Source organism: Syngnathus acus, chromosome 13 (assembly GCF_901709675.1).
Source record: "Syngnathus acus chromosome 13, fSynAcu1.2, whole genome shotgun sequence".
NCBI lineage: Eukaryota > Metazoa > Chordata > Actinopteri > Syngnathiformes > Syngnathidae > Syngnathus > Syngnathus acus.
In genome coordinates, this window is record NC_051098.1 from 12,248,586 (window position 1) to 12,727,128 (window position 478,543).

A 478,543-nucleotide genomic window follows, 5' to 3' on the forward strand; every position below is an offset into this window, starting at 1 on the left:
TTACTTCCATTTGGGAGGAATTTCTTCACTGTCCACCCTGACTTGTTGGCTCCGTCAACTGTTTGGATCCGGACCTTATAGCCAGCTCCATAGTCACGTATGAGACCACTCAGGTGGCAGTAGGTATTTGTAATATTTGTGCAGCTAAGCACCATGGCCCATTCACCAGCAAGCCTGATAGCACAAAACATATCTGTCAAGAACTGGACCCACCTAGATGTTGGTTGATTGTATTTAGAGTGGAAAACATACTTTGCCATTTGCACATTGTACTTGAGGTCAGATGTGGTGTTTCGGGGTTGCTTCCAAAGAACGACCACCTCGCCATCCAGAACATTCACGGACAGTGCGTCAACCTGCGGGACGCCCACTCCTGTATTGCAAAGATAAAGCAGGAATCAACATTTTCATATTCCATCTCAAAATATAGAAGAGAAAGCAATATTATCACAAATGTGTTGTTACCTGACACAAAATTGATGATAGAAAGAAGCACAAGAGCAACAACAAGCCTCTTGTTGCTCATAGTTATTCCATGTACTTCCGCAGATGTCATCATTTATGTCCAAAGTGTCATCAGCCAAAACTTTTTGGATTGAATCCCTTATTCCGTGCACCATCGAGAACAATGGAACCAAACCATTTCCGAGACTCGGCTGCTCTGATGTGCCGCTTTTGGTCCTCAACGTGAGAAGATGAAGTGGAGGCAGCTCGCTTTTCAAAGAGCTCTTCAAAACTCTAACCGCTGAACATTCCTCCCCCTCGTCACGTGACCCATTTCCTGTTGTGACCTCACACACAGGTCCCAACAAGATTTTACCTTCCTCTTTTGCTTTTCCCTCTTCGGCAACGTTTATGACGTAAAGCACTTCTGCATATGGATTTCGCAGAACATTTAGGACTTCCCCTGTTCATCTTGTTTTCAATTGTCTTTCTCATGACCTATATATATATATAGAATTTAAATTTGACTCATTGATCAATGTTACAGTAGAAAGAAATGAGTCATATACTGCGCAAATGCAACAGATGGATAATTGTTGGTCAATAATATTATTTTGGTCCCTACTATCCATTTTGGTCAACACATTTGACGGATCATGGTGGGTCATCTTATTGGATTTTATTTTGGGCTTAAACTGATATTTTTTATGCAGCTTTATTAGTACAGTGTTCCCCCAGAAAGTTCATTGGGCAAGGGAAGCTCTCCCCCCAGTTTTTTTTTGCAATTCACTTTAGAAGAAAAATAACTTTTACATCAAATGTCATCAACCTCAGTTTCCCCTTCGAGTTCTCACCTTTTTTTTTTCTGGGTCACGTGACAATTTTTTCGTTTCTTCCTCCGTGCAAACAAAGTGTAGAAAATGAAACTATTCGGAGGGCAAACTGAATCAACAAGTGCTGATGCTGCTAACCACTCTTGTTGCATCAGTATAATATCATGAAGGGCTGCAACTAACAATTATTTAAATAATCTAAATTATTCTTAAATTATAATAAATCTCAATTAATTTTGATATAATTTTAATTAATTTGTTGATTAATCAATTATTGGAATAATTTTTTTTTTTAAATACTCTTGTTCTTTGGACTAGCCCTTATTCAGAATGAACCAATCACTTTCAAGCGCACGTCAAATGGGACTGGACTCGCCACACACTTGCCACCATTTGCCTTGAATGAAACCAAGCTTGAACTTTGTTATGGCTATTTAATTTCAATTTGTTCACGGCTGTTTGAAAAAGACACTCGCTGACAGCTCAAGTGGTGTCTCACAATCAAGTTTCAGTCCATTGAAGCAGCTGTTGTGGTCTGCGGGAAACCGGTTGGGCAGGTGTGTGACCTGCTGGCCACGCCCACCTTGCATCAAGATGCAAAGTGGAGGTGTTTAGATGAAGGACAGTGACAGTCGCAGCAGAGTAAAGAAAAGGTGCTTTCTGACAGATGTGCCGAAGCTGCATTTTTCCATTTTTGGATGTGAGCGAGCTCCGCCCATGCGGTGACACCTCAACCCTCCACTCGTGTGACAATCACTCATTCCGATGGCAAGGCTAAACCCGGTAGGTTTAATGAATTGTCTCCCTGCTCTTTTGTTTTACTTCTACGACTTCTTTCTTGCATGTATTCCAACTTCACCTTATCCACTGAAATCTGTTAACTCAAAAAAATGGTAGGTTGTGTTTATTTGCACTTAAGGGAACAGGCATGATAGATTGTGGTCATTTCATTGGGTTTGTTTATCTTGTGTCTATATTGCCTTAAAGTTTAGGTTTCTGCTTTAAACTAGTTTCATCTGAATTTTTGTGTGTTTGTCTGTGAGAGTTAAGCAAGATTGAATCACTTATTCATCGACATGAAAAATGATTTGTGTTTGGATAATTCTTTGATTGAGCTTCAGTTTAGTTGGATCAATTGAATCCGTGACAATTGACTTTGTCCCAAACACCTCTGGTCACTCGTGCCCTTTATTTATCATTATCATTCAGGTGAAACTGTAACCGATCCGGTAAAAGTGACATTTAACAGTCATTTTTCGATGACAATGGAGGCCGTGCAAAACGATACGTGTACGATAGCTGAGAAATAAGATAAACCTGCTTCTCTACTTGTTTCATCTCGGTTATCTCATTTTCCTACGGGCTTTTATTGAGACTTGACCATTTAGCCATAGAGAAGATGTTACGAAACACCTTTTGTTTAAAAAGTCTGCGTAGACCTTTGCGTACTTAAAACCCTACCCCCATCAGCACATTTTACCCTCCTGTCAGGTGACATTGCTAATCCTGATCACAAACAAGTTTAGCCACATCTTTGTTTATTGTTTTGCTCTTCAATAAGGTGATTGAAAAATTCCGGTTGTGCCTCTCCAATCGTGTTGCAACTTTCAACAATTACTTCCTACAAAGCAAGAGATCAAAATGTCCAACCCTTTGTTGTTGAAAGAATGGCAAAGTCATTCCTAGTCCTCTATAGTACAGAAACAATACATCTGATTTTATTTCATATAAATCAAGTCCCTGTGCTTTGTCTCATGCAAAAAAGTGTCATGTGACTCCGTCTCAGATGTCGTCATCTTCATCCACTGCTATTTTGCAAATGTAAAACATATATTTTGTTTTTCCCCCCACAGGACGATCTCCCGCCCCCTTACTACTCTGTCGCTGTGCACACTCAGCCCCCCCTCAAGTCTTATGAAGAGGTTGTGTATGGCGTCACACCAGGCCCCACCCCTGCCAACCAGCCTCATTACATCCCTCAGTACGCACCACCTGTGGCCGCTCCCCAAGTAACACAATTAAGTTCACGTGAGTTGCTGTCTTCTGTATTTCTTTATGGACATAAACAGCAATTAACAGAGTATCATGTTACAGGTTGAGTTGAAGATCGGCTTGTGAAGGTCACATGACATATTTCAAATAACAGCTGAGTTGTGATTGGTTGCTATCGAAACAACTGTGATGTCATTTTCAGTTGACAGCGCGTGGCAAAATGGCCGCCCCCCCCTGTGATGCATACAAACGGCTGGATGTTGCTGCTTAATTCATGTTCCGTAAACACAACAATAATCAGAACACTGTTTTGACAAGTTGGCCTGCACAGAACATATTACAAAGAAAAATTTGGAGTTGACTTCCCCTTTAATACATTTTAATATCATTTTGTGTGTTTGGCTAAAAGGAGGTCCACTTCGGAGTGGTGACTGCACATGTGCAATAGCTTCAAGGCCGTTGGAACTTTATCTTTCCACTGTCTTACTTTAAAGATATTTGATTTGTTGCCCTCCCATTGGCTGCCAACTACTCAAGCCCAGAGTCAACTCGGATAGGCTCCAGCTCATCTCGTGAGGATAAGCAGTTTGGAAAAACGAATGATTAGATGTTTAATTTGTATTGTGTTTCCACGCAGCCCCCAGGAGCAGAAAAAGAGGATGCTGTAAGAATGATGCGCAGTGTTACGGAGGCTCATGCGCTGCCTTTATTCTCATCGCCCTGCTGGCTGTGGCCATATGGATCGGAGGTTGGCATTCGTATTCATTTGCTCTTCCGTTTGCAGGGGGGCATTTTTATGGATATTGTTGATAGACAACATTTTGTGCTTTTCCATGGCGTCAACTTGTTCTCACAAGTTTTCATTAGGATTTAGAGTTTAATGATGGCAATTCTGCTACTAAATTTGCAGTCACATGTTCATTCCTGACACTCATTATTTCTCTTTGACAGTGCAATATGGCACCAGGGTGTTTACGCAAGACCTTAACAGCAACAACAACAATGACGACGATCAGCAAGATGTAGACTTCGATGATAACCAGTCTGTATTGATACGTGACACCTGCCCCGATAATGCAACAAACTGTGATGGGATCAACGACTGCGAACTGGGCTCGGATGAAATGAACTGTGGTGAGCGTGCAAGTAATCACAGATCAGTGGAATCCAAACTATGCTAGTTGGTTGATTTTTTTTTTTTTTTAACTCTCTCTTTACCAGTGAGGCTTGCGATTAGTAATCGTCTGGAAGTCAGGACCGCCCGAGACGGCCGCTTTCTTCCCGTCTGCTTCAATGGTTGGGACCAGAACATTGCTGACCAAACGTGCACCCAACTTGGGTTTCAAAAGTAATGATTCACCTCTCGTTATCTCTCATTCATACCAAGTGACCATAACATTACCCCCCAATGTATTTAGATCTTACAGCTATACAAATATCACAAACCAAGAGTCCATTGGACTAACAGTGACGAACAGCGTGTCCGAATCCATCCAAAGTCAAGTTGAAGTCAGGTAAATAACATTTCTAGTGAATCTGTATGTGCAGTACCTTGACTGTCATTTGAAAGGTGTTGTAAATGTGTCCGCTTCGAATATGGCCTCACATGTCTCTCTTATTGTGACATCATACAGTTCTTCTTGTCCAGATCAGAGTGCAGTCTCCCTACAGTGCGTCGGTAAGCAGCCGCCATCTGTCCTGTGACGCACACATTGTATGAGCCAACTCAAAACTGAAATGCGATATTGTTTATATCACTTTAACTCTCAGTGCAGCAACATATTACTCTTGAATTCGAGTCATTTGTCCATACATGAATTTGGTAGGACTGTTAAAAATGTTGATACTTCATAAATCTGAATTTTATACATTGTTTTTGTATGTGGCGGTAGGTAGCTAACTTGCTAGGCTGGCTAGCTAGGTCACAGTGATCCTGCTAAAAATAGTCATCATTGAAGTCATTGCTTGAATGTGGCTCTGGATTTTTGCCTAGAAAGACACAACCGTCATTAAAAAAGACATTTTGTGTGTTCTTTGCCATGTGTCTCTTCAGATTGTGGCAGGCAGCAGTCTACATCTCGCATCGTAGGGGGCACCGTTGCAGACAGGGGTCATTGGCCGTGGCAGTTAACGCTGCACTTTCGAGGGTCCCACGTGTGCGGAGGGGTCCTGATCGCCCCGGATTTTGTGCTAACCGCCGCTCACTGCTTCCCAAGGTGAAGTGTCCACTTGGCATCTCGCCGAGGTTTAAAATGGATGACTTGATGTTGTCGTCCTACAGGAGCAACCCCGTATCCCTCTGGCCACAGCTCTGGAAAGTGTATGCAGGTGTGATGTCTCTGGACAATTTACCTCCGGCCTTGGCGGTGGAGAAGATCATCCTCAATGAGAATTACAACGACCGGACCAACGATCAAGACATCGCTCTGCTCAAACTTGCAACTGAGGTCGACTTTAACGGTTGGTTGAGCTTCTTTTCGATTTCACTGATCGATTTCATCTCAGCACGTGTCGAAAAGTATATATCACTGATCGATTTCATCTCAGCATGTGTGGAAAATTATATAGTGATGAATTTAGGATGGTTTTATTATTCAAATTGATCGGCGCTAATCTGTTCTTCCTTCTCTCAGATGATATTCACCCGGCGTGCCTGCCACTTACCGCACAGCGGTTCCGCTCTGGCACTGCCTGTTGGACGTCGGGCTTTGGTACCACTATGGCAGGATCGGGTAAGCTTGGGAAACAGTTCTCTGATCGTGCACACTCAATAGTGAGAATGCAGCCGGACCGGATCTTGCGGCCTCGCTCACGCGCTGTTGCTAAACAATGCATAGCAGCAACTGGCCTTTTGTTTTCCTTGAACGTAGGCGTAGTGTCCAACGAGCTGATGGAGGTTACTGTTGACCTCATTAGCATGCCAGAGTGCAACAACCCTTTGGTGTATGGAGGCGCTGTGACGAATAACATGATCTGTGCCGGACACTTGGAGGGAGGCAGAGATTCCTGTCAGGTGACTTTTGAGATTTGTTAAAATGCAAACCAGAATGCTCTTTATTTATTTATTTCCACAAATTTAAATGTAAAGCAGGCTGCTCTTTATTTATTCATCCATCCATCCATCCATCCATCCATCTATCCATCCATCCATTTCCTTTATTTATTAAGCTATTTCCACTAATTTAAATGCAAATCAGGCTGCCATTTATTTATTTAGTTATGAGCCTGATGCCAATCTATTTTCCAATCTATTTCAATTGCCACAAATGATTTCCACAATCTCCTAATATTCAAACTGACTTTTTATCACGTGTTAAATCAGGGCGACAGCGGTGGACCGCTGGTGTGTCAGAATGATGATATGTGGTACCTGGTGGGTATCACCAGCTGGGGGGCCGGGTGCGCCGAGCAAAACAAGCCGGGTGTTTACACCAGGGTGAGCCGTTTTCTGCCCTGGATCTACACCAACATGCAGGTGAGACAAGAAGTTGATCATCTAAGTTAGGGCCTTCAAATGAACCCGCCTACCTACTAATGGATTTGTCCACCCTGCTTTCTCACAGTACCTAAGATTGTAATGCCACCTTTCTACCTCATCTTCCTCCGTTGAGCACTGCACGGTGAAGGAGTCTTTTTAAACGAGCACGGAGGATAGCTTTGTGTACAGCAGAAAATGGACGGACAGATTAAAGGTCGTATGGAGCGGCGGGGACGAGGCGCCGTCGCAATACCGAACACCGTGTTTACAGCTGTGTGACTGTTCCCACTTGATGCACTGATGACTTGTCTTGCATTCCTTCACTACTTCTGCCTTTTGTGTTTGCTTGTGTTCACACTGTCACTGGGGATTTTCTTTTCACCCAAATATTTTCCACATACGGCGGAGGCGCTACAGTTGGACGCCCTTGATCAATTGAGATGATGAGAAATAGAGAGGCTGCTTTGAGTTTAGAACTTGAAAGCAGGGTTTTGTTTTGTTTTTTAAATGAGGTTTTGCTGCGGTTTCAAAATTACAACGGTCAAATGCTTTCGGTGAGGTCTTCTTGCGCTCCACTTCGGCTCTCCATTGCTCCAGTTGGTGGCGTTCGGGTTCACCTGAATAATGAACAACGAGAGGCGAGTCAGAGAGGAGGTGCTCCGGTAAAATCTTTGGATTGGCCGCCACCAGCATGTCAGCAAATGAGCAATCCAGCAGATGGTGCCACAGGACCAACATCTTGAAAAGTAAATCATTGATTTTGGGGGGAAAAAGGATGAAGCTGGCCCAAAAGACTTTGGCACAATGTGATGTGGCATAGAATGCAAGATGTTGTGTTGTGGCCAGCCTTTCAATCAAATCTTGATTAATGGCGAGCGACGGTGAATGCTGAGTTGATGCTAGCGAGCTGCTGAATTGCTTTGTCCACTGTGTATTGCACGCACGCTCGTACTCGGGATGGCAAGTGCTGGGGCAGCAGGTGCGCCACCACGCAAGCCCAAACACAAGATCGAGCATCTAAATTATGCACAAGTTGCTTTTATCTACACACACACACCCCGTTTCTCTCCCCACCATCAACAAACAGATACACCACACACAAAATACAGAAGTCAAAGGACTTGCGTATTGTGCCAAAACTAAATGAACTGATTGCTAAATCTTATTTAAAGCATCAGCAGTCTTTTCTTTTCTTGTCATAAATACATTTGGATTCAGCTTTTAGGGTTATGACTTTTAAAAAGCAGTACTTCTTCTCTGAAGTTGTGTCTCAACATGCAGAAATGGTGTAAGTCAACCTTCTGAAAGCAAAGAGGAGGGGGGGGTGAGCGAATGACTCAGCAGAAGTGACATCGTCAAGCTAATTGCTATGAAGCACCGGTGGACCTTGTTCAAGGTCTTCAGCTGTAATGGAGTGATTCTCACATAGCGAGGCGACCAATGTAGCTCATAAAAATCGAATTCGACGCCCGGCGTGAATGACTGTTTTTCATTTTGAAGCCAACTAAACATTTTTGGAGGGGGGGGTTGCAGTTGTCAACGCTTATATTTATGCAGCTAACAAAGCTAGCGTGCACTGTAATGAGACTCAACTCGCATTGTATTTGTATACAAATAAACTTCTGATTTAAATTTCATCATAAAGGATTTGGAAATGAATGTTTTCAGGTTGCCTAGCAAGAGCCTCGTGTTCACGGTTTCCACATCACAGGCAACTTCAGGCCACACAGCAATGAAATAATGGCAGCTCCCTGCTTTGGTTAGTCGTCCTGCCAATGGATGATGTGTGCGTGTGTATGTGTGTGTGTGCATTCAGGGAGAGAATAAAGTGGCAGTGAGCACGGTGAACCTCAGTGACGAGCGTTAAATCACATTAGTCACAGCGTCTTTAAATCGTGCTTTGCTTCCACTGGGTGACACTGTGCTAGGCTGAGGGGGGGTGGGGGGGGGTCATCTGTGGCTGGATGTGATGTGACGGACCAAAAAGATACACACCTGTAAGGAAATTGGAGCCTAAGAAAAAAAAAAAAAAAACACAAGAGCATCGCCTGACTGGGTTTCCGATCAAAGCTCAGCGTTTTCTCGTGGTTCTGCCCCTGAACACTACTGAGAGCACAGGTGTCGAACTCAAGGCCCGGGGGCCCGAAACGGCCCGCCACATCATTTTATGTGGCCCGCGAAGACAAATTGTGCATCAAATTCGTGTCATTACTAGAATCACAAATTGTGTTCACTTTTAATCATGTTTTTTTTAAATATTTGACCAGTTTTTACTCGTCTGATTTGAAAAAGAGTTGTCAGTTTGTTTTGTAGCTTTTACTGTATATAATATGAGGTGCTCATACATTTATTTGGGTTGACAGTCATAATGGCCCTCCGAAAGAAGCTAGGACTACAATATGCCCCGTGAAAAATTTCAGTTTGACACCCCTGACTTAGAGTTTGTTTTCACTGATACGCAGCCAATTTTCGGAATGATCGTTGACCAATTGTATATTTTTTTTTCCAAATCGATAGCTGTGGACATAAAAGCAAGCGCGCACTTGGCGGCTACTTGACAACAAGGCTGTTTGTTCGCTCCACAGCACCTCTTGATTTAGGGATGGCGCCTGCCTCCGATTTGCATGCGGGCCTCGGGGGATGTGTAAAGATGTCAGCTTACGCGTGCAGGGCCACCAACTTCGCACGAGGCTTCAATCAACCTGACGAATTTTGGAACACACGCCAATGCTGCCTTTCAGCTATTTGAAATATCCCTGGAAAATAGCAGCACCTAATCCCTCGACGCCCCTGCTTTACCTCTGACCTTGACCATGATGTCCTCACGGTGCATTAATCCTCTGGGTGTGTTTCCATCACGTTGCAGCAAAGCATCCTCCTCATTAGTAGCGAGGACAGCATCCATCCCCCTGAAAGGAGATCTTTGCACATGCAGCTTCCCTTCATCATGTCCTCTTGTGTTTGCCGCCACTCTGTCTGTCCTCCACCTTCCCGATCTCATGAGGGAAAGAAACAAAAAGCTTGTTTATCTGACTGGATCAGATAAGAGCAAATGAAACACCTAAAAAGCCGAGGGGGGAAAATGACACGATGAGAACACGAGATAGTGGAAGGAAAAACCTTATGGTACCGACTGAATTGAACACAACACAAACATTAGAGAAGGGATGCGGCCAGTTGAAAAGGTACCACAAGGCCGATATTGGTTTGGAACTTCCGTCCTGGTTTGAGACCCCAATTTGAATCCCTCACCCAGTCTTGAAAAAGAACGTCTAGACCCTTGGGTTGGCCATCCTACATTAAAAGCCAAATTTGAGAGGAGGAAGAGGTACAGAAGCCTGCACTCCCGCACCACCAGACTCACCAACAGCTTCATACTGTTAGGATCCTGAACTCTCTCCACCCTCGGCTGCATAACGTCCTGGCCTTTTGGGCCACGTTGGCTGCCTTGCACTACTCCACTTGCACTACTCCTCCTGTACTTTTGCGCTATATACTGACTGTCTGCTGTATGCACAGTTGCTCTTATTTATTCATTGTATGTGCCTTCTTGTTTTTACTTTTTGTATTGTTTACTTGACGACAAAAACAAAACTTAAAGTGTTACTGCATCGGAAATAATGTCTAATCCTGCTTGATATTGCATTAACTGACTCCTGCAAAGCGTCATCCCGCGAGTATCTTATGTGAAGGTCAATCAATTTGTTCTGGCATTATTGCATGCAGTGATATCCGCCAAGCTATTAAGTGAAAGAATAAGCATTGACTTTTATTGTGTGTTTTGTGTCACTTTGCCTCACCTACTGCTGTAAATCTCACATATCAGGCATTTGTCCTGGATTTTCTTTTTTTTTTAAACTCCATCCATGGTTTATTGCAATATCAATAATATTAGATACAATCAGGACATTTGCACAAGCAACACGAGTAACAAATAAATGTACAAAACTACTTTTTGCTGGTGTAGGCTTCTTAAGTACTTTTTATCTGCACTATTTTACTTTGTGAAAGCTCTCTTGAAATCCTAATTTAAAATTTGATCTAACCCTTACCTGACCCGAGCCTGACACCCACAGTATTAAATATAAAATAGTAAAGAGGATGAAAAAAGTAAGCCTTCACTTGAGAACAGGAGCATCTGCCAGTCTTTTCAGATAAATTAATGATAGCAAGCCCAGAGGTGGGAGGAAGAAAAAAAAAAAAAGAGACTTGACTGTTCCATCACTGTGCAGCAATGTGGATCCAACATTTTAGATTTGTCGATTTATTTCCTGTCTTGAATCTTTTGGAGGACTTGATCCAGCGAGAAATGTACGTAATATTTAATATATATATATTATATTTAATATTTGTAATGTCAGCCAGTTAGAGCTAGCAGAATAAGGTAATAACTACACTCGAGTTTCTCACAACTCGATCGTGTTTTATTTCAGCAGTAATCAAAAAGAAGTAATTTGCGCCTCGTTAAAATCCACCTCTTAAGGCCTCCCTGCTGCAATTTGCTTTGCGCATTTGCGCTCGGCCTCTTTTATTCCGGCTGAGTGGGCACTAATGAACCCGGAAAGTAATGCCTCGCTTTTATTATTACGCCTGGAGAGTCCTTGCCCCCCCCCTCCTCTTTCACAGCACATGACAAGCAGATGTTTGGGCGCTGGAGTTGTGCGATAATGCCTGTGAGATTTAGCGCTTTAATTCCCAGCTGTGTCATCGCTTCTCACGGCCACCAACGAGCGAGTCGACTCGAGGGACAAACGAAGAATTTGTCAAAAGATACATTGTAGCGCGTGTTTGCCATCCTGTAATTGTGTGCTGAAATGTCATAGTGATGCTAAATATAACCTGAAGTCATTTTCCCAGACGAGCGCACACGCATCAAAGTCATATGTATGCGTTCAAAGATTACTCATGCAGGCAAGCGGGATTAAAAAGCACATACATTTTATTTAAAAATAGATTTGACAGCATAAACGGGGAGAACATTGCCCGTCCGTTTCCATCTGATACTGAACATATATAAATATTGGCAAGATGCAAGCTCAAAGCACACGTACGGCATTGTTGCTTGACCTTTTTTTCTTTTCTTACTTCACAGCTCCGTCTTGATGCTTTCATTGGCATTGAGCGCGGCCGGGCTTTTATGGCGGCCGTCCCTCAGCCATTGGTTAAAGACCACTACGGGGTTGCTGTTCCAATGTTTGTGGAAAGAAATGGGCACCTGGTGAGCAAGTAAGTCCGCTGAATAGTCCTCCGGCCGGGCCTTGGTTAGAAAAGACACAATCCAAACAAAGATGGCTTTTGTAATCACTTTTAAGACTGCTAATTGCAATAATCTGCTGGAGGGATGCCAAAAGGTATTTAAAGTCTCCTGCGGTAGATAAATGTGATACTTCATTAAAAAATGTATATATGTTTTTAATTATATTTCTCTATAAATACATACATACATACATACATACATACATACATACATACATACATACATACATACATTAATTAATTAATTGATTAAAAAATTAAAAAGGCTGCCCGGAATGCAATTTGTGTTTTTGCTGTTAGTGTTGTTGTTTTTGAACAACCCCCCCCACCCCCCAATCTGTACACAAAAAGCCTTTCTTGGTCGGTCACCTGATGGAAAAGCGGACTGTGCGTGGCGGGAACGTCGAGAGCGTTGAGGCACATTCCCAGCACCATGTCGTCGGGAGCGTCGTCGCTGTAACATTTGCAGCCGCTTTGCAGGAGCCGCGCCACCGCTTCCCTGCTGAACACCATGCTGCACAAAAGAATCATAATCAATGAAAAGGAAACGTGAAAGTGTATTTTTAGCAGCTGTGCTTCGGCACACTTGGCTCCAAAATAGGCTACGGGTGCACGCTCGGAGCTGTTAACGACTCGAGTCTGAATTTTGGTGTTGTGGCAACAACATGGAAGAGATTTGCTTTCTTCCCAAAGGGGACAAATTAAATCCTCGGCGCGTGCCCGTTGATGCTTACGCTGAACGTTTACGAGGAGCATCACAACTCGAGCGGGACGATTACGATGCGCTCGCATTTAAAATCTGCGCTGCAAACCGAAATGCGTAGCTTGCAAACGGAAAATTCCCGCCGCCGGCTGAGTGGCGTTTTTGAAGCGAGCGGTAGCGGCTTATGTTGAAACGACAGATAACGGGATTTGCGCGATACATCCGGCGGGGACGCGTGTCGGCAAAGCTTACCCGCCGCCTCCCGTGATGTAGCTGTAGCCTCCCTGGCCGAGGCCGTAGCCGTAGCGCTCGCCCAGATACACGGTTTCCCGCGGCTGGTAGCAGCTGAGCAACGATCGCAGTCTGGGGAGGCTGACACACACACACAACTCATCATGATAAGTCCACAAACTCCTAACACACACACACACATAGCCACACAAACGAATCATCCACAGGTGCGGGAATACGTGCGGTCCCTCAGGCTGTACCGCACGTGTCCAGCATTCCACATGAAGAAGCAACTCGACGAACAGAACGTGAAGGCCGCCGGCATTTTAAAAGCTTTTTTTTTTTTTTGAACATCTGTCACAGTATCGGAATATGAAGCGTTTGCACAACCTGATCAGCGTGTCGTCGTCCACAATGAGGAGCCACTCGGCGTCGGGGACGGCGCCGCTGACGAATCTTTTGAGGATGGCGAACGTTTTCCCGCAGTGACCTGCAAAGGCAAGTCGCCATTTTGGAGATGATTTCGTTTTGAAAGGACGGGACGGGAGTGGGCTGACCGCGCTGAAGGAACAAAGACTGACTTCAGAAATTGCGACAAGTAAAGGAAGTCAAAACTAGTTTGAGGACCAAACTGCAAGCGAGAAACGGTTCGAAAAACGTGAAGAGCTATTTAGAATTACAAAGTCAGAAACAAACGGGCCAGTTCAGAGCCGTGAAAACCAGTTTACGACCAGGGCACTGCTCACCTCCAACAGGAATTGCAACTAAGACCAGGCAGGCAGGCACGCACGCCATCTTTGTCCTCATCGGGGCTGAGCGGAAAAACCCCGGTGGCAAGACGAGAATAAGACGCATGACTGGATTACTTATTATGGGGCAGGCAAGGTGTTGTTTTGTGTCTCAGCTGGCGACTGAATACACAATAAGAGCAGACACCTTGAACCGCTGACAGGGAGGAAATCAAAAGCTCATCTTTTTGTATTTTTAGGGGGGGATGCTCCGCGCCGCGCCGCGCCGAGCCCAGCTTGTTTCCGAGTCGGGGCGGCTCGCTTTGAGTGACGTTCGGGGCTGGTGGGAAGAGCGAGCGCTTCCTCGTTGAGGCGCCTGCCGTTGGCTGACATCAAAATGCCAGCGCTGGCCGGGATGTTATTTTCGCGAGAACACGCCGACACGAGCGGCATTCTCGGCAGGTAGTCAAGACGCAAACGTGACATTCCTTCGTCTCATTTGCCGACGCTTCGTAGCGGAAGCTCTAGGTTGGCTGCTGACAATAGGTCGCGCCTTCTTGATTCGAAGAGGCAACCACTGTCAAATGTACAAAGCGCAGTCTACATTAACTCATTCACTGCCATTGACGACTATAGACGTCAAAGATCCATTTGAACTGGACTGGCAGTGAACGAGTGAATAACACGCATAGCAAGGCACCAGTGTTTATCAATAAACTCTTCCACAGTGATTTTCTTTGCTTTTTTTTTCTTCCCTGATGTTCTGCTTCTACGCTGCTGAATTATGCATCAAAGCACTTGCGCCCGTCCATCATTCGGCTCAGTTCACATCTGTTGACCTCCGCTTGACATGGACGCACTTTCACGTGCCAGCGCATTAATGCGCGGCGTGCCAGCCAAAGAGAAATAAATTCGGTAAGGAATAAAAAGCGACAGGCGAGCGGCGAGGCGAAGATGGCTGGTGACTGCCGGGCGTCATTAGCATAACGCCGCGGGTTGTCGCGGCAAAAAGAAACAGACAGGAGGAAATGATGCATGTCCGTTTGCTTTGAACTCACTTGTTTTTTTTTCTCGCTCCCAAGGACAAGTCATCTCCTCTCTATTTGGTATTTCTTATTAATTAACATCGACCGACGTGAAATTACATGTCAATGAAAGTATTGGCATGCATCGAAACGGGGAAAAAAAAGGTTAGTTTTGAATGCAGTTTAATATTGGCTTCAACAACCAATCAATCAATAAGATAAAAATGGAATGTTGGCAACGATGCATATTAAGAATGCATTAAAAAAAAAGTCATTTCTTAACCCCCCCTAAATTCTTGGGAATTCTCAGGAATACGTTTTTAACATGTATTAATTCAATGCCCCTCTTTTGCAAGTGCCATGGAGTGTTGAGAAGATGTACAAAGTGTTTTGATTTGTGGAGCGGTCGGCAAAACTCGAAAAGAGAGCTTGTACACGGCGGAGCGGGTCTCCTACGCGCTTCGCAGTCCGTCGCGGTCTGACGAGCAGCGCGTCAAATGGACTCTGATGCCTCGTTACGCCTGCCCGGCGTCACGGATGGAAAACTACCCATCTTTGCTCCTTTCAAAGCCACTCCGAAGCCCCACGCTTCATCCCTTTTGAATGCAACACCACAAGTCTAAGGCCGTCTTTTAGACGCCGATAGCGATCGGCTGTCTGGGATAATTTGCCCTCGAGTGGCCGGTAGCCTCCGGCGAGCGCCGGGCACACCGTTCTGTCATAGCAACTTTATGCAAGTGGCACAGCAAAAATGGGAAGTTTAGGACACTCAGGAGGGGAGGAACACAAATTTTTTTGTAGCCCGTGGCGAACTAGCTAGTTTCCATTCCACCAACTGCGCTCACCTCTCTCAGTGTTGGCGACTCCCAAATCGATGGTGGGTATGGAAGCGTCGGCGTGGTCGCTGTAATACTCCAGGTAGACGGCGTCCCTCTCCCAAGTCTTCTTGATGACGGGCACTGCGTTGCATTGGAAGATAATCGCTTAATAAATAGCTACAACTCACAAATGGCAAGGAAAAAAAAAAAAAAAGATGACATTTAGACAAGGGATGGAAAATTGATTTGACATTTACAGCAGCGCCTGGCTGCAGCTGGAAATAAAAGCTTTTCACGGCAGTGCCAATCAAGCTTCTGCATTATTAGGTTGAGCGGAACAAAAGAAGGAAGCAAACCTTCGGCAATTGGAAGGACGCGACAAAGCGACACTCACCTCGTTCTTTGTGAAACTTCTTGCATGTTTTCACGGCGACAAAGACGTTGTCCTGACGTACCGGCTCACCCTTTTTTGGGGAAAAAAAACAAAGACTTGTCAAGGACGAAGAAGGCAAGTTGAGCTTTTTGTTTTTTTCAGGTTGTTGTGATGTCAATGAAAACTAGCTATTGTTGTTGCGCTTTCCAGAGAAGAAAATGGGAAAAAAATCAAACACATCAAAGTGACAGATACACAAACACACCGAGGCTAAGGCAGACGACACCTCGCCGGCCTGCTGCCAGATCGGGTCTTCTTGTGTGCCCATCGTGTCGGGCTTTTGTTTACCTGGCAACTTTTGCTGGCGCGACAAATACTCACACAAGGGGGGGGCTCGGGGCGCAGCGCGGTGGCGCAGAACTTGGCACTCGGGGAGTCCTCGAGCTCCGTGCACAGCTCGGGCACGGCGGTCAAACGAGGACCGTTGCCGTTGTCCCAAATGTACAAGGCCACCTGCCGGGACACACGTGACCTGCAATGACTTGAGTTTTTTTTTTTTTATTGTTGTTACTGCACATTTGATAAAGAAACATACTACGGATTTCATGTTGGCGTATTTTTTTGATATATTTTTTGGGGTATTTTTTTTCAGTCATGGTAATACTGCACTGTCATCAGAAGAATGAGAACAAGACACACTTCGTGTTTCAGGTCAATGGTGAAGTCCGATTTCAGTGGCTCCTCTCGGACTTTGTTGGCGAGCCTTGAAAAAAAAAAAAATGTAATTGTGATCTTTGAGAATCTTCAAACACAACATTGACATGCGCTCACTCACCGGACTAGCAGGGGGACGCTTAAGGCCCAGGCGGCAGCAAAGTCGGGGTATTTGAAGACGGGCGGGTTCTCGGCAAAGGCGTAGTGATGAATGATGGTCGACTCGTCGTCGTGGAGCGGCTTCCCCAGGAACCATTCCTGATCAAAAGCACTTCTTGGTAAATCGCCCAAAAGACTGCCAACGTCCAATAAGAGCTGCATTTGACTGAAGCAAAAAATAGATAATAAATAAATAAATAAATAAAATCCATCCATTTTCTGAAGAAATAAAAATAAAAATGAATAAACTCAACATCCTTCTTTCACCACAAAACGGGGAGAAAATAAAAATATGAACCAACCAAAGTTGTGGCTGACCTGTCACGACCTGTCACGACCCTATGTTCTATGTTACCATGGTTTCTGCTGGCGTCGCCCCTCCCCTCCTGTTTTACCTCAATCACAGTCACCTGCCTCTTGTTACCTGTCTTGTATTTAAGTTCTGTCTGCCCCTCACTTCCTGTTGGGCGCTTCAACACATCTATGCGGCAGTGGGGCATTCGAGTGCGGTTACCCCGAGCAGACAGCCGACCACATCAGCAACATCTGCCCCCTATAAAGACCACCCTCGGAGGCCGGCGTGGCTCCACGACACCAAGTTGGAGCTCTGACGTTACAGGAAAGAGAGAGAGACTTCCCTGTCGGATCGTTGATGTCTTGATGTCGTTCTTGATTCTTTTGGTTCCTGTATTTGCCAGTTCTGTTTTGGTTAGCCAGTTTGTCAGTCGGTCCGTTAAGTTATGTCAGTTTGCCGGTTCTGTTAGTTTGTTCCCCTTATCCTCTTTTCCAACTTTCTTTCCCCTTCAATAAACCCTGGTCCAAGCTGCATTTATATAGATGTTGGGGTTTTTTCTTTTTTTTTTCTTTTGTATGAGTTAGAGGGCGATTGAAACAATCCAGGAAGTGTCTGTGTATCCACCACATTTGCACACTTCCCTACTCAAACGCTGAGTGCTACTACAAGTTTTGCTCAACATTCGACCCACATTGCCAGGAAAAAAAAAAAAAGTGAAAAAAGAAGGAAAAAGATCAAATTGATACCACCAGACAGGAGCCTTTTTAATTAGCATGACGACGGCGGCAGAGGCGGCGACACGACTGCCACGTCTGTCGAGGCGAGCAGATGGCGGAGTTCCTAATTGAGCAGACGCTTTGTACCTGACGACGCTTGCTTGCCTTTTTTTTTTCTTCTCTCTCTCAGAAAGACAGAAGGAAGAAGTTGGAAGAGACGGCTTACTTTTTTCTCGTCAAACTTGGCGAGCGCTTCGACGAGCCTCGTCGTCTTTACGCCGGTCTCCTCTTCCAGGAACACCATCCACGAGGAATTCTTGCCGAAGGTGCGAGACAAACTGGGGACGCAGAGAAATACCGTTTGAAAAGCAACTTCTTTTTTTTTTATGCATCTCATATTCCCTCTGGCCACTTGGAACAAGAAAAAAAAATGGAATTCATGCGAGAAGCTCACCCTAATTTTTTTCCAACAAATCCTCAAAGCGATATCATATCCTCGTTTTCTCAAGAGAGAATAAGAACCAGCGGGAGGAAAATCCCAAATTGTGGGCGAGGCAAAACTCAATGAGCAAAATTCCTTCCCCCATTGAACTCACTAAGGCAGCAGAGGAAGGACGCTCCAGTCTCCCTCATTGTCGGATAAAGTGTGAAGGAGCAAAACCGCCGGTGGTTTCTGCAAGACAACAACGTAAAAAACTTTACATTAGCGTAATATGTTTCTTTTTTTGTTGTCTTTTTCTTTCCAGGATGTGATGAAGATGATGAAGACGCTCCCAACATTGCATTCATAAACACACCAAAGATGAAACCTAGCTAACTTGATCGAACCAGCGCGAATCTTACCACGGACTGAGCGTGCGCCTGCTGGAGCAAATCCTCTCGCCGTTTTTCAGCCCGCCTGGCGTGGAAAGAGTTGCTCTGACTTTGGATGACAAACACCATCTGCTGAAGATCTGCCCCGCACAAAAAGGCCCCAAACGTCAGGTACCGTGCGTGTGTCATAGCGATCATGGCCTCCTCGAGCCATCAAACATTTTATTGGCCGACACGGCAATCGCACGCTTGTGTTGTAAGATGACTGAGTGAACAGCTGCTGCACGCGTGTCATCATCTCGCGCCCGTCTGGTCCAAATAATCATTGGCGTGTCATAACCAGCCACTCGTCTGGACCAAAGCACTCCAAGCGATGCGCGACATCATCGTGTCTCGCCGCTCACAATTGGCTCCAACCTCCAATGATCTGCTTGCCGTTTTCATTTTTAGTCACTCGGACAAGCGCACAGGCCAGAGACGGACACATTTTGGTTGGAAGAAGGCCGCGCGAGAGCTCGGGGGGGGGTCTTTGCGTTTGTTTGGGCAGCCAATATCATCCGTCACTATTGCAGACATTTAAATGGATGTCACATGAAGATAAATGGCGGGGGGGCGAGCCGGCCGCTTTAATGGCGACATCGGAGCCGGAGCGGTGGGCGGTGCACTCGTCTGTGAGGCGAATGTCATCGCCGTGGCGAAAAGAACCAGATTATATCAGCGGGGAACACATTCCCTTTATGTTCCGTGGCGTCCAGATTGATGTCGCTGCTTCCTGTCAGAGTGAAAATTGCAAAAAAAGGCCTCTAAGATTTTGTCGAATAAAATGGAGGTGAGCGCCGTGAACAAAGAGCGAAATATTTTGAAGTGCGACAGATGGCCATTGCTTTTTCCACTTTTGACGTCTCACTTTGTCCTCGTCTCGACAGGCGGCTCTCACGAGTCGGAAAACGTCGGCGGCAGCTCGGAAGAAATTGCACGCAACACATTTGCCGGCGTTTGCAGAGAAGAGGCTCATCAATTGTTATTTCCGCCTTTTGGACTCATTTGGCTTTTAAATGAGCGGCGCTGCACATCGACAACATCAACACTTTAATCTAATCATAGTGTACTTGAAGATAGGATCCACACGAGATAAGTTCAACTTGGAAAAAAGGAAAAAACTCATCTAGAGCAGGATTTTCATCTGCAACGTTTAATCGACTTGGATGTAATCGCGGTCGGTGGCAAAGGAAACTACTCTCGGTAGAAAAGGCTCAAGGCAACGACCTCCTTTGCAAAAACACAAAATCAAAGTTCAGCTATCCCAGGTGCAGAGCTAGTCACTCACAACAAAGACCCGATCGATCCCCTGACAAAGCGTCCGAGCTTAGAGAGCAAACCTGCAAACGTCCTTCTGCTTAGCTCGCTAAACGGTCCAGCGCGCACGTTTGTCCCAAAGCCCAGACTGACAGCCCAATCAGATAAACCATTTCCCAATCCGTCATTGTGAAGATAAAATTGTGCCCTGTGCCTTGGGGCATGAAAAATAAAAATGGGGGGGGGGACTAATTAAGACGGAACGCGCGGGCAGGCTTTGGACTCAACACTAATGGTTTTCGATTCATCATCAAATTGCAGGAGGAAGGGAACATTGTGAAAATCAGCACCTGCCAGGGTCCGGCCGCTCGAGAATACTCAATGCGGCCGGCTTTGGCTGTCAAATACCACCGGAAACGGGCTCGCCGCCACCGATGGCGAATGTGCTCTCGTCCGTGCCAGGTTTGGGGTCATCGCTGGTGAAAAGTGATCAGTAACAAAAATTGTGCCAGAGTAGCCTTCAAGCTTTCATTCAGGTCACGAGGCAGTTTTTTGGTTTGGAGTTAAGAGATGAGACTTTCAGGTCACCTTGGAACAGATGAAATGTCCAAAGGATTGAAAGGGGCTAGGCTAAAAAAAAATGAAGTCTTGGCTATTCCAGTGAGGAGGAGCACGAGAGGAACCTAAACCCGTGTGCTTCTGTTGTGGCCATGTCAGCCTGGAGGTCGGCCGGCCCACGCTGATTAAAAGGATCAAGGGCGCTAAAGTGAAATATGTTCCGCATCTGGAGATGGCCAGCAGCTGGGCTGGCCCAAATCAATAGTGACACTTGCCAAAGCGGGAAGGAGGGCGGGCGGGCCGGCAGTCGGGCAAGAGCCGCGACCCTCGGGCGCCGCTGTCAGTTCAGCGGAGGGGTGCGAAAATGAAGGTGTGCGCGACTCAATGGTCACTGTGACTCGTGCGGGCGTGGTGCCAAGGCTCAATCTCCAATATTGCAAATCCGCATTTCATGGGAGAACACTGAAGAAAGAAAAGCATAAATGCAACGTCGAATTGTAGTTTCTGTCATTGGCGCAAAGCTTGAGAAACAACAAGTCGATGTGGGATTTGCCAAATGTGACTCAGTCGCCATGGATGACTCAAGTCTGTATGTTTATTTAATAAGCAGCACGAGCCTGCTGGTTTTTTACCATGCATTCATATTTATAGACACGCATTTGTACTCGCTTAAAGCGTTATTGCAACACCAGCTGTCGTGTCGGCACTTTCCTCGATTTTGTTTGTTTCCTTTTTGTGATTAGACTCACCGAGTCGCCTGGCAGGGATCCCGTGCGCATCTTCTTCCAGAGTCTGAAAAGTAGAGAGAGAGAGAGACGTTTTTTCATTATTAAGTCTGACAACAAAGAGCAGGGGTTGCACAACAACAACTCAAAGTTGAGAACAAACTTGCACGTGGTCGCTTTGCAGCAAAACATCACAGACGCCACACGGGTAATTACCACCACGGAAGAACGGCAACAGGTTCGCCGCAATGCTAATTCCGCCGACAGCGCTCGAGATGACAAGGAAATCGATCACAGGCCGAGCGCAACTTTTTGAAGCCTTGTCTTTTGTGCCGGGAAAGCGGCGGAGTATTAATAGATAATGGGCAAGAATAAACATTTCAAAAAAGAGAGGCTTCTTTTGATTCATGACGAGCCACACCCAAGTGCAGTTAGCCAATAGTGTTGTTATGTGTGCCTCAAAGGGGCGTGGCCTGGCACGAAGCGTCAACAACGTGGCCTGTCAGTCTACGTGTGAGTGTCTGGGCGTGAGCTGTGACCTGCAGCAGCTCCTTGAGAGTGTTTTCATGTTGTCATTGGGTGTTTGGTGGTGCTACTAGACTGTTTTGACTTTTTTTCCCCCGACCAATGACGCACTGTACTGCAAAAATCCATTTTAAAAAAAGGTCACTCGAAAATCACTGGGGCGTGAAAGATGAACCGCAGTATAACGGCGGTTCACTGAATTACTACTGCCTGCATGACTGGCACGCTGCTCAAAGCACTTTGTCCTGCTTTGCTATTGTTCGAATGAAGCGCCACTGTAAACAATTAACTCTTGCCCACTAAATTGTCTTGTTGCTACCTCGAAACAAATCGAGTGTGACGGATTGCAAACTCCTTGATATTCCACCTACATAACAAAATAAGTGTTATGTAAGCGATCAAGATGCCCGAAAAGCCCTTTGCTTTGGAAGCTCTTCACACATAAGCTCATGCCTTGCGCCACAATCCATCCCTGAGGACACACACTCACACACACACACGGATTGCATATGTGTCAGGTCACATTAGCTTTGCGTGCGGTGATGGCGAGACCCACTCAAGGTTGCAGGTTTGCGAAACACCGCGGCAAAAAATCTAACACTCGACTCTGAACACTCAGTGGAATCAATGACTGTTGCATACATTAGAATACGGTCGAGTGCTAGCGATAGAAAAAAATGGAAAGATTAGAGGATGAACTACAAGAGTCTGAAATTCCAAAGCTATTTTTTTTCTGTTGCAAGCGCAAACTGGACTTTTGAGTGCGATTCAAACGCTTCACCACTAGATGGTAGCAACAACTTTCCCAGTCTCGGCCCAGTCGGTTTATGTGGTTAGCTTTGCGTCTAAGTTGTGGCATTTTTTTAAAAATTATTTCTCAAGCATTCCTAGTCACATTTTGTCTACTCCAAAAATGTCGTCACGACGCCTAGATACGGATTTGAACGTTGGATGGATTCAACTGGGCGGTATGGATGTACTTTGGCGAGATGGTAACTTGTATTATTAGTCACACTCCATCACCGTAGCGGCTTTATTGCGCCATGTGTAATTACGCGCATCCCGTCAAGGTAAATTAAGGATGTAATTAAGTAGCGGGAGGCCGGAAGAGGGGCCGTAACCGTAGCAACAAGCACTCGACTGCCCACTGTGGGTCGCAGTAGGAAAAAAAATGAACTACTTCAATCTGAATACACTATACTTCAACGCTTCATTGTTGAATTCTTTTAGAATATTTGAATCTACGGATCTTAACATGGCGGCCAATCAGAAAAATATGAAGTAAGGGGCGACATCCTTCACTCAGACTGCATGCGGCCGTGGCTTTTATGAGCGCTCGGCTCAGCTGCCAGAAAACGCACCAGACTGGAGAAAATTGTTGACAGTGGTCTAAATCTTGTTGCCCCGGGCAACCGCTGGGTAGGAGAGGAGGGGGTGACTGTCACCGCACAGCCCTGCCGTGTGACTCTTTTGAAGCCGAAGCGCTCGGATGGCTGATGAGCGGCGGCCACAATGGCTCCGACTTTTACGGTGGCCATCATTAAGCTGCTTAAGGACTTTTGGGTCAACTCAAGCATTCGATGCTGCGACATGCCGTGACGGAGGAAGAGCTGGCGAGTTGGCGGCGCATCGACACACCGTCCATGCAAATGATTTTGCCGGAAGAAGAGCAATAAACAAGGATTCCAAAATCATGATGCAGTTTTTCCATCACAGGTGCCTCACAATCTATGTCGGAGTCCAAACTTTGATTGCTTTTTCCTGAAAATCTTCTCCAAGCACCTGCGGGACCAAACGAGCAGATGCACATCGGGATGAGACAGGAGCAGAGCAGGTGAGTATTTAACCAGATTATTTTTTCTCATGTCCGGCCGGTTGGAGTCGGGATCGCTCGTTTTTACCTCGTTTGATCGCAACCTTGAGCGAAACAACTCGGAGCCAAACAGTGATTAGATCAGACGCGCGCCGTTGCTTTGAGAAGATTAAAAGCAAAATAAATTTGCAAAGTTTACAAAGCTAACAAGCCCGAGTAGTAATTAGAGCCCGAGCACGAAGCCGTGCCGAGGCCCTCTCGGAAATCGCATTTATTATTCTTCTGATTATTCATCCGCCAATTCACACTCTATCCAAAGCGACTCTTGCTATTATTCAAACTCTGCTTCCGCTTTGGGCCAGGACAAATCTGGAGCACTGGCATGACCCAAAAATGTGCATTCCTTCTTAATTTGTTAGTGTTGTCTTGTACTTGAGGGTGGGGCGCTAACAACCCTTCGCTTGTTGGTCCAGGTCCTGACAAATGTGGTACAAAAAATGACGACCTTCTTCCTGCTTCATGTCAAGGTACAAAGATGTCAGAGTTTCAGAGACCGCCACGTCGAAGAATAGATGTAGCATTAAAAAAAATGTCAACTTTTTTTTTTTTGAGAACGTCCGCACACGTTCCTGTTCAAAAGACTCGACTCGAATCACAAAAGCGGCCACTCGAATCATATGACTCGAGTCGAGTCTCCAGTTGCTTGGTTGAAATTTCTCAAAGAGCCATCATGACTTTGCATTCATTAGCTTCACCTTGACTTTGACTAAGTCGAAACGCGCGGCGCGAGAAGTCTTTCCTGTTTCCCTATTTTCCCGCTGGCGTGCCATTCTTTTTTGTCTTTGAAAGAGAACCCGTGCGAGTCGGCCCGCTTTCGCTTTGACGACGCTTGTAAGCTGCTCTCTCATTCTGTCTTTGTTGAAATCTCACAATGCCACCTTTCCTCAAGCCTTCTTTACATTTGGTTGAAAAGTTCATACAAAGGCAAACGAGATCCGAGAGGGCCGTGTGGCATCCCCGCCCGGCCCGGCCCAGCCGAGCGAGCCAGGCTGCAAGCAAAGAGGCTCGCTGTCAACATGCTCGCGGCGCGCCCGAGAAGCAAAGCGTTCATTATTTATCACGCTGCAAAGTGCCAATGTGAGGAAAAAAAAGCAGCTTTTTGATCCCAAAGCAGATCACTGGGCAATTAGCGACGGGGGGTGGGGAACCTTTGTTTTCTCTTAGTAGGTAATTAAAGTCTTAAAAGCAAACAGAGGAGGAAGCACGAGCGAGACTTGGTGCTTCACCTTGCCAGCAGATGAGCCGGAATGCTTGCTTACCTGCGAGGCTTCTTCGGAGCTGCCGGCGGCCAAGACCATGCGACCTGCGGCGAGAAAAAAAAAAAGCCTTTTAGACATTTTCTCAATTGGACGGATGCGTCGCTCGCTTGAGGCCCTTTCGGAAAATATCAGAAACTCTCCTTCAAGGACAACCTCGTCCTTGAATTTCGAAGCCACACAAATGGTTGTGAAAAGTCGAGAAGCGATATTTTGGGGAATCTAAACCATCAACATAAATCTTTCTGGCGGAAACATTTTCGAGTGCGTGTCGTCTGCATCGTCATCCATCATAGTTTACAATTAGGCCGTCACGATCGGTTTCTTTCCGGTTAGGCCGGCATTGATTCGGGACCTGCATCTGCCGCGTAGAGAAATTCCCAAGAATCAATACGGTAAAAAAAAAAAAAAAAAAAAGTCGCCGGTTATTAAATGAGGCACGACGCCGAGAGCGGTTGGCCACGATGGTGACCTCTATTAGCCGGCCACGCTGAGAAAGTACAAAAAGTGCTGCGCCAGCCGTTAGAGGACAACTCGGGAGCGTTGATGAAGACATAAAAGGCGCCATTCGCCGGGAACGACCGGCCTGCAGACGTTCATTATGCAGCCGCGTTCGGCATAAAAACAACGGACGGCAATATATGACATTGTTTTGTTTTCAAAGCCAGCCAGCCAGCGAGCGTGCGGTGGCTCAGCCAGATGTGATTCCTGGCGCTGAGGGGGAATCTCATCTATTTTTCAGAGCCCCCGTTTGGCTTCCAAAAACACTTTTGGTGAGCGCTTAAAACTGAGGTGAAGCCACGGACAGGTTGAAGAGCACACACGCGCCGATGACGACGGGGCCGAGCATCGAGACGATCCAGACGTCGGAGCTTGAAGGAAGGCGGCGTTGGAGAAGGTGTAGCGTGGTAGCGGGGAAGCTAATTAGCCACCGTCAGCGTTAAATGAGCCGATGATGGAGGGCGGCCCTCCCGCCGTGCCATGAGTCAGCATTTGAATTCTGAGCTGCGTGAAGAGGACGGCGGCCTTCAAAACGGAACTTCTTTCAAGTGGATTTGCAAAGTAGCCCAGGCTTTTTGTACGGCTTTGACAGGCACGTATTCCAACATTTTGATGAATGAGCGATTTTTTGGAGCGATAGAAAAAAGGTCATTCAAGGGAGATGTTTTTTGGGGGGGGGGGGGGGTTCCTGAAAAGAGGCAGACATTTTTAGGAAGCGGAATGCAGCTACGTTCGCTGTCGCCCTTCGTAATAATTATTGATCCTCTTTGCCGCATTTTTTCATAGCGGACGTAGAAACGGACTGAAGGAGATGAATGTTTGGCTGCGCAAAGATTCCAGCTTCTCAAACGGAAGCCGCATAAAAATCACTTTCCTTTTTCAAAATGTCACAGTTGGAACGTGGCCCCGATATTTGCTGCTGCTGCTGCTGCTTTTAATTCTGAGCTCAGCGTCCGCCCTCTCAAGCGCACATCAGGGAGGACACACACACACACATACAAAAACACAGCAACAACACTCAACAGTAGCAGAACTGGCACGACTGGACACGCATTCCTGACCTCTTCCTGGTGCCGCCATTTATATTCTACACAGGCAAAGATGCCCTGAACCCGCTGAAACACATTTGTGGCGGACAAACAAGCTTTTGGCACAGGCGGCGCAGCGTCGTGAGGTCACGTGACCGCCGCCCGTATTGCGCACATGCCGTGTGGGGTGGCTTCATTAACGGGGCAAGCAATTTCTGGTTATTAAATCAAATGGGAGAGCAAGGCATGTGCCAGGAGACGCAATATGGCCGACGACGGCGTTTCCACAAGCCAAGGAGCTTATTTGATATGAGGGAAAAGGTCATAGCACAAAACTAAATAAAAATGTCAGGTAAAGTATGCTGACAAAGTTCATATTTGCACTCGGTCGTGGTTCGCCTATTTGCAGAGTTTTTTTCTTTTCTTTGCTGAGGTATTGGTTCAATCAAACATCAATGGGTGCAAATGAAAATGTATCCAAAAAAATGGAATGGATAAATAGCATTTCAATTCATTTGAATATCCATCTAAAACATCCCCGATGTTTTTATTAAAACACAAAGCTGTTTATCTTCCATGAGACAGCAATTCATTCTTAAGTATAACTTCTAATACTAGTGTATAGTGTCTAATAACTAGTGTATGTGCATGATGAATATTTGAGGTAAACAAATTCATAAACTAGCATGAAATGGCACCACGTTCTTCCTGACATCACCAAGGAGTAACTATGCGCGTTTCAAAAAGTCAAAGGTCAACCCCCCCTCAAAGTACACAAAGGTACTTAAGTATTTGTACTCCGTTACTTGCCCCCACTGGCAGTTGTGTCGTTTTTTCTGACGTTCCAGTACTTACCCTGCAAACTTCCTCTGGAAGTTGTCAGCGGCCACTTGTGTAAACGTCACGTCTTTTGTGATGAAACAACAATAACAAAGCATTGTTGCAAAAAAAAAAAAAAAAAGAAATAAAAATAAAGTCAAAGCGAAGTGAGGTGAAGGCGGCCACTCACCGAGGGAGAGCAACAGCAAGCCCGCGACGTGCCACTGGCACTGCTGGTCGCGAATCATTGTCGTTTCGGTTCGCCGAGGCCCAGGGACACCGGTTCCGGCCCCGCACGGGCAGCTCGGCGTGTCGGGGGCTATCTAAGCGCGGCCGCAAGGCACATACGACGCGGGCGTCGGAGCTCCGAGTACTTTGACGAGCAAACGGGGGAGTGAAGTGAGGAGCGAGGCAGAGCGCGAGTGGGAGCTCTCGCTCAGCTTTTTCTCTCTCTCTTCTCTCGTGGTGATAGGCGGCATCGTCACTCCACCAGCGCGACTCAGGGGCGCCCTCTGGCAGGCCAGAAGAGACATTGCACCCAGAGTTGGGTCGATGCATCGATATTTGGGAAAATCAGCTCGATTTCTTTGTCATTTTTGTTTTTAGGTAAACACGGATAAGGAAAATGGGTATTTTATTTTTTTAAATTATTTGTATCCCTTTCATGAGCTGTAACCTTAATGTGTCCCAATGATGCTTGAAGTTGTCACGTCCGTGCCAGAGCACGCTCGGCCTGCACTTCCCTCGGCCGCACCCCTTTCGTTACTGTAATGTTTGTCACCTGCTTCCTCTTGTTACCCTGTGTATTTAAGCCCTGCCCGTGTGTTTCTCCCGGTCCGTGTCTACTGTTCTGTTCCGGTTCGTGCCCAGTGGTCCTGTTCCTGTCGTCTGGTTTTCCCCCGGTCTGTCTGGACGCTCACGGTCAGAATTTTAACCTCTTGTCCAAGTGGACTTCTGTCTGTCTGTCGGTCGGTTTGCTGGCCGTGAGTCTGTATCCCGTCTGTCTTCGGTTCCCCACCTCCCTCCCTTCCAACTCCCTTTCCATTCACTGATTCCTGGTTCAAGCTGCATTTGGTCGCCCTGGCTCAACTCATTCCTGACCGAGGTTGCCTGGGGCTTTATGCAGCGGTCGCTTCTCCGGCCCTAATAAAAAATGAAAACAAGTGTACTATGTGTGTGATAGTTACGCTTTATAAATTCATTCATTCATGCATTTATTCATCATCCAAAGTGCTTATCTATTGCTATTCTCCGCATGTTCAAATTTATAAAGATTTTTTGGGGGGCTGGAACGGATTAATGGCATTATAGCTTATTTCAACGCGGAAAATATATTAAGGGAGCTCTGCATGCTTATTGTGGATATTGTGATTTACGGTTGCGTCAAACTGCAACTGCACTGCATCATACTGAGACGTGAATTTTTTTGGTCCCCCTATAGCACCAGTCACAAATCACATCCATTTGAGACAGAGCGTGCTCATTAGCATTTTCAAAACTGTAATGAAATCAGTCGCCGCGCACGGAAACCAATTGGGGAACAAACGGTTGCTATTAGTTACCACTATTGAAAAGAAATACAAAATATAAAGCTCTTGTCTTAATCATAGCGTAGTATTGACATTAGGATGTGTGAAGAGGAGGAGGGGGAGCAAGTTAAGGTGGAGATGCTAAAGTGGCGCCTCTCTGCGGGATTAATGCAGACCTCTCGCGCTTCACTGGCATCATACACGATGGCCTGTGCAAAATGCAATTTTGCACGCATTCCCCGTGATGCAACACGCTGTTATTTCCACATCTAATGGCAGTGTTTATCCCGCGCATACGCATCACTTCCTTCAGCCTCACTGTGTGGCGTGCAGACGTTCTGCACAAGGTTTGAGAACCGCACGTGGTAATCAAACCTTTGACATCAAGTTACCAAGTAACCATCAAAAACGTGCCTGAGCTTTAGTTAATATGGGCCTGACTCAAAGGGCATTTGGACAGTACAAAAAAATACCACTCAAGAGCTTGACCACTTTTTTTTTTTAATGGAGAGCTATAAAACAAACCAAGGGATGTGCACTTTTTTTTTTTACAACCTTGGCTCACTGTCCCTTAAATCGCACTTCCAAGTACACTTCCTCGTCTTCCAACCGATACGAAGTGAAGTGATCGGGTTTATTGGAACCCAAATCCTGCGGTTGCTGCAGATTTTCTCAGGCAACGGTCACCGTTGATGGCAAAGTGTCTACCCTCGGATAGGGCCATTTGAAAATATTTTTTCACATTTAGTTCCTGGCATGGCCAAGCTAAAGCTGTTTGCAGGCCCAGCTTTGTGCCCATTAACTGCTTTGGAAAGGTTACACCAGCTTATTATTAGCCAATAAAATCCCATCATTTTGCGCTGGCCTTTTCCCACCTCCAGCCGCGGCTTCCCATAAAAGAGGCACGCGCTCATAACCACAGTTAACAACAAAAGACAGTGGACAAAATGATGGCATAAAAATGATGAAAGGAGTGAGGCTAAACATTGAAGATTTCATTTGTCCTTTATTTCCATGCCTCCTTTTTTTCAGTCTGAACTGGTTTTGTCCAGTTTGAACAATGCTCAGGGTGCAAGCAGATTGAGATGCAAGAGGAGGAGGCGGTTTACTTCAGTAAACAACTCAGGTTCAGGAGTGTCCACATGTCCCGGATGTCGATCTCGAGGTTTGCATGTGGTTACAGCTGAAACAGACCAACACAGAAAGAATCATGTCATTTATTCCAACAATGAGCAATAAAGTGAACGAGGAGCACACTTTTGGGACAACGGTGTCCAGTTCTGCGGCACAATAAAAGTTGGTCTTATAAAAAAAATAAAAAAAACTTAACGATTCCACATCGAGCTGCCAGGAGGAAGGAAGGAAAGGACACCTTGGTGGCCTCTCGCAAGGAGGCGACTGGCCTGACTGTGGATTTATTTCTATTACGTAAGGTCTCAAATAACTGGCAAGAAGCGGGAAATTTTTTTTTCAATGATGTTAGTAACTCCTAAGAAAAAGTGTAGCCTCAAAAGTGACCTTTGCAAAACTTTCTGTAAAAGCTACCCACTAAATTGTCCCCATCGCACATTGGGAGGCTCAACGAGTTCATCTTATATACCGTGTTGACCTTCGTTTCATAAAACCATATCAGAAGATTGTGGTTCTCATCGCCGGGTCGCAATTTCCACTAGAAGCGCTCTCTGCTCTTTTTTTTTTTTCTCCCCCCTCTAAATGGGCCTCTTTGCGCTCAGCGTGTCACCATCGGCGGTAATGAAAGGAATCACGAGAAGGCGCCTGATTGGATGGTGCAGTGTTTGCAAGGACTTCATTTCCCCTCTCAAGTGTACTCCTATCGATTGCAAAGCCATAAAAGGAGGTTCACCTTGACAGAACGGCGTCACGTCAAATGCGCAGGCTTGATTGATTTTGCTGGACCAAGTCGTCTCCGCTGCGCTTGGGAAGCCGAACGGTACCCATTAAAATTGGAGCTGCGGGCAAAACATTCATCCTATGCTTTAGTTCATGTGTTCATGTGCTATACTGATTTTGCAATGTCAATTTTCATGATGTAAATGCAATGAGAGATGGCGTCAAATATCACATCACAACTTGATATTTTGCTCCAAGTTGTGTAGCTTGCGATGTAGAGAACATGCTGGATGTGGTGCTAACCCAATCCGAGCTCGGGGGACCTTCTCACAAGACCCTTCCTGGTGCCGGGAAGCCGCGGCCTTACCGCGAGTTGATTTCAGTGCAGTTGATTTCAACTCGCTAAGGGTGACGACGAAGGAAGCCAATTTGTCTCCTTGGAATCAATCACATGCAAGTCATTTATGTGTCCTCGTAAAAACTTCAGTGCAGAAATAAAAACGTGGCAATATTTGGTGCCATAAAGACTGGCTGCTTGTTGATGAGGCACGATGGTCCTGCAGCTACAGTTGCAATGAAACTTGGAGTTAATGGGGGGCACGGAAATGCCAATCATTTCGTTACGACTCTGCCTCGCTCAATTCCCAATCAGACGGACAAACAGGAAATGAAGAAAATCTTCCATTGTGTGAGGTTAAAGTTAAGAAGTGGATTTGTTCTGTCAGCATATGCAAATGTTGGCTGGAGAGGGGCGCCCTATAAAATGTGCCCTGAAGCGCCACATTAGCTTGGGCTGGCCCTGCTATCACAGTTCCTTAGCAACCGCTCCGTCATCAACGACAGTTCCCAATCGATCTTGGATGACAAACGCATATAAACAACTTAAACTCTACTTAAAGATTTTGAGGTCTTCTTGATAGGGTTCGATTAAGAATAGATTTTCCCACTTGCATTTCCCACTTCTTACTCGAGCATGATGGAAAATATTGCCAATACTGCTTGAAGCTGTGAAATGTGCCGCTATGGCGACACCTTGAGGCCAATATGAGCACTTTGAAGGTAAGCTTTCAAATTACGACTGTGGTGTGGTGTACCTTAAAGGAGATAAGGTTGACATTTCAAAGGATCACGTTCAATTCTCTTGAGGAGACTTCCAAGCTGGAGCCCGAGAGCCCGATCGAAGGCAACTAAATTCCAGGCCGCCCCGCCGCGACCTTCCCGCTTCAGCTCCCAGATGCCATGATTCGGTGAGACTGGTGCGAGAATAGAAAGGTCGTGCCTGGTTATTCGGATTGCCACATTTCTACACCAAGCGCAGTCAAGCAATTTCATTTTTTAATTCATTAATCACACAATTTTCTGTAATTAACCGTGATCAAAACTTCTTGCCTACAGGTTTGCCCACAAGGCCCCCGGTGACCTTTTTAGATTTGCCGAAGAACGTAACATTTGCAGATTTCTTTTCATTATTCTTTAAACTTTATTTTGGGAACTTGTTTGTTTTCAGGATCAAAGCCATTGGGACAATAAAACCCAAGTGAGACCATTTATTCTAGCTAAAATTGCCTTGGCACGTGTATGATCTTTTTTTTTTGGTATGAAAAAGCATTTAAAGTGATATTGATGGCTAATATTTGATTTAGCACATTCCTGTTCTATATTTGTGTCTAATTGACATCCATTGAAATCTGAAGTTACTTGACTAGTTACTTTGTACAATGAATGAATGAATCTTTACTTCGAACATGATTTAAAGAATAAAAACAATAAAAAACAAACAATATATATCACTGTTCGAAAAGAGTCCATTTTCTCACTCAGGTAACGATAGATAGGGCGGACTACTTTTTTGTTTGACTTGACTCCTATGATTCTCTCTTTAATCCCCAATTTGTGGCCCCGCTCTATCTCCACTTGTGCATCTTGCACGCTCGCAGTCGCGGTATTCTCCGTTCGAGTTTAGCGCCACGGCGTCCCACAGCCAGCTCCAGACCAGCAGCCAACCGTCCCGCCGGTTCAAGTGGCCGCTTGCCCAATTAGACACTCGCGGGGGGCTCGGCTGTAGCCAATGTCCGCCGGCCACAGGGCTGCCGACAATCAGGATAAACACGCGAGGAGCATCATCATCATCCTCATCCTCATTGCGCACTCACATCGCGCTTTTTGTCCCATTGTCTGAGACGACAGACACGCGCACGCACCAGGTAAGCCTTTGCTTGTCGCCAACTTGTTGGGCGTTTCTGTGCAGCGTGGAGCGCAGCCTTGACTGTGGAGCGCGTTGCCTGTACCCGTGCGCGAGTGTCGAGGTGTGAGGGCGAAAAAAAAAAAAAAAGGGTGAACTTACTTGAATGACAGCGATAGGCAAGGATGCTAGCATAGGGAGTCTGTCGAATGGGTGTCTCATTTTGGGAAAGGCGAAAAACGCTTAAAAGGGGAGTGGGTCCATTTCCACACGTAGCGTGGGGTGACGGCTGACTCCTCCCAATGTCAGCACACACACTCACGGCGTGGGTCAGCGTAACGTCCGCACTTGTGTCAACGGAGCGCTAACCTCCGAGAGCTAGCCCGCTACGTTAGCTTAGCCTAGCATAGCCTCGTCTCGTTGTAGCGTGCTAGAAAAGCCCATACCTGGTAGAGAAGGTGAATTTAGAAAATATGCTATTGTCACCACTAATGCATCTTCAGTATGACACTTTTTCCGAGCGTGGCGCCGGTATGTGACGAGCGAGGAGGGCCTACGGCCTACTCTTAGCCGTCGGCCTCAGCTCAGCCACCTGAAATGGTTAGCTCGCTGTCGGTGTGCTAACAAACTGGAGGACACAAAGCCATCGCTAAGGGCGGAGCTAATGCTAATGTATTCATTGACAACTTTCACCTGACGCTAAAATAGCCCTCGTACATGTTATTGCGGTTACTGGAAAGCACAGGATAGCTTTAAATTCTGATTTAATTCGCAATCAAGGTGGTGGGACTGCAGATCATCAGTCATTCACTCAGGCAGCCACTTTTGCTTTGTCCTCCCTCCAGCCCCATTAAACAGACAAAGAAAGCCCCTAGTCAGACATTTGCATATTGCCTGTGCTTCTCCATTGTGTTGTATTTACATTCTTTCTTAAAATAAATATCTGTCTTATCTCTCGTATGTGCAGCATAAGACAAAATGGGGAAGGATCCAAAGAAGCCAAGGGGCAAAATGTCCTCTTACGCCTACTTTGTGCAAACGTGCCGAGAGGAGCACAAGAAGAAGCACCCTGAGGCAAGCGTCAACTTTGCCGAGTTCTCCAAGAAATGCTCCGAGCGATGGAAGGTAAGCGAGAGATGACCAATTCTGGATGGGAAGGCTTTCGAACTCCAGTTCGGGGGCCACAGTGCATTCCTCACAGTGCAACCTCCCTATATATGGGGACTAATGTGACAAATATTAAGAAGAAGAAAAAAAAAAAAGGCTTGCTTATTGTGTATTTGCTTTTGTTCAAGACCATGTCCCCGAAGGAGAAAGGCAAATTTGAAGACATGGCTAAGATGGACAAGGTGCGCTATGAGGCCGAGATGAAGAACTACATCCCCCCCAAGGGACAGAAGATGAAGCGCTTCAAGGACCCCAATGCCCCCAAGAGACCGCCGTGAGTACACCTTCCATTGACCTCAAATAAAGGCGGGGCTACCCGTTCAGGCTCGGCTAGTTCGAGCGAATGGTTAACAATACGCGTGCCAACAGGTCGGCCTTCTTCCTGTTCTGCGCCGACTTCCGCCCGAAGGTGAAAGGCGAGCACCCGGGCCTGTCCATCGGCGACACGGCCAAGAAGCTGGGAGAGATGTGGAACGGCTTGTCCATGGAGGACAAGCAGCCCTACGAGAAGAAGGCGGCCAAGCTGAAGGAGAAGTACGACAAGGTAATGTCACATTGCAGTTATACGAGGGTGTGCACACTTGTGCAACCAACCAATTTCATTGTTTAAGATTTACATTTTTTTTTTAATGGTTCACATTAATAGGATAACAAGTTTTGAAATGTTCTGTCGTATTTGTTAATATCACAAAAATGTGGCATTTGAGTGGGGTGTGTAGACTTCTGCATGCACAATAAGTTGATGAAAATAATTTTGTCTCGGTGTCGCCGTAGGATATCGTGGCCTACCGCACAAAGGGCAAAGTGGCGCCGGTGGCGGCGGCAGCAGCGGCGATGGACGATGACGACGAGGAAGACGAGGAAGAGGAGGGAGATGACGATGAAGACGAGGAGGAGGACGATGAGTAGGCGAGGGAGGGGCGAGGGACCTGAATTTTTGTCGATTGCCATATAACCAACCACAATGTATTCAAGCCACCATGTTGACGTTCAGATGGAACATGTGAATATTTAATGTTTTTAAGATGTACTGTACAGTGTTAAGGAAAGAAAAAAAACAACCACATACATATCTTCCCTTTTGGGGGACTTTTCTTGTGCTCGTTTTTCTCCCCTGCCAGCAGGACAGTATTAAGTCGCTCTAGGTGTTCCTTCTCACTCGGAAATGAGATTTCCCGCTTTTGATTGTATGGTACTGTTTTTATTTTGAAAAGTCTTCTTTTCCACGTGCCATCTTCCTTGTAAGTATTATGTTTGAAAACCACTCGAATATCAACAAAGTGCAGCTGTCGACATTCAAGAATGTCCTATCGTAAAATAAATGTTTTTCTGTTCTTTTTTAAGAAGTCATTCTTTTGCTCGCTGTGCTGGTGGCAACATTTTCACTCTTGCTGAGTTTGCGGCTCTGGAGATAAAAAACAAAACAAAAAACTGTTTGACTAAAAGGAGCATTGTGTAAACTGAAGATATAACTTCAAATTACAAATATTGTTTGCAGCACTTTTATGCATAAATTGAAAAGTGCTAAAAACACGAAGCCGCTACGGCGTCTGTATTGTCCTCCTGTTACGAAACCTTCTCTTGATGTACTGCTTGATCTCCTGCATTTTGAAGCAGTAGATAATCGGGTTGACTGCGGCGGGCAGCAGGCTGTACACCATGATTACCACGATGCGCACCGACTCGGTGAAGTGGTATCCCTGGTGGTTGGCCATGTACACGAAGCAGCGTGGCGTGTAGTAGAGGCCCGTGACCAGCAGCTGCGGCGAACACGTCGACAGGGCTTTACTGCGACTCCCGCCGCCGTACTTCTTGGCCACCGTGGCGATGACTGCGCAGTAGGAGAAGCTGATCAAGGAGAGCGGGCACAGGAGGCTGAACATGGCCAGGGGGAAGGCCAACTCATTCACCTGAGTGTTAGAAAATCCGCACGGTTGGATCATGGCGGGAAAGGCGTGCTGCGCCCTACCTGGGACTGGTCGCAGCTGAGCCTGGCGATGCTGTTGTGGTCGCAGTAGCAGTGGCGGATGACGTGCGAGTCACAGTAAGGCAGCACGACAACGTGCATGACCACGGCCACCATCCAGGACGCCGGCATGAGCCAGGAGATGGCGCACAGCAGCGTGACGGCGGCGTTGGTGACCACGGCGGGGTAGCGCAGCGGGTTGTAGATAGCCACCAATCGATCCAGCGCCATCAACATCAGGATGAAGGAGTGCGTGGCGCCCAGGAAGTGCACAAAGTACATTTGCGTGAAGCAGGCAGCAAAGGCCACCCGCGGCTCGTCCAGCCAGTACCTGCCCAGATTTAGATCCTCAACAAAATAATCATGACAATAAAGCCTCCAAAAACAAAAGGGACCTTGAAGCAGTCCCTGATAAAAGTCAATATGAAACATTTACCTCCAGATGACTTGGGGCAGCGTGACCGTGCCGAAGAATAGGTCGGTGAGGGCCAGGTGGCAGAAGAGGAGGTAGGTGGGCTTGTGGAGGATTCGGTCCAACTTGATGAGAAGCAAAATAAAGAGGTTCCCCCCGGCAATGGCCAGGAAGAGCAGCAAGAGCAACGCCGACACGGCGCCGTGATACTGAGGCTCCAGGCCTGGGAAGCCCAGCAGAAAGAAGTTCTTGTACCTTGTGCTATTGCTGGACATCTTGCGCTGGAAAAGTAGAGCATATAATAAATGCAATCAACTGCTCAGAACTCCTTTCAAACCCAAAATACTTCTCGGAAACCCTGCTTTTGTGTCACGGCTTTGGATGTGTGAACTTTGATCTCCATTTTGCAACCAAAAATAGGGACACTGCTCGGAAGCTGCACTGAGCTTATTCAGACATTAGACATTGCCAACAATCGAACAGATAAATCCACAATGCGCCTTGGGTAGTTGGAATCAACGACAAGAAACACGACTATGCGAAGTCGTGCACACAAGGAGCAAGTATGGAGGGAGGCCGGTTGTCGATGCGATACGTACCTCGGAAGCTCCAGAGCGCCATCCCAGGCGTGCGCCCTCCATCGCCGACTTTATGCGAACGTGAAGCTCCCCGGGGTGAGATTCAAACTCAAGCTGGTGTTGACGTCACCCTTGACGACAAGAGCATCAGTGCAATTTGAGCACTTTTTTTTTTTCCCCATGTACTTCTTTTTCACCAAAGTATCCTTTGAAAAGACCAAGGTCACAAAAGTAGCATCATTGACTTGTCCCTCGGTGTTAAATTGGACTCAATCTTGATTCTGGTCTTCAAGTTGGGCCTTTTTTCTCTTTATCCATTCAAGTGCTTAGTCATCTGAGAGTAAACGGTATTTACAGGAAAAGCTCACCAAGAGTTACAATTCAGACAGAACTAATAGAATCATTAAATTACGAATACAGGACAAGAGCAAAAAAAAAAAAAGCACTGAAGGCATTTTGGCTCACAAGGGAAAGGCTGAAATCGTCCTAATCATTTGATAATCCCAGCAGTGCAGATGAGACAAACTCTTTTTTTTTTTTAATTCAATTAGACGCCTTAATATCCCTTGTGGTTAATGCTTCGCTCTCAGCACGCCTTGAGAGTGTGTGTGGGAGAAGTTTGTTATCGCGGCACCGTCTCCATTGTCATAGCTGGCTGCTGTCACACTTGGAGGATTTCAACCAGCGATGTGCAACTTCAATCATTTAATTTTTGATTGTACATTTTTAATGCATAATAAAAGATCCACTAAGCCAACAACAAATAAACAAATATCATTCCAAATCCACCCAAAATAATTGGTCCTACTCAACTCAGTGCAAGTGTAACAAAGTCTGCCATCTTGTGGGGAATGGTGATATTACAAAGTAAAACTATAGTTGATAGAAAAAAAGATTGCCAATTTTTTATATATTTAATTTTATTTCTTTTAACGTGTATTTTTCCCCTCCAAATTACCCATATATTGAATTTGATCCGCTTTTTTTTATTTCAAGAAATGTTTGGGTCGATATGTATTTTCTATACTCCAATTTAAGCGTAACACTATGAGCTGCCTCAGGAACACAAACATACAATTGGTGAATGAAAGAAAACATGCTGCTTCCCCAAGTCCATTATTTGATCACATGTAGCATGTTGTGGTATATTTACAATCTTTATATATAATCCAATACAATCCATATTTATTTACTCTACAAATACATAAAACATGAATAATGCTTACACTGGCTAAAATGGCATACAGTAATTCCCCCCAACGCTGAATTTCTTATATATATTTGCAAAACCTCTCAATTCTACGGTCGTCGTTGCGTGAGTGAAGTGTAAATCCCGAGAGCCTGTTGAAAGTGTTGCAAAACACAATCTCAGCTGTTTACTGTGTCACAAATCTCCCTGGAGATTCATTAAGAGTCGAGCGAGCGCCTGCGGAGACTCGAGACTTTGCATTTCCCGTCAACAGCTCACAAACAAAAGAAGTCATTAAACGTAATGAACAGTAAACATTTGGCCAGACGTGCCTCGCAAATCCCGATCGGGGAATTATAAGGCAACATTGTCAGCGACGCCGAAAAACATCACACCAAGGCCATATTCATTTATTCCTAATCTTAAAAAAGGCACTCTGGGACAAGTAGTCAGTCCAGCGAGGATGGCACAAAATCTCTCTTTCTGTATTCTTTAATAAGGACTCGCCTTCATTTTCAATTTTATGAATGTTTTGGGCACGAATCTGTAAATACTCACTCGATGCCCCCTCCTCCCATAACCCTTTCAATGTACCGTATTGGCCCAAATATAAGACGACTCTGATTATAAAACGACCCCTTCTTTTTTAAGATTCAAGTTTGAAAAAAGACTTTTTGAACACCAAATTTAATTTTGATACAGAAAGTAATTACAGTACATCTGAAACAAATGATTATAACAATATATTCGAGAGAAAAAGCATGTTATTTTGCCTCATTCAAATCATGCAAAAACTGTCTATCCCATCTTAATATCGTAACATTTAAATAAGTAAACTAAAGTGCAATCACATTTGTAAACGAATGTCTTCTGGTTTTTGAAATGTAAATAAACCAATCTACTGTGATAAAACAACAAAATTGCAATAACTACATTAACCATCTAAGTAAAGTCTAAGTAACTGTCTTGAAACAAATCTGAATCAGGAAAAACATTGCAATAAAATAATGCAAACTGCTTTGACCTGGGGAGTTAAGTTCAGCATTCGCTTTGAAGATATCTGGCGCCATCTAGCGCTGTGAATGGGTATAATGTCTAGACCCCAAATGTAAGATCACCCCCACTTTTCAGTCTTATTTCAATGCAAAAAACACCGTCTTATATTCGGGCCATTACGGTATAAGAGTTCACGAAACTTCTACAGTGAGAAAGTTACTTTGAGTCGTTTTTATGGATGTAGTTATAGTTTTCGCTGACAGATGGCAGTAGTGTGCGCAAATCTACATAAATTATCAAAAATTAATATCCGAGGAAGATTCCAAATTGCTCAAACGTGGTTGTTTCCCCCAATGAACATGAAAATGGCTGTCCTTGATTTACTCCTTAAATAAGATGGAGTAATTCAAAAGATTCATGTTGAAACAACACATTGAGAACAATTCTCAAAAGAAATTTCTTGGAAATGGAATACGTGTAGACGGATGGAAGATGCACCTGCACACTTGGAACTGATCGTTTAAGATAAGTACATTTATTCCCCCCTATAAAATGTCTCCAGGCTTTCAGATCACTGGGAGGATTCTTCTTCTGAAGAAGACTTGAATAAATGTTTGTCCAAGTGGCTCTCTTACTAACGCCGACGGGCACTAAAACAAGTCATTTTCTCACAAAGGCTCAAAAGAATGATTTTGTTTGAATGTGGCGCCACCTGTTGGCTATTTGTCACAACGCAGTATTTCCCAAACTTTATTGAGGCAATTGAGGAAAGACCAAAATGTCACAGTTCTGTCTTGATACCAGCTAACATAAATGGCACCAAAACACTACTATATAATAATCTCAATTTAATTACATTACATTATTGACCATACATGATAATTGTAGATTAGAAAGTCACCATTGTCGTATTGTAAGATGTTGCAAATAAATGGCAAATTTTCCACCTTTATCAAAATCTATGAGCTCGAGGAGCGTAGATTCCTGACACAGGACTTGATCATTTTACTCCGAAAAAAGTGCACTATATTGTCCCGGATCTCTTTGGTCCTGATCCCGTAGACGATGGGGTTGAGCGATGGCGGGAAAATCAGAGTGGAGGATCCCATGAAGGACCTGAAACTGTCCGGCAGCTGCCTGACCCTGTAGGAGATGATGGTGAACAGCCCCAGGCACTCCAGAAGCAGGAAGACAAAGAGGTGGGTGGCGCACGTCTGCAGGGCTTTGGCCTTGGTGTCGGATCGCCCGCTCCGAAAGCACGCCAGCAGGATGCGCAGGTACGTGTACAGGATGATGCCGTTGGCCAGCAGCTGGGTGACGGCCACGAGTAACAGGCCGTAGACTTGGTTGAGGGTGGTGTCGGCGCACACCAGGGCCAGCAGCGTGGGGTGGTCGCAGTAGATGTTGTGGACGGCGGAGCGGCAGCGGGGCAGACGCAGCAAGAGCCAGAACAACACGCCGATCAACAGCAAGCAGGCCAGCCAGATGGCGGCGATGATCCTCATCACGTGACCGTGCGTCATCACCGCGCCGTACTTGAGCGGCAGGCAGATGGCTACGTAGCGGTCGTACGCCATGGCGGTGAGGATAAAGATGGTGCCCGCCGCGTAGATGTGGATGAAGAAGGCCTGCGTCACGCACGCCGGGTACCACAAGCGCCCCGAGTCGCTCAGCAACTCCTTGAGGAGCTGCAAGAAGAAGGCTGACGAGCCCAGCAGGTCGTTGACCGGCATGTTGAGGAGGAACAGGTGCATGGGCTGCCGCAGGTTCTTGCTCAGCACGATGGTGAGGATGAGGAGCAGGTTGCAGAAAAGGATGACGGTGTAGCTGAGGCTGGCAAAGAGGAAGGTGACCGCCGCCCTTTCGGGGGGGATGCGCAGGTGGTGCCACACCAACACGGACGACGTGTTGTACGGGTTCTCCATCTTGTGGCCAGCGAGCGGACAAAAGTGCTCGCGATCTGTACAAATAATTGTGGGGGGGGGAGGTCAAAGGTCAAGTACTCATCTGTCCATCTATATTTTTATTTTTATATCCATCTGTGAAATTGACACAAGACAAATGGATTCAATAATAAAATGCAGAGGCTGGAGCAAATCATGGTTTACTCAGGTGCTCTTCCTTCGTTTTGCGGCAGTCAGTGCCAGAAACAACTATTAGGTTGGTCCTAAATCTGTGGATGGATGCAAGTTTATACTTACCAATGTACGGCCTCAGTATGAGCTAGGATGGTTCAATAGAGCACCCGCGAGGTCATGGCACCGCCGCCGTGCGACCTGAGATGGTCCAGGTGCGAGACGCTGCTTTTATAGATGCCGCCGGGAGCTGAGTGACAACGGCGAAAACTCTTTGGGGAGCTGCAAGATCTTTGTGACCTCATCGACGCAACAAAAACATAGCGACGGGGCAAAGTGCTTTCTCTGGAGGATTTGGATCTGTCTGTCTGATGGATCTGTCTTCTGTCTGTCAGGATCTGATCAAACTCAGTCATAGTGGAGCTTGAAGTCATCATAGGAAGTAAGTGTGGGGGAGTCAGAAGATTCGTCAAAATAGTTTTAATAAAATAGTCACAATTAATCAAGTAGATTTATTGCCCTCCTCTAATCATGTCATAGAATCTGACAAAATATCTGCGACATCCGACATGATGACACACAGCGCAAACAATGACTAAATCACATTTATATCGACAAAAAAAAAAAAAAAATCATTTATTTTTTATTTATAGTCACAATTGACGGAACAACTGGTCATCGGTACCTGCGACAAACAGAGCGACGTGGCCGCTTCGCTTTGAGTGTCACGGCCGCTCGCAACGCCGAGACTGGACATCAAACACCAGTTTTGCAGTTCTGCTTCTTGTTAACCCGTTCACTGCCAACCCAGTTCATATCTTTGACGTCTATAACCGTCAATGGCACTGAATGAGTTAAGAGGTTGCATCATGAAAAACGGAGGTCCCCCTGCAAAGCCTGATGTCTTCCACGCGGTCTTTCTAGAAGCCTCTAACTCGGTTTCTCCAAACCCTGAACAGCGTGTTTCGTATTTCGCTGGTGTACAGCCCGTAGACCAGCGGGTTGAGGAGCGGCGAGATGAGAAATATCAGCACGCCCATGATCTTCTGCACGTCACGCGGCACGTTCCGGAACCTGTGCGACAAGATGGTGAAGGTGCCCACGATCTCAAAGATGATCAGGATGAGCAGCTGAGCCACGCACGTGTTGACCGCCTTCTTCTTGGCGTCGCTGTGCCTGGTCACCATGCAGGTGATGAGGATCTTGGTGTAGGAGAAGGCCTGGACGGACACGCTGAGGGCCTGCATGACGGCCGTGTTCACCAGCCCCACCACGTCGTTGACGGACGTGTCGCCGCACGTGAGCTTGAGCAGCGAGGGGTTGTCGCAGAAGACGTTGGCCACCTCTGAGCGGCAGCGCGGCAGTCTGCTCTGCAAGGAGAACAGCAACGTGATCAGGGCGAAGTCCAAGGCCCACACCAGGGTGACCACGCCGACCACCACCCTGGGCGTCACCACGGCGCCGTAGCGCAGCGGCATGCAGATGGCCACGTAGCGGTCGAAGGACATGGCGGCCAGGATGAAGAGGATGCCGCCGCCGTAGAGGTGCAGCAGGAAGGCCTGCAGCACGCACAACGGGTACGCCATGCGGTTGCTCTCGCTCAGCACGCCCGACAGCACCTTGGGCAGCATGGCCGTGATGCCCATCAGGTCGTTGAGCGGCAGGCTGAGCAGGATGAAGTAGACGGGCTTGTGCAGGTTGCGGCGTAGCGCGATCACGCCCAGCAGCGTCGCATTGCACGAGACGCAGAACAGGTAGAGGAGGAGGCCCGCGAAGAAGATGGGGTACTTGGCTCCCGGCGGGATGACAAACGTGTCCAGGCTCACGTAGGGCGTCAAGCCCAAAGACCCGTTGGACATTTTGGCGTACGGGAGGAGCGTGAGGAATGGAGGAGCGCCTCCCCGCTTCTCGTGCTTTTAATGCCAACCATGAACCAACCGGTGACATCAGCGTCCCACTCGGGGATTATCGGCCTGTTTATGCCAGTATCTATGACATCAGCAGCGGTGGCCAAAGCGCCGTTGTTTCAACGCCTTTGCTTCAACGCCTTTGCTTCAACGCCTCTGCTTCAACGCCTTTGCTTTAGGAAAAGTAACAAAGTACAGACTCTGAATGAAGTTGTGGTCGCTGGCGGTGGAGTGACACCACCGCTTTGATTCTATCTATCTATCTATCTATCTATCTATCTATCTATCTATCTATCTATCTATCTATCTATCTATCTATCTATCTATCTATCTATCTATCTATCTATCTATCTATCTATCTATCTATCTATCTATCTATCTATCTATCTATCTATCTAGCATCCATCCTTGCATCTTTGCATCTTCATCCATCCATCCATCCATCCATCCATCCATCCATCCTTGCATCTCCATCCATCCATCCATCCATCCATCCTTGCATCTCCATCCATCCATCCATCCATCCATCCATCCATCCATCCATCCATCCATCCATCCATCCATCCATCCATCCATCCATCCATCCATCCATCCATCCATCCATCCATCATTTCAATGGATTCTCTGATTTGTTAATCCGTCACAGGGTAGCGCTGAGTACTGGCAAGAACCCAAAGTGTCGGTCGCAGCCTTCACGAGGACTCGACGCCTTGAAATAAAGCTGGTACCGGTACTCGGATGGCACCGGTACTCAGTTGGCACCGGTACTCAGTTGGCGCTAAATTGATCTAAACGCCAGTACAGTGACAGGCGATGACGGAGTAGTCGCATTAGTTGTTTATCTAGTTATCGTTGTTTTCAACTCTGAATTATAGTTGAATGTGGATTGATGGGAAACCACTGTCAACAAAGATTTGCAAACTTTCCGATCAGAATGACATCAGCCGGCGGGACTCACGAATGTCAAAACACATTAATGAGTTCCTCTGGGAGCCACGTAAATATTATTGTTAGTGTTATTAACTGTGGCGTGGTAATTACTCCCCGCAGGCTTCGTCTAATCTCGCGCTAGCTAATGACGATGCTATTTGTTAGCCTAGTGTGTTTAATGACACCCCCAAGGTGAGCACTTTTGTTTTGTTAACTTTAAACAGAGATAATGTTGGAATTGTGCTCTCGGGTGACACTTAGTATTTTTGTTCTTTGGCAAAGTTAACATGAAGAAAAACAAATAATTCAAAAACATATACGAAACAAATGGAAGTATTTATATGAATAATTGAAGACTATTATAGATCATAATTCCAATGAACGAAACTAACAATGCGAAATGATGCACTTAGTAGCCAAAAAGACAAAAAGTTGCGCCTTTTTGTTTCCATCTGGAGTCATATTTAGCGCTAATTAAATCATTCGAGTGGCCACAGAGTCCTTGGGAATTATTACACATGGTTAGCGGCCACAATGGGACACTTTGGACCTTTGGAACGGACTAATTGGGTCACCTTTGAGACCCGCTGTGGACATTACAGATCCTATGTGGTCCCTTTAATTGATTAGCTTGCGAGCGGCTACGCATGTTTAGCGACGCTTTCAAGTTAATGCTAGCATTTAGCTAATTCTAGCAGTTTGTAGTCCCTCAGAACAAGGAGACTAGGATAGGATTTTATTTTTTTCTCAACAGGGAGGCCAAATCATCAAAATAGGAGAAGAGGTCAACATTTGGGCTTTTACATCTGAATCGAACGATGATGTTGTAAAAGTGGGCGGTGCCGCGTGGTATGTTCCCTTCACCATCCACACAGAAATGTGTCAGATGGCTTTGCCCATGATTAGAAGACTCATGAAGAAGACCATGATGAAGAACAACCACATGAAGAAGCGGTCCAGTACCTTGGCCACCTTCTTCCACTCGCCAGTCTTCTTTTGAGTGGCCCTCTGCTCCCTGTAGCAGTTGGCAATGTACTCCACATTAGCCAAGAGCAGATTCGTCTTGTCACAGGGAGCCTCGCTCACGCCGCCTTTCCGGCTTCTCCTCATGCCGCTCGAGTCACGGTAGCTGACCGATGCGCCGCTCCCCATCAGCCCATCTCGGTCTTCGCTTTCCTCCGCGCTCAGGGGGAAAAGCGCCTCCGTCGCGCAGGTCCGATCCGCCAAGCCATTCATGCTACGCTTTGTCACCAGCCGAGGTTCCCGCTTCTCCGACCGGGAAGACATGCAGTTGTCCCCGACCTCGTAAACAAAACACATTCTAGCCATGTACTGCAGAATGACCTTCTTGGCCCACTTGGGGACGGGCTTGGCGTCCGGGCCGCAGTGGTGAATGTTCATGATGAAGATGGTCAAGGCGGTGGAGGCCGTGATCATGGTCATGGTGGCAATGTAGTACTTTCCTGTTGGTGAGAGGCAAAACATCTCATTTCACTTAGCTTAGCAGGCTACAGAAGCGTAAACCCGAACTCAGAGGTCCCGGAAGTAATAACCTTGCCTAATCCCTACCGATGAGCGGGACATTCTCCGACGGTGGCATAATCTCGGCGACCAGCAGTTGAAAAACGGTCAGCGCCAGCATCACCGTGACGCCCAAAGACACTTTCTCTCCAGAGTCTGCGGGCAGGTAGAAGCCCAGCGGAGCCAGGAAGGAGATCATCACGCACGGTATCAGCAGGTTGAAGACGTAGAAGGACGCCCTCCTCTTGAGTTTCAGCGTGTAGGTGACGTCGGGGTAAGGTTCGGCGCAGCAGCCGTACAAAACGATGTTCCTTTTGGCCGGCATACCCAGGACTTCCCACTCCACGTTGTCCACCAGGTCGGCCAGGTCGGCGCTCTCCATGGCGTTCACGATGTCCAGCTGGTTGCCGTTGTAGGTCCATGAGCCGTAGGTGAACCTGCACTGCTGCGCATCAAAGGGAAAGAAGGACACGTCCACCTTGCAGGAGCTTTTGGTGATTGCCGGCGAATCCCACATGATCTGGCCGTCGTGGCGGATCACCACGTTGGTGTCCATGGAGCCCGTGAAGTGGTCGTCGGCACTGCGGGTCACAAAAACACTCTTTGAGCTCAATTTCCAGTGACATCTTGGTTTAAAATAAGACCTTCTTAACTCATTCACTGCCAACCCAGTTCATATTTTTGACGTCAATAACCGACAAGAGATTAGACGTGTCAAAATAAGATGATCCAAGGAATGGCCCCAAACATTGTCATCCAAGACAAGTTTAATAAAGATGATAGTTGTGTCTTTTGCATCACGACCTACTTGTTATATAGGACTATATCGGGCCTCCATACATAACTGCTCGGTATACGGATGGTATCCAGGCCATCGTAGTCGTCCTTACTCCATTGGAGATGCGCGTCCAGCCACACTTGTCGTATCCACAAGTAGGCTGTCAAGATTTGGTTTCGCTCATCCTGGAAAAGAGACATTGTTAGTTAAACTTTGACACCAATTGTAGGAAAATGTTGCCAAAGCCAAACAGAGTTGGTGAAATAAGAAATGTTTTACCATGTCGATGATGTGCGAGAGCGTGACCTGCAGGGTAACGTTCAGAATGGCGTCCGTGTCCTCCACCGGCCTCAGAGCGCTCGTGTAGTTGTCAAACAGATTGTTGAGGAGCTTCTGGGCAAATCTGCTGTGGGCGCATTGTGAGACTGTGGACGAAAACACGCCACCATTTTGGTGTTGGCGCTCCTTTTCATGTTTTATTTGGTTCCATTTTTATGTCTCATTTAGTTATGTAACAACAGCTAGCTATAGTTAGCATGTCCAAGTGGAGTCGTTGCTGCTATTAACTGCTAGCCGCTGATTGGTTAAGGTTCCTCGCCGTTTGGACTTTGCCCTGTTTTACTTGCATAACACTATCGAAGAAGTCCAAAGTGCTAAAATTGGTAACTTAGATCTGATTCTGGTTATTCTGCACTGTTTGGAACAGATCACTTTGGACTTTTTTTTCTTCTTTTCCTGTCACACTATTTGTACTGTAACTGCTCAGTGTTTGCTGCAGTTAAGTGAATCGGGTGGTTCAGCCGTGGCAGATGGTGGACCGAGGCCTCATCGGGATGGATTGTCCCTCACCGTGATGCCTTCGCAAGGAAAGCCTGACCCAAATCCGCTATTGAAACCTGCGCACGCTTCCTCCATCCCTTGTGCATGTAAGTGTAAAATGTTTGACACACACACACACACACGCATATACACACACATGCACGCGAGGGATTACGATTGAGGTGAAATCCCAAACATCTGGATGCCTGCCGCAAGACCGTTTTGCATGGAAGCAAACCAGCATCCATAAAGAATAAAATGTACGTGAAGCAGACATTTCATTAGAAAGTTTGCATGCTTTTCTAATGAAATGTCTGCTTTGTCCTTGTTTCAACCAACAGCTCTGATTTTTAAAAAAAATTGTGTGTGGACATAAAAATTGAATTCAATCAAGAAACTTCTTTTGATAGTTTATACCAAGAAAATATATTGACAATGGCCCTTTTTAAACCCCGCCCCGCACGCACAAACGCAAAAGCAAGCTTACCTGGCAATACAGAGACGCAAACAAACAAGCACAATAAACTTTGCATTTCGGATTGTTTCATGCTGTCAAAAGTGGTCTACCCCAAATCCACGATCATTTGAACTGTTCCATACAGACAATAAAAAGACAATAAGAAAAAAATAATAATAATTCACACGCACAGCGGTGCATTGGGCTACGCTTGTGTGCGTTTGTTTGCGGACCCGCACATCCCGGTAGGGCGGGGACTCTGACCGACGACGTCATCACCATCACGTCTGATGTTAACTTCAGCACCACGGAGAGCTCCCTCGCCCCGCCCACCAATTTAAGACATTATTAATCGATCATGTAACGCGCGATCCGGTGTTTTGTGCGCGCGTGCACGTCGATCGTTTGGCGCCCAGGCTCGCCCGCGCTGCAGCAGGGCGGCTCCTCCTCATCATCATCTCCGACGACGACAGGTCAGGCTCATCAGTGGCAGTGGGTCTTCATGGTCTTGTCACGCTCGGACGCCATCTTTACTTGTTCACTTCATTAGGTACACCTGCAAAGCTGCATGATCGATCTAAAATGAATGCTCGTCGTCGAATTGCTGCTTTGCTGTCCCGAGTGGGGAAAGGAATGTTGACAGGAGAGTCGCGTCCGACTCGTTTCACTATCAACAAACTGAAAATGCAGTCCATCTCCAAGTTTTGGAACGGCAAGGTCAACTTGAGATTCAGATCAAAAGATGAATTGCAGCTTTTATTTCATGGTATTTTAATTTGGATGTATTAAAGAAGTCAGGAGAAGAGGTCACCTTTATTTTGTAGCCACCCACGTTTGGTGAGCAAATTGGAATGTGCTCAAGTGTTGACTTTTGGATCGTTTGCTTAAATTAAATGAGTGTGCTCGTTTTTGGCTTTGGGTTTCTCCTGTGGAAGCTACTTTTGCTGTTAAGCAAATGTCTCAGAGATCATAGTGGCAAAAAAATCAATTTCTGAACCCAAAGAGGTTCACAGCATTCATTGATTTTTTTTCTGTTCAAGATCTGACATTGGAAACTCACAATTTTGTTTATATCTGGAGTGTCACATCGATTTGTGTCATTCAATGGGAGCTGTCATTTCAAATTGGTTCGGCCTGTTGCAAACGGTGATGTCAGATACTTGCAGACGTTAATGAACGCAGTGGCCACCTCACCGGGTCTCCGTTTCCCTTCACGTCAGACACAATTTTGTCTTTTTTTTTACTTGTCAGTGAGCATTTCAGTGCAGTGTTTTTTTTTCTTCCAGAAAATGAACCCATTTGTCTGTTAGCATAGGACGCAGGATGGACGGCATGTTGTTGACATTCTCTAGCAACAACCCGGCGCCCGTCGCACGACATGGTCCGGTTAATCCGCTCCTGGGCCCGCTTTCGTGCGTCATCTGCATTCCACTCCCAGTTATCTTGCGTCCGATTTCATGCCAAACGCCGACAGACACCTTGATTTGGAACATTCGACGCGCAAACATCTCAGGTGAAAAACATTTTCAGTGGAAAGCCGCATCCTATCACCGTCAACTTGAGAGGTCCAGAGTGGTCAAGATCTCATGATGAAGAGAGAACGAGAAAACCACAGCAGAAAGGTGAGCGGGCGCTTTCTCACCTTGTTTCGGGCAGGCTGGACAAAATCGACTTCATCGTCTTTGTCCGCATCGTTTCTGCCTAACTGGAGCAGTTGGCTGCTTAATGCTTTTGGGCCTTAACTGGAACTCATAGAAGGGAGCACTTAACTCACATGGCTCAATGTATATTTTGCAGTTCATTTTCCGATTTGCGTATTCGTCTTGAAGTCGAGCCTCGGGGCCAACGCCGCTCTCTGATTGGCTGACGTCTTCATTCAACTCAGCTGCCGCTGTATCAAAGTGTTTTACAGACTACATAACAAAACAAAGTTGCAGTCTAGAAAGTCAAGATGGTGACCCGAAATAGACCAAAATAGGCCTTTTTTCTTTTTTTTTATATCAGAAAAACTTTGTGTCCCTAAAAGTTTTTGTGATGCTGATTTTCAAGACATCTTTTATTTCCACAGCGCTTTGTTATAGCTGTAACAAGTTGTAACAAAGTGTTGTGGCAAGTCCTACTTTTTCTGTTTTTGGAAGCTGCTGACCTTTAAAAGCTTACGCAATAAGGATTTTACAATGGCTTGTAAACTATAGCTATGAAGTTTCAGAAAAAAAATTCCACCAGCCTAATTCATAAATATTAATCTCCTATACTATTAACATAGTTTTTTAACTGCGAGTTCTAAAGCACCAGCACTAAAAACTCAAGACTACATATTGACTGCTATAAAGTAAAAAAATAAAAAAGCTTTTTTTTCCACTACATTTGCAAAAAAAGTACATTTTGCTGTGTTGTTTTTAAAATAGTGCAACTACCGACCTTTTTCAAAGCTCGGGCTCAGCGCAGGCAATGACCATGCACTCGCTTGCCTTGGCTGCTTTCTTCACCTGCCTCCAAGGCGCATCATACCTCATGCATCACAGTCAAAGACTTGAAAGTGGCGCTCGCCAGCCCTTGGCTGCAATCGTGTTGGCGTGCAGGCGCTGCCGTGTTGACGTGATCCGGCATTGTGTACATATCGCTGGCGTCAGGTTGAAGCCTCCCATGCCCAAGTTTGGAAACCTTCCATGTGGTTGTCAAGTGTTGAAAATGGCTTGTCGGTGAACACGCAGTTTTAATGGTGGAAACGTTTTTGGGGCTCCTGAGAAGTGATGGTTCGGGGAGTACGAGGGTTCCGCCCGACGCCAGCGATATTGTAGTAAGATCCGGCGACCAGAGAGGATGGATGCTTGCCATGTTGCCAAATTGGGCTGAGGAGAGAAAGGACAGAAAGACATCCACCAGACAGCAGGTGAAAGACAACAAGCTAGAGCTAAACTTTTGGGCTTTTTCCTCTAAGAAGCAAAATCGAGTTCACACAAAAGCAAAAAGCCTTTGTCTTGGGTCAGCTCGTGACATTATGCAAAGAATTATATAAGGAATCAGATTTTTTTTCTTTCAGCCACTGCTTGTGCATACAAAGGTCTTTTTGCAAATACCACATCTTGAGTCACTCGGCCCAAGTTCTAGGCCGGCGCGACCCGGCGAATGAGTTGTTTGCGTCACTGCTATAAAGTTAGCATGGGACGCTCTGCCAAATTGGCCGACGAGTGCAGCGAGCCGGCCTTGCGCCTGCACCAAGACCACCATACACCAGCATGTTTTTCTCTTCCGGTAAATGACTTGAAACACACAGAACGGGGTGTTGGCAATCTTTGTCCGGCTCATCCGCTCCTTCTTTCTGTCTTTGGCTTGCAGCAGCAGCAGCAATCGGACGCCACGATGATTTCGGGCTCATACGGCGGCGAGAAGCCTCTGGTGATTCGCATCTCCTTCACCACGTGCGCCCTGGTCATCGTCTGCCTGCCGCTGCTGGGCCTGCTCAGTTGTGTTATCATCTCGTCCGTCTTTCACTTTGAGGACTCAACCTATACGCACTGCCAGGTTGGAGCCAGAGGACAAAATGTCCTTTTGTTGCTGACAGCACATTTATTGATATCAAGAGAGCCGTATGTATTTATTTATTTTTTAATTATTATTTTAATTTATTGATTTTTTTTAATTTGATTTATTTATTGATTGATTGATTTATTTATTAAGAAAAATTGTACAATGTTATTGATACATTTTAGATTTTGATTTAATGTGGATAAATACGTGTGCAGGTTCCCAACTACCTGCCGTCCATCAGCGCCTCCATCAGCCTGAGCCCAGAGTGCCACATCTGGCGCCTGTGTGTGGGCCTACACTCGGCACCCCGCTTGCTGGTGGCCTTCACCTACTTCAAGTTCTACAAGGTGCGCTTTGCTTCCCGCCTGCCCGAGAGCTCGCTGGCCTACCTCAGCCTGGCTTTCTCCATCTCCGAGAACCTCGGCCTGCTGCTACTCACCTACGTGTCGTCCAACGAGACCTACTGTGAGTAGCCGGGGGGGGGGGTCCTCTGTAACGCACTTGCCTGTGACCTTCCCGTTGCATCTCAGTTGTCCACAAGGAAGGCTTCATCCTCTTCATTCTCAGCTCCTTCATCTACATGATCATAACGTGTCGTCTGTGGAAGGCCATCAAGACGTATTCGTTGAATCCCGAGGTAAGACGCTCCAAAAGTATTTGAGAAAATATTCAAAGTCATTGAGCAAATAAAATGCACACATATAGCAGCCACATGATGATGATGATTGTTTGTTTTTAATTGCTCCCCTCCAGGATGCTCGATCCCATCACTGGAAAGTGAGTCTGCTAATCCTAAATATGAGCTTCTGTGCTTTTGCGGGATTGTTCTACATCAAACACAACTTGTACTGCGAGTCGGGCAGTAAGTATGACATCATCGTGACACGGCTTCATTCCCCATATGTAGAATATTTGTTAAGTGTCATATACTTATATACAATATTTTTTTGATTTGTTCTTTTTAAAAAGTTTTATATGTATTTTTTTTACAATTCAAGTCAAGTCTCCCTTGTTTTTTAAAATTTTTTTTTTTTTGGAGTAATTTGGTGTGCCGCAATTCAAAAGCAGTGTCTGAATTTCATGGATCCATTTTTAATGGTTTTGTCATTGCGACCTGATAATGACCCAATGGCCGTCTTACCTTTTAAAAAGTGGTCATTTTATCCAGACACCGGTGCCGGGTCTTTGTAATCCAAACAGAAACATTTTCAGTTCTGGGATCTCTTTAACGAGTATGTTTCTCCTTCTAACGGAAGGTATTCATGCGCCAAGTCAGTTCTGAAATATGAATGTCAATGTGCACGTTTGAACATAAAAATGGAGGGAGGAGGGCTTTGTTTGCGTTGCCAAAACAAATCTGTGCTGTTTATTGGCGATTAGCCCCTAATCCCAAAAAGGGACGTGACATCGAGGCCGTTCTTTTGCATCGCGAATGAGCTCGGTACGGCATCAGACTCCTTTGAAGCAAAGCTTGTGCCTTCTTGGCACGTCACAAAGCTTCAAGTGCTCCGTCTTTATGAGGATGCAATGAAACCAGGTCACAAAACTGTCAACGTTTCCCAAACACGGCCTTCCGTTTGACCTCGGAGGAAATGCAGAGACAAAGCTGCCTGTCATGCCGCTCCAGTCAATAATGTCTTAGATGATATAATAATCTCACTTTTAGCTTAACCCTAACCCTAACCCTAACCCACAGCTCCATTGTGACTAATGAGCCGTTGTTATAAATGCTTTTTTCTGCCCGCCAGGTTACACATTGTTTGCCCTGTTTGAGTATCTCATCGTCTTCTCCAACATGGCCTTCCACCTGACGGCGGCGTGGGACTTCAAGAGCCGCGAGGTGATGGTCATTTCCTGCTCTGAGCCCAAGGGCTTCTAAATAGAGAGCCTCCGAGGACTCTGGGAAGACCGGCGTCCATGACCGGGGTTGTGGAGGAAGATGGCAAATGAATAATTGGCACACGTGAGATGATATAAAGCACATGCACGGAGGTTGGAGGCCGGATGGCAGCACGCCGAGACGCTTCAACGTTGCGCATCCCGCTGCTTAACTAGTGACGTGCATGAAGACGGCTGTTTGTTTTGCTTACATGTGCAGACAGACTCGTAATAAGTCAAACATCAACAGCTGATTTGATCACAATGTGCCAAGGTGATAGTTCTTCCGTCAAGCTAAAAAAAAAAAAAAGACAAAAAGCATCATAAATCTACTGCAGAGCAGCAAGCACAATGTTATTGTCAATTCTGGAGCTGCCATGAATGTATTGATTCTCAAATAGGAGAAGAGCATTGTTTGGAAATAATAAAAAAAAATCATTAAAAAGAATGGAGACAATGAGTGTCATGTCACTTTAATGACGTAAAAGTACAAGGTTGGCATTTTACTTGTGCAGCTCCGTGTTAACTTCTACTAGTACACACTTAGTAGCGAGGACACAGGAGTACACACTATCAAGGATGTGGAACGCCTGTCCATCCATACCCAACCACAAGATGGCGCCCTTCGATTATTCCCTCAAACGAGTTCCGTGTGGCCTCCAAATTGCTAGGGGGCGAGCGTCGTCACATGACAACGAGGAGAAGGGAAAACGCGAAGCGTAGAAGAAGATCCACTTGTGTCTACACATTCTGCGGCTCTGTCGGAGTCGGCTAGTCCGGGCAGTCACTCACTTTCTCGGGTCGACGCTGTGGAGAAAGCCAGGGAGAGAGAGAGAGAGAGGGGGAGACCTTCCAAGAGGACCGCGTCCTCGCTTTCTTGTATTTTGGATGTCCGAAGCGATGATAATTGAGCCATAAAATCGACTTGAAAGCCGCTTCTGTATTTATGACACGTAAGTTTGGGGCGCTTCAGTGCTGATGAAGTAGCAGCTAGTTCATTACCGTCGCGAAACGTCAAGTCGTTCCGTTGGACTTGAAAGCACGCTGGCCTCGCTGCCAGCCGTCAACGGGGCGGAAGATGTCAATTCAAAGCATGACAATGTTGTGGCGTCTTTCATTGAATGACTCGGTTGTCACGCAAGCTAGCTTCAACTCCAACTAGCATTGGCGTTACGGGCGGAATTGATTTCTATGTCGTAAGCTATTCGACATTTTTGTTTTGGGGCACCCGAACACTACAGTAATTTGGGTCCCAACAGGATTTTTAATAAGAATGTTTGTCATCATTCAGAGATTTTCTTCTATATTCTTCTGTCTTAGCCTGAAAATCCGCCTTGATCATTTGTGGATCATTTCAAAGTGATGATCAGATAATCGTGCCACTCCACACTTCATACAATTGCCTGTGTTTGTCTATTGTTAAGTACATTTAAATTATTCTTAATTATGTCAGGATTTGTGTGTGTGTCTTTTTTTTTTTACATCATGGCCATTTCATCTCAGTATCGGCTCAGAAACAAAAGCATTTTGTAGTGAGACTGTTGACATCTATGAATGGAGCAGTGTCTGTGTTTTTTTTTATTTTCAAATTCCTAATTTGATATGCGCTAAGTGTGCAAAGCGAAGAAGAAATACAGATTCTAAATAACACATTTAAATTTGAAGCCTCATGAGGAACGCTAGCAACTTTGCCATTGTTACAGACGCGCCTCACCCGAGAAGTAATATTGCTTATTTCATTCTTTTCCTCACCTGAGACAATGCTGCCATTGTGCTGTCATTGCTTGCTGGAATGATTCAAGTGCTTCTCTTGTATTTGCAGCAGCGGAGCATTCATGGAGCTCAACAAAATGGTGACCCTGTGGATATTTTGCTTGTGTCTCATCGGAGGAAGCCGCAGCAACAGGCCCAGTTCGCCCTCGGCGGCGGATACGACCGAAAATGGCATATCAGGTGAGCGGGCTTGTCAGCAGTTGGAAAAATATCTGGTAAATCTACCAAAAGTTTACAGTCAATATTCACAGAAAGTTTAGATCGATCAATGTGAAAAGATATTGCACAAGTCAGTTACGATGTTAGCTGGAGTCGAGCAGCCGGACTCAAAGTCGGCGTGCGTCTTAGCGGCTGGCCTATATGTGGCCCGGCTGAGAATAGTCCGGCTGGCTCCGCATTCTCCAGCGCACATCAAAACGCTTAGTCAGAAAGGAAGCAATTGACCTAACTGCCATCGCAGCTGTCAATCATTGCCAGAGTTTGGGCCGTGTGAAGATTCCCTTTGAATTACTTGATCCACGCGTGCAGTATGAAATTCCCATCCTGATCGGCAAGATGGGCAGTGGTCAGTCACTCCTTGGCATCCCGGGGGAAATTTCTGAAAAATGTCTGTCTACGCCCTTATGTGAAAAATTCTGTGGGCTGCCTAATTATTGACTTCTCCCTTGCTGGCACTACTAGCGCAAAAGTTCTTTTCTGATGCTGAAATGGATCTCGAGCAGGCTGGCCGAGATCTTTTTGTGTGGGACCACCTATTGTTGACTAACATGAAACGGATGCGTGAAAAAAAGCTGCAGCGTTTTCCGATGCCACGTGTGGTTTTTCTGAGTGCATCACTCAAACCAAAACCTCCATATTGTACCAGAGGCATCTGTTGGGCCCGAGTAACATTCGGCGTGGTGTGTTAGCAGTTAGCATGGCTGCTTCCCAAGCAGGCTTCCCAAGATGGTCACCTGGGCCTCGTGTCTTTTTGCAGACTGTAAATTGTGGATATGAGCGAGAACGCAATGCACGCTCGCATTCAGCTTTGCAGTTTTTCTTTCCTGCTGTCGGTAGCTGTAAACGTCGTTGTAAACGTGTGGCATGTGGTCTGCGCTGCGGATGACTTGCATAATTGAAGAAGAAGAAAAAAAAAGCAGGCCAACTGGTTTGTCGTTCTCTTATCTGCATGCTCGACAGAAGTTTGCAAGGCAAATGATGGGAGAGTCGCAGGTGAACGCTTTCACACGACGACAACTTGCCAGCTGCACTTTCTTTTTTTATTTGTTGAGGGGGGCAGCGGAAATATGTCGCTCTCCCGCCGCTGATCATGCCAACTTCTTCAGTGTTGTAGGCTTTTCCTGTTCAGTCTGGTGTCAAGACTTGCTGTAACACGTGAATAAAGCGCAACTATGCTATGTTGCTAAAGTTGACGGACCAGTCCTGGACTTGACTGTTTGAATTTGGCAATTGCTCAGCTTCACAGTGCAAAACTTCTAGAATGGAGGACAGAGTCAAAGCAGCAGTGCTTCTCACAAGCACATGGCGTCATCTGCAAATGCACACAGAAAGCTGACAAGTGCGGCACATTCCAAACAAGCTTTTCTGGCCGCGCAAGGAGGAGGAAGCAAACGCAAAAAGGAAGGAGGTCCGGGAAGTCGGGAGCCACTCGATAAAGCCACGCTGACAGATTGGCCAATTATGCAATAACGTCCTCGCCTGTCTTTGGCACAAACGAGTCTGTGCCGATATTTCAAGACAATTCAAACCGTCTGTGATGACCGAGCATTTGTTCCGATTTCATAGCCGCCGCTCGACACGTCCTGACATTGCGCGCCACTTTGTCCCCGGCAGATTTGTGTCGCATCGACGAGCCGCTGTGCCGAGATGAGAACCCCATCCTCAGCTTCGAGGCCATCCGCAGCATCCACAAGCAGATGGACGACGACAAGAACGGCAACGTGGATGTGGCGGAGACGGACGGGGTAGGTGGCGGCGGACCGATATGCTTCATTAAAAGTCAACACGTGGATTTTGTGGAAATCAATTTATTAATATGCCATTGAAAATCATTCGATACCACGTCGAGAAACATTTGCTGGGCTGCCGAGGAGCCGTTAGCGGCGAGCTAATTTGCTACAGCTCTCAAAGTGCTCTGCGTGGGCGGGCACTCCTCGACCCCTCGATGAAGTTCGAGTCGCCCGTACCTGCGGAAACCCCGATGCCGTCGCTTCACTCAACCTCAAGCGGCTTTGTCATCAAGAAGCTCATAAAAAAATCATCCCTCGGCCGACGGCGAGGGTTCCTCATTCGTGCTCTCGGCTGCTCTTTACCGGAACTCGTTTTTGTCAATCATTAACGTGGAGTACACACTTGATGAAACTCTGACGTCTATTGGGAGAGCTTTCCCTCCATGGCGGCCCCATTTGAAACGATCACTTGAGGCCTTTCTATCTTGTGCTGGTGAGAATTCAAACAACTCTTGTGTCGAGTTGTGCTACTTGACACCAGCAAGCACCCGTGTTTTCACGCATGTTAACTATATCAAGAGTAGCACTGAGCATTCCCGCCACTCTTGCAGCTTCAGTAACAGCTGGAACGTCTCCACCGTCTCCTTTGGCGCGTGACACCATTGCATAATACAAAAGGAGCCAGGCGTGGCGCACTAAACTGCAATTGTGGTCGCCCCGCAGTTCCTGAGGGAGGATCTCAACTACCACGACCCCAAGGCCAAGCACAACAGCTTCCACGGAGACGACCAGTTCATCAGCGTGGAGGATCTGTGGAATGCCTGGAAGGGCTCGGAAGGTAGCGCTCTCAAAAAGAAAGAATGGAATGTTGTGATGATGCAACACTTTGTCTCACTCGCTGTCCCCCGCGCTCGCACTGTTTGTCATTTGTCCTCCGTGTGAGTGAACAATCTGCGGCTCTCCTAATCTGCCACTTGACTTTTTGGCTACCGGTCAAGGCGCTCTATCTGCCGCCGTGTCGAGCAAAGAGCGACACACTTGGCAACATCCTCCAGCCTGTCGACACAGATACTGTCGCAATACCCGCTCTCATCTGTCGTTTCTGCCTATTGTCTTTCACACCTTCACCGTCTGCCGCCTTTTCTCTCACTCGCGCACGTTGACTTTGCGCCAGCAGTTTGGGTGCTGCCGGTTACGTTACCCCCCCTCACCCCTCCCTCTCCCTTGTCACTGTTATGACACCGGATAGCTCGTTTGGGCTAAAGCCCGGACGCGAACGTTACAGGCGCTCTCTGGCTACCACGCAAAGTAAACCTTCATTTGGAGCCAACTTGTGCGGTTTAGCCTGGCATAGCACGTTTTTCCCCTAACTTGTCATAAGTAGGCAGCAGAGACCCCACCATTTGCAAATTCATTTAAAAGCTAACGTTCCATCACGTGAGAACAGTTTCTAATGTGTCGCTCGTCATCTTGAGCGTCGAGCTACATTTCAGGGGCATCCGCTAACCTCCGCTTCCCTCTTGCTGTCCTCAGTCTACAACTGGACGGTGGACGAGGTGGTGGAGTGGCTCATCAGCTACGTGGAGCTGCCGCAGTACGTGGAGGCCTTCCGCAAGATGAGCTTTAACGGCAGCGCCATGCCCAGGTCCGCTACGTTTAGCCAAGCCGCCTGATGTTTGCGCTCGCATCTGGCTCCTGACTTCCTTCCCCCCGCGTCTGTTCTCCTTCAGGCTGGCCGTGAAGAACTCCACTCTGACGCACGCCATCCTCAAGATCCTGGACCGCAGCCACGTTCAAAAGCTGCAGCTCAAATCTCTGGACACCGTGCTGTTCGGAGCGCCCCTCAGTAAGTGGCGGCGCCACATTTTGTTTTTCGTCTGCGCGTTGCGCTAAAGTGTGATTCTCTCATCAGTTCCGCATACTTTGTTGTTAGCTCAAAAGGAGGGCAGATAAGAGATCAGGATTAAAAAAACAAAAAGCTGGGAAGAGGAAGTGTTCAGCTCTGGAGTCCATACAGATGTTCAGCTCTGCTGCAATATTCGAAACATTTGCATGGGAAACCAGGAAATATCAAGGCGGCCATCATGTTGCTTTTATCTGAGCAGATTATCTGACCACACGAGCGAGCAGGGGCGACACCGGCTTGGCCTACTTTGTTGACGATGTGCAGCGAGAAAGGGGAATCTGCACGTGGCATATGTCGCCGTGGATTTCACCACCCGGGAGGGAGGACACAAGCGGGCGCCGTCTGGCCTTGACAGCCTCTTTAAGCGCCCGCTGCGCCTCCCGCAGCATTTTCAAACATGCGCACAATGAGCGTGCACCGCTTGCATACATTTGAACATCCAATTTTATTGTGACCATATTTGAACATCAACTCTCCTTCCATAATGACGGCACAATGCCTGACTGCAAATGTGCGTCCAATCCTGTTTCAAAATGGCTGTCACAATGTCACTGGCTCGCTGACAAAACGGGAACTGAGCGGTTGTATTTCAATCCGGGGTGTGTTTGAACTCCACCGCAACACTCTGAAGAGAGACGCGCTTGCGTTGCGGCGACATCAACTTCCCGTTCGAGGGACTTCAGGAAGGAACTACTCGTGTGCACAAAATGAGAGCCGGCGAGATGTGTTTGCGGGTTGACTTTGAAAGCGGGTCGTAACCTGATCCCATGCCTCGCCCAAATATTTGGATCGTATTCCTTTGAATATTTAATCGTCTGTGCTTACAAGCTGCTCAGTGGGATGTACTCAGCATTATATTTTCTGAGGATGACACAAATGAGCTTGAGTCATTTCTTTTTTTTTTTTTTTTTAGCAGCTCAGATTCAAAGCAGCGCTATCCAGAGGCTGAGCCGCACTGTGTTTGTTGGCCGAGCAGACGGGAGTGGTGCTCCTGGTTTTGCTTGCAGCAAAAAACTAAACAAATAAAAAAACTGTGTGTGTTCCAGTGAAGAGGCACAACCACCTGAAGGACTTCATGCTAGTGGTGTCCATCGTCATCGGGATGGGCGGCTGCTGGTTCGCGTACATCCAGAACCGCTACTCCAAGGATCACATGAAGAAGATGATGAAGGACCTGGAGGGCCTGCAGAGGGCCGAGCAAAGTCTGCACGACCTGCAACAAAAGTGAGTCCTTTTTGATTCCTTCAAACCGGTTTGTCGGCTCTCGGCTTCCTTTTTGGGAGTGCGTGGCAGTCAGTGTGCTTCCTAATATTTCAACAGCCTTGCGGAACCGATAAGATCAGAGTGAGCCGTTTCGGGGCGAGCTCCATTGTGGCGAAGGTGATTGAAGAAACTATTTTGGGGGCCGCTAATACGACGAGGAATGCGCTCCAGAGCCCGCGTGCTGTCTTGTCTTGTTCCTTTCAAGGAGACGCTGCTCCTTGGCGCCGGCCGGCGATCCTAGTGGCGAGATGCGCTCGACTGCTGGCGGCGGTCCAGCGAGGCTCAAACACTGTCTCGCGCGCTGACCTCATTTGACAAGTTCAATTCTGATATTTATTAGCGATAGAGAATGATAAACAATAGCTGAAGCCGATATGCTATCGCGGTCAAAACCCAAATATGTGTGCAGCTTTGTGTGTCCATGTCAATCCACTCTGGCTTCAGAATGAAAGTCCAATGTCGCAGTTCTTGAAGCTTAGGCCGCCCGTGTATGTTCCCCTGATCCCTCCCGCCAGCTGCTCTCTTTCCATAGCCTCCGACTCGGGCCACTTGATACCGCCGCGTCCCTGTAGGGTGAGGCGTTAGGAGGAGGCGGGATTTCCTGGGAGCCTTTTACAGAACCCCGCGATTCAGAGACGAGGTGTTAAGCGTGATCGCTTAACATGTGGGGCGGAGGGGGGGCTCTGATGCTAATTCTGCCCCAGCGGACAAGGGCAAGTCAAGTACGGCTCATCGATTTCTCCTGCGAGGTTGAGCGGGAATCTTCTCTTTGATGGGGATGGCCTTCATTCCCACGCCACGCTCCCTTGTGGAAGTGCTGCACTGTGATGATGGGCTGGCTCGCTCTGTGCGTGACTAAGCGCTGAGTAATTAAGTCATGGCTGATGAAGCCCTCCTCCTTTGTAAAGTCATGCTCCAGTCTAAAAATAGAAGTGACACGCACACACATGCACAGTGTCGCGGTCGCACACAAGCACTGAGCAACAAACTGTACTGTTCTATAATTGCACGCCGACAGCTGTCGAAGCCTCCAGTGCCATTTTATTGTGAGCCAGCCATCAGCTGAGGAGCGTTCTGTGCCGTGCGATTGCTCGGCAGTGTCCGTGGTGGCTTCTCTCGGTGCGTGTCATTGCTGACGTCAGCGCCTGCACAGCCATAAAGCCAGTGTAACAACTTGAAAAGTCATTTCATAACGATAAATAAGAAGGATGGATGGATTTGTGTTTTTTAAGGTGATTTACAAAATGTACCACATGTCTGTAAATGTGCGGCATGCTAATTAGCCTCAATGCTGCCCCTCGTGTCGCCGGCAGGCTGCAGATCGCCCAGGAAGAGCACCGCTCGGTGGAGGTGGAGAAGGTCAACCTGGAGCAGAAGCTGCGGGACGAGATCAGCACGGCCAAGCAGGAAGCCCAGCGGCTCAGGGAGCTGCGCGAGGGCACCGAGAACGAACTCAGTCGACAGAAGTACGCCGAAGAGGAGCTGGAGCAGGTATTGAAAGCTCGGGCCGCTGTGGAAAATGCGTGACGTCATATCACGAATTTTGAGAATTTGAACAAATAGAACTTTTATTTTTATTCAATTAGTTGTGGATTTAATCATGGCCTCTGTTGTTGTTGGCAGGTGCGCATGGCTCTGAAGAACGCCGAGAAGGAGCTGGAGTCACGGAGTGGCTGGTCCCCTCCGGAGCCGCTCCAAAAGTGGCTGCAGCTCACCCACGAGGTGGAGGTCCAGTACTACAACATCAAGAAGCAGAACGCCGAACGGCAGCTCCTGGTGGCCAAAGAGGGGGTACGACACTTGCGTTACATTCTCAAATCGATTTATACTTTGGCGGGACGTGACGCACTTTTTGTTTTGCTGTGTTACAGGCGGAGAAGATCAAGAAAAAGAGGAACACCCTTTTTGGAACTTTCCACGTGGCGCACAGCTCGTCCCTGGATGACGTGGACCATAAGATTTTGGCAGCAAAGTGAGGCAGTCTGTTTCTTTATATTGAATCCTACTTTTTTTGACGAGCGCGTGACTGACGGGTTTTTTGTTTTTGCTCGCTCGCCAGACAAGCGCTGGGCGAGGTGACGGCCGCCCTGCGCGAGCGTCTCCACCGCTGGCAGCAGATCGAGCTGCTCACCGGCTTCATCGTGGTCAACAACCCGGGCCTGCCCTCGCTGGCGTCGGCCCTCAACCTGGACCTCGGCTTCGCGGGCGGACGGGCCACGCCACAGCACTTCTTGGTATCGGACGACATGGACGACCTGGACGAGGACATCATGCCCGCCGTGCTGCAATGTAAGAGTTCGTCCGAGTCGCTGGGCTCGTCGGTGGGGAGTAGCAAACGATCCCTTAAGCATCCCAAGAGCCTGCTGGGGAAATCTAGACAGCACAACTCGTGACGGGTCGGACGGAGGTCGGCTGGAGGCGGAGTTTGATGTCTGTCAATCATGTACTGTTCCATTTGCCATCATCTCCCTGAACGCATGCATGTGTCCACCTGTCCTTGATGACGACGCTCGGTTGATTGAAGACTCAAAACTCAGGGTCCCGAAGTGTGCATGTTGTTTACGGCCACCTACAGATTATGGACAGATGGATGAATCCACCATGTTGCCTTTTGTATTAGATTCTATTCACAAGGTTTACAGATTTTTTTTTGGGACAGTAGCTTAGCAAAATCCTTGAAGTGCCACATGTACTTTTTGGCCTCGCCGTCCATTTTCTATGCAAAAACCAAAATAATTTGCCACTCTTGTTGTTGTTCTTGTAGTGGATGTTTGGAGGAATTTCCGTAAGTCTCCTCATGGGCGTTAATTGCTCTTTCTATCTCACTCCTTTCTCTTCACGGCTGCGCCGCTGCTACCTCGCTCGCACCTCCCGCCGTCTTCCCCGTTTGCTCAACTGCAGACGGCGCTCGGCTTTTGGAGCGGCGAGCCAGTGACCTGTGGTCCGTCGGCTCCGATTGTCAGCCCATGTGGAAAAATCTCGGTTGGCTTCTTTCTTGATTGATTAACCCCCCTCCCCCACCACCAAATCAAAGTCACCACCGTCCGACCCACCCCGGCTTTTTCCCCTGCTTTTAACCTCACCAGCGGCATCTAACGTCTCCTAAAATCTTTTGAAGCGCCTGTCAAAGCAGCCATTGTGCCTGCCTACCGCCTTGATATTCAATTTGGTTCCAATTGAGTGTCCAGTTTATTTGGATAACATCTGCTTTTTTGAAATAGGTTTTTGTCACTTCTTTTTTTTTTTATACAATCTCCTGCTTGTAATTACAATCTTAATTGTCGTAAGGGACCTAAGAAGTTATGTTACTCTTGATGTATAGTTTCAGATGTTTTTTTTTTTTTTTTTTTTTTTTTTTTTTTTTTTTTTAAATGCCGATGTCGGGCTTTATTGATAACAAGAGTATGGGTATGTGCGATCCCCTCCAAAAGTATTGGAACGGCAAGCCTGCTTTTGTACTCTCCATTTGGCATTCAAATCAAGAGATAAATATGAAACCAACTTGTATTTGATGTTATTTACATGTGCATGTGTGGGTCTGAAACACAAATAAAACGAAAACAACGCAATGGACCTTGCAGTTGCAATACTTTTGGAAGTGCTTTGACGGGCCAGAATCATTGTGTTGCAAACAAGTGAAATACGGTGCACCCCCTGCTGGCGTATTTGCATGGGAAGCCATCTTCAGCTTGCTCCTTTCATGCTAAGGCCACAACTGTGTCTAATGTAGAAGTAGTGCTTTGGCGCAGCCATCGGCGTCTTGGTGTCAAGCGACAATGAGGGGACGAGCTTTATCTTTTCAGACAACTGGCAGGGCAGGGGGTTCACCGTAGCAACACCTGCCTCCCGATTTCCTTTCTTGCACATGTAAACAGGAAAGACACCACAAATGGCGGGCGGCCTTTTGGAAAAGACTCCTTGTTTGGTTGACGCAATGGTCAAGATAGTCATAACCTTTTCCGATTCAATATCTTCATCCTACATGTGTATTGTCAAATGTCATGTGTAAATCTAATAATAGAAATTAGACAACAGATGCAGATGCAATATTGGAGCTTTGTTGTATATATTCCAGTGCCCCCTGGTGGCTAAGACATGATCTTATCTAAAATCATATTTTTTGCCACATTTTCAAACACAACAATTCTTTATTTGTCGTGACGTGGAGTCAATTCCCAGCCCCGCCCCTTTTTGGTGTGTTTCCACCGACCGGCAGCGCCTGCCACTTTTGGATAACGTGCTTGTCGCTTTGTGCCCGCAGCTCCCAGCATGATGTCACTGCGCCAGCGCCACATGGACCCCCACCTGGCTTTGAGCTCGCAGAGGTTGGTAGAGGGTTCCCTGCCGGAGGGTCAGCAGGGGGAGGGAGCCTCGCACCCGGGTCCCCCCCGTCCCCGGCCCACCTTCCGCGAGTCCCGCAGTCATTCTTTTGGCCACCTGGAGAGTCTGTGCCTGCCCCCGCTGGCCTCCGCCGTGTCCCACCCCGCCATCATCTGTAGCTCTGGCGCCAATCCGCATTGCTCCTCCTCCGTGGCCCTTCATCCCTCCCACGTTTATCAGCCTTCCTTCCAGCCCATGGACCCGATTCCCGACCTCGCTTTCTCCGACGTCTCCAAAGCGCACTCGCCGCGTCGCGACAGCTTGGGGTATCCATCGCCGTGCGGCATGCGCCTGTGGACGCTAAGCGGCTGCGCTCACAAGCGTTTCTAACGCATGCGATGCCCTGCGGTGCGGTACAACCTCGCAAGCCCGACATCGGGCCGTAACCCAAAATTCAGCCCAAACCTAAAACCTGACCATGGTGATTCCTAACGTAACTAACCACCAAGATTTTTTCCCAAATGAAATCTTTTAATATTTTTGATTAATATGCTCACTTTCAGCGCCAAATATTGACAATCCATCCGATGAAGCATTTCGGAAGGTTCAACTAAAGTCTCGCTCACTTTGCTTCACTCGACATTCCTTTTGCTTGTTTTGCATTCCTCCTGCTCCAAGCTCACAGTTTTCTCTTTGCCTGAAAACAAACACCTTTGGATAACCTTTGACCCGCAGGCTGAGGTGTTTCCCGTTTCTATCCGGCAGGGACCTGAATCGCTCGGACTCGGACTCGTCGCTGTCCCTGTCGCAAGCGGGCGACCGCCTTTCGGCGTTTGGCTCCAAAGGCCTCCTGATGAAGCCCACCTCCCTCCTGCACGGCCTGCCCAACGGCGGCGCCCGGCTCCACGAGGGCGGCGCCGGCGAACACCTGCCCGACAGCCCCGTGCTCATGATGAGAGCGTCGACGCAGGTGGAGGGGGCGGCGGCCGAGGCCCACAGCCCCGCCGAGTCCACCCGCTCGCTCAGCTCCACCGAGCCGGAGACGCCCTCGCCCACCTGGGCCAAGGGCGCCACCCGCATCCCGCAGCTGTCGGCCAAGAAGAGCCCGCTGGAGGAGGACAGCGGCTCCACAGGCGAGGACACGGATTCCTCGGCCGCGCGCAAGAAACACACCTTCAAGATCTTCAAGAAGCAGAAGAAATGAGAACCACTCCTTTTTTTCTTTTTTCTTTTTTTTCGGGGGGTGGGGGGTTGGGTTAACTGCTCACAGTACTCACAAAAACTTTTGGCTGAAGTGAAATTCCACCGTGAACCCAAAGGGGCTGTAATCTATCTAAAAAAAAACATGCAATGAGTACTTGAAATGCCTCCAAATCCAAAACACACACACGCAAAAGGTGACTGCTACCATGCATGACCTAGCTACCGTATTTGACGGAGCATTCGGTACACCGGTCGATTTTGCATTTTGACAGATTTGTCTTTTTAAAAACTTCGGTTACATTGCTGTTAAATGTGCATTTGTTTTTCCATCTTGAAATTTAATTCAAAAACTGCATATTGCTCACTTTCTGCCAGGTGTATGTGTGTGTTGGGTCTGACGCATTGTCAGAGGTATTTTTCAATGGCAGTCTCGAAGGGCAACAAACCACGCATGTCTTTGGTTTGAATCCTGGCAATTTGATAAAATCTTATCACAGACTCCTTGAATGACTCAAAAGGGCTCGTTTTGGTCCAGTGGGAGTTTTACTCCTTTTGGGGGGGGGGGGGGGGGGGGGGGCTTGTACCAGACTATACGGCGGTGTTGGGTCTGTTTGTGTTTATTTAAACGCGTTATTTATTGGAATACACATCTTATGACATCAGGAGAGAAGAAATGTTACCAAAAAAATGTAAGAGTCCTTTTTTTTTTTATATATATTTCTATTAGCTTCTTACGGTACGAACAGGATCGCATTGTATTACGATTTCAACCGAAGGCCTTCTTAGAATCGTTTTATTTTGCACTCGCCTGACCAAGGCATCACTTTTTTTTTTTTTGCAGCAGCAGCATCCCAGCAACCCAAGTGTTCAAGATGGATGCTGTAGATCAGGGGTGTCAAACTCATTTTTTTTCGCGGGCCGCATTGTAGTCATAGGTTCTTTCGGAGGGCCATTATGACTGTCAACCCAAATAAACGTATGAGCACCTCGTATTATATACAGTAAAAGCTACAAAAAAACCTGACAAATAACTCGTTTTCAAATCAGACGTATAAAAACTGGTCAAATATTTAAAATATATATATATTATTAAAAGTGAAGACAATTTGCAATTCTAGTAATGACACGAATTTGATGCACAATTTGTCTTCGCGGGCCACATAAAATGATGTGGCGGGCCGTATCTGTCCCCCGGGCCTTGAGTTTGACACCTGTGCTGAAGATGATGCTGAATTTCAATTCAATTTGTTGCCTGCGCCATCAAATGTGGGCGTTTGATTCACCGTGAAAAAGTTTTGCAGCTTGAATTTCTCATATCTTTTTGTTAGTGTTTTTTTTGTGTGTGTATTTACGATAGTGTGTAGGCAATTGATGTATAGTGGGTATTGGAAAAGGGCTAAAAATCCACAATTTGGTACCAATCCACCCAAATTGCGAAGCAGGAGACCAAGGATCCCACATTAAAGTGCCAAATATTTGTTGGCTGGCTCAACACCGGAAGGCCGTTCGGCCAGCCGCAAATCTTTCGTCTCGTATGTTTACATTTGTCAAGAGGCCTCACGCGACTATGCAGCGGTACTTTCAGCTTCAAAGTTCTCACCCAGCAAACAATAATCGGCCGAATTCTCAAGATGCGGGTTTGAGGATTTTACTAAAGGCTGCTTTTGGCTTATTTCCAATTTGGCAACGTCTTTTGCACGCCAATTGTCCCGTACGAAATCCTGAATGTTTGTTGTTGTTGATGCATGTCAAAGTGCTGCAACTATACCCCACCGCCCTTTTCTCACTTTTTACCTTTTGACTTCTATTTATGACATCCCCACCGTCTATTTGTACAGAAACAACTTTTTGCATCTTCCGTGATAGTCTTTTATGGCACTCTTGCATGAAAGCAATAAAATATTTTAGACAAAAAAAAACAAACACTTTTTTTTGTTTGTGCTGCTTCATTACAAACCCAATAAGATATATATTAAAAAAAAAACTTGTCCGTTTTTCATCCCCACGGAAAGCGTGCTGCTTGATGAAGTGTGCTCTATTTTGGTCTGGTGCATTTGTCTGCGGATAATTTGCTTGACAGCGGCGCACCGCGGGAGCATGTTGAAATATGCCTTCGTAAGGGCACACGGCAGCTTTAAAAAGAACATTAGGTGCTTTGTTGGAAGTGCAACTCAAGCGCTTTGTAGGATTATTTACACACTTTAGCACAAGCGTTTGTTTGATAAAAAGGTTACAAGTCAAATCAAATTTAGATTCAAGGCTTGTGTTTGGTTGCAGAACACATTCAAAATAAACCTCAATGCTGTCTTGAAATTTATTTTACAGCCAGCTTAAACAGCCTTAAATATTTAACTCGAAGTGACAACTTTTAAGGATGACAATACTTTTCTAGAGCTGAGGTGTAATACCAGTCTTAACCACACGGTGGCGGGCTTTATTATTTTTCTTTTTCACCTGCGGCTCTCGGCCCGCGGTGAAGAAGAGGTGTCGTCATGCCGTGGCCTCCGGAACGCCGTCTCAGGAGTACACAACAAAATTATTTCCCCTCCAAAGTTAGTTTTAAAGTTGATGAAGGTTTCGACAGAACATGGAGATATGCGAACTTGGACATAAGCGACGCGCACTCGTCTGACAAATTCTTAATTGGACAAATTGCAATGGAGTCGCCAGCCGGGGGAAGCGTCAACAGGTGAGTGAGCCAGCCTCTTATTTGATGACGTTTTATTTTAAAATGTTACACAAAAAGAGTTTTTGAACTTTGTGCCGTCTTTCAAGGGAATTGTGATGCGAGAGGGCATTTTGAGGCAAAATTACTTTTTTGTTTTGTGCTTGACCAGTGAATCTTTTCTCTCCGCATTTGACATGGAATTGCACTCGAGCTACGTATCATGCACAGCACAAAATTATTTATTTATTATTTATTTAGTTATTTAAAATGTATTTATTATTTGAAATTTAATTATTATTATTAATTTAATAATTTATTTGAAAAAAGATTTCAACCTCACCCTGAGCCTATTTTGGAGCCTTTATCTGTGTGAAGGCTTGAGTTGAGTGTTGTGAATGTTCTTTTGTACTTTGCCCGTTAGGTGGCGCTGCTGCCCTTGTGTTCTTGGCCGTCTTTCCACCCATCTTCTTTAACGCCCTCCTCATAATGGAGTTCTTTCCACATCCTTTGTTTCACTTGTGTCTTCAAGAGGTCACATGGTGTCTCCTCTTCCACTCTTTGTGTGTGTATCATTGATGATTTTTGTGCGTTTGATTATTTTGGGTTCAAACCGGCTCATGAGGGACGCTCGCTTGTTGGCAACTCTTTTGTTTGGGAGTCTGGTGTGAATTTTTCTTCTCCCCGCCTGGGTGGTTGCTTGTCCTCGTGCATGTTTGATGCTTCTGCTGAGGCAGACTGGGCGTGGTCTCAAGATACCACAGCCATCGCTGTAGGAGGCTAAAAGGAGTCGTCGATGAGCTCTCGGCCCTGACGTCAAATTAGTTATTCAGAACAAAACAACTCGAGTCCATTTTGTCATCCATGTTCTTAATCGCAGTTGTTCATCATGACAGCTTCATTTTGATTGTTACTCTTGACACCGCGGTAGCTGAAACTGAGAAATTTCCAGAACTGTACATTTGTTTTACGCTTTAAAAAAAATCCTTTGAAAACAAGTGGAGCTATGAAAATCACATTTTTCATGTTGCATGCAAGCTGCTGGAATAAATATATAATTTAAAAATGGTCATTGTTTGCCGACTAAGTCTTGGCTTCAAAACGGGCGCCAGTAAACAAGACTATCAGCGGCGAACCAGAACCTCCCGAGCCTGTCGCAATCTGTGACAACGACTGGCGGCCAAGAATGCCCCCCCAATACGGCTTTGGCATTCCGTGAAATAAAAGTCCAATGAAACAATGATGCATTGCGCTTGCCCTCGCTGTCCTGTTGACTTTGTCACGCCGCTTATCCTTGCTCTTAGACAACAAAGCGCCGACGGCCTATCGACGGCATCCGGGGAAGAAGGGCCGCCCGTCGTTTGCGTATCTCTGAGAGCCAAAGTAAAGCTCAGTGTGATGATTTTTCCTTTGAAAAGCTGTCAGAAGTTGCCACTTGCGACTCGCAAAAGTCCCGAAGCCTGCTCGCCGATAACGAGAACTCAATGCCCCAAAATTACCATCAAAAACCTTTCTGCTGCAGATGACGAATGGCCGAAATGTCTAGCTGCCGTAGTCTAGCGCCATCTACTGCTGAGATATACGTACTTGATTTCAGTATCGGCGGCTGGTATCGGCAGCCTCCGCAACTACTCTAGAAGTCCAAATAAGGCCGGTATTAGCCCAATTCTGTTACCCGGTACTTGAGCTGCAACGATTCATCGACTATCAAATGAATCAATAACCATATGGAGTACAAAGTTGTGTATTTTTGAGGGAGGAAAGTTTCTATTTCTGGCTACGCTGAAGAAAATATGTTGCAGGAAAAAGTTGAGCGCATAAAACGTGACACTGCAGCTCTGCTTACCTTGTGGCTTTCACACGAGCGTGTTTCCGCCTCCATATGTCTAAAAAAATTTTCCCCCCCTCTCGACGGGCGTGATATTAATATCCTTGGGCGATACTTGATATTACATTTTTCATATGCACTCCACTGAAACAAACACAACTTATTACTTGGCCTGCGCCATGTTTAATGTATGACTTTCTCAACGTTAAGAGTGCAGCATTATTTGATGCGAGAGTTGAATCTCAAGATCAAGAGAAATTGCGCAGGTATATTGAATTGTCCATTCCGGGAAAACACTCGGCAGAATCGAGAAGCAAAGGGTTGCTTTAGCTAGCGGCCGTTAGTTATGACAGCGCCCCCAATGAGCAGCGAGCGACAGGTCCGTCCGTCCTCGGGCTCTTTGGAATGAAGATACCTGGGCGAGGTTCCGAGCACGATTGGGGTTGCAAAGTTTGCTTTTCCGCCCGCTTTCAAACCTGAAGCTAACGCTGTTTGCTAGCGCTAGCGTGTGCACGGTTTAACGCAGCTTTGCTTACCTTGAGGGACCCTTCGATTTTGCTTGATAGTGTCTGCTCCCATCGTGTTCCCCCCCGCAGACGTTGATGGAGAAGGACGTTTCAATTGGATGCCGTCTCCCTCGTCCGCAATTTGCCTTTTGAACGCTGACAACTATAATGAGGCCAAATTGAACTTGGAAACGTCACGTCTGCTACTCCATTAAATGGCCGTCGGCGGCGTTGATCAAAATGATGACATCGTCGACGTCTATAAAGTGACGGCTACATCATAAACGTCCCCGTGTCGTCCCTCGCCCAATCGCTAATTGGAAGCTGCAGTCATTTGAAATCTTGCCGCAAAGCCGTCCTCATAGGTTCCCGTGGATCCAATCCCCCCTCGTTGAAACCTAAATCCAGACTTGAAAGCTGAACCGGGAAGCCCGGGTAAGCGTGCCTTGGACCTCTTCGAGTCTATTCGGCGCACGTTTCCAAGGCATCCGTATCTGCCGGCGCGAGCCTCCAAATGGGCCAAATGATCGCATTTTCAGCCGTAATCAATATCCCCGGGTGACAGCGCTCGACTATTTTTCATCCCGCTCGTTGTCGGCCGAAAATGATATGTGGCTATTTCCTGGCTCAGCATCCCGGAGATGGAAATGTATTTTTTGAAAGCTTCATCGATTCTCCTGCTTTCAAAGCCCCGAGAGCCCCGGCCGGAAAGCCGCCTGCTTTTGCTTTTGGTTGTGGTTGCCACCTTCCATTTTTGCTGCTTGTGTTTGGCATCTCGGTGGTCAAGCAAATCGAAGAAATGGAGCCCGAGCAGGGATGGTGTGTGGATTCTGGAACCTTCTTGGTGACATTGTGCCATTTTCTACGTTCCTCAAACTGAATCGATGCAACAATTTAGCAGTGACATTTTCGCCCCCCTAATCTGAGTACACTTCATAATAATCATGATTTTATTTTATTAATTGACTTTAAGCGGGATTAAAACAATATTTATCCGAAAATCCTCTTTGGGAAAAGGTGCTGGCAATCGTCCCTAACACGTGGCAACTTTTAACGGGCTAAATGTTTTGCAACAAGGCCTGCAGTTATCAAATTGTTGACCTGCATCCTCACTTGGCTATTTTTAGTCGGAGCTCATTTGATCCTATTTGCAACAGCTCGCTTCCTTGTCATCATTTTACGTCGAATGGACGCTCACGTGGTAAGAAACGGGATCGCAGGCACGGCTGTCATCTGAACCGGCGTCCTCGCGTCCTCTGCTGTTTGTTGCTCATTAAAGCCGCTTAGCGTGAGCGTGTGTATGTGTGCGTGTGTGGCAGCTGTACCCGCAGACGTCCTTCTGCGCCCCCCCCTCCTCCCCATCACCGCCACCCTTGTTTGACACTTGAGCTCTGCCCGTGCCAGATGAGTTCCCGTTTGACGGGCGGCTGGACGCGCGGCGTTCGATTCCTTCCGCGACTTCATCTGTCAGCCCGTGTTACTCTTCGCCTTCTAAAGCCGTGCTGACACCTCCGGCGTCCCTCCTGGCCTGTGACTCCTTTCTCCTCGGCGTCACCTTCCTCCAACTCTCAGCGCTAAGGAGTCCGCCTGGCGCCGCATCCCAAATTCCCCGTCAAAGTTATCATTCATTTTGACTGACACTCTCGGAGAGGTTATTCGACAAAGCTCTGTCATGAAATTTGGATCGCACGGTTCCGATGTCATTGTAGTCCACCGCCAGTACCCTGAGTTCCAAGCTCGGTTACAAAACGAATCCGACTTGTATCTCGAGGCGAGACCGAATGCGGTCAATTCACAGCTCCAAAAGCGCCGTCGCATTTGTCAACGTTTTCTCCATGTCGTTGCGGCGCATGTCGGCGATTCATTTGCTTTCTTTGACATTTTCATCTTATTGCCTCACCATTAATTATCCCGGCGCCGCTACATGAACTTTAACATTGGCACGGGATTGTTGTTGATGAACGACACGTCCGTATGTTGTTTGCCGGCGTACAAAGGCGGCAGGCGGGGAGGGGGGACCATTCGTCAAATTAAGGCCCGCAAAGCCCGGCTGATTAATGATGATGACATGATGTTTGGAGAGAAAATCAAAATGAAAATGCGCTTGGCAAACAACACGCTCCAGTGGTCAGATCAAACAATGGCGTGCCCGCTCGCCTCCAGATTAGGTATTTACAGTCGCCTGGCAAATGTTCCCCACCCTCCCTCATAAATTAAGAGCTCGTTTGCGCTTTAAGCAGATTTACACTCATTCGGTGCATTCTTTTTTTACTTTCATTGCTGCAAAGTTTTGCTCGTAATTTTGGATGCTTAGGTGTCAGACGCGAGGAACTTGTTGCGCAATACAATACAAAAAAAGTGGACGTATGAATTTTAAAAAGAATGCTCATGTGATTAGCGAGTGGCCAAAACTTTTTATTTTTTTATTATTTTTTCCAGTGGCCAAAAGTGCAATGTCTAACAACTTGGGCTTCTACTTTGGTACTTACCTTGAGTTTAAATTCACGTGTTGGAATATATATAAAAAAAAAAAAAAAAGGTCGTCCAAGATGCCCTCATCAAAAGCAGAGTGTCCCGCCTCTGCTATTAGCGTCTCGGCCAGCTCGTCTTCGATTTGCCGCCGTTAATGCTAATGGAGTGCCGTATCGGCCGGCGACCGTAAAGGTGATGGCTAGCCCGAGTGGACTCGCGTCCCCGTACGAGGCCCCCGTCTCCAGATGGGCCGGCGGAGATTTAGTGGGCGATGGCGGGCTCTTTTAAATGAGCGAGTGCTGCAAACGCAGGCGCCGCGTCCCCCCGCCAGGCCATTTGGAGTGCGGCGGCGCCGGGGTCCCGGCCGTTTGGAAGATTGACAGCACCATCGGAGACGTCTTAATCACGTCGCCCCGTCCCGTTAATCAGGCCAAGTAGGACTGTGAAATGTAATGCGGCTGTCCATCAAGGCGCCCGCCATCATAATTTGGCTAACCTTCAAGGAAAGTTCATTCGTCCGACAGACGGCGGAGCGGACAATCTGTGCGTCACTCCTCCTCCGGCCTTCACACTTGTAAATCGCTAAAGTCAACATTTAATTTTCTTTTATTTTACTTTATTTTTAATATTGGGTCCAAATAATGATAAATGGCTAAAGTTATGCCACGTAACCTCCAGTGCGCTATAAATGAAACATCTATTAATAGCTTTAAAAATGAACTCTTTTCCTCATTCGGTTTCCAACACGACGGCTGCTGATAAAGTTCAAGTTCAGCAGACATTTTGCGGCTTGCTCAAGGCAGACATGTTTTCCCCAACACGTGCCAACAAAGCGACAGCAGAAGGCTGAGCGCCATCAGCCCCGTGCGAGGAAACCGATCCCGCAAAAAACATGTCGGGGAAGGAGAATGTGATTATGGAAACACCTGCTTTAATTCAGTGAAAGTGCACTTCTTTCTTGCAGTTAGTTGCATTTTCAACCGGAGAAGAGGAAGAAGGTGGTGATGATCTTATTTCTTGTCCTCATTCGATTTGGAGCCATCAAAGGCGCTCGCTTGGATTCCTAAAGCCTGAGCGGCTACACGTTAACTAGCAAGTGTTAGCAGGACGACGCGCTTGCTTGTGACCACGACAGCTAATGGCCGTCCATTATTACTCACTATTATTTTTTGGTAGATAAAGAGTAAGATATTTTCTTGTTGTTGTCATGGCTTAACCGAGTGACCAAGGCCATCAATTTGATCTCACTCCCGTTGTTCCCCCCCCCCCCCCTCACGTTAGCTTAATGCTAATGCATTTTGAGCAAACGTCCCACTTATATATAGATATTTTCAAAACTTTTTGTTGCCAATGTTGTCATGGCTTAACCGAATGACCAAGGCCATCAACTCGATCTCACTTCTTTTTCAGACAAAACTAGCCCGTCAGTTGTTTTCCCCCCCCCCCCCTCACGTTAGCTTAACGCTAATGCGTTTTGAACAAACGTGCCACTTCCCTCGTCCGTCAGCGAGCCATCTTAATAGTGTCATTAAGGTTAGCGTCTATTACCAGTGACTAATGTCTGCTTGCTTTACGGCGCGCCGCTAATGCGCCGGGCTAGGAAAAACACCATCCTAATTCTGCCGACCGCAGCGGCCCGCTGTAATTGAGATGTTATAGTGTTTGGAGAAATGGGGAGGGGGCGTGGGGGCACGCCAGCGTTAGCTGTTGGAAAGTGTTATTAAATTGAGTGTGGCCATAGCCGGGGCACGCCGCTATTTGCGTGAAGAGCCGCTGACCCTGTTGAGCTGAGCAGCCAGCACGGCTCTTCATCCAAATTGTGGAAACCAAAATTGCCCGACGATGCTCGAGAGGGAGGGAGAAGACCGTTTCACGTACGTGAGGCCACACCCATATTTTACATCACTTTCTATGCATTCGTACACAAATGTATGCCCCAATTATATGTTAAATTCTTCTTCTACTGCATCTGTGTCAAACTCAAGGCTCGGGGCCAGATACGGCCTGCCATATCATTTTATGTGGCCCGCAAAGACAAATTCGGCATCGACTTTGTCATTACTAAAATGACTGTCTACACTTCTAAAAAAAAAAATAGAGATATTGCTTGCAATTTGTTTTACCACTTTTTTTAAAAAAATTTGAAGAGTTTTTACTTGTCTCTGATTTCAAAACTAGTTCATCAGTTTGTTTTGTAACTTATACTGTATATAGAAGACGTTGCACTCACTACACTTGTATTTTGGTTTTTTTTTTCCCAAGACACTCAATTAGACAAAATGTCCATCTGCCAATATGCAACGCAAAGGTTATGAACGTGCCCTTGGGCAAAAAAAGGTTGAGCTCCTCCTTCATAAATTGCCCGCCCGCTCGCCAGGCACTTTCATTGCCGCTTGTAAATAGAAGCCGTGCTGTATTTTATGACGGGCATCAGCAACTCGTTGGGATTCTTATTACGCCGCTGTTCTGTTCTTTGTGTGCTTAGCTTGACGCCGCGCGCACGTAAGGGAATGTAATCCCGAGGTAATTGCACTTTGCCCGGCCCGGCCCAGCCGTACATAACATTTACATATGGACGAGCCTCTGCTGGCGTTTTGATGGAATCGCTGATAAGCGCAGAATGTTAAGAGCCACGCGGGCTGCCGTACATTTATGATGATGACATATTTTTATTAGCTATTGTATGTTATTTCCCCATAAATGTTCACCTCCAAATGATTCAACGTGCACATTTAGAGGCTCCATAAAGGTTCCTTTATGTTTGGAATCATCATGACAACAGAGAAAGCAATTATTGTTGAAATTGCTTGTGGGGGGTGAAACGCCCAAGCCGCCTTGAAATGCCAGCCAAAGTTGAAATGCTTGAGTTGAGGAGGAGTAGCTCAACTGTCTTTAGTTTTTTTAAATGGACATTTGGAATGAGATGATTCAAGAGGATTCAATAAAACAATTTTGTTCATGAAATGTGGAAAAAAGTTCCCAATATATTTGGAATCAGCTGAGCACTTTAATTTTCTTTTTTTTTTTGTTAAACGTCTCCCACTTTTTTTTTTTTTCTCCTTCTTCTTCCACTGAAAGAGATTAAAAATAGTTTGGCGATGTGGTCGTCTCCCGAGTTCCCTCCCATTCTGGGATTAGGAACGCTGCGAGCCACTAGATTATCCAGTATCTGGGCAGGCAGATGCGCCCATGAGGGGAAAAGAGGAAAAAAAAACACAGACGCACAAAAAACGAGCCAGATCTCCATCAAGGCACTTGATTGTGCTCGCTCCGAAAAAGCTAATTTCACGCCGTCAACATGTCAAGGCGACCGTTTTTTGTCTCAACGTCTTTCTTGATCCTCCCTCCTACACTCTGGATTGTCACACACACGCTTTATTTGCTGAGTATGGCAAATGCCCGCACGTACATTTGGAAAGAGGTTCAGCCAAACCTGAAGCAGCACAGCACGGCAGTCGGCCGGCCGAGCATCTCGGCTCTGCTAATTTTGCCCGGCGCGGCGCGGCTTCGTCCTTATCGGCACGCCGCAACTGTGGCAGCCGCCAGTCGGGCTCCCGCTTGAGTGCCTTTATCCAGAAGAGGCTCTTGTCTGCCGCTGATAAGCCGGCAAACGTAGCGGGACCCGCGTCCAGCGCTTGCCTCCGCCAGGGACCGGAAAATACTTTTACCCTCGAGTCTAATCAGTGATCGGGTCCGGCCAATGTTACTTTGAGTGCTATTTTCACCTTAATGGTTTCTCATTAGCAATTCCATGCGTGCGTGTGGCTGGAAAGCGAAGCGTGGAGAGTCCCTGTGCATTTTGTCTGAGCATGCCCAAAAAGTCAAAGGTCACAACAAAAGGCAGAAAAGAATAGTCAATGGCTTCATTCTGCCGTGGCTGGCATCTAACGACCACTTCGTCCGCGTTTTGATGTGAAAACAACTTTAAGAACAAAGCCGCCGGATGCTAATTCGGGCGATGCTTTTTTTTTTTCTTCTCTTGTCTGCGCCAGCTAATTTTACACAAGGGGGGCCTTTGCACATCAAAGGCACTCTGATGACACCGACTCGCAGTTTGATTTCACATCACAGCATCGATCGAGTGTACCGCCGCCGCTTCGACTCGACGCGCCTATGGCGAGCGTTGTAATCACACGGCGATGATCTTGATTTAGCTTAACCACACAATTTTGACCTTCAAGCAGCATATTTCTATCCACATCAGCTCGGCGGCTGCCCTCGGAGGTCCCGTCGTCGATGCAAATCTGTTTCGGAAGACGCTCGCCTCCTCGTTTTATTGCCAACTTGCTGCCGCCTTTGATTCTTATTGATTCCAGGGACTAATTGTGAAAATAGTGGCCAAAAAAGAATCCAGGGTCACCGTGTACGATCATAGCATCAGCAGCATTCCGGATTTCTTTTGGCCTCGTACTTAATGCCTGCTGCTTTTGAAATCTTGATACAGAAATGTGACAGCTTGAAAAACGTCCAATTTGAAGGTTTTACCTGGCGAGCAAGCAAGCGGACTTCTTGGCCATGAGGTTTGCCCTGGCGACAGATGTTCCTGTTAGATTCTTGGAACAGCAAAAGCCACATCTCTTTCGCAGAAAGATTAATTATGTTCACACTGATTGTTATTAGCGGGAAAGCGTGACGGAGCGGCAAAATCAGGTGGGCAGCAAGAAAATGAGCAAGGCGGCTTGCGTGTTGATGATATTCATTTGTGCCGTACGTGTGGAAAAAAAATCTGGCTGCCATTAGGATATGAAATCGGCAGTGTCAGAAAAGCGCCAATTGTGAGGTTTAGGGGATAGCCTTTGACTTTTGGGCTCGGATTATCACGGATTGTTGGGGCCGGCCCGATTGGGCTCGACTTTCATTGATTTGCTGCTTATTTTCCAAAAACATTTTTTCAAGTGTTCAATCGCGGCGGCTTTTGCTCAGTCGTTTATTTTTTGTTCTTTGGAAGTTTACTAATGTTAAATAACCTTGGTTTGAAACCTTATTAGTGGTTTTATTGTAACACTGTGAAAGGATCGTTTTTTTTTTTTATACTGTTAATTTCAGCCTTGGCCATCACGAATGGCTTCAGTTTATTTTTTTAGTTTATTTATGCGAGACTCAATCCCACAAAACAAGGCAACAAGAGAGTAAAAACATTTTCAACTCATGTCTAACCTTCAAGGTTTTACTACTTTGAAAAGAATTCTCTCTGAATTAACCATTTGGCCAAAACGACTTTTTTATTGGATGATGTGACGACACGCCGCTGATGGTCATCATCGGGGCTCGGGTCGCACTGCACCGCAATGTTTGCTCTTTAGCTAACTTGACTCTTTGGCTTCTTCACCTTGTCCGGTTTGCGTCGCGCCTTGTCTCCGATTAAACCTAATTAAGGTCAGGTCATCACCACAAACATGAGAGCTTTTTTGTGGTGTGTTTCCCAGGTTTCTCAGCGCTCCTTCCCAGAGTTCAGAAGGTGGATAACGCTCCCACCTCTGGCAACAGAAGCTCCAGCGCTGTGGAATGAATTCCCCTCGGCGTGATAGAGGAGAGAGAATATTCCGGCGGCAGCAGCAGCTGCGTCGGCATCCTCGACGGCATCACGCGACAGAGCGGAGGAGAGAGAGCGGCGGGTGGTTGGGCGGGTGGATGTGAGCGTGCGTTCCCATGCACTGCTCTGAGCGCGGCGGCGTGGCAGCCTGCTCGTTCCCAACGGTTCCCCCAGCGCCGCTACAGCACGGGCGGCGATGGAGTGAGGAGCGGCCCCCGGCTGGCGGCATCGTGCACGAGCAGCTCCAGCGACACCGGCGGCGGAATGCCGGTCCCGCCGGAGACCTAAACGCCGACGGCGGCGTGACGGAGGCGAGCCCGCCCGCGCGGCTTCCCGCTCCGGAAGCCATGTGACAGTGTCTCGGGCTACCAGCAACTCTCGGACATGTTCTCCAGGTCCCCGTCTGGATTTGTCCCCGCCTTTGAACTTGTTTTGTTTCTCCTGGTGCTCTCCGGATGTCCCGAAGCCGCCTACCCGGCTCGGACCAAAGGCAGATGGAACAAGGGAGGTAAGAGATGGCTTTTTATTCACACGTGTGTTTGGGTGGCGGGTGTCGGATTGGATGCTGATGATACCGGGGCTGACAGTCGGGTCACCTGTGAAGTTTTAGAGCAAATATTTCCATATTTGTTGCATATTGACCGAGCGACACGAATGTCATTGCTGAGAAGCGAACATAATGGGAGGGTAATTATACTTTGCTACTTTAATGATAATGACTTCATGTTCAAGGCATTTATGGCTCAGGTTGAGCCAGAAACTTAAATGCTGTTCTTGAGGCATGCAAACATAACTAAAGGGATAAAGTCAGCTGCTTCTTTTGAAATATTGACTTTTTTTTTTTTGGTTTACAAGTTGATTTTTGAACAACTGAGTGCAGAGGCGTTAACGACGCTCGCCCCTCGCCGCCCGGCCGGCTCTAGTAGGACTTAAGCCCCGTTGTCGGATTCAAGGGAGCCTCTAATCTCGGCGAGGAGGCTGAGACGCGGGCCCGTCGGCGTTGTTAGCGCTCAGCGGGATTTCAGGCTGTCTTCAAAGTGCCGCGGTGGCGGCGGCCAGCGTCTATTTAATGATTCCTCGCCACTTTGACTCTTCTGCCCCCGTCGTACTCCACCTTGCACTCTAATGAGTCACAGCTCGCTCTTGATGGATATTTCATGCATGAGGAAAGAGATTCATTTTTTACATGCACTTTTTTCCCCCCCTCCTGGTTTGTGTCTATATGCTGCGTTAATTGTCCGAATTTACGTAGGAAGCAGGTCGAGAGTTGATTTAATTTCTTGTTGCCAAACTAGTCTCTGAAAAAGAAAGCCGAGTGTTTCATCTGTGAGGCTAATGTGTCAAATCCTAACGCTAGCCCTTTGAAGATTCATTTTATACGTGCACTTTTTCCACCCCTCCTGCTTTGTGTCTATATGCTGCGTTAATTCGGAAGTAGGTTGAGAGTTGATTTCATTTCTTCCGAAAAAGTGTTGCCAAACTAGTCTCCGAAAAGAAAGTTGAGTGTTTCATCTCTGAGGCTAACTGTGGTCTTGTGTCAAATGCTAACGCTAGCTTTTTGAACCGTTAGCACAACCACCAACCTTTTGACCATCCCTGACACCTCTATTGCATATTTTGGAAACTTTTCTTTTTTTCTATTAGTTGTCTTGTCTATTATTTATTTATATTATATTTTTTTCCATCATATATATCCTCATCCATCTCTTTCGGGGGTAAACCTTTAGCTTGAAAACTGCGTCTGTTCCATTTTATTGCGCCGGTGGTGAGTTTTCAATTTGGAAAATGATCAAAATAGCCGCAGGGAGTCCCCCCCCTTTCTAGTCATGACACACTGCTTTTTGAATTGCATCGAATCCTTCCTCAATCGCAGCTGCCGGTAGATGGAACCGATAAACTTTACTGTCACCTTTCAAGTCCGAGGGGCTTTCAAGACGGAATAGCAAAAGATTTGGCTGATGCAATCAGAGCCAAAAGCCGTCAGTTGTTATTTGGAGGCAACGATGCGCACGGAACGCATAGTTTAAACCTTGCTTGCCAAATATAGCAGCACGTCAACAAAAGTGCTGCGGCGAGGCAGCGAGCGTTTATGAAAGGTGGCAGCTTAGCATCAACGCTAAAGTTCTCAATCTTTCTTCTAGTCGGTAGGGTATGTTATTTTGAAAATGAATGGGAGTGTAAATAAGCCCCCCCCCCCCTTGCAGCAGGACAGCGGCGGCGAACTGGCCAGAAGAATTGAATTGCTGCGCTGACTAATCGGGTGGCATCGTAGGCAACAGCGTATCAGAAAAATCCAATGAGTGTCTTTGTTTTTAATTAATGGGTGATGACTAGCTAGAGTCTCGGGGGGGGGGGGGCTGCTGTAGCTCCAGTGTAAAATCAGTCACACTCTGATCTTTTTTTTTTTGCCTGATGATGCGCCGAAAATATTTGTTGGTTTTTTTTTTGTTCCCGTAATTACAAGCTGGCAAAGTGATGACAAAGTTGCTGTCTGGTAATTGAAAAAGCCACAAAAGGCACAAAGCAAGCCTGCTGTTCTCACAGGCACAATAATTAAGCTTTTCGCGCGTGAAGAAGAATCACTTTCTCGCTCGCCCACGCCTTTTGAAAAATACATGTCGTATTGTATGCGTGGGCGCCATCACATATATGCTCGCCGCTGCTAACGGGATGGGCTCGCCACCAAGCAAACTCAAGGTTATAGAAAAAATGTGCCAGTTCAACTTATTTGTTATGTAAGTCCAACGCCGCCGTGTGGCAGCCAGACGACCAAAATGGATACATTTGCATAGCTATGTTTAGACATTGACGCCGCGCAGTTCATCATTCCGTCTTCCGATATTGGACGGGAAACTCGAAGCCCATCTGGCTCGCTAGCTTCGGTGACGTCATCGGCGGTCAGAATCGGAAACGCAACTCAGCTTATCGGCGAGCCAACTCGCTCTGACTCAGTCGCTCTCTCGGCGTGCCGCCTTACCTCTCTTTGCTCTCTGCCATCAAACTTTCAAAAGATAAGAAGCTTTTTTTCTATTTCGGGGTCACCATTAGCCTGAATAATGCATAGGCGAGCGAGAGAGAGGAACAGTTTGAGTCCTACGGAGGATAGAAAAGCACAGCATTCAATTAAATTATACATCGTTATCGCAGCTGGCAAGGCCCGGGCGCCGCGCTCCACCCTGGCCGACGTTCCGTGTTACTGTCTGGTCCAATACGGCGTGTCAGGCAACAACAGAGGCGGGAGCTCCGACGCCGACGTTCCGCCATGGGCGTAGAACTGAAGCTGGCGTCCATTTTTGCCGAGCACAGAAAAGGCCAGTTAAATGCCACCGGGAGTTCTGTTAGCCCCGCCCCCCCCAACTTGACATTCAGCTCGACGTGGCGCCGGAAGCTTTTGCCAGAGGCCGAGCATCACTGTGTTTGTTTACCCTTCCGCGTGGGAAGGCATCACAAGTCTTGTCGCCGTTGTTGTGACATCTCATTGACGTTTACGAAGCGCGCGACCCGACGGGCCTTCGCGTTTCAGTTAGAAGAGACTTGAGATGACCTCAAAGACGGCAAAAACATTTTGAGTTTACATCCAAAGGGCACATTTTTTCTTGCTTTCTTGCTTTTTTCTTTTTTCCTAGCCCTCCTTTGACACCAAGTGCGCGCCTTCCGTGCGAGAAGCATGTCAGTGCAGTCTTTAGAGGAAGCCGGGGATTTGGAAAGCCAAGATTAAGGTCTGCAAAGGCCACCTATGCATTTTGCATAAGTGCGCAGCTTCTTCTTCCAAAATAGCGGCAGAGGCTCGACACATGCTGGAAAGAAGCAGAGAAATAGCTTCCCACTTCTTGTTTATGTTGTGGAATGAATGAATGAATTTTTGAAAAACAAACGACAGATGGACAATTGTTGACTTTATATTGCCATGCGATCAAATTTGGATTACTTTTCACCCCCCTGATTGCACCTTTGAACTCATTCACTGCCAACCCAGTTAATATCTTTGACGTCTATAGCCGTCAATGGCACTGAATGAGTTAATAGAAATGTGACTTATTTTGAAAAGTTAACTCGGCGGAAGATTGACGTCATTGGCCGTCCGTCTGACCGCGTGAAGCCGCTCACCGATCATCTCGTCTCTCTCGGCGAGGAATAACAATTCCTCCATCCGCTCAATGATGATGATGATGACATTAATTGGCTCACGGGGCTGGGAAATGGCGGATTTGGGCAATTGGGTTTTAATCAAAGCCGAGGCGGGGACCATTTGTTTCGTTTCAACACACTTTCAAGTCGTTACTGTTCCAAGTGCAGGATGGAAGCCGTCAGCACAAAGTTCTCCTGAAAACTTAAGCGCGGAGCATAACTTTCTTACCTGGCCCGCATTGGGGCCGTCTTATATTAACATTGTCCTTCGCCCGCCAGTTAATTAACCCCCAAGACCTTCATTTGCGCTCCAATAATGCGTTACAATGGATTAACTTTCCACTCTCATTACCAAGATTGATTGATTAAAATCGCGCTTCCGTTATCGGTTCTGTTCCAGTTCCGAGCGCGCTACCGGCAAGTTGCTGAGATTGGCTTGAGCGCCAGCGTCGGCAAGAATTGAGAGTTTTGGCTTTTAGAACCACAATAGAGAACCGGATCACTTTGGCCTCCTTTTGTCTGTTTTTAGTCTTTGTGGGAATCGCGTGCAGAGCGAATCAAGCGCTCCCTCTGAAGGAGACTCCCAAAAACCTTGGCCGCAGGTTCTACCAGTTTTTTTTTTTTCATCTTTCGTGTTCCCGAAGCTTTATTCACACCTGAGACGAGAAAAACTTTCGATTGCATGTTTTCCCGTCGCGCCTTTGCGATGGCGACGGCTAGCGGCTAATGGCCCATCCTTGCGTAACTTCATCCTTTTATAATGTCTAGGTTTTGTTATTCTCAGTGCCGAGGCCATACGAAAGGTAAAAGTATGTTACGCAACATCCGACCGACGAGTAAGCCGGCGTGCTTTGTCGCGTGCTTTTGTTCGCCGTCTCTGAAAAGTTCTTTTTTTCCCCTTTGTTGCGTAATAAATGGCCTTGTTTAAGCGTAGCAGTAGCACTCGCTCTGTTTTTGCATTGAGATGGCAACAGTTCAAGGAAATTACCTTTCCGCTCTTCTTTCTTAGGAGAATAGAGATGAGATTTTTTTTCAGTAGTGTTGGCCATGGTGAGTTTTTTTCCCCAATTTCTGCGTTTTTCAGAAAAGCTGTAGAAACTTTACAGATGCTTTGCTGGGTTCTGTGTGAAAGGGGAGGGGGTGGAGCAGCCGGGCTCGCCGTCTAACAACATGTTATAGCTTTGCCTTGCGCATAAACAAATTATTTTTGCAATCTTGCAGCTGATGCCCCGCAAAGAAAGGGGCTGACAGCGGGATTTCCAAAAGTACCGCATGAACCCGACGGGCCTCTGGTGGAGAACAAAGCCGCATTTCTTCCCATCACACATTAAAAATGGAAAATAAAAACTTTAATGGTACCATCGTGAAAAGTTGCAGTGACTAAAATAACGCTTCAGATTCCATTTTTTAAATAAGACCATTCTTAATCCTTTGTCGAATTGTGCAGGTCATAAAATAGACTCGGACTACAAATTGTGAGGCCAAAACAAAATAAAAATTGCGCTGGTTCAATTTCGGACCGCTGCTATATTTTGTCACAGCTCTGGCCACCGACGCATGATGCAGCAGTTTCAAGTTCAGAGGTGCTGTGAAAGATGAGATCGAGCGTGTGTGTGTGTGCACCCGGTCTAGATTAGGAGTTTAATGAGTGGGAAAAGCGATGGCCTCTCATCCAAGGTGACCCCCACCCCCCCCCGCCCCTTGCTGCCAGAGCTCCATGGAAAGTGGAGCTAATCCCTTCTTCCTCATTTTTACCCACCTGTCAGTAGAGCCAGCGGCATATAATTACACTTTTATTGTCTACCGTCGCACTGCATCATTCATAGGGGGGGGGGTGGACACACCTGTGAACTCTGGACCGTCATGTAACGGACGTTTATGAATCTCGCTCTAATGCATCGTTAATAGTGTGTATCCAAAAGTCATCACCCCCCCCTTGGGGGTGTTTTTATACTCCTGTAAGCAAGCCACCCCCCCTCCCACACCCGCCATGACACCATTAGCTCTGCTGACATATTAAGGTTCTGTTTCCCTTGTAATTTGTTTTGTCTGTCAGCGTGATGGATGTCTTGTTTGCTGCCGTTTGCTCACACACGGGAGGAAAAAGAAAAAATGCTCGCTCGGGGGCATCGTTGGCGTTGTGCTTCAAAACGGGAGGCATCCAAACGGGTCGTCAGCCACATTCCCGCACAACGCTAATCACAAGCTAACGGGTTTCGTTAACGCCCGAGATGCCTAGTGCCTTTGTCGTCGGGTTTTTTGTGAAGCAACTCAATGTAGGTTTGTTCTAAGCGTAAGACAGAAGACGCATCAGGAGCTCGGGGAGGCCGCCCGCCAGCCCGCTGCCGCCACCGCCTCGTTTTGCTGCTCGGCACTGCCATAAATACCTGAAATTTACGCTCGGTCAACCTGGAGTGTCTCGCTGCTCGCCCTCGAGCGCTTTTGATTTGTCGTGTGGAAAAGTGTGCGGCCACGCGAAAAACATGGCCGCTTCACAGCGGCAGGTATGCATGTCACAGCTGAATCCTTTCACTGTCCTTAATCCAGCGAGCAGGGTTTGCAATCTTTTGGGGAGTGGGAGGGGGAGCAGCGGCAACATCACTGCCACCGAGGCGACGATGCTGCAAGCTCACTTTTTAAGCGCTTTACAATCCAGGAATGAATCAGTCAGCAAGAAAAAAAAAAAACGCACTTGGCACCACTTTTTCTTTTTCCCTCTCTATTTGAAATGAAGAGATTCGACAGACTTTGAAGCCGCTACCAAAACAGGCGCTCTAATCTAGCAATTTGCGCTCAATATGGAGCCGTCCAATATTTCTTTCTTTGAAAAGGAGAGCAATCCTTGGATTACTCTGCCACAAAAGCTTCATTTGCTTTTGTGGCTGTTTGTTTCCATTTCCGCTGCCTTTGAATCGGGCGCCAGCCGCGTCTCGCTCGGATATGCAAATTTAGCGCGAGAAAAGCCGTCTGGCTCGACGAGTGGCTCTTATCCTTGGGCTTCAATGCCGACTGGAGCCGGGAGACGTTTTGACCCGCTCTCGTGCGCCCGGAGATAGAAGAAGTGCTTCTTTGCTGTGGCAAAGAACCTTTTGCGCGTCTTCAAACAGCCGCCGGGGGCGTTTATGTCCTCAAATGCACAACGATGCATTTGAAGCACGCTGTTGATTTTCAATTTTGCACCTGGTCAAAGGACATTTATTCCACTTTGTGCATCCATGCTGGACTCAAGTACCCCAAAAAGCAAGTCTTGAAGGAGCCATAAAAAAAAAGGGGGGGGGGGGGCTTCCCAAAGACCAGCAAGGAGAAGCAAAAGTGCAAAATCTCCATTGATGAGCCACTCGAGTCGCCGTTGACCTAATTGTTGACACGCATTGCTCACCCAGCGCAAAAACAGCAAGATCTGGCTGCTGCACTTTTTCTGTGATTTGTAATTAGCATATCGGAGCGCTGTTCCAATTAATGAAGATGGCCCACGCACGCCGGTGCCCAAACCTGCGGCGGGGTCACAGCCGAGAGGACGAGCCGCGACTCAAATAGATGAGTGAGCAGATGCGAGGTGACGGCCGCTGGCCGAGGCTGAATTATGAAGACTTGATGGGGTGCGGCGGGCGGAGTCGACCGCTTGCACCCGAGCGCGCTTCATTTTCCATCACTGTGGCTGTTTTTTTTTTGTTTTTTTTTTTAAGAGTGGCAGGCCGTCAGGATCTCATATAAATATTTCATGTGGAGTCTTCTATTTCTGGAGATTTTGACCAGGCTCGTTCCAACTTTGCAGCCAGCCAGCCATTCTTTAGCACTTTGCAGCATAGACTCAAAATAATATTTTATTTATTGAATAATTATTTAATATTTATTCATATATTTATGTATATATTTATATATTTTTATTTTTTTATTCATTTATTTATTATGGATGTCAATTTGCACAGTGAAACGGAATGACTGTCTTGCCAAGTCAGTCAGGGCGCAGAATAAGCCGAAGGGGCTTTTTTTTTTTTTTTTTTTAATTTTGTAATCCTCATCCCGGTGTGTTGAGCGCGGCCCTTTTCTTTGGCGTTACCCCAAGCGACTGATTAGACAAGTCATTGACTCTCAACTTTTATCTGCTGCAGTTCCCAAGCAAACACAATTGGATCCAGAGGAGAGCAGACAAGCTTGGCTTTATCTTAATCAGACATTTAAAACTTACAGAGAATTCCTTTTTTTTTTTCTTTTCTCGGGTCGTTGAGGCGACCGCCTAAAAAAAAAAAAAAAAAGAGATGTAGGAGATTTAGCACAAAGGCTTCAAGGACAGGTGCGGTAGTACGCGGCAGTATCAGCCTGGCGGCCGTTCAATAAAATGTGTGCTTAACTTATTAAGGAGCTTGTAGGGAGCCACTTTAATTACTTGAGATATTTTTCCAATTAAAATGCGGGCACTGCTATTCCAAAGATAAGGGGAGGGAGCTTTTGGCAAAAAGTTTGCGTCGTCGAAGCCGACTTGCTGCCGGTTTGATGCGAGACGGAGAAGAAAAACACCATCTGATTTCCTCATTTTGAACTTCATTTCAACCACCGACGTGTTTTTCCCTTCACGGCTTGATGGACTTCAACTTGACAGTGACAGTCGCCAGAGTGACGCAAACCGTAAGACGCCGACAGATCAACCGAGACCTTGACCCGAAGCGAGTGATCGGCGTGACGAGAAGCCAGCGGGCCGGTCTACTCTGCTCCGGACTCCCAAGTTGTCCCCCCCCACACACGCAGCCTGAGGCATGATTGACAGATGCTATCACTGGCGGGATCGCTCCTGCGTGGCCTATCTGAGCCTGGAGGAGCTTCCGCTATCAATCCAGCCGGCGGGCTTCTACATCTGCGCCCCTCTTATCTCCTCCATATTTAAGCAACCCCGCTGCTATCAAAAGGGCCTGTAGCACTTCCAGGCTAATTGCCGGAGGCTAATAAGTTTCACGCAACCCCCCCTTTCCTTTCACCTCCACCATCTCAACTACAGGTCGCTCATCATCAGCATCATCTTCTCACCATTTTCAGTTTAGCCAGCAAAGTGTGACCTACTTTTAAAGGAGAATGTCGCCAAATCTCTTTGTGGAAATAATCATAGGTGTTTTTAAAATCAAAAGATTGTAACGCTAGCAGTGAACCTCAGTACCAACTCGCCCAAGTCGGAAGTGGCCCAACCCTGGCATGGCGGCAAATCCTTCACGCCACTGTTCTAGCAAGAACTCTTATTAGCACAATTCTTTTCTTTCCTAACAAGTCGATTGCCTTAAAGCAGATTTGCGGCTGATGGCAAATCAGTTTCTCTTTACACGAGCGGATTAGTTAGTATGGAATATTAAAATGGCGCACAAGGCGAGTTGTGGAGGAATGGAACGCCTCTGAAGTGATAATTAGCCACAGTCTTCATAATGGGAGGCTTAATTATTCCTAGAGAGCAGAAACGTTGCCGTTGGGCGACACGAGAGCGAGCGCCACTGGAGGATTTGAACTCTGCCGCATAAAGATGGCTGGAGTTTTTTTTTTTTTTTTTTTTTTAGATTGTGCCCAAATATTCTGACTCAGCACAGGAGTTTATTTATTTTTTTATTTTATTATTATTTTTTTTTATTTTGCCCAAATATTCTGACTCAGCACAGGTTTTAGATGCTTTTTGTTTTTGATAAAAAGCTTTTAAGTGTAAACCAGTGTTAATGAAAGTCTTTTTTAAAAATTGTTTTTATATTTAATTAATTTTTTTATTTTGCAATATATGTACCCAAGAATGTTATGTTGAGCACAGATGGTCTGTTTGCGCCACGTCCACCCGCGCACGCCGTCGGGTCCCACGCTTCACTTTGCAGTTACAAATCGTGAGTACGGAAAAACGTGCAGTATGGCCCCCCCTCCCCCCACCTGTCACTCCAATTACATTTATAATTGTTGTTGACGCCTCTCACATTCAAGACAACTCATGAGCACAACCGCAAAGAAAGGAACTTGAGCCCCTCATACAAAAGGAAAACATCTCTAAAGAAAGTTGGCACCTTTCACTATTTCAGTGCCAGAATTTCTTTTTTTCCAGTCTGGTGCCTCCCCGGAGTGGACCTCGGGGGACCCCCGGTAATCTCGCAGCCCTCGTCCCACTTGGCCCCTCACCTTCCTTTGGGTGCTAATTAACGGGCGATGGAGGCGAGCGCCTGTTTGGGCGGCATCTCGCGCTACTTTTGATGCTACCTGAAAACATATCCCGACGATATGCTCTCATCTTCACGTCTCAAGCGTCTTCTCCTCAGCCTCGGTTTCCTTCCCACTCGTGTACAGTTTACACACTGACACACTTGATTTGCCACACGTCTGATGTCTCTTCCAAAACGCCTGCAGAAATCCAGACGTGGCAAAGCTACTCAGCCTCGGTACTTACTGCAAGTTGAGCCATTTTTTTACTCAAGTCAAATCATGTTTTAAAAAAAAAAAAAAGTTTTATGTCTTATGGCGTCTAAATGGCTGATATTTTTTCTTCCCTTGGTGCTATTAATTGTAGTCATTTCTAGTTGCGTGTAAGCGGCGGCAGAGGTTTTGAATTTGAGTCACATGACTTGTGTCCGATTGAATTTGCCAATTTTAAGACTTTGGACTCGCTTGGCTATAACTTAGTCAAGACTTGACAATGATTGTCAGTGAATCGTTAATCACACTCGGTGATAAATGAAAGTCATTGATCGTCAAGCGAGCGAGCAGCCGCTCACAAAGGACGTTGTTTGCTGCCGTTTCAAACGGCAAAGTTCGTCCACGTGGCGTGCAATAAATCCTCCGTGTCTTGTTATTCATTGCATAATGGCCGCCATCAATCAGGGAAAGCAGCCAACAAATGAACTGCTTCAAGTTTGCTTGGCTGTTTCTACCTTTTGTCATTATTTTGTCATCATCAGTGGAAGGTGGCTTGCTTTCAACAAAAACGCGGCTTTCTCAACAAAAAGCAGAGAAAATAGTATTTTGTGTGTGTGGGAAAAGAAACGGCAGAGCTCTCGGACTTTGTAAGCAATATGAAATTGTGTGTTAGGTTAGGCTCGGATTTGTTTGCCACACACCGGAATGTTGCGCGTGAGATAAAAGCCCCCCCCATGCTTGCCCTGCTGTATTTTTTTGTTTCTTCCTATTGTCTCCTCTCATCTTCCACAAAATGATAATTAAACAAGGAGTGTGTCAGGACTCCTGGAATTAAAGTCCTTAATTATGCATCCTCTGCGTGCTGGCATTAATATTTCATGATAAGGGAATCAACATTCTCCATTATTCAGCGCTGCAAAATGCACAAAAAGTTAAATGTGGAAAAAGACGAAACGTTCAAACGAGGAAGCGCACACAAATGTGGCTAGCGGTTAGCGCAAGCTTTGAGGCTTATGGCCAAACTTTTCTGTCAAATGTTTTTAAACGCAAATGAGTCACCTTATATTTGCTCATTTGTAAGTGCAAATGCCTTTGGCGTTGATGCATCTTGAAGGCCGTCGTGTCAAATGCGACCCTCCAGTCTCGGCACTGTCACCCTCCGCCATTCTCAAAGAGTTGCGACCGCTTCACTGGAGGTCACCCAGGCAGTTTGGCCCCCCAAACCTTGGCCACTGTCTGCCGCCATAACAAAGACGGCAACCCTGGCCAGCACTTTGGCCTCTCCGAGGCAATAACAAACACGTGTGTGTGTGTGTGTGTGTGTGTGCGTCCACCGGAGCCGAGCGAGCTTCCCGCGAGGGTCCTGGCCTGTCATCTGACGGAGCCCGACAATGGGAGGGAGCAGATGCCCAGGTTCCGGGGCCAAACAGATGGCGGGTCCAAGTGGCTTTGGATCACGATCACCTTCCTAACTGGAGAAGGCAGCTTGCGGGGGCTCTGCCCGTCGTGGCCGCTAGCTTCGATAAATTACAGTGGCGGGAGTCAAACGTTGGGAAGTCAAGAAACAGAAGCTTGCGCCGGGGGAGTGGGCACAATCCCACCACGTCTAATCCTTCACCCACAGTTTGGAAGGCCAGAGGGAAGGCGCCATGTCTGCAATATCAAAGCGGGTTTAAACCAGCAGGCGTTGGCCGACGGTGGGCGCCGTGGCCAGGGCAACAATCAAACGGTGCATCCCGGGGTGACGCTGCACTACCCGATTGTGAAAACTGGCAACCTCGGCCGCTTGTCGGACTTCCATCCGGGTTCTTCTTGCATCTTGATGTTTTTGCGCGCCCCCCGTTTGGCCGCCACGCTAACCCGGGATGTTTTCCTTTCAAAGGCTTCCGACGCTGCCGGCCGGTGTCTCAAAATGGTCGCCGATCGCATGTGGCTCTGCAAGACCCAAAGGCGTCTGAGCTGGGTGAAATGATTCTCTTGCACAAGCGAGAAAGCCAAGTGGATAGCGAGCGCTGCACCGCCATTTAAATAAACAATCAATGGTGGAAAAACACAGTCAATAAAAGCCACAGCGGGGAGCACTCCAACAATTCCTGCTGTTGAAGCCCTCCCACCGTTCTTATTTATCTGAAGGTAAAGCGTAACTGCGCTCGCCGCGTCTATTTGGACATTAGCAGTAATGAAAGCCGCACGTCCTCTGCCCCGACGGACAGAAAATGAACATAAGTGTTTTCACATTTTACGAGCGTGGAGGAAATTGAGGTCTCCACGTGACTGACTGGCACGGACATGTCGTCATTGCGGTGGACGTCGTCGTATGCACTCCGGCCGCCTTTATTATCCTAATGAGGGATATTAGCCGCACTTGCGAGCTTGACAATTTTACACTTGACATTAATTGCCTTTCAGAAGGAGGAGGGGCTGTGATCTTTTGCCTTTATTTTTAATGTCAGGAGTGTCATTTATCGGCCCAGTTTGTTGTTAATGCGGGCGGCTCATGACAACATTTAAAAAAAAAAAACAAATGGTATCTTTCTGCTCTTGATTTTTCACCTTGACTCATTAGATGCTGGAAGGAGGATACATTTGATGAAATGACAAGCTGCTCACGCTCCGAAATGAAATGTCATGTGCAATTAGCAGTGAAGAATGACTGATTCTCACGCCGTCGTCCTTCAGCTCGACTTTTGCGTGCCGTTTGTCATCAGAAAGGCACAATTTGAAATGATCTGTGCGAAAATCCAAGCGTGATAAAGCGGCGGAACGCTATTTTGGAAACACCGTACGAAGTTTCTCTTGACTGCTGTTGCTCGTGCATATTCCAAACGGAAGTGGCCCACTTTCTAAAGAGATTGATGTGAGATGCACAATCCCCAACCTGCAGAAAAAAAAGAAAAGAACCCATCCCTGGCGGCCACGACTCCCACTCAGCAAGCAATCTGAACGTCGTCGTGTTTTGCACCTGATTTATGTGCTCACGTTTCCGGTTTGGACTATTTTAAGAGTTCTTCTTTCACAAGTTGCAAATGTCGCCCGACTGCGTCGGCTTTTCGTTTGGTTTGGAAGAGTCATCCAATCATTCGCTCCACTGCAGATTTGCTCTTGAAGTGACCGTCCGTCTCTGTAAGAGCATCTAAGCTTTGTAGCACTTCATCCCGAGAGGGGATCAGTCACCTGTTCGCTCCCACTCGGAGCTCGCGTGGCTTGTTCGCCGCCTTCGTCCTTCCTTGCTGTCATTTAACTGAGTGGGTGATTTTTTTTCTTTCCCCCCACTCTCTTGAATAATCCTCCATAGAGGAGCTCCCCCGCCCATCCTACACGCTCTTCATCTGTTTCCGGAGGTGAGTTTCCTGAGGGGGCGGGGCTAATATTCCTCCTCCTTTTCTTTCCAAATGAACAACATTAATGTTTGCGTTCAAGTTGTTTGTTGCCTTGCTCTGCTTTTCTTGTCCCATTTGGCACATATTACCGGATCCTATTTGCGTGTCTCGATGTTTGGAAGAAACTAGTACACCAAGGCTGAGCGAGCCTCATTTGGATCAGCACCAATTCCACCTTCATTATTTCTTATTATAAGAAAGAAAGTGAAAAGAAAGAAATGCCTTTTGTTCAGATGTGGCTAAATAAATCCGCAGCTATCTGAAAAGCTCTTAGAATTTTGGCAGGGGAAAAAAACCCCCAAAAAACGGTTCCAAGTAAAGAAACAACAAAAGACGAATCCTTAACGAAGACAACTGACGATGTGATCTGGCGCAATTGTTTTAGCTTATTTTCTCTCACGCATTTGAGGAAATAAAGGACGGCAAATGGCGGCGGCGCTGCTGTGATTAAGATGAAAATGGTAACGTGCAAGCCATTATTTCCCTAATGTTGATTTCTTCTTGGCCCCCCCCCCCCGTCCTCAGCAACTTAGCAAAGTTTTATGGAGCAGCAGTAAAAATCTGGCTGCACTCTTTGAATGGCAAGCCATGAACCGGTGTGTGTGTGTCTCTGGGATTCCAACCCAGATGTCCCATCACCCTTTACCTTCTGTTTCAAAAGTCTCTTAAAGACAAATTTTTATTTTTTTTTGCAGTGCACTGAAATTTTCATGAATTCCTCAGGAATATTTCACGGTCCTGTGTGTAAAAGCGTCTTCTGACTCTTATGTTGAAATATTTACAAGTCATCCACTCTAATTCATACCAAGTGATCACATGGAGGAAAAGAGCATGACGAAGCACATCGCCGACCCGGATGGAGCTTACCATTCGCTCGCCACCATTTTGCACTCTGATTAAGAGGAAGGCGAAACGCAATCACGTTCCTCACATGTGGGTAACAAGCAATTGTTTTGTGATTTTGCCTGATGTTGCTCAGGTAGAATTGGGCGCAAAGGGGCGTCTGCGCCGTTGTGGGATGTGATTCGTCTTTTGAGGTGAAGATGCTCCTTATCCACCATGCACACACAAAAGCTACAGAATTTCCAGTTGAAACTGCAAATGACTGCGTCGAGAAGCCAAATGTCCATCGCTCACAATAATCACGGCACCCCGGACGACCAATAAGCAACGCGACTCCTTAAGAAGCCTTATCCGCTGCCCAAGTAGGGAGTCTCTTCTTTACGCTGTGCCCGGCCAATTGGCAATTATTGTGCAAATAGAGTCGATTGCAAAAGACTCTTTATGTAGTATGTGTGGGGGAAGGGGGGGGGGGGGGCTTCTCTGATGAGGACTTGCAGATAATTAGCAAGCAGGCAGTTTGTTTGAACCCCGCCACTTCCACTTTGGCGCCAAGCTCGAAAGGTTGCTTAGTAAACAAGTGATGGGGGGGAGGATGCGCTCTTTCATCTAAACCCGGCGCGCATAATCAAGTGTTGGCTTGCGGAAACCGCTCATGCGAAATTAGCCATCGGCGGCGTGACCGTTACCCCCCCGCCCTCCCGCAAGCGTGAGTGAATTCGCCGTGCCTCTAACGTGGCCGCCGTCTTTGCGGCCATCAAACGACAGCTTTGAATATGCTGATAAACTGCCCACTCGTCTCCAGGTATCTGGCTTTCCGGTCCATTTCACAGCCACGGGCCTCGCTCTGTCCTCGAGCTAGCTCACATCAAGGCCTCAAAGGCGTGGCGGCGCACGCCGTCGATAAAGCCGTCGCCGAGTCGCGCCTTAAGTATACCGACAGATCTATTCCGGGGCCCAAATTGTCTGTCAAACGTAAAATGCGGCTCAAGGCGTCTCCAAGAGCCAAAGTCTTTTATCAAGTCCGAGCCGGCGCTGTTGTTTGTCCGACTGTATTATTAGTCGGCGGCAAAGCAAATGGATTGTTGTCATGTCGCCTGCTGACATTGTGAGATTTTCAAATTTGCGCTGTGATCCATTTTGGAACGCCGGTTGACAACCTGCTGTTTTTAGTTATTTCTCGCATCGTTTGATGGAAAAAAATCATCAAAATGTATACGGGGTTCCCGCTTTTCGCAACTCAGCCGTAAACCATGAGCGTCGTTTGTCGACCAAATTTGCTCGCGCAGGAACGGCAGACATATTTCCACGTGCGTTCTCAGACTGGAGTAAATATGAATACGGTGACCGGCCGGTTTGAAATTAGAAAACGCTGCTTTTCTACTCGCTCGGCTTTCCTCGCGAAAGTGGCTTGCGACATGACGTCTGTTATCCGGCCAAGTCTTCTTTGTGTGAGTTCTTTTTGCATGACACAATGTTGGTGGCTGATAGAGGTGGAGGCTAATTTGTTTGGAGTCTCGGCGCAGGAGGACGCTTGAGGTAATTAATCACGCCCTCCGTTGTGCGAGTGCATGTCTCACGCACACAACCGGAGGCACGCTCATCCATCAAGCGGCGGCAGAGCTGGCGCTGGCAGTGCGCCTTGTTTTGGCCCAACGCGCCGTCATCGTTATCAACGGACCAATTTGTCTCAAACGTGTCCTCACACCAGCGGTCACATGACTCGATTGGCGTCAGTATGTAAATTTTTCGGACTTTCCTGGCAAAAATGGATGAAAACCGCAGCAGCCATTTTAACCTGACCCAAAATGTCCGTCCTGAAATCGGAGCGCTTGAACTCAACTCTGTACCGCTCATCGGCGTTTTACTCGAGGTGATTTCATTTCTCGCTTATTAGCCTCATCTATCTTCGGTTGCAGCTAAACAAAGCAATCGGTCGCCACGGTAGCGCTAAGTAGCTAAGTGCGTTAGCATGTTTTTCTTTTACCTGCTCTCGTCTTTCATGTGGATTTCAAAGGCGGCGCGTCCGCAGCTAAAACGAGAAAGCGCAACGGCTACGCTAAGGGAGCCAATTTCCGCGTCTCTTGTGAAGATTAGCCGAGGCTCAACGGAACGTAGGCGCGTTAAAGAGCCTCGCCAAATGACGGCGCACGGTCGGGGGATTCCCAATTAGCTTTTTATTGCCTTGCGTGTATCACGGATGCGCCCATTGTACGAGCAGGGACCCGGACGGGGGGGGGGAACAGGTGCTCGTGTCCTACTTTCTCTTGCTGCACATATTCATATCAATAACTTTGCATTTCAATCTGGTTATAGCTCGCGCAGCCTTGTTAAAGTTAAAGTAACAATGATCGTCACACACACATCTGGGTGTGGTGAAATTTGTCCTCTGCATTTAACCCATCCCCATGTGATTTTGATCCATCCCCTCGGGGAGAGGGGAGCAGTGAGCAGCAGCGGTGCCGCGCTCGGGAATCATTTGGTGATCTAACCCCCCAATTCCAACCCTTAATGCTGAGTGCTAAGCAGGGAGGCAATGGGTCCCATTTTTATAGTCTTTGGTATGACCCGGCCGGGGTTTGAACCCACATCCTCCCAGTCTCAGGGCGGACACTCTACCACTAGGCCACCGAGCTGGTTGTTGTCGTGTCACTGTGACAAACTGTGGGACTAAGTTATAGAAACTGAACGCACTCTCAGAGAGAAAATATGGTGCGCTCCATTTTGAGATATTTCATTGTATGTTTGTGGTTGGAATATTCCAATTTTTCACCACACGATAATGGTCCTGTTGAATTAAGTTTTCTCTATCTTTTTATGACTTATTTATTATTTTATTTATTTATTATATGTGTATATATTATTCTATTTTATTATATTAAATTTTTACATATTATTTATTTATTTTTTATTACTCTGGAAATGCTGGTAAGAGTCAGGGTTTGCGGAATTTCTGCTTTTGTTCTCCCCCAAAAGTGCGATTCATTAAAAAGCCTCCATTTGTGTTTGTTAGTCACACTGGTGCGTCTCTGCAAAGTTGATGCGTGTTTAGCTTTTATTTGAAAACAGGTACGGTCTTGGCTGGCTTTTTTTTTGTTTTGTTTTTTATCAGGCAACACTAACGCTCCTGCCCAAAGGCTCAAATGGTTCATTTGAGAGTCCAGTCGGGGTTTTTATGTGTTTTGGAAAGAGGCTAAATGGAGTTTTGCGTTTGTTTTGTTTTTTGGTTTTGCGGCTGTATTTCTGTCAAAAGAGCAAAAGCCCAAAAATAACAGGCTTGCGAACGTACTCGGTTATTAAGCCCATAAATCATCGGGGCTGACGGATGCCACCAACCAGACGATTCATCACCTTTTCTCTCTATTTTGCACGTTTGCGTGGTGTGACAAATGGGAGGAAAAATCTTGCAAATCTTCCAGTTTTTAAACGAGCCCCCTTTGAACGCGGGAAATGGCCATCATTCACCAACACCCTTTTTGAAGCGGCAAAAGCTCGACATGGCATTTGAAATGCGATGATATAAGGGACAAAAAGGTAAGCAGAGCTGCAATGTTGACACAGATTAGCTGATTAGCCTTATTTGCACTAGTAAAGTCTAATTACTGCGGTATGAGGATGTGTACCTTGAAGGGGCGTGGCCTAGTGTGTGACAGTGGTCGAGGCAGAGGAATGTTGTGATTGGTTTGTTGTAGACGTCTTCAATTTTTGGGAGGACTTTGTGAATGTAGTTTTGTGGTTGTAGTCAAGTTGTCCAGATCTCCAGCGGATGTGATTTTCCTCTCCCGGCATAATTCTTTTAGCACGAAACTGCATCGAGGCCAAAGGATGAGTGTAAAAATAGTGTGGGATGAAAGCAAACGAAATAAATGCACCAAGATGAATTTCTTCTGTCTGCCGCTTACGTGCTTGTTTGTAGCGCGTTCTGGTTTGTAGCGGCCACACATATTTGTCAAGGCGCGTGGCGAGCCGTCCTCTCGGGAAGCTTTCCGGACAGGTGATTTATGACTCCCCGCTTGCTGGGTGACACCCAGCAGGTAAAATAAGTTTTGCTGCGAGGTCCCGTGTGAAAGGAGGTTTTTTTTTTTTGTACAGCTTGCGTTTTGCCAACTTGTTTGGTTACACTGTGCAGGCGTCAGCGCAACGATTAACTGGACTTAGCGGAACATCTGTTTGCAAGGCGATTGGACGGGGGGAGGCTCTGTTACATCCATTAGGCGGGCGCCAAGCTCATCAACAAATGCACTCGTCTTGAACCTCTCAAGTCGGGACAACCAACATACAAACATACAAAATAAGGGATTAAAACAAAATGTACTTTTATTAAACAGGAACATATTTATCCTATTTGGTATGGATTTTGGTACCGCTTCACACCTGTAGCGACTGAAGAATGGAGGGAAGGTCAGTCATCTGCCTCGATGTCGTATGGTGTTCCACAGGGTTCCATTCCGGGGCCCCTGCTGTTTTCATTATATATGCTGCCTTTCGGCTCCATTTTTAGAAAGGCAAATTGATTGATTTTCAAAACGATTCATCAATTGCAACGGTCTATTTAAGACTACACAATTTTGTCGGCTGCTCCACTATTGGCAAAAGTCACAAAAAGTCGTCAACGAGATTGTTTTTTTTTTTTTTTTTTTGTAGGAGGTGTGGCGGCAGCTGAATTTCAAGGCCAAACACGTGGTGGCCCTGTTTGTTACACCGGGGTGGGATATCATCTTGTCATTTATGACCCAGGCATATTCTCTGCCAGAGGTTTATCAAGGGGGGCAGCGCACTTTCCTTCCAGCTAAAATAAACATCAAACGACAGGCGAGTTCAATCAATCCCTTTTGTCTGCCCAAGTAATCCGTCCCCAGAGAGGGAAAAAGTGCCAATGAGGCGAGAGAAACGCGGAGAGAGTTTGACTGATGGACGCCGACGTTATTACGCCACCGGGAGGATGTGTCATTTATTGCGCCTTTGCTTCTTGAGGCTTTTATGGCGCTTATTAGAGGTTGGATGCAGCTTGTGCCATGCCAAGCTCACCAACCTGGTCTTGAGCTTCTTCAAAACATGTGGAGCAAGTATAAGCCAACCGTTGCTGTTTCCGATTTTTTATTTTCTTGATGCATGGCTCGTCCTGACGTAGACAACGGCGCTTTGATAACAAGCCCGCAATCCGGCCCGGTGTCCACGTGTTATTGATGGCGAGCTCCCCGGCCGACCGAGGAAATGCCGCAGGCCCGCCTGACTGGCCCGTCCGCCGTTATTGCCTGCTTATTGTCTTTCCTGCGTTAGCGCTCCCTCCCCACCAGTCCGGCCGTCCCTTTGGCTCGGGGAGTTGCTCTGATGAGTTTACCTTACAGCCAGGAACGTTTGAAAGAAGTTGCCTCGCAGTTCTGACGTTCTCGGTTTGTTTTTCCTGTTCTGTCCTTCTCTGCTCGTCGGCCTTTCATCGTCATCAACGGCGAAATTGGCTCCCTCTCAAACAAAATGGCAGCTCACAGAAGAACGACTTGGTTAATTTCACACTCAATGAGTAGGCGGGCACTCCCGAGACACAACTATTTGTATGAAAGTCATTAAAAAGTCAATTTTGCAAAAGATGTGGCCCCCTTAAACACTTTGATTTAAAGGAGTACATTAATTTGTTCTTTGTTTAGATGAGTGCAAATTGAGGGCGGGCATCATTTGTGTCAGCAAAAAGCATTCTTACTGCGCCACTTTATGTGCTGATTAAGCGGCCGTTGTCTCATCATTCCAGACAGAGTGAAAATGTATTTTACATCCTCACCCGTCGTAAATGGAATGGAACTAAATGAAAGTGGCGAGCCATTACGTTTTAAGGGAGTAATGCAGCTGTCTCGGTGGCTAATCACTAGTTTTGTTCACCCTGGAAGGGTGTTTGTTGGTGGTTGCCCTCGAGTGTGGGTTAGATCCTCCAAGGCGGGCAGAACTTTTTTGTTAGCCTTCCGATCTGCCTAGCTGTCGTATGGCGTTCCACAGGGTTCCATTCCGGGTCCCCTGCTGTTTTCATTGTATCTGCTCAAAATGATTAATCAATTGCAAAGGTCTGTTTAAGGCTGCTCTGAAGTGACTTGAGACATTCTAGTGTTTTTTTTACATATTTGGTTCCTAGTTCACTTCAAATCGTTTTACTAAAATTGAATTTTGGGGATTATTTCTACACTATAAACTGTAACAAATTTAAGTATTTTTGAGCTGGCCCCAAGGTTTCATTTTTATTTTCAGTGTACAGCTAAAAGTGCAGTGCAACTCATCAAGGCTGCGACCAGATTTATCGCGCCGTATAAGAAAGTCGAGTCCAAGCAACAAAACTACCACATCACTAAATTTCAATTTGCCAGCAAAGGCAGCTGGTCAATTTACACCGGCCGTCTGCTTCTCCCCGTGTGGCCTCCATCTTTTTTTGTGTGAGTCTGTGCACCGTCTCATAAACTTTCTCACGTCGACTGTGTTTCATCGACCGGCCGGGGCCGCTGGGCGGGGCCGACGCGAGCTGGAGGCTTGACCGCGCAACCGGCGTTGTTAATTAGTCTGCCCGAAGAAGCTCAAGGGCTCCATAAAAACGAGACGTCCGCATTTGACACCTCGTCCCGCCCTGATTCGAAATGTGCTCGACGACCTCCAACAAACTCTTGGCCGTAAAACCCCAGAAGAAGCTTGCTGTCTGTCACTCGGCGGTGCAGATACACAAAAAATGCGCCGAGCTTCTCTTTCATGCAGCAGACGATGGGGCGAGGAGGCGCTCGTGATCGCTCAAAGCCCAGATAAGCTCTCGACAAAGCCGGGGCGGAGTTTGCTTTAATTGCTATACGCTTCTAATTCATTGCCGTCAAACTGCAGGATTAGGGACCAGAGATGATAAATTGGCCAGCAAATAGAAAGCGGAGTACAGTTCAACCTCTAAAGTTGAACGAAGGGATTGTACAAGAGAGCATGTAAATCCGAGTGCCCCTCTTTTTTTTTTAAATTTAAATTAGGGGCCATATTGTAATTACGCTTTCGTTTGGAAATGTGACTCATAATCATTTTGCCTTTTAACAAAAAGCTGCTGCATTTTGTTGTTATTAGATACACTGCGTATTATTCACAGCATGTTTAGTTTGAAACCAGAAGTCAGTGCAAAGCAACTGGAGTCGACTGTCCGGTCCGTTAAGTCAAGTTGAAAAAGTTTGGAGCAAGAATTATTCTCATGAGCTTAATATTGCTTGTTTTTGATTCTAACATGCAATAAACGGCAACAAAAGCTGCTAGTAGCATTTAAAGGATCGCCACGAAAACAGGGCCTACCCTGCCCGGCAACATCATCATCATTCAAGAGCTCCACCCTCCCTCTCGGCGATCCATGAGCAGAATTGGATTTGCGTCGGTGCTAATTTCATGTCCGTTAGAAGGTAAATGCGTCATTTTGACGGGTGGGGCGGGCGTGGGGGGATTTAGGGCTAATCTGCCACGCCCCCCGCTAGTCTTCAGGGGCCACATCGTTACACGCCGGGCGCTTAGCCACCTCGCCATTATGGCGTTAATAAGAGCATATTTCACGTCTCAGCCGCCGGTGCTACGTTTAATTACAGAACGAGCCGCCGTGACAAATGAACGGCTAATTGGGGAGCAGCTTTTTTTTTTTTTCTTTTTTTTTTTCACACCCCCCAACGCTCCCGGCGTGCCCATTTCAAGTTTGCTTTGTAGTGAGCAAATCAAATGGCGACCTTTTCATATTCATTTGCTGACCGTCGTATGAATGGCAAGCGGTGGATGCGGGGCCCGACCTGAAACCTTTTCGGGTCGAGTCAAGTCTCGGTCAACCGGAACCGCCACTTGCCGATGAAGAATACATTTTTGTTTTGATTTCTTCTGAGACAAAGTGAAAAAGCAAAGTCAAGCTGAAATCAATCAATCAATAATGTGATCATTGATCACTGCCGGTTTGTTCCACTTTTTTTTTTCTTTCCATGCAGGTGTGGACAATTGGCCTCCACTTTCCCTTTGCTAACATTTGCTTTACTCCAAATTATTTATAGCTCATAAATATGTAAATGTGTCACGCACGGCAAGCGTTCAGGGCGCCCAGGAAATGATTTTTATAAACGCCGCGCAACAACTTTATTTTCCCGTGCATTTATTTCTTTGCTTTTGAAGGCTGCCGAGGCGGGGAGTTTTAATCAAACACTTTCCAGATCTCTTTTTTTTTTTTTTTTTTTGGGAGGGGGGGATCCACTATCTCCTCTGCGAGTCGAGATGATTACCGTATGGATTGAAATTATGTGAAAGTTTAAGATTCAACGGCAACCTCAACATAGTTATGCGCTACCTTTGTTTTGTCGTGTGTGTGCGCGAGCATGTGTGTGTGTGTGTGTGTGTGTGTGTGTGTGTGTGTGCCCACCAGGCTGTCAATCCCAACGCAAACAATTTGGACTCGTTTACTTTACCGTGTCAATTTATAGTCGTGATTCTGCATACGGCATTCCTGCCAAATAGTGGCCTCGTGTGTGTGTGTGTTTACTCAAGTGCAGATGGGAGAAGGCACAGATTGGGTCACGGGGGGATTTATTTATTTGCTCACATTTTGGGAATAATCTGAAACAGATTGGTGTTGTTAGAACATCATAATTTGGTCGGCCACTGTTGCGCTTGGCCGCGTCATTTGTTTTCTAATAATAGAACAAGCTGTCGATGCAAAACGAAAGCACGTACCAAAAACATTTTCGAGCCCTAACATGTTTTTGTCAATTAACTAAAAGCGTAGAGATGGCTTCCTGCAGCCCGATCATTGCATCGATTACATTACTAAACCTGAGGGTGGCAGGGGAAAAAAAAAAAAAACGTAAGCACCGAATGCAAACATTCACTGGATGGATTTTTTTGGACGCCTGTCCAAACAGAGAGCAAAGGTTAGGAACACATTTCCTTCCAGTCCAGATTTTGATGCTTATTTTTATACCTTCAGGCTTACTCACTCTGAAAAGAAGTGATTATATATTTTTTTATGTTTGTTTCTCGGGGAGCAATTTCCTATGAAAGAAAATAATGCAAATAATCTGCCGGGAAGCAACTGTTTTGAAAGAGCTTTTAAGGCCTGATTCCCATTTACCTTGTTATTTCTTGCCTGTCCATCATTCTTGCTGTCGCCATATCCCCCCCCCCCCTCATGTCGGACGACACTGCAGCATGATGGAGCGCAGTTCATCCATATTTCAGAGTCGCTTCTCCGGTGTCACTCCGCATCTCGTCTGCAGAAGTACCGGCTCCAGTTTTAGCGCCGTGGCTGGTTGATATCAAGCCGGCGCTTGTCCGTTTAGCCACACGCACTGTAAACGGGGATGGGGCAATTACCATAGTTGACTTCAGACTCGGGTCAAGGGTCGGCGACATCAATACTCAACGAGCCGCAAAACCGTTTTGCCAACTAAAATGAAATCCGTTTTCCAGCACGTCGGCCATTTTGGATGTGGCCGTAGTATTAGCCACAAAAAAGCAACAAAACCTGCCTTCTCCTGTCCATCCATCCATCTGTCCATTATGGATGGGCTTGTCCTCTTCCTGTCCCAGCTGACATTGGGCGAAGGGCGAGAGGCGGGCCTTCAGCCAGGTCACCTCGCCAGTCAATCACAGTCCTGACATCTATTGAGCTAAAGTGGAACCTGCAACCCTGAGGGACACCATCTCGCAGGCGGCCTTGACTCAGTGCTGTTGTTTCCATCAATTATGACAAATGGGCTGAAGAGATGCCAGAAGGTACTTTCTAGACAAGGTAACCATGTTTCCTTCTCCTTCAATATTCGGAGTCGCCGCTGGTTAATGATCTTTGTGATCATACCTGTCGGAGCAGGTGATGATTGAGCGCTGCGAGTCGCCTCCCCTCCTTCTCTCCCTCTCAGAGCTGAGTGACAACACATCCATCTGCCTGCCTGTCCTTCATATGTCCAAGTTGCCAGATAAATGTCTTTCCTCACCTTGACCCAAGTCTCTTGCTTCTGCAAGTGTCAAGGTTCTATTTATTGGTGTTAGCATATTAGCGCTGCAGCTAGCGGGGACCAAACGTAGCTTTGCATTTAATTGACTAACTTGAGATGACGTCATCGCGATGCATTGGATGTTTTTCTTTAGGAGTGGGCTGTGAGATTTTAAAATGAAATATCGGGGTCGAGTATTACCTGCCGCCGACTGACGCACATTTGGTCCTCATTGGACTTTATCCGATTACAATTTACATATAAAGGGCTTAACCCGAAGCGCTTCTGAAATATTTCTGGTCTGACTCTTTTAAGACTCGTGGCTATAGCCAAATAGCTAAAGCTAGCAAGGCTTAACACATTGATTTTCCTCAACCAGGCAGTGATACGCTTTTTTGACTCCATTGAAGAAGGTCGGTCGGCGTTCTCAGCAGAAAGTGATTATAAAAGCCACTTCCCGCCTGTGTTTAATGTTAATCCCTTTCATTAATCTGGCCCCTTTGCGGGGGAATCTCCTTAACCAGACGGCTCGTTTGGCACCTTAAACTCTGCTAATTGCTCGCAAATATCCCCAATACCACGTTTGAGTGAAGAGGATGGCGCCTTCTGTGTTTTCATAACTAGTCCGCATCAAGTTTACATTCCGCCGCTTGGACGGTGCGGCCCAATTATCTCCGTGCATTTAGCGCATTAAGCGTATTAACGGCAACACGGAGATTTGCGTGGGCTAATCTGAAGAGCCACTCGGACTTGATTAAACGAGACTAATGGACGGCATTGTGTTCAAGTGTCCTCGCTATCGGAAATCGCTATCTGGGCTCGGCGGCGGCGTTTATTTGCTGGAATGAGAGATCAGATTGTCAGACAAGCTTCAAAATGAAAGCAGTATAGTACAAATGTTAAAGTTGTGTGTTTGTTTAGCCAGTTGGCTCATACCACGGATGCACACGGGTGAGCTCGGTGGACCCTCTGGACCACTGAGCACCGCTGCTAACTGATCAAACCACTTTATCGGCTTCTCTTTTGTTTACCCTCTCTGTGGGTGTTTTTTTTTTTTAGACCTTTTTTTTTTTCCTGTCTCGTTCCGCCTCGGTAGCCACGGCCATCAGGCGTGTGTGTGTGTGCTTTCGGATTTGACACCAGGACAGTAGCGGATCAGTGGAACAGAACTTGACAGGAGAACATGAAGGGTTCCCTCCAGAGGTAGTCGAGGAACACAAGCCGAGGAGGGAATATTTGATCCGCTGTTCCAAATGATTTGATCTCATACAATGAACTGTGCACAATCAATTGCCGACACTTCAATCAGCACTCGGCTTTGTGAGTGAAATGAAAAATCTTTAACCGTTTTCACTTTGTGGTCTGGTTGAGCCGGCTGATTTTTGGAAGTGGAATTTGATTTGTTTATTTTTTCTCTTTGAAAGAGAGATGATTTCTCACCAGACTGGGAACCAGTTTGAAAATCATGGAGGACACGAGCATAGCCAAGCGTTTCTGTCACGACGTGTCTCAATTCTGAGCCATGTATTGATAGATTGTTTACATTCTCAACAAAATGCACAATGCCCCCCCGTTTTCTTCTGGACCTTACATCCCGAGGCGACCTCCCGTCCGTCCCGTTCCCGGCGGCTCAAAAGCCGACCTGCCAGTCTGCGCTCTGCACGCTCGGCCGCGCCGTCGGCAGCTGACAGGCTATTTGGGATTTACCCGCTGCTGCTGTGCCTGTCTCTTCATCTGCCGCCTTTCATGGCAGTAAAAAACAGCCTGGACCGCACCCCCCCCTCCCCTCCTCGCCAGCTCATCCTCATTCCAGCATCCTCGGCCCCACCCCCTCCCACCACCTCTCCTCCTAATCCCATCCTCCTAAAGACTGTAATTGAGCAGCGCGGCATGCTGGGATTAGGCCTGTTATTGGGGGGTATTATCGTTGCAGGGAGAAATTTGGGTGAAAGTGTGGGGGCGCCTGGAATCCTCTGCCACTCAACACGGGTGTTGCAAGGCCGGCAATTGGAAGTCTTCATACGCTGTGCGTATTTTTAACTCTGGTCAACCGTATGACAGCGTGGGTCAAAAATATACAGAATTGTGCACACGCGTCAATCGAATCATCTTTTTTTCAAAACGGGACATTTTGCACGTATCGTGTGAATTTTTCCACGTTAAGAGCATTTGTGGAAAAATAGTATTTTGAAAAGTATATACAAACATACGTACATACATGGCGCAACCAAAAGGGCCAAAGAGGACCCCAGGTAGGGGTGGGGGGGGGCCCTGATGTGACAAGGTGCATCTTCGGGTCAGGGCTGATGTCTGCCAAAGTGACAGCAAATCCATACAAGTGTGACGCTTAAACAATAAAACATCATCTCGCTCTGCTCGCCGTCTTCTCCATATCGGAGCCGACATCCGCAATTACATTTCGCCGTTAACTAGCGGCTCCATCGGAGAGATTGATCGTCTTAATCGTCATTGGTAGGAATCAGCGGCAAAGAGAAAAATGGATGTCCTGACCCCGCTTTCGATTTACGGGCTGGCGTTTCCTCCCGTTTGCCAATTCCTATTGATCGGGTCTTTGGTGCTCGATTCTGCACTGCGAGCTTTTTTTTTTCTTTTTTTTCATATCCCCAAGCAGGAGATAAGGGACGACATGGAACGCGTAATACGGCCTTGAGTTTTCACTTGGTCCCCGAGTTAATTGAGGGATTTGCAACGATCCCGATAACTATTGATTCCTACGGAGGAGGCGAAGCAGCCCATTCAAGCAGTCAATCACATTAAAATGATTTGTGCAAAGAAAAAAATGGAAATAAAGAAATAAACAAATGACTAAATAAATAAACAAAATAACAAATACATAATAAATAAATAAATAAATTATATTCAGTTTCCTTATGTTGCATATATTTTTATTTTTTCTTATCCACGTTTCAACCAAATGAGAACACGTGCGCGAGGACTTTGTCCTGTAGCACGAGGCGGGATGCTCACCGGCACTCTCCGGGATTTAAAAAAGTCTCGCAGAAACTGTTGCGAAATCGTCAAGTTCATTCGCCGCTACTTTGTAAGCCGCTTAAAGCCGCTGCCAGCTTAGCGTTGCCATATTAACATCAGCCCGTGAGACGGCGCTGACAAGCTTCCTTCCTCCCGCTCAACTGGCGCCGATGTTGGGGAGTGAGTGTCAGCCACTGACAAGCATGCGGAGGACAAATTCTTGAGTAGACGTTGAGCAGAAGCCACGGCTCGGGCTTTGCATTTTGACATCAAACAACGTTTGTTGAAAAGCGGCAGATAGCGCAGACCAAGCTTAATGTGCTTTTAGTTGCTGATGAACGCCGCTTACCTGCCCGGAAGTCCCGTCTGGGAGGATTAGGCCGGCACGGCACGCCCGTTCCGGGTCTAAAACCTGCCCATCAACCGGACAGCACTTGTCAACCAAAATTAGAATTTTAGTCCAGGTGGAATTTTATTTTTATATATCATATAAAAATGTATCTATCATTTTATATTTATAATTTTGAGGGGGTGGAGTCTTTTTGTATTTGTGCTGTAGTTCCTTGTCAACAATAAGCGATTTAGCACGTGGGAACAAATAGAGCGTTTGTCCCAAAATATACAGATGCCCCAAATCCCACGAGCATTTTTAAAATTAGTGTTTGCTCAAAACATCTAGCGTGGTAACAATCCCTCTGTGCCATTTTTCTTATGCGCGAACTAGATTAAGAGCCAGCGTTTGTCCCAGAGAACAGAATGAAAGGCTTCATGTGCAATTTGACGCTTTGTACAGTTTGTGTTTTCTGTTGTCGTGGCGTTTTGTGTGTTTCTTTTGTTGTCTCTGCTCTTTTGGTTCCAGAGAAATTCCGCGCGTAGTGTTGGGGACAGGATGAGCCGCAGCTCCTGACAGGTCCAGTCTCACCGTCAACCACTAAATATAACACGCGTAAGCCTCTTAGCCACACGATGCTTGTTCTTCGAAAAACAAAAGGTGTCCATATTATTCCCATAAAGCGCCGGCGCCGCAAAATGATGTTTGCCTGTCAAGCTAATTTCTCGGCCGCGCTACGAAGCGACACATTTTGCACTCAAAAGCAAAAAAAACGGCACAAATTCTCACGTATGCATTTTTAACATGCCCGCACTAGTCGAGCATTTGATCAAAGACTAATTATCGCTTTGCTGTTTACTAGCACGAATAATGTCGCCAGCACTCGGCATTCAGCTATCAGTACCTCGCACACGCAGCGAGCAGGTAAAGCCGAGTCAGCAGCATCGTTTGACGATGTTTAAAATGGTCTCCTCCGCTTGTTATCTTTGAGAGGGAGAGCAAGCGGCACTTAAAATAGTGCTGACTCGGCGTATTTATATGGCGTTCACGTTTGACCCGCTTTGCATAAAATTGCCACTTTTCTACATTCACTTGTTGCCAATTGTGAGCGAATGCAACAATGGCGCCACTAAAAACTGGAATTGGATTTATAAATAAAATACTCTCTCAAAATCTGAGTACAAAAGTGTACTGCTAGCTGCACTACCTACTTACAATAAATGTTAAGTCCCCCCAAATTGATGGCATTTAAGATTCCATGTTTGCAAGACTCAGCTTGAACTATTTATTTTTTATGGGTGAAAATGGAGAGTTAAGATTGAGTCTGTGAAATTAAAGGGCTCCAATTCCCAGCTCGCAGCGGTATCGCTCAAGCGCCCCTCCCTCTCGGTGGCCGGCGAGCGATATAGTAGCCACAGGGGGGATGCTAACAGGATTAGCATGAGCATATAGCTCCCCGTCCACCCCCGGCCACTTTGGGCCTCGCGTGCGCCCATAAGAGGCCATTTCTATGCTAATGTGCTGTTTACACCACCAGAAAAAATCTATCGTTCGCCGATTTAGCCGTAAAAACGATGACGAATTGCATGTTTTCTTTCCTCCGCCGGAGCAGATTACTATCAGCTTTGTGTGTATTATTATTATTTTTTTAGATTGATGCGCGCACTCCCGATAAAACCGACCCCCAGGATGCCACATAACTCGAAAGCATGATTACTGCACTCGCTTTGTCTTTCTCACGTTCAATATTACCTTTGTGCTCATTCATATTCTGGGTTCTTTCTTCTGGCCACACAAATCTATAGCGGAAGCCTCCTAATGTATTCCTTTTCTCTTAGGTGAGCGGTTTTGCGAATCACTTAAACTGAGGAGCAATTCTAATGTAGTGGAGCATTTTTTTAAAGCAGGTTAATTCCAGGCACCTTGGGTTAGCTTAGCAATTACCATGGCTTCTCCCTCTGTCACAAAGATGCATGTTAGATATGTAGCTTTTTCTATACAGCATTTTCACATTCTGAGCTTGAGCGGGCCTGAGGGTGTCCATGACACACCCTCCCTCCCTCACTCCCACACATTTTCTCACATGCCACGCGTGATCAGCAGGTGGCAGCATTCATGCACCGAATAAGCTACAGCCCCAAAGCTCGCAAGACCAGACAGTTGAGTCGCTGCACGTTTTTACTCTGGAAATTAAAAATTCTAATTTGTGATGACGATGGGGGCACCCCCATGTCTCATCACGGTGAAAAAAATGGAAGACATTTAAGCTGGATAAAAATTTAATGACTCATTCATAATTTACAACAACAGATGGGCACTGTGGCGCGCGCCATTTGAATGATACGCGTTGGAATGCTGTCACTTTGTGTGTGTGTGTGCGCCTTGTATGATTGCGGCGTGATGGGGGTCATTACTTTTTTGTCTCATTAAAAGCACACAAAGTACTCGGAGTATGCGGGCCTCTCAAGGTCACGGGTGGCAAAAATGACATTAGCGTGTGATGTGCATCAAAATGGCGGCGAGTGTCAGAGGGCGTGTCCGAGCGACTCTCATCCATCTCCGTTTCTTATCGAGTGAAAAATTCACATGTCACCAGGGCATTCATTATTGAAAAAGTATCAGCTCAAGCTGTCGGCAGTAAATTGTGCAGCAAATGAAAAAAGAAAAAAAATAACGTGTGCAATAAATAGTTCATGGAAAAGAGAAGCATCTCGCTTCTTTACTGGATTGCTTTTGCTTCTCAGCTTTAATTGCATATGATGGATTTTGTTGTTTCTATCATATTATTTTTAGTTTCTTATTTGCAAAACAGTAATACAAAATAGTACATTGTAAGATAGTAATTGCATATTATTTTGTATGATTTTTTGATATTTTCTAAACATAATATATATTTTAAATATGTATTTTTTTTAAACAATTGTTACTACTTTTGTAGTGTATTCTGAATTAGGATTTGATCTCAATTCGCTTTTCATTTGCTTATGTCATCATGGCTGCCAAGTTTGATGACTTGCCCTAAAACGGCTCGCATGGCTTTTCATTTGACTTTGGAACCCGGAACGAGGCTCTCCTTTTCTGAATAATGAAGTGAATTGCAATCAGAACTCTCCGGACCCAAATCACATTGCGAGGCTGATGACTTGACCCGCCGCGAAGGTCTTTGGGAGCCGGTTGCGACGTCCCAACGTGTGATTTGTTGCGCTGATTGCATTAGGTGCTGGGAGTCGGTCCCCGCGGAGGAGCCGCGCCGCCGATTGTACCTCAGCTGTAGCCCGAGATCTAATAATCCTCCAGCAGCGCCATTATGTCCTTGATGGGCCAAACCCAATCTTGGCCTTTCTTTGTGTCTGGCCCCGCAGGACGGAGGACACCGGCCAAGCCTTGCTCGGCTTCAGGAGAAGCAATATATCAAATATTCATTTGTCTGAAGATTTCGCTTATTCCCCAAACAACAGGTGGCTTCTGAGATGACACGGTTGTCCGAGTTAGGTCGGCATTTGTTGGCCAGTTCCCTGACAAAGCACAAAAAAGGGCGGCGTGCGCCGTTGTGGATGTGAACACGGCCGACTTGAGTTACAGCCGATCAAAGCGGCTCCTCTCCTTCCCATCAAATGTTGCGCGCTCACATCTTGCATGGAGACATCTGCGGCACTTCAAAAAAATTGAATTGTCTTTAAATGTGAGATGAGTTACTGTCAGATAAACAAAATGATTTCAAGACAAATTGAGAATTTCCACTCACATCTTGCATGGAGACATCTGCGGCACTTCCAAAAAATTGAATGAAAAAAAAATTGATATTGTCTTTAAATGTGAGATGAGTTACTGTCAGATAAACAAAATGATTTCAAGACAAATTGAGAATTTCCACACGAATGACGCGTCACAGCATGACAATAAGTCTCCGTTCTCCAAAATAAGGAAAGCCATTGTAATCTGTTAAGCATTTATCGGCCATGCCTGCGGGTCGCATAATGGTCTGTAAACCCCCTCGCATTGTCGCCATAGCAATACTCGGCCGTGGCAGTCCAGCTAAGGGGCCGCTCGCTGCAGACAAATTGCCCATTTGCCACATGTTGGCTATTGTGCCATATGCGCTCATTTTCTGACACAAGATTTATGCGGCGGGGCGCCATTCAACTTGCGTCGGAGCGGTACCGAGGTGCAGACCGATGGAGCCCGTGACCTGTGTGTTTACCAACAGCCGCTTAATTAACCTCGCCGATTCCCTCAAAAGAATACGAGCGAGCGTCTCGCCAACTGGCCGACAGGTGACTCTCGGACAAGATTGATGGGCCGGATGGCACCGGACAATGAAAAGCGCCGCTTAATTGCAATTGGATGGCTCCGATAGACAGAAGGCTTTATTTGGACCGGCGGCCCCCGCTGGGTCGTTATGAGCCGACCGGGCGCAAACGTGCCACGGCCGCCGCCAGATGTTTGATGGCCGAGGCTCACTTTAAATCGCTGCCAACGACAGTTGCCTCAAAGTTTGGATTCGTTAGCGCCGGCCTGCGCCCACGTAAATAACGTCGGCCGTGATGACATTCTGTCGAGGAAAATGGCGGCTGGTGCCAATCGCTGATGAAGCTGTGTGGATCTTAAGCCGGCTTTATTGGCACTCTCCGCCTTGAGCTGGAGGTTATTCAAACAAAGCGCAGGGCTGTGTTTGTGTTTACCGGCGGGCGCCACCGCGCTGTAATTTAGTGCCGGCCGGCCCGCGGGGGGAAGCGGTTTTTGTTTGGTCGTCTGCGAGGTGAATATTCATCGGGGAGCCACACCTGAGGCTCCCGTGACGGCGTCCTCGCTCTCCATTAGCGATGTGATGGCTACGCGCTATTGGCGGCATTCTTCCTCTCAAGGATACACATTGAAGGTGCTTTTCAAGTGGCCTCGCAGCTCGAGAGGAAAAGCATTATTAGAGCCTACGGTTGGAAATTTGCTTGCCTGCGTTTTTTTTTTTTCTTTTTTCTTCTCATTGTGTTTGCGCCGTCGTTTAATGCGTTGGTGCAACATAACTTTTAGCAAGTCAATTTTGGCTTTGTGTTCCCACGTCAAATTACAGGGCCGGCGAGCATTGTGTGCAGGATAATGAAGGCATTGAGCGCTTTTATGAAATCCATTTCCTTCTCGATCAATCCGGTCCGAATGTCATCTGTCTCGTTTGCATCTCACCGCCCGGGACTGTATTAATAATTGCACAGGGGGCCGTATTGATCGCTATCGAGCGGGCGGGGGGTGGGGGTGCACTGTAGTCCGGCGGCCGAGCCGACCCTAAATCAAGTGACATCTCATTAGAAGCGGCGGCGGCGCCTCAGCAGATTTTTAGCGTCAGGAAAAGATGGAAATCGGGAGTGAGTGTTAACATGAAAGATGAGGCCGCCTTCAGTCTTGGCCTCAAAGCGCTCGCAACGCTTCTATTGATTTGATCACAATTGCGATTGTCTCCGCGCATTGATTAGCTGGCCTCGGAGTAGCCAGTTAGCGCTGGAGCTAAAGTGAGGGAGAACGTCGGATTGTTTGAGTCTTGCTGACTTGACATGGTGCATTGGTTACGGTGATATGTCATGTAGGTGTTGCCACGGCAACTGCAGTTTCTGTGAAATTCAAGCTAAGCTACAAACGCTTTTTGGTTCGTTTATTTTTTTGGGGGGGGCAGGTGGGAAACAAAATATTGTACAAAAAGGTTCTTTCATTTTGATTGCATTGTCGTGTCATGAAGTCCAGCAACCTTGCACATCATCGGCGCCGACGGCTTCATTCGTGTCTTCCTGTTTAAGCGAAGCCGCACGCCGGTTTCGTCCGCACGCCGGCTTCATCCGTGGCCGCTAAATGAACGTTTATGATTCTGCGCCACGCTCCCACGCCCGACATCTAGCCGGTAATGAGTCGCTAATGAAATTTGGGTCGATGCGCGGCGGGTAATGTGGCTAAGCGATGCGTCGGGGTCGGCGACGTGTGCTCACTTGTCTGGACGGAGGCCACCGAGCGAGCGGGCGGCAAATTGAAGACTTGCGCACACGATTGATCGGAAAACACCTCGCGTCTCCATAATAATTCTCTCTTATTCGTCGCTCGGCACCTCCATTTCTCTCCATCGCATTCTCCCTTTGGATTTGCAATCTTGCTCTTCGTCGGCTCGACCGGCTCGTTTTGGAGTTGATTGGTCATTTGATTTGTAACGGCAAAGGCCACCGTGTGAATCCAGAGGGCTTCATTCTTGCCACAATTGCCTCGCACATTCCTGCACGCGCGAGTCTTTATTTTTATTACTATATTTAATGGATTATTTATAATCTATTTATTTACATTTTATTTTATTTATTATTTTTTTTAATTCTCATTATTTTATTTTTTTTATTCGTCAGCCTGTGGACCGGGAAACGACATTAAATTCGCGTGGATGTACTTGGGAGATTAAGAACCCGTTCATTGCCATTTTGCGGTCAGGGTAACTCTTTGTGCCCATCTTGCTAGCTGGAGGGTGTGCTGCCGACCACTTAAATGACCTTTTGACCTCCTCAGTACTTCTCTGCAGGCAACTCATTTTTTTTTCCATTTTGTGATGTGGCTCACAATGCGAACATAGCCTCAAGTAGGCGGACGTCGTCTTTCTCAGTTTTCTTTCTCTGCTTGGCTTAGCGTTAGCTGCTATCCTTAACGCTTGCGCCACATTGTACAACGTCGGCGCAATTCATGTTTTTTTTTTTTTTTTTTAAATGGAAGATTTGTTTCACCTCTAAAATATTTCTTTGAGAGCTGATCCACATGAGTAAAAACAAACGAGTTGGGTCGGCAGTTAGAATGTAGCCGTTGAACACATTGAAAATGCCCTTTCAATTTCCACCAATTTGCAAGGTTATCTGTTCAACCTCGCAGCGGAAGCTTTCCGATGCCCCCCTGCCTCGGTGAATATGCTCAACGTCATGAAAGCACAAACATTTCTTGCCACCCCCCCCAACAGTGTGTTGTGAACCTCATTTAAATGGAAATGGAGCAATTATAAGCCATGTGAAACCCGACCACCGCCACCATCCAATTGACTTTTTTCTCCCTTTATGTCACCGATGATAATGCAATTACTGACGCCGGGTTCCTTCTCGCGTTTTATCGGGCGGGAAGGCTGCACGCGATATGTTTTGCTTCCGAATGGCATGTAGCAAAAATAATGTCAGCTGCGTAGCGACGGGCTGCGGCGGTAATCTACTTTTCAGCACGACTCAGCCGCACCTTCAGCCGGCGAGGTAGCTTGGGCCACTTATCGTAACCACCCGCCATTTAGCCGCAAACACCATCCTACCCGCCCGACGTGGTAATTACCGCCGGCACAGCGCCTTTCCGCCATGCTGACAGGCGTGTCTGCGGATGACAGCTACGAATGTACTGATGCGCCACGCCGATTTTTTTTTTCTTTTGTTCAACACTGAACACCCTGAGCAGACAATCATGGCATCATGTTTTTTTTACTTGTACCAACCTGTACATCCCGTTCTTTTTAAACAGAGTCATTGAACACTGTGGTCTTCCCTTTTCCTTCCCTAAAAAAGAAAAAAAACAGCATAGACCAGCATAGTTAAAAAAAAAATATTGTCCTGGTCCGGATAAAATAACTCGCTTGCATTGGCTCAATACGTGCTTTGCTAAATTTGGGAAGAAAATCAAAAATATGAATGTTAACAACTAAAAAAAACAACAATAAAAAAGCAGGGTTTGCTAGCTTTAGCTATAGTTAGCTGTCTTGTCTGTACCAGCACTATACTTTTTTCCCCCTTTGCGCCAATAAATTTGTATAAAATGAACTGTGAAAATTTATTGCGACTTTTTGACAACACTAGTTTCCCTCAAGTACAGGAGTTGAATCTGTTGCTACACCGACATACGATCTGTATGTTTCTATTTAAGTACCCTGCTTTTTCCAGCAGCTGCAAGATATTTACGCATGTTTTGTATGTTTTGAATACAAGGCTCCTCAGTTGGTGATTAGCAGGGAAGGGAAGCTTCCACCGAATGGATGGGAGCCTTTTTTTGGGGGGGGGGGGCAAAGCAGCTGCTTCCACGATGTGCACTTGATAATGATGACCCTGGATCCCATTAGCCTTCCAATGAGGGAGTCAACGTCCCGTGGCCTGCAATTTAGCTGTAATGAGAGGCCCCCCCCTCCCCAAGTTTGGACGATGTGTGGGGGGTTGCCATGCGAACCAGGAAGTTGGCCTTCTCGCTTTGGGTGGCGTGACGTTAGTTCTGTGACCTCAACGGGTGTTGTCGAGCGTCCCGTGGCCACAGAAAAGTCCCTCCTCCACTTTTTACAGAGTTTCATAGTGGCGTCCAAATTTGTACCCACACAATTCTGCACGAGCACTTGTATATTTTTAAGAAAAGAGTCTTGTAGTAAAGTTTGTAGTATCCCTGGAAGTTTGTATCATGGTAAACCTACGATGGTCTGGATTGGAAAGCCTGCAGATGAAGGTTCTGCCGCCCGTCCGCCGCGGTGCGATAATGTTGTCAGGAGAACCCCCCCCACACACCCCACCCGTCGCAATTCTCAACTCAAGGGCTTACGGAATAAAGCATCATTTCACTGAAGGACAATGGCTCTCTAATGAATTTTCCAATTTTGGACAGATGGTAAACTGGCAATCCAATTCGACTCCCAGAAGACTAAACAAATAAAATTGTTGGTTTCAGACCAAGTGATGATTTCTTAATTAGTGGCGGCGGCGGCTTCAAGAGCCACACACCCTTGCACCCTGCAATGCGCAGCAGGATTAGATGCTCGCCTCATATCCGTACACATCTGTACGTGCGCGTATAGACGTACTTTGAGATAGTGGCCTCTCTCAGTTGATATTATGCTTTATTAAAGCCGCCGGTGACAGCTTTATTGGAATGGAGGTCATGTATGAGACTCTAACCTGTGTCATTTATAATTCATTGTCAGAATATGCTCTTCTTAGCGGGATTAAAGTTTAATAACGCCACCGGCTCTGTAAATACCGCTTTGTGCCGAGGCTGAGTAAGGGGGTGGCCGAGATGCGGTGCGGTGAATGTGGGCTTAAGGCCAACCCGTCGTCAGCAGGACTGGAATGTGTTTTCCTGCAGATAAGGAGACCGGTCCAGAGGATGAGATGTTTAGCTTCTTATTGTGTGGCAGGGCCAAATAGAATACTTAGCATGTAGCGTAGCATGCTGACGTTAGCTAGCAGACTAACTGCTATGTTTTGCGGCGGCAGCTGCCGCCGTTGCGCTTTGGGCAAATTGCATCCAAGCATTTCTATGTTTTATTGTTGCTATTGGAGACTTGCCGAGGTTTGGGTCACCCGACTGTCTTTAGCCGGGCCTGTCACCGTTATTAGGTCTGTCTTGTTTATTGCCGCCTTTAGCCGGCGGACTAGGTGGGGTCACGGAAAGGAAACGACTTCTATTTGGTCATCACTCAGCGCTTGTTAGAATTACAGCTGCGCCCCGGCCGGCACCAGGCCGCCGTGTTTCCGTCCTTTCTCTGCTATCAGTCATGGACTTATCTGCTACGTAGCCGGACATCACAACGGCGCTTCAGTACGCTGACCTTTCCGTTCCGTCGGCTTTGTTGCGATCCGGAGCTCGGCTTTTCTTTGGCTCGAGTCGAAGCGGCCCCGCCCGGTGCAATTTCAGCTGCCGTTGCATCACTTTGGCGTCACACCAAGCAATTAACCTCTTGAAACGGCAATCGAGATTGTTTGAAATCCTTTCCGTCGCGTGTAGGCTCCCCGCGGTTTTCAGTCAAGCCACAGCGGGTCGGCGCTGATGCGATTAGATGATGCCATTTTGAGTGTCTGTGTCTTCCTAATTTGCTTTTCTCCTCAGTATGGCCGTGAACTCCCTTTAAAGCTCTGTGCATGTAAATATGTTGTGAGCGTCCGCCCCCCCTCAGCCTCCGAGACCCTCCTCACTCAGGTTTATGGTGCACATTACAGTGTAATTGCTTTCATTTGGGCGCTGCTTGTAAAACCAAAGCTGTAACGGCGCCGAAGGGAGGGGGCTGCTCCGCCCGTCTTGAGCAAGAAAAACCTAAAGTGCTTGCACCCTTTCGGAATGAATGCTCCATTGCAGTCATTGGCGACAGGCAGGTGTGGATGCTTGTGCGATTTGATCACATAAAACAAGTGCTATTGCGTCTCCCTCGGGAGCTGATCCTTTGACACCAAATAGCTGAAACGCTGGGCCAGGCATGTTCAAGTGGAGCGGCACTAAAGCCATATTCGAGTCAATGCTGTCAACGTTGGCTCTGCATATAGCCACAGAAGCAACTTCTAGCTACTAGTTAGCGGGAATGACTCATGACATCGGCAGAGGATCTTTCTGAAAGATTCTATTTTTGATGACAAGCGAACCTTTGGGCCAAGCCTAACAGCCCATTCCACACTCAATTTGCTTACGGTCTGTAGATCCAAATGACAGCCTCTGCTAGCATACTGAATGTCACCCATCACCGGGCCAATCGTCGCAGCCCCGACCGAGTAAGACCATCTGCTCTACGCCCCTTGTCATTTGTCATGTCCAGCCCTAGTAGCCCCTACAAGGCCGCGCCATTGACCATCTGCCTAAAGCTAGTAGCCGCTGCTAGCATATGCCGTTGAGCAGCAGTCCAACCTGAGCAGCCCCCAAGTAGCCAATTCTGATGATCATTGGCTCAATCCATGTGGTCCTTTGGAGCGTGCATCATTTGGATCAAAATGGAACTGATCGCCCCTTGTAGCATACACCATTTTGACCGACCAGCTTATGCCACCGAACCATCGGCCCAACCCTAATAGCGCCTCGGAAAAATTTTCCATCGGTGCATAGATGTCGCATTATAACATATATATATATATATAACAGCCGGAGCGTAAATCACGTACGCTGCGCTCGGATTTAAATTAAAGTATGCTATGCGACAAGCGGAGATCAAGCCGCTCTTGGGCACTCGCCCAATTTATGAGCCAGATTATGAGACTCCGGGGAGGTTGGGTTCAACATGGTACCGCTGCATGGCTTGGGCGTGTACTAAACACGTCACCGCCGATGATTTATCACCCCGGCCCGGACTTTAGAGTTCTCATCTTGATTGTAGACCCCGGAGAGGACAGCAAAACAACAATTTGCCCCACTTTTCCTTTACATGCGTCTCAAGACCCCACTGGGGAGTCGGCTTGTTCGAATGAGGTCGCAGCATCGGCGTGCAAAAAATCTGCATAACAACCTGCGTCCTACTTTGAGTCCGTTTCCCCCGCGGAGATGAACGTATGGACGCATGTATAAATAAATAACTGGTAATGATAAGAGGAGTGATATTGTATTTTAGGAAGAAAGAGGTTATACATTTACTTTCCATTTTTGCATTGGTTGCAGTTTTTCAGGGATCACATTCCAATTGCTTGTGTTTGCATCCATTACTTGTTGACAAAATGGGAATTTCATCTTTAATAACCAAGATGGCCGATCTTTGCAAGCGATGCACAGCGGACAGCACGCAGTGCCGTGTTGCTTTGATTTTATTTTTTCCACACCATTGGCCCTAATCACCATTATTAAAAGCACGTAGCGTGCCGTAATATTAGCACGTTTTTTGTTGTGGTTGTTATAGTGTTTGATTATATCCTCAGGACAGAGCAGACAGTGCCCACTAACCTGCTGCAAACTAATCAGCTCCAAAAAATTACTTATTGATCTTCAGGCCAAACCTGGGAGGGGAGGGGGGGTTCAGCCTCGGGGTCAGTGGGAGGGACTGTGGTGCATGATTGCACACACAGGCATCCATAACTCCAAATGAATCAAATCAACCCAAACATGTTTATTTTCCCTTTCAAGCAAAAACCTCATGTTCAATGTTCTGGTTCCAGTAGAAACGATTCCATTAGTTTTGTTCTGATAAGCACATTTGAAATTGATTTTTGTATAGTCCCGGCTCGACATTTAGCTCGGAACCAAAATAGGCGGCCTTATTATCAAGAGCGGGGTCCACTTTTTGTTGGGCCCGAGGCTCGTATGCGACATTAATTCCGACAGCGCGGCCGGCTGGACGCCGTTGCTCCGTCGCATTCTTCAGCTCGCCCGGGGTCGCGTGTCTCGCTTTCATTCCGGCCCGCATTGATCGCGTCTTTGCCTGAGATGAATGGATTAATTACAGGCAGAAAAATATACAGTCTGGCCTGACGGACGGATGCGAGCCGTGATAGAGAAAGCCATTAAGGCAAATTGAAGGCGTTAATGAGTGTACTACTGCCAGGGGGCCCCGGGGGCCCCTCCCTCTCTCGCTGGCTCTGTGCCGCTTCTCCCGTCAGCCGTTAAAGCGGCGCTGAAGTCAACACGGGAGTGATACATCGGCTCCGACCGAGTGAGACGCTCAAATCCTCGTCGCTCGCCTTATCGGTCGATGCGGCAGACGTTTGTCGGCGGGCCAGCCGGGAAGCGACAAAAAAAAGGATCGCAGCACCAGATTCGCCACTGTTGCATATCATCAAAGGTTACCGTGATGACTGATGCGAAACTAGTAATATCCGCTGGTACATTTTGTGACCGTTGTGTGTTGGAAAAGTAGAAAGTCAAAGTTTGCAAATTCTCTCGCCAGTTAACTCGTTCACTGCCAGCACTGTTAAAATATATGTTTGACGTCCATAGCCGTCAATGGCAGTGAATGAGTTAATCATGATGGCCATCATCTGCAACTTACACAAGACGTCTGAAAATTTAATTCCTGACAGATCCATTAAGACGGCTGAAATTCCACATTTCCATAGAGGGAATGAAAAACAACAACAATAAGAAACAGTCGGACTGATGGAAATAAATTGTCGCCGAGCGTTGATCTTTGGTGACAGAGCCAACTTGCGCCCGGCTCAATTTAGCTTTGGCGATGACGAGCGCCGATTCAGACCGGGTCAGCCGGCGGCCGACGAGCTGCTGGCGTGAAAATCAATAGTTGCTTTCAGACAACAAGCCTTATTAAGGCACGCCCGTTTTTTCTTCCCCACTGCGAGGATGACAACACCGCACAGAAATCGTTACGCTCGTCGTGCTTTCTGCTGTCGCATTTGAAGCGGCCATCTTTTCTTGTTTTCAACTTCCGGATAACCCAAGACCAATCATGTTCGATAAAACGTCGTGTGCTTGTTTAATTTTTTTTATTTTAGAAATGTTAGCTTGCAGTTGAAAATGAATTGAATTAAAAATGGCCTCTGCAAACAATGCATGCGTATGTCCGACCCGCGTTACTCGCTATTCACGACCTTTTACAATAAAAGTAAAAGCACCCATGTATTAAAGGTGTCATTAATATCCTCATTTCCTCATCCCTGAGATGGGATCATAATAAAGTAACAATAAATCCCAGCAAGGAGAAAGAAAGAAAACACCGACGACGTGGATGTCGATTTTTATGGTTCCTATCTTACAGCTTGTACTCGCCCATCTTTTTTTTTCTTTCAAGTTGGATCATAAAAATGCTCTCGGTGGCCTTCCCCGTCTGCGTCCGTTGTAAAGGCATAACAGCCTGACGACTTGAGAGCCCAGAGGAACTTTTCACTTTTACGCCTTGGAACTTGAAGGCAAGCGGGAAAGTCTCGGGGCGGCCTCCTCGTCGCCCCGCACGACGAGAAATAAGGTTGTAGATTCAATGGTGTGTCGCTCTGGAAGCAGCAGCAGAGTTCAGCCTTTCAACTTCAGCCTCATTCTTGAGTTATTATTTACTAGCGTCGCCTCGCGTGTCGTTATTCAAAGGCGTGCAGGTAAAGACTGTGACTCTGCTGTTCAAGATTTCAAGCACATTTAACTTGACTTCTTTCTACATAAGTCCCGTCGTCACCTGCTGAGGTTGCTAGCAGAAAAAAAGCCCATTTTGACGGAATAAAAAGTAGCAAGTACAGGTTCATGTTTTCAAAAAAGAGAGCAAAGGAAAAAAAAATCAAAGAAGTAGTATTTTTCTAGCTTCTAGGAATAGCGAGACGTGCCGGATGACAAATATTATTATAATTATTATCATCAATATTATTTTAAATAATAATAATTTTAATAATATATGATTTATATTATCATCTATTATTCCCTGCCCCGTTTTTATATGTGTGCTCCATAGTCTCATTAAAACTTGTCAACAAAACGCGTTTAGACGAAAGATCGCATCCGTCATGCCAGGATGGGGGGTAAAAAAAAAAAAGGATTCTCGGAGGAGCAGACGTCGCCGATATGGCGGCGGGGGTTGAAAATAAGGCAGATTAAGACAACAAAGGCGGGAGAGAAGAATCGTTTAGTGCTGCGTTAAAGCAGATTAGCGAATTAAAAAATGCCAAATCTTGATTGCTTTCCACTTTGATGTTTCGCCGAACCAACCAACGAGGAGGATAATCATCTTTGATGGAAGCCGAGCTAAGCTCGTCGTTCTTGACCTCATTCCGTCACTTGGCGCACATGAAAATGCAACATTGACTTTTTGTCTCCTTTTAAATGCCACTTGTTTTGTCATCAATAAGTGGCGAGAGGAGCCGTCGCATTTTGCTTTGTGAATTATTTTCCCATCACGCCAATTGCACTACAGACCTAGAAACCTAGAAATTTTTTTTTCCTCGTGAAAGAAGACGATTTACTTTTTCTTCAAGGGAGGTTGTGTATGCTTGAAATAGGAGTCAAAATGTGGTTTGCAGAAAAACAAAGCTGGCCAAATCGTCTTTTCTTTTGGATCCGTACTAGCAAACGTGGATGAATGCGGCACATTTTAAGAGCCCAGGCAGCCCGGACGCCATCGATCGGCAATTTCCATGCGCCTGTTTGGGTCGTCATAAACTGGCAGGTGTGTTTGCGCCCGGGTGCCAATTCCGGTTGCGGCTCTGCTGGGACGATGTAAGCAAAAGTGCTTGTTCAGCGCTCATTATTGCAGCAAATTGAAAGGGTCTCCTCTGTCTCCGCCGCCGCCTGTTGTTCACCTTCAGCCCGGGTCGGGCTGGCTTGGCAGTAATTGCGTGGCTCTGACCCTCTTTTGCTATTTATCTAGTCACGGCGACCCGCTCTTTATTGGGCCGTCCCTCAGGTTGTAAAAGGCCGGTAGGTGGCCGGCCGCCTGGTCGAGCGGCGATCAATATGCTGCTGCACTTAAGTGGATTTGCTGCTTATGAGGCAGCAATTAGAGCGCCGAGCGGCCGCGCCGGGGTGCCGCTGCCGTGGCCCTGAGGGACGCCGCCCCGGCGACCCCGGCCGACTTCATTAAAGGACGCCGAAACAAAAGTCAGCCTTTGACTTTGCCGATTGTTTCCAGTCGTGCGAGAGCAACGACGGGCTGCTTGATACAAATATGCTGAAGCAGCGTTTTTCTGTTATGCTGCCCGCGACAGCAATAAGCTGCCAGCAGAAGTCACAGTGTCCCCAGTGCAGCGTTGGATTGAAAGTAGGTCGGGGGGTACTCCATTTGTGCTCGACTCTCACCCGAGGCTCTAAATCACTTTCCACTTTGGGTGAAAGGCCCAGTCGTGAGGCTCCGATTGATTGGCAAGAAGGGGGCAGGGACAAAGCTCCATTTGAGCTGTCGGCGTTTACTGTAGGTCAGGGATGTCAAACTTATTTTTGTCGCGGGCGGCATCATAGTCATAGTTTGCCTCCGAGGGCCATTAAAATTGTCAACCCAAATAAATGTATAAACGTCTCATACTGTAGATATAGTATAGAATACACAACAAAGTGATGAATAAGACTAATAGACTAATAAAAACGTTTCAAATATTTAACTATGAAATATTGAAATCAAATAAAATATTTAAAAATAAAAATTATGAATGGTAATAAAAATTGCTCACAATATATCTATTTTTTAAAAGTGAAGACAATTTGAACTTTTGGAATTGACATGAATTCGATGCACAATTTGTCTTGGCGGGCCACCTAAAATGATGTGGCGGGCCGTATCTGGCCCCCGGGCCTTGACTTTGATATCGGTGCTGTAGCTCATTTGGGATTCCCTCTTCACTCTTTTACATCCGGTCAACTCCGACATTAGAAGGAGAAGTCTTCTTCTTCTCCGTAATGAAGTCAGCCGGTCCGGCGGAATGCGGCCCCGGTGGGTCATTTCACCGCCTTGATGGCGAGCGCAATAGCGTCCGTCCGCAGACGACTCCCAGCGCGTTGCTTTGTAACTTTTTCCGCCTACTCAGTTGTTTAGTCGGCAAAATGAGTGAGCGGAGGCCGCGGCGCCCTGGTTGATGAGCTCTGCAAGTGTGTGTGTTGCCTAATGATAAGGATGGCGGCGAGATACTTGAGTGGCTGGCGTCCTCCCATTCCGCCATTGTTTATGGCATCCCGTCATGGCCGCCGCCTGGCACCCCGCTATCGGTCCGGGGGAGGACGCTTGTGATGGCTTTCGGGAAGAGGGAGTCTCGAGGTCGGTTCGTTAGCGCCGGCAAAACGTCTCTTTTTCACCTTAACGGGGAAAATTCCGGCCTTGACTTGAGGCTAACGCGGGGGGGGGAGTTCCCAGAAAATGTCCGGCCCAGACAAAACATCCCATTAGCCTTTGGCGTGTGGCGTGGAAGGAATGCTACTTCTCAATGCCTCCTTGTAGATGTAGAGGAGGGATTCTTCATCCCAGCTGGTCCACATTTGCGCCAACATCTTGCAGCTGGGCTGCCCACGGCCATGTTTACTTGTTGTTGTTTATTTTCAAGCCTTGCACACACAAGTCAACCTTGGTCCAGTGTTTGTCGTTGTTTTTGCACTTCGGTGGGAATCGTAAAAAAAAAAAAAAAAATTCCCTCTTTTTGTTGTGGTCTGACATGCAAGCATGGGGTTCGATGTTAGCATTCAGTCCGGCTTCTCTCTCCTCAAATCTCATCACATCTTTCATTTTGTCTCTTCAACGTGTCTCGTCATATTCCCACCGTAGTCATAAATAGAAAAAAAAAAGACGAGTCCTGGCGGACGCGGCGCGTCGGCGTGGGTGGCAATGAAGCAGTGCGGCAATCCACCTTATTCCGTCCTGAGCGCCGATGATTTTCGTGGCTGGCGTTTGTCACGCGGCAGGATTAAAGTCTGCAAATAACACATTTCATACATCTGCAAAATGTTCCAAAGCTAAAAGTGGCGAAGGATGAGGTGGCGCAGAGCACAGCTTAATCTGGCTCTTTGACACAGAGGCCCATTAACGGGAACCGGGCCGGCTGACAGGAGTGCTGACGGAGGAGGATCACGGGAAAGAATCATGCCCCACTCGGGGAGCCCGGGCGGCAGGTAGGGCCCATTCCGCCCTCCCCAGGTGTCATTACGGATGGCGGGGGAGGGAGGGGCCGCTCCTGACGTCTACATTAATCACCCCCTGCGTACCCCCCTCGCCAACACGCAGCTCCTAATCACGGCCGCCCCGGGCCCGCCGGGGCGTACTCGGCCATGAAAGAGGATCCGGATAAAAGCTCCCCAAATACCGCTCCCGTCTGATGGTGAGCGTTACCGCCGACGCAACCTCTGACCTGCCGCGCAATTAAAAAGACTTTCCTGCGAGTCGTGCGCCCCGAGCTCAGGTTGGCTGGCAGCGCTCAGCACAGCAGCCGGGCCGCCACCTTGTTTGGGCTTCCTTGCTGTTGCCGGACAAAAAAGGCACACCGCTTTCAGGCCTTGTGGCTTTCCACAAACAAACACAGTGTAGCTCGGCCTCTGCCGCTTGACTCATTTTCACTTGTAAATGTGAAATTTATTATTTATATTATACATTATTATATATCTATTTATTTATATATTTATATATTATTTTTATTATTACTATATATTATGTATATATATTATATTTAATTATATATTAATATATCTATTTGTTATATTTAATGACGACGACCGCCGGACGATTGCCAGCTGTCACGGGGGCGACCTAAACGACGGCGCGGTTCGCCACAATTTGATTATTTTTCCAGCCGGCGGTCCAAAGATACACAAGGAGCTAGAAGCAGATGGGCCGAGCCCAACGATGCGGCGGTGATTTCATTCTTACTTTTCATGCGATTACAAACGCATCATTTAGGCACAAAGTGACAACGCCGCGCGTGTCGTGATCACTTCCCAATAACAAATGACCTCCGTTGGGATTTGCCGCTTCATCTCATTGCCTGAAAAATTACATTTGTTCGGCCGTGCTGAGGCGAACACCTCAATAGTTATCAGGCGCAAGTTGGCATTAAGACTACCACATCTCATTTTTATGTCTTGAAGTTCCAACAGTCTTGGCTTTTTTTTTTTAATTAAAATAAATCCAGGGTGGCTGATATTTAAGAAGAGGTGAAATACATCAGGCGCCCATACGCTGATTGAAATGGCCGCATTAAAGGCGGCGCTGCCGCGAGGGAGAATTACGCTCTAGTTTCTTTTCCGTCAGTGGAGCCGCGCCGGTCGTTGTTTATGTTAGAAGGCGGGCCTTTCGTCTTCCTAACTGACCTTTCTACAATCCCCCTCCCTTTTTCCATCAGCCACACTGATGAGACGTGATGGGCGATACGGCAAATGTCCTTACTGATGCCATGCCAAGTACAGAAAAGAAAAAAAAAATCAAGCTGATTTGCATGGCAAATCCTCCAAGTCAAACTTTACATGGTATCGGGAAGGGGTGAAAAATTATAAAATTTGATAAAGTAATATAATATAAAATATATATATATATATATATATATATAATTAGACAGAATGACAACTTGTACAATTCCACGTTTGGATCCTTGAGACTTTTTATGCACCCTTGTATAATGGTCGTGTCCACCCAATTTGGTGTTGATCGCTAGTATCGGGGACTCATTTTTGCAAAACCATCCACGGATCCTCAAAACGATCCTCAAACTTTGAGGCCACGCCCGCAACCGATGGCAGACGCTCAAAAGGCTCGCCGTTTGGCACCGCCCATCTGTTGAGTGTAATCGATTTCTATTGCCTCGTCATCTGGGCGGTATCGGCTTTGACCATCAGGGGGTGCTATAATGAGGACGCAAACCAAGACCATAACTACTATCTTTTGCCTCTTCATTGAGTGAAACATAACAGCATCGCTTTGATGCTACTCGTTTGGCTCTTTCTTCCCATGTTAAGCTAGCAGGGGACGAGTGTTTGTTTCAAACACAAATTGTGTCTTTCTCTGTTTTAGGTTTAGTTTGGCAGTAAAATTGAAAATGGGCACACTGTCAACTATTAGAAAGGCAAAGCAAGGCAGCTTTATTTATATTTCAGACTTGTCACTCTCTGGCCACCCCACAGAGATTTTTTTTTAGCTACGCCCCTGGTGCTTTTGTCAAAACAAAAGAACATTTCAAAGCATGTGAAGGCACGGCTTTTTTTCTTTTTTGCTCCGTTTTGGCGAATATTTGTATGCGGCTCACTGAAGACTCGTCTCGATGGCTGAAAACGGGAGCAGATGAGCAAAGCGGCGAGCTTTGTAGGGCGAGCTGCGACACGCCGCCGTGCAAACTTAACAGACGAATCCTCGCCAGAGGTGTTATTAAAGGCCACAGAAGTGGCTGTGGCTCTTGCGCGCGCTTTATTGAGAGGGGAAGATTTTTACAGCACGGCCTGCAGCAAAAAGTCCTCTTTGACTGCGGAGGGCTTTGTAAATCACAACATGGCCACATCTAAGCATCTCGCTGCTGCCGCTTCTGCTTGTGATGCTTGGCGAGCTCTTATCTTTGACTGCTTTGACTCTTTCTTTCTAGGGGCACAGAAATGCCATTGAAATGGCCTCGTTTGTAATTAGCCAAATGCCTGTGGGAGGCGGGGGGCAGGACACCTGCATGTTTGGAATTCACCTATTTGCGCTTTTATTCCGTTTGCCTTGAAAAAAATCATTAAGCAATGTTTACTTGGAAGCGATAAAGTGTAAAAACATTTCTTTCTGACTGTTTTATTCCCTAATCTATTTTGATGGTCTTTAAAGGCAAAATCATTTTCCAAAATCCAATATGAGCTCAGCAAGGTCACCATGCAGCTACCAACGACAGTAGCAAACCTTTTGCAAATGTCAAATTGAACATTTGGACCATAGACAGACCTGCTGATCTTGATGGAAGGGGGAGTGGTGAGGGGGTTGTTGCTTGATTCACCAGTAGGGGGAGCTCACAGTTCACTAAGACGAGAAGGAGGTTGCTGGGCAGACCACATGCATCCCACCCAGCCCTTCCCTTACCCCTCCCTCCTCCCCTTTCTGTGAACCTCAACAGCTTGTGTCACAACTGCTGCCTCAAAGTGTTTGCCAGCCAAAAATCATCTTCATCATCATCACTTGGAGAATACAGCATTTGAGTTTAAACGCATTGTTTGGTTATCAATCATTTGATCATTAATATCTCAAGATGTGCGCATGCAATGCAATTTAATGAGAAAACAGTTGACTTTAGACCTCCTGAAGTTCTCAATCAGGATCAAACTCATTTCAATATCCATTTGAGCAGATAACATTACAAAAATGTAAATGATCAGTTCGTCCAACACATCTCCATGCAAAGAAATTCAAGTGTCATTTTTGTCCTTTCCTTTGTTTAATACTTTCATCTCGCAGATTTTGTTATGTTCGCGTCAACAATTGGTTTCGTTTAAAGCGGCATACAACTTTCTTATCCGGACGGTGTCAAAGTGGACTTTGGGTGTTGCTCGGAGCCAGCTCGCCCTTGCTCGCCCTGCATTGCCTTGCTCCTGCTCCTGCTCCTGCTCCTGCTCCTGTGCGGGCGCTGCTGGCTGCGCAAAGAGTGTGCGCGCTGCGTGCGTCCAAGAAGGAGGCGTCGGCGACGGCGGCACACGACACGGGCAGGACGATGTTGTTGTTGTCCTCGCGCTTCTGAAGAGACTCACTTCCATTTAACAGCCTTCCACGCCGCTCTTCTCGCCCCCAAACTTGTTTGGTTTTGTTGTGGGAATGTCGCGGTTGATGCGCGCGCCGCGCGTCACCGCAGCCGCCCAGCGACGTCTGACGACGGGACGCGCTTGAGGAGCCGAGCGGAGTCCCCCGACTGAAAGTGCGCAGGGGCCACGCTCGCCTTTTAGGAGGACTTTTTCTTTGCTCCTCGGGGCTTGAGCAGGTCCCCCCGTGGGTGCAACGAGTGGACCAAGACGGGATAGCTGACGAGACTTGAGTGGAAGAACAAGTCCGAGCAGCCGGGTGACCTACTTTCCTCCCGCTCTTCATGGATCTTCTCGTTTTTGTGGACACAAAGTGCATTTTTGTCAGTTTTTACGCAGAATAAATCTGCGCGTCTTTTTTTTTTTTTTTTTTTTTATCTCCCCCGCTGTGTTGAATTGGAGGATTTGCGCGCCACTCGTGGATCTTTTAATATGCTAGAATGAGTCCACTCGCGTTCATCCTGCTGGCTGGATTATCGTGCTTTCAAGTTGATGGTAAATTGAAGAAGTTTTATTATTATTATTATATTTTCTCTTGCTTTTTTTTCTTGGCCAGTTTAGCCCAAAAGTTGGCAATTGCTCCTTGTAAAATTGAACCGTCGAGTCACTGTATTTAAGATTTTGACCTTTTTGAGGCGCAAATGGCAATTGTTAGGCAATAAGGACTGCGGGTGCTGTTGTCTTTGTACGAATCTGACTGAACGGACCTTGAAAGTAATCGGGTTGAAATGCAAAATGTCTTGGCTGTGTGCTGGAGATGCTGATTGGTGATGAAATGCAACAGAAGGTCTTTTGAACCTGTTGTGGATGGCCGCCTCATTTGGACTACATTGATATGGATTGAATAATTGCCTCTTTTTGAGTTTTGTGTACGGGCTCATACTGGAATGAAGAGGCTGTCAATTGTTGCTGAGACTTTGACCTCGATGAGATTGAAGGGAAAGAAAGTGACTCACAAGGAGGCTTCGCTGCATGTCGGACCTTGGTCGGTGTCAACTGTTGCTGAGACGTTGACCTGGTTGAGATCGAAAGTGTGACTCATGAGGTTTCGCTTGATCCGGTCCAGTTGCGCCTCAAGTTTTTCCATCTCTCAAATTCTTCTCAGATTCAAATGAAAAAGTCAGCTTGACATGTCTTTGTCTTGTGTCACCATGACATGATGGCGAAATGGAAGAGGAGCTCGTTATGGCTTTGCTTCCTTCTGCTGATGTCATACCAAGTGAAGTGAATATTTGATTTTCCAATGCAAAAAGGCTCTTTGTGTAATTTTTCCCCGCGTGTCAATAGGGCGGAATGATGGACTTGTTGACTTGCATATGATTCACACAAAAGTGTGACTCACTCAGGCTTCCTGAATGCTGCTTTTTTTTTTTTTTTTTTTAAATTGCATTTTAAAGACTCACATTGAGTCAACGTTGTCATCTGCAGCACCTGCAGCTTTTGTTAGTACGCGTCGGCGCTTCATGCAAAGCGTTTTGTTGGGCGTTGTATGCAAAACCCTGCTTGCTTTTTTTTTTTTCTGCGTTTAATGCTCGCAGCTGCTTCGACACTCCTTTTTGTTTCCATCAAGGTGCACTAAGCAAAGTTTCAGTCTAGGGTCTAGCGAGTCCTAAGAACTTCTCAATGCAGGTTCCTCATTGGAAAAAGGGCTCTGACTATCCGGCACCTTCTCTTGGTGTCGGGCCAGCGGTTGCTAAGCAGTGGCTCCGTGGCATTGCCGCTCACGCCGGATCTCCCTAATCATGGGCTCCTTCCCCTCTCCTCCCCCTTCCATCCTTTCTCCGAGGGGAGAAGAGGGGAGGGGCTTCCCCCTCTAAGAGTCCACTTAAGCAGACAAAAAAAGGCTCCGGAGTTGTATTCTCCGCCAACAAAGCCGAGGCGTGTGAATGGCGCCGGGCGCTGTGATTAACGCGCGGGGCGAGAAAAGGTGAACGGGCGATGTTGCCGTGACCCGAGCAGGGGGTGTGCATCTTAATTTAGTAAGGAGGGGCTTGGGGGTGGGGGGGGGCTTTGTTGGCAGATCACAGGGGTACAGTAGGAGTTTGTTGATCCCGAGTGATCCGAGGTTTTCAAAGGGGGGGTTGTAGTGTTAATGCTGCGGCCACGCCCTTTTGACTGAGGCCCCGCCCCTCACTAACGCTGACTTGCATATTCCTTGGAGATGTGCAAACCTGCGCTTTTTACATAAATGACTGGTTGGAGGTCCAGCAAGGCCTCTGCAGCCCACGGCCCCTCCCTTCCCCTCACTCACCGCCCTGGCGACCAGCCTTGTGGTTCGGCCGATGCCGAGTCAAGAGAAACCCAAATCCTCAAGAGGGAAGGACTCGTGGAGAGTCGAATCAAATGTAATCATTGAGATGCAAGTCATTAACCCTCCTGATACATTTGTTTCTCATAAAATGGCAATCATGTTTCAGGGTCAATTTGACCCAGATTGTGTTTAATCATCCAATCGGGCCAGAAACAAATACAAGCAAAAATGTTCGATAAAATGTCAAGGCCGCACACGGCGAGCCGACATTTCCGCCGTGTCGCGCCTCCTCCATAAAACGAGTCCAAGTGAGAGTCGAGGCGGTGGCGGCGTGTCCCGCTGCGCCCCAAATGTGATGGTTCCGCATGAATGGGCCGCGTTTGGAGCGCATTATTGTAATGGCGGCTCATTTGCCCGAATGGGGCCGCCGCGTAATGAGGAAGCTTCATCCCGGGATCTGCCGGAAAGACTCGTCTCCCCGCTGTCGGCCGAGCTCTCGTCAAGACCTCTCGTGTTTATTCTTTGATTAGCGTCAAAAAAGGGAGCGGCGTCGCCACCGAGAGCAAAAGAGGCGGAGACGGCGGGAACAAGGCCAGGCGGGCGAGCCAAGAGTTACCAATCAGCCGGTCCTCGGGTGGGACGGACACGAGCGCTAACACGGAGGCCTGTCAGCTCCTATGACCTCGGCTCGGCTCGGTTTCGGCAGCCGACGCCGGGCCGGGCCTTGGGAATGACTTTGCTTTTTCCCCACAGTGGAAGAAAGGGCAAAATGTCTTCGGCTTTTTTTTTCCCTCGCTTTGTTGAGCAAATCAAAGCGGGACGGGAGCGCCTTTTCCACCGCTTTACCTTTGCTTTATTAAGCTGCAATGAAGCAGAGAGATGACATTTTCACAACAGGGAAGAAAAAGAAAAAGCACCTCTGCCTTTATGCAGTTACAGTTGGCTTGGTAGCTTCACTTAGAACTGAAAATTTGACTGAAAAGTTGATCAAAATACGATGACCCTAGTTTGCCATAAATTTTTTAAAAGTGAAAACAATTGACACATGTGCAATTTGTCTTGGCGGGCCACATAAAATGACGTAGCGGGCCATTTCCGGCCCCCGGGCCTCGGGTTTGACACCCATGGTTTATACATACTTTATTTCGCTTGAATTCCTTCCCCCTTAATATTTGGCAGTGTAGAGCAACGGGGAGCCCCGCTTGGACAGCAGCGACCGAAACGAGTTTCATCAAAGGATTGCTAATCGGAATGCTAATGCTAGGTGGGAGCCAGCGTGAAAGCGCTTCATTTGGACTCTAAATAGCTTCCATCTTTGATGTTTTCCGCCCCTGAGGCAAACACAAAACAACAGTGGAAAATAGCTTTGGCTCAGCCACTCAAAGAAACTGCAACTTTGCTTTGCGCACATATGCAGCGATCGGATCTCGCCGCCGCCATGAGGGAGGAATTCAAACACGGCCGTGCACCTGTGCGGGTCGAGGCCACCAATGGGGGAGAACCGTGCCCTCACCTGTCTCTCGCACCTGCGCCACCGACACAATGCATACCTGTGACTCACGCACGCCCACACGTGTTTATAGAAGCCCAATCGGAATTGGGTCCAATGAATTGATGAAGAGGTGCTATCGCCCTATGACAAGGTTTCAAGTGCCGCTTCATGAGTAGCATCTTGGTGAGCGAGTTGATTTAATGCATCTCCTGGCTCCTGCTCAGACTCTCGTTTGGAATAAAGCCTTAATGGCGCCCTTGAACGTTTCAACTGCGCCATCCGCTAGCTCCCGTCCATTCAATACAAACGCTGTGTGTAGATGCAGTTCACACCGGCCCTGAGGTCCAGATGCGACGAGTTCCAGTTTCAAGGTACCCAGCCGAGTGCGGCGTTGAACAGCAAGACTCATCAATTGATGGATCGATTTATTTATTTATTTGTCTTAATTTATAAGAATTACATAAGTTAATTCAAGATTCCTGTTCCCTGAACCTCTTGTCTGGAATTTTCTAGATTTCAACACTTAATGTGATTATTTTTGGTAGTTTTGAAAGGCCCGATCGATCATCAATCAATCAATCAATCAGCGTGTTTTTTTTTTTTTTTTAAGACCGGCTCGAAGCTGGTTCAAGCGAGCCGTCATCAATGGCGTTGCGCCACTCGGAAGTGACCCGGCCCATTGCTCACAAATGCTTCTTTGCCTTGCTTTTCATGATTCCAGAATCGCAAGGCTGCACCTTAAACAAATAGCGACTTGAATGACTGTTCCATGCTTCTTTTGGTCGAAGGCCGGCTGCCGACTCATCAAATCGGACGGGGCAGGTGTTCTTCACGGACATGCGGCGGTACGGCGTCACGTACGCCGCGCCTCCCTATTAGTCACTCAGCAGCACACAAGCAATAAAGCACACACGTTTCCATTCAGAGCGCTCGGTGAGGACAATGCTTGAGGCTTGAGGAACAGGAATCAATTGATGCCATTCAGCTCTTCTCAAAGCTTCTTCTCACTCTTTCAAGTAGCCACACGCTCCAAAGTCGGGAGTTTTTGCGGTGTGTGATTTCTCCCATCGCATCTGTGCGAGCACGCACGGCGGCACCACAACGCGGGAATGTCAACACTCTTTGTTCCACACCGTTGCAGAAATTCACACGCTTGGACCTGGCAATGAGGCTTTGATGGAGCTTGTCAGCGGTCCAAAGCATTCGCAAGGCAATTCAAAACCACGTTCACCTCATCACTTCTCTGTGACACCAGTCAAGTTACAGAATGAATTTTGCCGAGTCGTCGTTTTAACACGTGTCCCATCCCACACTCAATAGATTTTTTTTTTTTAAACCAAATCACCAGCAGGGAAATGTTGTCACATCACACAATCTCATTTTCAGCTTCTTGATGATGTTCCTGCCCAACAATCCTTGAGTCAGACGGAGCAAATTGCTTAAAAAGAAGCTCCCTGCTGAGAATGATGAGCGAGAGCGAAATAACCCGAAGCCTGCTAATATACAAGAATCGCTTTTCCGTATGAATAGATTCTAAGAAAAAACGCAAACAAAACATGTCGCTGAGTCAATACGCCGTGGCTAGATATGCAACGCTAGCGAGCAGGATGCGGACAGTCCGTAGCACAGTTCATACGCGGCTGACAGGCCGGAAAGATGAATCTCGGGTTAGCGACCCGTTCAAGCGTCCCGCCGGCTTGACTCTGAGACATGCGTGGTCGGAAATGTCATTCCTTGGCCGTCGCCGCTTCCGACGTGACGGATACGAGTCCGGTAGAGGAGGGATGAGAGTTTCCGCAGGATCTGGATTTTGTCCGATTTTTATATTCTGCCTCAGTTTTTGGAGTTGCGGTTTCATCAGTGGGCTCAAATTTATTATTTATTCATTTAAAATCTATTTATTTGTATTTAGATTTATACATTTATTTATTTATTTCAAATAATTAGAAAAGGATCATCAAAGGTTCAGCGCCTTCTGTTGCAAACATGAATAAATAATAATAGCTAAAAACCAAATCTTGTTTGTTTTTTTTCCAGTTGTAGCTTTTGTATTTGTTGGCGAAATGACAGCAGACTCCACAAGTCATTTCAAAGACAAAAAGTAACGCTTGTGATTTCATGAGCTGCTTTGTGGGCTCCCGTTTACCTCGAGTGGTGGCTATGAAACCTTTGCCAACACCGGGGTTGGAGCTTAGCGGTCCGGGGGGGGGACGTGTTTTGATTGGAGCGCCTGCGCTTGGAGCCTGGTCAAGTGCACTCGCCTCAAACGCAGAGAGCACTTGATTACACAGCAGCCATGATCACATTAAAAACAACAACGGACCCAGAGCATTTCTTCAAATCAGAACAGGACAACGGAAGGCCAAAAGTGACGAGGCGGGCACGCGTCAATGACCAACTTTTGTACTGTGACATCTGCCGTCTGGCCCACTCGACAATTAAGACCGCCCGGCGCTGGCGGCACACTTTTGGTTGAAATATTTGATTGATGCTCAATGGCAGCAGCAAGCTCTGTTTTCCGCCGTGTCCGAGGCCCCGTTTAGCAAGATAGCAGCCTGATCGCCAATCAATGGCAGGCAAATGGGAGGAATTAGCACAAATTAGGGCTGGCTTGCGTTCACGGGTCAATATGGCACCTGCTTGATGGCGCCGTGGCCTCCGCCATTTAAATATGCCACGGCGTCGAGACTCGGCCAGTTTTATCTTAGCTGCCAGACTCCCGCCGCTCGCCCACCCTAATAAAATCGGGAGGAGGGCAAGGTTCGCCGCCCCCCCGTGGGGGGATTAGCATTTGACACGAGCCGAGACCCCCCCCCCCCAACATAAATATTCACGTCACACACTGACGGTGTACTCAACAGTTTTGGACTTGTTTGCACATTTCTTTTGTGTACGGAGGAGCAGTGTGGGCACTTTTTTTTTTTTTTATGCCTCCGTTAGCTGGTCACCCTTGGGTCCAATTATCCACAAGCTTGTGCCTGTAGCGTAGCGAAGAGCAGATGGTTGCTTTTTGTCCAGGTTCAAATGCTGATTAAAGGACTTGCTATGGTTTTTATTTTTTTTTGAATGCATTGTCTTGTGTTGCTGAGTGAGCTGCAAAATTCAGTCCATATATTTGTGCAGGGCTAGCACTGCTAATGTATCCTGAGAGACTGTTGACATGCGTTGATAGGTGCTGCTGTTTTGGTCAGCAACAGAGTTGACGACGTTTGACTTTTTGCAAGACACCTTCGTGACCCGATCTGATGTTTACAGCGTAGGAACCGAACCCAGTCGTCATCATTAAATGCTCCCCCTCCCTCCCTCCCCTTGCTCCAGGATCCCGTCTGCGCCAGGAGGACTCGCCGCCCCGGATCGCCGAGCACCCCTCTGACCTGATCGTGTCCAAGGGCGAGCCGGCCACCCTCAACTGCAAGGCGGAGGGCCGGCCCACGCCCAGCGTGGAGTGGTACAAGGACGGCGAGCGGGTGGAGACGGACAAGGACGACCCGCGCTCGCACCGCATGCTGCTGCCCAGCGGCTCGCTCTTCTTCCTGCGCATCGTGCACGGGAGGCGGAGCAAGCCCGACGAGGGCGCCTACGTCTGCGTGGCCCGCAACTACCTGGGCGAGGCCGTCAGCCGCAACGCCTCGCTGGAAGTGGCATGTGAGTCCATTTTTTTTTCTTCACGTCACGCTCTGCTCGGTAGATTTCACTCATTTACTCTGGGAGGGACGAGATTTGCTAGCGTTTTACAGCGACTACGTTTCACCTTAACAAAAAATAAATAAATTCTCAAAAATTCTGAAATACCCAAGCATGAAATTGATCAGAAAGTCGAGCATTTTGGTTCGGGGCATCCATTTCTTACGGGCGGGAAGGTCAAAACACGAGCAGTCTTTTGTTGGCGGGTCTGGACATAAATCTGCCGGTGGGATCAAAGTTGGAATGTTTTTTTTTTGTTTGTTTAAAGCCACATTGTGTCAGTAGCAAGTTTCGGGCAGAAAAATGTGACCCTTGGATCAAATGACCTTTGAAGAAGAGCTTCAGGTGGTCTTCCAATGGCTTCACGGGACTTTGGATTGGAAACATAATTCCACTGCAATGTGGTTTTTTTTGTGTTCTGGCCGTACTTGTTGTTCTTTGTGCTCCTTAAAGCTCCTCCACCGCCTCCAGTCCATCTTCGACTTCCCTTTAAGTGTATTTCCAGTTATTGCTGCCTTGAGCTCTGCAGGAAATTGGCTTATGTGTTGGGGAGAATATAGTGGGGGGGTGCCCACCTTTTGATCTAGTCCCCCTGCTTTCCCATGGGCCTTACAAGAAGCCCCCCCCCCCCCACCCACCCCTCAGGTGCAACACTGTGTGACAGCAGCTTGAGCTATTGATCGCTGTAAGAGGCGCTCTCCGGGTCTAAATGAAAACTCATAAAAAATAGATGGACTCTGTGGATTATTTGGAGTTTTACCTCCTTGTTGTATTTCTCGCACACCTTCCTTTGATGCAACCTGCACAAGGGAAGCGGCTGAAGACAAGCGACTCTGGCATGCAAACAATTGGCTATTTGGGCTAAATTTGATGACTCAGCATTAAATATAAAATATGTTTTTTTTTCTTTCTTTGTTAGCCTCCAAAAATGGAATGATCACACATTGTGCCGGCTCTTTTTCAGGGCTCGGGTTTCTTGGTTTTCTCTTTCTAAGGGGGGGTGGAGGGTTCTGCTGGTGGGAGGCTTAATCTCCCTGCCTTTGGCTTACCACGGTGATTAGCTTTATCAGGCCCTGACATCCCTCTAGTGATTGTAAAGCTCAAGCTAATGGCAGGAGAAAAAGCAACCTTGGAATCGCTATCTGTGTTGCAATGATTTTTGTGCTCCCCCGCCCCGCCCCCGCAGAGGGGGCTACCTCGCCATCCCCGTGCACCCGTTCACGAGTGGCTGAGCATGAACCCCCGCTCAGATAATTGAATTGCAGCTCTGAAACGGATTGGGCCTTTCCTGGCTGAAGGCCGAACGTCATCCTGGCCGTCCCGTCAACAACAACGATGTAGAGGAAAGGAAAGTTTGTCCTTGGAGGTCGCCCACAAATGGCCGAAACGGAACCCTCAATAGCAAATTCCAAGCAAAAAGGCAGTCTTCCTCTGTCTTTTTGGCTAATGCTTGGTGGGACTTTTTTTGTGGGTCTACTCAAGATAGATATTGCCACCAAAATCTCATGTTGCGAAATGACTTGAAAAGACAAAAGCTTCCAAATTCATTTTATGGCGTGTCAGCAGTAGTCACTGCCATGCAAAGACCATTTGCTGTGACAAATAAGGCAATTATTCACACTAAACCGTCGGTCGAGTATATGTGGTCGACATTTTGAGCAAAGATGAGCAAAACAACAACATGAGCCTCCAGTAAATAGGCTGTATGCTTTCCCAGATGGCTTTTTGACACTTTTTTTTTTTTCCACAGCAGACAGGCCTACCAAATTTTGCTTCCAAAGCTGATATGTTTTTTTTCCCTTTTCTCTCCTTCAAAAGACAAATAATCTCAGTCTCCAAAAGTGCCCGAGAGTCAAAGCGGCACGATAGATCTGTCGCTTATAAGAAAGGATGTTCCCCCCCCCTTTTCTCTTTTCCCGACTGAACCGGGTCAATGAGCAGCTTCATAAATCATTGTGAAGCCCGTGTCAGGAACGCTAGCCGCGGCGCTGCTGAATAAATTGCTGGCGCGGCATATATAGCCGCTGAGTGTACGTGTGTGCGCGTATACCCAAGTGTGACAGCGCTCACCTGGGGCGAGAGCGCCGCTTGAAAAATGTTAATTGGTTGGGTGTCTTCAGGTAGCAGCCGATCGGGCGCACGCAAGCAGAAAGGTTGCGCTTGTAATTGTTTTAATGCCGCTTGAGCCTGGTGACACGCAAATGTTGGAACCCAAAACTGCTGGTTGGCGCTCATTTGCAGGGCACATAAAGGCAATCAATCGTCTTTAGTATGGTCCACACAATGCAAATTCCATTTTCTAATTAAAAAAAAAAGAATGTCACCAACTTTATATGTATGGCTTACAGTATACTGAATATGATTTTCGAAACATAAAATGACTATCAAAGGGGCAATTTTGTTGAGAAGGCAACTTTTTTTTTTTGGACTTAAGTAAATAAATAATAATAATAATAAAATAAATAATTAAATAAATGTGTGGGCAGGAAATGTCTTTTTTTATTGCTTCAATAAATAATAAATAATGATAATAATAATCAAATAAATCATGAAATTTGTGAGCAGGAAATGTCTTTTTTTTTTTGGCTTGCTTAATTAAATAATAAGAATAATTAAATAAATCATGAAATAATTTTGTGGGCAGGAATTGTCTCTAAGCAAGCTGATGACATTTTGGCCTGACTCACCGGGCCTGGGCGAAGATCCGCCGTTTACTTTTTTTCTTTTCTGAAACTGTTGGTCAAGGCCAAGTTAAGCCGCAGCGTCGGCCAGCAAAAAGCCGCATGAGCCACAAAGCAGCCACTCGCATGTTACAGACATTTTTATGAAGACACCGGGGAACTGTATTGAGCTAAATATGCAAATGAAACAGATGCTTTTCCAAATGCTTCCTCAAATGGGATTGGTTGATTTTTTTTTTTTTTTTTAAACAAAGTCTCCTCTGATAGCACCTAATGTGCCGCTTCTCCAATTAAGCGGCGGGCTCGGTTTCATTCGACAGAGTAATTAGCGAGGAAATGGAGCAGAGGGGAGAGCGAGGAAACTCGTGGAGGAAGGAAAAAGAGGAAGAGGGGTGGAGCGGCTCATAAAAAGAGGGAGCGACCCAGAGCAGGTGGGGAGGGAGCCAGGCGGGTCTTTGACGAGCGCTCATTACGACTTTCCACAAATGAGACGGTGGCCGTGGCAAGCGCTCATCATCAACACACAAACAACCGAGATGGATGAGGAGGGGGGGAGAAAAAAATCCCCACATGGAAGTCCTCAAGTCATAATGAAGGCAACAATCCAATCATTAGCGCACATTAATGACGCATGCTCCGGTTTGGATGTGAAATCAGAACATTGGCTTGGGTCTAATTGACATTTAAATGGAACTTTAGCAACACCTGCACAATCCAATCACCATGAAAAAAAAGTCAGCGTTGAGTTCTTTTCAATTTCTTTTTTTCTTTTTTTTCTTCCCCTTTTGTTAAACATGCAGAAACGAGTGTAAGAAAAGGTTGAAATGAGCGTACCCCTGCCTGCCAGACTGCACTCTAAATTATTGATATGTATCTGCGGGCCGATTATTGATCAAGTCCAAAGCACAGACTCGCTGCTGGGCTTCTGCTTTAATGGCTGGATTCCGCTTTGATTTTAGGTTTCACATCGATTGGTTTCATATCGGTGATTTATTCGAGCCTTTTTTTTCTGGCCTATGTACAGTTTCAGGCTGTTGTGGTATGGTTGTGTTTTTTGTTTTGTTTTTTTTGCTGAGGAAAGGGCCAGAGAACAAGTGAGTGTTGCTGCGACCTTCTGTCGAATCTCTGCGGATCACTCAGGGGTGGTTTGGATCCTGTGACCCCTAAAGAACCCTTTGCCCTCCCCTCTCTGCCCTCGGACCTTAATTCTTCAAGCCAGTTGACGGAAGTTCTCCCCCAAGAAGCCCTGAAAATGATAATCCATCACCAGGAGCGTAGAGAAGGTGACTGCGTTGAGGGCTGAAGTTCAGGTGGCGGACAATTTGGCTTTGAAGCGAGTACGGCTGCAATTGATCCACCTTGCGATGGATGGATGGTGGGATGGATGGATGGATGGATTACAGTTGTCCGATGAATGAAATCTTCCCGCAGCATAACCGTCGGCAGTTCTCGCGTCACCGGATATGTTATGACTTAGTGATTTCTCGACGACACGGCTCGAGATTGCGCCCGTCTCCGATTACATTTTGCAGTAAGGGACGCTCGTGGCCATGGACAGCTGCAGGCCAGCGTTTGAAACCCGATCTTTCCGTCTCTTCTCACTCCATCACTCCCTCCCTCCCTCCCTCCCACCACATGAAAGCCATACGCGCAGCATTTGATGGCGTTCAGAAATCCGTGCTTCCTTTGGCTTCCTTTGACTCTTGTATTCGTAGGAAGTTCGGCGTCCAGATGAGGCCAACCTGGCATGTCAAAGAGTCAGTGGTGTTTATTTCAGCTTGTCAGTCTTCCGAAAGGGAAGGTCAATCCTGAAAGGTAAATCCAAATAAATAAATAAATAAATAAATAAATCCCTGGAAAAATAAAATAAATCAACAAATAAATAAATGGATGAATATAAATTAATAAATGAATACAAAAATGGCAGACGGGATGCTAACACGCTTCGCCTCATTGCCAGATAGGAGACCGTACCGGGGGAGCCGCCGCCGTCGTCGCACGGATCGCTTAAGCGGGGCCAAAGGCCAACTGAATCGAAATCAGAACAAGCCCATTCAAATGCAAAGCAGAATCTTATCTGGCCGCCTCTGCTGCTGGCCTTCGCGCTCGACACCGACCGGGGCAGAGCTATTAACGTAAGTTCCTCCTATGTTTCTCTTGAAGTCAGGTTGTGTTTGGGAAGATACCGCCGGCGCGAGATGGCTTCTCCTAATCTACAGGCAGAAATACAAGCAATGACGTCACTTGCGCTTGCTGGTGATTTGTAAAAGCGTCGCTGCTAATGCACGCAATCAGCCGCTAACTTTTTCTAAGCGGCAGTGTGCCATTTGAGAGCTAAATGGTGCCGTTATTGGGAAAAATGAACCCCCGCGCGTGGCGTCGTAATGGAGCTGAAAAAGAATGGCTTAATTGGCCGACGTATTCACGCCCAGACATTAACTGTATCATTTGCATTTTTCCTTTCTTTTTTTCCCTCCTTTTTAAAGGTCCCCCGGTGTGTATGTGGAACAGGCATGTGAATTATAACTCTGACACTTCATGAATATCGATTTGGCGCCGCCGCCGCTAAGTGGGAGGTTGCGGAAAATGTGGAAAATATGCCAAGCCGTTTACATTTGCAATTAATTGCAGGTTAGTTCATGCACCTGACGTGTTGACGCTTTAATGGACTATATTTCTTTGCTAGCCCGACATATCAAACGTGTTGAAGGCCAATAATGATTCAGTGAATTATCATCAAGTTCATCAAGTCGGGGAATATATTATCAATTGAGCGGCGACCGGGCCAAGGCCAGCCGGGGTCGGCTCCAGCACCCCAGAAGCCTGAACAGAAGACGGATGGACGGTAGGAAAGGTCAGACACGGTCGGACTCCCCGACATACGGAAGTTGTCGGCGTGATTTATCTTCATCGATGACCCGGATGGATCCAGATATCCCACCTTTGGCCCCCGCTCCAGACACGACCCCGCGACCGGTCATCGATTGACCATCGCTCGACCCAAGAGAACGGCGGCGCCAACAATTGCCGCATCTCCGAGAGGAGAAGTCCGAGTGATTCCTCTTGTCAGAGCAAGAAAAGCGGCCATCGTTCAATTTGGGGCCGGGGGGATACGCGGCATCTGTCATCGTGTTTGTTCCTCCACTTGTGCGCTTCTCTTGTGAATGCGGCAAACTCCGACATAAATCATTGTCAGTTTCACCTCATTTCCTGCTTTATGACAAATGGCCCCCGAAAGCTATGACGACGTCTGCCGCTCTTAACCCTTGCGACGCTGTCCCGCTGCGTTTTACATCACAATAGGCCTTCAGACGCTTCTCGGGGGAACCGGACCTTGGCTTGCCTTGGCTCCTCAGCATCCTGCCTTCTTACAAGCCCCTCCCCCTTTTGCCTCTCCCCTCCATTGCTTCCATCTCCTAAATTACTGCTGCCTAACCGGGCGTCGACGATAACAATTGAATATGGTCTCGGTGAAAACGAATCTAATCGCAAGCGAGAGCTTTATTGAAAATGAAATTAGCGGACTTTTCTAATAAAAGCCTAATGTGTGGCTCGCTAACGGACGTTGATGAGGGCGGCGGCGTTATTGAGAAGGGAAGAACAAAACCGTTTGGGATTTCATTCATCTGAAATTCAATGCCGACCGGGGCGGAGTAATTAGGCAGCCGGTGGAAAGGTACTCTCCAAATGGTTTTATTTCTCCCATTAAACGGAGCGACATTTGACATCTCCCATTTGACAGCCCCTCCTGATACTTTTATTTTATTTTATTTTATATACAAGGCTCCGTTTTGGCCAATTGTTGCCAAAGTTGAACCATAACAGATGAAACTATTGAAATTTAGTTATTGTTTGTGGGTGGATCTCATATATTTAAAAAGAAAAAAAAAAAGCCTTGACTAAACCCCATCATGTCAAAAAAAAAAAAAAAAAGAGTCCCAGAGGCGCCCCTCTCTTGTCAGGGCCCATTCAATTATGGTCCGAGCTTTCATTTCAGAACCCCCCCACCAGCTCCCAATTGCGTCCGCGTGCCAGCAGCGGCAGCCCTCACACTCCGGCACCCACAGCGGGGGATTGTGGGCCGGGGAACGTGGCATCATTACCTTCTTGGAGTGGCAGCTGTTGAGCGCGGCCCACAGGCTGTCCCTCATCCACCCGCCGGCCGCATATTTTATGCACTCGCTCAAGGGTGAACGAAACGTGGATGATGTTTGCGGGTTTGTTTTTTTTAAAACTGTGAGGTGACTTTTAGATGTTAGCGTTAGCGCGGCGCGTGCCACCGAGCTCCCCGTTGTGCCGCGCCCCGTCTCATTAATCACACGAGGCCCGGCGCCGCCGACAGCCCTGCAACCAGGTTGCTTGCCATTTCCTTGCGCTCCGGGAAGGCGTCATTATGTGACGACAGGAAGAAGGCGGTGCGGCAATAACAGCTGCCAGTGGTCATCCCAAGCACCCACCCCAACCTTCTCCCTGCCCCCTTAAGTCCACGTGTCCGCCCCACTCCCCTACCAAGCTGTTTGGCTTCCCCTTGTCTGAGGTTCACAAGTTTTCAACTGAGGGGTCAAAGGTCGTTTGAAGTCGCCTCAGCATCGCTCAGCAACGTCGCACGTCAGAAGAGCTGCTCGAGCATGACGGATGGAGGCAGACAGGCGGGGTGAGGGGGGGGTCTGTGTGGAGGGGAGGGGGAGGCGGCACCTCCCACACTGTTTAACCATCCACCTCAGCTGTATTCTCTCCATCCTCTAATTCAGTATCGATGTCGGCGTGCTGTTTGAATTCCGAGTGGTATTTGTTTGAAGGGGAGGTGGAAAGCTGTGGGCTGTTGCTACTGGTTCCGTGGTCTAGTTGTGTCACCGACGAGTAGCTGCGCTGTCACTTGTCCCTAATTGGCCCAGATTGGCGCAAAGCTCACTGACCCGCCCTGTCTTTCTCAACGTGTGTCTTTGTGTGCCAAGACAAGACAACGCTCTCCACTAGTGGATGCTAAAGCCCTCTCAGGAGGCGGGGCAGTATGACAGTATGAGGATGCAGTCAGTGGGCGGGGCTAGATCTAATCTCGATCGGAGACCCCATTGATCCGGGTGCGGGGTGGGGGGGGGGGTCGTCGCCGGGTCAGTACACGAAGCGACAATGACACGCTTCATCATACGGTACAAACCAATTGCGACACTTTCAAATGCCGTGACACCGAGTATCAATCTGGAGCGAGGCATACATCACGCGCATGGTCGTCCATTAAAGCGGCGGCCGGCACCTCGTTTAGCCGCGCCGCAATCAATCCAAACGGGGGCCGCTCGTCCGTTCCGGACCAAATGGAGAATCTATGATGTGCTCCGAGGGTGCTCGGCGATGGACCCTCCGGCGTTGCATCCTAATTGGATGGTGTGACCTTTCCCTGTTGTAATTTCCAAGGGGCTGATGGTCCATGTGGGCGGGGCCGCGGGGGTTCCAACACATTAGGAGGGCCTGATGGATGTTGGGGACCAACGGTAGCGGGTAGCAACATGTGAGGCGACAGCTGTTGACAGGAAAGGAATGTAATTGTCACCGCAGGCATCGCCGCGCATTCTCTAAATTAGTCTTGCTGGTTCAATGCTTTTATAAACACACCTCCTAAAACTCAAAGCACATTAATTAGGCCTTGTAATTTATTTTCCGTTCTTATTCTTGGGCCAGAGAAATGAACGTTTTAAGGGCTTTTGCATTCTCAAGAATCAAAGTGCAGGCAGCCTTGGAGGATAAACAATGTTTAAGTCATTCAGTGCCATTGACGGGTTATAGACGTCAAAGATATTAACTGAGTTAAAAAGGAGCCGTGGCAAGTCAAAATTGCCATTTTGGGCGATTTTTCAAAAGGTGCAATATATTGTGTGTCTCATCGTCATTTGGAGCGCTTTTGACGGCGTACAAATGCCCGCATATTTATTTGGCTTGAGCATGCTTTGTATGACGAGACGTGTTGTCACCGTTGGTGGAAATGTCAAATAAGCACGTTGGAACCCCACTTGAGCCCCTTTAATGGTGGCCATCGTCGGCTTTAACGATCTTGGCGAAACGCGTGAAAAGGGTCGCTGAGGGCCTGGACCCCCTTCGGAACAGGTGCGTTTTATTGCGGGGCCAACGGGCGGCTCGTCGTCGCCCCCTCGACTAACGAGGCATCGGGGGCCGGCTTTGTGATGGCACAAGAGCGTCCCGCAGTGAGCCTTGTCTCTTGTTTGATGCCGTCTTTCTCTTTGGGCTACAAAAGGAGGCCACGCGAGGATGCGTGATGGCATCAGGTGGCTTCTTCCTTCCTTCCTTCCTTCCTTCCTTCCTTCCTTCCTTCCTTCCTTCCTTCCTTCCTTCCTTCCTTCCTTCCTTCCTTCCTCCCTCCCTCAGTGTCCTCCAGGCTACAAGAAAAACAAAGCTTACAGCTCAGGCTTGGCTGGCTTTGATTGTGTCGAGTTTTTCCTGCTTTGTCGACGCCATGTGGACTTAAATGTTTTGCAGCTCACCTTTCACCCGTTGGTTGAAAATTTTCAAGGGCAAATTTCATTGTATGTGGTAATTTAGTTTTTCCTTTTGTCTCATTCTTCTGAGCTCCTTTGTCCACCCTTGGCAAAGATCTACGCCCCTTCCTTCCTTCCTTCCTTCCTTCCTTCCTTCCTTCCTTCCTTCCTTCCTTCCTTCCTTCCTTCCTTCCTTCCTTCCTTCCTTCCTTCCTTCCTTCCCCTCTGTCACATTCCGACGATCCCGAGCTCTCTGCGGTGTTGACCGTCCTCCTATTTGCTCGCCTTCGCCTCTCTCTTTGCTTTGCTGTGTAATTTATGAAGCGCCGCACTTGAGCGCAGCAGGCTCGCCCTTGTTCCAACCGCCATCGGGTCCGTGTTTGTCCTGGCCTTTTACCGCCCGAGCCGGTTGATACCAACACGCGAGCGGGGGCGGCGGCGAGGAACACCTTGAGTGAGATTTTCTTCTTCTTTTTCTCTGCTGAAAGGCCAAAGTCATTTGTTCTTATTGCTTGCGGTCTCACGGGAACAAACACGGGAGGCGGCGGGAGGGATGAGACTCCTACGCTGCAGTCCTGAAGTTTGCTTTGTCTTTTGTTTTTTTTAATCCGATACAGTGTTCAATTGCTGTAAATCAGGCAGCGCACTTATCTGCCTTGTCAATCGACATCAGTTTGTGACTCGAACAACACGTCAGAACAAAGATTTATGTTACCTTGAGGCAAAGACTTGAACTTGATGAGGGAGTGAGCGCCAGCCTGTGCGCAGGAATTGTGGTTCATCCAAAATGAGAAGCAAGTATGCTAAACAAACTAGCACCAGATTGGACCGCCTAATGCGGGCAGAGCGTGGCGTCCGACTTTGATGACCATTTTGTTTGCGTCGAGAAAGCGGGCGACCCGGTTGTTGTTCCTGGCAGCATCCATCCATTACTATGCGCTTCTCCCCATATGGAATCTGGACATCCATGTCAAAAATCCCCTTTGCCCGAATCCTTGCGCTCAACTCGTGTCACCTTTTGATCATAATTGGACTCAACATGGAGGCAGACGTGGGGGGCCGACAACCAAGAGAGAAGTGCACAAGTCACACAAAGGTTAGCAGGAGCTCCCAAAGGAGGCCAAATCCCTTCTCTGAAAGCTTATTGTGTAGAAAGCATGAAACCGGATTCCTGTAACGAGTCTCTGATCGGCCCAGGCCCAAAGGACTCAATTAGACCGGAGCCATCCGTTCTGAGCCAGCCGCCTTGTCTTTCTTTCACCTTCTAGTTACATCCGTCCATGCCAGGATGTGCGTGTGAAACAGTACGGAAATCACCACTAATGTCAAATATTTGCTAGCTTGCTTGTTGATATTACATGTAAACTACTAAAATATTCAAAAAATGTGCGTGAAACGGTGCAGAAATCACCACTAACGTCAAACATTTGCTAGCTAGCTAGCTTAGATATTAAGAAAATGCACACAAAAAATTAAAGCACAAAAACACAAAACTACTTTTTGGGGAAACAAGATTTGTAAGACAGCTGGTAACATCTGCAGACACTAACTAAAGCGCTAAGGACCATTACAATTTGAAACGTGTGTGTGTGTGTGTTCTTCCCACGATTGCAGCATTTGAGGGGGTGGTATGAAACGATGCCAACGTGTGAAAATGGCAACCGTGTTACATTTACGTATATAATTAAAGTGAATTATAATCATTTCTTTATTCCAGACAGTCATGCCTTTCATTGCTCTCGCTGCACCAACTTGTCCCGAGCTTGCCTAACACAAATTCTGTAAACATAAGAGGCTTTTTATTTTCCTTTTCCTCTTTTTGAGAATTGGCCCAACTTTGCGGCGGCATCCCTGTAAAATAAAAATAAATGTCTTGTAAATGAGACGGAGAAGGCTAAAGTCATCACGCAAGCCGTTAACTCTGTTTTCTCAATAGCTTTGCCCTTTTCAAACGACATCAAAAGGTTCATTTACTTGCCGTTCTTTCCGAGATCACTCTATCGCTTGTCAAACGTGGAAAGGTCTATGGAGCAAATCTGGCTGATATTTAAACCCGAATTACAATATTGCACGCTAAGCATAAACTCAATAAAAAATAAAAAAAAGCCCTCAGCCGCGGCGGGAACAAGTCGGCGCCCGTTGCCAGAGTGTCTCGAAGCGCGTCGCCGATTTCATCCGCTGCTCAAATGATACGAGCCGCACAAAAGTCAATTAGAGCGGCCCAAAATGACTCGTTCTGGACGTGTCCCGAGCGGGAACGGCTGGGGCTCCCTGGGGGAAATGAGGCCGTCTGCAATGACTTGTGTTTAGCCTTGATAATGTGAGTTCATCAAAGACAATGGTCCTTTACCTTCTGTGTGCATGCCCGGAGGTGTTCAAGTCCGCAAAAATCACACCTGGTTGGCTTTGCTTTTCATCTGCTCAATTCGTGTCAATTACGCCAGTGAAACGGATCATGGAAATATAAAACTATTACCCCCCACATTGCAAGAGGGCCAAGCAGGGCTATTTAAAGTCCCTCTAGCGTGGACAAGGCGCAACATAAAGCATCGACCAAGCGTCCCTCCGCCCCTCGGAGCTGCCATCGCCGGCAGAGTAATACTCTGTTTTCTCCGTAATCAATTAGTAAGACTTCGATGGCCCGGCCATTCGTTATGTTGGAGGGGGGGAGGAGCGGTGCCCCTGGGATGGGCGCGTCAGCCGACGCTGATGCATGGCGCGGCCGTGCTGATCGCTCTCGCATCCAAAGCAGCAGCGAGGCCCTTAGTCTGCCAAGCAAGCAAGCGTCGGGTATTTCTTGTTAAGCAGCCGGCCGAGGAAGCCTCATTTACTCCGGGATGCAATTAATGCTCTTGTAAAACTTAATAGCGAAGGCCGTTTCAAGCAATCATTCAGTCCTGATCGGGAAAGTTAACATTCGATTACGATCAGGATGACGAACGTTAAATTAGTTCCGGCAGAAGATACTCGAGTCATGGCCGTGCACAGCTCGTGGTGAGCTCAGTGCCATCCTGCAAAACCTCGCACAATTGTTTCTGTTGACATCATTTAACTTTCTAATAACTACTCGTAATCAAATATGGCAGTTTTGCAATTGAAATGCTTGCGTGATGTACAGTTTTCCATTTATCGCACTCCTTTGGTACATTAGCGAACATAGAAATAAAATAAATAATATAAATAATTAAAGTATCAATAAATAATAGAATAAATAATTAAATAATATAAATAAAATAATACAAATAAATCTCCCCCACCCCCAAATACAATCAAAGTGCATTACAACAGTTTGCGATTAATTTCAGTGTTCGTCAATTTGTCGCTCTGGTTGCTGTGGTGTTGGACTTATTTGTGTCATATTGAAGCAACAGTAGGTGAAAAACCAGAAGAGAAAACCTCCAGAGGGCTGCGTGGCGACCATGATTTTCGGGCTTCTCTTAAAGCCTCGTTTCCTGGCGACGGTCAAAGTCACGCCCGCACACAGTTGTCGACTCGGGCCCAAAGCAAATGTTTTCAGTACATATTTAATGAGTCTTTGGTTGCGATCGAGCCCTCGGTTGGCGCCGCATTGAGCATCCCAATTGCGGCGCTCGCCGCTCGACCTCGTGAATATCGGAGTAGCTCAGGAACTGCGCCGGGAATCATTAATGCGGAACAGATGTTAGACGCCGCCGCTACAACATCAACCGCCGCGCTTATTTGGATGCATAATTGATAGGAAATAGGATTAATTGTGCAATGTACACACGTGTTACTTTGGGTCAGCCTTTCTTGGTCGCTGAGCAATTACGACGAGGCTCGCGTGCGACTATTCAACGTATCGAGCGGCTCCGTGATGGATGGCGGCCAGCTTTCGAGGGATCAATTAAACATTACGCAACTACTTCTCCGTTTGAGCCGCTTTGTTTTATGAATGTTGTCCTTTGGAATTCCGAGCTCTCATTTTTACTTTTCGTCCCGCGTGCGCAATGACTATTTAAAGTCTCGTCAAATAAAGACGCGCGGCGGATCTCGAGAGAGGAATGAAGCTTACGACTCCCGGTGTTAACATCGGCCAGCGGCATTTAAACATCGAGCAAAAAAGGGGAATGAAACATTTTCTTGTATTGATGTTCCCGGTTCACCGTCTTCCTTGTCCTTGAATTTATATGTCCAATTTCCGAGCCGCTTAACTCATTCAGTCCCATTGACAGTCATAGACGTCAAAGATATTAACTGGGTTGGCAGCGAATGAGTCCAAGATCACTATTTGGACTCGTTCCACTTCCGAAAGGGGCACGTATGTGTTGCCAGTCGGGATGCGCTGAGAAGCACGAAAATATTAGTGGGAGCACCCCCCCTCCCCACTTGCCAGGTGTGAGTAACATCTGCCATGTCGCCGCGTCAAAGCCTTCCTCGCGCCGCTGCTGTCTCTTTCCATTTGCTCCAATAACGCCTTTGTCGTCCTTCATTTGGCACGAGCCGGCGCTTAATGGATTCCAAGATTAAACATGATCCCGTTCCAGCGCGCAATTAGCGCACGGCCCTGCCTATTAACACGCACGGGGGGGGGCGTAAGAACGGCCACCGATTGGCAGTGGAGAAACTTATGTGGTGTGGCGCCAATACTGCCCCCCCTAAATTTGGGGGACTCTCCTTTTACTTTTGGCTAAAGGGGGAGAGTGCACATATGGACGCAGAGTGGGCAGCTGGAGTGCTCTGCTTGGGGGTACGGGCGGGTGGACTAAGTGGACGTTGGAGGGGGTGGAAGCTTTAGTTTGGCCAACAGATGTTTTGGGGAGGTGTGTTTGTGTCGGGGGCTGTGACCCGGTCATTGAAGGGCGGTTGAGGGACCGTGCAAAAAAGGACATTACATGTTCCGGCCCGCTGTTAGACTGGAAACATTCCACAGTGTAAAACACACACTTGGGGTCCTTCAAACCTCAATTAACTAGTGTATTCAATCCAACCGGCTGCTGCACAGGAAGTAAACCCATTTGATTTGGGTCCATTTTTAACAACAAACAAAAAAGCACTTTATCTTTCTGCTCGGAGCAAAAAAAATTAATTTTTCCTTGCTCGGCACTCGTACGTTGGCATCAGTGTCTCTTTCTTTCCATCCCGGAGCACTTTATTTGTAACTCCATTTACCCGGCTTGTACTTGCATGGATCCATTTCTCCAATTTGATGTCACCCTTCTTTTCATTTTTTTTTGGGGGGATAATGATCGCCAAGAGACTCGTCTTTGAGTGCATGTACGGCGTCTGGGTAGCAACTCTCTCATGCTCGCCCGCCCGCCAGCAAAGTCTCGCCGCCATTGAATGGGAAGGAGATGAATGGCGTCTGTAAATGAATTTCTAAAGGCCACGGTGCTTTATCACGGACTCAGCCGTCGCCCCGTCCCGTTTCTCGTCTGAATAAGAGCGGAATTATCACTCGGGAGGGAGGAAGGGAGGAGAGGGAGATGAATACCTCCGGCGACGACACCCCGGGGACGCGTGCACTCACGCGCAGGTAGGGAGGAAGTGTTGCTAGGTCGGGCGGGAGGTTGCGTTATGCCGCACTAATGGCGCGCTCCATTAATCCTACAATGATGAAGGCCATTTCCTTTATTTAATTGGCTGCCAGCGTCTTTGTTACACATCATTTCCAAATGCACGCTGTGTGCTTTTAGCTGGGGGAGGTGGCGGGGGGAGTGGCCTATCAAACAAGTGTCTTTTGTGCCTCGGTTTGGCGGCTAATAGACACAAACATGCCCCCGAAAAGTGTGTCAGCATGGAGCTGTTTTGTTTAGCTTTGCTTTTAAGCGGACTGCTTTTAACTTGGGAGAATAAACAAAGATGTCATCCTTTGTTTTGTACTCTAAATGAGAGATTTTTCAAGTGAGTTGACCATGGGTGTCAAACCCAAGGCCCGGGGGCCAGATAGGCCCCGCCAAATCATTTTATGTGGCCCACTGTGCATCGACTTCATGTGTCAATGCTTCACTTATAAAAAATAGATCATGTATTGGCATTCATCTTTTTGGAATATTTAAACAGTTTGTACTAGTCTATGATTTCAAAACTAGTCATTCATCATTTTTTGTGTAGCCTATACTGTAAATACATACTATAAGGCGTTGACAGTCATAATGGCTCTCAGAAAGAAAACTATGACTACAATGCGGCCCGCCACAAAAATGTGTTTGACACCCCTGATGTAGACTGTTTAATAACTGCTGTAAAGAAATTCATCAATGAATGTGTGAAATCCCCAAATTTGTCCCCCGCCAAAATTGTAATCGCTCCCACGTCCCAAGATTCTCTTAAAAGTTCACGACGGCGCTGCTGTTTTTATCAGTCTTGCATTTATTTTCCAAACACGCTGGCTTTCATTTGGCTGCGAAAAGCCGCCGCGCTCTCCGCCGAGCGACCGAGCGCTTATTAAAAACATAAATCTGCGATATTAAAAAACACGCCGCTGCTACTGCGGCGAGCGAGTGCCGAGACGATTCGGCGCGCCGATAGCGAGGGGTGGGAGTCGTGACAAAGGGCCGCGCCCACACGAAGCCAAACGCACACTGACTGCATTGCGACCGCAGGCTGACCCAGAAACACAAGCGTGCCTATAGGGGGCGCCGAGTCGTTGACTTTGCAATTTGTGTGTAGAGCAAGACACGTCGGCTAATTGGCAACAATGGCAGAAGTCAACAAGAACATGGAAAAGCCAGCTCGCTCATCTTAACGGATCCCAAGGCTGCGCTCGGCTTGTTTTCCACATTGCAGGCTGATTGGGGGCATGGCAATATTTACTGAGAGCCCCCCCCCTCCCCTACATGCTCCTCTAGGCCTAACAATCTCCACCCCCTTTCCCTTCCTTCCGTCCTATCCCGCTAGGCTGGCATTTGAGCCTCACCAGCCAGGGGATGTTTTTTTTTTTCCTTCCATCCCTTTGCCCCCCCAAACCCCTCCCCCCGCCCTTCACTGCAAGCCCTCTACGGACATGCTGCACAGGGACACTCACTTCCTCATTAAAAAAGCAAGAAGCATTAATGTTGGATGAGGCCAAGAAGAGCCGGAGGAGGCAAAGCAAGAGGGAGGGTGTTTTCCCCTTGATCGAGTCCTAAGGATGCATGATGAATCCTCACAGACGCGCAGGCCGACATGCTGAGGAAGAGGAGGAGATGAGAGGCTGCTGCAGACTTTTTTTTTTTTTTTTTCCCTCTCCCCCTTCCTTCTGACCGACAGACATAATGGCAATGTGACTCAACGGATTGATGGCTTGTGGAGAACAGAGCTAATCGTTGGATTTGAATCAAGAACTTGAAGGCTGCTGTGTGGTACCTCCCCAGTATTAAAATGGAACATTTGAATGTTGGGATATTGTCAACTGTGAAGGACATCATCTGGAAAATAGCAAGAAGACCACAGTTGATGGAGGTCAAGCCGTGGCGGATCCGAAAAAAACAACAGCTGCCGTCCTCAGTCGAGATGGAGACAATATTTCCGTGTGCTACGAATCTCAAATCGCCACCGTTAAAATATTGTACATAAATAAACAAAGATTCATTTTTTTTTATTCTTCCCCTTACCAATCGATGAGCGTTGCTATGCGGCGCTTGATTATGCGGCAATTTCAAGGACTCTGGCGCTTCATTGGATTCACTCCTCTCGTCAAGCAACATCCCGAGAGCCGCCACTCAATTGGCGTTCCCACTCTGATAGACAGTCCGGCCCGGGGGATCAATGGCATCAACTTTGTCGTATTGACCTCTGCCGTTTTTTGGCCGAACGCTTCGGCGGACGCACTCGTGCGGATATATATTGTTTTGAAACCGCAAGTTGTATTTGGGTCTTCCGTCAACATTTGTAACGGGGCTTTTCCTCAGGATCACCCTTGGCGTGCCGCGCCTCGCGCGGTAGGGAAATTGGGGTCACCGTCGGGAAGCTCGCAGAAAGAAAAAGCAGCCCAAAGCAAGATGAGCGCACGTTTGACCGTGTTGTCTTTTCTGTGCTTGCATTTAGCATCCGGGATGGGGGGGTGGGGGGTGTTCGCCCCGTAGCGCCGCTTCATCTGCCGAGTAGCTTTCCGCCGATGCCGGCGTGTCCGCAGGCCCTGTCTGCACGCGTCACAGCGGGCCAGACAAAAGACGAAGAGATCGGGCAACCGGGGCGAGTCACGGATTTCCTCCCGCGGCACCATTTTAAGTCGTTACGAAGGCAGGAAGATCTTTCTCGTCCGCTATTGGGTTCACGCCAAGTAAAAAGTGTATGGATTGGTTGGTTGGCTCTTTGTGGAGCTGTAAGCAAATCTTGCCGTCTTAATGGCCATGAATTTTTCAGCAAGTATGACTCTTGGGAAGGCTCTGATATGAGACACTAAGTGCTTTTGACGCATACTTTGGCCGCACCTTTACATAGCAACAACCTAAACCCTGAAACTAACAATCTGGGTTTTAAACCACATTCCAGGCTAATTTTAAAAGCCAAACTAAAAGCCGCATTTGAATTTCATTTTATTCATATTTGCAGATATTATGTATTTATATATTTTGTTCTCATCTCGTCATGAGACGTGTGGTCTAATTATCGCAGTCCTCTTCTTGGTTTGGTGCTTTACACATGGCTCGCCCCCACCGGGGTTTTCGGTATTCTGACGATAAGCCCCCCCCTCGCCTGAGCCCCCGCCCCCCCATCCTTCTCTCTCGTCTCCTCACCCGCAAGTCAACATAATAAACAGTTTCAGCATTTTGTTTTCGCCGGGCGAGGCCTTTGTCTCTCGTGAGGATTTATCATCTGCCTCCAGTATTTTCGTGCGTCTTAATCTGCACGTTGTTTGATTACTGGCAGCTAATTAAAGTGAGGTGATGGCTTGATGATGGGTGGATGCGGGGGGCGGGGGGGGCTGCCTAGTTGCCAGCCAGCTCTTCTCTCCGCTGCTTATTTATCCGCTTGCCCAACAAGATCCCATTTGCATATTTTCACTTTTCCTCGGCGACTTATCGCCTCCGCCCGCAAATAAGAGCCAGTTTTGACTTTTGGCTTGCCTGTGACTGAACCGCGGGAAGCTTTGGTGGGCTTTCTCAGCCTGACGTGTGGGGGAGTAAAGCGCTGCACACATCTGCAGCCGTAAGCTGTTTTTTTTTTTTTCTTCAATGAGAAGAAAAGAAGTCATGGAAGGGATGTTTTGCTGTAAACATGGAAACAGGCTCTGCTAAGGAGCTATTGTTTTTTGCATTGAGCTTTGTTCCTTTGTCCCTTAGTGGGATTATCCAAAAAGAAAAACTTTTCAACCCATCTTCATTCAAATTTGGTTTCATGACTTTGTGATCTTTTCAAAAGTGATGAGCTAGATAAGCTCCAATCAAACGTAACAAATAAAAGCGACTTTCCTCGCTCTACGTTGTGCTCGGCGCCATCCGAGCTCCTTTGTTCCTCCTTTCACGTGCTTAGCGGCCCATTCATCATGTAATTGCGACACGAGGCGGCTTTACCTGGTGACACGCCGACAAATGTCACCGATGACAACGAGTTTGTCTCCGCAGAGAGATGCCCTTTTCCCGCCGTCCCCCGAGCGCCGGCAACACCCTCGCGGGTCTCCATCTCTTGTCAAGCGCTTGAACCCATTTGCATGCGCATCTGCTTGTCGACGGGACGTCTTTCGGACCCCCTCGATGCCGGTGACGATGCGCTGAGCGTCGGAAAGGGGCCACTAAGGAGCTCGGGGGCCAAGAAGGAGGATTGGAAGCCCGACACAATCTGCCTCGTGACCTTTGACCTCTGCGTTTAAATTTGAGTACTTTTCTTGAAATGGCTTGCACAGGTTTTTGTTTTGATTTCTTTCAACTTGGTAACTAAAGACCACTTAATGTGGCAGACGCAGTCAAGCAAGCATGCCGGATTTTGACTCCCCCCCCCAACCTCGTGTCTATTCGGGCATAATGAAATGGTACTTTTATCCCTTATCCACTCTGTTCCGCCACACACTCGCGGCGAGGGAAAAAAAAGCTGAAAGCTTAAGCGGGCCGCCAGAGCCGAGCCGAGCCGAGCCGTCAGTCCATTTGCCACTGTGGCTGGCGGATGAGTAATGGCGGCGGCGCTGTCCTTATCGCCGAGGCGCACACCTGCGCCGCTCCCAGCGCCGCAGACTTAATTGCTCCCCGCCACCTCCTGTTTTGGGTCTCCGTATCTGCTTATGCTCCACATTGCCGGAGAGCGACCTGGTGTCCATTAGCGCCGTGTCCGCGTGGGCGCAACGCAGAGGAATCAATGTCGCCGGTCGGGAAGGCTTGTCTTCTCGCTCCAAAGATGGGGAGGGCGAGGCGCTCGCACAAATCCTCACGCTCCGACCGAGTTTAGGCACGGACACGAGTGGTTCATAATTTCCCCTCGTCCGAGTTTGCTGTTAGTTTGGCTGAAATGGCTGCTCGAAAGCAAAATTCATCCAACTTTAACACTCAGTCGTAGAGAGCGCGGCAATTTAGTCAAGGATGGCTTTCGGGATGGATTCATTCCCGATGAGGAGATGATCAAAGTCCCAAAGCTCTGGATTTTCTTTTCACATTTTTGCTACTTGAGTCAAGCTGTGTTTTCAGCTTTACCGACGTGTGTTGCCATGGTAATGGAGTTTCATGCAGCACATGATGATAGCAATCGTGAGCCCCTTCCCCCCCCCCCCCCCCCCACACACACACTCCGTGTAAGGAAGGTACTGACATGGAATTACAGTTGAGCTGGAAATCTGTTCGCTTTCTTTTGATGTACAAAGTAAAACCAGAGATGTAACACATTTTTAAACGCAACGAAAACCGGCAGACGTGGTCCGAGCCCCAGCCCAGTTTTTGTAGTTAGAAAGAAAAAAAAAAAGGCTGTATATTCAATGAAAAAGAATGTCTTCAAAGTGTTGCTTACATCATCTCTCAAGTCTATAAAAAGCAACAGTGTCAGCATGTGTGTCCCTCCTCTTGTGGTTCTGGATGAATGCCCCCAGAGAGCGCCACCAGCTGGAACCGCATTTGCCCCCCCCCCTCCTGCTCCCGGTCGGGGTCGGGCTAAGAGGCAAACTATTGGCAAAGCCTCCACGCTCGCCATGTGATAAATAACCAGGAGTCGGCTGGATGACATCACATTTTTCATCATTAATCCGAGTCATTATAAGGCCGTTTCCCCCGGAATTGATCCCCCTGTCCGGCCCGGCCCAGTCCAGTCCAGTCCAGCTGACGCAGCCCCTGCTGGCGATGGAATGAGAATGGGACGCAAGAACAGGTGTGGAGTGCTCATGCCTCCTCGGCTTCATGTTCCACAAAAGCAGTAGAGGACCTCTCGCCATGCATGGTGGACAAAATTAACAAGAATCAACACCAACATCAATCTGTCAGTGGCAGTAAAGAAAAAAATCATTGTCTGTCCAGCATGCACCTCCAAAAAAATAAAAATAAAATATTAAAAATGTAATAAAATTGAACTAATAAAATAATAAAACAAATAATAGAATAATAAAAAAATTTAAAAAAGACATTATTTACAGTTATTTTGAAATGAAATGAAGTTTGTAATTGTCAGCCAGGACTCCACCTTCCAATTTTGACTTTAACAGAATTTCAGCCCGCCCGAGACAACGTCTCACTTTGACGGAGGTAATCAACAATAATCGCTTTGGGCATCGAGCTGTCGGCGTGAGTAAACAAAAAGAAAGACATTTGGAGTCGAGTGACCCCGGAGGTGAGCTCGCAGGGGAAGGTCGTAACCCTCTGACGGCCTCGGTGGCCGCCATCATCGGAACGGGGGGGGCTGCAATCAACCTTGGCTGCCTGGCTGAGCCCTCCCGTCGTCCTCACCCGCTTTCTCGCCTTCTGCGGGAACAAGAGAGAAGCTGTAATTTCACAGCTGACAGACTTTTCTTTTCCTGATTTAATATCATTTGTAAAAGAGAAAGTAAATCTTCGCTGTGCGCCCTAAGGACCCCCCCAGATGAGGGCGCGCAGCACCTGAACAGCTGTTACCCTCGTGCTAAAACGTTAGCTGTTGAGAGCCGATGTTGGGTGGGGTGGGGGGTCGGACGGACGAGGTCATTCCCCGGATGAGTGAGCATAAAGGTGGGGGCCGTGGCATCGGCAGCTGGAGGCTCACTCGGCGAGATGCAACACGCCGCCGCGCACCTGTAGCCCGATGACTCCTTTTATTGTGTCAAGTCAAACGACAGATTGCACGAGAGGGCCGACGCCGGTCCGACCGTGCCGGTTATTACTCGCCGTTCCCCCTAATGAAGTCCAAATGTAATTATCAGCTAATTTGCCACGTTGTCTCGGGCGACGCCAGGTTCTTCCTCCCACCCGCGGTGTCGACCCCCATTAACTCCTTAACTGCCATAGACGAGAATAGACGGCAAACATCACTTTGTACTGGGTTGCCATAGATGCGAATTGACATCAAACATCACTTTGAGCTGAGCCATTTCATTTAGCAACTTGGCTCCGAGTGCTCGTTTGGCCCGGCGAAATGGCGACCGATCGTCGGGCGATCAAAGTATGTTTGGTCAGTTGTCAAAGCATTTCAATTCATTGTCAAAAATCTCACTTGAGCTCATTCAAAGAAAGAAGGGCTCATTTCCAGACTCGACAGCCATTCACATATCTTTTGGTCATTTGGGCTGTTTGCGGGCGCCTTTGTAACGAGGCCGACCCAATGAATCGCAGTAATTGTGTGTGGCGACATAGTGAAAGATTTAGTGCAATAAAATGTGAAGCTTGTGTCAATATTGATCCTTGTGAATAATTCACAGCGACCTCTTTTGCTCCAAGGCTTCGGGTTGAACCATTTGACGAAGGCGGCGGGGGTGCACTTTTCTTCCTGGCCGGTCTGCTTTTGCATAGCGCAGAGTTGTTGTCGCCATTGTTGCTCCTTCAAATTCTGGAAGCGGTGGTGCGTTAAATTGTAAATTATTTCCACCTTGCTAGGCCAATTTACTACAAATGATTCCGTCAAGATATATTCTTCCTGCTTTTTGACGCTGGTGCCGGATGTTGCAGCTTGTGGTGCAGCCTGATTGTAAAAATGACCTTTTTTTTTTTTTTAACTTATCATTCCATCCGTGAATCACACTTTGCGATCACTCCACCTGAATTTTCCATAATTGAACGTGCGGCTCTGAGGTGTAAGTATATGGGTCAGGGAGGGGCAATGTGCATCCCTGCCCCCCCCCCCCAACCAACCTGAGCTTTTAGCCCAACCACCATCCCGTTGCTAAGCCGCCTGGCCTGGCCTGCAACACAATAACTTCTCAGCCAGGAATCGGCACAATCAATTACCGGGCTGTGAATATCGCCGCATCTTTGACGCGTCAACATCCCCGCTAGCAAGTAGAGGCCAATTAATAAAGTGGATAATGCCCCCTTGCAGCTATCGCCGTTGCAAATAAATGGGTGCAAAACTCACCGTGGTACTTTGATATCCCGAGGTGCGCAAAATGCAAATCCTCGACACGTGCTAATTAGCGTCGGGTGCGAAAACGCTCCCAGTGATGTTTTCCCTTTCCTCTTTTCCGCTATCGAGGAATCGAGGATACGGTGATTCCACATTTAAATGGCAGATGCTAATGTTTATCACAAGATGGTTCACAACAAAAAAATGCGAGCTGAGCCAAAGCCAATTTTCATCTGGATTGCGTTTTGGTCGGGCCGCCGTCGTGCTGGATGTTTTTGTCTCTTGAAAGCAACTCGCTGGCTGGCTGGCTGGCTGGCTCATCAGCGTGTTTGCGTTCCTGATTACTTGCCGCCTCCGCGTCCCCGTTGTCCTTCTTCTGGGTGATTTTGCTCTCGTCCAATGAAGTGCTTCTTGTCATTGCGTGGCAATGGCCCTTGAATCGGAGGGCTTATTTTTTTCCCTTGTTTTTTTCAAGATAAACAGTTTTGACTTATTTATTAAGGTGACGTTGGTGTTTGTTTGATTGAGGGTCGGTTTGATCTATTTTTTTCCACAAATGAACATTGATAGATACTCGGACAAAGGGCAAGAATGCGAGCATCCAGTGCTGGAAACCTGTAAATAATCAGGTTTGCGCCGAGGCTTTAGGAAAGCCGCCGCCGTCCGTCTCTTCGGGTAGTTCTTGGCGGGGGCCTCCGTGATGCGATTGAAGGCGAAGACGGGGTCAGGTAATTCACTGGGGCTGCCCCGCCCGCAAACACTCTTTCATGCTAGACTGCCTTTCAATAAATAAGAAATGTCTCCCCGCACCAATCTAATATTAACCCCATCTTCTCCGTGGAGAGGTTGGAGGGCTCACGGAAAGGCCTCCGGGCCGGTCGGCCGGGCTGCTAATGGATGAACACGTTCGCAGTGTTTGAGGATTAGACGCAAGGCCATCTTGGGGGAATATGGAAGCCTGCGAAGGCATCTCATTTCAAGCGTGAGGCCCGGCAACGCGGCTTCACGCATGAGCGTGGAAAGAAAGACTACAAAGCCCAAGCGTCGGCCGCGAGCGGGCTTCATGCTGCGTTACCTTTGAAAAGCCAACTCCCAAATTCAATTTGATTCTTCTGAGACTATTGGTCACCGTCTGGGACTAAACCCGCCGGAGACTCAGAACCAGACACCGAGCCCTCGATCCCATCATCTGGAAAAAAAAAAAAAAACTTAATCGGCACCTTTTAACTCACAGTGCCATTGGCGGTTATAGACGTCAATTTACTGGGTTGGTAGTGAATGAGTAAAGAATCACCTCTTTCTAGAAATGAGAATTGGGGTGACAGAGGATATTTCACATCTTTATCTGGCGCTTTCATTAATGCGTGTTTAATGGGAAAGGATGCTGACAGAGGGGGAATGCTAATTATCGCCATTCATTTTCCCCGAGCGAATGATTTCGACTCATTGTTCTGATAAAGCCCGCTTTTGTGCCAGCGACTCGATCTATCTTGCGGCCCGCTAAGGTCAGCGCTAACTGCCTACTGTTTCGAAAGTGCAAAGAAGCCGCCCCTTCGCCTTACATTTGTTTCTTTGGCAAGCCCCAAAAATGTCCATGTAAGAAAAGTTGGCCAAAGTATCGGTGGGAAGATTATTTCGTGATACCGTTCGGCCTCCGTGAGAAAAACCGCAATCAAGACACCTGTGTTAAGCTAAACAATGTTTCTTTTAAACGGGAGGTAGCGAACGGCTTTTTGTTTTGGCCGTGAAAGTAAATGTTGTTGTATTTCTTGGGAAATGCCCGCAGAGGAATGCAGAAGCAGCGGGCGACTACAGAATGGACGCGCCTTTGTTCGCTCGCCGGGGCTCGTCTATAATTTACAGGGTGTCCGCCCCTCTCTGTCGCTAATGGATGAGAACGTCTGCTCAGAGACTGAAAGGGGGGGGGGGGGGGGGGCATTGCATCTGTAAGTCAACCCCCACCCTCCACACAAGTCAATACGCTGCACGCCAAATCTGCACAAATGTTGAATAGTGGTGTGGAATATATATGTGATTGGGTGCTGAGGGTGCTAAAGGTTTGGGGGGGGGTTCGAATACACACCATTATTACCATCCCGAATGTCCGCGGGGCTCGTCACGCTGAAAGCAGGCAGATTGAAAAAACGGCTAATGGCAGCCGGGTGATGCCGTGCCGAGTAATTTAGTGTCGGAGGCGTGGTGCGAGAGACCTTAAGCTCTACCATAAAAGGAAATATATTGTTTCACCTTTGAGCGCCCTCGGATACGCGGCGGACAGGTGCTCAGCCCGAGAATGATGGAGGTCAACGTTTCCCTTTGGCTACAGTGGAATGGAAGAAGAAGAAAAAATAAGCGAGACTGAGACGGAGTCTTTGTTGGCAGTCTTGACACCAGATGTGGAGGGTCAGCTACAGGATGAGGAACAGCTGCCGTGGGCATGCCACAGTATGGCCAGGCGAAGTGCTCGCCCTTGAGGGTGAGAGCATTTGGGCTGGCTGCCAGGGATGAAGCCGCTTTGTCCAGCTTTGTGCACCGTCTTGACGCCATCTTGAGTTTTGCTACCATCTTCTTGCAAAGAACCGACGGAGGGCAATGCCGCATGGTGGGCGGTCCACGAGGATGGCTCCGGGCAGAACCGCGTGATGAGAACCTGATGAAACCGTTGCTTGGGATCTGAAGGACACCAATGAAGCTGTCTGAAAGCCTTACAATCAATTGAATTTGAGGCCAAGGATCAAAGGCAAGGCAAGGCCCGAGGGCCGCTCAGTATTTCGAGAGGTGCCTTCAGAGCCATCAGTCATTTTCAATCCCGATGAACTGATGGCAATACCGGGCTGATTTTTCAAGTGTTAATTCTCATTAGCTTGCTGACAGATAGACGATGACGGATGCGCAAGCAAAGCGACGCCGACCCGACTTTGATTGGATCCGCCCTTTTACATATGTCCTACTTACTGTTTTGCATTCCGCAGAGGCCATTGAACTTTTTTCATCCAACATATGCGATAATTTAATCCCGCTACTAGCTAAAGATTCTAAATTGTGCGGACAGTTGTTTGTTTACACGTAATTGGCTGGCAACCAGTCCAGGGCGTATCGCTTCAAGTCCGTTGGGATCAGCAGAAGTGAAGACGGATAGACGGACGGATGTAATATTGACTCGAGCTTCGTCGCTAAAAGTTGATCCGTAAAAGACGGGACACGTGCCTGCCTGCATTAGTATGTATAAAAGCAATGCAGTGAACCAGTGACCCCGAAATTAGCCGGCGTGGCCCGGCGGGTGACCTGCTGTTTTCTGCTTGGATTCCAAGGCTCGCCTTTTTGGAGGAAGGAGATTAGGCTCGTGCCGGACGGTTGAGTAATTGGATGAAAGAGGCCAGGGTGATCCCATCACAGGCTTCACACCTCGCTGGTGTCAACACCCCCCCCCAAGCCCCGAGAACTTGTATCGCAAGGGGGAGCCGAAGGTGTGTGTGCGTGTTTGCACATTGTCTCCGTTGTAAGCTCGTCTACGTGAAAACAACACGGAGCTGTCCTTTGACTTTGCTGTCTGTTAACCTCTGCACCCGTCCCGGGGTTCCGTCCAGGCGACATAATATTTTCCCCAGCTGGAACCCCGTTTGCCTTTTATTTTCCCTTTCTCTTTATGAGGTCATTACTTCCGCCTGGCTTTCCAAACGTCGGTTAAGCAAGGTCATTTGGCCAACCGAGGGGGGGGATACTTGGAGCCCCTCCCTCTTTAGCGGTCACGTGGGAGATGGAAGAGGTTTATGCCCAAAGCCAGATTGAAATGCTCAATTATGCTTGCAGAGACTCATTTTAGAACGGTCGTAAAACATGGATTTGTGAAAGAGCCAGTAATCTACAAAATTCAATATTGGCTCTTCATCGCTCAAATATATTTTTAGACTTTTTTTTGTATTTATATTATTAATTAATATTTATATTTAAAACAACCAAATTTCATGCAAGTTCTATACTTTGAACTTCCAACAAGACAGAACCAGAAGTGAATTGCGACGCTAAGAAAAGAATGAAATCCAAGCAAACAAAGAGATTGCAAGATGAAGGACGAGTGTCGGCATTGCCGTTTGAAGTGGAGCAGGTCCAAACCAGGCACGAAGCCGTCCGTCTGCCCCGATACCATCTAACTTCAGCGTCCTTATCAAATATCATCCCTGCCGACCCGCATTAGCCGTCCTGGGCTGTATTTACTTTGCGCTTAAAGCGCAGCGAGGCCACCATCATCTCGTCTTTTTTATTTTTTATTTGTTTTGCCGTTTCCTCTCGTCCTGCTATCTTTTTGAGGAAGTCACTTTACAGCCTTAAATTAGCAGTCGGAGGCCAGCTTATGACAGAACAAGGCTTATAAGGTTGCGAGCGTGCCGCTGGCCAATGATTGACAACCTGATAAGCGTGTTGACACAAAGTGTTGCTATGCGTGTGTTTTCAACTTCAAGTAGGACCGCCTTTTTTTTGTTTGTTTTTTTATTTCATTTTATTTTTTATTTATTTGATTTTAATTTCATTTTATTTTTGTTATTATTTTATTATTTAACTATAAGATTGGACTATTTGACAATACTTTGGCTTGAGTTTTTGTTGACTGCAACTCATGTCTACTTTTTTTGTGTCTTTCATGTTTCCCTGAGGCGGCTCGGTGGCGCACTGGGTAGCACGTCCGCCTCACAGTTAGGAGGGTGCGGGTTCGATTCCACCTCCGGCCCTCCCTGTGTGGAGTTTGCATGTTCTCCCCGGGCCCGCGTGGGTTTTCTCCGGGCACTCCGGTTTCCTCCCACATCCCAAAAACATGCTTGGTAGGCTGATTGAAGACTCCAAATTGTCCCTAGGTGTGAGTGCGAGTGCAAATGGTTGTTTGTCTCTGTGTGCCCTGCGATCGGCTGGCAACCGGTTCAGGGTGTCCCCCGCCTACTGCCCGTTGACGGCTGGGATAGGCTCCAGCACTCCCGCGACCCCCGTGGGGACTAAGCGGTTCAGAAAATGGATGGATGGATGGATGTTTCCCTGATGTGACGCTGCAAATGGCAACATTCAGGTGAGTGACATTCGTTCATATTTTTCTTGTGCATGTCGTCGCTTGATTGAGTTCATTGGGTCTTTGATGAATATACCAGCCTCCGCTATATATATGTGTATATATATATATATATATATATATATATATATATATATATATATATGTATACCCTGTGTTTAACTCTAAAATGACATGTATGATATGGCATTTGTGCGGCTGGAAATGTTCCCGCAGTACATAGCGGTTTGTCACGCGGTAAAATCAACAAGGCCAACTTGTTTGCTCGTTTCCCGGCGGCCCCTCGTTGCGTATCTTAAAGCCGCTCCCACTTCCTGCTCGAGTCTCCATATGCCGCGTCTGCAGGAAAGGAGAGCCGAGCCGAGTGTGAATTATACATGCAGCAGTCTTTGGGGTGGGGGGAACGCAGCAGATGCTCGCCCCTCCAGCTTGGCCACTTTTGTCTCGGCTGCTTCCACAATCCAAATGCTTTCTGGCGTGGGGCGTGTCTGCTTAAAGCCACATGAAGTCCTTTGGCATGATCTCGGCGAACTTGCTGGACACCTTTTTGACTGCTATGAATGCACATGTCGGCTCCTGCTGTCCAAACGTCATTGCACACGAAGACATCGGTGCTTCATTTTGGGATATGATGTCAGTAGTGAAGACAATTTGTCATTTTAGTAATGACACAAAATTTGTCTCGGCGGGCCACATAAAATGATGTGGCGGGCTGTATCTGGCCCCCGGGCCTTGAGTTTGACACCTATGATATAAAAGATGGCTTGACTTGTAGATCTAAAATTGAGCTGCGAGTGGCTATGTGAAGCCCTTTGAGGCTGTGTAAATAAATTTGACTTGACTTGACACCCAAAAACCAGACACACGACTGTCTTACAATAAATGAGTCCCAGAAATGTGCAAATTCTAATGCTCTAAATAGCAATTTTTCAAACAAACATTCAAATATAAATTCTGGCTGTACTTAACTAGCAAGTGTGCAAATGTGCTCTTGACTATTGACCCCTTTTGAATGGAAGGCTCATATGATTCCATTTCCTGGCCCATTCCATATTTATGATCATAGCGTATGCATGAGCAGGACCTTCTAAATTTTCAGGTGAAAGTGATGGGACCCCCATCCCAGCAAGCAGCCTGTCAAACGTGTCAGAGGCATACGTGTATGTCTGCGTGACAGGCAGATTTACATGCTTTAATGATGAGGGATCACGGTGACGACTGGTCCTGTCAGCACCCCCTAATGAGCCTCGGGGTCCATGTAGCCCGAGGCCCGTGTAAAGAATCGAGCTGCTCGGTGGGAGGGAGGAGGCGGCATATTAGCTCCAAGGGGGGTGGGGGGCTTATAATGTGTCAAAGGCTGAGTGTTGCCTCCAGTGACACTTTGTTGCCAATTTGGGATTCTTGCGTGAACTCTAATAATGGGTCTGGTAAAACGATTCAAACTTTGTGGTGGTCTTGACCTCAATTTATATCAATGAGTTTTTCCTGGTGAAAATGATTTTATCTTGGCGACGCTCCCAAACTCAACCAGGAAAAATTATTAAAAAAAAGAGCTCTAAACATATTAAGATTGAATTTCAGAGGTTTCTGTTTAGCATCTGACAACTGTTAGTATTGTTTGCAATCCTCGGATGAGTTGAATCTTATTCCAAGCCTGTAAAGATGCCCTGTGGAGCCGAGTGTCTCCACCACCCCCCCGTCACCTGAGGGACTTTTTCCTTTCTCAACTCGGCATCAGCAGCCTGAGCTGGTGTAACACCTTACGCCTCCACTCGAGCCCTCGGGCCACATGTGTGCAAATAAGAAATGGCAGGCCTGACCTCCACAAACAGCACCTCAGCTGGACTCTGTGACCTGCGCTCCACAACAGCGCAGTGCAAGTATAAGTTTCAAATGATCTGGCAGAAGCAGATTTTGCCAGATGTAGTAGCAGCAAAGTCATGCCCCTTTCTACCTCGATTAACGAACGATTAATCGTATTTCATTTCTATATTGTTGGGAATAGAATCTAAATGATCATAAGTGGTTAAGCCCTGGCCTGGTCACAGTAATCAAGTTGACCCTCTGCAGTGCATTAAAACTGACCACTGGCTTAACCTTTGACACCGGGGACATCTCAGGGGTGCTCGCCAGCTTCGGGGCGTTTCTGAGTGGGGAGGGCTGAGCGACCACCCTGTGTCCTCATATGTTGCTCTATGCTTTTTTTCTTGCTGAAGGCCATTGATAATTCAGATAATGAGTGTGGAGATGACCGGGATTAACCCTCTTTAGCATCCCACCGTATGCCGTCCGAGGCCCCCGCCAAGAGGCGATCAATAAGAAGAGACGTCATGCGGCGAATGCGGCTTGTTAAGTAAAAAGTGCAGTTGCGCATTTGCTTCCCACCTCTTTGGGAGAGTGTCGAGCCGGCCGCCGAGACAGACAGTCGTAGACGCTCATTAGTGCCTAAGTAGCAGTGGCAAATGGCCATTTCGGCATGCCAGAGAAGCAGACCATTTTTGGAAGCTGGCTGAAAATGGGTTCAAAGCAAAACCAGACAAAAGTTGTAATTCTGTCAAAACGTCAGTAAGTCAGCGTCGGGTCACTGCAATGAGACTCAGTTTAGTAGCACCGCATCGTAGTCGGAAAAAAAAAAAAAACTAAGCCAGTTGATTGAGACAACATGACCGCCATCGTTCCTGCCCAACTCTGGCACACCGCATGGCCCGGCGATCAAGGGCCGGGCCGTGGACCACATCAGTCGCAGAGGCCTCATCCTGCTCCACTCCTGTTTCTTCTTTGCCCTCCTTCTTGGAGTAGTCAGGCCATCCCTCTTCTGCTCTAAGTATAGCAGCATCTTCGCAATCTGTAATTTATAAATCTGAAACGCTGTAATTAAGTGGAGCTTTTATAGGGAAGCATAAATAATCCCAGGATTTATTTTATAAGCGACGTAACTTCCCTGCCTGGCTTTTTGCTGATTCAAGCTATTAAGACAGGCGTCGGAGGATTGTTATTCCAGGCACCTCCTTCAACCTTGTAACGCTCAAGCAGACAACCTCAGAGGGTAGAAACTAGAATTATTACAGAGGCAGCCCCTACTTGTTGGTGGTGGGCGATACAGGACCTTAACATCTTTGTTGTTCTTAAAAACCTTTCTAAGTGCGGTAAAGGCATCGCTTGGAATTAAAGCGGCGATGTAATTAATGGCTCGAAACAGAGCGGGGGCGAAAAACCGCAGCGGGGCAGAAAAATGCTACCATATGGCTCCAGCAGAGAGAGATTCTTTCTTAATGGCCTGAGAAAAGTATAGGACACGGTGACGCACGCTTTGGCTTTCCAGGTTGATTGCGAAGACGAGGCTTTGATTCGATGTGACTGCTGCGTGTCGACGCATCTCGTTATCAATTTGGACAACTCTGTTCGGAAGCGAGCATCCGAGGCAGCTCAATGGGATGAGGCCATGGCGTCCATCTTTAGGTCAATGTCTAGGTTAGCATCAGTTTACTTTGATCAGTTCTAGCTGTGTGTTGGCATATTTATTCATTAGGGTCGCAATCTGCTTGACCATGGAGAGGCCACCGATGGCTTAGGTCGCCCGTGGTGCCCATCGTGCTATGTTGGAGTATCTTTTTGTTTCAGCTCGTTGGCATAATGCTTGCGGTCGGTGGTCCCTGTCGGATTCAGCCAGGATGGTTTGCCTTCGCCCTGTGATTTATACGCTGGTCTTCTCATCATTTTGGTTCCCTTGGGAGGGGGGGACTGCCAAACGCCCCGACTCAGCATTCTCCCGCTGTCTTTCCGACGCGTTCCTCAGAAAACACCAGCAGAGAAAAATGAGCGACCTCCTCTCCGTATATAATAAAAGATGTATGGTACAAAGCCCTAAGCTGAGGTATGGGCTAAAGAATGGGCCACACAAGGACGACTCTGAGCACCCACTCCCCTGGACTCGGCAGACAATAGTCCATCTGGCCTAGACTCCCAGGCGTTGTCAGAAAAGCCCCTCTGGTTTTGGATGCATCTTCCCCCGGCTCCTCCCCCTTACGACCACCCGGACGCATGTACAGGGAGATGATTATAGTGCTCCCCTCTTAAGGCCCTTCCCTGCAGAGAGACATCCTCCGCCGAGTTCAAGGCATACCGGGGCTGCTCAAAGCCTCGTCTTCAATTGATCTCAGTGTGTAGCTGGAAAAATTTTGCTTGAAACCTTCTATTTTTTCTTACGGATATTGCAAGGAGAAAGTCAGACTTGTGTTTGAGCCATGCATGGCATTTTCCTGACCACGTGCTATGACATCCCACTTGTCCCCGCTGTGTCCCGGGCTTGGTTAATCCGATCCGGAAATGAGGATAGTGCCAGGGAGTCGGCGGTGTCCCTTGAGTGTCTTTGAGTGCAGGTTTGCCATTTTTCTTTGATGCACGGACCAGTTGGAAGCCGAGGCAGGCACGACAAGCCTCTACACGCCCACCGAGCAATAGCTTGCCAGCAGTGCCTCGCTCACTATGGCAACACACACACACACACACTGGGAGTGATAGCAGAAAAGCAAAGCAATTATTAAGACCCAAGCGTCCTCCTGGAAATGCTGTTTTTCCCGATTCGTATTAATTACCACACCTAGTGACTTGCTAGTTTGGCAGCCTCATCGTGGTCAAAATCCCGTCAACTGATGAAGGTACTTCCGACAACATCTGGCCAGTGTCTTCCTGACAGCCAATCAATGGCGGTAAAAACATATCGTGAAAAATTTGGCAACTCAAGTGTTCTATGAGCACTAAGGACGGATGATTTATTTGAGCAGGAAAAGGCTGTCAGTGCAAAATCAACTACCGGCTCCTCCCCCTTTCCCAGCGGTGCCCAGTGGGCTAATTAGAGGCGCCTCTAATCCGAGGTGCAACACCTAACCGTGCCACCTGAGGGTAGGAGCACAATTTGCAATTCTGTCATGCATGTTTTAGTGGCAAAAGCCTTTTTTTGCATTTGCCCCTTTTCTTTTATTCCTCTCCCGGCGGTTTCTCGGCCAATATGGCCGCCGCTGCGTCGCCGTATGGTCGCTGCCACGCTCAGGTGATCAGGTGTCGTTATGAGGACATTGTGCTACACTAATTAGCAAAGCTGTTGCGTAGCCTTGTCACTCGACTGGAGGCCGGCGCTCTCATCAGCCTGACGTGTGCCCTCGCGCCGCCGTTGCATTGGCGCCGGGACACCTCATTTGACTTCACCTTCACGGAGAGCGCCAATAAATCAGAAATGTTTTGACGCTCAAAGAGGACAAATATCCAAAGTGGTTTCTACCAGCTTGGCAACAGCACCAATAACACAGCAAGCGGTGTTAGGGCAAGGGCAAATCTGGGCGGGATCTGACGTTCCCCAGGGGCGGCCGAGGGGGACGGGCGGGCGCATCGGTGCAAGTCATCAGACTAAGCAATACGATTTCCGCCGTATGTCGTCGGAGAGTGCCGACCGGTCGGCTAAAAGGTCTCAAGTGTCCTTATGCGCTCACTGTAGAAGACAAGATGGTCTTTGATTTTTTTGGTCACCATTTCTTCCTCTGATTCAGAACACACATTGAATGGAAATCATCTCATCGAAAGTTTCAATGGCAAATCAACACGCTGTAATACCCCACATTGATCTTCACATGTGTGTTCATTTGGGTTCTTGTCATGATGGGAGCCTATTACACTCCTGGTGCGGTTGCTCTGTGATCTGAAACTCACAGGGAGCCCCTAACCCTAACCCCCCCCGCCAACCCCGTGTTGTTGCCTGGGGGGGGTTCCCTACCATTGCAGGCGGGCTCGCCTTTGATACCAGCAGCGACCGTTAGATGTCTTGTTCCAGCACATTAGTTCCAGAACTGGCGAGGTCGGGGTGGCCTGTACGTACCTGCATGTCAGTCAATCTGTGCAGGAAAAAGAACAAGGGGTGGCTGCTGTCTAGACTGGGGACAAAACACGTGCCACTTCCCGGCAAAGAAAGTCGACAGCATAGACGCTTACTTTGCTTGAAGCGACTCTAGCCACCTCTCTCATTCGTTCGACGACTGCGGTACGTGCCGAGGGAACCGGAAGCAGATGCAGATGCGTAGCGTGAGTAATGACCTTTGCCGTAGGAGGCGTAGCGCGTGAAACAGAAGCGTGGAAGGCAATCTCGCCGCGGAGACGCCAGCGAGAGGATGCGACCAGTACGCGGGAATAATAAATCTGTCTCGCTGGCGGGCAGCCAGGCAGAGTGTAGGGCAGGGTTCAGATAAAGAGAAGGATAGGAGACTTGGAAGGTGGCCATTTCTCATTTTTCCCCCCTTTCCCTCCCTCCCGCCTGCCCGCTCTTTTTATTGTCGTTGCCAAGATGGTTAGCCAAAAAGTAATGGAAACTCCCTTGTAGCTGCTATCCCGTGCGTGAAAGAAGAAGAGCGGCTCTGTATTTAATTGCGCTTTTCTCATCTATCGCTTTACTGCACTCTGACTTGACCTCCTTGTTAGTTTGCTTTTTCTTTTGCGATCCATGCGTCTATTTTCTATAGACTGTGTAAAGGCTGCCTAGACCCTTGTCAACCAATGGCACATCCATCCTAGTGGGATTTGAACCCAGAACTTATGGACTGCAAGGCAGACACATCATGTGCCAAGCCCAGTTCCCAAGATTGCAAAAACGCGCTGGTGCTTTCCATCCCATCGCTGTCGCAATATGGAAGCGGCCGCTGACCTTGGGAGGACGGGAAACACAAGCCTCCCTAAACATTTATCATCACAACATAAAAGCTGAGCACATTGCCCTGCAAAGGGTTCCCAAAAACAAGTTGTCCCTTGGCGCCTCCCCGCCTCCCTCCCTCCCGTCAGAGCCCCGAGGTTCGTCAGAGTGCAAAGGGAATGAAAATGCTGACACAGCGCGCCTCGTTATTGCCACTCACATCTCAGGGCTGTCAGGTTGGCTGCACGATGTTGACGTGGGGGAAATTGAACAGACTGCTTTCCGTAGGGCACCCCCCCCTTCCCTGCAACCACCACCACCAATCCACCAGTCATCACCTGCCATTTTTTTCCCTCAACAAACGATGGCAGTTCTCCAACTAGATGCAGTGGTGATTGTGTTAGGGGCGGGGCTAAGAAGCTTTTATTTTTGCTCTGTTTGGCTGGGGGAGCAGTGGTGGTGCAACCATGTCATGTTTGCAACTCAAACCTTTTGCTCCTTCTAAATTTTTAGTTCTGCCTTTTCATGTTCACACCTCCAGGAAGTCTTGCCCATATTAAAGCTTTGAGCAGAATGACGTAGATGTTTCTCCTGGAGCAAACTTGTCTGACAAATACAAAGAAATGTTTTGTAAGTCCACAATAATGCACGCAGATAAACACGTGCGACATTCTCCCCCTCGCCTGCACCACCTGCTCACCCCCAGCATCCAGCCTCTTCCCTGCAGCTCATCGGGGATTAGGGAAATTGCCTGGAATGAAAGAAATATGTTCTTTGATGGGCCTTTTTCATGCATATGGTGGCATAGGCACAGCTGGAGGTTTTGTTCCCCAGCCAAGCAAAAAGGCTTCTGCTGCGGAAAGACGGAAAAATCCTCGTCCCGTTTGGCGGGCTATTTTTAGCCGGTGCCTGCTTCCGTTTCTTTGTGAGATCCGTTCGAGTAGGTTGTCCGCCGCTGCCCAAGTTTACCCGCTTTGGCAGCAGATGTTTTGTGAATCGGTGGTGTCTCACCACAGTCCTGCCCTCCTTTCATCTAATTGGCTCTCCAAACAGCAGATTCACTGGAACATTTTTCCCCCTTTCCTGCCGTTCTGCCAAGTGGTCACGGCTTGGCACTCGACTGCGGCTCACGCTCGAGTGCGTGGCGGCGGTAATGAGGCCGCCGCTCAGGCGTCGGTGCGTCCGGCCGGCCGGCCGGCGGCGCAGGTAGCCGTCTGTAATTGTGGCCGCTTGTTGGAGGCTTGATGCCTGCTGGTTGGCTCTATAAGATCATTGAACACTTTCAACATGACGCTTGTCACCACCGTATGTAAACATGATTTTTTTCTCAATTATTTTCTGCGATTGTGTTTTGCGAAAAAATTTTTTTTTTAAAGCATTTCAGATGGTGTCTTCCATCAATAACACACACAGCTTAGTGTTATCTTCATCTACCTTATGCTGTGTCGAAAAAAATCAATTGACTTGATTAAAAGCAGAATGTTAAAGATGCCGTCGATGGCTCGTAACACCAAACGTGTTATCTTAATGCACTTTTAAAAGCGTGGAAGAAAAATGGAGAGCTGATACTTTGTTGGTGAGCTCATCCTCATTATGCATTTCCTCACCTTTGACCCTCAGGCTGCGGCGGGTGTGTGTTTAGGCCAGCGTTAACATGCTAAATATATTCTATTATTGCACGCCGAGACGGAGGCGGTAGTCTTAACGCAAACAAATGAGCAGCCTCCACTTCACCTTATTGGCTCTTAATGACTTGTGTGTAAACACTCTATTTTCTGCTTTTTTGCTTTTACGAGCCACGGAGAGTTTTTTTTTATATTCTTTCTTTTTCCGTGCTGTCGGCCTCCTCCCTCTTCCTCCCGTCTTTCGCTTGAGAAGAAGCATTTTTGCGTGCCTCTCGCTTCATTCGGATCCCTCTCGGCTTTGTTTTAACCACAGCAGAGAGACTTTGATCATGTGCAGATGTCTTATTTTTGGATGCATATTTTTAAATGTGCACTAATAACCGGCACAGAAGCAGATGTGGACAAGAAAAAAAAAAAAAAAAAGGATGTGTGCGTTGTTTGCGTACGTGTAGGCCTGGTTTCTTCATTGTGGAAAATGACACCGTTCTAAGGTCAGAGCGCAATGCGGCCCGGCCCGGCCCGGCCGAGCCAATGACTCGTCGTCCGTCGTGTTGCTCCAGTCAAGTCGAGGGTGGAAAAGAAGGGGTGGCCGAGCTGTATTTGTAACGCGCCAGAGGAACCGCAAGCAGAGCGGGCCACTCGCTTCGCTGTGGTCTCCCCCCCCCCCCTAGCTAGGATGGCCGGCGTATAAATAACAGCAAAGACATCACGGGCTCTCGTTTAATTACTGCGATGTGACCCAAAATAAGCACACGCCACAGTCGGGCAGGATTTTGCGGGGGGGGGGGGAACATGTCATTATAACAAATATGCATCTTGTGTCCTTTGAAGTTGACTTTTGCATATTTTAGCAAAGATAATTAGCTCAATATGGACCTTGCGCTTTAGATGACATAAACAAGTTGAGTGATGTCACCGTGTCATCTCGCTCGCCTTGCTGAAACTTTATTGTGTATATCATGTAAATAAAATATGGAAATGTGCTGTATATTGGGGGAAGTTGACATGTCTATAGGGAGCTAATTTCTCTTATCTTCTCAGTCCCACAAGTTGGGCCGTTCACCTTCCCATTGTGTAGATAAGCGGCCGCGGCAACAACTGCAAATAAAATCCCTGCCGTCAAGGGCGCAAGGTCACATCTCCAGCAATTAACGGCAGTCTACTCAACGCGTAAGCTTGCCAATCTGGAGCAAAAGCGGGGATGAGCAGTTCCCCGGGTTGGTGGCGGCCCTGGGGGGGTGCTATCGGAATTGATTGGATATCCTTACTTAGGAATGACCGGGGGGGAGGGGGAGGAGGTCTCAAAACGCTTAGTACGCTGACCTGAGAGAGATGAGGCCAGCGTCCTCTTGGATATTTTCCACGCAAATCCACTTCTCCGCAGCACTCCACCTCAATTCACTTGAGCTCGAGCAGCCCGCCTGAGGGAAGAGATGCATGAAATGAGATGAGGGTGGTGTCGTTTCCTCTCTCTCTTTGCGTCTCTCACTCTGTCGCTCAGGTTTTTTTTTTAACTAGAAAAGCAGCATTATGGCCAAAGCGTGGTCATGGCATGCCCGCCGCAGCGCGCGGCTAAATAGCTGTGGATAGTCAGATGGAATCGTCTGGAAAATTCATCTGCGACTTTGCTGAGAGTAGATATCCTGGAAATCAAGTGTCTACTATTTCAGAAAGTGTCAAGTCAAGAGAATCTTTCTGAAGTTTATGTGGGAATCACTAAATTCAGCAATAATTAGTCAGGCTAGTACTGTGGCTAGCTACATCAGCTACTGCTAGCTTGCGTGTTTTCACGTTTCAGATTTCAGATGGGCGTACCTTACACTCGTGTTTATTTATTTTATTTTTTTAATAGTTGAAGACAAATCACGCAAGCCTTTTCTACGCATCCATTCTTAACACCGCTTTTTCTGTTCTCACAATGAGGCTGAGCTAGCGTAGCGTTTGTGTACGTGAGCGACTACGCTAACCACCTGAGAGACTTTGAAGATTTGACGACCTCCTGGCTCGGTCATTGTACAGTTTGTTTTACAAGTCTCTCCGCACAGACTTTCAAAACAAACAGAAAGAAAGCGAGTGAAATACAGCTTGTATTAATCTACGCCTCCGCGGAGCAATGCCGCCCGTTTCAAATCATGTTTTTCGACATGCTGTGTCAAAGAGCTTACACAGCCCACTGAGTTGGCAGGAACAATTTGATTCCCGCCTCAGCTTTTCATGTCACTCTTAATGGAGAGAGCTACGACTTATTATGTTCTCATAATGGAACAGGACCGGGCTCTGCGTTCAGGTAACGGATGACGACTTCAAAGCAAAAAGGCAAGAATGGCGGAGAAGATTTGCACGTTCAGCCTTTGGGGGGTTCTGTGGACATTTCCTGGCATTCCCATCAACCAAGAGATGCAGTCTAGACATGCCATATGTTCATCCGTATAGAAATAGCCTGGCATCGGTTTCTGAGCAGGTGGCACAATGCGCAGACATCACCAACTGGGTCCAAGCTAATGTGCTGTACAAACATCATCTGGAAAACGCATCATCCATGTGCGATGAAATGTAGAAGTGCAGCAAAGAAACAATCCAAGTGTTGGCTAGTCCATTCCTGATCCCTCTCCAGTTGCGTAACACCTCACAAGGTTTTTGTACCCTGGTTCCGTTGAGCTCGCGAGTGCATGTATGTGCACGGTAATGGAAATTGTTTCTCTTGGCAATGTTGATGGATAATAGGGATCCATCCGCCAGGCATACGGCCAGGCGGGGTAAAGAATGAAAAATGGTCAAGGTTGAGGGAGTGCATTTCCTTGGGAGGTCAAGGGTCGGGAGGATTAGCAGATGTCAGAGGGAGAGGTGACGCAGGGAGAGAAGTTAGCCGTGCGCAGAATAGACTCATGGGAATACAATCGTTGCACTATCGTTTATCATATGGAAGCATTTACAACGTTGCTGCTTTCCTGTTTTACCACCCATCGTCTTTTCAATTTTCTGGAAGAAACCTGGCATCCAGTCGAAACATAGGACTTCCCCCCTGTCTGCTATTGATACCACCCCTTAAATTTTTCACTGCCAACCCAGTTAATATCTTTGACGTCTATAACCGTCAATGGCACTGAATGAGTTAATAGAAATGCTCTTTGGTTAGTTAACATGTATAGTAAGTACCGCTTAAAATATAACATCCGCATGTGTGTGTGTGTGTAACTGGTGGCTCTGACACACTTGTTGATACAGATCCAAGCAAAAAAGAGGGCAAATAGGTTTAGAACTAATGCCGCTAATAGGATATCTCCTCACATGTTCTGTTGACTCCCCAATGACTCACTTTAAAAAGAATCCCACTAGATGAGGAGTTAATATTTGTTCGAAGGATACCCAGCCGGCTGGTGTGTGCTTAAGTCCAGCTGGGATTCTGCGGAAGCGCAGAGCCAGGAAGAAGCGCAAAACCCAACCAAGTCAACGGAGCCGATATGTCATTTTCGAGAGGGTTTTGCGACGGTCGTAACGTGAGGTTATCCGCAACGCGAGTCCTTCAGGGCGGGGTACTTGGCACCAGATGGACACCGTTAGCGGGGAGCAGCTGAGAAGTCCCTTTGCGGACATAGAACAGGAAGCAAGGCCTCCCCGCAGCTCCATATGGAGGACGGAGTCGCGCCGTGTCGTATCGAGGACTCGTTAAACTTTTATTTGCGGTGATCCTTCCGCCCTCAACAGCTGCTTTATCCCCCGTGGTCGGAGGCCAGGTCCCGCTCCTTTACAGCCCTGACAATCCATCATTTTGGCATCCGGCCCGCACACCTGTAAGGATACCAGCCCGACAAAATCGAAGGCCTCGAGGAAGCGAATCCAGACGGTCTCCATTTTGTTGGACCGTGTCCCGATAGCGGCCCCCCGCCGTGGTTCCGATGGCCAATCTGTCTCTCAATGTGGACTCACTCACGTTTAAATGTGTTGGAAAGGTGATGAACATGTGTTGAAAAGAGCCTTTTTATTTTTCTCCAGAGGCATTTGATGACATAAGAGGCTGTAAATGACTCTCAGTAAACGCCATGCTTCAGCAGTTCCTTTTGTAATTACTGGCACAGGCCGCGCAGCAAGTCTTGGATGTCCCTCAACCTCTTTTTCTTGGACTTTCCCTACTTGCTGACACCATGTTTCTTTTGTCTGCGGGTGAGCGTGTGTTTCTGTCTTTGAAGCCTTCCAAGTTTTTCCAGCGTCTGACAGATTTAGCTTTTTGCATGCGCATTACTGACATGGAGTGAATTTTGACTCGGTTGCAAGTGGCACAAAGATTTCTGCTTCTGATGGGTGATATGGGAACACGTCACCCCCATCTTTGCTCTGGCCCCAATGCAAACAGGCCATGTCATCCCTAATCACATGAAAACAAGTGAAATATTGACTCTCCATTTTTGGTATACTGAGAACCTTTTGGTGTGGAAGTCATGAGGCTTGACCTCGCATCTCATTGTCATCGTCCTCATTCACAGTCGTACAGAAAGCGCTGGTCGTCCCTGCCAAACCACACTCGGCTTTTTACTGTTGAAATAAAAGCTGCAAAGCATCCAGAAGTTATTTAGAATCCACAAGAGTGTGCTTTTCGTCCACTTTGGACTTCCTTTATGATTCAAGCTTTGAACTCGAGCTAAGATCCCTGGTGGAAGGAACCTGGTGTGTTATTTGAATTATTTTCCTTGACAAGGAGCCGAAGCTCCAGAGAGCATTCCTGAAATTGTTGCCCGAGTGAGTCAGGGCTAATTGTTATTTAAAAATGATGTTGTGAAACGGATTCCTCCCCTCACTTCATGTTCAGACCCAGTGGAAACCACCAAGCAGACTTTGCACGACCGTGTGGCCGTGACATGTCATCAAGTTTGCGTTTCATTGACCACGCCCACTTCCATGTTTCATTTACTAAGTCAAGCTCGGGATGGATAAGGAGGACACAGTCGTCCAAATAAACACGCATGTCCTTGGATTGCTTCATTCCTGCAATGGTTAACCGGTATGCCAAAGTGCTCCCAAGCCCCGCCCCCTCGCCTTTGCTTTTGATCCGTTGCGTTGACGTGAAAAGTTGTTTGCCAAACAGTCGTCACAGTGAGAGGTGTTTGTTCACCGGCCGGTATTTAAGCGGCTCAAGAAGTGACGGCAGCTTCCTCCGTCCCCCAACCCCCCTCTCTCTCTTCCTTCCCTTTTAATTGGCGGATGGGGAGCCCAATTACCCGCCGAGCCCCCATCATCTGCTTCGATCTTCGGAGCACATTTTCAACCAGCCGCTATTTTGCTGGCCGCTATGCTAGGATCCGGCTAATGAGAAAAAGTGCAGCCGGGCTCATATTCCAACGAGACCGCAGTTCAATTAACGGTTACATGACGGCTAATAATGTCTGGGAAACGAGGGGCAATCATCCGTACTTGTTTTCCTTCTTCCCCGGTCCGGCTTTTAAGAAAGGACATGGCTAGCTGGCCGGGCCTTGTGCAAGCGAGTGTTTGTTTTGCCAGCTTGTCCAGAGCAAGCTCCTTGTGTTTGTTGGCACCGAGGGCAGAGCGGGACCGGAGGAGCTCCGGCCTCGGTGCCGCTGACACCGTGCGATCGGGTTACCTCAGCGGTCGCCGTGGATTTTGGAAATGGAAATTTGGAGAAAAGAAATAGCAGGCATCTATCATGGCCCTTTTCCATGCTGCATCCGTTTTGCCTCCCTGAAGTTGATTCTTCTTAGGAATTATGGTTAAGGGTTAAGATTAGGCTTAAAGTCATGGTGCGGTTTGGAACCGATTAGCCACATTTCCTCAAAGTGGCTAATTCCAGTTTAGCCACACTTCTTCAAAGTGGCTAACTCCAGTATGCTTGGGGTTAAAGAGCTGCTAATGGTTAGAAGCTTCAGGTGAGGGATAGAGCCATTTGACAATGTCTAAACTGTCGAGTTGGCTAAGTGTCGGGTATCGGGCTCTGTTGCACTTTGGAACAACCAATTTGGTTTGCTACATTTACCATCATCCATCCCGTTCTCTTGAAGAGATTAGTTCAAGTTAGGGTCAGGACCAAAGTCTGATACCCGTGAAGGACATTCAGTCGAGCTAGTATTTGGGGTCAGGGTCCGGTCAGAGGGCAAGTGTTAGGTCAACCAAGGCTCCGCATTGAACTACCGCTTCAAATGAACAGTTCAATATGGAACTGGCATGTGCACGGGGTCCTGCCTTTTCCTTTTAGTCGTACCCCAGTGGTCGCCATGGAGATTGGATGGCAATAGGACTTGTTTCGAGGAGCAAATGCAGGGTCTGTAATGGCACCCATGGGGCCCATTCTCCTCCTCTAAACTTGCGCTGCGAGAGACCTTGAGGTGAGAAACGGCAAGCTGGCATCTCCATCTGCATCCCCGGTGACTCACCTCATCTTCCACTCCAGCAGCCGAGCGCTCGCCGAGGTGCAATTAGCTCGCCGACGCAGAACCCGCGCCAACGTGCAGTCATTTGCAGAAAGGAAGCCGCGGCAGCTTGTGTACACAAATAATATGGCAGGCGGCCATCGCAATCTTCACTCCTTTATTTATCCACTTACTCATCCGTCGGGTCACTTAGCTTTGCTTGGCGCCCTTGCTCGTGACACATCATCAGATTTAGCGCACGGCTAGAAGCGCGTCGCCTTTAGCCCTGTGGCCTCCCTCGGCTTTTATCGCCAGTTTTCAATCGTTTATCGGCGGGTGGAGTTGCCTCGTTGTTTTGGTTCACTTCTTCTCAGGACTGTTTGAAAGAAGGAAGGAAGGAAGGAATAAAAAATGGCCGCAATGATTCATGACTCAGTCTTAGCAGTTTAAAGGTGTCAGGCTCTTAATGGCGGAGAGCAGATGGAGAGAATTCCGCGGGTTTGTTAAACTCTCACGAAGAATGGCTCGTTTTTGTGGCCTTCAAAGTGCCATTTTTTCCTGTGGGTCTTAAAGGGGATTAAGAGTTTTTGCCAGGCGGACCGGAGCTTCAAGATGAATGCGTGTTGGTTTCAATCCAAGATGGTCATTATCATTCCCACATGGTGCCTCCAGATAAAGACCCCCCCCACCCCGTACCCCCTCCGCCGAAGCCAGACGGTTTTGTTTTGTGCGGCGTTTTGTCTTTTGTCTCGTCATTTTTACAGAAAATGCGATAGCGCTGCCGCCTCGGGGGCCTGGAGGTAAAATACGCCGGCTCGTTTGCAATATCAATAAATACATCACATCCTGAACTATACGAGCGCTTTGAAATACATCCGCACGGCAATTATGTTTGTGATTAATCCTCCCGACGCCCACCGGAAAATTAATCGTGCCTGATTGTGGTTGTTGAATAAATAAAGCCTCTTTTTCACGTTCAACACAACCCCGTTCTCGCTTTCCCGCCGGTAAAAGAATTCATTATTTGGTGTTTCTTTTTCAGTTTGAGCTGTGGACTGAAAAATTTCGTTTTTAGCCCGTAGAAAACAATTTACTTGCGCTCTAGACATGGATTTAAATAAATGACACAATCAGTTTTCTTTCAGCCTCTGTATAATCCTCCCCCAGCCTTTTTAAAAAAAAAAAAATCGTATTGACCCAGCTATTATTTTGGGACTTTAGCCAAGACTCCGACTATAAATGTTTTTCCATTTGCTGTTTGTGTTGCCTTGGTAGCAAATCATAGGGTTCAGAAGCTTCTCTCACATGGATTCCCCTAATGGTCATCTGTGTCTCATTCTTCTCCAATCAGAGCCCAAGCGCGATTAGTCTTGTCAGTCAGCAGTAAAAGCCTTCCGGCCGCCACCCTTTAATGGCGGAAAGACAATAAAAGCATTTTCACTCACGGAGGAAGCCCTTCACACACTTCTCAGTGAGTGTCATGGACACTTGGCGGAAGCGGGTTGAGATGTCGCCGCCAATCTGTGCTGTGTTGGGCTTGTACTGTTTTCTCAGCTTTTGCTTAGAAATGGATTTTCCGCCAAAATACTATCAATTAGAATTCAAGTTCACCGCCCATCTGTCCGACCGTCCAGCATGCATTTTCCGAAACATTTTCTGCCGTCCATGGATGGACCACTGCAGTCCATTTATCTTCATCAGCAGAGGCCTCCTGATCCCCAGGGGGCCCTCCCCCTATTTCTGCCTATGTCGTCTTCATTGCCTCTAACTTGCCCCGAAGGCTTTGTGCATATTCTCATCAAGCCTTCTCCAGAGGAGCACCTGATGACAGGTGGAATGGCTTCCCATTAGACCCAAGCCGTTTGCTTTTCTCATTGCTAAGCGGACAGTGCCCGAGACCGACTCCAGTGCACCGGAGCGTACCGGAGGCCCGAGCCGGGGATATTTCCCCCCGAATGGTCCGGCGTGACACGAGACTGAAATGGCAGGCAGAGGCCAGTTAATGGGCCTGTCAACACAGGCGAGCTCACTCGGAGTTTACCGCTTCACCATCATTTTCTCCACGTGTGCACTGTGTGACTACGTGCAGCCCCGGCCTCTCATCACTCAAGCTGAATGGATGTCAGGCTGCGGGAAAATTAGACCGTCTCCCCCACCGTGGTGGACTGTCACGCCGGAGATGGAAGGGGGGTGAGTGGTCTGGTCCCATGGCCCCCCTCCCCACCTTTTCTTTTTATACAGGGCACCAATTTTGAGGCATTTTAGTGTTTGACATGCTTTGACATCCTGTCAGAAAAGCACAATGACCTACAAACAAGAGTGCGTTGCATTGAAAAGGTATCAGGGCGCCAAGGCAGAAGGCCGCCACTCTCAAAAGTCGTTAAACGAAGCTGGTCTTCACAACAGCGGTGCCGTTTGTTGTTGTACTCTGGTTAAATGAAATAAAATGAAATAAAAATCAAGTTCTCTCACGAACTCCAGATGCTAAAGCTAATCGCTAATGTTAAGCATGACTAAATAACAGAGCCGTGATATACAGCGGTGCCGCCGGTCGTCAGTTCTTGAGTAAATGATAAATTTTTTCCCATTGTATTTAATTTTGTCGCTCTCTGGGATCAAATGGACGGACACTTAGCGGAAGCGTATCTTGTTGTTTTACGATGACGGTGATTCGCCGGCTCCCAAAGCATCTCTTTAGAAGAAGTAAGGTTACCCTCGCCCTTATTTTATGAGGCTTTTATAAGTCCGCAGTCGCCTCCCCCTTCTGTCCGCCATTACGGGTCACCTGGCGGCATCCCCCCCGGCCGCCAGCATGCTTAAATGTTTAAAAGGCCTTTTCCCCCCTTCAGCTTTTATTGTTTGTTTACCTTTTATTGTTTTAGCATGCCTGTAATTTATATGGCCTGTTTGGATATTATTGCCTTTGTCCTTTTTTATCCTTTCTCTTGTATCTGAATGGCTTTTTACTGTGGTCGTGCACTCAAATGAGGGCCAATACCTGAGCAGATGCTTGGATTCTTATTTACGAGTATATTTTTTCCCAAACCCGCTACCTCCCTCGTATATTCCGTTTGAATCTTTGTCGAGCCTCTGATCTTCTCGTGTACACAAGGTCTGCTCGCCCTTGCAGATAGAGACACTTTCACAAGCCCCATAAATGTTGCGTTGATTCACGTCTGGTAATTCCAGCGCGTGTCCGCGGGCGAGAGCGGACGGGCCTCACGATCTGCTCGTTAATCGTGAGGCGGGGATGTTCGGAGTGGGGAAAAGGTCCTCCAGGCTCCATTGATTTCACCGTCTCTGTTTTGCACGCTGTTGCCAGCAGCTGTTGTTGATGTCCAGAAAGCCAAGTGAGTCCGCGCAAGGTGGATTGTGTGTACGTGTTCTAGAAAAATATGGCCACCCAGCTTTTTCCAAGCCTTTTCGATTTGTAGCATTGGGAGATGACGAGATGGAGACGAATGGCTCATTAGGATTTTATTAAATGGCTCTTGATGTCCAACGCTAACAGTCATGACCCACGTGCCCCCTTCTTAGCACCCTGTGTCCGGGGGAGCCCAGGGGGGTGAAAGGTTAACTGAAACAGTTAACAGAGCCACACCTGACCTGTCCCTGCTGTGACCCGAGGTCATGACATGAGTCCTGCTAATCCATCATCCTAGAACCTTACACTCTGCAAAAGGATGGAAGGCGACTTCTGATCAAATTTGTTCTTAATGTTGCATAATTTAATCACTAGTTAAATATCTGACTGACAAACTAACTCGCCTCCAATCGAGCTAAGTGACTAGCTAACAAGGTCCCTAGCAACATATTAAACAAGGGCAAGTCTACAGTGTTCAGTGGCAATCTGACTAACTGACTAACTAGCTCCTTATCTAGTTAAATGACTAAACTAGCTTGCTAGCTAAATAATTAGTAGGTAACTGATTAGCTAACAGTGACTGCAAGCTTTTTTATAAAGATCTGACTGATTGACTTGGCTGCTCGATAGCGAGCTAGGTCGGTCATGAGTTAACTCATTCACTGCCAATTCAGGTAATATCTTTGACGTCTATAACCGTCAATGGCAGTGAATGAGTTAAAATTTCGTGTCGCTGCTGTGTCAATATAACCATACGCTGTATTTTGGAAGCTCATTCAAAGAATTTGTTGCCGCCAGCTCGGTTCAGCCTCGCGACCGTGCGTCTGGTCGCAGATCTTTTTCTTCTGCCCCGAGGGAGTCTCCTTCCACTTCATCCTTCAGCTGTTGCCACCCGGCGGCCAACAGAGGAGCCCATATTGAGCCACTCTTATTTGGCCGCACTCCATCCCACCGTCGCCGACGCTAATTACGCTACGGCTCAGAAGGTAATGGATGAGGCCTCGTTAGCGACTCCCACATCACGGAAAGACTCGCAAACGGCACATCAGAGGGCCGAGCCGCCCTCCTTTAAATGTCAAACCGGTGGGTGGAGGGGGGGGGTCTGTTAATTGCCCGCACGGTTGCCGAGCGCACCACCAAAGCAGACAGACGGACGGACCCCTCAAACCTCAAGCCAAACTGCACAGGCGTGCTTAATCCATGATTCAATGATCAAATTAGCACAACGTCTATTTTTGGTCTCTCCTCAAACCAAATGTTAATGTGATGACATTGCAGAAATTAGCGCTCTCTCTCTCTGTCTGTCTCGCTCTTCCCATAAACACCGAAGACCATTTGGAACTATTAAGAGGAAATATGATGCTGTCGGAAGCTTTGCAGTAAAACGGGCTGACATTTCAACACTTAATGACTTCTTGTCACAAAATTAGCCTTGTTAATGCTGGAGTTCATTGTGATTTCATTGTCGTGCCAAGTGATGTCAGATAAAAACAAAAAATTCTCAAATCCAGTCTGCCCATCAAAAGCACACATTTTAAAGAAAGCCCCAATCCAAAAACAGAATCCCATTAGAATTCATGATCATTTGTGTTTGATATGCTAGCTGCTGAGCGCAGGAGACAACAAGGCGTCAACAAGGAGATTAGCCGGCGCTTTAATTGCGTGGTGCTTTACAGTGAGCCTGTTTTTCACCGCATCGATCCGCAGCCAGAAATCATAATAAGATGCGGGAGTACGAGCGATCCCTTGTTACTGAAGGAATGACGTATCGATCGCGTCTGACAGGCGGCCGCCTAGCTGATCAATGGCGAGAAAGAGGAGAGGAGAATCTCGAGGCTCGTCAAGCGCTGCTCAGACGATGGGAGGGAAATTAACTCATCAGGAAAAAAGCGCAAGACGAATGGACGGACGCCTGGTATCGCTGCGTAAATCCATACGGCTACTGTAGTCGGCTTATCGAAAAAGTCCAACGCGTCATCCGGCGACAGGTACTCGCTATGCGGCGCTTGTAATGCGGATGTTTATTTTGCCGTTTAGCGGGAGTTCTCGCTCATGGGCAGAAGGCGATAAACAGCAGGCATCTGGAATTCGCTTTTAAAGAATAAACAAGGCAAGACACACCGTCCATCCATCTCAATGGTCCACCATCTGTCCGACTCCAAGCCCGGCCTCGCCCGTGCTAATTAGTAGCCTGCGTGTTCATTTAAGCGTCGGCCATTAATGAAGGTGCCGGCGTTCCGAGGTGCTCGACTCAAGACGAGCGGCCATTAGTTGTCTGGAATGATTCCACTTCAGAGCCTTCGCTAACTTGACGAAATGTGCCTCGCTTGTTGATGCCCCCGTCCGTCACCCGGGTTGCATTTAACCCGTGTAATTGCCGGCCTGAATAGTGCCACGCATTTAGAAAAATATGGCCGAGCAGGAAGCCATTATGCTAATAGCCAGTGAGCAATTTGTTGATCGACTAAAAGTCAGGTGAGCCTTTTATTCTGTGAAATTATCCACGCTAATGACGGCTTTTTAGTCCGCCGCATTTGTTTGTTTTGCGTCTGTGCAAAACAAAACACTCGGCGCAACCCGGCCTCCTCTTCACCTCGACCGCCATATTTAATTCAGAAGCAGAAGGACGATCGCGGGTAAAGGGCGTGGCCATCTTGGCCCACTTATCAAGCCAAACATAATACGAAGGCACATTCGTTCATGCAAGACACTCAGTGGAAGTTGTCATTGCCTTTTCCAGCGAAGGATGGAAAGCAACATCGAGGAAGCGCTCGTGCATGAGCAGCTGCCGGCTCTTCATTTAAAAGGAGCATGGTGCGGGGTTCTTTTTCCAGACACGCTTTATGAAATAAACAACTCTCTTGGTGTTGTGCTATCACGGCACCAGGCTGAATAATGGAAGACGAAGAACAACCCAAAAGCACTCCGGCTAGTTTGTCCCCGTCTCTCTCCTGACTCACATTGAGCGCCGGCGTCAATAATATCGGAAAGGAAGTCACTCAAATCGAGTTTGCTGTTCAATAATGTTAATGGGAATTGAAGATGATCAGCTAAGTCTTTGCTAATCAAATGATATCAATCGCTGTGACATTGACAAAGCTTCCTAATGAACTCCAGCCATTGGCATACTTTGAATTCCAAGTAAGTCAAGCAGAGTTGCGTTAACTAGCGGAGAAAATGAAGGGATGATGTGGTGCCATGTGTCGCTACAAATTTTTTTTAATACCGGGTCAGTCTCGTTGAGGCCAATATATTGTAAACAAATGTGGGTGGATGCTTTATTAAGATGCAAAATAGCAATCATGTGACGCCAACTAGCAAATAGGATGCGAAAGGCTGCCTGCTGGGAGGGGGCGGGGCTATTCCGTGCCAGTCAAAGAATACCATTTGAAATGTGAGAATCCCGGCTTTCCGTGCTAGTTTCCTTCACATTCTTGTTTGCGGGGAGCGGCGGCGGCGCCGCGTCTTTGACAGCAATCAAAGAGCTCAGACTGGTGCAAAGAAGCGCCCCCGTTGCGCTCAGGAGGTGTTTGAAGGCACGGAGAAGGCGGCGCCGCCGCCACCTTCGTTTCAAGGGAAGGAAACTTGGCTGTGTGATTGCAGTCTTTATTTCTGTTGTTTACCTCGACGAGGCGCATCTGCGGCACTGTGAAGGGTCGCGACACCGCCCTGCTGTGGAAATCTGTGAATAATTAAGGACCCCCCCTCCCCTCAAAAAAAGAGCTTAGTAAATGTCTATAGATGTTGGATGCAGAAGCCCCATACGTGCCAGTCGATCTGATGACCCGTGCATCCGTGGCTCCAACCGATAAAAGTGCAGCCGCTAATTGGCTTCTGCGGCCAGCGCAAACCTACAAAGCGCTTTCGTTACCCGCTTGTTCCGGGAGCCTCGTATATAACACGCCGGTCTTTGTACGGACGTGCGTACGCATACGGACTCCCGCTACGTGGGACGCGGGGACCCCCGCCGCGTCGGGAGTGACGTCTGGCGCGTCGCCGGCAAACAACGACGTGGCCGCTAATGGCTCCCTGGCGTCGTCTTCTCTGGGGTGAGGCATGACCGCTTCAAATGTCACCGTACGCCTCCGACCTTTTAAGGACCTGGAATTAATCAGAGGAAAAATTGCGCCTTCCATCCTAAATGGCAGGAAGCGTCACCTTTGATCCGAGTCTTGATGGAATCGTCTGTGCCATTGAGCGGCGGGCGCAATGTAGAAATGGCCATTTAGGTTTCCGTCCCCCCTCGGGGGGCGAGGAACACATTATCCTTTTAAGATACGGTGCTCTCGTGTCTGTGTAATTTATAGCTTTGAAGCATCTAATGTGCTGATAAAGAGCTTCGTTTTGGCCAAAGGCAAACATTATCGGAGCGTCAAATAGTTGATTGTCTTGGCGGGTTCAAACACAAATGGTGGAGCAACACATGTTGAGAGACAATATAGCAAAACTCACAGGCAAATCTTTTACGATCTGTTGTGAAACTCTTCTTTGTTTATCTCTAAGTCTGTGTTATACTGCCCCCTGGTGGCCACGGTCCACAGACCAGAAGGCTTTGTCGTATATTATGTTCGATTGCTAAATCTGAGCATCGACTTGATGGATGGATTGTTTATTGTTAGCCATTGCGTTAATGGTGTCCATGTTGCTGCCAGAAAACAAAATAGTAAAAAAAAAACTAAACAAGGTCAGTTGTTGACCAAATGTCTTCGAAGATAGTACAGGTCTTCCCGAAGTGAGTGTGCTCTGTTTGCAGCGTGTTTAATTTAAAAGAGCAAGCAATTAGTATTGATTCATAGCTGTCTCCAGATAAGATTTACACCAGATAACAATCATGTAACGGAGGCATGATTCCAAAAAGTACCGACTAAGCACGCCAGGCATCATTTTAATGACGTATAGATTGCCGATGACACAGCGTGAAGCTCTTCTCATCACTCCTCTTGCTTCAATACGGTTCATCTTCTCCCTCGTAGCCTCCCCGCCCATCCTCAGCATCCTTATCGATGCTCTCCGCTGGTGGCAAAATATTTTGATGTTGTACTCGAGAAGATGTTTTGTGTGAAGGTAACCCCCCCGCCATAAATGAAGGATTACTGTCTTACTTCTTTTTTTCACCCGGTGTTTTGGACCACATGTATCTGTTGTTCTACTCAACCTAAGATGGTGGTGACTACTTTCTTCCACGTTCTGGCTGAGTGGTCACAGCCCATTGAATTATTTGCTAATTGTCAGCTGGAATGGCTATTGATTGTGCGTTGGGCGTATGGACGGCCGCAATCTGGCGCAATAAAAGGCGGCACTAAAGCATTGTGAAATGGAAATGCATGCCGATGATGCACAAAGAGTGCGGGGATCACCGCTGCCTCGTCCTTGCCGTGTAGGTCACGAGATCTCGTCCCTTCCGCCATCAATACTGTTGACACAACTCCGGCTTACACGGAGCTCCGGATTACCAGTCGCCTCATTAGCTTTGTTCCTTTGCCTGAAAGATTAACCTCGTGGCGACGCAAACAAGCGCGACCTCGAGTAACGCAATCGGACAAGTAGGAAAATTGGCATGATTCTGTTTGTCTGATGTGCTTTCCACCGCAGAACACGGCCAGCCACAGCTCCGTTAGCTTGAAACCATAACGCTGCCTTCAAACACTGAATTAAAACCTAACTGAGGTTTACAGTGTTCATTTGAAAGGCTAATCTGAACAAGATCAGGGTTAATCTGACTTCAAATTTAGATCTAGTTTGTCTTGTTTGTGTTATGCCCACATTTGTTGTTTGTTAGCAAGCCCGCGCGCTCGCGTTAGCTTACCTTGTTGTGGTTCCGCCTCCGCTTTGAATGAAATCCTCCCGTTAGCGTGTGACATGGGCCTGGTGTAAAGCTAAACAGTATGCAAGCGCAGTGAGCCAGAGAGCCTATTACAGATGCGGCTAACACAATTACTCGCACCGTAACGCAATTAACGCAAATTGGATTGCCAAATAAGCGAGCGAGGCCTGTCACGCCGCCTCCGCCTCCCGAGATGTAGCAGCCTCAGCGGGACGACGCCAGGGCAAGTCGGAGCTGCGATAAATCTCCGACTCGTAAACGGGAGTGAATTTGTTGCGTCGTTGCTGTGTGCTGGCGTGCTTTCGTATGTATGTAAATTGATTGATTGTGTACGCAAGTGCAATGTGGCGGTGATTCGTCACGTCAGCGGTGCTGCTTGAAAGATTTCAACGTTTTTTGGGGATGAGTCTGTGCTCTCAAATATCTTTTTCTACGAACAGCAAAATCGGTCGTTGTTTAAGAGAACAATAAGTCGTTGACAATTTTGTGCTCGTAATGACCGAGGTTAGAGTTCATGAAAAAAAACCAAAAGAACTAAAATGGCGTTTTGCACGTTTTGCTTGAATTAGGACAAATAGATTTTACCAAGGCAAACTTTTGCACAGGAACCCTACCTGTATAATATGTACTCTCCTTCCAGAGTTCAGATCAATAAAGTGATCAATAAATGTCTCCTCAGGTGATTTAGCACATCAACTTGAATCCAGGCTTCACAGGTCTTCGGGTTGGGCTATAGTGACCTTTGGTGTCTCATGGACTGGATGAGTGAAGCTTCTCGCCATATGGCCAACGTCTCGCCACTGAGCTACAGTGGAGGTGTTGGATTTGACCCTCTCGGCCGGTATCGATCCAAGGGAAAGATGATCCGAGCGAGCCGTTCGGAGCTCGGCAGAGGGCTCAAAAAGCAACCCGCCCCTGCGCATTGCCGCTCGTAAAAAAAGCCGCAATCGTGTATGATTTACAGCGGCGTGAGCTCGGTTTTTTTGTTGTCTTTTAAGATTTCCATTTGCTGCCTGTGTCGCGCAGGCGGCTCTGCATCTGCAGCACATGAGCGCACATGGCTGATGGGTGGGGCTCTGTCACAAGCTGCACAAATGCTGCATTTTAATCCTCTTTGTATCTCTACGGCATGCAAACATATTAGCATTAAAAAAACATTTTGTTTTTGCTGTTAATGCAAAAAAAAAACTACCAATATTCCTCAAAAATGTGTCAAGCTTCAAGTTTGTAGTGGTGGTTCAAAGATGTTATTCATTCAGTCATTTGTTGGTGCTTGGCTCTCAGCCCTTCTTCCCTCTCGGCCACGGTCACATGATCACACCGGCAAGTCAGAGAAGAGGCGCACATCTCCCGCCGAGTGCTTCATTAAAACGCCGACTGACACCTTTTTATAAGCTCCTAACTACTCGCTCGCCCCTTATTGCCAATCCAATTATGGAGCAAAACAATAAAAAAGGAAAAGACGCAGCGCTGTCAAATATAGGCTGGCGCATAATTTAAATTGATAGCGGGAAAAAAAGGGGCCATTAATGGTTACAAGAAGATTGACGCAGAAGACTACAGCAAGAGCTGCTGCAGGGCTTTGGTGCTCGTGTGTAAAGTGTGCCACTCACCTTATGTACTGTACGTGTGTGTGTATGCGTGTGTATGTGTGTGATATCCATTCTGTTAAACAGCACTCCAAGGATTATCCTTCCCAGCGGAAGGTCAATACCTCAATATCATTGGAGTGAACACACTGTACTCATGCACGCTCTGCAAGGTATTTTAGTTTAATAATGTCAAATGTTATTCATCCAAAATACATAAATATGAATAATATAAGTGCATGATACAATATTGCCACAAGAGCTTGGCTGCCAGCTGTACAAAATAAATACCGAGATTTCTGAATGTGAATGTTTATCTCTTATTCCATGAGCGCATTATTAATTGGAATCTCGTTTTTTTGACACAAACTGAAAATTGGATTCATCCCCCTTCAAATAATATTCATAATTTTCAAAGGCAAAGGGCGCGCACTTGATTGTTCGCTATTGTACATTGTACGCTTCACGTGCCTGGTTGTGAAAGGCAACCCGAGCTAATATGGTTTTCATTTCCCCTTCTCCGACCTGCGGGTTCACGCAGACGTCATAAATAGAATCTGGGCTCTGGGTTGGAGCTGACTGGTCTGGCGAGTCGACTGTTTCCAAGACGACCACTTCAAAATATGCTAGCCAGCGCTAATTCAAAGTGACACCTTTGCCCGGGACTCCCGAGACCAATGAACCCTTAGGCCACCAAAACAGTATCGCATTTCCTCGATTGTACCTCTTGAGGGCAAGCGGCATAGCGACAGGGAGCGAGAGGACGGCGTATGTTCCAAACTCTACAGTGATGTCACCCTCTCCAGAAGCTAATGTAGCATCAGAAGCTAGCTAACAGGAGTTGTCAGATTTCCCGTTTGTGCCGCAGGGTACAGCCATTACTTTTGTGGCATGATGCTATCTGGCTAGTGCATGTTTGAACAGAAACGTTAGCGCATTCTCAAATTCAGTGTTAGTTTTGAATGAGTGCTGTAATGCCACACTATTCACAGTGGAAAGGGACCAAAACCTGCCACACAATGTTTAAAACATAAATACGATCGTAATACCACCAATTTATTGATGGGGTCATTCTACAGGGAGTCTACTTTCGCTAACAGGCTAGCTTAGCTTACACTGCCTTCAAATGTAGCCTCCAAAAGAAAGGTTGGTGGTTTAATTTCAGTCTCATCAGCCTCAAACATTTGTAGGAGTCTTTTGAATTCCATCCTGCCTTCACACGTAGGTTTACATTTCCGTTTTGCTCGACTTCCTCTTTCTCCCCCAAAGTACAGAAGGCACCAGCTCTGTAACAAAATCTGTGCTGCCTTCCCGCCAACACTGGCAGGAAATCAATCCCTGCCCTCCTCTTCCCCCATTTTCCTCCCATCTTCCTCCCGCCTTCTGGCTGTAAAGTGTCCACTCCAGACTTGAGCGCAGCCGTCACGCTGGGCGTCGGGCCTTATCGGAGTGGGCACAAAATCCCGCGGGCGCATTGTTCATCTGTATCAGCCAGCTCGGCATTCGGCGCGCCCAAGGCACGTGCCAAGCCAAAATCCGTGAACCAAATCGGCCGCCCCCCTCTCGAAAAACACACTTGTAAGCGTCAACGAGAAGTGATGATGCGGGCGAACGCATCCTTAACCGTAGCCACGACGGCTGCGGCGCGTCATTATTTATTATGCAAATGAGTACCATTTGCGACTCAATTAAGTGATGAGAAAAGCTGTCGCTCGGCGTCTCCCTTTGTTTCCCGTATTTTTCTTTGCTTTTCAGCACATTACGGTAATGAAGCCATTACTTCTTCAAGTGAATGCTAATGAGTTTTTAGCTAACATTTTAATGAGCTATACATTACCCCAACGCAGGGATTAGGCTGCAGTGTGAGCATTTGCTGCCTGCGAAGGGGAGAGGTCCATTAAGACTTAATTATATTGTTTCTCAGGAGTGACATTAGTTTTTGTTTTTTTGTTGTTGTTTTTTCTGGGACAGGCCTGCGTAATCAAAAGCTTCAATTACTACCGCCATCATGAAGACCGATGTCTCAAACTTTTCACACCAAGCGCGATCAGAAAGTTAACGGTTCTCCAAGTACGACCTTCACGACAACATTCAGATAAAGTAGGCCAAAAAGTATCAAAATTGATTTTATTGTAATACACAGTCGCATGATGGTTGTTCGAGTTAGTCAATTATTCCTTTAGCCAATGTAGGCGGAGCCTAGTCTGATGATTACTTGAAGGATTTGCCTTGGAAAAAGCACACAAAGGCCCGTTGATGGCTGCATGCATTTGTCTTTATTGTCCAAATGGGCAGAATCTGTTGTTTGCATTTCACACCATCCGTGTAAACAGAACCTCTCGAGTCTTCCGCCGCCTCGTCGCTTTGACCTTCAGCGAGCATCCTTCTCATCACGCCGCCTTGTTGTCTATTGTCTCGCCTCTTTTCCATCAAAGCGAATATTCTCCTCCATCTTCCCTCCGAGGCATCTGCGTCTATAAAAGATGCGCATTTCATAGCATCATATCGCCACCGCCTCGTGAATGTCTCCCCGTCAGCCGTGCGCGTCTTCTCTTTACCGCGTTTGCCGCATCTTATCACTAAAGAAGTGACGGTGTTATTTACGGTCTCTGGGCTACGATGGAGGAGGATGGCGTCGGGAGATGCTATCGGGCGGCTCGGTGGGCCGCGGTTCATTGAGACGGCATCTGAAGTCAGAGTGATGACTGCAAATGATCCGGGGCGGTTTGTGTGGTGCAATATGTAACCCTTCGGTCAACTGTGAAAAGCCCTGTGCGGGTACGTGCGTCTTCTTTCTAATCCTCAAAACACGGCCTTATTTTGTCGCAACAACGGTACGTGGCTAGCTAGCTAGCTAGCTTTGACACAAGGATGTCAGTGAAACTGGGAGTCATACTTATCACAGGTTAACAGAACTTATCACGTAAATTATCATACCGTGAAAGCTACTGCCTCAAAACATGGCCTTATTTTGTTGTAGGCATGTGGCTAGCTAGCTAACTAGCTAGGTTTGATAGCTAGCTAGCTTTGACACAAAGAAGTCAGCGAAACTGGGAGTCAACCTTATTTCAGGTTAACAACAGAACTTAGTGAGGTAGGGGCAAACAGATTGAGCCACTATTAGCTGCCTTCAGCATGGAGACGGGGCGCGAATAGCGACAGCACGCTGGTGTGTTTTGTTTGCTGACATATATACGGGCTGCCTCCTCTCAGGGCGGAATTGAAAACAACGTGAGGCTGACGCAACGGTGTGTCAAATTTAGTCAATTCTGCATGTTTGTGGAAGGCCACTTCCTGTTCAAATTCAGTTATCTCAAGGTCAGGGGTCACCAGCTTGTCCAACAAGGCCTGCGACCCTGCTCACCACCAACATACTACGTCTATTTTTTCTTTTTGCATTTTGAAGGTGTCCTCTGTGAACTTGTGCTTGAGGTCCTATCCTGTGACCAAATGGCTTTGTCAGCACTTTTCTTGGTAGGAAGGATGCCTCGGTCGAGGCTGCCCACTCATCTTACTGACGGGCAATGTCATGGCCACCGCGTGAGTAATGTTAGGTGTGGCACAACTAATAGCTGCATCTCCTCCACATTCTCCATTTTCCACTGGTTTTCTTGTTGTCCCGGTGCTTTTGTATCATCATTTTGTAATGATGCAAACATTGCGTGGGAGTCCAATTTTGGCAGGCAACCCCCACCTGCCCCTTGGGCAGCTCCACGGTGTCTCCAGTTCAAGGTGATGTTGCAGAGGAACTGCCTTCTTCAAAGCAACCCACTCCTCTCAGAAAAAAGGCCTAAAAAAATGTAAGGCGATTAGCACTTCTCAGATACGGCTCCTGTTTAGCCCCAAGCCCGATCCGCCGATAACGCTTGCCAACACGAGGGGGGGGTCAATGCAACCAAATATATAAATATTAATAAACCAAGAGGCAGAGTTTGGGGGGGTGCAGGCGGCTCTCCTCGGACTCAGTGGGAGGCAATGTGTTGTTGCGATTGTTTCACGGGAACGCAATTATGCTTCATCTAGGTCTGGATGCCTTCAGGGCCACCAAGCGGGAGCGCTGCGAGAGTTCCAAGTACTTTGTTCTTGGAAAACAAAAGCCAGAGAAAATTTCAGATTAAGGCTTCAAGACGGGGTTACGGGTTGCCATCTGGATTTGAATACAATTTGGTTTTCACATCAAAGTCCGGGTTTGGGTTTTCATATTTTCCTTTTCACCAGATGTTGGCTTTACTGCCAAGGCTCGGGTGCATCTCAGTAGATTCGATTAGATTAGATTAGCGTTCAATCATCCACCTAATGTGTGTTTGTGACTCGACTCCCTTGGGTGCCATCAGGACGGAATGGAGGGGAACAATTAAACGCAAACAACATATTGTGTGTGTGTGTGTGGCCATGCTTTTAACCACGGGGGTTCATTCATGGATAAAGCAAACAAAAGTGGAGGAGGGGGCGGGGCAGCATACGGCAAGAGGGGGTCGGGGACGGTCCTGTGGCTAATTCCCTTCCACGTCCTGCTACCTTCTGTGTGTTTTGCATGGAGTACCTTCATTTGCATTCCAAGTCCCCTTTTCCAGCCCGGCGTAATTGCCTTGAAAGCTTCCCCTCGCCTCGACCCGCTAGAAATAAATACGAGGCGCGCATCTCCGCCGAGAGGCTAAAAAGGGCGCGGACGCCAGTTATCCCCTCTTACAAGCGCTTTGGAATCGACATGAGGATCTGTGGCCGCCCCTTCATCAAGCGACTTCCAACAGGCGTGGACAAGGCACTCCTCATCCATCACAGGCGCAATGGGGGATTCCCCAAGTGGCATTCCTGGGATTAGTGTGGGGGGGGTGGCGATTGAGAGCAGCGAGAGGAGGTCACGGCGACCCCCCCACCTTCCCCAGAGTGGCACTATGGATTCCTTAAGTCCTTATCTAAACCTTAGTTAGGCTTTCAAACGAGGGATTCGGACAAGGTTTCAATTTAGGGTTTGAAGTCAAGGTTAAGGTTTCAAACCATAGCTGGGGTGCAAATTAGGGCTTTAACTGGTACCCACTAGCGATAGCAGCTATCGATATTGTCACTGCCATTTTTTTGCTGGAGTCTGTTGAACGGGGGGGAGGGGCTTGGTGTATGTGCGAGGCCCTCGTTAGCCGGCAGCTCGGGGGCTCTCCGTCTGTGTTTGTTCTGCACCCTCCGTCGGGACACCCATTAGCTCCAATTAGCTTTCCCGTAGCTCGCCTGGTCCCTGTGAAGTTGAAGCGGCTAATTCAACACTTAAAGGGCTCGGAGAATTCATCAAGTCTTGGATGAGCGATTCATCGATTTTCTCGGTCGATTGGTAGATATTAGTCGATTAGTGAGACGTGATGTGAGGAGCTCGTCGACTAAGCTAGCCGCACGGCTGAAAAGGTTCTTTTCGCATCTTGCCTCGTAGTGCTGCGTGACGACTTCCGGCAAAACCCGACCGACGTGGTGGTGGCGGCGGGCGAGCCGGCCATCCTGGAGTGCGTTCCTCCCCGAGGTCACCCCGAGCCCACCATCTACTGGAAGAAGGACAAAGTGCGCATCGAGGACAAGGACGACAGAGTGACGGTAAGCGCCCGAGCGAGCCCGACCCGCTCCAGGTCCGCCGACTCCAAACTCACGCCTCGTTTTGTCGTCGTAGATCCGCGGAGGCAAGCTGATGATCTCCAACACCAAGAAAAGCGACGCCGGCATGTACATTTGCGTGGGCACCAACATGGTGGGAGAACGGGACAGCGAGACGGCACAAGTCACCGTGTTTGGTAAGATTGATTTCCGCTCGTGATCTCGAAACACCGGCGTCCACCTTTTTCTCCGTTGACAGAGCGACCCAGCTTCGTTCGCCGGCCCATCAACCAAGTGGTGTTGGAGGACGAGACGGTGGAGTTCCGCTGCCAGGTGACCGGAGACCCCCAGCCCAACGTTCGCTGGAGGAAAGATGACGTTGACGTCCCTCGTGGGAGGTAAGACCATCTTTTCACCTTCCAAGTGGCCCACATTAGATGACCAACCAAGAAGGGCCAGATCCCAATTCAGTGATTTGTCCACAGGAAAGGTATCATGGCTTGACTTTGATACGTATGAAAATGACACAGAATAGATGATTTTGCCTTTTGGAGGAGGCAAGCTGGCGCTTCAGCTGAGCAAACAAACACGGCCGTGAGCCAAACGCATCCCCCGTGCCAGGATACCATCGGAGGACCATTTCAATTGTTTTTCCGTGGTTGCAATTGCATAAGAACCCCGCGGGGAGTTGCAAACAATTAAAACGACAATCTGGCACATGTCAGGGAAAAGATCCATAAACGGGAAATGAAGTTGTCAAGACATAACAGATGCTTTCTTTGAACGGCCCGCTGATCTTATATGTTCCTCAGCGCGTCTCATTACGCGAGGACTATTATGGGAAGACGGAAAACAAAACGGCAGCGAAGGAGGCGGGGCTTGCATGAGACAGCTCCGCCTCCTCAAAATGGGCTGCGGACCTTTTGGGCTATTTTGATGGCGTCTTAAACATGCCAGTGAAAAAATAAGAATGGTCTTCTTTGAAGGGCAGTTTGTTTTATCTCAGTAGTACCTTCCACAGACAACGGGGCAGGAAAGTGCTTCTGTTGTCTCGGCACTTTCTTCGATTCACTCTGCCAACGATGTGTTGGATGATTGTAGACGCGTGTGTACAGGAAGAGCAAAGTTGGCTGCGCTGTGCTCAGGCATTCCTGTGGTGGTGGAAAAGAGAGTTACGGGCCAACAAAGAGCTACTGTTCTCTTGTTGTGTCTGCTTCCATGTGGCCACGATGAGCTCGCTGGGGATTCTGATTCTAATTTGGAAGATGATGACAAATTTTGCCTTTGAGCTTTAAAAGCAAGTCAAGAACGAATGAGAAAGCCTTCATTTAAGTTAGGTTGGTAGTGTGAATGAAAGCAAAGACATTCTACAGATATGTGCTTTGTTTGTTTATTTATTTATTTATTTATTTATGTTAATGAATTTATTTATTATATTTTATTATATATTTTATTTATTTATTACTTATTTATTTTGCTGCAAAATTGTGAAGAATACTTTGCTGTTGAGATTATTAAATCAAACAAAAAATAATCGAACAAATGAATAAAGGATGAAATCTATTTTTTTCCGAAGCAACTCCAAAAATAAAATTGCTTCGTTTTTAAATGGTGAATGTCAAAGAAAACAACAACAACAACGAACATAAAAACAATTCCAGAGGTTGGCGGGCGGCTCAGATTGAGTTTCCTGTATGTGCGGCGGCACGTGCGTGCGTGAAGCTTTTCCAGCTCTGGACGAAATGGGGCGTACGGTTGCAAACTGCTGCCAGATGAAATTGTCCAGAGAATCAGCGGCGCTAAACGACGCTCGCGGTCGCTCGGCTTTTCAAAGAATAGCATCCATCACCTTTTTGAGATCCCCCCCTAACGTTGCTCTCGTGCGCCGCGTGACTCGTGAAAACACGCACGCATTATTGACTTTCATGGCCTCGTAAAAACACAAAGTGTGTTAGAAATACAGGCAGAAAAAAAAAAAAAAGTACCGTTCGAGTCGGTACACTTGACACTTGCCTTGTGTGTTTTTTTTGGTCAGAGGATGGACTGCGTAGCGTGTTGCCATCCTCAGCCTCATCTTCCTCGCTATCGTCATCATCCAGCCTACGCAAAAGCACACAATGCCTTTCATGGAGTTTCTTCTGTGAAATGGCCTTCACGTCGCCATCTCAATTGTGTTATTCCGGCGGCAAACGCTTTTCAAGCAAAGCAAAGCGCCCCCCCACCCACTTCACCACATGCCTTTTACAATGCACACATATTTAATTACAGCGGGCCAATTGAAAGCACTTTTGTGTGCTTCCTGCACGCATTCAGTCAGACCCTGAGCCCCCCCCCATGCTCGCTTTATGAAGATGCACACTCTCTTGCAAAGAAAAAAAAAACACTCCATGAATATTGAAGACATTTGCAGGGTTGCAAGCGAACGTCGTTGAATAATTGATCCGCCTCGCAATCTCCATTTGTCAGGATGAGCGGCGGCGGGCAGGAACCGGACTTTGTTTTATTTGTTTGGCAGATCTGACGCGCCATCCGTTTCGCCCGGCAGGTACGAAATCAAGTACGACAAGGACGACTACGTGCTGAGGGTGAGGAAAGCGTCCGTCGCCGACGAAGGCACCTTCAGCTGCACAGCGGAGAACCGCGTGGGCAAACTGGAGGCCTCCGCCACCCTCACCGTACGAGGTAACGCCAATTTGGGCTTGCTCTCTCGAGAATTTTTTCAGGGTGTCCCAAAACTTCTGATGCATTTTTTTGGTCTATATTGTGCAACACAACTTTTCAAGGATCACGCACATTTGTCACCCGTTAAATAAACGGGGCAAAATCCAAATGTCAAGGTTTGCATCGACCGCTGACACCCGCAAGCCCACAGAGATGCCAGCAGTCTATGAATCCGTTTAATTATTTACAATTGTGAGGAGCCCCCCTCCCCACACACACACTTTGCCCCCCCCCCCCTTCCTCCTCCATGTTGCCTTTGCAATCATCCAGTCACCAGCGAAGTCATTTTCCAGTTTGCTGGCGCACGCCGCCACTGCCTCACCTGGGGCTTTGCGGGGTTAATAAAAAGGTCCTAACCGTAATTTCCCGCCATTGTCGGCACTCTGGCCGCCATTAAACGCCACGCGTCGGAGGTCCCAGCGGGGGAGAGCTTAAAGGCGGCACGAGGAGGGGAGTGGGACGGCGCCCCCCAGGAGTTTTCAGCCCGATTCTCTGCAATCTTGGGATTTTAAAATTGAAATAACACCTTTGGGATATGTTGCACCCTTGCCTGGCTTTTTTTGCAAAGCACACGTGGCATTTTAGCGTTCATGATGGTAAACAGAGAAGGTCCAGTGGCTGCCACCAGGGAGCGTTGGACCTCCGACAACTGGACATTGAAAATTTGCGGGCTTTGTAGATTGGGAGGAAAAACTGGACCTTCCCTGTCTTGCTTGGTTTCAACATGTCATTCATTCTGACTTTGATTTCTTTATTTTTTTGTGTTTTTCCTCTGTTTTCTTTCTTTTTTCTTTTGTGTGTATGTGTGTGTCCACCCCTCCATTGTCGTGTCTCCAGAAGGCCGTGTGGGTGAGTAAGCAACCATCCTTATTGATTTGACTCCATCCCGCATGCCCTCTTTGCATCCCCGTGCACTTTTTTTGCTTTTCACCAAAGTAGGCCACCAATTGCATTTTTATCCGATCACCACACGCACAACACGGAAGGAGGAGATTAACCTCCCCACTCGGGTTTCCTGGCCGACCGCCTTTCTCCGATAAATGTCACTTGTCATGAATTAAATATGGGCAGCGATCATTTTCTTTGTGGCTAGGGTGACGACAGGATGCCGAGTCTCACGTGTCATTAATGTGTTCCAAATCAAAACAAGATCAGTTTTCCCTCAGCCGAACTGTGAAAGGATCATACGCTGACTTCTATCGACCCATTTCTCAGGCCCAGGCTTTCCTGGCGACAAGCAGAAAGCCTAAAAAACAAGACAGCAAAATTTTGAGTTATGTAATATTAACCGCCAACCCAGTTAATATCTTTGACGTCTATAAGCGTCAATGGCTCTGAATGAGTTAACTTGCGTGGGTACATGCGATGAAGATGGCTTTAAAAAAAAAAAAAAAGAGCGTGAGAAAGGATAAGGCGGCCAGTGGCAGGTATTTCTTTTGGACGTGTTTATCGATGTGATGCGTGGGATGGCGGAAGGCGAGGGAGGCGGCCGAGTCCCCGCCAGAGCGAGATTTAGGAGCTCAGTATCAGTCGCCGGCTTTGAGATATCCAAGCCGAGCAAGGCCAAGCGAGAAGGCTGTAAATCTGCCGCCATCTGTACCCTTCCCAACAGCACAAATGCAACACACACCCACGGAGGGAGGGAGGGACGGACGGAGGAATTACACGGAAAAAGCCGCCAAATAGGAGCGACTTTGGCCTCGCTGGAACGAGCTGCCTTGTCAAACTTGAGAAATGATAAAAAGAAGAAGCTGGGCGCGCCATGTTGCCGTGTAGCAATCGTCGGCTAAATCGTAGCATGCTTGTGGACATTGAAAAAAGTCATCGCTGTTTCGTCACGCTCAAGTCTTATGAGGTCCGATCAGAGAAGTCAATCAGTTCCAATTTGAATGCTAACATCCTTAGCATCGGTAGGCGCGTTTCCCGAGAAAAACGCATGAGCCATCCAGATGGTGAGCCGCAACGTGTTTGTTTGCAGGCTCCAGAGAGAAGCCGTTAGCAAGCTAGCTCGTCTCCCGTCTGGTGTTTATTATCGAACCGCCTCTGTCAAGTTGTCAGCGGCGCGATGTCTCACTCGGGGGCTCGACCGGCAGCGCGTTACCGCGCTATCGACCGCGCCGGCTTTTTGCCGTTCCATTTCAAAGTTTGACACTTGACTCGTCGGACGTGAGGTGCGGCAAACATTTGCCTCCAACTCCCTTTTCGGGTAAAAATGGTAGCACCTGACCTGTGTAGCGATTGTTGTGATTGTCAATGTGACTGCCATTCATTCTTTGGATGAATGGCCAGCCTGGTTGCCATGGCAACGAGGGTTGTGGAGTTCAAGGCAAAAGCGGCAATCAGGCTGCATGGATTTTGGTTGGGCGCCGCACTTCACCGCTCGCTGTGCCGATGTTTGACGTCATCTGTCATTTCAGCTCCCCCGCAATTCGTCATCCGTCCGCGGGACCAGATCGTGGCCCAGGGACGCAGCGCCGCCTTTCCGTGCGAGACCAAAGGCAACCCGCAGCCTGTCGTGTTCTGGCAGAAGGAAGGAAGTCAGGTAGGAGCGTGCGCCTACTTTCTGAAGTTGTAAACGCTACCAAAATAACGGCTCGTTGGCGTCTTTCTTGCCTGCGTGCAATCGTTTGTGGATCGGTTGCCCGATCAAATCCGACGCCATTTTGACTTTCTATCCCCGCGCGAAGAAATCCACAGAGCTTGCTCAATCTGCCATCAGCATCTTGATGCTCCCGATGCACCGGCGGAGGAAAGCCCCGGTGGCGCGCTAATCGCTTTTCCCTGTGACCCGGCGCACCGATAAGAAGGATCCCGTCTCTCGCTAGAGCGGTTAAGCCATTCAAATACCTGCGAGTCGTCGCAACACTCGACAACAGCGCCAATAAGGAGCCGGCCGGGACTTGTCGATGAAGCCCGTTGATATGATTCAGACGCAGCTTCAAACTCACACGCAGATACACACGCTGGCGTGCGCGTCGCCTGAAGGCCATCAAAGTCCTCCGTAGAAGAGGGGTGCGTCATCGCCGTGACGTTTACCGCGAAACCGTCGGCAAATTAACATGTTTTGGCGAGTGTCTCGCTGTTGAACGGGGGCGGGCGAGTTCCGCAGAGGTGCGACGCTAATTATTTACAGCCCAATTCGGCATCATTAATTGGACTAAGTGACGGAAAACGATGTTTCTTTGCCGCCTTTTTCCCCACTCGAGGAGTGTTAAACTAATTTGTTAAATTCATCATTTGTTGCTTTCAAGCAGTTTGCCATCATTAATTCTAATGTGTTTGCTCTCCAGGGGCGAAGAGCCAACACCCAAGACTTTTTTTTCCCCCCTCCCCGATTAGATCAGTTCTTAGGTGTCTTGATAAGATTTCTTTCGGTGGTGTGAGCAACCGGGCTAGAGTGCTTACGATGCTGCCGACGTGCGGCTAATTGGGCCGTTGATTCTTCTCGCCACAGAATTTGATGTTCCCCAACCAGCCACAGCAGCCCAACGGCCGCTTCTCGGTGTCGCCGAGCGGCGCCCTCACCATCGCCTCGGTGCAGCGAGCCGACGCCGGCTACTACATCTGCCAGGCGCTGACCGTGGCTGGCAGCATCCTGGCCAAGGCGCAGTTGGAGGTCACCGACGGTAAAAACCCATTTTCCATTCCAATGGCAATGCTAGCAACTTTCCAAATGAAATCAAATAGATAAACAAATGATGACTTTTGGCCGGGTGGCCATTTGTTGCTGGGCAGAATTTGTTTAGTTCTTGGATTCAATGTTGTCAGTGGAGGTGAGAACAAACTACAAGGTCTGTCAGTTCCCCACTTGGAGGAGGAACTAAATCACCGTCCTTGAGTTCAAGTTGAGCCCATCGGTTGCTTGAGAGACTCTGTGATTGAGTGACTGCAATAGTGAGGGAGACTTCCCCCCCCACTCTCCCCCTCCCCTTCCCTCCTCCCCCATCTGGCCAGGAAGTTGGAATGAACATACGAGGTGACACGGTACGAGGGGGCTATAAAGGTGGGAGGGAGGTCAGGGCCGCGCCTTGTGTAGCCGCGGCGGCGGCCGCTGCGTGATTTACTGACGACGTGTCAGCTGGGGTCAAGGAGATCGGTAATGAGAAATTCCTGATCCGGAAATCCAAGGCCCCTCAGCCCGCTCTCCCGCCGTCGTTCTCGCACATCCATCAGGCTCGGAATGCGGCCCCGCGTTCCCACAACGCACGGGCGCATCCTCAACCGGGCCTTGGTGGTCAAGGCCGAGAGGGAGGCTCTGGAAAAGAAACAGCTGCTCCTCGCCTCCTTTTTTTCATTTACATCTTGGAGCCACAGCTTCATTTGAAATGCCCCAAAACAAAAATAAATCACCGTGTCAATTCTGCCCTTCGTGTGAAAAGGGAAGGCTGCGATAACGTGTTGAAAGGTTACAGAGGTAGTTGACTGGCTAATTATCCCCCGCAGGTCTGGTGTCATTAATCCATAGCGTCTAATTAATGTGGCTTCTGTGATTTGCCGAGGGGGGGCGCGGCATTATTCAGCTACATTGCGCCGCAGTTAATTCCTGAGTTCACCTTTTGACGCGTCCTCTCTGTCATAGAAAGAAGCCCTGCCCCTGCCCCTCCCCCCTCAGAAAGACTCTTTTGAGCAGAAACGCTTCAGTACCTATGGAAGTTGCCTGTAGAGCATCTGCGTCAAACTCAAGGCCCGGGGGCCAGATACGGCCCGCCACATTCTTTTATGTGGTCTGCCAAGACAAATCGATCCGTCCTTGGGCACACTAACAACAGAATTAAAGAAATGAAAGTGCTGGAATCATGTTATAATTGTTAAGCACCAATAAGGTCCAAAAAGTCTCTTCATCTTGCCGTTTGTGGTTTGGCAGTCCTGTCGGACAGACCGCCGCCCGTCATCCGCCAGGGGCCCTCCAACCAGACTTTGGGGATGGACAGCGTGGCCCTGCTCAAGTGCCAGGCGTCGGGGGACCCCATCCCCTCGGTCAGCTGGCTCAAGGACGGCATCAGTCTGCTGGGGAAAGACCCTCGCATGTCCCTGCAGGAACTGGGCAGCTTGCAGATCACCAACCTCAAGGTAAGAAGAACATAGAGCCAAAAAAAAAAGTTGCTTTGACTTGTGGCAGGTAGTTCAATCAAGTTGATTGACAGGAGGAGATGAATAGGCTGCATTGATTTTTGCTCTTAATAGTTTGATGGTATGACTGAGTGGAGCAACACTTGGATGGTCTCCAGCTGGAGGATACACTGCACACACATGCAGACTTTTAGAGTAGATTAAATTGAAAGCGCCCTCATCTTCCTTTCCCCACTCCGAGGCCTCGGCGGAATATCGATTACGCCTGACACAACACACAAGCAAAACAAAGACCTGAGAGGGGACGGAAGGACGGACCGAGGGACGGGCCAGCTGTCGTCGCTCTCGGGGGCCGGTGCGGCCCGGGCCGGCATGCTCTAAGTGAATTAGCTTTGTCGTGGTCGGCGGGAGGGACGGCGATGAAACCAAGAGAAGGAAGCCTGAGTGGTGATGGAAGGGTGCTGAGTAGGAAATGAAATTCATTAGGGAATTAGCGTCAGCGCCGGGAAGGCATCGTAAAAGTCGCCGCCAGTGCTTTTACGGCCCTGGAACGTGAGTGAATTTTTTTCTTTTCTGTGTGCGTTTCTGACAAGTGCTCCAGTTCACATTGGTGTTGCACGAGGTCAGTATTCACCCTTGACGACTTTTAGGACGTAAAATTTCACTGAACACGATGACAGGTAAGACTACCGCAGTGGTAGTGGTAGTATTGCCGAAGGGGACTTAAGTTTTGCTGTGGCTGGTATCGGCAGCCTTCGCGTGTACTCGATACATTGAAATTCAGCCCGCAACCTACTGATAGCGATGCTCGGTGTTGATACTCGCCCAAACCTAATTTTGTTGTGTTTTTCTGTTAAAGCTGTCCGACTCGGGGATCTACACATGCGTGGCCACCAGCTCCAGCGGAGAAACGTCATGGAGCGCTTTTCTTGAGGTCAAAGGTACGTACATGACGGCGCTTTTCAATTTGCTACGTTTTATCAATGTTAGTTATTATTTTATTATTTTCTGTTCTCACGTTGTACAGAAGCTGGCGGCGTATCTCTCCCAAAGCCCCACGGCGACGACGAGCTCCCGGGCCCGCCCTCCAAGCCGCAGGTGACCGACGTCACCAAGAGCAGCGTGTCGCTATCCTGGCAGGCCGGGCTGGTGGGCGCGTCTCCCGTCAGCTCCTTTGTCATCGAGGCCTTCAGGTTTGAAATTTTAACTGGGTTGGTTTGCTGGGCTTCAATTTTTATTGTTACTTTGAACTTTGCCCCTCGCAGCCAGTCGGTGAGCAACAGCTGGCAAACGGTGGCCGACCACGTGAAGACCACCCAGTTCACCGTCAAGGCTCTGCGGCCCAACACCATCTACCTGTTCATGGTTCGGGCGGTCAACAACCATGGCGTGAGCGACCCGAGTCCCATGTCCGAGCCTGTCAGAACGCAAGGTAGGCCGGCAAAGAGCAGCACAAAGCACCATCGCCGTCATCTTTGCGTTGAAATGCGGCAGAAGGTTTCCAGAGGTCTAACGGGTCCATCTCAGCCCGTCCTCATTACGGCCTACACTTAAGCAATTACGAGAAGTGAGCATGTCTGCTCTTGGAACGGCCTAAGTTGAGTTACTGTCGTCCCCGCTACGTTAATGAATATAACGGGCAGAAAGGACCTCCTCCCGCCTCGTTGGAGATTTTATTACAGTTGAGATGATGATGATGATCAGCCTTTTTGGCTAAATAGTGTCAAGGCGAGCGTGCGCTTCATAAAAAGATCTCTGTGGTCTTGCAGACATCAGTCCTCCGGCTCAAGGCGTGGACCACCGACACGTGCAGAAAGAGCTGGGCGAGGTCATCGTCCGCTTGCACAACCCTGTGGTGTTGAGTCCCACGGCCATCCAGGTTACCTGGACGGTGAGTTCACGGCACAAAAAAAAAAAAATCACACACACATTGGTGGTAATTGACATCTACAGCAAGAACCAGCTCCAAGTATGTAGAACCATCTGGTTGTTGATCCGTCTTGTTTTGATTCTGCGAGACCCATTTTCAATTTGACAGAAATGAATGTTTATGGTAATAAAGTGTTTAGCAAACAGTATTTTTCCTGCTATGATGTGACGCATTTATCTTGCTTTCTTTGGCCGGATGTGCAAACGCTTACATTTCACAGCATCAGCGCATTCTGCCGCATGTGACAAATCACCAAGCAGCCACAAACTCATCTAACCTGATTTTTTTTTTCGTATAAATCACTCAGGTCCTCACGCACACACACGCACGCATCTATTATGAGGAAGGGGGGGGGCGCTTGTTACCATTTCCAAACGCGTACCACATTAGCAGTTTTCCCGCTGACATGTTTATTTACCCGAGTAATAAGTATCACCTCGAGACTCGCAGAGCTAATTTAAGACGAAGGCTTTTTTTTTTAATATTATTATTTTACGACGACAACGTCCAATCAACGCAAAAAGCGGCTACCCTCATCAATCACCACGCCTTCTGTAAACAGCTCGAACCTCCGCTCCGAGATCTTTTATATTCCCAAATCATTTCTTTAATAAGTCAGCCGATGCCATTTCACTGATTTACTCTGGCGGGAGGAAAAAAAACCGTCTGTTTAATATGTCGTTTGGAAAGCTGGGCTTTTGCTTGTACTGTTAACAAGCCATTACGATGAATGATGCGGCCATTGCGACACGGGGGTGGGGGGGGGGTTCTTTTGCTTAGTGGGGGCTTCTTGTCTTTATTTAATGGCACGCATTTGGGAGGTATTTGACGTCTTTCAAGGTGGACTAGGTGGTAACTCGTAAGGCGGGCGACGCCCATTAATGTCAGAGCGTTCATTAAGCTAAGCGTGGATGTTGCCGTTGATAAAAGTGCCCATTAAATTAGTAACGGCCTCTAAAGTGTCATGGAAGCAATCTGAGGGAGTACATGGCCTAAAAAAAAAAAAAAGTCCTTTTTAATAGGGCCACTTTCTAAGGACATATTATGCTTCCTTTTTTTATACACAACTCAAAACAGTCCTAAGGTGTCTTAAAGGGGAACTCAAGTCAAAAATGTTCTTTCCAAAAATATGTTCTACTCGTCTAATCACAACATTCGGATTCATTTTTCATGGAATATGAACTAAGCAGAGCCTTCCTGTTGACGACATTTCCCGTCAATGGCATTTAAAGTTTTTTTTTTTTTCTTTTTTTTTTTTTTACCAACCCCTGATGGGCTTTTTCAGGTGGATCGCCTGTCGCAGTTCATCCAGGGCTACAGAGTTCTGTACAGGCAGACGTCAGGTCTGCCCTCGCCGGGACACTGGCAGACGCAGGACCTGAAGGTGCCGTCAGAGCGCAGCGCCCTCCTGTCTTCCCTGAAGAAGGGCATTGTGTACGAGATCAAGGCGCGGCCTTACTTCAACGACTTCCAAGGCACGGACAGCGAATCCAAGACGGCGCGGACCACCGAGGAAGGTACGATGTCGCGCCACGCCAAGGCTGACTCGTGAGCGCCCGAGGCCGCCGTTTGTCATATCGCTTGGATACCGAGACAAAATGCTGCTTTTTTGCCCGGCGACTTGTTTACGTGTGTGTGCGGGGAGTTTGCATCCTGACTGCTAATCCATCACCCGGCGGGTGCTGGCATGAGGTGCGATTGGATCGCACGCACACACTCTGTCGTGTGAAGATGGCGGCGGGCAAGTTTGATTCGGACAAGCTCTGACAAGGTTGCAGAGTGGTGTGGCACACAAAAAACAAGTCGGCCGAAGTTACTCTTATGACCTGCGCCGGGAATTGCTTTGGGGAAATAATGTTTATATTCAGTGTAGCATAAAGCCAGGGTGCTACCAGACTATCTACGAAAAAAAAACAACCAACCAAACAACTAACTGTGGCATAAAAATTTTTACCAGTTTTCGGTGAGTACTTTTCCGAGAAAGTCGGGGAGTGAATAACTAAGCAAATGCTAACTTCCTTAGCATGTTAGCAGCTGAGTGTTTATTTTGCTTCCTCAATTTCATTTTGGTTTTATGCAAGGACTTCATCTGAGAACAAACAAGAAACTCCGTATTATTTGTAATATTTGAATATTCGGAATACATAAAAAAATAAAATTAAAAATTAAACAAAAATAATCATCAGAAGTTGGAGTCCCAATTTTCCGTTGAATTGAGAGCTCTCCAGAGGGATTTGGCTTTAAAATAATGAAGTTTTCCGTCGCCCAAAATGAGTTTGGAGTAAAGTTTTTTCGCTGAAGCCAAGTATCTCCTCGGGGAGCAACTTGCTGTCACCCCCTCGAGGTACATTGCAGTATTTCGGGACTCCACTATGTCTTCATCGGTATGGCGTAATGTCCTGAGTGCACGGGAGTTTCCCCAACACGCTCACTCTTATAATTGCACCGTTGCGGTTGTGCTCCAACAGAATCAGTCATCGGTGCTCCCGGCCGTCAATTAGTCTGCACTCGCTTTGGCTGCAGGTCTCATCTTGTACCTTGTCTGCTTTTGATGTTGGCACATCCGTACAATTCTGAGGATGCAAAATGTGTTTGAGGTTCTTTGAATCTCCGTCTTCAACAGTACCTCAGGCCTGTTTTGACACATTAACAGTATCACGAACGACCCGATCGATCATTATGGCTTTAATCTTATGACTGTACAATTCATGCCCGGGGTGCTCGTTGTCTCCTTTATGACTGAAATATTTCTCGTAGTTGTATTTATCCCTACAATGATTCAAGAAAAACTGTTGAGAGGAGTGACGGCATTAATCACGACAACTGCCTGTGCATTGCGCAATGTGGCCATAAAAACAAACAAAAAAATAGATTAAATGCAAATGCATCCAATTTAACTCGTTCACTGCCAGTTAAAATAGATCTTTGACGTCTATATCCGTCAACGGCAGTGAATGAGTTAAAGATGAAATACAACTGAACTGTGCTTAGGCGGTGATTTTTCTCCCACCTACCAGTAGAGGGAGCCCACACATGAAGAATCAATCTTGATGTTCTGTTTATTGCACGGCTACAGCGAATATGTCAATAAAATGGCCGCCATCCTGGGGGAATTTTCTGAAAAACCGACTTATCGGCGGCTATCGTTAACTGGAACCCGATTGGTAGAGGAAAAGGTCGAGGAGCTCTGTTGAGGAATAAGGAAGTTGTGCTGTTATAAGTGGCCTTCAAATGATAGAGCAAACTCCCGGGACAGACGTGATGGTTGTTGCGGTGACGAAGGCCATCTGGCCTCAGCGCACGGCGGCTCGCCTCGTGTGTTGTTCACATCCCGTCAGGGTGACAGGTCCATTTGTGTCCCGCCCTTGCTCTGAGGGAGCGTATCTCCGGTAGCAGCAGTGGAAGTGTCGTCAGAGACCAAGAAAACGCGCCGGGCCGCCTCCCCCGAGGGTTCTCCTTCATGTCCCGGCTATGACCGGCGCAGATAACGCTTCCCGCTTCAGCTTCTATCTGCATCTCGGAACGGTTGACCACTTTCTATTTCCATCCTGAAAGCCCCCGAACCCCTCGCCGCCGAGCCTGCTCGAAGCCGATAGTCCGTCCGAGCTCCTCTGAGACAGCGGGAAGATGGATGGAGAAGTCAAGTTTTGGGAGTGATTAAAATTTAGCCGGCGCCTTTACAGATTTCCCTCGGAGACGATTTGGACGGATGAAGGGTCGGTATTGGTTGTGTTGTTCCGTAAAGATGGAAGTCGTGGCCCGACGTGGTGTCCGATTCTTATTTCCCAAGATGGTCTCTGGAAAAGCAAAAAGAGCTTTGTCACCACCTGTTTGGCGAGGACAAATAATATAGACCTGCGCCTTATCAGCTTCATAGCTTCCATTTGTGCTCATTAAAATTGAACTGACTCAAAAATATATTATTTTTACTTGCGGTTTTCATTTCTATCGTGCAAGTCATCTTGACAAAGTGTCCGATGAGCAATTGTAGCCAACTCCCGTAAGATTTGTTTGTATTTCTTCATTATCTGGCACGTCGGCGTTGACGTAAGAGACAGGAGGTCACATTCGCGCCCGCCATACATCACGCAGCTAATGGCTCTATTAGCGCCCCTCTAAGGGTGGGCTCTAATGAAAAATGGGAATTGTTTAGCACAAATATGCATGATAATAAGCCACTAAATCATTCTTAGCATTGACTTTGAAGGACATTGGCCGTGGCGCGGCAAGTCCCTCCGCACCGTCACCTGGATTGAATGGGCCGTTTGATCAGATTCTCCTTGGCTCGATTGTTTCTAATCTGCTGGAGGTGGTGACTTCATAAGGGGACCCATTCATCTTGGGAACCCGTGGCCAGTGGCGCTGAGGGATGAGCCCAGATTTACTGGGTGACAAGTGCCATTTTGGATGGGCGAGGTGAGCCGGAGCCGGCGCACCAGTAATTGACCTGTCAGTAGTCGGAGCTCTGCTTCCGCCCGGCTGCGGAAATGAGAAAACATTTTTTAGACTTTATGGTGCTGTTTAGTCGCCCCTCCGAGACGGAACTCGACGTACGAGAACCGAGAGAGCCCTGCCAGAAATAGTGAGACATGGTTCTAATTTCTGACTGTGAGCACTTCCTAACGCTTGTATCCTATTTGTGTTCACAGCCCCCAGCGCCCCGCCTCAGCAGGTTACCGTCCTCACCGTGGGAAACCAGAACAGCACTTCGATCAGCATCTCCTGGGATCCCCCGCCGCCCGACCATCAGAATGGTATCATCCAAGAGTACAAGGTTAGTCCAAAAACAAGACTGTGTTGGAAATCTCTGATATCACACGGATGCTAGGTTAGCTTAGCTTGTTAGCTTACAATGTGGACTTCTGATGTCTGTTTTGAGTGAGTGAGCTTGAAATTCTCTATCCCGTGACCTTGATTGACTTTCATCAATTTGTCTCTCTTGGGTCCAGATCTGGTGCCTCGCAAACGAGACGCGCTTCCACGTCAACAAGACGGTTGACGCCGCCATTCGCTCGGTGGTGGTGGGCGGGCTGCAGGTGGGCGTGGTGTATCGGGTGGAAGTGGCCGCCAGCACCAGCGCGGGGGTCGGAGTCAAGAGTGAGCCCCAGTCTATCATTATTGGTAAGGACTTGTTTACATTTTTGGGTTCAGGTGTACCTAATGGAGTGTCCATTGGGCCGTGTGCTTTCCTCCCCTCCATTATTATGATGCCAAACTGTGAGTGTAGTTGGCCTTATTTCCCCAGCGTGCCTCCCTAAGAACACAGTGTCGTAGGCGCCATCAAAGGTGTGCAGCGCTCGAACACGCCGGCGATCGATCTGTGTGTCCGCTCGCTAGCTTTGGCTCGCCGTCACTATGTTTTAGCAGCCTCGAAGTGAATTAAAGGCCCCGGCTTGGCAAACAATCCGCTCACCTGGGGATTTTTTCTAATAAGCTTTGTCTTTGCGCAGTTTTTTTGTTTTTTACCGGCATTATATTGCACTGCACATCCTGGCGACTCGGTGTCACGCTCCATCGGTCGATATCGTTCACAGGAAATCATTGCACGTTGTCTGAGGTTAATCAATGTTCTGACTCCCATTTCCACAGAACTGGATTACTTCTGCACCTGTCTGTGGTTCCTTCTCTTCAGTTAGAACGTGCGATAAACTGAGGTTCTGAGATGATGCTACGGTTGCATACTACTTTTAGGCTGAGTTTCAAGCTAGCACCAGGGTTAGCTAGCCTGCGTCATGGTTTCAATTCGTGATTGGATATCAAGCCAGGGTTAGGTCTGGGCTCAAGCTCTGCGTTTTAAAGTCGGCACGCCGTCTGTCTTGCAGGCAAGGCCTCTCAGGACGTGATCATCCACGGCAACCGCAACAACAGCATCACCGAGCAGATCACCGACGTGGTCAAGCAGCCTGCCTTCATCGCCGGCATCGGGGGCGCCTGCTGGGTCATCCTCATGGGCTTCAGCATCTGGCTCTACTGGCGCAGGAAGAAGAGGAAGGGCCTGAGCAACTATGCAGGTCGGCATCCCTCGCACTTGTTGACTGGGCAGGGTGGAATCAAGGGAAGCTTTGCAGTCGAACGTTGATAGGCGCCGTGGTGGCTTGTGTGACGCACTTCATTTGTGACTCTTTGTGTTTTCTTCACTTTTGCTTTCGTGTGACCTCTGTAGTTGCTTTCCTCGCCTCCAGCTGGGCGTTCATCTTTCTTTGGTCCTAAGCAGTCGATAGCAATGGAAAATTTCAATCAACAGCAAACGGATCCCCCCATCCGACCCCAAACCCCCACCTGAGCCAAAGCGGCACTTCCCTCTTCAGGCTTTAACACACAACCTCTCTGTCTTCTTGTTTTGCAGTTCAGTCCTTCACCTTCACCCCTGCAGGTACTGTTCATTTGTCCCGTCTCCTCACCTCCCACGGCCCCAATCTTCTTGTGCTAATGGCTAATGCTAATTTGGCAGATTATAAAGCAGGAATGGGCAAGCAAGACCCACTGAGTCCTGTCATACAATATTATCCATGTTTTCCCTCCATATTTGTTGATTGCAATCCCTCAACTCATGGTGTTTTATTAACTCATTCACTACCATTGACGGCTATAGATGTCAAATGTCCTTTAGGCTGGCAGTGAATGATTTAATTGTAGTTAATGTCGGTATGTAAGTTCGTCTGTGTGGTTAGGTTAAACGAGGAAGTTAAACATTTTACAGCTTTGAATGACTTTTTCCATCCCATTCGTCTGGTTTTAAAAATCAAATGTGGCCCTTAAACAAAACGTTCGCCCACGTCTGCTTTGGAGTGACTTTTCCAAATCTTGGCTGTGACCCAAAGGTTTTGCAAAGTCTTTCTTATGTGTTTGCATACTCTTTGTTTGTGTGGATTTTGTGTGTTTGTGTTGCAGCCAGTGGTGTTTGTTAAAAAGTCAACGTTTTCTCTAGAGCACAGTGAAAACAAAGAAGCGCAAGCTAGCAGGCTTAGCGTTATTTGCTAGCGTTCATTTGATTTCCCCCAACCCCCCCGACCAGTCCCAAACACGTTTTTACGCATTTTTATTCCGATTTTAACTTTTGAACATTTTGGAAATGTCTGCCCGAGTCACCCCAGAATGTTATTGTTGATTTCAAAATCTCTTTTGCCCTGGATGAAACGCTCCAATAGAAGCTGCAAAGATAAAACGTAGGGGCGGGTGGGGTCGAGGTGATTTTTCCAACATTAGTGAGGAGAGCGACTCTGCTCTTCCCTGTATTGACAAGAAGGTGATGTATGTGTCGCATCTGGGCCTCCTAAAGCTGTCAGCTCCAGAGAAGCCAAATCAGCAGCCCGGGAGATGTGATGGGATTTTTCTTTTTAGACGCTGATCATGTCCTGCCTGCCTGCCTGCCTGCCTGCCTGCATTTAGTGCTGATTAAAAAAAGATTCATCTGCATTCAGAGCGCCATCGGACGCTTCTGTGAGGCGGCGACAGAGGTTGCAAACGTCATGCTGGTCCCGCTTCAAAGTGGTTTTTGGAGCCTGTCAACTTGAGAGGCTGCCCTAAAAAAAAAAATTGTGCAAAATGATAATTGGGGCTGCAAATTCAGGCTGGTCGCTCCAGGTTAGGAATGCTTAGAAAGTGTTAGCCATTCAAGACGGGAGGGTGAGGCTTTCAAAGTAGGGTTTCAAGCTAGGGGGTTCTCAGGTTAGGGTTTCAAGAAAGGATTAGGCTTTTAAAATTTAAGATACAATATCAAGTTTGGCTTTCTGGTGGTGGTGGTCAGGAGTTCAAGACGAGGTTATGCTTTCACTTAGGTCTGTCATTTGGGGGTTTAAACATGGCTTGTGGTTTCAAAGTAGGCTTTAAAGTCAGAGGTAGGGTTTCAAAAATGATATTTAGGGTTTTAAGTGAGAGTTAAGATTTGAAATGGATACGTCCACACGCGTGGACGCTGTTGCCAGATGAAAGGCTGCCAATGTTGTTATCTGCATCAGGCAGATTCAGACACTTTGATGAACGATCCCGCTGCCTTTTTTAATCATTTTTTTCCAGATTTAATCACGCACCTGATGAGAAGAAGCTCGCAGCAAAAATAAGACAAAATGAGTTTTGCTTGCCGTGTCCTTGAGCAACACCTAACATCTCCGACATATGCAAAGCGATAACATGCCACACTCATTATTGGCCTTTTTCTTTTTCCCCCAACTAAATGCAATCATGGAAATTTAATATGTAGCCACTTTGCTTTGTCTTTTTTTCTCCTGCTGTAGTCACGTTCCAGAGAGTCGGCGGCGGCCTGATGAGCAACGGGAGGTGAGTCAAAAAAGCATTTAAAATGTGTGAGTGTATAAAATAGATTGAATCATTCCACTTTAACTCATTCAATACCATTGACGGTTATAGACGTCATATATATTAAATGCACAGGCAATGCTAACGCTCCACAAATAAGCAGGTCACACAACTTTGCCTTCCACCCCACATCAAAACAGGAAGTTGCGTTCTTTATGACTCCATTTGCCAAAGCTGCGCACATTGTCATGCATCACGACCCAGCAGATGTTTGTGCTCTTCTCAGCTCCTAAAAAGCTGCACATTATACGGAAATATACATTCGGGCCGCATCCCGTGCGTGCGTTCATGCATCGCTAGATGAACTCATCAATCTCCTCAGCGGATTTAAGCGAAACAATTTAAGCAGAGAGGGCTTTTATTTTGTCATTTATCTTTGCGGGCAAAGCCAGGAGCCCTCCCGAGTGATAAATTTGCCTGTCACCTCGCGTGGGCGGCCGGGATCTGAGCACGTGTAATAATGTAAAAATAATTACCCAGGAGAAAGGTGTGTGCGTGTGTGTGCGTGTGCGCTTTCCGAGCCCACCCCCAAGTGCAGACTGCTCCATCCGGCTGAAAGGTCTTGAAAGAGCATCTTGGTGACATCATTCATGTGTGTGCTTATTTGTGTTCTGTACTGTAAAAACAGTTGGGGCAAAAATAAGCCAACCAAATGGATCAATCCACGGCTGGCTGAATCAACATGTCCTTTTAAACTATTTTTATCTCTCTATATTTCTTTATATATATATATATATTAGGGGTGTAAATCGCGGGTTTTGTAACGATACGATATCATATCGATACAAAGAATCACGATAAGATATTTGCCGATATCTTAAAGCCTGCTGTGATTCATTCACGATACATCACGATATAGTGCTCTACGATCGATATAGAACAATATCCTGATTTATAACAATTCATACGCAAAATCAACAAGGTACTGCAAACTCTTTATTTAGGAAATTACAAAGTGCTTCCAAACGAATGACTTGAAGCCCAAAGGGGAGCGAATTTCCTCGTCTTCTTGGACACTAGCCATAGCACCAGCCCAGGAGCCGCGTAGTTGTCGCCTCCCCTTTCACGTGCCAGCTCTGCTCACAACACAACACGCCGCGCACTGCTCCCGGAAAGAGGAAGCAAGCAACAATGAACTGGATTTCAAAATAAAGTCGCGTCTAATGTCCGAGGTCAAAAACGGGCAATATAGATCAATGTTTACGTTTAGCATCGATGCCAACAAATCGTAGAGCATTATATCGATTAATCGATGTGTATCGATGAATCGTTACACCCCTAGTTTCAAACTACTTTTAGGGTTTCTAAGAATAGGGTTTCTAACTAGGCTTTCAAAACTAGGGTTAGGGTTTCCGACCAGGGTTTCCAAGGAGTTTTGCCATTGCTAATTAGGGTTTCAAACTAGGGTTAGGGTTTCCGACTAGGGTTTTAAACCAAGGTTAGGGTTACAAACTAGGTTTTAAAGCTAGGCTTAAGGTTTCCAACGAGGCTTTCAAACTACTTTTAGGGTTTCTAAGATTAGGGTTTCTAACTAGGCTTTCAAAACTAGGGTTAGGGTTTTCGACTAGGGTTTCCAAAGTTAGGGTTAGGATTAGGGTTGGGGTTAGGGTTTCTAACTAGGCTTTCAAAACTAGGGTTAGGGTTAGACTTAGGGTTAGGGTTAGGGTTAGAGTTAGGGTTAGAGTTAGGGTTAGGGTTAGGGTTAGGGTTACTAACTAGGCTTTCAAAACTAGAGTTAGGGTTAGGGTTAGGGTTTCTAACTAGGCTTTCAAAACTAGGGTTAGGGTTTCCGACTAGGGTTTCCAAGGAGTTTTGCCATCGCTAATTAGGGTTTCAAACTAGGCTCAGGGTTTCCGACTAGGGTTTTAAACCAAGGTTAGGGTTTCAAACTAGGTTGTAAAGCTAGGGTTAGGGTTTCCAACGAGGGTTTCAAACTACTTTTAGGGTTTCTAGGATTGGGGTTTCTAACTAGGCTTTCAAAACTAGGGTTAGGGTTTTCGACTAGGGTTTCCAAAGTTAGGGTTAGGATTAGGGTTGGGGTTAGGGTTTCTAACTAGGCTTTCAAAACTAGGGTTAGGGTTAGACTTAGGGTTAGGGTTAGAGTTAGAGTTAGGGTTAGGGTTAGGGTTATTAACTAGGCTTTCAAAACTAGAGTTAGGGTTAGGGTTTCTAACTAGGCTTTCAAAACTAGGGTTAGGGTTTTCGACTAGGGTTTCCAAAGTTAGGGTTAGGATTAGGGTTGGGGTTAGGGTTTCTAACTAGGCTTTCAAAACTAGGGTTAGGGTTAGACTTAGGGTTAGGGTTAGAGTTAGAGTTAGGGTTAGGGTTAGGGTTAGGGTTAGGGTTAGGGTTATTAACTAGGCTTTCAAAACTAGAGTTAGGGTTAGGGTTTCTAACTAGGCTTTCAAAACTAGGGTTAGGGTTTCCGACTAGGGTTTCCAAGGAGTTTTGCCATCGCTAATTAGGGTTTCAAACTAGGCTCAGGGTTTCCGACTAGGGTTTTAAACCAAGGTTAGGGTTTCAAACTAGGTTGTAAAGCTAGGGTTAGGGTTTCCAACGAGGGTTTCAAACTACTTTTAGGGTTTCTAGGATTGGGGTTTCTAACTAGGCTTTCAAAACTAGGGTTAGGGTTTTCGACTAGGGTTTCCAAAGTTAGGGTTAGGATTAGGGTTGGGGTTAGGGTTTCTAACTAGGCTTTCAAAACTAGGGTTAGGGTTAGACTTAGGGTTAGGGTTAGAGTTAGGGTTAGGGTTAGGGTTAGGGTTATTAACTAGGCTTTCAAAACTAGAGTTAGGGTTAGGGTTAGGGTTTCTAACTAGGCTTTCAAAACTAGGGTTAGGGTTTCCGACTAGGGTTTCCAAGGAGTTTTGCCATCGCTAATTAGGTTTTCAAACTAGGCTCAGGGTTTCCGACTAGGGTTTTAAACCAAGGTTAGGGTTTCAAACTAGGTTGTAAAGCTAGGGTTAGGGTTTCCAACGAGGGTTTCAAACTACTTTTAGGGTTTCTAGGATTGGGGTTTCTAACTAGGCTTTCAAAACTAGGGTTAGGGTTTTCGACTAGGGTTTCCAAAGTTAGGGTTAGGGTTAGGATTAGGGTTGGGGTTAGGGTTTCTAACTAGGCTTTCAAAACTAGGGTTAGACTTAGGGTTAGGGTTAGAGTTAGAGTTAGGGTTAGGGTTAGGGTTAGGGTTATTAACTAGGCTTTCAAAACTAGAGTTAGGGTTAGGGTTAGGGTTTCTAACTAGGCTTTCAAAACTAGGGTTAGGGTTTCCGACTAGGGTTTCCAAGGAGTTTTGCCATCGCTAATTAGGGTTTCAAACTAGGCTCAGGGTTTCCGACTAGGGTTTTAAACCAAGGTTAGGGTTTCAAACTAGGTTGTAAAGCTAGGGTTAGGGTTTCCAACGAGGGTTTCAAACTACTTTTAGGGTTTCTAGGATTGGGGTTTCTAACTAGGCTTTCAAAACTAGGGTTAGGGTTTTCGACTAGGGTTTCCAAAGTTAGGGTTAGGGTTAGGATTAGGGTTGGGGTTAGGGTTTCTAACTAGGCTTTCAAAACTAGGGATAGGGTTAGAGTTAGAGTTAGAGTTAGAGTTAGGGTTAGGGTTAGAGTTAGAGTTAGGGTTAGGGTTACTAACTAGGCTTTCAAAACTAGAGTTAGGGTTAGGGTTTCTAACTAGGCTTTCAAAACTAGGGTTAGGGTTTCGGACTAGGGTTTCCAAGGAGTTTTGCCATCGCTAATTAGGGTTTCAAACTAGGCTCAGGGTTTCCGACTAGGGTTTTAAACCAAGGTTAGGGTTTCAAACTAGGTTTTAAAGCTAGGGTTAGGGTTTCCAACAAGGGTTTCAAACTACTTTTAGGGTTTCTAAGATTAGGGTTTCTAACTAGGCTTTCAAAACTAGGGTTAGGGTTTCCGACCAGGGTTTCCAAGGAGTTTTGCCATTGCTAATTAGGGTTTCAAACTAGGGTTAGGGTTTCCGACTAGGGTTTTAAACCAAGGTTAGGGTTACAAACTAGGTTTTAAAGCTAGGCTTAAGGTTTCCAACGAGGCTTTCAAACTACTTTTAGGGTTTCTAAGATTAGGGTTTCTAACTAGGCTTTCAAAACTAGGGTTAGGGTTTTCGACTAGGGTTTCCAAAGTTAGGGTTAGGATTAGGGTTAGGGTTTCTAACTAGGCTTTCAAAACTAGGGTTAGGGTTAGACTTAGGGTTAGGGTTAGGGTTAGAGTTAGGGTTAGAGTTAGGGTTAGGGTTAGGGTTAGGGTTACTAACTAGGCTTTCAAAACTAGAGTTAGGGTTAGGGTTAGGGTTTCTAACTAGGCTTTCAAAACTAGGGTTAGGGTTTCCGACTAGGGTTTCCAAGGAGTTTTGCCATCGCTAATTAGGGTTTCAAACTAGGCTCAGGGTTTCCGACTAGGGTTTTAAACCAAGGTTAGGGTTTCAAACTAGGTTGTAAAGCTAGGGTTAGGGTTTCCAACGAGGGTTTCAAACTACTTTTAGGGTTTCTAGGATTGGGGTTTCTAACTAGGCTTTCAAAACTAGGGTTAGGGTTTTCGACTAGGGTTTCCAAAGTTAGGGTTAGGATTAGGGTTGGGGTTAGGGTTTCTAACTAGGCTTTCAAAACTAGGGTTAGGGTTAGACTTAGGGTTAGGGTTAGAGTTAGAGTTAGGGTTAGGGTTAGGGTTATTAACTAGGCTTTCAAAACTAGAGTTAGGGTTAGGGTTTCTAACTAGGCTTTCAAAACTAGGGTTAGGGTTTCCGACTAGGGTTTCCAAGGAGTTTTGCCATCGCTAATTAGGGTTTCAAACTAGGCTCAGGGTTTCCGACTAGGGTTTTAAACCAAGGTTAGGGTTTCAAACTAGGTTGTAAAGCTAGGGTTAGGGTTTCCAACGAGGGTTTCAAACTACTTTTAGGGTTTCTAGGATTGGGGTTTCTAACTAGGCTTTCAAAACTAGGGTTAGGGTTTTCGACTAGGGTTTCCAAAGTTAGGGTTAGGGTTAGGATTAGGGTTAGGGTTAGGGTTTCTAACTAGGCTTTCAAAACTAGGGTTAGGGTTAGACTTAGGGTTAGGGTTAGAGTTAGGGTTAGGGTTAGGGTTAGGGTTATTAACTAGGCTTTCAAAACTAGAGTTAGGGTTAGGGTTAGGGTTTCTAACTAGGCTTTCAAAACTAGGGTTAGGGTTTCCGACTAGGGTTTCCAAGGAGTTTTGCCATCGCTAATTAGGGTTTCAAACTAGGCTCAGGGTTTCCGACTAGGGTTTTAAACCAAGGTTAGGGTTTCAAACTAGGTTGTAAAGCTAGGGTTAGGGTTTCCAACGAGGGTTTCAAACTACTTTTAGGGTTTCTAGGATTGGGGTTTCTAACTAGGCTTTCAAAACTAGGGTTAGGGTTTTCGACTAGGGTTTCCAAAGTTAGGGTTAGGGTTAGGGTTAGGATTAGGGTTGGGGTTAGGGTTTCTAACTAGGCTTTCAAAACTAGGGATAGGGTTAGAGTTAGAGTTAGGGTTAGGGTTAGAGTTAGAGTTAGGGTTAGGGTTACTAACTAGGCTTTCAAAACTAGAGTTAGGGTTAGGGTTTCTAACTAGGCTTTCAAAACTAGGGTTAGGGTTTCGGACTAGGGTTTCCAAGGAGTTTTGCCATCGCTAATTAGGGTTTCAAACTAGGCTCAGGGTTTCCGACTAGGGTTTTAAACCAAGGTTAGGGTTTCAAACTAGGTTTTAAAGCTAGGGTTAGGGTTTCCAACAAGGGTTTCAAACTACTTTTAGGGTTTCTAAGATTAGGGTTTCTAACTAGGCTTTCAAAACTAGGGTTAGGGTTTCCGACCAGGGTTTCCAAGGAGTTTTGCCATTGCTAATTAGGGTTTCAAACTAGGGTTAGGGTTTCCGACTAGGGTTTTAAACCAAGGTTAGGGTTACAAACTAGGTTTTAAAGCTAGGCTTAAGGTTTCCAACGAGGCTTTCAAACTACTTTTAGGGTTTCTAAGATTAGGGTTTCTAACTAGGCTTTCAAAACTAGGGTTAGGGTTTTCGACTAGGGTTTCCAAAGTTAGGGTTAGGATTAGGGTTGGGGTTAGGGTTTCTAACTAGGCTTTCAAAACTAGGGTTAGGGTTAGACTTAGGGTTAGGGTTAGAGTTAGGGTTAGGGTTAGGGTTATTAACTAGGCTTTCAAAACTAGAGTTAGGGTTAGGGTTAGGGTTTCTAACTAGGCTTTCAAAACTAGGGTTAGGGTTTCCGACTAGGGTTTCCAAGGAGTTTTGCCATCGCTAATTAGGGTTTCAAACTAGGCTCAGGGTTTCCGACTAGGGTTTTAAACCAAGGTTAGGGTTTCAAACTAGGTTGTAAAGCTAGGGTTAGGGTTTCCAACGAGGGTTTCAAACTACTTTTAGGGTTTCTAGGATTGGGGTTTCTAACTAGGCTTTCAAAACTAGGGTTAGGGTTTTCGACTAGGGTTTCCAAAGTTAGGGTTAGGGTTAGGATTAGGGTTGGGGTTAGGGTTTCTAACTAGGCTTTCAAAACTAGGGATAGGGTTAGAGTTAGGGTTAGGGTTAGAGTTAGAGTTAGGGTTAGGGTTACTAACTAGGCTTTCAAAACTAGAGTTAGGGTTAGGGTTTCTAACTAGGCTTTCAAAACTAGGGTTAGGGTTTCGGACTAGGGTTTCCAAGGAGTTTTGCCATCGCTAATTAGGGTTTCAAACTAGGCTCAGGGTTTCCGACTAGGGTTTTAAACCAAGGTTAGGGTTTCAAACTAGGTTTTAAAGCTAGGGTTAGGGTTTCCAACAAGGGTTTCAAACTACTTTTAGGGTTTCTAAGATTAGGGTTTCTAACTAGGCTTTCAAAACTAGGGTTAGGGTTTCCGACCAGGGTTTCCAAGGAGTTTTGCCATTGCTAATTAGGGTTTCAAACTAGGGTTAGGGTTTCCGACTAGGGTTTTAAACCAAGGTTAGGGTTACAAACTAGGTTTTAAAGCTAGGCTTAAGGTTTCCAACGAGGCTTTCAAACTACTTTTAGGGTTTCTAAGATTAGGGTTTCTAACTAGGCTTTCAAAACTAGGGTTAGGGTTTTCGACTAGGGTTTCCAAAGTTAGGGTTAGGATTAGGGTTGGGGTTAGGGTTTCTAACTAGGCTTTCAAAACTAGGGTTAGGGTTAGACTTAGGGTTAGGGTTAGAGTTAGGGTTAGAGTTAGGGTTAGGGTTAGGGTTAGGGTTACTAACTAGGCTTTCAAAACTAGAGTTAGGGTTAGGGTTAGGGTTTCTAACTAGGCTTTCAAAACTAGGGTTAGGGTTTCCGACTAGGGTTTCCAAGGAGTTTTGCCATCGCTAATTAGGGTTTCAAACTAGGCTCAGGGTTTCCGACTAGGGTTTTAAACCAAGGTTAGGGTTTCAAACTAGGTTGTAAAGCTAGGGTTAGGGTTTCCAACGAGGGTTTCAAACTACTTTTAGGGTTTCTAGGATTGGGGTTTCTAACTAGGCTTTCAAAACTAGGGTTAGGGTTTTCGACTAGGGTTTCCAAAGTTAGGGTTAGGATTAGGGTTGGGGTTAGGGTTTCTAACTAGGCTTTCAAAACTAGGGTTAGGGTTAGACTTAGGGTTAGGGTTAGAGTTAGAGTTAGGGTTAGGGTTAGGGTTATTAACTAGGCTTTCAAAACTAGAGTTAGGGTTAGGGTTTCTAACTAGGCTTTCAAAACTAGGGTTAGGGTTTCCGACTAGGGTTTCCAAGGAGTTTTGCCATCGCTAATTAGGGTTTCAAACTAGGCTCAGGGTTTCCGACTAGGGTTTTAAACCAAGGTTAGGGTTTCAAACTAGGTTGTAAAGCTAGGGTTAGGGTTTCCAACGAGGGTTTCAAACTACTTTTAGGGTTTCTAGGATTGGGGTTTCTAACTAGGCTTTCAAAACTAGGGTTAGGGTTTTCGACTAGGGTTTCCAAAGTTAGGGTTAGGGTTAGGATTAGGGTTGGGGTTAGGGTTTCTAACTAGGCTTTCAAAACTAGGGTTAGGGTTAGACTTAGGGTTAGGGTTAGAGTTAGGGTTAGGGTTAGGGTTAGGGTTATTAACTAGGCTTTCAAAACTAGAGTTAGGGTTAGGGTTAGGGTTTCTAACTAGGCTTTCAAAACTAGGGTTAGGGTTTCCGACTAGGGTTTCCAAGGAGTTTTGCCATCGCTAATTAGGGTTTCAAACTAGGCTCAGGGTTTCCGACTAGGGTTTTAAACCAAGGTTAGGGTTTCAAACTAGGTTGTAAAGCTAGGGTTAGGGTTTCCAACGAGGGTTTCAAACTACTTTTAGGGTTTCTAGGATTGGGGTTTCTAACTAGGCTTTCAAAACTAGGGTTAGGGTTTTCGACTAGGGTTTCCAAAGTTAGGGTTAGGGTTAGGATTAGGGTTGGGGTTAGGGTTTCTAACTAGGCTTTCAAAACTAGGGATAGGGTTAGAGTTAGGGTTAGGGTTAGAGTTAGAGTTAGGGTTAGGGTTACTAACTAGGCTTTCAAAACTAGAGTTAGGGTTAGGGTTTCTAACTAGGCTTTCAAAACTAGGGTTAGGGTTTCGGACTAGGGTTTCCAAGGAGTTTTGCCATCGCTAATTAGGGTTTCAAACTAGGCTCAGGGTTTCCGACTAGGGTTTTAAACCAAGGTTAGGGTTTCAAACTAGGTTTTAAAGCTAGGGTTAGGGTTTCCAACAAGGGTTTCAAACTACTTTTAGGGTTTCTAAGATTAGGGTTTCTAACTAGGCTTTCAAAACGAGGGTTGGGGTTTCCGACCAGGGTTTCCAAGGAGTTTTGCCATTGCTATTTAGGGTTTCAAACTAGGGTTAGGGTTTTAAACAAAGGTTAGGGTTACAAACTTGGTTTTAATCCTAGGGTTAGGGTTTCCAACGAGGGTTTCAAACTACTTTTATGGTTTCTAAGATCAGGGTTTCTAACTAGGCTTTCAAAACTAGGGTTAGGGTTTTCGACCAGGGTTTCCAAGGAGTTTTGCCATTGCTAATTAGGGTTTCAAGCTAGGGTTAGGGTTTCCGACTAGGGTTTTAAATCAAGGTTAGGGTTACAAACTAGGGGTGTAAATCGCGGGTTTTGTAACGATACGATATCATATCGATACAAAGAACCACGATACGATATTTGCCGATATCTTAAAGCCTGCTGTTATTCATTCACGATACATCACGATATAGTGCTCTACGATCGATATAGAACAATATCCTGATTTATAACAATTCATACGCAAAATCAACAAGGTACTGCAAACTCTTTATTTAGGAAATTACAAAGTGCTTCCAAACGAATGACTTGAAGCCCAAAGGGGAGCGAATTTCCTCGTCTTCTTGGACACTAGCCATAGCACCAGCCCAGGAGCCGCGTAGTTGTCGTCTCCCCTTTCACGTGCCTGCTCTGCTCACAACACAACATGCCGCGCACTGCTCCCGGAAAGAGGAAGCAAGCAACAATGAACTGGATTTCAAAATAAAGTCGTGTCTAATGTCCGAGGTCAAAAACGGGCGATATTGATCGATGTTTACGTTTAGCATCGATGCCAACAAATCGTAGAGCATTATATCGATTAATCGATGTGTATCGATGAATCGTTACACCCCTAATATATATATATGTGTGTGTATTTATATTTATTTATATTTTATATATTTTTTTAAATATTACATATATTTATATTTATATATTGTATAAAAAAACTTTTGCAAGAAACACAATAGTTGGGCAATATTTGGCATGGATTACAACTTGTGTGTGTCAAGTTGTTCTCTCAAAAGTACTTTTGATTTGCACGCCTGCAAATTGAAACATCCGTCATTTCAGAAGTTAGCGAAGCCTCCAGGAGCTCGCCAATCCGCTTGTCAAATTCCAGATGTCGCAACTTGCCTATCTGCTCCCCAAATAAGAACATGCAGCATTTTCATAGCGTGACCAAGGTTTTTTTTTTTCTTCTTAAATTAGATGAGCACAAATCCATTCCAGCTTTCTTATTGGCTGCTGCCAAATTGCCATGACTGAACAATTAGGCCCAATCACTCAAAGAATAAATGATTTGTGGAAGATGAATAGTCAGCAGATTGGTAGATTTGCTTCCCGCTTGAAATTGATCAAAGACGACTCGGGCTAATTCCTCACCGACTAATATCTGCTCTAATCAATATTTCAGCAGCGAAGATTCACTTCCATGAGCAGCGAATTCGGGCCGCTCGACGCCTTGACATTGTTGCCACGGCGATTGGCAATTTTTGAAGGCCAAATGACAGTTCTGGGAATGTTTTACGCGCTAGTTCACGTCAATGCTTTTAATCCGACTCCCATCTGGCCCGTCGGCCGAGACCATAAACACCTGATGAATGAACTTTCCTTCCGTTTAATATGGTCCCGCTTGGCATATTTACGGCGCGCTTTTTGTCAGTCCAATGCGACACCGATGAGATTTGAGCCGTCAAGGTTGCCATCCATCTTGGGTCAGGCGGGGGATTAAAAGTTAGGTGTCAACTTTTCATTCGATGTATGACCGCCCCCTCCCCGTGCGCAGCCCATTCGCCGTCGTCCAGCCCCACCCACACACACACTGACGTGCTGTGTGTGTCTGTGTGTGTGTGTATAACAAATATCCCCAGAAGAAATCAGTCTTATTCTAATTATCCCGAGCGGGAGTGCCGCGGTGTGACGGATGCAAGGACGACCCAGCCATTCAACTGTCAGGCGCTCGTCTTTCAAACTCACCGCTGGGCTGGCGGGGGGGGGGGCACCACACACACCCACGCGCACACACACACACACACACACATGCAGTAGGGCAAGACAGATTTATTTATTTATTCATTTATCTATTTGTGTATTCTTTTTTTTATTATTTGTGTATCTTTTCATTTATTTATTGGTGTATTTATTTATTTATTTATTTATGTATTTATTTATTTGCAAGGCTTTTTGTGCACGAGGGCCCTTCGATAAAAAGTGCAATGAGGTGACTGTCGTTGACTGTAAAGATTTTGAGCTGTCTGGATATTAAATGCAGTCAAAAAGAAAAAGCTGGTCATAAAAGCAAATGTGTGAATTAGCGCGTTGTTGCGTGACAAAAACTCAGCGGGAGAAGCGATGGAGATGAAGCGACGCTTTTTGCCAAACGGAATTGCGACTTTGTGGCGGGGAGAAATATATTGGCGGATTTCTCACGGCTCTTCAGAGGCTCGCCGTCTGCTTATCTCGCACCGCCACCTGGCAACTCTCTCACATGTGTTGCATTTCGACTTTGGATGCCGATTGCTGCCGGGCGTTTGTTCTTCACTCCTGAAACCGCGTGGGGGGGGGGGGGCAGGTCCGAGGTTTTGAGGGTTAAGGTTCGGCTTGGTATTAAATGGGGCTTAGACGACTCATTAGACGACGAGCTGCTTTCTCATTTTGTGTTTCTTCCCAGTCGGCCAGGCTTACTGAACGCCAGCGACCCGGGCTACCCCTGGTTGGCCGACTCCTGGCCCGCCACCAGCTTGCCTGTCAACAGCGGCTCCGGGGGACCCAATGATCTGGCCAACTATGGCCGCGGAGGTGAGCCGGGGGAGATCTCGCCGCTTTTACCCACATCATATCCGCTCGCGTGCACATATGCGTACGATACGCACGGCGCACAGCCTCCGGGGTGACTAATGGAGAACGTTTCATCCTGTTGCTGTCACACCCTCGTCGTAGCTTTGAGCAGAGGAACGGGAGTTGGGGGGGGCTTGGTGTGTGTGTGTGTTCGGTGTGAGGCAGCCAGTCGTGAAGGACAGGCGCAGCTCGAACTGGCGCAGATGCGGAAGCTTCCGCCGTGGCTCTACATCATCTCCCCTTGGCTGGGCATGCAAGCAGGGCGAGGAGATGGCTGCTATTTCCCAGGCTCGCTCTCACCGTTGTGCATACAAATTTTGGAGGGAAAGGGCTGATAGAAGTGAGGGCTGGCTATTTCAAAGAAGCGGATTAGCGGGAAAAATAGCATTGGGTGGTCAATTATTGTGGTGTCTGCAAATTTGGCATTGATTTTAGCACATCATTTGACACCCACTATAAAAGGTGGTAAGGCAAAATGTCAACATGTTTGCGGTGGCCCGGGCCCTGCACGCGACTAGAATAGCGCCGCCCCTGCCACATTCATGCGCTATGTACACAATTTGGATTTCTCACCCGTTTTTGTGGCAGATATCCCGAGCAACCAGGGGGACAAAACGGGGACCATGCTGTCGGACGGCGCCATTTACAGCAGCATCGATTTCACCACCAAAGGCAACTACGGCAGCCCGGGCCAGGCGTCGCAGGCCACCCCTTACGCCACCACGCAGATCCTGCACTCGGGCAGTATCCACGAGCTGGCCGTGGAGCTGCCCGATGCCCAGTGGAAGGCTTCGCTCCAGGCCAAGCAGGAGATGGCCAACTTAGGCTACTCGCTGCCCGACAAGAACTCCTGCAACAACAGTAAGTGGGCAGCCGGACGCCGTCCGCCCCGATACCTTGTGGCGTTTTGTTTGAGTTCTTCCTTCCGTTTCCTCCCATCTTGAGTAAACAAGCTCCGGTTCCCGGGTGAATTATAATTCAGCCAAGCTTGACTCGCATTGTAAACCCGACACAGATTAATTACTTGTAAATGGCGGAATCAGTATTCCTTAGACGGGATCTCATGCATATGTATGGTCTCATTTGTCTGGAAAGTGATTGATTCCACTTTGTGGCCATAGAATGCACACGTGCGTGTGAATGATGGCGCTATTTCCGCCTGTTATGAAAAACATGATCTGCTCTGCAAATGAAGACGCGTCTTGAAGCCTCCGCTTATGTTTGTTTCTTTGGTGCCAGTGTGCATTATTTTCAACCAAAGAATAATGACACAGGCCCCTGTATCTCTGCCACTTTCATGTATTTCACATATATTATATTATATTATATTATATTATATTATATATTATATTATATTATATTATATTATATTATATTATATTATATTATATTATATTATATATTATATATTATATTATATTATATTATATTATATTATATTATATTATTATTATATTATATGATATTATATTATATATGATATTATATTATTATATTATATTTCACACTTCTATCGATACATCATAAGAAGAAGAAAAGCATTTCTCAAATGTCAATTGCACCAAATGGGTCGCAAGACGAACCCCGCGACTTGGGCCCCCGTCGTGCTCGCTCGCCGGGCGATTTAACCGCATGTGCTGACGCTGCCTGTCACCTGACGCCACTTTGACGCTTTGCTTCTCCTGGGCCTCCTCCCCACTTGTAGCTTTTTTCATTCCCGACTATCGGCTGACCGACGGGCCGTCTAATCGAATTCCGCACAACCACTCGCAAGATTTCAGCACCAGCAGCTCTCACAACAGCTCCGAGCGAAGCGGCAGCCTCTCAGGTTGGTTGGCTTTCTTTATGCGGGACACGCCTCCCCCGGGGCCGCTCCGCCTCTTGATTGACAGCTCTCCTAATTGCTTCATTGATTTGGAATTTGCATGTACAAGGCCGACATCCGCGACGCTTTTGATGAACGCCGTCCCTCCCTCCCTCCCTCGCTGGTGAAGCTTTTGCGCTGCCTCCCTCGCTTTTGCGTTGTCATGACTGCGTTCCCTCAAATGGACGCCGTGGCCCAATTAGCCACTTGAGCCTCAACTCGACAGCTCCCTTTCCCCTGCCCAATGAAAGAAAAAAAAAAGCCAACCTAACCCTCTTACAGGTTAGCTGAAAAAGTCAATTTCAATCATCTCGGAAGATATGATGTCGGCCATTTTACAAGCCTAATTTGAAAAGCCAAATTTGCAGCCTGCGTACGCGTTTGATGGCCTTTTAATGGTGGAGCACGACCGCCGTCGTCATCATGTTCTAAAATAATAGTCCTACAATTTCCAAGCCATTCCTTCCCAGGAGAATTTCTTATTTGGGTCCACGTACGGATGCCAAGCAAGCAAGCCAGTTTCGTTGAGTTCCCGCTGTCGTAAGCACAGCGTCGTCCGTCATGCTCGTCTCACCTTACTGCTATTTTTGTCTTGTTTTTGGGCCATTAAGCCAAATCAAATAGGAGATGGTTTACGATTATTTTGAGTTATGTGCGGCTTTCCCTCCTCTGCACCCAATGAAAACAGGGCCAATCCTGCACTTATATGCTGGGAGTGCCCCAAAAACCCCAAAGTGTCTAAATTTAGAAGAGCGGAGAGGCCCCTCGCGCTCTCTACTTTTCATATTTGGAGGGAACCTCCTTGCCAGACCACCACACTTCCTAGAAAAAGAAGAAGAAGCGGGTCCCATGTGCATTACCGACATCGCCCAGAAGAAGTTGTGCAGTCGTTTCTTTTTTTTTTTTGTGGGAGCTGGAATCGTGAGTCAGTTGACAGATTTTGAACGTTTTAAATGACAAATTGTCTTCCCTCTGCCAAAGGTTAAAAAAACACACACATGCAAAACTCTGCATTGTGATGTGTTATCGTTTTAGTAAAGCCAGACGGAAAGGATGAGACGAATGTCGCTTGTTAGCCTGCTTTTCTTTCTTTCTTTCTTTCTTTCTTTCTTTCTTTCTTTCTTTCTTTCTTTCTTTCTTTCGTTCTGTCTTTCTGTCTTTCTGTCTTTCTTCCTTCCTTCCACAAAGCGGGTGGAGCGGCAAGATACGAGGACGGCTCCTCGCCGCTGTTTCTATGGAGATGGGCGGCTTTTCAGCCAATCGATCAACGGGAGGATGCTTTTCATCAGGCGACCTTGAATTTTTGTGTGTAGGCGGCAGCCGGTTGAAAGGCTCCCTCCGTTTCAAAGAAGCTTGCGCTTCTTTTCGGAAGCTGCCACCAAAACCATTTGTGTTCTTTTGTGAGGCCTCAGCTTATTTTTGCGTTTCAGGTGGTAAAGGAGGGAAGAAGAAGAAGACCAAGGCCGCTTCCAAAGGCGCCAAAGCCAACGGCTCCACTTGGGCCAATGTTCCCTTGCCCCCACCCCCCATCCACCCTCTTCCCGGCACCGACTTGGACCACTACCCCAACAAGCACCACGACGGAGGAGGGTAGGTTTGAGCAGGGCCGTTTGCAATCTAGTTGTCGAGTCGTCTGCTTTAATAGGCTGGCCGCCAAATGAGGTGCGGCGTGCGCTGTAAATCTCCAAACGGCAGCCGTCTAACGTCCGTCACGGGCGCCCGCTGACAAATGTCCCTCATAAACGTTTTCTTAATTCTGCTATGAGGACAGCTAGCGGCTCGTCCAGGCCGAGCGAAGTTTGCTTCGCATCTTTCAGCATTCTCATTGCAAAAAATAAGTCAATGGATATTTTTAAAACCACTTTTTTTTGTTAATAACTGTCCTCAATATCGGCATACTTTGACAAATAGCTACACAGCCTAGTGAGTCTTGCTTTTCAGCACCTCTTGCCTTTTGCCGGCCAGGTACGAGAGCGACGGCTGGGGTCCGCCCATGCCGGTGCAGACGTACCTCCACCAGGGCATGGAGGACGAGCTGGAGGAAGAGGAGGAGCGCGTGCCCACCCCGCCCGTGCGCGGGCTGGCCTCCTCGCCGGCCGCCGTCTCCTTCGGCCAGCAGTCGACGGCCACGCTCACCCCGTCCCCCCGCGACGAGATGCAGCCCATGCTGCAGGCCCATCTGGACGAGCTGACCCGAGCCTACCAGATGGACGTGGCCAAGCAGACATGGTACCACCACCACCACCACAAAACATCTTGTTTCATTGCACAACATGAGCAAAATGCTTTCCTGCTTCCATTTGTAGCATTTTCAACTAAACTGTCTCACTGGGGATTGTTTGAAGCTAGCAGAGAAAAAACAATAGAAGCGTTGAGTACAAGCCGCAGCTTCCGCCTGACAATGAAAAACAGCGTGCACACCTGCACACGCGTGTTCTTTGAAAAGGCTTAGTGTACGCATATTGGTCGCCGGCAGCGGCAGGATTGATTCTGTTGCTGCCCTCGCCGTTCCTCTTTGTGTCGCCAGTGTGTGCAGCGGAGATAAACCCATTCATCATTTCATTTTAATGGCACGCCTGCCATGCTTGCACACGTGTCCTAGTATTTATGCACGCACATTCCAGGGCTGTTCATGCAAGTCATATGAAGGCCATGCGCCATTCTGTAGTAGGGCGAGGATGCTCATTGCTTCGAGGGGTGCGGGGGGGGGGGGCGCTTGTAGTCAGGAAAGAAATGTCACATTAGCCGCAGTAATGACGATGTTGCTCGGAGAGCATTTGTGACAACACCAGAGGGCCGCTAATTACACGCCATTGCTGCGTCAAAGGCCGCGCAAACAAAGGTGGAGCTGGGGGCACAATTAATGGGTTAGCATGTGCGCTATTGTGATACACACGTCAATGAGTCCTCGACTCGCCAACAGGCACATGCAAGTGGGCTCTCTCCCGCCCCAAGCTCCGGCGCCGCCGGTGGGCTACGTGTCAAGCACAATGGTGTCCGACCTGGAGACGGACCTGGCGGACGAGGAGGAGGAAGACGAGGAGGAGGAAGACGAAGGCTACGGAGCCAGGCGGCCCCGAGGGATGGAGCGCACGCCGGGTTCCAGCATGGACAACCTGGACAGCTCGCTGACAGGTCAGAACACTTTGGCTTTGTTTCAACATCAGCAAACTCACACATTATTAGCTGTCGTTTTATTTAATCTGTCCATCGTCGGGCGGATTTACGGTGGGGTTGCACAACCACTGCTGAATTTCATGGGAGTGTTTTTTTTTGTTTTGTTGGCACATCTTTCGTGGTTGTATTTTAACAGACAACACTTGAGGATGATATACCTGAGGTTTTTTTTTTCCCCAACCTTCCTCGGTGCTTAGCGAGCGTTGATTATTGTTGTTGACGTGTCGTGTTCCGCGTGGCTTTGCAACGTGTTCGTTGATATGAGAACATGCACACAATGTCCCTCAATCAAGTTTTTAAACACCGCTAGCCCACCCAGGGGAATTATAATTAACCCCCCTCCGATAAAGGAAAAAAAAAAAGCCCATGAATTTTAAGCAGGAGAGTGCAAGTCTGGCACCGTATCTCACAAAGGAGATTTGAAATAAATTTCACGTGTGACACTGCCTATTTCCATTCCAGACGTTTTTTTTTCTTTTCTTTTTTTTTTTACAACTCTCTGAAAACCTTTATGGCCATCTGTCAAAACGATCGGGAGGACGTATGAAGGGCACGACACGACTAACACACTGACCGTCGCAAAGTCGCGCGTAAAAGAAACGAGCGTTGCCGTTCGGCCACCCCGAGGGCCGTAAAACGCCAACGCTCGCTCGCCGCAGAAGAAAACGTAAATGTAAAAAAAAAGGGAATCAAAGGTTTGGCTGGCTGCTCCGGCCCGTCAGCGGCGAGTAAAGTACTTTTGCGTAGTGTGATAGAAGTGTAGTTTAGCTTGTGCTGACACATACTAGCGCTGATGTATTTAAGCGGCGACTGCGCCCTAATCTGCTGCATCTCGCCCGCACTGTATTACTCGCAAGACAGCACTATTTCTTCTAATCTATCTGGTCGTCGGTCGCAACCCCCACCAGCCCCTCCCCTCCCGGCCTGCCAAGATAGCGACAGCTGAAGATTTATTGCGGCCATCGCTCGCCCGCCGGCTGTACAAATAACCGTAAACTTCCTGTCAATCCTTCACGCGTTTGTCATTGTTTTAGACAAACACGGAAATGGCGCTTTGCGTGATGAAACCCAGTCAATCGTAAATATTTTCAATGGTGAGTCCAATTGGGTCATCAAAGTGCTGAGATGTTGGGAAGCTTTTTTTGTAACCCCCCCAAAAAATGTGTTTTTGCGCCCCCCCAAATTCTCCAACGTGACGAGAAATAGAATAATTTAGTTTTTCCTTCTCGTCAATTTGTGTCATCCAGAGTCGCTTTGAAAAGTCTGAGAACTTTTCCGCCCCTGGAGCTTAAAGAGAAAACTTGATTGAATTTTTATCAAATTACGGTACTTTGTCGACATTTTTGATTGCGACGCTATTTTTCCGGAATGGAAGCGCTGCAGTGGAAAGTGGCTGTTGGCGGGTGTGAAAAAGAAAGTAGGGGGGGGGGAGGGGTCATTCTGTGATGTGATATGCTGACGCAGTGTACCATATCCAAAGCTGCGGCAGCTTTCGCCACTTCATTATCGGTGCTATTCTTCGTGGCGGGATTGGACCCGCTGGAAATCTCTGTCTGTCTGTCTGTCTGTCTCAGAGCGAACGTCTGAAAGGAATTTCAAAGGGGGGGCTAAGTAGTTACCACCTCAGATTCCAGCGGCATAAAAAATAAAATGTTTAAGAGTGTGGGCGCTTGATAGCTTCCTGTACCTGACGCAAGCGTTCATTTTTCACAAGTTTCCTTTCATCGGGGAACTTTCCAACTGCAGAAGAAGTCAAAATATGTTGCAACCTTTGGCGGGGAAGGCGCAACTCTTGAAGTGGAAACTCTTTGAAGGGGCTTTGCGAGTGTATGTAAATAAATGATAATGCTATCAGCATCCCTCACCATCCATATTGCAGGAGATGAGCAGCTCATTGGATCTTTTGATGTCGGCTCCGGACCGCGTCGCTCAGCAGCTTGTTAAGACTGCTCCCGCTTTTTTGCCCCTACCGCAAAATGTTCGTACAAAAGTAGTACTTGGCGTCAAGGAACGTGTCGTGGAGGAGCTTATTTTAGTTGTTGGTAGAAGTTTGAGTGTCTGTTTTTGTTGCATATTTTTCTAAATTGTATCTTTTGTAAGCTATTTCTTTTCAGTGACATGTAAGATTGATTTTAAGTGGCAATATAAGCAATTCAAAATATTCCCTATTCAATTTGATCAAAAAGAGATGAATGCGTTCGCCTTAGTATTTCTTTTTCTTCAAGGCCACATTTGGAGATGCTGGGGGGCAAAACAGGTGCCAGCCAGTCAGTAAAAATCTGTGACTTTGACAAGCGCCAGAGCAGGCATGTTAATGTGACAGCTTTCTGCGGGCCCGCTTTGGCACACGCGTCTTAAGTGGCGCCTGCCCAAGTGCTTTGCTGCCTAGATTGCTAACAAGGCAACCAAAGGGGGAGGGCGGATTGAGGTCAAAGTTGAGTTGAAGGGTACGCCACCTCAAACTGGCAAAATGCTTTGAGAAAAGTCTCATGGAAGACAACCAACTGCTGCAATGTGCATGCCAGGCCACTAGGTGGCGATGTCTACTAAATGGAGAAGAATTTTACAAGATGTGTTTTTAGTTCAGTATTCCACACGGAAGACGTGAGGTGAGGAAAAGGAAGTGGAACTGCATCCTGCCGGAGACAAATGCACTGCAGCTCTATCTGACTTCCAACTTTTGCTATCTACATTTTGGATTTGAATTGACGTGGCAATGGTCATTGCTGACGATCCTCCGGTAGCAGTCGCTCAATTTTGGCCAGATGCTCGGTTTACCAACGATGACGGCGTTGCAGGCTCCATGGCCAACGGCTGGGGCTCGGCCTCGGAGGACGAGCGCAATTTCTCCAGCCGGCGCTCCAGCTCGGCCAGCTCGTCGGACGGCTCCATCTTCACCCACTGCAGCTTCGCCCAGGCCCTGGTGGCCGCCGCCGACAAGGCGGGCTACCGGCTGGACGGCGGCGGCCTCAGCAAACGAGGCCGTTGCAAACGAGGTCGGTGCGCCGACCAGAGTCCGGCCCTCCCGCCGGCGTGGGCACGCACCTTCTTCCTTTCTGCTACGGGTGCCCACTTTGCGCATGGCACTTTTGTGGCTGGGCGATGGCTGCCTTGACTCTCTTCTCCTGGCTTTCACCTTCGCTAGCCGTGACTTACCTGGCTTTCCGGACCTCTGTCTTTCCGGATGCTAATGTCATGATTCACTATTAATTCCTCCACTTGTTTGTTTTTTCCGCAGATAAAGGCTCGTCCAACAGACACCGGCCCGGCAGCCCGTTCTCGACGGATGGCAGCACGGTGGGAACGCATAGCCTGGGCCACCAGAGAGCCGCCAGGCCGGCACGCAAAGCCCGGAACCAGGCCGCGGCGCCCCAGCGCAGAGATGCCGCTGCAGACGGTGGGGGCTCATTGACTTAAATGGGAATATGTCTCTGCCGGGTGTCTTAACCCTTTTGTGCCGTTTGCCGAACAGACCTCCCTCCTCCTCCCGAGCCCCCGCCTGGCCAGATCCAGGCCCGAGCCCAGACGGGCCGCTGCCTCAACAGCATGATTCCGCCTCCGGAGAGGAAGGCCACGTCCCTGGAGCGCCCGCCCATTTCCGGCGCGGCCGACGACAGGCAGTTGTCGCGCGCCACCCTGGAGCATCACCGCCTAGAGCGGCCGGGCCACAAAACCGGTACGTGCAACTCTCTCGTGCCTTTTTTTTTTGTCAATTTAAATTGGCTCTAAAACACACGGCTGTACAATATGTACAATATCAAATATGAACACAGCCATTCACGTTAGCGTCACCCCCCCAAAAAAAAGGCTGCGCTCTGTTTTTGAAGCATTTTCAATATTTTCCGCTTCCTGGAAAAGTTGCCTCTTACGGAGGCTGCTCATCTCGCTTAGCAGTTTGGCCGTTTGCTCGCTCCCTCGCTTGCGTCCTCCTCCGTGTGAAAGATAGCGCTCGTGCTGCGGCGCGGTCAACAGATGGCACTGTCTGACACTTGCGCTGGCTCTCCCCGATCTCCCCCCGCTTCCAAAATGCCGTCCTTAGCTTGCCCGCGTCCCCCCTGGAAGCCGGCGTCGCTTGTCACAAACTGCCGGGGAATGACTTTGGCTTTTATCGTCCCCGCGACGGCAGCAGACGGATCCGGGCGAGCCCGTCTCGACGGGACTCCCACACATTTATCCACCGGTTGTTGGCACTCAGTTGTTGGCGTCGGAAACGGAGCGCCGTCGCCGTGCTCGTCGTGGCTTGTCGCTAACGTCTCCAAATGTTTGCGCGTTCAGAGGAGAGCTGCCCGCCGTACCACCGGCCGTCCTTCCCGTCGGCGAGCGGCCACAGCTCGTCGGGCACCACCTCCTCCAAGGGCTCGACGGGGCCCCGCAAGACAGACGGCCCCCGGCAGCCGCAGCAGTGGACGGCCATGGAACACGCCGACTTCCTGGGCGCCAACGGGCAAGGGCAGTACTCAGGAGAGTTATGTGAGTTCCACCAATGAGCTTGTCTTCTTTTGACTTCGCTATGTACGTACTTTATACTCCTCTACTCTGCCCCTCCCTCACAGAGTGTCTCACATGACTGAAAGAAGAAAAACCCAATGGTGACGCTCACCCCCCTCAACCTTTGAAGGGCGACGACGTGCTCCCCTTCTTTGCGGCCGGACGGTCAGACAGACAGACAACGTTTTGGCTGGAGCGGTCACAGATGAACATGTTCCACGTACAATGTACAGACACGGACATATTGGACATCTCACTATGCTTTTGGTCTTTGAGGAAAACTTTGACTCCGTATGTGTATGTGTGTGTGTCCGAAAGAGAGACACTTGTGGTGAGCGCTCTTTTTTTAAAATCTCTAATTTCCTTGTAAATATCTTCTTTCAACTTGCTGTTGCTATGCAAGCCTCCAACCATTTTTTTTTATTATTATTATTTAGTTTGTCCTTGTACAATATGTGAAAGGTGTGGCTGCTGTGCCATAAAATTGTCATTTTTATTTTTTTTTTCAAAACAATCTGCTAATGGTTGCCATTAATTATTGTAATTATTATTATGGTTAATTATTGTTTTTTGCACTGCAACGTTTTGGTGATAAGCACAATAAAAAAGACCATAGCTCCTGCTGACATGAAGAAAAAGTAGATGTGAAGAGGAGTTCCTGTACTGTAAAGAGAAGAAGAGAATTATATAGAGAGAAATGTACAGAGATGTTTTGTTTAAAAAAAAAAAAGAAAAAAATGGCAAGCCAGCCGGGAAGCTCAGAGAGGAAACTGTCACTTTAAGGCGAGCAATTACTCATTTGGGGGGGGTCTTTCTTTTTTTTTTTTTTTTTTTTAACTCTGTTCTGAATGATTTGACCACACCGAGGTGATGTTTCAGCACTTAAGTAAATGTGGAGCATCCCCAATTGTTTACATATTGATTTTTATCTTTTGAATGAATCTTCTTTTGAGGAGCAAGTTACTGCTTTGCTCCTCAGTTGATGTTCAAGCGCCCTCATTGGAGCTTTAACAAGATTTTGTCTGAAATCCTAATGGACATTAGCACACGTGACACACACATACATACGTACACGCACAGCTGTTTATCGACTACTAAATGCTATTTCTTTATAATTGTATCTATCCTGGAAGATTCATATTGATGATTTTCAGGGGTGATTTTTTTTTTTTATTACAAGAAGTCGCAAATACATTTGTTAAATTGGGATGATAATTGAAAATGACAGATGTTTACAAGGTGTCTTCAATGACTAAAATTTAAAAAGTACTTTACAACAAAATGCTGCAATTCTCAGACAATAAAAGACGTGTAAAAAATACGCAATGAGGATGACACTTGCGCGCGCATCCAAAACATCAGACAATGTCATCCTTTGTTTGATTCTTTGCCTTTGACCAAAACTCTGCTGCTCTTCAGTATTTTTGTGCTTGGATAATGTTTTTTGTTTTTTGAGGTTGTTGTGATGGTATTTCATCTTTTGAGTCCGCACAGTGGCCAGTGTTTCTGGAAATGAGGTGCACGAGAGTATCTCAGGTTCTTTTTCATTCTGCTGGTGTCCATGTATATATACGTGTATATTTATGTATGTATACATAAACGTTTTATCCACATGCGGTCCCCCCACATTCTGACAAAGACCAAATTTTTAACGTCCAATAATCGTGTTTCTCCTTTTACGTTGACACCACGGCCTCCTTTTGTATTTATTAAAAAATGATAAGTCTAACGTGGAATATGCATAACAATTTGTGGTGTACGAAATGTGTTTTTGTTTTATTTGTAAAGTTGCTATGAGGTATGAGTTGGTATGAGGTGGCTACGGTGCGCAGGAGGAGCCTAAATTCTTTTTCTTTCAAAGTTGTTGCTTCTTTGTAGCCTTTTGTGTGTGTTGCCTTTTTCTTAATTAAAAAAAAAAATCAGAAAAGGAAAAAAAAAATGCAAGCTAAAAGAAGTGGTCGGGGGAAATCCTTGTGTCCGGTCCCGATCAGCCGTCTTTCCTACAGTCGCTTCATTTGCTTTGTAAGTCACGTCCTCTTCCACATCCTCCTTTGAATTCACTTGCATGTCCTCCTCGTCCCCAAAAAGAGAACTGACGGCCGTGCACATCTCACTGTCCTCCTTCCTGTAGGATAAAAATGAATCCATGTTCTTTTGGTTTCCCTTGTACCCGCCTCAATATCAAATAAAAATATTTTTGAAAATCAACGATGTCTTCCTGACTCTGAAGTTTCACATAGCTTTGCGTTGATCGATGTTTTATCCTTGTAATTCAAGGAAAGAAATATTTTAAATAATCATTTCAAGAAAGTCACATTTGAAGACCATGAAAAATATAGGAAAAAGAGGCTATATTTTTGGTAAAAAAAAAAAAAAATGTATAGTAAGCCTTTTTTTGTAAATAAATAAAAAATTACCATGTATAGTTGGGCTTTTGAAAGTGAAAAGTGCCACACCCACTTTCTGATTGGCTGTTTGATCTGTGACGTCATTCGGGCACTCTATTAGGTACACCGCCATTTTCAGGTGTACCTAATCACAGGCCACTTCATTAGGGAAAAATCATGGTCAAAGCTTAAATGAAAGTGAAAAGTGCCACACCCGCCATCACCCCCACTTTCTGATTGGCTGTTTGATCTGTGACGTCACACGGACACTCCATTAGGTACACCGCCATTTTCAAGTGTACCTCTAACAGGCCACTTTATTAGGGAAATATCATGGTCAAAGGTCACAGGTGTCAAGCTCTAGTCCTTGGGGCCGCGTTCCAACATGTTTTCCAAGTGACCCTCGTTAAGCGCACCTGCGTGAAAAGTTTTAGCCTCTTTCACGTTCCGCAGTAGCTAAAACTTTTCACGCAGGTGCACTTAACGAGGGAATCACTTGGACACTCCATTAGGTACACCGCCATTTTCAAGTGTACCTAACAACAGGCCACTTTATTAGGGAAATATCACGGTCAAAGGTCACAGGTGTCAAGCTCTAGTCCTTGGGGCCGCGTTCCAACATGTTTTCCAAGTGACCCTCGTTAAGCACACCTGCGTGAAAAGTTTTAGCTCCTTTCACGTTCTGCAGGAGCTAAAACTTTTCACGCAGGTGCACTTAACGAGGGAATCGCTTGGACACTCCATTAGGTACACCGCCATTTTCAAGTGTACCTAATAACAGGCCACTTTATTAGGGAAATATTATGGTCAAAGGTCACAGGTGTCAAGCTCTAGTCCTTGGGGCCGCGTTCCAACATGTTTTCCAAGTGACCCTCGTTAAGCGCACCTGCGTGAAAAGTTTTAGCCTCTTTCACGTTCCGCAGTAGCTAAAAGTTTTCACGCAGGTGCACTTAACGAGGGAATCACTTGGACACTCCATTAGGTACACCGCCATTTTCAAGTGTACCTAACAACAGGCCACTTTATTAGGGAAATATTATGGTCAAAGGTCACAGGTGTCAAGCTCTAGTCCTCGGGGCCGCATTCCAACATGTTTTCCAAGTGACCCTCGTTAAGCACACCTGCGTGAAAAGTTTTAGCTCCTTTCACGTTCTGCAGGAGCTAAAACTTTTCACGCAGGTGCGCTTAACGAGGGAATCACACGGACACTCCATTAGGTACACCGCCATTTTCAAGTGTACCTAATAACAGGCCACTTTATTAGGGAAATATTATGGTCAAAGGTCACAGGTGTCAAGCTCTAGTCCTCGGGGCCGCATTCCAACATGTTTTCAAAGTGACCCTCGTTAAGCGCACCTGCGTGAAAAGTTTTAGCTCTTTTCACGTTCTGCAGGAGCTAAAAGTTTTCACGCAGGTGCGCTTAACGAGGGAATCACACGGACACTCCATTAGGTACACCGCCATTTTCAAGTGTACCTAATAACAGGCCACTTTATTAGGGAAATATCATGGTCAAAGGTCATAAGTGTCAAGCGCTAGTCCTCGGGGCCGCATTCCAACATGTTTTCCAAGTGACCCTCGTTAAGTGCACCTGCGTGAAAAGTTTTAGCTCCTGCAGAACGTAAAAATGACCAAAATCTTTTCACGCAGGTGTGTTTAACGAGGGTAACTTTCTGATTGGCTGGTTGATCTGTGACATCACTCGGACACTCCATTAGGTACACCGCCATTTTTAGGTGTACCTAATAACAGGCCAGTTCATTAGGGAAAAATCATGGCCAAAGCTTAACTGAAAGTGAAAGGTGCCACACCCGTCCTCACCCCCACTTTCTGATTGGCTGGTTGATCTGTGACATCACTCGGACACTCCATTAGGTACACCGCCATTTTTAGGTGTACCTAATAACAGGCCAGTTCATTAGGGAAAAATCATGGCCAAAGCTTAACTGAAAGTGAAAAGTGCCACACCCGCCCTCACCCCCACTTTCTGATTGGCTGGTTGATCTGTGACATCACTCGGACACTCCATTAGGTACACCGCCATTTTTAGGTGTACCTAATAACAGGCCAGTTCATTAGGGAAAAATCATGGCCAAAGCTTAACTGAAAGTGAAAGGTGCCACACCCGTCCTCACCCCCACTTTCTGATTGGCTGGTTGATCTGTGACATCACTCGGACACTCCATTAGGTACACCGCCATTTTTAGGTGTACCTAATAACAGGCCAGTTCATTAGGGAAAAATCATGGCCAAAGCTTAACTGAAAGTGAAAAGTGCCACACCCGCCCTCACCCCCACTTTCTGATTGGCTGGTTGATCTGTGACATCACTTGGACACTCCATTAGGTACACCGCCATTTTTAGGTGTACCTAATAACAGGCCAGTTCATTAGGGAAAAATCATGGCCAAAGCTTAACTGAAAGTGAAAAGTGCCACACCCGCCCTCACCCCCACTTTCTGATTGGCTGGTTGATCTGTGACATCACTCAGACACTCCATTAGGTACACCACCATTTTTAGGTGTACCTAATAACAGGCCAGTTTATTAGGGAAAAATCATGGCCAAAGCTGAACTGAAAGTGAAAAGTGCCACACTTGCCCTCACCCCCACCTCCTGATTGGCTGGTTGATCTGTGACGTCACATGGACACTCCATTAGGTACACCACCATTTTCAAGTGTACCTCATAACTTTATGCATTTTATGTACGTGTCAAGAATGTGTATTTGACTACTTGCTCTTTATTTTGGGGGACACCAACACATATTACACAACGTAAAACACATATACATATTGTAATATAAAGCAGTTAACCAAATGTCAGATTTGTGTTTTCATGCCCAAAAAAATAAAAATAAGGAATAAAATACCAGACAAGTTTTAACATAAAGTTTATTAAAATAATAATAATAATAAAAGTACATTTCAAACCAGCAATCTAATGTGAAATTGCAGTAGATATAATGGATAACAATATTTAGGCGTGTATATGCAGTGTTATAAAATCAAGATTACCCAAAGAGAAGCATAATCTCCCCGCTGTTGCATAACGGCGCATCCTTTCATGCAATAAAGTTAGTTTGTGAGAAAACGAGCACAAACGAAGTGGTGTTTCAGTTTCCTTGACAAATCGTTTAACTACATTCTGGCTCAATGAATTGTTCACGCAAGGAGCCGCAACACGCTCTCTGAATGATCCGTTGATGCACGGGAAGGCAGTTCACTCGTTGACTCGTCCGCGAACGAGAAAGTCAGGACTCGTTCCCTCACTGATCCGTTTTCGTGATGAACTGGAAATGCAAATCACTCACTCACGGACTCGTTCACTCACAGATCCGCTCTGTTGGTTAACGGGAAATGCAATACGCGACTCGTTCATGAACAGGAAGTTACGTCATTTCCTTCTTCGTTTTGTTTTATGGCGAGGTGGCACGAGCTTCAATGTGCATTACCGACACCTACTGGTTGAAGTCATATGAACTGAAACTCTCGTTCGCTGAAAAGATTCGTTCTTTTTAACAAATCGTTCACTCACGAGCCAACACTACATTGTAGCTATTATGCTTCATAATTCGAACGACACGTGGGCACCTGACTTATAGAAAGAGGAAGGAGAGATGGGGTAAAAAGCCCCCCCACCCCTCTTTCAATGATGTGTGTCACTGAAGCAGCAAATTAACACAAAGAGATGGTGGAACGTCGACAAATCTGAAGGCAAAGATGCGGGCAGAAGATGTTGCGATTCTGCACATTCAAAGCGCCGTTGGTGCCGTTAGGGTTTGGAGTTAGGGGTACGGTTTGGAGTTAGGGTAAGTGTTTGACGTTAGGGTTTGGAGTTAGGGTAAAGGTTTGGCGTTAAGGTTTGGTGCAGGTTTTTAGGTCTCATTGTACGCCCTGAAGGAGGGGAATATTCCCTTTGGCGGGTATTAGCGTGAACTGTTCCCTCCCAAAAACAAGGTTGTCTGTCCACACCTCTGTCGTCAAGAAGATACAGAAATAATATGATCAGTTTTCCATCTTTCTGTTGCCTTTTGTCATCAGATAAGAATGTAGCTAGCGCAGCTAGCTGGGAGATGTCTAATTAATCTTGTATTACACTTGTACCAGCACGCTTCATTAAATAAGGTATTAACAGGATACGCTGAGCGGCGGGGGGGATACGAGATGAGCGGATAAAGCCAAGCCTTTACTGTTGAAGTGCAAATGCTTCCCGTCGAGTCTGCGTCTGGGTGGGCTTACTAACCAGGGTTTAAAGTCAACTTTTCAAATTTTACAAATTCAAACCAAGGGTAGGGTTTCAAAGTAGGGTGTCAAGCCGTTGTTAGAGTTTTAGAGTAGGATTTCAGAACACATTTAGGGTTGCTTTTTTTTTTTTTTTTGTCAAACCTGAGTTTTATGGCCTGGGTTAGGGTCTGAATGTAGCGCTTTAATGAAGGATTAGGGTTTCAAAATTAACAGTTATTTGTACTTTTATAACACAAGCCAGCTTCTCGAAAGCACTCACAACGGCATGAGGCTAATGAGTGAAGGTGCAATATGCTAATAGATGGGGGGGGGCTTCCGTGCACACACACACTGTCGAGATACATTAATTGTTGATGCGTGTGAAAAATGAGAGCACAAAAGAGTCATTTCCTCCCTCTCTCAGGATGTTGCTTAATTGCAGCCGATCAAGTGTGTGTATGTGTGTGTGGAGGGGGGGGGGGCGTAATTATACAGATGGATTGAAATACACATCAAGATCAGGGAATCATTCCAATTATGCGCAGGTGATTAAAACTTGGACCTCATGCCGATGCTGCTGCAAGCGGAGGCAAAGATGCGCACAGGATGGCAAGCGGACACTTCATTAGGGACACCCTTGACTTTGCGTTACACTTTCACCCTCCAAAGTGAAGGCTTCATCCTGATTGTCCGATGGTCATCTGTATTGATGAATATTTTCACCTGCTGGATGTATAGCAACAAAAAGGTTAATACAATATTCAAATGTCATGACATTGTTCTTTCCTGGAGCAGAGGCTGACGAATGTCTTGCCCTTTCCTTGGTCAGTCTATTTGCGGCTTTCTTTTTGTTTTCCCCCAAAGTAGCAGATGCTGCAAAGTTGAGGCTACGGTCATGTGCAGCCATCCATCTTCATTGGGCTTTGATGGACTTTTAATACCACAAGTGAGAGTCCGCTGAGTGGCTTCCTCCACCGCCAGGCTTGCAGGTCACTACACCTGCACACTGTCGTTTTGAGGAATCAACTCCAAAGATCTTACTTAAAGCCGCTATAGGTAGCGAATATTATCTCCGAGAGTAAAACCAAGCTGGCCAAAAAAAAGCAACTCTAACAGACTTTGGAACATAAGGAGATGGATCAGGAGCAAGGCTGGTCTAGCAGACGGGCTGCACTCGGATGCGCTTGTCCAGTCTAAGCTTGACTGGCATCCTCCATCTGCTGCTCGGGACCATGATGAGAAGTGTCACCAGTGCTTCCATCACTCGACTACAGTCAGATTTGAGTGGCCAACTTTAGGACAAAAAAAAAAAAAATTATTAATTTGACAACCGATTCATTGCCAATTAATCGATTAATTTTGAGACCTCTACTTCATTGGAAACGAACGACACAACTTGACAAAAGTTTTTGCCTTAGACGTAATGCAAGTCAAATATGAGTGACCTTTTAGGCTTGAAGGTCAAGTCTCCCGACGTGATTGTGTCCAAGTCTGAAATCACAAGAAAGAGTTGTGAGATTATCCGAGCGCATCTGCGACGACATCTTCCGAAGATGACAGCGCGCAGATGTTGCCTTAATTATCTCCTCGTTTGAGAAGGATGTTAATGAAGCGGTTTGGGCCGTCACACAGCAGACAAAAATGAGTTTTGGCACCAGCTGTGACCTTGTTTGGTCTGTCTCGGTTAAATATCCTCAAATCAGGAGGTGACTGAGCATCTTTTGTTCTCCAATCTTCTTCACGTTTGGAGAAAGTCTTGCTGGATGCTGCAATATTCAATTAAAAAAATGCGGAATATACTTTTGTGCTGGATGGATGTTTTTTTTTTGTTTTTTCTGACAACCCAATTTCTCCAGGAAGCACAATTAAAAGGTCGGCACAAAAACGTACGGCAGGGGCTGTCATCGAGCTGCACTCCAAACAGCGCTTGCAAAGACCTCACGCCCTTCGCCGCCAAAACAAGAGACCAAGTCTGATCCAAAGTCTTGGATCAACTACGGAAGGAAGCTGAAATGATTGCTGCCTAAAAATGATGAGCAAGCCCCTTTGTAGTCAGACTCTGCCCCCACAAGCAGGTGAGCTGCTTACCTGCCTCTTGGGGTGGAATCCAAGATGGCGATCCTCACGGCAGTCAACTTGAAACACTGGACCAAAACGTGATCAGGACCCAGTCTCCAGGTTTGATAGCGTTCCTGGAACTCGAGAGAATTATCTGACAATTGATTAGACATTTTCACTTCCAAATCTCTATTAGATGGATTTATGAAAAAAAAAAAAAATTAACATATTTGGGCGGCGACAATACATCAACACACACACATCAGTTAGATTTTTTTTCTTTTATTTTTCATCCTTTTTTTGGTTGCTTTTCTGTTGTTTTTTTTGCATTACGAAACAAATGTTTGCAGATGTCCTATGAATAAACAACAGCACGCTTTGCTCCCTTTAAAAAGACGACGGGCAAGGGCCTTCATCGTCTCCGTTTTGTCCACCAAAGAAACTGACCCCCCCCCCCCCCCGACACATACACCTCAAAGTGACTCCTTCGACTTGACATTCTTTTAAGTGCATTGAGTTGACAAATGTAAGCCTTCTCTCAGTTCCATGTGCAATCGCTGATGTTACGATCAATGCCAAACAAATATCCACATTGCAGCTGTGATTCACATGAACCGCCCCTACCACCCCAACCCCCGCCCCCCCGTCACTTGAGAACTGGCGTGCCTTCGTAAAACAGCGAACCTTATCAACATCATCAACATCTGGACTCTTTTGTCTTTCCTGGCGCGTTCCTGCCCGTTAGACAAAAAGGTTAATAAACAAAATGGTTTCAAATAAAGTTTAGTGATTGTGCTTTTAAAACCAATGGAAAATAAACAAACAAAGCAAATAACATTGACGGCAACATGAAACATAACAGTGCATTGCAAAAAAAAAAAAAAAATCCCAAAGTGGTATTCTTAGGGTTGCTAAATAATATTGCAAATTACAAACATGGAGGGAAATGATAAAATATTTATATTTACTGGCATAATAAAATTAGGATTCGCATTAAAAAAAAAAAAAAGGGGGAAAATAAATTGAGGTACCACAATGGGATGACATGTCTTCCGTACTGTACGTCCGGATATTTACACACTTAAAGTCCAGCCCTCTCTGCTTGCATGTGTGCCGACTCGACAAAAAGAAATGCTCGAGCCTTTTTTTTTTTTTAACTTCATTGGAACTCAACATAAATATCCAAGCGGCCCACTTGAAGGCACCGTTCGTTCATTTCTTTGTCGGCCCGGCTGTGGGATAAATTAGAAGAAAAAAAAAGAAAAAATGACATCGGCACGTAAAGAGAAGGCCGAGATGCACGATGTGGCGAAAAATACTGCGATTTAACAGAGGGTGCCCAGGAGATAAAAAAAAAAAAAAAAAAAAAAGAACCATCCTCTTCTTCAGCTTTCCACCATCTGGGCAAGAAGAGCAAAGCAATGACAAAAATGTCATGAATTTTCTGCTGATGGTGCAATATTTGGTACCTCGAGCTCTTCATTTGTTGCTTGGAAAGCCGCGGCGGTGCTGAGGCTCAGGTCGGCCGGGTTCCTGTGGCCCGCGTCGCCTCTCCGCCGCCCCCCCGAGCCCCTGGAGGACATGGAGCTGGAGGAGCTGGGCTCTCGCGGGCCGCTCAGCGCGGGAAACTGCGGTCGGCTGTACGGCAGAATGTCCTCGGTACCTGCCGCCCATGAACAGTAGAAAAACTGTAGAAAATCTCAAAATTGAAATTGGTTTTGATGGACTAATGGGCGTGGCTCTGATGGGCACCAATTTTGGACCGGCCATTTATACCCTGGTTTGAAACCCTAGTTTGAAACCCTAACCCTAGTTTGAATCCCTAATTGAAAGTGCCATCGGGTCAACTTCTCTGAGTTCCAACAAATAAGTCGTCATGCAAAACGGTCGACTTACCTGGTTGTTGGCGCCCCCTGTGGCCGCCTTTGCCCCCCTGGGCTTTTTGTCTCTCCTGGGCCTCCCTGCGTTCCGACGAGCAAGTTCTGGGCTCCGTGCCTTCTTTGGGTCGGAATCCCACCGCTGCCGTCGGCCCTCTCTTCTCTCCCGATTTGGGGGAGACCAGCCCTCGGCCCTCGGGGCCAACCTTGGAAGGGTGTGCGGGGGATTTAAGCACCGCTGGCGGGGGAATGGGTGGCGGCGGAAGATCTGTGGGAGAAACACATGGGGTAAAACCGCTTGACAGCTGCACCTTTAATCGGTAAAGTGAACTTTTTGTGACAAAATATTGGGAAAATGTTGTGGAAGACAAAAAGAGTAGAGCAATAACACGAAGCGGGAGGGGTGCGAGCCGGCGGCGGTATTGTACGTTGTTCTCTTCCACGTGGACGGCGCAAACAAAAGCAAAATGAGAAGGGCAAAGGGCGCTTTCATCTATTTCATCCGTCTTGATGGGAGACCATTCTCAGTCTGGAGCAAATCAAATGATTGAGAATGTGCACGAAGGGATATTGGATCCTGTCACGTCAAAGCCTCCCTCCGTGTGTGCGTGCGTGTTTATATCTCTATTGTTTTGAATCAATTGAATGTGTCTTATGGGAGGCTATTTGGAGTCTGGAGCAAGAGAAATACAGCAATAGACTGGATGCTATCACTAAAAGCTGTCATAAAAATGAATTCAAATAAAGAGTCAGGTGTTTGGCCCTTACTCATATAATCCAATTAAATACGGAGGAACCTTCTCTTTCTGAAGCAAATAAAACAATTATTGTAATTATTATTGTAAAATCCCCCTACTCCCTTTTAAATTTCATTTCAGCAACTTCAGACCACGCTGCAGCCACAGACAGGTTAGGATAGGCGAGGTGGGGAGGTGCAGGCAATAACCTCCAAATGAAAAACAATCCATTCAGATCAAATGCAATCAGTAGGATGACTAACGGACAGACGGACGGAGGAGGCTGTCCTCGCCACTCAAACAAAGGAGGATGCCTTTGCCTTGGAATCGGAGGAGCACGGCAGGAGGAAGCGGAAGCTGATGATGAGGATGGGGGGGTGGAGATTGAGCCGCTCTGCCGGCTCCCACCGAGCTGGATATTAAATCTCACTGTCAAGTGCTTCCTTCCAACACTCAAGGGCAGCTGACACGAAAGAGGACCGACGGCAGGACGGACGGCAGGACAGTGGCACGCGTCAAGTGTGCGCCAATACGTTTAATCCACTTCACACAGCAGCAGGCCACTTTAAGAAGGCTTTAACCAGCACCGGACGGACACTTTGCATCAACAAAAAGGATGGAGGAAGAAAAAAGAAATAGCTCAAATACGATGTAAACAAGGTCCGATGGGCGTGGCTGGCGATGCCATTTATTTTGAATGGGCAACAAATATGAATTCTGCCTAACAGCAAGCAAGGCCAAGTAGAGTGACCAAACGTGGGACATGGCACTATTTTTTAGCTATTAGCAGCTAGCTAGACCCTCCTGATGAATTAACAAAAAAACATCCAGAATGGACTGAAATTTGAAGCTTGCTGATGCTCAAAATATGGCTTGCAAAAATTAGAAAAAGAAAAAAAAAATCAATCAAGCGCTGGCTTGTAACTGTGACCTTGTCTTTCCAAAGGTGTAAGGAAGGATGCGCTACCTTCGCTGTAGGCTTCCCGTCGCTGGTTTCCCAGTGCCGGATGTTGTTTCTGCTTCTTGGGAGGCCTCCTGTGCACCGCCGCCACGCTCACGCTGCTGTCTGTAGACACGGGGCTGCTAGGGCGGTGGCCCGCTGGATTGATTTGGTATTTCCGCGCTGGGTAAAAGCAAAACGGCAGCAAATCTATCGACGGCGGTAACCACCAAACAGAATTATCTTTTGAAATTCTGGACAACCCACCCAACAGCGCCGCGCCTTCCTGGCCTTCCGGCAGCCCGGGATGTTTGGCCACCCGCAGGGCCGAGTACTCGGCGGCGGCCGCCACAGCCTGCGCAAAGTCGGCGTCAGTGAAGAAGGACCCATCGGAGGAGCTGACGGCGCTGGACCTCCCGGAGGAGACATTGTCTTCCTCAGAGGCGGAGCCCCAGCCGTTGATCATGGAACCCGTCACCGAGCTCTCCAGGTCGCCCATGCTGGACGCCGGCGTCTGCTCGATGCCCCGCAGCAGTAGTCGGCGCGGGTGCATCTGTGGGTGGTGGGGGTGCGCGTGAGGGTGGGTGTGGTGGTAATGCAACTTGGGCCCCTCGGCGTCCGTGTCCTCGTCTTCCTCGGGGATCCGCTCGTCGTCCTCCTCCTCCATGCCGTCGGTGTCCAGGGGGCTGGCCATGTAACCGTATGTGCGTGAGGGCGAGAGCGTCCTGGGAGGGGGCGGGGGGCTCACGGCGCGGCGCCTGCCAAGACCAGGAGTTTAGGAAACACTTGGGGCGGCAACAATTCCAACATCATCGACTCATGGAGAGCACCTGCGCTCGCGGCTGTCGGGCAGCTCCTGCAGCATGGGCGTCATCTCCTCCTGCGGCGAGGGTGTGAGCGTGGCCGTAGACTGGTGGCTGTAGGAGACGGCGGCGGGGGAGGAGGCCGTGCCGCGGAGCGGAGGGGTGGGCCCCCGCTCCATCTCCAGCTCCTCCTCATCCTCCAGCTCGTCGGGTTGCAGGTACATGTGAGAGGGCGGCACGGAGCACTGCATGTCTGCCTCGCAGCTGCCAACAACCCAGAGTGAAGTGAAGGCTCATTATTTCCGCATCATTTGCCCGAGACGCCCGTGTTTTTCAACAGCTGGTAAATATTCATGGCATCCCTCCATCAAGGTTTGACAAACCCCCCTCGGGCACGCACGGCGCACCTTTCTTCCAATGACAGCGAGTAGTCGTTGGCGTTCCGCGTCGGGGGCGGGTTGGCTGGCGGGGGAGGCAGCAGGTCGCCCCAGTTCATCGTGCTCTGTTTGGGCAGTTTGGGCGTGCGCGTTCCCTTCTTCTGACCCTGGCTGCCTGCTCGATAACACAAAAATATTTTATATAAATTTGAGTTGCAAGCGGCTTTCACAATCATTGATAAAAGAGCTCCGCCCACTCAGCTCATTGCTCGCAGCAGAGCCCACACTGAAGATGGTAGGCAAAATGGCGTTGATTGAAATGGGATGAGGCAAGGTCTTACCCGAGGTGCTGCCGCTGCTGCCTCGGTCCGAGCTGTTGTAGGAGCCCCCGGTGTGGCTGTTGTAGGGGATGGTGGCTGGCATCATGGGGGGGTCGCCGCCTCTGTAGCGATCTAATTGGCAAAGGGGGGGTGGGGGGCATACAGAAATATTTCTTCAATCGTGGCCCTGTGCTCATGACACCTACAGCAAGTTTGAATGCACAAACATACAATTTCAGCATGTTAGCTGGTGTTAGTTGTGTTAGCAATTGATGCTAGGTGATTTATTTGGACAAGCAAACATACGGAGAGCAAAAGCCCCCAAAGGCCACCATGCAAATGTGCTCTTTTGCTCAGCGACAAAAGACAATGTTGTCGTTTCCTTTTGGGAAACGCGACACCAAAGATGAGCCTCGGACATGTGTAACAACGCAAGAGATGAGAGAGTCACGTTGAAAGCCCGTGTAACGGATTGGCGCTCCAAAAATGGCCTGTGGGTGATGTGAGATGTCAAATCCAGGTCCAGAAAGTACAAAAGCTCACCGCAGCCAACAAGCTCCAGTAGAAGCACATGATCTTCTGGACCTGGAGATGCCATCTCTTTAGGGGTTAGATGAATGTCACACACACGCAGGTACATGCCAGCTTGCTCGCACACACAGGCTGAAGGAAATGCGAGGTGTGAGGATGAGGCATCGATGGACTTCCACACTGGCGAGATTGAAGAAGGAGGAGGCGGACGGTGGCGATGAAGGCTTTGAGGGCCAATGAGCTCACCCTTGTTGAGCTTGTTTTGCTCCATGATGCTGTACTGCAGTTCCTGTTTGGGGTGCAGGACACCGCCGGGGGGTTTCCAGCAGTGTTTGTCGTTCAGCTCGCCCCCGCCGGCGTTGTTGCTCACGATGGACGACTGGATGAGCTGCGTGGTGGCGTACGGCGTGGGCTGGCCGCCGGCGCCCGCGAAGCGGCCGTCCTTCAGGTTGGGGCTGTTGAAGGTCTTCATCTCGTTGATCTTGTTGGACAGGTCGGCGTCGCCGTACACGCCCGGCTCGGGCACCAGCAGGCCGCTCTGCTTATTGTCCGTCTGGCCGTTGTAATTGGCGATGCAGTCGGCTGGAGGACACGGGTGGGGGAGGGGGTGTTACCAAACGAGGAGGCTCGCTTTCAAAATGTCGGGTGCCCGTCCGACTGGAGAGCGGAAGCCGCCGTTGGACGATGACTGGTCGTTTGTCATTTCAGAAGCGAGCGGCTTTGCGTCACACACGCAGGTGTCATGCAAAGGCCTGTTACTTGCGGTTAAACACGTCACAGCATGTCAAGAGTGTGGACACTCACTGCACGCATGCACAATTGATTTCATATCAAGAATAAGTTGGACTCAACAAAACAAAGACGTTGCTGCTGCGTTTGGACGCTCGGTTTCAGCTAGCAACTCGCTAGAAAACCTTGAAGCTAGGAGCTAGCTTAGGGGCTATCTCACTAGCTAGCTCCTAAGAAAACGTTGAAGCTAGTAGACAGATAAGCATTAGGCTGGGAAGCTCGTTCCCTGCTTTCTAATGTATGTACAGTATACTTAGATAGTATCTGGAATGAGATCTTCATAAAAATAAAATAAAAACTGGATTGAAAAATATTTATCAAGCTATGCAGCTAGGTGGAAGCTTTTAAGATTGTTTGGATGGATGGAGCAGAATCGATGTCGAACTAGATGAAGAAATGGATCAAGTAGATTGCCAGCAGCCTGTTAGCTGCTTTAAGATTTGACGAATTGTTATCTTTTGTTATTGTGCTGCACATTTCACGAGCCCTTTTTTTTTTTTTATTTCCTACCCGCAAACATGTCAACTTGTGCCTGGGAGAAATCAAACACAGCCGCCTGCTCTTAATCCTAATATTTCCTTTGTGCGGGTCGCACTTGCGCAGAGAGAGAGAGAAAGACGGAGGATAAGAGAGAACTCCCCGGGGAGCTAACCCAGATATGCGACTACTTCCTCCCGGCAGCTCCTACCTTCGTCTTACTGTACGTGCGCTTTCGCATTGTGTTGTTTGTTGCGTCTTAACGTACCGGGGCGGCTGTACGTGGCCAAGTTGCTGTCGCTGTTGCCGTTGCCGGCGGCACAGCAGTTGATGCTGCAGTTGTTGTGGTTGGAGCAGGAGTTGGGCCACGTGTCGGCCAGCCATGGCTGCGTGGCCGACTCGCCCATGTTGAGGAGGCCCGGCCTGCGGAGGGGGAACACAAAAGCGTTTGCAAGTCGAAAAGGATCGTACGACAAAAAAGTTGTTCACAAACTTGGTTTCAAACGGTGAACAAAACGCAACACAATGGCGTTCATGTGAACCAAGTGCAGTAACATCAACATTGAAAGAGAAGATTATGTGCAGTTTATTAATCCAGCAGCTGAGAAGAGGCAAAATACAAATCCGGTTTTAGTACTTTTTGCCTTTTGGACGCACGCGCACGCACAAGAATCGTGGATAAACAAATTGTGTGTGCACTCGCCTTGCCCAAAGCCGACAACACTTTGCCTGAGCGCCGACCCCCCCTCACCCCTCTCCCCGATTGCATTAGCGGACTGCCCGGATTAGACAAAGCCATAAAAGTCTCTTGTAATCTTGCTAAACGTACGGACCCGGCCGGCAACCCGGGCCAGAAAACGTGTTCACTCGCTGTTGAATCATATTGCCAATTATTACAACCAAAAGTTCAAAGGTGCTTCCTGTTTGGTCAGATTATTATAAAAAGCAAAACAAAGAGGAATGAAAGAACTCCAGATAAGATTTCATAGACAACAAGGCCATGTCCTATTCCAGCACCTTTTGTTGTGATGCAACGGCGCAGCCTGGTGGTCACATGTGGCTCTCCACCATTTGAGTGGTTCAATCATAGCGGACATGAACGGATGGATGACCCCACACTCCACACCCTCTTTCTGCTGCATTACAAAGCCCCAGCACGCCCTCTATTGGACACTTGGTGGAAGTACATCCAGCCCAACCCTTTTCAGCTGACTCCAACTTCAACCTCGATCAAGTGTGCCTGCCCACCTTGTTTCGATTTGGATCTCTTTTCTTACCTTCCAGCACTGCTGACTCCTTCTCCACCTCTCTGGTAGGCCACTGGAAAGACAAAACACAAGCAGTCAGAAAGTTTGCGCCGTCTGGATACAATACAAGTATGTCAGTGTCCGCAATTGTGGCTCAACGTGTGCGAGTGTGTGTTTACCTGTCGGTGTGAAGGTAAAAGATGGCACTGTGGGGAGAGAAAAATGTTGACTGAATACACATTATTATATACAAAATGGACTTATATAACTCCATTGTGTGTGGAAAGGTTTCTCTCTCTCAAACAAATCACTAAGTGCAGTCTAGTTGTAGTTAAAATTTAGGTACAATGTACATATATAATATTATAATTATATAATCTAGATAATTAATTATATGTATAATGTAATATAATAAAATCTTGATTTTTTAAAAGCACTTTTACAGTTCTTTTATGTGCAATACATTTTGATTAAAAATGCCAATTTGTAAGCAGTCTATAATGTTACAGTGACTTAGAATAGTATGAAGGATACTTTTTAGGGATTAAAATCTCAGAGGAACACTTGGGCCTACTATGCGACTGTATTTGATGATTAATCATGAAAGTAGGCCCGATACGTTTGCATTTAAGAGTTGCTCTTTAAACACCTCGGTGGGCCCCGGACCCCCACCAGGGGAAAATGTTGTCACGGGAAGGACCCAAGTGCAAAACAAAAGTCAAGTTTCATGACGCGTGACAACTCTCCCTCGCTCTTTTGAACTTTGAAGCCGGAGCGCACCGCGGAGGTGTTGATGCGGCGGCCGGCGCCACCGGGTGCAGTCTCGCCTTTGAACCGAGTCCAAATGAGACATGTGACCTTAAGATGCTGTTGTCGGGGCAATTAAGTCTGAGCGTGAGAAGGACACAAATCCAAGGGAAAATGACTTGAATGGAAGGCTATAAGATCGCTTTGTAATGACAACATGGACTGCGGCAAAACGTAATCCCTGTCCCGAGCGCTCTGTTGCTTCACGTGGCTGCAATTAAACTCTCTTCTAAACACTCTTGCATGGCTCGCCAGGCCTGGTGCAGTCTCGGGAGCACGCTGAGGATGAGGAGGAGGAAGGCATGAAGGAGACCTCAGCCCACGCTCGCCTTTGTCACATTGCACTTTTTGCAGATTTCATGGACTTTATATTACCGTTTGTTTATTTGTTCCTGTATGTATTCTTTGAATTCATTTTTTTTTGGTCATTTTTATTATTGTATTGTACTTCTAGGTCATTTCAAATCAAAAGTTTAAAATTATTATTCATATTAAACCACCAAACGATTAAAAAAAAAAAAAATGCTACTTTGAAAAATAAATAAACTATAAAATAATAATAAAAATAAAAAAGAAACAATCCTACTAAATCAAAGAGCTCCAAATTTTGTTAAATGTAAATAATTTTTTTGCAGTAACAAATTGTCAAATCTTATTGGTCTTTTTTTTACAGTATGGCCCATGTGTATGTCCATATTCAAGGTTTTAAACAATGTACGGATGTGGAAAAAAGTGTTAAAAAAGAAGGGAACAGTTAAAGTTTGCAACACCATATTGCCCTCTAGAGGCCTGGCATGCACAGTGCACATTAGGCGGCGCACTGACCCTTGCGGATGCCGGCGTAGCTGCTGGAGAGCCCGTTCCTCTTCTTCCTGTGGCGGTAGAGCCAGATGCTGAAGACCAGCAGGATGATCCAGCAGGCAGTGCCGATGCCGGCGATGAAAGCCGGCTGCTTCACCACATCCGAGATTTGCTGCGACAGAGGGTTCTGCGGGTCCGCCGCCGCCGTCAGCCGCCCCGACGCGTCTGAGCCGGACACAGTCAAACATTTTGCCTTACAAAACAAGCCTAGAGATAGCGAGAGATACTCCCGAGTCCAGATAGCCGCACACTCACCAAGTTGGAAGTAGGCGACGTCGCTCTTGACCCCGGGGCCCGCCCCGGTGCTGGCCGCCACCTCCACGCCGTAACGGACCCCCGGAGCCAGACTGGGAATGAGCACGGAGAAGGTGGCGGCGTCCACCGTGCGGTTGATGTGGTACCTGCTCTCGTTGCCCAAGCACCAAATCTGAGGCGGGTGAGACAAGGGGCTTTTCCCATTATTTTATTATTGTTTAAGAAAATTAACTACGTAAATATCTTTAGGCTTATTATTTAAATATAATATTTTGTGTATACCTTCCCAACACACAAAAAAGTCAAACAATTGTGGAGTGGCCATGGCATAAAAAATAGAAAATGCTGGTTAATTTGTTTCTTTCCCCCAACTTGACATTCAGCCCACGTTCACCTGGCACAGTTTGCCTTTTTTCACTAGATGGCAGTATTGGTGCGCTCTGCTTTATTTACCTAATTGTTGAGTATCTTTGTGTCTGTGTGTCCCCCCTTGGTGGGGGGCGGTTTACCTTGTACTCCTGGACCACCCCGTTGTGCTCCTCCTCCGGTGGCGGTTGCCAGGAGACCACGACGGCAGTCCCGTTGTCGCCGCTCTCCGTCACTGTAACCTCGCGTGGAGGCGCGCTGGGCACTAATGGGAGGGAGGTAGGTTGGGGGGTGCAGACAAAGCACAGAGAAAAATGCATTAGACACACCTTTGCACTACATAAAGAGTTGGCGCTCGTCTCGCTGAGTTCCAGACAACAAAGACAGCAAAAAAGAAAGATGTCACACTCCTGGAATGATGGCTTGCTGGCAATTTAAAAGAAACAAACAAATGGAGAAAAATATTTTCAAGCCATGATTCAAATAAATATATATAAATCCTCACATCTGTCTACTTGATGTCATACACACCACCCACCCACCCACCCACTCACTCACCTCATTTCACAGCGGTTTTACAAAGTAAAGCATAGCTGCATGTTCCATCCCAATCCACCATTTCATTAATTTGAGAGTATATTAGAGGGGATTTCAAGCTCTAATTAAAAGAATGACGAATGCGAGCTAAAAAGAGAGCGTGGCGTGATGTGAAAGCATCCATTTCCATCAAAGGCAGCTTTCAATTAAAGACAACAACGCATGAAAACGGCATCACTTTCCAGTAAACACCGTGGCCGGCTGGCAGGCAGGCAGGCATAATTTCCCTTCTGCGGCACAAATGAAAACGATTTCCGTGTCATTGTAACATCGGAGAGTACACGGAAAGAAATAATAAAAAAATAAATACACATGCTAGTGTCAGGCACGCACACCAAGTGTTGGAGATGAAAACGCTAAGGCGTGTATTTTAGTTGAATTTTTTTTTTAATGATGGTGCAGTTTTATCCGAGAGGAGACTAAGGGCAAGCAGGGAATCGCACTGCTGCATCAAAGTGGAGACGCAACACCCACAATTAAGGCATGGGTGATGTCAGTGTGTACCGTCAAATGTTAACTCATTCAGTGCCGTTGACGGTTATAGACGTCAAAGATATTAACTGGGTTGGCAGTGAATGAGTTAAATAACCGGAAACTAAAACTGCATCTATGGGGCCCAGCTTGCTTGAATGTAGCATGTTAGTACATAATTCAGCCCCCCACCGCCCACCCACCGCCTGTCGCCTGGTGTGAACAGCTGTTGTGTCCTTGCACACGTGCAAGCTGTGCATATAAAACAGTGTAAACATGAAAACGTGCGTGCATACACAAACACATGCATAGGCACACACCTTCCTCCAGGGTGCGTCCGATTTTCACATCGCTGTCGGTGCCCTGGAATTCGTTGAAGAAGGGCCGCACTTTGAACTCGTACGTGACACCCTTGCGGAGTTGCGGCACCACGGCGCTGTCCTCGCCAGGCGTGCGCACTTCGAAGGTGGCCCAGTCGCCGCGCGGCTGCCCCTCCGGGGACTGCCGGTACATCACTTTATAGCCCTGGATGTACTGGGACTGCTGCTCTACCTGGTGGACGGCGGCAAAACAAAGGGCCCTTAGTGTCAAATCATGAAGATAGTCGGGGCACGGTTGGATTTGATCGAATTATCTGAAAGGAGCGAAAACGAGGTGAGAAAATGGAAACCAAAGCAACTCTGAGACGATTAAGCTTCAGCGCTCAAAAGTTTGGTTACATTGTGAATTTCATCCAAGAGGAGACTGAGGGCAGCAAGAAAATGACCGGCGGAAGCAAAGTGGAGACTGTGGATTTACTCATTCACTGCCAACCCGTCTATAAGCATCAATGGCACTGAATGAGTGAAAATGTCAAGTCAACTAAAGTTGGCATGCATGTCCATTTTTGTCCCAGATTTGCCGCTGCAGCCAAGTGGAGACTGCGGAGCGTAATTCTACATCTTCCAGGGCTAAAGTGCAGCAACGGAGTTAAGACGTTGACGTGACTCATATGGCACGCAGTCGACTTGTTGGCAACGTAGCTTTAAGATGGAAAAGGGATCGACAGCTCCACAGTAGCGTCCCCGAACCGCATCGCGTTCGCTCGAGCGCTTCCCCCAAGAGTCTGTCACGAGTTGTCAGGCGAGCATCGGCGTGGCTTCTCCGACACTCTATTCGAGTCTCTGTCAATTGCTCAGCTTTGGCACGTTTGCACAAACCGCGCCATGAGGTCATCGGCCAGAGGTTCCTGCAAGTCTGGAGTCGGTTAGAGCGGAATCGGCGGGAGTTAAGGGATAGGCTAGGCTAGCTCTAGCTAACGCGGGTGCATCTGTTAGTTGAATTAAAGCAGCTTTACGAGGCGGCATAACCACCAGGCTAATATCCTCGTAAGTCCCAGTGGAAGGTGAACAGCTCTGCTTTTAAATGGGTGTTTTTTTTAGGCCTATAAAAAAAAAAAAGCTGCCAGCTCAGGTGGTTATGATTAGCCCGCAAGCGCCGAACCAAGTGAAATATAAGGACAATAAATCGCACATTGGAAAAAGCTTAAGCTCCAAATAACATGGGAAATATAATGCTGTTATGTGGTGGGTCAAAATGACCCGAGGGCCATACTGTACCATACGTGTGAAATTAACTTAATCAAAATCATCATCAGAGGCGGCTTCATTTTATTTTCAACATCTGTAAGCCATTTTGTGTTAAGAGTCAGAGAGTTGGCCGCTTTTTCCTTCTCACTCGAAATACTTTAACAGCCGTCCACTGTTTCCAATCAGGGGGCGGGGGGGCACCGACAGCCTCAGCACTCACCGTCCACTGCACCCGGACGGAGGACGAAGACAGGATGGTGGGGTTGTGCAGGTGGATCAGAACCTCGCCCAGCTCTCTCTGGATCTGACGGTGGTCCACGCCCTGGCTGGTTGGGGGGATGTCTGCAGGCAAACATCCAGTTATTGTATTTTGAGTTATACGTGATGGAGAAAAAAGATGGAGGAGGCTGAAAGGCAGGCGGAAAAAAAAAAAAGAAAACGGGCCAATGCAGCAAAGCGGAGATTGCGGGGCAGCCTACCTTGCGTTTTCACAGCATCGGTGGTGGGGCTGGGGTCGCTCAGTCCGTAAGCGTTGGCCGCCCTCACCAGGAAGAGGTAGACAGCGCTGGGCTTCAAGCCCTTCAACGCAAACGACTCGCTTTTCACGTGTTCCGCCAGCGTCTGCCAGCTGCTCCCCGACGCGTGACTGCACAGCGGGCACACAAACAAATACGACAAATCATGCATGCATTTTGTCAGATGTATTTTTTGAAAGCAAGCGTCGAGCATACCTGAAGCCTTCGATGACGTAAGAGGTGGGCGTGGCCCCGGTGTTGAGGTTGGGCTTCCAGGAGAGCGTGACCGAGGTGCGGCTAACGTCGGTGACGTCGGGCTTGGAGGGGGCGCTGGGGATCAGGTTGGGGTCGGTGGGTCTGTTCGGCTGCACGGGAACTCCAAATTCTGAGCGCACCGAGGGACACGGCGGAACAAGTCGGCTGCCGTTTTCCCGCTCGCGCTATCCGTGACCGGGCGGGCGCTTTACCTTGGACTTGCAGATGGGCCTTCCATGAGGCTTCGCCGCCGGGGGTGGAGGCGATGCAGGCGTAGTAGCCCGAGTCGCTCAGCTGGAAGCAGCCCAAAATGATCTGTTAGCGTCTGACAGCCTCTTCCCTCTTGGCCCGTGTGCGGGTGTGTGCGGGTGTGTGCGACTGTCACTTCTTGATCATCTCGCTATCGTATCTTGGCTGGGGGGTTGAGTGGCAGACGCCAAATGGAGAAAGCAGCACGGACTAATTAGAGGCGCCCACATTTCAATCGTCCCCTCCCCCTCCCTTCAAATCTGCACCGGGACATGAACAGATGTGACTTGGTGTGTTTAAATGCAGCAGTCATTTCCATTAGCTTCAATTTTCCTTTCTTTTTTTCAAATCACACCTCACGCTTGGGTTCGCTAGCTAATATATCATTTTCTTTTGGCTTTTGCGCCCCCCCATCGTCTGCCCCGCCCCCCCACCATCACCCTGCATTGCTTTCACCGCAGGTCCACCGGCTCTGCAACCTTGTAAACTACAAGACACGCCAACCATCATCACCGCCGAGCAAACTGACGTGAACTCTGACCCCGCGACAAGGAGGGAACACTGTTCAGTGCTCACACACGCACACATCATTTTGCCACCACCTGACAGCCAGCCAAGGTTCGCAGAGTCGACCGCGTGATGATTAAGTGGCGGTCCGCGGAGGTGTTATTTGTAAACCTACGGAAGGTGAAGGTGCTACAAGCCACGTTTGAGGTGTCGAAGTTGCACGTTATCAGTCAGCTGGGCAGTCTGACCTTGGCGTAGCGGATCTGCAGCGCGCCTGTGTCCAGCTGCTTGACGCGCGAGTCGTGAGTGGACACCAGCACGCCGTCCTTCCTCCACAGGATGGTGGGACTGCCCGACGCCGCGCAGCTGAGGACCACCGTGCCGTCCACCGCCACCGTCTGATTAGTTGGGCCCTGCAGGATGACCGGCGGCGGGCGGTCTGACACCACTGCGGAACAAAAGAACCCAAAAAAAAAAGAAAATGTGTCCTAATGGATTTTGGGGGAGGGGCGGCGTGCTGATGACATCCAAAGCTTTGTGTGAGCAAAGGCACAAAAACACCACGAAAGCGTCGAGGCGGGCTTACCGTCAGTAACCTCGAGCAGCGCCTTGGTGATGACGCTTCCGGCGATGTTGAGGGCCTGACAGCTGTAGTAGCCCACGTCGGAGCGCTCGGCGCCGGTGATGGTCAGATCACCCGTCTGCGACACCGAGAAGCGGCTGGACGGTTGGGGCGGTTGGTAGGAGAACAGCAGGTTCTGAGGGTCGCAACACGTTTCATAACATTACAGAACTTTTGAGCAATTCAATTTCACTCTTAAGTCAAGGCAGCGCCGCTTACCTGACTTCCTTCTCGTTGCCAAAAAATGGCCGGTTGTGGGTTGCCCGTGGCCTCGCACTGGAAGGTGACGGTCCTGCCGACGCCGACCACCTGGTTCCTTGGCCTCACCACAAACGTGGGCGGCACTGCAGAGCAGCAACAGTTCGATATCATCTAACACCACAAATGGGCCTGCGACATTAACTTTTCGCTTTGTCTAAAAGGATTTGTGCTTTTGCTGCCACCTTGTGGCATCTGTGTATTACTTTTTTTTCTTACAAGGAAAGATTCAAGCTGCAATATGATAATTTCATTTGATTGTGTACACCGTTTTGATGATTGGTGAATATTTTCAGTTTTCCAGGGCAGATTTTGTATATACTGTCTCCTGTCGTGTTTACAAATTTTGGTACTAGTTTACCAACAACAAGAACTGCCAACTCATTTGCATGGGCGAGGGCTCGGAGCGTTCAAATTTACATGGAAACGGTCGTGTGTGTGTGGGGGGGGGATGTTTTAACCATCTGCTCGGCGCCGACATCCTCCAATAGGACCCATGTGTCTTCGTGCGGCATCAAGGCATGCGACCTTCTCCAGGTGCGGCCCGACATTTTGCGCCTACTAATGCGTTAATCATTTGTACGGCGGGGCTGTGCCACGCATTCGGAAAAAGCAATCGGAAAGCTGTCCTTTGAAATCAAGGCCTCATTTGTCCGCAAATTAGACGCGCTCTTTGAGAAAAAAAAAAAAAAAGGGAGGGCACAGCAATATAAAAAGAAAGGAGACACGTTTACCTTGGAGACCCAAAGACCAGCGCTTTGGTTTTTGTTTTTTTTACCCATTTGGAGAGACATGATTGGCGTGTGGAGTGGTGATGGGAGGAGGATGGATGGGTGGGTGGGAGAGTGTGGGTGGAGTGGCGACAGCTTCCTGTCTCGGGTGACGGGTGACAAGTCAACTTACCAGACACGACTAAAAAAAAGGAAAGAAAAACACACGACACAAAGGCTCAATGAACAATGTGAAAATAAGGGGATGTCTGTCCATGGCTACACACATACACACACACGATATTGTCATTTCACGGTTGGACATGGCTGGAAACACATGAACCCTCCTGTTATGTTGCCGCTCAAAATATTGACAAATTATTTCGGCTTTTTTTTTTTATCCAGATGCATTATTTTTATTGACATGTATTATCTATTTGATCTATTAATTATTAATGTATTTATTTGATCTATTTACTTATTTATTAATATTAAGATGTCTTCTGTTATCTGTCTGTCTATGTTGTATGTAATGTATATGATGTACCAAAGGCAGAAAAAAAAGAAAAACATAACAGAAGGGTTGTACAACCTGCAAAGAACATTTCACACAAATAATATTTTGGATTATGCAAAGCAAAATGACATGGCGATGGAAGATTCCCCGAGCAAACGCGAGCAACGCCTCCAGGAGAACCCAGAGGGCCGCTCACCACTGCCGGTTTGGGTTCATAAAAGCGAGCGCAAGTTAACTTGTCACTCTGGGAGTCATAAATCGTGCGCAGTGGATAGCTGGTCTTATCTAATCTATGCGCGCCCACGGAAACATAAACGCTGTCAGATGGAGTAATGATCTTAGCCCAGCACACCCGCCACGCCTTTGACTCATTTGCGCCCTTTAAAATGCAGATTTACACACTCCCGCGTGAAGACATTCATATTTGTCAGTCACGAAATCTCTAAAGCGCCCCCACAACACCTACACGCACAAGTCTGAGTTTATAATGAGGTCACCCAACATCTTGGGGCCAGGCGGCGCTGCTAGCGCTTTGCTAACTTGGTCAATAAACTGATGGGAAATCCAGGGTAACAAATTATCAGTGGATTTATGTCGCCATTTGGTAGTCATCAATCTTTATAACCACCCAATTACTGTTTTGATCGTAAAATAATGAAAAAGAAGTAAACTGCTAGCAGTAAATTAAAATGAAAGAACGCGGATGTACATGGTTAGTAATTCCAAAGCCAACATTGGCAGTTGACAAAACGCCATCCGACCCGGTAGGAGGCGCACTGAAACCCCCCCGAGGCGCTGACATTGAAACGTTATTAGCGCCCCATTTGGCGAATTAACAAGATTAATGGTCGGGGATCGTCGACATGCATCCTGGGACGACCGGCGTGTTGGTCGTCAACAAAGCGCAATGGGAACGTGTTTGAAGGCCGAGAAAAAAAAAAACACGCACACACAGTGCTGAAAACGTGGTCGACCAGCTGGGCTTTGGAGTGTTTTATCAACAGTATGCACACTGCTGACAACAAAGTTCCCGTCTCCTTCAAGACTCTTTAGCACGGGCCGTTGCAAACGTGGCTCAAGGGACAGCGAGTTCATTCAAAAGGTTCCTCCCCCGTCGCTAAAATAAAGAAGACTTATTTTGCTCAAATTGGGCATCATCAAACCCATGAAAATGCTTTTGTATGACCTCATCTTTAAGTATACACACACTACTAAAAGGTTGCCAAGTTTCACCGTTTAAAATGAGAATTAACTCATTCAGTGCCATTGACGGTTATAGACGTCAAAGCTATTCACCCCCTAAAATGTCACAAATTCTGTGTTTGTCAAAATAATTGATTCAAAGACCCCGAGTCAGCCTACTGGAAGGTGCGCATTAGCCGCGCTTGCCGACTCAAAGGCTAAAGTAACAAGTCGGCGCACAGCTTTCCGGCTTTCCGGTCTCAGCTTGACTTTGGTGGCTTTCCGCCATCAATTAAGGGGACTATTTTCCTTGACATATTTCGAAGTCCCGGGGAGGTGTAGCCGAGCGAGTCGCGCGTAAAACAACAATTTGCCGATTTAGTTAGTAACGAGAGCGGCTCGCGTCGAAAGAAAAACAGCCCCGAGGCACCTCCCGCACACTGCCTGCATTGTTTGGCTGACAGTCTGACCGCGGAGGGTGTGAAAATCCCCCTTTCTGGATTCCTCTTTTGGGCTCAAAGGGGATTTGATTTTGAAAGACGCAGGGTGTGCCCGCCCATTTTCTCATGCTGCATTGTATCATAAGCCCAGTCAATCACGCTACTGTGTGCGCTAAATTTAACACACAGGCGGACGCATTTGGTGCAACTGGTGGTTCACGAGTACTTTGAATCCAAGAAAATCACCTTAAAATGAATCCTCAAAAGACTATATTCAAAAATAACACTAAACCCCAAAAAATAAGTGATAAGTAAGGTGAAAATAAGACTAGCCTAAAATCCTAAATGGTTGCGCAGGCTAAGCTAACACTAGGATAAATTGCACTGCTTCAAATAAGATTAACACCACCAAATTGCCGCAGGTTAAAAAAAAAAAGATAATTGTAAATCACCCCGAGGTTGTGTAGGTTAAAAGAAGATTCCCGTAAATGCCCCTCAAAGTCAGGTTGGTTCAAATACTGTAAGACTGCAGTCATGGCCCAAAAAGTTGCATAGGTTACATTTTCATGACCGTAAAAAGTTGCACAGGTGAAAATCAGATTACAGGCTTTATTCTTTGTAACGTCGGAGAGGCCAAGGCTGAGAACTTTCCCAGAAACAGTGGCGGAGTATTCGGTTGCCATTAAATACAAGGGCGATTGCGGCGAGTCAACAAATTATCGAACGGGCTTGTCAATAACGTTTCATCAGGCCGAGCGGACGTATCGATTGGCTATCGGCAGCCGCGGCTAATCCTACTCCCTGAACCAATCTAAAAATTGCGGTGGGTGAAGAAAATGAAGGAATAAATGCAAATGGGAAGCCATGTGAGCTTCAAGTGGACATGTTTGCAGACAGGCGAGGGGTGTGGGGGGTTACGCAATTAAAATTGCCCTGTCTCATTAAATGTGAGCGCCAGCGACTGCGGGAAGTGACACTAATGTGGCTGACCTCACCGCGGAAAACCTCTCTGCCGAGCCAACCCGAATCCCAATTCCCAAGACGTTCCGCATCGGTGGCGAGACGCCGACTCGCCATCTTTTCACTCCCAGCATTCCCATTAGTTTGCCGTTAAATGGCCCCTGTGTTCCCTTCGCATCTCAAGGGGGGCTTGTGGTCCGACCCCCCCCCCACTCCACTCCGGTCCCCTGAATGGGTTCTTTCTGAACGTTCACGCTCTGTGACGGCTGCTTTCTATTCAAAGCGTGTTAATAAGACATCCAGTGGAGAAGGACACAGGAGATGCAGAGATGTTTACAAATAACATAGTGCCCATCTTAAGATGCAAATGAGGGCAGGTTCTCCAGAGAAATGGAGAAAATAAGCGGGAAAATGAGATCGATGGAAGCTCGGAGCTCCCGTAGGCGATTGCTGTGATTAGAAATCAATGGGCTAATTGAGAGAGGATAGCGCAATGTAATAAGCTGCTGCTGGCTTTTTGATTGCCCTGAAAGCAAAAGGCGTAATAAGCTCAAATGAAATTTTCCAGAAAGGGTTCAGCAAAGTAAGCGCTACCAGAACTACCAAGCGAGTCTTACCGTGGACGGTGAGGCTGGCCGATGCCTCCGCCTTGCCCACCATGTTCTCGGCGACGCACGTGTACGAGCCGACGTCCGCCGAGGTCAGCCGGCGGATCTTCAGGGTGTGGTCCTCGCGGATCTCGTACCTCGGAAGCGGCAATCGGACGCAGACGTAAGCCGGAGAGTAGAAACGGCTGAGGAGAGGATGAGCGTCGGGCGCGACCGGCACCTTGTTTTGGGTAAATCTCCGTCATCCTTCCGCCAGCGCACCGTCGGAACCGGGTCTCCACGTGCCTCGCACCGGAACTCCACGCTTTGGTCCACCAGCACCACCTGGCTGCCGGGCCGACGCACAAAGCTAGGTCGCTCTGGTGGATGGAAACGGCATAGAAAGCCAACGTGACTTACAAGATGTAAAAATGGGATTTCAGTTCTTTTTAGTGACGGGAATTGATATTGAGTGACGAGCTTGGTCGTGCAAGAAATTAAATTCATAAGTCAAGGCGGCGCAGAAGTGAGTCAAGTAAGGAAGCAAAGTGCTTTTATTAGCTCGTAAACGAATTGGATGTCGGCCTCTTGCGCTTGGCGAAAATTTTGTTAAAGGGGACGCTGTCTGGAAATGAAAACCATCCATTAGAAAAAAAAAAAGATGGCCGCACTCTCTCGCAGTTACACCGAAGCCGCACACAAGAAGCTCAATGTAATCCAGACAGAAAGGGCTTGTCGTTTATCGACGGACGGCAACCCTCTCGGTCAAGGCCTCAGAGGAGTCGGTGATAAAATCCCGAGTCGTAGGAGGTCACCTAAAAGGCTGATTACCGAGCACGGTGAGTTCAGCTATTTCGCTCTCCCTTTCGCCGACCATGTTTGTCCCCACGCAGACGTACTTCCCGGCATCGCTCTTCCTGGCGTTGGTGATCATCAGCTTCCCGCCGCGTATCTGAAGTGAGAAGAAAATGAATCATTTAGGCGCCTCGGTGCGCCTCAGCCATTTCGCCGAGCTGCTTACAACCCCCTGCCGGTAAAAAAAGTGGTGGCTGAAAGGCTCCATTCATTGCGGCCGCCTCTCGGCTTCCACTTAAAGTCTAAATCACTATCAGTCGGCCTGTTTCCCCTCAAGGTAAGCCGAGCCAAAAAACACTTTGACAATCCAACACAACCCCCCCATCTCGAGGGAGCACCTGAGGCTCTGCAGGACTGCCAGCACTTTTCCAGCTTCTCTCAAGAACTCGCAGGTTCCTTCGATTTTCTTTTGGGGGTGCCAAGTGAAGAGCGCTGAATGCGGTTTGTCCAGGTCCAGCTATTTCCCAGGGCTTTAGTTACAAGCCAGAGGAGCCGCTTTGTTCTGGGGCAGACGGGACAAGCAAAGCGAGCCCCCCCCTCCTTTTTGGCTGACAACCACACCAGTCAAACAATAGCACGGGGAGCAATGGTCTCTGTATCCCGGTGGGGCTTAACCTTCCAAGCGCCTGCCGGCCGGGATCACCACCTGCAGGCAGGTAACCGATACCCTCATTAGAGCAGCTAACCGACTTGACACACAATGTTTTGGGAAAACCGCAACTTGGAAATTCAAAGTGGAGCTATGGCAGAACAATCCTTTTGGTTTTCCAGCACAAACCCTTTTTGTGGGAAATGGACAAATCAAATTGATATTTTTGATCTGTCTCGCATTACTGCTGGAGGCGATGTGGTGGAATCAGACCCCTTGAACGAGATGCCTGCAGGTCCGTATGTCAGCGTAGCAGAAAAATTATTAACTACCACTGGAGTGAAATAAAATGAAAACCAAGACTTGTTTCTTGCGGTTACAACACGAGATCGAGGCTTTCAGAATCGGGAAATAAATAATTAACCCAACTTCTGGTATGACTGCAAAGTCTGCGAAAGCTTCTGTTCTCAGTCTGCTTGCAGATATTTCAGTCTCACAGCAGCACGAACGTACGCAACATAAATCCAAGCAACAAAAAAGTCCATCTCTCAGTGATCATCTTAACAATTCCCACCATGCCTACTTTTAATGGTACAAATGACATCATTGTGAAACGGCCAATTGCAAAGCAGATAATGATTTGCTGCTGCGGAAAGGCCTTCCGGACCGACACGACTTGGAGTTCACAAACCGCACCGCGGTCCTTTGAGAAGCATGTCATTAGTGTGTACGCACAATCGACTAAAATAGATGGGGGCGCTCGGGAGGCATGTTGCAAAAATCCAAACGGCTAGAGACTTTGCAGTTGCCATGGAGACGGCATGCTCCGGCATGCCGCGCGACGGGAGGAAGGGTTTGTACTAACGACGGCACTGCGGCAGGGGGTTGGGGGAGCCCTTTGATGAGCTCAGCTGCCGCAGACGTTGGAAATATTCCGCCGTCTGCTTCCCGCAGCTCCGTGTGACCGCGCTATACTCGACCCTAACAACATACGGCATCCTGGAAAGTGCGGCGGTGCTTCAAAGAAGGGCTTCTCCGAGGACTATCGTCTCCCGTTTGGCCGGGCTCACGCCCTCCCGACTATAAAGAGAATGTTTGACACCAGCATCGTGTTATTACCACTTTGAATGACCACATTAGCATAAAAGGACATTTTGACACAGCCGCCAAGACGTCGGAAGGCAGCCAAGCTACAAAAATGAGATCCAAAGCCTGTAGTTGATGAGCCATCATTTTCTGGAGCTTTGCGTGACTTTTCCAAAACGCATAGCTCTTAGATGACGTGCGTTGCTAGTCATGCGCTCGTAGCACAGTTAGCACCGCTGAGTCTTTTAAGCCGCAAGTAGTTTTGAGTTGATTTCATCAGGAGGAAAGCAGCCAATCAATGCAGTACTGCTGGTTAATGGAGCGAGGAAGATTCGACGCACCGTTCATTATGCTTTTTAAGCATCGCGCTTGGGATTGGCTGCATAGGCATAACGAGCTAATCAATGTTTCTACAAACAACTCAAGTGGCTAGAACTAGCCGACTCGCATGGCTTCTTTTCCTTTGACACCGGATGAAGGGGTCGATATTTGGCTCGGCTCCTCACCGTGACTCTTTCGTCTCGGTCGTCCACGTTGAGGCCGTCTTTTTTCCAAGAGATGGTAGGTTCTGGATGCCCGCGGGGGGGTTGACACTCCAGGACCGCCGGCTCTCCAGCGGCCACGATCACGTCGGCGGGGTTCTGTCTGAAGTCGTCACGAAGAACTGCAGAAAAAAAAACATATCGGTCGTTAAGTGCCACAATTTAAGAGCATGGACGTGTGGGAGACGCCAGAAAAAACAACAACCATTTTTCCAGCTCAGCGGCATGAAAAACACATATGTAGCGTACACACGCGCCGCCCGGGATCACTAATACGAATTATTTGTGGCTGTTTGGGGAGGTCGGAGTGAGCTTTGGCCGGCTCGTCTCACGCTCCTCCGCTCGCTCGCTCGGTCTCAAATGCCAGATGAAAGTCAAACTCGCTCCGGGAAACTTCACACCTCACGACGCGGGCGGCCAACACATTCCTGACTCTGCTTGCGGCAGCCAAAACGCTCGCACGGCCTTTGTGGGATACGCATTAAACGTCCATCTCAGGGGGGCGGCCATCTTGCCATTTGCTGTCGACTGAAAATGATGTCACCGTAGCTAAGGTAACAAGCTATCACGGTTTGGTCACGTGACATTTGCAAGCTGAATATTATGATTAAAAAAAGAGGCAGATGGGAGAACTAGCACGGTCCCATGTTTACACCAACACTGCTGCTGTGAACCCCCCTCCCCAAACTAACACCTCTTTGCTGTAAACACAGCTGAGTGCACCCACAAACATGCGAGTCGTCTGGGAGGGCGGCCAAGTGAGGGCGGGCGAGCTCCTCAAATGGGCCCGGACCAGGGCCTGCATGGGTGCGCTGTCTTTTGGGAGTCTTTTGCCAAAAAGCGATCCCACCGTCTTCCAACATGGCCGCTTTTTTTGCATGCCTTCATCTCCAAATGTTCTGGGAACGAAAGTTGCTGAAAAGCACCATGTGGAGGCGCTGAAACCGGCCCGTGTGTTTTGGAGATAATGAGTCTGCTCGAGAATTCTGTCTCTTGGTGTAAGCCTGCAGCTGTCTTCTCGTGGATAATATTTCCTGCACTATTATCAGGGAGGCCGGATTCTCCGTGTGTGTGTGCGTGTGTCCTAATGTGTGTAAATGAGTGCGAGTCAGAGAGCAGAGTGTGAAATGTTGTCTTCAGAGGGGGGGATTTGTTGAAATAGGCTGACGATGATGAGATGAATGCTTGAACCCAGCCAGGCATGCATGCAGTTAGCGCGCTAACCCAAAAAGCTAACCGGCTCTCCAAACAACCATTTCAAATCCAAATTTAAGATGATCAAACACAATGAGAAATAATTGTCAACAAACATCTTTTGTTCTGACATACACGATTCACCCATGTGTCAAACCAAGGCAGTGTGGCGCCAACTAGTGGCGAGGAGGACTTAGAAGTATCTGTGTCTGGTATCGGCATCGTTCATGAAACCTCGGTAGCTCGAAAAATGGCCAGTATCGGTACTTGCCCATCCTGACCTGAAACATGGACTTGGGTTGAAACCCTCGTCTCAAGCTAACGCAATTAGCCGCAGTCACGGCTGGTGTTTTAAGATCGCCTTGAAAGGTCACCTCGGCACTCTCGGGTTCGTCACCCCTTTAACTATCTGTCTCTCACACACACACAAACACAGACTTGCTCTCAAAGGAAATTGAAAACAGATGTTTTAAATGCCAAATTAAAATGAGATGCCTGAGCTGCCCCCCCCCTCCAAACATTAATGGGAAAAGAAACCTTGATGCCACACACAAGCCAGGGCGAAAGATCACATGAGCTTTGTTCGGAGGAAATGAAAGTAACGGCAACAAATCTTTGCAAGGATACACACGGCCGCTAAGGAATGAAAGCTGGATGAAAAGACACAGCGTTGGTCTTGCCCTAGGCTCTTCCTCCAAACGCGCTGGACAAACCTCAGCCCGCCCACAGGAGGGAAAATAAGAAGCGGCGGCTTGCAAGGGAGAAGCAAATAAAAGTCACGAGCAAGCAAAACAAGGACAAGTTGGCAAAGTTTGGTGGAATCAACATGAAGGAAAAGGTTGGCGTGGGATTGTTGATAAAAAAAAAAACATCGAAAGAAATATTTTTTATTTATTTTTTTATTTATTTATTTATTATATATACAATTTTTCTATTTGAATGATTCTCTTGAATACTTTAGCTTTCAATAAAATTGAGAGGAGGGTTTATTTTATGTTTTGAGTTCTTTTGAAGCTATCAAAGTTTGCATGCACAAAAATGAACAATGAGACCAAAAGGCACCTTTACAAGCAAAAAATGTGCTTGCCTTGCAAAAAAGTGCAACAATGGCTCAGTCTGACGATGCTTTCATGTCCAAAATGAAGTCATTCTTCTGCAGGTGGACCTCAGCTGTGGGCTCCTTGAGGAAGAGGCAACCTCGGTCACGCTATCTCTCCAGATGATACTATCAGCCCGCGAGCTGTCTGCCAGCACGTACAAAAAAAAAAGAAAGGCGAGAGAGCGCCGACACCTGTACTTATTAAACCATAGCTGGCTTGTCGAGAGCAAAATATAAGGCACACCTGCCACATCTAATGAGAAGCTGTCGGAGAGGTATTCAAAACGGCAATCTATGCGAGTGCGTGGGGCCCCGCTCTCCCAGATGATGGCCTTAGTAAAACAATCTTTCCAATTAACATTCCTGCTCCCCGGAGCCCCGCCGACCCTCCTGGAAGACGCCCCGGCTCGGCTCGGCCCGGCCCTCCAGTGACAAAGACGCTGGCTGACCCGCCAATGGGACCTTTGAATGAGGCCAGGATGTGAGGCAGCTTGTTTTGCTTTCCTGGGAAAAACCACAAAAGTGCTCGCTGGCTCGTCTGTTTTGACATGTGGTTTTTCTCGGAGTGGACCAGAGCGACGGGACAAAGGATGATTTGGGGCAGGACGGCAGAATCGCAAAGCGGTCAAGGAGGCCCGGACCTGAGGCGGATGTCGACCAAGCCGCTCGCATGGCCTTGGTGGACTCCTTTTTTTTTTTTTTTAATTCATTCATTCATTCATTCATTCATTCATTCATCCATTTATTTATTTTGTGAATTGTCTTATTACAAGCTCAGAGAGTGACTTTGTGGAATTTGATTTTTGACATGGCATGGCTCCCTGAAACGTTTTTGTAGCCGTAACAAAGCGTTTTGTTACAGGCGGCGGCATTTTTTCTTTTTGCCCTTTTAGCCCTGCAATTAATTAAAAGAGAAGACAGTAATTATAGACATTTGTGTTGAACCTCCAAAGCATCGGTTGCTACTGACAACTCTTGCTTGGACAAACGCGTAATGAGATCCGGCAGACACGCAGCCAGCAGATGTTTGCCATGTAGCACGTCAAAGCGACTAATTAAAAGCAGGAAAAAAAAAAAAGTCCAGAGGGTGGAAATCTAAGCATCTTGTTTGTTAAAAGAAGTGCAGGAAGCTGTTTGAAGATTGTTCTCTTTTGGAAAGGGTAGTGGCTGAGTAACACGATAGCATGCAGGGGAAAACGCCAGGCGGGGATCCCGTGCAGTCTTACGGCACATCCCTCAGCCTTTCGTCATGGCCACTTGCACATTCCCTACATGCTGATGCCTCTCCGATGGCTTTACCAGGCGTGGGGGGGGGTTTACTGTATATGGAGGGAGGGGCGGAGAAGAGCGCTCAAATCGGAGCATGGTCTGACGCTCCAGAGAGGAACGTCGGTCCTTGTTCAATGGCTTCCACATGGACACTGAACATTCCCAGATGGACACATTGGCCACCTGCATTTGAGGTTCCTCCCAGCGCCAAGTGAGGGAGGGTGGGGGGGGGCGCTTATACACTCCGTGATGAGTAGATGGAAAAGGTACAAGCTTCTGGAAAAATGCAGAATTTGAATATTGCCTCTCCAACTGTCTCCAAATAGGAACGCTGCACGTGGCCATCATCTTTTTTTATTGAAAGTGGGCGGAGTCAAAGTAAAAAGTCGGGGATGACTTGAACAGATGTGATGGGAAACAAAGGCGAGGCCGTTTCCCGCTGCGGTCGTCGCTGCCAGTAGAGTCGGCAAACGCGTACAACCGGCGAGCGTGAAAGCAAACACAAAACATTTGCCGTGCCAGCTCGACAAACAAAGCGGCAAACTGTCAGGCGGAGAAACAGAGACAAGAGAGGATCAGGAACACGTCCCCCGACGCGACATAATCGGCACGGCGAGGACGGCAGATAACGTCGCCGCCGCCGAGCGATAAGACGAGAGTGACTCATATGACACGGGACGCGACGTTTGAGCGCATCGTCAAATCAATCTGTTGTTTGGCTTCCAGCTGGCCCAAATATGCCAAGGATAAGGCGGCTAAAAAGCTACATTGTGCTCAACAAAAGGGAACGACGCCACTCGGGGAGGGCGAGCGGCGTGATGAGGGACATCTGTTTGGAAAAGGAGCCACGTTCATGCGGGCCTGATCTGACCCCGAACGCCAGACATAATAATGTACGCCATGCAATTAGGCTCTTCCTGTTTGGTGAATTGGTTGTTTTTTTCCAAAAAAATGATGCTTTAAGCCAATAGGCTAACGTTGTATGAATTTCACATTTTGGAAAGTTTTTCCATGATATTTAATTTGCACCAGCAAACTATCAGCTCGGCCCCATCAGACAATCACCTCCATGTCGAGTGCACAAATGTGGGACGGGCGATTCCAGTCGACAGTTGCATCTTTTGGGAATGTGGCGGCCGAGCGGCACAGCTGGCTTGCGTTACGCTGGCAGGAGAACTAAGTGACGCTAAAACGTTACAAGCAAGCAAGCAAGCTGTCTTCTCTACCTGCGAGCCCCCGGGCCCTATTCGCACGGGTGCCTGCCTCGTATGCTGAACTTTGCTGTGTGTTATCAGAAAAAGGCAGCCACCAAGAAGAATCCACGGATGAATTATTCATGAGGCGCAGAACGTTTTTTTTAATTGATTTATTCATATATATATATATATATATTTTTTTTTTGCGATTTGTTATTTATTTATTTTTAATATTTATTTATTTATTTATAATATTTACAGTCTGGCTGCTTCCGGAACTTTATGAAACGTACAATGGAGCGTGATGTCCGGGATAGCGCTGGCTACATTTTTCAAGTAGGCTGTGGGCGAGTGGGCGCAAACACAAGCGCGCCGCTCGCTCTGGAGGAGGACCTGCTTGAAAGCAGCCACCGCCATTAACAAGAGCGACTGTTTAGAGAAGCGGCCACTCCACGCCGGCGACGAGAGGACGGCCCGGGCTGAAGAGGCCCTCCGCCGCCGCCTCCGCGTGTCCTCGGCCGAGACCCGGAAAGAATGGAAGAACTGTGCGCACTTTGGCGCTGTCTCCAAATGTGAGCCAGATTGATGCGGCCAGAGGCCAAGTCGCTCTCACAATAATACTTCTGCAGAAGCAACATTTGCTTCCAAACTCAATCCCGCGGGACTTAAAGACTTGACACAACAGCACGTGTTGTGCCTTGTTTTCCTCCTGAGCCAAATATCTTGCAGCCTTCACGACTATTTGGTGAAATCCGACTCGTGTAGCGTTCAGTTTCTTTTCAATTTCCTTTGCGGCAGAGGCCTCCTCCTCCTCCTCCTCCTCCTCCTCCTCCTCCTCCTCCTCCCCGTGTCAACATTGAGTCCAGCGCACAGCAACAAACGTCGGGTCCAAACATTCGTGCGCTTCATGTGCTGGCCATGAGTTTGAGCAGAAAAGTCAAAAAGCAGAAGGGGCTTCCGCTAATTGACTTCCTGTTCAGTTGCCAGACTTCCACGTGAAAGCGGGCTCCCTCCCGGCTGCAGACGAGCCGACCTGCATCGGCCTGCCTTTTCCTGTCTGATGGATATCTCCAGCCGGGCCGGTTCCCACCAGAAAGACTCATTCAGTCAGCGTTCTTCATCCGAAGCGTCGCCCCGAGAACCCGACTTCCCCCGGGGAGCACTTTGCATGCCGGAAGAAAAACCTCCAAACGTTTCCTCAGAGTACGTCAGAAAGTCACACCCACTAAGAAGATACAATTCAGATGGGAAATTTGATTTGAGCACTTTGACCACTTCCAAATGGCTTACATCATCTTTGTAAAATGCAACGTTTGCATATGAAAGGCACACGTTGGACAGTGACGGCTCACGAAAAAAAAAAAAAAGAGCTACATGACCTACATCTGCGCCGGGGACCAGACCAGACCTCTTGGCATGCAAGCTGACATCACTGTCACCTTCTCATTCATTTTCAACCTCAAGAGAAATGCGGGTGGACATTGTTCGAGGAGGACCGCCAATTACAGGGCTGCCTTGATTTAACAATCGGTTTGTTGTGCTTTTTTTCACAAAGACAAATGACACTGAGAATGTTGGAAAGCACACAACCTGTATTTTTTTTTTTTCAATAAAAGTGCAAAAGCACGACACATTGGTTCAGTGCAGACTGCCAGTGCCAAGCCTAGATTAAACATAAAAAAATAAAATGTAATTACAAACAAAAAAACAAGTGGGTGGCAGAAAGGACCAAGACGCGTGGCAAGCGAGTTTCTCACTAATGGTAGAAGCCAAAAGTCACAACAATACGACAAACTTGGACAAGCCTTGTCACAACAACCGCTGTTGCGTGTTTGCAGCACTGACCGTCACGCTAAGTGACAACAATCCAAGCCGTGTCACTCCCTTAACCAAGATGACAAAGCTTCAGGAGCAAAGCGAGTCCAAACCACGCCGCATTGAATCATGCTCAAATGTCCGAGACCGTCCTCTCAGAGACTTGGATGACGGACTGGACATTGAGGTGGCCGAGCCAGGAAACAAAGAGTGACAGAAAGAAGAAAGCTCCACATATAAAACACACAACACCCTGAAATAAACTAACAAATAAAAAACTCTTAGATTGGGGCACACGCCGATATCACACATTAGCATCATCTGAGCACGTGAGCTGCTACTCGCCTGGAAAATGTGCCGCCACCTTCATAGCTTCACCACTGGGAGTGTGTGCCCCATTACAAACAAGTGAATTAGCATCTCAATTGGCTCGACGTAAGGTACAGTGTTGGCAGTCCTTCAAAGAGTAATTGGATCCATTAAAGGCAAGCGAGGGAGAAAAAAAAAAACAATCAAGAGGCGGCAGGATGCATGTTCTTTTGTGTGTGCCCTATGAGGGAAAAAATCCAGATTCTGCATTCCATTCATCTACTTCCAGTTGTGTCACTCAAAAGCAAATCAAATCTAGTCATTTTCTCAGCAACGACTCGGTTCACATTGGAGGGTGTCATCAATGGACGATGCAACCGCGACCTTCAAGGTCATTCGTTGCGGAAGCAAAACATCTCCAGAACTGAAAATGTATTCAATCTTTTACAGCCTTGATAAAGGTCCAGCATCTGCCCTCAGAACAACTGGCGAGACAAAATAAGAGAGAGCAGCAAGCCTCAGCCCCTCCCTCCCTCCAAACCTTCTTTATAATGAATGGACAAGGCTGCAAGAGTCCTTGAGGGTTCGGGGGGAGGGGGGGGACGGGACTAGGAAATGCCATCTATCCGTCTCAATTGTTCTCAATGGCCTGCCATTTCTATGGGGTCGTGCAGGAATGTATGTGTGTGTTTGGCTTGAAAAAAACAAATGGCGTGAAGCCATTACCTGTCTGTAACCATGGCCCAATTATTATTACAGTCGCCATGCATCTGCCACACACATTACTCATTTTGTCTCTTTTGTTTTAAAAAATATTTGCCGTTTATGTTCTTGACGGATACTTTCTATCTCGACATACATCTCTCCATATAGTATGAGAGAGCGAGAGATAAATATATCCATCGAAATCGGTCCTGCGGTCCCTGGCAACCGCAAGTCCTTTATTGTCTCTAATTCGCGATCCCCCCTATTTGACTCAAGGTTAGCTAGGCTGGCACACAAGGACATTCCTCGGGGGAGAAGCCGCAACGCTTGGTCGCCGCTAAGTCAACGGAGACGTTTTATGGGCCGCCGGCGATCGTAAAACTGGATGTATGACAGCTCAGACAGATGGCTGATTGTGACAAAGAGCAAAAACCCAGGATGGAGATGATTTCTACTCCTTCCGTCCTATTGCTCAAGGTGGAGGTTATCCTGCTAGGAACTTTCTCATACGTTGACCGATGGTGCCGGGTCATCGTCACCGGCACCGGGCAATCGACTTGGAGCAGCGTTGGATCGATCTCGCCTGAGCGCAGCCTGAAAGTAAATCCGGCATTATAGATTCCACGGCGGAAGAAAATAGCCTGCGGGGATCCGCTAGCAGAAAGATGCAGGCGGGCCTCCCCTTTGGCCTTTGCATCTCGACTGCATGATATCAAGCTCTATATTCTCAGGGACCAATCAGGCAGAGTCTTACTCCCTCGCATTGGTGTTCTAGCGTTGACCCTGCCCGTCCGTCTCGCTCCGTGGACCTCTGGAGACGTTTGCCTGTCCATCCCTGGCTTCTTCATCGCCGGCTGCCCGGCAGCTATGCGTATCCGCTGATAATGTTACAAGGAGGGGATACCTTACGACAGAGTCCAAGTCAAATTGCATACAGATGGCCCGCATCAACGGGGAGTTTGCTTCTTAGCTATGTCTTGGATGATGGACTCCAGGGACAGTCTTGCCCGCCGGCTCTGCTCGGGACCTCTGCAGTAACCGGAGAAGCCGGCCTGTCGAGTGTGTGAAGACAATAGCTTGGGAAACAAAGCTGAGCGCTAAGGAATGCTAGCCTCAGTCCGTGATAACTGCAGCGTGTTTTGAGCATGCAGTCACACCGTTCCGTCCATCTGCGACGTAACCTTCCCTTCAAATAGAGGTGTCACTCAATGCCCAGTGATTGGGCCTTTCCCAAAGATCAGCGGTCCAATTTGTCATAAATGAAGGTTCTGGCGTTATCGCAACGCAGCTAGATAGCTAGCTAGGCTAGCTAATAACACGAAGCTCCTAATAATGATGGATGACTCCTTCGCTGTACCAATGAGTGTGAATGCTGGGCCTGAATTATTAAAAGGCAAGACCAGAGTGGAATATTTTGATAGCGAACGGCCTCATAAATAATTCTGTGCGCCAAAATTAATAACCTTGTTCTTTATGTAGCGCAGAAGCCTGGTGTTTGTCTCCGGGGGCGTCGAGTATAAGATCTGGTACCAGGGATCCATCTCACACTCATATTCAACATTGTGGGCGAGGCTGAGCACCCTGATGCGTTGTGATGTGTGCGGACAGCACCGGATCGTATCGTATTCCCTTTGATCGGGGCGGTCAAAGGCGGGCGCGTAGAGGGGCTCGACCGGGCACGGAATACCGAGTCTCGCCGCGTAGCGTGTCCAATTATCTGGCAGGCGAGGAGCGAGAGGAGCCGGCCAATTAGAAGAGCCCAACACCCCCGTGGAGAGACAGACAAGCAGGCAGACAGAAATATTGCCCAAGGAGACATCGCTGGGGAAGGGGGGAAATGATTTCAAATGATGTCGTTGGCGTGTCTATCGCAAACACAACATTGTTTCTTTCAGAGGAAAGTGAAATGGTACAAAATAGTTGTGAAATATTGATTGGGAACGTAGTCGAGCCTGGAACAGCACAAACAAACAAATGAACAGACAAAGCCTGTAATGGTCTCATATTTCCTCGTTTCTGACTTGGCTAGGTAAAGCGACTTTGGCAGAACCAGAGTCTAATTGGACCCGGAGTGCAGGGGGAGGCCACCAGTTTTCCAATTTGAATTCACAGCTCAGTGGCATCAAGTCCACGTGGCGACGGAGGCCAGACGACGAGAAGATGAGAAGCACGGGCTCGCCGTTGACAGGCAGCTCCGGGCGGGGAAAAAAGATGATTATAGCTGGAGCCAAGCGGCAGCCAGCCAAATCCTTGACGGAACAACATGTAATTGGGTTATTACTTAATAAATAATAGCACGGCACAAAAGCTCTTTGTGCGGCTGCCACTGTTGCTGCTGATTTACGAGCAACATAATCTCCCGCTTAAGGAAATCTTTGCATTCAATTCAGGAACCAAGAAGGAAGGCTCTGATTTTGATTAGGCTGACAATCTTTGTGGGGATATTTTGGAAAGAAGCGCCCCTGCGGCAACTTGACATGGCGGCTCTCATTAATGCTACGAGTTAGCATAAATATCTCGCCAAGATCGATGGAGGTACGCTTAATGCTCACTCATTTGAGGAATGTCTGACGACCGACCGCTTCAATGTCTCATTTAGAATTCAGCAAATTGAAGGCTTTTCGTGCGAGCTGTGACGACTCAAGTCCAAACAAGGCAGCTCCAAGTTTCGAGCAAACGGTGTAATTTGCCACACCGCAGGAATGGAGCCGCGACTCCCTCCCCCAAAGAATCTGAGAAACAATACTGAAACGCCGCCCAGAAATACACTGCGGAAACTCCAAAAGGGTCTTTGAGGTCATGGGGTCAAAAATGATCATCTTATTGAGGACATCACTTTGTCGCTATGCGCCGCGCAGCTAGCGGCTGCTATTAACGTGTAGTATTACAGACTACGCCGCGTCTTTTAGCGCTAGCCCGTAATTAGCCCCGTGTCCACTTCACACGCTCACCGCTAACCACTGACCCGTTTCCTCACTCGCCGCCGCTTCCTGTGAGCCTCGTAAACGGTGCTTTGATCAGGGGAGCGGCACAGATGTTTAATACGTGCAGTCCTTTGGGCTCCCTCAGGCCGCTAATGCGTCGTAATGTGGAGTTGAGCGGACCAAAAGGCCAAGAGGCCATCCCGATCGTCCCTGGGAAGGAGGAGAAGAAGCGAGCTTGGCGTGGATAGATGTGCCAAGAATTGCAGTTGGAAATGAAAGTTGAGATGCGCTGGGACCTCACGCTCATTTTTTCATGGCCGGTCCTTGAAACAATCATGGAATTTCAATGTGCCCCGCCCACATGAGACAGGCGGAGGCCAAAAAGCTTCTCGTCAGAGCTCATTTGGCCCAATTCCCTCGGAGGATTTTGCACAAGACAAAATAAAATGGCGGACTTCCAGTTTACTCATTTACTGCCAACCCAGTAAATATCGCTGACGTCTATGACCGTCAATGGTACTGAACGAGTTAAATTCAGGGTTCTTGATCTTGAGGCTTTTTGTCTGGAATTTCAATGACGGTCGGCACAAATGCTTCTACAGCTTGCGCGGTGCACAGAAGCCAGTTATTAGTCCGTCCTCGCTTCTTGAGTAGTCATCAGCAGCGCTGACCGCAGCCAAGAAAGCTTCTCTTTTGTTCTCTGGCACGCCTCCGCCGCCATTCATCTTTAATGTCGACCATATCCTGTGGCAAACCACATAAATGACTTCTACACACACGCGCGTTTCCCTACAGGGACGTGTGGATTTACTTGATAATGGTAAAAAAAAAAAAAAATGTGCACATCATTGAGTCGTCACATTGGGGTACCTGCGCGTAAATGATTGCAGCACACATGCAAATGATCAAAGGAAGGCATTCATAAAAATCTGCATGAAGTACATTATTAATGTTCTTAATAAATCAGTCCGCCTTGCGACACAGTAGCAACATCTCAAATTTCCCCCCTATGACTCATTTCTCATTAAAAAGGCTGATTTATGCCGAACAAAATTATGTTGACAATTCCCGTCGCACCAAAGGACAGCGTCAACATATAACGAGATATATTTCACTCGCGATCGACTTTGGATGAAGACCTCCGAGACACTGCCGTATGCGAACCACCGCTGGAATTCCAAAACACACCTCCCTCCCTTCATCCGTCGCAGGTAATGACAGAGCGCAGCTTCTCAATGAGAAGGTGCGTGCGATGTCGAGAGATGAGTCGGCTAAATAGGGAGCGAGAAAAGGAAGGACGTCACAGGCGAGATGTCAAGCTGTCAGGTTTTTTTTTATCCCCGGAAAAGAGATGTTACCTGAAGAAAAAAGCCACGAGTTGATTAGAGTCATTTTACGATGAGTCATCAAATTTTTAAGTCACACGCAACGGCCAAAACCGAAACTCCTTGTCATTGAACGTTGCTCATTTATCTACAACTTGTCTTTTTTTTTTTTTTTTTAATTTGAGTTTTTGTGTCTGATGGCCAAAGTTTCGCAGTTTCTGTATAATCCTACTAACGACAATGAAAAGGGCCTCGGTGGAGGTCAAAGACCCCCAAAAAGTTGCTTTCGAGTTTGGACTTGACAACAGGTCCTCCCCTAGAGGTGTTTCTCACGTTTTGGAATGTCCCGCTCGGATGCAAGCGAATCCCGGGAGGGGAAATGCTTTCATCTTCCCCAGAAGACTTTTAACACCTTGAATACAAAATGACTTTCTTGCAGGTGAGATCATTCGGCAGCATCGCGGCAGCCGCCTCACCTCACGCCCGCCCGCCCGGCCCGGCTGACTTCTCGGGAGAGATTAAGAAAGCCGGCTTATTTTGTCACGGATTAAAGCAGCTGTCGAGCGCTCGGCACAAGGCGCCGTTGATAGCGGCTGACTTAGTTGACAGATAAATTCCAGCGGCAACAACAAAACAGCGTCAAATTCCTCTGGAGTGAGCGCGAGCGTCGTGTTTGGAATGGAAGCGACAAACAGGAAGACAAAAAGAGACAACAGGCTGACAGCTCACGGTGGCGGCGCGCCATGAAAGCCTTCCCCGCCTAGCTTGATATGCTAATTTGTGGTGGGAGAAAAGCCACGTGCTATACGCTCCAAATTTGGTGGCAATCGTACAAAAGTGGAAACGGCCAGCATGATTAGAGTCGCATGTTTTAGCTGCCAATCATCAAACTTCACTGCCAACCCAGTTAATATCTTTGACGACTATAACCGTCACTGAATGAGTTAAGTGGTCACTTTGAACTTTGAGAAATTGGGCACCGGCAAGCAGAGGGGAAAGCGTCCAAATGGACAGCTCGGCCGTTTTGAGGAAGTCCACCTGCCTAATTAAAAAGAAATGGGAGCGTGCTTGGAACAAATCTGGGGGGTGAGTCACAGAGTAGAGCAGCATGACTCTCCACACGGGGCAGGCAGAAGATAAGAGCTCCATGTGTGTGTGTGTGTGTGCCAGGGAGGGTGATGGATGACCGCCGCCGGGGTGAAAGCGGGGTCACCCTGTTTGTTTTTAGCTGTTTAGGCAGAGATGGGTCTGAGGTGTGCCTCGTAACTTCACCCAGTGTTAATAAGGAGGTCTGTTTGCCGCACTTCATCACCATCCCTCAAAGTTCTCCGATCACCCACACACACACACACACAAACACGCACTTGTAGATAAACGGGAGGGGAGTCTTGAGAGATACTTCATCACTATCTCCAGGTAAGTGTGAATGATGAGCAAAGTCTGGCTCCCCCTGAGGTTTTGCAGCGCCGCTCGGCGCCACTTGTCAACGTCTCCATCCGTCAGCGGAACCTCTGCTTCAGCGTTGCCCATCGCTCCTGGCCCTAATGGCTTGCCGTGCAGTCAATCAAATCTAGGCAGGACAACTGCAATGACTTGAATTCTCATGACCTCCGCAATTGCCTGACGTCACCTTTACATCCATTTTGGGATTTTAGCTTCGAAAAGGTCATGGTGGAACACTACTCACAATCTGAGAAGGAGAATTGGACACGCGTTGTAAGTCAACATTTAAGTACATCTCTTTGGGTTCTGGCCCAGATGAGATTTGTGGATTTGTAGTTCAAGCATATTTCTCTGACTAGGTCCAAATTACTCAGAACAATGCACATGGTCGCTAAGGCCAAAGGAAATCCCAGTCATTTGTCGCAGGCACCGCGGGCGGACAGACGGACGTATGTATGTTCAAGCTCAAGTCTTCCCTCCGATGTCAGCGGTTGAAAGTTCAGACAGAGGTGAAGGTTCCATCCCGCCCGCCCCCGCCCTCACCCTCGCCACCTCCCTCCTGAGTTGACCCCTGCGAGCCCCTCAGGGATCGACCTCTCGCCCTACAAACAAACAACACGTAGCTCGCTTTGACATACACTCCGCAGGTGTCGCGAGCATGCAAAAAAAGCTGAGTGCAGGCGCCACATTTGTGATGGCTCCTTCTCATTTTGGTGTACATTTGTGCTTCTTCCGTTCAACAAAGAAACAACACAGACTTGTCGAGACTTGATCGGGAGAGCATCTACTGAATCTAAAACACAACACGAGGAAAGAAAGAACCAAGTCAAGCTCAAAAGCGTAGCGCGCCATTAGAAGTAGGCTAAATAAAATAAAATAAAAAAGCTGCAACTCACAAGAGAAAAGAAGTAATTGTGCACAGCAGGCCTGAACGGAGAGGTGGGGGACCTTCTGGGCACCATGAATAAAACAACAGTCCAATGGTATTCAGCTCAATCGATTCCATCATGTGTAATCAATTGAAGGAACCGGCGCCTTTGCTCATCCATACCAATGCCGCGCCCGCCTTTCACTTCCAGTCCCCCCCCATCATGGATCCTTTGGCAGCCCCATCACGGCCAATAAAAGGTCCCTCTGATCCACACTAAAAAAGCTGAGCGTGGAGAAACCAGAGGGAGTCTTCTGCATAGCTAAACATCTTAACCAAGAGGCCTCTTGACACCTCCAGCCAGTCACAATTGACAGGAGGAGGGTCCCTTTTTCAAGTCATCAAAGAAAAACGCTGAGAGATTCAATTAAAAGGATCGACACGTACCTTTGGGGAAAAAAACCAAATAGTAGCTTCAAACCAAAATGGTGGACTTCCGATGTCTTTTGTAATATTTCAAAAAGCTCCATTGAGCTCCTTCAACAATTCACCCTTTAATGTTTCTCTGCGTGCAGAGCTAAAACACAAAAAGAATGTGTGTGTGTGCATAAAAAAAGTGTCCTTCAGTGCAGCAACGTCGGCCCGTTCAACCCACAGGACCGTGGCAGCTTGGACCCATCATCAAGATGGATGGCTGTGTCCTACACAAGACCTTTTAATTAGCTCCACAAGCTGCCTTTTATGAACTGCGCACACACAAACACACACATACTTAGAAAAGAGGCACGCACACAAGACGCAAGATTGCCCACAAGCCCGAGCAGCAGCAACAACAAGAGAGCAAGGTACTCATCATGACGTCCTAAATATCTTGTTTGGACTGCAAACAAACATTGCCGCAAGCCATTGCTTTGTCTGGATGAAATCCCGCAAGAGGAGATCGCGCGGGTGTATCTAATGCTGTGTCCGCCAAGTCGGGCAGGGAGGACCCTTGCGACCCTTTTCCCAATAAAATACTTGTTTATTAATGGAGTGCAACTGAGCAAAAGTCCACAGAGTGACTTCATCATCCCGTGGCGTGTTAACCGCTCGGCCACACAAAAGCGCCGCGTGCGGACAATAAAAGGCAGCAGAGGACATCTGTCACACTGCTGGAACCAACAGAGAAGCCTCACAAGACAACCCGGGCAGCTGTTCTGAGCTTCGACTTCACAGAGTTTGTTTAGAGCTCGTTGTGTCAACCCCCCCCAACCAGCCAGCCCGTCATCTTCGTTCCTTCTCCGTAGCTCCAAAGGAGGGAGGGCACCGTGTCAACGCCCACGGGCCTTTGAAGAGTGCGGTGGAGACAAACAAGAGGATCTGCTCCAGCACTCTCCGCTGGCTCTTAGGGGATTGTTTACATTAGACCGTTTTCAAACTGTACACGGATAGAAGCTGAGTGGCTTTGGCTGCGCGTTTACATGACGGCAGCCATCTTGGAGGCCATAAAAAAAGCTTGACGCTAAAGGTCACTAAGTGCAACTATCGAAGCTTATCTCGATCCCTTGCTTTAAGCACACACCCTGGCCCTAAGTGGATGACAAACGATACTCCGGGATTTACCCAAGCTTAGCTCTTAGCATTAGCGTCTTAGCTTGAAACATAAAGTGCCTTGGCCAAATATCGTCCGAGCATGAATGTATAACCGTGAAGCCTTTTGACAAACTTGATGTAAAACTTACCCAAACTTCGGGCCAAAACGGCAAGCTTAGCTCCTAGCATTAGCATTTTGAAACCACAAGCCAAATGACAAGCTTAGCTCTTAGCATTAGCATCTTAACTTGAAACATAAAGTTTCTTGGCCAAATACCGTGCGAGCACGAATGTATGACCGTGAATCCTTTTGACAAACTTGATGTAAAACTCGCACCCCCCCCAAAAAGCTTGCTATAAAAGCTAACTCGATTTGTTTATCAGGCAACCCCTAAAGATCCGAATGTCAAAAGGATGCGACTTGAAGGAATGAAGCAATAAAAGTCAACGTGATCCCGCTGAGTGCTTTCTTCCATTTTGACGACTCATTTCCTGCGGTGAAAATAAATGCGTTCCTTATCGCCGCCGCCGCTTGGAATACCGACAGCGCTATCAATGTCAGGTGCACTCTGCGTAACACAATTCGCAGTCGCTCAATCCTCATCTGTCTGCCGCTGGGGGGGAGAGAAAAATAACAGAATGCTCCTCACTGGCAGGCGAGAGTCAAACAGATTCAATTTCATTGGTATCTGGTAACAAGGCATTTTTCTCTCTCTCTGTAAGCCAATACGCCTTGTTGCCCTCACCCCTCAAGAGAAATCTTCTGCCTTGCGGTCCCACCCTGTAGCAAGCGAGAACTTTGACCGTCTCTGCATGGGAAAAACAAACTCATCGGGAGAGTTGAGAGAGCGAGCGAATGAGTATTGGATGGATGGAAAGGGCCAAATCAATACATTTTCTTTTTGACATTGCTGACATAAAAAAAGAGGGTAGGAGAGATAATGACGGCAGCACAAAGAACCCATCAAATATTGAAAAGAATCCCCTCAACTTTGTTCCATGTTGGTCAGCTTTGACGCTGATCTCACAATCTCTCTGTTCATAGCGGTCTCTCGGGGGCAATTGTTTTCCAAAACCTGAAGCCCCGGGAGGCGGGCTCGGCATGTGGAGTTCTTCAATCCATCCTAAAGTCCTCCAGCGCTCCGACATAATGCCGCTTTGATAGCTAGCAAGAAGTAAGCCAGGTTATGTCCAACTATCTTATTGAACCATCACCAGGTCAATGGAGATTTTCCAGACGTGACTTGATGCCCAAGCGGGTCTTTGGCGGCCCGTGCCATCTTGCTTATGTCTCTGGACGAGTGCAAACGCACAGCTTTGCTTGGTCTAGCCGCTCTCATTGTGTAGTCCGCCGGGGCCCATAAATAGACGTGGCCAAATGCTACAACGTCAACTTAAGAGCGACTTGTGTCTCTCGGCAGCATCTGCTGTGCAGTAAATCTGCCTGCAACCTGCAGCTGTCAACAGGAAGCCCAGAATGACCCACATACACACACCAGTCTTTCATCTGTTCAGAACTGGCCCAAGTCCAGTCTGGCATATGTACTGCCCTAAGTCAAAAATTGGTGTGCATGGCATGGAATGGTCACATGGGAGGGAAATAGTTGCTGTTTATTAGCGGCTCTGGCTTTGAGAGGAGCAAATGAAATTGCTTTTGGGATGTTTTGTAAACACAGGCTACATTCAAAAGGGACTCTCACCCCCATGGAGGGAGGAAAGGTTCTCTGGTTTTTGTCCACGCTGTCTTCATTGTCAGCGTGCACATAGTTGCAGCCCTCAAGCACGTTGGCAGAACATTTGAAAGCGGTCTTTTCTTTTGTTGGCAGAGCGTGCGTGTGTGTTTGTTTTGGATGGGCCTAAGCACGCAATCTGATGATTCTTCAGTCAAATAAGTGGACATTCAGAGGGCAGCGCTATACTTACAAAGCAGACCATTTGTGGTTATTCTGATGCAAATTTCAAAACATCTCAAGGAAATGTGTTCGGAGGTTTGCCAGTGCGGCTCCAAGTGGCCATCTTGGGCTCCTTTTGGGCGTCCATCACAGAGGAATTTTGAGATTTTGCTGGAAAATACGAGCGGAATGGAAAAAGCTGCTAACATGTTAGCGGCTAATCAGGACTACTGTTTACAAGCGCTACACCACCTTCACGTGTCAGCGCCTTCCCCGTGGGCGACTTGATGGGCTCTCCATGAAGCGGAGATGTTTTAACCCTACTCGGAAATAAACGAGTGGGTAAATGAAGAAAGCGCTGACCTTGGGTGCAATTAGCTCTTAATTAGCGGGCAGATTTTCCCCGGGGGGGGCACTTTTATTCAAGGGGGATAATGAAAGGCAACAATGGAGAGAGAACATTCTATTGTGCAAGGTGGCTGGCGGTCAGCAGGACTAACTGGCCATCCTGGTTTTGTTTCTAGTCATTGTGTTTATCTCCACATTGCACAAATTCTGTGGTGGCGCACTGCACGCGTGCGCCTGTGCAATATTGGATTCGGACCGAGGTTTTGAAGCCCAATTTAGTCGGCCTGCTTGCTCGCTTGCTGGTTTTTTTTGGTATTGTTTTTTGTGAAACGTCTACTAGCCAAGTGGACATTTTAATTTCTAGCTTTCAAGAGCAGTATTGACCAAAGGGCCTACCTCAATTGGGTTTTGGCAAGAAACTTCACTTGCGCTTTGTTTTTTCCTGTCTGTTCTTATTTCTGGATGACAAGAGGAAAGCACACATTCTTTGGCCTTTTTTCATGACTTTGTGTCTGCGGCGGCTTTGCATCATTATCCTGCCCAACACACCCTCGTGAGAGCGCGGCTAAAGCTAGCAAAAGACGGCGGCGGCGTGTGCGTGTACATGAAAGACCACGGAAGAAACCAAAGCATTTGTCATTGGGACATTAACGCAGTGGTTGGTTTTTTTTTCGAGTGGCAGACTTGCCATGACACCAAAGCCCGGTGTCGGGTTCCGTCATACCACACCGGGCTCTCTTAGACACTGATTGGCAATTGGAGCGTCTCCAGGGGTGACACTTTGGCTTCCAGCAGGAGGAACCACTATAATACAATCCAGGAGATATTATAGACATTGGACATTTTTTCCCTCTTCACTGCTGGATTCTGCATGTGCAAATTGTTAAAAACTCGAGTATCGATCGCTCACTGGAGCGTAATAAACAGAAACAGACCTCGGCGTGAAGCGAATGGCGCAGCAAGAAGGCATCCAATCGGAGCGCTGGCGGAGCAGGCGGGACGTTGTCCGGCGTTGGTGTTTTATTGGGAAGCTTGTGTTTGTTAATGGGTCTGGGCTTCTGTGTTCCAGAGAGGCCCGAGGACGCCTCAACAGAGAGGCCGTTGTGTCGGGCCGGGTCAGTCTGGTCCGGGACCGGCCAAAAAGCCCGATTGAACCTATGACACGGTCACTCGGTTGTCCCGCGATTGTTCTGCCGACAGCCCTTGGGTCGAGCCCGCATCTGTGTCTTGCTTTTGAATAGCTGGTCGACACCCTCTTTTACCGGGTCTGACACATACGGCCTGCGAGCTGACAGCAGCATTGTGGTAAGGCGAGAAGCGGGTGGGAGTCGGAGGGGGGGTCGCTGGCAAGAGGCCATTGGGACACTCCGGGAGGAGAGACAAGCTGAAGGAGACCCTTGAGAAATGGCAACCCACAACAACACTTCAACAAGGGCTGTAGTCATCCGGGCCAACCAACAGGAGGAGGGCGGGTGAGCAAAAGCAGACTGTGGGACCATGGCTGACATTCTGGGCCAGCAGAAGGCAGATACACAACAAGTCCTCGTCAAAACAGTCCAGAAATACTTGACGGGGTCAAGAAAATTACGAGCGCCGCATGAAAGTTGCGATGATATTTTTTGGGCAATAAATATCACGGGAAGGAGATAAAGCTGACAGGAATTCAATGAGAGGAAGGCGAAAGGTGGACGTTTGTGTGTGTCTGCTTTATCTGGAACTGATAAAGACAATTACAAGAGAATGACAAAATGTCCTCTGTGCAGTCAAAATCTGTCAGTCCGTGGACCAAACTTAGGTCCAAGAAATTCAAAAGTCACTTTTCATCATTGTCTCCAAATCATAAACTCATATTCATGCCTTAAATCTGTACCAGAAGGAACCTTCAGCATTCCAAAGATGAAACAAAAGAATGATACACGGGCGCCATGATGGATGCGTTGACGTCCACACCTGTCCCAGAATGAGCAGCCGACGTGGGCACAAAAAGCCTCAAAGGCACCGAGTCAAGAGCGAGAGGTCGCCGTCGTCCGCCTGCTGCCAGCGTGGACAGTAAATCCTTCCTCAACGAGGCCTCCGTGCAACATGAGCGCTTTTGGTGAGGGTAGCTAATGGTTTTAAACGCTAAATCCCCTTCTGTCATGTCCACAATTGCCGCCATTGAGTCCCGGCTACAGCTGCGACGTGTCGGATGGTGCCGGGAAGCTAATGCACCGCAATGTGAGCGGCTTGGGCCCAAAACTTGGTCGGGGCCGGACGGGTTCTTCGGCTCCATAGAGGAGAGTGCGAGGTGTGTTTACAAAAAAAACATTCCTGCCAGTCTTTGAATTAATAATATTATTAAATATTAAAATAATATAATAATATACAAAGTAATATATTATAATATTATTTAATCATATAATTAAATAATAGTATTATTAAATATTAAAATATTATTTTTCTCAGGAAATGTAGATCCCAATATTACTGGGGTGTCTGCCACATGTAAAGAGGTCCAGAAGACAAAAAAAAAGAAAAGCAGCATCACTCTTCTCTGAGTCAGCATCTCAGCCGGTTGAGTCCGTCAGACGCACGCATCTGCGACCAATGAGCGGAAGCGCCGCCCATCTACGCCGCTCCGGATCATTTAGCGCGCGGGCCGACACGGCGGTGCGAGCGCAAGTGAAAGCACGTGTGACATTCAAGGTGCGTGCGAGAGCGCCGGGATTATCCCCCAAAAAGTTTTGTTGCCAACTTAAACACGCCATCAATCTTTTCCCTGGAGACAGCTCGTAACAAACAGTCGTCGGCCGTGTGCGGGAAGACCTTCCGCTGGCAAAGGCGCCGTCGTATTTCAACTTTTCCGCCGTCGCCAACGCAGACCGACAAACAAATGGAAAACAAGGCGATATTAAATCCAGACACGCGGCTGGAGCGAGATGCAAATGAAAGAGCTGGAAAAGGAACAATGTGGAACAAGAAAACAATGAACCATACGCAGCGTTAGGCAGATAATTAATGAACGTCAAGCGACGGCGGCTGTCCTACTTGCGCTGAATATTAAGTGCACGGAAGCGCTTGCAAACGCAATTTAAGGGCGAGAACATAAAAATGCAGACGCGGGGAGAAAAAAAAAAGGTTTAATGAGGGGATTTATTGGGAGGAAAGTGACAGGGACAACCGCACGGCATCTGATAAAGGTTGCTGCGTCCGACAAGGAATTTCCCGAAAGTTTGCTGGGATGAAACTCGGTGAAGTGTCATGATGCTAAAAAGGACATTTTGAGAACCTAGCAAACACGCCGATGAGGGAAAAAGAAAGCGCTTCTTGATCTAAAGCTTGCGTGCTTCATCTTGTCATTTGAAAACTGGCAGCCTGCACATTGCGGCGGCTTCCTCCAGCGAGCGAGGCGTTCAGGAAGCGCCAATGACCCAAAATCATAAAATCTAATTTTACTGTCGAGCGGTTTGGACTTGAAGGGGAGAGGAGGAGGAGCAGGAGGAAGAAATGAAGGCAGCTACCAAATGAAAGACAATTAACTCATTCAGTGCCATTGACGATGATGGACGTCAACGATATTAACTGGGTTGGCAGTGAATGAGTTAAAAGCAGAAGCCGTCACAGGAGCTTCTTGGGCCTAGTGAATAAATGCTATAGATCCCGCCACCTACTAAACGAGCCTTTCAATTAGCTACACACACACAAAACAAAACAAAAGTTAATGAACGCAATTTGTCTGGCTCCCGAGAGGGCGAAGTGGCTGGTGTCGACGGGCAGGAAGCTTTTAATTAGAGACGCTTCTTCATCAAGGCGTCTCGCGGTGCTACTTAGCAAAACGCCGCAATCATCGCTCACGCGTTGTCAACGCAATTCCCGCCATCCTCCCACCCAAATGTTGGAAATACTTGAAATGAGCTCCACGCCTGAAGGGGGCGCTCTCCCCCAACTGCATGTGGTCATATTTAGGTCAAATCTCAGCAGTATTACGAGGATTTAACTAATATTCAATTACACGGCGGATTAGTTCTAATATAAGCCATCCGTGAGTCGCTCGGCCGGGCTTTGACGGCGACGACCACGCGCTGCTAACGTCCCGCACGCAGGAAACAGACACCGGGCCACGCCGGGATTGGCTTACGAGGGCTCGTTGTGGAGAAACACGGGCGCGTGAGCGAGCGCCGGCCCTTTGATGTGTATCAATGCCGGCTCTCAAAGTTGGAAAGGCGACACCGCTGCCATATGCCCGGCACATTGTGAAGCTCAGACAAGCAGCAAAGAGGTGCATTGACGGCTCAGGCGCCCCCCCAGAACCCAACCCCCGCCCGGCAGCGCCACCCATCTCATCCACACCATTAGTCCAAACCGTGGGCTGCACATTCCAGCCCCCACAAGCGGGGGGGGGGGGGCCTCCGCTCCGCAGGGACCCGATCCAGTGGCCAAAGGGGCGCATAAATAAATAAAAATGAGTGGAATCACGGCGGTTTTGCTGTTTCAATCAAACACGGGGGGAAAGCAGACCGCGAAGGCACATCGAGGGTCCGGTCAGGCTCAATTAGAGAGGCCCTCACCTAAAACACTCTTGGCTGATTTTCCACCACCAGATTGGCTTAACTGGTCTGGGTTTGCGGTGCTGGATTTCAGGAAAACGGGCCGCATTGAACGCATCGGCGGCAACTATGGAAAGTATGCGGCGGCCTTTGGCAAACTTCTGCTCGGAGACGAGCGAGGGGGTCACGGGACCACCTTTCTCGTGCGAATCTCCAAAGTTTATAAACGGAGACTGACGGGATTAAAGGTGCAAGGGGGGAGGTCAAAGCAAACCCAAACATACGCAGACGACCCCCGCCCCCCCACCTTCACGAAACTTTGTCACTGACAGATACCAGTCGCCACACTCCACTGTTTACTCCCGCCGCCGTTCGGCCAATTAGCTCGGCGTTGGAATGCCGAGCGATGACAGGCGTCACGTTGAGGGGCTGCGGCTTGTTTGGACTGGACACAACCGACTTTGCATCTGACTGAGTCGCTGGTGTCCAAACCCAGGCCCGGGGGCCATGTGCGGCCTGCTGGCACATTTCACGGCATCATTAAATGGGGAGTCTCCGCTAACGTAAATGACGTGACGAGCACTTGAATGTTTGTGAACAAAGAGCCGCAGTGTGCCATTGTTCATACGTGGCGGCCCCGGATACATTTAAGTCCATTAGCCAATTACGGGTCAAAGCTGTCGGCAGCCCAGGCGGACGCGGGGGCTCCCCGCTGAATTGCGGCATGCTCACCGTATGAAATGGCTTGCAGGCCTCCGTGAATAGAATGCGCGCACACGCACGCGCACACACAGTGAAGGCTCACATGCATTTCCTTCTCACCCGTCTCACTTTGTCTCCTGTGATGGCGTCCATAAATAAACGCAGTGCTTAAGTTCACATGGCTGACAATGAAAGGCAGATATTGATTCAAGAAATTTGCTACAGGGAGGGGGGGGGCAGAAAGAGTGAGAAGCTGCAAAAGTAAAAGCTGTCAACGAAATGTCATGACTTTGCGGCTCTTTCCAATCTAGCCAGGAAAACCTCTTCCCATGACTTCACCGGTTTACAGCAAGGCCTGATTTTCCTCTTTATTTTTCCTTTTTCCCCTACCGTCTGCTCTTTCACGTCCATCCATCTCTTTGGGAGGATTAACTGGAGTCTTATCTCGCCTCGCAGAGATGCGTCACAAACGCCGGACACAAAGTGAAGCGTACCCGCCGCCGCCGCCGCGTGTGTTTATTTCCACGCGCTTTGGACATTTAAGCTGGCCGACGATGTTGAGAATTCCACCTGGATGTGACACTTTCCAGACAATGGCGTCGGGGATTTACCTGAAAATCCTCCCAAAAGCCTCTGTCGTGGCATTTCATCTAACAAGCGTGAAGGACTGTGATGATGGATTTGCCAATCCGAGGAGAGACAGAAAAGGGCAAAAAAAATGCTGCAGCGAATTCCATACGAGTTGGGCAGCTAACCAAAATGGCCGACAACCTGGACAAGTCCTTGAGACGTTATGTCCAGCAAATTTAGAATGATAGACCCCTGATGGCTCAAACTTGTGTTGAGGGCTGAATTAGCCTTTGATGACCTCACTTCACTCCGCACGCACGCAAACGTGAACGGTTAGCACACAGCCAGGCAGAAATGCTGCTGTTTTGTCTTGCAAAGCCTCCCGCAAGCCACATGCGGCAAAGGCACAGCGGATCCCGCTAAAGATAATTTCAATGCGCAAAACGCACGTACGCACGCACGCTGTCATTTGGCTCGGCCCATAAGGCGTTCCCCAAAACGTTCCAAGGCCGCCTCGCCTGACAACTCGATGGTGAAGATGAATACACGGCGATGCAGAAATTGTATGTATTTATGGTATGACAAGCAGGACGGCCATAAAAGTTGTCACGGGGGCAAAAAAGAGGAATGAAAGGGAATCCTACTTTTGATGTCAGCTCCGAGTTTCAAAGTGCGGCGCTGCTTTTATGGGAAAAAGGGAATCTTTGCTGCTTCATTTTAACTTTTCCTTTTCAAACCTTCTGTCGTATTGCGGCGGGTGCAATTTGGCTCAATGCTGGAAAAAGTGAAAAATTCAGGCCGGCTTTAATGATGTCTTATTTTAAATCTGAATTATTTGCAAAAAAGGAAGTCAGCCATGAACATTTTTGGCATTTACCAAGCTGACATGAGGATAAGCAGGAGGCGCTCGACGATGAAATAAATATGAAGCGGAATCACCAACTCGCCATCACAGAGGGACTTTTACAGACGATTAGATTCAAAGGTTGGCGAGTGGATGCAACAAAAGGTGCATCACAATCAAGCTGACCTCGGGGGGTTGAATGGATCGGGCACAGCTTCTAAGAATCCTATTCTGCTGACATCAATCAATAAAGATCTAACACAATCTGTTACGGCACACTGCTCGCTTCTTGACTGACTGAAAAAAAATAAAATAATTCAGAGGAGCGGCAATTTGTTGCTTTAATATGCAAACCGAGTGAAGGTCACCGCAGAGAATAAAAAAAATGTCACTTTGTTACAAAAACAATAGAAAACAATAAAATAAATAACAAAAATGAAATAATAAACAAAAACTAAAAAAAAACATTTAAATATATATCTTTTTTTAAATACCACACAACAGGATTATAAATATTAAAAGGAACCATTGTTTTTGTTCCAAGATCTAGTGAAAAATAAAGATCTGAATGTCAGGGAATATTAATATTACAAAAACCTCAACATTTTCAAAGAATTTTTTGTTTTGCTTCTAACAAAGTCCTAAGAACAACACAAACTGCAAAGGTTTGCATGCAAAGCGTCGAAAAAGGCGCCGTCAAACATCACCTGATCTTAGGTGATTTTAGTCAGTCAAAAGGTATTTTCCCTTTTTTTCAACCAGCAAGTCATGGGGAGGAAAAGTGTGTTTGTTCTGCCGGCGAGTGCTCGAAACGGGAAAGAAAGGTTTCTGAGTGTAGCCCGCTGCAAGGTAAACAAACACACCCTTGTTTTCTTTTCTTTGACTTATGTGCGGTTTGTCCACAGGCCTTTTGGTCCCGGACACAAGCCGTCATTGGCATGCGGCACAAAAGGTAAATCGGCCATAAAAACAGGTTCAACAAAGTTGAAACGGGAATCAACCTGCAAACCTCGACGCAGTATTTCCCGGCGCTGGATGGAGGATGCCACAAAAAGGGGGCGGGGCCATCTTCCTCCTTTTGCACTCTGCTCTACATCTGACCCCCACGAGATGCGCAATTATTTTAATCAGGTGGAGTTTTGTCAGAGAGGCTAATCTATGGTCTGTACGGCAACTGATGAGACCTGAGGAGGTTTCCACTTTGGAAAAGACTTTCCAGATGTTGCTCTGCCCCCTACTTCCTCGTACGTGACGACGTACGGCACAGCAAAACTCTCACTGCCAATATTGACCAAAATATTTACCGTACGCACACTATTCTCTATTCATCTGATACTTTTTTGTTCAAATGCTGTGGGTTGGCGGCTCGGTGGTGCACTGGCTAGCACGTCCGCCTCACAGTAAGGAGGGTGCGGGTTCGATTCCACCTCCGGCCCTCCCTGTGTGGAGTTTGCATGTTCTCCCCGTGTCCGCGTGGGTTTTCTCCGGGCACTCCGGTTTCCTCCCACATCCCCAAAAACATGCTTGGTAGGCCGATTGAGCGCTCCAAATTGCCCCTAGGTGTGAGTGCGTGTGCGGAGGGTTGTTCGTCTCTGTGTGCCCTGCGATTGGCTGGCAACCGGTTCAGGGTGTCCCCCGCCTACTGCCCGATGACAGCTGGGATAGGCTCCAGCAAGCCCGCGACCCCCGTGGGGATACAGCGGTACAGAAAATGGATGGATGGATGGATGCTGTGGGTTTATAATTTAAAAACAATAATAAAATTATAAAAATTAGAATAAATAATGTAGAAAATAAAAATAATTCAAAAATAAAAATAAATAAAAACATAAAATATTTATAGTACGCACACTATTCTCTATTCATCAGACCCTTTTTTTGTTCAAATGCTGTTCATAATAAAAAAAAAGGTTTTTGAATATCTCTTCATATTACAGATTTGCACTTATATGGAACGTATCCCTGGCGATAAATAGTTTGTCACAATGTGTCCGTGATGTCAGCACAGTTTCTCGCGCAACGGAAGAAGTGAGTGACATTCCGAGTCGCTATCAAGGAACGACGGAGTGAATAACGGAGGACCGAGCTGATGTTTTACAGACGAGCCGAGCGCCAGCGTGGCAGACGGAGGTCAGCGCCGCGTGGCTAAAATTAACTTTGCATCTCGGGGCCTGCGGGCAAGGCGCCGTCATGCCGCAGAAAGTCAGCCGGGAGAAGTCAAGGCTGATGTGATTAAGGCCCGGGAACATGCTGAGTGATGATTAACTTATTCCCTCCGCTCACGCTGCCCCGGCAAGCCGCTTCTTGCATCTCTGTCAGCCAATCAATAAGCTATTATGGCTCCAAACCGGAGGCCAAATTAACTTAGGCTCTACCTGCCGACTCGGCACTCTCGCCTAATCCCATTGACGGACGGGGGAGAACCGGACCGGACGTGGCGGGATCATCTACCTGTGATGCATGATAATTAACGTGAGGCCCGGCAAGGATGGCGAGGTCAAAGTGAGTGGCAAAACTTTGCTATTCATCTTCAATGTTACCTTTGAGCTCACCATTAGCGTGTCCCGATTTTAGGAGGAGGACATGATTGGAAGACAAACATCCTATATCGGGCGACGTAACCCTAACCGACCATCGGACGAGAGCCGATGGGCTAAATGGAGCCGAGGCGGCGCTGACAGACGACAACCTGACACGAGGTGGATCAAGAGACAGAAAGATGTCTGCAATTGAGAATGGACATACCGCACCACCGTTACTCGCCCCTCCCCTGAGGCAAACAGCAGCTCATACAATGGTGGGCCTCACCAAATCAGATGTCAGCTCTTTTCTAACACTTATCAGCGTCTCCATTCTCAAAAGAGCCTCTCTTCTGCTCACATGACGCCGTCCCCCCCCCCCTGTCTGCCTCTACGGCCGACCCCCTCGGCGTTGGATGCTTACGGCGAGGTGGGCCTTTTGTGTTGCCGCCACACCCTGTTCAAAAAAGGTCAAAGGCGCACAAAGGAGGAGGTGAGAGTGGATCTGCTCTATTCAAGCATCAGGCAAATGATCTACGTATTGGCCTCATGCCTTAAATTAGATTGTATGTTTACATACTCGCAGGGTTCACAAACAATGTGGTGACCTGGAGAGTCCACGGCACTAATAGCATTTTGGGGGCGGGGCTACTTGGGTCACGTTAACACCGAGAGCTGGAAGCGTGGACACAGATCAACACAATGTGCCAAGTTATGAAAGGTTGAAGGCTTCCATGCAGGACTCTTGGAGTCTCAGCACACTCCCTACAACTTAAATCATATTCATACTTTTTCATTACTTGGGACGAGTTTGGCGAGCGCTTGAGGAGCTTTGACCTCATCGCTAGCAAACAGAGATTGTGAACAGGCACGACGGCTAACCTCACAAAAAAGAGAAGACACGCTGCGAGATCTGGAAGAAAGCCACGAGTTTAGTTACCACCGCCAGGTGCCCGTGAAGTTAAGTTCCTGGCCAGCAGGGGACGTGTTGAAAGAAGCTATTATCCGCGACCGTGTGTCGACTTCACGGCTGGACGTCTGAGGCTTGCAGCTCAACTCGGCGGAGGCGGTGAGATGCAGGTGAAAACTCACGTTAAGTGAGTTTGTCAAAGTCTTTTCTGAAAATCCCCCAAGTTCCAAAGTCTACAAAGCTCCTAATCCCCACCAAAACTCCACCGTCTCGGATCAAGGAACACGACAGAAGGTTGGCAGCTCGGCGGGTTTAATAGGCCCAGCGTGTCAGATGACCGGGCGCTGGCCGGAGTGCGGTGGGAAGACGCGTCTTGGGCCGCGGAAGAGGCTCAGAGATAAAACCTTACACGAGTAATAAGAAAAGATTAGCGAGCGGGACACACGGTCACGAGAATACAACACGGACTCGGGAGGTGAAGCGAGGATGTGCTCCCCGAGTGCTTGTGCTCTCAAGAACCCTCATCTGCAGGAGACCGGCAAGTTGATATCAAGTTAATAATAAAATAAAACTAAATTATATTAGCAAGTTAATATCATACTTTGCTATCCTGGGATGGAGGCGAGCTTCTATCTTAACTGCGAGCGCCACAGGCAAGGATTACAGGAGAAACAAGTCACAGTGGCAATGGAGGAGAAAAAAACTCGCAGCCACCCAAGTGCTCAGACACTTGCGATAAAAAGCAAGTTACGCTTTGACGTCTTAAGAGCGTTGTGTGATGCAAAACCTTCCATTGGGTACGAGGGGGGTTTTTGTCACAGCAGATTTTCAGACAGTCTGCAAAAAAAAAAAAAACACAGTCTGCTTCCCACATGCTTGCATATGGCACAGAGAAGAAAAAGCCTCAGATTCACTCGACTCTTGTGCACGCCAGCGACATCCATCACGCTCAAGTGGCAGGCTCGAGGGGTACCAACAAAAGCAGATGTTGGTGCCACGACAAGGTGCCCCGTTCATTTGTCTTTTTCTCGCTAGCCCTCGTCCCGCGAGACAATACGAAGCAGGAAGTGGGGCGGATGGGGGATCTATGCTTTGGCTCTCGGCCATCTTTCTTGGCCAAGTAGGCTGTCAAGAGTCACAGGGGTTGAGATTGATGGCGCTCCGGGAAGGCTATTTTGGGGAAGGCTAACAACGCATAGACGGCGAACACGCTAGCTAGCCCCTTTTCCAGCTTTGTCAGGCTACGTGCTGCCCTCCGGCTAATGTGGAGCGCCATTTACTTGCTGGCAAAATTCACAGAATCTGAAACGCAAGTCCATACCATGTAGCTGCTCACATGCGAGGAAAATTGCTCAAACGTAAACCGGATATGTCGCCAGGCTGATTAAAAGGCATTGACGTAACTCTTAACGCTGTGACCTTTCGATATTGAGCGAGTCATTTGAATTGCAGACATGACCTGCATTGATCTGAACAAACAGCCCTGAGTGCTGGCTGAATATGCAAGTGTTAACAGCGCCATGAAACGCATTCATACTGTCATTAGCTCGTTTGCCACGTTTCAAAGGAAACAGAAAATGAACTGCAATCATGTTTCAGGAACAGATCAACATATAAATCCAAGAAGAACTTGAGTGACTCGTTTTGTAGACCTTAGACCCACAGAACACCCCCCCCCCCACACACACACACACGTATATCCTGCCAATGTGCATGTAGGGGAAGCCCACGCCTCAAATGAAGCAAAACCCGACTGCGCCATTTGCACCAATTTGCTGTGAAGCAAGCCGAAGCAAAGAACCGCTGCAGAGCCTACCACTCATCGGGCAGCTCGCCAGCACGAAAGCAAGCCAGCTAACCAGCCAGACAACTAGCCGACCGGCGAGCGGGCCAGCCGGCCAACCAGCCGCTTCCTCTGCTTCGCTGGCGTCTACCTCTGACTCACTTAATTTGACCCTCCATGTTAAAATGGGATGCTACAGTAACCGCAAACGTGAGTGACGAGCAATGCTTCCTTTAATTAAGAAAGAAAACATTCAAAATAGAAGATCAATAAGACACATTTCCAACTATGGTATGAAAAAGCCTTGCCTCAGCGCTAATATGCGCCACGAGGCAGTTCCACTGGCGTCCTGCAGGTGGCAGTAATCACTCAGCTGTGTGAAGTTAAGCTCCGCCCACAAAACCCTGCTAACCCCTGCAGGTAGAATTGTAACCACTCACAAAGAAGGAACAGGAAGGACTATTGAGCCACCGTTATTTGGGGTAGCTAACAATTTGAAGTCGCCCCCGCCAAATTTGCATGAGTAACCGCGGCGACAGTTTAGCCGCACAGCTGGAAGAAAGCAATCTGCCACTTTTTCAGATGTGGCTGGCAAGCGGATGGAAATGTTGGCAGAAGGAGAGCCGTACAGTAGCGGGGACTGATGTGGCTCGCCAGGCAAGAGGGACGACTTCCAACCGAGCCACGGCCGTCACATTCTGAAAGCGGGCTTCAAAACAATTTTAGAAAGCAAAGAAATATGGACTGTCTTACTTTGCTCAAGACAAAAAAACAAAATGACTCCGAAGAATATGTGGGTGTAAAATGTCAGGCCGCAAGAAGACGAGACGAGTCGGCGGACAGAAGCCTTTCACGTACTCGCCGATGTCAGCGCCTCCGAACCCGAGGCTACGATCTCAGCTACCTTTGAATGCGCAAAGCAAACACCATTCGGGCTAAAGACATCAAAGCGGGCCAAGTGGACTGAATAGAGGCGCTTAATGATTAACAAAAACAAGGTGGGTGAGCGCCCACCCGGCCAAACGAGACCTGTTGAAACTCGGATTGTGTTCACAAGCGGCAGCGACTGAGAGGATTGCAAAGCGAGGCTCGGCGCTTTGGAAGTGGGCCGAGAATGAAAAGACGGGCCGGATATAGCCTTTCAGAATCACAACAGGCGCCGGTCGGAGGGGGCGGAACTGAAAATGACAAGTACATGATTACACCTCCACAAATTCCCCAAAGAGCTCAGAGTTTGTTAACCCAGTTAATATCTATGACGTCTATAACCGTCAATGGCACTGAATGAGTGAAATGGAGAGTTGAGAAGGCAAACGTGCAAATGGACATGCTGAGGATTCAAGTGTTTTTTTTTTTCCAAGGTCGGGCTGGACTGCCAAAACCTTTGCGCATTTATCAACGAGCGCAAGTTCTAAACGAGGCCTCTGCGTGATGCCGGGCCGAGCCTGGCTGCGGAGCCGCCGCTACATAATTATGTGCAGTTAAGCGTGAGCTGAAGCGAGGGGCGAGAAACTCAGCGGCGCGGCGGCACGGCAGCGGCGGCAGCTTGTCATTACGAGGTCCGTTTGAACCCGGCGCGGAATCAAGTAGCCCGCAGTTGAGCGCCTGCCAACGCCGCCGCTCACGAGCTCGCGCCGACTGCCAAGAGCCTTGCTTTTCTTTTTCTTTTTCTTTTTTAAATCCTCAATATGACAAAATCCATCCCTGACATAAACACCGCACACATATCATCGGCGGAACGTGGGAAAATATTCTTCGCTTGACCTACACAAACGGTGTCTTACGCACGTCATCTGTTGCGATTGAAATTTTGCAAGCAGAAACGTTGCGTTGAAAGTTGCTGAGAAGGCAGGAACACGCCGCTCGCCACGTCCGACGCCAAAAAGAAAAACACGGGTGGCTGACGGCTGGGCCCAGCTCGGATTTATTTGAGTGAAAACAAGCAAAAGTTGGCTTGTTTTTGGAAGGGAGGACATTGAAAGAGAGTCGAACATGAGATCCAAAAGGTCCTATCTGTCTCTCGTTGGAGCAAAACAGAAAGGCCTTTGTTCCCATTGTGGCTCCTGACCACCTACTAAGGAAGGGCCCTTTAGAGGAGCGCTCACCCTGGAATGATCAGGCTCACACAGCCCCCACAAAAAAAAAAACATCCTGCCCATCTCCTGAGAGATTATCCAAGTCAATGAGCACATTGATGGCAGAAAACAAAAGCGGAGATAAGAAGACATGCTGCACTTACTGGCTACTTCCAGCGAGGCGTTGTGGCTCACCGCCTCACCCAGGTAGTTGCGGGCCACGCAGACGTAGGAGCCCTCGTCGGGCTTGCTCCGCCTCCCGTGCACGATGCGCAGGAAGAAGAGCGAGCCGCTGGGCAGCAGCATGCGGTGCGAGCGCGGGTCGTCCTTGTCCGTTTCCACCCGCTCGCCGTCCTTGTACCACTCCACGGTGGGCGAGGGCCGGCCCTCCGCCTTGCAGTTGAGGGTGGCCGGCTCGCCCTTGGACACGATCAGGTCAGAGGGGTGCTCGGCGATCCGGGGCGGCGAGTCCTCCTGGCGCAGACGGGATCCTGGAACCACCACGTGAAAACATTATTTCACACAAATATTGAAGGTGATTGCAAATGGCGGCCATCATACAACAAAAGGAGCCACGTTGATCTTTAACCACTGACGGAAAATTCCAATGCACTAAAACGATAGCCGACCGTATTCCTTAACGTAATGATTAATCGATGACACATATGGAAACTGGAACGTTGATCCATCGATGAATGGCAACAAGTCTGACGTCATCGAGCTGACCTATCACATTTCTCTTTCGCTTTCAATCATCCGGTACATTTCACTCACGACCCTTCCGAGTGGAATTGTCATCAGGATCAACACATCTGCAAAAACGTTGAAAATTGGAGATTCCTCAGTTATCCCGCATTCATTTAATGGGCTGTAATGGCAACGCATGACCTTTAATGACAGGAAGAGTCTGTTTGATAAGTCACGCGCTTCGCTGATCAAACGAGGCGACGGTGGCAACGGCGCACCTTCAAGGCAAAAGGAAATGATGTGATGGAAGATAAGACAAGGATGCGCACCCGGGGAACTTCTTGACACATCGGCGTTATCTCGGCTGCGGCAGGCTAACCTGCTTTAGATGATAATTAGCGCTCAAAAGTAGCCACCTTCCAAGCCAGCGCTGGCCATTGGAATTAAAATGTTTTAATTAATTACATTAAATCTTATTTATTTTATAATATGTATTTATTGATTCAAAAATTAATTTAATTTGATTTAACTTAATTTAAGTTTAAATAAATTTTAAATTAAATTAAAGGCTTGGATTTCATTGAGCCGGCCGGCCGACATGCCGTGACATCATCGCGCCGCGCCACCTCCCTCTCCCACCAAGCGCCCCCCCTCGTTTGCCCCATCCCATGTGCCCTCTGCCCATCCCCCCCATTAACTACTGCTGCTGCTGAGGAAGGCATCTTTTTGGTGTGGTCGCCACACATTTCAAAGTAGTCAGCATAATTAGGGACAGCGCTGCGGTAAGATTAATCACTTCAACACAAGGAGGTGACTAAGGAAAGCTTGATAGTGGGTGTAATTAACAGAGCTATCGTCAAAGACTAATAAATGTTTTCTTTCTCGCTCTGCTGGGAGTTGCCTTTTCCGCATGTGTTTTCTATCAATTCTTTCTAATGCCTGGCTGCAACTGGAGGAAAAAAAAATGGCAGTGGGTCAAGCGGTAGCTATTCATATCGCTACCGGGCAATGACGGGGGTCAAATTAACAATCAATTGGCGTCTCTGTGACAAGCCCCGCCCGCTCGCCTCTCGGTGATCCAGGCTAGCACGCTGCTTCCAACAAGCAGGCAAGGCGGGAAGAATGTTTTATTCAAGAAGATCGAAGCGCTCGGCCAATAACTACTCGCTTTCCCTGATTTAACATGGCTCCGCTCTCATTTGGAAACTGAGGTTTTGCGGGCTCGCCATTAACTATTTACAGGCGGGCTGATGTCGGACTGGCGACGACGCTAATCGAGACGATGATCTTGGATGGAGGTCCAAAAATAATAATAATATGGCAAAAACTCAAATGTTTCACAATTTAGCGGGGTGCGTCGGTTGACAGTACTTAAATATGGTAGCAATCTTGAAAGAACCTCAAAAGGGCCAAAATACCATCTCGCCCATAAACAGCTGTGAGAGGCTCCGGCTCTAATGAGGATAAGTGCTTTCAAATGGATGGATGAGAGCGCGGCACCAAAATTTGGGAAAGCCTCTCAAAATTGAAAATGAATGTCATCACTGGGCCCAAAAAGCGTTCCGGCTGACGCTTGGATTCCAGAGAGCGTGCTCGGGTGCCGGGGACGTGTTCCACAATGCCATTCCACTGGCTTTGTTTCCCTGATTGAATCGACTTGGCGCCCTGTTGAGTGACCTTGGTTACTTCAGCACCATTACCTCTCGGCGGGGGAGTGAGGGTGGGGGCAAACGGGGGGTGAAGGGGGATTCTCTCCATTGCTCAGGTGCATAAAAGATATTGCAAGCCGCATCGGCCGGCGTCATTCCGTTCTCATCCACAGCTACCCGCCTTCGGATTTTCCACCCCTCCTCGCTCCTTCTTTGATTTTGTGCGGTGAGCAAATGCAGCAGCAGGCAGCCTGCCCGCAGGGAAGTTAGGACTTCTACTGCGAGAATCCAATCGATCTAGGCCTCGGGCCAAAGATTCTGCTTTCCAACTCGTCGGAGCCTTCCTTCGCCCCCCCCTCTCCCTTTCTTGTTTACACTCTCGCACACATAAAGTCAAAGAAAAGGAAGGCTTGACGGGGGTTCATGAAGAAAAGCTTCTTTTCAGTAACCAAGGCGGGGAGTCCATCGTGCCATGTTGAGCAGAGAAAGAGAGTCTGCAGTAAGCGCCAGGGTCCAGACCCAGACACGGACCCATCTTGCAAGACCCTCCAGCGACAGCATGCGCTCTGTAGCTTGCGCTAATTAGTCCCAGCTGAATTCATCACCATACAAAAAGAGAAAAACGGATGGCAGAACCGGCTGCAGTCAAGGGTTCGGGTCCAATGATTTTTTTTTTTTAAAGCTCTTCATCGCAGCTTCTTCCTTGGCCCGGCAAGGACAAAAAAGCCATTAGGATGACTCTTGAGAGTACAATCAGATTCATCCAGCAGAACCCGTGGCAAACGGTTCGAAAGCAAATATCTCAAGTGCGTGACGTCACAGAGAAGCCGCTCGCCACCAGAACAAAAGCAACTCTGCCCTGTAAAATGTTTCATTTCCATCATAAAGGTAATCTCATGAGAGGCAGCAGGCCCGAGCCACCTGTCAGATGTCCCGCAGATATGCTGATAAGGAATTGTGAGCACGGTAGAGCGCCGCACATCCACAAGGCCCATAAATGTGTGATTAGGGGACTTAAGAGGGATTTATGGCACAGATAAGAGCAGAGGGCGTGTCCCCCAGGGAGGGGGGGGTGACCCATGCTGCCAGAGGACGCCGCCAAGGGGAGGGCGGCGATAAGACGCTCAAATCCATCGACGATCAAACCGGAAAGCCGGCCTTTTAAGCGTTTGGGCACGCACACATACACACACGGAATGAGCGGACATCAGACCTTTCTTTCCAGTCTTGAATGCTATCGGTTACATCGCTAAGAGGCGGGATTAAAGTCGCCGGTGTGAATGTGGGCCAAGAGGTGAGCGAGGTGTGCTGATGGATATCTTTATGGCTTCTTTCCTTCCTCGTCACAGTCTCTTCGACGTAATAAACTCGGCTGCCCATGAGTTATAGTTACAAATTCCCATAAATGCTTTATTTATTTATTATTTTATTATTTATTTCATTTTATTTTATTATCCAATTGACTATTTTTGTTGTTTTCATATTTAATTTTATTTTTTATTTTATTCTTAATTTCTTTCTTTTTCTTTACTATTATTTATTATTGTTATTATCCAATTGACTTCTTTTTTTTTTCATATTTGAGAGCGCTGCCCATCTGATTCATTCTTTTACCCTTTGGCGTAATGAATTCTCGGACAGCGGCGGAATGCCGAGGTGGATCGTTCTGCAGCTCATTTGTCATGTGCAATAAAAAGCTGACAAACGTGCTGATGACATCAGAAACAAGCAACACCCGGGGGGGGGGCTTGGCCTTTTTGTTTCTAATTACTCATCAGGAGCAGAGGAAAGGATGGGTATTCTCCTTTAACGGTTTAGCCTGCAACACAACAGACGGGATGGTCGTGTGGAAGAGTTGCAGCTGATCGCAATGACATTGCTGCTTGCGCTCACAAATTCAAGAGAGCGCCTCTCGGGGAAGGAAAGAAAAAAAAAAGGGCCTGGCGGATGTCAATTCTGCCACAGATGAGGCACCGCAGGAAAAAGTGTGTAATCAATATGGGCCCCAGATGCATGCCAGGCCGAGAGGCCGCATTAGGAAAGGATTACGCAAAAGAAGCATGAGGGAATGCCGCACATGGCCGATGACTACTTATTCCTCTTTCTTTTCTTTTTTTGAACTAAGTCTGACCAGCGGACTGAAATCAGTCATCGCCGTGGATCAAATAGCCTCAATTGATTATTCCGCGTGTCACTGCGGCCTTTTTCATCCTGCAGATGATGGAGCGGCAAAATCTAATCACAGACTAAATTGGATTGTCACGTTCAAAAAAAGAAAATCGACACAAGAGCTGGATATGACAAATTTTCCAAAACATTAGCAAACAAAAATATCAAAGCGACAACAACGCTAGCTGCGAGATGGACCACGGCAATACTTGTATAGAGATTTTCACTGCTCAAAAGTAGCTCAACCGTCTCCATGCCAAAATACAAAAGTGCCAAATCAGCACTTGGGTGTAAAAAGAAATGGAACGGCTCTTCACGGTACTGTCGGAGCCGTGCGGCCACGCCAATGACCTTCGGTGAGCTATTCCAAACGCTCGGGTTGCGGATCTCAGACAACTGGCGGTGCCGAGGGCAAAAAAAACATTGGCATGTGTTGCTTCAAAACGCCCGGGTGTTCATGCGCTAACGCCACCAAAGTTCATAAACTACAGCCGCGGATGCGAGGTATTATTAAATTGCCAAGCCAAGACTCGGCGGAGCCGCTTCTTTCTGCGGCCCAGGCGCGAAGACACCAGCGCGAGCGAGCGAGCCGGGCATGGCCGCTTTCCAGACAAACGGGAGCTACGACTGGAAAATATGAGAGCGGGCGGGCGAGCGGGCTTTTTTCCCCCCGTTCTTTTTCAAAGCACGCCATGTGTTGCGGCGTCAAATGTTTGGTCAAATTCAGCATGAAAGAGGCAAAGGCTGCCAAGGGCTTTCTGACTTCCACAGAGGAACGTTTGTGCAATGTTTGTCGGCCACTTAAATTGCACTTCCACTGTCAAAAAACGGGGCCCTGCTAACAAAAAAGCCGCTTTGACTCCGACGGCGGCAATTATTTGTCTTTGTCATTCCCACAAAAGTTGGATGAAGTGGCCCAAATAGCCCATTTGGGAACATTAGTCGAAAAGTTCCTGCTTTCAAGCTGTCGTTCCTGATCGCCTCACCCTCATTGGAGGACGATTTTTTTTTTTTTTTTTGGGGCGCTCCAGCCACATTTCGTGAGTCTGGTCGGTGACATTTCCCCACTTTCCCAGCTTGGCTTCCGATTGAGACGTGCAATCAAATGCAAATGTAAATCCTCCTCGATTGTTATTCAGTCGGAGCTTTCAGCCAAGCCGCGCGGTGGGAGGTGAGCGAGCGATCTCAATGGCGGAGTGCTGCGACCGAGCGTGTGTTCAAACCTTCATGGAATTTTATTACACATCACAAAAAAAAACAAAAAGCTGATAGTGTGATGAACACAAGTCACATTAAAGTGTTTTTTTTTTTTTTTTTTTTAGTACGTCAGAGAGTCAATCGGGGCCGATTTGAAGGGAACAAAGCACATTGAGCACATTGGACTGGCTGCTAATGATATGCTAATCGCCAACGCTCTGGCTGACTTTGTTTATGCCGGCGATTAACGGCAACGACCCGATCCACTCGCTAATAGCTCGGGATTAGCCGCAGTCCGTTTGTTTGAAGCTCCCACGTCGCCGTGGCAAAATCCGAACGGTGGGAAGAAGCGCCTCTATCGTGATCAATCTCAAGGTCACCTTCTCGTTAATTGTGTTTTGTCGCGCCTACTTTTATGGCTTTTTTTTTTTGGTGATGACAGACGGTGGCAGTCGGAATTTGCTGATGCAGCTTCAGCTGATAATAGCTTTTGGATGAGAAAAGTTGAACAAGCGTTTGATGGTTTTAAGTGTCAGCAAAATGGAATATTAACCATGACAATAAAGGGCTGAGGTGGGGGCGGGGCGAGCAAAGACATTCATCAACTAATTAGCAGTCTCTCTTAACTGCTAATTGAATCTGCGCCTCTCAGCTTCTCCCCGCTGTCAGTTGTCAGGGGGCAGTCACTCCGAAATGAGGAAAGGACAACTTCAATACCCCCCTCTCGCTGTCCCCGTAGGGGAAAATCATTCTATTTGTTTTAACGTAGCGACTTGGAGCCGTCAAGCAGGCTTAAGTGTGCTCGGACTTGTGCGACTGGAAGCACAGCAAAGCTTCCCGATTTGCGAGTCGGGCCAGCAGAGACGGACGGCACACATTGCTGCTTTGTTGGATTGACTCAGCGTTTGCAAAAATGAACATCATCTCTGCCCAGATGTCTACTTTTGCAAAGAAAACCAGCCATCAGCACATTTGGCGCCGCAAGAAAGGGAATACGAGTGCTGCCCCTTCCCATTCTGTTCACCCCCCACCGACTTTGAGCCTCTGGCTTTGTCCCCCCCCTTCCCCCTCTATACGAACCCTTCCCCTCCTCCACGCCTCACAATGGTTGGCGTCCCCGCAGGCTCCTGCGCGTGTTCACCTGCTTTATTCGAGAAAGCGGGAAAAAAGACAAGGCCTTAAAAAACGGACCCAAAACAAAATTTGTTCTACGATTTGGGCTGGAAAGCCCAAACTTGGCTTTAAAGTAACTGAACTCAACTAAGTCCAGCCTTGAACACTTCATTGAAAATCCATTTTGAAAACCTAACGCTGATTTCAAAATCAAATCAAGTCTTAAAAGGCAAATTTTTCAAGCTAACCTTGGAATGAAACGCTCGCCGTAGCTAAAATCAATCCCTGAACCACAAAAAAATCATCTGGAAATTTGAATTGAAAACCTTGATTCAATATCCCAATCCTGGACTGAAACCAGATTTGGACCCTAACCCCGGTTCAATGTAAATTTGAAAAGGGTTGATTTTGAAATGACGGCACCTTCTTCAGTCTTCCCATTTGGAGCAACAGATGACCATCTCGGGACACGAGATGGATTAACTAATTAATCCAATTAAATTCATCCTCGGCTTCATTAAAGAGAGCGTACTCTGCGGGGGTGTCGCGTTAGCACATCATTAAGGCGCTCGCTCAATTATCTGAGCTCTAATGCTCATCTTGTCAGTGGATACGGATTTCGTCACACTGCTTGGATTGGAATCGGGACTAGGCGCCATGCGCGCCAGATCTTGATGGAACCCCTAAACTATACTTTGAAAGCCTCATCTGAAATCCTAACGTGTTTGAAAACCAAAGACCAACATTGGCTCCAAAACCTGCTTTGAAATCCTACCCAAGGACCGGAATACAATTTGAAACCCCAACTTTGGACCGAGGCGAGGCGGAACCGTTTTGTCGGTTGCCGGTGCTTTGGAATGCAAGCGAGTGTCAAGCGGGGGACATTGATGAGTCTGACTTGTGCCGGGTCCTCATTAATTGGCGGCGGATACCAGCTGTGCGGTGTCATCGCGTCGCGAGCGGAGCCACTTGGCAATTTATCAGCACTTAGGAGACAATTTGTCAAGTCGGCGCCGAGGTCGACACCGCCTCGCCGTTTTGCGCTGACATTCTCGTCGCTCGATAACAAGCCAAATCATTCGTCGCCCCTCGATCGGTGCCGTCCCGGCCCGTTTCACACGTGGCCCTGCTCAACGCGCCCGATTCAAATCATCAGGAGGTTCTGTCGAATCATGATAAGTCGACATTTCTGAGTACTCGCTGCGTACGGATGCACTTCGTCACACTGCCAACCAGGACACGGCAGCATTTGGTCACGGCTGAGCATCGACCCGCCTTCCTTCATGCCGGCCGGCGACCGGCCACATCATAAAATCCAAAAACAAGGTCATATGGCAGGCCTGCAGCGTTTGACGAAGCCTCTGGACAAGATAGGACAAAAAAATAAAAAAGCCCTACTCAGGACACACTTGCACTAATGTCTTTTAATAGGATGGCGGGCCGGAACTCGGGAGGCAAGTGACCTGGAAAAGCTTGGATATCATGCTCCGAAAGATCCAGAAAGACATTCATGTGACGGCCCGAGAGAAAGAGGATAATAAGACCCCCCCACCCACCATCCCCCAGTTGTTTTACAGCCTGCACTTTTCCTTTTATAAACAGGTCAGAGAGGAAATACAACGTCTGGATTAAGAACCGTGTTACCCGATCGGGCGAAAAAGGAAATAAAACACAGAGCTCAGCAAAAAAAAAAAAAAAAACCGCATGGAGGGAGGGGCGGGGGCTCGTCCACACGGGACTTCGTCGCTTTACGTTCGTGGCCAACAAATGCGCTTCCGTGTCCTGCATGAGAAGCGCGCAATTCTTACAAAGCACTTCAACTCCGCTGACGTAAAAAAAAAAAAAAAAAAAAACATTCGAATGACTTTCAATCGACTGTCTGTGTTGAACAAACAGCGCTTTAAAGCGGACGACTTCAGTTTCTGTGCGCTTGGGATGCGTCACGGAGTCAAAAAGCACATTTTGCACCAGTCAGCGCAGTCATGTGCTTTATTTACGATTTTGTCTGATTTTGTTCTGAAACAGTAAATGCCAAAATTTACAGAATTGCTCAAATGTAAAATATCCATGTCTTGTCGCTTAGGGAGCGTCGCGCCTCCCAAATGTCTACGTACCAACGTTCCCCCACGAAGAAAAGAAAAATGAGAGTCGCGGAAAATGAAAGAATCTGCAATAAAGCACGTCATGCTGGTTTCTTCTCGTGTTTGACGAGCGCCGGTGTAGGGAAAAAATAAGAATGAAAATTCGACAGCAAGGTTGCAGCCAAACCATTCGGGACTTCGCTCCCCTCACCTGAGCACACATGGACAAATCCGACAAGCAAGAGAAATCCCGAACAAGTTGGAGACATCATTCAGCGCCTCTCTCGCCTTGCAGAAGTAATCCAAATTAATTCCAAACTCTGGACGTCAATACATGTCGTCGTCCCGAAAGACGCCTTGAATGAAAGCAAAAAAGTCTCCGGCGTGAAGAAGCATCCCGGTGTCGCTGCCGCGCGCGTGTCAAAACTTCATTCAAAAAAAAAGTGCCGAGAAGAAGGCGACAAATCACATCATTCCAGTCCGACGTTGTGTCACCGGACTTGGGGGAAACTTTCCGAGGCACGCCACGCCGTCCTGTCCCGACCGGCAACACAAAAAGAGCGGAAGAAAATCCAACGCAGTCACCGCAACTTTTCCATCCCCTTTTTTTTTTTTTTTTTTTTTTTTTTTTTTTTACATCCCGAGGCTTGAAAAGAGAGCAGCAGCAGAAGAAGAAGAAGAAGCGACGCAGTAAGCCGCGATCACTGCTTTACTATTCTGGGGGGAAGCAATGGCTCCCTCCATTAACACACGCGCGCACCAACACACACACACACACCCTTCTCCTCCTCCTCTTCTCCTCCTCCTTCTCCTCCTCCCCCCTTCTCTCTCTCCAGGAGATGTTTCCCAGTGTGGAAATTGAACTACTTTCCGACTGTATAGGCACACCAAAGTCGGCTTATCTTTTTTTTTTTTTTTTAAATCATGATGATGTGCGTGTGCACGAGCGTGTTTCCCAAAATGGCGGTGCCACAGGGACGAAACGATAAGCTGCTGTTATTGAAACGGTACAATTATTATGTAATGGTCCAAACACGTAATCTTTGGTCTCTGGGGGCATTAATATCCCCCGTAATATTTCAGTAGCACAAAAAGCACTTTTTTTTAGGGGGGGGGGGGGGGGTAAATAATTCCTGTATGGATGAAGGTCAATCCAACAGGATCAAACGGAATAAATAAAACAACACACACAAATATATACGGTATCCAGTCAAAAGTTCGGAAACACCGTCTAATTGAATTGTATATTTAATAATAATTGTATATTTAAATCTGACATTACGAAGATATTGATGGGAATCATTTGGTGAAGAAAAAATTTCCAATCAAAACAGAATGTTTTTGTAATTTAGATTCTTTTCTGAAAGTTTTATGATGTGGCTGATGCTTCAATGACCTGCAATGACTTTTGAGAGAGACAGCGAGAGAGACAGGGAGGGAGGGAGAGAGAGAGAGAGAAACAGAGAGATGAGAAATATGAAGTAACTTTTTTCTATTTTTTATTAACTAGCCTCCAGTCTGTTATTTCTGATGAAGCAAAAATCTTAAACACAAGCCACCTCCACCAGCTCATAAATAATTCACAGTGATGCTTTAAAAGATTATATAGGCGTGAAAGGGGTTCGTGTGTGTGTGTGTGTGTGTGTGGGTGGGGGGTATGAGTGGCATGAAACAGAATAGCTAAAAGCCTCTCGCTCTTTTTTTTCTCCCTCTGTCTACCAGAAAAAGCAATGAGCTGCTCTCAAATTTCAAGCTGCACATTTGTTACCGCGCAGCGCCCTCTAGCGAGGCCTTCTTGAACTTAATCTCACAGGCACCCAATTGTGTCCTGTAGCAAAAAAATAAATAAATAAAACTCCACTGCTAAAGTCAAAGCATGTCATGGCAAGGTTGCTTTCACCAAAAACTGAGTTTCAGACTTATAAGCAGAGAACATTAGGTTAAGTCAAAAGAAACACGTCAAGCAGAATGACTGTGCCTTTTGTCGTTAAACAAATTTGTCATTTGTGTGATGGCACATTCAAAAGTTTATTTGCAATAATAACAATAATCTGTATTATTATTATTATGAAGAAGAGATTCTGCCATGCAAGTGGACAGGTTCCACTTACTGCGAGGACACGCTGGCGCTTTCCCACGGGAACGGCGGGAGGAATCGCGGTCGAGTCCAAAGTGTGCGGGTAGCTGTTTGCACTTGCGCAAAGCAGCCCAACGACCGAGACCCCCGCCGGGGTGGTTTTCTCTGGGGCCCCCCGGCACGACCAGCGCGGCTAACAGTAACACGAGAATCCGCATGGCACTCGTCCACTTTGGGTCCGCAGATATCCTGCAGATACCGTATTCCGGAATCTTCCCGCTTGACTGTCCTTCCCGCCGCCACACCGGCAAATACAGCCGACAGTGTTTTCCCTCAAAGTGGTGAGGGCATCCCTCAATGAAAACTGTGCACCCCCCCCCCCCTCGATCTGGCCATCCCTCAATGAGGCCTTTTCATGTGCTGTGATACTTCTTTTTATGGAGGGGGGGGGCGTTCCATCTTTTCTCGGGATGTTTCTATGCATGCGGCACGACGGGGGATCCTGTTCGCTTCCATGCCGAGCTGCCATTCACACGCGTCGGACCCGGCACAAAACCCGGACGGGCCCCTTTCGGCAAAGAGGGCCAAAGGAATAAGGAGCCCGCATTCCCTCGGTGACTAAGACGATTTCACGGCTCACATTGTCTTCTGGCGTAAACTCCAAACCGGATAAGGTCAACGCAACAAAGATGCTGTTGTTAAATCGCAAACAAATGGAAAATGAAGACATTTGGATTGCGAGATAAAAAGTTCAAGTAGGGTTTGAACAATTAAAAAAAGAAGCACACGCTGTCAAATGCGAAAGGGCAACATTTTGTGCATGTTTTGACAAAAAAACAACTCTGCACGTCTTTCCAGATTAAACAGAAATGCTCGTTTGGAGTATGGTGGAGGTGTTTCCCTTTACAACTTGGTGCAGGAATGCTGTTTGATTTATACGTGCGGCCTTGACGCCCCCCCCCCCTCCCCTGGGTCAGTCTGGTACGGAGGCGACGAGAGGAGTGACGGCGAGGCAGAAATTAATTAGACGCGGGGAGGAGACGGCAGACGACCTTGGCAAGAGGGAGATTGTATTTCTGTGGGACGAGGGCCGTGGCTAAAAGAGGCAACAAATCATCTCCGATTGCACGTCGAGGGAGCCTCCGAGAAGCACCTGAAGGAAAAAAGCGTGGCCTCCTCGGACTGCAAATGACGGTGGCCGGCTGTGACATTTGTATGGAATTACGTGTCAATTGTGTCCTGCATTTCCAATCAATCCATGACGCAGTTTGAGACTCGTCCACTGGGTGGCGCAAGTGTATCCCATTCAAAGCATGCGGCAACATTGAAGACCTTTGCGATGTTCGATGGCACTTTTTTTCGGAGTAAGTTACCCAGGTTAGCTAACTTGAGCTAGCTAACGCACACCAACTCGATAATAAAGCGTTAAAGTCGACCGTCCGCAATCTCTTATTCTGTACCGACTGTTGCGGATGAGGAGTTGAAAGCAGTGAAAGGGGAAACACAGAGAATGAAGACTGTCATCCAGCACAAAGCAGGACCAAGCGATAAACAGGCTTCCCTTTTTCCCACTGGCCTCACAAAGAGTTTTCAATAGAGTCCTTTTACACAACAAAACAAAAAAGGAATTACCGTGAGCTAGCATGTTAAAGCTATACACACAGCACAAGTTGCTGGAGCTGCGCTAGCTAGCAGGGAGTTCCCAGAAAACGCTACAAGACTTTCTATCCTCTTATAGTTGACGCCTCGATGGGACCAATGAACCCCCCCCCCCCGGCTTTTCCTGCTTTCTTACGCTCTTTTCTTTTTCTGTCGGCGCAGCTGCCAAAACAAACTGGCGCCGCGATGAGCGTAATAAATATGAGCGATGGGATATTGGCTGGTGCTGACCTCACACCGCGCACCCGGTCGGGGGAGCAGGTGCTGCTCAGATTTATGACCCCCCGCGACCCCCCGCCTCCCACCGCCGTTGCTCTTTCACCCGAGCTCTGCGCCCTTCGCGATGGCAGCGACCCGACAAAATCAAGTCTGACTGTGTTGCGCGTCATCTTTTGCAAAGTCGTAAATATTCCCCGCCACGTCACACTCGAAAATCTGCACGCCGCCTGTGTGGCCTGTGCAGCGTTCGTTAAGGTGAACGGAGTGTGAAGCCGACATATGTATCGGGAAACAATTTGAGGCGGCCCAAAGGGAACCAAAGTTTCAAAGTGTTGCCAAAGTCAGGCTCATCACAGCGCCTTACAAAACGCTCGCCCTTCTTTCAAAGACAACATGCAGCAGAACGGCTAAATGCCGCCTCAGCACGTTTGCGTCAATCTCCGGTGGGCGCAACTCGATCGGAGTCAGAAGACCACGGAGCAGAATTTTCAAATTTCTCAAGTTGACTGGAAAAAAACAAAAACCCAAATAGTGACGCACACTTTTGCTGCTGACACAAGCAACAAACGACAGCGACGGGTACGGCGTCAAGGCGCGGCATCCGGTACCTGTGTAGCCCAAAGAGTTGTCGTCGCCACGTCCCGGGGTGGGAGCCGCCGTGGGAGCCTCGCTCAGCCCGTCCTGCGCCGCTCCCGTCTCTGTCAACAATAACACCACAGGGACTGAGAACCCGGACGCCGCTTCCGCTCGGTGCCGGCCGCCCGCCACGCCCGCCACGCAGGCCCACATAAAGCACAGGCTCCATCCCGGCCGACGCGCCATCCCGATTGAGAAAAACGCATTGAAAAGTTAAGTAGGATCCCTGAGCGTCCCAGCCGGCCGGTGCCGACGTGTCCTGAAGCAGCTTGACGTCTAAGTGAGTGTGAAAACAGTCCCGTGTATCAATAAGTGGCCCCACTCAGGGGGGGGGGGGGGGGCAGACTGACACTCAACATGATTGACAACACGCACGCACACACAGACTGGATGCAAATGCAATGATGCGCCATTAATTGCTCATCAGGGCCTTTTGATGGCGACTTTTGTGTCATCTCTTGAGTGTGAAAGGCGGCGTGAGGGCGGGACAAATCCGACACAGCCGTGCTCAATCTCTTTCTGGGTCATTTCAGGGACCGCCCGGCCCCCCCGGCCCCGACCCCCACTTCTTTTGGCCACCTCACAGTGAGTGTCAATCTGTCCGAGTATTTGTCAGGGCCTTGTGATAGACAGCAGGCGGCCAGACGGGAAATTTCACTGGAGAGCAGCCAAGTGTGACTACAGAGGGAGGGCGGAAACTGCATAGCGCTCCTGCTGTTGATTCCTTTTGTGCAAGGGTGGCGTTTAGCATGACTAACTGCTGACGGGGGGCATCCGGGGGGTCTGCATCATCGTGTGACACATGTTCGTGACCATGACCTTTTTGAGGGTGCGCTTTCATTCCTACTGTACTTCTATTTGCACAAGCTGATAGTTACAATCAAGAACTTCGGGGGGGGGGTCATAGATGAATAAAATATAATAAATAATATAAAATAAATGTAAATATATATTATACTATATTATATTTAATCAAATTAGATAATATATAATAATAAATAACGAATACAATTAAATTGTGTGGCACATCAAATAACGACAGCAATGACTTCCTAATGCGAAGTATCAAAAAAAGTGATCCAAAGCCTGCGTCAAAACGTTTTTTGTCTCAGGTTTGAAAAACACAAAAGATGCTGGAAGAAACTGACCGGCCGGCGTCACGCTGCGCCCGACCAGGCGCACATGTGCACGCACACGGACTGCAAACGCGATGGAAAACATGCCAGACAGGTAAAGACGAGCATCTGACACCGGCAGGCTTTGTGTTCACAACCCAAAATAGATCAAGAGCATCCCAACGTCTTCATGACTTCATCTCTGTCCCGCCTCCCTTTTTTATCCTTACAACCCAAAAACGAGTTGTTTTTCTTCTCAGTCAAGGAGACGGAAGCCGAATACACTCTCTCATCCCTGGCCCTCGTCTGCAACAATAAATGTGAGGCATTTGCAAAACATTCCTCTGTTCTCAAACTCACTGGAACAACATCACAGTCAAATTGAGTTATATCATGCGAAATAAATATTCAATGGACACAATTTATTCATTGAACGTGCAGACTTCTCGCCAACGTCTATTAAAAATGTAATTTTTTCCTGCTTTTTATGTTCTTCCTTGGCCGTCAACAAGGGCACGCCGTTGCGTGTTTATTACGCTCAATATTTCATTTCCTTTTATGAATATTAGACGGCGTGCCAGCTTAAGCTTGCCGCACGCACAAAAAGATTTCCTATAATTTTGCATGGTGACGTCATTGGCATGTGTTTTGCGTTGGACTCCTCGTTCATTGTTCGTCATTGCTCAACAAAACAATTTGGGTTTATGATCGTACCACAGATGGGAACCTTCCGTCCGTATTCCCGCTCCCATGCAGTTCCTCAACGGATCAAAACCATCCGAGCCGTGTCAACATGAGCTCCGTTGCGGCGTGGGAGCCAAACAACGACTCGACGATTAATGACAAGATGGAGCGCAGCCACAACAGTGAGGAGTCTTACGAGGTTCCCGTCGTTTGATGGCGCTTAATAGCAAACATCTGAAACGCAGTTGGTTCATCTTGAAAGCGTCTTGGCCCTGTAATTATCACCTCATCTGCTCGCCAAGGTGCTTAAACAGCCCCCGCTGTCCGTCCAGACTACGCACATGAGGCTGATCAGCAAGAAGAGTCGCAAATTGAACTCATTCTGTCAAACGGGAGCGTCAAAATGTGCTGATGTGTTTTTAATTCCTTGGAACAATGGCGCGTGAACGAAACCTCAACGTTCTTTTTTTTGCCAGAAGGGGTGAGAGCGTCAACATTTATCTTGGGCTAACCTACATTCTGCCTTTTTTATCCTCCTCCTGTTCCCACCTCTTCACTTACATGACAAATGTTGGCAGTTTAGTTCAAAAGGACTCAAAAGTATTCACTCAAACTAAAAAAAAAACTCAAGAGAGCTCCAAAGACCTTTCGGTAATGTTTTGCAGCTACTGCAGACTGAAAACAAGGCTGGCAAAAGTTCAATCTTCCACAAAATACTCATTGATTGATTGATCGACTGATCACACCCATGCACCGCCTTCCATAGTAAGAGCAAACGAGCGAAGCAAAACAAAGCAAGCGTCAAAGTGGCCATGACTAAGAATAGCATATATTTTATTGATCTCTTCCCACCAGCGCTTGTGTGCGCACGCACAAGCACATTTTACGTGACGCACTCTGGAGGAGTGGCCCAAATGTGCATCTTGGCCGCATTACGCTCACGTATGGCGTACCTGTGACTGTACTGCGCATGTTCCTGCAAGTGGGGGGTGAGGGTTCTGGAAAAAAAAAAAGAGACCCACTCCCCAAAGGACCACCGCTGGAGAACGGACGCCTCGACTCACTCTGCAGAACCGCTACAAAGTACACAAGATGGCACTCAAAAGCTTAGGACCAGAAATGTGAAACTCCTCAACTAATTTCAACACTATGACAATTTGCTGTTTTTGAGTGAGCAAAAGTTTTTCTAGAAATAAAGCAGGACACCAAAGTCACATCTCCTTGAGCCGCTCAGCCGGACTCGTCGCCTTTTGCCGGTCCTGCCCTCGTCATTTCCTCTTGGAAGGGCATCAAGACCGGCGCGTCCTTTCAAGGTCCGGCGCAAGGGACGGACACGCGCAAGCACGCACGCGCACACCACTCCATCACTCAAAGGCGCGCTGCCAAACAATCCCATTAGCTGTCAGCGGCCCAAAGGCAGCATGGGGACAGCGGCAAGTGTCCCTTTCTCGCCATCCACGCAATCGCGACTTTTTTTTAGCCCTCATACGCAAATATTCCACAAAAGCCGGAAGTCATACTCCAAAAATGAGAATCAAATTTGCTGAAGTTGGATGTACTGGAGCAAGCAGCATCCAAAGCAGCACACAACCAAAGGCTCCCTCACTCCTTCAAGCAAAGCGGGAGGGAGGGACGAATGAGAGGTTACTCACGGTTCCTGTCCCCTTTCCACCTCCAGCTGCCTTTGGACTTGCCCGGGGCGTTCCCCGGGGAACACCCGCCGACTAACAGCAGCAGAAGAAGCAGTAGCGGCCCCCGCCTCCTCGCCATGCCTGCGAAAGGCTCCGTCTCACCACCGGACTTTACGGGAAGCTGCCGTCGTCGTGTCCTTCGAGCCACTCGGCACCCGAGTCAACTCCTCCTTGATAACTAAATCCATCCCAAAAGTCTCACTTCTTGCTCTCCTCCGAAGTTGAGCAAAGCACGTCTCGCCCAGCCTGTCGTTCATCCCCGGCGGGCGGGCGTCAGAAATAAATCACCACTGAGCAGCCTTGACTTTGAGAGCGAGCATCTCACCGCTGCGTGGAGTTATCTCACAGCGGCACACCCACCATGCTCATACACGGATGGATTTTCATCATGTCAGTGCGCGCGCACACACTCGGAGGAGAAAAGGAGTATGACTGGCTGTTAATGTGCAGGAAGGGCAGTAAATCCCGCTAATGGCTCTGAAAGAACATCACACATTACACAGCAGAGCGTCGGAAGCGGCAACGCTTCAGAGTGCCTCGTAAACACAGGAGGAGGACCCAAAGCCTCTGGATACATTTCAGAAAAGGGCCAAGAGATCATATTTTGTTGCTGTGGTTCAATTCAGTAGCAAGTGAACGACAGCAGGTTCCTCTTTGACGGCTAGATCTTTAATGAGAAGTTCATTTGCCAACAACAATTGAGGCACATGAGCATCACTCGTAGCAATTTGGCTCAAATGAGGTTGCAATAGGACAAAAGTTACACCACGAGCATCGCTCAGGGGGAAAGAAGCAAAGTGTTCCTCCAAAGTAAAACGGCAGGGCCGAGAAACCTTTTTTGGGGGTCCAAGATGCAAAGTCAAGCAGGCTTCGAGGGGGGGCTGGATTTCCCAAAACCTCTTGCGGTTCAACTTTGGGGCTATTGTACGATAGGCCGTGATGGAAAGTCCAAATTCTGGTGATTCACATGTGGTTCAAATTCGGTAGTGATTGAACAAAATGTTCAGGACAACTTCTTTGAAATGGAGAGGACCAAAAAATGATTCCATTATGCACCGTGGGACAAAACTTGAAATTCTCACACATTAGCGTCACCCACGACAACGTGGTTCAAGTTGGCTCGCCATCGGACAAAACCTGCAGAACCCAAACCAAGCTGATATTTGGAAAGGGGCCAACGGGCACAAGAGCCGGCCGATCTGCACGACGTGCCGCACGCACAAAAAGACTATTTTGGTAAAGACAAGCTCAGCAAGTCTGCGTTTACGGTTACACGCTATGGCTATTGGCTGCAGCAGGTCACTTTGTCAAGTGAAGGTCGCCCCTCCCCTCTCATTCTCTCTCTCTCTCTCGCTCCCTTCTTCCCTGCCAAAGTGTAGAATGTCATTAGCAAGCGCAGAGTGCAGCCTTGTCAAGAGCACAAAGGGCTCCACTCTCTTTTTTTTTTTAATGGCTCCAAATGATCTTACTTGGACGCCAAGCAATAAAAAATATTTCAATTTGGAAATGATTTTAGTTCTGCACATCCTGTTTGACACACAAAGAGGGCTGTCGTGTTTACAGCGGGGGTTGGTGATGTAGCTAGTGGACACAATCTGTCCACTAGAGGTCACTGTTGTATGCAGTTACAGCGGGGGTTGGTGATGTAATGCGCAATCCGTCCACTAGATGGCACTGTTGTATGCCGTTACAGCGGGGGGGTTGGTGATGTAATGCACGGTCTGTCCACTAGAGGTCACTGTTGTATGCAGTCAGAACCTTTCAGCAGAAAGCCAAACTGTTGCTGCTTCATGAGCAGAGCTTTGGGGAAATTAACTTTGCAAATTGTTTGCAGACAAATACTCAAGTAATACTCTACACAGACAGAGTTTTTTTTTTTTTTTTAAAGTCAGTTAAATCAATTTGCACTCTTATTGATTATCTCTGTTTGCTTTTGTTCACTTTCATGCCGCTGTCGCCTTCAATACCTGCAGTGATGTGCACGGCCAGCAGATGGCAGTAACGCCACACATTGTTGGGGTGGCGGTGATGGGAGGGGGAGTTTGCCCCCCACCACCACCACGCCCCCCCCCTTCCCTGCAGTTATGGCAGACAATAGGCCCCCGCAGCCTCATCTTTCTCTTGTTGTTTCAACGGGACTAATTACAGTGTCCTTCATCATCTTCACCACTAAAGAAATGCTCAGACTTCAGCATCAGGCATACCTCACTAATCCCTCTCAAAGATGATGTGTTACTTTTCCCTTAATCCTGTTAATCCCGCTAATGCTACATTGCTCCTACTATAAATTTCAGACCTTTTCATCATATTAGCAAAAAGTAGGCAGTAGGATACTCGCTAACCGGAAATGGAAATATTCTCGTGTTTGAGGTCAGACCCCAAAAGCTTTAGTTTTTTTTTCTTTGTAAAAAAAATAAAATAAAAGAGTATAAATTGTGTGTGTGATGTAAATAGTTGTGGACGGAAAATGGCAAGACAAGGTAGCGGAGTGGCAGCCACTTCAAAATGTGTCACAATAAAGTTTGCAATATTAATGGCGAGCCTGCTGGCTGATATCAGCTGGACGGACAGTATGCCATCGATTTGCTTGTGGAAAAACACGCCATCGGCGGTTGGCCACGCGCATCTCGGAACAGACCAAGAGCTGCTGCGTGCACGTTGCGAGAATACAAAAAAAAAAAACACAGCGCAGTCAGTCGTTGTGCCGTATGTATATGATGAAGATGATGATGAAGACGGCATCGGCCTCGCTATGATTAATGGAGCCATTTTCTTAGCGCGGCTTGGCGAGCGGGCCCCCACTTGGCCCCCATTACGCCTCCGCCATGCCATTCGTCAGGCCAGATACGAGCGCTCTTGTATTTACGTGTCTTTTTTTTTGGCCTGATTTATGAGCCGCTGCGTCCGAGTTGCCGGCTTTGGCCGGCGCGTCCGCCAAGCACGACGCGTCCTTCGTGTTTGACTGAACCTTTTAAAATTGTATTCATGTAAATAATACCATTTTTGTCTAAACAAGCGTGTTTCTATTAACAAATGTATGTTCCTGTAACCAATTGTGTTTGTATTAACAATTGTTTGCGAAAGCAATTGTGTATTTACAATTGTGAAATAAGTAAATTGACAAAAAGTTATGGTATAAATTATTTGCTTTTGTGCCTAAACGTTTAACTTTCACCAATGAAGATGCAACTAAGTGTTGTATTGTTAATATTGTTATGAACAATTTCCATGAATTCCTACGGGGGTGAAAAACACACACAGACAATTCCCTCAGTTTAGAAGCGCATGCAAATGCGCTGTTAAATTTCATTTTTCAAATCCCTTTAATCAGGAGCGGGGGAATAAAGCCAGCTGGTAGGAACCCGTGTTAGGATGTAATTAAGCATCTGATTGAATTTTCCGAGCTGAGCAAAAGTGCGCCTGCCAAGACGTGGCGGCAGGAGGGGGGTGGCGAGAAATGGCCAGGGGCTGCGAAGGCGAGGGGGGGCGGCGGGGGCTCGTGCACCAGAGTCAGTGTTTCGGGCCGGGGAGGGGGGATTACGGGATGGCGTGCGGCATTGCGCCACGACGGGAGGTCCGGACCTCGAGGCGCGTTTGGAATTGTCTCGCATGCGTGCACAGCGATCAGAGGAGCATTTTTCTACACGTCTGAGGAAGCTCCCGCGTCAATCATCTCCCGGCTGGCGTGAAAACATATGCTGCCGAGAAAAAACTGGCAGCCATGCCGTGCCGGAAGCAAACATTTTGACTAAATAACAATGGAGAAGACGTTTTTTAATTACTCTGTGCGCTTTCGGTAGTCGGTTTGCATTCGGGGGAAAAGTCGGCTGTTACCCCGCATGAGTCAACAGAGGGCGCTGCAATCAATTACAAAAAAAAAAAAAAAACTTTTGGGATGTTACAGCTATTCTTATTTCATGCAAATGAATTTGTTGCATTTGCAATTCGGGAGTTAAGCTGACAATCTTACCAAAACATATATATGTTGATTGAAGTGAATATAAGCCCTGGTGGCGTTGCTTCGTTTCTCAAATCCCCCACTGCCGCCTGTTTGCAATCTCTGGCCTAACGTTGCAAAGCAACGCCAAGAGCTGCATGTATAAACACGCTGAAAACCCGATGACATCCATTTGGTCGAAAAACCAACAAAGATGCAAAATCCGCATTCCCCGTCGAAGGAGAGACGACAACAAAGGCTCAAGAGTGGAGCGCTGTCGTCTGTAGTTAAGGCAGAGCGGGACGCAGAAAGGATCCATTACTGGGCCACTTTCATTGCCTTCATTGTCCAGCAGCTGATGGGAGTGCGGTGGGCTGGGGGGGAGAGAGGGAGGGGTGAAGGAGGCCAGGCAGACAAAGACAGGCGATGCAATCGCAAAGGTCGGGACGCGCTTTTCGCCATCCTATCCTACTCGCCCTTCACCTTTGACCCCCATCTGCTCCCACCAACTGGCAGGGATGCACACCGGGGAAAATTATGTGCAAACAATTCAAAGCGTTCAAAAGAGCAGGGAGACTTCCGTAGGGAACCTTATTTAGTGTTAATAATTGTGAGGTGGGTTCATTCTCAACACTACAATACATTTAATGAGAGGGTGTGCGCATTTTTGCAACAGCATGACTATGTTCTTTTATTTTCCCATGACAAAATAATCAGGAGATTTGAAGAGGTTACGATTGGAATAACTGACAGCCCCCGCCCGATTCGTTTTACGCCAGAGGCTGCGGCCCGGCGCATATTTCTACACGGGCCAAAATTGGCCACCGGGCGTTACTTTGGAATGCTTCATCACTACCGTGCGTTTGTTTCCGTGGCGCCTTTCAAATGAAATGAAGCGCAACATAAGTATCAGCCCCCTCCCTTTCTTCCTCCCTGTCAAGCACGTGTTTTATCGCCAAAGCCTTTTTACGCGTCCATTTCGGGATCGGCGCTTTAATGGCGCCAAACACAATGGAAGAGAATCGATAGCGCTTTTGCCTTTGATCATACATCACTTTCCTCCGTCCTTCCTTTGTCTGCCGTTCTCTGGTGCTCAAAGCTGCTTGTTGCCGAACGCCCGACAATATTGTTTAACACGTGTCATCGTTTGCCGTAAACGTCGAGTCCTCATGTCGTAAACCCCTTTGAGCAAAGAACAACTTTGTATATATTTGATGCGTTCATGCTTTTAAGCGCTTCTCGTCGGGGGGGGGGGGGGGGTGGGTTCCAATAAATGGGTAGGGCTTTAAATTCAGGTTTCAAGTGTGGGAAAGGTCTGAAACACATTGCGGTGAGGTTTGAAGGCTGTCAGTGTATGATGCGAGTAGCCTGCTAACTAGGCAGCAGGCAAACAAACACTTGACACTTTGGCTTAAAGGTCGACGTCATTGACTCATGTCTTGTTTGGAGAGCGGATCGCTCGACCTTCTTGTTTGTTCGCGCACGCTCAGGTGTAATACGGCTACAAATCCCGTCTCATTACGTTGTGCGTCTGCTGACATTCGGCTATAGACAAGCGCTTGCGAAAAGATATGAACGTTCGCTCACGCTTCCGCCGCCGGAACACTGGAAACGAAACACTAGCATTGAATGCTATAGCATTAGCATTACACATTGAATGCTAAGTGTAAGCGAGGTCAGTCAAATGACTTCACTTTGAGAAATAACATGTTGGTTCTTACGATGAAAACTGGGTTAGATTCCAATTCCATTTTGTTTTTTAAATGAAATGGAAAAAGCAAACAGGACAATCGGTTGTCATGGTTTTCAGTTCAAGTCAGGAGGCGAGAGCCACTCGGAGGGGCCGGCCGGCGCCTTACCTGATTGCGTGGCGGCCTCATTCATTCGCTCACAATCAGCCATGTCGTTTACAAACTATTTCAAAGATCTCCGTAGGCAAAATTGAAAGAAGTTTTCCGATCCTCTCCCGAGAAAACGTTGGTATGGAAATTGGCCGCGTAAAAGATGCCAGCTAGTTAGAGGATCAAATTTGCTTTCCTTTGTGCACCTGGCTGTGGAGGATCAACAGATGGACTGAAAGCTAACACGCTAGCAGTGGCGAATCTGCTGGCGGGCGAGCGGGCAGGCGGCATCGCAAGATCCAAGTCTCGTTTGCGCGCTGGACTATTTTTTGGTGAGAATTTTCAACCTGGGTGTGGCGATGGAGTTGTTTCTGTCTGACATAATAAAGAGGCAGCTCCCGCATACATTTCCCTGCCGCTGACTCCCGTTTCAGTATATTTAGTAAATCTCAGCTACGGGTCACTTTTTTTATTTTTTTTTACCCCCACACCGTCAGGGACTAGCGAGGGTTTTCGTCGGCTTCTCGGCGCTCTAATGGGGCACCCAGGGAGACGAGGTTTCAGCCAGGACTATCTTCCATACTTTGGCGAGCTTAATTGGGTATAAAGAGACTTGCCCCCCTCTCCCACTCCCCCTCCCTTGCCGCGGCTTTCACCTCGGGGTAACGCATGCGGCATGTTTACATAAAAGCCGTCGACGTGCCGAGCGGGAAGGACAAAGCCCGAGCTCTCGTGTGAGCGATTTACAGATGGAGACGGTGCACTTTTGCAATGACACCCATTTCAATTTTCATGCTCAAGAGTTTGCAAAGAGCTGCCAAAGTTCAAATGTATTCAGAATCGCAACATGAGGTTTGGTCTTGAGGAGAACTCAGCAAAAAAAGGAAGTCGGCCATTTTGGTCTGAACCTTCCAGTTACACTCAAGTCGCTCCGAAAGGACCGTGTCAACAAAAGGTCGGCTAAATCACTGAGTGTGATGAGGTGTCAATCACATCCAAGAGTAAAGGTCTCACAGAAGTGCTAATGTGCGCTACTACGGTAAAAGCCACAAGTCTTCTTTGGCGTGACGGATGGCCGCCTCCACCTCCGCCGAGTTGCCGTGCGTGCGTGACTGACAGCTTTAATGCTGCATAGTAGGTGGCGGTCCGTGTAAACAATCCAGAGCAGTCAAACCCGACGGAGGAACATGCGCATGCATGAAGCTGCCGGCTTCAAAAAAACAAAAGACACGATCCCCTGGTGGCTTTCACAGCAGGCAAGTGACGGCAAATCAATAGCAAGCGGCCTGATTCTCACCGAGCGGAAACATCTGCAGACGTCGTGATGAATTCCAGCAACGGCATTTGTGTGTGAAATTGTACGTTTGCGTAAACAATTGTGGGTGCGTGTGTGTGAGGACAGACAGATATTTAGGATGTATATTGCCCAAAAGATTTCATCACATGTGGGATCGGCCGGAGCGGCGTCAGCGCTTCAGTCATTCGCTATCGCTGCGTCAGCGAGCGATCGATCGGCGAGCTCCTTTGGGGAATAGCGCTCGCCGGTTGCGGTAAAGCCATCGAATAAAGAAATCAAAGAGAGGAATCAGAGCTGACGGGCAAGACGGCCACGACATACAGTCACCTTGACACCAGCCCAGCCAGCGCTACGTGGTCTCTGACGCGCGCCGTCATTTAGAAGCCGTTAAGGACACCATTAAAAAGCCGGAGACGTCTTCTCCTCCGTCCATGTACATTGCCGCCATAAAATGACAAGACGGGCGTTAAATCCGTCATTAAAGGGCTGTTTAAGGACTGTAATTGGCGAGGAGTTAAAAAGGGCAGCGCCCCTCGCAACGCTAAAACCAGGAAGGGAAAAAATAACAATTGACTTAAAAAGACTTACATTCATAAAATGTGAATTTTTGTCAAGAATATAAATTTGTGTTCCTCGAAAATATTCTTTTGGACAGGAAATTCTCTACTCTATTCAACTTTGACTTAAACGCATGTTGTTTTTTTCATGAAAACAACATTTCTGCACTGACAGACATTCTTGACACAAGCAGCTCATCTTGCAAAGCAATAAAAAGAGGCATGCTATATGAATTATGCATTCAGCATACAGGTGGATTTATGATTATGAGTAGGTTGCGTGCCTGATCATAAATAAGCCATCTTGAAAATCCATCCATTTGCTAGGAGAGCCCCTCTAGTCAGGAAAGGAGTAGAGTGTGCCGCCATCTAGTGGAGCAGAGTGAAACTACACCCAAAATAAATGGGCATCAGATTAAAATAGGTATGAACTGTACCAAAAAAAAAATCCACAAAGAAATGGGACTGCAAATATGGGCCGGGGGGGGGGGGGTCGCAATTCAAGATCCCACTTGGACAGCTGATTGTCTTTCCTTCCTCCTCCTTATTCAAGATTCAAGAGTTTTTATTCGCCATGTTTTATCTTATCTTTTTGTGGACGGAGTGGAACACAGCCACAATGAGGCCGCAGGTATTCAGGCGACGACGTGACAAACGTATCGATCGCATGATCAATAAGTAATCACCATCGACAAAAGATAGAGCGCTACATCGCTCCATCTTGCTCGCCAGCAAATTGCATGATTGAATCAAGTTGGATGGGGGGAAAAGGAGGGGCGGGGCGGGCTCCAGAGCTGAATGCCGATCGAGTATATTGGAAAGTGAAGGACAACGATGTGAGTCCTGACACCTTGCAAAAAAAATAGATAGACGTATTTTCCCAAGAATTTCACCTCATTCTATTTCTATTATGGCTAATGTCTCGGCTAAAGTGACTGAATAACTGATTCCAAACAAATACAAGCAACCATATTCCCATCCGACCCTCAACGTTGGTGTGAAAGTGACGCTGAGCGGCCATCAAGTGTACTCGGGCGTGGGAATCCATGACTTATGTCATTGTCACGCCGATAAAACGGGCGTGAAGGAGGCGCTAATGAGGACGTAACGGCGTGCCGGGGGCGCCCTGACACTACAGCTTTTGGTCTACGTCTAGGTGTGAAGCGTGCTGGACTATGGGCTTCACTAATTGAGCAGAGTCTGCAGAACTCAGAGCCCGACTGGTTTTATATTCAGTTAGCATTTCCTTAATGCTTTGAAAATTCAAATCAATTTAAATGGAGGACCGCCCGGCGACCTCTCGGCGACCTCCCGGCACCCTTGAGCCAGCGTGACGGGCGAGCGTGACGGGCACCCGGCCGGCGCAGAGCCATCACTCGGCTCCCTCGTCAGCACTTTGCCATCATTATACGGCGGCGGGCGGGCGGGCAGGTGGGCGGGCGGCTGCGGCCGTAAAAACCAATGTCAGCCGGCTCCTTTTTGTCACCGACATCAATTTGCCGCCTGTCTTTTGTGTACCTCGATTTAGCGCGCCATCATTAGCGCTTCAAAGTCATTTGAATACATTTGGCTGAGTGGGCGCGGTATTTCGTCGTGATGCTTTTGGCTTCATGCTAAGTACGTTAGCGTCTCTTTCGTTTCCTTAATTTATTGCCTAATTGTACTTCTACTAAGTGGCTCATTTTTTTTGTAGAGATGTCCCAATAAAAGCGCAATTATCAATGCTAACTGTTAGCATGTCAATGGAGTTTTATATTGTTTATTAGCAATCTATCTAAGGCAACGACGTGTCATTCTGTGATTTAGCTTCGTTTTAGAGTAGAGTGGACTGAACAGCTTGAAAACACTTTTATGATGAACAGCTGACTATTTGCCAAACATTCCACTATACATCAAATATACAAAACTCAAAATAAACAAACAAAATGTCTGATGACTTGAAATGACTTGGGTCTCGCAAGGCACCACTGTGATGATTCGTATTTGTTGTACTGTACTCATTCACGGACGCACGCCCCACTCCAAGTCACAGAGGTTCCATTTCCTGTTCTGTGGTTATCAGCACACTTTTCATCCCTTTGCCGTCAGCGGTGAACTCATTTCCCATCCTCCACCATATGACTTTTGTAGCATTCCACTTGGGAGGCATTCGAAACGTGTTTCGTCAACTCGGCCTATTTTCATTTCCCATCATTCCTCTCCGGCCGTTCAATTGAAGCAGGAACAGGAACATTCCTCAGCGGCGGTAATCTCCCCATGTCCGGCCCAACACATTGCGTATCCAAAGCGTGACAGGTGCGGCGCTTGACGAGATTAGGACGCCGGCAACATTAAGACCAGATAAGAGAAACTCATAAAATGGTCGCATTTCATTTCCAAAAAAATAAAAAAAAAACACAATATATTTTCACCTCCTATCACACACTCCCGTTGAGTTACGACGCCGTTATCGTTGCAGGCGAATTGAAAAGGAAGCCGGCCGGGCTATGGGCTGGCGTGGGGAGAGAATAATCTTTAAGTTTGCGCAAGCTGCTCCATAATTTAACACGTGTGCCGTCCCGCGATACTCCTGACCTGCTGCCTTTGGAAGCGCGGCTTGCATCAATATTTCACAGCGCAAACACGCCAAGCAAACGCCTCAGGAAAAGTTCCCATAAACACCGGCAAGCCTTCACACCTGACCACTCGAGAAAGACTGACGTCATCATTAATACTCGCAGGCCCAGACGTTGATGTTTTGTTCACACGGCCTCCGAGTTGGAAAGTTCTCACAGCAGCACCCCGGGAAAATGAATGATGCAATACGAGGGAAAAAAAGAAAGCACCAAATATCTCCGCTAAAATTTCAAGTCGGGGCACCAACAAAAACAATGTTTGTCTGGAGCCAGCCAAGCAGACATTTTGCCTGCTTTCTGCTCTCGCTTAGTAATGCGTGTCACATCCGATCGGGGGGGAACGAAAGGACGAAAAATAAATAAATCAAGCAAATCAACAAAAGTGAGCAGGAGGCAAAAGAGCTCTCGGTGGGTTCCAAAGACAATTTGATGCAAAAGGAGATGCGGGCAGGCGCCCCCTGCGGACGTGAAGGCTTCAGTTTAACGAGACAAGCGAGGCCGAGGCAAACGCGAGGCTGGCTCGCCCGCCTTTTGCGCCTCCAGAGGAAATTTGCATGAAATCAAACCGGCTTTGTCCTGCATGCCTGGGACGGACAGACGGACGGACGCCTTTTGTATTGCTCTGCTAATATTTCCTGTCCAGAGGCTAAAAGTGTGAGAAATTGAAGAATTTGGGGAATTCTTTTTTTTTTTTTAACTTATCAAAAAAGGATCTCTCACTCAACAAGCAAGTTTCTTTATAAGATAATTGAGGTCATAGAAGAGGACTGTGAATATTGATGTCTAAGAGCACGCACACACATTTGTAAACATATTTGCAGGTTTGGACTTCGTAAGCGAGGCTCTTTTGGCTAATCTGTGTCCAAAAAAGGATGGGCAAGTGAAGTTTGATTGCTTGCTTTCAAAGGTCATTTGGATGCAAATCCAGCCCAAAAAGATTTTCAGGCTTAAATTTGACGTCTAAGTGGATTTGATTGTTCAAGCCTTCATTCATGACTTTCAATGGGTGACTCTCAATTGTGAGCTCCATTTCCATCCACTCTTCCCTTTTGAGATAGCGTCAATGATCCCTCCACACTGCCGAACGGCTGCTTTTAACTCATTCAGTGCCATTCAGTGACGGTTATAGACGTCAAAGATATTATCTGGTTTTAAACGGAGCCTATTCAAGCGCTTTGGCTTGTCAATCAGTCTGGGATTGTCAATTCTGATATTTATTGTATCTATTTATGGCATATCACTAAATTTCTATGAGGAAAATTGGCCCGGTTTGGACATTCAAGATGGCCGCTGTTTACACGATTGCAAGCACCTGCAACATTTGACGCACTTTGAGCATTTCAGTGGCCGAGTCTTTGTCACAGAGCGTCACCAAGGAGGCCTCATCAAAAAAGCGGTGAGTGTGTATGCACTCAAAGTGCCGCAACACAAATGCCGTCTTTAATGGGGAGAGGGATGTGAAGAAAAATTCATTTGAGGGATGACACTGCTGCTGCAGTCCCTCCGCACAAAGCCTTCGAGAGGGATGCTCACGGGGATGGTGTGTGTGCGGGGACTGACTGAATGAGAATCAGGGTTAAGAGATACAGAGGTGCCTGTGTCGCGTCTCTATGGAAATCAATAAACTGCGCCGCCCGTGCATAGCGCAGCATTTCAATTTAAATGTCATCCGTTGCATTTAACAGCAATAATGTCAAATTTAATGGCATTGTTTTATTCATGCAAGGGCCCAGAACTGAAAGGACAGGGCGGGCTTTCCATCTGAGGCTAAAATAAAAAAATAAAAATCGCATAAGATTATAGCGGATTTTTGTCCATTGGTTTCTCAAAGCAACGCTAGTTTTCGAGGCGCCGGTTTTTCTTTGACCTTTTTGTCAAGAGCCTGCCCACCACTTTAGACAAAGCAAAGCAGGAGGAGAACATGAAGCTTCGTTTTTAGCCATCCAGTTTCAAGCCTTGAAGCAAAATATGAAAAACAACAAAAGCAGGAAGAGTGCACCAGCGGAGACACGCTGAGGCGTGTCTGAGGAAAAAGCAGCAGAATGACGGAAAAAAAGAAAATTAAAAAGAAAAAAGGCCAGGGGCTCCCGGAGTGCATTCGGCATCATTAAATGGTGGCCTGGGGGCGGATGGAGTGTGATGAGGAAGTGTGGCCCCTCCGTGTAATTAAATGGTGACGGGCTGGAAGACGATAAGAGCCCCCGCCGCCACCTCACCCCCACCCTCGGGAAACTGTTGGAAGCTATAAACAATACGCTTATTGGTGGCCACATTTTCTGCCAAAACAAGGTCGGCTGACAGATTGCTTGTTTTCTCATGGAAAACAAAAAAAAAAGGGGGAAGCTGTGCTACCATGACACCTGGGCTCTCCTCTCCGGTGGGACGTGCCCATCCTGGAGAGGTTCTGACCGGGCACCGAGGTCACCTCATCTGTGGGCTTTTCTCTGAACGCTGACGTTTTTGCACCATTCGGTGCAGCCGTATTTCAATTGGACGTTTTCATCTGTTAAGAGCTTTCGTGTGGTTTTTGCCAAGCGGAATACTCGAGAGCTTCGGGCGCCAAATAAGTGCGGCTGCACGGACAGATGCCAAAAGGCCGACTTTCTTGCTGCATTTTTCTGCCTTTCCTTTCAAATTGGATCGACGACCTTCAGCTATCAGCGCCGTCGATAGCGCTGACTCGGCGAGGAGAAAGGAGTCAATGAGACGTATGAAGTCGCGTTGGCATTAACGCCAAATGGCACTTCAGCGGCGGCGTGTGTGTTTAGCTTGTCGGCAACAAGCCTCTGATGGTCCAAAGTGTCAAACATGGCTCTGATAGAACATTTCTGCACGCGTTCGCCCGCCGGCTGCGTTTTGGCAGCTTGGGTTATAAACTTCACCTGGCCGAGTCTCACACAATCGCTCCGGTAATTTCAAAAGGTCAGCGCGGCTCCCGTGTAATTTGAGTCTCTCGCCGCCGCCTTATTAAGCACATATTTAATCAGCCTCGGGCCGAGGGAGCCGGCGAGCTGAATAGCGAGCGCCAAGCAATGCAAGTCAGGAATTTGAACGACACAACTTAAAGCTAAAGCTAAGGCTAACATGCGTTCAATGGGAATTATCCGACCAGAACATTGCCCAGTCCAGTGTCCCGCCCGCACTTCCCAGTCAGACAAAGCAAGATGGCGGCAGTCTTACCTGCTATAATGGGAGCCTCCTGGCAGCGCACCAGCTCCAGCAGGACCATGGCCAGGAGGGGCGTGGCCTTCAAGCGTGTAAGGCGCATGCTGCCGCTCACTTTGACGCCATCCCTGGGCACGGGTCTGCGACACAAAAAACATACGGGTGCATCAAGAAGGGCCACAGACCCATATGGATTTTTGACGTCTATAGTCGTCAATGGCGGCGAATGAGCTAATCGCTGTCTTGTCTCGGTCGAATCCCAGCCGAAATAAATGGAGCCCAATTTTGCAGATCGGCCATCTGTGGAACAACTTGTTCCCCCCGTGTTTGAGCGCACGCGGCCGCCTCCTCGTCTGCGTGCTCCGCCCCGCTTGAATATGCGCTCTGATTTTCTCATTGGAGCCACTCGCCCACGCGTGACGCACTCTCCAATTGCATATTACGCAAGTGTCACGGCACACTTGTTTGAAAGGCCACATTGTAGGCCCAAGCGTGGCTAGCAATGCTAAGCCTCGCTCAGAAGCAAACGCAGGCTTGAGTTTGGAATTTGAAAGCCAGCACTGTGTTGAAACGGCAATTTGCGCCACAGCTTGCTTTTGAGTGCAAAGGTGAGGCGGGGCGTCGGGTCGCCGCGCGTCCCCATGCACGACCATCCGTCTTGCGGCGAGCGTGATCCGTGACGAATTAAAAGCCGATTATTTCCCGCGGGGACGGCGCCGGGCGGTGATGGATGAGCGGGACGGCGGGCGCCGAGCGAGCGGCGGCTTAAGTGGCTCCCATCTAGCCTGATCGGAATAAAGGCCGGGCGGCTCGACGGGACAGATGGACGACTCTTTGATTTTTGGCGGGGCGTTCTTGTTATCGCGTGTTTAGCATTGCCGAGCGCAGCAAACACGCAGCATCAATCACTTGACTTCCCGCAATGACACGAGAAACACGTGAAGGGCGCAGGGAAGCTCCAGCCAAAGCCTAAGCCCAGCTCCGAAGCCCAATTTCAAAACGCTTGAAAGCCGGAATTGAATGCCAACGCTCTGACAGTGTTTGCAGCGACTTCATCTGCAAGTGCAAACCTGTCCAAAAGGGTGCTTCAAAAAGGCAAAACGAGGGAAATAAAATAAAATAAAATAAATGAAAACAAGAGGGAAAAAAATAAAGAAAAATAAAGAAAAGAAAAATAAAGAAAAGAAAAGAAAACAAAAGGGAAAAAATTAAGAAAAATAAATGGAAAAGAAAAGAACTTGGGGACCTGGAAGCACACCGCTTGAATCTGTACTCGTCTTCTTCCTTTCAGACGCTAAAATGTGGACACGAGTACTTTGGCCATCTCCGTGTGTAATTACCAATCCCGAGCAGAGCGTCTTGCTATTCCATTCCAAATAAGCACGTTCTTCTCATTAGCTTGCCCAATTAAAAAGCGGATACAAAAAGATTACAGAGGCCGCGCTTGATTAGCGTGCTGACAGACAGCGAGCGAGGAGCGCACCAATTAAAGGGGACACACTTGAGTTTGTTCATCATCACTAACTAGTTTTATTGCGGCGGCGGCCTGCGTGAAATCCCACCAGCGAGTCCGTTTCGGGACTTTGGCTGGGCCGAGATGGGACCGCCTCTCAAAGCAAACAGAACAAACATTTTGCTTTCAAACACTCACTGAAGCCATAACCTTGTCTTCAAACATTATTTGAACCCAAGTTTGAAACCTTCGACCTAAATTGAAGACTCAACCCAGGCTTGAAACCTTAACGCTATTTTGGAATAAAAAGCAAAAGCAGAATTTTAAAAGCTTTTTTCAAAATGGGCACGTCACCTCAATCCGGCAAGCATGTTGTCTGTCAACAGCCATTTTTTTTTTTTTTTTTGTGTCAGGAAATCAAAAGAACACATGCTGAGGGTCCCTCCCACGCCTAATGTGTTATTTCCTGGCGCGGCCGCCCTCCTCTCAAGCGCGAGCGGCAAAGTCAAATTGGCAATTACCGCCGTGCGCCGCCGCCGCATTGTTTGTTTAGCGCCGTAAATTGGTCCTTGCCTGATGCACCTGCAATACTGAGCGATGGGGGGACAAGGATGGAATATTCTTGTGAGCAACATTCATCTGATTTTTCTTCATTAAATGTGTTAATTCGTTGTCAGAGCCTCCGGAGACGAGGCCTTTGGGTCGAGCGACGGCTCTAGAATGCTACGCTAAACGCGTCATGTGACATGTCTGAAATTTTGAGAGACATGAGAGGTCATATTGTTTCCAAAATGGTTCAAGTTTCAAACCCGCTTTAAAACTCAACTTTGAAACCTTTATGCCGCGGCTTCTAAATGGAAGGACAAGTCGCACCAAACTGCCAACACAGCGGGGGGGGGGGGGGGGGGGGGGGCCCAACCTTGACACACTCATCCGTCTTACTTACACTGTAGTCACAACTACGCATGCACGCACACACAACTGCAGCAGTACATTAAAGAAGCTCAATGGAGCGGAGATGCAAATATGGTGATGGAGGGGGGGGGGGTTCAATCCATTCCCAAAGAGTAAAAACCGTACTCACTCCTCCTCAGGCTGAAGGAAAAAAAACGCTATGTGACCTCATCAAACACTGCAGCCGTGGTGAAGGCAACATCTGCTTTTTTGCACATCCTCACACACCAAGAAATGTATCTGAGGAGGACCATCAGCATCGACCGCACCAGCGTGAATAACAATGTGTACCTGCAGCTAATTAAAGGGGATACACAGTGGCCACCATCATCAAGCAAAGTCACACACACACACCACACACACACACACACACACGCAGAGTTGAGTGCGGCCTTGACATGGCAGTCTCAAAAAGTTTGCATCTAAAATGGTCATCTGATATTTCGTTTCAAATTCAACACTTCAAGTCATTGTGCTGGATGGCTTCGTTTCTGCGTCAGGTCAGCTCTGCTCCACTTTCTGCACGGGGCACACACACGTTTTTATCTCCCACATCAAAGCGCACAGCTGAGCATGCACAAAGTTGACGCGCCGGCAGAAAGAATGCTAATATGGCATCTGGAAGCAGACAGGATAACCTTGACTCACGATTTTTCTTTTTCTTTTTGGATGGCACCTATAGCACGAAAAGCGCATATATTGGCGACGTCAAGAAACAATCTCAAGTGCGGCGGGTGACATCAAAAGGAATAAGAAGACGAGAATATAGATTCCAGCAAGGAGCCAACGTTGAAAACATACAAATGAGAAAATAAAGCAAGATCAGAAAATAAGGATGAAAAACACCAGCGGGTAAACAGCTCAATGCCTCCAGTCCCCCCCCCCCCCCCCGCCGGGATGCAAGCTGTGTGAGGAATTTAAAAGCTGCTAAATAATGCAGCCAGCCACAAGGAACACAAAATCAGAGACAAAACATATCCTCAAATTCAACAAATGATGACTTTTTGCATACCTGGATTATGTCAGGCTTGCAAAAACAAATGCAATGTTCAACAGACGCACATAGTGTTGAAATCAATTGCTTTGAACAATTGCGGAATGGAGTAAGGAAGGCGCTCGCTAGCTGCTGATGGTCTCAGGAGGAGTTTGTCAACAGATGCCCCAGGCGGCTGACAGCAGGTGTGCAAAACAAAGAGGGGAGGGGTGGGGGGGATTTATCAGAGAGGCCCAGCCGCAGTAAAAAAAAAAAACTTTTAAAAATTGCGCTAAATGCAAGAGCAGGCAGGTAGCAGGTGTCGGAATGCATGTCAGCCATGTTGGTGGCGACAGCCGCAACCCTGAGCGCCTTCAGATCAAAACGCTCATGCTAGCTAGCGCTATTTTGGCTCTCATCCCCGGCATCCAGCCTTTTTACTTTTTTGATCCTCGAGGTTCTTCATCTTCGAGTTAAGTGCGGCACTCTGCCTGCCTCATTGAGTTACGTAACACTGCAACTCCTTCCTGGAGAAGTCTTAAGCCGCCATCTTTTGATCATCGACTTTAGTAGTTTGCCAGCGTGTGGCACTTGTCACGATACTCGGCGCCGCGCATGACAAATTGGCATTCAAATGAAATTTTCCAAAACTCAAGGCCCATCTCAAGTGTTGACACCAGGCGTTTGTTTACCGGCGGCAAGCTACGTCCCGTCGGGCTCGTGACTTAACGGCGCGAAGGTCTCTCCCTCGGTGAGAACCGAAAGCCGCAGTTACACATGCTAATCGGCTCGGGCGCCGTGTCGACCTGTCGGGAAAGGCTCTCCGGGGTCCCTGTGGACGTGACTAATTGACTCGCCGGCACGGCTGACTGACACGCCGTTCCCGGGCTGTAATAATAGCGTGTCGTGCGAGAATGATGGCGACAAGCCGGCGGCGGGTTGATCCCCCGACCTCGCGGTCCGCGGGGGGAGACGGCGCCTGAGCCGGCCGGCCTGCTCCTCAATCAAAGATGCTGGCAGGACAGTGATAGAAACAATAAAAGAGGAATCAATCGGCGGCGGCCTGCGGGCGTTTTGGACACCTTGAGTGACTTCCTCTGTCATTCTCCGCCTAGACACGATGCTATTGTTGCCACACGACCTTTGTGCCGGTAGAATAAAAAGCTAGCGACTACCTGGCCTCCGTGTCACAAAATCGGGAAGTGCAAATGAAAAAGAAGCTTGGCTTTGTTTGCAAGGGCGCTTACACAAAATATTTTGCTTTTTAACACTTTTGGTACTTTTGGGTTCTTGCCATTTGCTGAAAGGGGAGGACTGGGAATTATTGGGGCCCCCTTGAGGGTGACGTTGGTGTACACGTCTTACTCAGCGTCTGGTTGCTGTTGTGTTTTTTTCTTTTTGACCAAATATTCACTAATCCTGTTGGATGGAAATCTATTAAGGTTCCGCCTTTAGGCTGCCACACACAAGTATTTGCCGATAAGCACCCCATAATAGCAAACTCGCCCCCTCCCCTCCCTTCGCCTCGCCTCACATCGCCTGCCCTGCCCTCACATCAGCACAGGCGCTCTCCGGATGAGGCAGCTTTAGCCAGACGAGCGAGCGGGCAGTGAGGTGTGACCGCAACTCGGCTTACAAAAGAGGAATTTCTTTTCCATTTCCAAAAACTCTCCTGCCAAATTGGGTCTTACATTTTTAACTTAGGGAATCTGATTCATTGCGTGTGGTGCTAAAGTAAATTAAACCAAACAATCAAATTCTACAAGAGGGGAGAAATTACATTGAGGTTGTTTTTTTTATTAAGCGCAAAAGAATAACTAATAAAGCGATCCCCAGGGAAAAAAGTGTGCACGCAAGGAAATAAATAAATAAATAAATGTCAAAGTGTTAGTTCCAGCTACGAGTATAACGACTGCAAAGCCTCCTTTGTTGCACACGCGTGAGAAAGTTTCAGCACCACGGAGAGCGCTCGATGCCATTAGCCAGTCAAACACGTCCGTCTTTCAACTTCACATCCACGCGTAGCGACCAGTCAAGCACGAAGCGACTCTCAAGCGCACGCGGTCGCCATGTGCCGCGAATCCCGCCTTTTAACGTGCGTAAAAAGGCGCATGCACCCACTCACTCACTCACTGACTCACTCACTCACCCGTCCAAAACGCACTGCGTCCGCCTCGTTCACAAAGCGAACTCATCCATCGCCGGGAAACTTTTCTGATCGTCTTGGCTCATACTCTCATCCAAAAATGGACCGAGATCATTTGGAGGATGCGGACGGAGGGTAATGCGCAATCCTGCCGGTATGGTAGGCTACGCGCGCTTTGTCCGTGCGCGAGCGCGCGTGCCCGCACGCTCTGTGGTTACACACGGGAAGTACCTTACAAGGGGAAGAACTCAACAACAAAAAAAGGAGGAGGAGGGGAGGAGGAGAAAGTATCCTGGACTGGGTGTCTGATGGTGTGACGCGGTGGCAATGCTGGACAGCAGCAGAGGAGCAACAGAGGAGCAGCGGCAGCGGCAGAGCGTGCGCGCTCGAGTGGCCCTGCAGGCAGAAGAAGCGTCAGCGAGCCTCCCTGCTGGGTCCTAAAGCGGCAAGCGGACAACACGTGCTACAACTCGCTTGCAAATTGCCAAGCACACTGCAACCACAGCGGTGGAAAGAGAATACCCACCCGCTGAATGAACAATTCATCACCATCCGAAATAGTAGCAGAGAAGAAAGGCTATCAATCTTTTATTAGTACCGTTATTATTATTTTTTTAACATTTATTTATTTATAATTCGTTATTTTTATTTTATTTTATTTTATTTGGACTATTATTGTAAACGAAATAATTTGAGAAACTACTACTATTAATAATAAAAAGGAACGGACTGCTATGGACATAAAAGTGGAACAGAATATGCAAATGACACGCAATTACATATCATATCGTGTTGACTTCCCTCACGGGGATCCCATTAATCACAATCAGCACTGAGCACAATAGATATTCAACAGCGGCAAATAGAAACTCCGTGATTGGAAGTCCTTCCCGGTGGCTTAAAAGGTCCGTGTGTGCGCGTGCGTTCGTGCACGTGCTGCAGATGATGAGTTTGAGCTGGATTGGCGTTCCCCGCAGACGTGACCCCTCTTCCCCCTTGCGGCCACTGCAGACAAGCCTGTTAAAATGCACCCGGGGATGAGGAGAAAGCCAAAAGACCAAGAAGCTGCTCAATCTCTTTGAAAACGGCCATCGTTTGGGGAGGGGAGGGGGGGGGAGCACTCGCTTGTCCTCATATGGAAATACATGAGAAATGCCAGCGTAGTCCAAGAAAAGGCCGGCTTCTGAGGGCTATGAATTGGAAAGCACTTGAAGTGATTCAAGGGCATGATGGAAGTCACAAATGCATGTGTGGCCATTCAAAATTCTTCTTCTTCAATCACCAATGATGGCTGACAGCCAGGCGGACTTCCAAAAGAGCCCAATCAGCAAAAATTGCAGCATTGTTTTCACCTTCTGTTTTGAGGCTGCGTTTTCTCATGCAGGTGGGAGGGGGGGGGGGGTCGGTTAATGGCCTGCCCGCCCGGAGCCCGAGTTTGATTTGTTTTATCGCCTTTACGTTCACAAGCTGTCGTCTGCATTGCGACTTCAGATGCCTGCGAAAAAACAGGAACTGTTCCGTTTTTTTTCTTGATGCTGACAATAGCTTGGAGGAATACTTTGGAGAAGTTGAGCGTGTTAAGAACCAGATGGTCGGCAAGCGAAAGCAGAAGGATGAGCCGAGCGTCTTGGATTGAATGAAGACAAAACTGGGATGGCATTTGCACTTTCCAAGTGTCAAGGAAAACAAATTCTCGCACATCTCCAAATGCAATTGGAGAAAATCAATTAGCACGTCCGTTGCGGCTCTTGCTAACGACCGCCTTTGCAGCTCAAACATCTGGGGTCACCTGCTCCATGCAGAAGGTCACAACAGGATGACGGCAAAAAAGTTATTTTAAAAGTCGACATCCAGCTGCATACAGCAGCTAATAGCTTCCAGTGTTGGAAGTTAATTGCTGGCAGAAATGATCAAGCTTGTCCAAACAAATTAGCATCAAGCCACCTTTTCACAAATTCATTTCTTTTTTTTTTTGACAGGAGCGAGGGCGGCCACTTGTAATCTAACGCATGAACCTCTCTCGCTCAAAGTGGAGCCGAGGGACCGCCCCTCCTCCCCCCCACGAGGTAATATCGCCCCCTCCATCCCACCCACATCCCAGTTCCAATTTCAGTAGCCAAGGAAAGAGCAAGAGGCAGAGCGAGACGAACAAAGATGCCCGTACGAAGGAAGCCATTTGCTGAGATTTGAACACAAGTAGTGCCGCGACGCACGCAGAGAAAATCACAAAGAGGATCCTTAACACTCTGCAAAAACGATAAATATTACTGCAACTAAGTATTGAAGCTGCGTGTATTACACTGCCCCCTGGTGGCCTGGGCGTGCATTACATGGAACAGCAGAATGTCGACTGAATGGAAGCACGAAATGGTGATGCCAGATCTGCTTGGTTCATATGATAAAGAGACGTGATGTTGTCCTTAAAGCGCATTCACAGCTTGTGGCGAGGCTGCTCACATGCATTATGGAGGTTTCTTGATGGAGGTGAGCGCGGGTTAGAGCGGAGATTGAAGTGGTGGCCAACGGGCGCTTATCTGCGCCACAATCACTTGTGGACCAAAGCGCCGCCCGCCCATTGATGGAGTGAAGATGAAGGACGAGGAGAAGAAATGGTTATCGATCGACGTCAGCTTTATCGGCTCAAGCCCCGACGAGCAAACGGTGGCGGCGACCGGCCGATTAGAGCACGCCTCAACTCGATTCTCCTTTGGACGCCGATTGGGTTCCGACCCCCATTTTGTTTTTATAGCTGGCCTTGAAACGTGACAAGATTAGTAATTGACCTTCATGAGTTTATTCACTGCCATTGACGCATATAGACGTCAAAGTTGTGGTTTATCTGGGCTGCCAGACTTTGACGTCTATATGCGTCAATGGTAGTGAATGAGTTAAATAGAGAAAAAAATGGAGCCGCATGAACACTGGGCCGAATGGACGTTTGCTTCCAGTTTGGGCCCCAGACCTTCCCTCTCGCCAAGGAAATATATGCAAATCTTATTGCCTTGTAATTTCATTGTGTTGCTATTTGTTTTTTATTTTTTATTTTCTCATCCCCGCGTAGGGCTTATTAATCACGTTTGCCTCATAACATAACATTTTATGATCATTCAATAAACGAAATAAAGGGGCACCGTGGGAGACGTACGTGTCGGCGTGTTCTAATGAGGCTCCGCATCGCACTTCTGGCAGGTCCCCAGACGCGCGCGCACACATATATCACCCCATAAACAAGCCAGTGGGTGCGCCCCAATAAAAAAAGAGCGCGTCTGCGGATCCATGAAAATGATGCATGCGCCCCACCTTTTCCCTAATTGGAAGACGGAGACTTATCTAATCGCACGCATCAGACCGCTAACAAGATGCCTGCCGCCATCCGTTGATCAACTTTGACATCAAAATGTCCGAGAATGGTCACCCTAAACAATCACTGGCCAATCACAGAAGATTTTACAAGATATCTAATAAAACTCGGCCGGGACATCAGAATGAGACGCGAAAGAAGCACGGAGGGAGGAAAATGTGTCAGGAGCACACTTGACGTGCTTTGTCACACTTTTGTCACATCATTTTCAGGTTTTTGCGTAACATGCTAATGTCAGACTTTGTCATCTCTGTGCTTCTTTTCTGTAGTTACTCTCACTAATTGTCATTTCATTTGTCATTTTTCCGTATCGCTTTGTCACTTTTTCCACTCTGCGCTTCTTTTCCCGACTTTCTAACAAGCCTTATTTCGTTTCAGAAAAAAAAAAAAAATGAATCGAGACGCTACTTGGCAGCGCGACATTCACATCGCAAAAAGCTTTAGCGTAGCACGTTTCACTTTGACACGCTGGACGTCAAAAACCAAGCGGAAAATGGTCTTTTTTCACGAATCCCCGGTAAAAGTGCTTTTTGCGCATTTCCCCAGCACGTATCGACGGCGTTGCTTATCTATATGCTAATGCGGGCGAGCTGCGTGTCTCATTTGACTGTTTCATCTTTCTCCGTCTGCTCATTACAAGAGCTCGGCGCCGGGCAAACACCTCCTGCGTATCTCGATAAGACCATTAGGATGGAGGAGGCGTACTCCTATTCTTCCCGACCCAAAAACAAAAAGGGGGGGTTATCTGGAAAAGAGCAAGCCCACCTGCTCCGACTCGCAGCCATTCGTCATTTTGGCCCGGCGATAATCTCGGCCCGATTATTAGCGACGCGCTAAACGGACGGCGCAAAGCAGTTGGAAGGGAAGCAAAATCGGGTTTTGGAGCGGAGAGGGCCCATTTGAATTTGGCCCGTGAGGCGGAGGAGGTTGGCACCGTGCGGCTGTTGGGGCGGGGGTACTCGGGTCTGCTCAGCGTCCAGTCATTGTCCGGCAAGGAACAGCACAAGGACACGACGTCAACGCAAAACGAGCCTACGTTCAAGTCGATGCCATGACGTCCTGCTTATCCAAAAATTCAGCTCCATCCTGTGCTTCTTTTTCAGACTTGCACGGGATTCATGTTTTATCAGGTCCCAGACTGCACTTCCTTTTCAGGATCAGATGATCGGATTGCTTTTTTGCCCAACTCTTCATTTTCAGGTCTTTTCTTTTTCGGGCTTTTGCGCGCCTGCCACTTGAACTCTGTGCTTGCTCTTTAGGCACTTGTGGAGCGTGCTGATGTCACTCTCAGACTTGGTGCCTCTTTTTCAGATTTGTGGCTTCCCGCTTGTGACTTTAGTTCGGTCGTGCATAGCGGCCAGAATGGCATCTAAGTTTCCCGGCGGTTTGTTTTGACCGTTTTATCGAAGCGCGCCGAGCGAGCGGCCGTGAATCATCGATGCTTCTAAAATAGCTTGGCGCTTTATTGATGGGCTCCCTCCCCTTCCGCACAACTGACTCCTAAAGCCCCTTTTCCACACAGCCGCGACGGCAAAGGTATTTAATCAGGCAGCGACCCGGAGGAGACGTTTGCGAGTATACAAAGCTCACAATCAATCCGAGCAGACATTAAACAGACTTTTAGCCCGCCGGTGCAAAAAACTACAAAGCATATGTGATATGTGTGCAGAGTCCGGCTCGGGCGCCGCAACCATGTGACGGCGCTGATGAGAAACGAGGGGCCCGCTTTTATTGGACATCTTACTTAGTAAATCACTTGAATTATGAAAGGAGGCTCCTCTCGTGATAATAATATCCTGCAAGTCCCACCAAATTTCAAACGTGAACAGAATGACTGCTTCACCGTGGCTGTGTGCGTTTATTTTTTATTTTTGGGTGGGTTCACGAATAAAAATATGCAGTTCATATTCTTGACACACGCACGCACATGGTTGCGTATGTACAGACGCACGGCGATCGTGCATGAGTTGGCTTTGATCGACTGCAACCTTTTGTGCTTTGCAAAAGCGTGCGTGTGCCTGTGCCTGCATGTGTGTGTGCCTGCATGTTTTCGCCGTGAGACTTGATTTGAATCAGGGCCCACCTGGGAAAACCTCGATTCCGTCAGCCGTGGCCAGCTCAGGTGTTGTATGAATGTGATTTATTTCTAAACAAGCGGAGCCAAAACAAAGCCGAGGGGAGAGGGGGGGCCCCTGCGATTGTCTGGAGGGAAGGGGGGCGGGGCTACCTAGGGGAGGGCTTTGAGGCCAGTTGCTCAGGATGCTACCTGTGGTGATAAAGGGAGCTGCACAGCGGCCAAACGCTGCGTGCTATTTTGATCAGCGATTGCCCAAGTGGGCCATTTGCCGAGGACACTTGAGTCGTCTTCAACGCGTGACACGCAATACATTCAACTCATTCGGCGCCGCGGACGTTCAAAATGGTCAAACGGAGGATCGTCTAAATCCAAGGTTAAAATGTGTGACCAACAAAAAGTCTGGCTGATGTGTAGTTGTTCACGCGTGAGGCGTAATTAACCACCGCGCTCGCAGGTCATTGATGCTCATTTCCTCACGGAAGCTTTGGAATGCGGATCGATCGGCAACTTAAGCGAGCCATAGTGTGGCACCCCCACCCTCCCGTTAGCAATCAATAAAAAATGTTGTGGGCATCTTATTCTTGTTTACTCAAGATTGAATATTTTGAGAAAAAAATACTGGTTAAAATATTTTGAGATTTTTTTTTTTTATAATATATTTTAATTTAAAAAAAAAATGTGGGCATCTTATTCTTGTTTACTCAAGAATGAATATTTTGAGAAAAAAAATCTGTTATAATATTTTGAGAAAAAAAATACTTTCTCTTGAATGCATCTGAAATTTCCTCATTTTCTCAAAGGAGGTCAGCTTGTTAACAAACATCATCAAAAGCAGCGTCCGCTGATTTACCTGAGAACATGCACGGAAGTTTCACCGATACTCCCGGACGGCCTCGTTCGCTCGCCGCCGCTGTGCTATTTCAGTAATTCCAATTAGCTCATCACGGCTCAACAAAAGGCCATCGGGGCAGGGGGGGGGGATTAGCGCGGATCTTATTCTGTAACAAAGCAGCTTAATCTCTCGCTCCTCTCTCTCCTCAATTGATTCTACCTTTCTTTGTGCTCTCTCTCTGTCTCCATCACATTGATTTCTATCTTGGCATGAGTAATGACCCTCTCAAAAGTGCGCCATCTCACAATACCGCTAGACGGACAACAGTTTGGGGGGGACTCGTGCCTCGTAATCAATGACCAAATCAAGGGCACCGGCGCGGGCTTGCGGAACCGAGATGCACAAACGATGCGTCACAGAGGACAACCAACAAACTTTGGCTCTTGTCTGCACAATGGCGAGCCGTTCAAAATCTCTTCTGAAGAAGCCCGTCCAATGGTTTTGTTTTGGGGTTTTTTGGTGACAAAGCTGGTGTACTTTTCTCCCATCGAGCATTTGCCACAGTGTGCCTATTGCCCGCACGTCTGAGTGGAAAGTGGCCTCTTGACAGCCATTAGCGGCCGCAGTCAAAATTGCGGGCCTCAATAAACGCCACCTCAGCACTCACTTCATTTCAGTTATGTTTTACACAAAAAGGGAGAAAAAAAAACAGTCGACAGCCTGGATAAACACGTTTTGGAGTGAGCTAATTGGCCTCATGACCACACGCCAGACAAAGCAAATGTTTGCAAACGGCCGGACGCCGGCACACGAGTGAAGGAGTAGAGACCCGACAAATCGTCGAGCCAGAAGCCAGCTGAAAGGAACACGGCATTGTGATGATGCCACCTGGACATACCGGACAGTGTTGACCTCTCGGCTCTTCTCGGAGGATAAAGAAGATATCAACGAGCGCTGGTAGAATAAATAAATGTCTCATACATTTTGAAGACAATTATTCCAAGGATATTCTTGGCCCGGAAAATACGGCGCCTGCATGCAAAATGAACACTAGGGAAGGTTAAAAGATGCAAAAAGGTCCTCAAGCACGTGGATAGAATTGAAAGCAGCGGTGCACATGCTGGTCGTAAGCGGGGCTCCCCACTTAGCAGCTTTTGGTCAATAATGAGGTGGGGAGGAGAGGGGGGGTTATCCGGGGGAAACCTTTGACTGCCGCTGATGAGCGCTGAGTGCCCCCCCCCCCTTCTCAAATTGCCAGGGGGGCGAGAGTTGGTAGGTAGCGGCGCTCTGTCCAGATGGGGTCTCGTCTGGCTGCCTCCCCGGCCCCTGGGCCCCAAATGACCAAAAATGGACGGGGAGAGCCAACGTGACATCAAAAGTAAACCCAATACTGGCAGACGGATTCAGTGGTGACATTTGGAGCTGCTCTGATGGTCAGATGGAAAGGTTACACTTTGGAGAAGCGCACAGCAGGCTACCCGGGAATGCAATGCAGCCTTAGGTTGAAATAAGCACCCAATAAAAATGTGAAGAAAGCCTTGAGTGAATGTTGTTTTATCCTTTCATTCAAATAAATTCACATTAAAAAAAAAAGCTTAAGTCCATATTGTCGTACATGATTTTTAAAATGTTATATTGAAATATGTAGTTTTTAATGTCACTATAAATTTAACAACTTAAATTATTTATTTTTATTTGAAAAAATATTTTTGAAAAAAAACATTAAATAATAGAATCAAGCATTTATTCATGAATAAATTACTGATTTCACTTATGGCATTAATTTTTGTCAAACAATTTAAAAAATATACAAAATGAGTGTGGTGGCCTACTGGCTTGACACATGGAGACCAAAGCAGCTTTGGAATTGCTTTCTAACGGCGTGCACGGGGCTGACATGAAAATGACCGAGCTGTCCGCGCTGCTTCAAATGAGCAGACAAAAGTGAGGCCGCATTGGCAAAAGTAAGATGCCAATGGAAATAAATGTTCCTCTCCCTCCAGTGAACTGATGATGTCCTCTTCCTAACTCACTACACTGAAGGCTGAGCTTAACAGGGGCGGGGGTGGGGGCAGATGGAAATTGTAAAAACTAGCAGCCGGCAGCGAGCCAATTCCCTCAATTGCCAGCGGAATAATAAACGGCAAGTGAAGGGGGGTGGTATAAAAAAAAAAAAAACCTCATTTGTACATCTTTTCCTCCGACTGGTCTCATATTTTGCCGCATGATAACATTAGCGCACAATAGGCACTGCTGTTTATCAAATTGAGTTTCATTCCTTCACAATGAAGGACAGAAAGCAGAGAAGTGGTGGGGGGGGGGCGGCGGAACCCATGGGCATGCTATCATTTCAGCTTAAATTGCTGGACTAGGAAAGGGGAAAAAAAGCAATTATTGATAAGACGAGCGGTGGCAGTAATAGAGCCCCCCGTCGCTGTGTTTCTTTTGCATCATTTACACGCAAACACGGCAGACGGAGGAGCCCGGTTGGCCGGCCGCCATCAACAAGCCTCACGCTCAAGTGTCAGTGACGTCCACGCCACACCAACACTTCAGGGGGGGGGAAAAAAAAAAAAAAAAAAACCTATAAATATTGCGTTTGTCTTTTTTGATCGGGTAAAGTATAATATAATACGAAGCGGTACATATAATTTAAGTTTGTGCACAATGACGTCATGCTGCAATCCAATCGCAGACGCCTTTTCAAATGCAGGGAAAAATGTCACGAGAAAAGGGGAATTCTCCAAATCTAGCAAAGCACACTGCCAAGGGATTTAAACGCGTGAGCGCGTCAGGCCGACAACACCGAAAGGCTAAATCGACAGCGGGATTAAAACCCAGCAAAGTGTGGCGAGTAATCAGCGGCGCGCCGGTCTACGGGGACCCGAGCCGCCGCCATTTCCAATGCAAAACAGCCGCGCCTCACTAATTCCGGGTTGACATCTCATGGGAGGCAATCCATGCTCATCATTGACCAGAGCGCAGAGGAACCCGCTACAATTCCTTCCTTCCATCCCTTTTCTATACTGCCTATCACCATTCCAGTCATCTCCTCTCCATCCGTTGCCATGGTTACAATAAGTGAAATCCACCGTGCACATTTCAATACTGCCCAGGGATGCTTTTATAGCAATGAAGGTAGTCATTAAAAACACTTTGAAAGAATATTTTCAGGACAAACGAGCTGTAGATTAAAAAATATTTCAGTGTAAATCAATCATCAGGTCCAAAGATTACAAAATGAAGCACGTAGGCGTGAAAAGCAGGATTCAAAAGGATTTGACATTTCAGAACAGAGAGAGCAGAAATAGTCCACCTTTGCATTGTTGAATGTGCAAGTAGCACGCTCGTGTTTACAAGTCGCTCACTAAAGATGCCAAGCGCGAGAACAAATGGACTTTTTAGCAGGCCTAAAATTGCCCCTTTCCACGCTTTGTCTCCCCTCACGGAATGAAAACTAAACAGCACATTAAGTCGGCGGCCGCCTTGTCAGCCATCTGCTGGACAAATGCCTCGTTTATTCCGGGGCACGGGGGGGCAGCCTTCGACTCTCATCGCTCGTGGCACCGGACAATTTAAGCGTGGAGAGATTTTTTTTTTTTTTTTTTCGGATCGATCATTTGGCAACACCTGAAAAGGTTTGCACATATTTATTCTTCGTGTCGAGCCACGATCACGCGCTAATTGAGTTTTGAGTTCACTCGTGAAGATGTGCACTGCTACATTGACTTTTCACGTTAGCCAACGACATGCTAGTCGAAACTTTGCTAGCTCGGACTGTGGCTCGTGAAGCTATGAATTTCTTCTGTGGCGCGCCAAGAAGGGAGACAGTGGCTCAGCATCACGCAAGCTTACCTTTGCCCCCCCCCAATTAACTTTAATAGGCCTTCATTGCTATCTCTTGATGCTTTTTGGCTCGCTTTTTGCTATTCAACCCCCCACTGGAAGGCGTACGGTGACCTCCGCCGGCCTGCCGTCTCCATTCATCCATCCTCCTCTTTCTCCGCAGAGCTAAAGTGTCAGCGTCCACAATGAATTGCCCGGGCGGCCCATTTAACCTTCTCATCCCATAAAAAGCATAATTGGCTTACTAGAGAAAGAAGCCGTTTTACGGGCACGGGATAATCCCTCAGCGTGATGAATGCATCTTTAATCAATCGACGTGGGAGGGGGCAAAAAACCCACAAAACACCTCAGAGAGGTCAGCAAGAGACGAGTCACGGGGCTCCGAGGGCTGAAGGAAACCCTTCAGCATAATAAGCAACGCTTATTTTAAGGTAAGCTAGTAACAGGATCTCCCCCAAATGTGAATTTCAAGCGGCCATCTGTGAGCACGCTCGTCAGGCCGCAAAAGCGGCGTAACCAATCCATTCCCTTCGTCATGATCCGTTGGGCAGCCGCCGTGTCACGCTGTGTCACATAAGTATTTGACGCGCCTCATTTTCGTTCTTCCAGACTTACTGAACAGGAAGGAAGCTTTCAAAAGTATTTTCCATAATTTGCTCCAAAAATCATACTCGGAGGGGAAAACTACTTTTGTCCCCAAAGGAAATCCCCCACCTTGCCCCCCCCCTTTCTGAGTAATTTTCCCCTCCAGCGCGGCGGGCCATCTTCTTCACAGCGAGCGCTGCCGAGAGGTTTTTATAGCGACGCTCACAACACATTTGAATAAGACTTGCGGAATGGCCACGCGGCCCACGCTGCGAAGTATGAATATAAATGGCACCCCCCAACCCCAAGCGCCCGACCGCGTCCGACGGCAAATAGAAATTCACGACGAGTTGTCGATTGGAACAAAGCGGCCCCCGCAAGCCCTCTTTTCGGGAACCTTGTGTGGAAAAATTCAAACAGCAATCGTCGGCTTCTCATGCGTGATGGCGCAGCGCCGACCAGGCATTTTTTCAACTGCGTTGCACTTGATAGAAACTTTTTTTTTAGTTTTTACACCAAGTATGCTCCTAAAAAACTAGCACCATTGGGCATTGTTTTAACGGATTCACCGTCTTAAATCTTTGTGTCTGATTTTGACTTGATGTTCAGCTTTCAATAACACAATTTTTTCCAAGCAACCATTGAGGGCACCTCGAAACGTGTTGCGCGTCCAGCCCAGTCAACCAGGCTTTGAAAAACGGCCACTAAAATAACTTAAATTATATATAATATAAATTTGATGGCCATTGTGCCAACGCTCACACATAATGTGCACATACGTGCCTATAATTAACTGCGGAAGGCTTAAAATAGCATCATGTGACTGCTTTAAGAACAGCTTATTCATGAGACTCCAGAGCGCCAGGTGGAAGAACGGGAAGAAAAAAAAATGGTTGAGCGCAGACGGCGTTAGTATGCGCACGCACGCACGCATGCCTCTCCTTTGCACACTGCGACAACGCTGCGGTGAGTGGGGGTAGGGTGAGGTGAGGTGGGCCAAAGGGCGAGGGGGAATAAGGTGAGAAGGAACAGAGATCCCATTCGCAATAGTCTCGGCGCGGCCGTGAGGGCATCCCGCAGGATGGCTCAGGGAGACATCCAGCCGAGCGCGGGGAGCATCCTTTAATTGAAGCGCAGAGAGTCAACGCAATCAATATTCCGCCGGCGTGCGCCCAAACACAACCACAGCGAGAGAGAGCGAGAGCGAGGGAGAGAGAGAGAGCCCACTCAGCAGCCTCCTTATTGTCTTGTTTTATGAATACGCTCCAGCCGAGCAGCTGAACAATATGCAACAGAGTGACCCCCGCGCCGCGCCGCGACACACTGCTTGGAGCCGCTGCCAGACACGCGTATTAGCGCAAAAAAATCACATTAGCATAGCTGCAGCCACGCTGGAAGAGAACAGTCGCAATTCAGAAGTGCAGCACGTTTTTGTAGCTTTACTGGTGTTGCGTTTGTCGTTTAACACCTTTTCAAAATGAACATATTGCAGAGCCTCAAGACGCTTTCCATGTCTTAACAGAGCTCCGACAACGTCCGAGTTTGCCAGTCAAACGTGTTCATCTAAGGGTCCATCAATTTAAATCATTTGGACGGCAAATCAGGCTTTTAAAAAAACGATAGTCGGTGGCCGTGTGGTGATTTTCTGCCCTTTGTGCAAGAACTTGAGTGGGCGCGTGCGTGCGAATGAAAATGAGTTTCTTTTCTTTGAAGCGGTGCAGCGTTCAGGTGTTCTTTGCGGCCATTTATCTTTGCCATCTCAGCGGCAGCGAGCGGCACATTCGTCTCTCCGTCCATCACTTCAAATCGCCTTTGTTCCCCGCGCGCAGTCATCTGTCAGCGGCCGCCGCCGCCGCTCGCTCGGCCTTTCATGTGCAGACGTCTCATTCCGCCCGTCCGCGCAAACATTTCGAGCATCCATTGGACCGTTGCGACGGCCGGGCTAGCATTTGCGGATAGGTGGTTGGTAAAATAAAAACCCTAACAACCTAATGACCTTTGACCCCTACAGTATTTGCGCCATTTTTTGTGTCTCAGCCCGGATTTGCATAACCGCACGAAGCCATCATCATCCGTGCTCGCATTCCACATCCAATTAGCGGCCATCTTTTCTCTGCGTTTGAATGGGTTGGCGGCAGCAAAAGCCACGCGGCCACGGTCCTAATTGGTAGCGGCGCTTTGAGCTTCACAACAAGAGTGGCTTTCTTCACTCGGGCAGCGACAGCAGATGGCGGCGCGATTCAACGCCGGGGTGCAAGATGGACACACTTCAATGAGCATCCGCTCATGAAAGACACTCAGAAAGTGCGAGAGTGAATCGGCGAGCGAGCGAGCGAGCGAGCGAGCGTCTTAGTGTTGACGACGAGCCGCTCTTTGCCAGTCATGAGTTGGCTCGTCTCATTTGCGTTGTTGTGTTTGTTTGCAGCCGAGCTCCGAGCCAATCCGTGCCAAGGCCTCCTCAATAAGACGAAACCTGTTAGCGTTTTGCGCCAAAAGTAATTTTTTTATATAGATAGATAGATAGATAGATAGATAGATAGATAGATAGATAGATAGATAGATAGATAGATAGATAGATAGATAGATAGATAGATAGATAGATAGATAGATAGATAGATAGAGGCAGTGGACTGAAAATGACAAGTGATTGGTTGTGACCGACCACCTGACAACGGTGATGATATTTGCAGTCCACAACCAGTTGCAAAATGGCTGCCCTGTGAGTGAGGTGAATTTGCCTCTTTAATTCATATTCCACAAACGACTACAACATATTATTGCAGAGAAAATTTTGGGGTTGATGATGCACAAAGGAACAGAAAAATGTTCACGTTGGCTTTTTTTTTTTTTTTCACCCACTTAGCGTGTTCGTGCACAGCTGCGTGCCTGCTGCCGACTTCCCCTCCCACTGATGACATATTGCGATTCAAACATGGACAATTATGACAGAATTAACGGAATGCTTCTACTGCCAGCTTTCACGCATAATTGCACAAACATGACCAACAAAAAAGATGGCGCAATTAGAGCAGGTAAAGGCGAAGGGGGCGGTCCTAAACAGCTGCAGATCATCTCCGCGGCCACGACATGTTGGGACAACATTGCGTGAAAACATCACATGCATTCAGGCATTCTTCAGAAATATCACATCCCAGCCAAGAACAAACATGCGGCTTGCAAATGCAATCCTCCAAAACTTTTAATGGTCTGGCAACCATTTCAGCTTCAACACTTGAACACTCTGCTTTCAGTAGGGACTAAAGCGACATGATCCAAACATTTTGAAGATGACGAGCATGATGAAAGGAAAAAAAAAAAACAGCGAGCTCATCTTGATCTTCGCCTCCAAGCCGCAATACCACAATACGCCGCTTCACAATGCATATTTGCCAAATAAAAAGGAGAAGCATTCAATAAAATGCTTGGTACTCACCAGAGATGCCGAGGCAGACTTTCTTGAAGCAAGCCCCCCAAGAATTCTTGACTTCCTCGCAATGTCCACTCGAAACACAAATGTTTCTGTTCTTTGAAAGTCTCTTGATCTAAGTAGCATGGGCCATTTTTGCACCAGTGCAATGTGACTTGCCACTGGATGTTGCGTGCTTGAGGGCTTGACATTGTGCGGCTGGAAAATAATGCAAAATGTCAAATGCAAAATGTCATCTCACCAAGAGCCCACTTGCATGCTGAGTCCACTTACCTTTGACCCTTGACCTTTGACAGGAAGACACATCTGGAGCAGTAGCTACATTAAAAAAAAAATTGTTTCACAAGGTTCATAATAATTTTTTGGGAAATTTCCGAATGCATTCACTCGAGAATTAATTGTTCAATTCCAATATGAAGTTCAATATTTACATTGATAACGTTTTCAAGCCAATCAGATGAAGCATCATGAAAAAATAAACATAAAATAAAAACGGGGGGGTGAACTGAAGAAATCATCCCATTCCCTGCCTTGCTGCTCTTGCTGCCTTTCTAAAAATGCACCCAGCATTTTCAACAATCATATTTGTATCATCCCATATTGTATTATTTCACATTTTGTGAAACAAATCAGGGGTGAATAGTTTGTTTACATACCTGATATGAAGTCCTCATTGCATATCCTTGTGTAAATCGTAGGTTTCCATCGTTCACGACGAATATCCGCGATCCATTTATCGCGTTTTTTCATGTTCGCCGGAAATCTATAGAAGCTAAGATTTGGTTTATCGCCTCGTCTATTGCTACATCCAACAGCACAGCAGGTATCCGGCATTTTTAAGCTCAAATAGCAGCAGATATAACAAGAAAGCGTGTGTGAGTCGTTGACCGGCACTGAAAAGTTGACCGCCAAGATGGCCGCCAAGCTAATGTGGGTCGCTTGATGACGTCAGCTGCAAAGCCTCTATTTGGCCAGTAGGACGCATACTAAACAAGGAAGAAGCAGCGCTCCCTGGTGGTTGGCTGACTCCTGTTTGAGGAAGGTGCTTGTATAACAAAGATAAAAAAAATGAGAGAAAGCGCTTTTATTCCTGTGCAGCACAGCCTGAAATGAATTAAAATTCAAAAATTGCTTACCTGTTTTCCAAAGTATTATTTTTTTAACAGAATATCTTTTTTCCGTTTGACGAAAATAAAATCCGTTTAGATTTGTTTTTCTGCTTTTCAGATTTTTTCTTTTTTTTTTTAAATAGTTTTCTGTCACTAAAAATAGTAGAAAAAATATTTCTCCAAAAAATCTGAAAAACATGTAAATTAACAATAATAATAAAATATACAATAACAATAACATTGTTTGGATTCCTTGGAGGCAATCATGTGGAACAGAAGAAGAAACGAGGTTATTGTTCCTGCGAGAACGAATGTAATTGGGCAAATGACTCGAGCTGATCGATGGCAAATTAGTCCAATCATAATTGATCTGTGTCTATGGATCATGCTGCTCGATAGCCGCCACTACGCCCCGCTAATTCATCAATCGATGTGTGTGTGCGTGTGTGTAGGTGTGTGTGTGTGTGTTTGTATTTCAACTATTACCAACTGTTGCTTTTTAAATATTTATTTCTATCCATTTTGATTGCAACCAGTGCACGAGAGGAAGACGAGGTCGGAGGCCGACGAGGTCGGAGCACGACACGGCGCCAGTCTTTGGCACCATTTCCCAAAGTCATGGCCAATCGGCGTGATGACAAGAAGCGACGAGCTGAGCAGCGGCCATTCTATTTGAGGAACAAAAAACAACGCCTGCTCTACGCACATCTGTGACCTTTTCCCGCCGTCGGCGCAGAGCACGCAGCGGACACACTTCATCTCTCGGCAAATGAGGCCGAGGAGAGAGCGCCCACCGAGTCAATGAGTGTCTTTTTTGCACGTAGTCATGGGAAACGGCTGTCGCGGAGCTTCGGCTTAACATCGACCGTGCGCTAAAAGCCTCCGTGCCGCTACACCACATGCTAGCTTGATGATAAGTAGTTAAAAAAACAACTAGAACTGAAAAATCATTGCCTGTATAAGGTTGTAAATAATAAGAATTAATTTTTTTTAACATTATCTGTGTTAATGTGAGAAATACTGGAGGATTTATTTGCTGGTCAATACTTGGCGTCCACGTCTGAGACAATATTTCCATGCGAAGGTAATTCACAATCGCTCGCAAACAATTCGTATGTGTACGGTGAGAGAACGCGCAAGTCCCACGGGAGCCTTAGTGCTCATTTCCTCTTGAAATTATTCATCAGCGCTCTGCTCATTAATATGGAAAAGAGGAAAAAAGTGGCATTGTCTTGTTCGTGTGACCTTTCCTGCCAAGATGGTTTTGGTGACGGGGGATCTGATGAAGGGTTGGGGCAAGGGGGGGGGGGCTTTAATGAAGGGTGTTGCATCCGCATCTAATTGGACAATGATGCGCTTACGTGGCCAAGGGAATCAATCTTAAAGCTACAAAATATCATACTAACACTAATAATATAATATGTAAGCACATTTCAAGGCCCTCAAGGACACTGTACATAAAATCAACAAGAGGGTGGGGCTGATGCGATGAAAGCAAAGAGGCTGTTTGGCTAATGAGGCATGCAGCAGAGTTCTGGACCAGTTGGAGCTTACGTCGGGATTTTGAGGGAGCCCCAACGAGAAGGCACTTGTAACAATCAATACGGGAGGGACGTAACAAAGGCGTGAGGGAGGGGCCAAGTGAGCAGACTGAGTTATGTGTAAGGAATGATAGGTAGATGATGAAAAGCAAGGGGGACAGCTGAGGTCACTGGGGAGGGGGCGGATGAGAAGAACTTTGCCTGGATGAACCGAGAGTGGTCGGAATGGAAGCATTCTAAGCCGGTGTGTTTGTGTCCAAAGTCTATTGGGGAGGACGGGATGCAAAATGGTGTCAAAGGTCGCACTCGGGTCACCAGTGAGGAACCGCGCGGTCCGTTACGGTACTTCAATCTTCCTTAGCAAACACAAGCTATGTCGCCTGTTACATGATCTCCTCCGTCTTTCCTTTGCAATGAACATTATTATTTGCCACCATTTTGGGGCAGCATCAAAAGGTGAAGAAGCAAAAAGAGGGAGCCGGGTCCCCGGTGGGCTTTGAGCGTGCCGCAATAACACGTGTTTGCTTGTCATCTGACCTCCATTTTCTCATCCTGACCCCCCCGTCACTCGTCGACACATAACACGGAGCGCGGCGGTGGACGTTGATGGAGGAGGCGTTGGGCCGGGGAGGGGGACAAAAATAAATAAATCATAAAACAGTGAATCAGACGCGACGCTTTTGATTGGTGTGATGATTGAGAGCTTGCTGCTTTTCCATCAAGCAAACAAATGGATGGATGTTGCTTTGAGGAGGCGGTGGTGATTGTGCAAAAAAAAACGCCCGGGGGTGGGGGGGGGGGGGGGGTTTGGGGGGGGGGGGTCACGTAAACATGCTTCGGCCCAGCAGCGAGTCGATTGGATTCTAACCCAGTTTTTGTGATTTTGTTTTTCAGTTAGCAGTCTTTTTTTCCCCCCATGTTAAGTCACGTGGCATTTTATACAACAAAAAGTGTGCTTCAATAAAATTGTTCAATTTTGAATTGATCTAACTAGTACTAATTCTTAAAAAAAAAAAAATCAATTTTAAAGGTGATTCCATAAGAGGATAGATCCCAGCGGGACACCCTTGAGGAGCCTCTTTCATCCGCTCCGCTTCGTGATTGGCTGATGAGATGGAGAAAGAAAAAGGAGCTGGGAGGAAAAGCAATGTTCCACAAGACTACACATTCATTAGCGCAAATAAATCTCCATTAAGACAAATGGCGGTCGCATAATCAGGCTGCGTGAACAATTAGACACTTGCGATTAGTTTCCCCCCACAAAATTGGAAGTGACACCTGCACAATTGCGAGAGCGGAACGAGGACTCAGAAGAACCACGCTAGTTCATATTTGGATGTCATTTATGTCAACCCAAAAACAAGTAACTGGAATAAACAGATGACACAGGTGCGGAGGCCATGAAATAAAGTCATTCAATATTTTTTTAAATTATTTAATCTTTCATAACTTCATTAAAAAGTATTCAAATGAAAAAGATAAATCAAAAACCTGTTTAATTAATTTACTAGTAGCCTGCAACAGTGTAAAATAAAACAATTCTAGCTGAAGTTGGGCGAGATGCGGGTTACGCCCGAGACTGGTCGCCGGCCGAACACAAAGGCAACCATTCACACCTAGAAGACAATATAGTGTTCAATCTGTTTTTGGAAAGTCGGAGGAAACCCGATGAGCCACTAGCTGCTTCAGGGGAGATTGAAAAGCGCAAACGCCGGAGGCGCTCAAGTGGAGCAAAGATCAGGTTTTCTCCAACAAAGGCTCCCGACTGCATCAGGACGCTTCAAACGTTGGCTGGTTTCGGGCGCAAGGCTTTGTCGTTTGCTTGCCGCTACCTTTCATCTCCAAAGCTTCGAGACGAAACAAATGGACGCTCTTCCCTGGGAAGAGGCGCTCATCGAGGGAATGGTTGGGGGGGATGAGGATGTAAGGGAAAGGAAAGGAGGGAAGAAAGGACAGAGGAAAGGTCAGAGAAAAGGGGAAAAAAAAGAATGGGGAAAGGGGGAAAAAATGTGACAAGACAGAAAAAGCAAAAGAAAATGGACAGGGAAAGGAGAGGAAAAGAAAAAAAGAAGTGTTGGTGTAAAGAAAAAAATCAAAGGGCAAATTAAAGGGAAGGAGGGAAGGAAAGAGGAAAAAACCAAAAGATAGCTAGCGAGATACAAGATAGAGGGCTCCCCCGTGTGGCTTCAGTGTGCACTGCAACTAAAATAAAAAAACTACAATCATGGTAACGGCAACGACAGCAATGATATGTTGACATTTATTGTGCGCTGACCTCTTGTGTATGTATATATTTATATATATATATACTGTATATACATCCATTTTTGAACATCTAAAATGTACATGGGAAGAAATAATAACTTAATGCCACTAGCCGGGAATGGGCGCGGGACACGATGAGCAAACGTGACGAGGAAGGCGGCGGTGATCGACGTGGGTGGGTTAGTGTTGCTAAGATAGAAATCTATACATTACTTATACATCCTTTTTTTTCAATCATTACTAGGGTGCTACGACACATCATTGATGAGATCATTCACTTGTTGCGTACATCCACAGCAAAAAGCAACAAAACGTTTGAGCGTGGAAAAGTTATGCTCATGGTTTTGTGTCCAAAGAAAAACAAAGCGGCTGCGTGGCCGCTTTCTACGGCTACTTTCTAATTCGACGCACGCACAAAGAGAGAGAGAGAGAACAGGACGCAGAGGATACACCAAAAAGGTAAACATGCATGGTACAGCACTACCGAGCGGGTGTATGTGAGCACGTGTGTGCGTTGGCAACAGTGCGGGCCGGGTTGTTGACGTTTCCAACAAGGTCCTTATTGCACACTCAACTTGCATGCTAATCAACGAAAGAACGATGACTATCTCTTTGGAAGACTCACGTACGTTATGCGCATCGGCGAGGGAAGCTCAGCCCCGCCCTGCCTGAGCCTCCCTCGCCATCTCAGCGATGGCCACTGAGTGTATGTGTTGCGTTATGTGGCACACTTAGCTTAGCCTCAACATAGACTCGCACGAAAAGTCGAAATGTCGAGCGCAGCCCCGTTGGCAATTGGCCCTCCAACTTGAGGTTGCCGCAGCAATGGCCACCGTGCTTTGGCACCACCTAGTGGCGTCTTTGTTTCTGGCAACTAAGTTGACTGATAAAACAATAAATGACGCGTTGGGCTGAGCGTGCGACTGAGTTTTTTGAAACAATCTTAGATGAAGTCATTTTCTACTGTACATGGTGGCATTTATCCTGAAAGGCTGCCATGAGGAGATTCAAGTGGATGACAATTTAGGTTGCGTGTGTTCCAGAGCTTCCAATGTCACTTAGCATACTCTTAACGCACACATTGCGCCGAGGCCTAATAGGGAACAACGTAGTGTATGTGAGAGACAATCTACAGCGCTCATTCGAGCATCTTTTATCACGTGACGGATGTCCCAACATTCCAAGCGTTGTTTCTGTTAAAACACAAAAATAGTTGAGAATCACATCAAAGAATCCCAGTAAGGCTGGAATGCCATCTATTAGGAGAGGAAAGTTTCCCCCCCAAAAAAAAAAAAAAAATCAGGTCGCCTTTTGCCCCTTGAGCATGTGAGTGTGTAAGGTGTCAAAAAGTGTGAGGAAAAAATTGGAGCTGTTTTGCATGGACCTTGGCGGCGCGGCGGCCCATCAAGGTGACTGGGAGCCCGAACGGTAACTCTTGAAGCTGCCCAGCAGGCTCTGCACTCCTTTCTTGACGCGGCGGGCCACAGAGTCGGCGGGCGGGGTGGGCAAGCAAGACGCCAGGCTGGGCGGACGTGCGTCCAGACACTTCTGGTAGCGTAGCTTCAAAACAGAAGTACAATGTTAAAATGGAAACGCCACAAAGAATGAGGATACTTTGTAAGATAATGGACAAATTCAAATGTAATGAATGACAGGACTAAAATGTTTTATGATGTGAGCAAATATACAACGTGCGGTTGATATCAACATTTCAGGGTGACAAAAATTAACTGATTGAAAGTCAGATAAAAATGAATATGGGGCATTTCTGTGGTTGCCCCTCCCAAATGCAGAAAGACTGACCATGCAGGCGGCCTGGACAGCCTCGCTGAGGCTGGCGGCGTTGGGCTCGCACCAAAACTTGTGGCAGGTGAAGTCTCGCGGGCCGTCGGCCATGATGAAGGCGAAGGTGCGCACGTCCTTGCCCACGCCCATGAAAGACAGGAAGCGCACGCGGCACTCCGACACGACCTCGTCCGTCTGAAAATAGCAAGTTTGGTCAGCCAAGGCGTCTTCGACCTCGCTGACGGCGTCGCTTTTCTACGACAATTTACATTTCTTATGCATACCTGTTATGTTAAACAAATGAAATCACATTTACAAAAAGACTGCACTTGGTTACAGAAGAAGGAATCCAACCCTCAAAAGGGGAAAGAAAAAAAAAATGCTCTTGAACCTGTTTTGCGAGTATGGTGAGCGTCGCGGGCGCCACGTTGACAGACACCGGAGTCCAGTCATTTTTGTCTTTGCCCTCCACGGCCACCTCCAGAGCCTCGTTGATCACGTCCATGCCTGCCAAACGTGTCCTCGTGTCAGATACGTGCGAGAGGAAAGCGTGACAACAGGGAGTGGAGTCTTTTCTTACCCACTGGCTTGAGCACGGCCTCGCAGCCGAGGTAATACACTTGGAAGCGCTGGAAAAGTTCATTCTTGGGAGCCGGAAACTCTGGCAAAAGAAGGAAACGATCCATGTGAGCAACCGGAAAATCTTGAAGAGGTGCTTTTGTTTACCTTCAACGGACAACGGCTTGCCCGTGTCTGAGCTGAGACGACTCACGCCGGGCTTGGACGCCTTTCTTTCCATCATTATCTATCGGGAACGTGCAAAGAGGAAAACGGTGTTGACCCCCGCTGTTGAAAGCGTATCGCGCGAGGCGAGTCCCACCTTGGCGCACATCTCGTGCAGAGTGGTGGCGATGTTCTTGGCGGGCGAGTCGCAGCGAAACACGTGACACTTCAGGACCTGCGTCAGACTGTCCCGGGCCACGTAGGCAAAATCCCTGCGGGGCAAAGCGCACAAATTTGAAATTCACCATTATGAGGCGGAAAGGTTGCGCACACCACAGAGAGCATAAAAAAAAAAAAAAAAAAAGGCCTCGAGTATACCTTTCCCTGTTGGCATGGGCAAAAAGCAGCATGGAAGAAAAACACAAGCGTTAGAACAATGGCAAGACGCAGCTGTAATACCCTCGAATATCCAGCAGAGGCTCTCAAAGCGCAACTCGGAGTTGAAAAGCAAACGAGTCAAAAGGTTGAATCGAAATGATTCTTTCACAGGGCCACGTCCCTCTTGTGAGGAAAAACTCAGGTTGCACAACAATGAGTCCGTTTAGCTGCGCTGGGCGTGAAAACGGACCTGCCGTTGTCCCTGCCGACGCCCCATACGCGGATGCTGCCGATGGACTGCACGTGAAGCAGCGTCTGTCCCAGCGGGTCGATCAGGTTCATGGTGTCCTTCTCCAGCACCATCAGCATGTCCTTGCCCTGTGTGAAAAAGACGTGCATCAGTAGAGTTGGCTGAGCAATGTGGCCTTCAACGCAAATGGATTGGAGTTTTTTTTTCAGGTCTCAGAGCTGGCGTCACCTCTCCCCAGATGCCGGCCGTGTCGTCCAGGTTGTGCTTGTGGTAGGACAGCTGGCGGATGCAGTTGTTGACGGCCACGCTGCTCTTGCCCGGCGCCACGTCATCCTCCGACATCTCCACCCAGCCCAACGAACGCACGGCAAAGCACTGCCCCCAGCACAAGGGAGACGGTCAAGCAACAGTCCATCCCTCTTAGCACTCTCATCGCTAAAATGAGGGATAGCCGAAATATCAGAACGGACCGAGTACCTTGCTTTCTAAATCGGTGCAGAGTGGGACCGGGTTCTCTTCATCCTCAGACTGGGAGCAGTTGTAGCTTCAGCGTGAGCGACAAGAGATTTAGTCAGTTTTCCTTGCAAAGCCTGTTGACGTGACGCTAAGAGAACTTACTTGAGGTTGATGGAAGCATAGCGGAGAGTGGCCCCCTCAAACTCTCGCAGGCTTCGATCCGACGCGGCCTCTCCTTCCTCCTGCGGACGTCACGGTTTAGAGACGAGTTGGAATCCTGCGTGTGCCACGCGTTTCCAATACTTGTTACCTTCCACAGCTGTCCGTCGGCGCCGCCTTCCTCTATGCTGGAAAACTGCGGCCAGGATTCCTGAGAACACGCACGACATTGGCCGATCAAATGCGAGCACGCAAACACGGACCGTGCGACAAAGTTCCCTCGCTGGCTCGCTCGGGTCTTCCAAATGGGAAAAATATTTGGGACTCGAGAGGGGGTCTGACCTCAGGCTCGTCGCACGGCGTCCTCTCCGGAGACACGGCGGAGGGCATCGTGGAGTCGCCCACCTGCCCTAGTGGGGAGGGGGGCTCCCACTGGGTGGTGCCGGTGGGGATGTGCCAGTAGTAGGTGCCCGACGTGTCGCGCACACGCATCCAGCCGGCCGGCAGGTCCGTGTCCGTCTCGAAGGCGCTCGAGTCCCAGAAGGAGTCTAGGGGATGATGAAGACAAATGCAGGCTTGGCTTCCGCGTGCGCCTCAAGTGCTCCGGTGCTCACCACGGTTGCCGTTGGGAGAAGAAGCGTCGGCGGCGTTAACGGGGCTGGCGGCGGACCAGTCGGCCTCATCGTCGCTCGGTATCCCGTTGACGTTGGCGAACAGGAGGCAGGCGCTCCTGCCGGGGACACCTCCCTCTTGTCCTTTGGGGGCGCCCTCTTCATCTGGAGGAGCTTCCTCCGACTTCTCCTCCTTGTCCTCCTCTTCCCTCTCCTTCTCCTTCTCATCCTCGTCCTCGTCCACAGCGTGGATGAGGAGCGGCTCGTTGAGGATGTTGTTGGCCTCTTCCCGGGTGGCCGCTTTGGGGGACTCGTCCCGCCCCCCGTCCGGGTTGCCATTGTGGCTGATGTTGCAGTTGTGGTCCTGCTCCTGCTGGTTCTCGCTCACCTTGCGCAGCTGGTTCTGACCCTCCTTGTGCCACTTGGCCTTGTTGCCTGTCGACTCGTGCTCGCACCAGTCGTTCAACTTGTTCTTTCGCAGCTCCTCGTCGCGCTGCTTGTTGGCCACGTACGGCCTGACGTCGTCGTCGTGGCCGCCCATCGCTGCTTCACGTTCCACGTAGCTGTTGACCGACATAGGGGAGACAATATACTCCCGGATTCTCTGCTTCTGCGTGTTGCTGCTCTGTACGGTTTATTGCTCATTTCCACTCTATACATTAGCATTTAGCTTTAGTGAAATGAAATCATTTCAAGAAATCTTATGGCAGCCTCGTGAGCAGTCTTTCTCAAATAGGGGGGCACGAGGGGGGTTCCAGGGGGTGCTCGTGACCTCAGCTAGCATTTGAATTAGGATACAATTTTATGCAGAGGTGTACTTATTTTATAGACAAATCTATAGTGATTGACATGTAAAAGATAAGAGGGGGGGGGGGGGGCCCGTTATTCGCGTTCTGTGCCCAATAACCCCCCCCCCCCACCCCCGGGGGTTGATTGTGACGAAACGGAATGATGTTAGCAGGCTAACTCGCAAAACAGAACATTTATTTAATACCACGATAGCAACCCTGTGGTATTTATTGGTCGTAATGTAATGCAAAATGCAAACCAAGAGGAGCTTCGCTGTTGTTAGCATGCTAGCTCACACAGCTAGTGAAGCTGTCTCACTCCAGTGGTGTTTTTAGTCGTCAATCGAGTCGAATGGCTCAAACTACACATCTAAATACACACTTTTAAATCATATCATTTATTTAAACCAGCCAGCTAAGGCTGACATTTCGCTATGACGTTTTAATCTTTCCGATCCGAAGCGTACTTTGGCTATAGTTAATCTCTAATAATAACGTTGCCCTAAATGTCACCATGGCATCGCGGTGACATTTATTGCTACTCGTGGAATCAAATAATACGCGATGAAATCAAATAGGCTCCATGAAACCCTGCCACGTCGGCCGCATTTTTTTTTCTCGATGCCTCGGCCCGCCGCCGTATGACAATAACGGCCAGTCGGGCACCGTCCATCCGCCATCACTGCCGTCCGTCATTTTGGCTAAGCTAACGTTAGCTTCACGATTAAGCTCCGGAGCGTCGAATTAAAGCGCAATCTGCCCGTGTGGAAGCCTTTTCACTTACCGGCGGACCCTCCTTGGCTTCAAAAGACGTCCGGTTGAGCGAGTTAGCTACATGTTTCCATGATTAAGCAAGCGCAAACTGCTACCGTGCCCACGGCGACGGTCTCTCCAAACGGGATGGGGTGAGGTGGGGTGCGGAGGAGGGCAGTGGCAGCGGGGCTCTTACCCGGTTCGCAGCCTAAGCATCTGAGGGGTGTGTCTTCTCTCCACAAAAATAAAAAAATTAAATTCGATATGATTCATGGACATTTACAACCATTTGATTAGATTAGATTCCGTGGGACTACGATTCCATGTGAAGCTTTCATTATGTTTATTAAATTTGCAATAACATGTAAAAGCTCCAAAGTCCAAACTGTCCGTGTCAACTAAATTCAAAGAAACAACAAAAAAATAATCCGCAACATCAAATCAATCTGGTCTCTGTCGCTTGTAAAACATAATTTGATACACAGTACAGATTCAGGCAGGCGCCGCACTTTATATTGCCACGCACAAGCTTTTGGTGAATGGCATAGAAAATGAACACATAAAATTAGTCATAATTTTCAATTTAATACATATATTGTAGATATAAATACATTAGTATACGTTGCATTTGATTTTGGCTCGGATGCAAAGAAGTAAGCGATGTAGGCACAGAAAAGACAAGATAGATGAGCACGTGAAGACAAAAGAAAATATAATGGCATGCAGAATGCAATGACAAAAAAAAAAAAAGACGCACCCACAATGATTTAGAATAAGTACACCATTTGTTCTTCCTTTGATGGCCACAATCAAACACTCCTCCCAAGGATTTTTTGACATGTAGAGAAATAAGAACTAAAAGCACTTTTGGTCTAGATTTTCAAACGAGAGCCCAAAAAAATAAACCATCAGTATTATTTTTGGTGTATGGGAAAACGTTTTAAAAATAGCTTTAGTCATTACAAAGAAATGCTTTGTCATGCTTTGCGAAATGCTGACTCGTGCTGCGTCAACCCTCGGGTTGAGCAAACATGCGCCTTTTGGAATCTCCCTAAAAGTCATGGTTTGATTCAGCGATATAGGAACACCTTTCACATCCAACCAAAACCCGTCGATGCCCTCCACAGGTTACTCAGCCACGTGTCTTTAGTCAACATGTGCAACATTCCAAAAAAAAAAAAAAAAAACTCTTCCAGAAAAATATACGGCTGCTGAGGGTGAGCAGTTTAAGGCAACATCAGGGGGAGGTGTACAATGTCTGTTCAAAAGTTTTTTTTTTTTTTTTACTTGTCCTGCATTTTCTCCAGAATAGGCACAATCATGTCAAATTTGGGCCTCTTGGCCGGGTCCTCGTTCATGCAGATCTTCATCAGCTTGCAGATGTGCGGCGAGATGCCGGGCGGAATGGTGGGCCTCAAGCCCTCCAAGGCCACCTGAAGACAAAACGAGAGTTAACAATATCGCAGGGACCAGCCAACTTTTCTTCTTCTACGGCATGAGCCGGACGAGATCTGACCTTCATGCCGATTTCCATGTTGGAGAGGTCCGCGAAAGGCACCTCCCTGGTCACCAGCTCCCACAGCAGCACGGCAAAGCTCCACATGTCCGCCGACCGCCGGTTGATCTCCTCCGGCTTCTTCTGCAGGGCTGCAAAAACGATCAAGCAGGCCAAGAAATCAGAACGGCCGCGAGGGCGTATCTCGTGACGAGTCATTGTTGTTTGACTTGGGCCAAACTGTGCGTGTGGTGTGCGGCATCACGCACCCTCGGGAGCCACCCAGGCGGGCGAGTACATCCTGCCGGGACACTGAAAGGAGAACTTGACGTCGGCCATGCTGATCCTGGCTGTCATGTCTTCATCGATCTGTTGATCAAGCCAAGAGCGAGATGTCACGCCCGGCGCACAATGTAGCCTTGGTGACGTGTCCTCACCATGATGCTCTTGCTGTTCAGATAGTGTCGGGGGATCATGGGCTCCAGCGTGTGCAAAAAGGCCATCCCGCAGGCGATGTCCAGAGCAAACTTGACCGCTTGCGTCTGGTCCACCACAAAGTCTGAGAGCAGGACGACACGGCGAGCGAGGTCACTACGAGGTGGGTGGGATCTCGCCGGCAAAGTACTCACTGGTGCCCTCGTGCAGCACGTTGTAGAGGGAGCCGTATGGCATCCAGTGCGTGATGATGATGGGATGAGGGGCCGGTGGGGACTGACACGCTCCCAACATGGGGAGCACATTGGGATGGGAAAAGATCCTGCAACAGAGGGAGGGCGCCCGGTTGTGACATCGCAGTCAACGGGAGAGACGGCAAAAAAAAAAAAAACGCACCTGAGTTTGGGATACTCCTCGTTAAAGTCCCTGCTTTTCCTGGTGGTCCAGTCACGGACCTTCAGCACTTTGACCACGATCTCGTTGCCTTGCCAGCGCCCTTGCCACAACTACGTAAAATGGAGAAGAAAAAAAATGCATGTAAGACTACTGCAAAAAGATATTGGCGTCGAGAACGGCGAGGGTTGGCCGCATCATCAGCGTACCTCTCCAGATTGGTTTTCGTTTATTCGAGCCAGGAGAGAGAGCTGCTTGTAGTCCACGCCTGCGTGTTTGTTCAAAGTACCGTTGCCTAGAAACAGAAGCGATAGGGGGAAAAAAAACAAACAAGCCAAGTCATTAACACTTTCCAGACGAAATTTGATCAAGTTGCTCTTCGCCATGTGTTGCGTACTCACGAGGTCGTGTTCGGGTGGTGCCTTTCCAAAATGTGTCCTTGAAGGGGATTTTGTTCAAGTTTTGTCCCATTTTCTCAGCTTTTTCTGCACAGCAAAGGGTAGAATGAGCAGTGAAGAGTGACCGGCAAATAGTGAGAAGCCAGAAAACAGGGCTGATACCTCTGAGAAGCTCTTGCAGGTGAGGCTTGGCTTTGTCCAGGGGGGTCTCGCCATATTTGTTACAGATGCTCACTTGGGCCCCGTTGGTCACCAGGTCCTGCGAGGCGGACAAGAAGCAAAAGCTTGCGGCAATTGAGCGCTGAGCAAAATGGGCCTCCACTAACCTCCGCCACCAAGTCTTGTCCCCAGAAGCAGGCGTAGTGCAGTGGCGTGTTGCCGTGTTCGTTGGCGGAGTTGCTGTCCGCTTTGCACTGAATCAGCTGCCGGCAAACACAGAGGACCAGACGTCAGAGACGGCCGGCGGATTACGGACGCAGCCGAGGTATCGCCAACGTTTATATTTTTTGCTAGTGTGCAAGCTCTATCTTGACACAATCGAAAATCAAAACGAGGCCTTCAAAAGTTGTCATGACAAAGCCGCATCATGACATTTGTTCCAAACCATAAAAAGATTGTAAAAACATTTGGACAGACATTTTGTCCACCAGATGGCGCCAGTTTGTATGCAACTAATAGAGACCATTTTGAGGCATCTAATATTCGTCTGTGACTTGATGACACAACATTAGCGGGATGAGTCGCCGACTTTTTCCAGTACCTTGCCCACAATGTCGCGATGTCCGTGGCTGGCGGCCAGGTGCAGGGGCGTGTCATCCCCGCGGTTCATGACGTTGATGCGGGCGCCTCGCATGATGAGCATGTCCACCACGCCGGAGCGGCCCTCCCGACACGCCCAGTGCAGAGGGCTGAAGCCGTGGTCGTCCCTGCAAAGTTGCAACATCACTTTAATGGACTTGAGTTCACTTCGGAGTCAAGTCGGGCTGTGCGTCAAGACGGCCCGGCACGTGTCAACTTGTCCCTTGTGCAAGCGCGGCCCGGATGTCAAGTTGGCTCACGTGTGCCAATTGGGGTCCCGAGTCCATTCTGCCCATCCCGCGCCGAGGAAGATTTTTTTTTTATGTGTCTTGACTTGATTGCATCACAATCTGCTCTGAGCAGCATTGTGGCTGACACAGTGGGCCTACTGATGTGCTCTGGCACACGGGCGTCAGCAGAATGACACAAGCCATTCAGTCAAAAGCCGACGCAGACCTTCTAAGGGCAGCGAGAGCTCCATCTGTTCTATGTCGATTAGTTTTTTTTTCATTCCTCTGGCAGCTTGGCTCGTCTCCTCTGTCTCGCTTCAAATCAAGTCCCCACACAGACGCGCAATAATCAGACCAGAGAGAACTGAAAGAGCATTATGAAGGCAAGTCAAGCTTCCGCCCCGGCCTCCCGTTTCACTGGCTTGTGCTAACACGTCCCGCGCAGACCCAGTCAGTCACACTACACAGGTCTATCTGTGCATCGGGCGGGAGGAGGCTCATTTCCCGTCTGAGTAGAAGGCCAAACCCCAAAAACTAATTAACTCAAGTCCCCGGAAGGAAGTCTGACACATCTGGGAATAAGATTTTAACTGCTAACAAAACGACGGAGAATTGAGCGGAGAGCACCACAGAGGAGCGGCTGTGATCGACAACCTTCTTGGGCCATTTGTGGCTAAATCTTGCTCATTGATGAGCCAAAAACAGCATCTGAATATTGACTTTCCCACTCCTGTTAGCATTAGCGTGGCACTTTGAAGCTCTACGGATTCTCATGTTTGCGGCAGAGCTCGATTTTCGCTTTGAGCTCGACATATCTTCCCCCTCCCGCCCTAAGCCCCTCGTGGATCGGCTGCCGTCATTTATTTCAGGCGCTTGCACCTGCCAACGGGCCTCAGTCTGGCAGATGAGTCACAAGGAAAGCCTCGCCGCCGGCCGCTCGGCGAAATCTGAGGAAACGAGCGTCACTTGCCGACCAAGCGTGATTCATTCCGTTTCACAATCAACTGATGACGACGGGAACGGATCCCTCCGGACGCAGCGATTTCTACGGCCTTTCATTCACAAAAAGTGTCAGCGGGAGTTATGGCGACCACTAAATGTCCGCTTCCCGCCGCGCTGACAAAGGGAGTTATATATAAAATCAGCAAACACCCCGTAAAGCTCCCGCCTCGCCATCCCAAACAAGGAGCCTTTGCTCGACAGAGCTCAGCCTGCGCAGCTAGCGGCGTTAGCGGCGTAGCTAAATAAAGACGACGGACTGAAGCGGTAAGCCAGAGGAAAGCCGAGTGAGTGCTTGTTTGGGGACAAACGTTTGGAAACGGAGGCAGCGAGGGCAAAGTTTCAAGTGCAGCAGCTGAAGATTTGAGCTGCCTTCCAAACGGCAGAATAAAGAGGAATGTCGAAAACGGAATCGGCCGAGCGAGGTGGGGGCGAGATGCGCATTCCGCGCACACTTGTCTGTCTGGCCAAACACGACTTGGACAGCGGAGCCGCTGCAGCGCAGTCGTCCTGCCGGGCGGGAGCGCGACTGCGGCTGCCCGCGTGTTATTCCTTGTAAGGAGATTTAGCATGCGCCAGCCACGCTTTGCGTTTTGTGGCGGCAGAGTAAACAATCCGGGAGGACGCAAAGTATTTCACGCTGAGATTTGAAGGTCAAACACAATCCCAATTTTCCTCTTGGGGGGGCGAGCCGCGCTCCTCTTCTTCCCGCCTGAGGCAATAAATCAGCCAGCCGGGAGGAGCGAGGAGTTCGACGCGCTCATCGGCTAATGGAAGAGTCGGGACCGCTGCGGACGCCTTCAAGCGGGTCGGGAGAGGCGTTGGCAAGCCTCGGCTGCCTCGCTTCTGCATCGCCGGCATCGCGGCCAGCTTCCTGTGCTTGCATCAGGCGATTGCCGACCCATAAACACGCGCTTCCGAGGAAGCGGGTTCAATTCCAGGCCGGCGTCCTCGGGGGACAAACTGCTGTCCCACTGCTACTGGAAGTCAGCCGAGGCAGCCAAAGGGCCGAGTCACGCCGGCAAATTTTTAACTTGGGCACGAGTCGTCCCTTTTGGACAAGCTTTATTCCAAAACAATGACTTAATCTCTATCCCTTTATTTAAAAACAGGACAGAACTGTATTTGAAATTGCCAATGGCAAAAATGCACAAATTAATTTGGATACTGGTCTACATGCTAATTAACTGTTTACCACCATAAAATCCTACTCATCGTCTGGTAATATTTAAAAGACATTTCATGCCAATTAAAGCATTATTTTTTTTAAGATTCATGGATTCAATCACAGGAACTCTCACCCTTGGTTGAGGTCATTTTCCGTGTTGTCAAGCCAGAGGCGCACGGCCACCGCGTTGCCTTCCCGACACTGCGTGAAGATGTCGTCCATTATGGAACGCCCGACGTTAGCCCGAGCGGCACGACACTGCGTTGAAGCGGCGAGACGGAGCTTTCATCCGTCCCTCACCGAAACCAGTGAGGGACACGGTCGCTGAGCCTCTTGGGGGGTGAGGAGGGCGCTCGCAGCAGCCTGAAGTGGAAAAGAAGCGTGTTGGAAATAGTTGGGGCGGGCTGTACGGCTTTCAAAGAATATTGCAATTTTAAATTTCACCCTTGAGAGGACAATGGACATTTTTCACGTGATTCATCCCAAATTGGAGAAATTAGAGCAATCCCGTACATGCATATTGCACCAGGATTGAATGTAATTTCTATTTTCTGATTGTTTTAGAATTAATAACATAGCGTATACAAAGCATGCAGTTTAAGTACCAAACAATAATGAGGAGAGAAAAGTGTCACTTTTGGATTTCATTTTTAAGTCATTTACACTTTAAACGAAATGCATTTTCAATCACCTCGATAAGAAAGTTTTCGACTGTTTGTTGGTCGTTTGTGAACATTTGCCAATAAATTCAACCAAATATTTGCAAGCTGTTGCTTCCTCAAATGGAGGAATTGCTGTTGTTTGCCTGTGACGGTGACTTAAATGTGTCCAGCTTGATCCTTGACGATCTCGTCAAGAAAAATAACCAGCATTACTCGTAATATTGGTCATATAATAATAATATTGATTTAATGGAACGCTTCTTGCACTAAAGTGCGTTGATAATTGATTTGTGTTTAACACTTGGAACTGCAGAATGGGCGAAACATTGCGAGGCGATTATAAATTAGATACTACGTAGAAGATCACCCTAAAGTGTTCGTCAAAGTATTTTCGATATGAAGGCGAAGTTTGATGAGCATTTAGTCGGGCTAGCACCGCCTGCCATCGCGCTAACGTGGTGGAAAAAGCAAACTTGTTGATTTCCACTCAACAGGCCAGAACACGGAGCGCTCAGCCGACACCACACTCGAGTAAAAGGAAGAGGAAGCAAAAAAAAAAAGGAGAGGGCCCGGGGGTACTTTGGCAGCTGCAGCCTAGCAAGCTAACCTCCATTCTTGACGGTCCGCTTCTCTCATCGGCAATTGCAGGTCAGCGACAAAAAAGTCGGCGTCGCTTCGCCGTTTAACGAGCACGACGGGCGGCCTCGACTCACCAAAACAGTCCGAGGCGATGGCTTACCAGATGTAAAGGAGTAACTGGAGGCCTCGGGAGAAGTTTAAAGCGGTGTTCCTTTCCGTCTCGGAGAGACTGAACCGCGCCGAGTCGTCTGCCCACGTCCACACCCTCGCGCAAGGAGGGACAAGCTACCCTGTTATGGTAGCCGGAGGGGGCACGGCCCCCCCTGCTGGCCATGTGAAACATCGCATCAAAACATTATACCCTCAGGGGAAGGATTCTTTGGAGACACATAGAGGTAAATTAGATCGATGAGGTCCCAATGTCCATCTTATGTCCTACCCCTAACCCCACATTTAATATTAAAATAAATATATTTATTATAAATCAGTCTTCTAGCCCCAGAAAACACAGCAACATGTTTTTGTAACATATTTCTCACTTCAAAAAATTGCAGTAATAACATCATGAAATAGAATGTAATGAATTAAATATATTTTGCATCATAATTTCGTGCGACAATCAAGCGAACTTCTTTCTTTTTCATTTTAGGTAGTGATTCTTTTGTGTACCACTAGAGGGAGCCACATTGAGAATTACTGCAAGGGTACATGAACTTAGTATTTCATTTTTACGTAGTGATTCTTTTGTGTGCCACTAGAGGGAGCCACATTGAGAAATATATGAACTTAGTATTTCATTTTAGGTAGTGATTCTTTTGTGTGCCACGAGAGGGAGCCACATTGAGAATTACTACAAGGGTATATGAACTTTAGTCATGTTTTTATGTTTGTCAGCACCCCTCAAGGGAAGCGAAGGCAGTAAGAACTTCCTTGCTTTGTCTTGCCACATGAAAAGCTTGACCAATGGCTTTTCTGGACTAAAGTACTGAGACTGCTGCCTGTGAAAGTGCAACCTAACAGCAAGTTTGCCTTTTTGCTACTGAATTTGGCCTTGTGAGCTGCATGGAAAGCAATGCTTTGCAGGATAACTAAATAAAGGTGAAAGAGGAAATAAAGCGAGTTGACTCCAGACTTAGTAGTATTGTGAAATATTGCTACTTTTCTTTCCTCAATTTCATCTTTACACAACTTTAGGTGTAAAATGTTTCATCATGCTAATGCTAAGGCACTCAGCTTGATAAGGTTTGTTTAGATGGGAGCGTGGGGGGTAAGTCCTCTCATACCTCTCGTACTGTTGATGTTGTTGTTGTTGATTAACCCAGTGCTGCTTCTCATTTTTGGTCTCAACAATGGCTTGGTGTTGGCGCTTGAGTCAACTTGTGCGGTTACAGAGCGGTAAGAAGACAAGGTAGGAGAGTGCAGTATCTTGGACATGTCAAATGGACGCAGCTGATATCAGCATTTCCTCCCAATGTAACTTGAAAAGGCACGCCAAGCATTCAAGGGCGGGAAATGCTTCATTATCCGAAGCAGAGACTCCCGTCTGCCCCCACCGCCGTTGTCGTCCTCCTCCTTTTCCGACTTTTGCGACATCTTGAAAGGAGGAATTTGCAAGGAGTGAAAGAAGGAAAGAAATGTCTTTCATGCAGCTTTTTTTGCCTGATAAAAACAACGTCTTGGTTTCAGAAATTTTGTGAGCTCACCCTTTTTGTGCAGGATATCTTCAATGGGGCATGTACATGAAATAAATGTCCTCAAAGTAATTTCTTTGAGGTGACAATTTTACAAGAACAATCTTTGATGCAAAAATTGTCCGGTCCTATTATTAGTTGAACCAAGATGCTTCTACATGTCTGGAAATGGCCGCCTTCAACCGACAGGAAGTGGACCGTTAGATGGTCCGGGCTGGCATGACCCCGATGGAGCTTGTCAGCCTCAACACAGCTGCCGTGTGCAAGCGTGATAGCCTCGCGTAGCCTCGATGCAAAAATTAAAAATAAAACAAGATAATAAAAAAAGCTCCCTTGAAAAAAAGAGCAAGCAGAATGCATGTCTGTGTCTTGTCAGAGGCGGAGGTCAGCTTGATTAGATAAGCTTTGTATATGCAAACGAAGCTTTGTTTATTACCTCCCCCAAGGAAGAAGATACAGTACCAGTCGTAGGTTTATTGTGACCTTTTTTCCCCAACCGCTATTTTGAAAGTGTGAAACAGCAAATATTTGGATTTTCTATCACGATGCATCTTAAACCAGGGTCTGTTTTCACAACAGCAATGGAGTCCCGCCCACGCCCTTGACTCAACCTAAAGGTGGCGTGGCAATTCACGTCACACCCAGCCATCTGTTTTGCACTGTTGGAAGCAAAACCAGTTTGAATGTCCTTCCTAAAATGGGGGAAAGAGATGGAAAAAAAATAATAATTTGCAAACAACCCTAAAAGCTGTTTTTATGTTGCAGCTCATGTTTAAGTGTTTGAAAAGAAAACTTCTACTGATGCCCTTATTTTTTTTCCCAATTTGACTTTTTTTTTTTTACAAAACATTGTACACTCACGATATTCCCCCACCGAGGCACGCAAACATAGGCTTCATCTAACCTCCCCCAAAAAAAGCGTGGCTGGTCATCAATTTCGAGCAGTTTCTATTCTCAGATATGATCTGCTTTATTAAAGAAATTGCCCGCTTGCGTGCATGATTTCTCTCAATGGTTGCGCAAAACTTCCGTACAGGAACTTGGCACTCCCTGCCAGAGTGAAGCTAGACGCTCGCTTCCTCAATCTGGCTGCAGCCTGAACGCAAGTGTAGTAAAGTATGCGTCATCCCAAAGTGGTACCGCATCTCCATTTATGTAAAGAAACAAGTGTTTTGTTTTGCTTTCTGGTGCAAATGGTTTTATTTAAGCTTTTCATCCACTGCTGTGCTCAAAAAAAACCATCCGACCTTTAACCCCGCATGTTAATTTAAGCGTACTAAAAGTAGCAACAGATACACAAGCACTTCCAAAAGTGTTCACTCCTTTCCAGGTGGTTGCGTAATTTCAGGATAATCCCCAGTGGGAGGACATCGGGGAGAGTGCACAGGGCCTCATAAATCCACAGTCGGAATTTAGAGCTCATAAAAAAAAAAAAAGGTCCAAGAGAGCGTCACACTGAGGACTCGTTGAGCAGCATCTTGGATTTGAGGTTCCTAAGGCCGCACTGCAAGTTGGAGCTGGATTCCGACTGCAGGGCCTCGGAGAGTCTGGCGTCACACGGCCTCCCCGCCAGCGACTTCCTCTTGATGGAGTTCTGAATGGTCTCCGAGGTGAAGTAGTAGACGATGGGGTCGAAGCAGCAGTTGGAGACGGCGAGGCACAGCGCCACAGGGTAGATGGTGCGCACCACTGACTCGGCCAGGCAGCCCTTCAGCGTCTTGGTGCGCACCAGCGAGTAGAAGACCAGGTTGACGTTGTACGGGATGAAGCAGAAGCAGAAGGTGCTAAGGTGCACGGCGATCATGCGCAGGATCTTGGTCTTGTTCAGCTTTGCGCCGCCGTCCCGGCTCACCTTGTGGGGGCGCCGCAGGGTCTGCAGCACCCTGACCGAGCAGCCCACGTTGAGCAGCAGCGGGAGGACGAAGCCCACCGTCTCGATGAAGATGACCACCTTGGACAGGTGCAACTTCCACTGGCTGGAGGAGAAGTTCTCAAAGCAGAAGGTGGCGTTGGCGCGCTGGCGCTGCCGCGAGGTGGTGTCCAACAGGTAGCCCGCGGGCAGGCTGCCCGACAGCACCAGCACCCACACGGCGGCGCACACCAGCTTGGCGTTACGCTTGGTACGCAGCGTCCGAGAACGGAAGGGGTGCACAATGGCCAGGAAGCGGTCCACGCTGATGCAGGTGAGGAAGAGGATGCTGCCGTACATGTTGGTGTAGAAGAGCGACACGGAGACCCTGCAGAGCACGCTGCCGAAGGGCCAGCTGCGGTTGATGAAGTAGAAGACGCGCAGCGGCAGCGTGAAAACGAAGAGCAGGTCGGACGCCACCAAGTTCATCATGTACGTGGTGGTCTCGTTGCGCAGCTTGAGCGTGCAGGTGAAGATGTAGATGGCCACCACGTTGGTGACCAGGCCCACCACAAACACCACGCTGAACACCGTGCTGTACAGTGGGTACTTGAAGCCGTCGTTCTGGCTGCAGTTGCCCGCTGAGACGTTGCCGGGACCCGGCGGCGGGACGCCGTTGAACATCTTGGAGATGGAAGCTCCGTGGGACAGCGGCTCTGCTTAGCGACTGTCCACTTTTATTCCGGACACTGGCGGGGACCTATTGAGGTCATCGCTGATGCACGGGTCTGAGGATAGCCTAAAGTCCTGGACCTTGGAAACTTGTTCCCAAGGATTCAAACCTCTCGACTCGTCCCCGACGTGATGGCCATCCTTGATATCCTCGCGGAAGTCCAGCTCGTGGTGAAGAGAGCCGAGGGGGGAGCCGGCATGCCCCTTCCTCCCCCGCCACCGTGCGGCTCTAGGCTGAGAAGTTGCACAAAGGGAAGCCGGGCATATCCACAAGATGAGGAGAATGGAGAGCACCAAAGTCCTGGCTTGTCCTCTTCTTCCCTCGCAAAACCAAAAGTCAGAGCAAGTCACAATCGGTCTTCACTGGCTTGTTTCTCCTTCGCTGGGTTATCTCAGTGAGGAGCAGCTGCCTACTTCTCCTTTGTGCCGTTGGTTCGCTCGCTCGCTCGCTCGCACCCCCCCTCTCCCTCTATTGCTCTCTCACTGAGTCACACACACTTTTGTACTTTGACTGGGCTGGGATTCGGTCCCCACCCCCCGGACCCTCCCCCCTCTCCCTTTGTCTGCTCCCACAGGACTCACAAATGCTGCATATTTGTCTTTTTTTTTTTGTCATTTCACAGTGAGCTTGCATTTGTCACTGTATTTCCAAACACAAAAATATATTTATTCCAGAAAAAATATTTGCGTATCAAATATCTGTTCGTTTTTGCCCTAAAATTAAAAATAAAATTCCACTTTTGGTAGTTACATGCATTTTTTGACGGGTTTTCTAGGGATAAAAAAACCTGGACTGTTACTGTAAATTTTTAAACTATCATTTTGAATTATTTTCCCCCTCAATGGCAGCAGGATTGTTTTCCTATCCCAGCTCTGAATTGAAACCCAAAAGTTGTCTATTATAGGCAAGAAAATAAACAGCCGAGTGAACATTCCAGAAAACACACATGCCTGCCATGCAACCTCCACAATTGTCTTTAGCCTAAAACCAATCCCGACATTCAAACAAGCACAGGCTGAACAAAAACAGCACAAGACGTGCTCCAATTCCCAAGACTGCTGAAGCTCTCACAATACCAGGAAGTATGTTGCCCCCCCCCCCCCCCCCCCCCCCAGTTCTTGAGGCCAATGCTAAGGCCTTGAATGGCGAGCGATGTCAGGTGACATCACGCTTCGACGGCATCACGTTGGAATTCCTGCGAACAACACGAAGAGATTGAAGCGTTCCCACTTTGAGCACGTTAGCGTGCAGCTCCATGTTTGGCTTGCCTTGTAAAGCAACCAGCCCCCCCACAACGGCACACCTGTGCAAACAACCACACTAACACCGTTAAACTGTAACAACGGAAACATTTCTTGCGTGGGTTTTTGAAGGTCACACATGGAGAACAACGGAACAATAACTGAAAACACTAACAGGACATGGTGTCCTATGCATGCCACGCCGGTAGGTGGCGATATTATTTTGTGACCGTACACTGGCAACAAGAAAATTAAATTATTATCAGTTAGTATCATATATGATAACGCCAAAGGAAGGTGAGACGAAAGGTCACGATCGATACTTGGGAGTGCTTATAAAAATTCTACACACCCCTATTCAAGTGCTATATTTTTGTGATTCTTTTTTTTTTCTTTGGGGGGTCGCTACAGCGTATTGTGCATTGTTCTACCTCACTCTAGCTACCAAGAAGACAAGACAAGTTTGAGTGTTTGCTATGTTTCCTGTTTTTAAATACAGATTACATAATGTAACATAGTGCAACTGGTATAAAAGTGTAAATGTCCAGTAACATTTGCAGTCCTAGCAGGTGATCGTTTTTTTTTTTAAGCCTGCATACCCCCAAAACTACAGGTGGCGTACATTACGCCACAAAAAGCTGTAAACAATACCACGAAGGGGAAGTTCTTGTCATCGTTTTCTACCACCCAGAAGAACGCAATCATAGTGAAGAAAAAAGATAACGAAACAAGCGGAACCTTTGGTCTTTGTGGTCTTCAACGTTGAAAAAAAACCGATAGGGCTTCATTTACCTTAGGGTGTGTTGGACTCCTAAACATTGAACGGTAGCGACGTTATCACAAGTAAGGGCGGAGAGGATTTTTTTTTTTTTCTCTGTCAGTTTTTGAAGGCCCCGTGGCGGCTGGCTTTGCCGATAAAGTTTTTGAGCAGATCGTGGTCCATCTCGGCGAAGGCCTGCGTCTGTGTGACCGATGTCAGGTGGTTGACGCAGAACTTGAAACAGAACTCCTCCAGGTCCTAAAAGGGATCAAGTCTGGTCAGCAGGAAGGAAAGCGAATCTCAGGTGTCTTTAAAATTACAAATCCATAATTGGGAGGGGGGATGAAAAGAAAAAAAACGACCTCGAAAGCGAGAGCATGTTTTCCCAGGAGCTTACCCGGGCTTCGTACTTGACGGCAGCCGAGAGCAGAGTGATGGCGTTGTCCTCCGAGATGCCCCTCTTGATGGTGTCCTGGCACAGCCTCTTGAGCCTGCTCTCCCGGTAGAAGGTGGCCAGGTCCAGCAGGCCTGAAAAAAAGGGGGGGGGGGCAGAGGAAGGAGAGCGGTCCATACCGTTGGTTGTGTTACCGAGTGTCCTTACCCACAGCGTCCTCTGGTGGCAGATTTATGGAATCGGTGTAGAGGTACTCCAGGAAGGCTCGGTACACCAGGAAGGGGAACTGCTGGATTTCAATGGTGTCCTCATCCGTTTCGTTCAGCAGCACACGGAAATATTCACACCTGCGGAGGAATAATGAAAAAAATAACCATTTGGAATCAAAGGAGTCTGCCAAACCTGAATGCAAAGGGGGGTGGGGGGGGGGGGGAGTGGTGATTGCTAATGCCTGCATAAAAATGTCAAAACTACAATGTAATGGCAGCATAAAAATATGTTGCCCCCATAAAAAAAGGGGAAGTACTATTTCATGCCTGTGTTAAAAGAGAGAACATAAAACTGAAAGCAAAGTCATACTTTCATCAAATATGAGCTGAAGAGCTCCATCATCGTATAGAGGCTGCGTCCTGTGTGTGCCTTTTCCAGCGGCCTTATCTGTACAACATACGGAGCTGAACAAACATAGACTTCCTCAGTTAAAGTGCAACTCCAGCAGCTCGGTGGACACGCGATCCTCGCGCCACAGGCAGGCGTTTTTGAAGTGCTGCATATCCGCGGCGTACTGAGGTTAACGCCGCCGACGCAGCAAGCAGACTGTCTGGCTCCTTCCGAGTAACAAGAATGTAGATGCTCCGTGTCCGGGGAACGCCGTTATAAAAAGACTAACGCGGAAACAATACGTCTGCCTGGGCTTCCCCTTTTGACACCGAGGGGAAACGCCGCCGCGGACACGCGGTGTTCTTTCACCGCAGCACGCTGGGAAAAGTTGGACCTTCCCTACGCGACGATGGACGTTTTGCTCAATCGACTGCTCGCTCTGGTTGTCGCCGCGTAGACACGCGAGAATTAAACTTACCTTATTTTTAGTAGGGCTTTGTGCACATGGATGCACTTTCCGTCCACTCGGAACTTCAGATCTGAGATCTCGGGGCTGTCAAACTCTTTTTTGAGCGATTGTGCCACCGTCAGGTAGTCTTCACTGTCTGCGGCATGTGGGGGAAAAAAAAAGTCTCTTAAGGTTTTTGAAATCCAATAAACAATAGAACAAAAACAAAAGAACGAAAAATGGGCACAGTGAGCGTGACATGTTTGCAGTCGAGTCAGAAGGAATGAGCAGGAAACAGACTTTCCTGTTTTTCCATTTCTTCGAATGCTTCCACGGTCACATAAAAGAGCCCGCTTGCATGACAATACGGTCATAAAAAATATCGATGGAGATGTAAAACAAAGTCAGGGCTTTAACAGAGGTTGAACGGAAAATTTCCCCACGGGCTCACCGACGGTGAGAAGGTGCCACGAGCCGGCGGGCGTGGCAAAGCAGGCAAAAACGTCGTCGGTGCAGGTGAAGTACGTGAGGTGCGGGTTGGTCACCACCTGACCACGACACTGGCCCCACATCAGCACCTGACCGCTCTGCGTCTTGGCAGCAGACGTGTGACTGGTGTGGCATGCGGCCACTTCCACGATGCTGCGGGGATACAGCGGTGCCTTTAATTCACTCAAACACTTCGACTTAGCATGTCGTGCGGGTGTTTACGCACCTCTCCTTGTCAGTGCTGATGAGCGTGGCGAGAGAGTAATTGTTCTTGTTGCCCGTGCCCAGCTGGCCGTACGAGTTGGCCCCCCAGCTGTAAACAAAGCCATCGTCGGAGAGCGCCAGCGTGTGCGCGTAGCCGCAAGCCACCTGCGAGGCGGGAGAGAAAAGGGCCTGGGTGCGCTTGCTGATGTCATTAAAAGGCAAACGGCCTCACTCTTACCTGGACGACCTTGATTCCCTGAAGAGCCGCCACCCTGCACGGCGTCTGCTGGTTGCCGGTATTGCCCAAACCCAACTGACCGTTGCAGTTGTAGCCCCAAGCATAGATCTGCAACAGGGGTGGGTGACATAGGCTCACTTTGCTAGCCCCTCCCTTATTGGATGCATCTTCTGACATCATCGCACCGCCAGCGCTCAAATGGAACTTTTCTTAATTTAGTGTTTTAACCAATTTCTCACTGCAGGACGAGGCTTAAAGTTCTTCCAAAAAAAGTCTCCTGAAATGAATTTTGCTCATCTTTAATGATGCTCTGACCAATTACAAGATCCAATTGTGAGTGGATTTGCAAGTGAAAGAACTCGTTACCTCGCCGTTGTCCAGCACAGCCATGGAGCACAGTTGCCCACAGGCGATGTTGACCACCACTTTGCTCTGCAGGCAACTGCTGACCCGGCGCGGCGAGGGTTGGTTGGCGGTGGACCCTGATCCCACCTGGCCCGAGTTGTTGTAGCCCCAGGCGTACACCTGAAGGCAGGGGCGACACGTTTGCTGGCTTAAATTTAAAAAAAAAAAAAAAAAGTTGTGTATAAGATGAGGTGGGAAAGACGCGTAAGGATCAGTACCTCTCCTTCTGTGGTAAGGGCAATGGTGTGGTGGGAGCCACAGGCCACTTCGATAACCTTCTTGTTCTGCAGGTTGGTGGAAACCAGGGCGGGGGTCAGCCCGTTGTTGATGGTCCCGTTGCCCAGCTGACTGTAGCCGTTGTGGCCCCATGCGTACACCTCGCCATCTGCGCAGAAAGTCGTTCAAGTTTCCTTGAAATAGGCTGCAAACTTTCGCCAGCTTTATGTTACCCGAAGTGGCGACCACCACGTGCGGTCCGGTTCCGTAGCTAAGCGACACAATCTTCTTGCCGCAGAGGACATCGATCCTGCGCGGCTCGATGGTGCTCTGCAGGTCACCGAGGCCCAAGCAGCTGCTACAGTTGGTGCCTAGACCGAAGACCTGCACGCAGACAAAAAGGCACCGCATTTCAAAATAATCAAGCAGACTTCATGCGTTGACATGTCAGGTGGCATCGGGAGCAAACATCTTTGCAAATTGAGGACTTGGACAAACAAAGCTGCAGATTGTAGTTCTTTAAGGGGCATTGCAGAACAAAACAAATGAGCAAGAATGAGCCGGTTGAATCTCCGCCCTCACTGTCTAGAATTAAATCCTGACGGCTAAAGATAGCGCTATTCCATCAGCTTACCCCCCCCCCCCACAGCCTCAGCACGTCGCATGTATCTGAAACCTGGCTCGACCCGGAACGCACAAGGCGGACACTCGCCGTCGTTACCTCGTCATTGACGGTGACATAAAGGGCTTCGTTGCCGCCGCTACCAAAAACGCACGCCTGCCGGATGAGGCGGAGTTCCTCAGGCGGGAGGAGGGCAAACACTGGCCACTTCCCCACGTCCAGCATGCCACTCGATCACTCACTGCGGCACAAGAAGGGTTGGGAAACCACAAAGAAATATGTTCAAGACGATCAGATGTGAAATGTCAAGATTTATCTTGGAGTCTTACAAAACCAAAATTGTAATACAACAAACCCAGGAGGATTCCCCCAATAGAAAATCTACAGGTAAAGATGCTGATAGATGGTGGCAAATTCCAAATTATTTCGAAACGAAACTCCTCCTCACGTCACCATACTTGGTTGAGACCATGTCGCCAGATGGCATCAAAGCAAAAATGGAAATTGCTTTGTCAAATTTTCTGTTGAAAATGTAAATCTAAGTTCCATTGTAGTTTACAAACCATCATACCAATTGTTTTGCATAGTGACTGGAATAACTTAATTGTAAATTCCCTGAACGATTTCATTGGAAATATTGTACAATAAAGATCACACATTGAAACGTTGCATAGGGTGATGACCAGTGCCGGCTCTACGCAGGGGCAAGAGGGGGCAACGCCCCCTCAAACAGATGTCCTGCCCCCTCGAATCAAACTTTTAGAAGTGAAAAACACGTTAATCAGCCCCCTCTCTTCTCTCATGTCGGTGCAGTGTGTGTCCTCACACAGCCTGCTGTCAGGACTCCGCGCCCCTCCGTAAACATCCAATCACTGCGGGTATGCAAATGAGGCAAGACGCAGCCAGAGAGTGTCAAGTTACAGTCAGCGCGGTAGGAGTTGGAAGAAGCAGTAAAAACTCCACCAAACTCGTCGTAATGACCCGTGATGTAACTAATGATTAACGACAACTCAAATAATAGTTAATATAACATTCATATTATATGTTCCCCCCCCTGAGAGATTGCCACCTTATTGTGGTCAGGGGGTTTGCGTGCCTCAGTGACCCTAAGAGCAATACCAGCAGAAGCTTTAATCTTCAGGTGGGACACCCAAGCTGGACAGGTCTTAGTGTAGAGGCCTGACATAGTGCAATCCACTTCTCCAGGTTGAGATCTGGACACACAGCTAACAACTGCCGTGAAGAAAACACTAACAGTGTTAAAAATGTGTAAAAAAAAAAAAAAAAAGAACATGCCCCCTTCACATTTCTGACTGCCCCCTCTTATGTGCATTCCTAGAACCGGCCCTGGTGATGACACCATCGCGTTGGTCTGACATCACAAAGGATTTTTTTTTTTTTTTCAAGCGACAATTAACAACACCTGCTGAACTTGATTTGACAAAAATTAAAGCCCATAAAGCAGTCACAATGCACTTCTGAAAAGTAGCAGTAGTCACCCCATTAGCTCGAGAGGCTAGGCTAAAAACAACGGCCATCCCAATCAAAAGCGATAAGCTGTCGTGTTTCACTTGACGGTTACCTTGCTTGTTGATACACAGAGCAACTCTTTAGTAGTTCAGAGACGCCGTCTACAAGTTGATTTGTAAAATTATCCTGGAAACAAGTTTAACAGGTCAAGAGGGAGTCTGGTTCATCGTAAAGGCAGGTTGGCAACTTGGCAAAACGCCGCAACCTAGTGCTGCTACACACATTCGCTAGTAGCTCCGTTAGCTTAGCGTCTGCCGGGTAGCGGAACTTCCGGTATCTTGACGCTGCATTGAAACGCATCGCGAATTTTATTTCATTTAAAGAATGTACTGTAAAACATATGCACGTCCATTTGCAATATACAAATGCACACCTCAAAATGAAATAATAAAAATATTAATATTACGATTTTCTTAATTTACGCGAGTGTCATGATTTTACCAATGCTACTACTTCCGGTATATTGATTTGTTCAAGCATCAAGGCTTTATCAAAATGTACGGATTCCGAACACAACGGTGATGTGCATATCCATGAAATTGTTTTAATTAATATACGTTATTGTTTTAAATTATATTGACGTTATTTTTTACATTTTGTATAAGTACGTCATTCAATACCGTCATACAATTTTTGGAAATCCAAATATAGTAACAGCAATTTACTATTTGTTACGAATTGTACAGTATACAGGTATTATATGAGAATGTATGGTGAGTGACTACAAATACTGTATTGTAGTTAGCCCTGGGGTCTAGTTACTTTCCAGCAGGTGGCGCTACAACCATAATGCTGCATACAGTAAATAAGAATTCTCTGTCACTTTTTTAAAATATACATGTTCTTTTACCTTAATATGCATTTTTGGGATAACGTTGAAATGCATTGCTAAAATGATGACACGTACAAAGTTCGCATATGTTCTCATGATTTGGCGCTTTCACGTCATATGAAAACGAAACAAAACAGAAGGGGGAAATCTGTCTTTTGATGTGTACTTTCTGCATGTACTTTAATCAATGTCGGTTTCGTTGAATTGTCGACTGGCTGGGATTCCCATTGACGTAAAAGGTTTTTCCCCAGCCCAGTTTCATTCGCACTACACTTGTCACCACAGACCAGTCTACACGTCCACAAAATGATCTTCCAGGAAAAACTAGCATGTAAAACGCCGGAATAATAATCGAGCGGAAATGAATGGCGCAATTTGAACGTTCAACTCTTTTTGAACGGAGTCGAAAAGGCTTCAATTTACTTTCTATAAATTGGAGCTTCGCCATGATTTCCTGTTCTGCGCATGCGCAAACAGTCGGACGGTAAGCGATGGCGAAATTCCTGCATTTTATGCAAGGAGGACCAGCCTGGGAAGCAAAGTTATCTCGATAGAACAGAACACATAGGTAAGCTTTGACCCTATTAAACCGTTTTTCGTCTCCTCTCGGAAGCCCTTTGAGGCCAAAAAAGGGAGAAGATGGTTTAAAAACAAAACAAAAAAAACAAGCTTCGTCTCGCTCACTATTAGCAACGTAGCATCAGGCGGCTAACGTTAGCATGCTCTCTTTTTTGGCTTGTTGTTGTTTTGTCATGGCAAGCTAACACTTGCATAACTGTTGGGTTTTTCCTTTCTTCCAGGTGGTGTGGGGGGCTCGCACCTAGGGGGAAGCTGCTCCTCTTCGCAGCCCGCTGACGTGGACGACTGAAGGAGAGAAAAAAAAGGCGACAAATTTGTGTGCGGTGCATTGCTTGTCGTCCAATAGCGTCTGATTGAGTGAGTAACATTAGCGGCTCTATTTTGATAAAACATAAATTTGCTTCCCTTGTTCGATATGAGTCATCGTTTAAAGAAGCATTCGGAAATAAAGTGACGTTTTGAAACGGTTTGCACCTGCTAATGGCTCCCGCAGCCTGCTAATAATATTATGACACCTGTAGCTAGAATAATCACAGGGCTTAGTAGTAGTTGTTGTTGGTATAGAAGCACGACAGCGAAAAGAATATTGGTTAAAATGAAACAGGGATGTGAAATAGAAATTGCAACAACAAAAAAGATGGGAGGGTCACTCGAGCCACACTTGAGAAAAACAATTCACGGTATTTTGAGATCGATAGTCTGATAATTCTGAGATTAATGTTTGACTAATGATTAAGTGTTTTTGTTTTGTTTGTTTGCTAACCATATTCACCTTGCTTCAGAATTTGTCACTATTGCAACCAATACTGTTTTAATTTTTTAAAATATTTTTCAAATTCCATTAGGGGTTCATATATTAAGTCATAATTTGAATATTTTGGCTTCTTGACTGAAAAATGCTTGTGCAACAATACAAACGTGTTTAAACACGTGTAACAGACTAAACTGCAAGTCTACAATATTTTGGAATCGATTGTCCGTTAAGGAATCTTCTGGGAAATTCCTGATGGTTGCCAGGCTATACTGGGGCTTGTGCTCGATGTCTAATTGTTCTTACAACCGCCTCAAAAGTGTTGCTTTGGCTGTACATATGCTATGGATGCCATCTACTTAGCTTAATGCTAACAAACAATGCAACATGGCATAGACAGGCTAATGAATAACATTGGGTTTGCATTGTAATAACCTTAAAGCAATTAATGTTTGAACACAAATGGTGGAGCACCACTTGGAGACAGACAAAATACAACTTAGCCACATATTGTTTATCCTCTTTGAAGAATGACTAATATTCCTTGTCACACATTTGAAAAGATTCATTGTTGAACTGACACAAAATGCATTCCAAGCTATTTATGTGATTACTGTATGTTTATACACATGAATATTTTAGTGCTGTTTTTATGATTTATTTATTTTTATGCAGTCTAGGAGAGATCAGGCATTTCCATTCATTTCATTGGGTAAAGATGATTAGAAACGTGTGTTTTGATTTTTCCAGCATTAGCACAGAACAAATAACCTCATATCCCAAGGCACCACTGTACTGAAGCGTTCTCGCGAAACAACATACACGGCTTGGTTGCTATTTACCCCGGCAGCAATGTCAAAGCATGTCAAAATGCCCACGTTAGGCGTCAGTTGTTGTATTGATTTTGGGACTGTTGCGTAAGGTCGGCAAGTCCGCCGACCAGCTGCCCGAGGGCATCTGGGCTAAAGAGACGCTCTGCGTGCCGCGCCCGTTCACCCCTCGTACTTCAGTTCATTGACCGTCGCATTGTAAACGCAGCCGGCCTTGTTGTTTCAGCTTAAGATGGGGAGGGGCTAAAGCTAACAGATAAGCCAGATCACTGTGAGCTTTAGCAGCGCAGGCGTACGGCGCTGTAATTAGGTTCAAGGACATACGATACATCTCGCTTGCGGCCTACTGGCATTTTTGGGATAAGTTACACATCATCTGTTCTCCACTGAAAGCCCACTTATTTTATAGAATGGATCACGTTTGATTAGCTTCGATTCAATTACTCCACTTTACCGGGCTTGAGCCGCTATATAATCTCTCTCAGTATAGCACGTGTACATTTCTTTAGGTACATTTTACAGGGTGAGTAATCTGCTGCTCTGTTTTTCGCAATTTGTGTTGACACTAAAATTCAAAGTTGGGTCGTGTATGGGCCAGCAGCAAGTTCGCCCAAAGTAAAAGCTGCCCCTTTGTTGCAGGCGACCCCCTCTAGTGGTGTGAATGAGGGAGACATGGCAGACCACACCCCACCTCTGGAGTCCAGCCAGCTTCTCAGCCCTGAACTCCCCCTCCTGGCGTCACCACCGCCTCCAGCCATGGTCAACGGGGAGGGCCCCCAGCAGGTACGCTCACGCAGTTGCGGAGGGGTTCCCGTATCGCACTTTTCATCTTTCCTTTGTATAACGGACTTCAGCCCGAGTTGTCAATGGAAGTTCTGGAGAGTGCACGCAAGAAGCCCGTTTGAGGTGCTGCGCTGATTTACTGAAGCGGTCGACACGTTCTGCAATATGAGGAAATGCGTCAATAAGCGTGCTTTATTCCAAAACGGGTCTTCGGTATGCATAGTAATTGAGTTTATCGGGCTGGGAATTCTTTCGATTAGATGAAGCTTCATCACACAAGTCTGATATTGAAGTCGTATCATCATCTCATATAATCAGATGAGAGCCGCTCCATTTGTCGCCTCGTGAAACCCGAAGCGCTCGGCCAATTGTTTCAGATCCTCAAAACACGCAGTCGTTACTAACTTGAAACACCTCAACCGGTTTTGATGACGAATTTCTTGAGAAGCAGATGTGCGTGTGATAGCAAGCACAGCTCCCCGAGTAGCCATTGTGTAATGGAGCAATTATTTAATGTCGGTGTAAGTGAGACAGAGTGGCCGTGATGTGAGGGCTGTTTTTTGGAGCGCTTTGATTTCTGCGACTTGCCAAATAGCCCGCAGCTCTCGTAGCCTCCTGCCTTTTTCCATCGTCTCTTCCATCTTGTGCAATTTGTTCAGATAAGACTCTCTAATATTAGCCACGGTTCACATGGCCTTCCAGCCGTCCTGTCATTTTCCACAGTGGAAAGAAAAAAAAAAAAAAAAAAAAGCGTCATGCCGAGCCGCGGGGGTGATCGCACGGAATTCGGTTGCCTTGTTGACGGCGAAAAATAAGCGGTCGCCCGATTACCTGCGCGCGTCACGCATCCGTGTGCTTAGCATTTTATGCCAGCCAGTGAGAGGAATAAAAATACGACTCTACCTTCCCGCTTGACGTCATTGCCGCGCCTCCTGTTCGGGCCAATTTGCGTGTGCATGAAGGGCACTGAAATGTGGCGTAATAACACGTATCTGATAACACGGCTCTGTTTGTCTCAATATACAGATGGGCTTCTCCCCCAGATGCGTCGATCTTTCAATCAATGATTTACAGTATGATAAACAAAAGACCTTTTTTTTTTTTTTTTTTACTTAATTCCACAAACAGTGGCCTGGGAGAATTTCTGTCATCAGTTGCAGATATTTGAAAAGATATTGGGGGAAAAAAAAAAACAGCCATCACATTCTGTCTTTTGGGAGCGGTCTCAGGTGTGTACTGGACCCCGAGGAGTGGTTTGGTCTTGACAAAGCCGGCCAGGGCTGTTGTGACGGTGAAAATCAGTGACGGCTGAACCCCCCTCCCCCCAACCCTTCCACCACTCTCCCCACCGTCGCTGACCTTTTAGTTTGACAAGCTGCAAGGACACTTCCTCCTCCTTTCACCCGCATCCAGTCTGGGCTGCTGCAAATTTGCGCTCGACTGGAGCAGTTCTTGTGAGCCGCTGTCACGGGGTCATTACCTGAGATGATTAGAGATCACTTTGTTTACAGCGTGATTCACTGCTTCCGTCCATTAACTGTACCCCCCCCGCCCATCCCTGAAAGGTCTTCCTGCAGTTGCCAGTAAAAGTGGCAACACATGATTCTCTGTCTGTAAATTTTTAAACCTAGCTAATGGCTCGTGGATTTAGTTGATGGAGTGCAGTTGGCCATGTTTTCGAACCGTTGCGCCTACAGCTTCTCGTTACATCCGTGCCAAGAAATGAGCAAATTTGTGCTGCAATTTGCGAGTCACAATTAGCATTTTGGTGAAGACAAATTCAAAAGCAAAACTGAGATCACGGGAAGCAGAAGCAAAGATATTTGCTTGACATTATTTGTCAAAACATCTTGGACATACGCTGATAGTTAATGAAATTGCCAGCCTTGCGTTTGCTCGACTAATTAATACCAATAAGTTGATCCATGAAACAGGCAGTGCATAGGTATGAATGTGTGTGTGTGGTCTGAGCTGAGGCTCACGACCCCGTGTGGGCTCATGTTACCAAAAACGAGCGAGACCTCCCTCTGAACTGCGACGAGGGCCAGACGGGAGTGGACAAGGTGCCCGTGTGCTTGTGAAGCCGCAAACATGTCGTCTGGTGCACTGCCGATCAATTTGCTGTGTGTGAGAGAGAGGCAGCGTGTGTGTGTGCGTGTTTGAGAAAGTAAAGCGTGTGTGTGAGTGAAAGTGTGTGCGTCAGCAAGAGAGAGAGAAGAGAATGTGAGTGTGTGAGTCGGACTGGGCCGTTATGGAAAAAGGAAGCAGGATTGCTTTGGTTGATGTGGAAATGGCAATTAATACAAAGAGGTTTTTGTATTTGTCACCTTTTTTGAGGAGGTGTGACTCAGCACTGTTTTGGGGACGCTCCCTTTCCCAGGCCAGAGCCGAGACATTTTCCTCCATCACGTATTCTTTCAGGGGAAAGCCAAAGACACAAGTGTCAAAAGTAATCGGCGGTGACTGAGATGGAACAAATGTTTTCCTTTTGTTCTTCTTTTGTTACTAATTGCAACCCGCCCTCCCTCATTCAAATAAACGGGTTTCAGTGCCACAAGATCCAAAACATGACGATGTGAATTGAATGAAAGCAAACCGCAAACGTGCATCACTGTCCTTTTAGGCCAATGTTAATAACAAGTCTGTTTTGTCTAACGACATCGCATTAAACCGGGTGATTCCGCCTGACACACTTTGACATCCCTACGCTCGTGATGGCTCGATCTCCTCCGTGGTTTGTTACTAATAATATCTTTAATCTCAAGCTTCATAGGGCATCTTGGGAAGAGTCCTCCTTTCCTTTCCTACGTTATCCAATCATGCGACGTTTTCTAGACACGATGAAAGCTTTTTCAATCATCAATCGTCACACACACGCGCGAGACTGTTGCTGGTTTGTTCCGAGCCCGGCGGGACTTTTATTTTTTTTTTAAACCCCGAGCGTCACCCCCCCCCTTACCTCAGCCGTGGCATTTGGCTTGCTTCCTGTCGTCCAGCTGCCGTTGTCTCAGCGCCACACGGTAAACAATTAAAGAGGAACAAATAGTGAGAAACCTGAACTCTGAGTCACAGGCGGCAGCGACACGTCAGCGCCCTGAGCCATGAAATTATGCAGCGGTGGTTGTAAATCGTATCCGTGTCACTCTCGCCAAGCAGCGTGTTGTAGCATTGCTAGGACGTATCAAGAGTACACATGGACTCTACTTGAGTAGATTGTTCAGATATCTCGACCTAAGTGTTCTTGCTCCTACATCTGAACACGGATATCTGTCCTTTTCTACTCGTGACTTTGTCAAAATGCCCTCATTACTTTGTACAACCTCTGTAAGTCATGACGTGATTTAAAAAAAAAATATAGAGCTGAGAAAGAGGGACAGCACCGAGCAACATGGAGGACGGTGACCCGGGGAGCATCACTGACAATAGCGTAATCGTTCTGGAGGATATTCACCATCCGTGGCCGTATTTAGAAGAATTGTTGGGTGTTGTTAGTTACACCAACGATTGGTTGTCAATGCTTAAAAATCACCAGCGTGTGCCAAGCGATACTTATGCGTCCAATCGGAGTAAGGAAATACAGGTAAGGGGAATTTGTCGTTATCACAAGCTACTCTAGTTTTTGTCTTTGTCAGTTGGCAGCGTGCTGCGATGACATAAAAACCCGGTTAAGGATTGTGACAAGTTCTAAAAAATAGCAGTTACATTTGACTTTTGGACTTAATCATATTTTTGATTGTTTACTTGGGTGTTCCAGAATGTGAATGTGTCCATGCACGGCCAGAAAAAACATTAAACGTTATTTCGCTGAACGATAGGAAACAATGCAGATGCGCACACACACAAAAAATATAAACAGGAGGTTGTCCATTTTGACTCAAAAGGGTCAAATTATGTTTCATATTTCAACAATTTGCTCAAATAAGCCCCGATCAGTGACCTTTGCTAAATTAGCAAGCTTTTTTTGGGAGGGGAGGGAGCATATCGTTTGATGCTCATTTCAAGAGTCCGCCGTGAAAACCGGCAATGCGAGCGACCGTCATTGCCGCTTGTAGCTTTGTCCGCAATTTAAAATGCCAAAGCAAGCGGCGTCGCGGTATTCATTCTCGGGTCATCGTGTTTGTCGTTTTGGAAGCCTGCGCACCGTATTGTTCCGACGAGTCATCGCGCATCTGCTCCCCCTAAGATAATTATAACAGCCCGAAAATGAGAGCAGGAAGCTAGCGCCCATCACTGCTCAGCCATCTGCGTGACGAGTAACCTCTGCAGTTTCTCGCTCTCTCTTTCACTCTACCTTTTCCGAGTCTGTCAAAATCATGCAACGGTGCTCAGTTCTTAAATGGCTTTGTAATTACTGAGCAGACACCAAGAATCAAAACTTTGGGGACACTAGCCGATCCACTTTTGCCTCCTTCTTAGCTTGAGGTGACAGAACGAGTTTGAAACCAGACAGGTGGAACACTTCCCTAATTCGATTTGTGTTCAAGTGTAAGCGCATATTAATACATCGCTGCTAACAAAATTAATTACGCCCCCCCCCCCCCCCCCCCCACTCCAAGTCATCTGACGCCATTAAGCTCATTGTGCTCGGATGCTCCTCAATGTAGCGCGGTGACTATTTTGGTTTAATTCCATTAAATCCGGCTTTAATCACTTCACATGAAGTGAAATAAACAGCAGGATTGCTTTTAGATTTGTGAATGAGCCACTCGTGGGGCCGGCAGCCTTGGTGAGCGAGCAGTGTGTGTGTGTGTCAACTTGGCACGCGCTACTCCTGCCTGCCGCTTTAAGGAACGATGCGTTCAGGATGAACGAGGGCAGATGTCGCTACACAGAAGCTCGCTTGAATGTAACGCTCGACGTGCCGTCTCATTCAAGTGCCGCCATTACATTCACATCCAAAGTTGATCGATCCGTCCCCTCCCTGACTGCGCTTGACTTCCGAGGCCTTCCGATTCTGAAATTTCAAGCTCCGCGTTATTGTGGCCAAAATGAAGTGTCACACAAAAATATTGGAGGTTTTTTTTTTTTTAGGGCGTGGGAGGGATGGAGGGAGAGAGAGAGAGAGCCTGTGCAGTCATTTATAAGTCAGCCTCGGGAGCCGCTCGTTTTCCTTCACGCTGTTGTTGTCGCTGTTGTGGTGGATTTATTAACCCCAAAAAAACCCTGTATTGTTACAGTTTGCGCTTTTGAAATGATGCCTATTAGCCGGCACAGCTGGGCTTCAAGTGTGCTGGCACGCAAGCAGAGGCAGGGCATCTTCACACGAGTTAATCCGGCCTCGAACGTCCCCCCCCTAAACACGCTGATAAGGTTTCCCAGCCATTGTCTGAGGGTCCGCCGCGGGCGAGTGCTTATTTGTTGAAGGGGGTTGCTGTGATACGGACGGCAGGGAGGCAGGAGACAGACTGAAGCGCCAGGTCTTAGCGACACCGAGATTTACGCCACTCCTCTTGTGAAAGCCAAACCCTCTTTTGCTCCCAAAGCGCCGCTCGCCTCCTCCTGGATGTTGCACACTGAGAGAGTTGCTACAAGTGTCACCGGGATCGGTTGCAGCTAGGGGACCCCCGGTGCAGTTTTTTTGTTTTTATTTTTTTTTCACTCTCTCGCCTGCGCCAAAAAGCAACGCCTGGATGAGGAAAAAGCGATGCGGGCGACAGTAAGTAGCAGTTGTTGTTTTTTTGTGTACGTCGGGCCGCCGGCCCACTTTGACTCAATTAGACCTCCCCAAGCCACTCGCCCACCGCCCCTTTAAGCCCCCCCTCCTTCTCCTCCTCCTCGCTGACGTGCGTGTGTGTGTGAAGCTACGAGTCGGTCTGTGTGCGCGTGGATGCGTGTGGCAGTCAAAGGACTCGTTCCCCCGTCGCTGCCGAGCACATGAATGGAAAGCCATGTTGGCGATGGAGGTGCTGATGATTCCCGAGCGGCACGAGAACCGCTGCCCGAGCCCCGTGCTGGGCGACTGTCGGTTCTATGACAACGTCTTCCACAAGAGCGAGGTAACCCAAACAAATCTAAGCTGCTTGCGTTCCTTCGGGGACTTTCAAAGTGGAGAGAGTGACGACCCGGCGAGGGTTTTTATGTGGGATAGTTTGAGTTTAAATAGGATTTATTGCTCTGTTATTTGTCTGTGCCGGAGGTGGCGGTGAAAAGCGAATTAAGCTTTGTTATTGTTTGTGAAGGCCCCGCGGTGTCGTGCTTTACTCGCCTGACAGCGCTGAATGGGCGTCTGTCTGTGTATGCTCGGTGGCGACCAATCCGCGGTGGAGTTTCTGAAGCCAACTGGGATAGATTTCAGCTCCCCTCAAACCTAAACAGAATCATCTGGTCATACTCTATTCGCATAAGGTTGATGATATGAAAGTGTTTTGCAGCTGTGAGAGTTTTAAATGAATGATTCCACCGATCATCCCATTGATGAGTCAAGTCACCGGGTCAAATTGATTTTGCGTTTGGACGCAATAAAATGTAAGGTTGCAGGCATTGTTATTGTCCACTAGAGGTCGCCATCTTTTGTAATATCTGTGACTTTGAATGTTTCTGGCTTTAAAAGGCGGGACCTAGTAGGCTCAGTGTCGTACGTGGCCAATGAATGTGGACGATTGATCGCGTGTTAGCGGCTGGCCGGGAACACACTCGCAACGAGCTGCTGTAGGCCACAACTCGCCCCAAGAGGCTCGCACGCAATGTAACCCGCTCCAGCTTTTCGGCCTTTCACAAATTCGACACAACAACGGCACTATTAAAGTCGTGTAAGGCAAGGTACATCTAATTTTCTTTTCCACTTTATGCTGTGGAGGGAACTTCTGCCCGCTACTCTTAAGACTCGCTTGTACAAGCAAATGGCCTGGTTTTTTTGGACGTCAAACAAGTCCTCCCTTGTTAGCCCTGGCAAGAGTTGAGCCGCTGTGTATTTATTTGCTATTTTGCTGAATGGTTTTCTTCTTTGGCAGGTAATCCTGGTGCAGGTAAACCCAGGTGAGGCCTTCACTATTCGACGAGAGGATGGTCAGTTCCAGTGTATCACAGGTAAGCAACTTCCCCGTGTATCTGTAACGATGATCTTAAACTTTTGAAGTGACCTAATTCCGGTACATTTGAAATATGAAATTAACTCGCCACACTGGTCGTCGCCGCTGACGTGTGCGCGGTTCATCGAACCGGCGTCTTAAAAGAAGCGTGAACATTTGCATTCTATATTTAATCCATCCAATAAAACGAATGTCATCAGACTACTGTGCTCACGATTGAATGCACCCTCAGCGGGCGAGCACGAAAGACGTTAATCGGTTCAAAACCTGCAATATGATGTTTGGCCTTTAAGGGGCGCTAGACTTTGAGAGCATAAAAGAAAAGGTGCCTGAGTGTCTGAGAGAATGTGCGCAGTATGCGAACCATATTTGGCCCACCCCTGCTAAGATGGATTGGAAACATATCAGGTGATGAAATCATACACTGCGAGCTTCTGCACCAGCTTTTGCACATCGGTGCCTCTGATCTCATTGTTGACTGACAACGTCATTTCTTTTTCGCCTATACCTTGCCACACAAAGGAATAAAGACGAGACTAAAAAGCCCATACAGGAGGCCACAGGCGTGCCGGGTTTGGATGACGAAGATCTTGAAGCAGTGATCTAAAATGATCTGGTGGTGGAAGGGATTAAAAAAAAAAAACCCAATCCGAGCCTCTCTTCTCTCCACTTCATGCCCGAGTGCGCCGGTGCCCCCGCCGCCGCCCCTCGCGAGACACATAAAGCGGCCTAATAGGGGATGAGCGTACATAGTGTCTCTGTCAGAGGGGGAAAAAAAAAAAAGAACGAAAGAGGTGACTATTGTAGATCAGTGTGGCTGCTACTAACTGGTCTGTCACAGGGTGCACTCATCTCTGTGACGCGAATAGAAGGATGACTCACCGCTTGCGTCGCAGGAAGGCACAAGAGGAGAGTGCGCGCGCGCGTGTGTGTGCGCGTGCGCTCCTGTTTGGTTGGTTTGTTTGGCGTGTCCTCGCCAGAGTTGCGTGATAAAATACTTACTAAAACCGCACGTCGATACTCAAGTTGATGCGAGTCGGGAAATCGATTTTGATCCAAACGGAATTATTTTTAGAACGTACAGTCCTCGAATCGTACAACACCCCCCCCATCTATTGAGATTTGTCTTTTGGGAGTTTAGACTCCCCACTAGTATTTGTGTGTGCGCAAAGACCGAAAGTTGGACAACGGCGCCGCGTTAGACTGCGGCCTACTTTATTCTCCAGGTGTCACAATTACTCGATGAATCGACCCGTGTGAAAGCACAGATCAGCTGTCAAATCAATGTGCTGACAGATGAGTTGTTTGTGCTGATAGCTTTCCTCGGAGCATCTTGTTGATCGAACTGTCTTTCGCACCATTTGGATTGATGCCTTGTCTGTTCACGGCTGGTCCCGTAGAGCTCGATACAGATGTGCGGCGTCCGTGTCCTGGTTTTACCCACTTGTGTGTGTTTGTGTTGGTGCCAAAGCGGAGAGACACTCGGTGTGGGTCCTGATGGCGCTGCAGATGCGATGAGTCTGTTTTTCTGTCGGAGTGTTTTGAAGCCGCCCCCCGGTGGCTGGCAGAGATCAGCCAGCCGTATACAGTTGAGTGTCTGATAGCGGCCCGAGCCTTTAGAATCCATGGTGTGATCTTTTTTTTTCTTTCCGGTTGACATTTGATAACTCTAAATTAGAATTTTGAAAAATAAAAATATATTATTATAAAATAATATGAATAATATAATAAAATATATTATTTTGGGGAGTGTGTATGTTAAGTAGCTGCTCTGATTGCCAGTTAAATGTGGAAAGAACAAATCCATGTTTTGTTTGTGTCAGGCAATTTTGTCTGATCTCTTTTGCGGTTTTTAATCTCAACCCTGCAAAATACTTGCAGGTGACTTTTTTTCCACCTTTCCACTGGTTGCGTAACAGACATCACCCCCACCTCACCCTAATCTGCATCATCCTAGGCCTCGGCATATCTACCGCCGCCGTGCCGTCTGCCGTTTTTGCATTTTGATGAGATGTAGCAGCATGTCAATTAAGGTCTCGTCTGGTTGAGTCAACTTGCAGCTGCTCTTGCCGCACAATTACTCCAAACTGCGATTCGGTTCATTGTTTGAGGCCTTCCTTTTGAGCCAGACCCTGAACCCACATCACCCGCTTTCACAAAGCTTACAAATGAATAGAAACAAAGAAAATAAATACGACCCATTGTGCCAGGATTTGTCACGACAAAAATAACAGTCGACGAGTAACACTGCCTCCACCACGATAAATATTGAAAGTAAAAGAAATTCAGCTCATCAGTATTGTACGCTGCCAACTTTTCTTCCCAGCCCTGACACCGAGTTGACATTTTAGCTGACAAGACGTCATGAGGCACAAAGGCACCTAGTGTGCTACATATAGTACTCAGTGTCCAGAACACCATAGTTATTTTCTTTCTGTGGGCCTGTTTTTTTTTTTTTGCGTCGTTATAATTCCATATCATATCCTTAGGGAGTACCTGATACTTTACCAATCAGAAAGTCACCATTTTCATTATGACAAAAAAAAAAAACACGAAAACCAACCCACGCTGGCCGAGCCTCATGTCTCGATGCAGCTCGCTCAGCGTTTGTGTTGCGTAAGACGGCCTGGGCCGTCATGGCCATGGCCATTTTAGATGAAAGCACAACTGTAAGAACACCTCTCACGAGCTCGACCCGTCGCGTACGGTTGGCGTAATTGACCCCGCAAACACGGCATTAGCCGCATTAATCCGTTGTTTGGCGTACTCGCCGCCTCCCCCGCCTTTGATTTCAAGGAGACGCTGGCGTTCATTCACAGCTTCCATGGCGAGTAGCTCTAAGGATGACTGAGCTCGTGACTCATTCTCCCACTGCTGCGTCCATCAGTGCGAGGGGGAGGCAGAAAGGGCCAAGAAACCCAGCATGTCTTCACATCTAAGTTTAGTCAAGCAGGAGTGTCCACTTTATTTTTTGCGTGGGCTTATAAACATCAACAACAAACAAGTAGGAGGGCAAAATCAACCCTGGTCCCCGCGGCGACGGCCCTCCTCGCATCGCATTGTAGCGCAACGCTCGCTGTCTGGCTTAGAATGCTCCCGCACGGCAATACGCGCAAGCATGAAGGTTACCGTTAACGTCATCCACTGCAGGAGCCTCTATGAAATAGCCGAGACAAAAAGCTGCCTTTCGACACGTTCCGTACTACCTTTTGTGTGGAGGGATTTTTTTTTTTTCTTTTCTTTTCATATACAGCCGATTGCGTCGTCGTCAATGTCAGCTAAATCAATTCTAATAATGTCAGTCAAATGCTCGAAAAGGGTGAGTCCGGTTTGGAAATGACTGAATGAGTTGATCATCGGGGGACGGTTCTTGCTTTTTGCTTTAGCTGCGATTATGTCTGCCGTGATTACGATTCAAAGAAGGAAGTGCTTACTCGCAATTAGTCGTTCTTTTTTTTTTTTTTTTTTATTGAGTCCTGTAGTTAGCCTCGTGATACGGCGCGTCACCACAATCAGTTCAATTGTGGCTTTGATAAAGGCTCTCTTGATTTCTCAAGAATCCCGGTCGATACCTTCTATCAAGCCCATGAGGATTAGAAGGAAAGTGTTTTAGAAATCAGCTGTTAAGAATGGCTCTATCTGGACCTGGCTCACACCCGCAAGTCAGGAGGGGACGCTTTCGGACGTGAATTTCCGAACCGGTCTCCCACGGGTCAAACGGTGACCCGTCTTGGCTCGCACTTTTGTGGAGGAGGACTGATGGTTTTGATTCCGCCTCTTGCTGGAAGCCTGGCACTCCGCAGCCACGTCAGCACAGCCAATGTTCCAGTTGATTTAGGGGGAGGGGAAGACGGGAAGGGGAGGAGTGGGTGGTCCGTTCTATCTGATCTCTGTCAGAGGTTTGTGCGTCAGACTGATGCAAAACAAGCACCTCCCACCATCTCCTCCCACCGTGTTTGTTACCTTAAGCAAATGCCAACAAACTCCCATTAAGCCGCCATTTTGCACTCACAGAGCAACATTTGTCATAAATTGTACATTCTGTTACTCAGCATCAGCGAATTAGAATGTTCTCATCCACGGGCAAGTGCACCACAGAGCATCATTAAGTAGTGGGGGGGGAAAAAAAAACTCATGGTTTTGTCATGTGATGTCGATGAGGGCTGAGTCAGTGCCCTCGTAGAGATTTTTTTTTATAACCTTTTACTCTGACTGTCTTAGCACACAGCTCGTCCCCACCCGTCTTGTCAGATTACACTTCTTAGCCTTCATACCTTCAAGGCATAATCTGGTGCGGCGCCGTTTAACATTCATATTTGGAAGGAAAGGGCTTACAAAGCCTTTTGCAGGTTTGGATTTGATTTTGACGTAATCCGTCCAATTGAAATGTCCCTCATCTGAAACCATACAACCTTCTTAAGGTTAGCGTCTGATCACGGACACTCGGCTCATCAAAGAGGGGGAGGCGGTGCTGAGGCTTGGCGATGATGTTTTAAAGGCAAGCCTCTGGACCTCCGGGGCCAGTTTGGTTGCCCATTTGCGCCGTGAAGTATGCCAGTTCCAAGAAAAATGAGGAGAAGGTCTCACGTAAGCAGGTGGCCACAAGGTCAGTATGTGCTGGACATGAGACGTGGAACTCGGGTCGTGAGTGTTTGTGTTCTTCTGCGTGACTCGGCACTGAGGTTTTCCTCCCCGACTCGGCTTTCTGCTGAGCTGTCTCTCGGGCCACGGCCATGCAGGGAAGGATGTCGTTTCCTCAGCACTTTGCTTAAGTGGTCCGTTTGCATTTTTGCCAGGAATTGTGTGAAGAGAAAAAAAATGTATCTATCTTTGGCTTTTCTGCGTCACGAAAGAAATACAGAAGGACTAAAGAGGCATTTCCTCTCCCCCAAAACATTTGTGAATATGCTCACTTACAAGAAATTAACAATCAAATTTTTGTGGAGGCCCGTCACGACGATTCAGTTGCGCTGCTTTGTTCTTGCTGTCAGTCGCTTTGCACTAACGCACACACACACACACACGAGGGTTGGAGCACCTTTTGAAAACAGTTGAGGTGGTTCAGTTCTGCTGTTTGACTTGGGTTCACGCATCCAGTCTTATTTAGGTTCAGCAGTATACAATAGCGCTAATGCTAGCCAAGAATCTAAAATCCTTTAGCATAATAACAAAAGCATTTATTAAAAAAAAAAAGCCCTCTGACTTTCCTTTATGAATCTTCTTATGTAAGCAAAGTCAAAGTCAAAGTCAGCTTTATTGTCAATCCCTTCATATGTCAAGACACACAAAGAAACCGAAATTCCGTTTCCTCTATCCCACGGTGACGAGACATACAAGCAGACGACACAAAATAAAAACAAGAAGGCACAAACAATAAATAATAAATAAAAAATAATAACAATAAATAAAATGAGCGATGAATAAATAATAAACCAATAACCCAATAAATAAGAGGAGCAGAACCGAGCCAGTGTGCATACAGCAGACAGTAAGCATAGCGCAAAGAACAGGACGCTACGCAGAGAGGGGGAGCGAGTTCAGGATCCTAACAGCCTGTGTTTGTCAAAGTCCTTGAAGTTGCTTTTATTTCCCCCTTTCTGTAGGTCCTGCTCAGGTTCCCATGATGTCTCCAAACGGTTCAGTGCCTCCAATCTATGTGCCTCCTGGATACATTTCACAGGTAAGCACCTTGTAATTGATCGGTGATTCCCAACCACTGGTGCAGTGAGAGTTCAAGTCAAGTGTGCCGTGGGAAATGTTTGTTAACGTTAGCTGAAATGTGGTTTGGTATATGCTGATTTTTTTTCTTTTATTTTTTTTATTTTTTAAAGACGATGAATACAGACAAGCTCAATTATGTCCTCAAACCAGCAATATTTCTGCATCATGAGTTGGAACACACAAAACGAGTGTTGGTTTCTTTCAGATCATTGAGGAGAACGGAGTGCGGCGGGTCCTGGTGTTGCCACAGCAACCCGAGTTCCACCCAGGCGGCCATTCTCCTCTCCACCATGCACCGCCGCCCCCCCACGCCCACCTTCCTGCCTTTATCCCGCACCCGGCCATGATGCCCCCGCCCCCTCAGCTGTACACGGGCATGGTGGGCGACATGAGCTCGCAATACATCTCCCAGTATCATCCGGCTCACATCTACTCAGAGCAGGGTGAGACGGCAGCCGGATGTGGCTTTGCATCTCCGCCACATAACGCTACAATTCACTCGAATCACTACACGTATGATCCAATTTCTCTCCAGTTGCCACAAACGATTTGCTCCAAATACGATACGACAAAGTACAATAAAGTTACAATTGATTGCGAAGATAGGGTTCCATTTATAATGTGATACAATCTGATTCAATTCAATTATGATACAACACACTCAGATTGAGATGTGATTCAGTCCAATGGCGATACGATTCCCTCGGATTAAAATACGATTCGGTACAATTACGATACGATTCTTCAGTTGCGTTATGATGTGATTCACTTGACAATAGGTTTCAATTTGATTATGATTCAGTACACTAATGGTTGGCTCCCAGTTTTCATGTTTTGAATTTAGAAACATTGTTGAAAATGTTGACTGCCTCCTTTTTTTCTTTCTTTCTTTCTTTCAAATCAGTCTCTGCAGATTCCCACAGCCAACACGGACGCCCAGCATTTGTCCACAGAGATGACAGAACAAGCAAAACGTACGAGCGCCTCCAGAAGAAACTGAAGGACCGTCAGGGAGGTGGCGGCGGAGGAGGGCAGGTGAAGGACAGCCCTCCCCCTTCACCCCAGAAGACCTGCAGCAGCCCCAACGCGTCCGACGTCCACAACGGCGTGGGAGGCAAAGGACCCGAGGCGGAGCTCGACAAGCATGCGGGCCGCGGCAAAAACGGAGAGGCGAAAGGTCAGTGTGTCAAAAGACAGGAAAAAATGATCTTCAAAAAAAAAAAAAAAACACCCAAGTGACTTTGTACTCGGTTCCTTCCGACCACTGATGAAAGAGGAAGCGGTTCGGAAGGTTTACATTTGACAGTGGTGTTTGCGGATGTTTGGGAGTTTGTTGTGTTTAGGCGCCGAAAATAGAGCCTCATTAGCGGTGCGAGCAGCAAGACGGCCAACATTTTTCTTGATTGCGCGCTCATTAATCATTACCGTTAAATTGCCTCTTGGCCCGCTTATTTTTGTACAAGGTTAAAGGAAAAACATTGACTTTGGTGTACAGACATTTGGCTCTGTGGAGTTTCGGCCCATCCGTGAAATGACACAATCGTCTTGTCAGCTGCCAAATGTATTGAATTTTTATAATTCTTTTGTCTCCTCAGAGTTGGATCCAGCAGCACAGGCCTTGCAAGCGCTGCTGAGCACCATCAGTAAACCCGTGGTTCGTATGGGCCCGTCTATTATCTCGTGTTTTTCTTTGCGCCCAATTTGCTTGGATTTGCATGTTTTTATGTGACCATCAGCGAGAGAGAGATGGCTAATGATGCAAACGCGTGGCGTCATTAAACGTCCTATTAACACCGGTGATGAATTCCCGCTGACGCCCGGCTAATGTAATGTCAGAGCTGCTGACGAGCACGCTCGTGGGGATTTTCCGCTCGCCCATGTGTCGAGCTGAGCCGGAATGGGGTTTCCTGTCAAGAGAAAGGCGTGAAAATGTCGGTACTTGTGTGTATCGACAAAGTATGTCGGGACGGTGATGAAATCTGCGTATTTGTAGCTGTTTTGGTTTGTATTGTAGTTTGAAACTGTGACCAGTAGCATATGATCTATGATATTTATTTTCAGGAAATTTCAGAGTCTGGGGGGGCAACAGAAATAAAAGGAGAAAATGGCTGCTCTGAATCGAGGATTAGCACCGAAATAGAATTTCTTTGACCTCGTAAAATGTGCAGTACAATCCTCTGAGCTCCTTGTAAACGGCGCAAAAGGGAGTCCATTTCAAAGCGGCCGGGTAAACCGTGAAGTCTAAGGCCGGATACAAAGAGCTTAAATGGGAAAAGGGCTCTTTTTTTTTCTTTTTTTGCAGCCACGCAGGTTTGGTCAAAGGACCGTGATGCGAAACAGTGGGGTGTAATGGAGTAAGGTGGGCCCCCCTGGGAGGCCAAGGGGCCTGACCTGATATATATACTTTCTTGGTGGAGCACAGGTTATTTATAAGCCTCCTCAAAAGAGACCCAATTTAATCTTGTGACTATTCAATTCTGCTCGGAAAGGTGGCCTCGAGTCATCATTAGAATCCGTAGACTGCGTTACTCACTTGCACACTTGTGTATGAAGCTCATCGAGCTGTAAATGCTCGGAAAAGACGTTGTTGACACACCTGCCGGCTCGCCGGATAGCACATTATCGCTGATAGCGCTTCTGGTCCGTGTACATGTGGCAGGTGACGGACATCCAGGCCCGGGCGGTGGAGGCGAGCTGGAGCGCACCCAAATCGGAGGACGATAGCACCCCTGTGGGGACCCTCAGCTATGAGGTGTCTGTCTCATTCAGTGGCAAGGACGGGAAGTACAACACCATGTACTGGTGAGTGACGTTAACACATGACTCACAAAGTAATGTACGGCCTGAATATTACGCACTGCTTGAAGTCACTTCGAACAGCTTTTATACGGACCGTGCAAAATGTCCTTTACACACGCACTAATACACTAATTTGTTTTCCTTCCATTGCAGCGGTGAGGAACTAAGTGCAACTTTAGAGAACCTTCGACCAGCAACAGACTATCACGTCAGGTCAGCACTAACACGGCCCTTAAAGATGGCAGATGGATTTGGGCTAACCCGTGTTTGGGTGTGTGTGTGTCCCCCCCCCCCCCTCCCTTTCAGGGTCCAGGCCATGTGTAACTGTTTACAAGGATGTCCGTCGGAGGCGGTGAGCTTCACCACGCTAAGCTGTGAGCCGGAACCTCCCAATGCTCCCAAGAAGGCCAGCGGGACCAAGAACTCTCTCGTACTCCAGTGGAAGGTACCTTTGTGAAATCCAAACAAGTGATGCCGAGCTCCAAATTCAGTCTTCTTGTGAAATTGCTATTATTGTATTTATGAAATGCAAATACACACGCTCCCTCAATGTAGCTTGTTAAATGGGCCGCGCACAAGGCTGGCGACAATGTATATAGATATAGTTTATAGGAGGAAGTGAACAGCGTGGAGCAACAGCAACCATCTCGCCCGGTTGTTGCGGCGGAGGCCCCCCTCTTCCGTATCGTTCCTGTGTAATTAACGCTCTCATTTCGCCAGCGGGAAAAAGCAGCGCTTGTAAAAAAAAGATGGCCTCCCGGGTGTGTGCGGACGAGGCGTTGTTGTATGTGTGTCAAAGACTTTGATATGTGTGCGTTCACAAGTGTGCGGCTTTTACAGGCTTTGCAAAAACAAGCATGCGTCGTCAGCAAACGTTTGGTGGGTTAATTAAAAAAAAAAAAGCAGAAAAACGTGCACACAGCTGGATGCATCTTGACTGACTGACACACTGTTGTCCACACTGCATACTGTCTCACATCTTCATGTTTGTTTTATTCTTTTTCCTTCTTCTTCTTTAGGCTCCATGTGACAACGGTTCAAAGGTCCACAACTATATTCTTCAATGGGATGAGGTAATCATGTTTCTGAATGAGCTGCTTCAAAGGCTTGGTTGGATTTTGATTGTTTTTTTTGGACATTTTGTCCATTAATGTTGCCGTTGAGCTGCAGCCTGCTCACCTCCTGCTTGCTTATATTTTGCTATGTAGGGGAAGGGCACTGGCGTCTATGAGCAGTGCTACTATGGACCTCAGAAGCAGTACAGAGTCAGCAAGCTTTCACCAGCCTCCAGATACTCCTTCCGTCTTGCGGCCAAAAATGACATGGGCGTCAGGTAGGTCTACATCCTTTATGAGCTCACAGCACCGCTGAGGCCAATTTTGTTTCCCGTGTGCGCTACGTCTATCCTGACCGTTCCCGCCTCCTTCCCGCCTTTCTCCTCGCTCTTTCTTCGCCCAGCGAGTTCAGCGACTCTGTGGAGCTTTTCACCTCGTGCAGCGTGCCATCGCCGCCCTTCCCTCCGGAGCTGGAGATGGCCGCCGTCACCTGGCTGTGTGTCAAGTGGCAGCGGCCCAGCAGCTCGCCCAAAGAAGACAACGTCTGCTACATCCTGGAGATGGAGGAGGAAGGCTCGGTACGATGACGTTTTCGACAATGCAGTCAGTTCTTGGCTATATTTAGCAAAGCTGTCATGTGTCTTCTGCTCTGCTAGGTATAGTCACAATCCAAACGATTGAAATAGGCAAGTAAAAAAAATTCTATTGACTCTGTCCACCATTCAAGCAATATATTTACCACGGTCACTAAAGTGAAGTTGTTTTGTTATAAATTCACATGACATTTACAGCTCGGAGCAGCCTCCTGGAACCACACACACACGGAGACGGCTCCTTCCCTCCCGTCGCACATCTTATATCTTTTATCTAACTAACGGTCGATGTCGTCTTGAACGACTCTGCTGCTTCTGACGGCTGTCTTTTCCTGGTCCCCAGGGTTACGGTTTTCAGCCCAGCTACGACGGCGATGAGCTCTCCTGCATGGTCAGGAACCTCCACAGGAGCACCAAGTACAAGTTCCGGGTAAGGGGCATCTGTGCAACTCTGGTGATGCCTTATTGGAAGCATGTGTGTGTGTGTGTGGGGAGAATGACTGAGAAAAGTGACAGTGTGTGTGTGTGGATTTTTTTTTTTTTTTCCGTCTAAGGCTCTAAGCCCTGGGCACGAAAGCTGCTGAGGCCCGCAGCATCTTTGTGAGTCATGGCGGTTCTGCCATGACTCTCCATGGTTCTGCCTCAAGGGTAGCATCCTGCTGCTCATCACCAGCTTGTCACCGTGTTTTTTTTATTAGCGTCCCAGGAAGTGGAGTGCATTGTTGCGCTCCTTGTTAGCATAAGCACGTCATTTCAGTTTAACGCTTTCTACTCACTCGGGCCGACTTGTTTGAATAACAAGTGCATGTTGTTATTACTATGGTAAGCTATGTATGTTTGAGGCAAATGGTGAATGAATAGAAATATGTCATATGACATTAAGGAACTTGAAAATAAACCTTAGCTCTCCTCACAATATTCACAAAATAATCACCAATGGAAAATTGGATTAAAAATTTGAGCTTCCTTCCCAGAATCATCCAGCTGCCGGATGCTAAGCGGGATGAGACGCACTCAGCGGGATTAGCAGATTTGTGTCTTTGTCTTGATGCCCGACTTCCCTTGCTGCTGTCCTTTCCAGGTGGCAGCGTACAACTCTGAGGGCAAGAGTAACCCCAGCCCCGTGGTGGAGTTCATCACCAATCCAGACAAACCCAGCTATCCCTCCAAGCCTGTCATCAAGGGCAAAGTTCTGCCCAACAGCTTCAAGTTGGCCTGGGGTACAGCAAAGCTTTGCAAAACGCGGACCCGGTCGCACGACTTTCATTTTTCTTGTTTTCTTTTAGAACCTCCAAAAGAAAATGGCGGCGCCGACATCACCAAGTATGTTGTGGAGATATCGGAGGGTTTAAGCGGTGAGTGAAATAAAAGCTGCATTTTTTTTTTGGAGTCTGTCGCAGTCTAATTGAAATTTTCTATCTCTTCTGATGGATGCTCAGGTCTGTCGTGGGAGCTGGTCTATTCGGGCCCGGCCATGGAGCATGTGTGCGACGGCCTCAGGCCCGGCTGCTCCTACCAGGCGAGAGTGTACTGCATGAGCGAGGGGGGGCAGAGCCCGGTGAGTCATTCATAAACGCACGCATTTTCACTCTCACGGCTTTGCCTGGCTGCTTTATTTGGACCAAGGCACGGCAAGGAAAAGGCCTCGACGAGCAAGTTATTAGTTTTGGATGCTTGTAGCTTCCACTTAAAGGCAGGGTTATTTGAATCCGTCTTAAGCCGCCTGGCAGCTTTTTGTCAATACGTATATGTGTACGCTCGACTCTGGATATTCAGAGCAAGCCTGAAAACGCGCACTCGATGTTTTACCAGCGATTGATGGTCAGAGTGGAATCGAGTGCATTTCTGAGGCAAGGCCTAACAGGCAGCAGAAGGAAGCAACAAATTGAAACACGATTTGATTTGATAGAAAATGGCAGGAACGCGTCGTCTGCATTAGCATTCAATCTATTTCAAAGAAACCAGCATAATGAAAATGCCCATTCGTGTGGCCTGTTTTTGTTGAGTAGTGCGACGACTCTTCCCCGTCAAGACCAGAGTCTGCTAATTGATCAACCCTCCCAGGATGTTTTTCCCTAATTAGTCTCCTCCGCAGATGCTCTTCGTTAATTTGTGCGTCGGCCGTTAGCGTGCGTGTGCATTTATTCATGAGTGGCCTCGCAAGCAAAGATGACTCACGGTGGCAAAGCGGGGTGACATCACGCTTACATTTTGTCTGGGTGGAAGTGGGGAAGAATTACATTTAAGGATTGTATTTGTTACCTGAAGCCGCATTTGCTCCGAGAGTGCTGAAAAAGCTGGTTTGGCATTTTGAAGGTTCTTGTAATCAAATTGTTGATGGTTTTCCTCCGCAAGCTGTCGGAGACCCTGCAGGTCCAGACTCCCGCAGTACCCCCGGGACCCTGCCAACCCCCGCGGCTGGTTGGCAAGCCCAAAGCGCGTGAAGTGCAACTACGCTGGGGTGAGTCATTTGATTTTGCTGCCTTGGGCGGCGGGGTATTGTGCACTTTCTTCATAAATTGCATTCGGCTCTAGTAACGTTATTATGAGCTTGTGGAGCGGAGCAGAGAGAAGGTAAAAGCGACTTTTACAGGTTTAATGGAAACTATCAAAGGTTTCAACCTTTTTCATGTTGACGAATGTGCCCAAGTGTTAACAGCAAGCGCCAGGCGCTACGCTAGCTCCGCGCTCAGTGATCAATAGAAGTGAAGTGGAGAGTGACGCTTTTCATCGCCAAGATGTAATAGCATCGATGCAGCCCAAATGCTAGCCTATATCAAACGTTGATTCATGGACTCATCAAGTCCAAACTGTAAAAGTGTGGACGAGATTCACTTGTTGCGTAATAATAACTCCTGAAAAGGATTTGAAGGCGCTCTCAGGGAGGAATAAGGGTTTTATTTTTTTTCAAATCCACACTTTGGTTCGACTTCAAATGGCACTTTGATGGCCGCCGCACTTCGACCCTGGAATTAGATGCTTTCCAATTAAAAAAAGATACAAAAAAAACAGTTGTGCTCAAGTAAGTGTCATTTTTGCAGCTGCGCCACCAGTGGACGGCGGCAGCCCAGTGTCGTGCTACAGTGTGGAGCTGAGCGGGCCGCAGTCGGAGGAGAGCAGGGAGGTTTACCAGGGTCCCGAGCTGGACTGCTCGGTGGGAGGTTTGATCCCCGGCAGGACCTACGGCTTCAGGCTCAAGGCGGGAAACAAGGCGGGGGTGAGAAAGAAAAGCATACTCGTACAAACAGGTTCATTCCTCTGTTAAATCAGATGTCTAATGATTCTTCTTCTTATTGATTGTCCAGTTTGGGCCGCTGTCCGAGCGCTATGACGTCACCACCGGCCCCGGAGCCCCCGAGCAGTGCAAGGCTCCTTCCATCACGTGCAAGTCACCCAGCTGCGTTGTCGTCAGCTGGGAGGTAAGGCGACACAAATCGGCTCAAACGTGTTTGTGGCGCTTGCGTCCGATATGATGACCGATGAATATCCTTTTCCCCCCCTCCCAGGCCCCACCTTGCAATGGGGCTCCGGTGACCGACTTTCGTCTGGAGTGGGGGGCAGCGGAGGGCAGCATGCAGGTGTGCTACAGTGGCGCGGCGCTCAGCCACGAGATGAAGGGGCTCCTGCCTGCCACCAACTACTTCTGCAGAGTGCAGGTACAAGGGAGAGCACACACACGTGACATTAAGTGGCTTCGACAAGATATTGTGCCCTGAGAGCTCTTCAGGTGTCATGTCAAGTGCTTCCCTTAAGTGGTACCGCCATCTTGTGGACAAATGTGGTCTCGCGTCTTCCCAGGCTTTGAATGTGGCAGGCTTGGGCCCTTTCAGCGAGGCGGTCTTGTGCTTGACCCCCTGCTCGGTCCCCGCTGCCGTCAGCAACATCTGCGGCATGAAGGAGTCTGACCTCATCAGGTTTGGCGCTCCTGAGGAGGTGGAAGAGGCGGAGGAGGTGGAGGAGGAAGAGGAAGATGAGGACGAATGCGTCCAGCCGCCGCCTCTGTACTCGCCTTCCACCTGTGTGGGGATCTGCTGGGAACCCCCCCGCGACCACGGCTCGGAGATCACATCCTACTTGATCGACCTTGGTGAACGCCAGCCCGTCTCGGTCGGCCCCGTCACGAAGCACGTCATCCAGCACCTGCAGCCCGACACCAGCTACAGGTGGGGGCGCAGTTTGGCCGGCCGGCCATATAATTATTTGTTATATTAGCATAATCATTTCTGAACCTGTACTTTTAATGTTCCAGGATCCGAATCCAGGCGCTTAACAGCTTGGGCGCAGGGCCCTTTAGTCACACCTTTAAGTTGAAGACCAAACCCTTGCCCCCCCAGCCGCCCCGCCTGGAGTGCACCGCCTTCAGTCACCACACTCTCAGGCTCAAGTGGGGCGACGGTCCGGGCAAAGCCGCCGCCTCAGACGCCCTCCAGTATCGGCTGCAGATGGGCGACAAGAGTGGCAGGTTTGTAGCGTTGCGGTCCTTTCCTGTTTTCTTTTGGTTGGTTATTTTCACACCACGGGCACCCAAGCAGCCATTTTCATGCTCTTTGTGCACGTTGCAGATTTATCTCCTTGTATGAAGGAACATGCCACACCCACAAAGTGCAGAGGCTAAATGAGTCTACCTCCTACGCGTTCCGCATCCAGGCCTTGAACGAGGCGGGCTCGGGGCCCTACTCTGCTGTTTACACCTTCACCACCCCGCGCTCCCCCCCGGCCCCGCTCAAAGGTAGGAGTTTTTCTCTCGTACTCTTCTTTCAAGCGTGTCGAATGCGACTTTTCCAAACTCGCTGAGCATCTGTTGCGTGTTTAGCCCCCAAGGTGGAGCGAGTGGATGACGGTTCGTGCGAGGTCATCTGGGAGGCGCTGTCGCCCATGAAAGGCGACCCGATCGTCTACACTTTGCAGTTCATGATGGGAAACTCTGATTTCAAGCAGGTGCGCAGGCTCCTCCTCGCATTCATCTCGCTCAATTGTCCTTGATGCAAAGGCCGTTTTTCTCCGTGACGTTCGGCTAATGTCAGCGCGGCGCCCGATGAGATCAAATAAGCGCTAACTGGTCGTTTTTCCGGGCAGGCGTACAAAGGTGGCGCCACCTGCTTCACGGTGCAGCACCTCCACCCCAACAGCGACTACCGCTTCCGCGTGTGCGCCATCCGCCAGTGCCAGGACGCGCTGGAGCTGAGCGGGCCCTACAGCCCCACCGTGACGCTCGCCGTGCAGCGGGGGGGCGACAACCTCGCCTCGGCATCCTCCCCCACTTCTTCTTCCTCCTCCTCCAGGTCCACTTCCTCCTCGACGTCGGGCCGGGCCGGCCGCAGCCTGACGGACGAGCAGTGCGCCTTCTTGCTGCTCATGGTGTTCGCCATCATTGCCATCCTCATCGCGTTTGTCATCCAGTACTTTGTCATCAAATGAGCGCTGCCGCCAGGGCACCACGGTTATTACAGCTTTATTCTTTTCTTCAGTTCTTTTTGGGGTTTTTTCCCTTTCTCATACTTTTGCTCCCCCCACTCAGAGTATGTACATTACTCCTCCAAAAATTAGGGCTGTTGGGTGAAATAACGAGATGAACGTAAAATACACCAAAACGTTACAAGTTACTTCAATTGAAGTTTTAAATTTCAAACTTGTCAGTACGAAAGTACATCTCAGTGTAGCTGACACTCTTCAGGTCTTACAGGTCTTATATTCATTTTAAAATATCCAACAGTCTAATTTCTGTCGTACAAGTGGAAATTTTACCGGTTGTCAATTTTCAAAAGTAAAACTGAATTAAACAAGTGGGAATTCAGAAATGACCAAAGCTCAAATTAAGTTGACCTGTAAAAGTAACAGTGGTTGTCACTTTTTTTTTCTTCTTTATTCTCCAATTATCACCATCATGACTGACATTATCAAGACTGCACCAAAAGAAATGTTTGGAAACAACGTGGTAAAGTTAAATACAACTGAACTGACAATCACTGTTGTGCACATTAGGCTCATCCTGGCATTTCACCCGCCAAAGCCAAATATCCCGGACTTCTTGCCAGTACTCTTTGTAACCCTTATTTATATTTGCAGTCGTGTCCAGTATGAAGGTATTTTTTTGTAATTTTTTTTTTGCAAAATATCTGCAGTACCTGCCTGCCGGCCTGGTGAGTTTGCACAGTGAGCGCTTGAGAACCACATGAATGGACATATAACTAAGCCCCCGCCCCCAAATATAATAATCTGCAGGAACATCATTTAGCACTTTTGTTTTCTTTCATGTGGGGAATGTTGAAGGATGCAAAAAACGTGAGCGGAGAAAACCTATTTTTGTACAGCGGCGGTGGTGGAGGAGGGTGACGAAAAAAGGCTTGGGCTTCAAACGTCGGTGAAAAATGTAAAGCAACCTAACAAATCCAACTATTTTTTACTCCCATGACGACGACGACGATGATGTAGCTTGTTTTTACAATCACACAACAGCTGCTTGAGTCCGGAAATCTTGTTCAGCACAAAAAAAATAATGTCCGCTTCCCTTTTGTTGTTTCCTAGATGTTGTCTTTTTGTTTTGTTTTTTGGTGGGGAGGGTTGTTTTTTTTTTTTGCAATATAACGAGAGTAAAACATAAATGTTGGCTGACTGCGTCCGGATCGGTATTTTACACCACAAATACACTTTTTTTTAAAAAAAGTCTTCGTCGCTGAAACAACTGAGCAAATGTAAGAAATATGAGACAAAAAATAATCATAAAAAAATCTGTTGTTTCAGAGGCCTTAATTGGGGTTCAATCTTAATTTCATGTTGTGTTTTTCTTTCTTTTTTTATTTTTTTGCTACCGTTTATTTCGTCAGTAAAGAGAAGAAACACCGTATTAGTATGTGCGTGTTTCGTTGGCTTTGTTTTTGTTTTTACTTTTGGCTCGTCCAGGGTTTAGTGTGAAGTATATATACATCTATTTTTTATATCATATGTGATAATATAAGTTGAAGAGAATAACAATTTGCCACGCGCACGCCATCTGTCACATTATTACTATCGTCTACTTGTTGAAGTCAGTCATTTCAGACTTGTCTTCAATCCTTAAATGACTAAATAGAAATAAGATTCTCTCGGTACTTTGCAAAAAGAAATTCTTGATTTGGTCCTCCAACATTGTCTCACACTCGCTCTTTATCTTCGGATAGCAACGTGTGCTATTTAAATGTGACCTGTTCAGTTTGAAGAGCTGAATACAAAAAAAAGTGACCAAAACAAAGCCAGATATGCACAAAAATGAGAAATGTCATTTTAATCTTTGCAGTTATACCTCATATTCACCATGCATTCCAAAAATGGCGGTTTGTTATACGATACGTACTTAGCTAACAAGACATATCACTTTCCAAATGTTAATTATGTGAGCGGGGAAATGGAATGGAATCATAGAAATGTATTTAACGTGTATATGTATAGCCATGATATCTACAAAAAAATCCATGCACAATAAAAGATATATTATTCTTAAATGTGGCCGTTTGTTTATTTAAATATCCAGTTTTCAAAGGTTTCTACTAATATTTTTTTCCCCCTCATTTTGCAGGAAAGTGAATTCAAGTTTGCAGCCATCTTGGAAAAAGTCGGCCCCAGTGTTCGGAGCGCAATCAAGGATTTGATACTAAACCTTAATTTAGACAAGAATGAATCTCAAAGATAGTGTTTAGCATTTCACTCTTCATTTAAAGAACAAAAACAGATTCAGCCCCTGATATTACATACTGGTCTTTACACTTTTCAGCACTCTTTTGCAATTCAATGCAAAAGTAGGATAATACCATTTGAGCATTTATTCCGTATTCATCTAGAGCTCTGAATCGTGTCAAGTAGTGTGGAAAAAGCCCGATTAATAAGGTGATTTAGAATCGTACCCTCCCACATGTGCATGCTAACTTCCTCCCATTGTCATCATTCAATTAAGAGACGAGGAGGAGGAGCTGCTCTTCGCTCTTGTCGCCGGATCGCACATATCGTTGTTTGTCGCCGGCCCTCAGGTGGAGATCCTCTCTTCCATCTTCCAGGTAAAGCATGCATTTCTTGTTATTCATTTGATTGGAAAAGGCAGAATTGCTGGAATTGATGGATCTTCTGTGAACATGTACCTAATCTAGTGTCCTGTTTTGCTAAGGTTGTAATGTTCCTTAATGTTGTGGACAGTGGATGCTTTTATTCCGATATGTCATTATTAGTTGTCTTTTTATTATTTATTTTTTGTAATTATTTGAATATCAGCATTTTTTAATCCATTCATTGATTGGGTTTTTATTTGGATGCTTATAGTATTCATAATTACATTTGTTTATGTGTATATATTTTTTCTTTATATTTTTAAATACTAGAATTAGAGCATTTTAATTGCTTTATGGTGCTAGTATTTGTTGATTGTATTTTATTATTATTATGATTATTTTGTGTTATATTTCAGATTGATTCAGATTCATTCTTTTTTGCTTGCTAATCGTTGAATGCTATTTTTCAAATATTTCTTCCAGCATATCAGTGAAGTGACGATGCCCTGGACCAGACCCCAAATGGAGCTCCAGTCGCCCGAGGCGCCCGACCCTCCCGGCGGCGGAAGCGGCGTGGACGACCATCACTACGAGGGCTCCCTGTTCCCCACCTCCACGCTGATCCCCGTGACGGTGATCTGCGTGGCCATCTTGGTGGTGGGTGTGGCGGGCAACACCATGACCATCCTCATCATCCAGCACTTCAAGGACATGAAAACCACCACCAACCTGTACCTGTCCAGCATGGCCATCTCTGACCTGCTCATCTTCCTGTGCCTGCCCTTTGACCTCTACCGCCTGTGGAAGTATGTCCCGTGGCTGTTCGGCGAGGCCGTGTGCTTGCTCTACCACTACATTTTCGAGGGCTGCACCTCGGCCACCATTTTGCACATCGCCGCCTTGAGCGTGGAGCGCTACCTGGCCATCAGCTTCCCGCTTCGCACCAAGGTCTTAGTGACCAAACGCCGCGTCCACTACATCATCGCCGCCCTGTGGGGCTTCGCCCTGGCCTCATCTACGCCCACCCTCTTCCTGGTGGGCGTGGAGTACGACAACGTGACGGGGACACGCGGCGGCCAGTGCAAGCACACGGACGCCGCCATCCATTCGGGCCGGCTGCACATCATGCTGTGGGTGTCCACCGGCTACTTCCTGTGCCCCATGTTCTGCCTCGTCTTCCTCTACGGCTCCATCGGCTTCAAGCTGTGCAGGAGCCGGGCCGATGTGAGGGGGCCCGGCGCGCTCGCCAGAGAACGTTCGCACAGGCAGACCGTCAAGATCCTTGGTGAGTGGACAGACTTTTTGTGTCTGAGCTACATTCAAGCAAAACTGACATTTGAAGAGAAGATTTCTGGCTTGGGTTCCAGTGTAGGGTTCGGGTACCAAGTTCGGTTCCAAATTAGGCTCTCAGGCATGGTAAGGTTTTGGTTCATCAATTATTTCAAATTAGGGATTCAAAATCGGGGTTAGGGTATCAAATAATTTGGGTGTCAAAATAGGGTTCCAAGTTGCGGGTTGCTTGCTCTTATTGGTCCCCACAAGTAATTTGTCAAGCTTTGTCTCCCTGCTTTCACTTAGTGTTGTCCTGTCACACTGAACGATGTGCGTGTGCGCGCTAATTGTTCTCTGTAAAAGCAGCGTGGCGGCATTTATATTAGTTTCCAATATTGTTTTGTTCTTCTCACATTGTCTTCACCTCGTGTGAGAATATTCATGGCGCCCGATCGGCCACGAGGAGTCCAATTGGATCGTCCCGGATGAATGATCATTAATCAGCACTAACGACCCTTTTCACTCTCGTCTAATCTGCCGGGACTCGTTTTGCTCGCGTAACACCCCATGGCAGTAAATCTCTTTCAAGGAAGCTTTGCAGCTTGTAGAAATCGTTTCACACGTCCGGGTGGCAAAACAAACCCCTTCCGTGTTATTGAGAATAGTTGAGTTGAGGTAATACAAACAGATTAAATCGATTCAGTGGGCCAGCTAGGTAACAAGACCTCCTAATACTGTGGCATTTTCTGTGTTTGCGCCCCCTAGTGGTGGTGGTCTTGGCCTTCATCATCTGCTGGCTTCCCTACCACATCGGCCGCAACCTGTTTGCCCAGGTGGACAACTACGACACAGCCATCCTGAGCCAGAACTTCAACATGGCTTCCATGGTGCTGTGCTACCTGAGCGCCTCTATCAACCCGGTGGTCTACAACCTGATGTCGCGCAAGTACCGCTCGGCCGCCAAACGCCTCTTTCTCCTCCACTGGCGGCCCGACCCTCCCCTGGACCACCACCGCGCTCGCCAGAGCCAGCTGAGCACCGCCGACCCCGCGGAGAGCCTGACCGGGACCACCGGCCAACGTCTCTGCCTCTCCGTCATCGAGCGTTGAAGATATCGACGGAAAGCCCGCACCACGAGGTTTGCTGCTTAACGTAGGACAAAAAATACCAAAGCTGAATGCAGAACTGATGTGGCGACATTTAATATGGCGCCCCCTACATTGGCGATTTACTTACGTTTACATAAGTAACAGGATAGCGTTGAGTTTAAACCACTTGTATCTTAGATCATCTTTTCCCTTTAAAATCAATTAAAACACAGTAATGACGTACTTAAATTGAATTAAAAAGAACTAACACCTTGAGGCAATTATAAGATACTGTCTGTTGAGATGTCTGGATTCCTCTCAACTCATCAGTACGGCACTGATATTAGCAATTTTTTTTCTGAGGATAAACGTTATATGACTGCGAGTACTGTTCATGTCTTTCTACATGTGTCGCTGCGCTGTATGTTGCTTAAAGGTTTATCATGCAGCAATGTTGATGCTGATTAGCATTAGCATTAAGTTAGCAGACTGAGCGGCTAAGCCGTGTGGTTGTTATGAATACAGAGTGTAATTCTCTTGATTTTAGGGTTAGTATTAAAGTAAACGTCAGCTGGCAATGCCAACAAACTGCTTTAAAGTTTCTTTAAGATTTGTTGACTGTTTGCCACACTGCCGCTTATTGTAAAGTGACTTGTCTTAAGTCTGTTCACATAAGTCAACGCAAAAAAAGTCAGTCGAACGACAACTCGTATCCTGAGAAAAACGTGTAAATTGAGTCACTTATGCCTCAAGGCAGTATCATAATTTAAAATCTTAAAAAAAAAAATCTAGTAAAAACATGTCTAGATGGTTAGAAATATATAGTGTCGTTTTTGTGATGTGTCTAAGAATTGTAAACAATTTTATTGTCATTATACTGAAATTTTTTATTAGATGTGGGAACGCTATGTTTGGATGAATAATAACAATGTGTACTTGAACACTAATGTAAGATTTAGAACATGCATTGTAACACAACGAACAATTTAGGTTCAAATCTGATCAATACAAAGTTGATTGGCCATTAAAAATAGCTAGCCAAATATAAATCCATCCATCCATCCATTTTCTGAACCGCTTAGTCCCCACGGGGGTCGCGGGTGTGCTGGAGCCTATCTCAGCGGTCATCGGGCAGTAGGCGGGGGACACCCTGAACCGGTTGCCAGCCAATCGCAGGGCACACAGAGACAAACAACCATCCGCACTCGCACCAAGGGACAATTTGGAGTCTTCAATCGGCCTATCAAGCATGTTTTTGGGATGTGGGAGGAAACCGGAGTGCCCGGAGAAAACCCACGCGGGCCCGGGGAGAACATGCAAACTCCACACAGGGAGGGCCGGAGGTGGAATCGAACCCGCACCCTCCTAACTGTGAGGCGGACGTGCTACCCAGCGCGCCACCGAGCCGCCTTAGCCAAATATAAATACAGCAAAAAAAAAGTGTAGATTACCGAGTGAGTAGGTCAAATACCGTACCAAATAATCTATAATAGTTCAAAGCCATCCATGGCGTGATATATAAAATGTGTTGTTTTCCATTGGCTTAGCTTTTCCGTTTGAAAGATTGATGTTACCTTCAGAAGCTTTAACATGATTTCAGTGTGTTGAGGGTGAATTTATACGTGCTATTTTGTCTTCATTGGGTAATGTTCATGGCAGCTGCATTTACAATATTTGCAATATTACATAGAAATGATGGGTGACAATGTGATAATGTTGTGATAGGTTTGCTTTAGAATAAATCCGATCAAAGATAAGTGTGTTTGTTTGCATGTTTTGCCTGTTGTGTTATTATAGTCAATACAAGTTAAACCCCCCTCCAAAAAATCGTTTTAAATTAAAAATTGAAGTGGCTTACAATCAAAGAGAAGAAACTAACCAATTATTACAATGATAAAACAAATAAAAGCTAGCTAGAGGACCCCAAAAATCGAATCCCTATCAAATAAAGCTTCTTGTGTAAGTCAAGTGTGTGTGCCAGTGCCAGCTGAGCCCTGAGGTCCTTGTGGGCCCGCCACGTAAGCGTCTGGACTGGCACAAAATGTGACACGGTGATTACATTACCGGGATCCTGACTCCCATCCGCATCACCATATTCAAGGTAATGGCCCCTCTAAGTGCATTTGGGCAACAGTTAAATGATGGCAGCTTGTCAGCGCAGGACTAGCTCCATGCCAGCCAGTCCTCCAGCACATTTTGGCGAAGGAAGCACATTTGCTCTTGTGCCTGAAAAGTGTCAAAATCAATGTGAAATACAGTGGCAGTGGTTCTCAAATTTAAAGTATCATATAAAATAGTAGTTAGGCCAAGTGTTCATCAAAAAGGAGCCGGAGGCTTATTCCGAAAGATTGTCAGTAACTTTTTGCAGTTATCCAGACAAATTATTTAAATGATTACTTCACACATAAGTTATCTGAAGGAATTACACAAATAAAGATTTGAAGTTACTTCCAAGTTAAATACAACTGAACCGTACTCAACATTTTGCTTTGTATGATTAGAATTGTAACCTCAAGAATTGAAAAGCAAACATTTTTGAAATGGTATATATGCTGAATTCCACCTTCGCAATTATTCTTTAATACACCGCTAGAGGGAGCCAGCGTCCTAGTAGTTACTCGCCCCATTTTCACATTGTCTCATTGTCAACATGTTATGACGTACAACAACACCAACAACATCAAATGTTCTTTTCAGGCGATGTAAATGTGGTGTGCGTACGTGTATGTGTGCACTTATCAGGATCTTTGCATGAACAGGAAGTGGGTCGCTTCCTGTTTGCACGCTGGACGCGTGTGGCCCTTGCACAAAATCGCTCACAATATGATTTTATTTGTCACGAGTGGCTCTTTTTTGATTGACTTTTCGTGGTGCTTGTCACCTCAGATTGCTGTTTGGCTAAGGCAAAAAAGAATAAACACTGAAATTCATCAGCATCATTTTAATGGGAAATTTAATTAAATCAAATGACTAAATTACTGGCGCGGTTGGAATATCACTCAAAAAGAACTACATTAATCTGTATTTTGTAGGTGAATATAACAAACAACTTTCCGCGGTTCAAAATGAGTGGGCAATAATTGTCAAATGAGGAAATAGGCAAATGTGTGTCCCTCAAAAGCGAGCGATATGGAAGCGTAAGCTTTTATTTCTTTTATTTTGAAAACTGTTAAGAAGAAGTAGTAGTACTTAAGATGGCTGACTTGACGGTGTAAAAAGTCGCATTCCTCCTCTTCTTCCATGGGGTCCATTTGTGTCCGGATATAAACACACAGCCCCACTCTGTCACATTCACTTTTATTTATTTTAACTCCACGACCATAAGTCACCCAAAAGAAGAGAAAGAAGAAGAAAGAAGAACATTCTCCAGGATGGAGGTAACAACTGACTTTCCTGTCTTTAAAGTTTAAAGATTCTTTCGTATTAATGCCATTTTCTTTCATGTCATTCTTCTTAGGATTATTCTCTTTCCCTCTCTTTTTTTTTTATACAATACAAAACGTTTAGAGTGTTATTTTGAGTGAAGTGTAGATCAGTAAAACGTGACCTAAAATATGTAAACAATATGAATTGACACCTATGCTATTTTTAAGATTTTAAGATCTTGCAGGGAAGAGCTGATTTGTCTATTTGTGCATTTTTGTACAATGCAAAAAGCTTAAAAGTTGATTTAAATCTAGAAAATAAAGTAAGAAAGCTTGTCAACAGATTAAAAATAAGATTTCTTTTGGGCCTAATTAGCCAAACCAAACTTGTCTATTTTTTACAAAAATAATCACAAATTCATGAAGGTTGGTTTTGAATTAAAAAACAAATAAACATGTCGTTTAATTCAAATTTTAAAATCTTTAGATTGTAAGTAGGGGCTAGGTAGGACCTATAGATAAATCTAGCTCATGGGACATTTTTCTTATTAGTTTTTATCTATACAAAAAAATTGATTGAAATGAATTTGTGTAATCGATTAAAATAAAAAAGTCATATTTTTAATGATGACACTTGAAGCTCACTCTACATAAATTAATAAACTAGCTGGCCGCTTCTTCCCACAAACATTAAAGAAATTATTTATATCCTATCTTACTTGCTGCGGGTATTTATTTATACGTAAAGTACTCTTCAAGTGTTTAAGCTGGACTTCCTGGGGCTGCACTCAGTCAGTTAAACTGGAGTACAGTATTAGACTTTCCCCCTATTTTTGTTTGACTTCTCCTCTGTGGTATTTCCCTGACGGCTTTTTGAGCAGCCTCCTCCCTGTAACAGCAAAACAAGCCATTTAAAAAAGAAAAAAAGTTATTTCCAAGTGTTTCATGTGTGTCATGAGGGGCCTGCCAGCACCACCCTGCAGCATGCACAGTATCTGATTGGGATGCCAGATTCTTGAGGTTAGCGAATACTATTGACGGCGCCGTACATTCCTTATGTAACGTGGCTTCACGAGAAGTCATTTGACTTGTTTTGGATCAGGTGACGTCGTAGTAGAGCTCTCGATTGGCGGCAGATGTGGCATCAGACGGGCTGTGCTGTAAAAGGAAAACAGACACGCAACATCGGGAACTGGCCACAATGTGTACAGTAAAACGTTGGCGTTCTTTTTAGGAAAGTGCTCGTTACTTCCTGGCTGCTAAAATGTTCTGCAGGAGAATCCTGCATCCTGCTGGTGCACTACTCAAGTCAGATTCTGGCTCCGTGCGAAGCTTTTCCAAAAGTTTCATGATGTCATTGGAGGTTTTAATAGGGCTGTTTTTGTGCCTTTACAAGATGTGCCATCGCTACATTTTGCTGTCTGAGGACTCAGGCCGAGTATTCGTTTCGATTTGTTGACGTCCCCTTTAAAAAGGTTTTTAATTACATACACAAGATGGCGGCAAAGGATGACTTTTGTCTAAATGAAGCTCCTCAACTCACTTCATTGATGTCTCCTTTAATAATGACACACGGATGCCACAAGATGGCGGCAAAGGGTGACTTTTGTCAATATGAAGCTCCTCAACTCACTTCAGTATAGTTGGTTAGCCAATAGGAAAGCAGTAATTGGTGTTAACTAACTAGCACTGTGTTTGTCACACTGCCATCTACAGGCACGGCATATGTATTATCCTTTTTCAATTTTGCAGCCCCGTGTGAACTTGGGCCTACGCTTTCCTCTGTCGTCATGTTAGCTTACCCCAAAACGAGCACGTAATGTGTTTTCTTACTCCGCTATCAGCAAAGACTCGCAAGTTTCCGTGTAAAATCTGCTATGGTGTTTAGAGATAGCCGGGGTGGGAACCACACAGTCACTCGCGGATAAGGAGGCCCGAGAGGAGGAGCCTCAAAGAGGCTGCTATTTCGGAACGTGGCGCAACGACACGCGGAGTCAGCTTGAAAAACGTCAGCCACGGCTTGTTGTAGGGCTGAGAAGCAGCTCCAGGAAGAGGAAACGTTATCTCCACTTTATCACCGGCTCCTCCAGCAGCCGCTACTCAAAATGTGCCCCCAGTTGTTGCCCTTTTTTGGTAGGATGCAGCTAGCTCAAATACGGTGGCTCAAAGTGCTCGCTTGACAGCCGAGAGCCACGTTTGTCATTTGCTGATAAAGTTTTGTGCTTGTTGACTTCCATTATTTCTAAAAAAAAAAATGTTCCCATAGGATGTGATTGATATAAATGAATCTGCTTTTGTTTCTTAAGTCCTCTGCTTCCATATCCAAGAGATCTATTCGGGTTTCTCGGGAAAGCCGCAGCGAGAAACAATAGTCGGCTCTGTGCGGTCTTCTGCCGGGTCATGCTGGAAAACTTCACGCGCACGCACGTCGATTGAACAGAACGCTTCCCGCCGGGGATCAGACCTTATCTCGTGACCAACAATGCTTATCGAAACACTTCTCACGAGGAGGGGCTCCATCTGCAAAGTAACTCGGAGCACCAAACGGACGAAAACATACATAGAGGTGCTTTGTGATTGGATGGATTTTGAGTGTGTTCCAGATGTGCTCGGGCCCATCGCGGAGCCTCTCCTCTGTCCCAGGGGCCATCCACGCTGGCCAGGCTTTGTTACGGGGACTTTTTCCCAGGCCCGTCCTGCCCCCAGAAATAGTTTGTCCCGCAGTCATTCCCACTGAAGCTCGAATACGGTACATGCAGTTGATTGCTAAATATGGCTCGCCGTTTTCTTTTTTTTTTTAGGGGGGGGTCAGGCATATACTGAGAATGACAAAGTACGTTATCAAACATGTTTTTTGTGACGAAAAACAACACCCACACAAGCTAACATGGTCACAGCTCAGCTTAAATCAGATCAATAGCAACACAAGCTTTGTTTTTCCAAGTCTACTTCCTGTTCAGTGTGACAAAACTTGAAGAAAATATTGATTTACTAAGTCTTTCGCGGTCAGGAAAGCGTTAAAGCGCTTGCAGGAGTGGGTGGTCCCGTGGCGTTTTTCTGGGCCGCAGTTCAGGGCGTCGGCGGCTGACGCTCTGATGTCATGCGTTTGGGCGGCGGCGGTGCTGAGCTCATGCTGACAATATGACTAGGGGGGAAAATCAAGAAAATAAAGCTTGTGATTAAAAGGTGTGTGTACCTAGCTCAGGCGTTAGTTTGTGTGTACGTTGCCATGGGTTACGCCGGAAAGTGTGCGTGCTAGCGGGCAGCAAGGGGAGGCGAGGGAGGGAGAGAAAAGCTCTTTGTGTACCTCACCTCTAACCTGGAATTAAACATCTGATTGGTTCAAGTAACTTGCTCATGCAAGGACAAGAATGAAAAAAGTGAATGTTTCTTCTCAACTTGTGTGCATCAAGGAGTCTCCATCCAAGCTATCGGTGGCCGAGCTGGCTGGCAGGTTCAAAGGTCAGATACGACCCATGCCCGCCGCGCGTGATGAGGTTGGACCAGTTCAATATTTTTGAGGAGAGTTACACAAGCGACACACATTTGCATTGTTATATTTTTGCTCTTGTTTTGCAGTCGCCCTTTCGACGAAAAGCTCCGTCTTCACTCAGGTTTCCCATCCGGGACAATGAGGAATCTAATGTGAGGTGTTTTTTATTTTTTATTATTAGTTCCTTTCACGAGCTGCTATTTTAAAACTTGCATCTGCAGTCAAATAATCATGTTCAATGTTTGTTTTCCAGACGAACACTAACGGAACGGTCCCGAGTCCCATCAAAATCAGGACGAAGAGCTCCTCCTCCATCATCGAAAGACTTCAGGTACCGCAATGCTTCCACCTGCTGTTCAACTACCGCCATTACACCACGTAAGGTTGAAGGTAATTGCTTAGGATGGAGCAGTTGTCCCCGCTGAGCTCAGCTTAAGCAGCTAATAATGGGATGACGGGCCCGTGGGGTTTCTAGCAAGGCTCCAAATCGCCAGCCTTGTCACACGCGTGGTGGCAGCCATGGGACAAAAGGGCTGCCGCTTTTCCCTCTTCTTCTTCTCGCCTGTGCAGGTAGGATAGACGTTTCTAGCTTGGAAGTGTAGTTTCTTCTCGAGTGGTAGTGTTACATTTATTTTGGTCGCAGGACCTTTGTGACTCGCCTCATTGTAAAAATAGACACTCCATGTATGTGTGATAAAAGATTGAGTTCCAATGTTGCATTTTAAGTGTCAGCATTTGAAAATGTTCATTCTTGTAAAGTCTCGTTGGATAGCAAGTGGCGGCACAGAGGGATGAAGAAAATACCTCAAGCTACCATTTCCCCCATAGGCCAACCTCGCTTTGTCGCCTTCCACCCTGCTACCGTCGCCCAAAGTTGCCGAGGTCAACCGGCAGCCCGACTCGCCGTCGCTGCCGCTCGTCGCCGCCGCCGCCACGACCCCGCTGAGCCCCACCCTGCTGCCCACCCAGCTGTCCGTGGAGGAGGACGAGGAGGGTCAGGGGGAACCCGTCGGCTTCGACAGCCCTCCTGAAGCGACCTCGCTGCCCAACTTCCACAAGGTGTCAAAAATACTGACTTAAACCCAAATTCTCTTCATTTCATCGCTATTGTCCAATCAGATTTCAGGGTCCGTGTCGCCAGGGCAGTTTTATCTGCCGAGGGCCTTTGAGATCTGGAGTGCCGCTCTTTTGTGGTCAGACCAAACCCCAGTCTAATATAAAAGTAGTGTTTTGGTGCCATCTAGATTTTTACTATTCATGTTCTGTCTGAATTTTCACTGTAGTAGTCCCGGGTGCCAAAAGCATGGCCTGCCACCGTTTAATTTGGGACTTAAAGAATCACCCCAATGTATTTTAACTGCACACGTGTACTACTACATATATTTTCCTCTGTCACCTTGACACGGGCTTGCCCATGAGGCTATTTGCAGAGCGAGCGATTATGTCACACAGCGCCCATAGCGTGTTACCTCTGCAGGTGTCGCGCAACCCAGATTAGCCGCAGAGGCCCGCACCATTGGAGACGTAATCCGATTTGCGTTCGGCGTTACTCTGGCTGAGAGAATTTGTGAAGATCTCACTCATACACAAGAGAGGTGCCACCAGAGAATAAGTTATAGTAACTATAGTAACAGAGAATCATGAGATATATAAAATATAATGAGAATAAGTGCTTCTGATTTATATCCGATCGACAATCATCTGCAATTGAGTGAAGCTAACCTTTCCCCACATCTGTCAGACCCGAGTGCGGCTGTCGTTCAAGAGACGCCCGCCCACCAGACGGCACAGGAGGTCCACGGGCGAGGAGGCGACGCTCTTCGGCCGCATCCCGTCGCCGTGTCAACTGCACTCACCCGAAGCCAACGGGGACGTGGTGTTACAATGCCCGGACCGGGTCACTCGTGAAGAAGGTGAGGGGGGAGATGGAGAGGAAATGGAGGAGGACAGAGACTGTAAGGAGGAGCAGGGGGAGCGAGCAGAACCCCCTGCCCAAGAAGGGGAGACACAGGAGGGGAAAGTGCGGACGGATGGAGCAGATGCCGACGCGGTCCTCTGATCTGGGAACAATTAGCACCTCACAAGAACGCACATATTTTCCAATCGTTAACTTCTTTATACTTTGCTTGCATAGATTTTCCTTTATGTTGTTTGCTGGTTGTCTTTTATTACTCATCAGGCTGGACTCGGGTATGGGTTATAAAAGTCATGCACTATAATAAAGTTTCTCGTTTGTGTTGCGTACAAGTCTCTTCACGTGTACGCTGATCATAAATTAAAATACAAAAAATGCGTGTACTTAGATGAATTGGTTGATGAGACCGATTCAATTGTTTAATTTTATTTCATGTTGCATTTGAAAATCACTGACTTAACAGCAAACAACCCTGAAGTAAAAAGATTTTATATTCTAATGAAAGCAAATGAGTCCTTTAATAGTCATTTCAAGCTTTGCATAGCATTTCCGGAAAGGTGACCAATCGGAGCGCTCAGGTGTTGCTGTTTCGTGTGACGTCACTGATCGAAACTGACAGCTTGCCTCTCACCTGTCTGGAGGTCAGCACAAGTTGGCGGCTCAGTGGTTGTCGTGCGTGAGTTTTTCAGTCGAAACTGAGCCCAGAATCCTTTATTCTGCTTTTATCTTTCGTTTTAGACGTTTACGGTTCCCCGCGGAAGGTTCGTGTTTGTCGTAGCCGAGATATTTCCGGGTTTGGACGGGTTTTTATTTGTTTATTATTGTATTTATTCACCACCGACGCCTCCTTTCCTATTTGGGCAACATGCACATCGTGGACGTTGAGTTGCAAGAATTAAAAACGAATGGGAGCGACGCTCTGGAAAGTTTGGTGAGTAATTGAGCATTTATTTTCCAACAAGTAGACCAAATGAACACTTGACTGCACATTCAGTCTCATAACGTCATCGTTTATCCAGCAAGAAGTTGCTAATTGCCGTTTAATAATATTCTCGTTAGTTGCCCATGAAAGACTTTTCTCTAAAGAATAAACAACTTTATTTTCATAATATTGCAACTTTTATGTCAGTACATTTTCCTGAAAAATGTGTGACTTGTCATATTATGGTTTTAATCTCGACCCGAATCTCAAATGCTTTTAATCTTATATATGACTAATACAATAAAAATCTATGACCTCATATCATCAAAGTAATGTGTAACTTCAATATTGTTAATTTAAAAGATTAACTATGATATTAATTAATAGTAAAAATTAAAGATGTCATTTAAAAAATGATGTGAAGTGTAAAATGATCTTAACTATGTGAGCGCAAAAATGCTTACATTTTGACGTACATCGTGTGTGTGTGTGTTTAATGGCAGGTGACCACAGGTAACGGTGACAATCACCCCAAAGGATGCGAGGAAACGTCGGGGCTCCTGAGTGCTCAGGTGAGCTGGACACAACAAATAAATAGGAAGTGGTCCAATACATCCAGTGTTCCCCTGCGCTGTGAAAGTTCACACCAAAAAAAAGGAAGTGCACTGTGAAATTTCACACCAACTGTGCAATAGAGTTGATTTTTATTTATTCTGAAGTGTTTGTGAGACATATGATTCACCAGCATGACCCCAAAATGAGCAAGGGGCGGCGCTTTTAAAGGAAGTGTGCTCTGAGTGTGTGTTTGTGTACATTTTGTTTCAGAGGAACGGTTGCAACGGCGAGACGATGCCTTCAGCAACCGAGGCGATCTCGAGCTCTAAGGTCTGACTTTCTTTTCATACCTGCAAAAATAACAAATCTGGAGCAGTTTCAACTTTGAAGCTTCATTTTCCCATCAGTACTCTTAGCTTCAATTGCATGTTATGAAATTGTGATATAGTAAAAAAAAAAAGAAAAAATCTGCTAGTGCAGAGCAGCATTAAGCTATGTTGAAAGTCAACAATGTTTTGATGTGCTAGCGCGTTTCCTGGTTCTGGATTTGGGAGTCGAGGTCCGATTGGCGTGTGTGCTTTTTGTCAGGAGAGCGCGGTGCACAGGGTGAAGCGGGAGCTGGGCAAGGTCGTGTGCGGCGGCAAAGTGCGTCTGTGGATGGTCCTTCTCTTGCTCCCCGTCGTCCTCGTGGCCGTCATTCTCATCTCTCTGTCCCTGTGCTCAGGTAAGGCTCCCAAAGTCAAAACTTTGAACATAGCGCCCCTTTATGAAATCCGAACAATAACCGGATGTGGCGCAGTCGTGTACCGGGACCCCGACGACAAGTTCAACCGCTCAACGTTCCGAGTTCCTCGCCTCTTCAACGGCAGCTTCGTTCTGCCGGGCCTCAACTTCACCGAGGACCTTCTCAGCCTTTCGTCCAATCGGAGGCGAGACCTCACCGGCGACCTGCAAGGCAAGGTGAGAGGCTTCAGATAAAGAAAATTCTTTTAATGTTGGGACTTGCTTATCTTTAGCGCTAACTCGCTAATATGCTCGGAATGCGATGGTGAGCTACGTGCCTGGGCGTGTCTCAACCTGATGTCCTCCTCTCCCCTCAAGCTGTCAAACGTGTACACATCCTCTCCGGCGCTCGGACGCTACTTCTCCAAAGCGGAAATTCACACTCTCCGGTAAGCACGGCGTCTCCGCTCACCTGTGAGGAATGTGGGGCTCACTCTTCTCCTTCGCCAGGAACGGCTCGGTGATCGCCGAGTACCAGCTGACGTTCTTCATGCCCGAGGAGCACCAGGAGCAGCTGAAGAACTTCACGCTGAGCCGGAAGATGGTTTACAACGTGCTCCGGCAGTTCCTCTACGCGCAGGACCGCGCCGCTTCCTCGGCTTTGTACATCGACCCCGTTTCCCTCGAGTTGTCATGAGGTGCGTTGACGCCGTGGTTTGTGCGTCGCAGAAGCACACGTAGTCACGCAAAATCGTCTTCCGAGGCCAAATTTTTGAGGGGGATGTCATAATATTAGGGACGCCTGCACAACGTCACATGATGAGGCGCTCCCCAGAGTGGTTGCCACAATCACGGGACAAATCCAAACCAACAAGTATGACACTCACATGGGCCTTTTCCAGTCTTCCAGTCACCTCACATGTAAGTTTGTGGGATTCAAACCTCGATCTCCTGACTGCGAGGCTGGCCCGCTCACCACTTTATGTCGTGCTGCTAATTCGAATTACAAAATATGCTGAACAGATTATTGAATGTGAATTAATAGATGGATTGAGGCTTGTACATACTAGACACTTAATTATTTAATCAGAAAATGCAAAAAGATACACGTGCAAAAATTGTGTGCAAATCTGAGACCGGGGGTCACAAATGTAAGATCATTGTCAAACAAAAGAGTATTATTCTTTGCAATGGCAAGTTGTGTGTATGTTTTACATATTTTTATGATATTCAGTGTTGAATATTTGCAAGATGACGGCATTGAGGAAACTGATTATGATCCCTCTTTTTGTTGTAAAATGGAGGATTGTTGTTTACATTGTGTCACCAACTGATTCCCGAGCGCGGCACCGCTGCTGCTCACTGCTCCCCTCTCCCCCAGGGGATGGATTAAAATCACACGGGGATGGGTTAAATGCAGAGGACAAATTTCACCGCACCCAGGTGTGTGTGTGACGATCATTGGGACTTTAATCTTTAATCTTAATCTTAAATCTTGCAGTGTTTTCTCTGCTTGAACACTAGAGGGTGCACTTGTTCCTCCCCCCTGCTTTCCTGTACAATCTTTGTCGAGTTTGATTATTGCTGTCCTATGATGAATACGGAAGTACACTTCTCGTGATATTTTTAAAAAAAATTATTGGTCCGCATTTTGCGTGTATTTAAAAAAAAAATCACAAAACTTACATGTAATACATGAGTGCAATGTTTACTGTCCATTGACCAACAGTGTCTGCCCCAAGTAACTTGTTTTCAATAATAAAAAAAAAAATTGGATAGGAAAAACGTCCACTTTTTTTTTTTTTAAGTTCCTGTCACCGAATAACAATTGTAATTTAATATGCAAAATGTTTTTCTTCGTTAGATGGGGTGTCTGTAGATGCTGCCCCGCCCAAAACCTCACCAGCGTGTTTATCAGCGCCACTAACTGGATCAAAGCTGTCCATGCCAAATTGTCGTGAACAAACATCCTAACACTAATTTGTGTTCATTAATCTTATTACCTCATCGCTACCCAGATCAATCGAGGTTATCCCTAATGCTGACATTAATTAAAGGCCTAACATGCTGAGTGTGCTTGGCTTTTTCTTGGGCCTTTTTTTTTTTTCTCAGCGCAGTAGACAAAAGGTGATAAGGAAAGGAAGGAAAAGAAGTTTAATTCCAAACTTGCAAGTGATGTACAAAAGGAAGGATCACATTTGAGGAATCTCATTTAGGAGGAGAAGAGGTCATCATCTTAAGGCTTCCAAAAACTGTGGTGAACTTCTAAGAAGTCTTGTTCCCGTTATCCCATTAAAGGGTTATGTCTGCTTTTGGCTCCTGCCAAGATCAAGAAGATTAAGTTCACTCTCACACACAGCGACTTTTCAGTCGTTGGGCTCGTCGTCCAAAGTCGTCGCTCATTCACATCCCGAGGAGCCTGCCGTCCAGCATGGGCGCCCACGGCTCCAACCTGGACGACATCCTGGAGGAGGACATGCACCACTGGTACACCAAGTTCATGAGGGAATCGCCGTCGGGCCTCATCACGCTCTTCGAGCTCAAAACCATGCTGGAGATGAACGGCATGACGGAGGAGGCCAGCAGCTACGTGGACCAGGTCTTCTTCACCTTCGACATGGATGGGGTGAGATGATGGAGCCATTTTTGATTTATAGCGAGGTGGGAGGGCAGCCTGAGCTCACCTGTCGGGCCTTTTTCAGGACGGCTACATCGACTTTGTGGAGTACATCGCCGCCATCAGCCTGCTCCTGAAGGGAGAAGTCAACCAGAAGCTCAAGTGGTACTTCAAGCTCTTCGACCAGGATGGGAATGGCAAAATTGACAAAGATGAAATGGAGACCATCTTCAAGGTAAGCTTCTTTTTTTTTTTTTAAATGTTTTAGTCCTCACAGTTTGACGAGTCCAAGAAGCATTAAGGCTTAGCGAAAGCGGGTTTAAGTGAATGAACTCGAAACGAGGTCTAATCCAGGACTTATTTTTAAACGCACCGAACTAGTCAACACTGTCTCCTACTTGTGCTGTGAGCTGCAAGGAAATCTGTAAAAGTGATTAAACTCAGAGTTCGAACAGCACCGATGTGGCACTGTGTGGAAGCGAAGCATTCTGAGCGTCCGTGTCTCCCAACAGGCCATTCAGGACATCACGAGGAGCTACGAAATTCCACCCGAAGAGATCGTCGCGCTCATCTACGAGAAGATTGATGTCAACGGGGAAGGTGAGATCGCAAACAAGTCTCGGCAATCGCATGATATTTCAGATGCCGTCTTAAATCGCTCCTTGCAGGCGAGCTGACCCTGGAAGAGTTCATCAGCGGCGCACGGGAGCACGCCGACATCATGGAGATGCTCACCAAGATGATGGACCTCACACACGTCCTGAAGATCATCGTTATGGGACTACGCAAGAAGTCCTAATAAGGAGCCAGGTGGGATGCCGCCCACGTTAAAAGCGTGCGGTGCCCCCTGGTGGAGGGAGGCCCAACTATCATAGGAAGAAGCCTTTTTTTTTTCAAAATCCTGAAAATTCTTCAGGAAAAAGAAAACATGGCGGCACGGAACCAAGAACACTGCCAGCTTGCTGGACTGCTTTGCGACAATGTAATCAATAGAGGCCTCAGAAGGTAGGAACCCAGTTGATTTTGAGCAAGGCTCAGGTAACTTAGTTTTTTTTTTTTTCCCCCACTGCTCACAATTGACAACGAATCATTTTCAAACTCACGGGGGCATCTGTTGGAACCTTTGTTGATTTGAAGGGTGTGTGACACAAGATGGCCAAAGTAGTCTAAATTGATTGTACAAAAAAAAAAAAGTCGTGCACAGGCACGAACCATGTTCAGCTTGTCTTCAAATTTTCAGGTGGCTGAAGTCAAATCTGTAAATGTGCTACTTTCCCCTTGTCTCTAAAATTTGCAGACAAGATTGTCATAGTGGTTTAAGTAAAAAAATAATTCGATATGGATGTGGGTGACTTGTACAGTATTGTCAGATGGTGGAAGTGTACCTAATGTTGCGGCCGCTGACTGTGACGTTTGTTTGAAATGTCATCGCCTTGCACGGCAGTGTTGCCTTAATAAGACCGCTCTTCACGCTCCATTTTTGGAATTTCTATTACAGGATGCATGTAAAAGTCTTAAGGTCACAGCCACAAAAGTCAGCCATTTTGGCTACCTGAAGCTGGGTCTTTTTTTTGACGGGACAGCAAAACACTCTGAAGAATTCTGAAATCTGTACGAGTGAATAAACATTGACAAAATGATGACGGGATTATGTTGTAGTTAATTTTATTGAATTATGTACAGAGTATTGGACAGGTGTGATAGGACAGTCATCTCAGCGCACAGGAATGAAAGGCTCCACAATCTCAGCAAAAGTCTTCTTTTCTGGTGGGGAAACGAAAACAAAGATGTTGATTATTGCATATAATCTATACAGCATTTATCATAGTCTCCTTAAATTGCTGCCAAAGCCGTCCAATACCAATCAATAGATGTTCTGTCGACAGCATTTGAACTCACCCTTGGGGGCAAAGTCGTCTGGATGCAGTTTCATGTACTCCCTCATGTCTCGGTCCAATTTGGCGTGCACGTAATTTTCATATTTTGTCACGTGGTAGCCGATGAACCAGCCGATAGTCGCCATCAGGACCTGACGATGAGCTCCTGATAACAGATTGGTACGTGAATATTGACATTAACATTCCTTTATTAGTCCCACATGGGTAAATCCCAGCATACAGCAAACAGGTGGAAAATGCCCCCCCACAAAAAGACCTGCTTCTTAAAATGGCAAAACAATCAACCAGTTAAAAACAAAATTTTATAGCAAATTATACATTAGTAGTAAACATTCTAAGTTCAAACACAATTTTGGTTGATCAGCATTTAAACTTAGAATACCCCGAATCAATTGCATTTTAAACTAGACATGCAAATGACTTAAAACATACATTAAATGATCTTACTCGCACAAATTGGTCCATGCAAGTAAGCAGATGAGAAGTGTAAAGGGTTGCAAGCTAACATGCTAACCTGATTTTAGCGGCGGCCGGTGGTTAAGGCCGTTTTGGAGCATGGCGGTGCACCAGCCCACGCCGGCCAGCCACAAGGAATTCCGGTTGACGATGCCGGGCGGAGGGAGCCCCTTGCCCTCGTCCGGTATGAAGCCCATGGCCCACCAAATCAAAGAGACGTCCTCTCGTCTTGTGTTGACCTCAGTGATGAGCAGACTCCATCCATTAAGCTTCCGTTTTCCGGCGGAAGTCAAGGTGTGACGTCATGTAGTGCCAGGAAAAAAAGTCCGGCCGGGAACAAGGCGTTTGTTTTGATTTATATTTCTTCAAAAAGAATGACACTTGAAACAGCATGATTTAATATTGCTGTTTTATTTTCATTCTATTTTTTGTAATCGGATTTTTAACGTTTTTTTAAACACGCAAATTATGTTTTAATGAATAGAAAAATAAAAATGATTATCATTATCATCGGTAACAATATACTTGTATTTTCTTTATGAAGCACTTTTATATGAAGCACGTTTTCCTTTTTTTTTTTTTTTACAATTTAAAAAATGAAGAAGAAATAGATGAGTTTGCAATGCAGTGTTCCGTTAGCGAAGACGTCATTGAAATGCAGTTCTCCTCCTCCTCCTCCTCCTCCTCCTGCTGCTGCTCCTTCTCGTCGTCCATCAGAAGATACACACACCGGAGTTGTTCTACTTCACCAGCAAGCCGTGCCCAGTTGTTTGTTCCGTGCGTGCGAGTGTGGCTGCTTGATGAGGTGACCTATGCATCGCGAGTAGCCGTCAAAAGCGGGGCCATCCCCTGTTTGTTCTTGTGAGGTAAGTGTCACTCGCGTGTTTTTCCTCCATCGGGTTTCGTCTTCAGCTCCACAAAGGAAAAGAGCCAAAATGGCCTGGATGAAGCCAAAATGGCTTCACTCGGTGGCTAGCTGCCCATTAGCCGTCCTCGCCGAAAAATCAAGATAACCGTCCACGTTTGACACTTTTATACCTGGGTCCGTTTGGCTAGGCAAATAGACAAATAGGGACTCAATGAAAAAATGAGGCGTAAAAAAATAAAACCCTAAAACTGCTCTGTGTGGTTAATTTTATTAGTGCACCGTTAGTTTCATCTGCTGTCTAATATATTGCGCAACGTTTGGTCCTTTATAACGGTTATACAGTAGTGCCTTGACATGCGAGTGTGATTCGTTGCGTGACCAAGCTCGTGCCTCAATTCATTCTTTGTGGTTGGGCATTTGCAAATAAGTTGATTCGCATTTTTTTGTGCTCAGGCTATAGCAATCAAAGCACGGCTCTTGTGGCATCTCGCAAGGAACTACAGAAGAATGGTGATACGCTGATTGCAGAAAAGTACAATTTTAGAAAGTACGATCGGAAAGCTATTGGCCGGCGCAACTAACGGAGAGAAAGAACATAGAATCAGCATAACAGCAATTATTTGCTCGTCACCATCACTTCCCTATTTAAATCGAGAAACGATACCGCATCGAGTCGGTGTGAAATATTATTGCGGCGTGTCACATTGGCGATTGATTTGCCAATGTGGCTGCAGCTGACTTGGGGATGACATATGTGGTGATGATATTTCCATCTTGTTTGTTTGTCTAGTTGAGCATGAGTATGGAGGATTATGACTACCTGTTCAAAATCGTTCTGATCGGGAACGCCGGAGTCGGGAAGACATGTCTGGTGCGGCGCTTCACTCAGGTGGGTGTGATTTCAAATGGGGGGGTGGTTGATGTCATTGATGAGCAATGGCGGGAGCTGGCCTCAACTTGTTCTGCGCTTTTCTCAGGGCCTTTTCCCGCCCGGGCAGGGGGCGACCATCGGGGTGGACTTCATGATTAAGACGGTGGAGATTAAGGGGCAGAAGGTGAAGCTGCAGATATGGGACACGGCAGGCCAGGAGAGGTTCCGCTCCATCACTCAGAGTTACTACCGCAGTGCCAACGCCCTCATTCTCACCTACGACATCACCTGCGAGGACTCCTTCCGGTGCCTTCCCGAGTGGCTGCGCGAGATCGAGCAGTACGCCAACAACCAGGTGGTCACTGTATTAGTCGGTGAGTGCCCTTCTACGTCCAAGAAAAAGAGTAGTTGATAGAAAACAGCGCGGGGGTGGAATTAGAAAGGTTCCATAACACTCCTTTTTTTCAGGCCAATAGCAACACAAGATTCATTTTGAGGACACACCGATACTGTGTATCGATACCTCTGCTACTTTGGATATACAATATTTCATTCTACAATGACGAAAATAATGACACAAATGATAATTTGCCTGTGAACGGAACAATTTGGCAGAATGAAATTCCGATAACCGATTCATCGCCTGATTATTTAAAAAAAATCTGGATAATGAAATCTATTGAACGGAAGCATCCAGTCCACTGTTTAGTTTTGTTTTTTTCAGGGAGGTTTTGAATTTGAATGATGTTTTTCAGGTAATAAGATCGACCTGTCAGAGAAGCGTGAGGTGGCGCGGCAGCGCGCCGAGGACTTTGCGGAGGCGCAGCGCATGCTGTACCTGGAGACCTCCGCCAAGGAGTCGGACAACGTGGAGAAGCTCTTCCTGGATTTGGCCTGCCAGCTCATCCGCGAGGCCAAGCGCAACAAGCTGGACGACAACGAGGCCGCGCCCGCGCCCGGCGAGGGCAAAGCCATCAGCTACCTGAGCTGCTGCAGCCTCAACTAGCGCGTCGTCACGGCAACCCATCACGCCGCGCGTCTCGGTATTCACCAGCAGTGTTATTGGCGCTCTGTCGCCGTTTCCGTCGGGGAATGTGCTTTCTTTCCGAATATGTTGCACAATTGTCTCGACCGCGTGGAAAGCCGCTGCAGCGCTTTGTCCTTTTCCTTCGGCGCCGCGTACCCGTATTCTCAGCGCACGGGTAGAAGTTCCGCTGCTCCTTTTCTACTACTGCGTGACATCTCTGTAAATGTTGTTTCTTAACATCTAGCGTACTTGTACTACTTTTCAGATGTATGCAAAGATGTCAGACAGTCGTGGAAAAGCGCTACGACAAGTGTGTGACTCGTCAGCAAAGCGCTTACTCAGCTACGTACGGCTTTCCGGACGTCCTTGCGCCTCGACAAACTGTGAAATATTTTGCCTCCGACTTGCTGCTACCGTTTGGTTTTAGACAGTGTGAATCAGCATTTTATGCCCTTTTTTAGTTTAGTTTTTTTTGGGGGGGGGGGCGTACTGGCGTTTTGCGCTTCTTTTGCTAACATGGCCTCCCGTGGTGTCGTTTGTGTCTAGTTTTGTGTTTCATGCGCTTGCCGGCATGTTTTTCTCCACAGCTGCAATGTCGGGCTCATGTATTTATCATAAGTGTAACGTACTGTATTGCACACACACACATGCCACATAACTGCACACGTCATTGTTTTTCTTTTTACTGTTACAGTTTTTGTTCTTGTACAAATTTAGCACTTTGCTTTTGATACTTATACTTTTTTTAAAAATTTTATTTGCCGTTACTTATCGTTAATCTATTGGATTGTTGTTAACGCAGTAGGAAAACACTACGGGGAGATTTCTCTGTATAAAATATACCCTTAAGTACTCTGTACGTATAATATTAAATAATCCAACTAAATATGGTGGTCATGTTTCTCTGTAAATAGTTTTAAGTTCTCAAAACGTTTAAACCAAGTTCTACCATTATGACCAATGTTAAAAGTAAAAGGTACCCTTAATAATTGTATATGTACATTTAACTTAATGACATTTAAAAATGAGTATGCATTACTAAAATATTTTTATTCATTGTATTAATCTAAGCATTTTTGTCTGAAATGATGCATTTTGCATTAAATTAAGTATAACTGATTGAAAGCAAGATAATCAATTATTGTTTTAGTATTCAAATAAAACTGTCTCTTCACTTCGTCTATGAAGTTGTTAGTCAATTTAGATAAATAAAAAACAAGTAATTCTAAAGAAATACTGTGCTGTATTTCAACATGTATTTGTAAAATGCCCGCTGGACCGGATTTTGGGAAGCGCAACACTGACGACACGTTAAGAACTACAACTCCCATGAGCACGTTGCGGTTGCTGACTTTTGCAATGTGCTGACGGCTAAGCAAATAATCAATGATGAAATGTGACCCAAATGCAAGATTAGAAAACGCCGAGAGGAACTTCACATTTATGCTGAGTAGGTGGTCCCGTGAGAATTACTGTTGCTTTATTTAGAACAACTCGGATGTCTGCTGACTGGCTGACTGCACAGATTCACTTCCTTTTCCCTCCTCCTGAGGAGGCTCATCCGGTCTTCTTTCCCCAAAATGTGCTGACGACGGGAGTCTTGACAGCGCTGCAGAAAGATGACGTTAGGGGCCGGGAAGGCACGTTTGGACAGAGTTACCTTCACCGGCGTGCTCTTGTTCCTTGTTGGCTCTTCGCACGCCTTCAAAACGCAACTGTTCCGCAGACATGGAGCCTCCTTTCACTCTCCTGACATCCCCGTCAACTATGAAACTTTTTACCTTGACCAGAAGGTGAGTTGAACCTTTCTCGATGTACGCCGAATTCTTCCTTGTACTTTGTCTCAAAATAGACAAAAATAGCACATAGTCTTTGATGAGTTTCAAATCAGTTGTACAACAGTTTCAGGTCACGTGTTTTTTTTATTTTATCCCCATAATTACCTTTTTTTCCCCCATCAGTGTCATTCCAATATTTTTTTTCACATCCAAAAACATTACACACGTTTGTGGTTGCTGTTTGATTGAATCAGAGCATGATGAAAATGGGCGTAACCACTTTCCTGGGAGAAGAGTAAATAATAGTAGCACATGACCTACAAATGTATAACAGAGAAGCTTAATCTTTGACCAACTACTTGACAGTCACATTTAGCACGGCTGCTCCAGCCACCCCCAGCATCCTTCCTCCAGCATCCTTCCTCATCCCGAGGCTGATTGTCTTCTCCCCCTGACGCAACACCTCTGAAGCAGTTTCCATTAGCAGGAGCCAAAAAAGGGTCATTGGTCACGCCGCCTTCTTCTTCCCACCCTGTCTGCGTGCAATCAAGGCATAAAGTCATCACGCTCATCTCAACAGTCATCGCTGTAAAGCAAATGGACAGATGTCAGCGAAGCAGTCGTTCTCAAAATGACCACACGGTGGCACTATTTCTCAGGCAACCAGATGTGCATGCGAGATAAGCCCCAACACCGGTTTTATCAATCGACATGAAATTATTTGGACGTCATAACAGGACGCACAAAAAAAGCCTTAAGCCCAAAATTGAATAGAAAGTTGGCTATTTTGGTTTGAAGAGGCCATTTTGAAACAATTCCAATGCTCACTAAGGAATTTGCCTAATTGCATGCAGGGATCAAACAAAACAAAAACATCAGAAAAAACACTGAGCGCAGCAGCTTGTGGATTCCATGTTTTAAAGTCAACCTAGCTGCATAAAAGAGGTAACTTGTGGCAGATATGAAATAGTGTGACCTTTTCAAGGGACAATAGTGAGACATCATGTGATTAAGCTTCACATCAAAAGCAAAAAAAAGAAAAGGTGACCTTTTAAAAGGACACACATCCGCATTTAAGTGCTTTGTTCTCACAATTACACTGCACATGACCCCAAGGGAGCATGCCGCCCTACCAAAGCCCCTCCCCTCGCCGTCCGCTCTTATGGAACGCCCACACGCTGCCAAGCCGAGGCTGAATGCGTGCTTTGAATCTTTCTGCTGTCGCCTGCTAAAGTTACTGCCTCCTTTTGTAACCACGGAGACACTTCAGATGGTTGTCGGGGGCAAAATAAAAAAATTAATTTGAAAAGTGTCAAGGATGTTTTGACAAGCTGTGTGATGTTACCTGATTTTTTTTTGCCCCCCCCAGATTGATCATTTTGGCTTCGTAGAAGACGGCACTTTCAAACAGCGCTACCTTGTGGCCGACAAGCAGTGGCGCTCGCCGGGCGGACCCATTTTGTTCTACACGGGCAACGAAGGGGACATCACCTGGTTCTGCAACAACACCGTAAGCCATTGATCCAATTTGTCTCCTCCCCCAAAATGGATGTGCCTTGCAAGTGTTTTTATTTTGCATTTGTGTGTGCAAGTACTGTTGCACCTGCAAGAATGTCATGTACAAGTCTTGATTCTGGTCCAGGGCTTCATGTGGGATGTTGCCGGGGAGCTGGGCGCCATGTTGATCTTTGCAGAACACCGCTACTACGGAGAGTCGATGCCTTTTGGAGCCGATTCTTACAGTGTAAGTAAATTCGCTCATCAAAAATGCTGTTTCGTAATTAATTATCGGTGTGACTACTGAAGTCCTCAGTTGGTTGATAGTCGTACGTTTTGGAAGTGAGTTCCCCTCACTCCCCCCACCCTAGGTGAAAATGTCCACACTGTTTGTCTGCAGGATAGCAAACACCTCAACTACCTGACGGCAGAGCAGGCCCTGGCGGATTTTGCCGTCCTGATCCAACACGTGAAGGTCAGCAGAGCCGGAGCCCAGCGCAGCCCGGTCATCGCCATCGGGGGGTCCTACGGGGGGATGCTGGCCGCCTGGTTCAGGATGAAGTACCCCAATGTCGTTGTCGGGTAAGGACGACAAATTGGACTGACACAAATGTGTCCCACATCAGTAAGCATGATTTTTTTTTCTCTGCCAGTGCTCTAGCATCCTCTGCGCCAATCTGGCAGTTCTCAGGTATGGTGCCATGCGGGGACTTCTTCAAGGTGGTCACGCGGGACTTTGCCAAAAGCGGACCCAACTGCGACGCAAACATCCGCGCGTCCTGGAGGGCCATCAATAACCTCTCCGCCACTGGTAAGACATTAGCTTGGCTAAACCGTCACATGGGTCGCCTCACGATCAGACAAAAAGCAAAATGGCCCATTTGAATGGTTGTATAATCATATTTATACTTAATTCTAATACAAGTATTTAGCCAGATACAAAATTATCTTTTGGTCTTTTGTTGTGCAGCGTCAGGTCTGCAGTGGCTGTCCGAAGAGTTCAGCTTGTGTGCGCCGCTGAAGATCGACAAGGACGTGTTGGCCTTCAAGAGTTGGCTCCAGGAGACGTGGGTGAACTTGGCCATGGTGGACTACCCATACAAGGCCGACTTTCTACAGCCACTGCCCCGCTGGCCCATCCAGGTACCCACACTAAAGTGCTGCTGGACCAGCCACTAGTGTTTAGTAAGTTAGTGTGTGTGTGTGTGTGTGTTACAAGGAGGCGTCCAAATGCCTCCTTGTTGTTTAGCAGACTTGCTCTGTGGCGGCCTGTAAATGCTTTTGTCACATAAAACGCACTGGCGCCTGATTTGCATGTGAAATTCGCCGGGATTTATGGCAGCCATGTCGGAACAAGAGGAGGGACCGCTGTTGGCTTTAGCATCCCGACACGATTAGAATGCCAAAAAAGCACTTTGGTTTCCATCCATCACGACTTGCACTCCAAGTGTACGCCCCACCAAAAATACTCCCACGTATGTTTTGGTGTAAATGCTATGATAGCAACATCAATGCTAGTTTTGTTAGCCTGTCTATAGCATTTTGCATTGGGTGTTTGCATCATGCTAGCAGATTTGTTTGTGGTGTTTACTTAATTACACGACTTTTAATTCTAGCAGTAAAAAGCTTGGAGCTTCTTTTTGAAAGTAAATGCCAAACGTAAATGTCGCCGTCGCCATCTAGTGCTCGTAATTAAAACTTTTTGCTCGTAACTCAAAGAAACAAAACGAGTTTTCGAAATGCAAATATGCAAACCGTCACAGTTGTGGCAAGTTAATAAGTGACAACCAGCATTCAAGCATCAGCTTTTTTTTTTTGTCACTTTTTGTTACGGTTTGCCAGTTGACACCTCCGATATATAAAAAAAAAAAGGAAAAAGAAAACAGGGCACTGTTGTTTTTGTAACCCCACGAGTTTTGTTACTGAGGCTTTTGTGTGAGGACTCGGTGGTGGTCGATGGATGAGGACGGCCTAGGACACGTCCAGGCGAAGATTTACACCGTGGAAGAAAAAAAAAAATAAAAAAAAAGAGCAGCGGAAAGGGGTGAACGGGGGTGGGGCGGGGGGGTACCATCTTCTCCTTACTTTTCAGCCAGGATTAGCTTTATACATTCATCTCTGCCAACACCTCTAAGCCCTCAATGGGCCTTTCTCACACTGGCTCACATAATCACATTAGTTTTGTCATTAAAAAAAGAAAAAAAAAAAGCTTCTCAGCCTAAAGCGCTTACGCTGCCCATCGGGGTCGCATAACATTAGAGGAAACTCCCGATGACCGTTTAGCCTTCCTTGTGGAGACACGGAGCCGGAGGGAAAGTAGATAATACCTGCCGAGTTGGACGTCAGGGGGGGTCAACAGGGTGGGCAGCACGTGACCAGGTCAGGTGGAAACATGAGGCGCCGAGGTCAATGGGGAGGAAAAAAACAAGTACCAACTTTGGCAAGGAAAACAACAGCGAGCTATTTGCAGTGGAGCTTTTTTTCTTGAGGGTGGGCGGGGGCAGGGATAGCGCAGGGGGTCCGCAAATAAATTTTTTCACAAACCCCCAAAATTCTTCAGAAAATGCTGATAAAGATCCACACTGGTGGAAATGTAAAATATTCCTGCATACTCATTCTTCACGTCCATGTTTTTGTGTGCTCCAGGCCGCGTGCAAGTATCTGGCCTTGGATTCATCCGCTTCCATCAAGCAGATCCTTCACGGCGTGTCCCAAGCGGCCAAGGTCTACTACAACTACACGGGAAGCTCCTCCTGCCTCAACACCTCCGAGACGGCCACCAGCAGCCTCGGAATACTCGGCTGGGACTATCAGGTGCGCCCCAGTTCTTCAAGTCACACATTTTCATTTTCATGTTCAATAATAAGCTCCTCCTCCTCAGGCCTGCACTGAAATGGTGATGCCCATGTGCACCGACGGAGTCATGGACATGTTTGAGCCCGGCGAGTGGAACTTCCAGGCCTTCTCGGACGAGTGCCACGCCATGTTCGGCGTCAGGCCGCGAGCCGACTGGGCGGGCGTGGTTTTCGGCGGGAAGGACATCGCTTCGCACAGCAACATCATCTTCAGGTAAGCCGAGAACAATCTTGAAAATCAAGATTTTAAATATTTCTTTACTTTGCGGTGTCACAGTAATGGAGGCCTGGACCCCTGGTCGTCCGGCGGGGTGACGCACAATTTGTCCGACTCCCTGGTGTCCATCATGATTCCGGACGGCGCGCATCACCTGGACCTGCGCTACGCCAACGATCTGGACCCGCCTTCTGTAAGGGAGGCCCGCATGTTGGAGCTGAGTTACTTTCGGAAGTGGATCAAACAAGCCACTAAAAAGCACCAAAAGGCGTCAGAGTCCGGCTGAAACACTCCAAGATGATTTTTTTATTCTGTTTTTGCATCAAATGCATTTGATGATTTCTGTTGTGTTTTTTTACAAATCTGACTACAACTTTTATGAAATCAAAATTGGGATTCATCTTTTAAATCTTCAATAGCATTTGTCCTTATTTGGGTCACGGGTGAGCTGCAGCCTCTCTTTTGTTATTGTGTAACTGTCTGAGATGTTTTTCCCACCCGATGCGGACTGAATTGCATCATCAATTTAGCCCAATAACAATTTTTTTCCCCCAAGACAGTTATGAGCGTTTAAAATCAGGATTTTCTCACAACTACCCTGATAATGATGACTGCTTGGTTGGGTCTGTCTTCTTTAATATGCATTGTGGCCTTTTAAGAGTCAACCTGGGAAGATCTTTATCACGTTTGAAGCATCCACAGCGAGCGCGAACAATGGCACGGAAATTTAATAAAAGTCCACAGTCGGAGGAGGCCAATAACGCCAGTGGCGGGAGGTTATTGCCATGTGACCTCTTCCTGCGGGATCCCTCTCCCCGGTGACCATTCACTCACTCTCCGCCTGTTTGTTCCGCCTGCTAGCAATATTATTAATACAGCTCCCGAGAGGGGTGAGTGTCGGGTAAAAGTGAAGCGGGTTTGGAGTTCACTGTCGTAAAATCCTCTCACATGGTATTCAACACCCAAATAAAGAAATACCTGTATTATTCCACCAACCCTTTTGGCACTCAGCTGCTTCACAACTTTTTAAAGAAATATTATCAGTATTTCCATTCCAGTGAAAAAAACATAAATTTATTTCGATTGCAAACTCAAACAGTTTAGCTTATTCAGTAGTGTTATGGTCATTAGTTTATCTTTTAACCTCTAACCTTGTTTACCAATATGATATATGCAACAACAAAAAATAAGGATGTTATCCCAATGTCAATAATATTTTTATTTTTGTAAATTTTGTAAAAAAGGGAAAAGTGGAACAGGTGTCATAAAATAACAATAAGATGATGTCATGAAATGAGGGTGCAGTTCACTTCCGGGTTCACGGATTTTTTTCGTGTTGATTGCGTGTGCCGTGTGCAGCGTCTTCGACTTTTCTGTCCTCCCACGCTTCGTCGTCGACTCTTCAGGTTGGTGTCACACCGTTAAAAAGTAGGTAAGTAAACCAATAAAATCTATTTTATGCCAACATTGAGTCGACAAGTTAAACTAAAAGTGAAACAGCGGGTCAATACAAATATAAACGGCCGGCTACTATTTAGCTTAGCATATCTACACATATGCGTTTGCCTCAATTGAGTTCATTTTCCTGTATTTCTATAGATAAGTAACACTAGGTTAATTAATAAATGGGAGTTCATTATCATGCTTTAAGCACCTCAAGCATTATTATGTTTGGTTATTTATTTATTTATTTATTTATTTATTTAAGAATCGTGTTGATTGCGTGCCGTGTGCAGCGTCTTCGACTATTCTGTCCTGCCACACTTCGTCGACGACTCTTCAAGTTGGTGTCACACCGTTCACCGTTTTGAATTAGGTAAGTAAACCAGTAAACTCTCTTTTTATCTCTATTATGCCAACATTGGGTCGACAAGTTAAACTAAAAGTGGAACAGCGGGTCAACACAAATGGAAACGGCCAGCTACTATTTAGCTTAGGATATGCCTCGATTAAATACACATTTTCCTTGCGTCCCCATCCAATGCATTTTTTGTGTTTTTTCTTTCTATAAAAAAGTAACACGAGGTTAATTCATAAATGTGAGTTCATTATCATGTTTTAATACTAAGCATTATTATATTTTCGAGAGGTTCTAAAAATTAAAGCCGTCTTGTGAAATTTTCATGTTCATGGGTTTGATAAATAATATACTGTCAAAATAGCACTATGGGAAAATGGTAGTAAGGTTTTTAAACGGTCAAAAAGTTCAATTAAAGAAATGGTCTCTTATTTAAACCATGCAAACAAAAAGTTGACAGTTCTGACTTGGATTCTGTAGTGTCTAACCTTCAATATCTGCCGGACTGTACCACTTACCAAAATGATGTAAAAGTTGATGACACTCTATGCCCGTTAGATGTGTTTTTTCATCTTTTCCTCCCACTTCACCCATTTACAGTGTGTAAATGATTCTTGTTTACTTTCAACCAAGACAGGTGAGCTAGTCTGTCAGCGTTTAGCTTTTGCATTCATTGGCTTTACAGCAGGGGTCTCAAAAGTCCAGTCTTGGGGGGGTGGCATTCCTGCATGTTTTCCAAATGTCCCTCTTGCAACACACCATCCTTGAGGACTGCCGTTTGAGACCCCTGCTTCAAAGTGAAGAAGCTGACACCATGCACATGGGCAACAACTCAAGCGCTGGTATGTTGCCTTTAAAAAAAAAAAAACGAAGAATAAAAGCTGGACTTGTCGCTGCTTTGTCGCGAGCTGTGCTGACTTTTCAGATGGCGAGATATACTGCCCGGCGCGGGGGAGGACCGTCGGGGTCCCGCGCCACCCAAGGGCCCTCCTTAAAAAGTTTTCTCAGGACTCTGAGGGGTCGTTTATTCCGTCACTGTCTGACAGTGGCCATCAATCAAAGGCATTATTTAGTATTCACCGGAGGCCAAACACGGGAGTGCGTCCCGGGGGGACCACACACACACACACACACATGCACACTATATAGGAAGAGATTAAAGCTTGGGGGTGTCACTATGAAGGAAGGGGGGGTTGCTGAATAAGTGAATTCTTTTGGGTTTGAATTGTGTTAATGTTGAACAATATTGCCGCAATGTGGATGTGTGCCCTCAACAACTTTGTGTGTTGTTGTTTGGGGGGGCTACTCAAGTGGTTCACAATTTCTTGTAGCTTGGTAATTCTCAAAATAATTAGCAATAATTAATATAATTAGCTTGTCATTTAAAGAAAAAAGTATTTCTATTTATTTACATATTTTGTATGAAACCAATTACTGCTCTCTGGTTTCGCTTTAAAAATGGATGCTTTCACATGAAATAAAATTTGCAGCTTGCCAGCGCACACCTCGGATCAAAAGTTTCCAGTATATGGATAAATCATGATGCTTTTACGTCCCAAAAGTGCTTTAAAAAGCAGTTGCAACTCATTTTAACATCCCCAAAGGACATTTAGAAAGATTCCACCCTCCCTTAATAAAACCAATCCGCACCCTAACCTTGTGCCCTTTCGGCCTTGACACAACAATGGCATCTTGTTTCCGGGATGTGTGTCATGCTCTGCTGATGTCAATGCCCCCCCCCCCCGTGACCGCGATGACGCCATTTTGTCATAATCCTGTCAGAGATTTAAATTAGCCATGCGTGACACTTTTCAGTCACCGCAATGTCAGGATTGCCCTGATAAACAATTCTTATGATCGCTAGCAAACCATATTGTGCAAGTAAGGCTATTATGTAATCTATATTTAATACGGAGCAGTCATTCAAAAGTCAGTCAAAATTAGATTAGTGCCATCACTTTCACCGTCGTCCTTTTTTTCCACTCTCTCGCAATTAGCATGAGAAAGACTGTTTAACAGCCTCACTCCAAGTCTAAAACGCCTCACCTCAAGATGCACTGTTTCCAAGAGGAGCCCGATGAATTATTCAACGAGCGACTGGCACAAAATAGTTAAAGCAGACTCAGGAAAAAAACAACAACAAAAACCTTTGCCACTGGCAAGCAACATGGCGGCGGCCCCTTTCAATGGCTGGCAAGGCAACTTCCTGTAAAGATGCCCCCGCCGAGCCTTCATACGCGGCATTTCTGTCAAAGTCGGCCTCGACACTCTTCTGGCCTGCGTTCCTCTTTTTTTTTTAGTGTTTTTTTTTTTTTATTTAACAGCCCCGGCAGCTTTTCCAGTTAAATGGACTGTTCCATTATTGGAGGAGCATTTTAGCGAGGGGCTGTGAGGTGCAATTTAATGAATCTCTGGCACAAAGCTCCCATTCACTGGCCCAGACGAAGAATGGGGGCTATTTAGACCCTGTAGGGCTTTATGTCAAAGGCGGCCCCATAATAGTTGTCAGGCCGGGGCACAAATTCCCACTGGCCTGGGAATACACCAGAAATCAACTTTATGTCACCGGCAGATTAAGACACAAGCGGCCACTTGGTCCCAAAATCGTCGCATATGTTCGGGCGATCGGCTTTTCCCATGACGAGATGTTACTGTATTGGACAGAGCGAGCGGCACTCAAGTTCAGCTTGCTCGACTCAACAAAAAGATTGTCTGGCTATGAAAAGGATGGACTTTATTTATGCGCAGTCCCGTAGTTGTCCTTTGGGACAAAGAGTGGTCTCGTGTCTTTGTTTGAGGTCCAAACGGTAAAAAGGGAACTTGACCAGATAATGAGTATCAGTAGCATATACTCGATTATATTAATGAGTACAAATTGAGTGTTTTCGTTCGAACAAAGAGAAGTCTCATGTTGTGGTTTTTCATTCAAAGACAATAAATGCAAGTAGGCCTAAAAATGATGAGGCTGTGTTCATACTTGGTTTCTTCAGAAGTCTTGTATCCCCAGATTGGGATAAAGAGCCATGTGGAAATAGATTTCCTCTGAATTCCTTTCAGCATGACATTCTGGTTTGTCGTCAAAACGGCGAATGAAAAAGTAGGCCATCTTAAATAATTATGCATATTTTTAAATTTTCTTGGGAATTCTAATTGGCCCCAGAGCGAGGGAGCGTGGTCAAGTTCTTTGTCTTTTTCCACATAGTCTCCTTTTACTTTTACTGGGCATGAGCGCACACAAACTCAAACGACAGAGGAGTGTTCCTCAGCGAAGTTATTGTTCTTTGCCCAGCATGGAATCTCAAACAAAATCCCTCTGGGGATGCAGGTGGCCCCGGGACAAGCAAAGAGTTAAGTCCTGCGCTCTTTGAAGAGGGAAACACCCCCTCTCTCTTGACATCACGGGGTCCGGCCCCCTGAAAGATCCCCTCCCTCCGCACTTCGTCTCCTCACTTGTGCTCCGGAATGTCGAGCAGCATCGGGATAGTGGCGAATATGATCTGAGGAACTTGTCTGGATTGCGGCGGGTGAGGAATGGCCGCCATCATGAACCCGCAGTTCCTGAATTTCTGCTTCCCTGGCTCGGGAATGGACGGGGGTCTCCTTGGTGAGCCGGAGAAGGAAGAGGACTACAAGGAGACCACTAAAGAGCTGCTGAGCTTCATGGACTCAGCCTCCAGTAACATCAAGCTGGCCTTGGACAAGCCGGTCAAGTCCAAGAGGAAAGTCAACCACCGCAAGTATCTGCAGAAGCAGATCAAGAGGTGCACCGGGATCATCAACGTCACCGATGCGGGAGGGAAGGGCCCAGCGTCCTCGCCCCCGGCGGGCAAGACTGTCCCCAAGCGCGACGGCGTCCAGGTCAGCCTGCAGAACCGCAGTTTGGCTGCCCTCTTCAGCCCCACCACGGAAATCCGTAGTGAGAAAGCCAGGAAGCCGCCCCTGCGCCACCGCAACCTGCCGCCTTCCTTCTTCACCGAGCCGGCCAACTGCTCCAAGATCAACCCCGTGGCAGGAGTCTCGCTACGGGACCTGGAGCGAGCCAACCCAGAGGCGGTGGACTTTTTTGAACTTCTGGGACCCGATTACATCAGCTCGGCGGCCGAACAGGAACTCTACCAAAGCGTGCCTGGCCCAGACGGCGGCGCCGCTACCTCCTACGACGGCCACCACTTCATCGGGGGTCTCCTTTACCCTGAATCGTGGACTAGCTGCTCGCCGCCGCTTGCCAGGAAGCTCCCAACGCCTGTCCAGCCCCCACTCTACTGCCACCCGGAGGCCGCCGCCCCATTGGGCATCGAGGATAACGCGCTGTGCTCGTTAGCCTTCTCCAACTTTTTCACAGACTGCTCTGTACCTCAGGTCAACTACGATTTAGGCGATGACTACAACAGGACTCAATATTCATCTCTTTAAGAAAATACGGTATTATGGTAGAGGTGCGGTCCTTGTTTTTTTGGCAGAATTTCGTTATGGCGGTGAATTAGTCGAACTAACCTACACTGATGCAGAATATAATTAGTCAGCATTTGAATGAGAAGACTTTAGATCCTAAATATAAAACAATAAAAATAAAAATGGTAAGCACAGGCTTATTCTATCCTTGAACATGCATGTGGAGGAGCCACTGTAACGGCAGAACTCAGGAATGATCGAAGGTGTCTGAAGGTATTAAAAAAGTAGTGCACAGGGGCCTCGGTTTTCGATGGAGTCACCTTCCTAGGGTGGTGAGGTAACTGTGCCACAGTCGGTCACTAACCCAGTAGTAAAGTTGCATTTACAGTCAGTCACCGTAAAATATAGCAAACGCTCCACTAGCTTAAGAGTTGTCATGGCGGCTCATAAACCAGGGCCAGCTAGGATGGTGCTTGTCATGAACTTGGATTAGCTTTAGCTTTAGCATAACTGCTAGCATTACAGTTAGGTGTACAAACTTTGCCGACACGATCAGATAATGTTTCTATCAAGACACAAAGTTACAATATCTTTCAAGATACTATATTTAGTTAGCGGTTAGCAAGTACAGTCATGAGCTTAATTTTGTTTAGTTTTGGAGCTTCGATGGCTAATGAAGGCATCCAATTTTTTGTTCCCTGTTGTCAAGACTTCCCAAAAAGTGCCAACTAAAGTATTCTCGACTGTGACTTTAATTGGTCGCATGTTTGACAGTAGTCTGGAAATATTTGCTTGTTGCCCCTTGACAGTTTTAACACTCCGAATTCAATGGAAGATATTTCATAATTGGGATGCAGAAGTCAGATGCAATCAAATACCATAAATGTGTCTGCCAATTTGACGAAGCACTGATGCGGAACACTTTTAACTTTGCTTCAAGTTGTGATGATCAAAGTTAAAAAAAAAACAGGAAGAATTGTGTTAAATTCATTTTTAATCAATTTTAAATGCTGTACCAAGATGAAATAAAGCTGGTCTTTATTGCTGTGTCAACTGACTGATTATTTTTTTCTTCCTCCCACTCAGCTGACATAAGTGACAATCCACTGCGGGCAAAAGTCATAAAGCCACATTTGCGCTGCTTGGAATGTTTGGTTTCTTATTTTATATGATCAATGTTCTGTGACTATACAATTACTATAAAATTTTGCTGGCACACATTTAAACCAACGCTGAATTAATTCAATTGTTATATGACATTTATACTTTATGCAAAAAATACATTACGGGCTGCTTTTGTGGATTAATCTTCCGCAGCCAGCTGTAAATGACCCCAAACAACCAATTAGGAAGATAGTCTTGTAATGATGTTAATTAGGATGTAAAAGGACAAAGGAAGGGACTGCTACCTCCCTGCAACAGTTAGTATGCAGTTAAATTGAGGTTTTGTTAAACTAATGGGTGTCATAAGTACATTAAAAAAACACCACTGTTATTGGTCCATAATTTTATAATTGCTCAATGCGCTTGAAATGTACACTCAAATAAGAAACTGCCATTTGTAAACTTAAAAAAAAATGTACAATGAGATTGAAGCCAAAAACAGACCAAGTCCACCCATTTAAGGTATCATACAATGCAGATCTAATCAAAACCAATGTCTGGCGCCCACTGCCTTTTGCTTTGTGCAACTACAGCAAAAGGCTCAAATATGGTACAATAGATCTGTATTGCAATGTTTAACCTCTTTTTTGTCATTTCAAAACATATTAAGAATATTAATCATGATGGAAAGTAAAATGACAGAATAATGAGAAATAGAAAATATGCATCTGTCATCTATTCATGTCAATATTCATGTTGAATATTTGTATGACTGGTATTATTTAAAAATGATACAACCTTAGATGAACCCTTTAAAGATCCAAAAGAATTTGATCAACAAAAAAAAACATCATACATATCATATATGCTGCTAATAATCATACATATGCATTTGATATTTTTTAAGTGATAATGATGAGAATAAACAGATACAATTCAACTCAAGGGTATAGGAAAACTAAAAAAAAAAATCATAATTTGTCATATTTTCATGAAACTATCCTGGGCCCTTGGACAAAACTAAGATAAATTGGCCAGAAGATGGCAGTAAGATTCCATATGAAAATTGAGCCACGCCCCATGGCCTCGTGTCCCTTATTCATAATCACAGGAATGAATATATACTGTAAATATTCAGTATGTGTGTGTATGTATATTTTTCTGTTAGCTGAATTCAAGTTTGTCAGTTGACATTCAACAGATGGTGTCCTGTCATTTCAAGTTTGTTTGGTCGCAGGTTGTCACTTGCCCTTTAAACACCTTCAGCTCTCGCGCTTGCGCCTTCCCTGTACTCAACAGTTAGCCATCAATAATATTTCTTGAGCGGACCTCTCCAGATTTTGTCCGGCTGCTATCACAGCACAGAGAAAGTGGCTCGCGGCTTCACGCCATTTCTTTCGTATGCATTTCATGTCCGGCTGCCTTACATTTTGGTCCTCTGAGGTGTTGCGGAGACGCTCACCACTTTCGCCTGGCGTGATAATGCCGACGATTTGAGTCACGTCTGGATCCGTGACGCCAAAAAAGCCAGCCACAATTCAAAGGTGAAGTCTGTTAGCTGGGAGGGCTACTTTCTACTTCAAGGAAAATCTCAACAATTTCGGGCAAAAGCATTTTTTGCGACTATTTAATCCTTCAGTTGAAATGTATTTATTCAATATACTTCCTTGACACCAATTCCTACTCTCCTTTTTGCCAAGCCCTGGCTGGCCTATGCCCTCTTGTAGAATTGTTACAAACTGTGACGAGGCGGGGGTTTAGATTTTTCTTCTTAGTATTTGCTTAAAATGAGTGAGCTCTTTGAGCACTGAATGAACGCGTCTGTCTGTCTGTCTGTCTGTCCATCTTGAAAGCTGTTCAGTCAAGTCTGGGTCACGCATGGATGGGGTCAGGATACAAGGTGTGTTTCCAAAAGTTGCTCTCCACGTAGTTGGTCACGCTCCATGAGAGCAAAGAAGTTGAAATAAAAAAGAATTCTGGGCCCCTGGAGTCAAATAGAAGCTTTTGGCCGGATGTTAATTCATCCTTGGAACATTCTAGTTGCGCTAAATCATTCCTTTGAAAATGTCAGCGACCCACTCGGCATTAGCGTTTACTCTTAAACCGCCAAATCCTCGCTGAAAGAAAAAAAAAAGATGAATCTGAAGTTGGCAGCTGATGAATACCCCCCCCATTCAACTGCTAACATTTCCAGGAAGCTCACTGGAAGCTTCGCCGTTCAAATGTGTTTTTCATTTAGTGTTCTGTTATTGACGGCAATAACACGCTTCCTGGAACAAATTATCGTTGTAGACAAGACATCCAGTCCAGTTCCTCTTGCAAAAGTGTTGATGGTCTCGTGCGATGTGTGCAGATATTGCTAACCACGAAGACATTTATGCTGCCCTGTACAATGCAATAAAATATGAATGACTACAAATTTACAGCACTCTGGAAAAAAGGCTTTCTATATCTTTTTCTGGCATCTGGAATTCATTTAAAAAGGGAATTTGTAAAGCGCAGCAAGCAGTGAAATCCGATACTCCCAATGATGGGTAAGGAGAATACCTTTGTAGTACAACCGGAGCGTCCCTAGAGAAGCATAAACAAGCTGCAAGCTAAGAAGACACGAAAAAAAAAAAAAACATCCTGACTGGCCTCAGATTGGGCTCCTTCATATGGCAGGAATGTTTCCTCGCGGGAGCCAAGGAAAACCAGCCCGGCACAACCGATAAATCCGACTTATCAAAGGAAAGATCTAGGGGACGTCTATTTTGGTCGCCCCCGTCCCACAGCAAGGTTCGCCTTCTGTCGCTCGGCCCCAAAGTCGAAGTTTGATGGAATGTGTGACCGCGGAGATGAACGAACATGAACCACGTGCAGACCTGTCCTCAGACTTTGAATTTCTGTTCCTTAATCAAAACTAGATGAAAATATGTTCCCCAATGCACAATTTTGAAAATATGGAACCAGGTCTAAGTTGTGGCGCAAACTCTCTGGATAATTGTAAAAATCAAGTCAATGGATGCATACAATTTCTTCTTATGAGAAGAACGCTTCGGTGTCCTTCTTAAAGTCGACTTGACCTTTAATGTCCTTACTGGACATTTTTCCCCGCAAGCGGACGGGGCGTGACCCGGCTGTAATGTTTCAGCATTTGTATGCTGATTGTCCCATTTGCGTTTGGAGTCAATCGAAGGCATTAATGCGCCCTCATGTTGGGGATCAGACACTGTTGGTGTGAGATTTGATTTGATGAAGCTTTCCGCCAATTTGCGATGAAGCCTTATTGATGTGTCAATAGTGGCGCCTTTGTGCATATCAATACGTGCAAGTGTGTGTTCTCCAAAACAATAAATTCTTTGTAATATTTTGGATTCTTATTTTTTTTGGACAAATCTATTTTGAGGCAATATTATGAGCGTCAAGTCCAAGCGCCATAATGAACCCATTGCTGGGTATGCATGTTTAAAATGTAGGCACTCAAGCATTTAACAGTAATTGCGCTGTGATCTCATGTTTAATGCAGTTTGTTGGTTTGTTTGCTTGCTTGTGGTGGTGGTTGGTGGGGGGGGGGGAAATTGCGAGCTCAATGCATCATTGCACCCCACCCTCGTATGAATGTGATCGCTTCTGGTAGAACAGCTGTAAGCCATTTGTCTTTGTTTGGTCAATGAAGCGATTTGATGGCGGCCGTTGGGAGGATTTCACCTGTTACGTTGCACATCTGTCTCACGTGCTTTTCACCTTGCACCAAAAGCGATTTTCTCTTTTTTTTTTTTTCTTCCAACAAAGACTCCTGATTGCTAGCCAGAGTAAATGGTACTCAAAAAAACATTCACACGTTCACAGTGAGTGAAACTCTCACGAATATTATCACAGTCAGGAATACATTTGGGATTTGCTGATGGGTGTGGCACAAGTCAAAATATCAGGCACACTCGCACACCAATGAGAGTCAAAATAATTACAGAGGTTAAAAATATATCAGAAGTGACAAAAATAGTTGATGGAAAACAAATGTCTTCAAAGCTAAACGATTTAGATTTAATTGAAAAATACAAACAATAATTCATAAATAATATATAAAGATGAATGCAAAAATGATGACAAAAAGACAACATTTTAGAAAAATACAAAAATATTACAGTAAAAAAACAAATGGTAAAACAACACTACAACAAAAGGGGAAAAGTCATCACAGTAACACATAAAATAATTACAAAACCTTTCTAAAAAGACTCACATTCACAATTTGGAGCCTTCCATGAATCCAACATTCATTTTCTTAGAAAGCTAGTCCTTTATTTTTTCCCAGAAAGTCTCTTATGCATATTGACTGAAATGTACTGCGCACGTGTAACCACAGGGCAGGCTCTTTCAGTCGGCACAAATATCATGGGTGAGAGTCTGCTCCTCGCTGACCTTTTCGCAACACATTATGATAGCCTCCGTGCTGAGAAGGTCACCCATTCGGCCACGAGATGAGGAGGAGGAGGACGAGGAGGAGGAAGGGCACAATGGGGAGCTGCTCTTCTTCAGGTGTGAAATGAAGACACTCCAGCCACATCCTGAGATGGACGTGGTCACCAATAGCAGCTGAGTGATCTGCAAAGTCAAATTTTGCTTGATAAAACATGTTATTTAAATGTAATCAACTAACCAGGGTCCATTATGTCATGCCGCTTTGGTTTCACCCATTAGAACTTGAAGTCGGCCATATCCTGTTTTACTTTAAAAAGCCGCTTGACCAAAAAGGAATAAATAGTGGCGTTAACTTTATGGAGAACAATTAAGCAGCCAAAATGAGTGAAATGTCGACTTGTAGTATTGGATTTAATTACATGACTTCATTATTATATATTCCTACCTGAAGTTAGTTTTTTTTCCCCGTTAGCTTTGCGCATGTGACACTCATTTGTATTTGCAGGTAAAACTGATGGAGCACTAGCTGAAATTAAGCTAACCTGACAGCTCGCCGGCATGATGGAAATGCCGCAGTGTGATTTTGAGGAGGACCATCACTCATCAGTTCGCCAATACTCACTGAAGGTAAGCGTCTTAATTCTGAGACTCAATCTGTAAGCAAAATGGCCACCACTCATGTACATACATTTTGGCAATCTCTCACTACGTAGTCACCGTTTGTATTATTTTTTGTAATATAGTCATCTTCCTACATTATTGGCGTGTGTCATTTTTGTATAACTTTTTCACAAAACAAAAAATGGAACTAAATATTGATTGTATTCATTAATTACATTTGTGCTGTAAAATGGAATGATTTGTTTAATTACCAACATAGCTCATTTTAGTAGAGGTGGCCGCATCCTGAGACATTTAAGGCAAAAAACCCCCAATAAAACTAACTCCTTTTTATGGCCAAATTGACTTCGGCCATTATGCGTGTGGTAACTTTTTACACTGTTGTGCCAGCTGGACTCAAACTGAAGCCTGCTGGGTCATGTGATAGATGCAAAAAAAATGTCAGAATAAACCTTGAAGGAACAACCCCCATAAAGCACAGCTGCGCCATCACAAAAACGCCATGGCGACCAATTAAAACGAGGCCGCTGCGCATGTGACGTCGCCTGTGCGCCACTTGAACCTGAACTTTCATAACGTGACGTTCCCCCACGTCCCTATTCCTCGCCCGTATGCAAATAAAAGCAGCTCCGGCGCCTTAGCGATGCCTGGATGCAAAACGTGACATTTATGTGGCGGAGATTTAGCCAGATCGCGAGAGAGCGAGCTAAGTGGCCGACATGAATGAAAAGGAGGTTTAAATGTGCTGCCAGGGCCACGTCTCCTCAATGCCGTTTGTTTTATTTGGAGCTTTTTGAGGTTGCAATTAGATTTGGCGAAATGTCAAACCTGCTCCAGAAACTATTTGAGCAGCCCGATGCTTAAATAACACATGGGAATGTTCTTTCTCTCTCTTCTGGGGCTTATCGCTCGCTTGCAAATGTGATAATGAGATAGATTGGCATACTCGTAGTACGTGCGAACTTGACATTTAATGCTGGTGGGATAAGACAACGGCACTTTTGTGGCTTTTCACGTTGGCTGCATATCATCTTTTGATAATATTTAAATTAGCACCTATGAATTGAATTAGGGAAACTGCTGCATTACATACACAAATGTAGAGGCGGGGCTAATTCATACAATTTAAAACCTGTCGTTCGCAGGAGCCTAAACTGAATTTTTCTAACATGTCAAGTGTGACTTTTCCGAGATGTTAACATTCTCGGTTCGAGATGTATCGCTCCAGTTTACTTCCTTGACACCTTTATGTCATTAAAGAGCTAGCCAGCTGAAGCTAGCTAGCTTTAGAATCTGTGATTCTCCATTTTTGCTATTCAATGTGTTGTATTGAGGCACAAAGTGTAAATTTTCATTCGTAAAGTGCTTTTTTTTAGCCTTGTCCTGTTTATCACTGCTGCATATCTGGATTGCAGTTGAGTTTCCGTAAGTCCTGTGTTTGCCCACAGGTTGACGAGTTGTGGCGATGAGCCACAAACCAATAAATATCATTTCAGGCTCCCCGGATCCAGCCTGATCCTCATGTCTCTCAGTTCCTCGGTTTCCGCCGACAATCCCCTGGCGCCGTGATTGATAGAAATTACACAATTGTAGCATGCGGGCCGTTGCCGCCGCAAAGGGAAAGTGTGGGTCAGGGAGTTTTAGATTGCGCCATAAAGCGCCACTCTCGGAGAGTGGGGGATGAATATCAAATTGTGGATGGAGCCCTCCACGAAAAAAAACACCCCATTTCCATTCGTCACTGCTACAGTTATCCTTGGCATCTTGTCAGAACTCAAAAAAAGCACACACGATTCTGAAATTGAATTATTACATGTCCTCCGCATTTGATGATGATGGTTGAATTAATTTGACAAATCATCATGTAGGATACCTGCTTTCAATCGGAGCGCCTCTCGGAAAATTCCCGAGTAGAACCTCATCAAAATAAACCCCTGGGGTTCACCTGAGAAGCACTTAAAACCCAAATGGAATTCCTGTTCAATTTGCCACCTCGAGACACTTTAGTGCGTCCTGCTCACCCAACTTTATGTCAATCACTGAAGCTGTCGCACACATTTTCACCAGGATATTCGCAAATAATTGTTGAATTTTTAGGAACTTCGAAGCCCTCAAAGGGCGATTCACTCGTCAGAATAAGAATCATCATGAGGCAGACTTTGGCCACAAAGAATCCTGTCTTGCCGCTACTTACAATACAAGGGCACGTCTAATCACTGCCAGTCGTTTTAGTTTATTTTTCTTACTCTATAACAACACGGGAGGGAAACCGCTGTGCCACGTTTCTTCACACAAAAGTACGCTTTTTTTGGGCAAGGAGAGGGGAAAAAAAAAGCAGAGACGTCAAAGAGAAAAATCAATAGCTTGTGGATGAGCAAGGGGGAGCAAATTGACCTCAGCAACTCGGCTCAGTGTGTAGCCGAGCACCACGCCAGTGTATTTGTACTCCAAACTATGACTGACAAGTTCACCGCCAAGGTTAGCGCAAAGAAAAATCGTCGGACTGAGGAGGAACAGATGAAAACGGTCATGAGCTAAAGCTTCATCGCGGAGGAGGAACGTGTACATTGGAGCACAATCGGGTTCTGCAGCCTAACGTGGGCCACAGCAGACCGTGTTGGTGCGCTTGCTCCTTTGCTATTATTAGTCCACGCTCGGAGCTTCATCACAAGCAGCGTGACATTGAGATGATGTTGTTTTACCATCCTGTGTTCCTGTTCAGCGCTAAAATGTCAAGCTCTCTTTTTTTTTTTTTTTAAAGAGGAATATTTTCTCGAATACAAATAGCTCATAGAGATCGACAGCGCTTTGAAAAGAACATGGTGTTACTGCTTATAAAATAGAAACAAGTACTGTAAACCGACATTGGTGATTGTTGCTTGTTTCATAACGTTTAGTCATATCTGCCATTTTGGACTTGTTTTTCTTCCACCGATTGATTTTTCTTTTCTCAGGAAAGTCTCTTAGGTTTCATGAGCCGTCTGCTTGTCCCTCCCGCTTTGTGTTTATCACGGCCGTTGCAGAAGCGTCGGCGTAATGATGACCATTCATAATCTCATGGATCCGGTAAATGTTCCGCACGACGGCCCTCGGCGAGGAATTGGCTCGCCTGGTTTAAATCTGCGATCACGTGACGCTGTTTGTTTGAGAGCAGACTCAAGACCTCGACTAGCGATGGCCGACTTGTTTACATTACAAGGCCTTTATGCTACTTGTAAAAATGGCATTTTCTGGTCAGTATAAACAGCACCAACGCTGTAGGACAATTTTCAGAAATAGTCCGGTACACACGGTAGTCAAAGTACGCCACCTTTAGCAGCTTGTGTGTAAAAAGGGGGAAGGCGGGTAAATACCAGATCTCATGTTACGGCTCCGCCGAGGCCACATTGTTGTGCTTGCTCTTGAATAAATGATAGACTGGCGTGTCATCTTCATAATCGTCGAACGATGCGTCGGCTCTAATTATGACTCAATTATCTGAATTATCTATGCAGAAAATGTGACAATCTTCTCGGTCTTTGGCATTTCCGTCACGATCAGACGCTTAGTAATTGAACGGGGTTTTGGGGCCGCACACGGATCGTTGCTCCCGGCTGATTAAAAGCTGATAGCAGGGACTATAATCAAAGGCAAACCCACCCGGCTAATTAGCCGTCGTAAGCGTTACAAGCGCTAAACAACGACTGGAGGTGCTTTTCGCTGACATAATCAACTTATTTGCGTCGGAACGGAGCGGACCCCCGCCGGAGGAAGCTCGCGGCGTTCCCGCGACAACCTCATTGCGGCCGTCGTTCCCAAGGGCGAACGCGAAAAGAATGGGTCGTTCCGATGAACAAACGGCCCCGGCTTAATTCCAAGGCGTCTTTTATATCAATTAATAAACCTCGACAGCGGCATTACATCACGGCCCAAACTATGAAGGACACGCTTTGACTTAATTGAATGACAGCAATTCGTAGCGACGTAAACAAGGCCGTTCCCTTTTGCGGGGGCACCGAGGGACTCGGGACACAAAAACGCAGATAAACCTAAAAAAAAAAAATCGATCGTCTACGTTGAGGAAAGATTGCGGCCTGAATAGGTTCACCTTGAGAGCGCGTTTGTTACGTTCGTCCTGATACGCTTCCTGATGCTAATCGTCCGCACTTGAAGGCGGCGGGAAAAAGTGCTGATGAGAGGTCGGCAGGAAATGAAGCTTATCACCTAATGCCATCTTCTCGGCTCACCTGGCGACTCGGCGGAGGAAGCCCTCGCTAAATGTCACGGTCGGGCCGGTTACGCGTGCGTGCGAGGTAATTAGAGGACGCCGTCGTCCGTGCTCACTCGTCATTACCGTAGAAAAGCGAGTACATGCTAACAGATCGTTATACAAGTTTTACCCAAATTGTTCTTTAGCAACGTTTTGTTGGAATCGCAGACAATGATCGATAATCGCTTTGGGCAATGATGACTTGCTGAAGAAGCTCCCCCGGGTCTCGCCAAACTGCCCTCTTACAGGACGGACAATCGGGCGACGCCCCGGACCAGAGCTAAGTAGACGATGGCTTATCGGGAGTAATGGCGCAGGTGAAATGTAAGTAAACTGTGTACCCGAGAGGCAGATGTTCTGGAGCGGGTGCCAGTGTTGACGCGTGAGCGACTCATTAAGCCAAGCGGGCGGCGGCCTCGGTGCCCCTCCCGCCCCTCCCTGCGCCTCGGCTTTCCGACCGGCAACTGGGAAGCAGCCAGCTGGAAAGCTTCCTGCTTCATTACGGTTTCGAATAGCGAAACCAAAAAAAAAACCCCCACAAAAATGTTCTAAAATAATGACAGATACATTCATTCAACTGGGAATCAAAAATTCCCCAAATAAAATAAAAAAAACGATAATTTTGTTTGATATTTTTCATTTTTGTTGTCCGTCCAGTTTCCCGGAAGCGGCAGACGATGAAAACATAAAGCGACCATTATCGTAATGAGACTTATTGAGGCGTTAAGGTAGCAGGCAAGCTGCGTGCAGCTGCTCGCCGCATCTGGCCGCACGGGGCTACGCTATCCAGCGGGCAGACGGCGACGCATTGGTTTACACTCGCACAAACGGCTTGCCAGGGAACGTCGCCTTGGCCGACGCGCAACGAATTTCGACCGAGGCCGCAACTGAGCAAAATGAGCCAATCGAGTCAATTGGCTGCAATTGTATGTCGCTCCCTGGCGTCCTGCTTTTTTTATATTGAATTCTCTTCCCACAATGAAAATTTTCTTGGCCACGATCCACAGCTTAATCCTGTCATTACCTCCACCACGGGGATTATGTTGTCTGTGTGACTGTTAGCCGGATTATGCAAACTCTACCGAACCGATTGCACCAAAACTTTGGTATCAACTGAGATTTGTTTCTTTTTCACATTTTAGTAAACAGTGCAGCACAGTTGTCATTGTTAGCACGTCTGGCTCACAGTCAGATCTTGGGTCTGAAGACTCGGGAACTGAACAAGGACCACCCTCCTGGGTCCAACCTAGTCGTCATGGTAACCAAAGGCATACTTGGCATTTGAAACATGTTTAAGTGCTCGCTGAGGGCGAGAGTTGAATCTTGTCGTTTAAACTCTTGCGTGCCGAAGAGCACCTCGCTCTCACGTCGCCATCTGTTAGCATCATCGGGCAGATGATTTCCCGTAATCATCACATGACAGGCCGTCGTGCGGCACGGTCACATGACTGATGACATAGCGAAAGACGTAGCGCAGGTGCCGATCACACCGGCTGTGACACTTCTGATTTATGAATTTGACATCAAGCCTCTTCCCAATTGCTACAATATTGACTCATCAAGGCGCCCGGCGGGCCTTTTTAATCAGCAGGCGGGATTAAGAGGAGCAGCCCGGATAAAGCCGGCAAGGCCTCTTCCAAGACGGATGGGCCAGGCCGTAGTCTGGACGAAATGCCTCCATTGGGCCATTTGGCCCGACGGAGCCCATCAATCAGGGTGGCACCCGAGGTCCGGGCCGAGGCTGTGTAATGATGCAAGCAGCATGTGGCCGAGCCCTCCCCGGCTACTGAGGTGGAAGGCTGCGCCCTGTCCAGCAGTCCTTTCCCTTCCCCCGCCGCCATCATCCATCATAACGCCGGCTGGATTCGCCGCGTACAACAGACGCAGGTTCGCTCGAAGATCTGCTCCAATAGGCAATCTGTAAATGGCCTCATAAAAAAAGACATACCTTTTTAATGATCATACATTTAAACGCCTCATTAGGGAAAAACTGGAGTGAACACCAGAAAGTGACTGAATGGTAAATGGGCCACATTAATGGAACACCTTTTCTGCCTTCCAGCTAGCAAACCTCCTCGCAGAGATACTGTGATGTTTCTCAGGAGATATCCGCCATTTGTGCTTTCGATACAAAACCCATCCATGTATCGTCACTCTTTCACACAGCGACGCTAAATTAATAAATGAGCCAAATCACAATCTTTACCAGTGACTACAAATGAGATCCTTTTTGTTATTGCTGCTGTGTGTTGAGATTTCTCTCGGCGTCCTCCAGATCAGGGCAGCAGTGGAAATTCGCATTACGCCGCATGCTTACGTCGGCTCTCGAAAGCTTCCGCTCCTCCCTATAAAAGTTCATTAAAGGACATATTTTATTTGGCATCATGAGCTTTACAGCCCTCACGCAAACATATTATGGCGCTGACCCAGCGAGGTCTTGCGAGCCCCATAAAACAGGCCTCGTCAATACAAAATGTGAAGCTAATGTCCGGTATGGACTCGGCCAGCGGAAGGTCATTTGCTAGAAAGCGTGCGGCGCGCAAAACTATGCGTCTCAAGATGTCTACGCCAGACTTTCTGAGGTGCTGAAATACATCTGCGGTGGCCTTAATGGGCTCCTTGTCTGCTTCTGGAAGGCAAATCCCGGGCCGGGTTCTGCCATGTAATGGGACCGTATTAAGGCGAGCCTGTGCGGGTCTTTTGTTTCACGCTGTCGCCTTGCAGGCCACTCTTGGCCCACGAGTTCTATTCCGGGCGCAACGCCGCAATTATTTTGCTTTTGGCTTTATTGCGTCGTAAATAGCGTTCAGGGTCAGCGGGGTAAATGAGCGCCGACAAGTGCTTTCCGAAGCCGAGCAAGCTCTTGTCTGCAGGCGAGACCTTTTGCTGTTTGGATTTGCACCAATGCCGTAATGAAGGATGCGGAATCAACCGAGCGCTTTCCCGTTTTGCCTATGTAATCAATTTTGAGGAGAAAAAACAAAACTCAGCGTGCTTGAATGGCTGATAATTGCTTTTTGTTCCAGGCTGATTATTAATAGGTAATAGAGGCAGCACTCTTTTGATGGAATCCTCAAATTGGATTTAGGTGCCGGGATTTGAGCGGCTTTATTTATCATTTCACATTCCTGCGCACCCCCGTCTGGATTATTCTCATGCGTCATTAATAAATATGCTTTGTATTAATTTCATATCGAATGTTTCCATTTTCACGGTGAAAGGGCGGTGAAAATTCTCCCTTAAAGCCCCATAAAATCCTTACTTGAGTGGTGGCTGCTGTCTTTACCCCCATGTCACATCTTGTTAAGCTTCATCCTTATTTGGGCTTCTAATCAACGGAACCTCCTAATTAAACAATGCGTTATTAGGAGCCACTTTAATTACGCCAACAATGTAATTTGGTTTTAATTAAAAACACACTCGCAACCGCACCCCCGCCGCCGATGGGAGTTGGCCTCGCCAAAAGTGCGCTAAAGCAATCCCAGCCCGCTTATTAGAAAATCAACGTCACCGATTTAGGGGAAAAGTTCACCGTGACCTTGGAAACGAGCAAACGACGGCACGCTAATTAGATCACTGCCGCGTCTTCCGGCTTTTGCTTCTTTATAGTTTTTCCACCGGCCGCCAAAAAAGGGATCGCGACGGCAGAAAATGTCGGGTTAATAGCCGCATCTTCCAAAGGGTGCCGAGGGTGTGACGTCCTTTTCGCCGAGCAAGCCGCCCGGGCCCGAGTTGATTATGAAGACGTAATGAGGTTCCGGCGCATTACGTACACCTCTCGGTGTCATCAGGTCCCGTCAGGCGCAGAAAAGCTCATTTTGCTAATACCAACGACCCGTTTTTCATTGACAAGGTTGGGCCGACATAGCCGACTGCTCAGCGCCTAGGGGGCGCTGTTGCAGCGCTGTCGGACAGGTCTCGGCTCCTGTCAGACTTCACTTTATAAAAAGAACGAAAAAGTATCCAAAAATAACGGTAATCTATACAAAGCCAGCCTCCTTTGTACGGCATGGTACTGTCATTTTTAAAAATGAAGTATGAAGCATTGACACCCTGACAGGCCGCTATTACATCAGGTACACGTAGCGTAGCTTCATTTCACAACATGCTGGCAAGTAGCAATTATTCAAAAAGGGCTAATTGGGGAATGATTATAACAAACATCTTTCCTCGCCAGTAATTCGGGAAATCAAAGGCACGTTGATTATACCTTGCGCAGGCTAGTTTGCGAACCTCCTCCTCACACCAGCACTTTGTATTAAAGGAACACCATCAGGCAAATTGATCTGAAATAGCTGCGGTGGCTTTGCAGGTAAATACTTAATGTCCCTCGGTGGGCGTCGGGCCGCATTGTCGCTCTGGGAACGAGAGCTGAATTTCAAACGAGTAGGAGGCACTTTAGCAGGCGTCTTTTGTTTGTTTTTAAATTGAGGTGAGTGAGCCTCCACGTGGCAGGTGGCACGGGCCCACGGCATTGGCGCAGAACCGTCTGGCAGGCCGCGAGCTCCCCCCTGATGGAGCAGAGTGATGTTTTAATGAGTCCGCGTCGCTTTTGTGCTGTGAACGCTTTGGCAGGGGAACCAAAAGGCTGGGCAACAAGTAATTGCATGATAACGGCTGGCTTCGCCTGCGTTCGGCGGTGTGGGAAACCTACAAGATGGCAGGTTCGAGACCACACCTTTAATATGCTAAAGGGGAAAAAGCGGGTTCATCGTACCGGCAAAAAAAGTAGGCTGCTGCGTGGAGTGTCAGGGTAATGGCACCCCGAGGAGAGTCTCGTCACGCGCACCCACACACCGCACTTAGAGTTTGCAGACTTTACTCGGCGTCAATGAATCACCCAGCGCAACGTGTTTGCCAGGGTGGAGCACGATAAACATCAAGGTTAAAGCTGAAGGTTGCCTTACACGGCCAGAAGTTTACATCTTTTATTTTTATTCCATTGGTTCCGTCTCCAGGGCGCTAATGGAGAAGTCATTAATTACATCATAACAACGACGTCTCATATTTAGCAGCCTAGGTAATAACACGTGCTTACATTATGCGCAAAAGCGCATTACAAATTGCCATCCAACGAGAGAGGCCATCATAACCTTAATAGCCCCTTCCTGAAGCACCATTAAAAACACATCACGGAAATGAAAGTGCCATCCAGCGGAACCTCATTCACACACATTTCAGCCAGTTTGTGTTGCCCAATTGTGTACAGCTGGCCACATATGCTTTTGTCCCAGCTACTCGAAGAATACACATTAAAACTGCGGTTGCGGTCCACTTAAGTTCTCTTACGTCTTGTACTGTGCTCAGGTGGCAGCAAAGTGTTTTCTATTTCATGATGTCATAGTTTGAAACTACAGTTTTATACGGTGCTATTCTTAGGGGGAGGCTGGAGCAGATTAATGGCATTTGCATTCATTTCAATGGGAAATGACGATTTGAGTTGGAGGTGGTTTCAGTTATATAAAAAAAAAAAAAATTACATCTGTTTCTCAAGGTTACCATAAAGTAGCTTAGCATATAATTGCTGTATTCCGTCTTGACAACAAAACCCCGTAGTGGAACCTCTAGCATAGCATGACGTAGCGTAACAACACAACGTAGCATCGCGTAAAATTGTGTAATAAAATATTGGAGCATTGTGTTGTATACATTGTTTGACATACAACAGTATAGCAGAGAACAACATACTGTAATCCACCTATTCACAAAATGACCCCTTAAAAAATCTTCACATGAAATTAATAAGAGCTCTTTGAAATATTGCTTCTTTTTCCCACATTCATAACGAACGAGAAATTTGATACTAAATCACTGGACCATGAATCTGCGGCGCTTCTTTTATGGCCTCTGTGATTTATTGTGTGAGCAACATATGTGAATATTTCTAAGTGCACAACACGTGAAAGCAGATGTGGGAGGGTGTCATAAAAATACGAGAACACTCATCCACGCCGGGCTGCCGAAATGACACCCTCCCCTGTGTGAGCGCAGTCCTGCTCACTCGGACACTAGTGAGGCCAATTACTTAGAAGTGTATGTGTGTGTGTGTGGGGGGGGGGACTAATTATCTTTCTGTGAAGTCGCCACTAAATAGGTCTGGTATCAATGTTTGCCTCCAGGCTTCTACCGTCGCTGTGAGACTTTCTCCATGTCCAATTCATTTGCACTTCCTTGAGCTACATAAATCCCTGAAAGGGAAAATCATTTGAATTATTGACAAAGAACAATAATAATAATTAGGTCGATATACAGTAGCATAAAAAATAATGTTAGATTAGCATAGCGTTCAAAATCAAAATTTTTAACCCTGCTCGTATCTCAAGGTTGCGCTTGCAAGTCAAAGCAAGGAATCACCGTAGCACACAAATGACACAGTGATGAAATTCTTAATAATGATCGAATGACGATGACTCATTTTCCCATTGATCCACTTAAATTCTTTCTCCCAGAGAAACGTGTCACATGATCACTTGAAGTAAATGTCACGTGCAAGTCATCTTGCATATATCACACACATGCCAAGCCACATAAGTCTTTGTCATTTCGCGATAAGACCCAATAAGGTTTGGTCACGCCGCTCAATCAGGTTTCCGATTCCCGTGATAAAAGAAACGTCCTCCATCTCAAAGGCACCTCGCCACTCTAATATGTCCGCTTTGGCAGATCGCATGCGTGCTGGGGCCTGGCTTTATTCTGGGTGCCTTTTTTTTTATTATGTATCCCCGTTGCCGCGAGGCACACGCCAGCCACGCCGACTTGTCTGAGCGTGGCGATTGTCATGTCAAAAGTGACAAGGTGCTGATTTGCCCGCCTGGCACTGAGCGATTGGACATCCTGTTGACAAATGGGCAGCGGAACAAAACTGGCAGGATGCTGGCGGAGACAAAATTCCTTCAAGGCCCTGCCGGTGTTTTCCCCTCTGTTATCACAGCCGCTTGAAATTGCGGAATTTACCGATAAAAGAAGCTTTCATTCACAGTCGCGGCGCCGCAAAATCCATTCCACTATGTACGTGCCACCTACACCGCGCAGCTTTGTTTTATTTGTGTACAGCAGTCACGAGTTAAACCGCTTAAAAGAGACATGCCTTTATTTATTTATTTTGAACACATTTAAAGAGGCATTGGTGGCAAAAAGCATTTCAGGTAAGCACCAAGTCCTGCCATGAATAGCGATACTCGGGCAAACATGTTTGTAATTGCCTACGCACGCCACAAGATGGTGCCAAAGCAAAATTTTCAATTTCACGAAGCTACGGTCTGACTGAACGAAGCTCCTCATCGTAACAGGCTGTAAAAGGAATAAATTCACACTTAAGGTCTCCACTTTAAATTTTAACGCCGCAGAAGCGTGTTCTACTCCGTAACTAAAAGCGATACGAAAATACGCTCTCTTTTTAAACCCAGCAAGGTGAAATCAAGGCCAAAGTGCGCGCGGTGGTGGCGGCGATGTAAATTCCAGTGCGGCTGAGGGGAGTGAGAGTGGAACTAAGTGGGTCAGTGCATGTCATTACAAGGCCACGCATTTTAAGGGATTAGCGGCACAAGATGCAGCGGTGGGCGCGCTTCCTCCGTCCATCAGTGTTAAACGCAACCAAGATTCTCAAAATATCACAGCGAAAGAAAAAATATTTGAGGTTGTTTTGCCCATTGTCTGTCTGAAAATATAAAAATAAAAACAGCAAAACATCACCACTGGGTTGTGATGCATCTCCCCTGTGTCGTGGCCTGTCTCGGAGTTGTCCAAAAGCCTTTTAAAAATAAGTATCAAAGTTTTTCGATGGAGGCTTGGGTTGCCTCGGAGTCAAAATCAATGGCAGCTATTGGCAAAAGATCCTCACAGGTGAATTATGGGGGCAGGCACTTTGGGAAACATACAAACAGCTACAAGGTGCAAGTGGAAAAAAAAAAAAAAGCGCTTTTCAAAAATGCAAAGAAATAATCCACTAAAAAGTAAGCAAATGGAACAGACTCAAATTAAATACAAAAGTAGCCAACCCACACTCCCTCCATTTCCCACAGCAACTGAAATTCAATCACACCTTCAAAAAAAAAGCAGCTCTGTCTCCCGCTGGTCTCATAGTGCAGAACCAATTACCTGCAGATATCTTTCAGATCCCGAAATATCATCGTCCGCTTGTCAAAAGCTGAGAAATGATGAGGATGGGCGGGGCAGGGGCCCTTTTGGTAAGGCTGAAGGACCCAATAGCGACAGGCGAACATGATACATTGCGTCATATTTTAGCCTGCCTCGCCCTCATTCCATGATCGTAAAAAGTGACGCTCTAAGAAAAATAATCATCATATTTTAGATATTCAATTTTAAGAATAGTTTTGTATTTGTCAAATTTTGCTTGGTTTTCTGTGTGGGGAAATTTTTTTAATTAATTCCTTGTGTAGCTCCAGTATCCGCACCAGCTGTCACTCACGGGCCGCCACGTGTTTTCAATCACAAGTGTCCAAAAAGTCTGCTTTTCATTGGAAAAGTCGCTCGCAAGAAAAATGACCCCGCGGCCGTAGCGTCAGCTTAACAGGTAATGGTTTCATTTTCCCGCGACACAAAAGCGGCGATGGCAGCTGAGGGTGACAAGCAGGATTTATACGCCGACACTGATATGTACATCAGCCGGCATCAGATCCATCTGACAGAAGCGCGCTTTTGATTCTTTGAGACGGGATATCGCTTACGTCTTTCTCACAGTGAAGGATGATGTAGCCAGTTGGCGAGCTGCTTCAAGGAAGTCTCGACGAACCACAAGGGTCATTAAAATAAGATGCTAAAATAAAATGTTATTAATAGTAAAAAATAGCACTGGGGTTCGTTTGGGTTAACGCAATCATGTCAAACCCAAGGCCCGGGGGCCAGATACGGCCCGCCACATCATTTTATGTGGCCCGCCAAGACAAATTGTGCATCGACTTAATGTGTCAATGCTAAAATCGCAGATTGTCTTCACTTTTCAAAAATAGAGATATTGCTGTTTTTAATCTTTCACCTTTTTAAAATAGTTAAGCAATTTTTACTCATCTCTGATTTCAAAACAGTGTTGCGTAGCCTATACATGTGTGGCGTTGACAGTCATAATGGCCCTCTATCATTACCATGTGGCCCGCGACAAAAATGAGTTCGACACCCCTGGGTTAGTGTGTTGAGATATACTGTTATAAATAATCATTAATAATAAATATGAAATATTAATTAGGGCCTGACCGATTAATCGGCGAACCTGTTTAATTGGACGCTATAAGCTCCTAAAACCTATACATTTTGAGTGTCGGTTTTCGGCTCGGCCAAATCAACAAGAGGTGCGTCCAGAGTACCGCAGCTCTCACGGAGGTGAACTATGTCACCTCTCACAAGCGCGGCAAAGCGTCGCCGCCGTCCGTACACGCTAATCTGTCCCCTCGTGTGTCACTGTCACCAACGTTGTGCGTGCCATCGCATTTCTGCCTTGTCGAAAATACTTCAATCACGCCGCGTCTCCCCTGGAGAAAATAGCACTTTGTTGAACCCGCCAACAAGAGCGGCAGCAGGAGGAGGAGGCCGGGCCACTTTCACATCGCAGCCGGCAGCTCATCCATCAGTTTGAGCGGCAATGGCACCTTCCTTGTCCTTATTAAGACCACTTTTCATCAAACACTCTTTGCGCCCAAAGCGACATCTTACCATGCAAATCGTATGGCAGAAAGTCGCCGAGGATACACGTTTGCGACGAAATCCGGCTTCGGAAGGCACACGCTGACAAATACTGTTCCTCGAGAAAGCATTCATTTATATTCCTGCTTGTATTTTGGAAAAACTTCTTTTCAAGCCATTTTGCCGCACGGCGGTGTCCTCGCGTAGCATCCAGAAGCGTCCCGATGTCGTCCCGGCTTGATAATCGCGCCGAGTCACAACTGGAGCGCCGCCGTCTCACAGTCGCCCACAACGGCTTAGTCACTTTTCATCTTCCTGCGGGATTAAGTGTTTGGCAGCTTTATTTACATTGAATATTCTCCCGCGTCGTAGCCGCGTCTTGCTTTTTGCTGGGTAAACAAGAAAGACTTTGACTCTCCTTGTGGCCTTCGTGAGCAGATGAAAAAAAAAAAGGAAAGCAAGTTAATTAAAAGTACTTTCTACTGGCAAAAGTGGCTTACTGAATGCTGTTTACATGCTTGAGGGAGTCCTTTATGCACAAGTTGCTTATCGGCGCACACATCCGAGCTGCCATAAAAGGATGGGGGGGTTGTACCCCGCCATCCGCCCCCCCCCCCCAACTAATTACAACCATTAAATCTCGGTATTAAATCACCTTTCATCGGCAAGCCGCCACTTTGTGTTTATAATTATTTCACTGGCACCAAAATACATCCTCGCTGTCATATGACAAGAACAATCCTTTAATTCTTTAATCTCACGCTCGCATGCGGACAATCGCGGCGATGATGATATTTGCATTTTTATTTTAAAACCGAGATGCGGCACCGAGTGTCTGCGATGCTTAGACATGCGACGTGAGCGGCGGGGCGGGGAGCGGCCTATCGTCGCCACCGACGACCACGGTTAACAAACATGGACGCTTGCGTGAATCACTTTGTGTTTGACCAGCTGAGTCAAATCCTATCCAAAATCATCAGGAGGGTTTTTTTTTTTTTCTTTTCATGGAATGCACATATTTGCCCCTAGTATAAATACAGATTAGATAAACACAATACAATACAACTTTATTTACGGGCACATCAGCTTTGCAGAGAGCATTTTGTACTGAACATATTCACATTTTTATTGTAAGTTAATTATATAGTTCCATCTATTTAATTTAAAAAAATATGTATTATGTATATATATTTTTATAATTTATTATGACTATTTTTGTCTCCTTTACTCATTTTATTTCAATGGTTGATTTGTGTCTGAATTAAACCTGTACTTATTATTTTTAGTTTAAGTTTATTTTTATTTTACTTTAATTGTACACCTCAGTTTATTTGTATATGTATTTTGTTTCAATTTGACATTTTTCCTACTAATACAGTAAATTTAGATTTTCTTTTTTTAATCTTACACATTTTTATGTTTTATTTAACTAGTTTAATTTTTATTATATTTGAGAACTTTTTAGAATCTTAACTTTCATCAGCCGTTCGGGCGACGTTCATTTCTTTCTTTTTGACCGTTATAACCTGCTTTGTTTTTTCCGTGTCAGTCAGAGCATAGTTTGAACAGAATTGTCATGAAAGGATGTTGACGGTCTTGTGCAATTGAGAAACACCGGCAAGTAACAAGAGAGTTCTCTCGCTAACTGTGACCCGATTTGGCAGATGGGTTGTTAAGGTAAAAAAAAAAATGGAGACGAGCCCATGTTGCCAAGTGTCAGCCGTTTTGTATCAGCATGTGCGGTCTGACTGACCGGCTTTAATCCGAGCGCGTGTTTAGCCTTCTGCGTGTGCCCCCACGTCTACTGGGACCGGCTTCAGATAAAAGCCCTAACCCCCCCCGAGCATGCTAGCAAATTGAAAAAAGCACATGTAATGAGATTTGCGCTGGAATTCTCAAAGAGCGCCTTTTGTGTCTTTTCATTAGCGCTTCAATTGGCTTCTCGCGTCAACAATATAATTAATAATGTAGTCGCGTTTGCGTAGAGGGAGGGAACCGCGGTGGGGCGAGACGTGTCACGGCTGGAGGGCTTTATGCTATTTCACGCTATTTTTCCTCACCATTTATATGACGATAGAATGTTTTCGAAGGTATAAAAGCTAAGCCTCAAACACGGCAGGTCAGCAGGTCGTCCGTACCCTGATGGAGTCTCTCCCAGATGACTTGTGGGGGGGAAAAAAAGCGGGAAAGTAAACTTGATGATCGTAAAGAGCATCAAACAGCCGCAGCTCGAAGAGATCACATTAGTCCAGTTTACGCTTGCCTCCAATCAGAATTGATTTTTTAAAATACGGCTGCTGGTGTATAAATGTATAAATTCATGTCACCGTCCCATGATTGAAAAATTGATTTGATGTGAATGGTGACGATAGGCTAGCTTCATTACTGTTGCTAAGCTAGTGTCATTACTGTTGCTAAGCTAGCTTCATTACCGCTGCATCAGAAAGCCACACAGGCACAGATCATCGACGATTTGTCGCGTTGTCATCAGCGCCGAAGCATTTCCGCCCTTTGCATATTGGCTGGCATTTCACAGACGATTGCGTGCACGCGGTGTGATCCATTACGCCCTCATCTCATCTTCTTCAAGGTCAGCGTCGACGCCGCTCGGCTTCCACGTTGCGATTTGCATCTGCCTGGCCTGTAAATGAATGCCATTACGCGTACGTCTTCCTCGCACGCGTCCTTACAAGCCAAAGCGACCGCGTGGGAGATTCTAGTCAGCGACGCTTGAGCTATAACCGGGAGATTCGGGAGCATCATGCCACGGAGATACCCCGACCACACGCATTAAAGAAAGAAAAAAACAAATGACAAATTCTTGCATTTAAGTCAAAATTTCATGAACTAAAGTTTGGCTCTTAATTGCTAACTTCAATATATTTTTGCAATTCATGTCAGGTTTGTGACAAAACAAAATGCTTTTTGCTCAAAATCTATACTGGAATATAATCTTTCCATGAAATGAGCCTCAAGATTTGCCATGAACTTGCCATGGAAATTTACTAGCAATCATATGCAAATTGACTGGAAAATTTCCACCTCGTGTGCTCGTAAAATCCGCCGATTCTTACCCCGATGCCGTGATTTCCTTCAAACTGCCCGCTCGCATCAAATCCGAAGGCAGTATATCATGAATACTTGATGAAAACCGACGCTGTGAACAATCGCGTCCGACAAAATGCTTAACAGCTTGACAGAAAAGGCAAAGACGGAACAATAATTAATGATTAAATATTCATCAAAAACGCATCTCGCCAAACATCCCGGCTTTGATTCAACCAATTGTACATGACATTAATGGCCACTTTAAGGGATTCAACTGATAAACAACCATTTGAATCTAATAATAGCAGAGTTGTCCGGCTTGCTCTTTGTACATCGTCACATCTTACCGTTAATTATGTCCATAAATCAAGTGTGTGCTTAATTTCCTTTTTTCGGTAACGCTGAACCGGATCCAAATGAGCCTCCATCAATCATCCCGAAGGCTATTATGAAAAGCAAAAGCATCGCGTCATGTCTACAATCAGCAAATCAAAGTCAACTTTTTTTTTGATTCCCCATCAGTGCCAATATCAGAAAGTGTTGGAAGGCAACAATTAGTATGTGCAATGCAGCTGAATCATTGCTGTTGTTTTTGGCTGTGTTCCCACACTCACACACACACAACAAAACAAAAAAATCAACATGTCGGGGTCAATCACCTACCGCCTACTCGCATTGAGTACGTAATTGCAAACGACAAGCGTTAAGGGGAAGTTTGTTGCCGGTCGCTGCGCTCCGCTAGACACTTACTGGATCAGCGTTGTTATTTTGTTTTTTGTTTTTTTTACAAAAGCATCTGTTTGGATGATCCTAAAACAAGTGCGGCGGCAAATTTACGCAGGACAAACCAGCCTTTGCAATGCCTTCCCGTGATAAACCTTGTTAGTCCGCTAGACGTTGCACGCCGACGGGACGTAATTTGCTCGTAATGGTGACCGTGTTTACACCAAACAATCTTGTAAGTCTAAAAGCGGTTTTCACATAAGAGCAGTCAGCGCCGTTGATCTTCTTGGGAGAGGATATGCCCGTGAATATTATTACATTGTCTGTCTACACGTGTTGCTGCACCATTGGTGTTCAAAGAGCTGTTGCCTCGATGGTTCAAATAAACCTTGGAGTTTTGTTGTCTTTGGGAAATTGTCATTGACACACGGCTGACTATCTAAATCCTTCTTGGGCTGCTCAATTTCCGTGTTTGTTATGTGTATCAAAATTAATGTTTATGAAAAACATCCTACCCCCATTTTTCTTTTTTGCTACTTGCACGCGACTTAATGAATGCATTATCCCTCACATCCTTGTTTTGCGCCTGGGCATTAAAATGCAGCGTAAATGCGCCAGATGCTGTTTTATTTGCCAAATTTACTACGTGCCATAGCATAGCTGTAAAGATTTGCGCGATAAATCTGCGTATAACATTTTTTTTACCCGAGTGAGTGTGCACCAACGCAGTTTATCAGTATCGAACCGCCGCGGACGCTTTAAAATTCCGTCTCATCAGCATCTGGAGGAATTGATGTTCAAATCTGCTTGCAGTTACTGCGCGGGGAAATATCGTAAATCATACGAGGGGGTGTCGATAGCTGCCGCTTTGAAAGTTGATCACATGGATCACAATAAATAATTATGTTTCCTGTCAGTATGATTTTCTCATTGATGATCAAACGATAAGCTCACGTGCGTTTCTCGCCTTGGCGGTGGCGTCATCCACAAAGCGCCCGCCCTGGCTCATACTGTGCTCTTAATTGCGTCAGAGAGCGCATTGTCCATAATTAGCCTGTGACACGAAGGTCCCAGCCCCCTCTTTGTCGGTAAATGTCATGCCGCCTGAACGCACCTGATGATTGAATGTTGAGTCGCTAATATGGTTGCAGGATGTGGAGGGGCGGGGCTTTGCCGTGGAAGGTCCCGTTGTCCTTGTAATGCGTGCACTGACTGCATTATGCTGCATGTGGAGGTGTTCCACTCTCAAACCATCTGAGCTGGAGACTCTTTTAGGGATCCTCAAGATTTTGACTCTCCTTGTTATCATAAATGTCATGAAGGCAACGTACATGTGCCATTCTATTTTTTTTTCCCTGAGAAAATTTCACATCATTTCAGTTCAGTGTCAGCTCTTCAGAATTCTCATGATGTAGTTAGCCAAACTATTGCGATGCTTTCTCAGTGCTTTCCATTTTGTGCAGTTTCCTTTCTATGTTTGACATATACGACGTGACACGTGCGTGCACAGCTGGCAGATAATACAAAGGTTCACTGAAACAGGCAGCCAAGTGTTAAATTGAACTGATATGTATTCATGAGCTGCAGCTGCAAAAGGTTATCCAGGCAGGTGTCGGGGGAGTGTGGCCATGTGACCCCCCCTATGAAACTTTTTTTTTTTTTTTTACATATATATCCTGCCATGCTGCGGGAGTGAGACCTCCTGTTGTGTGAAATGTTAGCGCTTTTTTTACATGTTGGCTAAAACAAAAATAAAAGTTTCGTTTGAACAGCTCGGCGGGACCACTGGCGGAGCTAGGATTTTTTTACTTTGGGGTGCCCCTGGGGTGGCTGAGGAAATGGCAGGAAAATAATTTTATTTTATTTTTTTTATTTATTATTTTTTGCTCCACCCAGCTGTCTCAAATCTGTGCAGGGTGCAACTAAAATCTCACAACCATTTTTTTTTTTAATAAAATGGCGGCAAGTTTGGAGAGATCTCGTTATGTTCTGGGGCAGCTTTGCTACATCCGGCGCAAGGATTCTTGACGTGTTTTTAGACCTCATTTACATCAGCGGCTCGTGTCAGACATTCCAAACTTACGTGCTTCTCGCGTTGACGTGCAACAACAATCCTCAGGTGTTTGATTTAGTCAGAACAAGAACCCTCTGTGGACCCCCAAATTCCATGTGGTCCCATCTTGTTTGTAGGGGCCTGCAATTATATAAAGGTTGAATAAACCCCCCCCATTTAAAAACATCACACAGGGGCGCCTCAAAGGTTTGGCTCCGGCAGGATCCCGTGACATAATAGCGAGTCATTTCAAACAACAACCGACATGCTCACCTGCGTGTATTTTGATTTCTCTTTGGCTGAGATAATGCGGCACACATGGCGAGCCGGTTCATGGAAGCAATTACACGCGCAATCATCGCTCCCGGGAACAGCAAAGCCACCTCGCGTGGTGTCTCCTTACACGCTGCCCGGCACAGGCCCTCGGCCGGCCGGGCGCACGCGGGCCGACTGCTAATAGCCCGTTTGCGGGCGCAATTCATCTTGAAGTTATCAGCTAGCTTTCCAGGTAATATGAGCACATTGGAATAAACATTTCCAGACAGTCTCATTGGCCCGGGGGGCTTTATTGATTAACGGTTCGAAAGCGAGCTCAAGAAACCCAGCCTGCCAGCATCGACTCCTTTTAACTACAGTTTATTTTTCAAGGCACGACTTGTGAGCGAGTCGTGCAATTCGTATTTGTGTATACGGTGTGACTAATGCACGCTGGTACTCATTATTTTGAATGTCAATCCTCATTCACTGTATCAACCGCATCATTTATCATGATCACGACACACACTTTCTAATACTGAGCGTGACACATCTCTGTTTATCCCAGAAGAATGTGAGATCCCTAAACCTTTTCATCTCATAACTGACGTAACTGTCTTTCTCTAAAGCTGTTCTGATCTGAATTATTAAGTGCTCTAACAAGTGTGTAGCTGACTAAAGTATGTCACAGTAACATAAATAATTAATATAAATGTATATATTAAATATATGTTTATCTATCTATCTATCTATCTATCTATCTATCTATCTATCTATCTATCTATCTATCTATCTATCTATCTATCTATCTATCTATCTATCTATCTATCTATCTATCTATCTATCTATCTATCTATCTATCTATCTATCTATCTATCTATCTATCTATCTATCTATCTATCTATCTATCTATCCACACGTGACATGTTCAAAAGGACCTGATGACAGGAAAAGTTCTTTGCGACCAATCAAACTGTTGGCAAACGTCTCTGCGACCAATTACGACATCGGGGCCGTGCATCAAAATTCGCCAGTGTGCATTACTTTTGCATATCCTAATCTTTTTTCATTTTCTTCTTTTACCTGCCACAGGGAAGTGCTAACCAAAATTTGTTACAAAGCAATAATCTGATAGAGAGAATCTGTAAAGCCAAGTTTACGTTTTTTTTTCTGTTCATGGTCCTTGACAAATAAAGGAAACAATCCAAAGGAGTTTGGGGATAACATCGCGCGGCTGTTATCGCCGGGGCTGCATTAAATTTGTTTATTTTGCCTGAAGAAAAGATCTAAAGAAAAAGCTCGCCGCTTGTTTTATTTAGCCGCGTCGAGCCGGTGACAAGGCTGTAAAAGCGGGAGTCTTGAGAGAGGCGCCCGTGCTACTTATGTTGCGGAATGTGCAAGTAAAGCTCGGGATGGTCCCGCTGATATTGGGAGGTAAACACGACGTTTTCAATTTCAATAATTCATGAGTGTAATAAAAGCGATTCTCAAGGTGGAACTGCTGTCTTTTTGTTTTATTTTTAACTCGGCGGCGGCACAGCGAGCAAATATGGGATTTCATGAGATGAAATGTTTATTGAGCCGTCCCCTCATATCCGCGGCCGGCAAATTAAACGGCCGGGCCCGGCCCGTAATGAGCTTAGATAGCTCGGCTTTGGAAGGCATCTTGCGTTTCTTCTTTATTTATCAATCATGCATGAGGCGGCAGAGATAAGAGCAAGGTCGCAGCATCTCCCGGGGTGCCGGGACTCCAATTAAGGCCGTCGCGCCAATCTGCCCTCCTCCGTTGTCGCCGCTAATCAAAGATGAATTGATTTCAGTTGACATCTTCCTTTTTTGGAATCTGATTTAGAAAGACAAAAAAAACGCCATACCATCGGAGTTCATTCTTATTTATTATTTAAGGGCCGAAGATTAATTATATTTTTATACATTTAAAAAAAAACAGGATCACTAATACGGTAATATGTGCAAAACATTATAGTCAAAATTATTTTAAAAATTAATCTGATAAATGTTTAATAATAATAATAATGTTATTTTATATTAGGATTATTATATTAAATGTTTTTAAAGCCAAATGAGTTATACTATTTACATTTGCAAATTTCCAATCTTTAAAATGTAACAGGACAGTTAAAGTAGTGTTTTCCTTAAGTATCTTGTGCGTATTTTATATGGCGGTGAAGCTCATTACATTCCTGGCGCTTGACATTCTGTCAGTGCAGAAATATCCCCGTTCCTCATGTTACCAAACGGCGCTGGACTGGCGAGGACTTCCAGGCGCTATTTCACCGTGGCGTGTAAACGGAGCGTTGCGAGCACAGACCTCGCCTCCGTTTGTGGCGACGGGCCACGCAAATCTTGACAGTTCTCAACTTTCCTTCGGCGGGACGGGCGAGCCCGAGTGCCGACAGCCGTCAGAGCGGACGCTAATACGCGTACGTTAAAAATATCCAATTACTTTGCAGATGAAGTTTAAGAGCGGCAGGCGGGATTGCAAACATACAACTGTGAGCCCCTCGTGGCTTTCTTGGGGAATTTAAGGCCTCTAACAGGAAATGTCAGAATGCGCCACATGCTTAATGTTACGTTATTGCAATACATGGTGGAAGGAAGAAAGTAGAACAAAAAATATTTAACCACCACAATTTACTAAAAAAAATGAAATATCAAAATATAAATGAACTGCACGTGTTTTAGGCAGTTTTTTGGTTAATCTTAAATCTGAGTCAAGAGACAGACGCCGACGTTTTGCATTAGCTGCTAGCTAGCTAGCTGCACATGAAACTCAAGTCGTGTGTCTTCATCTCTGATCTCTACAGTTATTTTGTTGTGCTTCTACTTAGTGGTTTTGTTCCTATTGGCCCTGTTTGTCCTTTAGTCACCAAGCAGCTTTTTGTGTGCGTAATGATTTTGAGTTTGTCTGTGCTAAAATACTAAATACTACTAAAATAGCTCCTTGATCGACGAGAGCAACAACTTTCAGTAAACAGCTGTGGCTAGTCCACAGAGTCTTCCCCCAAAATGTCGCCTTTCTCTTAAATATTCCCAATTTCTTCTCCCCCAAGTATTTTTTGCCTTGTCCAAACATGGCAAACAGTCATAATCTGTTTACAGCCACAGCGATTGGCCTTTAATAACCAGAATTGAATTGCCGGGAGTCTAATAACACGCCGGCCGGCCGGCTGTGGACGTGAAATCAATGAAACCTCCGAGAAGGCTTTATGGCAGGAAATGTAGTGCGGAACGCCTCAGGAAATGACAAGTAATTCTTATTAACACGAGTGGACTATTTCATTACAAGTTGACCAACATCTGACGGATGACTCAGTGCAGTTTGTGCGCACAATGGAGATTTCCCTTGGCTCCGTTCTGCTCGTAACGCCGGCTGCCCAACGTTCGCTGTGTCTTTTCTCCACTTCAACGCCAGCGCTGATAATCACTGATTTGTCTGCAACCGAGCGCAGACGCTGCTGGTGATTATCCTAAACCGCTGGGAGGAGGAAATCTTGAGATGGATTTATGTTTCTCGGGAGATTAAGCTGTCACTGGTCCCAGGCTGAGGGAAATCTGGCGCAAAGCGGTCCAGTAAACCCGCTGGAAGGAGCCACGACACGACAGCACAGCCTTTGGCTTCCCAGCAGGGGTCCTGATTTTTAACAGCGTGTCCAAAATTGAGTTAAAAAACTTAGTATATTTATTCCTCCGTAGCGTTTGCTCGCTCTGCATGTCTGGATTTTAATAACGCGCAAACTCGCCGTGACCCTAGCGGGGTCTGTGTTCCCAATGCTGTATTTGGCGTGGAAAGGAATTAAAAGCCTGGCCGTTTCTCCCAGACCGCATTTAAGGTCTTTTCAGCTCCATAATGTCCCGCCCACGAGCCCATACGTTGTGATTTAAACAGCCTGTGGCACTTTTGGCACATTCCGATGAAAATTAACGTGATGTGGAAGTCATTTTCCTCCACCGAGGGACTTGATGAGAGTTTGGTGTGAATTCCATGTCAATTTTACAGATGACTAATGTGCTTTTTCTACTTGTGGCTGCCAAAAAAAAATAAAAATTTTGGGAGCTACATATATGGAAATAGCCTAGTGGGATAGCGTTTGTGTACAGTGCGGCAGCCGGAATAAATAAGGTTAATATCGCAATTACCTCAGGATAATATGATGGCCTTTGCAAAAAAAAAAAAAAAACGTCAGTGTAAGATTTCATTTAAGTTACGCACGAGTAAAACGTTCCCCACTTCCCTCCGATGAAATTTGTATTTGTCAGCAGGTTTTAGCTGTTGTGCATTCAAATGTGGATTCGCCTCATTAGCCAAACAAAGCGTAAATAATTTAGTCGAAGGTGAGGAAACGGAAAGCTCTTAGGATGTGAGGTGAGGGGGAGATGAAATCCAAAAATTGGGATTTAGTTATTGATGCACTGTAGATACCTGGAAAATGTGCTTCACCTCAGGAACAATGTATTTGGACTTTATTACTTCCCACAGCTGACACACAGAAATGTGGACGTAAGGACCTCGGAGTACAGACGGCGTGCGATCAAGGAGCCGCGTGAAAATGCCGCGGCAGCTGCGACTGAAGAATCGGCGTGTAACAGGAGCAGGCAAATGAATAAAAATGTCGGTTAATATATCGTCAAAAGACGTCTGCTAAAAACCAAACGGCGGGCCGGCTAATCCGGGGTTTTACGCCGCTGTTTTACTTTTATAGCCTCCAGATTATTTGTGTTCGACGGAGGTAGATTTAACCCGTCCTAAATCACAGCGTTTATTGTTCCAGCTGTTGGCCGGGGGTAGAAAAAGATTGGTTTTACTTTGCGTCGTCTGTCTCCCGGTGAAATGTTTTCTCAGCTGCTACAGCCTTACTGAGCCTCCTCAGACTCGGGACAAGAAGCAGAACTGTAGCCAGGCCCCCCCTCTTCCCCCCCTCCTTGTTCTGTCAAGACAAGACCCCCGCTCTCACACCCGCGGGAATCCCATCACATCCGCGAGTCTTATTAAAGTCCTTTTAAAGGCTTGTTGTATTGTCCGTCGGAGACCTAAATAGCCCCGGCGTTCTAATGCCAAAAGCTCACGGGTGACATTTTTTATCAAACGGGAAACATCATCTTGTCCCTTTCATTTTCAAAGAGGATCTGGGTTTTGATTTGTGAAAAATGTTTTTCCACTGAGAACATTCTGTTTCTTAAGCCTCACAGCGGAAAAATGGAGTCCGGCCAATCATTGCAAAGACAGTGTCAAAATCCATGTCAAATATCTTCTGAACTGGACACTCCCAGAAGAGTGCTGACAAGCCTGCCAAATTTGAATGATGTAAAAAGAAATCACAAAGTACCCAAAATGAGGCTTGAGAATTGGGAAAAGTTCAACCGTGCCCGAATGCTGCGGGCGTTTCTGCCGAATGCCCCGAGACAATGCCCGGCCGTTCAACCGTCAATCAAAGCGACAATCAAAGCAAACATTCCTCATTATTTGAACCACAAAAATATATCAGCCGAATTGCCTCAGGTGACTGGAATCCATCCCATCTGATCTTCACAAGGTTTTCCAAGCTGTGGCCAGAGGCGCTAGCCGCCAGCTAGCTCGCAAGCTAACCTCTTGTGTCATCATTTGTATTAACCCACCTCGGTTGCTGGCATTCTTGAGTTCACTTCCAGACCCGAGCAGTGACAGTCACAATTCTTCACTTGCAATTATTATGATAATAATTACCATATCATACAAATACGTTTAAATTGCTGACACTTTGCTCAATTGTCGCGAGATGCAATTTACACCTTCATGACCTTCTGGTGAAAACAGTGGTGAGCTTTTGTCGATGTGCCGATGGAAGTGACACAAACGTGCTAAGCACACATTTACACGCACGCACACACGCATAACGCACACAGGTCGATGATAAACGTGGTTTGTTGAAGGACACCTTGAGAAGGGCTGCGCCGTAGCGAGGCACACAGGCGGCCTCTTTTGTTAGGAACAAAGCATGAGAGCCTAAAGCCTCAAACAAACACTACTTAAGCGAGGTCGTACGCTCAAAAAGAGCCCTATATAACAGGGATGTCAAACTCATTTTTTTGGCGGGCCGCATTGTAGTCCTAGCTTCTTTCCGAGGGCCATTGTGACTGTCAACCCAAATAAATGTATGAGCACCTCGTATTATATACAGTAAAAGCTACAAAATAAACTGACAAATAACTCATTTTCAAATCAGACGAGTAAAAACTGGTCAAATATAAAAAAAAAAAAGATGTTAAAAGTAAAGCCAATTTGCAATTCGAGTAATGACACGAATTTGATGCACAATTTGTCTTCGCGGGCCTCATAAAATAATGTGGCGGGCCGTATCTTGCTCCCGGGCCTTGAGTTTGACACCTGTGCTATGTAACCTTGAAGGGGACAGAAAACCGCCACCGTTAAACAGCTTGTTGGGCCGATAGGCGCGTTTAACTCACCTGGAGGACTTAAATCCTGTTTACGTCGCATGGAATGGATTCGCAGCTTTAATTATTTGACGTAAGATTCTATTCAAAGAGAATCAACACTGTGTGTGTTTTTCTTGATATCGGTAAGCTACTAAATTGAAAAGAGAATATCAAATATCTCATTGTTTCCACAAATGATCACACTTACCCACTAATAGCGCCGTGCAAGCTGATCTCGAGACTGCTTTTCTTGTTCAACTGAACAACTTGGCATATTGAATTGCTTTTAGCATGTTTCCAAAACACAAGGGGAAGTGCCCCCACCCCTCCTCCATTTTCGTGGAACAAGTCTGCACCTCCCTGTGTGCAAGTTGGTGTGAGGTACAACGTGAATATCACATTTTTTTCTTCCCCCTCTGTTTTGTGTTTATTCTCCTCAGTATCCGAGATGGCCTCGATGACGACCACACAGGAGCGTGAGCTTTCACAGACTGCTGGCGGCCATTTTGTGTGTGTGAAATGCTGTTAAAAAATGTGAGAGGCCTTGCCACACTGCTGCCATCGCCAGCAAAAGAGCATCATCATAATAATGATATGAAGCAAAAGCAAGAACAGCACAATCAAAGCCGGTAAGTCACAGCTAATATGAACACGGCATTAGCGAAAAGGTCACACTCCTCCCCCGGTGTGCTACATTTTGAAGTCATCATTAGTATGCTAAATTTGGAATTGCAATTTCTTCTTTCTGGTGGTACACATTGTGTCTTTCATGTAGCCAGTTTGGAAATATTATTCAAGGTGATTTGTTTATTTGCATTGTGTCACTTGATGCTGTTCTACTGTAAAATACCAAAGTAACATGTAGCTGTTAGCACAGCGCGTTAGCCAAAATGCTAAGACGATGCTATTAGCCCGTGTTTCCTAAGAGTCTGAATTTCCTCGTAAGATCCTGAGGGTAGAATCTTGTCTTGGACGTAATGTTGTGTGTCTGCACTGTAGCGACAGCAGACCGATTAGTATCTGGCTGCTTGCCGCTCCCAGCGTCCCCCATCAGGTTGCTCTCAATCACACGTCTATTGATATTCCCAAGCATCTCCGACATTGGGAATTTCCACTAAGCGTCCGACTCGGTGATCTACTGTCGAGCTGCGGCTCCGTCAAGCGGCACTCCGCTGAGACGCCGTGTCCTCCGCCTCGTTTATCTCGCCGGCCAAAAACAAATCCGGGTGTCTCTTTGAGGCGAAGCATTTATTGCGGTGGACAGACGGACGGACAGACGGCACTATTTGGGGAATGGTTTATATTACGGTGGTTATTTGCGGCCTCGTCTCTGTTACGGTAAAGGCCGTTGTCTCAAGGGAAAACAAAGGAGACGTCAAGTTGACGTGAAGTGGCATTTAAGGGTCTGACACACCCGGTTAGTTAGAACATTGTCTTTCAGAGTGGTGGCTATTGTCCCGAAGGCAAAAAAAGAAAAAAAGCATTTATTTGAGGTGAGGAATGAGTTTCTTTAAGAACGGAGAGTGTTTTTGAAGGTACTATATAAGGAGGCGTGATGTTGAGCTGAGATTCTTTGGAGTGAGGTTTCTCTTCGAATTGAGGCCATCCTCCTGATGCATAAAAGGAGCAGTTTATTAGAGGCGAGGTGGTGTTGTTGTTTATATATTATTTATTTTGTTGTATTTATTATTTTATTCTTATTTTATTTATTTTTAAAGTGATTGTTTATCTTCAGATTTATATTCCGATTAGAAAACATTTTCAACATATTCTTGATTGTACAAAATACCTGCCAGCCATTTGGGGCGGGGTTTATTTTAGTGATGAGCATTTTCCTAACGACAGTTACAATTATTTAGGGCATGTTTTTCTGATACAATTTCCTGACGACGTTAAAAGTTGAGGTGAGGCATTTATTGAACGAGACACCTTGCAATGATTGTCTTGCATCATTTCTTCCTTTCTTTCCACCTGCGCCGCGGCCCGTTCCCCTCGTTAGCGCGTCTCCTACGACCTTGTCCTATTGAGTTTTTGTTTAGGCTGAATGTGCATTTGGTCCCGTAAGCTGCCCCAAGATCAATAAGGTTGTCTGAGTCTTAATTATTTAGGGTGTGGCTTTTATGGCCATGGCCAGTGTTTTTAGGAAAGACTGTACTCGTTACTGGGAGCTCCAGTGAATTAATAAACAACTAGCGTGTCTACATAGAAGATGTTGAAGCAAGTAGATTTTTTTTCCAACAAGAGCCTATTGAACTGCGGCCAAGTCGACATTGTCGGGTCATTAGGGAGCCCTCGTGTGCGGCTGGCTAAGCATTCCGAAGCAAGACCGGGCTCCCATTGTTTGGCGCCGCGCTTTACTTCATTAATGCCCGGCGAATGCTCGCGGGCGCCCTGGCCAATGCTAATGAGCACATTAGCTGGCTCCCGGGCCAGCCGCTGTCTTTTGATCGAGTTCAAATCGGTCCAAGATGCAAAAAACAGATGGCCCTGGAAGATGCCGCATCCAAGGCCGACTCAAAAAAAGGACGCTTGATCCGATTGGTCGCTTTCCCGGCGTATTGGTTTTTGAAACTTTCGATTTCGACTTCTCGGGTCAACGGCTGCGACTTTTTGGTGCAGCCTCACTGGCAGACAAATCGGCCTCACCTCCGAGCGCCTCGGCCTTTCTCTCTCCGTGGAGGCGAATAATTTGCAAGCGATGACAGTAGGCGCTAAGAAGTAGAAAATAGACTCTGACCTGATCGGAGTCCCCCCACCTTTCCAAATAATAAAAGTCGTCGGCCCAGGTTTTGCCTTTAAGGCGGGCGTCGGGCCAGATAGACACGAGAAAGCCAGCCGAGCGTAGCTTCCGTTCGCATCGCAACCTCGGCGACCTCTCCATCAACGACTCATCAACTCGCCAGTGTACATGTGGCGTCCGGAGTCACGTGACTACGCCGGGTCATCTCACAATAAGCGGATGGGTGGAAGCGCAAGTAGAGGCCGGTCAATAAAGTGAGCGTCTGTTCTGATTTGGGGGATAGCATTTTAGGGAAGCGAAAAAACCCCCCGGATCTTTGGAACGGAGCCGTCAACACAAAGCGCTCAAGGTTAATTAAGGAGGTTAATTAAAAAGTTTCCTTTGAAATAATGAGTTTGTCAATTCTTTTGGAAAAACACAGATGGGATTAGCAGATAGAAAAGACAAAGATTTAAAAAAGTTAATCATTGGATGTTTAAATGTAGTAATTTGGAGTAGTTTTAACAAAGTGGGAGCTTTTTTTATTTTTATTTGTCGGTTCTTAAAACACTCCTGATTTTTAGCGCCTCTAATTAGAATGGAAAAAAAGCACCACATCCGAGGAATTATTTGTGGTGCTGTATCATATTTCTCAGGAAAACAAAAAGCAAACAATGAATTTTGCGCCAACTAAGAAACATCCTGTCCGAGTTTTCATCTTGGAAAATGTTTCCGTATTTCGTCCTGCTGCCTCGCACCACGTTAGCCAACCAGATGGCCCGCACAGAATGTAAGGAAAACCGTGGCAGCTTGCTCTTTTTACCCGACGTTGCGAGCGGCCACACTATTGATCGCAGACTCCATCGTCGACTCGCCACGCTGGAGTTCTGAAGAAAGCTTCATCTTCACACAAAGGTCAAGCCTCCCTGGATACTGTAAGGTTAAACTGGAGTCTTTAAGGGCATCATTGCTGATTGGCCGCTGGGATTACTACAGCCCCGCACGCACTTGTTGTCGGGCTCTCTCGAAATATTCTTTCTGTCCAATCCGATTGATAGATTGTAGTGTACTTAATTGTCTCTACAAGGAAAGCTAAAAGAAAAACATCCTGAACGCTTCTTCCCGTAACCTCAATTATAGATTTGCCTTGTTTGTAGCAACTCTGTTTTATTTGCGCTGAAGGATAGCGTGCCGCCGGCCTGATAAAAGCGCCGTTTACAGGGACATGTGCTCATGTTTCTGATTCCCAGTTTATTGAGCGCCAACGTTACCTACAATTTTCTTTCATCTGTCAGCCCAACTGCTCAACCTTTAACATCCTTTTATTTATTAAGTCGTACATTTTGACTGAGGGAGAATTTTTATTATTATTTTTTTTTATGACTCACTTTTTGTCAAGCTTAGTCTGTTTTGTACAAGCTTTTCTATTTCATATTGAATATGACTGACATTTTGTAAACAGGTTCCTAAAAGAAAAAAAACAATTGCTGTGCTGTATTTGTTTACAAGCAATAAAAATGGAATTTTCCAAATCTAATTCCCTTGAACACAAATGATCTGTGCTGCCAATCTGTAAATTTTCAAAGTGACCCAGCAAGACAAACTGGTGGTGTTAATGGGCATCCTTTGAGTTAGCGTTTGCTGTTACACATTGCGGCTAATTAATTTAGCAGTCGCCCAGATCTCAACATGAATATTAAAGTCCCTTTGACTTGAAAGTCCTTGTAAGGCTCTTATTTGTGTGCAATCGCCGCCTCGGGTGATGATTTGCATGAGCATTAGCATTCTGCGCCGTTGTTTAGACGCTTTATAAAAGATCCACATTCAAAAGATGAGCGGCGACACTCAGTCATTTGGTCGCTTAACGGAACGGCTTTGTCGAAATTGGGTTGATCCTAAGCTTAGTTGCGATAATGAGAATAGCCTCTGTTGCCGTGGTAACCCCATGTGTCACAATATTGGTGAACCTTGGCGTACGCAACGTGAGAGTACTCAGCTTTTGAGGAGCGCAGTGTAAAAGAGCTTTCCCCCATTCCCTCCAAAACTACCGCTAATGCTAGCCTGCTTCTTCAGGCTAGCACGCATCGGGCTAGCCAAAAGCCGGGTTGCTCCTGGAATCAGCGGCTATAAAAATGTAATGATAGGCGGGTCGTGACACGCCACACGACTCGGTTATGGGCCGCCTTCCGTTTTTACAAGGCGGCGGCCCGTCATAACTCAGACGCTTTTTATGGGAGGAAGCGTGTGCGGTGGGAGCGCTCCGAGCTTTTAGTCAACTTGTGCCTTCATTGCAAGCTAAGGCTCTACTTTTAGCATCAAAATCATCATGGTTTGGCCCAAAACTGGTTACCATTTCAAGCTTCTTTTAGAAATTCTTCTGTGACCATTTTGGTTAATTCAAAACACTCAAATGTTCTTTCCCCATTGACTGATTGAAGTTTATTTTGAACTAAAAACAAACAGAAAAAGTAAAAACTTTGATAGAAATAGGCCCAAATGAAACATCATTTAATGCTGGTTTGAAACGGAGGAATAATTTAAACTCTTGAATTGAATGAGAGTGCCATTAATTCATTGCATCTCTTGTGCTATTTTCGGTTTGCGCACCTTGGCCACCGGGTGGCAGTATATTACAATCATACAGATGCAAAGAAGAGTTTTAACAGTTAAGTAAGCTCCAGTAATAGCAGATGTTTTAACAGAGGATAAAGAATATATGCAATTGTCCATTTAGTCTCCTTTTTTCTTTTATCTACGACTCTCAGTCGATGTTGCGGAAGTGAGTGAGTCACCAGTACATGCAGCGCATTAGTACTTAACAGCGACTCGCTCCTTGAGCTTCTCCAGTGACATGCTGTTATTTTGCGCTCACACGTCCAGGTACGTAATAAAAGCCCGCAGTGGCGGCGAGACGGCAAACACTCGACTAGGTCCGACCTGTCGCTCTCGTCGAGACTGCAACTTCCTCTTGACGGACACGCAGTTATTAGCGCCGCTGGTCGCTGCTAGTCATCTTGCAGTTCAGTGTCGGCTCGAAGGGCGACAGTGTTCAAGGGCAAGTGCCGTTCTCTCGTCACAAACTGAGTAGAACTGTGATCAAAGTAAGCATGGCACATTATGGGATGGAAATAGACTTCTCAATTGTTTGTATGCTAATAGTTGGGTCTCTGGAGTAGGAGCTCTAAAATGATTGGGATCCAGGGAGAGCAGATATATATATTTTTCCAGACCCCCTCATAAATATATTTAAAATTATATTATTTTATTTTATAATCCGATATTATGTGATGAAATATGATATATTGTTAGAATTACTGAAAGTTTTGCAGACCCTTATCTGTGGTTCACAGGTTGTGCAAATTACCTCAAGTTACATATTTTCATCTGACATCCAGACATTGAAATTAGGGCGGTTTGAGTAGAAGGATTTTTCCTGTTTACTTCACCACCTCGAAGTACCGTACGTGTCGCATTCTGGTGAAAACATGACACTTGAGGGATTTGTGCTAAAAACACAAGGCACAATGTAAACTCCTCCATTAGCGTGTGTCCATGGCGCAATTATTGTTTGCAGGTTGTATGCCCCCGCAGAGCCATTAGTGCAGAAAGAGATTGGCCACACTGCAAATGATTGCAGGCTTGCGCCGGTTGCCATGTCTCCACGACTTTTCCTCCGTCCACGTCGCATCACAACCGAGCGCCGTCGTTCCGCCACCATGTTTTTTTTCTTTTTTGTCGTTATAGCCTCGCCGGCTGCGCAGGGACGCCAAATTGGACCTCAGCGGGGTACTAAATGTGCCTTCAATCTCAACAATCCTTTTAATCTTTCATCAGTCCACATGGACGGCGCTCAGAGGCCTGATCCTTTTACAGCCTCGCGAGAACGTCAGAGATGGCGACTCGGTATATTAATGAGAAAATAAAAAAAAAAAATGGTGCAAGAGGTATTTCGGGCACATCACAGCTGAAAATGCGTTTAAAAAAAAAAAAAAAAACTTTTCTCCAGCTGAACGACAATCACCGGGGCGACTCAAATGACAAGTCGCTGTGCTCTTGCGTGTTCTGTTTAGCATTCAGTGGGAATCAGAGGCTCATTCAAGCAGAAAGTTTTCTCGTTAGCAAGAGGCTATGTTTTTTGACTGCCAATCTCTCTGGGGTCAAACCCAAAGCAGACATAAAAGCTTCCCAAAAATCTGCGTCCATATACCCAGTGTACAGACTTAGATGATTGCTAAACTGAAGCTTTGCATCACAGGATTCAAACTTTTCAAATGTATGCTTTAACTCTTGAACACTGCATTTGAAGGGAAAGAAAGGCGTCTCTATCATTTCTGTCAAATCATGTCGGCTGTGCTCTCACCCACAACGGCGCACACCAAGCTCCTCTGTAGATCTGCAAAAATAGAAAAAAACAGTGCATCAAAAATCTCACCTCTCGACCAAAATACCACACAACCTGAATCAACAGGATGCAAAGGTGCTGATATAAAAAAAAAAACAAATCCTCACAAGACGAAGATAAAAAAAATCAGGCGCCGTTCACTTCACAAAGCAGAAGCCGTGCTCGTGTTTTAATGATTAAGTCAGATTTCAAAGTAAGAAGCAGCAGCAGCAGCCACAGAAGAAGGAAGGGCAAAACCATCAAAAAAAGAGGCGGGGAGGCGTCGTAGAGCAAAGCCAAGCGAAGCCCAATTAGGGATTTTATGGGGCGAATAATTGGAGTCGCAGCTCTGAGCCTTGTCTCAAAAGCAAACACGTTTTTATTTCTTCCCTATGACAAGAACAAAAGAACACGCGCCCGCCGCACAAGTTCGCAGCAAACCTGGTAAATTATTAAAGGAAACTATCAAAACACAAGAACACTCGGAGCACGAGGCTTAAGCGTATCGGCGACACCTGCAAATAAAATTAAGACCAACTTGATAGATTCAAGGCAAAATTTGTTTGTAAAATTTGATTGCAAATATGTCACTCACATGTCGTCTATCGATGTTTATTATGTTAAAAAAAATATATCATGGCAACACCTTCACAGTGGTCACTCTGAAACTGCTGACTCCGCCCCCATCGCCGAACGTTGCCAGGGCGGCACGCAAAAACCCAACATTCCCACACGGACGCGGGGCCAAATCCCCCCTGTGGGCCCCCCGTCTCCAGTTTTCCATGTGAAAGCATCTTTAACTTTCCACTCGCACAGCCAGATTAGCTTCTTGGCGCACAATGCGGCGAATTAGAGGACCGACACCCCCTCCCACCCCTCGCGAGCCGGCCCTGGGCCGACCAAACACGCTTCCAGGGCCAGGAACTCTTGACCGGTCGCTCGGGCTGGGAACGAGCGTCGAGTATGAGTGGCGAGCGGATTTAGAAGCGGGACAAAAGACGTGAACGGGACAGATGGCCCTTTTGCATCACCTTCCAAACCGCACATGTCAAAGGTGGCAATTGATTGCT

General features: G+C 47.1%; 25 protein-coding genes and 4 long non-coding RNA genes across 70 annotated transcripts in view; 14 read left to right on the top strand and 15 right to left on the bottom strand.

Annotated features, from left to right (window-relative positions):
- The window catches only part of il10ra (interleukin 10 receptor, alpha), a 3,746-nt gene extending 3,008 nt beyond the window's left edge, over positions 1-738 (bottom strand). The window contains exons 1-3 of the mRNA XM_037267805.1: positions 466-738; positions 253-373; positions 5-174 (exon numbers count right to left, since the gene is read on the bottom strand). Of these exons, the coding sequence (XP_037123700.1) occupies positions 5-174; positions 253-373; positions 466-559 (385 nt within the window). The 5' untranslated portion in view covers positions 560-738. The remainder of the gene's footprint in view (positions 1-4; positions 175-252; positions 374-465) is intronic.
- A 1,163-nt stretch (positions 739-1,901) lies between these two features.
- LOC119132481 (transmembrane protease serine 13-like) lies at positions 1,902-8,386 on the top strand. 2 transcript variants are annotated; one of them, XM_037267806.1, is made up of 13 exons: positions 1,902-2,060; positions 3,131-3,305; positions 3,907-4,017; positions 4,221-4,403; positions 4,491-4,617; positions 4,688-4,783; positions 4,904-4,947; positions 5,323-5,485; positions 5,551-5,729; positions 5,903-6,001; positions 6,140-6,282; positions 6,592-6,744; positions 6,833-8,386. In XM_037267806.1, the coding sequence occupies exons 1-13, from the start codon at positions 2,043-2,045 to the stop codon at positions 6,845-6,847; spliced, it is 1,506 nt and encodes a 501-aa protein (XP_037123701.1). In that variant the 5' UTR covers positions 1,902-2,042; the 3' UTR covers positions 6,848-8,386. The 2 variants fall into 2 exon arrangements, with proteins under 2 accessions (XP_037123701.1, XP_037123702.1); XM_037267807.1 differs by lacking the exon at positions 1,902-2,060 and adding an exon at positions 2,149-2,170.
- A 3,282-nt stretch (positions 8,387-11,668) lies between these two features.
- Positions 11,669-27,612, bottom strand: b3glcta (beta 3-glucosyltransferase a). Of its 4 annotated transcripts, XM_037267341.1 has the most exons (16): positions 27,350-27,612; positions 27,196-27,247; positions 24,815-24,858; positions 21,182-21,224; positions 18,609-18,718; positions 18,362-18,438; positions 17,992-18,103; positions 16,717-16,853; positions 16,581-16,644; positions 16,263-16,394; positions 15,903-15,972; positions 15,536-15,649; positions 13,328-13,427; positions 12,959-13,078; positions 12,373-12,517; positions 11,669-12,004 (listed from the first exon to the last, which is right to left on the bottom strand). In XM_037267341.1, exons 3-16 carry the CDS (start codon positions 24,851-24,853, stop codon positions 11,834-11,836), a joined length of 1,434 nt encoding a protein of 477 aa, XP_037123236.1. In that variant the 5' UTR covers positions 24,854-24,858; positions 27,196-27,247; positions 27,350-27,612; the 3' UTR covers positions 11,669-11,833. The 4 variants fall into 4 exon arrangements, with proteins under 4 accessions (XP_037123236.1, XP_037123235.1, XP_037123238.1 ...); XM_037267340.1 differs by lacking the exon at positions 27,196-27,247; XM_037267343.1 differs by lacking the exon at positions 18,609-18,718.
- Positions 22,630-31,350, top strand: LOC119132247. The gene is made up of 2 exons (XR_005099829.1): positions 22,630-23,516; positions 29,721-31,350. It is a non-coding gene; the product is annotated as an uncharacterized LOC119132247 (long non-coding RNA).
- LOC119132246 lies at positions 29,228-32,982 on the bottom strand. Its single transcript, XR_005099828.1, has 3 exons — positions 32,884-32,982; positions 31,634-31,792; positions 29,228-29,871 (listed from the first exon to the last, which is right to left on the bottom strand). It is a non-coding gene; the product is annotated as an uncharacterized LOC119132246 (long non-coding RNA).
- Positions 32,471-35,226, top strand: LOC119132245 (high mobility group-T protein-like). 2 transcript variants are annotated; one of them, XM_037267345.1, is made up of 5 exons: positions 32,471-32,743; positions 33,689-33,846; positions 34,017-34,162; positions 34,258-34,432; positions 34,663-35,226. In XM_037267345.1, the coding sequence occupies exons 2-5, from the start codon at positions 33,700-33,702 to the stop codon at positions 34,795-34,797; spliced, it is 603 nt and encodes a 200-aa protein (XP_037123240.1). In that variant the 5' UTR covers positions 32,471-32,743; positions 33,689-33,699; the 3' UTR covers positions 34,798-35,226. The 2 variants fall into 2 exon arrangements, with proteins under 2 accessions (XP_037123240.1, XP_037123242.1); XM_037267347.1 differs by lacking the exon at positions 32,471-32,743 and adding an exon at positions 33,041-33,179.
- Positions 35,227-35,330: 104 nt separating this feature from the next.
- On the bottom strand, positions 35,331-36,720 carry LOC119132244 (olfactory receptor 52E8-like). The gene is made up of 3 exons (XM_037267344.1): positions 36,291-36,720; positions 35,858-36,185; positions 35,331-35,798 (listed from the first exon to the last, which is right to left on the bottom strand). Exons 1-3 carry the CDS (start codon positions 36,539-36,541, stop codon positions 35,430-35,432), a joined length of 948 nt encoding a protein of 315 aa, XP_037123239.1. The 5' UTR covers positions 36,542-36,720; the 3' UTR covers positions 35,331-35,429.
- A 3,268-nt stretch (positions 36,721-39,988) lies between these two features.
- LOC119132749 (olfactory receptor 52B2-like) lies at positions 39,989-40,960 on the bottom strand. Its single transcript, XM_037268223.1, has one exon. It carries the CDS (start codon positions 40,952-40,954, stop codon positions 39,989-39,991), a length of 966 nt encoding a protein of 321 aa, XP_037124118.1. The 5' UTR covers positions 40,955-40,960.
- Positions 40,961-41,615: 655 nt separating this feature from the next.
- On the bottom strand, positions 41,616-43,126 carry LOC119132110 (olfactory receptor 52B2-like). Its single transcript, XM_037267041.1, has one exon. The coding sequence runs from the start codon at positions 42,961-42,963 to the stop codon at positions 42,025-42,027; it is 939 nt and encodes a 312-aa protein (XP_037122936.1). The 5' UTR covers positions 42,964-43,126; the 3' UTR covers positions 41,616-42,024.
- Positions 43,127-44,661: 1,535 nt separating this feature from the next.
- On the bottom strand, positions 44,662-47,724 carry LOC119132109 (neuronal acetylcholine receptor subunit alpha-10-like). The gene is made up of 5 exons (XM_037267040.1): positions 47,547-47,724; positions 46,520-46,665; positions 46,271-46,425; positions 45,511-46,043; positions 44,662-45,404 (listed from the first exon to the last, which is right to left on the bottom strand). The coding sequence occupies exons 1-5, from the start codon at positions 47,605-47,607 to the stop codon at positions 44,824-44,826; spliced, it is 1,476 nt and encodes a 491-aa protein (XP_037122935.1). The 5' UTR covers positions 47,608-47,724; the 3' UTR covers positions 44,662-44,823.
- On the top strand, positions 46,906-53,370 carry LOC119132111 (post-GPI attachment to proteins factor 2-like). 9 transcript variants are annotated; one of them, XM_037267045.1, is made up of 7 exons: positions 47,918-48,066; positions 49,047-49,138; positions 50,856-51,041; positions 51,263-51,512; positions 51,578-51,684; positions 51,801-51,909; positions 52,796-53,268. In XM_037267045.1, exons 2-7 carry the CDS (start codon positions 49,103-49,105, stop codon positions 52,924-52,926), a joined length of 819 nt encoding a protein of 272 aa, XP_037122940.1. In that variant the 5' UTR covers positions 47,918-48,066; positions 49,047-49,102; the 3' UTR covers positions 52,927-53,268. The 9 variants fall into 9 exon arrangements, with proteins under 9 accessions (XP_037122943.1, XP_037122944.1, XP_037122945.1 ...); XM_037267042.1 differs by lacking the exon at positions 47,918-48,066 and adding an exon at positions 49,314-50,771 and having other exon boundaries at positions 48,389-49,138; positions 52,796-53,370; XM_037267043.1 differs by lacking the exon at positions 47,918-48,066 and adding an exon at positions 50,560-50,771 and having other exon boundaries at positions 48,389-49,138; positions 52,796-53,370.
- A 290-nt stretch (positions 53,371-53,660) lies between these two features.
- On the top strand, positions 53,661-66,027 carry stim1a (stromal interaction molecule 1a). Of its 7 annotated transcripts, none has more exons than XM_037267033.1 (14): positions 53,661-53,878; positions 54,751-54,878; positions 56,532-56,662; positions 57,371-57,485; positions 58,181-58,292; positions 58,378-58,493; positions 59,600-59,777; positions 61,130-61,307; positions 61,440-61,607; positions 61,688-61,788; positions 61,876-62,105; positions 62,718-62,798; positions 64,078-64,462; positions 64,902-66,027. In XM_037267033.1, the coding sequence occupies exons 2-14, from the start codon at positions 54,761-54,763 to the stop codon at positions 65,338-65,340; spliced, it is 2,352 nt and encodes a 783-aa protein (XP_037122928.1). In that variant the 5' UTR covers positions 53,661-53,878; positions 54,751-54,760; the 3' UTR covers positions 65,341-66,027. The 7 variants fall into 7 exon arrangements, with proteins under 7 accessions (XP_037122928.1, XP_037122929.1, XP_037122927.1 ...); XM_037267034.1 differs by lacking the exon at positions 62,718-62,798 and adding an exon at positions 62,581-62,601 and having other exon boundaries at positions 53,662-53,878; positions 54,748-54,878; XM_037267032.1 differs by having other exon boundaries at positions 53,662-53,878; positions 54,748-54,878.
- On the bottom strand, positions 54,799-55,430 carry LOC119132113. Its single transcript, XR_005099792.1, has 2 exons — positions 54,997-55,430; positions 54,799-54,919 (listed from the first exon to the last, which is right to left on the bottom strand). It is a non-coding gene; the product is annotated as an uncharacterized LOC119132113 (long non-coding RNA).
- A 12,224-nt stretch (positions 66,028-78,251) lies between the features above and the next one.
- Positions 78,252-234,570, top strand: robo2 (roundabout, axon guidance receptor, homolog 2 (Drosophila)). 12 transcript variants are annotated; one of them, XM_037268594.1, is made up of 31 exons: positions 78,253-78,851; positions 134,259-134,585; positions 193,083-193,240; positions 193,314-193,434; positions 193,497-193,635; positions 195,783-195,919; positions 196,796-196,807; positions 198,376-198,500; positions 199,413-199,584; positions 200,823-201,028; positions 201,888-201,969; positions 202,056-202,221; positions 202,294-202,460; positions 202,798-202,919; positions 204,244-204,475; positions 207,608-207,732; positions 207,908-208,079; positions 208,781-208,969; positions 209,305-209,331; positions 211,193-211,235; positions 222,667-222,794; positions 223,422-223,694; positions 224,539-224,661; positions 226,128-226,287; positions 226,663-226,926; positions 227,621-227,832; positions 230,673-230,870; positions 231,113-231,271; positions 231,347-231,550; positions 232,150-232,344; positions 232,428-234,570. In XM_037268594.1, coding segments are annotated over exons 1-31 (4,764 nt in total). In that variant the 5' UTR covers positions 78,253-78,727; the 3' UTR covers positions 232,430-234,570. The 12 variants fall into 12 exon arrangements, with proteins under 12 accessions (XP_037124494.1, XP_037124495.1, XP_037124489.1 ...); XM_037268598.1 differs by lacking the exon at positions 78,253-78,851 and adding an exon at positions 126,983-127,692; XM_037268599.1 differs by lacking the exon at positions 224,539-224,661 and having other exon boundaries at positions 78,252-78,851.
- A 6,780-nt stretch (positions 234,571-241,350) lies between these two features.
- Positions 241,351-332,087, bottom strand: robo1 (roundabout, axon guidance receptor, homolog 1 (Drosophila)). Of its 6 annotated transcripts, XM_037266985.1 has the most exons (32): positions 331,736-332,087; positions 326,222-326,346; positions 309,277-309,366; positions 295,982-296,308; positions 263,894-264,051; positions 261,689-261,809; positions 261,099-261,237; positions 260,888-261,015; positions 257,365-257,373; positions 256,423-256,547; positions 256,168-256,339; positions 255,830-256,029; positions 255,038-255,119; positions 254,787-254,955; positions 254,535-254,701; positions 254,276-254,397; positions 252,808-253,039; positions 251,563-251,684; positions 251,054-251,225; positions 250,763-250,963; positions 249,310-249,336; positions 249,161-249,203; positions 248,152-248,306; positions 246,864-247,199; positions 246,108-246,218; positions 245,797-245,941; positions 245,417-245,653; positions 244,854-245,344; positions 244,614-244,769; positions 242,929-243,177; positions 242,502-242,695; positions 241,351-242,432 (listed from the first exon to the last, which is right to left on the bottom strand). In XM_037266985.1, exons 2-32 carry the CDS (start codon positions 326,307-326,309, stop codon positions 242,418-242,420), a joined length of 4,983 nt encoding a protein of 1,660 aa, XP_037122880.1. In that variant the 5' UTR covers positions 326,310-326,346; positions 331,736-332,087; the 3' UTR covers positions 241,351-242,417. The 6 variants fall into 6 exon arrangements, with proteins under 6 accessions (XP_037122880.1, XP_037122879.1, XP_037122884.1 ...); XM_037266984.1 differs by lacking the exons at positions 326,222-326,346; positions 331,736-332,087 and adding an exon at positions 312,756-313,203; XM_037266989.1 differs by lacking the exons at positions 246,864-247,199; positions 326,222-326,346; positions 331,736-332,087 and adding an exon at positions 312,756-313,204.
- An 18,651-nt stretch (positions 332,088-350,738) lies between these two features.
- On the bottom strand, positions 350,739-356,881 carry apbb1 (amyloid beta (A4) precursor protein-binding, family B, member 1 (Fe65)). Of its 3 annotated transcripts, XR_005100052.1 has the most exons (16): positions 356,710-356,881; positions 355,141-355,700; positions 354,869-355,074; positions 354,678-354,737; positions 354,530-354,609; positions 354,389-354,455; positions 354,140-354,286; positions 353,912-354,039; positions 353,662-353,667; positions 353,441-353,555; positions 353,287-353,365; positions 353,141-353,221; positions 352,952-353,067; positions 352,579-352,755; positions 351,884-352,335; positions 350,739-351,832 (listed from the first exon to the last, which is right to left on the bottom strand). XR_005100052.1 is itself a non-coding variant. In XM_037268805.1 (15 exons), exons 2-15 carry the CDS (start codon positions 355,676-355,678, stop codon positions 352,180-352,182), a joined length of 1,956 nt encoding a protein of 651 aa, XP_037124700.1. In that variant the 5' UTR covers positions 355,679-355,700; positions 356,710-356,881; the 3' UTR covers positions 350,739-352,179. The 3 variants fall into 3 exon arrangements, 2 of the variants coding, with proteins under 2 accessions (XP_037124700.1, XP_037124701.1); XM_037268805.1 differs by having other exon boundaries at positions 350,739-352,335; XM_037268806.1 differs by lacking the exon at positions 353,662-353,667 and having other exon boundaries at positions 350,739-352,335; positions 356,710-356,880.
- Positions 356,882-357,243: 362 nt separating this feature from the next.
- LOC119133116 (integrin-linked protein kinase) lies at positions 357,244-364,139 on the bottom strand. Of its 2 annotated transcripts, none has more exons than XM_037268809.1 (13): positions 363,996-364,139; positions 362,728-362,957; positions 360,160-360,325; positions 359,726-359,821; positions 359,562-359,658; positions 359,403-359,486; positions 359,211-359,296; positions 359,005-359,114; positions 358,803-358,930; positions 358,611-358,732; positions 358,443-358,542; positions 358,195-358,325; positions 357,244-358,111 (listed from the first exon to the last, which is right to left on the bottom strand). In XM_037268809.1, exons 2-13 carry the CDS (start codon positions 362,814-362,816, stop codon positions 357,962-357,964), a joined length of 1,359 nt encoding a protein of 452 aa, XP_037124704.1. In that variant the 5' UTR covers positions 362,817-362,957; positions 363,996-364,139; the 3' UTR covers positions 357,244-357,961. The 2 variants fall into 2 exon arrangements, with proteins under 2 accessions (XP_037124704.1, XP_037124703.1); XM_037268808.1 differs by having other exon boundaries at positions 357,962-358,111; positions 363,864-364,000.
- A 2,557-nt stretch (positions 364,140-366,696) lies between these two features.
- Positions 366,697-368,609, bottom strand: lpar6a (lysophosphatidic acid receptor 6a). The gene has a single exon (XM_037268810.1). It carries the CDS (start codon positions 368,057-368,059, stop codon positions 366,977-366,979), a length of 1,083 nt encoding a protein of 360 aa, XP_037124705.1. The 5' UTR covers positions 368,060-368,609; the 3' UTR covers positions 366,697-366,976.
- Positions 368,610-369,741: 1,132 nt separating this feature from the next.
- rcbtb2 (regulator of chromosome condensation (RCC1) and BTB (POZ) domain containing protein 2) lies at positions 369,742-375,508 on the bottom strand. Its single transcript, XM_037268807.1, has 12 exons — positions 375,308-375,508; positions 373,825-373,966; positions 373,337-373,487; positions 373,106-373,272; positions 372,849-373,007; positions 372,483-372,590; positions 372,267-372,409; positions 372,003-372,193; positions 371,582-371,708; positions 370,711-370,850; positions 370,507-370,637; positions 369,742-370,367 (listed from the first exon to the last, which is right to left on the bottom strand). Exons 2-12 carry the CDS (start codon positions 373,948-373,950, stop codon positions 370,227-370,229), a joined length of 1,584 nt encoding a protein of 527 aa, XP_037124702.1. The 5' UTR covers positions 373,951-373,966; positions 375,308-375,508; the 3' UTR covers positions 369,742-370,226.
- A 1,028-nt stretch (positions 375,509-376,536) lies between these two features.
- Positions 376,537-403,440, top strand: fndc3a (fibronectin type III domain containing 3A). Of its 4 annotated transcripts, XM_037267244.1 has the most exons (27): positions 376,537-376,655; positions 376,888-377,023; positions 378,887-379,030; positions 385,981-386,056; positions 391,662-391,738; positions 391,985-392,222; positions 392,684-392,956; positions 393,375-393,433; positions 394,439-394,581; positions 394,732-394,791; positions 394,885-395,023; positions 395,598-395,651; positions 395,787-395,911; positions 396,037-396,211; positions 396,570-396,656; positions 397,308-397,446; positions 397,513-397,581; positions 397,666-397,784; positions 398,582-398,687; positions 399,268-399,443; positions 399,532-399,645; positions 399,733-399,882; positions 400,025-400,389; positions 400,476-400,688; positions 400,789-400,955; positions 401,040-401,164; positions 401,303-403,440. In XM_037267244.1, the coding sequence occupies exons 3-27, from the start codon at positions 378,920-378,922 to the stop codon at positions 401,642-401,644; spliced, it is 3,702 nt and encodes a 1,233-aa protein (XP_037123139.1). In that variant the 5' UTR covers positions 376,537-376,655; positions 376,888-377,023; positions 378,887-378,919; the 3' UTR covers positions 401,645-403,440. The 4 variants fall into 4 exon arrangements, with proteins under 4 accessions (XP_037123139.1, XP_037123140.1, XP_037123137.1 ...); XM_037267242.1 differs by lacking the exons at positions 376,537-376,655; positions 376,888-377,023; positions 378,887-379,030 and adding an exon at positions 384,866-385,026 and having other exon boundaries at positions 401,303-401,666; positions 402,349-403,440; XM_037267243.1 differs by lacking the exons at positions 376,537-376,655; positions 376,888-377,023; positions 378,887-379,030 and adding an exon at positions 384,866-385,026 and having other exon boundaries at positions 401,303-401,658; positions 402,350-403,440.
- Positions 379,027-382,569, bottom strand: LOC119132195. The gene is made up of 3 exons (XR_005099806.1): positions 381,990-382,569; positions 380,390-380,510; positions 379,027-379,188 (listed from the first exon to the last, which is right to left on the bottom strand). It is a non-coding gene; the product is annotated as an uncharacterized LOC119132195 (long non-coding RNA).
- Positions 403,441-403,782: 342 nt separating the features above from the next.
- On the top strand, positions 403,783-407,648 carry mlnr (motilin receptor). The gene is made up of 3 exons (XM_037267246.1): positions 403,783-404,253; positions 404,725-405,526; positions 406,279-407,648. The coding sequence occupies exons 2-3, from the start codon at positions 404,743-404,745 to the stop codon at positions 406,620-406,622; spliced, it is 1,128 nt and encodes a 375-aa protein (XP_037123141.1). The 5' UTR covers positions 403,783-404,253; positions 404,725-404,742; the 3' UTR covers positions 406,623-407,648.
- Positions 407,649-409,823: 2,175 nt separating this feature from the next.
- Positions 409,824-415,873, top strand: zgc:153184 (uncharacterized protein LOC751652 homolog). The gene is made up of 6 exons (XM_037267858.1): positions 409,824-409,978; positions 413,380-413,463; positions 413,546-413,611; positions 413,713-413,790; positions 414,288-414,518; positions 415,201-415,873. The coding sequence occupies exons 1-6, from the start codon at positions 409,973-409,975 to the stop codon at positions 415,516-415,518; spliced, it is 783 nt and encodes a 260-aa protein (XP_037123753.1). The 5' UTR covers positions 409,824-409,972; the 3' UTR covers positions 415,519-415,873.
- A 115-nt stretch (positions 415,874-415,988) lies between these two features.
- LOC119132508 (TPA-induced transmembrane protein) lies at positions 415,989-418,896 on the top strand. The gene is made up of 7 exons (XM_037267859.1): positions 415,989-416,305; positions 416,800-416,868; positions 417,122-417,181; positions 417,440-417,575; positions 417,651-417,811; positions 417,953-418,023; positions 418,085-418,896. Exons 1-7 carry the CDS (start codon positions 416,240-416,242, stop codon positions 418,269-418,271), a joined length of 750 nt encoding a protein of 249 aa, XP_037123754.1. The 5' UTR covers positions 415,989-416,239; the 3' UTR covers positions 418,272-418,896.
- Positions 418,897-419,067: 171 nt separating this feature from the next.
- guca1c (guanylate cyclase activator 1C) lies at positions 419,068-421,836 on the top strand. The gene is made up of 4 exons (XM_037267860.1): positions 419,068-420,200; positions 420,277-420,426; positions 420,704-420,791; positions 420,860-421,836. Exons 1-4 carry the CDS (start codon positions 420,006-420,008, stop codon positions 420,988-420,990), a joined length of 564 nt encoding a protein of 187 aa, XP_037123755.1. The 5' UTR covers positions 419,068-420,005; the 3' UTR covers positions 420,991-421,836.
- A 3-nt stretch (positions 421,837-421,839) lies between these two features.
- Positions 421,840-422,852, bottom strand: ndufc2 (NADH:ubiquinone oxidoreductase subunit C2). The gene is made up of 3 exons (XM_037267861.1): positions 422,604-422,852; positions 422,091-422,234; positions 421,840-421,955 (listed from the first exon to the last, which is right to left on the bottom strand). Exons 1-3 carry the CDS (start codon positions 422,740-422,742, stop codon positions 421,906-421,908), a joined length of 333 nt encoding a protein of 110 aa, XP_037123756.1. The 5' UTR covers positions 422,743-422,852; the 3' UTR covers positions 421,840-421,905.
- Positions 422,853-423,209: 357 nt separating this feature from the next.
- rab30 (RAB30, member RAS oncogene family) lies at positions 423,210-426,197 on the top strand. Its single transcript, XM_037267716.1, has 4 exons — positions 423,210-423,411; positions 424,204-424,302; positions 424,391-424,658; positions 425,040-426,197. The coding sequence occupies exons 2-4, from the start codon at positions 424,210-424,212 to the stop codon at positions 425,288-425,290; spliced, it is 612 nt and encodes a 203-aa protein (XP_037123611.1). The 5' UTR covers positions 423,210-423,411; positions 424,204-424,209; the 3' UTR covers positions 425,291-426,197.
- Positions 426,198-426,659: 462 nt separating this feature from the next.
- On the top strand, positions 426,660-432,105 carry LOC119132444 (prolylcarboxypeptidase (angiotensinase C)). The gene is made up of 9 exons (XM_037267715.1): positions 426,660-427,104; positions 428,459-428,599; positions 428,732-428,833; positions 428,987-429,168; positions 429,240-429,397; positions 429,557-429,729; positions 431,233-431,400; positions 431,468-431,655; positions 431,719-432,105. Exons 1-9 carry the CDS (start codon positions 426,931-426,933, stop codon positions 431,942-431,944), a joined length of 1,512 nt encoding a protein of 503 aa, XP_037123610.1. The 5' UTR covers positions 426,660-426,930; the 3' UTR covers positions 431,945-432,105.
- Positions 432,106-436,425: 4,320 nt separating this feature from the next.
- LOC119132770 (protein FAM181B) lies at positions 436,426-438,889 on the top strand. The gene has a single exon (XM_037268251.1). It carries the CDS (start codon positions 436,988-436,990, stop codon positions 437,867-437,869), a length of 882 nt encoding a protein of 293 aa, XP_037124146.1. The 5' UTR covers positions 436,426-436,987; the 3' UTR covers positions 437,870-438,889.
- Positions 438,890-478,543: the final 39,654 nt, after the last annotated feature.

What these genes read in the sequence shown, in the direction of transcription:
- LOC119132110 (XM_037267041.1), bottom strand. Translation starts at nt 42,963, where the DNA reads ATGTCCAACGGGTCTTTGGGCTTGACGCCCTACGTGAGCCTGGACACG.
- apbb1 (XM_037268805.1), bottom strand. Translation starts at nt 355,678, where the DNA reads ATGGGCGGCCACGACGACGACGTCAGGCCGTACGTGGCCAACAAGCAG. An exon ending in CCGACGGACAGCTGTGGAAG is followed by an intron (nt 354,610 to 354,677) that starts GTAACAAGTATT and finishes TGACGTCCGCAG; the next exon opens with GAGGAAGGAGAGGCCGCGTC. An exon ending in CAAGCCGTTGTCCGTTGAAG is followed by an intron (nt 353,222 to 353,286) that starts GTAAACAAAAGC and finishes TTCTTTTGCCAG; the next exon opens with AGTTTCCGGCTCCCAAGAAT.
- lpar6a (XM_037268810.1), bottom strand. Translation starts at nt 368,059, where the DNA reads ATGTTCAACGGCGTCCCGCCGCCGGGTCCCGGCAACGTCTCAGCGGGC.
- LOC119132481 (XM_037267806.1), top strand. An exon ending in TGTGGCCATATGGATCGGAG is followed by an intron (nt 4,018 to 4,220) that starts GTTGGCATTCGT and finishes TCTCTTTGACAG; the next exon opens with TGCAATATGGCACCAGGGTG. An exon ending in CAAAGTCAAGTTGAAGTCAG is followed by an intron (nt 4,784 to 4,903) that starts GTAAATAACATT and finishes GACATCATACAG; the next exon opens with TTCTTCTTGTCCAGATCAGA.
- LOC119132508 (XM_037267859.1), top strand. Translation starts at nt 416,240, where the DNA reads ATGCACATCGTGGACGTTGAGTTGCAAGAATTAAAAACGAATGGGAGC. An exon ending in CGGGGCTCCTGAGTGCTCAG is followed by an intron (nt 416,869 to 417,121) that starts GTGAGCTGGACA and finishes ATTTTGTTTCAG; the next exon opens with AGGAACGGTTGCAACGGCGA. An exon ending in GCGGAAATTCACACTCTCCG is followed by an intron (nt 418,024 to 418,084) that starts GTAAGCACGGCG and finishes CTCCTTCGCCAG; the next exon opens with GAACGGCTCGGTGATCGCCG.
- mlnr (XM_037267246.1), top strand. Translation starts at nt 404,743, where the DNA reads ATGCCCTGGACCAGACCCCAAATGGAGCTCCAGTCGCCCGAGGCGCCC. An exon ending in GCAGACCGTCAAGATCCTTG is followed by an intron (nt 405,527 to 406,278) that starts GTGAGTGGACAG and finishes TGCGCCCCCTAG; the next exon opens with TGGTGGTGGTCTTGGCCTTC.
- LOC119132749 (XM_037268223.1), bottom strand. Translation starts at nt 40,954, where the DNA reads ATGGAGAACCCGTACAACACGTCGTCCGTGTTGGTGTGGCACCACCTG.
- LOC119132245 (XM_037267345.1), top strand. Translation starts at nt 33,700, where the DNA reads ATGGGGAAGGATCCAAAGAAGCCAAGGGGCAAAATGTCCTCTTACGCC. An exon ending in AATGCCCCCAAGAGACCGCC is followed by an intron (nt 34,163 to 34,257) that starts GTGAGTACACCT and finishes GCGTGCCAACAG; the next exon opens with GTCGGCCTTCTTCCTGTTCT. An exon ending in TGAAGGAGAAGTACGACAAG is followed by an intron (nt 34,433 to 34,662) that starts GTAATGTCACAT and finishes GTGTCGCCGTAG; the next exon opens with GATATCGTGGCCTACCGCAC.
- fndc3a (XM_037267244.1), top strand. Translation starts at nt 378,920, where the DNA reads ATGGCAGACCACACCCCACCTCTGGAGTCCAGCCAGCTTCTCAGCCCT. An exon ending in AGATGGAGGAGGAAGGCTCG is followed by an intron (nt 396,212 to 396,569) that starts GTACGATGACGT and finishes CCTGGTCCCCAG; the next exon opens with GGTTACGGTTTTCAGCCCAG. An exon ending in ATGGGCGACAAGAGTGGCAG is followed by an intron (nt 400,689 to 400,788) that starts GTTTGTAGCGTT and finishes TGCACGTTGCAG; the next exon opens with ATTTATCTCCTTGTATGAAG.
- LOC119132244 (XM_037267344.1), bottom strand. Translation starts at nt 36,541, where the DNA reads ATGTCCAGCAATAGCACAAGGTACAAGAACTTCTTTCTGCTGGGCTTC. An exon ending in CTGCCCCAAGTCATCTGGAG is followed by an intron (nt 36,186 to 36,290) that starts GTAAATGTTTCA and finishes AAATCTGGGCAG; the next exon opens with GTACTGGCTGGACGAGCCGC. An exon ending in TCAGCTGCGACCAGTCCCAG is followed by an intron (nt 35,799 to 35,857) that starts GTAGGGCGCAGC and finishes TCTAACACTCAG; the next exon opens with GTGAATGAGTTGGCCTTCCC.
- ndufc2 (XM_037267861.1), bottom strand. Translation starts at nt 422,742, where the DNA reads ATGGGCTTCATACCGGACGAGGGCAAGGGGCTCCCTCCGCCCGGCATC. An exon ending in CCGGCCGCCGCTAAAATCAG is followed by an intron (nt 422,235 to 422,603) that starts GTTAGCATGTTA and finishes ATCTGTTATCAG; the next exon opens with GAGCTCATCGTCAGGTCCTG. An exon ending in AGACGACTTTGCCCCCAAGG is followed by an intron (nt 421,956 to 422,090) that starts GTGAGTTCAAAT and finishes TTTCCCCACCAG; the next exon opens with AAAAGAAGACTTTTGCTGAG.
- zgc:153184 (XM_037267858.1), top strand. An exon ending in TGCCCGCCGCGCGTGATGAG is followed by an intron (nt 413,464 to 413,545) that starts GTTGGACCAGTT and finishes CTTGTTTTGCAG; the next exon opens with TCGCCCTTTCGACGAAAAGC. An exon ending in GGGACAATGAGGAATCTAAT is followed by an intron (nt 413,612 to 413,712) that starts GTGAGGTGTTTT and finishes TTTGTTTTCCAG; the next exon opens with ACGAACACTAACGGAACGGT.
- stim1a (XM_037267033.1), top strand. Translation starts at nt 54,761, where the DNA reads ATGGAGCTCAACAAAATGGTGACCCTGTGGATATTTTGCTTGTGTCTC. An exon ending in AACGGCAGCGCCATGCCCAG is followed by an intron (nt 58,293 to 58,377) that starts GTCCGCTACGTT and finishes GTTCTCCTTCAG; the next exon opens with GCTGGCCGTGAAGAACTCCA. An exon ending in GCCCATGTGGAAAAATCTCG is followed by an intron (nt 62,799 to 64,077) that starts GTTGGCTTCTTT and finishes TTGTGCCCGCAG; the next exon opens with CTCCCAGCATGATGTCACTG.
- guca1c (XM_037267860.1), top strand. Translation starts at nt 420,006, where the DNA reads ATGGGCGCCCACGGCTCCAACCTGGACGACATCCTGGAGGAGGACATG. An exon ending in AAATGGAGACCATCTTCAAG is followed by an intron (nt 420,427 to 420,703) that starts GTAAGCTTCTTT and finishes GTCTCCCAACAG; the next exon opens with GCCATTCAGGACATCACGAG. An exon ending in GATTGATGTCAACGGGGAAG is followed by an intron (nt 420,792 to 420,859) that starts GTGAGATCGCAA and finishes CGCTCCTTGCAG; the next exon opens with GCGAGCTGACCCTGGAAGAG.
- LOC119132111 (XM_037267042.1), top strand. Translation starts at nt 50,646, where the DNA reads ATGAGTTGTTTGCGTCACTGCTATAAAGTTAGCATGGGACGCTCTGCC. An exon ending in CGTATTCGTTGAATCCCGAG is followed by an intron (nt 51,685 to 51,800) that starts GTAAGACGCTCC and finishes GCTCCCCTCCAG; the next exon opens with GATGCTCGATCCCATCACTG. An exon ending in CTTGTACTGCGAGTCGGGCA is followed by an intron (nt 51,910 to 52,795) that starts GTAAGTATGACA and finishes TCTGCCCGCCAG; the next exon opens with GTTACACATTGTTTGCCCTG.
- LOC119132109 (XM_037267040.1), bottom strand. Translation starts at nt 47,607, where the DNA reads ATGAAACAATCCGAAATGCAAAGTTTATTGTGCTTGTTTGTTTGCGTC. An exon ending in TTGCGTCTCTGTATTGCCAG is followed by an intron (nt 46,666 to 47,546) that starts GTAAGCTTGCTT and finishes TTTCGTCCACAG; the next exon opens with TCTCACAATGCGCCCACAGC. An exon ending in GATATAGTCCTATATAACAA is followed by an intron (nt 46,044 to 46,270) that starts GTAGGTCGTGAT and finishes TGTGACCCGCAG; the next exon opens with TGCCGACGACCACTTCACGG.
- rcbtb2 (XM_037268807.1), bottom strand. Translation starts at nt 373,950, where the DNA reads ATGCTGGACGTGGGGAAGTGGCCAGTGTTTGCCCTCCTCCCGCCTGAG. An exon ending in CGTGGTGGTCGCCACTTCGG is followed by an intron (nt 373,273 to 373,336) that starts GTAACATAAAGC and finishes CTTTCTGCGCAG; the next exon opens with ATGGCGAGGTGTACGCATGG. An exon ending in CTGTGCTGGACAACGGCGAG is followed by an intron (nt 372,591 to 372,848) that starts GTAACGAGTTCT and finishes CCCCTGTTGCAG; the next exon opens with ATCTATGCTTGGGGCTACAA.
- LOC119133116 (XM_037268809.1), bottom strand. Translation starts at nt 362,816, where the DNA reads ATGGACGACATCTTCACGCAGTGTCGGGAAGGCAACGCGGTGGCCGTG. An exon ending in CACCACCCGAACACGACCTC is followed by an intron (nt 359,297 to 359,402) that starts GTGAGTACGCAA and finishes TTCTGTTTCTAG; the next exon opens with GCAACGGTACTTTGAACAAA. An exon ending in TGAACAGCAAGAGCATCATG is followed by an intron (nt 358,543 to 358,610) that starts GTGAGGACACGT and finishes CTTGATCAACAG; the next exon opens with ATCGATGAAGACATGACAGC.
- rab30 (XM_037267716.1), top strand. Translation starts at nt 424,210, where the DNA reads ATGAGTATGGAGGATTATGACTACCTGTTCAAAATCGTTCTGATCGGG. An exon ending in TGGTGCGGCGCTTCACTCAG is followed by an intron (nt 424,303 to 424,390) that starts GTGGGTGTGATT and finishes CGCTTTTCTCAG; the next exon opens with GGCCTTTTCCCGCCCGGGCA. An exon ending in GGTGGTCACTGTATTAGTCG is followed by an intron (nt 424,659 to 425,039) that starts GTGAGTGCCCTT and finishes GATGTTTTTCAG; the next exon opens with GTAATAAGATCGACCTGTCA.
- LOC119132770 (XM_037268251.1), top strand. Translation starts at nt 436,988, where the DNA reads ATGGCCGCCATCATGAACCCGCAGTTCCTGAATTTCTGCTTCCCTGGC.
- LOC119132444 (XM_037267715.1), top strand. Translation starts at nt 426,931, where the DNA reads ATGACGTTAGGGGCCGGGAAGGCACGTTTGGACAGAGTTACCTTCACC. An exon ending in TGCCCCGCTGGCCCATCCAG is followed by an intron (nt 429,730 to 431,232) that starts GTACCCACACTA and finishes TGTGTGCTCCAG; the next exon opens with GCCGCGTGCAAGTATCTGGC. An exon ending in CACAGCAACATCATCTTCAG is followed by an intron (nt 431,656 to 431,718) that starts GTAAGCCGAGAA and finishes GCGGTGTCACAG; the next exon opens with TAATGGAGGCCTGGACCCCT.
- robo2 (XM_037268594.1), top strand. Translation starts at nt 78,728, where the DNA reads ATGTTCTCCAGGTCCCCGTCTGGATTTGTCCCCGCCTTTGAACTTGTT. An exon ending in TGCAGATCACCAACCTCAAG is followed by an intron (nt 201,029 to 201,887) that starts GTAAGAAGAACA and finishes TTTCTGTTAAAG; the next exon opens with CTGTCCGACTCGGGGATCTA. An exon ending in GCCCCAGTCTATCATTATTG is followed by an intron (nt 208,080 to 208,780) that starts GTAAGGACTTGT and finishes TCTGTCTTGCAG; the next exon opens with GCAAGGCCTCTCAGGACGTG.
- b3glcta (XM_037267340.1), bottom strand. Translation starts at nt 27,407, where the DNA reads ATGATTCGCGACCAGCAGTGCCAGTGGCACGTCGCGGGCTTGCTGTTG. An exon ending in GAAGTTTCACAAAGAACGAG is followed by an intron (nt 15,650 to 15,902) that starts GTGAGTGTCGCT and finishes AATGCAACGCAG; the next exon opens with TGCCCGTCATCAAGAAGACT. An exon ending in AGTCGCCAACACTGAGAGAG is followed by an intron (nt 13,428 to 15,535) that starts GTGAGCGCAGTT and finishes TTGCCTTTGCAG; the next exon opens with GTCACTGCGGGAAAACGTTC.
- robo1 (XM_037266984.1), bottom strand. Translation starts at nt 312,873, where the DNA reads ATGGCGAGGAGGCGGGGGCCGCTACTGCTTCTTCTGCTGCTGTTAGTC. An exon ending in CCGTCCGGGTGCAGTGGACG is followed by an intron (nt 253,040 to 254,275) that starts GTGAGTGCTGAG and finishes GCCGTCCACCAG; the next exon opens with GTAGAGCAGCAGTCCCAGTA. An exon ending in ACGGGAAGCCTACAGCGAAG is followed by an intron (nt 243,178 to 244,613) that starts GTAGCGCATCCT and finishes TTTCTCCCACAG; the next exon opens with ATCTTCCGCCGCCACCCATT.